The 576,716-nt window shown below is 44.6% G+C and overlaps 3 protein-coding genes and 3 long non-coding RNA genes across 11 annotated transcripts; 2 read left to right on the top strand and 4 right to left on the bottom strand.

Moving 5' to 3' along the window:
* Positions 1-72,795: 72,795 nt before the first annotated feature.
* LOC134958782 (paraneoplastic antigen Ma1 homolog) lies at positions 72,796-73,803 on the bottom strand. The gene has a single exon (XM_063941512.1). The coding sequence runs from the start codon at positions 73,801-73,803 to the stop codon at positions 72,796-72,798; it is 1,008 nt and encodes a 335-aa protein (XP_063797582.1).
* Positions 73,804-108,608: 34,805 nt separating this feature from the next.
* On the top strand, positions 108,609-366,340 carry COL11A1 (collagen type XI alpha 1 chain). 5 transcript variants are annotated; one of them, XM_063940098.1, is made up of 68 exons: positions 108,609-109,190; positions 145,514-145,681; positions 172,244-172,457; positions 176,276-176,438; positions 200,276-200,404; positions 212,850-212,966; positions 213,704-213,853; positions 214,058-214,150; positions 218,348-218,635; positions 221,445-221,507; positions 222,771-222,812; positions 223,513-223,575; positions 223,761-223,835; positions 224,876-224,959; positions 225,831-225,887; positions 230,913-230,966; positions 231,148-231,201; positions 232,767-232,820; positions 233,035-233,088; positions 234,408-234,461; positions 241,170-241,214; positions 245,074-245,127; positions 245,665-245,709; positions 249,672-249,725; positions 250,614-250,658; positions 251,697-251,750; positions 254,226-254,270; positions 260,213-260,266; positions 264,846-264,890; positions 269,563-269,616; positions 270,445-270,552; positions 271,020-271,073; positions 274,036-274,089; positions 274,700-274,744; positions 274,902-274,955; positions 275,197-275,241; positions 280,396-280,449; positions 281,879-281,932; positions 286,614-286,667; positions 286,885-286,992; positions 287,838-287,927; positions 289,798-289,851; positions 298,207-298,314; positions 301,872-301,979; positions 306,332-306,385; positions 307,410-307,463; positions 310,307-310,414; positions 325,520-325,573; positions 325,872-325,925; positions 326,011-326,064; positions 339,243-339,296; positions 340,873-340,980; positions 341,077-341,130; positions 343,159-343,212; positions 347,335-347,388; positions 349,820-349,873; positions 349,981-350,088; positions 350,357-350,410; positions 351,930-351,983; positions 353,598-353,705; positions 353,885-353,938; positions 355,189-355,224; positions 355,534-355,587; positions 355,901-356,147; positions 357,501-357,613; positions 358,452-358,520; positions 359,378-359,611; positions 364,499-366,340. In XM_063940098.1, exons 1-68 carry the CDS (start codon positions 109,076-109,078, stop codon positions 364,643-364,645), a joined length of 5,610 nt encoding a protein of 1,869 aa, XP_063796168.1. In that variant the 5' UTR covers positions 108,609-109,075; the 3' UTR covers positions 364,646-366,340. The 5 variants fall into 5 exon arrangements, with proteins under 5 accessions (XP_063796168.1, XP_063796164.1, XP_063796167.1 ...); XM_063940094.1 differs by lacking the exon at positions 212,850-212,966; XM_063940095.1 differs by lacking the exon at positions 213,704-213,853 and having other exon boundaries at positions 108,611-109,190.
* LOC134957876 (uncharacterized) lies at positions 177,057-178,286 on the bottom strand. Its single transcript, XR_010186777.1, has 2 exons — positions 178,203-178,286; positions 177,057-177,284 (listed from the first exon to the last, which is right to left on the bottom strand). It is a non-coding gene; the product is annotated as an uncharacterized LOC134957876 (long non-coding RNA).
* LOC134957878 (uncharacterized) lies at positions 356,142-357,506 on the bottom strand. The gene is made up of 3 exons (XR_010186778.1): positions 357,427-357,506; positions 357,184-357,305; positions 356,142-356,528 (listed from the first exon to the last, which is right to left on the bottom strand). It is a non-coding gene; the product is annotated as an uncharacterized LOC134957878 (long non-coding RNA).
* A 113,459-nt stretch (positions 366,341-479,799) lies between the features above and the next one.
* Positions 479,800-559,710, top strand: LOC134956892 (uncharacterized). Of its 2 annotated transcripts, XR_010186268.1 has the most exons (5): positions 479,800-480,045; positions 483,850-484,061; positions 558,675-559,046; positions 559,130-559,313; positions 559,587-559,710. It is a non-coding gene; the product is annotated as an uncharacterized LOC134956892 (long non-coding RNA). The 2 variants fall into 2 exon arrangements; XR_010186269.1 differs by lacking the exons at positions 479,800-480,045; positions 483,850-484,061 and adding an exon at positions 558,472-558,583.
* A 1,446-nt stretch (positions 559,711-561,156) lies between these two features.
* On the bottom strand, positions 561,157-563,706 carry LOC134956891 (uncharacterized). Its single transcript, XM_063938766.1, has 5 exons — positions 563,525-563,706; positions 562,837-563,356; positions 562,221-562,760; positions 562,009-562,137; positions 561,157-561,933 (listed from the first exon to the last, which is right to left on the bottom strand). The coding sequence occupies exons 1-5, from the start codon at positions 563,699-563,701 to the stop codon at positions 561,248-561,250; spliced, it is 2,052 nt and encodes a 683-aa protein (XP_063794836.1). The 5' UTR covers positions 563,702-563,706; the 3' UTR covers positions 561,157-561,247.
* Between the last annotated feature and the right edge of the window lie 13,010 nt (positions 563,707-576,716).

Here is a 576,716-nt window from a genome sequence, read left to right as displayed (position 1 = left end):
TTAATGACTGCAGGTTCAAAATTGGTCTGACCGAACCATCTGGTTTCGGTACCACAAATATGTTTAAATAGTAATCCTTGTTCTCCAGGTGAGGTGGAACTGTAACAATGACATTTGACCTTTCCAATTTTTGAAAGGCTTCCTGTAGGATAGCTCTTTCTGTCAGCAAAACTGGTAAGCCTGATTTCAAGAATCTGTGAGGTGGGAGCTCTTGAAATTCCAGTCTGTACCCCTGGGACCCAATATCCTGTACCAAGGGATCCAGGCCGGATGATGCCCAGACGTGACTGAAAGTCTGAGTCTCGCTCCCGCCTGCCCGCTCTCCAGGCTGGGAGGTCCACCTTCATGCTGAGGATTTTGAGGAAACAGAGCCAGGCTTCTGTTCCTGGGAACCTGCAGTTGCAGGTTTTCTGGATTTTCCCCGACCACCTCTGAAGAAAGTGATAGGGGCTTTGGACTTCTTAACCTTTGCGGTCCAAAAGGACTGCATAGTAGATGCAGAGACAGATTTCTTCAGTGTCTGAGTGGCTGAGGGTAGAAAGGTTGGCTTACCCGCGGTTGCCGTGGAGATCCACGCATCCAAAGCTTCCCCAAATAGAGCCTGACCTGTGAATGGTAGGTTCTCCACACTTCTCTTGGATTCCGCGTCTGCGGACCATTGGCACAGCCAGAGTCCCCTGCGTACCGAGACAGCCATGGAAGATGTCCTTGCATTCAGATGACCCAGGTCCTTCATGGCCTCCACCATGAAACCTGCAGAATCCTGTATGTGACGTAAAAACATTTTAATGTCACCTCTATCCATAGAATCTAATTCCTCTAGTAATGTGCCTGACCACTTTCCTATGGCTTTAGTAATCCATGCACAGGCAATAGTGGGCCTTAACGCCACGCCTGAAGCAGTGTATATGGATTTGAGCGTAGTCTCAAATTTTGCGGTCTGCTGGTTCTTTCAACACCGTAGACCCAGGGACCGATAAAACCACCTTTTTAAACTAGTCTAGACTAGTCTAGATACAGAAGCGTCTACTGTAGGGGTGTTCCCACATTTTCCTATCCTCCTCAGGAAAGGGAAAAGCCACAATAACCCTATTTGGGATCTGGAAATTTTTCTCCGGGTTTTCCCAGGATTTTTCAAATAATGCATTTAATTCCTTAGACGCAGGAAAGGTCAGGGAGGCTTTCTTATTTTCTGTAAAGTAAGCCTCCTCTACCTGCTCAGGTACTTTGTTAGTAATGTGTAACACATCCCTAATTGCCTCAATCATGAGCTGCACCCCTTTTGCAAGGGATGCCTCATCCCCTCGCAAATCCCCATCACCGTCTCCCATATCAGAGTCGGTATCCATGACGACTTGCATAATTTGGGCAAGAGCACGCTTCTTAGGGCATATACCAGGGGAGTTTGAGAAGGTTGTGGGAACAGAAACAGACAAAACCTCTACAGATTTTTTCAAAACCTGAATTTCAGTCTCATTATGAGCTATCCTAGATGAAATCTGGGATATCATTCCCTTAATTGAAGCCACCCACAATGGTTCAGTTTCAGAAGGCTGAGACATGACATTACATTCCTGAGTACATGGAATGGATTCTTCTGGAGAAGATTCATACTCTGCAGCACAAGACACAGAGTTCCTGGACATGGGGGGTCATTCCGACCCATTCGCACGTATCGGTTCTTCGCAGCGGTACGAACGGGTTGGAACTGCGCATGCGCGGCGTGAGCATTGCGCATGCGTGGCATTGCCCAGCGACGTGTATCGCCGGGTAACGATATGCACAGCGAAAAAAGAAGATGTAGCGCCAATCGCAACTCACCATTTGATGCCGTTTTCGAGGAGTGGTCGTCCGAACACAGGCGTGTCCAGGCAAATGGAGGGCGGATGTCTGACGTCAAAGCCTTGAGGAACATTGCTGGATCTGTCGCACAGGGTAAGTAGCTCCAGGGTTACTCTTTCACTGCACAAAACTTTTTTAGCTAAGCAGGGCTGCACAAGGAAAAGCAACCCTACTAAGCTAAAATACACTCCCCCATAGGCGGAGATTAGTTGATCGCACCAGCAGCAAAAAGTTGCTTGCTGCGATCAACTCGGAATGACCCCCATGGTAATGTGAGAAATATGTACACACACACAGGAAAATGTCAGACACAGTTTCCCCCCAGGTAATTTCAGAGAGACACAGAGTTTATGGAGCCAGCACCCACACAGCGCCCCAGTAGGCAGTTATATAATAAAAGCCTGGCGTGGACTGTGCAACCTTAATAGACAACACAGTGAAAATAGTGACTAACACTTTCTCCCCCCCTTTTATAACCCCCTGGTACTGCACAGGATAGCTGGTGTTATGTGGAGGGTCAGCGCTCCCTGTCAGCGTCTCTGTGTAGGATCTGTAGGGAGAAAATGGTGCTGATGAGCTGCTGGATCCGCTCTGAGGAGAAGCTCCGCCTCCTGTCATGGCGCGTCTTCCCGCACTTTAGGATTATACTGGCCTGAGGTAAAAACATTGCTAGCAGTAGAAACGCTTCCATGATAGCCCAGATGACCAGTTGTAAGGGTATTGCGCTGGCCCAGGATGCCCCTCGCAGTGCCGCAAAGCAGTACCTCTGAGCCCTCCATAGCTCAGCTTCACTGCTGTGCTCCTACCCTGATGCCGCCATACTCACCGGTTCCCTGCTTGTTGGGTCGCCGGCAACCTATTCACCACTGACGTCTTCTGGTCCTGTTAGGGGGTGGCGGCATGCTGCAGGAGTGAGCGGCCGCCTCGGGGGCTTGCGATCATCACCCTCAGGAGCTCAGTGTCCTGTCAGCGGAAATAGTAGCCATTAACCTCAGAGGGTTGGACACTACTGCCTCCCCTAAGTCCCACGAAGCAGGGAGGCTGTTGCCAACAGCCTCCCTGTGCCTAACTCAAATAAAAAATAATAAAACCAGAAAAACTCCTATGGAGCTCCCCTAGCTGTGACCGGCTCCTCCGGGCACATTTTCTAAACTGAGTCTCTGGTAGGAGGGGCATAGAGGGAGGAGCCAGCCCACACTATTATACTCTTAAAGTGCCCATGGCTCCCAAGGGACCCGTCTATACCCCATGGTACTAATGTGGACTCCAGCATCCTCTAGAACGTAAGAGAAAAGCTAGATAACCTCCCGCATTACATGAGGGACCCCTTTTTGGCACAAGATGGGGAGATTTGGACAATTATTTATGAGGGGGAATATTGTTTGAATGGGATCAGTACGCGATCCTGGTGGATAGGATGCCGGTGATCACAGTACCAATGCTGGCATCCTTATGGTCACGATCCTGACAGGGGTGAGGTAAGTATTCTATCCCCCTTCCCCCCCGAACCCTAACTCTCCTTTACCACAGCCTAACCCAAACCTCCCCCCTTGGTTGCCCCTTATTTGTAGCCAGGTTGGGGAAGATTCCCCATGCCTTGACTACATAATTTTTGTCTGTACTGTAGAGTTTGAGCACACCACTTGAAAGAGGTAACTCCCCTCTTTCAAATGAGTGTAGCTCCTTCTTTATTATACCCTTTTTCCACCAAAATCCCAGGTACAACCTGGCTTTTTGGACCCAGCTCCAAGATGGGTCACACCCAGGTTGGCTTCACTTCACTGAACCTGGGTCAGCCCTGCAAAACCTATTGATTCAGCTACTGAAAGTTTCATGCAGCTTCTGATACTGTGCTACGTGGTTATTTCAGGAGGAGGGTGCAATTTTTGGCAGAGAGGGCTAAGACTTAATGTACATTTTTGTGCAGGAAGAGAGCCCTGATTTCATCCACCCTGTTTACCATACTGAGACTGAGCACTGCGACAGAACAAAGAATTTGGATGCCAGGATCTTTTACTATTCCAGTCATTTGGCAACTGATCTCCTCGCCCTGAGGTTGAGAAGCTCTCTGATTACTCCCTTCTGACCAAATAGCCATGCTGCTGCTGTTGCTGTTTGTGCTCTGCGGGGCTCTGGCAGATGACATCATGTCCGAGTGCCCCAGGAAGCTCCAATCGCGGTTTTTGTGGTGACCTGGGTCAAATAAACCGGGTCAGCCCTGTTTCCACTGCAGCATTTCTATGTTGTTCCCGTTTTGAACCCTGACAGCTCCATGGGAGGGATTGCCGGGTCACTCATCCCAGAGGGTTTTTTTGTGAGCTGTTTCCACTTAGCAACGACCCAGATTGACACGGCAATAACCCGGGTTTTAGAGTAAGTGCAAAAGGGGTATAAGTGGTGTTGGGCAGTTAGACAAACTTACATTTGCTCCCTCACCACTCATACAGCTTTTTTATTTACAAATGTGACGGCATACATGTGTGCACCAACATCACTTCCTGATGCACCCCAGTGGCTGCCAGAGGTTCCCATCAGTTGTTAGAATTGTTAGGCCCATGTAAGATAGACTTTGGAGTTTTTTTGCCCTCCACAGACTTGCTGTATACACGAAGTACGAACCCCACTCATCCTCTGCAGTGAAGTGTGTAAACAAAAATGGTTGGCTGCCAAACTACAGTCTTGGCGTCATTCAAAATGTTTTTTAAAATTTGTACAAAGCATCCAAACTTCTTTTATAAGAGCTTAGGCATTCTAAAAGGTGTCAAAACATGCATTGACCTGGAACCTAATGCTACACCAAAATTCTGCAACTCATGCTCAGTTCCATGGGGGTCATTCCGAGCTGATCGTAGCTGTGCTAAATTTAGCACAGCTACGATTAGGCACTTAGACATGCGGGGGGACGCCCAGCACAGGGCTAGTCTGCCCCGCATGTCAGTGCCCCCCCCCCCTCCCCCCGCAGAAATGCAAAAGCATCGCACAGCGGCGATGCTTTTGCATTTCAGGAGTAACTCCCGGCCAGCGCAACTCCTGTAGCTGGCCGGGAGAACCTCCTCGCTGCCCGGGTCGCAGTGGCTGCGCGTGGCGTCACGCAGCCACCGCGGCCCGCCTCCCCAACTGTCCGGCCAGCCCTGTGTTGGCTGGAACACGCCCTCCTGCCGTCAGTCAGGCAGAGGCGATCGCTACAATACAACGGCCTTCGGCCACCCAGAATGTGCTGTGTACTGCGGCATCGGCGCATGCGCAGATCCGACCCGATCGCTGCGCTGGGATAAACTGCAGCGAGCGATCGGGTCGGAATGACCCCCCCATATGTCATCCAGCCAGGGGTGAAGGAATAATTATGTAAGTTAGTAAAATAACCTAGTTGTATCTCTGGTAGAATGTAGTGAGTGGGTCACACCTGTACTACTAGTTCTACAAAAGAGCAGGCCAGGAGGCTTCCGAATCTGTGTAGATTTCAAGACACTATAACTCCAGTTTTGCAGTCTGTGTAATACCTCCTGCGAAAAATCTAAGATGCTTTCACAGTCCTGATAGGGGTAATATTTCATGAAAACAGACACAAACATATCTGCAGATGGAGGTGGAGGAAGTTTCCAAAAAATGCTTCACCATAAATATAAAGAACCAACAGGCTTGTATTTGGCATAGCTCTACCCCTGCATTCTGGAATAGAGCACTGAACCAGTTACTTTAAGAAATACTAGGTATTAGTAATGTCATTTTGACCATTTATTTTTATTAGAGATGAGCGGGTTCGGTTTTACTCGGATTTACTCGGATTTACCCGAATCTCCTTATTGGCTATCGGACGTCACGTGTATTGGTTAACCAATAAGAAAAATCCAGAAAATAAGAAATGGCGATAATTCTGGCGTAAAGAACCGAGTAAATCCGAACCCGCTCATCTCTAATTTATATAGTGCACACATGTTACTTTATAGAGTACATTTGGGCATCCACATCCCTGCCCCTGACAGGTAAATATTTGTAAGGGAGCCACAGTGTTTTCAGGTGTATGCAGTGTTATCTGGGTGATAAAATTGTCATGAGCAGAATTGATATTGAGCTCCTTAACACACATCCAGTGTACTCTGATGACTACAAGAATACATACTTAAAGACAATAAAAATTAATGTGAATTTTTTCAAAGATTAAATATCATGTTATGATGTGATCAACAAGAAGGGGCTGCTCAAAGCAGATGACACAATAGAGGCTAAATTGCAAGCACATCAGCCACATCCAGTAACAAAGATCAGATCATTCTTGGATGGTCAATTACTGCCATCAATTCTTACCAAACATCTCCATAGTCTTAAACCTCGATGAATGCACTCCTGCAAAAGGATGCACACTGGAGACGGTGAAAACACCTTAAACAAGTATTGGTAACCAAGAAGTTGATAAAGTCTGACAAAATCTTAACCTATTTTGAGCATCTATTGGCTATTAGGTTAGCATGTGATGTTTCCAATTATGTCCTAGGTGCAACCATGTCACATAGTTTGAGATATAGCACAAAGAGACCAATTACATATGCATCACAATACTTCACAGGAAATTGCTTGAAAATCACCTAGGGACAGATAAAATGAAGAATTCGGTGAGAAAACATGTGTCCAGGCTGCATGAAAGTGCAACATGTTCCATCAGTCGCAACTGTAGGAGCAACCATCTTCCCTGTGGTAGAAGTTCACATTGATTTTGAACTGTATGTTTTTTATTGCAGGTGATGCCCATTCAAACTGGCCTGATGTGATTAAAATGCAATCCACTTCCGCAGAGAAAACTATATCTGTACTTAGAACTATCTTTTCCGGATTGAGCTGTGCTAACAGATTTGTGGTGACATTGAAGCCAAATGTGAGAAAAGAGGTACAGGATAAACAGTACCATCACCTATATAAATGATCCACTAGGTATTGCGTTGTTAGCAGAAGTAAATACTGTAAATGGCAACCAGGCAAAGCCGTCTCCAAAAGTGATCTACGAAGCTCATGCAGGAAGAAAATGATGATCATTGAGTCCAGTGGTTCAGTTGAGTTCAACATGATCCCTATCCTTCCCAGCATAAAGAATGTTACAGTTCCTTTCCAATCTCTTTGAATAAACCCACTGAGCAAAATGATCCAGCAATATGATTGAGACCTTATGAAAACAGTTCTGGACTGTGTGGACCTTTCTCACCTTTTGACACATTTCAAGAGGTGGTAAACTGTCCTGAACCTTTCCAAGAATAGATAGATAGATAGATAGATAGATAGATAGATAGATAGATAGATAGACAGACAGACAGACAGACAGACAGACAGACAGACAGACAGACAGATAGATAGATAGATAGATAGATAGATAGATAGATAGATAGATAGATAGATAGATAGATAGACTGGGAAGCGGAGAGACTGTGGCTAGGGGCAAGAAATAAAGCCAATACTTCCCTGATTCCCCTGAGCCCAGACTGTAGGCAGACTATCTTCCCAAAGCCACAGATAGCTGATCCTTTAAGGATCGCCCTCCTACACAGTCTGGCTTTCAGGAGCAGCAACCGTAGGGCCAGTGGTGTATGCTGAGCCCAGCAGCTGCCAGAAGATTAGCTTCTAGCAGCCGCCAGCAGGCTCCTCTGTCATCAGATGCGACCATGTCAAGTTAAGCCCAGCCTACATCAGGCAACCAGTTAAAACATTACCAGACAAAGACTGGACTTGTAAATACAGAAATTATATTTTGTCATTTGTTATGTTGACTTCTAACTATGATGGCAGAAGTGTGGTGTGTGTGTCACTATTTCATATATACCTGTCAAAATGCTTAAATCCCCACAACCTAACACCCCCCTCCCCCCCCCCCCACACACACTTATAAGATCAAAGAGGTTTTGAAATGTGCAAAATAGTATATTCTAGCTAAATTTACTCTGAATGAGCCCTAAATTGGGATATCTTCTGGATTCCAGGGCAGTCTGTCAATCTCCCTGAAGAGAGTAAGGGACAAACAGAAGAGGGCAGAACCCAGTGTGATGATGCAATTTGCATCATACTGCATTTAGTAAGACATCACAAAACAAGTCATATCTTTAAGACCCCTCTGACTATGCCGTAATTCAAAGGTACCCTAAACCGGTGACACTCGATATCCCGTTTAACGGGATCCCGGCGCTCAGCATACCGGCCCTGGGATTCCGTCCACCAGGATACTGACAACTATTTTCCCTCTAGGGGAGAATAAATAGCATCGTGCCACCATGCCTGCAGCATGGCGAGCGCAGTGAGGCTCTTTTGCGCTCGCACCGCTGCCGGTGCCGTTATGCTGGTTACCAGGATCTCGATAGCCGGGCAAGAGTAGTAGACCCCCCTAAACATATCCCAGCGGTGATGGCCTGAAAAGAGGACAACTGTCATTTTCACAAATGTTCACCATTGTACTTAGAACTTTTGTTCTATATCTATTTTTATGCTATTCATTTCTACAGTCATTTAACGTCTGCATACTGTATTTATTCCGTTATTCTTATCATCTTATTGATGAAACAAAGAGCAACCATTATGGTTATATCTCGCCGATGGAGCAATTCAAGTGTTGTTCTGTTCGGGCAGTCACAGCTGTCGGCGCTGACATTACTGTTATGTTGTCATTGGAAACTTATATATATATATTAGAGATGAGCGCCTGAAATTTTTCGGGTTTTGTGTTTTGGTTTTGGGTTCGGTTCCGCGGCCGTGTTTTGGGTTCGAACGCGTTTTGGCAAAACCTCACCGAATTTTTTTTGTCGGATTCGGGTGTGTTTTGGATTCGGGTGTTTTTTTCAAAAAACACTAAAAAACAGCTTAAATCATAGAATTTGGGGGTCATTTTGATCCCAAAGTATTATTAACCTCAAAAACCATAATTTACACTCATTTTCAGTCTATTCTGAATACCTCACACCTCACAATATTATTTTTAGTCCTAAAATTTGCACCGAGGTCGCTGTGTGAGTAAGATAAGCGACCCTAGTGGCCGACACAAACACCGGGCCCATCTAGGAGTGGCACTGCAGTGTCACGCAGGATGGCCCTTCCAAAAAACCCTCCCCAAACAGCACATGACGCAAAGAAAAAAAGAGGCGCAATGAGGTAGCTGTGTGAGTAAGATTAGCGACCCTAGTGGCCGACACAAACACCGGGCCCATCTAGGAGTGGCACTGCAGTGTCACGCAGGATGTCCCTTCCAAAAAACCCTCCCCAAACAGCACATGACGCAAAGAAAAAAAGAGGCGCAATGAGGTAGCTGACTGTGTGAGTAAGATTAGCGACCCTAGTGGCCGACACAAACACCGGGCCCATTTAGGAGTGGCACTGCAGTGTCACGCAGGATGTCCCTTCCAAAAAACCCTCCCCAATCAGCACATGATGCAAAGAAAAAGAAAAGAAAAAAGAGGTGCAAGATGGAATTGTCCTTGGGCCCTCCCACCCACCCTTATGTTGTATAAACAGGACATGCACACTTTAACCAACCCATCATTTCAGTGACAGGGTCTGCCACACGACTGTGACTGATATGACGGGTTGGTTTGGACCCCCCCCAAAAAAGAAGCAATTAATCTCTCCTTGCACAAACTGGCTCTACAGAGGCAAGATGTCCACCTCATCTTCACCCTCCGATATATCACCGTGTACATCCCCCTCCTCACAGATTATCAATTCGTCCCCACTGGAATCCACCATCTCAGCTCCCTGTGTACTTTGTGGAGGCAATTGCTGCTGGTCAATGTCTCAGCGGAGGAATTGATTATTATTCATTTTAATGAACATCATCTTCTCCACATTTTCTGGATGTAACCTCGTACGCCGATTGCTGACAAGGTGAGCGGCGGCACTAAACACTCTTTCGGAGTACACACTTGTGGGAGGGCAACTTAGGTAGAATAAAGCCAGTTTGTGCAAGGGCCTCCAAATTGCCTCTTTTTCCTGCCAGTATAAGTACGGACTGTGTGACGTGCCTACTTGGATGCGGTCACTCATATAATCCTCCACCATTCTATCAATGTTGAGAGAATCATATGCAGTGACAGTAGACGACATGTCCGTAATCGTTGTCAGGTCCTTCAGTCTGGACCAGATGTCAGCATCAGCAGTCGCTCCAGACTGCCCTGCATCACCGCCAGCGGGTGGGCTCGGAATTCTGAGCCTTTTCCTCGCACCCCCAGTTGCGGGAGAATGTGAAGGAGGAGATGTTGACAGGTCGCGTTCCGCTTGACTTGACAATTTTGTCACCAGCAGGTCTTTCAACCCCAGCAGACTTGTGTCTGCCGGAAAGAGAGATCCAAGGTAGGCTTTAAATCTAGGATCGAGCACGGTGGCCAAAATGTAGTGCTCTGATTTCAACAGATTGACCACCCGTGAATCCTTGTTAAGCGAATTAAGGGCTCCATCCACAAGTCCCACATGCCTAGCGGAATCGCTCCGTGTTAGCTCCTCCTTCAATGTCTCCAGCTTCTTCTGCAAAAGCCTGATGAGGGGAATGACCTGACTCAGGCTGGCAGTGTCTGAACTGACTTCACGTGTGGCAAGTTCAAAGGGCATCAGAACCTTGCACAACGTTGAAATCATTCTCCACTGCGCTTGAGACAGGTGCATTCCACCTACTATATCGTGCTCAATTGTATAGGCTTGAATGGCCTTTTGCTGCTCCTCCAACCTCTGAAGCATATAGAGGGTTGAATTCCACCTCGTTACCACTTCTTGCTTCAGATGATGGCAGGGCAGGTTCAGTAGTTTTTGGTGGTGCTCCAGTCTTCTGTACGTGGTGCCTGTACGCCGAAAGTGTCCCGCAATTCTTCTGGCCACCGACAGCATCTCTTGCACGCCCCTGTCGTTTTTTTAAAAATTCTGCACCACCAAATTCAAGGTATGTGCAAAACATGGGACGTGCTGGAATTTGCCCATATTTAATGCACACACAATATTGCTGGCGTTGTCCGATGCCACAAATCCACAGGAGAGTCCAATTGGGGTAAGCCATTCCGCGATGATCTTCCTCAGTTGCCGTAAGAGGTTTTCAGCTGTGTGCGTATTCTGGAAACCGGTGATACAAAGCGTAGCCTGCCTAGGAAAGAGTTGGCGTTTGCGAGATGTTGCTACTGGTGCCGCCGCTGCTGTTCTTGCGGCGGGAGTCCATACATCTACCCAGTGGGCTGTCACAGTCATATAGTCCTGACCCTGCCCTGCTCCACTTGTCCACATGTCCGTGGTTAAGTGGACATTGGGTACAGCTGCATTTTTTAGGACACTGGTGACTCTTTTTCTGAGGTCTGTGTACATTTCCTAGAGAAATGGAACCTAGATGGTATTTGGTACCGGGGACACAGTACCTCCAACAAGTCTCTAGTTGGCTCTGCAGTAATGATGGATACCGGAACCACGTTTCTCACCACCCAGGATGCCAAGGCCTCAGTTATCCGCTTTGCAGTAGGATGACTGCTGTGATATTTCATCTTCCTCGCAAAGGACTGTTGAACAGTCAATTGCTTACTGGAAGTAGTACAAGTGGGCTTACGACTTCCCCTCTGGGATGACCATCGACTCCCAGTGGCAACAACAGCAGCGCCAGCAGCAGTAGGCGTTACACGCGAGGATGCATCGGAGGAATCCCAGGCAGGAGAGGACTCGTCAGAATTGCCAGTGACATGGCCTGCAGGACTATTGGCATTCCTGGGGAAGGAGGAAATTGACACTGAGGGAGTTGGTGGGGTGGTTTGCGTGAGCTTGGTTACAAGAGGAAGGGATTTACTGGTCAGTGGACTGCTTCCGCTGTCACCCAAAGTTTTTGAACTTGTCACTGACTTATTATGAATGCGCTGCAGGTGACGTATAAGGGAGGATGTTCTGAGGTGGTTAACGTCCTTACCCCTACTTATTACAGCTTGACAAAGGGAACACACGGCTTGACACCTGTTGTCCGCATTTCTGGTGAAATACCTCCACACCGAAGAGCTGATTTTTTTGGTATTTTCACCTGGCATGTCAACGGCCATATTCCTCCCACGGACAACAGGTGTCTCCCCGGGTGCCTGACTTAAACAAACCACCTCACCATCAGAATCCTCCTGGTCAATTTCCTCCCCAGCGCCAGCAACACCCATATCCTCCTCATCCTGGTGTACTTCAACACTGACATCTTCAATCTGACTATCAGGAACTGGACTGCGGGTGCTCCTTCCAGCACTTGCAGGGGGCGTGCAAATGGTGGAAGGCGCATGCTCTTCACGTCCAGTGTTGGGAAAGTCAGGCATCGCAACCGACACAATTGGACTCTCCTTGTGGATTTGGGATTTCGAAGAATGCACAGTTCTTTGCTGTGCTGCTTTTGCCAGCTTGAGTCTTTTCATTTTTCTAGCGAGAGGCTGAGTGCTTCCATCCTCATGTGAAGCTGAACCACTAGCCATGAACATAGGCCAGGGCCTCAGCCGTTCCTTGCCACTCCGTGTCGTAAATGGCATATTGGCAAGTTTACGCTTCTCCTCCGACAATTTTATTTTAGGTTTTGGAGTCCTTTTTTTTCTGATATTTGGTGTTTTGGATTTGACATGCTCTGTACTATGACATTGGGCATCGGCCTTGGCAGACGACGTTGCTGGCATTTCATCGTCTCGGCCATGACTAGTGGCAGCAGCTTCAGCACGAGGTGGAAGTGGATCTTGATCTTTCCCTAATTTTGGAACCTCAACATTTTTGTTCTCCATATTTTAATAGGCACAACTAAAAGGCACCTCAGGTAAACAATGGAGATGGATACTAGTATACAATTATGGACTGCCTGCCGAGTGCAGACACAGAGGTAGCCACAGCCGTGAACTACCGTACTGTACTGTGTCTGCTGCTAATATAGACTGGTTGATAAAGAGATGTCTATGTAACTATGTATGTATAAAGAAGAAAGAAAAAAAAACCACGGTTAGGTGGTATACAATTATGGACGGACTGCCTGCCGAGTGCAGACACAGAGGTAGCCACAGCCGTGAACTACCGTACTGTACTGTGTCTGCTGCTAATATAGACTGGTTGATAAAGAGATGTCTATGTAACTATGTATGTATAAAGAAGAAAGAAAAAAAAACCACGGTTAGGTGGTATACAATTATGGACGGACTGCCTGCCGAGTGCAGACACAGAGGTAGCCACAGCCGTGAACTACCGTACTGTACTGTGTCTGCTGCTAATATAGACTGGTTGATAAAGAGATGTCGTAGTAGTATGTATGTATAAAGAAGAAAAAAAAAACACGGTTAGGTGGTATATACAATTATGGACGGGCTGCCGAGTGCCGACACAGAGGTAGCCACAGCCGTGAACTACCGCACTGTACTGTGTCTGCTGCTAATATATAGACTGGTTGATAAAGAGATAGTATACTCGTAACTAGTATGTATGTATAAAGAAAGAAAAAAAAACCACGGTTAGGTGGTATATACAATTATGGACGGGCTGCCGAGTGCCGACACAGAGGTAGCCACAGCCGTGAACTACCGCACTGTACTGTGTCTGCTGCTAATATAGACTGGTTGATAAAGAGATAGTATACTCGTAACTAGTATGTATGTATAAAGAAAGAAAAAAAAAACACGGTTAGGTGGTATATACAATTATGGACGGGCTGCCGAGTGCCGACACAGAGGTAGCCACAGCCGTGAACTACCGCACTGTACTGTGTCTGCTGCTAATATAGACTGGTTGATAAAGAGATAGTATACTCGTAACTAGTATGTATGTATAAAGAAAGAAAAAAAAACCACGGTTAGGTGGTATATACAATTATGGACGGGCTGCCGAGTGCCGACACAGAGGTAGCCACAGCCGTGAACTACCGCACTGTACTGTGTCTGCTGCTAATATAGACTGGTTGATAAAGAGATAGTATACTCGTAACTAGTATGACTATAAAGAAAGAAAAAAAAACCACGGTTAGGTGGTATATACAATTATGGACGGGCTGCCGAGTGCCGACACAGAGGTAGCCACAGCCGTGAACTACCGCACTGTACTGTGTCTGCTGCTAATATATAGACTGGTTGATAAAGAGATAGTATACTCGTAACTAGTATGTATGTATAAAGAAAGAAAAAAAAACCACGGTTAGGTGGTATATACAATTATGGACGGGCTGCCGAGTGCCGACACAGAGGTAGCCACAGCCGTGAACTACCGCACTGTACTGTGTCTGCTGCTAATATATAGACTGGTTGATAAAGAGATAGTATACTCGTAACTAGTATGTATGTATAAAGAAAGAAAAAAAAACCACGGTTAGGTGGTATATACAATTATGGACGGGCTGCCGAGTGCCGACACAGAGGTAGCCACAGAACTACCGCACTGTACTGTGTCTGCTGCTAATATATAGACTGGTTGATAAAGAGATAGTATACTCGTAACTAGTATGTATGTATAAAGAAAGAAAAAAAAACCACGGTTAGGTGGTATATACAATTATGGACGGGCTGCCGAGTGCCGACACAGAGGTAGCCACAGCCGTGAACTACCGCACTGTACTGTGTCTGCTGCTAATATATAGACTGGTTGATAAAGAGATAGTATACTCGTAACTAGTATGTATGTATAAAGAAAGAAAAAAAAACCACGGTTAGGTGGTATATACAATTATGGACGGGCTGCCGAGTGCCGACACAGAGGTAGCCACAGCCGTGAACTACCGCACTGTACTGTGTCTGCTGCTAATATAGACTGGTTGATAAAGAGATAGTATACTCGTAACTAGTATGTATGTATAAAGAAAGAAAAAAAAACCACGGTTAGGTGGTATATACAATTATGGACGGGCTGCCGAGTGCCGACACAGAGGTAGCCACAGCCGTGAACTACCGCACTGTACTGTGTCTGCTGCTAATATAGACTGGTTGATAAAGAGATAGTATACTCGTAACTAGTATGACTATAAAGAAAGAAAAAAAAACCACGGTTAGGTGGTATATACAATTATGGACGGGCTGCCGAGTGCCGACACAGAGGTAGCCACAGCCGTGAACTACCGCACTGTACTGTGTCTGCTGCTAATATAGACTGGTTGATAAAGAGATAGTATACTACTAATATTATATATACTGGTGGTCAGGTCACTGGTCACTAGTCACACTGGCAGTGGCACTCCTGCAGCAAAAGTGTGCACTGTTTAATTTTAATATAATATTATGTACTCCTGGCTCCTGCTATAACCTATAACTGGCACTGCAGTGCTCCCCAGTCTCCCCCACAATTATAAGCTGTGTGAGCTGAGCACAGTCAGATATATATATACATTGATGCAGCACACTGGGCTGAGCAGTGCACACAGATATGGTATGTGACTGAGTCACTGTGTGTATCGTTTTTTTCAGGCAGAGAACGGATATATTAAATAAAACAAACAACTGCACTGTCTGGTGGTCACTGTGGTCGTCAGTCACTAAACTCTGCACTCTCTTCTACAGTATCACAGCCTCAGGTCAATCTCTCTCTCTCTCTCTCAACCCTAATCTAAATGGAGAGGACGCCAGCCACGTCCTCTCCCTATCAATCTCAATGCACGTGTGAAAATGGCGGCGACGCGCGGCTCCTTATATAGAATCCGAGTCTCGCGAGAATCCGACAGCGTCATGATGACGTTCGGGCGCGCTCGGGTTAACCGAGCAAGGCGGGAAGATCCGAGTCTGCTCGGACCCGTGAAAAAAACATGAAGTTCGTGCGGGTTCGGATTCAGAGAAACCGAACCCGCTCATCTCTAATATATATATACATGTATATGTAGACTGGAAGTCGGCACTCCACTACTGTCCCAAATATAACTTGTCCAGATGCCATCCAGGAATCGGTGAAGGATCCATGATAGAAGAACAGATGAGGCGGCACTCAAAGGACTCCAAACAAAAGAACGATCAGACAACTACGTCTAGAGCTCAAAAGAGCACTAGACACAGTTGTCTGATCATTCTTTTGTTTGGAGTGCTTTGAGTGCCGCCTTACCTGTTCTTTTATATATATATATATATATATATATATATATATATATACACTGCTCAAAAAAATAAAGGGAACACTAAAATAACACATCCTAGATCTGAATGAATGAAATATACGTATTAAATATTTTGTTCTTTACATAGTTGAATGTGCTGACAACAAAATCACACAAAAATTATCAATGGAAATCAAAGTTATTAACCCATGGAGGTCTGGATTTGGAATCACCCTCAATATTAAAGTGGAAAAACACACTACAGGCTGATCCAACTTTGATGTAATGTCCTTAAAACAAGTCAAAATGAGGCTCAGTAGTGTGTGTGGCCTCCACGTGCCTGTATGACCTCCCTACAACCCACACAAGTGGCTCAGGTAGTGCAGCTCATCCAGGATGGCACATCAATGCGAGCTGTGGAAAGAAGGTTTGCTGTGTCTGTCAGCGTAGTGTCCAGAGCATGGAGGCGCTACTTGGAGACAGGCCAGTACATCAGGAGATGTGGAGGAGGCCGTAGGAGGGCAGCAACCCAGCAGCAGGACCGCTACCTACGCCTTTGTGCAAGGAGGAACAGGAGGAATACTGCCAGAGCCCTGCAAAATGACCTCCAGCAAGCCACAAATGTGCATGTGTCTACTCAAACGATCAGAAACAGACTCCATGAGGGTGGTCGGAGGGCCCGACATCCACAGGTGGGGGTTGTGCTTACAGCCCAACACCGTGCAGGACGTTTGGCATTTGCCAGAGAACACCAAGATTGGCAAATTCGCCACTGGTGCCCTGTGCTCTTCACAAATGAAAGCAGGTTCTCACTGAGCACATGTGACAGACGTGACAGTCTGGAGACGCCAAGGAGAATGTTCTGCTGCCTGCAACATCCTCCAGCATGACCGGTTTGGCAGTGGGTCAGTAATGGTGTTGGGTGGCATTTCTTTGGGTGGCCTCACAGCCCTCCATGTGCTCACCAGAGGTAGCCTGACTGCCATTAGGTACCGAGATGAGATCCTCAGACCCCTTGTGAGACCATATGCTGGTGCGGTTGGCCCTGGGTTCCTCCTAATGCAAGACAATGCTAGACCTCATGTGGCTGGAGTGTGTCAGCAGTTCCTGCAAGATGAAGGCATTGATGCTATGGACTGGCCCACCCGTTGCCCAGACCTGAATCCAATTGAGCACATCTGGGACATCATGTCTCGCTCCATCCACCAAAGCCACGTTGCACCACAGACTGTCCAGGAGTTGGTGGATGCTTTAGTCCAGGTCTGGGAGGAGATCACTCAGGAGACCATCCGCCACCAGGAGCATGCCCAGGCATTGTAGGGATGTCATACAGGCACTAGGAGGCCACACACACTACTGAGCCTCATTTTGACTTGTTTTAAGGACATTACATCAAAGTTGGATCAGCCTGTAGTGTGTTTTTCCACTTCAATATTGAGGGTGACTCCAAATCCAGACCTCCATGGGTTAATAAATTTGATTTCCATTGATAATTTTTGCGTGATTTTGTTGTCAGCACATTCAATTATGTAAAGAACAAAGTATTTAATAAGAATATTTCATTCATTCAGATCTAGGATGTGTTATTTTAGTGTTCCCTTTATTTTTTTGAGCAGTGTATATATATATATATATATATATATATATATATATAAATTTTTTATTATTAGTTCTTTTTTATCTAGACCTATACAAATCATTCCACGTATATATTTATGCAAGGAACACTTTCAGAGGTGGCAAAGTTGAACCGTGTTACTTATATTGTACATGTGTTACCCTGAATCATGTATTACGCTAAACCAACTGTAACGCAACAATGAGGCTTATTCTGAAAGGACATTAGACAGTGAAACCTTTGTATTTTCACTCAGACCTGCAATAAGACCTGTAGAAGACTCTTCAAATGATTACACAGAAAGCCTTATTCTCATCTGCTTAAACTTCCTAAAATTAATTCACCACTAGTCCATGGAATATAAAGGCTTCATTCAGAGTCACTAGGTGAAAGCTAAAACTGTCTGAGACCTTTCTTTTTCCTTTAAAAAAGAAAAAAAAAGTTTTTTCCGAGATATAGACTGGGATTATATCCATTTAGTTAAATAAGCAACATTACTCAGAAATAATCTGATTATTCATTGTATATAGCATTTCAAATATTTTAGAAATAAATCGCATTACTTCTAGTTTAACATGACCTCACAGAAATTCTGAAGAAAAAAAAAAGATGCCTACAGTATTTTAACTTCCTCACATGCAATAAAGTGGCATACGCTGACCATAGTACTGGCCCAAGAACCAACATAAAGACCATATTAACCACAGGCATTACTCCAAAATGACTGAATAGTGTAACTGATACTTTAAACTTATAGCAAACTCTGCTCATAAATATGTTAAGTCCAGGAGAACCATCAGTTTTCATAATAAGCTAATATTGGTAGAACTAGCGGTTATAACCCAGCATGTGAAAATGGGTTGGGGATGGAATACGAGTGGCCGGGATCTCCGAGGTCAGTATACCGACACCGGGATCCTGGACGTGAGAATGCAGGAAGCAGGGCGAGCACTAGAAAGCCCCTTGTGAGCTCGCTGTATTCGCCATGCTGTGGGCTCGGTGGCTCGCTGCGCTCACCACAGGTTCTATTCCCACTCAATGGGTGTCATTTACACCCACGAGTGGGAATAGAACTGGCGCAGCTGTCGGCATTCTCGCCATTCGGGATCCTGGCGTCGGTATACTGACCGATGGGATTCCGACCGAAGAGATTGTAACTACATCCTGTGAAAATAACCCAGCATGACAATACTGTGTAACTAAACCAGCATGACAATACTATCATACTACATACATCATACATATACATTTGTGTAAACTAGAGATGAGCATTCTCCGGGAACCGAATCCCCCCAAACATCCCGTTCGGAGCCTGGATCTGAGTCCTGTTTGGTACTTCCCGCCAGACTCGTAAACCAGTACGGGGCAAAATGTCATTATCACGCTGTCGGATTCTCGCCGGTTTTGGATCCCATATAAACAGCCGTGCGTCACCGCCATTTTCACTTCGGACTTGGAGAGTGAGGGAGACAGAACTCTGTCTCTCTTTGTGGGTGGTGGGCTCGGGTGGGGTTATTGTGTGCTCTGTAGGGGTGCTGCTGCAGTCACTGTGGTGTACCTGTGCTGTGTTAGGGGTGCTGTCCTGGCTGACCAGGCTGTCACTGGTATTTAATGTGCCTTTATGGCCGGGTGCTGCAGCTGTACATGGGTGATGCTGTCCTGGCTGTCACTGTGTTGTACAGGGTGCATCGGCACTGTTCTCCTGTATGCTGTAAAATATAGGGGTGCTGTTGGCCCTGTATGCTATAAAAATTCAGGGGTGCAGTTGTTACAAATTAAGAGCACACTGCTCCTATATGCTGTAAAATATAGGGGTGCTGCTGGCCCTGTATGTTGTAAAAATTCAGGGGTGCAGTTGTTAAAAATTAAAAGCACACTGCTCCTGTATGTGTAAAATATAGGGTTGTTGCTGTTAAAATAACTTTACACTGGCCTGTATGGTGTGCTGCTGTTCAAATAACATTACACTGGCCCTGTATGCTATAAAAGTCAGGGGTGCAGTTGTTAAAAATTAAAAGCACACTGCTCCTGCATGCTGTAAAGGGGTGCTGCTGTTCAAATAACATTACACTGGGCCTGTGTGTTGTGCTGCTTTTAAAATAACATTACACTGGCCCTGTATGCTATAAAAAATCAGGGGTGCAGTTGTTAACAATTAAAAGCACACTGCTCCTGTATGCTGTAAAATATAGGCATGCTGCTGGCCCAGTATGTTGTAAAAATTCAGGAGTGCAGTTGTTAAAAATGAAAAAGCACACTGCTCCTGTTTGCTGTAAAATATAGGGGTGCTGCTGGCCCTGTGTGTTATAAAAATTCAGGAGTGCAGTTGTTAAAAATTAAGAGCACACTGCTCCTGTATTCCTGTATGCTGTAAAATATAGGGGTGCTGCTGTTCAAATAACATTACACTAGCCCTGTATATTGTGCTGCTGTTCAAATAACATTACATTGGCCCTGTATGCTATAAAAATTCAGAGGTGCAGTTGTTAAAAGTTAAAAGCACACTGCTCATGTATGCTGTAAAATATAGGGGTGCTGCTGGCCCTGAATGTTGTAAAAATTCACAGGTGGAGTTGTTAAAAATTAAAAGCACACTGCTCCTGTATGCTGTAAAATATAGGGGTGCTGCTGTACAAATTACATTACATTGGCCCTGTATTCTATAAAAATTCAGGGGTGCAGTTGTTAAAAATTGCAAGCACACTGCTCCTGTATGTTTTAAAATATAGGGGTGATGTTGGCCATGTATGTTGTAAAAATTCAGGGGTGCAGTTGCTAAAAATTAAAATCACGCTGCTCCTATATGTTGTAAAATATAAGGGTGCTGCTGTTCAAATAACATTACACTGGCCCTGTATTCTATAAAAATTCAGGGGTGCAGTTGTTAAAAATTAAAAAGCACACTGCTCCTGTATGTTGTAAAATATAGGGATGCTGTTGGCCATGTATGTTTTAAAAATTTAGGGGTGCAGTTCTTAAAAATTAAACGCACACTGCTCCTGTATGCTGTAAAATATAGGGGTGCTGCTGTTCAAATAACATTACACTGGTCCTGTATTCTATAAAAATTTAGGGGTGCAGTTGTTAAAAATGAAAAGCACATTGTTTCTGTATGCTGTCAAATATAGAGGTGCTGCTATTAAAATAACATTACACTGGCCCTGAATGTTGTAAAAATTCAGGAGCGCAGTTGTTAAAAATTAAAATCACACTGCTCATGTATGCTGTAAAATACAGGGGTGCTGCTGTTAAAATAACATTACACTGGCCCTGTATGTTGTAAAAATTCAGGGGTGCAGTTGCTAAAAATTAAAAGCAAACTGCTCCTGTATGTTGTACAACATAGGGGTGCTGCTGTTAAAATAACATTATACTGGCCTGTATGTTGTAAAAATTCTAGGGTGCAGTGAAAATCAATGTACACTGGCCCTGTCTTGTATGCTGTAAAAATTCAGGGGTGCAGTGAAAATAAATGTACACTGGCCCTGTCTTGTATGCTGTAATAATTCTAGGGTGCAGTGAAAATCAATGTACACTTGCCCTGTCTTGTATGCTGTAAAAAATCAGGGGTGCAGTGAAAATAAATGTACACTGGCCCTGTCTTGTATGCTGTAATAAATCTAGGGTGCAGTGAAAATCAATGTACACTGGCCCTGTCTTGTATACTGTAAAAATTCAGGGGTGCAGTGAAAATCAATGTAGCCTGGCCCTGTCTTGTATGCTGTAAAAATACAGGGGTGCAGTGAAAATAAATGTACACTGGCCTTGTCTTGTATGCTGTAAAATTACAGGGATGTTGTGAAAATACAGGGGTGCTGGCACTGTCCATGGTTGCGATGTCTAGGCCTGACCTTCACAACACTGTATGGGAAGAGTAGGCTCCTACCACCATTTGCACGCCTCCTGCAAGTGCTAGGAGGAGCACCACCAGTCCAGTTGCTGATATTGAGATTGAGGATGTCACTGTAGAAGTACACCAGGATGAGGAGGATATGGGTGTAGCTGGTGCTGCGTAAGAAGTTGACGATGAGGATTCTGATGGTGATGTGGTTTGTTTGAATAAGGCACCAGTGGAGACAGTTGTTGGCCATGGGATAAAAAAGCCCATTGTCATGCCTGGGCAAAATACCAAAAAAGCCACCTCTTCAGTGTGGAATTATTTCTCCACAAATCGGGATAACAGTTGTCAAGCCGTTAACCACCTAGAAACATCCACCCTTATACGTCACCTGCAGAGCATTCATCATAAGTCATTGTCAAGTTCGGAAACTTTGGGTAATAGCGTGAGCAGTCCACTGACACCTAAATGATGTGGTTTTGTTTGAATACTATTTCTCTGTGAGGATGAGGATGTCAACACTGAGGGGGGGGGGGGTGTGAGGATGAGGATGACTAACTTGTCACTGTAGAGCCAGTTTGTGCAAGGAAAGATTAATTGCTTTTTTTTATGGTTGGTTCCCAAACAAACCAATCATTTCAGCCACAGTCGTGTGGCAGATCCTGTTGCTGAAATGATTGGTTTGTTAAAGTGTGCATGTCCTGTTTATTCAACAAAAGGGTGGGTAGGAGGGCCCAAGGACAATTCCATCTTGCACGTCTTTTCTTTGCCACATCATTTCAGGGGTGCTGCCCCACTGCTGTTTAAGTCCAGGGGTGCTGTTGCCTGACTGCTGTGCTGTGTAATTCTCCAGGGGTGCTGTCTATGCTGTATAAGTCCAGGGGTGCTGCTGTACTTGATCCTAGGTTTAAATGAAAGCCTAGAGCAGATATGAAACAAACTTTAACATCACAAACAGATTTGTGAAAACTAGTCACAACGGTGGAAATGGAAATTGTCAAAGTGTTTTTAAATAAAGTGGGGAGAGACCACATTTGTGGCCAAAGCCAGTTTGACTCAGAAGATACTAAATCATAATCCAGCGCAACTGCTGGAGAGGTAAAAGTGGGATTTTCTGCTGCAGCATTAGAGAGAGGTTCTTCTCAATTATTTAATGCTGGGGACTCACATGAATGACTACAATGCATCAACCTTAATTTTGATTTATTATTGATGTTCCACATTTGGGATTATTTATTTAGAAGATGCGCATTTGTTGTACAGGGCTCTTCTTTCCCTAAGGGCTGTGCAGGGTTATCTCAAGACCTCGCAGTGTTAGAAGAACAGAGTGTGATCTTGCATTGCATCAGCTTTCCATTGCACTGCAGCACAAGATGGGCCAGGAGCTCATGTGAGGCACAAACAGTTACTGAATAAGGCCCAGTATGGAGTCTCATGGTGGTTTACAACCAGGAAGATGTCTGGCTTGCCAGGCTGAGGCATGCTGTGGGCACAGAGGTTAGCATTGCTTCCTCCTACAGTCCTACTTATAGTATGAAATGAGTTTGTACTGTAGAGTGGTAAGCTCCACTAGAGCAGGGGCTCAATAACAAAAAAATTGACTGCACAGTCGTGCTTTGTACTTTACCGAACCCACTCGAACTCAACTTACCCCATCCGGGGCTGCTGTGGGGGCTCAAGAGGGGATGCTAAAACATCTAAGGGGCTGCTTTATTTAAAAATAAAATATGAATAAAATAAATAATACACACAGGTATGATTACATGCGTTTAACTGGGACACACAGGTATGCTCACATGCATGTAACTGGGAGTTGTAAAAAAACAAAAATAAGGCATCTACCACAAAATATGTAAATAAAAATGCAATAAAAAAATGGAATAAAAAGAAACTCATGAGATTTTCACAAAATAAGTCTTCAGACTCCGTGGAGGGGAAAATATCCAAACTTGATCCTGTGGTACACACCAGTTTATTTGAATGCCAGCACTAAATTAGAGATTTCAATCCCTGAAAATTTAGAAGGGGGTACAATTTTGAAAAGCTTTGGCCCTAGTTTTTCAGTTTGTCCAGTAATGTGGTAATTAAATATTTGCTTGGTTGAAGTCCTTTCTGTTCCATACCAAAATATAGGAGTGGAGATGAAAGCCTGTGTGTTGTTCTTGATTGCATGTGCCTCTCTAATTTTTAATCACCTTCTTGACACTGTCCTCTTCCTCTTGCCTCTTCTCATAATGTGAAAAGTCATCAAATATGGAGGTGGTATGTTTGTAGCTAGCTATGATTCGGAGAACGTGGCAAGCTTTTTCCAGGGGGACCACCTGTCGCTGAAATTATGGGTTTATTAAACTGTGCATGTCCTGTGTAAACAAAATAAGGGTGGGTGGGAGGGCCAAGACAATTCCATCTTTCACCTCTCTTTTTTCTTTGCATTATGTGCTCTTTGGGGCCTAGTTTTTAAAACTTCCATCCTGTCTGCCACTGCAGTGCCACTCCTAGATGGGCCAGGTGTTTGTGCAACCCACTGTTTCCTATGTTCTTATAAGCAGAGCTGGGAGGTACAATAGCATGATTAGCCATAGAAAAATGGGCAAGTCACAAAGATACACTGAAAATCTAATATCAAACTCAAGTTAAAGTAGGAATCATCAACAACAAATTATATAATTAAATAAATGAATATTTACTAAACTGATAAACGTCTAAACCTTACCTTTTGTTGATGAATTATGGTAGCTCAGAAGAGCAATAAAGTACATGTTTGTACTGAGCTATTTATCTACCTTATTTAATAAGACTGATTGTGGATATGTTAGCAAGAAAACACTTTTAATCAGCTATAAGATACTGACCATAAAAAAAATCTTAAAGGAAAGATGTAATTTTTATTTTTTATTTTATTTTATTTGTGGGGGGTGTAGGATGGGGTATTAAGGGGTATATTCAATTGACATCGAAAGCTGCCGTCTGTCGAAAAGACAGCAGTTTTTGACTTTTTTTAGGTCGGAAGGGGTTCCAACCTATTCAATATTTCCGACAAGTTGAGAAATTCGACTTGTCGAAAAGCACGTGGATCGGCGGTATAGCTGCCGATCCACATGCTTGTGTTGTAAACGGGGCCAAAACCGACATAAAAAAATGTCGGACTGAGATGTGGGACCCAGAGGAAGAGAGGGGGGGGGAGCCGCGGAGAGACGGGGGACAGCCGCGGGCAGCCAGGGGAGATACAGCGCTGCAGCAGGATGTCACACAGCCGTGCCGCTCACGGCAGCGTCCACCCGGCTCCAGCAAGTGAGGTCACGCTTGCTGGAGCCGGGTGGACACTGCCGTGAGGTCGGGCGGCTGTGTGACATCCTTCTGCAGTGCTACTGTAGCGCTGATCTTCTCCATCTGCCGGTGGCTGTCCCCTGCTGGTCTCTCCACGGCTCCCCCCCCCCCCCCCTTTCCTCATCTGGGTCCTTCATCTCAATTCGATTTAAGAAAGTCGAATTGAGATGGGATAGAATAGAAGTTGTCGAATCCATTCCGAAAAATGCATGTCGGAATGGATCCGACGCCGATTGAATATACCCCTAAGTGATTAAAATAGATCAAATGGATCCATTGGTGGAAATTCACTGAAAATGGCTGGGGCAGTTTTACCCGGGCCCAACCACACAAGTTGAATTCTCTGCCCCTCTCACTGAAGTTAAGAACTTGCTTGGTTCCACACCGGACATATCAATTACAATTCAACATCAGAAAAAAAATAAGATTTTAAACCTAACGGTAAATCTTTTTCTCGTAGTCCGTAGAGGATGCTGGGGACTCCGTAAGGACCATTGGGATAGACGGGCTCCGCAGGAGACATGGGCACTTTAAGAAAGACTTTAGATCTGGTGTGCACTGGCTCCTCCCTCTATGCCCCTCCTCCAGACCCCAGTTAGAGAAACTGTGCCCAGAGGAGACGGACAGTACGAGGAAAGGATCTTTGTTAATCCAAGGGCAAGATTCATACCAGCCACACCAATCACACCGTATAACTTGTGATATACTATCCAGTTAACAGTATGAAAACGACATAGCATCAGTCCAAGACCGATGAGACTATAACATAACCCTTATTTAAGCAATAACTATATATACAAGTCTTGCAGAAGTAGTCCGCACTTGGGACGGGCGCCCAGCATCCTCTACGGACTATGAGAAAAAGATTTACCGGTAGGATTAACATCTTATTTTCTCTTACGTCCTAGAGGATGCTGGGGACTCCGTAAGGACCATGGGGATTATACCAAAGCTCCCAAACGAGCGGGAGAGTGCGGATGACTCTGCAGCACCGACTGAGCAAACAGGAGGTCCTCCTCAGCCAGGGTATCAAACTTATAGAACTTTGCAAAGGAGTTTGAACCCGACCAAGTAGTAGGTCGGCACAGCTGTAGTGCCGAGACCCCTCTGGCAGCCACCCAAGAAGAGCCCACCTTCCTAGTGGAATGGGCCCTGACCGATTTAGGTAACGGCAATCCCGCCGTAGAATGCGCCTGCTGAATCGTGTTACAGATCCAGCGAGCAATAGTCTACTTTGAAGCAGGGGCACCAATCTTGTTGGTTGCATACATGACAAACAGTGCTTCTGTTTTTCTGACTGTAGCCGATCTGGGCACGTAAATTTTCAAAGCCCTGACCACATCAAGGGACTCGGGATCCTCCAAGTCACGCGTAGCCACAGGCACCACAATAGTTCATATGAAAGGATGAAACCACTTTTTGGCAGGAATTGAGGATGGGTCCGCAATTCCGCTCTATCCATATGGAAAACCAGATAGGGGCTTTTATGTGATAAAGCCGCTAATTCCGACACTCGCCTAGCCGAAGCCAAGGCTAATAACATGACCACCTTCCAAGTGAGATTTTTCAACTCCACCGTTTTAAGTGTTTCAAACCAGTGTGACTTAATGAAACTTAACACCACGTTAAGGTCCCAAGGCGTCACCGGAGGTACAAAAGGAGGCTGAATATGCAGTACTCCCTTCACAAAAGTTTTTACTTCAAGGAGAGAGGCTAATTCCTTTTGAAAGAAAATGGATAAGGCCGAAATCTGTACCTTAATAGATCCTAATTTTAGGCCGAAATTCACTCCAGTTTGCAGGAAGTGAAGGAAACGGCCCAGATGGAATTCTTCCGTAGGAGCATTCCAGGCCTCACACCAAGAAACATATTTTCGCCATATACGGTGATAATGTTTAGATGTCATGTCCTTCCTAGCCTTTATTAGCATAGGAATGACCTCATCCGGAATACCCTAATCCGCTAGGATCCGGCGTTCAACCGCCATGCTGTCCAACGCAGCCGCGGTAAGTCTTGGAATAGACATGGCCCCTGATGCAACCGGTCCTGTCTTAGAGGAAGAGGCCACAGATCTTCTGTGAGCATTTCCTGCAGATCCGGATACCAGGTCCTTCGTGGCCAATCTGGAACAATGAGGATTGTTCTCATTCCTCTCCCTCCTACCATTCTCAACACCTTGGGTATGAGAGGAAGAGGGGGAAATACATAGACCGACCGGAACACCCATGGTGTCACTAGGGCATCTACAGCTACTACCTGAGGGTCTCTTGACCTGGTGCAATACCTCTGTAGCTTCTTGTTGAGGCGGGACGCCATCATGTCTATCTGTGGCAGTTCCCACTGACTTGCAATCTGTGCGAAGGCTTCCTAAAGAAGTCCTCTCTTGGATGCAGGTCGTGTTAGCTGAGGAATCTGCTTCTCAGTTGTCCACTCCCAGAATGAACTGCTGAAAATGCGATTACATGATTTTCCGCCCAGCAGAGAATCCTGGTGGCTTCTGCCATTTCCACTCTGCTCTTTGTGCTGCCTTGACGGTTTACATGAGCCACTGCGGTGATGTTGTCTGACTGGATCAGAACCGGTAGGTCGCGAATCAATGTTTCCGCTTGCCGAAGGGCGTTGTATATGGCCCTCAGCTCCAGGATGTTGATTTGAATACAAGTTTTTTGACTTGACCCAAAGACCTTGGAAGTTTCTTCCCTGTGTGACTGCTCCCCCACCTCGGAGACTCACGTCCGTGGCTACCAGAATCCAGTCCTGGATGGCGATCCTGCGACCCTGCAGAAGGTGAGTACTCTGCAGCCACCATAGGAGAGACACCCTGCCCCTAGGGGACAGGGTGATTAACTGATGCATCTGTAGATGTGATCCGGACCACTTGTTCCGTAGATCCCACTGGAAAGTTCTCGCATGGAACCTGCCGAAGGGAATGGCCCCGTAAGATGCCACCATCTTTCCCAGGACCAGAGTGCAGTGATGCACTGACACCTGTTTTGGCTTTAATAGGTTTTTTACCAGAGTCATTAGTTCCTGGGCCTTCTCTATCGGAAGATAAACCCATTTCTGGTCCGTATTCAGAATCATACCCAAGAAGGGCAGACGAGTCATAGGAACCAACTGTGACTTCGGGATATTGAGAATCCAGCCGAGTTGCTGTGACACCTTCAGCGAAAGTGACACACTGTTCAACAACTGCTCTTTTGATCTCACCCTTATTAGGAGATCGTCCAAGTATGGGATAATTGTGACTCCTTGCTTGCATAGGAGCACCATCATTTCCGCCAATTACCCTGAAATTGGTAATGACAATACTGTACCATAATTCTCAGGTACGCCTGATAGGGTGGATAAATGGGAACATGAAGGTATGCAGCCTTTATGTCTAGATAGTAGATACACCATAAAATCCCCCCCTTCCAGGCTGGCGATGATCGCTCTGAGCGATTCCACCTTGAATTTGAACCTTTTCAAGTATAGGTTCAGAGATTTTAATTTTAAAATAGGTCTGACCGAACCGTCCAGTTTCGGGACTACAGCCACGGTTGAGTAATATCCCCTTCCTTGTTGAAGGAGGGGAACCTTGAGCACCACCTGTTAGAGATACAATGTGTGAATTGTATTTAATATTATCTCCCTTTTTGGGGGAGAAGCCGGTAGGGCCGATAAGGAAAACCGGCGAGGAGGCACCTCTTCGAATTCCAGCTTGTAACCCCGAGAAACAATTTCTATTGCCCAGGGATCCACCTGTGAGTGAACTCAGATGTGGCTGAAGAGTCAAAGACGTGCTCCCACTGGGGCGGACTCCCTTAGCGGAGCCCCAGCGTCATGCGGTGGATTTAGTAGAGGCCGGGGAGGACTTCTGTTCCTGGGAACTAGCTGTGCCCTGCGCCCTTACCTCCGGTAAGAAAGGACGCTCCTCGTACTTTCTTGTTTTTCTGCGACCGAAAGGACTGCATTTGTTAATGTCGTGCTTTCTTAGGCTGTGAGGGAATATAAGGCAAAAGATCAGATTTACCAGCTATAGCTGGGACTCTGAAGGTCCCTGCGACATAGGGACAGACATGGGTAGATTCCCTGTCTGTTCTCTAATCTTTTGTGCAATAAATTTACCTCAGCACTTAATTCCACATATCCAGTCATGTGTCGGCGTTGTCGACGGAGACACCACACACACACACATTTGCTCCATCTCCTCCTTAGAAGAGCCTTTTACCTCAGACATGTCGACACACATGTACCGACACACCACACACTCAGGGAATCCTCTTATCTGAAGACAGTTTCCCCACAAGGCCCTTTGGAGAGACAGAGAGAGAGTATGCCAGCACACACCCAGCGCTAATACCCCAGGAAAAACACACAATGTGTTTACCCAGTAGCGCTGCAATACTATTATTTTCTACCAATTATGTGCCCCCCCCTCTTCTCTGAAACCACCTTTCACCGTGGATAAGCAGGGGAGAGTCCGGGGAGCTTCCTCTCAGCTGTGCTGTGGAGAAAATGGCACTGGTGAGTGCTGAGGGAGAAGCCCCGCCCCCTCGGCGGCGGGCTTCTGTCCCGCTTAAATATAATAAAAACTGGCGGGGGCTCTTTATATATACAGTGCCTAGCTGTATATATATCTCTTTTGCCAGAAATTAGGTTTATATTGCTGCCCAGGGCGCCCCCCCTGCGCCCTGCACCCTTACAGTGACTGCCATGTGTGAGGTGTGTGGGAGCAATGGCGCACAGCTGCACTGCTGTGCGTTACCTCAGTGAAGATCATGAAGTCTTCTGCCGCCTCTGAAGTCTTATTTTCTTCTCATACTCACCCGGCTTCTATCTTCCGGCTCTGTGAGGAGGACGGCAGCGCGGCTCCGGGAAAAACTCCAGGGTGAGACCTATGTTCTGACTCCCTCTGGAGCTAATGGTTTCCAGTAGCCTAAGAAGCAGAGCCTTGAAACTCACAGAAGTAGGTCTGCTTCTCTCCCCTCAGTGCCTCGATGCAGGGAGTCTGTTGCCAGCAGGCTCCCTGAAAATAAAAAACCTAACAAATATACTTTCTGTCAGAAAGCTCAGGAGAGCTCTCTGAAAAGCACCCAGTCTCCACTGGGCACAGTATCAAACTGAGGTCTGGAGGAGGGGCATAGAGGGAGGAGCTAGTGCACACCAGATCTAAAGTCTTTCTTAAAGTGCCCATGTCTCCTGCGGAGCCCGTCTATCCCCATGGTCCTTACGGAGTCCCCAGCATCCTCTAGGACGTAAGAGAAAAACTATGTATGTATATAAAAGTGAATATATGTATGTGTGTTCTTCATAGGCTCCTATGTGGATCTTAACCAAACTTGGTACACATACCCTTCATTATCCAACTTAAAATACTGTCAGGGTTTCAACTAAAATAATCTTCCCCTTTTGAGGCCACGGCCATATATCTTATATATGAAATTAATTGTTTTGTTTGTCTGTCTAGTTATGCATTCAGACATCCCTGCACTGATTGGGATGAACCCAATGTGAGGTGGTCCAGGTGTATCCTGGTCAGGTTTTAAGGGTTTAGGGTCCCACTCGGACCACATGACAGAATTCAAGGGGCAGAACTTTGACGCAGGGATCCTGTTCTGGGACGTCCACTGAATAGATTTGGAAGAAAACTTCACAGACTGGTAATACTTGATGACAGAAGACATATTAGGGGGTTGGGGTCCCAGTCGGATCTCCCATTGGTGTACGCTGGCCCCAACTTTGACCCAGGGAGCCTGTTCTGGGCCTGTCATTGGATGGATTTGGAAAAAAAAACTTAATAGAGTGGAAAAACAGCAACCAAGAAGACATACTAGGGAGTTAGGGTCAGTCGTACCTCACGTTCGAATGTGTCATGCAGAACTGGGACCCAGAGAGCATGTTTTGCGCCTTTTCCTACATGGATTTGGAAGAAAACTTAACAAAGTGGTAATATTGGATCCCAGAAGACATACTAGGGGGTTAGAGTCCAAGTCGGACCTCCTGTTCATGTATACTTGCCAGAATTTTGTCCCAGGGAGCCTGTTCTGGGACTATCACTGAATGGATTTGGATGAAAACTTTACAGTAGTAACACTTGATCCCAGAGGATATGCTAGGGGGTTGGGGTCCAGGTTGGACCTCCCGTTGGTGTACGCTGGGCAAAACTTTTACACAGGGAGCCTGTTCTGGGCTTTCCACTAGATAGATTTATATGAAAATGTCACAAAGTGGTAACATTGGATCCCAGAAAACATTGTAGGAGGTTGTGGTCCCAGTAGGACCTTCTGATGGTTTATGCTGGCCAGAACTAGAGATGAGCGCCTGAAATTTTTCGGGTTTTGTGTTTTGGTTTTGGGTTCGGTTCCGCGGCCGTGTTTTGGGTTCGAACGCGTTTTGGCAAAACCTCACCGAATTTTTTTTGTCGGATTCGGGTGTGTTTTGGATTCGGGTGTTTTTTTCAAAAAACACTAAAAAACAGCTTAAATCATAGAATTTGGGGGTCATTTTGATCCCAAAGTATTATTAACCTCTAAAACCATAATTTACACTCATTTTCAGTCTATTCTGAATACCTCACACCTCACAATATTATTTTTAGTCCTAAAATTTGCACCGAGGTCGCTGTGTGAGTAAGATAAGCGACCCTAGTGGCCGACACAAACACCGGGCCCATCTAGGAGTGGCACTGCAGTGTCACGCAGGATGTCCCTTCCAAAAAACCCTCCCCAAACAGCACATGACGCAAAGAAAAAAAGAGGCGCAATGAGGTAGCTGTGTGAGTAAGATTAGCGACCCTAGTGGCCGACACAAACACCGGGCCCATCTAGGAGTGGCACTGCAGTGTCACGCAGGATGGCCCTTCCAAAAAACCCTCCCCAAACAGCACATGACGCAAAGAAAAAAAGAGGCGCAATGAGGTAGCTGTGTGAGTAAGATTAGCGACCCTAGTGGCCGACACAAACACCGGGCCCATCTAGGAGTGGCACTGCAGTGTCACGCAGGATGTCCCTTCCAAAAAACCCTCCCCAAACAGCACATGACGCAAAGAAAAAAAGAGGCGCAATGAGGTAGCTGTGTGAGTAAGATTAGCGACCCTAGTGGCCGACACAAACACCGGGCCCATCTAGGAGTGGCACTGCAGTGTCACGCAGGATGTCCCTTCCAAAAAACCCTCCCCAAACAGCACATGACGCAAAGAAAAAAAGAGGCGCAATGAGGTAGCTGACTGTGTGAGTAAGATTAGCGACCCTAGTGGCCGACACAAACACCGGGCCCATTTAGGAGTGGCACTGCAGTGTCACGCAGGATGTCCCTTCCAAAAAACCCTCCCCAATCAGCACATGATGCAAAGAAAAAGAAAAGAAAAAAGAGGTGCAAGATGGAATTGTCCTTGGGCCCTCCCACCCACCCTTATGTTGTATAAACAAAACAGGACATGCATACTTTAACCAACCCATCATTTCAGTGACAGGGTCTGCCACACGACTGTGACTGATATGACGGGTTGGTTTGGACCCCCCCCAAAAAAGAAGCAATTAATCTCTCCTTGCACAAACTGGCTCTACAGAGGCAAGATGTCCACCTCATCATCACCCTCCGATATATCACCGTGTACATCCCCCTCCTCACAGATTATCAATTCGTCCCCACTGGAATCCACCATCTCAGCTCCCTGTGTACTTTGTGGAGGCAATTGCTGCTGGTCAATGTCTCCGCGGAGGAATTGATTATAATTCATTTTAATGAACATCATCTTCTCCACATTTTCTGGATGTAACCTCGTACGCCGATTGCTGACAAGGTGAGCGGCGGCACTAAACACTCTTTCGGAGTACACACTTGTGGGAGGGCAACTTAGGTAGAATAAAGCCAGTTTGTGCAAGGGCCTCCAAATTGCCTCTTTTTCCTGCCAGTATAAGTACGGACTGTGTGACGTGCCTACTTGGATGCGGTCACTCATATAATCCTCCACCATTCTATCAATGTTGAGAGAATCATATGCAGTGACAGTAGACGACATGTCCGTAATCGTTGTCAGGTCCTTCAGTCCGGACCAGATGTCAGCATCAGCAGTCGCTCCAGACTGCCCTGCATCACCGCCAGCGGGTGGGCTCGGAATTCTGAGCCTTTTCCTCGCACCCCCAGTTGCGGGAGAATGTGAAGGAGGAGATGTTGACAGGTCGCGTTCCGCTTGACTTGACAATTTTGTCACCAGCAGGTCTTTCAACCCCAGCAGACTTGTGTCTGCCGGAAAGAGAGATCCAAGGTAGGCTTTAAATCTAGGATCGAGCACGGTGGCCAAAATGTAGTGCTCTGATTTCAACAGATTGACCACCCGTGAATCCTTGTTAAGCGAATTAAGGGCTCCATCCACAAGTCCCACATGCCTAGCGGAATCGCTCCGTGTTAGCTCCTCCTTCAATGTCTCCAGCTTCTTCTGCAAAAGCCTGATGAGGGGAATGACCTGACTCAGGCTGGCAGTGTCTGAACTGACTTCACGTGTGGCAAGTTCAAAGGGCATCAGAACCTTGCACAACGTTGAAATCATTCTCCACTGCGCTTGAGACAGGTGCATTCCACCTACTATATCGTGCTCAATTGTATAGGCTTGAATGGCCTTTTGCTGCTCCTCCAACCTCTGAAGCATATAGAGGGTTGAATTCCACCTCGTTACCACTTCTTGCTTCAGATGATGGCAGGGCAGGTTCAGTAGTTTTTGGTGGTGCTCCAGTCTTCTGTACGTGGTGCCTGTACGCCGAAAGTGTCCCGCAATTCTTCTGGCCACCGACAGCATCTCTTGCACGCCCCTGTCGTTTTTTTAAAAATTCTGCACCACCAAATTCAAGGTATGTGCAAAACATGGGACGTGCTGGAATTTGCCCATATTTAATGCACACACAATATTGCTGGCGTTGTCCGATGCCACAAATCCACAGGAGAGTCCAATTGGGGTAAGCCATTCCGCGATGATCTTCCTCAGTTGCCGTAAGAGGTTTTCAGCTGTGTGCGTATTCTGGAAAGCGGTGATACAAAGCGTAGCCTGCCTAGGAAAGAGTTGGCGTTTGCGAGATGCTGCTACTGGTGCCGCCGCTGCTGTTCTTGCGGCGGGAGTCCATACATCTACCCAGTGGGCTGTCACAGTCATATAGTCCTCAGTCTGCCCTGCTCCACTTGTCCACATGTCCGTGGTTAAGTGGACATTGGGTACAACTGCATTTTTTAGGACACTGGTGAGTCTTTTTCTGACGTCCGTGTACATTCTCGGTATCGCCTGCCTAGAGAAGTGGAACCTAGATGGTATTTGGTAACGGGGGCACACTGCCTCAATAAATTGTCTAGTTCCCTGTGAACTAACGGCGGATACCGGACGCACGTCTAACACCAACATAGTTGTCAAGGCCTCAGTTATCCGCTTTGCAGCAGGATGACTGCTGTGATATTTCATCTTCCTCGCAAAGGACTGTTGAACAGTCAATTGCTTACTGGAAGTAGTACAAGTGGGCTTACGACTTCCCCTCTGGGATGACCATCGACTCCCAGCAGCAACAACAGCAGCGCCAGCAGCAGTAGGCGTTACACGCAAGGATGCATCGGAGAAATCCCAGGCAGGAGAGGACTCGTCAGAATTGCCAGTGACATTGCCTGCAGGACTATTGGCATTCCTGGGGAAGGAGGAAATTGACACTGAGGGAGTTGGTGGGGTGGTTTGCGTGAGCTTGGTTACAAGAGGAAGGGATTTACTGGTCAGTGGACTGCTTCCGCTGTCACCCAAAGTTTTTGAACTTGTCACTGACTTATTATGAATGCGCTGCAGGTGACGTATAAGGGAGGATGTTCCGAGGTGGTTAACGTCCTTACCCCTACTTATTACAGCTTGACAAAGGGAACACACGGCTTGACACCTGTTGTCCGCATTTCTGGTGAAATACTTCCACACCGAAGAGCTGATTTTTTTGGTATTTTCACCAGGCATGTCAACGGCCATATTCCTACCACGGACAACAGGTGTCTCCCCGGGTGCCTGACTTAAACAAACCACCTCACCATCAGAATCCTCCTGGTCAATTTCCTCCCCAGCGCCAGCAACACCCATATCCTCCTCATCCTGGTGTACTTCAACACTGACATCTTCAATCTGACTATCAGGAACTGGACTGCGGGTGCTCCTTCCATCACTTGCAGGGGGCGTGCAAATGGTGGAAGGCGCATGCTCTTCACGTCCAGTGTTGGGAAGGTCAGGCATCGCAACCGACACAATTGGAGTCGGACTCTCCTTGTGGATTTGGGATTTCGAAGAACGCACAGTTCTTTGCGGTGCTACTGCTTTTGCCAGCTTTAGTCTTTTCATTTTTCTAGCGAGAGGCTGAGTGCTTCCATCCTCATGTGAAGCTGAACCACTAGCCATGAACATAGGCCAGGGCCTCAGCCGTTCCTTGCCACTCCGTGTGGTAAATGGCATATTGGCAAGTTTACGCTTCTCCTCCGACAATTTTATTTTAGGTTTTGGAGTCCTTTTTTTACTGATATTTGGTGTTTTGGATTTGACATGCTCTGTACTATGACATTGGGCATCGGCCTTGGCAGACGACGTTGCTGGCATTTCATCGTCTCGGCCATGACTAGTGGCAGCAGCTTCAGCACGAGGTGGAAGTGGATCTTGATCTTTCCCTAATTTTGGAACCTCAACATTTTTGTTCTCCATATTTTAATAGGCACAACTAAAAGGCACCTCAGGTAAACAATGGAGATGGATGGATTGGATACAAGTATACAATTATGGACGGGCTGCCGAGTGCCGACACAGAGGTAGCCACAGCCGTGAACTACCGCACTGTACTGTGTCTGCTGCTAATATATAGACTGGTTGATAAAGAGATAGTATACTCGTAACTAGTATGTATGTATAAAGAAAGAAAAAAAAACCACGGTTAGGTGGTATATACAATTATGGACGGGCTGCCGAGTGCCGACACAGAGGTAGCCACAGCCGTGAACTACCGCACTGTACTGTGTCTGCTGCTAATATAGACTGGTTGATAAAGAGATAGTATACTCGTAACTAGTATGTATGTATAAAGAAAGAAAAAAAAAACACGGTTAGGTGGTATATACAATTATGGACGGGCTGCCGAGTGCCGACACAGAGGTAGCCACAGCCGTGAACTACCGCACTGTACTGTGTCTGCTGCTAATATAGACTGGTTGATAAAGAGATAGTATACTCATAACTAGTATGTATGTATAAAGAAAGAAAAAAAAACCACGGTTAGGTGGTATATACAATTATGGACGGGCTGCCGAGTGCCGACACAGAGGTAGCCACAGCCGTGAACTACCGCACTGTACTGTGTCTGCTGCTAATATAGACTGGTTGATAAAGAGATAGTATACTCGTAACTAGTATGACTATAAAGAAAGAAAAAAAAACCACGGTTAGGTGGTATATACAATTATGGACGGGCTGCCGAGTGCCGACACAGAGGTAGCCACAGCCGTGAACTACCGCACTGTACTGTGTCTGCTGCTAATATATAGACTGGTTGATAAAGAGATAGTATACTCGTAACTAGTATGTATGTATAAAGAAAGAAAAAAAAACCACGGTTAGGTGGTATATACAATTATGGACGGGCTGCCGAGTGCCGACACAGAGGTAGCCACAGCCGTGAACTACCGCACTGTACTGTGTCTGCTGCTAATATAGACTGGTTGATAAAGAGATAGTATACTCGTAACTAGTATGTATGTATAAAGAAAGAAAAAAAAACCACGGTTAGGTGGTATATACAATTATGGACGGGCTGCCGAGTGCCGACACAGAAGTAGCCACAGCCGTGAACTACCGCACTGTACTGTGTCTGCTGCTAATATAGACTGGTTGATAAAGAGATAGTATACTCGTAACTAGTATGACTATAAAGAAAGAAAAAAAAACCACGGTTAGGTGGTATATACAATTATGGACGGGCTGCCGAGTGCCGACACAGAGGTAGCCACAGCCGTGAACTACCGCACTGTACTGTGTCTGCTGCTAATATAGACTGGTTGATAAAGAGATAGTATACTACTAATATTATATATACTGGTGGTCAGGTCACTGGTCACTAGTCACACTGGCAGTGGCACTCCTGCAGCAAAAGTGTGCACTGTTTAATTTTAATATAATATTATGTACTCCTGGCTCCTGCTATAACCTATAACTGGCACTGCAGTGCTCCCCAGTCTCCCCCACAATTATAAGCTGTGTGAGCTGAGCACAGTCAGATATATATATACATTGATGCAGCACACTGGGCTGAGCAGTGCACACAGATATGGTATGTGACTGAGTCACTGTGTGTATCGTTTTTTTCAGGCAGAGAACGGATATATTAAATAAAACAAACAACTGCACTGTCTGGTGGTCACTGTGGTCGTCAGTCACTAAACTCTGCACTCTCTTCTACAGTATCACAGCCTCAGGTCAATCTCTCTCTCTCTCTCTCAACCCTAATCTAAATGGAGAGGACGCCAGCCACGTCCTCTCCCTATCAATCTCAATGCACGTGTGAAAATGGCGGCGACGCGCGGCTCCTTATATAGAATCCGAGTCTCGCGATAGAATCCGAGCCTCGCGAGAATCCGACAGCGTCATGATGACGTTCGGGCGCGCTCGGGTTAACCGAGCAAGGCGGGAAGATCCGAGTCGCTCGGACCCGTGAAAAAAAACATGAAGTTCGGGCGGGTTCGGATTCAGAGAAACCGAACCCGCTCATCTCTAGCCAGAACATAAACCTGGGAGACTATTCTGAGCCTTCCACTGGATGAATTTAAGGGAAAACTTCACAGGGTGGTATCATTGGATCATAGAACACATACTAGGGGGTTGGGGTCCCGGTCTGACCTCCTGTTGGTGTATTCTATGCAAAACTTTGACACAGAGAGCCTGTTCTCGGTCTTCCACTGGATGGATTTGGATGAAAACTTTAATGAACTGTAATAACTGACAGAAATGGCCAAAATTCAATTACCTGAAATTACTGATTGAAATAACCATAAGTAAATAAACTAAAACAACTGACAGAAATGGAGGTGGAAAGACAAAAAATGTTGTGAACCCAAAAGCCTTGATAGCAAAATTGACTACAAAAGGTAAACTTTAAACCCTTCTCGCAATGCAAAAGTGATTATAAAACTGAACAGAAAGAAAAACAAGGTATCACGGCTACTGGCGATACCCCAAAATTGAAAAACGACACTGGGCAGCCACCTCATGGGTTTGGTGGAAGAGCTACTAATTATTTTTAATATGTTGACAGTTACATCCAACTCATTCATAACTTAATAACTTTAAAATTGAAATACAAGCAATGCCGGGTACTTCAGCTAGTATATAAGTACATCCTAGTACACAGGAAAGTATTAATCAGCTACTAGTTGGCGGTGCACAATGGAGTAGAATACATGCATACACTGTGGGAGTGGTCCCAATACCTAGATCTAAACTCCTTTTTTGGTGCAGTCTTAAATAAAGTGTTTTTATTAAAACATAATTTTTAGCCATCATCAATGAAATATCCTAACATGATACTTTAGAAACAGACATGAAAATACATTCACTTCAATATATCTGGTAAATTCCTACTGTATATATAGCAAAACAATATGGCCCTTTGGTATGGCTTCACTTGCGAACACAAATTTGTGTATTTAAATAGACTTACAGATGTAGCCATGCTCATCCATCCTGCGGCATGGCTGCACATGTACAGTACACTTGCTGGGGGCGCAACTTAGTATGTTGAGCTGTGGCTAGTCGCACCACGATTGGCTCCACAGAAAGCCTATTGTTGCGGGTTCAAATCAGATGCGCATGCACAGCGGTGTGCATCCACTTCATGCCAAATTAAATTGCACCCGTGGCTACTGTAGGTGCAGAATTGATGAGCATGGCTACATCTATATTTCACAGTGTTCTCTAGCAATCTCCACAGTATCTCACCACAATCCAGTTAGCAACCTCTTATTTGCACAGGTGACCAATTAAGAGCATACAGGTAATATTTGTAATTATAATTGCAGAACCCAAAAACATTTTTCTTTTAAAAAATAGCTGCACAAATTCCTTGATGGTAATCAGTAGGTATCTGGGTACCACAACAGGAGTTTGTAGCTTAAACATTCACTAAGGTAGAGGTTCTCAAACATGGTCCTCAAGGCAACCCAACGGTACAGGTTTTAAGTCTATCCATGCTTGGCTACAGGTGACTTAATTAGCACCTCAGTCAATTTGATTTAACCATCTGTGCTGAGCCATGGATATACCTAAAACCTGGACTGTTGGGGTGCCTTGAGGACCGCATTTGAAGACCTCTGCACTAAGAGATAAACATATAGATTGTCAGGTCTTAACATGTAAAGCCTGAACTTATGGGGTTAATCATCAGCTGGTAAGGAGAATTTAAACAACTTCAAGAAGAAACCGTTAATCCTTAGCCGGATTGTGGAGCCACTTCTACTGTCAGCCCATGTGCTACTTGCTGTGAAAGGGTTAATGACAGTGTGAAAGTGCCACCATGGATCAGTAGGAAGAAAAGTATTAAACTCCTCTGCTGTCCGGCACAAAGAATGCCCTGCCGCTGATATGCAGACACATTGCAGTGGCAGAATGCGGTTAGATGAGATTGTGTGCTGAGTACCTTACAGAAGGAATGGGGAGAGTCACTATACTCCCTGGCTTCAGAAGCTAGTCCCCCCTCTCCAAGTAAACCAGCTGCACGGAGAGCTGCTTCTTCCTACAAGGGAACTCAGTGGCTTGTTGTTGTTATTATTATTATTATTATTATTATTAACAACAGTTCTTTATATAGTGCAGCAAATTCTGTTGTGCTTTACAAGTGGAAACAACAGTGATAAAACAAAAAATGGGTAATAATAGACAGTCATAGACGTAGGAAGGCCCTGCTCGCAAGCTTACAATCTCTAAGGAAATAGGCATTGATACATAAAGGTAGGTGTTATTCATTGCATAATGGTCAAGCAGATTTCAAAGGATCTTGGTGGGCTGTATGATATGGTCATACAGCAATGTTGGCCTGCGGCCAGGAGGATGTGGAAGTGAAAAAAGTGAATATATGAGAGGATATGTGTGGACAGAACAGTGGGGATGCAATTGGATAGGAAAGTTTATGAAGGTTATGTGGGTGGTTCTGGAATTTGATAAGGTTGCCTGAAGAGATGAGTTTTCAGGGAACCCTCAAAGGTTTGGAGACTAGAGTCTTATTGTATGTGGGAGGGTATTCCACAGAGTGAGCACAGCCCAAAGAAAGTCCTGCAGAGATCTGGTGAAGAGCGAAGAGGTCAGCTTGGGAGATATTTTGGGCTTGTTCAGGCCCAAGATGTCTTATGTTTGTCAGTTAGTCATCACAAATCTGTGCACAAGCTAAGAGATCTGGAAAACATGAACTGTTAAGTGGGGTACACACGGTAGAGATGTGTGCTGAGCGATCTAGCACAGACAGCTCAGCACATATCTCTTCCCCCCCTCAGGTTTGTAACACGGTGATAGGTGCATTTATTAGACAGAACACTGTTCATCCTTGGTTCCTTGCATGTTAGTGCCATTGGATCTTTAAGTAATATAAATAAACACACACAAACATGAGTCATGTATAAAAAAAATTGCAGCTTGAAATGAAAATAACTGACAGTATGACATTGTACTTCTTTGATAGGCGGTCCAACACTAATTCACAGAATCTTCTCAATAATTGATATAATCACCACAGTAGTTGAAGATCTCTATATATAGAATCTGTTTAGCTGTTCACTGGATGTGACATCCCATATGAAGTGTCGGTTATGGTATAATAGGTCGACAGTCAAAAGGTCAACACCAAATGATCGACATGTGAAAAATGTCAACAAAATGAAAAGGTTGAAACAGAAATGATCGACTCATGAAAAGGTAGGCATGCGTTTTTCATGTATTTTTGGTGTCAAGTTTTAGCTTTCAGCACATGGAACCCCAAATAGTGTACCCCACACATGGCTTGCTTCGGACAAGGTGCCTTGCTCCGCTACCGCTGCACTCGGCACAGGTTACCACCACTCACAATTCTGAAAGATGTGTTTGAGATATCTAACTTGGGCACTTCGAATGATATTTAGCAGGCCTGCTGCAACAAGAAAGTTCCCCTAGTGGATCTGATTTGAGAATAGAGAAAGTGTAGGTTTGTTGCAGACTGAGCGCTATACCTTTGTGAACAGCAAGCAAATACATATATAGGTGTACTGTTCTATGATCATAACAGTATGCCGTTAAATAAAGGATAAGTAATTATAGTTAAAAACAAATTTAATAGCATGAAGGTAAAATGCTTATGCAGTATAAAAAAATGGGCATATGGACAATTTATAGCATAATGGAAGCCATTATGTCTAAATGGATGATTAGATAGAAAGGATCCTACTCATACTGGTGAGATGAAGCCACAGGTGTTAAGAAAACAAATACAGAGTACCTGGGTACACCCTGCCTATGGCTCCCAAACTTTGGTCTGATCATATGGCAGTCTGGTCCGGATGACACAGGGGGGGTCCGCAGACGCGTTTTGAGACTGCAAGGTCTCTTCCTCAAGGCCATATGTCCATATTTTAATACTGCACAAGTATTTTACCTTCATATTTTAAGTGTATATATAATGACTTACCATTCGCAATTGTAGTCTACGTAGATGGTAAAGTATGAAAAAGAGAAACAAATTACTAAAATTGCATGTTGACCATATGTTGTGTCAACCATTGTCATGTTGACCATTTGTAAATGTTGGCCTTTTGACCATGTCAACTATATGCATGTCGATCATTGGTGTTGACCTAGTGACTGACAACCTATCATTCGGATACCTGAAGTGTCATATAGCAAATTTCTTCACACATCATACACATAACTATCTTACAGGTGGTAAAAATATTCTAGCCACCATGGCTATATGAATCAACAGGGTCGGATTGGCCCACAGGGGTACCAGGGAAACCACCAGTAGGCCCCACTGTCCGAGGGACCACTCCTTCCTCTAGGTAACAGGTTCCAGACTGTGCACTTGTATTATACATGGTAGATATGTTGCATTACACTGCACTAAACTATTCTGTATTTCAAGCCTCTGTGGCCACACTCCCTTTGTAGGCTGGCCACACCCATAAGTATGGGCCCCTATAATGGCAGTTCCCCAGTGGGCCCTTCATGCCCCAGTCCGACACTGTGAATCAACATTACTTTTCGCAATATTATTGCAAATATGTACCGGTTGCTGTAATGTCCTGAAGCACTTATCACTGTGCACACCTGGGCCAAATGTTACCAGCACTCCCCAGTCAATTCTCTTTAAAGATAAACCACACAATAAAATATATTTGAACAACATATTCCAAGCTTTTTTAATTTAGAAATGACTCTACTAATCTAAAGGCTATCAGAGAACAGTCACTCGCAGCTATCTGATAATAGCACATTGTATGTGTCACACGTGATGAAACTGACAGATAATACAGGTTGTAAAAATAGACCATAGTGTATATTTACTAAAGTGTGGGTCTTTAGAAGTGCAGATGTTGCCAATGGCAACCAATCAGATTTTACTTATCATTTACAGTATATAGCATCTTCTAGAAGATAATAGCTAGAATCTGGTTGATTGCTATGGGCAACATCTCAATTAAAAAAAATTGCACTTTAGTAAATACACCCCCAGGAGTTTGAGGTTTTATTAGCCACTCTGAAATGATTGCATGTACTTTTTGACCACTGCAATAATTAAAGATGCATCATGATTACAAGTTTACTTCAAGTAGAGTAAGGGCTGTTTCACACTAGCCGGTTTTCACTGGCAGGCAAAAAGCTGGCCGGCTTTTTGCCTTGTAGTGTTTTCAGTGATACATGAAAACACATTGCTTCTTTCACACAGCACGGCCCCAGGCTGCCGGGTTGCAGCTGGAAATACCCACTGAAAGGTCCGGCTGCTGGGCCGGGGCCATGCCATCCTTGTAGGCAGAGAACTGAGTATATGAATGGGAGCTTTCACACACAATGGTTTTTTTAGCTGTCACCGCTGCTGCTGCGCATGCACACAGCATTAAACATGGCTCAAAGCCGTTGTGTGTGAAAGACCCTGCCGGATGGCAAAAGGCCGGACAAAGTTTGTGCGGCTTTTTGCCATCCGGTGAAAACCGGGTATTATGAAACAGCCTAAGGGAGGTCAGCTGTTTCCACTATATGTTGTCTCCCATCAGCTGTATGTTTGACTATGCATGCATATCTACAGTATGTGTATGTATACATGCAGTGTGTGTGTGTGTGTGTGTGTGTGTGTGTGTGTGTGTGTGTGTGTGTGTGTGTGTGTGTGTGTGTGAACTTTATGTGTGAATTTTATAATGTATATTTTCAGTAGGTCTCTTTGACTATCAGCTCCTATAGACCTATGGACAATTTACTTTACATTAGCATTGACAGTCTCATAAACTTTGTCCGGGCAACACATAAGCCCTAAATAGAATATAAAAGTCCAGAGAGCATGGATTGAGCAGACGAGCATTCCTTACACCTTGGATCTTCTTTCTCTCTGTACAATAAAATGTTGTTTTATGGTCTGTGTATTTTAAGAAACTTTTTTCAAGCAGAAAGGCCTCACATTCATTCCTGTGGTAAGATAAACACAAGTGCAGGGTAGTGCAGGACTGTGGTCAGAGCTCAATACTGCCTCACAGATACACTCAGCTGTGGAATCTATCTTTATAGACAAGTGTTGACCTGTTGTCAGCAATTTATTCAGCACTGTATGTGGATTTCTCCAGCCTACCCAGTGACGTCTGGCGGAAGCCAGCTCAAGTGAGTGCATAGTGACAATCTGACTTGAAAGGTGAGTCAGTCCCAGACACTAGAATGCTCTCTCGTAAGTCAGTATAAAAAACAACTAGACAACCGGTTACGGGTATGCTTTAAACCTCAAGTACTGGAATAGGAGTAGACAGATACAATTACTAGGAATGTGCGCCGGCCCAAATCTTGGATTTTGGGTTTTGGTTTTGGATCTGTATCTCCTTCGTGTTTTGGATATGTATTGGTTTTGCCAAAACCATCATTGTAGGTTTTTATTCTGGTTTTGGATCTGTATTTTTTTTTTTAAATCATAAAAACAGCTAAAATGACAGAATTTTGGCCTACTTTTGTTCCTACAGTACTATTAACCCCAATAGCAATAATTTCCACTCATTTCCAATAAGTTTTGAGCACCTCACCATATTGATTTCATCCAGCGGTGGATCTTGCAGGTTTTGGATTCCATATAAGGGAGCCGCAGCTGGGACTCTGCGCAATTTCATTCCTTTTCGGCCAGGATGTCCTTAATAAAGTGGAAAAATGTTTAATTAATACAAAAATTAGTTGTGTATAGTAGTCTAAAACATATATATTTATTTACATGGTACAAACCTTACGTAAGGCTGGCTGAGGTAACTTGAGGCACTCCACCCGTTGATGCCAAACTACTCCAACGGGTGGATCCTTCTCCAGGTCAAAAAATACTTTCAGGAACTGATCCTACATTGAAGGTGAAAATAATCTGTACAGATGATTACAGCACCTAAAAATATATATTGTACAATATATATTTTTCATTGTTTGTAGTCTGGTCAAAGTTGCATGGAAATGCCTGGAAATTAATGTTATTGTGGTTAATAATACTCTAGGACCAAGAAAAGCCCAAATCATGTGATTTTAGCTTTTTTAGAAAGAAAAAATATGAACCAAAATTAGCAAAAATGGCCTGACACAGATCTTTATCAATAACTAGATCAGGGGCCCAAGGGAGGTAGAGTATGTATGTAGCGGAAGGACAGTCTTTATTGCATAGACAACAATTTTTAATGGTTATTGCAATAATCTGACTTTTACTAATCCAACTTTTACTTTTTATTTAATTTTACATGCCCAGACTCAAGCCGCCTATGCCCTTAGGCATCGGTTTTAGTAGATGACGTTGACTGACTTGTAGCATCATGACTGGTGGCGGCACCTGCAGCACTAGTGTGTGATTCATGCTCTCCTCTCAATTGTTCGTCCTCCATATCTATCAACATACACAAACCAAGTGGGGTACAGCACATACCACAATTTGTACAAAAAATGTACCACCTACAGTGTCACAATGCATGTATGAGGCAGAGAAAATAATCTAACACTATGGTTTATTTTGCCTATAGTGTCACACAATATGTGTATGAGTCAGAAATAGTAATAGTAGAACATTGAGGTTTAATTTAACCAACAGTGGTACCACCTACACCCACAGTGTTGCACAATACATGTATGAGTTCGAAATAATAACATACTGCAATCTGATTGGCACTGTTACAGTACTTGTGAAAATCAAATAAAAATTGTACAGCGCAAACAATACATATATGTGTATATACAGTATATATATATATATATATATATATATACAGTATATATATATATATATATATATATATATATAATAGAGATGTGCACTGAAAATTTTTCAGGTTTTGGTTTTGGATTCGGTTCCGTGGCAGTGTTTTGGATTCGGACGCGTTTTGGCAAAACCTCCCTTAAATGTTTTTGTCGGATTCGGGTGTGTTTTGGATTCGGGTGTTTTTTTTCAAAAACCCCTCAAAAACAGCTTAAATCATAGAATTTGGGGGTAATTTTGATCCTATAGTATTATTAACCTCAATAACCACAATTTCCACTCATTTCCATTCTATTCTGAACACCTCACACCTCACAATACTATTTTTAGTCCTAAAATTTGCACCGAGGTCGCTGGATGACTAAGCTAAGCGACCCAAGAGGGCGGCACAAACACCTGGGCCATCTAGGAGTGGCACTGCAGTGTCAGACAGGATGGCACTTAAAAAAATTGGCCCCAAACAGCACATGATGCAAAGAAAAGAGAAAAAGAGGTGCACTGTGGTCGCTGGACGGCTAAGTTAAGCGACACAAACACCTCAATATCACAGGAATTATTCGTTCTAATCAATGGTATTATTGGTCCAAATCACTGGAAGAAAATGACAAAATCACTGGAATTATTCATTCTAATCAATGGTATTATTGGTCCAAATCACTGGAAGAAAATGACAAAATCACAGGAATTATTCGTTCTAATCAATGGTATTATTGGTCCAAATAACTGGAAGAAAATGACAAAATCTCTGAAATTATATTGCAGTAATGTCGGGAATTATATCAAATGGCAGTACCACTGGACATATACGGAAGTGTCAGACAGGATGGCACTTAAAAAAAATAGTCCCCAAACAGCACATGATGCAAAGAAAAGAGAAAAAGAGGTGCACTGTGGTCGCTGGATGGCTAAGCTAAGTGACACAAACACCTCAATATCACAGGAATTATTCATTCTAATCAATGGTATTATTGGTCCAAATCACTGGAAGAAAATGACAAAATCACAGGAATTATTCGCTCTAAATAATCAATGGTATTATTGGTCCAAATCACTGGAAGAAAATGACAAAATCACTGGAATCATTTGGCAAGATCACTGTAATTAATAATTAATTATAAATCACTGATATTAATTGGTAAAATCTCGCTATCGCCTGCCTAGTGAAGTGGAATCTAGATGTGATTTTGTACCGGGGACACCATAACTTCATCAATTGTCTAAATCCCAATGCACTAATGGTGGAAAACGGTCGCACGTCTAACAGCGCACTGATTATACTGAGAACTGATTATACTGATCAATCACTGATTATACACACACTGATTTTACTGAGCACTGATGATACTACGGAGATCGGACACTGAGCAGCGAGAACAGCCCTGGACTATTGTACTGTAGTATACTGGTCACCACAATGCTGCACTGTATTACTATATACTGCTCACAACAATGCAGCACAGATATGGATACTTGAAGTGACACAGAGCTGCAAGATACAGCAATAGCCTACTGTACTGTACAACTATATATTGTTGGTAACCAAAATGCTGCACTGTACTACTATATATACTGCTCACAAAAATGCAGCACAGATATGGAATGGATACTTGCAGTGACACAGAGCCGCAAGATACAGCAATGGCCTACTGTACTGTACAACTATATACTGTTGGTCACCAAAATGCTGCACTGTACTACTATATATACTGCTCACAAAAATGCAGCACATATATGGAATGGATACTTGCAGTGACACAGAGCTGCAAGATACAGCAATGGCCTACTGTACTGTACAACTATATACTGTTGGTCACCAAAATGCTGCACTGTAATACTATATACTGCTCACAAAAATGCAGCACAGATATGGAATGGATACTTGCAGTGACACAGAGCTGCAAGATACAGCAATGGCCTACTGTACTGTACAACTATATACTGTTGGTCACCAAAATGCTGCACTGTAATACTATATACTGCTCACAAAAATGCAGCACAGATATGGAATGGATACTTGCAGTGACACAGAGCTGCAAGATACAGCAATGGCCTACTGTACTGTACAACTATATACTGTTGGTCACCAAAATGCAGCAGACTGAGCACAGATATTTGCAGCACACTGAGCACAGATATGGAGCTTTTCAAGCAGAGAACGTAGATATGTGCAGCACACTGAGCACAGATATTTGCAGCACACTGAGCACAGATATTTGCAGCACAACTGAGCACAGATATGGAGCTTTTCAGGCAGAGAACGTAGCCACTTCCTCTCCGTTCAATCTCCAATGCACGAGTGAAAATGGCGGCGACGCGCGACTCTTTATATAGAATACGAATCTCGCGAGAATCCGACAGCGGGATGATGACGTTTGGCCACGTTCGGGTTAACCGAGCAAGGCGGGAAGACCCGAGGCTGTCTCGGAACCGAACCCGCTCATCTCTAATATATATATATATATATATATATATATATATATATCCAGAATCCAGGTTTTCCAAGGAGCACATTATGGATGCCTCAGCTGTTCCAGGAAGTAACTGCCCTATTTAGAGGGATTACTCTTTGCTTCTGGAGTTCTGATGCTGGCCAGCTGGCCAGGCCATAGTACCTCATCACACTTACCCAGCTTATAACCCCCTCAGCAGCACCATCGGATGACGCCAGGCTCCGGGACCCGCTGGCCGGAAGTCGATCACCATGACGCACTTCCTGTGAGCACTCACAGCATCACCCTAGCAACGACCAGATTGCGGTCCACCAGGGAGCCTGTGCGTTCCAGCTCAGTCAGTACTCACCTGACAAAAGCTCCAGCGGTACCAGATAACCAGGGGACATCCGTAACACGGCCTATAGGAGACATACTCAAATAATATACATATTACAAATACAGACATACAGTGGAAAAAATTACATCATAAAAAATTACAATATAATATTAAACTACACAGATAGACAATAATGTATACTGTCACAGAAGCATATTAAGTCAATGAATTCCAATGAATTTTATCATTGTGACCTGCTGGTTTAAAAGTGCCAAGCCTCACAATCCACCTTGATTCTTTAATCAACAGAGCCATAGCTCTGTCACCTCTCTGTAAAGAAGCCAGGGCATGATCGATCATGAAGTACCTGATCGATTCCTGGGGGTGCTTTGATTCAATAAAATGACATGCTACTGGCTGGTCCACGTCCCTACCATTAAATATCAGCCCTAATGCAGATCTGTGCGCATTCATGCGCTCCTTAAATTTACGAGTGGTCTGCCCAACATAGTATAAACCACAAGGACAGACCACCACGTAAACCACAAATGACGTAATGCATGTCAGTACATGCCTGATATCATAAACCTTGTCAGAATGTGGGTTTTTGAATTTTTACATTGTAACATAAACTTGCAGGTAGTACAATCATTACAACTATAACAACTGGGCGGCTTGATATAGACATTGGGTAATGTTGGCTCATTACGCCCAGAAATATCTGACTGTACCAGTCTATCCTGCAAGTTACTGCCCCATCTAAACGCAGCCACAGATCTAAGGTTACTAAACATAGGCAATTCCCTATCAGAATGAACAATGGGCCATAATGCCTTGGATGCTTTCTTGGTGATAGGGCTAGCGGTAGTGAAATCGCTACTCCAAGGAATAATAGTATCAGAATCCCTCTGAACTGAGTTTAACAATTGGTCTCTTGGCATATTCAGTACCTTTTCTTTTTGTGCTAACAGAGAATTCAAATCATAACCTCTGTTCTGAAGTGTATCTATAATAATATCTAATTCCAAGGGGACTCTTGTAGGGACACCGGTGATCTGTGCACTCAGATCATCTGAGATAATGGTAGGCCCTTTTTCAATGCCACAGGGTGATGGCTAGATGCCATTAATAGGGTGTTCCTATAGGTAGGTTTACTATTAAATCCCATCTCAAATTTACCATCTACCACTGTGATATGGACATCAAGGTAATTCGCCTCATTAGTACTACAGGCATACGTAAATTTAATAGGTGATTCCATAGCATTAATTTCCAACATCATGGTCTCAAAAGCTGCAATACCCCCTGACCATAGCATGAACACGTCATCTATGTACCTTTTGAACATTAATATGTTCCTTTTTCTCTCAGGGACATCAAAGAACATACAGGTCTCCTGTTCAAACATGTATACATTTGCATAGCTGGGGGCTATGGAAGACCCCATAGCATATCCCAATAGCATTAAGAATAATTAATGGTCAAATACAGAATCAGACACATCACTCTCAATAAATTGCTTCATCGCAAGCATACCACAATCGTGTGGGATGCAAATATAACAAGTACCCAAACAATACACAAGGGTGCCAGTAGGCACATCAACAAAGTCCAGCAGGACATTCAGGAACATGGAGGTGTCCTTAAGAAAGGTATCCTGTCCACACAAACAAGGTTGGAGGATGCAGTCCAATAATTGGGATACAGGTGAGCACAAAGAGTCCCGGGCAGAAATTATGGGCCTACCAGGAGGCTTCTCACAGTTCTTGTGCAATTTGGAAGTGTACATAGCACTGGCACTTTTGGATGTAAGGTATATAAAGCTTCAGAACACTTCTTAGAGATTTTATTACAATCCAGTGCTACTTTCAAAATATCCGTCAGTTCTTTAAGATACCGTGCAGTAGGGTCATTTTCCAATTTGCAATACACATTCGCATCTGACAGTTGGTACATAATCCAAATTTAATCCAAATTTTGGTAACTATCGCCACACCCTTATCTGCAGGACGTATAACGATATCCTCATAAGATTCCAACTGCACGCCTCTCAGCAATAGACAAATTACAACGAATCCTATATGGTGAACTGGTGTATTTTGACACAGATTCATCTTCATCTTAAGTGACGGATTAGTAGACACCGGATCAAAGGTAGATCTTGAAGTACGTTTCAAAAAAGAGTCACAGATGCCCGAATCACCTGGAGAATCTTTATTGTAAAAAAAACTCTTTTAGCCTTAATTTACAAGACAAATGTTGTAAGTTTCTACACCAATTAAACTCATCATTGAAGTTTGTTGGTACAAAACTAAGGCCACGATTAAGGATGCTGATTTCTGATTCCTGTAATACCCTATCTGACAAATTGAAGATTAGGGTTTCTTCTTTTCTTTCTCCGCAGCTTTTCTCTCTCCGTGCATTCTGGCCACCCCAGCGGGTGGCAGCCCTTCTTGGGCTTTTGTTTTGGCCTTTTTGCCTACCCCTAAATGGGCACTGTCTATTTTACTGAGGTCATCAATTCGGAGATCGCGAAGTCACTATCAGTACAGGATCGATTGCCATCCCTTTGTGGTCCAGAACGCCTCCGTTGCCATGGTCTACTTTTTTTATTAGAACCACCACTTTGTTGAGCACCTCCATAGAGCCATTGGCACACCCAGTGTTCCTCATAATCAGTGTCCACAGAGAACTTTTTATTGTGTTTAAATTTGAGTAAGTCTTTTCTGTATTGGTTACATTGGGTCTCCAATTTTAGTAACCAGTTCGTTTCAGTGTCATTTTCTAAAGTCGGAATATGCTCCCGTTCAAATACATTGATCTTCTATCTGGTAGATGCCAGTTCCCTGTTAGCTTCATCCACCACCAAAATCATCAGATCAAATGCACATTTATTTAAAATCGCCACCCATTTCCTCACAAATTCAGGGTTATTCCGTCCAATTGTTGGCACATTCCGGACACGGAAGCCCCGAGGGATCTTCCGTTTCCTGTAATAGTAGGCAAGCGATATACTGTGCAAATGTAACCCTCCCTACCTCCTGATCAGGTTACTAATTCTATTAAAGTGCCTCCACCCAAGCTAATTTTCTATAACAGGCTGCCTGGGTAGCCTGATTTCTATCTGTACTAAAGATGTGGGTTTTGCTATCTATGCAAATGTACAAATAAATATATCTCTATCTAACAACAGTATATTACCAATATATACCTGTTCTTCTTTCTTTCAGCTTCTCCAATCAATCTCCAGTACATAAATCGGTAAGTATAATAGTTTTAATGTTACATTTATTAGACTAGTAACATATTAATAACTCCGTCTGTGCATACCTCTTAAAGTTCATTTCCTAGCTACCCCACATTCCTATACAATAAAATTTGCATGCAATATACAAAAAACATTTGGTGTAAACTTCACTTGTCTGAGTGACCCGGGTACTCTGGAATTAATAAAAATGAGTTGCGCAAGTTGGGGCTCATAAGATGATAAACTACAGTAGTCTTTTATGATCCAGATACATGAAGGTGTGAAGTGTCCTTTACTGAGTCTAATGCCACTTTAGAAAATCCTGCTTATATGTGTACATTGTAATCCTTTCTCCTGGTTACTTGGGTAGTCCAAAATATATTACACTTCTCTGCTCCGAGAAAGATATTACTGTTACTTTGTATCCAGTAAGCTGCATGTAGCAAACTGCCCTATGTCTTGAAGTACAAAGACACAGTGTAACTTCTCTGGTGGCTTCACTCAAATAATTTCAGATCTCTTAACATCCAGATAGTTAACTTAACAATTTTCTCTTTAGTATAGACTCATTTCTTGCCTTGAATAATTTTCCCTCGATAACTTATTGCATCAGTGTCTCTTTCCCTTAATAACTCTACATGCAGTCTCTGATGGATTATAATAACTAGAAACTTTACACTATAATGTTTACAGTCTTATTCCACTGTATAAGCAATTTCATCTCCTTTGTGTATATATATGTATATAATCAGAATCTCCATTTCTGTGACGAGCATCCACTAATATATATATATATATATATATATATATATATATATATATGTTCCTTCTGTTTGTCTATTAGATGCTCAAGTAATGATGGTCAATAAAGTACAGTATAATGTCACAGAATGCTAGATAAATAAGGCGGGATCGCCCATATATACAAGTACAGTATTGAACAGTTAATCCTTTCCCTCTTACTGGATAGCGTATCTAAAAAATGCCACAATACAGTACTTAATATACTTATAGTATTATTGACAGATCTTTAATCTCCTGGGCAGCTAACCCTTTCTGGACCCTATGTGAGTTTATGAATTAATCCAATCTATCAATATAATAATTGTGAGGGTAATAGTAATCCTTCCCACTTTCACTGCCAGGTTAGATTTGTGGTGCTATGCCCTGGATTTCATATTCCTTTTTGGTGCAGTTCATTAAATGACACCAAGTTGTAATCTCTTGTCTCTGTCCCACTTGCTTATTAATGCTGTGTTTAAATGAACAGCTGTTCTTATGCTGTGTAGTGGGTGGTGTCATTCACTTACATGACCAACGATCAACTCCCCCGACTCCTCCTTCAGTCTGTTCACTGGATGGCACTGGCCGCCCCCTACGTCACTGATTAGCTTGACCTGTTGATTGGGCGATGACTGAGCTGCCTGCCCTCTGCGTCGCTTACTGCTGCTCTATTCTGACAGCCGCCCGCTGACTACAAAGCCTCCGCTCTCCCTAGGGGCCCTTCGCTCTGCCATCTCCACCCAGCGGCGGCTCCACCTCAGCCATAAGGTACTGCCAAATCCTGAGTAGCACTGCCGGGACCCAGGCGCCGCTGTATGTTTACAGCCAACAGCTCTTTAGCGGCGCGGGTTTGCCCTGCGATTGCACGTCAGGTGATGCTCAGCCTGGGTAGCGCTATTTGGACCCTGCCGCCGCTGTATGTTTACAGCTTATAGCCCTTTAAGCGGCGCTGGGGTACCAAATGCGCACACTAGCTAAGGGAACTCCAGTCTGATCTCCGCCGGTGAGAGCGTCCTTTTATACTCTCCCACCAGCTCCCGGCGCGTGAACCCTCTCCCTTGCACACGGCTCCCTGTTCTACCGGCACGGGGACACCACTCTGCGCACAGCCCTCTTATTACCGGCTCGCGGGTCCTCTCCTATGCACACGGCCCTCTTATTACCGGCTCACGGGTCCTCTCCTATGCACACGGCCCTCTTATTACCGGCTCGCGGGTCCTCTCCTATGCACACGGCCCTCTTATTACCGGCTCGCGGGTCCCCTGTTACAACAACAGCAGCAGCAAAGACAATACTTCTTCGCACTCCCCCTGCCCATTTCAGTGTCATAGGAAATGCCTCAGGCAAACCACCATGCTCCTCACCATCCCAGCAATGTTTAAACTCCACAACCATATTTCTCTCGCTACATTCATTTATAATTATACATATCACCTACACTACTATACATGCTACTTCATTATAATATATACATAAATAGATGCATTTCATTTTTATATACACAGTACTAGATACACCTTTTTATACATATACCATTTATTAATTTATAACTCCATATTATATTTACATATTTATAGTTATAATTCATTTCTAATGAATTAATCTAATAATGGTATGAACTTTCATATTATGAATTTTAAATGAAGTAAAATAAGATTTTACTCACCGGTAAATCTATTTCTCGTAGTCCGTAGTGGATGCTGGGGACTCCGTAAGGACCATGGGGAATAGACGGGCTCCGCAGGAGACTGGGCACTCTAAGAAAGATTTAGTACTACTGGTGTGCACTGGCTCCTCCCTCTATGCCCCTCCTCCAGACCTCAGTTAAGGAAACTGTGCCCGGAAGAGCTGACATTACAAGGAAAGGATTTTGGAATCTAGGGTAAGACTCATACCAGCCACACCAATCACACAGTATAACTTGTGATAACATACCCAGTCAACAGTATGAACAACAACAGAGCATCAGACAAACCTGATGCAACCATAACATAACCCTTATTTAAGCAATAACTATATACAAGTATTGCAGAAGAAGTCCGCACTTGGGAGGGGCACCCAGCATCTACTACGGACTACGAGAAATAGATTTACCAGTGAGTAAAATCTTATTTTCTCTGACGTCCTAGTGGATGCTGGGGACTCCGTAAGGACCATGGGGATTGTCAAAGTCAAAAATATTACATAGAGAGACCATATAAACTGCACACATATAAGCCGCTATACTTGCAAATATGCGCAGCGAGCACAGCAAACACCAGACATAATGGAGATTTAGAATTGGCTGATGAATTAATGTCATGGATGTGTATCATTCGAACCGAACCAGATAAACACATCATGTTTGGTATTGAAGCAAGCAGAATGAGGTGTGGGTTAGTTTGAGGCCTGTTGTGTTGTTGTGGGACATTGCAGCGGATAGATATGATTATATGTATAAAAGCTAAGATCATATTGTTAGAACAATGGATGCTCAAGACAACCTTTTACTAAGTTTTCAGGGCTGAACCTGATTAGCATATACAAAGAGAATGGTGACTCAATACAAAGGAGAAAGAAAGACCCCTCCCCCAGGTACTGGTCAAACAGGAAGGTAGTGGTCAGGTGTGGCCTCAGAGAACAGATGTAATGTAGCTACACTCACACACACACACAGCTACCTAGCACCCAGCAGCATGGCGGCTGAATCCCCAGGACATCCTCCAAACTAAAGGCTAAGTATTGAACCTCACATGGCTAGATAAGGAAACAGATAGATTGCTTTCTGGTTTAAATAGGATATTGTAACTTGGTTGTGTGATTGTTGGGTGTTTGTGGATACTCTGTGAAGTCCGTGATGAATTGGAACAGTATACAATCTGTAGCATAGTATTTGTGGTATTTGTTTGCCTATGGAGATTTAAAATAGATTGTGCTGGTTAGTTATAATATATATATCCTGTTAATCATAAATACCACCATGCAGTTACGTTTGTGTTAATTACATTGTGATCTGGTCTTGTGATGAATATGCTCTGGTTATTGAGATACTGAAGTTGTTTGGGATGTGAAATTATGAGATGGTTCTAGGAAGTTGGATTACATTGTGAAAGGTGTTTTAGATGGTTTGGAATTGTAAAATCAGAACATATGCATTGTTTTGAGGCTTGGACATTTTGGAAGAAAATGGAGTCTTGTGTTTTCTGCTATGTGATTGTGGTTTAGTATAGAGTGCCATGTGTTTGGACCTGCAAATCTAAAATGGCTGCTGCTGGATGTCTTCCCCTCCCCCTTTCAGGCATGTGGTGCAGTCTTTAGAATTATGGGAGTTTTCTCAAAATGGAGTCTAGCTTCCATCCCATGCTGTATTCAGCATTGACTAACTGCGCAGCGATTGTCTCTCACATGTGTAGTTTTATCTGCAACCATGTTGTCTCTTATTTAATGTTATCATGAGCCATTTCTCTCTATCTCTCTCTTCTTCTCTTCCCCTTCCATTTTCCCATAAATAGTAATTGTATTGTATTGTATTTCTTGTGTAGTTATCTGGTTAGGTAGTCTCTGTTATATTGTAGTGTATCATTTGTACTGTGATTCTCTTTTACAAGTATATTAGATATAATACAGTTAATAGGCTTTGGACCCTAAACCAGTATCTGGGTATTTCCTATAGTGTAATGTGTTCACTTGAGCGTCGGTGACGCTCAAGCAGCTTTGTAGTTAGTCAGGTTACACAAGGTTGCACTTACACCCTGTATTCACATTAAGGTATTCTGTGTATTTCATTGGTATAAGGTTTAGACATAAAAGTATAGCGTTGTGAGCGTCTGCGCCGCTGGTGATCTCCTCGTGGTCTCGAGCGAACCGCTACGCCATAGCGAATCATTCTGTCCTGTGATCTCTGGGCCGTGAGCGAACGTGACGCTTGAGCGTCTCGCCTACGGCTGAGCGATCGTTACGCAACTAGCGTACCCATACGATACTTCTTAAGTAAACAGCGTACAGTGTTCTTAGACTTCATAAAGGGTTGGTTATACGACAAAGGAATTTAGCATTGTCAATTGGGGGACTCGTCCTATCCTTCACATATCTCTGCACTAGGTAGATCAGCAGACATTATCCATCAGCAAAGGGCGGGATCATATTCCTTGCAGTGCTGATTGGATAAGCGTCTGTTTCGCTTAGTAAAGGGTGCTGAGGGAATCCGGGACCGGAGGTAAGAACAGTACGCTATTGTCTTTGAAAATCTGGTTTTTATTTCAATTTGGTGCCAACTACACACTCAGGCCTAGAATAACTTTAGGAGTTTTGAATGATGACTTTCTTTGTGACAAGAGGCCGCATGGTCTGTCTACCATTTTGTGTGACCCTCATGGAGGTGGAAGGGGGAGGAGCAGCGGCCATTTTGGGAAGGTCAAAAAAATTTATTTTTTTTCTGAGCGGCTGGTTTTCAGTTGACTCAGGAAACAATCAGCCATCCACTGTCAAAAAAGAAATCATCATTTAATGAGGTTTTTTTTTTTATGCATTTATTTAATCTATATCATAGTCAATCATAAGTAATAGTGATTGGTACTTATATGTAATTTCATATGCGTGTGCTTACATCAATGTATGTTATTAGATTAAATTTAGAATTGCATTTTCATCTGTGTAAGTTTCACATCTCACCTTCCTGTTTGCCATTTGCATTGATAACGTGCTGAGAAAAAACAAGCACACAGCATAGAAGATACTGTGTGGTGTTTGGTAAGCGTTTATATAGTGAAATATCGCTTATAGTAAGGCGATACAGAAGCCACAAGACAATAGCACACATTTGTTCAGTTTCCAAAATTTAGTTTAAATACCTTACTTTACTGTAACGCCTCTGGGGAGAGCTATCAGACTACGGGAAATGATTTTTCTGATCAGAAAACTATAAGAATGATAGTGGGTTGAAAACGGTATGAGTGTATTGAATCCCGCTTTGTGGACTTTGTGATCTATGTGATAAAACGGTATTGAATTCCGCTTTGTGGACTTTGTGATCTGTGTGATCTATGTGGAACGTGATGAGCACGATCTGAGTGAAAACGTGCAACAGAGTGTGATAAAGTTTTCGTTGTATTACGCTCTGGCTGTTTTGGAGCACAGTAGGGAGACTCCAATGATCCTACCATTTATGGGCAACAAGTGTCTATAAGTGGTACGATTGGACCGCACGGTTGTATGTGTGACCAATAACGCAACGTGATATGAGGTCGTATATCCATGCGTAAATCTTGCCCTCATACGTGTTGTAGGGAGCACATGCAAGCGTGATTTGTGTAAAAGAAAAAGGAAGGGAATTTTCTCAGGAAAATCTCTAGAGATAGGGCCTGCAACGGCTACACGTGTCTGCTAGAAGGCGGACCGGAGATACCCGGAGCAGAAGAAGTTCAGTGGAAGAGCTTTAAGGATTTCCAACGAAGTTCTGTGTTTGGTGCATTTTAGGAAGTTTTTCTGTGTTAAAAAGGTCCACAATGGCAGCCAAGTGCACAACACAGAGACGGTCGGAGGTCAGGATTCAGACTCCAGAGGCTTGCAGACCCCGAGGGTCTGCTCGGTTAGTAATGTGGGGGAAATATGGTCCCCACACTGAGACCTTTTGTGATGAATGGACACGAATGACTGCGGGGGATAAGGCACCATTTCCCGGGATAGGTAGTTTTGACTTAGAGGTGTTGCATAATTTAAGGCAAAGGATCAGTCTCATAAAATCCTGGAAACAACGAGTTAAACATGATGATTGTTTGCAGTTATGGCAACAGGAAAGTGAAATGCAAAGAAATGTAACTTACATATCTAACTTTCATCTTGAGAGGAGAGACATGGCATTGAAGAGGATTATGGTTGCAGAGAAATGGCACAATGTTGTACGATAAAAATGCACTTAGTAACTGTATTAAGAATGAAAGTGTTAAATGTAATAATGTTTATGAAAATGAAAGTGTAAAAATTACAAATGTTAACCTGTGCAAGTCGCACCCCATGTTGAACTTCCCTCAGGATTACCAACAAGAAAGTGAGCCCAGAACGATGTCGGCACCTCTTCCAGAAGCCATCCTACAAGACATCCAGGTGGACGCGACCAAATTGGTAAAGGCAATAATCAAACCCCCTAACGGAGGGTCAGGTGAGGTCGTGTCCACAGGTACGTACAATGTTTTATATCACGCACAAACAAATGTACCCCATATTGTAAGACCAAAACAAGGTGATGTAATTGAGTTTAGTCCTGTCAGGGTGATCACAGTCCCCAATGGGAAGACTGACGATCAGGGAACCATTCCCGTCAAGGACAGTGCAATGCGCCATCCCTGGTCCCGGACAGAATTGAGATCAATCATGTCTGATTACCCAGATCCTAGGAAAGATCTAACTGTATGATCAAAGATTCACAGAAGGTATACCAACCCCCTAGACAACGACATAATCATGGTATCCAAGGAATCAGGTAGGTACAGGGAAAGCGGTTGATGGTGATGAGCATCCAAGCGTTTGAGGAGGCATCAAATCAACCAAAACCCCAGGCCATTGGCACATGGAGGAACTTAAGGATTTGTTATCTTTGTAAAAGAGAAGGGCATTATGCCAGTAACTGCAACAGCCCACATAAAATCAGACCCCCTAGACATGAAAATGAGCAAAAGTTATGACACACCAAATTATAATCAGGGATCATATAGGAAGAATTTTGGGCCACACCCATAATATATAGTCAGGAAAGGTGATCATTAGGACTGATGGTAAGCCTGAGGTAACGGTTAATAAAGTGGGAGGTCATTCACTGAAGACACCGGAATGACCAGGTGAAAAGTTGTAAATGTATTTGTGAAAAATGTTTTTTTTTCTTTTTTTTCTCTCTCTCTCTCTATCCCCATCTCTGACTAGTATTGGTAAGAATTCACACATTGCATATCCACGTGGTCCTTGCAGAAGTCTACCAAACCCCAGCATGACCTATCCGCCACAATGTATTTCTGGCCAGATACAGACAGTGGAGTAATGCAGGTGCTGGTGGGGAGGGACTGCTCAAGGAGACCATTAGACACGTAGATATGACAGCCTGATAATCTGACAATGTTTTCCTAATGCTGAACAATGTTTTCTTAATGTTGACAATGTTTAAAAATGCTTTGTTTCTCTTTTCTTATTGATGGTTATTGTCGAGTTATGTAATGTATATATGCACATGAATTGTTCTCTATCTCTTTTGTTTTTTTTTTTTGTTGTCTCTCTCTTCCCACTCATGTTTCCATGGTTTAAAGATGGTATGTCACCCCTCAGTTGGACCAATGGTAATGCCAGATTTTTTTTCTCCTTACAGAAAGATCGCCGGTTAGGAAGGAATATTGCATCACCAGAATGTTCGTTTGGAAGACTGAGAGACAGCACCTTTGAGAGGACAGCAGAACAAGAAGAACAACAAGACGAGAGAACTTATTATCGTAACAAGTTCTCTCCCCCTCAAACTGTTTTCTTATACCCCCATTACAAATTTCTTCTTTTCTCCTCCTGTAAGATGGACTTGCCCCAAGAGACTGTGATATGGATTTTCCCGTTAACCATGATGTTGACCAGAGCAGTCTGTTTCGGTGAGAGTACCAGTGAGGTCGAGAAAGGATCCAGAAAGGTCCTGATGACTGAGACGGAGGTGTAAATTTCCAATAGCAACCCAATCACCAAGCAAAGGCGAGTACTGGGCACGATCTAACAACCATGTTATTTGTAAACAATTGTGAAGGATTGTTAGTTCAAAAAGAAAACTGTATCTGTAGGCTCTGTGACAATGGTTGAAGATGGATGCATAAAGAAATGCCAATCCAGTCTTAATATCCATATGGACCAGCATCCATTGAGTGACCATCACTCCTTAGTGGGTAACGTGTTAAATAAAACAGATTGTTGGGTATGCTCTCAAGTACCTCAGGGTCATAGTAAATCAGGGCTAGTACCATTTCCTTTAACGGTAGGGGAGGTACTTGAGCTAAAGGGTGGGAGACCGGTGGACAGGAGGTTTAATATCTCCAGCCCTCCTAGTTTGAAGCTCCACCAATACCATGTGGATAGGTCCCTATTATGTTTTAACATCTCCAATCCCCGAAAGCCGGGAAATTGGGAAGTGTCATGGAGCAACCAAACCATGACCTTTTCGCATAGAGCAGATAGAATGCCTACAGATACAGAGCTTGTAGAGGAAAATCTTTCCGGTATAGGTATACCTTAGGAAATAGGATTACGAGAGTTGGAGAAGTATCACCAGGATACTGTGCACATATCGTACAAACTGATACGTGTACTAAACAGATGGGAGAATTAGGGTTAGGAGAGTTCACATGGAAAATGTGTAACATGGTAATGACATATTCCGTCCCATATGTTCTCCCCGATGATGCATATTTCATATGCGGGAGAAAGGCGTATGAGCGGCTTGCCCCAAACTCTGAAGGATTGTGTTGTATTGGAAAAGTACTACCTGAGGTAATGAGTCTAAGGAGTGAGGAAACTGTAATTAACCTGGATTTGGTATATGACCCAATGATAGAAACCATGATGTGATGAAAATGCGATTATACGGTCCGTTTCTTTCACCTGTTTTTCTGCTTTTCTCCAAGATACAAAGACCCCTTGGACGAGGAAGTTAACGAGACGCTATACAGACAACAGACAAGAACCAAAGATGAAGTTTTGACGACCTATGATATGGACACTTGATGAACTTTGCCATGGATCCCCAGTTTCCCTAGTATTTTAAACTCACGCTAGCCCAACATTTTTTGTAAATCTGATGGCACTGACAAAGCTATTTGCTCATGCCCAAAGAGCAATACAGCGCAAAGAAGACGACTCTCAACAGATACCGAACAAAACTTCAACAACAGATGTACATTTCCCTGACATAGAATATCATTGCATTTTCCATAAGTGTTCTTTATCTCCATCTCTACAACCCTCAGGTAATGACACACATAGTCGATAGGGAATACAGGCACAGATATCAGCAACCACATACCTCCCCCATTCATGTATCATCAACTAAAATGTGCTCCCCCATTTTGTTACAACCACAGCCGAAATGAGCTCGGTAAAGTTTGACAGCCCATCCACAGACCTGTACCACAAGATAAGAAGGAATTCAAATGTATACTTCGCAATACCTCGAAGCTTGATGTACAACACGTACGGCACGATGATACATGACCCCCCCAAACATGGATTCATACACACATGCTTCTGCTTTCTCACTAGGTCATACCCTCTTCACACCTTCTCCTCTCTCCTCCCTTACCCAACCATGGAAATGTATTAACCCCTGACATATATTTTTCTCTTTTTGAAATGTTTTAGGAAGTGGCAGTTATTGGTGACTGCCAAAGGGTGGACTGTCAAAGTCAAAAATATTACATAGAGAGACCATATAAACTGCACACATATAAGCCGCTATACTTGCAAATATGCGCAGCGAGCACAGCAAACACCAGACATAATGGAGATTTAGAATTGGCTGATGAATTAATTTCATGGATGTGTATCATTCGAACCGAACCAGATAAACACATCATGTTTGGTATTGAAGCAAGCAGAATGAGGTGTGGGTTAGTTTGAGGCCTGTTGTGTTGTTGTGGGACATTGCAGCGGATAGATATGATTATATGTATAAAAGCTAAGATCATATTGTTAGAACAATGGATGCTCAAGACAACCTTTTACTAAGTTTTCAGGGCTGAACCTGATTAGCATATACAAAGAGAATGGTGACTCAATACAAAGGAGAAAGAAAGACCCCTCCCCCAGGTACTGGTCAAACAGGAAGGTAGTGGTCAGGTGTGGCCTCAGAGAACAGATGTAATGTAGCTACACTCACACACACACACAGCTACCTAGCACCCAGCAGCATGGCGGCTGAATCCCCAGGACATCCTCCAAACTAAAGGCTAAGTATTGAACCTCACATGGCTAGATAAGGAAACAGATAGATTGCTTTCTGGTTTAAATAGGATATTGTAACTTGGTTGTGTGATTGTTGGGTGTTTGTGGATACTCTGTGAAGTCCGTGATGAATTGGAACAGTATACAATCTGTAGCATAGTATTTGTGGTATTTGTTTGCCTATGGAGATTTAAAATAGATTGTGCTGGTTAGTTATAATATATATATCCTGTTAATCATAAATACCACCATGCAGTTACGTTTGTGTTAATTACATTGTGATCTGGTCTTGTGATGAATATGCTCTGGTTATTGAGATACTGAAGTTGTTTGGGATGTGAAATTATGAGATGGTTCTAGGAAGTTGGATTACATTGTGAAAGGTGTTTTAGATGGTTTGGAATTGTAAAATCAGAACATATGCATTGTTTTGAGGCTTGGACATTTTGGAAGAAAATGGAGTCTTGTGTTTTCTGCTATGTGATTGTGGTTTAGTATAGAGTGCCATGTGTTTGGACCTGCAAATCTAAAATGGCTGCTGCTGGATGTCTTCCCCTCCCCCTTTCAGGCATGTGGTGCAGTCTTTAGAATTATGGGAGTTTTCTCAAAATGGAGTCTAGCTTCCATCCCATGCTGTATTCAGCATTGACTAACTGCGCAGCGATTGTCTCTCACATGTGTAGTTTTATCTGCAACCATGTTGTCTCTTATTTAATGTTATCATGAGCCATTTCTCTCTATCTCTCTCTTCTTCTCTTCCCCTTCCATTTTCCCATAAATAGTAATTGTATTGTATTGTATTTCTTGTGTAGTTATCTGGTTAGGTAGTCTCTGTTATATTGTAGTGTATCATTTGTACTGTGATTCTCTTTTACAAGTATATTAGATATAATACAGTTAATAGGCTTTGGACCCTAAACCAGTATCTGGGTATTTCCTATAGTGTAATGTGTTCACTTGAGCGTCGGTGACGCTCAAGCAGCTTTGTAGTTAGTCAGGTTACACAAGGTTGCACTTACACCCTGTATTCACATTAAGGTATTCTGTGTATTTCATTGGTATAAGGTTTAGACATAAAAGTATAGCGTTGTGAGCGTCTGCGCCGCTGGTGATCTCCTCGTGGTCTCGAGCGAACCGCTACGCCATAGCGAATCATTCTGTCCTGTGATCTCTGGGCCGTGAGCGAACGTGACGCTTGAGCGTCTCGCCTACGGCTGAGCGATCGTTACGCAACTAGCGTACCCATACGATACTTCTTAAGTAAACAGCGTACAGTGTTCTTAGACTTCATAAAGGGTTGGTTATACGACAAAGGAATTTAGCATTGTCAGGATTATACCAAAGCTCCCAAACGGGCGGGAGAGTGCGGATGACTCTGCAGCACCGAATGAGCAAACACAAGGTCCTCCTCAGCCAGGGTATCAAAATTGTAGAACTTTGCAAAAGTGTTTGAACCCGACCAAGTAGCTGCTTGGCAAAGCTGTAATGCCGAGACCCCTCGGGCAGCCGCCCAAGAAGAGCCCACCTTCCTTGTGGAATGGGCTTTTACTGATTTTGGAGGCGGCAAGCCAGCCGCAGAATAAGCCTGCTGAATCGTGTTACAGATCCAGCGAGCAATAGTTTGCTTTGAAGCAGGAGCACCCAGCTTGTTGGATGCATACAGGATAAACAGCGAGTCAGGTTTCCTGACTCCAGCCGTTCTGCTACATAAATCTTCAAAGCCCTGACTACATCTAGTAACTTGGAATCCTCCAAGTCACGAGTAGCCGCAGGCACCACAATAGGTTGGTTCAAATGAAAAGATGACACCACCTTTGGCAGAAATTGCGGACGAGTCCGTAATTCTGCCCTGTCCATATGGAAAACCAGATAGGGGCTTTTACATGACAAAGCCTCCAATTCTTGACCACTTTCCACATGAGATATTTTAACTCCACGGTCTTAAGCGGCTCAAACCAGTGAGATTTCAGGAAACTCAACACCACGTTAAGATCCCAAGGTGCCACTGGTGGCACAAAAAGGGGGCTGAATATGCAGCACTCCCTTTACAAACGTCTGAACTTCAGGTAGAGAAGCTAGTTTTTGTATGAAAGAAAATGGATAGGGCCGAAATCTGGACCTTAATGGACCCCAATTCTAGGCCCAAAGTCACTCCCGACTGTAGGAAGCGAAGGAAACGGCCCAGCTGGAATTCCTCTGTAGAGGCATTCCTGGCCACACACCCAGCATCATATTTTCGCCGTATACGGTGACAATGTTTAGCCATCACGTCCTTCCTAGCCCTTATCAGCGTAGGAATAACCTCATCCGGAATCCCTCTTTTCTACTAGGATCCGGCGTCCAACCGCCATGCCGTCAAACGCAGCTGCAGTAAGTCTTGGAACATACAAGGTCCCTGCTGCAACAGATCCTGCCCTAGAGGCAGAGGCCATGGGTACTCTGTGAGCATTTCTTGCAGCTCTGGATACCAAGGCCTTCTTGGCCAATCCGGAACAATGAGTATTGCTCTCACTCCTCTTTTCCTTATGATTCTCAGCACCTTGGGTAAGAGAGGAAAAGGAGGAAACACATAAACCGACTGGAACATCCACGGTGTCACCAGTGCGTCTACAGCTATCGCCTGAGAGTCTCTTGACCTGGCGCAATACCTCTGTAGCTTTTTGTTAAGGCGGGATGCCATCATGTCCACCTGTGGCTGTTCCCACCGACCTACAATCTGCGCGAAGACTTCTTGATGAAGTCCCCACTCTCCCAGGTGGAGGTCGTGCCTGCTGAGGAAGTCTGCTTCCCAGTTGTCCACTCCCGGAATGAACACTGCTGACAGTGCGCTTACGTGATTCTCCGCCCAGCGAAGAATTCTGGTGGCTACTACCATCGCCACCCCGCTCCTTGTGCCGCCTTGGCGGTTTACATGAGCCACTGCGGTGATATTGTCTGACTGAATCAGAACCGGTTGGTCGCGAAGCAGGGTCTCCGCTTGACTTAGGGCATTGTATATGGCTCTTAGTTCCAGGACAATGATGTGAAGGCAAGTCTCCTGCCTTGACCACAGCCCTTGGAAATTTCTTCCCTGTGTGACTGCCCCCCACCCTCGGAGGCTTGCATCCGTGGTCACCAGGACCCAGTCTTGAATGCCGAATCTGCGACCTTCGAGAAGGTGAGCACTCTGCAGCCACCACAGGAGAGACACCCTGGCTCTGGGGGATAGGGTGATTAACCGATGCATCTGAAGATGTGATCCAGACCACTTGTCCAGTAAGTCCCATTGGAAGGTTCTCGTATGGAACCTGCCGAAGGGAATGGCCTCGTATGATGCCACCCTCCTTCCCAGGACTCGAGTGCAGTGATGCACTGACACCTGTTTTGGTTTTAATAGATTCCTGACCAGTGTCACGAGCTCCTGAGCTCTCTCTATCGGGAGATAAACCCTTTTCTGGTCTGTGTCTAGGATCATGCCTAGGAGAGGCAGATGAGCTGTAAGAACCAACTGCAACTTTGGAACATATAGAATCCAGCCGTGTTGCCGTTACACTTCCAGAGAAAGTGATACGCTGTTCAGCAACTGCTCTCTTGATCTCACTTTTATGAGGAGATCGTCCAAGTACGTGATAATAGTGACACCTTGCTTCCGCAGGAGCACCATCATTTCCGCCATTACCTTGGTGAATATTCTCAAGGCCGTGGAGAGACCAAACGGCAACGTCTGAAATTGGTAATGACAATCCCATACCGCAATTCTGAGGTACGCCTGATGAGGTGGATAAATGGGAACATGAAGGTATGCATCCTTTATGTCCCGAGTCACCATAAAATCTCCCCCTTTCAGGCTTGCAATGACCGCTCTTAGCGATTCCATCTTGAACTTGAACCTTTTCAGGTATATGTTCAGGGATTTTAAATTCAATATGGGTCCGACCGAACCGTCTGGTTTCGGGACTACAACATGGTCGCATAATAACCCCCTCCTTGTTGAAGGAGGGGAACCTTGACCACCACCTGTTGAAGATACAATTTGTGAATTGCAGTTAACACTGTTTCCCTCTCGTGGGGGGAAGCCGGCAGGGCCGTCGGTGAGGGGGCATCTTCTGAAAGTCCAGCTTGTATCCCTGAGACACAATATCTATTGCCCAGGGATCTAACAGGGAGTGAACCCACCTGTGGTTGAACTTACGAAGGCGTGTCCCCACCGGGCCCAGCTCCGCCTGTGGAGCCCCAGCGACATGCGGTGGATTTTTGTATAGGCCGGGGAGGACTTCTGTTCCTGGGAACTAGCTGTGTTGTGCAGCTTCTTTCCTCTGCCCCCGCCTCTGGCAAGAAAGGACGCACCTCGGACTTTCTTGTTTTTTTATTCGAAAGGCTGCATTTGATAATGTCATGCTTTCCTAGGCTGTGCAGGAATATAAGGCAAAATATCAGAATTACCAGCTATAGCTGTGGAGACCAGGTCCGAGAACCCTTCTCCACACAATCCTCAGCCTTCCATATGCCTCTTAAATCGGCATCATCTGTCCATTGCATATTCTACAGGACACGTCAAGCAGAAATCGACATAGCTTTGACTCTAGGACCCAGTATACTCATGTCTCTTTGGGCATGTTTTATATATATATATACATATCTCTTAAGACAGCATCTTTAATATATATATATCTCTATATGCATACTAGGGTCTCAATCTCTGCTGATAAGGTACCTGTCCACGCTGCCACAGCGCTATAAACCCATGCCGACACAATCGCCGGTCTGAGTAGTGTACCAGAATGTACACGCTCTCTGCAGGATCCCTGAGATTAGCTAGTGCTACCTTCTGGGCAAACGTGACACCCTAGGGGAAGATTCCCATCACATCCTGGCCCTAGTGGGGAAAGGATACTGCCTGAGAATTTTTTGTGGGAAGCTGCAGTCTCTTGTCTGGAGATTCTTGCTCTTTTTCCTCATGAGAGGAGGGAAATTTACCTCAGCTTTCTTCCCCTTAACATGTGTACCCTTGTGTCAGGGACAAATGAGTCATCAGTGATATGCAAATCATCTTTTATTACAATAATCATATATTGAATATCTTTCTGCCATTAAGGCTGTAACTTTGCATTATCGTAGTCGACACTGGAGTCAACTCCGTGTCGATATCCGTGTTTATTATTTTGGATAGTGAGCATTGTGAGACTCTGAAGGTCTCTGTGACATAGGGACAGACATGGGTAGATTTCCTGTCTGTTCTCTAATCTTTTGTGCAATAAATTCACCTTAGCACTTACACATATCCAAACAGGTGTCGGCGTTGTCGACGGAGACACCCTCTCACACACATTTGCTCTATCTCCTCCTTAGGGGAGCCTTTTACCTCAGACATGTCGACACACACGTACCGACACACCACACACACAGGGGATGCTCTATTTGAAGACAGTTCCCCCACAAGGCCCTTTGGAGAGACAGAGATAGAGTATGCCAGCACACACCCCAGCGCTATATGACCCAGGAATCACACAGTAACTTAGTGTTAACCCAGTAGCTGCTGTATATATTGTTTTTACGCCAAATTTATGTGCCCCCCCCCCCTCTCTTTTCCACCCTCTCTATCGTGCTTCTGCAGGGGAGAGCCTGGGGAGCTTCCTCTCAGCGGAGCTGTGGAGAGAAAATGGCGCTGGTGAGTGCTGAGGACGAAGGCCCCGCCCCCTCAGCGGCGGGCTCTGTCCCGCGATTTTGTGTAAAAATAATGGCGGGGGTTCATGCATATTACAGTGTCCAACTGTATATATGCTGCTTTTGCCAGGAGGTACTGAATTGCTGCCCAGGGCGCCCCCCCCCCCCCTGCGCCCTGCACCCTACAGTGACCGGAGTGTGTGGGTGAAATGTGGGAGCAATGGCGCACAGCTGCAGTGCTGTGCGCTACCTCATATGAAGACAGGAGTCTTCTGCAGCCGATTTTGACGTCTTCTTGCTTCAACCCGCTGGCTTCTGTCTTCTGGCTCTGCGAGGGGGATGGAGGCGCGGCTCCGGGAACAGACGACCAAGGTTAGGTTCCTGTGTTCGATCCCTCTGGAGCTAATGGTATCCAGTAGCCTAAGAAGCGCAACCTAGCCGCAGTTAGTAGGTTTGCTTCTCTCCCCTCAGTCCCACGTAGCAGAGAGTCTGTTGCCAGCAGAAGCTCTCTGAAAATAAAAAACCTAACTAAAATACTTTCTTATTAGCAAGCTCAGGAGAGCTCACTAAAATGCACCCAGCTCTGTCCGGGCACAGATTCTAACTGAGGTCTGGAGGAGGGGCATAGAGGGAGGAGCCAGTGCACACCAGTAGTACTAAATCTTTCTTAGAGTGCCCAGTCTCCTGCGGAGCCCGTCTATTCCCCATGGTCCTTACGGAGTCCCCAGCATCCACTAGGACGTTAGAGAAATATATATATATATATATATATATATATATATATATATGCACACACATACATACATCCCCAAACTATCCACTAATTTATGGCTAAAACAATAACCATAATCCATGTTACACTCTCTACCTGGTGATCTGCATAACTTCCATCCCATTCCTTCAGATCACCACAAATCCCTTATTTTCATCGAATCCCACCCAAAGTAGGGCCAAGTGAGGACTATACTTGGATGAATTATTTGAGGTACATACACAGGTTTACCCAGTTCAGGATAAGTGAACACTACTGGCGGCTTTCGTTCCCTTAATGGCGGTCACTACCCCTGATTTCCTCACTAACATTTGAACTAGTGTGCTCGATATATATGAGCCATCCCTCATGCTAATAATTGGATCATTTACCCCACTCTCAGATGAAATTCCCCAATCTAATGTTTCACCAGCTTCATGGTTTTTACTAGATGAAATAACACACTCTTCTTCCAAACTACTTTCCTCCAGTACCTGTGGGGGGCTACACTTGGAACTCTGGGGGACATTGCTGGTACCAATACTGTCATAATAAAAATATCCTGCACCTCCCTCAGTGTCATTTGTCTCATCGTGATTACCAACAGAACATCCTTGTAATTGATGTTGGCTATTTATAGATCGCAGTCTCCCACGGTCTCTCCAAGTGGAGTGTCTCAGTGGTTTTGCTTCAGCATTCTCAGGGAAATGAATATCTTGGATAATAGGCATGAGATGCTGTCGGTGGTAGGTAACAACTGGTCCCTCCCCCGATTCTAGTCGCAGTTTGTAAACAGGGAGGTTAGGTAATTGTTCAATTACTACATATGGGTCAGGTTTCCACCGATAAGCTAATTTTTGTCGTCGGGGAAGTCCTAATTGCTGCACTAGAACTCGATCTCCTATTTCCAATACATTCTCTTTCACTCTCATGTCACATCTTTTCTTGTTTGCTATCCCAGCTTTTCTAGCAGTTTCCTGAGCTAACTCATGAGCATATTTTATCTCTTTCCGTAAATTGTTGATATATTGGGAATGAGTTTTGCATCTCGGGATGGAAGTCCTAAAGAAACATCTATTGGCAGTCGGGCTTCACGCCCAAACATTAATTCATATGGGGAGTACCCAGTAGATTCATTCTTAGTGCAATTATAGGCATGCACCAGATGGCATATCCTCCTATTCCACTGTGTTTTGCACATGGGGCCCAAAGTGGCCATCATGTCGAGAAGGGTACGATTAAAACGCTATGGCTGAGGATTACCCTGCGGATGGTAAGGAGTAGTCCGGGATTTCTTAATCCCACAGCACAGACAGAGCTCCTTAATAATTTTTCCCTCAAAATCCCGCCCCTGGTCGGAGTGCAATCGGGCGGGTAAACCATAGTGAACAAAGAACCACTCCCATAGAGTTTTGGCTACTGTAACGGCTCTTTGATCAGAAGTAACATAAGCCTGGGCATAACGGGTGAAGTGATCCGTTACTACCAGTATGTTACATTCCTTCCCTGGTGATGTTTCCAATGATAAATAATCAATGCATACTAGATCCATGGGACCATGGCTCTGAAGATTAATAAGAGAAGCGGACTTAGTGGGAAGAGTCTTCCTCAAAATACAGCTACCACAGGTCTTACAGCAGATTTCAATATCCCTCTCCATCAAGGGCCAGTAAAACCGGTCAGTTATCAGCCCCATTGTCTTTTCTACCCCAAGATGGCAATGCTGATCATGTAATGCATTCAAAATAGTTTCTCTATAGCACTGTGGAGTAACTAATTGTAATTTGAACTTCCCAGTGGATTTAACTGATTCACGGTATAATATTCCATTCCTCAGAGTCAATTGCTTTATTTGCCGCATCAATAACTTAGATGCATGTGTCAGAGAACTTACATCACGTTCAGCACCACCAGACTCAATACAGAGTATGATAACAGAGATATCGGGATCATTCCGTTGATCACTGCGGATTTGTTCCTGACTTATGTGTGTCAAACCCCCTAATTCTAATTGGCTTAACCAGCAATAGGCCAGAGGTAAAGCCTTGTCAGAGGCTCCAAGGGCACTAATACATTCCCCACTCTCTGCCACTACACATGAGATGCTAAAGCACAATCCCTTAATGGTAGTTGCAGGAACTTCAATCCACTCAGATCTGTCTAGTTCATTCTCGATTCTAGATAACCTGGACAAAGAGTCTGCGTCTGTTATTGATGCCTGGGCGATATTTAATCTTGAAATCATAAATAGACAAGGCAGCTAACCACCTGTGCCCTGTGGCATCTAGTTTAGCAGTGGTAAGCACATAGGTCAAGGGGTTATTGTCGGTGAACACCTCAAAACTCGCTCCATACAGGTACTCATGAAATCTATTAGCCACAGCCCATTTAAGAGCAAGGAATTCCAATTTATGTACAGGATATCTCCTCTCACTATTGGACAATCCCCGACTGATGTAAGATACAGGTTGTAACTTTCCGTCATGAGTTTGGTACAACACTGCACCTAGGCCACCAAAGGACGCATCCACATGTAATGTATAAGGCAGAGTGGGGTCCACATAGGCCAATACAGGAGCATTGGTAAGACTCCATTTTAATTTGAGGAAGGCCTCTTCACAATCATGTGTCCATCTATCCCCAAACTCTTCAGATGGTTTGAAATATCCATTTTTTTACATGAGGTTGCCGTGGTGGTTTTACCAACTGGCGGATACCCCTTGGTCAAATCAGTGAGAGGGCGACATATTACAGAATAATAGGGCACAAAGCGGCGATAGTACCCACAAAACCCGAGGAAAGATCTTAACTCCTTTAATTTGGTGGGTCTTGGCCACTCATTCTCCGCTTCAACTTTCGTTGGGTCGGTAGAAATACCCTGTCGACTCACCACATGTCCCAAGTAAGTCACAGAGGGCAGGCAGAACTTGCATTTGTCCACAGAAAGTTTAAAACCTTTCTTCAATAATCTATCCAGTACCTTGAGCAGACGGTGGTTATGTTCCTGCAGAGAGGACCCGAAAACGATAATATCATCAAGATAAACTAATACCTCACGATAATTCATATCACCCACCGTCTGCTCCATGGTCCTCTGAAAAGTGGCCGGGGCACCCTTGATTCCTTGGGGCATCTTCAAAAATTCAAAGAAACCCAAAGGACAAATAAAAGCAGTCTTCTTTCTATCCTGGTGACTCATAGGTATTTGGTAATACCCACTTCGCAGATCCAACACTGTGAACCACCGACTTCCCTGTAAACAGTCCAATGCCTCCTTTATCCTAGGAACTCTGTACTGATCTGGCACAGTGCGTTGGTTAAGTGTGCGATAATCAATACACATTCTAATTTTCCCATTATTTTTATGGGCCACTACGATAGGGGATGCATATGGACTTTCAGAGTGTTGAATAACCTCTGTTTCCAAGAGAGTCTGAAGATGCTGTCTGACATCATCGAAATCTGCAGGAGCAAGTCTGTGTGACCTCTCCCTGAAAGGAGTCTCATCAGTCAGCTTTATACAGTGTTCCACACCTTTTGCTTTTCCCAAATCCCATTCCCCAAGAGAGGACATGCTTTCGTTCCATCAATTCCTCACATAAAGTATTTCGTTCTACCAACCCAATGTCACTCCCCTGGAAACATGGAGTTAAGTCTTCCATGGACAGACCCCGAGCCAGAGAGGACTCTCTGTGCTCAGACTCCCCGTCCCTGTATTTCTCATGGCAAGTTGCCATAGTAATAGCAGTCGCTTCCCTACACATTTTTAAACACCAATCACTGAGGACCCTAAATAAATGAACATTAGTCCCAATGATCACTGGCATTACAGTTTTATCACCTGGGGACTCTGGGCATACCAGAGCAATTAGAGGTAATGGCTCCGACACACCCATAAATCCCTCCGGAAACTCTATGTTGACTACCACATAACCTAGATAAGAGTATTTCTGTTCACTCAATCCCCAAATTACCAGTCCTTCCAGGGGCATGATAGGGACATCAGAGAGATAATGTCTATGCCAATGCTCAAATATAATGGACACCTGGGACCCACTGTCCAATAAAACAGGGCATGGATGTCCATTTAATTTAACTACCACACGTGGAGCGGGTCCTATCATACCATCCGGAATAGAACTACTCCACTGGGTACTCCCCATTGAATCTACATCTAATTTCTGGGAGACGGCGAGGGGCCCGCCAATCTCCCACCATCATTTCCCTGATGTAGGGAATTATTTGACTGAACATTAGTTCCCACTTCAGTCATTCCCCAGTCTATCGAACATTCCACTGCTCTATGTCCTAACTGTCCGCATCGGAAACACCCTCTGCTTATAAAATTTATCACCTCTCCTAAAATTTCCCCTGCCACTGTTAAACTCCCTCGTGGAATTACTGGAAGTAATGCTGGAGGGTACCACCCTTTGATTTAGAGCAAGAATAAGCTGGTCTATTTTCTTATTTTGTTCCACTACCAAGGTAACTAACTTGTCTTCCCTCGACCCTTGGGCCTCAGGTGAGGGTACCACCACTTTGACAGTTTTGGCATGAGTCTTTTCCCTATTAGCGATTAAAGCTTCTTCCTATGTAATCTCCTTAATTAGATCATTAAGGGTGGGACCTCCTAATAATAAAGTGGTACAACGCAATCGCTGAGCTACAGGGTCAGTTGTTAATGTTCCCCTAATTAATTGTTTCAAGCGGCTACTATCCACTTCAGCGGGAGCTAACCCTCCTTTATCTACGATTTTATGGATTAATTTATCAAGTCTATACACATACTGTGACAACTTTTCTCCTGTCTCCTGATAAGTATGATGGAATCTGGCAACCAAATCACCTACATCCTCCAATGTCCCACACGTGTATTCTAAAGCCTGAAAGTAGTCAGCCACAGCAGCCCCAGGATTACTTTTCCTAGTAGCTTGAATAATTCCCATAGCGGGTCCCCGTAAACTCTCTACTATCCTTTGTTTCTTTATATGATCGGGGCAATGCCACTCCTCAGACTGCTGTATAGCTGCCTCCCTCCAGGCCTCATAAGGTTCCTCGCCAGTAGGCACTGGAAGTATTCCTGAAAAAAGCCTTAATCGTCTGTAACTACCGTCATAGTGCCACCTTTCCAATTGATGTACTACTTTATCAGCTATAACCTCTAACTGGTTACCTAACTTTTCTTCAATGCCCTGTGCTTGACTACCTCCTCCCACAGCTGCGGAGGGATCTCCAATAGCCGGATAAGACATGTCACCCACAATTAATGGTTCAGCAGCCCTTTCACTGCCATCCTTTTCAGGCCATATAATTATCCACCTGCGTTCTGGGTTAGATCTCACAGCCACCACTTTGGGAAGCAATTCAGACTCTAAATCATGACTAGTAGTTATTAATACAGCACACATCTCTCCACTTTCCCTGAATTGTTTATCAGCAATCCTTGGTTGCTTCACCCCAAAGAGAAACAGCATCTCTGTCATAATTGTACCATCAGTGGTGTCTGTGAGATCCCCCATCAAAACAAAACTCCTTTCAGGAGTTACTCCCTTCCTTATACACCAGTCAAACACTTCACTCCTGGTATATTGTGGCATTTTGGCTACTGTGCTTCACTTATCCCTGAGTATCTTACAAAATGATCTCAGCAGTGCCTCCAAAATGTAACCCTCCCTACCTCCTGACCAGGTTACTAATTCTATTAAAGTGCCTCCACCCAAGCTAATTTTCTATAACAGGCTGCCTGGGTAGCCTGATTTCTATCTGTACTAAAGATGTGGGTTTTGCTATCTATGCAAATGTACAAATAAATATATCTCTATCTAACAACAGTACATTACCAATATATACCTGTTCTTCTTTCTTTCAGCTTCTCCAATCAATCTCCAGTACATTAATCGGTAAGTATAATAGTTTTAATGTTAAATTTATTAGACTAGTAACATATTAATAACTCCGTCTGTGCATACCTCTTAAAGTTCATTTCCTAGCTACCCCACATTCCTATACAATAAAATTTGCATGCAATATACAAAAAACATTTGGTGTAAACTTCACTTGTCTGAGTGACCCGGGTACTCTGGAATTAATAAAAATGAGTTGCGCAAGTTGGGGCCCATAAGATGATAAACTACAGTAGTCTTTTATGATCCAGATACATGAAGGTGTGAAGTGTCCTTTACTGAGTTTAATGCCACTTTAGAAAATCCTGCTTATATGTGTACATTGTAATCCTTTATCCTGGTTACTTGTGTAGTCCAAAATATATTACACTTCTCTGCTCCGAGAAAGATATTACTGTTACTTTGTATCCAGTAAGCTGCATGTAGCAAACTGCCCTATGTCTTGAAGTACAAAGACACAGTGTAACTTCTCTGGTGGCTTCACTCAAATGATTTCAGATCTCTTAACATCCAGATAGTTAACTTAACAATTTTCTCTTTAGTATAGACTAATTTCTTGCCTTGAATAATTTTCCCTCGATAACTTATTGCATCAGTGTCCCTTTCCCTTAATAACTCTACATGCAGTCTCTGAGGGATTATAATAACTAGAAACTTTACACTATAATGTTTACAGTCTTATTCCACTGTATAAGCAATTTCATCTCCTTTGTGTATATATATGTATATAATCAGAATCTCCATTTCTGTGACGAGCATCCACTAATATATATATATATATATATATATATATATATGTTCCTTCTGTTTGTCTATTAGATGCTCAAGTAATGATGGTCAATAAAGTACAGTATAATGTCACAGAATGCTAGATAAATAAGGCGGGATCGCCCATATATACAAGTACAGTATTGAACAGTTAATCCTTTCCCTCTTACTGGATAGCGTATCTAAAAAATGCCACAATACAGTACTTAATATACTTATAGTATTATTGACAGATCTTTAATCTCCTGGGCGGCTAACCCTTTCTGGACCCTATGTGAGTTTATGAATTAATCCAATCTATCAATATAATAATTGTGAGGGTAATAGTAATCCTTCCCACTTTCACTGCCAGGTTAGATTTGTGGTGCTATGCCCTGGATTTCATATTCCTTTTTGGTGCAGTTCATTAAATGACACCAAGTTGTAATCTCTTGTCTCTGTCCCACTTGCTTATTAATGCTGTGTTTAAATGAACAGCTGTTCTTATGCTGTGTAGTGGGTGGTGTCATTCACTTACATGACCAACAATCAACTCCCCCGACTCCTCCTTCAGTCTGTTCACTGGATGGCACTGGCCGCCCCCTACGTCACTGGTTAGCTTGACCTGTTGATTGGGCGATGACTGAGCTGCCTGCCCTCTGCGTCGCTCACTGCTGCTCTATTCTGACAGCCGCCCGCTGACCTCAAAACCTCCGCTCTCCCTAGGGGCCCTTCGCTCTGCCATCTCCACCCAGCGGCGGCTCCACCTCAGCCATAAGGTACTGCCAAATCCTGAGTAGCACTGCCGGGACCCAGGTGCCGCTGTATGTTTACAGCTCACAGCTCTTTAGCGGCGCGGGTGTGCCCTGCGATTGCACGTCAGGTGAAGCTCAGCCTGGGTAGCGCTATTTGGACCCTGCTGCCGCTGTATGTTTACAGCTTATAGCCCTTTAAGCGGCGCTGGGGTACCAAATGCGCACACTAGCTAAGGGAACTCCAGTCTGATCTCCGCCGGTGAGAGCATCCTTTTATACTCTCCCACCAGCTCCCGGCACATGAACCCTCTCCCTTGCACACGGCTCCCTGTTCTACCGGCACGGGGACACCACTCTGCGCACGGCCCTCTTATTACCGGCTCGCGGGTCCTCTCCTATGCACACGGCCCTCTTATTACCGGCTCACGGGTCCTCTCCTATGCACACGGCCCTCTTATTACCGGCTCGCGGGTCCCCTGTTACAACAACAGCAGCAGCAAAGACAATACTTCTCCGCACTCCCCCTGCCCATTTCAGTGTCATAGGAAATGCCTCAGGCAAACCACCATGCTCCTCACCATCCCAGCAATGTTTAAACTCCACAACCATATTTCTCTCGCTACATTCATTTATAATTATACATATCACCTACACTACTATACATGCTACTTCATTATAATATATACATAAATAGATGCATTTCATTTTTATATACACAGTACTAGATACACCTTTTTATACATATACCATTTATTAATTTATAACTCCATATTATATTTACATATTTATAGTTATAATTCATTTCTAATGAATTAATCTAATAATGGTATGAACTTTCATATTATGAATTTTAAATGAAGTAAATATATATATTTATACATCCCCAAACTATCCACTAATTTATGGCTAAAACAATAACCATAATCCATGTTACACAAAGAGAAGTCGACCTCACGCCATTTCAACCATAATAATTGGTGGTAAATGTCGTCAGGGTTTTGCATTCGGTCAGTGGGTAATGTAATTTTTTCCACTGTATGTCTGTATTTGTAATATTTATATTATTTGTGTATGTCTCCCATAGGCCGTGTTACAGATGTCCCCTGTTTATCTGCTACCGCTGGAGCTTTTGTCAGGTGAGAGCTGAGCTGGAAAGCACAGGCTCCCTGGTGGAATGCAAGCTGGTCGTTGCTAGGGTGATGTTGTGAGTGCTCACCGGAAGTGCGTCATGGTGAGCGACTTCGGGTCAGCGGGTCCCGGAGCCTGGCTGCATCTGACGGCACGGCTGAGGGGTTGCGAGCTGGGTAAGTGTGATGAGGTAACGGAATTTGCTGCGCTATATAAAAAACGTAATAAATAAATAATGTTTGCTGATACGTAACCCATAAGTGTGGTCCTGAAATTATTAGATTTTAGTCTTTTTACCTTTTTTATTTTCATTTTACTCTGGGGTGGAGCCTCTGGATGGACAGACAGAGCACCCCTGTACAGACATAGTGGTCCCTGGATGTATACTAGAGTACAGCAAACAAATAAATATTTTTATTTTATTTTAAATTAATAAAGTATTAGTTTTATTTTTTTTAACACTGGGGCAGAGCCCCTAGATGTTTAGATATATCATCCTTAGGAGGACACAGCAGCCTCTTGTCAGATACAGTAAATGACAGACAGAGCACCCCTGGACTAATACTGATAGGACACACCAGACCCTGGATGTACACAGTATACTGGGTTTTTATTTACAATTAACACTGGGGCAGAGCCCCTTGATGTATAGACAGATAACCCCTAGGTGGACAGAGCACCCTTTGTCAGATGCAGCAAACAACAGACAGTACACTCTCCACATTCGGAGTGAAAATGGCGCCGATCACCAGGACCTTTATGGAACCCAAAACCCATAGAGAATCCGATAGCGGGTAATGATGTTTTCCCTAATTTTGGGATCTGAGTTAGGCAGGAAAACCCAAACCGGATTCAGATCCCAGCCCGGATTGGGAAGTTCGGGCGGGTCTGGTTCTCGGAGAACCAGACCCGCTCAACTCAAAAAAAAAAAAATTTATTTATTGACTAGTTATCAGCCTGTCAAAGTGAAAGAACAACAGTGCAGGTGGCTGTGCATGCCGGCATGGAGCAACACTTTAATTGCTCCGTCAGGCACCATCTAGTGGCCACTGGTGTGCAAAATATTTGAATTCCTTTCTCGAAAGGTGCTGTGTTAGCCTTTAATTATATAGGATAGAGCTGAAATTATTTTTTAATCTAAAGAGAAATAAGTCTTAAATAAATATACTGCAATAATAATTCCAAATTATCTAGAATGCCACATTCACCTTTAAGTATTGAAAAGGGCACAATAGCATACTGATAACTGTAGACATTAATGTTAATTGGAAAATGCTGTATAAGCGTAGTGGGGTGTGGATTATTTGATCTACACTAAAAAGGTCTAAAGTCAATAGGTCTACCACTAATGGTAGATATGCATTAGGTAGACAGGGTCAAAAGGTCGACAGGGTCAAAAGGTCGACATGGAATAGGTAGACAGCATGAAAGGTAGACAGGTTCAAAAGGTTGACATGTAAATGGTCGACACAAAAGGTAGACTTTTTTGGGGGGGGTGTTTTGTCACTTTTTTGCCACAAACAAGCCCCATTGGTGTACTAAATCCCCCCAAATGGCTCACTTTGCTCACCATTTTTTGGGTAAATTACTATTCCCAATCGTAGACCACATGGATGGTAAAGTCTGAAAAAAGAAAAAAAAAAGAAAAAACAACAAATTGTGTCTACCTTATGTGTGTCGACCATTGTTATGTCGAACCTTTAGACATGTTGACCTTTGATCCTGTTGACATTTTGAACTGTCTTCCTTTTTCATGTCGACCTTTTGACCCTGTCTACCTAATGCATGTCTACCATTAGTGGTACCATCTATACCTATCTCCCTCTTCTGTTTCTACTAGCTGGTGACATATCCCCAAATCCAGGTCCCATCCACATACCACGCTCACATTTATCTGATTCACAATGGAATATAAATCTAAAAAACCTTATCAACATCACATGTCTCCCATCTCCCTCCAAGTCACTAAGATGTGCTTTATGGAATGCACGCTCTGTTTGCAACAAATTAACATCTATTCATGACCTTTTCATTGCAAAAAAACTCAATATTCTAGCAATAACAGAAACATGGCTCACACAATCAGACACTGCCTCCCCTGCAGCACTGTCACATGGTGGCCTCCACTTCACACACACCCCGAGGCCTGGTAAGAGTAAAGGAGGTGGGGTTGGAATATTACTGTCCAAATCTTACACACACATAATTTTACCACCTGTTCCCTCACTCGCATTTACATCATTCGAAGTACACTCTATTAGGATTTTCACCCCTTTCTCTCTGCGTATTGCAGCTATCTATCGCCCACCTGGGCAACCCAAAAAGTTTCTGGAAGATTTTTCTGCTTGGCTCCCTCACTTCTTAACCTCTGAAATCTCCACCATCATTATGGGCAATTTCAATATATCTATTGACAATCCACAATCTCCCCATGCCTCTAAACTGCTTTCTCTAACCTCCTCTCTTGGCCTCTCCCAACAGACTGACTCCCCTACTCATCAGGAGGGCCACTGCCTTGATCTTCTATTCACCAGACTATGCTCTGCTTCTGAACTTACTAAGACTCCTTTCCCTCTCTCAGATCACAACCTTATCACCTGCATGCTCTCCTCCATTACTTCAAACTCGATGTCCCTGAAGTCTACCAAGCCGCCTCTAACCCGCAGAAATATTAACGCTATTAATTTTCAACAACTATCTACCTCACTGCAACCACTGCTCTCACCAATTTCTACATTCACCTCTCCTGAGACTGCTGTATCACACCTTAACCAAACTCTAGAAACAGCACTTGATGAAGTGGCTCCAGCTGCCCATCCCACTCCACGTAGACTTAGATGTCAACTGTGGCACTCTAAATACACTAGACACCTACAAAAACTCTCATGTAAAGTGGAACGCCAGTGGAGTAAATCTCGTAGTTCAAGTGAGTTTCTCACATATAAGACCACCTACCACTATTATCATAATGCTCTGGACACTGCCAAACAAACATATTTCCAATCTCTCATCTCTGCTCAAACCAATAACCCCAAGCAACTTTTTAATACATATAAATCACTTCTTGTTTCTCCCTCACCCAACCCACCAGCCACTGTCAGTGCGCAAGATCTTGCTTCCTATTTCAAGGACAAGTGGAAAAGTGGACTCCTGGAAAAGTGGGTGTGGCCTCCTGGGAAAATGGGTGTGGCTTCTTGGGAAAGTGGGTGTAGCCTCCTGAAAAAGTGGGCATGGCCTCCTGGAAAGTGGGTGCGGCCTCCAACAAAAGTGGGTGTGGCCTCTGGGGAAGTGGGCGTGGCCTCTGGAAAAGTGGGCGTGGCCTCTGAATCTGGTGTAGATCGGTCCTCTTCTTAAAAGTTATAATCCACGTACTTGGCAAAAAAACAAACCGCTCACCCGACCCACGAACTGAAAGGGGATCCATGTTTACACATGGATCCCATTTCCCCGAATGTCAGGACCCCCCGTGACTCCTGTCAAAGAGGGTCCCTTCAGCCAATCAGGGAGCGCCATGTCATGGCACTCTCCTGATTGGCTGTGCGTGCCTGCACTGTCAGTCAGGCGGAGCACTGTGGATACAATGTAGCTTAACGGTGCTACATTATATCCAATGATGGGAACTTTGCGGTCTGCGGTAGACCGCAAGGTTAAGTGGGGCCATCCCACAAGAGTGACCCCACTTAACCTCGCAGTCCGATCTACACCGGATTCTTTGTAAGTATCATTTTATTTACAGGTACCCCTGGATTCTACTGGACAAGAGGACCGAGTGCTTCGGGTCAACATAGGTAAGTATGTATGTAAGTGTGCATGTATGTGCATTAAACTTTTACTTTCACAGTGTCTGTGTTGTTTTTATTGGGGAATTTTTTTGTAGTAGAACTACAGGTACCAGCGGGCCCGTTTCCCCCCCCCCGCATGCTGGTACTTGTGGTTCTCCAAGTACCAGCTTGATGGGGAGGCTTGCTGGGACTTGTAGTTCTGCTACAAAAAAACAATATTATTTTTTTACACAAAAGGCTATCAGCCTCCCATCCACCACCCACGTATGGGGAGGACACCCTCGGGCTTCACCCCTGGTCCTTGGGTGGCTGGAGGGGGGACCCCTTGATTTAAGGGGTCCCCACTCCTCCAGGGTACCACGGCCAGAGGTGACTAGTTGGGGATTTAATGCCAGGGCCGCAGAGACCAATATAAAAATGTCCCCCAGCTGGTGACATTATCTCTCTGACTAGTGGAGCCCGGTGCTGGTGTTAAAAATACGGGGGACCCCACATGTTTTTTGTCCCCCGGATTTTTTGCACCAGGACCAGGCGCAGAGCCCGGTTCTGGTTGTTTAAATATGGGGGGACCCCAGTCAATTTTTCCCCTGTATTTTTACAACCAGGACCGGCTCAAAGAGCCCGAGGCTCGTTATACTTAGAATGGGGGACCACACACAATTTTTTTTTTACATTTTAACACTTTCCACACTTCTCATAATATACACAATAAAGCCGTGTACGGATTTCACAGATCCGGCTGGGATTCATTGTGTTTTGTCAGGCAGTGTTTTACTAATCACTCCCGTAAAACACTGCCCGACATTATGAATGACATCGACATCGGAAAATACGAAAATGCAGAATACGACTGCATAGTAAATGAGACATAAAAAAACGAAAAGTTGCAATTTCACACATTCGATGTCATTCGTGTTTAATCTCCCTCCAAATCCCGACAGTTACGAATCTTAGTAAATATACCCCCTTGTCAGCGATCAGTGTAGGAGGTTACTTCCCCAAAATGTGGAAAAGATGATGTTCATCAAAATGAATTACCAATTCCATGAGGAAAAACCATTACTGTTAATTATATCCACAAAATAAAGAGGCACCTAATATGGGGCCTAATTCAGACCTGATCGCTCCTCTATGAGTTTGCAGAGGTTTGCGATCAGATAGAGGGAAATTCCGCCCCGGGCAAGTCTGCGTACGCCCTGTAAAAAGCCTTGCAAACACTGGTCAGCTGCAAACTTGATCATAACTTACTCACCGTCTAATGTTTTTTTTCCAGTCTGTGCATAGCCCAGTACTTACTCCTACAGTGCGAAAGACACAGGCTGATCGGGCCGGCTCTGACGTCACACACCCTCCCTAAAAACGCTTGGGAACACATGCATTTTTTCCTGACACTCCCATAAAACTTACAGTTACCACGTCCAAACGTCTGTTTCCTGTCAATCAACCTGCATTCACCTAGCGTTTAAAAGAGACGCTGATTTCTTTTTCAGTTTGGCCTTGCACATGCGCATTACGATCCGATAATCAGCCACCTTGCAAATTCGCACAACAGCGATCAGATCTGAATTACCCCAGTAATGGATTCCAACAGGGACTAATTACTATTGTGTGAAGAAGAGGATATAAACACTGATGGCGATAAGGAATCGGATGCTGATGATGACATCTTGCCTATGTAGAACCAGATTGTGCATTGCCCATTGCCAGCTTTGTTTTGTGGCGGCCTAAACAAACCAATCATTTCAACCACACGTGACAGTCCCTGTCGCTGAAATGATTGGTTTGTTAAACTCTGCATGTCTTGTTTAATATATACAACATAAGGGTAGGTGGGAGGGTCCAGGGACAATTCCATCATTGCAATATGTGCTGTTTGGAGCACTGCTTACTGTCTTGTTATGTAGATGACAAACTGTTGTATAGTTTATTAAACTGCCACCCTGTCTGCCACTCTAGTTTCCTAGATGTGCCATATTAGAAGTTTAAATGCCACATGTTTGTGCCGACCACTGCTGTCACTTAGCCTAGTCATCCAGCTACCTCGGTGCAACCTTTTGTCCTAAACTGGTTTAAAACTAAGAAAGACAAATAATTCCAGCGCGTCTTAAAACTCCTAAAAATATATAATTATGGTCGTATATGTTAAGAAATAGCAGCTCTCAATTGGACAGTACTGATCTGTCCACAAATGCAGCAACAAGAATTGATAATATAATATACTATCAGAGAGCGCATATAACTGTGTAAATAACAAATTTATTTATATACAATAAAATAAACACATGCACAAAAAATATATAAATATATCAATTGATTAAAAAATCCCCCATGCTGCAGCGATTAGGTTTGGAAAAAACACTTGTGTATCCAGATTTAAAAGTTCAAGATGTGAAATACGGTCCCGTGTTTATTTTATTGTATATAAATAAATTTGTTATTTACACAGTTATATGCGCTCTCTGATAGTATATTATATTATCAATTCTTGTTGGTTTAAAACTATATTGTGAAATTTGAGGTGCCCAAAATTGACTGGACATGAGTGAAAATAAATGTTATTGAGGTTAAGAATACTGTAGAAACAAAAACAGGCCCAAATCCGGTGATTCTAGTAGTTTTTAGGGTTGTTTTTTTTTCAAATACAGATCCAAAACCAAAACCCGCAAGGGCGGTTTTGGCAAAACCAATACAGATCCAAAACACAAACGGAGATACAGATCCAAAAAAACCAAATCCAAAACCTAAGATTTGAGCCAGCGCACATCTCTAGAAATCACTGCAGGACTAATGTGTGGCTAAATGTATAAGGAGAGCTACTACTATGTTGCACAACGTGTAAGGGGCACTAGTGTGTGGCTAAATGTGTTAGGCGTGATACTACTGTGTAGTGTAATGTGAATAAGGGGCACTATTGTGTAGCATAAGTTAAATTGGGGGTACTAAAAAGTCTGCCTGGCCAGTGAAGTTATTCTATCTTCTTTGTTATCTTGGCTGGTGGAAATTATAAATATCCACCGTACTATGGGGGTAATTCCAAGTTGATCGCAGCAGGATTTTTGATAGCAATTGGACAAAACCATGTGCACTGCAGGGGAGGCAGATATAACATGTGCAGAGAGAGTTAGATTTGGGTGTGGTGTGTTCAATCTGCAATCTAATTTGCAGTGTAAAAATAAAGCAGCCAGTATTTACCCTGCACAGAAATAACATAACCCACCCAAATCTAACTCTTTCTGCACATGTTATATCTGCCTCCCCTGCAGTGCACATGGTTTTGTCCAATTGCTATCAAAAATCCTGCTGCGATAAACTTGGAATTACCCCCTATACTTTTTAGATTTTTTTTATCCCTGAGGAAGTCCTGTTAAAGGATGAAACATGTATGGTTTAAAAAGGCGATTAGGATACCCTGTTTGCATTGGAGAGTCCCCACCACTGAGCTCATACCCTGGGGTGGTCGGTTGCACTTGTCTTTACATCTGTCTCAGTGTAACATTGGTTTTCCTTCTAAACACCTTGGGGTATATTTACTAAGGTCCCGATTTTGACCGAGATGCCGTTTTTTCTTCAAAGTGTCATCTCGGTAATTTACTAAGCAAAAATCACGGCAGTGATGAGGGCATTCGTAATATTTTGGAAGTCCTAGGAAAAAATCACGAATCAATACACCATCGGTCAAATACGCCTGCAATTTGGTAGAAATCGGTCATTTACTAAAAAGTGCAAAACACAAACACTGCCGACAATAGCCAAGCACTGCCGTGATGAAATACAAATCGCGAAAAAGTGCTAAAAAAAAAACAGACCTGCTTTTTTATCCCGTGTTTGTATAGGCATGCACGGATCCATGAGATCCATGCATGTTTTTCAGTGGGAAGAGGTGGGAAATGTTTTAATTTTTTTTTTAAAAATGCGTGGGGTCCCCCCTCCTAAACCAAACCAGCCTCGGGCTCTTTGAGCCGGCCCTGGTTGCAAAAATATGGGGGAAAAATTGACAGGGGTTCCCCCATATTTTAACAACCAGCACCGGGCTCTGCGCCTGGTCCTGGTTCCAAAAATACGGGGGACAAAAAGCGTAGGGGTCCCCCGTATTTTTGAAACCAGCACCGGGCTCCACTAGCTGGACAGATAATGCCACAGCCGGGGGTCACTTTTATACAGCGCCCTGCGGCCGTGGCGTCACACGGCAGTTTTACAATGTAGCGCCTATGCGCTCCATTATAACCAATGGTGGGAACTTTGTGGTCAGCGGTGAGGTTACTTTCGGTCACCCGCTGACCACAAAGTTCCCACCATTGGTTACAATGGAGGGCATAGGCGCTACATTGTAACACTGCCGTGTGGGGTGTGGTATTGAAGGTCGACAGTAACTAGGTCGACAATGTCTAGGTCGACCACTAGTGGTCGACAGTAACTAGGTCGACAGGGTGTCTAGGTCGACAGGGTCTTTAGGTCGACATGTTCTAGGTCGACAGGTCAAAAGGTCGACATGAGTTTTTTTAATGTTATTTTGGTGTCGTTTTCTTCGTAGAGTGACCGGGAACCCCAGATAATGCACCGCGTCCCCTCGCATGGCGAGCTTCGCTCGGCACAGATTACCGTTCCAATCGTAGTCCACGTGGATCATTAAGTATGAAAAGGTTCAAAAAAATAAAAAAATTGTGAAAAACTCATGTCCACCTTTTGACCTGTCGACCTAGAACATGTCGACCTAAAGACCCTGTCGACCTAGACACCCTGCCGACCTAGTTACTGTCGACCAATAGTGGTCGATCTATACATTGTCGACCTAGTTACTGTCGACTTAGAGACCGGATCCCGCCGTGTGCCACCTGTCATACAGTACAGGAGCACACAGCCGATCAGGAGGGTGCCACAACGTGGCGCTCCCTGATTGGCTGAAGAAACCCTCTTAGACATAAGTCAGAGGGGGTTTCTGGCATTCGGGGAAAGGGGTCCCATGTGAAAACATGGGGCCCCTTTCAGTTCGTGGTCGGGTGTTCGTTTTTTTATTTTTACAAGTACGTGGATTACAAATGGATTACCCGAGGAGCCCTCTACACTGGATTTGGTGAGTAGAATTTTTTCAACAGGTACACCATGGATTCTACATGGAGAAGAGGACCGACCCTCGTGTGAACATAAGGTAAGTATGTGTATATGGTGGTGTGTATGTATGCATTAAAGTTATACTTTCAAGGTGTGTGTGTTATGTCTTTATTGGGGTATTTTTTTAGTAGTAGTACTACAGGTACCAGCGGGCCCGGTTTTCCGCCGCATGCTGGTACTTGTGGTTCTCCAAGTACCAGCTTGCGGGGGAGGCTTGCTGGGACTTGTAGTACTGCTACTAAAAACAATATTCATAACTTACAACAAAGGCTATCAGCCCCCCATCCGCAGCCCATTGGATGGGGGGGACAGCCTCGGGCTTCACCCCTGGCCCTTGGGTGGCTGGAGGGGGGGGACCCCTTGATTTATGGGGTTCCCACTCCTCCAGGGTACCCCGGCCAGGGGTGACTAGTTGGGTATTTAATGCCATGGCCGCAGGGCGCTGTATAAAAGTGACCCCGGCTGTGGCATTATCTGTCCAGCTAGTGGAGCCCGGTGCTGGTTTCAAAAATACGGGGGACCCCTATGCTTTTTGTCCCCCGTATTTTTGGAGCCAGGACCAGGCACAGAGCCCGGTGCTGGTTGTTTAAATATGGGGGAACCCCTGTCAATTTTTCCCCCATATTTTTGCAACCAGGACCGGCTCAAAGAGCCCGAGGCTGGTTTGGCTTAGGAGGGGGGACCCCACGCAATTTTTTTTTAAAGTTTAAAAATTATTATTATTTTTTTACAAGGTGCACAATGAAGCCCAGCACGGATCTCTCAGATCCGGCCGAGATTCATTGTAATAAAGTCGGCAGTGTTTTACAAGTCACTCACGTAAAACACTGCCTAAAAAAACGAATGACATCAACATCGGAAAAACCGAAAATGCAGAATACGGCAGCTTAGTAAATTAGTCGTAATCAATTCAAAAAGTTGCATATTTACACTTTCGATGTCATTCGTGATTGAACTTTGACCTCAAACGGAAAATTACGAATGTTAGTAAATTTACCCCCTTGTATATAATGTGGAAATTGTTATACATTATATATTTTATGTTGGATGTTACAAATAAACATCAGATATTTACGCCTATCGGGTCTACTAAGTTTTGACGGCGCTTGGGATCCTGGCGCCTAGCATACCGGCGCCGGGATCCCCTATCTTGGGTGTCTACGTTTTCTTGGTGAGAGGGTATCTTACAGGAAAAGTACTCGGGTGAGCATAATCAAGCGCTGATCCAACTTGTATACCCATACCAGGCTGGGATTTCAATCAAGTCCTATAGGAAATTTGTTGGGAATATTTGGATATTTACCTTCTTAATTGCATATGGACTTCATTATGGACAATTGTTTTTGATGTTCTAGCGCCCTCTGGTTTTTATTCTTGTCCAAATAAATATATATATATATATATATATAAACAAGAGGGTTCTGCACTCTCATCAAAGTTCCTAGTGGTGGGTGCTCCCGACAGACGAAATGTCCGCAAATGTAGACGTGGAATTCTCGTATATATATATATATATATATATATATTTATATAGATACATATATATATATTATATATATTATATATATATTTGTATTTTAACAGTTCCTTATATAGAGAAAATTCCATTGCGCTTTAATAAATATATATATATATATATATATATGAGGGGTGTGGCCTAGCGGTGATCCCGAGAAGACGGGTCTCCTTGAGCTCCGGCCTGATTCCTGTTTTTAAGTGTACCTAAGCGCTCTCCTCCCGGCCTACCTGGCTCTCAGGAGGTCCCCAGAGACGTCCGCATTGTCCCAGGAAAGCGTTGGGGAGCCAGGAGTCCTCTCTGAGGCCTCTGCAGGTTGAGGCCTTCCCGGGGTCCGGAAGCAGCAGCCTTGATTTACCGCTCCTGTCTGCCGCAGATGTGCCTCCAGCGCGGAAGTCAGTGTGGGGAGCGTCTTCGTGCTTCTGCACAAGGAGTGGGCGGCTGGACACCACTCTGCACCCGCTGGCCCTTTGTCCTCCGCTGGGCTTGGGAAGCAGCGCTGCATAAAGGAGCTCCTGTGCACTGCAACTGAAGGGGCTGGATGCTGTGCCCTTAGTTAATGAATACCTGCAGTGCTGGCACCCAGTGCTCTATACTCAGTCCTTACTAGGGGACTCTGCCTGTCTGCCCCTGAGCCTCTGGGGTTTTGACAAGGTCCTATAGAGAACTCACTATTGTTGCCTTGCTTCCATACCCTGACACAGTTGCTACAATACAGCCTGTTGTGGTTCAGTGGAACCCTCTTCCCTGGATCCCCAAGATATTTGTGGCATTCATCTCCTCCAGTCACTAATTGCTGACACATCTGGAAATGATATAATGTGCCTAGCTCTCATTAGTTGTGCCTGATATCCTCACCCGCTCCACTCCAATTCTCCTCCCATATGGGGATCTGATGTGAGCTTTTATGTACCTGACTTGAGTTATACCTCCCTTTGTATCTTTTATTGTGACGAGACCTCCTTGGGTGTCCTGAACGCACCTCCTACGATAATGCCGCCTAAACATCAGGAGGACCCACCAGGGGTCCCACAGGTGAATTTCTTCAAGAACCCTTCACCCATTCACTCCACTAAAACTGGTGCTTCTATGGATAAGGGCCACAAACAATTGTCGGCTCTCAGTGTGCCCTTTGAACCCTCTACTTCATATCCGCCAGCTCTGTTGATAGTGGGGGATGATGCTCCGCTTACGGTTGGTTCCATTAAATAATTTCTGGCTATGTTCAAATCGGATATATCGCTGGAATTTAAATCAGCCCTGCATGTTTGCCAACAATCTATAGATGCGGTGGACCAAATAGCTGACCATCTAGAAATCAAGCTAGAAGAAGTGGTTAAATCCCAAAATGAGCTCATTACTCTTCATGATGATTTGCAAATGGAATTGACAGAGCTCCAGAGTAAACTTGGAGACTTGGAGGATAGATCTTGTAGGAACAATGTCAGAATTCGGGGAATCCCGGAGTCCGTTTCCAACGCCGAATTGACTGAATATGTTACGGACTTATTTACAAAGCTATTGCCAACAATTACAGTGACAGACTTTTTATTGGACCGCATCCATTGTCTACCTAAATCCAGACCCGCCCCGGTTGATGCTCTAAGGGACACTTTGATGAGGTTCCATTATTTACATGTAAAGGAAATGGAGCTCCGATTAGCTCGACCGTCTGATACTTCTGATGCTGCCTTGGGAGACCTACAAATATTTGGTGATCTGTCCGCTGCAACATTGGCCCTATGCCAATCTGTCCTCCAAGAGACCAGAGCACTCAGAAAAGCTGACATTCCCTACCATTGGGGATTCCCAACTAAGCTGATCCTCAGACGGAATGGCTCCACAACTGTTGTCACCTCACCCACAGTTGGCACTCAACTCTTTGTATCCTGGAATTTGGCAGACGTCAGCTCTAAGGTCCCTTGCAGTCTCAGGATCGGTCACGAGTGGTCCACGGTGACCCATCCACCTTGTAGTAATGTATAATGCTGTGTATGCCTGGTAAACGCGCTGTGCTGTAGGGTGTTTAGTAATGCTTACCTTAAACATAGAAACATAGAATTTGACGGCAGATAAGAACCACTTGGCCCATCTAGTCTGCCCATTTTTTTTTATCCTTTAGGTAATCGCAACCCTTTTTGAACCTTAATTCTTTGTAAGGATATTCATATGCCTATCCTAAGCATGTTTAAATTGCTCTACAGTCTTAGCCTCTACCACCTCTGATGGGAGGCTATTCCACTTATCCACTACCCTTTCGGTGAAATAATTTTTTCTTAAATTTCCCCTGAACCTGCCTCCCTCCAGTTTCAGTGTATGTCCTCGAGTTCTAATACTTCTCTTCCTTTGAAGAATGTTTCCCTCCTGAACTTTGTTAAAACCTTTGGTATATTTGAAAGTTTCTATCATGTCTCCCCTTTCCCTTCTCTCCTCCATACTATACATGTTAAGATCTTTTAGCCTTTCCGGGTAAGTTTTGTGATGTAGGCCATGCACCATTTTAGTTGCCCTTCTTTGTACACTCTCTAATGTATTTATATCCTTCTGGAGATATGGTCTCCAGAACTGGACACAGTATTCCAGATGAGGCCGCACCAATGACCTATACAGTGGCATTATTACTTCTCCTTTCCTGCTACTGATTCCTCTCCCTATGCAACCAAGCATCTGACTTACCTTTCTCATTGCTTTGTTGCATTGCTTTCCTGCCTTTAAGTCACTTGAAATAGTTTTTGCTGCTATGCTCACCACAGCACAGTGGATGCTTTCTGGCTTCAGACTACATTGTATCTGTTGAAACGTATGTCTGTTCCTACTGTCTTGCCTTCCCTATTGATTATGGTAGCCATGCGTATGTTGGCACCCTCTTTCCATTGACCTATTGTGTAACATAATGTTATATGAGTTCCAGTTGTGATATCCTGTCATTGTTCCATAACTTGACCTATAGTTCGCATGTTCTGTTTCATGGGTACCATGGTATCTCCTTTACTGTATTACCTTTTACATTCAGTTTATGGTATAACTTTTCTTGGAGTGTTGGGGGTGGATATTTAAGCCACTAACCACAACCCCCGATGTGCTGCCATGTTAGGCGGACTTTAATTGCACTCCCGTGGTGCACGGTCTGTTCTCCTATTTTCTGCCTCTATATCCTACTCTTCAGGGATGCCGAAATGGGTTGTTGATGCTATTAGGAGATTTTAATTTAGTATTGGACCCCCACTTAGATAGGACATCTCATGTTTGCCCTACAAAAAAGTTCTTTCCTCCCGTATCCACTACTAATCATTTAAGCGTATATTGTATGAATATGGTCTTTATGACATATGGAGAGCAAGGAACCCAAACAGTAAAGATTATACTTTCTATTCCGCTGTGCATGGCTCCTTCTCCAGAATTGATTTGGCACTTACAGATGGTTGGACGCTACAGCAGGTGAAGAAAACCTATATACTGCCAGTCTCCTGGTCAGATCATTCGGCTTTGAAATTGCGCTGGGACTTGAGAAGCTTCAAGTCTGTCGCCAGACCTTGGCGTCTTAGTGAATTTCTCCTAGCAGACCATGAGGTGAAAGCTTCTATCTCTCAATCTCTTTCTACGTATTTAGAATTTAATAACCCAGAACCACAAATCTGTTTAACAACTGGTGTGCCATGAAGGCTGTGATGAAGGGCTCTATTATTCAAGCCGCAGCCCGACATCGTACAGCACTACGCAAACAACAGAAAGATGTTGAGACACGTCTAGAAGTATTAGAACAAAAACTCAAACCCTCTCCCTCAGATAAGTCTGTTTATAAAGCACTTCTCCGAAATAGGGAGGAATGGAATATACTGACTTTGAAAGAAGTCCATAAAAACCTCTTTAAACTAAAACAAAAATGTTATACTCAAGGTGATAGGGTGAGTGGAATGCTGGCTAGGAAGTTGAGAGGGAAAGTGGCGATGGACAGGGTTAAAGAAGTTATTAATTCAAAGGGTGTGAAGGTCTCTGACCCTTCAGACATTGCCAATGCCTTTGCCGAATATTACTCCTCCCTATACACAGGGCCGTTTCTAGCCAATTTGGCTCCCAGTGCGAGATTTCAAAATGCCCCCCCCCCCCCCCCCTCCCGTTCCCCCATTGCTATAAAATAAAATGCGCCCCCCATAGCTGTACAGGGAACCACAGGGGGGAAAAAAATGAAAATCAAAAGTCCCTATTTTACACATTACAGCAGGCAAGTGTACCCATTTTACACAGTGTGGCAGGCATGTGTCCCCATTTTACACAGTGCGGCAGGCAGGTGTCCCCATTTTACACAGTACGGCAGGCAGGTGTCACCATTTTACACAGTACGGCAGGCAGGTGTCCCCATTTTAAACAGTGTGGCAGGCAAGTGTTCCCATTTTACACAGTACGGCAGGCAGGTGTCCCCATTTTAAACAGTGCGGAAGGCAAGTGTCCCCATTTTACACAGTACGGCAGGCAAGTGTCCCCATTTTACACAGTATGGCAGGCAAGTGTCCCTATTTTACACAGTACGGCAGGCAGGTGTCCCCATTTTACACAGTACGGCAGGCAGGTGTCCCCATTTTACACAGTGCGGCAGGCAAGTGTCCGCATTTTACACAGTACGGCAGGCAGGTGTCCCCATTTTACACAGTACGGCAGGCAGGTGTCCCCATTTTACACAGCGCGGCAGGCAGGTGTCCCCATTTTACACAGCGCGGCAGGCAGGTGTCCCCATTTTACATAGCGCGGCAGGCAGGTGTCCCCATTTTACACAGCGCGGCAGGCAGGTGTCCCCATTTTACACAGCGCGGCAGGCAGGTGTCCCCATTTTACACAGCGCGGCAGGCAGGTGTCCCCATTTTACACAGAGCGGCAGGTGTCAAGTGGGGGGAAAGGAAGGGAGTATTTGGGTATCCAAATCCCCATGAAACAGAACAAGCAGCACCAGTGCCAGATATGCCCTCAGTGTCAGATAGGCCTCCTGACGAAGTGATACACGAAACGCGTTGGGGCGTGGCCTGCCAGGCGATCGTTCTCTGCGAGTGTGCTGCTTGTTCTGCTCGATTCCCCTGCACGGTGGCTTGACGGGTCCTGGTCAGCTCAACGGCCGGATACGGTGCTTTGTCCCGGACAGTGGTAGGCGATCACAGCGGTAGCCTTGAGGAAATATTACTCACCATGTGGTAACCAGCCCACAGTGTGGGTGTTGAGGGTACGAGTTTTAACCATTTGTGCTGGATTGTTCACCAGTGTTTTATTCATTAAAGTACTGATTTGCACTATGAGCACACTTTCTCCTTATTTTTATTTGTAGAGAATATATATATATATATATATATATATACTAGGTGATTCATTGCGCCCTACGGGCGCTCTTCACACCGTCGTTAGGGGCTACGCCCCATTAACCCCTGCACACCTTTGGACATACGCAGGCCGGTAGATAACAGAATCAGAAACACAGGGCAGTATAGAGGGCATACAGAAATGGTGTCCGGTTGAGAAAAGATAGAAAGGCGTAGGGGGGAGAAAGGGAATGTACAGAAACGCTGTGCGATCGGTAAAGGATAGGGAGAGTCAGGGTGGTAGGGAGAGGATAAAGAGAGGGAAGGTGTTAGACAGAAAATACCGTTGCAAGAGGCTACGACCCGTTAACCCCTGCACGGGCTTCAGCTGTGCTATAATTGTTATTATATGGAGTTTTACCTGCAAAAAAGTTTATGCTATTGGGTAAATATTGCAAGGGGGAAGGGCGTGCGATTGTAAAGGGGGCGTAGCCCTTTGTGAGGGTGTAAAGAGTGGCCGCAGGGCACAATGAATAACATAGTGTAGTATATACTGCTAGTGTATGCAGTGCAGCTTATACACACAGTGGCCACAGGTATCAGAGCTGCGTATACACACAATGGACACAGGTAGCTGGGCTGCATATACACACAATGGCCACAGGTAACGGAGCCATGTATCCACACAGTGGCCAGAGGTAGCAGGGCAGCTTATACACACAATACCCACAGGTAGCAGAGCCGCTTATACACACAATACCCACAGGTAGCAGAGCCGCTTATACACACAGTGCCCACAGGTAGCAGCGCAGCTTATACACACAGTGGCCACAGGTATCAGAGCCACGTATCCACACAGTGGCCAGAGGTAGCAGGACAGTTTATACACACAATACCCACAGATAGCAGAGCCGCTTATACACACAGCGGCCACAGGTAGCAGAGCCGCTTATACACACAGTGCCCACAGGTAGCAGAGCCACTGATACACACAGTGCCCACAGGTAGCAGAGACGTTGATACACACAGTGCCCACGGGTAGCAGAGACGTTGATACACAACGTGCCCACAGGTAGCAAAGCAGTTTATACACACAATGACCACAGGTAGCAGTGTTGCTTATACACACAATGGACCCCGGTAGCAGGGCCACTTCTACACACAATTCCCATAGGTAACAGAGGCACTTATACACACAGTGGCCACAGGTAGCTGAGCCGCTTATACACACAATGGCCACAGGTAGCAGCACCACTTATACACACAATGGCCACTTTTAGCAGCACCGCTTATACACACAATGGCCACTGGTAGCAGTGTCACTTATACACACAATGGCCACAGGTAGCAGTGGCGCTTATACACACAATGGCCACAGGTAGCAGTATCACTTATACACACAATGGCCACTGGTACCAGAGCCGCGTATACACACAGTGGCCACAGTGAGCTGTGCCACTTATACACAATGGCCACAGGTAGCAGTGTCGCTTACTTTTTTTTTATTAATCCAATGTCCATTGGTAGCAACTATACTCACAGAAGTTCAGTGTGTGTGTGGGGGGTTTGGAAAGAGGGTGGGTTCAGTGAGGTGGAGGTGCCTATCCATGCCGCTGATCACCCCGATTCAGGGAATCACTTGTAGCGGCTGCGGATGGTGTCCAGAGGTGTTGCGGGTGGTCGAGGGGTGAGTGCAGTGGCACGGATGGTGGAAAAGGTGCAGAGGTGCTGTGGGTGGGGGAGGGGGAGATGTGGAGGGGGCGTGGATGGGGGAGGGGGTCTAGAGGTTGTGTGCATGGGGGAGGGGCGATGTAGTGGGGGGGTGTTTGGGGAGGTGGGGTTGCAGGGAGGGTGAGGTTGGGTGATAGGTTCTAGAAGTGCTGCGGGTGGAGGGGTGGCTGCAGGGGAGCCGTGGATGGGGTCCGGAGGTGCTGTGGGAGGTGGTCCAGAGGTGCTGGGGGTGGGGGAGGTGCGGTAGGTCCACAAATGGAAGAAGGTGTCTATAGATGATGCGGGTGGGGGAGGGGGCCGGAGGTGCTGTGATTGGGGGAGTGGTGGCTGCGGGGGTGTGGTGGGGGTCCGGATGCGCTGTTGGCAGGGGAGGGGGAGGGGGGTTCCTGAGGGTGTGGGTGCTACGGGTGGGGGAGGAAGCAGGAGTGCCGCCGGTGGGAAGGGGATGTGGTGGATGCTGTGGGTGGGAGGGGGGACATGTGCAGCGGTTCGGGGACAGATGTGGTGGATGCTGTTGGTGCGGCAGGTGGAGTGGAGGATGCGGGGGTGTAACGGGGGGGAGAGGTGGGTATGGAGGTTCGGGGGTGCCGTGGGTGGGGGAGGGGTGGTGGGTGCTGCAGTTGTGGGTGGGGGAGGTGCGGGTGGGGTGGATGGTGCGGGGGGGAGAGGTGGGTATGGGGGTGGGTTGAGGGAGGGGAGGGTGCGGGTGTGTAGCGGGAGGGAGAGGTGCGGGGGCGCTGCGGGTGGGGGAGGGGCGGGGGGTTTGCGGGTTGTGGGTGATATGGGTGTGGGAGGGGGCGGGAGTGCCGCAGGTGGGGGAGTGGCATGTGCGGGGGATGGATGTGGTGGGTGCCGTGGGTGGAGGAGGGGCGGGGGGTGTTGCGGGAGGGGGCGGGAGTGCCGTGGGTGTGGAAGGGGTGGGGGGTGCTGCGGGTGTGGGTGCTACGGGTGGGGTAGGGGTGCGAGGCGGATGTGGTGGATGGCGCGGGTGGGGGGCGGATGTGGTGGATACTTTGGGTGATGCGGGTGGGGGAAAGGCGTACGGGTTTTATGGTGCGGGGGTGTAGCGGGGGGGAGTGGTGGGTATGGGGGTGGGGTGGGAGTGCCGCGGGTGGGGGAGGGGCAGGGGGTTCCGCGGGTTGTGGGTGCTACGGGTGGGGGAGGGGCGTGTGCTGTGGGTGGGGGATGGATGTGGTAGGTGCCGCGGGTGGGGTGGAGGGCAGGAGTGCAGCGCACAGGAGAGGGGCGTGTGCCACGGGTGGGGGGCGGATGTGGTGGGTGCCGTGGGTGGGGGAGGTGCGGGTGGGGTGGAGGGTGCGGGGAGAGATGGGTATGGGGGTGGGGGAGGTGCGGCTGCAGGGGTGTGGTGGTGTACCGTGGGTGGGGGACAGATGGACAGATGTGGTGGGTGACGCGGTTGGGGGAGGGGCGGGGGGTGCTGCGGATGGGGGAGGGTGCGGGAGTGCGGCGGGTGGTACTGCAGGTGTGGGTGCTACGGGTGGGGGAGGGGGTGAGAGTGCCGTGGGTGGGGGAGGTGCCTGTGCCGTGGGTGGGGGAGGGGCGTCTGCTGCTGGTGGGGGAGGGGCGGGAGTGTCTCGGGTGGGAGAGGGGTGGGGGGTGCTGCAGATGTGGGTGCTATGGGTGGGAGTGCCGCGGGTGGGGGAGGGGTGGGGGGTGCTGCAGATGTGAGTGCTATGGGTGGGGGGAGGGGGTGGGAGTGCTGCGGGTGGGGGAGGGGCCGGAGTGCCGCGGGTGGGGGAGGGGTGGGGGGGTGCTGCAGATGTGGCTGCTATGGGTGGGGGCGGGAGTGCTGTGGGTGGGGGAGGGGCGGGAGTGCCGCGAGTGGGGGAGGGACGGGGGGTGCTGCAGATGTGGGTGCTTTGGGTGGGGGAGGGAGCGGGAGTGCCGTGGGTGAGGGAGGGGCGGGGGTCTGCTGCAGATGTGGCTGCCATGGGTGGGGGAGGGGCGGGGGGTGCTGCAGATGTGGGTGCCATGGGTGGGGGAGTGAGTGCTGCAGGTGGGGGGTGCTGCAGGTGTGGGTGCCGCGGGTGGGAGGGTGCGGGCGTGTGCCGCGGGTGGGTGGCGGATGTTGTGAAGGCTGTGGGAGCCGCGGGGCGGCAGTCAGTGGTCGTCCACGGCATTCTCCTCTGGACTGTGCGGCAGATGAGCAGTCACCGGCTGCAGTGTCACCAGGGTGCAGGGAGTGTACGAGGGAGGGCGGACAGAGGGGGAGTGGGCGAAGATGGGGAGGGGACTGGGCGGGGATGGGCGGACCGAGGGAGGGGACTGTTCCTGGGCTGCATCCAGCCACCCAGATCTGTGCATGTGACTCCGCCCAGCGTTAGAAATGCAGGCACCGAGTCACAAGGCTAATATACAGGAGATATATATAAATATATGTATATGTATAAACATATATCTCATCTGAGGGGGCCCCAGAGATATCACTATACGGGGCCCCAAGATTTCTGTTGCCGGTCCTGACTTTAGGGTCTATTCATAAAGAAATCGAAAAGTTAATTGCTACTTATCACTGTACTGTACATCGTATAAGTTTGATACGATGTATAGCTTAGATAAGTAGCAAGTCATGTATACTCACCTTTCCTGCAATGCGGTATTCTGGGCTCCAGTGGCACTGTGTTCTACGGACGTCCACTTTTGTGATGTTGGAGTCCCTGCAGTCTCCACACTGAAGTTCAAATTGCGCAATCTTATGATGGCGTATCTGAACTCCAGGGAGAAGCAGAAAGCTAAGCTTTCCATTTCTTGATGAATTGGGGAGAGCGGGACTTGCTGGGTGGGATATGATCAGATAGCACACATAGTGCATCACAAAGGAGGCCCATTGGCTTCTATAGGTTAATACCAGCTATATGGCGCTACCATACGCGTCTGAGTCCCAGACGCTTTAGTACATTCCGAAATGCAGTAAGGCCCCTGAAAACAGGGTTTTATCTGCATTTTTTGCTTTAGTACATCCAGCCCTCTGATAGGTGAGACAGTGCCGCACCTACCTACCTTTTCTGCACATCTCTGGTAAAAAATCACCAAATTTCTGGCAGTATAAACTATACTGCTATACCTTTGTATAATGCCCACATGAACCCTTGGGCTCATACAGTATATTGTATGTAAATCTGACTGGTACTAGTCAGTGCCTCCTGAGCCATTTACGTCATTGCACATCCCTGTTGGTTAGTGAAAGTAAAATGCTGGAGCCATGTTTACAGCATACAGAATCGCAGTCACAAGCTGTTACATGGAACGGAAACCGTTGCAACACTCCTGCGTTTAAGTTGCCACTGCTCCGTTACCTCCTACTTGTCACCAGTGCCGTAGAGAGATTGGCAGAGCCCCGGTGAAGTCGGGCCATGGCATAATCAGTAAGGCATGGCTACACACGGATATATATATATATATATATATAAAAAAAAATCATATTTGACCGGCACTCCACATAAACATTGGGGATACCTGCAGCGGTGCAAGTGGGTGGGTACGGGTGGGTACGGCATACCCTTAAGAATTTAGACGTGGGTACGCCGTACCCACGCCAACGGGCCGCCGCTCCCTTCCCTCCCTCCCTCCGCTGCTCACCGGCGCCGCTGCGTGAGGGGAGGTGAGCGCAGCGTTCGCTCTCCTGCCCCTCAGTGTCTTCCTTCAAGTCAGCGCCGACCCGTGAGCCAATCAGAGCTCGCGGACCGGCAACCAAGGCTGTCGGACCGCGAGCTTTGATTGGCTCATGGATGGTGCTGAATTGAAGGAAGACAGTGACACCCGCACCGACTGAGGGGCAGGAGAGGCGCAGGCTTTGCTCTCCTCCCCTCACACACACACACAGGATCAAGACACCAGCAGCAGCAGCGGTGAGCAGCACGGGAAGGGGGGCATGTATACCTGGCACTGGGGGCATATCTGGCACTGGGGGGGACATGTGTATCTGGCACTGTGGGCATATCTGGCACTGTGGGGGATATGTGTATCTGTCACTGGGGGCATATCTGACACAGAGGGCATATCTGGCACAGGGGGGGGGGCATGTGTATCTGGTACTGGGGGCATATCTGGCACTGGGGGGAAATGTATATCTGGTACTGTGGGGACATGTGTATCTGGCACTGTGGGCATATCTGGCACTGCGGGGGACACGTGTATCTGGCACTGGGGGCATATCTGGCAATGGGGGGACATGTGTATCTGGCACTGGGGGGTTCATGTGTATCTGGCACTGGGGGCATATCTGGCACTGCGGGGACATATGTATCTGGCACTGGGGGCATATCTGGCACTGGGGGACATGTGTACCTGGCACTGGGGGCATATCTGACACTGAGGGCATAACTGGCACTGGGGGCATATCTGGCACTGGGGGGACATGTGTATCTGGCACTGGGGGCATATCTGGCACTGCGGGGACATGTGTATCTGGCACTGCGGGAACATGTGTATCTGGCACTGGGGGCATATCTGGCACTGAGGCCATATCTGGCACTGGGGGGACATGTGTATCTGGCACTGTGGGCATTTCTGTATCTGGCACTGGGGGCAATGTATATCTGACACAGTGGGGGCATTTGTGTATCTGGCACTGTGAGGCAATGTATATATGGCACTGTAGGGCATTTGTGTATCTGGCACTGTGGGGCAATGTGTATCTGGCACTGTGAGGCAATGTATATTTGGCACTCTGGGGGCATTTGTGTATCTGGCACAGTGAGGCAATGTGTATCTGGCACTGTGAGGGCAACGTGTATCTGGCACTATTGGGGTCATATGTGTCTCTGCCTGCCCCTCCCCCCATATGTGTATCGCGCCCCCATTTTCATTGGCCATGCCCCATGTGGCATTTGGCCACACCCATTTTTGGGGGCGCGAGCTTAAGGCACGTGCACACAGTACCTATAAGACTTTTTTTTTACTTGCACCACTGGATACCTGAGTGCCCTCCCACGATCCAGAGGGACATTATGGACGCAAGGTAAAAGGCATCACTCCTTGTTTTTTTTCAATAAAGCAAAGCCGTTACAACAGCATATGTGGTCAATGTTTCAGATGCATTTATTAAGCAACTTTTGGAACACATATTTCTCAGCCCCCCCCCCATCTACTACTCTCAACACACGTGTGTGTGTGTGTGTGTGTGTGTGTGTGTGTGTATATATATATATATATATAAATGTACATATATATATATATATATATATATATATATTCCAAAATGAACAGACAGTGGCTGCTCACCGGCGCCGCTGCGTGAGGGGAGGTGAGCGCAGCGTTCGCTCTCCTGCCCCTCAGTGTCTTCCTTCAAGTCAGCGCCGACCCGTGAGCCAATCAGAGCTCGCGGACCGGCAACCAAGGCTGTCGGACCGCGAGCTTTGATTGGCTCATGGATGGTGCTGAATTGAAGGAAGACAGTGACACCCGCACCGACTGAGGGGCAGGAGAGGCGCAGGCTTTGCTCTCCTCCCCTCACACACACACACAGGATCAAGACACCAGCAGCAGCAGCAGCGGTGAGCAGCACGGGAAGGGGGGCATGTATACCTGGCACTGGGGGCATATCTGGCACTGGGGGGGACATGTGTATCTGGCACTGTGGGCATATCTGGCACTGTGGGGGATATGTGTATCTGTCACTGGGGGCATATCTGACACAGAGGGCATATCTGGCACAGGGGGGGGGGCATGTGTATCTGGTACTGGGGGCATATCTGGCACTGGGGGGAAATGTATATCTGGTACTGTGGGGACATGTGTATCTGGCACTGTGGGCATATCTGGCACTGCGGGGGACACGTGTATCTGGCACTGGGGGCATATCTGGCAATGGGGGGACATGTGTATCTGGCACTGGGGGGGTCATGTGTATCTGGCACTGGGGGCATATCTGGCACTGCGGGGACATATGTATCTGGCACTGGGGGCATATCTGGCACTGGGGGACATGTGTACCTGGCACTGGGGGCATATCTGACACTGAGGGCATAACTGGCACGGGGGGCATATCTGGCACTGGGGGGACATGTGTATCTGGCACTGGGGGCATATCTGGCACTGCGGGGACATGTGTATCTGGCACTGCGGGAACATGTGTATCTGGCACTGAGGCCATATCTGGCACTGGGGGGACATGTGTATCTGGCACTATGGGCATTTCTGTATCTGGCACTGGGGGCAATGTATATCTGACACAGTGGGGGCATTTGTGTATCTGGCACTGTGAGGCAATGTATATATGGCACTGTAGGGCATTTGTGTATCTGGCACTGTGGGGCAATGTGTATCTGGCACTGTGAGGCAATGTATATTTGGCACTCTGGGGGCATTTGTGTATCTGGCACAGTGAGGCAATGTGTATCTGGCACTGTGAGGGCAACGTGTATCTGGCACTATTGGGGTCATATGTGTCTCTGCCTGCCCCTCCCCCCATATGTGTATCGCGCCCCCATTTTCATTGGCCATGCCCCATGTGGCATTTGGCCACACCCATTTTTGGGGGCGCGAGCTTAAGGCACGTGCACACAGTACCTATAAGACTTTTTTTTTACTTGCACCACTGGATACCTGAGTGCCCTCCCACGATCCAGAGGGACATTATGGACGCAAGGTAAAAGGCATCACTCCTTGTTTTTTTTCAATAAAGCAAAGCCGTTACAACAGCATATGTGGTCAATGTTTCAGATGCATTTATTAAGCAACTTTTGGAACACATATTTCTCAGCCCCCCCCCCCCATCTACTACTCTCAACACACGTGTGTGTGTGTGTGTGTGTGTGTGTGTGTGTGTGTGTGTGTGTGTGTATGTATATATATATATATATAAATGTACATATATATATATATATATTCCAAAATGAACAGACAGCGGCTGCTCACCGGCGCCGCTGCTTGAGGGGAGGTGAGCGCAGCGTTCGCTCTCCTGCCCCTCAGTGTCTTCCTTCAAGTCAGCGCCGACCCGTGAGCCAATCAGAGCTCGCGGACCGGCAACCAAGGCTGTCTGACCGCGAGCTTTGATTGGCTCATGGATGGTGCTGAATTGAAGGAAGACAGTGACACCCGCACCGACTGAGGGGCAGGAGAGGCGCAGTCTTTGCTCTCCTCCCCTCACACACACACAGGATCAAGACACCAGCAGCAGCAGCAGTGAGCAGCACGGGAAGGGGGGCATGTATACCTGGCACTGGGGGCATATCTGGCACTGGGGGGGACATGTGTATCTGGCACTGTGGGCATATCTGGCACTGTGGGGGATATGTGTATCTGTCACTGGGGGCATATCTGACACAGAGGGCATATCTGGCACTGGGGGCATATCTGGCACAGGGGGGGGGGGCATGTGTATCTGGTACTGGGGGCATATCTGGCACTGGGGGGAAATGTATATCTGGTACTGTGGGGACATGTGTATCTGGCACTGTGGGCATATCTGGCACTGCTGGGGACACGTGTATCTGGCACTGGGGGCATATCTGGCACTGGGGGGACATGTGTATCTGGCACTGTGGGCATATCTGGCACTGTGGGGGATATGTGTATCTGGCACTGGGGGCATATCTGACACTGAGGGCATGTCTGGCACTGGGGGCATATCTGGCACAGGGGGGGGCATGTGTATCTGGCACTGGGGGCATATCTGGCACTGGGGGGAAATGTATATCTGGTACTGGGGGGACATGTGTATCTGGCACTGTGGGCATATCTGGCACTGCGGGGGACACGTGTATCTGGCACTGGGGGCATATCTGGCACTGGGGGGACATGTGTATCTGGCACTGGGGGGTCATGTGTATCTGGCACTGGGGGCATATCTGGCACTGCGGGGACATATGTATCTGGCACTGGGGGCATATCTGGCACTGAGGGCATAACTGGCACTGGGAGCATATCTGGCACTGGGGGGGACATGTGTATCTGGCTCTGGGGGCATATCTGGCACTGGGGGACATGTGTATCTGGCACTGCGGGGACATGTGTATCTGGCACTGGGGGCATATCTGGCACTGAGGGCATATCTGGCACTGGGGGGACATGTGTATCTGGCACTGGGGGGCAATGTATATCTGACACAGTGGGGGCATTTGTGTATCTGGCACTGTGAGGCAATGTATATATGGCACTCTGGGGCATTTGTGTATCTGGCACTGTGGGGCAATGTGTATTTGGCACTGTGAGGCAATGTATATCTGGCACTCTGGGGGCATTTGTGTTTGTGTATCTGGCACAGTGAGGCAATGTGTATCTGGCACTGTGGGGCAATGTATATCTGGCACTGTGGGGGCAACGTGTATCTGGCACTATTGGGGTCATATGTGTATCTGCCTGCCCCTCCCCCCATATGTGTATCGCGCCCCCATTTTCATTGGCCATGCCCCATGTGGCATTTGGCCACACCCATTTTGGGGGGCGCGAGCTTAAGGCACGTGCACACAGTACCTATAAGACATTTTTTTTTACTTGCACCACTGGATACCTGAGTGCCCTCCCACGATCCAGAGGGACATTATGGACGCAAGGTAAAAGGCATCACTCCTCGGTTTATTTCAATAAAGCAAAGCCGTTACAACAGCATATGTGGTCAATGTTTCAGATGCATTTATTAAGCAACTTTTGGAACACATATTTCTCAGGCCCCCCCCATCAACTACTCTCAAAACACTTGTGTGTATATATATATATATATATATATATAAAAATGTACATATATATATATATATATATATATATATTCCAATATGAACAGACAGCGGCACTCAGAGGCTTTTATAGAAGACAAGTGTATATTTCACATCACACAGAAATCCAACGTTTCCGGGATCACCCGCTCCTTTGTCAAGGTGTGGGGCGGATGGGGGAGTGGGTCCGGTGGTGCTGCGGGTGGGGGAGAAGCAGTTGCGGAGGGTGGCGGGTGGGGGAGGGCTGGGTGTGGTAGTGCCGCAGGTGGGGGAGGGGCGGGTGCGGGTGCGTGGGTGCCGTGGGTGGGGAGAGGGGGTCCAGAGCCACCTCGGGTGGGGGAGAAGCAGTTGCAGGGGGTGTAGGGGTGCTGCAAATGGGGCCCAGAGGTACTGCGAGTGGGGGAGGGGCGGTAATGTTTCTCCTGCTTCTCCTCCTGGCAGTGGCTCTCCCGGAGACTCGCACAGCAGCCAAGCAGCCAGTCACTATTGTTAGCGCCGGTGTCCCAATGCGACGCATTACAGGGAAGAAGATGCACTCAAAAAACTACAGCTCTAAGCAGCCCTTAGCGACGGACTGCTTTGGCACTAAGGGCTGCTGGGAGCTGTAGTTTGTTTAGTGCGTGTACTACCCTGTAATGCGGCGCATTGGGTCACCGGCACTAACAATAGTGACTGGCTGGCAGAACTGACTGACTCGCTGAATCAATGTAAAAGGTGAGAGTGCTGTGCAGTGTCAGTGACACTGCACATCCACTGCACTGCACAGCACTGTCACCTTTTACATTGATTCAGTGTCCAGGCATTACCCTCCGCGATGTCACCCACTCTATCCATTACATTAGCCATCTCAGGGCTTCCAGGCCGGCAGCCCAGGTGCTGTGTTGCAGAGTCTGGGCCACTGGGGATCTGGGTGCGGCTGTGGCAGGGAGGCACTTCTGTCACATCACGCTCCGGGACTCAGAGAGTATGCGGCGCAGGGAGGGCTATGAAAGCCTTCCGCTCATACTTGCCCCCAGCCCCCTGAGAAAGTGGTCAAGTCTCCCGCATGGCGCTTACCCCCCGCCGCACTCCACCGCTCACCGCATGACACCGTCACAGTGGCATCCCATCACAAAGAAGGGGGCGGGGTAATGATGCAATTCGTGTTAAATTGCGTCATGGTAGTCCCCGCTCCCCACTTTGTAATGCCGGTAATGTGGGCATTGTAAAGCGGGGGACAGGGCTACGAAGACGCAATTGCGTCCCCATACCCTGTACTGCCTTCTCCACGCCCCCTCCTATATGATCAGGCTGCCCCCTCCAGGAGGGAGCAGCCACAATGTAGACATGTATGCTTCTGCTGCGCCGCTTTCATACACATCTATGCCGGTGGCCGCAGCAGCTTTTGTTCAACCTGCGGCACGGGTAGGCAGTGGGGATTGTTGATGGCGGAGGGGGCAGGTGGACTGGCAGCAGGACATAGAACGCTGCAGTAAAATGTTTTTTTCCCCCCCTATCTACAGCGCAGAGACTTGCTGCAGATGCAGTGGCATACTCTCCAGCTGTACCTTTTTGGCAAGTACAGGACCATTGTTTAAGGCAGAGGTTCTCAAACTCGGTCCTCGGGAGCCCACACAGTGCATGTTTTGCAGGTAACCCAGCAGGTGCACAGGTGTATTAATTACTCACTGACACATTTTAAAAGGTCCACAGGTGGAGCTAATTATTTCACTTGCAATTCTGTGAGGAGACCTGCAAAACATGCACTGTGTGGGCCCCCGAGGACCGAGTTTGAGAACCTCTGGTTTAAGGTCTGTACTGATTTTTGGCTCTCCAAACTTCCATTGAAAGTACAGGAAAAGGGGTGTGGCCATGCCACTGTACCCGTGGCCAGACCCCCTTTTCGAATTTGTAGCGATTTTATGTGTAAATTGGGGGAGGGTATGTTGCTGCAGATGCAGTGGGCCTATTTTGGGGTGTGAGCCTGGAGCTCCATCAGCCCCATTGTTAATTCTGCTCTGGGAACACACAGCAGCCATAGGGCAGTGCCTCCCATTTGGATGTAACCTGTGTGGGAGGGCGTTTCTCGCCCAATCAGCTATGGACTGGGTGTGATAGATCTGCTGCTAACCCAATGAGAGCTCCTAGCCACGCCCAGCGTTATCCACACAGTCACAGAGTGACAGATCTGGGCTATTATATAGGAGAGATAGATAGATAGATAGATAGATAGATAGATAGATAGATAGATAGACACAAGTGTGTTGAGAGGGGTTGATGGGGGGGCCCCAGAGAAATACGTGTTCCGGCAGGGGCATATCTACCCATTGGCCAGGATGGCACTCGCCAGGGGCGCCAGCCGAGCATGGGGCACCGCCCGAAGGTGCCATCCTCAGCCAATGGCTGGAATCCCTTAAGCTGTAGTGTCTGGCAATACCTGAGCTGCCTGTGCGTTGCCTGGGATGAACGGCGGAGGATCGCTCAGCAGGAGGCAGCTGGCGCTGGTGTCCGGCACCGCAATGCACTACAGGGAAGAAACTGAAAATAAACTACAACTCCCAGCAACCCTTGCTGTCGGGAGCTCCTGGCGGCAAGGGCTGCTGGGAGCTGTAGCTTATTTTGTTTCTTCACGTAGTTTGGTGCGGTGCCGGACACCGTCGCCAGATCCTGCCTGCTGAACGATCCTCCGTCCTTCATCCCAGGCAGCTCGGCACAGCAGGTATTGCCAGACACTATGGCTATCTGCTGGGATGTTGTGGGGTGGGGACTAGGGCTATGTACTGTGTGTGGGGAGGCTATGTATGTGCTGGGAGTGGGGGTGACTACTACTGTGTGCTAAGAGTGGACTACAGCTATGTGCTGTGAGGGGGAGTGGGACTATGGCTATGTGCTTGGGGAGGTGAGGGGCTATGTGCAGGGAGGGGGACTATGGATATCTATGCTGGCAGGGAACTATTGTTAAGTGATAGGAGGGGGGTGGGGACTACTGTATGACTGTGTTGGGAGAGGTGGTGACTACAGCTATGTGCTGGGGGTACTACGGCTATTGCTTGGGGAGGTGGGGGCTATGGCTATTTACTGGGAGGGGACTATGGCTATGTGCTGGGATGGGGATTATGACTTTATGACTGGGAGTTTTTCTGGCACTGTGGGGCATATGTGTATCTGGCACTATAAGGGCATATCTGGCACCGTGGGGGCATGCATATCTGGCACTGTGGGGTCATATGTGTATCTGGCACTGTGGGGGCATATCTAGCACCGTGGGGGCATATCTGGCACTGTGGGGACATATGTGTATCTGGCGCTGTGGGGTATGTGTGTATCTGGAACTGTGGGGGGATATGTGTATCTGGCACTGTGGGGGCATATGTGTATCTGGCACTATTGGGGGCATATGTGTATCTGGCACTGCTCTATTGGGGTCATATGTGTATCACGCCCCATTTTCATTGGCCATGCCCCATGTGGTGTGGCCACACCCATTTTTTGGCATACACACACAGTACCACTAGGATTTTTTTTCTACCTGCACCACTGGGTAGTGCGCTGCGCTACACTTCTTTGCAATACTATTTTATTATACTACATTGCCTCCTCGGCCAGGCCAGGCACTGCTGATGTCTCCTCAGTGTTATAAGAATTACTGTGTGGGCATAATGTGTAAAGGGAACTGCTACTGTGTGGGTATAATGTTGTCTAAGTCGAAAATATTACAGTCATACACATCACGGACAAACTCCACACAGATGGCCTCCATGCACGAACTTGTTCTGCCGTGCGTGCGCATACTCGCGGTAGTGCGTATTAGCGCGTGGTATGAGTAATTCCGGTAGCATTTGTGATCGCATGGAATAGCCACAAAGACACATTTCATATTTAATACACATAGCGCACAATTTACACATTGTCTGCATGAAACCACACCAGCGAGTTACACTTGCTTAAAGGGTATAATAACAAAGGGATTCACCTTTACAGGATATGAGGGGACAGAATTAGGTGAGGAGGTGGTGTTTGGTATCCAGCTGTAAGGTATTTTAAGAGCAATAATCCGGTAGCAGTTTGCGGAAGATAGCACGCTTCTGCGAATAGATATGCGCAGGAGCAGAATATTAATATTATACTGTATTTACTGTACTCCTGATATTCGGCGGGAACCCAGTGGAGACCAACTGCAAGTGCACCTGGACCAGACATCGCCCACCTATTTAAACCGACCATTGACCTCTCCTGTACTGTAAATGACCATCCCAGTGACCTATAGGTGAAGAGATTACAGTTTCCATTGTATTAGGTTTTGGACAAATGTATAAAAGGCCAGCTGCAGGCCCGGTCACACACATTCTCTGAAGGTCATCTACCGTGAATGACTGAGGACCGGACCGGGTAGCGCAGGTGAACAAACGTATGTACCATTGACTGTAGCCTTTTCTCTTATTGTATTGTATTATTGTTGTAACCCCCTGCTAGTAAATAACCATTGGTGGGTTGGACCCCAACATATTTTTAATTACAATTGGTGTCGTGTCCCTTTTCCTGCTAAGGTTTAAAGTGTAAAGTTAAAGCCACTCGGGCTGCTGCATTGTGCTATCTGTGTATAGGCCTGTGTAAGCAAACTGTGTACTTACTACATCCGTTTGGCGTGGGTACGCAGAGTGCGCACACGGTACGAACTCGTGTACGTAAAGTGTGTAAACAGCACAGAGGTTAAAGATTAAATACAGCGGCCGCAGCGGCTTGAACTTTGGTGTAATAAGGTATTGCTTTTTGTCCTGTATAATAATCAGCATTCACAATGTATATAAGGGTACTACTGTGTAGCGTAATTTGAATTGGGGGAACTATTTTATGGTCATGCCCCTTTCCCACAAGATCATGTCCCTTTTTTGCACATGCACCTTCCCTATTTCAAATATGGGGGGCACCAGTCCCTTACTTTGCCAGGGGCGCCCGGACCCCTAGATATGCCCCTGTGTTCTGGGACCCAAAATTTCTGTTGTCAGCCCTGCTTGCGGTAAGGAGGTATGGTAACAGTTTTCTGCTTGCTGTGTCTTGCCCACTTTGTTGAAAAATCCTCAATGCAACTGCCGCCACAAGACCATCATGACTTATGCGCATTGCGACTTATACGCATGTGTAACAGCAAAAAAAATCCCTCCATTGTGTCCATCTCTTAATTAAAACCATTTATCAATTACCAAATGCAAATATCATAGTGATATAACACTAATATGCACAAGCATGTGTAGTTACTAGTAGGGCAGTTTGTGAATAATAATGCTACTTTACACTTATTAACATTTAAACAAAGAGCAATGTCGTTACTTACATATACATTATTTGCTAATTCTGTGTATGCAAATTACAGCAGAATTATATCTTTACCCAACACAAGAATGCAGAGTATATTTCAGTATACAGTACATGAAATTTTAGGTTGTGCAGATTCCAAAACTGAGAACAGAACAAAGCATCTGTAACACATATTAATGATAATGACCTGAAATATGTGGGCAATACATAACAGCACACGGAATAGTATGCAGGCAGGTCAGGAGATGTGTGTAACATACATCACTGTAACTTTGGTCATATTTTGTTTCCAACTTGCCAGAGCTTTGGTGAAGTTACTGTACATCCTTTCCATAGCGAATAGAACTCCCGGGGGTTAAAGCGCATTTGCTACAGTAATATCAGGAGTGAGTGCAGCAGGCACAGGTTGGGATCGGGACGCTGCACAGGAAGCACCAGCAGCCTGAAGCTGTCACCCTCTCCTGCAACCCTTCCATGCTCAAACCGCTGAATAAATAGAACTGGAGCCCATCTATTTTGGGAGGGTGGGCGATGGGGACGGACCAACCTGGAGAGTCTAGTCTTTGGGGAGGGTCTTGGATTTTTGGAAGCTGAATACTATTTGCTAGCAGGAGAAGGCTGGGGAATGCTTGGAGACCCAGCAGTGGGGTCTTAGCCCAGCCCTCTGACGGTGGGACTTTAGGAGGAGAGAGAGAGGTTTGCATTTTGATTAAAGCCCTCATACCTTCTTCAGTCTGCAGGCAGGGGACTGGGGAGTAACACATCTCAGCTGGGCAAAGGAGAAGAAAGGCCACCCCAAGCCCCCCTCCCCCTGTCAGACTTTGGGTCTCTTCCTCCTTATGGCTGTATAGTGATCACCTCCTGGGCTTTGGAAGGAGTTGGTGCTGTAGATTGAATCCTGAGTTTCCTAATCATCAGGGGGGCTCCCAGTTTTTTGGAGTTGGAGATGGAGAGGTGGAACACAAGGTGGAAAACGAAAAGGAGGTTGTGGGATTCAACCCTTAGCTCCCTCATTCTCATCACTTTGACTTTCCTTCTCCAAGCTACAGAAGTCAGAGGAGGTAAGAGCATTACTACGGGACAGAGGGGTTACCCCTCCCCATAACACCCCGGAAATGTTACAGACCAGCAAAAAAGTTCTAACCCTCATCAGGATATTCGTCTACTGCAAGAGATCAACGCACCGTGCATTCACTTTGCTGCTGTGCAGGCTCAGTACTTCCTATAGTCCTCATTCATTTTAGTCTTCATTCATTTGATGGGAGGATGGGGTCACACCACAGTCCAGCACTTCAGCGCTATACAATGTGTAAAAGTTACTAAGGATAGCGGAAGAAAGGGGGGGGGGGGGGGAGATTTGCTAAATCAGTGACAGAGGTGACAGGCAGATTTACTATAGCACATACTGTATTCGTGGAGTTGCTGGTCTCTTGTCACTGTGATGCGAGTACTCAGTCCTCTATAGCAGAGGGAGGCTATAAGCTGCACAGTCATCCTGTCTCTAGTGAACCTTATCTTAGTCAGGGAGATGGGAGGTAAAGGTGAAGGTTGTCTACGAGACCTGTGGTCCGTTAGGTGTCTGTGGACAGGGCTAGAAGGGTGGATTTTAGTTCTTTGCAATGATCCCTCTGTGTTAGGAATTCCTCCCCCCAGGGGATGTCACATTCAGACACGTCTGTAAGAGGGGTGGGTCCAGACACACAGACCCCACCAAATTCAGTGTGGACTGGAGACCCAGTCTAGCAGCACAGGATAATGGGGCAGCATCATTGGCTATAGGAGATGCCTAGCACTGCTGTCACTCTCTGTATAGTCCTATCAGTGATGCAACAACTCATTTTTCCCAGGGATGCTACAAAAGCTTCTTTTTCTGTAGGAAATGCCAGTGAGGAGGTTCTGGCTTTGTGTAGGAGGCAGCTATAAAGCCAAATCATTGTACTTAGCAATGTGATGAATTTTCCATATGCTTAAAGGTTACGTGAGGAGAGAGGAGTGTTTCAGTGTGTAAAGAACAAATCTGAAAACCAATTAAAGAGAGATCAGGAGAAAGCATTGCGAGGCCCTCCAGCTGTTCTGGCACTACAAATTCCAGGATGGCCTACCTATCAGTGGTTGTGGAAGTTTTAGCTTGCTGGAACTTGTAGTACTACAGCAGCTAGAGTGCACTAAATGGCGTAAAACAAAGATAACAGTGTGTGTGTGTGTGTGTGTGTGTGTGTGTGTGTGTGTGTGTGTGTGTGTGTGTGTGTGTGTGTGTGTGTTTATTTTATCATTTAATGTTTATATGAACCGGCTGAAATCATGAAAAAAAACTTTTACAGAAGCTACATAAGCAGGCTATGCATTATAGGTAAATCGTATATAATTCCTAATCCTTAAATGTAGTGAATTTATTGGAAATAGCAGCACCACGGGCAGGAGCCACAAGACACAGATACTGTTCAGGTCCAACAGGGGTGAAAGTCAGACTGTAGACTAGGTAGTATTCTGCATTGCACTGTAGCCACAGTGAGCTAGATGGCAATAAAGCATTTGACCTTGTTACATAAATACTGATATGTTTATAGTATAAGAAAAACTTTACCAGGCTGCAGGACAAATGGCAATGCTGTGCAGTATGGGTCATATTTGATTTAAAAGTAATATAGGTACTTACAGTAACATGCAAAGCACAGCAGAGGACAGATAAGGGCACTGTGTGCAAGTCTCTATACAGTAGTGGTGGTAGTTTTTCATGAATGTATGAAAGTACTGTAGTATGCAGACTGCCTGCACTCTGCCCTCTTCTGGTCTCACATGTTCACCAATTGCTATTAAAGGTGAACTGAGGACTCTTTATTCTGCAGAAAGGAAATAAAATCCTCTCAAATGATTACCGGCAGAGCAGATTAGCAATGCGACACTGTGTTTCCAGTGTTTCATATGAATTTGAAGAACAGCTTCAATTACAAATACCCCTCTTATGCAGGTTTCACAGGGACCCTTGTTTATATATCCCCTGCAATAGTTTCAGAGCTGCACAAAGAAGAAAGTTGTCACAATTCTGTGAAAGTAAGCCACACAAATCTTTGTTCTATTTCTCTTTCATTTCACAGTACTAAAATGTATTCTTGTAGAAATCTACTTGCATATATTTTCCAGATGGTCAGTGTATGGGGCTTAGAAGGTATTTCATAAAATGTCATTTTAATGCCAGTTTGTGGATTCTTTTTCAGCAAGTCTGTGATTGTATTCCCTTGCCTTTATACAACTTATTTTTTGGAATAACTGAGTGTTCTTGGATAGGAAGGCAAATATTTTCTTTATGTGAATACTGGATACCAAAAACACATTTTTGGACATATTTCCTATAAAACTGAGACAACCTATACAGCAGACAAGCAAGTTATAAGAATATTTGGAGAAAATTCCCTCTTATAACCAACCTAGAAACACATTTTTTTAACACTTTAAGTAACTATAGACATCATCTTAATCTCAGGTTTTCACTTATATCTAAAAGCTCAAATATGTTTTTTTCTTTTACCAATCAGAGGCAGACAGACAGACAGACAGACAGACAGACAGACAGACACTGTAATGCATCATTTCCTTTGTATGTTACTTCTATGAATGTTCAGTGGTCGACAGAGTAGATATTGTACGGTATGAGTTAGTAAAACAGACACAGTTGTAAAGAGACTGAAATAAAGACACTCTCTGTCATTAAAGCAGTTTCCTACTGACATTTTCACTTGCACATCAGTCTAACTAAAAAGAAGAACTGCTGGAGCAAAAACAGATTTATTCTAAAAGTCAGTATATTACTGGACACAGTTTAATGATTTTCAGTAAGACAGACTTGTTTTAGTCCTGACAAAGCATCTGTGAATGTCATTCTATTCTACATGATCTCAGTCCATTATACTATTATACTCTCTAGCAATCAGATCTGGAGTCTTCTCAATAAGGAGGTTTCCTTTGTTAACCATTTCACTGCCAAACAGGCCTGCACCATGTGCTGCGGGTTCCCTGGCAAACCAACATTTATTGTAAGCATGGCTTTCATCATCTGCATTTGGAAGAGTCACCTCTGGATTTTTTTGTAGTTACTTAATACATTTACTATATTAGTTGACTTCATACATCTAAAAAAGTATAATTAACACAAGTAGATTAGTTTCCATTCCACTCGTGTGTAATTCTATCCTCATAGTGTTTTACAGGGTTGCCTATACTAAGGCCCCTTAGGATGTCAAACATGTGGAGACAAGAAGCAAATTACACTAACATGCAACTTAGCTAAAGAATAATGGTAAAAAAAAAAAAAATTTTAAATGCTTAAAATTATAAATACAAAAAAATAATTTACGAGATAGTTGCCAGAGTAGCAAACACATGGTTAAACAATCAACACTTGATATAAACTGTATCAAATGTGCAAAATACACAAATGACACAGATGAAGTTAGAGCCCAAAACATTTCTCTTTTGTCAATACCTTTATCTAGTTAAAAATAAAAGTATTGATGTTGTTTTATGCAACTGGAAGATTGAGTAAGTAGATTTACAGTAAATAGTCTTATTTCGAAGGAATGTGATCAATATATACAGTATAAAAGGTTCCACATTTCTGTAGCAGTGCCATAGTTCCTGTATCACAGAGATTTTATCCAGATTAAAGAAGACAAACAGTGTGATCTGTGTAAAAACACTGTTTATATAAGCCCTGTCTGGAAATATAGGGACGTTTTTTAGTATTATTTCAGATTGACACTAGACCCTTAAACAGTGAGGATTTTTTTTTAAAAAGTGTTTGTAGTCTTGCCAGAGTTCTGCTTGCAGTAGGAAAAAAACCAACACAGAAATGTAAAAAATTTAACCATGAAAAGGAGCATACAATTGGCACTTTGTTTGGAGGTATGAATCGAACAAGAGTGAAACAAAATGATTAAATAAACTTCAGTGGGATGAGGAAAGGTTGGTAGCTGGAAAGGTTGCTTGGAGTAGAGTCCCAGGGATCAGCAGGTGAAATGGTTTGAAGAGAAGGCACTCAGGGTTGCTTAAAAAAAAAGCCAAGCAGGGACAGGGTCTGGCTTTCTCTGCTTGTCTCCCCTTTCATGGCCGTGGGGCGTGTTTAAAGCTCCTTGCACCTCTTACTTGTAGCTGACAGTGAAATATGAGTGCTATGTGGATTTTTAGAATGTCCCTTTGAGCTGAATTCTCAGTGAGATCCATTGATTCACTGGTATAGATAAAGCATTCCTCATTTCTACAGCAAGACCTTTCTTCCCTATACTGTTTGTATAAAATAGACAGTTACTAAGTAGCATGTGTAATTTAAAGACTTTACAAGTTAATGAGAAATATTTTAGTGTCTTCTAGTCCCTCACCAGACATTTCTCTTGAGTTGCAGTTGATTAGATTGCAGTGTGTTTAACATGTGGCCAGCTGGCCTTCAGACTGAGACCCCCTTGAGGAAACCAGCTCCCTCCAGCCCTGACTGATTTCACACTACAGATGTGTTTGTGTTAGGGAGCAGAAAGGTTATTGCCATTAGATGGCACACATATATGGTGTGAATTGTGAAGCTTTTACTCAGTTGAGTGGCATAGTGTAATTTCTGTCTGACACTACGAGGGATTTGCAGTAGGTTCTGATTTGGTGGAAGCAGTGTGGTTTTGGTGATATAGGCACTAAATTTGAAGTGTCAATTTGTCTTTAGGGAAAACCAACCTGGTCTTGCCTTAAAACAATTTGGTGCTTTAAATTTAGTGGTTCTATTGCCTAAATGACATTGGTCCACCAAATCAGAACCTATTACTTTGTACCTCTATATTGGCATTGCTTGAAAAGCAGTTTGCCTTGTTGGAAGCCAGTGTGGCTTCCACATGATCCTAGGCCGTGTCTCATGAAATCAGTGTTAATCTTTCATGATCCTTGGCGCCCTTTATACCTGATAGGGCCAGTAGTGCACATACACTTGTCATCTGCCGCTTACATCATTTTAAGAATTACCCTGTAAGGCAGAACTGTCCAAGTGTATCATGGGAAAGGCCATATACATGTTTTGTGCCAGATCCTAATAAAGAATGATGTCATTCAAAAGAGTTTATGGAAATTCTCAGTAAGCTCAGAGCCACTGAATAGTCACACCTGGCCTAGACTGACAGCTGGATGTATTATTTGTGTATACTAATGTCATAGATAGCAGGCACATATTTGAAATATCTAGATGCTGTTTAAACCTATAAGGTGTTTATTATAAGTAAAGTTTCCCTAAGGCTTTAGATTTCACATAACATCCTTTAGTTAATCAGTTGAAAACTCCAATATATTGTTGTATGAAACTAGTACCATGGCTATTCCTACTCTCATAAGCCTCTGTTAAGTTATATATGGGCTATATTATACTGTACTGTATATAGAACAATGATTAAGGTTAACGTGGGCTTAAAAAAAAAAAAACACTCCACGGTAAATGAATAACACAATAGCCATCTTAAAACAGAAATTATTATATGTATCTGCAAAAAAAAAAAAAAAACACTGCCACACAAAGCCAGAAAAACTATTAAATTAACCTGGCCAGAGACAGGCACATACATTTTTTATTTGTTGTGTCTGTGCTGTTAATGAAATATGAAATGATAGCAGGTACAGTATACAGTATGTATATACCTTCTATCATTGAAAGGCTGTTTCTGGCCATCTCATGTAAGCCCTTTGGCTCATGAAACAGAAGACATAAAGTAAACACAAGTGGCCTGTCCTTCCCAAGTGTAAGAACAAACAAACTGTTGCCAATGCCAACACAGGCGAGGTATAAAAGTCCTTTTTAGGAGACTAGGATCAAATAATTATTTCAAGCAACAAATGCCTGTATATGTGTTATCATACAATTGGCTGCAATCCTGTAGACCTTTCACTATGCTGTATCCAGAAAACACCTTCAATGCACAGCTATTGTACGATTATGACCGGATCCCAATCAGATGCTTGTTGGAATGATTTGTATATTAGGAGAGTATATTTCTTGATAAGCTCATCTAATACAAAACTGGGTAGAAAGAAATGTATTATTTATTACCAGTTATTTATATAGCGCACACATATTCCGCAGCGCTTTACAGAGAATATTTGCTCATTCACATCAGTCCCTAAGTGTCAATTACATTGTCTTCAATTCTGCAACATAGAACACATTCACTCCTTATAATTACAAAATGTTTATATAACAAGCCCATATTTCAGTGATAGCATTATTTACAGCGTGTTTGTATAGTGGGAAGGGGGATAATGGTAATGCCATCTGCTTTGGAAGCTGTTGGATATGGTACCCTGTAGTTTGTAATTTGAGATGTTTGTATCAGTTAGAGATGAATCAAAACCACATTAAATAATTCACAAGATTCAACAACAAATCGTTTGTTTGTAAAATCTTTCATAGAAAACTGGGAATATGTTATTTATTACATAACAGGTATTTACACTGGGGAGAGTTAAAAGTATAGAAGTAAGTGTATATTGGCTTTTTTCATAATGAAAAGAGCATGGGGTTAGGGATAGATCATTACATTCCCTTTTACACTACCATCCGTTTCTGCTTTTGCTAGATTTGCCGGGTCGGTTGCCATAGTGGTGGGGGGCGGAGCCGGCCGCGGGGGCGGAGGCCGCGCTGGGAGATGAGCTCAACTCCGCGCCACCTCTCCCTATGTAGTGAACGGATCCTGGGTCGCATCGACCTGGGAACCCTTTCACGCTGCCACTGACTCGGTATTCAACCCGTGAATAACCCTTCTTATTACCCGGGTTGAATTACCGAGTCAGGCAACCCGGGAATTCTCATGGGTCCCTTTCACATCGCACAGTGACCCTTGTTGACAGGCAAGATGCTGGGTCAATACCAGGTTATTTTTGCGATGTGAAAGAGGTACAAGTGTCGGCGAGATCACAGAGCGTCTACACAGTGTTTTAAAGTGGCAATTATTTAAAGGGCAGAGGGCAGGATACATAGCGCATCACATTACGAATCAAATTCATTCCACCATAGCGGCATTAAGAGCTGTGATTAAAAACATAAAGCACATCTCTTCCAATAAGAGCTGTCCTTTATAGTGTGAGGAATTCCGAGTTTATGATGAGCGTGAGCCACCAGGTAGGGATCCTAATGGAACTCTCTCTGAGTCATCTTCGGTAAGAAGACCATAGGCTTCTATTAGGCAACGACATCTATAGATGGCGTTGCCTATCGGTAACCAACTCTGGAAAGTTGTGCTTTCTAGAGCATGATGCATATGGGGAATGCAGTCAGACCTCCGAAAACAGCATTTTCCAAGGTTTGACTATATTTTGGAGGACAGTGCATCCTGCCCACACCCTGCCTGAGGGCTGTGCATATATTTGTAATGTCTGGGAGCTAACATGTAATTTAAAAAAGCATAGTTTATATACTTCTACTATGACATGTAAAATGTCATAAATCTAATGTATTTTAAAGAGTATTTATTAAAGTTGCCACTCTGATACCTGTGCACACAACCCATTTCCACTGATAAAATGCTTCTCCTGTCTCCCAATTTCTTTTCTACTTACATTTGCCTGGAATGGGTTAGGCAATTGATGATAAAAAAGCAATTAGTTAATTCATCCCGTATTACTGCAATAGCGAAATAAGGATAAAATGAAGTCCTGAAGTGCTGTGACAAGGAAAACAATCTTCCCCATTGATTTTAATGTATCACTCAGGCTTTTGGCTTTTAACAGCTTCAAATCAGCAAACTATTTTTTTTTTTGGGGGGGGGCTGGAAAAACTTAAAGTTAAAAACTGTCTTTATGACCACTATCCCAAAGAGACATGGCCCACATAAGATGTGATGATTGTGCCTTTATCTCCACTGATGGAAACTCTGACCGCCTGGTTTAAGCAACGGTGCAGAGCCTTACATTGAATTATTGTCTATGGACATGTATTAGATATAACAGATGTGGCCATTCTAGTAATTTTGCCGTAGTGTAATTCTGGTTATTTTACTGCATGTTATGTATCTACAGCTAGTCACTGTATTGTGCACCTATTAGTGTAATCATGCAAATGACAGTGTATAAGGAAATTACAAGGTTGTACTTCTGTTAAATTATATATACAGTCAGCCTAAGCCTTTGATTTGTGTTTGGCATACTTAATATATATAAGACACCTCAGCCAGATGCTCCTCCGTTGATATGACTCACCTCAATAGAGCCCCCTCTTGTGGAACAGTATTGCAATAGCATACTTCCGAAACAGTTTTATGGATCAAAAGAACGTCTTACTATAAAGCATATGTAGTATTTTACAATAATGGAAAAGGTAAGTGGGACTGCACTAGGGTTAATTAAATTAGCTCCAGCTGCTCTGATGAGAAAAGCATACAATTAAAAGAAACAGTATTTTAGTATGTACAGCTCCATGAGAGCTGAATTCTTGCTGCAAATACTGGACGTTAATTCTCGGTGTAAAATTAAGGTAATTCAAATTCTACAACTGCTTATGTAACCTTGTAGTCAACATATATGCTAGAAAATGAATCAATTTATCTATAACAAAGTAATTTGTACTATTGGTCAGGTTATACTCCTCCCACCATATTGCTGATGGTCTTTTCTCATTATTAGTGAGCTGCCGCCATGAATACAAATGTGCATGGAATAATGCCAGGTAGCAGGATCAGGAGAAACATATGTTAGACAGCACAGTAGAGAGAAAATTAATGTGTCTGGTCTCTAGCCAAGCAGGAAAGTAAGACTGTAAATGGAAATGTGGGCTGGTAGATGATGAGGAGAATATGAATGTGTCACATTTTCACCCAGACAGACAACAGTTTATCCAGATATCATGATGAGAAGCACTATATATGCAGATTGTTCTGCCGGTTCATTGAGCCACAGCATTGGGTAGATTAAGATAGATACAATATGGAATATCCAATCATGCAATATGATGTGCAGAACATAACTATGCTTAGAACTTAGCCAAGTACTGTAATGACAAGATAATAACAATGAATATTTAGATAGTGAGTGGGATAAGGGTAATATGAATAAGCGCCTGACTTAAGACAAGTAACAGGATAAGAAGAACATGAACTGGTTATGCCAAATGATACACCAGGCACTAGCTGTAAATCATCTCAAATAGACAGGAGAGATGTAGAGCAGCTCCCTGCTGGGTGGTATGCTGAGACTTGTAGTCCAATAACTGCTGTATAGACATAAACTAAGGATGACTATGAATATGAGTATAGACATTATGTGATATAGGTTAAGAGAATGGAAATCTGTATTATTTAATCTGAATTGCTTTTCAGCATTCCATAGTAAATGTTCTATATTTCGGGTAGTCTCTTTTTTTTGCGAATTGAAGACATGATGTAACATTTAAAGGGAGACTATCCTAAAAGTACTCTACTTCATATTAATGTTTAAATGCAGACTTAAGTAAAGTGCACAGCAGGTATCTTGTCTGCAGATAATATGCTGCACAAAATGTTTCCCTTTTGTTTGATGAAATTAATGCTCCTACAGTATTCAGTTCAGGGACATTCTTCCCATGAGGTGTTCTGAAGACATTTTGTCTCATGCAGCACCATTACATGTATGGGAGCAAAGTCCTTAACTGGCCTCCCTGTCTGGACTCACCACCCACACTCTGGTCAGCTGTTTACAGGAAGCAGAGATTAGTGACACCAGTCACCTGTGCGCCTTGCTGCCAGTGACAGGACGGATGTACTGTACAGTGGCGGAACAAGCAACTGGCGGGCCCAGGTGCAAAATGATGCTTTGGGCCCCTGTCCAATGACTGTGAGGACTAGCTTACCTTAACTGATTGGATAAGCATAATGTTGGTAACTGGTGTCCCTCTTTAGCCAGGTTATTCAATTATGATTTTGACTGGGCCACTGTAAACCTTTTGGGAGATTAGGGGGCCAACTTTTCAGTTTTAATATAAACACAAGTTTTAAATATATTACACATATTGTGCCATCGGAGCCACACATGCCTCATTATATGCTATCCGACTCCTCCTCCACAGGATACCAGCATTTATTACACATCTTCCCATGCTTGTCATACATGGCCCCCTGCTCGCCAGCTACTGACAGGGTATGCAGTTAATTCCGGACTGTCTGGATCCCGGCGGCCGAAATACCGATGCCGGAATCCCAACAGCGGAAACAATGCCAGTGGTCGAAATCCCAAAAGAGGCTCAGTATTCCCTCTAGTGTGGTGAACCCATCTGGATTTCGACTGTCAGGATTTCAGTGTCGTCTCCTGACTACCAAGATCCCGACAGTCGGGAATTCATACTGAATCCACTGACAGTAGTGCCCTTTATACACATTATGCCACACCGTAGATCCGCTTATTTGTATTATCCACACTGTAGTGCTGCTTCTTTACATTATGCCACACAATATTGCCAACTCACATTATGCCACACAGTAGAGACGTTTATTCACATAATGCCACACAAAGACGCTTATTCACATTATGCCACACAGTAGAGACACTAATTCACATTATGCCACACAGTAGAGACACTTATTCACATTATGCCACACTGTATGGATGCTTATTTACATTATGCCACACAGTAGTACCCCACACATTATTGTAAAATTAAAATGATGCCACACAGTAGTGCTCCTTATTTATATTATAACATACATATGATCAAATAATGAACAACAATTCTTTTTTTACAGAGATAGTTACCACCCATCTCTCCTCAGAACAGAGGCTGCTGCTGGCTGTCAGATGTTAGCTGAAGCCTCCTCACTCAGAAGGAGCTCATCACCTGTCCTCTTACTGCCACATAGATATGACCAGCAATCAGTGTGTGGCATCAGGGCAAGGGAGTGTGTCTGATGAATAGGGAACGTGGCCGGTTTTGGGGGGAGAGGGAGTATACATAGACAGAATGTGTGCACATTATGAGGGAGGAGATGGGTGATGTGGGGCCGACAGATCTGTGAGCCCTGAGTACCAAGTATTGGGTGTAAGACTGTCTGTGCAGAGGTAGTCCTACCTGCATCAGGTATGTTATCAGTGTACTGCGTACCTGAGTCCAGGTTGAGGGCACTTGGGAGAGAGGAAAGGGGGAGCTTGCGTAATACCTTAATCCATGCCGTGCATGGCGCCAACAGCAGTGCTCACTATTGCACTGTCACAGAGATGTGGAGATGCATTACAGCATTTAATAATTATACAGCATTTCATAATTTTTGCACTCCCTACGTTTTTTTATTTTTTATTTCAGTAAATACCGGCATGGAATGCTTCATAATAGTCAATGATAGAAGAAAAAAAAGGCTTAGGCGCTCTGGTGGGTAGTGTCATATAATGTATGTCAGCAGCCACTGGGAAGAGGGAATTGACAATCCCTTAAAACAAAGCACACAATAATAATAAATCCAACTGGCGCTTAACAATACACAAACTTTAAAACATTTATTAAAGCAAAACACAATATCAATGAATGGGGTTTGGTACAGATTAATTCACATAAATGTAAAAAAAAACATAAAAGATACAATATTGTTAAAACTGACTGAAATGATTAGTTATTAGATACATGTCACAATATGTAGCAGTCAATGTGTGAGGGCTCTTTTTCATGAGATGTAAAGTACCTCCAAGGCAGCGTGGTAAAGTGGAGGCTCCAAAGGTATTGCGGAATTATAATGATGCACAAGGATTTCAAAAGTATTTGCATGTCACTCACTGTATATCTGAAAATCTGGGGCAGTCCAGTGAGTCCCATTAGTATGTGCGCCGGGTCCAACGCTTCAATAGGAAAAGGACCCCCGGTGGTCAGCAGCAGTGAGCTCCGGTGTGATGTCCACGTCTAGCCGGTGCCAAGAGCCGCTGCAATAGAGGTTTAGGTGGTCATTCCGAGTTCTTCGATAGCTGTTTTAGTTCGCAGCGCAGTGATTAGGCAAAAAAGCGGCACTTCTGCGCATGCGTATGCGGCGCAATGCGCATGCGCGACGTACTTTCACAACAGCCAATGCTTTTTCACACAAGGTCTAGCGAAGCTTTTCAGTCGCACTGCTGGCCGCAGAGTGATTGACAGGAAAGGGGCGTTTCTGGGTGGTAACTGACCGTTTTCAGGGAGTGTGCTGAAAAACGCAGGCGTGTCAGGTACAAACGCAGGGCATGTTCGTGATGTCAAAACAGGAACTAAATAGTCTGAAGTGATCACAAGCTAGGAGTAGGTCTGAAGCTGCTCAAAAGAATTTTGGTGCCGCTCTGCGATCCTTTCGTTCGCACTTCTGCTAAGCTAAGATACACTCCCAAAGGGTGGCGGCTTAGCGTTTGCACGGCTGCTAAAAGCAGCTAGTGAGCGATCAACTTGGAATGAGGGCCTTAGCTCCGGTCACACTGTGTTGTAGTGAGCGGTGGAAGGGGTTCAGAGTCACTTCCGCTGAACGGTGGGAAGCATCTGTATTTGCAGCGGAGAGCGGACACCAGTGTCTATGGCCAAAGTGCAGCGCAGTGAGGATTTGCTGAGTGTATGCAGGCTCACACAATGGGGGAGATAAATGGTCACACTGGAGGGTTAAATGTGGATAGACAGTGTGCAAACCTTGCTCCCAAGTGTAGCCAAACAAAGGTACCCCGCTGTAGTGCTGGCAGTTGTAAAAGCGTTCCACAAATTGGTGAACCTGTGTCCTTAACGCTAGTCAGTGATCTCTGTAAAATATGCACTGCTCTAACCTAAGCCTTAAGATGAAATCATACTTGCCTACTTTCACAGGATTTCTGGGAGACTGACAATTCTGGTTAGCTCTCCCAGTCTCCTGAGAGAGTAGGCCAGCCTCCCACATCCTGGAGCTTGATGACACCATTCATGGGGAATTATGTCATTGTAGATCCTCTCACCACTGCATAGTGCCACAGTATTACATAGCAGTGGTGGGGCCAAAATTATACAATTTGCGTGGTAATCCCCCACCTCCCGACACATATACCATCCACCTTGATGTCACTCTACAGGATCACCTAAAGGAAACAGCAAAATAATGGGTAAGTATGAAATAAGTGAGCTGAAGTCAACTAACATTCTTATTTTATTCTTATGGTGCATAACGGGCAAATAGTGTTCATGACCATGGAGTATTTGAGACATTTTCAGTCCCATTCACTGTAGAGCTCATAGTTCACCAGCTTTTAGACTGGAACAGACAAATATCTTCTAGATGAGATGGATCGTGCTGGCTTGTTTTAAGGTGTATATAAATGGTTAAATTTTGATTAAGTGCCAATTTTGACTATGCGATTTCCCTGGAACTCCCGGAACCCAGAACCACCAATTGTAACTATATTTACGTGCAATTTTGACTATGTGCAATTTGAACTATATACAATTTTGGGGGTCATTCCAAGTTGTTCGCTCGCTGTCAGTTTTTTGCAGCCGTGCAAATGCATTGTCGCCGCCCACCAGGGAGTGTATTTTCACTTTGCAGAAGTGCGAACGCCTGTGCAGCAGAGCGCCTGCAAAAACATTTTGTGCAAAACAAGACCAGCCCCTGTAGTTACTTTTCGTATGCGTTGATTCTAATGTTGGAGGGTTGGCTTTTGACGTCACACACCCGCCCAGTGTTCGCCCAGCCAGGCCTGCGTTTTCCCTGGCACGCCTACGTTTTTCCAAACACTCCCAGAAAATGGTCAGTTGACACCCAGAAACACCCCCTTCCTGTCAATCTTCCTGCGTTGTGCCATGCGACTGAAAGCTGCGCTAGAACCTGTGCAAAACCACAAAGGACTTTTTACCTGTACGTCATGCATGCACATTGCGGTGCATACGCATGCGCAGAAATGCAGATTTTTAGCCTGATAGCTGCGCTGCGAACAACGGCAGCTAGCGATCAACTCGGAATGACCCCCTTTGACTAAAGTATAAACTAGATTGTACACAATATAGTCAAAATTGCCTTGCCTGCACAGTCTATTTTTTCTTGTAATAATGACCCCACGGGAGCGAGCATCGGTATCGCAATTTGCAAGCTGTATATACACGGTGCGATATGTGCTAACTTTTCTTACGATTTTGACTATATAGTCAAAATCATAAGCACACATCGCACCATGTATATGCACCTTTACAGTATTCAAACAAAACTGCTCTTTTACTTTTAGTTTTTGACTTTCATTCTCTGAAGTTGCTGGCACATTTTGGACAAATTAAACTTAATGAATGTAAGTACTCAATGATCTCATCTAAAGGGTTTCAGTAGTGCTGCAAACATCAGCTCCAAGCTGGTTTATGCATTCCTCACCATAGTAGTATGGTGAAAAAATGTATAAATGAGGGGCCTGAGGTGAAGAGTTTCAATGTTTGCAGTTAGGGTTTAGGGACAGGGGCGCAGATTTTTCTTTTTGCTGGTGGGTGCCGCATTGCCGGATGATGTAATCAAGTTACACGTGACGTAATTACGTCACGCCATGGCTGCACATGCAAGAGATCAGGAGGCTGATTGTGAGCTGGGGGTGGAGCCACGGGCCGAGTCATTTCCGGCCCGCGGCTCCACCCCCAGCTCACGGTCATCCTCCTGGTCTCTTGTGTATTCGGCGCTTGGGGGAGTGTCGGCTGGGGGAAGCTGCCGTGCCCGGGGCTCCGCGGCACTGGGACTATGCTGCGCTCACCCCCACTGGCGGCTCATGTGGTGAATGTCGGCTGGGGGAAGCTGAAGTGCCATGCTGCGTTCACTCCTGCTGGCGGCTCATGTGGTGTAGATATACACCACATGAGCCGCCCGTGGGAGTGAGCGCAGCATAGTCTCAGCGGAGCCCCGGGCATGGCACTTCAGCTTCCCCCAGCCGACATTCAATGAGCCGCCAGCGGGGGTGACTGCGCAGGCGGTGACTGTAAGGACCTGCATAGGGCTGGCTCCATGGGTGTTCATCATTCTCTGTGGGTGCTCGGGCCCGGGAGCACCCACGGAATCGGCGCCTATGCCTAGGGATATTTGGACTTCTGTCTCTCTGAATTCATTGTATTTGATATATTGCTTTTTTTTTCTTTTAAATTCCTGTAAAAGTGCATAATTATTGAAACCACACAGAATGTCCATGTCTTGTTCTTGATGGGCACTGATGTTCAGCCCTGACAGACACTAACAATAGGACTTCTGTTCTATGTGATTGAGTTTCTGCAAATGTCAGTGATCCAACGTGTTTTCTGGACATAGTTAAAATAAATACTTTCTTCAGGGTGGAAATAAATCAATGTAATGACCCAGCAGTAAGACACACATGGGAGCAGCTCATGCTTCAAAATCATCTGTGCATTGTTTCTTCATCTGTACGGACATATTTATTGGCATGGTAGAGCATGTCAGAACAACTTATTTTACCTTGACAGTATCCATCTTATTCCCCCTTCACACATACAGTAACTAATAAAAATGCAAGTTTTGGTCCAGTAATGCTACATAGGGTCTTCCCACTTAAAGGATAATAATTATTTAAAAACTCAGGTTTATCTTAGTTCTACTAGTTTTGGTTTGTTTTTTTAGAAGTTTTACCGTGGAAACTGACAAGAGTATAGTATGTATAGTATTAGGTAGGGACATCTTAGACAATATTCAGCCATCTAATTATTATTATTATTATTATTTTGTTAATTAAAGTTTCCAAATTTAAACTATACAAGTAAAATAATAAAATGTTTAGTGACCGACATATTAAAATACGATGATTTATTGACATAGTGACATAGTTAGTGAGGAGTTGTCCATCGAGTTCAACCTTTGTTTTGATCCTATACTGTTATGAATGTAACCGAAGTATACCCATAGTGACTCAATACAGTCTTTTTAAATGTTATATCCCTGAATATATTTATCAGTTAGAAATTTATTCAACCCATTCTTAAACTCAATTACTGAGTCCGCCATCGCTACCTTCTCTGGCAAGGTATTCCAGATCCTTACTGCCCTTATTGTGAAGAACATCCTTCTTCGTTGGGTATGAAATTTTTTCTCTTCTAGCCTCAGAGAGTGTCCATGTGCCCTTTGTATAGGTCTACTAATAAACAAATCGCCTGATAGCTCCATGTATTGTCCCGTTATGTATTTATATATATTGATAATGTCTCCTCTTAGATGCCTTTTTTTAAGTGAGAACATATTTAACCTGGTAAGCCTTTCCTCGTATCCCCTAACCCCCTTATCAATTTAGTTGCTTGTCTCTGGACCATTTCAAGCTCTAAGATATCTTTTTTATATTGTGGTGCCCAAAATTGTATACAATATTCAAGATGTGATTTATTTAATGGTACGATTACACTTCCATTCCTTGTCTCAATTCCCCGTTTTATGAAGGCTAAAACCTTATTTGTCTTTTGTCTTTGCCTTTGTTGCTGCAATCTGACATTGTAGACTATTGTTACATTTATTATCAATGAGCACCCCCAGATCTTTTTCTAAAACAATTTCTCCTAAATGCTCTCACATTTAATTTGTAGGATACATTTTTAGTTCCGAGGTGCATGACTTTACATTCAGCTATATATTAAACTCGTTCCAGTTTATATAAGTAATTCTGTATGGACTATGAATCCTTGTCTGAGTTAATTACCCTACAGAATTTAGTATCAGTGCTTTCCAGACCTATAAACAAGGAAAAATGGGCGCCCGAAACTTTCCACTTTAAGAGAACCTCCTATTGCTGCACAATTTGGTGAAAAGGGGAAGGTTGCTAACCCCCACAAAACAAGATAAACAAGAAAAAGAGACCAATCTGTGCGCAACAGGATTAATTTCTAAAATATAGTATTTTTATTAATAATCCAAAATATGGATAGAAAAAAATTAAAATATAATGTATATAAAAAATACACAGTATACACTATATAATTCAGAAGTGACCTCACAATAATGTTGAACAATTTGTAGCAAATTTTAAACCATCTGGATCATAAAGGAACCTGTAATAATGCCACAATCACTCTAAACTTAACTCGTGATATAATCACAATAAGATCCCTTAATAAAAATCACACTGCAGTACACTGATTCATTAACCATAAAATGTCCACATATGCTGGCCAGCCTGTAATTAAATGAGGTGTATTACACCTATAGGTTCATCCAAGGAATCAGTTGTTTTGTATAATTAATGTCTATACCACAGTACTGTGATTAAAACGAAAAAAAGGAAAGAGAACCATATAGTTGAACCATTTGTATGCCATGCAATTGGGTACCGTCGGTATATAACAAGTGCCTCCTCTTTGCTGAAAGTTAAATATCCTCCCCGTGCCACTGATGTAAGGAGTTATTTAGTGGGGATATTTTTTGTAGAGTAACCGTCTCTGACACTTGTACTTGTGCTGGTTCACTAGCTGGAATCACCCAAGACCTCCGTTATCTGTATTCCACGTACCGGCATTCACTGCATCGCCCGGTTACCACCCAAATAGTGCGGCTGGAATATCCTTAACAGCCGGTGTCCAAAACACGTTGATACACGGAGTCCCTTTGCAGCGGGTTTAGGGTGTAGTAATTACCCAGCAATTACGGCAGTGGTGGCTGACATTCGCCGTACTGCCTGGAAGCTATTCAGCTAGCACGGCTGATTTTACCTTTTAGAGCCGGAGTCCAATATACCGAGATGTGTAGAGTCCCTTGTTGCAGGTTCAGAAATGTTCAAGTTCCCCAGTGATTAGGGCAATAGTAGATGATCCAAATACAGAGGTCACTCCAGAGCTAATACCTAACGCGTTCCTAGATCATTTATAAATATATTGAACAGTAAAGGCCCGAGTACTGACCCTTGCGGTATTCCACTGAATACAGTGGGCCAGTTGGAGAACATCCCATTAACCATATCTCACAGTTCCCTGTTATCCAGCCAATTACTTACCCAAGTACAAATGGTGTTTCCTATGCCGAGCTCTTTTAAAATCAGCCTCTTGTGAGGCACTGTATCGAAGACTTTTGCAAAATCTAAATAGACCACATCTACTGCATTGCCCCGGTCAAGATTATCGCTCACTTTTTCGTAGAAGCTAATTAAGTTAGTTTGGCATGACCTGTCCCTCACAAAACCATGCTGGTTCCTAGTAATAACATTGGAGGTATCCAAATACTCCTGTATGCTATCCTTTAATATTCCCTCCAACATTTTTCCCACTACTGATGTTAAACTAATTGATCTATAGTTACCGGGATGAGTTTTGCTTCCCTTTTTAAATATAGGCATTACCTCTGCTATATGACAGTCCTTTGGTATCATGCCTGTTTCAATCGAATCATAAAAAATCAAATACAGAGGCCTTGCTAATTCTGAGTGAAGCTCAATAAGAACCATTGGGTAAGTCCATCTAGACCCGGTGATTTATTCATCTTAATTTTGTTTAGTCACTCACGTACTCCTTCCTCCCTCAAACAAGTGCTAATCTTACCATAAAATCAGGCCTTGTTGGCAATAGTTTGATATAATTTCCAGTAATATTATGCATCTGAGCAGCGTTATGTAAGGAATTTTTTTTTGTGAATATGGTCTTACATAGCTAAGGCTGGGTACATACTTGTCGATATGCACCCGATATATCGTCCGAACTGGCGGGTTGGCAGATATATCGTTCATATCATCCAGTGTGTACACTTCTATTGTTAATGATGCACACTCCAGTGGTTCATTAACAAAGTCCAATATCTTTACTTCCAGCCTTGAAATCTTAAGATATTGGACAAGACAGCATGCACCTGAGTGTAGGTGGATGCCGTCACTGACGATTTCTGTAACGATATTGTTCAGTGTGTATGTCCGATATCATTTCACTTGACAATGTGGCATCTTATGCACAACATCATGTGTGTACCCAGCCTGACACAACAGGGTTTACGGTGAGTGTTCTATATGTGAAGCATATTAGCCTTAAAAAAAGAGGGCATTGTACAACGTCATTGGAAGCAGAGCTTTGCAGAGTACAAAGAAAATAAAAACAGTATACAGTATGTTAAAATCTTCACTACATTAGGTCAAGCCTGTTTGAGGAAGGGCACAAGTGGAGGGGCCAGGGGGTATTTAGTTTTCTATGCTCTTGTCATAAACTTTCTTTCTCTATCGTCCTAAGTGGATGCTGGGGTTCCTGAAAGGACCATGGGGAATAGCGGCTCCGCAGGAGACAGGGCACAAAAGTAAAGCTTTTACAGGTCAGGTGGTGTGTACTGGCTCCTCCCCCTATGACCCTCCTCCAGACTCCAGTTAGATTTTTGTGCCCGGCCGAGAAGGGTGCAATTCTAGGTGGCTCTCATAAAGAGCTGCTTAGAGAGTTTAGCTTAGGTTTTTTATTTTACAGTGATTCCTGCTGGCAACAGGATCACTGCAACGAGGGACAGAGGGGAGAAGAAGTGAACTCACCTGCGTGCAGGATGGATTATCTTCTTGGCTACTGGACATGAAGCTCCAGAGGGACGATCACAGGTACAGCCTGGATGGTCACCGGAGCCACGCCGCCGGCCCCCTCACAGATGCTGAAGCAAGAAGAGGTCCAGAATCGGCGGCTGAAGACTCCTGCAGTCTTCTTAAGGTAGCGCACAGCACTGCAGCTGTGCGCCATTTTCCTCTCAGCACACTTCACACGGCAGTCACTGAGGGTGCAGGGCGCTGGGGGGGGGGCGCCCTGGGAGGCAAATGAAAACCTTTAAAAAGGCTAAAAATACCTCACATATAGCCCCAGAGGCTATATGGAGATATTTACCCCTGCCTAAATGTACTAAATAGCGGGAGACGAGCCGCCGAAAAAGGGGCGGGGCCTATCTCCTCAGCACACGGCGCCATTTTCTGTCACAGCTCCGCTGGTCAGGAAGGCTCCCAGGTCTCTCCCCTGCACTGCACTACAGAAACAGGGTATAACAGAGAGGGGGGGCAAAATAAATGGCAATATATTAATATAAAAGCAGCTATAAGGGAGCACTTAATCATAAGGCTATCCCTGTCATATATAGCGCTTTTTGGTGTGTGCTGGCAGACTCTCCCTCTGTCTCCCCAAAGGGCTAGTGGGTCCTGTCTTCGTATAGAGCATTCCCTGTGTGTCTGCTGTGTGTCGGTACGTGTGTGTCGACATGTATGAGGACGTTATTGGTGTGGAGGCGGAGCAATTGCCAAATATGAGGATGTCACCTCCTAGGGGGTCGACACCAGAATGGATGCCTTTATTTGTGGAATTACGGGATAGCGTCAACTCGCTTAAGCAGTCGTTTGCCGACATGAGGCGGCCGGACACTCAATTAGTGCCTGTCCAGGCGCCTCAAACACCGTCAGGGGCTGTAAAACGCCCCTTGCCTCAGTCGGTCGACACAGACCCAGACACAGGCACTGATTCCGGTGGTGAAGGTGACGAATCAACCGTATTTTCCAGTAGGGCCACACGTTATATGATTTTGGCAATAAAGGAGATGTTACATTTAGCTGATACTACAGGTACCACTAAACAGGGTATTATGTGGGGTGTGAAAAAACTACCAGTAGTTTTTACCGAATCAGAAGAATTAAATGACGTGTGTGATGAAGCGTGGGGTGCCCCGATAAAAAACTGCTAATTTCAAAGAAGTTATTGGCTTTATACCCTTTCCCGCCAGAGGTTAGGGAGCGCTGGGAAACACCTCCTAGGGTGGACAAAGCGCTAACACGCTTATCAAAACAAGTGGCGTTACCCTCTCCTGAGACGGCCGCACTTAAAGATCCATCAGATAGGAGGATGGAAAATATCCAAAAAGGTATATACACACATGCAGGTGTTATACTACGACCAGCTATTGCGACTGCCTGGATGTGCAGTGCTGGGGTAGTTTGGTCAGAGTCCCTGATCGAAAATATTGATACCCTGGACAGGGACAATATTTTACTGTCGTTAGAACAAATAAAGGATGCATTTCTTTATATGCGTGATGCACAGAGAGATATCTGCACACTGGCATCACGGGTAAGTGCTATGTCCATTTCGGCCAGAAGAGCTTTATGGACACGACAGTGGACAGGCGATGCGTAGAGGAGTTATTTGGGGTCGGTCTATCGGATTTGGTGGCCACGGCTACGGCCGGGAAATCCACCTTTCTACCTCAAGTCACTCCCCAACAGAAAAAGGCACCGACCTTTCAACCGCAGCCCTTTCGTTCCTTTAAAAATAAGAGAGCAAAGGGCTATTCATATCTGCCACGAGGCAGAGGACGAGGGAAGAGACAGCAACAGGCAGCTCCTTCCCAGGAACAGAAGCCCTCCCCGGCTTCTACAAAAGCCTCAGCATGACGCTGGGGCTTCGCAAGCGGACTCGGGGGCGGTAGGCGGTCGTCTCAAGAATTACAGCGCACAGTGGGCTCACTCGCAGGTAAATCCCTGGATCCTGCAGATAATATCTCAGGGGTACAGGTTGAAATTAGAGACAGAGCCACCTCGCCGTTTCCTGAAGTCTGCTTTACCAACGTCCCCCTCAGAAAGGGAGACGGTTTTGGAAGCCATTCACAAGCTGTATTCTCAGCAGGTGATAGTCAAGGTACCTCTTCTACAACAAGGGAAGGGGTATTATTCCACTCTTTTTGTGGTACCGAAGCCGGATGGCTCGGTAAGGCCTATTCTAAATCTGAAGTCCTTGAACCTGTACATAAAGAAGTTCAAGTTCAAGATGGAGTCACTCAGAGCAGTGATAGCGAACCTGGAAGAAGGGGACTTTATGGTATCCTTGGACATCAAGGATGCGTATCTCCACGTTCCAATTACCCCTCACACCAGGGGTACCTCAGGTTCGTTGTACAAAACTGTCACTATCAGTTTCAGACGCTGCCGTTTGGTTTGTCCACGGCACCTCGGGTCTTTACAAAGGTAATGGCCGAGATAATATTTCTTCTTCGAAGAAAAGGCGTATTAATTATCCCATACTTGGACGATCTCCTAATAAGGGCAAGGTCCAGAGAACAGCTAGAGATGGGTTTAGCACTATCTCAAGAGGTGCTAAAGCAGCACGGATGGATTCTGAATATTCCAAAATCCCAATTAATGCCGACAACTCGTCTGCTGTTCCTGGGGATGATTCTGGACACAGTTCAGACAAAGGTTTTTCTTCCCGAAGAAAAAGCCAAGGAGTTATCTGACCTGGTCAGGAACCTCCTAAAACCAGGAAAGGTGTCTGTACATCAATGCACAAGAGTCCTGGGAAAAAATGGTAGCTTCTTACGAAGCAATCCCTTTCGGCAGATTCCATGCAAAGGGATCTGTTGGACAAATGGTCAGGGTCGCATCTTCAGATGCACCTGCGGATAACCCTGTCGCCGAGGACAAGGGTATCCCTTCTGTGGTGGTTGCAGGAGGCTCATCTATTGGAGGGCCGCAGATTCGGCATGCAGGATTGGATCCTGGTGACCACGGATGCCAGCCTGAGAGGCTGGGGAGCAGTCACACAGGGAAGAAATTTCCAGGGAGTGTGGTCGAGCCTGAAAAAGTCTCTTCACATAAGCATTCTGGAACTAAGAGCAATCTACAATGCTCTAAGCCAGGCGGAACCTCTGCTTCAAGGAAGACCGGTGTTGATCCAGTCGGACAACATCACGGCAGTCGCCCATGTAAACAGACAGGGCGGCACAAGAAGCAGGAGGGCAATGGCAGAAGCTGCCAGGATCCTTCGCTGGGCGGAGAATCACGTGATAGCACTGTCAGCAGTATTCATCCCGGGCGTGGACAACTGGGAAGCAGACTTCCTCAGCAGACACGACCTTCACCCGGGAGAGTGGGGACTTCATCCAGAAGTTTTCCACATGCTATTAAACCGTTGGGTAAAACCAATGGTGGACATGATGGCGTCTCGCCTCAACAAAACACTGGACAGGTATTGCGCCAGGTCAAGAGATCCGCAGGCAATAGCTGTGGACGCGCTGGTAACACCTTGGGTGTACCAGTCGGTATATGTGTTTCCTCCTCTGCCTCTCATACCAAAGGTATTGAGGATTATACGGCAAAGAGGAGTAAGACTAGTGGCTCCGGATTGGCCAAGAAGGACTTGGTACCCGGAACTTCAAGAGATGGTCACGGACGATCCGTGGCCTCTACTTCTGAGAAGGGACCTGCTTCAGCAGGGTCCTTGTCTTTTTCAAGACTTACCGCGGCTGCGTTTGACGGCATGGCGTTTGAATGCCAGATCCTAAAAGGAAAAGGCATTCCAGAAGAAGTCATTCCTACCTTGATAAAGGCAAGGAAGGAAGTCACCGCGAAGCATTATCGCCGTATTTGGCGAAAATATGTTGCGTGGTGCGAGCAGCGGAGTGCTCCGATGGAGGAATTTCAACTGGGTCGTTTTCCTACATTTCCTGCAATCAGGATTGTCTATGGGTCTCAAATTGGGATCTATTAAGGTTCAAATTTCGGCCCTATCAATATTCTTCCAAAAAGAATTGGCCTCAGTCCCTGAGGTCCAGATTTTTATCAAAGGAGTACTGCATATACAGCCTCCTGTGGTGCCTAAGGTGGCACCGTGGGATCTAAATGTAGTTTTAGATTTCCTCAAATCCAATTGGTTTGAACCACTAAAGAATGTGGATTTGAAATATCTCACATGGAAAGTGACTATGTTACTGGCCCTGGCTTCGGCCGGGAGAGTATCTGAACTGGCGGCTTTGTTTTATAAAAGCCCTTATTTAATTTTCCATTCGACATAGGGCAGAGCTGCGGACGCGTCCGCATTTTCTCCCTAAGGTGGTATCAGCGTTTCACCTGAACCAGCCTATTGTAGTGCCTGCGGCTACAGACGACTTGAAGGACTCCAAGTTGTTGGACGTTGTCAGAGCCTTAAAAATATACATTTAAAGGACGGCTGGAGTCAGAAAATCTGACTCGCTGTTTATACTGTATGCACCCAACAAGTTGGGTGCACCTGCTTCTAAGCAGTCGATTGCTCGTTGGATTTGTAACAAAATTCAACTTGTACATTCTGTGGCAGGCCTGCCACAGCCTAAATCTGTTAAGGCCCATTCCGCAAGGAAGGTGGGCTCATCTTGGGCGGCTGCCCGAGGGGTCTCGGCATTACAACTCTGCCGAGCAGCTACGTGGTCAGGGGAGAACACGTTTGTAAATTTTTACAAATTTGATACCCTGGCAAAGGAGGACCTGGAGTTCTCTCATTCGGTGCTGCAGAGTCATCCGCACTCTCCCGCCCGTTTGGGAGCTTTGGTATAATCCCCATGGTCCTTTCAGGAACCCCAGCATCCACTTAGGACGATAGAGAAAATAAGAATTTACTTACCGATAATTCTATTTCTCGGAGTCCGTAGTGGATGCTGGGCGCCCATCCCAAGTGCGGATTATCTGCAATACTTGTACATAGTTATTGTTAACTAATTCGGGTTATTGTTTAGGAAGCCATCTTTCAGAGGCTCCTCTGTTATCATACTGTTAACTGGGTTTAGATCACAAGTTGTACGGTGTGATTGGTGTGGCTGGTATGAGTCTTACCCGGGATTCAAAATCCTCCCTTATTGTGTACGCTCGTCCGGGCACAGTACCTAACTGGAGTCTGGAGGAGGGTCATAGGGGGAGGAGCCAGTACACACCACCTGACCTGTAAAAGCTTTACTTTTGTGCCCTGTCTCCTGCGGAGCCGCTATTCCCCATGGTCCTTTCAGGAACCCCAGCATCCACTACGGACTCCGAGAAATAGAATTATCGGTAAGTAAATTCTTATTATTGTCTTATGGAGGAATTCAATTGCCCATGTTAAGTTAACAGGGCTGTAAAATGGAGATAGCCTCGAGCTTTAACGCCCATGGCTATTCAGTTGCACTCCCTTTTTCACCCGAGACTCTGTTCAATGACCATTAAATGAATGTGTTATCGGGCATTAGCATGGGTTAATGGACATAAAAACACAGAATCCGGGAAAAGGTTACAAATTTGTATGTTAACAGGGTCATGGAAAATTATAGATAATCTTGGAAATCTTATCAATAAAAAGATATAAAGCAGTTACTAAAAAAATAATATTTTATTGATTTCCAGTATTATCGAAATGGCTAATAAAGAATTTCTTTTTCTCATCCTTGGTAAGTTTATGACAGAGGTGTACTTCCGGGAATATCTTTTGTTATACATTTGGGCAGTGGTTCCCAACCTTTTTTGCATCACAGAGGGGTGGCCAGTCAGTCAGAGGAAAAGAGCCAGAAAAGATCTGTAGTCAAGGGTAAGAGCTATCATGGGGCGTGGCCTAGTTGTCACAAAGCCAAACCCCATTTTTGTGCGCACACCTTTCGGTATGATGTCTGTAGGAGTATGACCTTGTGTCATAACCCCGTTTTATTCATGTTGTACAATGCCACATACAGTACATATAATGCCCCAGTACAGTGCCATATACATATCATGCCCCAGTACAGTGCCACATACTGTACATATAAAATGCCAAAAATGGGTGCCTTCACCGTGCCAGGTACATATATGTCCACACAGTGCAGCCAGATACACATATGTCCCTACAGTGCCAGATAAACATATGTTCCCACAGTGCCAGATACATGTATGCCCCACAGTGCCAGGTACACAGTTGCTCCACAGTGTCAGATGCATATTTGCCAAAGGGGCCAGATACACATGTTCCCACAGTGCCAGATACATGTATGCCCCACAGTGCCAGGTACACAGTTGCTCCACAGTGTCAGATGCATATTTGCCCAAAGGGGCCAGATACACATGTCCCCACAGTGCCAGATACATATATGCCCCCAGTGCCAGGTACACATATGCCCCCAGTGCCAGATACATATATGCCCCACAGTGTCAGATACATATATGCCCCCAGTGCCACATACACAAGTCCCCACAGTGCCAGATACATATATGCCCCCAGTTCGAGGTACACATATGCCTCCCAGTGCCAGATATATATATGTTCCACAGTGCCAGATACACATATGCTCCCAGTGCCAGTTACACATATACCCCCAGTACCAGATACACATGTCCCCACGGTGCCAGATACATATATGCCCCCAGAGCCAGATACACATGTCCCCACAGTGACAGATACATATATGCCCCCAGAGCCAGATACACATGTCCCCACAGTGACAGATACATATGCCCCCAGTGCCAGATACACATGTCCCCACAGTGCCAGGTACAAATATGTCCCACATATGCCCCCAGTGCCAGGTACCCCCCACCAAGTGCTGCTCACCGCACTGCTGCTGTTTGTGAGGGGAGGAGAGCGCAGCGCGCGTCTCTACTGCCCCTCAGTCTCCGGCAGCGGCGTCCACTGTTTATCTCCAATTAGGCGCCGGTCCGTGAGCTAATCAAAGCTTGCGGTCCGGCAGCCAATCAGGAGCCTTAGCTGCCAGTCTGCGAGCTCTAATTGGCTCATGGGCCGGCGTCGATAGAAACAGCGTGCTGGGCTTTTGGGCAGTGGGAGCCAGGAGCCGGCCAAGCCGCATGCGGAGGAAGAAAGAGCCGCATGCGGCTCAAGAGCCACGGGTTGGCCACCGCTGCACTAGAGCATCAGTATTTTTTCACATCACCCCTGGGCCAAAAGTTTCTTATTGAGAAATTTTGAAGGAAATATTAAATTAATTTAATTAAATTAAATTGTGTTTATATGTCATCCTTAAGTTCAGTTGTGTGGTTAAAGACAAGATTTGCTTCTGTTTGTCCACATATTTTATGATTTGCAGCCACCAGCACTGGTTTTGCCTATTACATTGACCAAAAATAATTTTAATTGGTCCTCGACCACTAATCCAATGCACCCCTGCAAGTGTCCCAGGGCACCTGAGGGAGCCACGGCACACAGGGGTAGATGTATTAACCTGTAGAAGGCATAAGGAAGTGATAAACCAGTGATAAAGCAGTGTTAAGAAGAGCAAGGTGATAATGCACCAGCCAATCAGCTCCTAACTATTAATTTACATATGGGAGCTGATTGGCTGGTGTGTTTATCACCTTGCATTTATCACTGGTTTATCACTTCCTTATGCCTTCTCCAGGTTAATACATCTACCCCACAGATTGAGAACCACTGTATTCGGTAATGGTTTGCAAAGCTACAGGGAAACACAAAGCAATATCCATTTATATCATTCAATAATGTCTGTTCTTTACTGTATCACACATAATACAGTCCTGAATTAACTGTACTAAAGCTTTGGCAACAGATAAAGAGATGTGTCTTGTCCAGCATATCAAACCCTTCCCAGCGGGATCCTGCAGTGTCCTTCCTTTCAGCAATGAGGACAGCTCTGGGAGAAAGAGGCTGTAAGCAGGCCATTTGTTTTTTTGACATATAAATAATTCCAGCATTAAAGAACAAAAGTTTTGGTAATGCCTTTTATGATAGTAATATTAGTTTACGATTCCAAGGTAAACAGGGCTATAACTCCATGCCTTAACTCTTTTTGTGCCACTAAGATGCAAATGGTTTTTCAATATCTGGACATAACCTGCTTTTTAGACAGTAGCAGTAGGGCGTTCTTTTACTCAGGTGTTATTAAATGTAACTGAGTAGATTTCAGGGAGAATTAAATTTGCTATTTCCGTACAATCTCCTGCATCAAAGATTATTACCATTTATTATGATAAGGGATCTCTGTTCATTTTCTTGCACACCTCTGTTGTGTGCAATAGATACTACAGTAGGGACGGATATGTCACAACAAAGTGACTTCATTAACCATCCCGGAGGTACTCTGCGGCACATTGTGTAGAACTGACTCAGGGGCAGATGTATTAAGCCCGGAGCAGTGATAAAGCAATGATAAGTGGAACGTGATAATGCACCAGCAAATTATTATGGGTTTGAAAAATGACAGTTAGGAGCTGATTGGCTGGTGCGTTATCACCTTCCACTTATCACTGCTTTATCACTTCTCCAGGCTTAATACATCTTAATATACGTTTAATTAACTGTGCACCTTGTATGCTGGCACGCAGTGCATATAAATTGCAACACTCGTCTATATTCTAGGACACTGATGCTGGATATGTTATTCTATACCTGTGATGTGCAGAGTACATTTGTGCAATATAACAAAGCACAGTATAACATCCAGTTGAGAGCAGGAGTGACCCTGTGTATTATGCAGTTGATCATTAATGATAATGGGGCTATTTCAGGTTAGATCACAAATTGCGATCCAACCGGAATTTTTACGATCCGAACTGCGCATGCACCCGCACTTTCTGCGGGGGGGGGGGGGGGGGGATGAGGGGCGCAGAAAATGTGATCACCTCTGCCTGTCAGTCGGGCAGAGGCGGTCACGGGACGGGGTGGCAATGCTCCATTTCCACGGAGGAGACAGGGTGTTGCGGGGGCGGTGCGGCGGGGGCGGTGCGGCGCGAACGGGGGCAGAGTCGGCTGTACGGGGGCGTGATCACGGCGGCTGCGTGACATCACATGCAGCCGCCGTGATCAGGGAGAAGTCGGCGGGTCTCCTGAGGGCGCAGCTAAGCTGTGCCGGCAGGAGGCTTCCAGTATGTCTGCGTGTTGAAGGGGGGGGGGGGCTCCGGTCAGCATGCTGGGCGGCCTTGCCCAGCGATAGCCGGCCCCCAGCATGCTAGGAAAAGGATAGCAAATTCTGATGATTAGCAGAATTTGCTATCCTTACTGAATTATTCCCAATATGTACAGAAGGTACAATGACAGGACAATATACTGTAGGTTAATGCTGAGATTGTGCCTGGAAATTAGAGATGAGTGTCAAATACACATATACAGGTGAGCAGAGCTATCTAATTGTGTTCTAGTGAGACACCTCCGGCCATCAAAGTCCTTTGTTGGGCTCTCCATCTTGCCTGATGTCATAGACTCTTCATTTTTCTTATAGTAATTTGCCCATGAACATGTACAGATGTAGCCATGTTTGTCTTTGCTGTGATGTGGCATTCTGCATCATGGCCAGCTGCATGGTGCACCGGGCAGCAAATATCTGCAGCCGGCAATCGCTCCATTAATTTCAGGAATTAATGGAGCGATCGCCGGCACGCCATGCAGCATGCCGCATCACAGCAAAGACGAACATGGCTCCAGCTGTAGTTATGTGATATATTTGGGTGTCTGTGTAAGTGATTGAACAGTGTGGTATCTAGCCTATGCTAAGCCTGTGCATACACTGGACGTATCTGTTATATGGGTGTACTATATATGACAAGTTACTTTGTTGTGGCTAAACCTTTTTCCTGATATTTTTTGAAAAGCTGTTTTATAACTGCTAATCTCATTTCCCTTCCTTAAAGCTTTCTCTAATCCCTTTAAAGAGCATTGAAATGCACTCTGGATGTGAAATAATTCTCCTGTGCATTTTTGAGGGCCAGAGCAGATTTTTAGCTACCAAGTCATCCATAAAGGACAGGGGCCGAGCATGGGATTCTAATATATATATATATATATATATATATATATAGCGAGAGAGAGAGAGAGAGAGAGAGAGAGAGAGACAGAAAGAGAGAGAGAGAGAGTAGTTTATTTATTTATATTTTCCATTATAGTGTGGTTCTAGGGTTTAAATCACATTAGTAGAGGTGTAGTATGGATAGTATAATGGTTAGCATTACTGCCTCACAGCACTGAGGTTATGGGTTTGATTCCCACCATGGCCCTAACTGTGTAGAGTTTGTATATTCTCCCGTGCGTGCATGGGTTTTCTCTGGATCCTCCAGGTCTTCCCACACTCCAAAAATGTACAGGTAGGTTAAGTGGCTCCCAAAAAATGAACCCTAGTGTGAATGTGTGTGTGTAAATGTGGTAAGAAATATAAACTGTAAGCTCCACTGGGGGCAGGGACTGATATGAATGGCCAATATTCTCTATAAAGCGCTGCAGAATATGTGTGCTTTATATAAATAACTGGTAATAAATGTATGTCAAATTAAATTCCTCCTATTAGATCTACAATGAGGCCTTTAAACCAGAGTTCATCCAATAAATAATCAAAGTTGCAGCTAAAAAATTACTTTCCTTTATTCTAAAAAAACACAGAAAATACATTTAAAAAATATTTTTTTCACTTATACACCTACAGATTGTGATCATAGTCGGGCGGATGTTAATAACACTTGCTGGATCCCTTAGACAGGGCGAGCTCTTTGACAGCCCATTTGGCCCGCTTTGGATTCCAATACCATCTCACCCAATGTGTTTCGTCATAAATTACATCCTCTGGGGTGGTGGAATCCTGTATATGTTACTCCACTTATAGCCCCTATCTTCAAAATCGGGAGTGTGTTCTCATAATAAACCTCCAGATTTGGCTATGTATTCTGAGATATTCAATGATAACTCTGTTAGTTTACTTAGAAGATTGTGGCATAGAATTCAGGAAGGAGAAAAGTCTCTCAATGGCAGCTCTGAACAGTCTGGAAGTCTGGATGTGAATATATGTGTGTATATATATATATATATATATATATATACACATATATACATACAGTGTATCAGTGTTCTTACTGAATAATACAGCATACCAGACCTGGTTCTCCATGAAGACATGCATCTATTGCTATTACTGTATTGTTTCCCTGGACATTGCTAAAAAGTCTCCAACCTGTTATTTACCATGTTCTGTACATACAATATTGCTGTGCTTATCCCTGTTGACCAAATTCTCAATGTGCTTACTGATCACAAGCGAGCAAGCTCTATTCCTGCAATGCCTCTCTACAGCACTAGCAGAGTATTTGTCCGCAGGATTCGGTTAAGTAGACAAGTATGGCTCCCTCTGCCTCTCCTCTATCTCTGTGTATTTGCAGCAGAGTGCAGCAACTTAATACTCCAGTGAAAATAGCAGTTTTGTACACTTATCTGTGTTATACCACAGATCACTGGAAAAATCGGCTATTTTCATTTGAGTATAACAGGTGAGGTGCCTGACTGCACATCCCTAGAAGTATTTATTTATTACCAGTTATTTATATAGCACACACATATTCCGCAGCGCTTTACAGAGAATATTTGGACACTCACATCAGTCCCTGCCCCAGTGGAGCTTACAATCTATATTCCCTACCACATGTACACACAGACACATTATGGGCATATTATCGATGCACATACACTGCTCAATATCAGGACCTTTTGGCTGATATTTTCTGTCAAGGCAAATCAACCGGATAATCGAAGGTGAGAACTTCTGGACAATTTTAAACTATTTTATTAGCGTTTGGCAAAAATAATCATGCCAACAAAGCACATGATAAAACAGGCAGATCACCCAATTATTGGCAAATTGGCCCAATAATTGTATACTGTAGTGTGTACCTAGCTTACTGGGCTGATCCACTACACACCAGTCTGCACTGTAGTGCTCAGAGAGGAACTATAACTTTCACTCAGCTTTACGGCAAATAGGAATGCAATATCAAACATCTCATCTTTTGTCATGCTTTTGGAACATTTCCATATTTATATTTATGAATGTTGCGAGTCCCTTACATATTTAATTAATTTGCGTTTATGTCTAGAGGCTGTTTAATTCATTCAAGGAGAGCACACCCTTGATAACTGAAAACATGCGTGCAGGCTAAAATGAAGTAATCTGGCAATCTGAATTATTGCTAAACTAGACAATTCTTTTGAAAATATTAGTTTAATTTGATGAATGTGTTGATGCCCATAAACCAGTTATCTATGGATTCCTTCACAACCTTTTACAATATCTGCTACTGAGCAACAGTATTGTACGCATCACCTTGTAGTGTCAGACTGCATCATTGCAGAAAGACTATGGGGCCTATTTATCACCATCCGCATCTGAGGATGCGGATGTGATGTGATAAAATCGACCCAATTCGCAATGTGATTATTGATTACATTGCATGGATGTATCAATAATCACATGCAGGGACAGAGCTTTTGAGAAAGCTCTGTCCCTGTGATGCCACTCCGCAGCATTATCAGGGTATTTTTTGTAAAAAAAAATACCCTGAATATGTGCTGTGCATGCGCCGCTGCCTGCCATCACCGTCAATACCGCGCAACCACCACCTCCCAGTCATGACACACAGAGATGATCACTTCCGGTTCACTGCACAGCTTTCTCTCCCTAGAGGCAGAGAAAGCTGTGCAGAAGTACAGGATCAGCAGTGAGCCTGTGATTACGTTAGCTGAAATAAATTCAGCCAGATCACATTTCCCATGACAAGTATGGGAAATGCATCTTGGTTACTAAAAAAAAGTGAATTTAAAGCCCTTTAATACATTCAGGTGATACTAAAATAATGTAAAAAGGGTCTGAAGATCACATTGAGCATTCACAAATCCCAAAAGTTTAAAGAATAAAACTTCTTAATTCTATAGAGGCAACCATACATTATCTATCTGTACCTATATAAAAAAGGTACTAACCTATCAAATATATTGCCTGACTATACAGATTCAAATGTTTGTGAATTATGTTTTTGATAATCATATTTACAGAAGTCTCCAGTGATGAGTTCTCATTACAGTAATAGCTCCGCTGGTCTTCTTCTCCTTCTCCTTTTTCTCCTCCTCCTCCTTCTTCTTCTTCTTCTTCTTCTTCTTCTTTTTCTTCTTCTCTCTCTCCTGCTTCTTCTTCTTTCTTCTTCTTCTTCTTATAAGTTAGTACAATGAGATATCTTATTTAGAGCGGGATATACTAGTACTAAAAATGTGGAAAACCCTTTGAAAACTGTTAGTTTTCTGAGGTTTACTGCAATACATATTGGTCCCCATATGTATTAATAAGGTCCGCAACAGATATTGGAGATATCTGATGCAGACCCACAGCCCAGCTGAGATGTGCCCATATGCATCAATCTTTCTGGAAAGAGTAACATTCTGGATCTTCTACCCACTAGGCAATGCCTGTGGGCTGCTTTTCATAGTAATCCCCGGAGAGGGATCCTTCGAACCCTGCTCCCCCTCTCCGTTGCTTGCGCATTCGATGGATGAGGACCATGCATGCACAATAGGGTTCAGGGGTCATAAGCCCCAAAGTCAGCTCTACATCAGACGATCTGTCCTGACAGACTAGTAGTCATACATACCCTGCTTTAAAAATGCTAATATTCATGCAAATATGGATGAAATGTATCACAATGTAATTGCGATACATGATATATCACACCCAAAGTACATTATACAGTAGTAAGCCAGGGAATCTCCATAAAGATGACAGTCTTATAGCTACATCAGGTTGTCTCTGTAAATTAGATTGTAAGCTCCTATGAGCAGAGGCCTTTCCCCAATGTCTTCTCTGCATAATTATACTACAGTATATGCTCACTTTACATATCTATGCAAATTTATATACAGTATTGTCTATAACTATATTTCTTGTTGCCAGTTTTAACCAATTGTACGGCACCACAGAACCCTTGTGGCACCTTATAAATAAAAGATAATAATAATAATACTACAGTGCTAGGAATCTGAACTGTAGCAGTTTTCTGTATACTTTTAGTATAAGAATAGATAAGTTTTTAACTGATATACATTTTTATGGATGAATAAGTATAAAAGTACATTTTCTAACTTTCCGAAAATCACAAAAGGAAGGTCAACCATTAATCAGGCCTCATGCAGCAAAATAGCTCTTCGGGGGCTATTTAAGAAGGTGGTCGTATGCAGTTATTTGTGCATGATTATCATTTTTATCAGTATCATACCTATTAATGAATGAATGTAATAAAAAACAGATATCTCTTGTGTTAATTTAGGAATTGAAAATAAACAATGTCCCTGTAAAATGTTTGGGGAGTTTCTGAATACCCTATTTATGAAACTCAGAGTAACTGTGTAAATAAATGCCATCTCTGGATGGAGTCATTAGCACTAATCATCCTAAAATGCTGTGTGGCTGTGGGACATTTCTCATTATACTGTACAACATAATTGCACATACACTATGCAGTGTAGTAGGATGTCCAGAGGTCACAGTCGAAGCCCCAACACAGAGCGGGCTTCCATGCTTCCCACTGACCTACTGTGCCAGATCAGCCGACTGCCATGCTGACAGTACACAGAGGACACATCCTGCAGCCTCTGCCCTCTACCCCAGTCAGCCTCATTGACCATGGTAAATGGCAGAGGAAGCAGGATGTGCTCTGCGGGCTGTCAGCATGGGCAGCCAGACAACCTCACAACCTGGCACATGAGATCAGTGTGCAATCCCTTCCTGTGAGGCACTTTTGATTGTCTGCTGTCACTGAAGGGGTGGAGAGGATGAGGAGGAAGGAAGACAGTAGTCTTCACTGCTCTTGTCTCCCAATAAAACCAATTACGCCATACGCAGATGGTGACATTTCTTAAAGAAGCGAAACAGAAAACTAAGCTTTCCATTCTTCGCTGAATTGCTTTCCCCATAGAAGTGTATGGGGGAGCAATATTTCAAACTTGCCTAATCTCCCAGAATGTCCAACAGGCTCCTGAATGTCAAGTGGTAATCCTGGTGATCCAAAAAAGTACTCAAATCTCTCTCTGGAGAGAGACTAGGGCTCTATTTACTAAACCTTGGGTGGAGATAAAGTGGACGGACATAAAGTACCAGCCAACCAGCTCCTGTCTATTATTTTTAAACCCAGACATTAACATGTCAGTTAGAAGCTCAATGGATGGAACTTTATCTTTCTCCAAGGATAAGTACATAGACCCCATAGACTGTACTGTTAGCTAGTAATTCTGAGTATTTCGGATTGAAGTACAAGTGATTTGGATAAAGAACTCACCTTATTTGTTATCCCCATTACTTAGATATCCTAGTAATCCTATTTAGGACATTTGTATATATAGCATGTGCCTATAGGGAATCCCTGCTATTACACTCATTAAACCCTTGTCTTGTATCTGGTTTGGTGCCAAAAGTGCCCAACATGACACAGTGTTAGACTTTATTGTCCAAATTTTACTGCATGTACAGATGACAGAGGGGGTCGTTAACGGCACACGGAAGTGCGCATCATTAACGATATAGTGCGAACACATTAGACGATATGAACAAAAATATTGTTAATGATATCAATATTGTGCATATCAATAATTCTGGGTGCAGGCAAAAGCCATAAGTTTGCCTTGGGTCATATCCTAAATGTTTGTACTTTGGCTGGTGGCAGTAACCATGTTGAAATTAATGCACGCGCTCAGGTATCCAGTAATGGTATCACGTGGCAGGGATTCACAGATTGGCGTATCTGGGGAATTGCAGTGTCTAGGATCGTAACAAACTGGGGGGCAGAACGGACGGTGTAATGGTTAGCATTACTGCCTCACAGCAGTGAGGTCGTGGGTTCGATTCCCACCATGGCCCTAACTGTGTGGAGTTTGCATATTCTCCCCGTGCTTGCGTGGGATTCCTCCGGGTGCTCCGGTTTCCTCCCACAATCCTAAAAAATATACAGGTAGGTTAATTGGCGCCCAACAAAATTAACCCTAATGTGAATGTGTGTGCGTGTACATGTGGTAGGGAATATAGACTGTAAGCGTCACTGGGGCAGGGACTGATGTGAATGGGCAAATATTCTCTGTAAAGCGCTGCGGAATATGTGTGCGCTATATAAATAACTAGTAATAAATAATAAATAAATATTGTTTAAAAATCTCATCTAATGTGTAGTGTACCCATCTTAATATATGCATTACTTGTTGTACAAATGGAGATAGTAAACACAGATAAAGGGAGCTGTATCAAAGACTGGAGAGAGATGAAGTGGAGTAATTGCCTAAAGCTATCAATCATTTCAAAGACTGTGCTACATAAATGACAGCTACAACGTGATTGGTTGCTGTAGGCAACTACTCCACGTTATATCTCTCCAAGGGTTGATACAGAAACAGAATGTTGGAGCTTGTATATGAGAGGTCCAATGACAATGCCTAAAACCAATGAATATCTCCTGGTATAGTTTGATGTTAGGAATCTTGCAGAAATATGCCCATTTTGTGTTGTGTACTGTGTGCTTTATGACAACTGATTGCTGAACCAGGAAATCACCCAAAATGGGTGTAAGTGTGATACTGTAATTGTTTAGCAATCTAAGCAGTATATATGCTTGAAATCTTGTGATAATACAGTTGTAGACTGATGTATGTCATAAGGCTTACTAGAAAAGAAACTTAAAAAAAGCCACATTTATACATTATCCAGTTATATAATTCCTTAAATGGCTTATAATTTACAGTGTAGCAATGTACTTGGCTATAGTACTTTCCCAATTTCATTGTTAGTTATGCTTGAGAAGCCCATTAGGATTACCTGATGGGTCAGTGAAAGGTAAATACCACTAGAACTGTGATCCTTTGTTGTCTTCTAAAACAATAAGTTATGTTATTGTTGTACTCAAAAAGTAATGCACGTAAAATAATGGAATTAGTTATACATGCATATAAAATAGTAATGCCATCACCTAACTCATTTGCTTATGTGTTTTTCAGCTGGACCAGTTGATGTACTCAGAGCATTAGAATTTCACAGTACACCAGAAGGTGTGACAAGAACAGCAGGATTTTGCACAAACAGGAAGTCATCCAAAGGATCAGACACAGCATACAGAGTTCAGAAACATGCCCAGCTTAGTGCCCCAATGAACCAATTATTTTCAGGTAAGATTGGTGGATACACCTCCTACTTCCCCTAATGTTATTAATAACTAGAGTTGTGCGCTGGACCTTTTTTGCTGTAGTTGGATTTGCCTATGTTTCGTTGTCCGATTTGGGATTTGGATTTGCCAAACTGCTGTGACTAGTTTTGGATTTGGATTTAGATTTTTTTAATTGACAAAAAAAAGCTAACATTACACAATTTGCCCCTTATTTTGTTCCTAGAATATTATTAACCTCAACAACACTAATTTCTAGTCATTTTCAGTCAATTTTGACCATCTCAGAGCTCACAATATTGTTTTTACCAATATTGGCCAAAGGCTGCAGTGAGCTGGCTGGTTACTAAGTGACAGAGCAGCAGCACAAACACACGGCAGTTTATAGCATATCTATGAAACACTGTCACAATCTACTGGAGTACAGTGCACAGAACAGTACAAACAATTGATATATATATATTTTTTCTTCTTTGAACTCACAGCTCGGTTTAAACTGCATGGATTGCAGGGCTTATAGATTCACGTGAACAAAACACACTAGGGTAAAGCGCACCAAACAGTACAATTTACATCACAGTATAGAGCAGTGTGCAGTGTGCCCCATAAACAGTCACTAGAGCACAGCCACTTGTGGACACAGCACAGCTAATACAGCAGAGTAGAGCGCAGCATACAGCAGCATGCAGTCAGTGTGCCCCTATATACAGTCACTAGAGCACAGCCACTTGTGGACACAGCACAGCTAATACAGCAGAGTATAGTGCAGCAAACAGCAGCATGAGTGACAGAGAAATGGTGCCAAGCCCCGGACGCGGGGCCTTATACAGAATCAAAATCCCTGCGAGAAACCTACACCAGGAAGATGACGTTCAGCCTCGATGTGGGATCCAAGTATGGCAGGAACACACATGCCACGGCTTGGGTGGACATGGATCTCAGATGTTTGGAGAGGTCTGGATTACTTGTAATACGGACCGCTCATCTCTATTAATAACAGAGTAATAATTGTGTCACTGGAGAGTTTGGAAAGAGCACATACTCTATGTATGGGATAGAAAATAGTCCCTTGCATTTGTTGGCCATAAAAAGTGGCAGATTTTACCTATGGGCTTTAGGACTGCACCCCTTCCAGGTAAAGTCTGCCACCCAGCTTAGTGTCAGTGAAGCCAGATACAGTCTATGACTGCAATGGCTTCACTGTGACTGGCAGAGACTTCCTATTATAAGTACTACCTGTCTGTCACAGACACAGGCAGTCCCATTAGGAGGTGTTTCCCCCCCTCAGGGACTGCCAGACAGGGCTGCGATAAGCAGAGAGCCCTGACTTTTATGCAGCCTAATGTGGCTACTATGGGCTGCAGTCGATGCAGTCCATAGATGCCGGGGGTTTGCACATGCGCACTCAAGTCTCCGCTTGTGTGCATGCACCGGTCCTGGTGCCTGTCAGCACCATTGCACAGGTGCCAGGACACGGGATACAGGACTCTCCACTCTGGCATGGGTAGTGGCAGCCCCCCTACCTAAAAAAGGTAGGAGCTGCCGCTGGTCATAAAATAGATAAGGTTAAGGTTGTTCATGTTATTGCTAACATGCTGTACCAGCCAGTATACACTGTGAACTTTAGCTGGCTGTTTGGCCATCATGGCGAAAGACTATCAAATGCAGAAATGATTAGGTATGCCCACTTTTGCCCTTACGATTGATACAAAACATTACCATGTAGCAACTAATCATATTGATTTGTTTACAAAAAATGAATTACGCCTGTTTTGTTCAATCATTTGCATATCTTTGTAAATGTTCCCACACAACTATTTGATACTAATATATGATAATAATAAATGATTTATAAGTGATAAATAACAGTCATTCAAAAATGTTTTACAAGTGATTATTATACACTCATGGAATATTTCATTGTTCACTGGATAGTTAGGTCTGTGATCAATTTAACCATATACAGGAAAATCGAAAATTACCATTCAGTAATCAGATTTGCCAACCACAAGTTATCAAACATTGACCGCACAGACTGTCGCATCTGAATCCATCTGTGGCCACCTTCAACACATACTGTATTGAGGGTATCCTATTAGCAGGGGTAATTTACCTGTCCTATTAGCCCTGATGCGGTGTGCTGATCCCCCGGTGTCGACACAGGATAATGCTATACGTGCCATAATCCCCGATAAGTATCCCCAGGAGACCCGTTTTTGTGCGATAACACATGGTTCCAGGAACTTATTCTGGATCCCATGTGTTATCAGCCGATAGTGGGAAACGATTGTGTTTACTGACCAATCACATCTACAATCAGCAATCGAGGCCTGCTCACACCACAATGGATGATAACATCTCCATGGGGGTAATTCTGAGTTGATCGCAGCAGCAAGTTTGTTAGCAATTGGGCAAAACCATGTGCACTGGGGTGGGGGGTGGGGGGGCAGATATACCATTTGCAGAGAGAGTTAGACTTAGGTGGGTTATTTTGTTTCTGTGCAGGGTAAATAATGGCTGCTTTATTTTTACACTGCAATTTAGATTTCAGTTTGAATACACCCCACCCAAATCTAACTCTCTCTGCACATGTTATATCTGCCCCTCCTGCAGTGCACATGGGCCCTCATTCCGAGTTGTTCGCTCGTTATTTTTCTTCGCATCGGTGCGCCAAGTAAATTTGCTGAAAGGTTTGGTATTTTACTCACGGCTTAACAAAGAAATTTCTGGTGATCGGAGTGTGATTGACAGGAAGTGGGAGTTTCTGGGCGGAAACTGGACGTTTTATGGGTGTGTGCGAAAAAACGCAGCCGTTTCTGGGAAAAACGCGGGAGTGTCTGAAGAAACGGGGGAGTGTCTGGGCGAACGCTGGGTGCTACTCAGAAACTGCTAAGAAATTTCTATTCGCAATTCTGCTAATCTTTCGTTCGCAATTCTGCAATGCTAAGATACACTCCCAGAGGGCGGCGGCTTAGCGTGTGCAAAGCTGCTAAAAGCAGCTAGCGAGCGAACAACTCGGAATGAGGGCCATGGTTTTGCCCAATTGCTAACAAACTTGCTGCTGCGATCAACTCAGAATTAGGCCCCATGGCCCTCATTCCGAGTTGAGAATGGGAGTGTATCTTAGCATAGCAGAATTGCGAACGAAAGATTAGCAGAATTGCGAATAGAAAATTCTTAGCAGTTTCTGAGTAGGTCAAGACTTACTCCTACACTGCGATCAGTTCAGTCAGTTTCGTTCCTGGTTTGACGTCACAAACACACCCAGCGTTCGCCCAGACACTCCCCCGTTTCTTCAGACACTCCCGCGTTTTTCCCAGAAACGCCAGCGTTTTTTCGCACACTCCCAGAAAACAGCCAGTTTCTGCCCAGAAACACCCACTTCCTGTCAATCACACTACGATCACCAGAACGATGAAAAAATAAGATTTTACTTACCGATAAATCTATTTCTCGTAGTCCGTAGTGGATGCTGGGACTCCGTAAGGACCATGGGGATATAGCGGCTCCGCAGGAGACAGGGCACAATAATAAAAGCTTTAGGATCAGGTGGTGTGCACTGGCTCCTCCCCCTATGACCCTCCTCCAAGCCTCAGTTAGGATACTGTGCCCGGACGAGCGTGCATAATAAGGAAGGATATTGAAACCCGGGTAAGACTCATACCAGCCACACCAATCACACCGTACAACCTGTGATCTGAACCCAGTTAACAGTATGATAACAACGAAGGAGCCTCTGAAAAGACACAACTCACAACAAGAATAACCCGATTTTTGGCCCTCATTCCGAGTTGTTCGCTCGGTATTTTTCTTCGCATCGCAGTGAAAATCCGCTTAGTACGCATGCGCAATGTTCGCACTGCGACTGCGCCAAGTAACTTTACTATGAAGAAAGTATTTTTACTCACGGCTTTTTCTTCGCTCCGGCGAACGTAATGTGATTGACAGGAAATGGGTGTTACTGGGCGGAAACACGGCGTTTCAGGGGCGTGTGGCTGAAAACGCTACCGTTTCCGGAAAAAACGCAGGAGTGGCCGGGGAAACGGTGGGAGTGCCTGGGCGAACGCTGGGTGTGTTTGTGACGTCAACCAGGAACGACAAGCACTGAAATGATCGCACAGGCAGAGTAAGTCTGGAGCTACTCTGAAACTGCTAAGTAGTTAGTAATCGCATTATTGCGAATACATCGGTCGCAATTTTATGAAGCTAAGATTCACTCCCAGTAGGCGGCGGCTTAGCGTGTGTAACTCTGCTAAAATCGCCTTGCGACCGATCAACTCGGAATGAGGGCCTTTGTAACAATAACTATGTACAAGTATTGCAGACAATCCGCACTTGGGATGGGCGCCCAGCATCCACTACGGACTACGAGAAATAGATTTATCGGTAAGTAAAATCTTATTTTCTCTGACGTCCTAGTGGATGCTGGGACTCCGTAAGGACCATGGGGATTATACCAAAGCTCCCAAACGGGCGGGAGAGTGCGGATGACCCTGCAGCACCGAATGAGAGAACTCCATGTCCTCCTCAGCCAGGGTATCAAATTTGTAGAATTTAGCAAACGTGTTTGCCCCTGACCAAGTAACTGCTCGGCAAAGTTGTAAAGCCGAGACCCCTCGGGCAGTCGCCCAAGATGAGCCCCCTTCCTTTTGGAATGGGCTTTTACAGATTTTTGGCTGTGGCAGGCCTGCCACAGAATGTGTAAACTGAATTGTATTACAAATCCAGCGAGCAATCGTCTGCTTAGAAGCAGGAGCACCCATCTTGTTGGGTGCATACAGGCTAAACAGCGAGTCAGATTTTCTGACTCCAGCCGTCCTGGAAACATATTTTTCAGGGCCCTTACAACGTCAAGTAACTTGGAGTCCTCCAAGTCCCTAGTACCCGCAGGTACCACAATAGGTTGGTTCATGTGAAAAACAGAAAACACCTTAAGGAGAAATTGAGGACGAGTCCTCAATTCTGCCCTGTCAGAATTAAAAATTAAGTAAGGGCTTAATATATGATAAAGCCGCCAATTCTGACACACGCCTGGCTGAAGCCAGGGCTAACAGCATCGTCACCTTCCATGTGAGATATTTTAAGTCCACAGTGGTGAGTGGTTCAAACCAATGTGACTTTAGGAAACTCAAAACAACATTGAGATCCCAAGGTGCCACTGGGGCACAAAAGGAGGCTGTATATGCAGTACCCCTTTTACAAACATCTGAACGTCAGGCACTAAAGCCAGTTCTTTCTGGAAGAAATTCGACAGGGCCGAAATTTGAACCTTAATGGACCCTAATTTTAGGCCCATAGACAGTCCTGTTTTCAGGAAATGTAGGAAACGACCCAGTTGGAATTCCTCTGTAGGGGCCTTCTTGGCCTCACACCACGCAACATATCTTCGCCAAATGCGGTGAAAATGTTTTGCGGTTACATCCTTCCTGTCTTCGACCAGGGTAGGGATGACTTCATCTGGAATGCCCTTTCAGGATCCGGCGTTCAACCGCCATGCCGTCAAACGCGGCCGCGGTAAGTCTTGGAACAGACAAGGCCCCTGCTGGAGCAGGTCCTTTCTTAAAGGTAGAGGCCACGGGTCTTCCGTGAACATCTCTTGAAGTTTCGGGTACCAAGTCCTTCTTGGCCAATCCGGAACCACGAGTATCGTTCTTACTCATCTCCCTATTATGATTCTCAGTACTTTTGGTATGAGAGGCATAGGAGGGAACACATACTCTGACTGGTACACCCACAGTGTTACCAGAGCGTCCACCGCTATTGCCTGAGGGTCCCTTGACCTGGCGCAATATCTGTCTAGTTTTTTGTTCAGGCGGGACGCCATCATGTCCACCTTTGGTTTTTCCCAACGGTTTACAATCATGTGGAATACTTCCCGATGAAGTCCCCACTCTCCCGGGTGGAGGTCATGCCTGCTGAGGAAGTCTGCTTCCCAGTTTTCCACTCCCGGAATGAACACTGCTGAGAGTGTTATCACATGATTTTTCGCCCAGCGAAGAATCCTTGCAATTTCTGCCATTTCCCTCCTGCTTCTTGTGCCGCCCTGTCTGTTTACGTGGGCGACTGCCGTGATGTTGTCCCACTGGATCAATACCGGCTGACCTTGAAGCAGAGGTCTTGCTAAGCTTAGAGCATTGTAAATTGCCCTTAGCTCCAGTATATTTATGTGGAGAGAAGTCTCCAGACTTGATCACACTCTCTGGAAATTTTTTCCTTGTGTGACTGCTCCCCAGCCACTCAGGCTGGCATCCGTGGTCACCAGGACCCAGTCCTGAATGCCGAATCTGCGGCCCTTTCATAGATGAGCACTCTGCAGCCACCGCAGAAGAAACACCCTTGTCCTTGGAGACAGGGTTATCCGCTGATGCATCTGAAGATGCGATCCGGACCATTTTTCCAGCAGATCCCACGGAAAGGTTCTTGCGTGAAATCTACCGAATGGGATCGCTTTGTAAGAAACCACCACTTTTCACAGGATCCTTGTGCAATGATGCACTGATACTTTTCCTGTTTTTAGGAGGTTCCTGACTAGCTCGGATAACTCCCTGGCTTTCTTCTCCGGGAGAAAACATCCTTTTCTGGACTGTGTCCAGAATCATCCCTAGGAACAGTAGACGTGTCGTCGGAAAAAACTGCGATTTTGGAATATTTAGAATCCACTCGTGCTGTCGTAGAACTACTTAAGATAGTGCTACTCCGACCTCCAACTGTTCTCTGGACCTTGCCCTTATCAGGAAAGCGTCCATATTTCTTTTAAGAAGAATCATCATTTCGGCCATTACCTTGGTAAAGACCCGGGGTGCCGTGGACAATCCAAACGGCAGCGTCTGAACTGATAGTGACAGTTCTGTACCACGAACCTGAGGTACCCTTGGTGAGAAGGGCAAATTTGGACATGTAGGTAAGCGTCCCTGATATCCAGTGACACCATATCGTCCCCTTCTTCCTGGTTCGCTATCACTGCTCTGAGTGACTCCATCTTGATTTGAACGCTTGTATGTAAGTGTTCAAATATTTCAGATCTCACCGAGCCGTCTGGCTTCAGTACCACAATATAGTGTGGAATAATACCCCTTCCCTTGTTGTAGAAGGGGTACTTTGATTATCACCTGCTGGGAATACAGCCTGTGAATTGTTCCCAATACTGCCTCCCTGTCGGAGGGAGACGTTGGTAAAGCAGACTTCAGGAACTTGTGAGGGGGAGACGTCTCGAATTTCCAATGTACACCTGGGATACTACGTGTAGGATCCAGGAGTCCACTTGTGAGTGAGCCCACTGCGTGCTGAAACTCTTGAGATGACCCCCTACCGCACCTGAGTCCGCTTGTACGGCCCCAGCGTCATGCTGCGGACTTGGCAGAAGCTGTGGAGGGCTTCTGTTCCTGGGAATGGGCTGCCTGCTGCAGTCTTCTTCCCTTTCCTCTACCCTGGGCAGATATGACTGGCCCTTTTGCCCGCCTGCCCTTATGGGAACGAAAGGACTGAGACTGAAAAGACTGTGTCCTTTTCTGCTGAGATGTGACTTGGGGTAACAAAAGGTGGATTTTTCAGCTGTTGCCATGGCCACCAGGTCCGATGGACCGCCCCTTTATACGGCAATACTTCCATGTGCCGTCTGGAATCTGCATCACCTGACCACTGTCGTGTCTTCGTCTGGCAGATATGGACATCACATTTACTCTTGATGCCAGAATGCAAATATCCCTCTGCGCATCTCGCATATATAGAAATGCATCCTTAAAATGCTCTATAGTAAATAAAATCTTGTCCCTGTCAAGGGTATCAATATTTTCAGTCAGGAAATCCGACCAAGCCCCCTCAGCGCTGCACATCCAGACTGAGGCGATTGCTTGTCGTAGTATAACACCAGTATGTGTGTATATACTTTTAGGATATTTTTCAGCTTCCTATCAGCTGGCTCCTTGAGGGCTGCCGTATCTGGAGACGGTAACGCCACTTGTTTTTATAAGCGTGTGAGCGCCTTATCCACCCTAAGGTGTGTTTCCCAACTCGCCCTAACTTCTGGCTGGTAAAGGTATACCGCCAATAATTTTCTATCGGAGGAAACCCACGTATCATCACACACTTCATTTAATTTATCTGATTCAGGAAAAACTACAAGTAGTTTATTCACACCCTACATAATACCCTTATTTGTGGTACTTGTAGTATCAGAAATATGTAACACCTCCTTCATTGCCCTTAACATGTAACGTGTGGCCCTAAAGGAAAATACGTTTGTTTCTTCACCGTCGACACTGGAGTCAGTGTCCGTGTCTGTGTCGACCGACTGAGGTAAATGGGCGTTTTTACAAGCCCCTGACGGTGTCTGAGACGCCTGGACAGGTACTAATTTGTTTGCCGGCCGTCTCATGTCGTCAACCGACCTTGCAGCGTGTTGACATTATCACGTAATTCCTAAATAAGCCATCCATTCCAGTGTCGACTCCCTAGAGAGTGACATCACCAATACAGGCAATTTGCTCCGCCTCCTCACCAACATCGTCCTCCTACATGTCGACACACACGTACCGACACACAGCACACACACAGGGAATGCTCTGATAGAGGACAGGACCCCACTAGCCCTTTGGGGAGACAGAGGGAGAGTTTGCCAGCACACACCAAAAACGCTATAATTATACAGGGACAACCCCTTATACAAGTGTTTTCCCTTATAGCATTTTTATATATGTAATCATATCGCCAAATAAGTGCCCCCCCTCTCTGTTTTAGCCCTGTTTCTGTAGTGCAGTGCAGGGGAGAGCCTGGGAGCCTTCCTCACAGCAGAGCTGAGCAGGAAAATGGCGCCGTGTGCTGAGGAGAATAGGCCCCGCCCCCTTTTCGGCGGGCTCTTCTCCCGGAGTTTGTGAGATCTGGCAGGGGTTAAATACATCCATATAGCCTCAAGGGCTATATGTGATGTATTTTAGCCATAAAAAGGTATTATACATTGCTGCCCAGGGCGCCCCCCCCAGCGCCCTGCACCCTCAGTGACAGTTGGTGACTGTTGGTGAAGTGTGCTGACAACAATGGCGCACAGCTGCAGTGCTGTGCGCTACCTTATGAAGACTGAAAGTCTTCTGCCGCCTGTTTCTGGACCTCTGGACCTCTTCAACTTCGGCATCTGCAAGGGGGGTCGGCGGCACGGCTCCGGGACCGGACTCCATGGCTGGGCCTGTGTTCGATCCCTCTGGAGCTAATGGTGTCCAGTAGCCTAAGAAGCAAATCCATCCTGCACGCAGGTGAGTTTACTTCTCTCCCCTAAGTCCCTCGTAGCAGTGAGCCTGTTGCCAGCAGGACTCACTGAAAATAAAAAACCTAACTTAAACTTTTATTCTAAGCAGCTCAGGAGAGCCACCTAGATTGCACCCTTCTCGTCGGGCACAAAAATCTAACTGAGGCTTGGAGGAGGATCATAGGGGGAGGAGCCAGTGCACACCACCTGATCCTAAAGCTTTTATTATTGTGCCCTGTCTCCTGCGGAGCCGCTATATCCCCATGGTCCTTACGGAGTCCCAGCATCCACTAGGACGTCAGAGAAATCCTCGTTAGGCCGTGAGTAAAATACCAAACTTTTGTGCTAATTTACTTGGCGCAGGCGCACTGCGAACATTGCGCATGCGCAGTTTGCGACTAATTGCTCCGTAGCGAAAAAAAATAACGAGCGAACAACTCGGAATGAGGGCCCATGTCTTTATTTTAGCACAGATCATTTCAGTTTTGTTCATAGAAATACACAAATACACAAAGTACAAATCTATTTTCTGAACAATGTTTTCAAAACATACAAATCACATTTTGGATGATTTGATGGATTGAATTATTGGCCCTCATTCCGAGTTGTTCGCTCGGTATTTTTCATCGCATCGCAGTGAAAATCCGCTTAGTACGCATGCGCAATGTTCGCACTGCGACTGCGCCAAGTAACTTTACTATGAAGAAAGTATTTTTACTCACGGCTTTTTCTTCGCTCCGGCGATCGTAATGTGATTGACAGGAAATGGGTGTTACTGGGCGGAAACACTGCGTTTCAGGGGCGTGTGGCTGAAAACGCTACCGTTTCCGGAAAAAACGCAGGAGTGGCCGGAGAAACGGTGGGAGTGCCTGGGCGAACGCTGGGTGTGTTTGTGACGTCAACCAGGAACGACAAGCACTGAACTGATCGCACAGGCAGAGTAAGTCTGGAGCTACTCTGAAACTGCTAAGTAGTTAGTAATCGCATTATTGCGAATACATCGGTCGCAATTTTAAGAAGCTAAGATTCACTCCCAGTAGGCGGCGGCTTAGCGTGTGTAACTCTGCTAAATTCGCCTTGCGACCGATCAACTCGGAATGAGGGCCATTATCTCTACACCTACAATACCTGTATTATTATTATTATTATTATTATTATTATTATTAATAATAATAATAATAAGATTTTACTTACCGATAAATCTATTTCTCGGAGTCCGTAGTGGATGCTGGGGTTCCTGAAAGGACCATGGGGAATAGCGGCTCCGCAGGAGACAGGGCACAAAAAGTAAAGCTTTTTCCGATCAGGTGGTGTGCACTGGCTCCTCCCCCTATGACCCTCCTCCAGACTCCAGTTAGGTACTGTGCCCGGACGAGCGTACACAATAAGGGAGGATTTTGAATCCCGGGTAAGACTCATACCAGCCACACCAATCACACCGTACAACTTGTGATCTAAACCCAGTTAACAGTATGATAACAGCGGAGCCTCTGAAAGATGGCTTCCTACAACAATAACCCGAATAAGTTAACAATAACTATGTACAATTTATGCAGATAATCCGCACTTGGGATGGGCGCCCAGCATCCACTACGGACTCCGAGAAATAGATTTATCGGTAAGTAAAATCTTATTTTCTCTATCGTCCTAGTGGATGCTGGGGTTCCTGAAAGGACCATGGGGATTATACCAAAGCTCCCAAACGGGCGGGAGAGTGCGGATGACTCTGCAGCACCGAATGAGAGAACTCCAGGTCCTCCTTAGCCAGAGTATCAAATTTGTAAAATTTTACAAACGTGTTCTCCCCTGACCACGTAGCTGCTCGGCAAAGTTGTAATGCCGAGACCCCTCGGGCAGCCGCCCAAGATGAGCCCACCTTCCTTGTGGAGTGGGCCTTTACAGATTTAGGCTGTGGCAGGCCTGCCACAGAATGTGCCAGTTGGATTGTGCTACAGATCCAACGAGCAATCGTCTGCTTAGACGCAGGAGCACCCATCTTGTTGGGTGCATACAATATAAACAACGAGTCAGATTTTCTGACTCCAGCTGTTCTTGCAATATATATTTTTAATGCTCTGACAACGTCCAGTAACTTGGAGTCCTCCAAGTCACTTGTAGCCGCAGGCACTACAATAGGCTGGTTCAGATGAAATGCTGACACCACCTTAGGGAGAAAATGCGGACGAGTCCGCAGTTCTGCCCTGTCCGAATGGAAAATCAGATATGGGCTTTTGTAAGATAAAGCTGCCAATTCTGACACTCTCCTGGCAGAAGCCAGGGCTAGAAGCATGGTCACTTTCCAAGTGAGATATTTCAAATCCACCTTATTTAGTGGTTCAAACCAATGAGATTTTAGAAAATCCAAAACTACATTGAGATCCCACGGTGCCACTGGAGGCACCACAGGAGGCTGTATATGCAGCACTCCCTTAACAAAGGTCTGGACTTCAGGGACTGAAGCCAATTCTTTTTGGAAGAAAATCGACAGGGCCGAAATTTGAACCTTAATAGATCCCAATTTGAGACCCATAGACAATCCTGATTGCAGGAAATGTAGGAATCTACCCAGTTGAAATTCCTCCGTCGGAGCACTCCGATCTTCGCACCACGCAACATATTTTCGCCAAATTCGGTGATAATGTTGCACGGTTACTTCTTTCCTTGCTTTAATCAAAGTAGGAATGACTTCTTCCGGCATGCCTTTTTCCATTAGGATCCGGCGTTCAACCGCCATGCCGTCAAACGCAGCCGCGGTAAGTCTTGAAACAGACAGGGACCCTGCTGAAGCAAGTCCCTCCTTAGAGGTAGAGGCCACGGATCTTCCGTGATCATCTCTTGAAGTTCCGGGTACCAAGTCCTTCTTGGCCAATCCGGAACCACTAGTATCGTTCTTACGCCTCTTTGCCGTATAATTCTCAATACTTTTGGTATGAGAGGCAGAGGAGGAAACACATACACCGACTGGTACACCCAAGGCGTTACCAGCGCGTCCACAGCTATTGCCTGCGGATCTCTTGACCTGGCGCAATACCTGTCCAGTTTTTTGTTGAGGCGAGACGCCATCATGTCCACCATTGGTCTTTCCCAACGGGTTACCAGCATGTGGAAGACTTCTGGATGAAGTCCCCACTCTCCCGGGTGAAGATCGTGTCTGCTGAGGAAGTCTGCTTCCCAGTTGTCCACTCCCGGGATGAACACTGCTGACAGCGCTATCACATGATTCTCTGCCCAGCGAAGAATCCTTGCAGCTTCTGCCATTGCACTCCTGCTTCTTGTGCCGCCCTGTCTGTTCACATGGGCGACTGCCGTGATGTTGTCCGACTGGATCAACACCGGTTTTCCCTGAAGCAGAGGTTCTGCCTGGCTTAGAGCATTGTATATTGCTCTTAGTTCCAGAATGTTTATGTGAAGAGACGTTTCCAGGCTCGTCCATACTCCCTGGAAGTTTCTTCCTTGTGTGACTGCTCCCCAGCCTCTCAGGCTGGCGTCCGTGGTCACCAGGATCCAATCCTGTATGCCGAATCTGCGGCCCTCCAATAGATGAGGACTCTGCAACCACCACAGAAGAGACACCCTTGTCCTTGGAGACAGGGTTATCCGTAGGTGCATCTGAAGATGCGACCCTGACCATTTGTCCAACAGATCCCTTTTGAAAAATTCTTGCGTGGAATCTGCCGAATGGAATTGCTTCGTAAGAAGCCACCATTTTTCCCAGGACTCTTGTGCATTGATGTACAGACACTTTTCCTGGTTTTAGGAGGTTCCTGACAAGCTCGGATAACTCCTTGGCTTTTTCCTCCGGGAGAAAAACCTTTTTCTGAACCGTGTCCAGAATCATCCCTAGGAACAGCAGACGAGTTGTCGGCATTAACTGGGATTTTGGAATATTCAGAATCCACCCGTGCTGTTTTAGCACTTCTTGAGACAGTGCTAATCCCATCTCTAGCTGTTCTCTGGACCTCGCCCTTATTAGGAGATCGTCCAAGTATGGGATAATTAATACGCCTTTTCTTCGAAGAAGAATCATCATCTCGGCCATTACCTTTGTAAAGATCCGAGGTGCCGTGGACAATCCGAACGGCAGCGTCTGAAACTGATAGTGACAGTTTTGTACAACGAACCTGAGGTACCCCTGGTGTGAGGGGTAAATTGGAACGTGGAGATACGCATCCTTGATGTCCAAGGATACCATAAAGTCCCCCTCTTCCAGGTTCGCTATCACTGCTCTGAGTGACTCCATTTTGAACTTGAACTTCTTTATGTACAGGTTCAAGGACTTCAGATTTAGAATAGGCCTTACCGAGCCATCCGGCTTCGGTACCACAAAAAGAGTGGAATAATACCCCTTCCCTTGTTGTAGAAGAGGTACCTTGACTATCACCTGCTGAGAGTACAGCTTGTGAATGGCTTCCAAAACCGTCTCCCTTTCGGAGGGGGACGTTGGTAAAGCAGACTTCAGGAAACGGCGAGGTGGATCCGTCTCTAATTCCAACCTGTACCCTTGAGATATTATCTGCAGGATCCAGGGATCTACCTGCGAGTGAGCCCACTGCGCGCTGTAATTTTTGAGACGACCGCCCACCTTCCCCGAGTCCGCTTGAGAAGCCCCAGCGTCATGCTGAGGCTTTTGTAGAAGCCGGGGAGGGCTTCTGTTCCTGGGAAGGAGCTGCGTGTTGCTGTCTCTTCCCTCGACCTTTGCCTCGTGGCAGATATGAATAGCCCTTTGCTCTCTTATTTTTAAAGGAACGAAAGGGCTGCGGTTGAAAAGTCGGTGCCTTTTTCTGTGGGGGAGTGACTTGAGGTAGAAAGGTGGATTTCCCGGCTGTAGCCGTGGCCACCAAATCTGATAGACCGACTCCAAATAACTCCTCCCCTTTATACGGCAAAACTTCCATATGCCGTTTTGAATCCGCATCGCCTGTCCACTGTCGCGTCCATAAAGCTCTTCTGGCCGAAATGGACATAGCACTTACCCGTGATGCCAGTGTGCAGATATCCCTCTGTGCATCACGCATATAAAGAAATGCATCCTTTATTTGTTCTAACGACAGTAAAATATTGTCCCTGTCCAGGGTATCAATATTTTCAATCAGGGACTCTGACCAAACTACCCCAGCACTGCCCATCCAGGCAGTCGCTACAGCTGGTCGTAGTATAACACCTGCATGTGTGTATATACTTTTTTGGATATTTTCCATCCTCCTATCTGATGGATCTTTAAGTGCGGCCGTCTCAGGAGAGGGTAACGCCACTTGTTTAGATAAGCGTGTTAGCGCCTTGTCCACCCTAGGAGGTGTTTCCCAGCGCTCCCTAACCTCTGGTGGGAAAGGGTATAATGCCAATAATTTCTTTGAAATTATCAGCTTTTTATCCGGGGCAACCCACGCTTCATTACACACGTCATTTAATTCTTCTGATTCAGGAAAAACTATAGGTAGTTTTTTCATACCCCACATAATACCCTGTTTAGTGGTACCTGTAGTATCAGCTAAATGTAACGCCTCCTTCATTGCCAAAATCATATAACGTGTGGCCCTACTGGAAAATACGGTTGATTCGTCACCGTCACCACTGGAGTCATCGCCTGTGTCTGGGTCTGTGTCGACCGACTGAGGCAAAGGGCGTTTCACAGCCCCTGACGGTGTTTGAGTCGCCTGGACAGGCACTAATTGATTGTCCGGCCGCCTCATGTCGTCAAACGACTGCTTTAGCGTGTTGACACTATCCCGTAGTTCCATAAATAAAGGCATCCATTCCGGTGTCGACTCCCTAGGGGGTGACATCCTCATATTTGGCAATTGCTCCGCCTCCACACCAATATCGTCCTCATACATGTCGACACACACGTACCGACACACAGCAGACACACAGGGAATGCTCCTAACGAAGACAGGACCCACTAGCCCTTTGGGGAGACAGAGGGAGAGTTTGCCAGCACACACCAAAAGCGCTATATATATATCAGGGATAGCCTTATAATAAGTGCTCCCTTATAGCTGCTTTGTTATATCAAATTTTTCGCCATAAATGTGCCCCCCCCTCTCTGTTTTACCCTGTTTCTGTAGTGCAGTGCAGGGGAGAGACTTGGGAGCCGTCCTGACCAGCGGAGCTGTGAGAGGAAATGGCGCCGTGTGCTGAGGAGATAGGCCCGCCCCTTTTCTGGCGGGCTCGTCTCCCGCTATTTAGAAAAATTAGGCAGGGGTTAAATATCTCCATATAGCCTCTAGGGCTATATGTGAGGTATTTTTAGCCTTTATAGGTAATCATTTTGCCTCCCAGGGCGCCCCCCTCCCAGCGCCCTGCACCCTCAGTGACTGCCGTGTGAAGTGTGCTGAGAGGAAAATGGCGCACAGCTGCAGTGCTGTGCGCTACCTTTTGAAGACTGCAGGAGTCTTCAGCCGCCGATTCTGGACCTCTTCTGTCTTCAGCATCTGCAAGGGGGCCGGCGGCGTGGCTCCGGTGACCATCCAGGCTGTACCCGTGATCGTCCCTCTGGAGCTTGATGTCCAGTAGCCAAGAAGCCAATCCATCCTGCATGCAGGTGAGTTGACTCCTTCTCCCCTCAGTCCCTCGCTGCAGTGATCCTGTTGCCAGCAGGAATCACTGTAAAATAAAAAACCTAGCTAAACTTTTTCTAAGCAGCTCTTTAGGAGAGCCACCTAGATTGCACCCTTCTCGGCCGGGCACAAAAATCTAACTGGAGTCTGGAGGAGGGTCATAGGGGGAGGAGCCAGTGCACACCACCTGATCGGAAAAAGCTTTACTTTTTGTGCCCTGTCTCCTGCGGAGCCGCTATTCCCCATGGTCCTTTCAGGAACCCCAGCATCCACTAGGACGATAGAGAAAATAATAATAACAACACCCGGGCAATCAGTTCATTCTTCGCTATCCAATAAATTAAATTAAAAAATTTGAACGAATTAAAAATGATCTATCCAGTTATTGATTTGACAGTGGGTTGAGTATGTTTTTAATTAAATTAACAGCAAGGAAAATATATAACTGGGTGCAAACATACAGATTAAAGAAGGATCATTTCCTTCCCCTGTTTTGATGTGGAGTTAATCAGGTGCCACATATACAATACGACTTCCCTACTAGCTGATTAAGGGTGGGATGTACTAAATGACATTGCCGACATCACCGACGATCATCACAATGCTAATCGCATATGTACTTACATTGTGAAGGATAGTTCTTCTGATAAGAGCTGTCCTTCGTGATCTCCTGCGGCTCCATGACTTCCGGATCCCTCACACCAGCGCTGCGGAGAGAAGCCCATATGCTTCTATGTGGTAGCGCCAGTAAAAGCTAGCAATCCCCTCCGTGGCGCTGTCCCGGCAGCCGGCGCTTAGGTCACTCGGAAAATGCGGTAAAGCCCAGTTTCCAATTAGTACATCCCGCCCTGAATCAGAGTTTTGTCCTAAAGCAGTGGTTCCAAAACTGGATGCCAGGCAGGGACGTGCAGTCAGGGGAGGCAGATTTATCACTATAAAAATGATTGGAATAACACAAAGAAGATATTATATTATAACTTATAAGTATCTTCTTTGCATTAATGCAATCATTTTTATTGATAAAACTGACCAGAGTTGCAGGGCTCCTTCAATTGCAGAGAGAGACAGAGATGAGGCAGCAGGAGATCAGACTCATCTCTCACACTGTCAGGCACTGCCTGTACAGCGGGGCTAGCTACACAGCGGCCAATCATACTGCTTAGAATAGAGAAATGTGAGGCAAATGCCTCACAGTGGGGGAGTGCTTGAGCTCTGATGGACAGCTCGGATTGGTCATGTGACCAATCCAGGAAGTGCAAGAAGACCAGAGCTGAACAGCTTGGCAGGGGAGGACGGAAATGGGGACCCGCAGTGCCAGCAGCAGCCACCCGTGCACAGTGACTGGGATGAGTAGCAGCCAGTACCTAGACTCTGTATGTATGTGTGAGAGTAACATCTGCAGTTAGTGCATACCCTCCAAGTGTACCTTTTTGGCAGGTACAGTACCTTTTTTTTTATGGTCTGTACCGATTTTTGGCTTTCCAAACTTCCTTTAAAAGTATAGGAAAAGAGGTGTGGCCACACACCCTTTACCCGTGGCTACGCCCCCTTTCCTAGTTTGTACTGATTTTTATGTGTAAAATGTTGGAGGGTATGTTAGTGTGGGGTCTGTGTGAGTGGCTACAGTACTGAGACATTGTGTACAGATATGTTCCCATACCCTCCAACATTTTACACCTAAAAATCGGTATAAATTATGAAAGGGGCATGGCCATGGGTAAAGGGGGCGTGGTACCGTCCCTTTTCCTTTACTTTCATTGGACAAATGGAGAGTAAAAAATCGGTACAGACCATAGAAAAAAAGGTACTATACCTGCCAAAAAGGTACAGTTGGAGGGCATGTGACTGTATTTCCCTGTGTAACCTGCTGCGCCAGGCCAGCTGTGTTCTGCAGGTAAGGGGCCAATGGGGGGCACCTCACCCAGAAGTTAGTATGCATCAGTTTACTCACAACGTTAGGGTGATGGCTGTGACCTGGCTATTACTGTATGTATGTTCTCCCTGTGTTTGCTTGGATGTAGTGCAGGGGGTAAGACAGGTTCCCGACACTGAGACCCACCACCATTTGTGCCTCCCCAGCCTCTGACCTCACCGCACGTTACTGCCTCAAGGCACTTGCAGGGGTGCCCTGGCTTGGTGGTCCAGGACCAATTCAAATTATTTATAGTCAATGTAATAGGCAAAAACAGTGCTTGTGGCAGCCAATCGAAAATATGTGGGCAAAGCTTATCCTGTCCCTCACCACATAACTGCCCTTAAGAATGACATATAAACACTATTTAGTTAATTTAATATGTTTATCTGAATTTCACAATATAAGACTTTTGGCTTGGGGGCGCTGTGATAAATATTCTGATACCCTAGGGCGCCGTTACTCAAAAAAGTTTGCGAACCACTGTGATCTAAAGCATTCTCTCCTCCTCCCACCAAGCACCACTGACCAGTGGACAAGGTTTTGGCCATTAGAGAACAATTTTGCTGCTGCAATCAGGTCTGAATTAGGCCCCATGGGCACTGCAGGTGGGGCAGATATAACATGTGCAGAGAGCGTTAGATTTGGGTGGGTTATTTTGTTTCTGTGCAGGGTAAACACTGGCTGCTTTATTTTTACTCTGCAATTTAGATTTCCATTTGAACACACCCCACCCAAATCTAACTCTCTCTGCACATGTTTTATCTGACCCACCTGCAGTGCACATGGTTTTGCCCATTAGAGAAAAAATTTGCTGCTGCGATCATGTCTGAATTAGCCCCTATATATCAAATTAAAGGTCTTGGTGTGTAGATTTGCAGAAAAATATCAGTTGCTTTGTTTCAGATTTATGTGGCAAAACGTCAGCCTGCCACTACAATGCTTCACCATTGTGCTCTGGAAAATGTGACAGTTAGTGAACTTACCCTGTGCACCTGCTGGGTGAGTTGGAAACTGTGACAGTTATTTGCAGTCACCCGCTAAGCAGGAATTTTTTTTTAAATTCGACTCTTAAGGGGGTGAAAAGGGGTAAAATGTTCCTCCCTGCAAATCTTTGCCTGATTGAATCCTGGCACAGCAGCTAGTTATTCTTATTATCCATCATTTATATGGCACCACAAGGGTTCCACAGCGCCTAACAAAGTACATAAATAAACAGATGTTTATCTAGAATCCCTGCATGTTAAACAGCTCTTCATGCCGCTGCATGACTCTCTAGCGCTGAGCATCTTTACGTGCAACTTTTTCAATTAAATTGCATCTTATTTGCAAAAACGATGTGAATAGGATGCACAAGCAGCTTATGGTGATTAAAATAATATGCGGCATGCCTATATTCTGTGTACAACCATGGCTGTATCTGCATACGAAATGGTATGTTTCAGTGTTTTCCTAGAAAACACTGTAACGTACGATTTCATATGCAGTTACTGCCACAAATGCACAGAGAATATAGGCATGTCACATATAATTTTAATCAGCAGAGTCTGCTTGTGCATCCTATTCACAGCGGTGTGAATAGGATGCACATCGCGGTGTGTTTTTTGCAATTGTGGCAAAAAAGACACCCAATGCTAATGGAATTGCACTGGACCTGCCTGCTCACCCACGCCAGGCATCTCCCGCTACATGGCATATTTAGGCAAGATGTATGAGGACATATCTGTATGAAAAAAAAATAAAACAGTGACTTACAGGACAAGATATTGCAGGACAAGTACATGGTTTGTGACATTGCTGCATCAAATAAGCTGCAGGATGGCAGAAACCATGGGCTAGGTGCAGTTGTAGGGAGTATGGAGTAAACGATGGGGGTGGTCTTCAGTATGCCGACTGACGGGATCCCGGCGCACAGTATACCGGCGCGCCGGAATCCCGACAGCTGGCATACCGACACTTTTTCTCCCTCGTGGGGGTCCACGACCCCCCTGGAGGGAGAATAAAATAGTGTGGCGCGTGCGTGGCGCTCGCTACGCTGTCGGTATGCCGGCAATCGGTCTGCCGGCGGTCGGGCTCCCGGCGCCGGTATGCTGGTCGCCGGGAGCCCGGCTGCCGGCATACCATACTACACCCGACGATGGTATAAGTAAGGTAAGGAATTATTATGTAAAGAAAGATTAATTTCACTGTCAGATCAAATGAGCCATCTATATATCTTAATGTTTTCCTGTCCTACTGTACTTTCTTGTTACAACAAGCTCTGATATACTGTATCAGTGATATGTAAATGTTTGTACAAGAGTTTAGCTTTAGGAAAAAAAATAAACCATGGAACAAAAGAAGCCACATGTGGTTTCCTAGCTGGTTTTGAGACACATATCAGACGTGCATCAGATCTTCAATCGAAATATGAGCACCCTCTTCTCAGTTATGTTCTAGTGAGGTCACTGTAACCTACACTAAAATACAATAATGGGGATAGAGAATAATACTTGCCTGTGCGTATTTGTGTCCAGCAAAAACGCAGCTATACTGTAGGTTTTACATTATATAAATATTAATATATTCCAAAAATTATTTTCTCTAGATATTCGTAAACACAAGAACATTCTTGATAGACAACTTAAATGTTAGCATATCTTTAGAATTACACGTTCCTAATGCCTTCTATTACATTGGTACCTGAAAAGCAGCTGACTCCACAAGTCCTGACAGTTACAGCGTCCATCACTAATTAATAATGGCATAACTATACATTGCCAGGAGTGACCTGAAAGTGGTAGTGTCCATGCTTGTTCGGAGTTCACACATGCGCATGAGGAGGAGCAGCATGGATGGAGGGACCTGATAAGTAGTGAGGGGTGTGGCCTAGCCATCTGTAAAACACAGTATAGAACTAGAGCTGATCAGTATGTGTGTGCAGCATGCAGTATGTGCTCCGCATTGCAAACACAAATTTACAATTGCATATATATATATATATATATATATATATATATTACTCCTATGCCAGTGAGTGATCAGTTAAGTAAGACACTCATAGCAAGCAGTGATAGGGCAAAGGACTCAGCACCTGTATTAACACTCAGACATCGGGTTACTGTACATTCAGTCACAGCTGGTGTAGATTGCCAGACTCATCTACATAGTGTACAATAAATATTAGGTAACCTACCACACCACGGCTGGTTACTAGTTTACTTCACAATCTTATGAATTGCATGAACTCTACCATTATGGAGAGAATATGACCATTCATGTCTCTTAGCCTTCTATCTAATGAGGTGTGTCATGGGTGCAACTGACTTACCCTTAAACTGTAAAGTAAGAAAAGACACTGAGACAAATTTTGGCAGAGAAGCTGTTATTTATTTACTGATTGCCAATATAATGATTATTATGTAATGATGTATGATGCCAAAGAAAGGACAGCCAAATCAGCAAATCTGCAATTCCCAAACACAACCAACAACAGGCATTGCAGATGGGTACCGCCTAGAGTGCAAAAACACAACTACAAAAACCCTTTAAGCAACCAAATGTATACACTAACCCTCTTTTTTGACTACCTACCCATCTGGGTGATGAAACTGCGCCCCTTTAGGGTGGTACGGCCAACTACTAGTCAACAAAGTGAGCTCACCTCAACTAAACAATTGCACCTTCACTGGTGATCTGCCGCTCTTTCCCACCGCAAAACAGCCAAAACCCCAACAAACTTCAACGGTAAGGGAGGATGGGAAGCCTGGAACAAACATCACTAGCCCCTTAAATAAACAACCAACAGAACCGAACCACATCCCACATACTGCTATAGGCTACTAACATTTGTTATCAGCACCCATCCCAGAAGTTTAAACCACCTCTTTCCTTATTTGAATCATTCAGTTTATCTTCCTATTCTAGTTCATCATTTCCTGTTCCATTTTAGAAGGTGATATGTATGAAACGTGCCCTATTCAGTCGAATGGTTGTTTGGCATTTAATTTTACCTTTACATCTAAAAAGAATCACTGTAGAAATGTCATTATATGATGTAAATAAAGTAGACTCAGAGGTTTATCAGCTTTTAGATCACTGCAGACCGTAAACAGAGACAATGCTGGCACACATCCGCCAAGCACACTGCATCTGTTCTCTTAGGCCTTCAGCAGCTGGAAATCAGTGATGCGTAAGGACATCTTAGACTTGTGCTACAAATATAATGTGTATCTGGCTGTTATCCTTCTTACATTTGTAATAAATAAGCAAGATCTTACAAGTGTCTTCTTCATCTACCTACTTACAAGCCAAGACTTGTAAGATCCTGAAAATGTTCATGGATTCCACAGAGGTATTTAATTATCTTAGTTCTTGCAACAAGAGCTTGCGGCAGGAAGATTTTTTATGGGTGGTACCGAAACAGTTAAATATATTGTAATCCTACAAATGCAGGACTGTGGCAGAAAGGCCTTTTCATACCAATTTTATTTATATTGTGCCTGATGGTGAGTTGAACGTATCCCTGTTTGTGAAGCACATCTTGGGTGTTTTCACTCTGCACATACTCTGGAACAGAGGGCCTGATTTAGAGGGGGGGCACATTTGAAACATTGGGCTCTTGTGCCCAATGTTTTCAATTTGCGCATGAATCTGAGATGGACAGTGCATGCATCCAGTGGTTATTGGCGGGGAAGGAAGTTGGAAGTGCATTTTGAACCATGCAAAGCCGATAGGCGTTCCTGGGCAGTGTCTGGGGGATGGCTTTCATAGTTAGGTATGTCGGGGGCGTGCTTGTGTCAAGAACTGCCATGAAAGACTGCCGCAGTTGGTGGGTGTCTCAGTAGGCAGCCCATAGGCTGCAGCATTAACATAAATTTGCAGTAGCTAAATGATTAGCTTTTTTTTCTCTCTGAATTATAAATATACACATTTCAATCAGTTCTCCACCTGCGTCAGAATGGGCCATAACAGGGCGCTCTCATGTAGGGAAATTTCAGTGATTGTATCATTAGAATTGCTGACTAAACAGAGTTGGACAGAAGCATAAAAAACGTCTGATCCTTTGCACCAAGAATAAACTGGTACAGGTGAGTGCGCCCAGATTATGATGAGCATCAGACTAAACATTGAGCAGGGGGCAAATATGCATGCAATCTTGTTTACAGCTAATGGGGGTCATTCCGAGTTGTTCGCTCGGTAAAAATCTTCGCATCGCAGCGATTTTCCGCTTAATGCGCATGCGCAATGTCCGCACTGCGACTGCGCCAAGTAAATTTGCTATGCACTTAGGAATTTTACTCACGGCATTTTCATCGTTCTGGCGATCGTAATGTGATTGACAGGAAATGGGTGTTACTGGGCGGAAACAGGCCGTTTTATGGGCGTGTGGGAAAAAACGCTACCGTTTCCGGAAAAAACGCAGGAGTGGCTGGAGAAACGGGGGAGTGTCTGGGCGAACGCTGGGTGTGTTTGTGACGTCAAACCAGGAACGACAAGCAATGAAATGATCGCAGATGCCGAGTAAGTCTGAAGCAACTCAGAAACTGCTACGAGGTATGTAATCGCAATATTGCGAATACATCGTTCGCAATTTTAAGATGCTAAGATTCACTCCCAGTAGGCGGCGGCTTAGCATGAGCAAATCTGCTAAAATTCACTTGCGAGCGAACAACTCGGAATGACCCCCAATATGTGTTCTGTGCATGCAATGCAGGTCAAATTATAGCCAACTTACATCCAACTCAGCATCAGCCCAGTAGTCTGTACCTCCCCTGATCAAACATCACTGGCATTCTAAGAAATACATAAAATTTACATTTTATATCACATTCAGCACAAACTTCAAGGATGGAATCTTTCATGGTTCTTCATACTTGCCCTATCATTTTACCTTCTCCTGTTTCATTCTTTACAACACACAACTAATCTGTTAGACCTAGAAGTAACATAATGGCACCGTAATATACATTACTTTCTTTTTACTTTACTGGCATCTTGGTAAATCAATGTATATATGTATTTTGCTTCAGGGCAAACCCGGTCCTGAAGAAAATAGAAAAAAAGCATTATTGAACATGAAAAATATTCACACCAAATTTCCTTACAATAATTTGAATTATCTTCCAAACATTGTGACAGAAATAGTTTTGCCAGTGCAATGCAAGAGGTATCACAGCTTGTTAGTAAGAAAAGTATTACATTTAGGAAAGTGTTTAAATATTTCTAAATGGTCAGAAGGAATTATTTTCAAAGAAACCTGGGAAATGGACATAAAGAAGCACACACTGTAAAATATGTAGGGTTAATAGTCTCCTGTCAGAATGTGTTAAATGCACTGACTTGTTTAATCCCATAAGTGCACATGACAAGTGTGGTACATCATGCTGTAATCCGCCAATGCACAAATAATATGTACTTGCACACATCCTACAGTCTGCAGGTGGAGAAACAAATTGTCTTTAGAAACACACTTGTTTGCAAACCTGAGACTTCTAACAAAAAGGGGGTTTCTTGTCTAGAATAACCCCTCCCGTCAGCCCCTGAGGGGTATTACTAGATTGATTGAGCAGCTAACTTTCTATATTGCACATCTGAGACTTCTGTCAATAAACCATAGTGGAACATTAACCCAATTACTGTTTATATAAGCGCTCTATCACATAAGCATTCAACATGCGGTCCTCCAGCTGCTGTTGAACTATATATCACAGCAAGCCCAGCCACAGGTTTAGCTTGCCTTATTAGCAAAACTGTGGCAGGTCATGCTGAGATGTGTAGTTCCACAGCATTGTTGAATACCACTGCTCTGTATTGTAGGATGCTTGTTAACATGCCTCAAATACAATGTATATGTGCACAATTAGACATAAAACTTAAAATACTCAATCCTATATAATAAAAGGCTAACACTGCTCCTCACCTCTATGGGGGGAATTTAGATGTTTTGCGCGCCGGCGGCCACTAGATGGTGTCCAACGGAGCAATTCAAGTGTTGCACCATTCGGGCGTGCACACCTGCCGGCGCTGACATTACTGTTATGTTGTTACGTTGTCAGTTTGACAGGCTGGTAACTAGTATCTCTTTATTGTAGTTAATTCAATTGTGGAGTGCAGTGCAAAATCTGGCATTGGCTGTTTGGAATATCATCACGCATGTATGTTTGGCTTTGTGACAGAGTTTACAAATCAAGATGGCATTTCTGCAAGAGGTTTGCAAGCAGGCACAGAGCTGACTAGTGGGAGACTCAGGATGGTCAATAACTAACTTTGGGGTCTATTTACTAATAGGCCCTACACACATGCCGATATCACTGCACGATATGAACGATCTTGTTCATTAATGAACGAGATAACGTTCATATCGTGCAGTGTGTAGTCACCAGCGATGAACGATGCGCGGCCCCGCGCTCGTTCATCGCTGGTGACATGTCGGCTGTGCATGCAGGCCAATATGGACGAGATCGCCCATATTTGCCTGCACGTCTATGGAGCCAGGTGACGGGGGGGAGTGAAGAAACTTCACTCCCCCCGTCACTGCCCCCCCGCCGCCGGGTCGCCCGTCGCCCGTATCAGCCATCGGGCACCTTGGCGGCGCATCGCCTAATGTGTAGGGCGCCTAAGCCTTTGATAGAGATAAAGTGGATGTAGATAAAGTACCAGCCAACCAGCTCCTAGCTGTCATTTTTCAAACCCAGTCTGTAACATGGCAGTTAGGAGCTGATTGGCTGGTGCTTTATCTCTGCCCACTGTATCTCTGTTCCAGGCTTAGTAAGTAGACCCCAAAAGACTTGTGCAGCAAACTACTAAAGTTAAAAACACAAATGATTTTGCACATATATATATATATATATATATATATATATATACTGTATATATACTGTATATATATATATACTGTATATATATATATATATATATATGTATATATACTGTATGTATATATATATATATATATATATATATATATATATATACGCCAGGCATCTCCCACTCCATGGCCTATTGAGGCTAGATGTATGAGGGCACATCTGTATGGATAACATTGCCATGCATTTTGATAAGTGATAATTATTCATGCTGTTTTCCTATATTGTATGTGCGCTCTCTACTAAGACTGAAGGTGTGTACACACGGTGAGATTTTTTCTTACGATTTTGACTATATAGTCAAAATCGTAAGGAAAGCTAGTGGAGATCGCAAGGTGAAAGTCACCTTGCGATCCCGATGAGATGCTGATGCGCGGTTCCACGCGGTCGGTATCGCAAGCCTAGATAGACTGTGCAGGCAAGTCAATTTTGACTATCTCATAGAAAAGATAGTCAAACTTGACACTTAGACAAAATCGCACATACTCAGTATCGCAAGCACAGTGATTATATGCTTGTGATACCGACCTAGTCCCTATCGCACAGCGAGAATCGGGGTTAGCCCGAATCTCACCGTGTGTATGCACCTTAACAATAATGCTAAATTAGATTAATTTATATTGTTTGCTGTATTATTTAATATGCAGTTTGAGACCAAATGCCCAAACAGAGTTTCTATGTTGCAATCACATAAATGCATTTCAGCTACTACTATAGTACTCCTTTTTATTTGATGTGCCTGCAGTTTCTTTTGTTTTCTCACTCATGTGTTGACAAACAATGGACAAACAATGGGGAACACTTTTGAAATTGAGCAAAATTATACAGTTTTTTTTACCCATAGAAAACTACTTTTATTCTGTAGATTCCTATAGTTGCTCTGACAAAATGACTGCTATTGGGACTGTACATTACTTTTGTTCCATATCACATCTCTCTATAATTTCTGTATAGATTAACTACAATACATTTCTCCATATTTCATTGCTGACTGTATTTCTCTCTTTTTCAGGGCGAGTATTCCCAAAGGATTTCTCCATTCTGCTGACAGTTAAGCCCAAGAAGGGCCTGCAGACGTTTATCCTATCAATATACAATCAGAAAGGTGTTCAGCAGCTAGGAGTAGAGGTTGGCAGGTCCCCCGTCTTCCTTTATGAAGATCAGCATGGAAAACCTGCCCCAGAGGATTACCCTATTTTCAGCACTGTCAATGTTGCAGATGGAAAGTGAGTAACACCTGCAGAGCACTGGATTGGTAGTTAATGTATCACTGCAATATATGCTGAGCTGGTTAGGGCAGTGTGTTTAGGTAAAAGTATGTACAGTAGTTGTATACTGAATACAGCTTGAGTATCCCTTATCCAAAATGCTTGTGACCAGAAGTATTTTGGATATCGAATTTTCCCGTATTTTGGAATAATTGCATACCATAATGAGATATCATGGCGATGGGACCTAAGTCTAAGCACAGAATGCATTTATGTTTCATATACACCTTATACACACAGCCTGGAGGTCATTTTAGCCAATATTTTTAATAACTTTGTGTATTAAACAAAGTTTATGTACATTAAGAAATCAGAAAACAAATTTTTCATTATCTCAGTCTCACTCAAAAAAAATCTGTATTTCTGAATATTCCGTATTTCTGAATATTCTGTATTTCTGAATATTTGGATATGGGATACTCAACCTGTATTATATACTGTAAAACAAGCTATAATAGGTGTAGGGTACCTGGAGCACATGGGTCAGGGGGCCCCACAATGCACAGCCTACACAGATATCCTATACTTACTGTATCTCTCCTCCGACACCACTGTAATCAGTGGTATAATCACTGTGTAAATGTCACTGGCATCATTTTCCCAAAGATCTGCACATGTGCAGTAAAGAAATCATTGGAAAAATTACACTGATGACATTTTCCCAGGGTTCTGCACACACGCAATCCACTCTTGCATGCGCTGGTGATGGTGGGGTGGGGAGGGGGTACACAGAGACTGAACATGGGTCCCCTGGTCCGAGTATGATTTTCCAGAACATTGTACTACTGTGCATGTGGAAGCTTTATCATAACCCAGACCTCCTTCGTATAGGGAATTAGGAACATTAACAACTACAAATGCATTTAGCAATTTAATTTTTGTTTAACAGATATAAGACAGTGCAGTTTCTGTGCTTCCAAAAGCAAATTCAGAGTAACATTCAGCAACCAATTAGAGATCTGCTTTCATTGTCTACCCGCACTACAATATAAAGCTTATTGTGGGTACTGTTACTCAGTTATCATCGTGTGGATGAAGCTCCCGGGATAAGTGCCCGGCACTATTCAATTGACTGCATCGCTTCTGGCACTTAACCCGGGAGATGCAACTTTCGCGACTAATGCTTGGGGCTTAGTCATGGTAAACTGCATCTACCAGGTTAGGTGCCGTGTGCGATGCTGTTTCCACATGCAGTAATACTACGACTAGTCCCGAGGCACTAGTTGACAAGGATTGATTCTCACACCCTCAGGAGGATACAAGCAGAAATCCATTAGTTACGGGTTTTGCAATGCAAGCAATTGAATAGCTGCGGGCCCTTGACCCAGGAGCTACGGTACATACCCGCAGTACTAACTGAATTGCTGTCAATGCCTACATGTTACATGTTCCTGGAAAGAAATTGGACTAAAATCCTCAACTGCAGTTAAGCTGGTTAAATGTGTTCTTCCTGCTGTTCACTAAAATAATATTTTTTCAAAAAAATGTAAAAAAAAAAAAAAGTCTTCTATCTGTGCCAGGAAGCTTGGCTCTTCATACAAGTCAAACTTTTTTTGAGCATGTTGCTTTTGTGAACTAGAGTAATATAAGTGACATGAAGACTTTTTACCCTTTCATGAATATTCTGTTGTCTTTTTGACAAACAAATATGAAAAGGTGTCTGTGAGGCTTTCTCCTGGGCTGACAGATTTTGAAATTAATGTTCTGATTTTATGTGGGGTTTCAGTATTCCCTAAAAGTTAACACTTAATGGGGCTTCCCAATTTACACCCCCTCCATTCCCGCACAGAATAACTTTCGCTATTTGCTCAATGCTGCTTGTACTAGTCTATTAGTAGGACCCCCTACCAAACCTTTGTTTTCTACAATATATGTATTGGAGAATCCAATTGATAGCTAGCATCCTCATTGTATAGTGCCATCATATGCTTAATCGCGAGCTAGTTGGTGCTTCTAGCTGTGCATCAGTAGTAATAACTAGAGCTACAAAAGGAATTAAATGGGTAATATGTCTCACCTCTTTAAGCCCTGCATGCTTAAAATAATACACTCTACTGTACAAAAAAACAAAAACCTCTTACATTTCCATAGGTTTAACTTGATTTTGCCCACGGCAATACAATTTTTTTTTCTTTTGCATGTTGCATTTTCCGCTGAAGTAATATTCTGAACTTGGCATTGGTAGACCATATTATACTGTAACATGACACTATCCGGATAATATATAATTTTATAACGTTTCTTCATCTTTAGTAATATATCGATGTACAGGATGGTCCATAAGTGTGGAAACACCCTTATGAAAACGAAATGAGTAAGGAAATATTAATCCAGTGTTTACACATATGATATGGGAGTGGTGGAAAACTTTTTAGGGTACGTCACCATTATGGCGGCCATCTTGAAGTGGGCCATCTTGGATGCAACTTTAAATTTTAAGGGTGTTTCCACACTTATAGACCACCCTGTATAAACACAGACACACATCTTGGGTTTATGCTGAAGCTTTTGATATTAAAGGCGTTTTATTAAAATGATTATTTGAAAGTGTGCATACAGTACGTATGCTGCAATTAGTAAGTACATTGAAAAAACTGCGACTTTATATAATAATCCTATGTGACTATTTTTGGCCAGTTTAAAAGATAGAGGCATTCTGTAATTATTTTTGTCAGGTTTATGTATTCCTGTAGCCAACATTACTGCAAGTATACATTCTAGTGCTTAGTTTAGCTATGTGTAGTTGTTTGTTTTTTATTTTGTTTAGAAAGGTTTGCTTTCCCGCACACGCATTAGAGTCTACAGTACATGACTTTGTATGTGTGTATTAGTGACTGTTTCTATGTGTGACTGCATGGAGATCCAATATGGTTAGCAAGTTTACAATAAAGCAAGTTTACATTAACTTAACTGTTTCTGAAAATTTTATATTTTGTGTTGTATGTTTTTTATACCACAAATTATTGATTCTTTTTGTACTGCAATAGTGAGTGAAAAGGATACAAGATAAGCATGTTGTGTGCGGCCAATTGGTACAATATTTTCAGCCTACAGTATTTAGTTATATGTCATATAAGGTTCTGATATTAGCATCAAGTCAAACTGACTTGTAGTAATTAAAAGCAGCTTGTGAAACATACTGACATTAGCCGGATTTGTAATTACTGTGGGAGACTCGAACAGAAATCTGCCAACGTGTTAACCCACAGCTGTGGGTGCTGGTCCCGGCACTTATGAGTTAATTTGCATTAGCCACAATTTTACCATACAAAGAAAAAGGATTGTAATTGAATAGCTTCGGGCGGTAAAAGTCCAAGGCTACCACCCTTTTCCTCACGTCGTTAATGAGGCTAATTGAATCTGGCCTAAGGGGGACAAGTACTAAGCAGTGATAAAAGTGGAGTAGTGAGCCAGTGGAGAAGTTGCCCATGGCAACTAATCAGCATTGATGCAGCATTTATAATTCGTAAACTATAAAGGTATACAGGGCAGCTGATTTGTTGCCATGGGCAACTTCTCCACTGGCTCACTTCTCCACTTTTATCACTGCACATGATTGTTCCAACTGTTCCAACATTCTTCACATGATTGTTACTGTTACAATATAAGCTGTAAATGTTTCATAAAAGTGTTCAAAGTTGAAAAAAATCTATGCTTAATTACATAGGCTTTATGTAACCAGACATAGGTTGTGCACAAAGTAGCATAGGGGTGTTTTCATGTTCTGTCGCTTGCCTACTGGCCCATTAAATGTCCGCCTTTATTCATTCCTGCAGGTGGCACCGGATTGCAATCAGTGTGGAAAAAAACACGGTCACAATGATTGTGGACTGCAAAAAAAAGATTACTAAGGCCCTTCCAAGAAGTGATAGACCTATTCTGGATACCAATGGCATCGCGGTGTTTGGCACTCGCATCCTGGACGAAGAGGTGTTTGAGGTGAGACTGAAAAATATAAGTGCAAACTCGCTCACTTGCCCTATAGGGTCTGTGTCATAAGCTAATAAATAGAAATTTGCTAATAGTATACATTTCCCAGACCAGCAGTTTTCTTGTGACTTAGGAAAAAAAGTTAAAGTCCACAATGACTATATTTATTAAGTACTAGATCATGCTAGAGGTAGTGAATGTCTGTAACATATCAGCACCAGGTGTAGTGTTATCTATCTATCTATCTATCTATCTATCTATCTATCTATCTATCGATCTATCGATCTATCTGTCTGTGTGTATGTGTTTTGCTTGTGTGAAATACAAAGAAAAAGATAGAAGTGTAATAACCTGTAACTTTTCATGGTATATAGTCTTTAATAACACAAATGAAAGCTCCCACATGCCCTGCTGCACTCAGGTTAAAAAAAAACCCCAATAAATTCATCCATAGACCCCAATGGGATAATTTCCCCTGTATATTCTGATCAGATCAATTCATTCATTAGGGAACTCTGGTAGAAAACATACAGGGGTACAGAATGAAAATCAATGGAAGTTACAAGTAATCCCTACAGGTATAGTCAACACATCTGTTTTATGATAAAAAACAAACAAACAGGGATCCCATGGGAGAGTGGATTTTATTCAGCACACTGCTCTCTCCGGGGCAGGCATACTTCAGCACACTCAGCAATAGAGCAATAGACTGGAGAGGAAACCAGCCTGGGACTCAGCATAGTGCAGTCTGACAAATGACCTTTAATTCGAGTTTGGCTGTCATAATAGAGTATTGGCTTCTGGGCTGGCTTCTTCAGTATGTCACAACTCTAGAGCTTGCCAGCTGGATGGAGCCTGCACAAGAGAAAGCAAAGCACGTTGTATTTAATGCTCTATCTCTGGCTTGGAACACTTTTTTTGTACTTACTAGATAATGAAAAAAATAATTCAGAGGATCCGATGACAGAACTGATTTAAAATGAGCAGTCTTTATTTTTCTAGGAAACCAAGGGCATCATATAGGAGTTCCTTTAGGGCCTCTACTATCTACAATTGATTAATTTAACATGTATCTGCCATACTTGTTAGTTTAGTATACTGAAACATTCTGGAAGATACTCTGTTGTTTAAATAATGAAAGTAAGAAATAAGTGGATGTGTAATATACTTGTGCGCAGCTGAGTGTAACATGCACTACAGCCATCTCAAATGGTGAAAACTACTTAGTAACAATTCCACATGTGAAAGTAAAAACTACCCTGTTTGCTATCTTTTGCCATGCTTGTTTCATTTTCCTCTCATATCACTCTGCCTTGGTCTTCCCTTTCTGCCAGTCAAGGCTCCCTATCTCCCAAATTAAGTTAAAATTCCTCACCCTCAAATGTAAAAGACTCATTTACTCCTATGCTCTCTATTACCTCCTGCCTTATTTCCATGCCCTCCACTCTAACTGTCTCCACCCCCCACACCCCCTATAATTGCTTCTTCTCTGTCATGCATACAAGATGTCACCCATGCTACTCCCCACTCCCATGCCAACTATCTTTATGCCCTAAGAACTCAACTTTAAAACAAAAGTCTTCTATCTAGCCTCTTAAGCCACTGCCTTATTCCCTCTACCTGATCTCCAACCAAGTATAATCCTTTGTGTTGTACACCCCCCTCCTTATGATGGTAAGGTCTCATGGGAAGGGCACTTTTCTTTTGTGTTCTCCTCTCACTGTCCACATGACCAGCACAACTCTGATCTGTATCTCCTAATGTGTTACTTACCCCCTGGTCTCCATAATACCCCTGTCCCCTATCCTCTTTATACTGCTCTGGTCATTTTGCTCTGGCAAAGCTCCTGGGCACAGGCTTATCTCACTGATCACTGATTTGCTCATAGTTGAGTTCCCTCCCTTCTCCAACTATCACTTTTGTTACTGTATAATAAGTGGGTCTGTCCCATCTTGTATCTTGTTTCTGCTTATTCTGCTATTGTCTAACCATTGGTATTGTAATATAATGTACTGCGCTTAGCACGGTGCTGCATTCCCTTTGCGGTGCCTTATAAACAAATATGATATAAGAAGTCTGAGTGCTGTGAAATTATTTAAAGGTGTAAACAGATGACCCATGTACCTCCAGCTTCTCCCCTCATCAAACTATGTATAGATTTATTGTACTGTGTCTTTGTAACAATTTTCAATATAGAAAATGATGTTCTTGAAGAAACAAAGTATTCAGCTTTTATGGAAAAAAAAAGTGCAAACTTTATTTACGCAAAGTATAAAAATACATTTATTCTCTTAAAGGTTCCCTTTAAATTTGGAGTGTGAGATTGCATGTACACTTTGAATGGGGCTTTAAATGCTTAAACTGAGCACAAAATTGTAGTTGTCTTGTTCAGGATTGTGGGAAAACGTCATAATTATTATTATTACTATTGATTTGCAAGGAACCGCAGTTCTCTGCAACACCAGTGAGCAAAACATACAGTAGCATACATAAAGCAGGAACCAATACCAGGTAGAAAAAGTAAGTAGTCATGAAGTCACAGGGGAAACACAGCTTACACTCTAGTGGGGAAAGGGTAGACCTTAGTTAAGATGATCAAATATTTTTGGAAAATGGGACATTTAAATGGACGTAGAGGTGTAATTAGTACAATCTACGCTAGGGTGGTAATGAAAAGGTGGTTTTAAAGAAAATGTTTTCAAATAAAAACATTTAAAATTTTCAGTGATTTGGGGACAGTCTAATCAGGCATGCCATAGGTAGGTATAAATAGAAGATGCCTTGTAGTGGGAGGTACTGTAGTAATCATAGAGGTGGCATTGCGTAGGTAGGTACAGCAGAGAAGATGCCTTGTAGTGGGAGGTAGTAATCATAGAGGCAAGGAACTGTTCAAAGGCAGAGCTATGAATACATCAGGGAAAGTATTTTGTGACAAGGCTTGGGATGTGAGAGTAAGTTGTCTGAATTTGATTCCAAAGGATTTAAGGAGACTAAAATGGTGCTGTGGATGTTTAGTGGTTAGAGAAGAAGACAAGTGATGCTGCAGCATTTTGGATGGATTGAAGTCAGTACAGATGTGTGAAAGGAATGCCAGTTATTACAAAGTTGCACTGGTTGTAGAGGAAAATTAGGAGAAAATGGATATTAGTTTAAGTTGCATCTTGGTTTGAAGCAGGCATAGTCTAGCAATATATAAAACATGGAGGCAATAGGACAGTGAGTGAGATTGGATGTGAAGACTAACTCAGAGGGCAAAGTCATTGGTGACACAAGGCAGCAGGCTCGTATGACAGGAAATTCTGGTGCTTATATAGTGAGATATGAGGGAAGTGGTGACTAGGAGAGGGGAAGATAACAAGCTGTGAAGCACGCCAATTCACTTTCCAAGTCCTTCTCCCTGATTTTCTATTGCAATAATGGATTATTGTGATATAACACATTAATATCACAATAATTAATAATATGAATTAAAACCATTATACTAGCTTTTCCCATTCTTACCAAGATCATATTGTGACCCTTTTACTATGACCCTTCAGGTATTTTTGCTTTTATTTGTCATGTTTCTGGGATTAATTAGAATAGAAATTACTAAAACATTTAAGTTGAATATTACTTTTAGGCATTATTTACACACAATGCTTTCATTTTATATCATTTTAAATATTACATTGTTTGCATGGGTTGGGTTTGGCCAGAATGCCGGTGGTCAAAAAACTGACCCCCGGCATCCCAACTGTTAACTTCCTGACAGCGGTAAGATAGTAAGCCAACCCTAACCCTACCCCTCCCTCTAACCCTAACCCTCCCTCCCCACAGCCTAACTTTAACCATCCCTCCACACAGCATCACCATAACCCTCCTCCACAGCCTTACCCTTACCCTCTCCCGCAGCCTACCCTTTACTCTTCCCACAGCCTAACCCTAACCTCCTCCTGCAGCCTAAAGGCCCATACACACTTACCGATAAAATAAGCGACGTCGCTCATTTTCCCCCTCCCTGAGTGACGTCGCTTATTTTATCGGCAAGTGTGTATGCCGTCAGCGACGACCAATGCGCGGCCCCGCGGTCAGCAACGATCGTCGCTGTCGGCAGTGCATGCATGCAGTATCTGGACTGTCGTCCAGGACCTGCATGCACGGCTGGTGGAGGCGTGACGTCACTGAGCGATATGAGCGGTCATATCGCTCAGTGTGTACAGGCGGCCGCCGACCGGCTGGCCCGGGAGGGGAAACATATAGAGCGACATCGTCTAATGTGTATGGACCTTAAGCCTCCCCCGCAACCTAATCCTAACCTCCCCCAGATACTTATGTTCGGGATTCTGGCAGTTGGGAATCTGGCGACAGCATTCTGACAGGTGTCAGGATTCCGGCGTGTGCCTGTATTCATTTATGAAGCACATCCTCTGACTTTAGCTGTGCTTTACCTTTGTCTATGGTTTTGTGAATGCTTATAAAATAAGCCAAGCATAATAAGGCATAGAGTATATACATAGAGAATATTCACTGTAGAAATCAGCAACCACCAATCAGCACTGTATTGTGGTCCAAACGTTATACTTACACAGCTGGTTTCCAACTAGTGGCGTTTAAAATTTTTGTCAAATGTATTAATGACAAATTATACTTTTAAATTTAAATCTTGAAATGGTGGCTGCACTAAAGAACGGACAGGACAACCAATCACACCCACACAGAGAGTTGGTGTTCCACTCTCCAGTCCACAAGCTACCCGTTCAGGTGGTGTAACCATTTCCTGTCCAGGACAATTGGGTTACTACATACCCCACTGCAAGGAGAGTGCACCCACTAATACCCCTTTTCCACTATTGTAGCACGGGTCGCAGCCGTGCCGCCTGACACGGCTGGGACCCGTGCTACAGCCCCAATTTGACAGCGCTAGTGACGCGGCAGGGGCAGCGCTGGGAGATCACTTGATCTCCCTGCGCTGCCCTCCCATACATTGTGAACGGGAGCCATGTCGCCTCGACACGGCTCCCATTCACACTAGACAGCTAGCCGGGTTGAACACGTGTTCAACCCGGCTAGCTACCCGGGTAGGATTCCCGCATCACTTGACCCGGGAATTTGCCGGGGGACCCTTTTCCACTAGGGAAAAACACGGGTAAATGCGCGCCCCCGCGCATTTACCCGTGTTTTAAAAAGCTAGTGGAAAAGGGGTATAAGCCTAAAAGGGTGGGAGGGTGGGAAAACTGGAACAAAGAAGCAGATCTTCTGCCTCACACCACTGTTAACTACAAAAATTCCTCCCCACTTAACAACTATTGGCTGTTAAAAATGAAGCTGACTGCCTTAAAGGGGAAACTACCTGCACATTATTAAAGGGGCAACCCTCAAACGGGTGGCACTTGATATGCCGGCTGTCGGGATCCCGGTGCTCAGCATACTGACACCGGAATCCCGACAGCCGGCATATCACAAGTATTTTCCCTCTTGGGGTGTCCACGACACTCCTGGAGGGAGAATAAATAGCGTGGCGCACGTAGCGCGCCACTGTCCCCGTAGCGCGCCACTGTCCCCGTAGCGCAGCGAGCCTGCAAGGGGCTCTTTTGTGATCGTCCCACTGCCGGTATATCAGCAGTCGGGATACCGGCGCCGGTATGCTGGGCGCCGGGATCCCGAGTGCCGGCATACAGACCCCCCTCAAGACCCTCATGGTTTTATGTCCCTCATGCTTTTGGCAGCCTTCGGTGGGACTTCTCCAATCACACACGTATTTTTTCATTTCTGCTGTTCTGACATTTTATATTGTGCCAGTGTATTTTTACTATGATAAAAAAAAAAAATCAATACAGAATAGGAAACCGACTGTAAAATCTTTACAAACTAAGCTCCCAGAAAGTTTAGTGCATTGTGGGTGATTCCATTGTGTGAAGGAACTGGTACACTTTTAAGTGCGGTTATAACTGTGTCATGCAGTTATAACACGTTCACACTTCTAAACAACATAAACTGGAGAACAATTTGCACACTGCTTTTTAACTTAAGTAAGCTATTTATTATTTATTTACAGTTTCTTATATAGCTATATAGTGCAGCATATTCCGTTGCGCTTTACAATTAGAGCAATAGTAATAGAACAAAACTGGGTAAAAACAGACAGACATAGAGGTAGGAAGGCCCTGCACGCAAGCTTACAATCTAAGAAATGTTCCTATAGTTACAGTAAATATCATGACATTGTAATGGATTAAAAGTATTTATAATTGTATTTAGGTCATAATGTGTATTATTTAATGGTAAAGTTTATATAGATATGTTAAGGGCCCTACAGACTCAGCGATCCGCCGCTGAGCTGCCCGACCGCCAACACGGCAGATGGGCAACCCGGCGGCGGGGGGGAGGTGATGGGGGGAGTGAAGTTTCTTCACTCCCCCCGTCACCTGGCTCCATAGCAATGCATGCTAATATGGACGATATTCTCCATATTGGCCTGCATATATAAACGAGCCGGCACCAGCGATGAACTAACGCGGGGCCACGCATCGTTCATCGCTGATGCCTACACACTTAAAGATATGAACGGTATCTCGTTCATTAATGAACGAGATCGTTCATATCTTTCACTGGTATCGACCAGTGTGTAGGGCTCTTTAGTTATTGACTTAAATATAAACCGAATCTTAGCTCATTGTACATTATGTTTAAAGCAGCTTGTAAGTTGCCTCCAGTTCACTTCTATGATGAATTATCTACAAACATGAAGTAATACTTTTTAACAAGGATAATCAAAGCATTAAAAGTCACGGGAGTTATGTGTAACTTGATCTATGTCAGTGTTGAAAATGCTCTTCAGTGTACTTGAAAGTGTACAGTATCATTTACACACTGTTTACTTTACCTCTTTAGTAACTGATAAGATATGAAGTGGAGCTTTGGGTTATATCCACACAGCGTATTTTATGCCTTTGGACAGTGCTGATAGATGCCTGTCAGCTCTCTGCCTATGTGAGTACAAGATGCTGGCTGTATAAGTTTATTTATCAGGCTCTTAAGTCCAAGTAGTAGCACAGTTCTGAAATTAGATGGGAGTACAAGGAACAATTCATACACTTCTATTTGCATTTTACTACCTGCAGTTTTCACTATCTTTTAATCTTCGTACATTGGCTTTTAATTGTTGTATAATTACATAGGTGGCCAAACTGAGGCTTGTAACTGCAATCAGAAAATCCTACAGGTTCCTACAGGTCATGCTCATAATGATCCATATGATTGTGATCAAGTAACTCTCAGTCATTGCACTCATTTTGGGCCACACATATTATGATTCTGGGTCAATTTTATGACAGCACTGGAGATGCTGCAGCATACAGTATGTGGCCACGTTTAGGACTGGGGTTGGGATGTATCAATGTCAAAAATGTGGCCAAACCTCTGGAAATGCTGTTTTCTGAGGTTTGACCGCATTCTCCATATGCACCAATCTCCGGAACGTGAAACTTTCTGGAGCTTGGACCCGATAGGTAACGCCATCCATAGGCAGTGTTGCGCAATTGTTTGATGGAGTTGCCCTTTAAGTTAAAAATAAGTTTAGTTAAAGGTTGATCACACTTCTATACAGTTCTGGTAAATTTTAATAATTGTAACTTATAAGAGATAAAGCTGCTACGAAACAGTGAAAAAGGAGACTTGTGACACTTATCCAGGCAAAATACATGCCACCCGTAAAGCTATGTTTACACATAAATGACACCAGATATTCAGTTTGGGATTGTGTTGTGTAAGTCTCTTTAATTAGAATATGTAGTAAACAGAGAAACTGACAAGGAACATAAATGTCTGCTAAGCGAGGCCCTTTAACGTAACTACTATAAATCACAAAAAATCAATCTGCTTCAGCAAAGCAAATAATCACGGCTCTGCTTATTGAGTTGAATATGAAGGAGGCTACACAGACATCTGCATCATCCTTTGTAACATTATTGCAATCTGGCATGCAAATACTTTCAGTCGGGTGTTTATAACGGAGATTTATGAGGACAGAAATGCCTGATTGTCGCAAGGCTCTGAAATTCAACGCAGTTTCCAGATGGAACTCATTTCATACATGTACAGTACAGACGGCAGTCACAATTTGTTGTCAAACAGTTTGACAATTACTCTTCAAAGACAAATAGAAATGATAAATATGCAGTTACTGCTCCTGTTGGAAAACAATAAACACTCTAGTTTTATGACTGCCTAGGTAATATTGCAGCATGCCTATTACTTCATCACATTCACAGAAATTCTGCATTCAGAGGGCCATGTAATGAATACTGGAAATGTGAAAAATTCTAACCAAGTTTATACAACAACTCAATGTTGGACCGTAAAGTGTCCAAGGAGTTCTTCGGTATTGGGTTTAATGTTTATGAGGAGTTCTGTTTAATATGACGAGCACCTTTGTGGTGGTAAGATGTTGCTTTTAGAATTCAGTTTTCACACGTTTTTCCAAAAATAAAAAATTCTGAGACAGCAAAGAGATAATAAGTCGTAGAGGTAAGAGCATGCAGGTGAGAGTAAAGGTGACAGATTTGGGCTTTCAGTTCACTAAAAAACAAATAAATGAATACAAAATAAATACGCTGGTTACAAAGGTAGATTTGTATAATGAAATAAACATTCATTTACAAAAAAAACAGGAATAAAGTATCTTTCTTAATGATTCTCTTCTATTATTGTCAAGTTGATAGTAAGAAGATACTTGTTAAATGAACTTCACCTTGCTGTGGAATTTCCCTACAAATGAGCCCTATCACCTGACAAAACATCTGTTTTACTCATCAAAAGAACTCTTCATCCTCAGCCAAATATGCCCATAAGTTCTTTAAATGTGCTACTGTATATAATAAATTATTTTGATACAGTGGACTCTATTCATGATTACTAATGGGCCCATGCATAAATGGTAGTTACTGCATATTTTATGTAATGGCCCCATTCATTATTCAGGGTTCCGATAGAGCCATCCTGTATTCAGTAGATTAAAAAAATGCAATTTTCAGGGAACCAATGCAATCTTCAGATGGCGCTAATTCCCGGTGCAAAGCTGCTTCCTATGAGAAGGAGGTCCATCGCCTCTGCACTGCAAGACCTTTGGTCATCCACGTGCAATCAGCCAGGCCATCTCCGGTAAGTACCACTGCTACTTCAGTAGCAGTGTTACTGATTGCGTGTACAGCTGCTTTTAGGATGCCGATACTTAATTATCTGGGGCCCAATTTGTATTTTACCATATTTCCTCACTGGCGTAGTTTCACCTGTTGGTAGTACAGTATTCAGTTTTATTTTTTTTCAATCAATTCAAATACCCCAGTCTTCCTTAGGGATAAAGGCTATGCACATTTTATCCCTGTACTTGCACATCTGAAACCGCAATAGACATCTGGCTTCTAGATACTACTTGAACTGCACACAACTACATAAATTTTAATAAAGCAATCGTTTTGAAAAAGTTTTTCAGTGAATGATTTGACACATGCAATAATCTAAATATCACATGCTGAGATTTTGAGCATGGGCAGTAAACTGTTTAATTACTGTAAAACTGTTTAAGATGCCTGCTCATAGTAATACAGTTTTTTTTATTAGATTGCATGGTATGCAGTAGTTACACATGAGCCACAAATGCAACAATAACCGTAAGCTCAAATCTGATAATATCACAATTGTAAATGTCCGCACATGCGTACGCCTCAAGCATTGTCTTTGCAAGTCCCCATTATTATTGTACAGGAAACCCCAATACTCTAGCTGCTAAAATGTAAAAGGTTAATATTTATTTTCATGATAGAGATCGTGTGTAGTTTCCTGGCAGTGAAGGTGTTAATTTCATCATGTCTAGTGTATTTATTTGAGTGTCTCGGATCTGGCACAGAAGGGTACTCAGGCTCTGAGCTGTAGAAAGTGGGGAGAAGTAATGAGTTTCCCAGAGATGAAATTTACAGGTCTCAGACGAGTATTTTTCCTGTATTTCTATCCTGTAACATTCCTTCCTGATGAGGTTTAATCCACTCAGTGCAGCAGGGCAGAAGTAAGTAGAGAACGCTTTGCACATGCTGAATTTGTAATTCCCAGTAGGACCACAAGATACCTGTGACAATGCCATTAAGGGGTCTTATGAAGCAGTGATATCTCTTTTTATTTGCAGAAGGAAGGTTTTATGACTGCTTCCTCCTATTAAACAATAGGGCTACCACAGATTTCTCAGGCAGTCCCATTAATTTTGCTTGATACCGCAATCCCCATAGTCTGCTGTGGGGGCTGCAAAGCTATGCTTTTTGTCACTAGGTAACTACATGTCAAGGTGGTATTACTTACAGTATATATACCCATCGGTGGGGTACTTGCAAAATTTGCTTATTGGTGGAACTCATTGCTGGCAGCGTTAGGCTGCTGGTGAGGGAGTAAAAACCTCTGCATAGTATTTGTAGCACTGGATTAGTAAACTACATCTAAAATGAGTTCCTTCTAACTGCAATATGCAGCCATACAGAAGAAACCACTGACACACCAATGATTAGATGGCGTTGGTTTTTCCAGGCAAACCAGTTTCCTGAATATTAGGCATCCCCTGTGGTTCCGCAATAATGAATTACTATAGTTTTCTGCATGTGTAACGGGCCCATTAGTGATGATGAATAGGTCCCATAATAATTTTAAGGGTCTGGTGCACTGCATTTATACTGTACATTTAGGTATGTTTATAATAGTGGCCTTTCTCCTCTATGTAGCAATGGCACTGAAAGCTGATTACATTGATACAATATATAAAAACTGTCTTACTGCTATCTGCTGGTACTGGGATCCAATAGTTTCCCTGTGCTGCCCTCTATCATCTCTCAGAATTAACTGCAGTCTAATTCTCCTTCAGAGAAGGCAACTCCCCTAATTCCATTGGCTGGACCGCCACTTTTATATCACATTCCTTTCTGAGCTATGTATACTGGGAGATGCACTTTTTCCCCTTCGTTATACAGGAAAGTTACATTTAAAAAAAAAGCATTATTTTTCAGCTTTAACAACTAATCATACTGTATATTCCATTACTGACATTCAACCTAAATGGCATTAGAACAGCATGTATGGAATTAACAGGTGTTTATCTACTGTATGTGATACAGTCCATATACTTTAATATTAGAATGAATGGGTATTATACATTACAGCAGGGCACCAACTAAATAGCAAGGCATAGCAGCACTAATAGCTTAAACAAATACACAGTTCTTGAAGGATGAAAAGCCCTATGGCCAGAAAGAACAGGTGTTTTATTCAGTTGTAGGGCTTCAATCTATACATCACGGTGTAACCCACACTGGTGGAATTCACCTATTTAATTTGGGTTGCAGCAGTACATGTACTGTCACAAAACTACTTCTATTATCTCCATCACAGGATTATGATAACAGAGTTAAATGAACAACATATAAGCAGCCTAACATCTGTCTCCACAGTTGTGCAGCAGAGGTGAGGGGAGTTCCCAACCCTAACAGAGTTTTTAGTGGCTTCTAGGCAGACATACAGTACTTTCTTGCCCTGCGCCCCCCTTACAGACATAGCCAGAACTGCCTGCACTGAGTTCTGTCAGAACATGGTGTTAGCACCTGCCCCCACTTTCCCCGTAGTCCCACCAATGGCATAAATTCTCCCCACACCACTCTCACCCTGCAGGCCCCCCTCACACCACTTCTGGCTTTCACGGGCCCTCATTTCCAACTAGTGGAACTTGGTCCCCTTATGCCCTCACACATCCTGGCATGCCCCACTTGTGGCACCCATGGAATCACCCTCAACCCCCCCCCCCCCCTCCCCCGGCTATAGAAATTATACAGGATAGAAACTAGAAAGATGGGGTGAGGGGGACAGATAAGAGAGATGGGGGGATAACCATTGTTGACCTCACCACCATCCCCTCCCCCCCCCCAAAGTATCCTCTTGGACTTCCATCTTCAGGATCTGCCTGTAGTGGACCATTAAAAGGTCAAGTTTTTCCATTATTTATTAAGACCAGGGATAGGTCAATAATGTAGCAAAATTTATTACACTATTTATTCATTTTAGGACATGGTGAGGGGTATTCAATTGTTTGAAAAGTCAGTTGGGTGTCTGTTTTTTTCCTGTCTAATAGACAGGAAAAAACAGACACCCGACCGACTTTTCAAACAATTGAATTCCACCCGGTATGTTTAATGCAAAATGTGTTATTTCTAAATGCAGTGTTGTAAAGCAAAAATAAAACTCAAAAGTTTAATTGCTGTAACTTTGTAACTCTCTGATATGGTCTGATTTGTTGCTAAATCTGACTCAGGAGTAATTCTGCCACTCTCTAATCTTCATTCTAGTAGTGTAAAAGAAATATGGCTTCTGCAGATGAAAAAAGGAAAGCTGACCATAAAAAAACAGCATGATGCTTATAGATATCTTATGATTACAGTCAATTTTATGGCCCAATATAACCATCTGATGACCTATTTAGTTATACTGCAAAGCACTAAAAAAGTCAACAAATGCAGTACTGGGGCAGAATTATACAACGGATGCTAATTAGCCAAAGATGTGTCTATGATAAGTTTATGTTACTAAAATTGCAATGTGAACTCTGTAATGTAAACGGGTGGTCTTCAGTATGCCGACTGTCGGGCACCATTGTGCCCGCAGCGTGGCGAGCACAGCGAGCCCGCAAGGGGCTCATTTGCCCTCGCCACGGTGTCGGTATGCCGGGGGCATACCATACTACACCCATGTAAACTTGTGTACTGCATTTATCTACCCCAGTGCCTTTTCCCTTCCAAACTGTCCCTCTTGTTATGTGATATATAGGTAGGGGAAATTTTATTATACATTGCGGCAATCTCTTGAATATTAAGAATCCTTATTACCACATATAGCGGCAAGAAAGATTCTTTATTCATGAAATGTATGAATAAATCTCTTAGTCACAGGCCCCGATAAGAGGAATAAAGTAATCATATCTGCGATCACCTTACTTCTACCTGCAGACACCTTGCAGCTACTGCACATGTGCTGCTTTCCAGCTGCGCATGCACAATGTGAAAAAAGCTGCGATGTGAGACCTCCTGCAGCCCACCGGAGAATGATCGTAAGATCCCTCACTGGTAGTGCTGCCGTATTATAGTCAGGTGTGGTATAGAAGATCTACAGTAATTAGACAGTCATTTGGTCGACACCAATATGGTTGACATGCATAAAGTCGACAGGGTGAAAAGGTCAACAGGGTCAAAAGGGAGACAAAAATGTTTGACAGGTAAAAAAGGTCAACATGGTCATAGGGTGAACATGAAAAAGATCGACAAGTTTTTTACATATTTTTGGTGTCATTTTCTATGTTTCATGATATGTGACCACAATTATAGCAAATGTAGACCCTTGTGAGGTCGCTTCGCTCGCAATGCTTCAAGCAAATTGCCTCACATGGCACCGGTTACTATTACCAATCATAGGCCACGTGGATGGTAACTCAAACAAAACTTGAACAATATGTGAAAAGCCCCAAAAACTTGTGTCTGTCATATGTGTGTTGACCATTGTCACGTCAATATTTTGAACCTGTCTGTCTTTTGTACTTGTTGACCTTAAGTACTGTCTACCTTTTACCTGTTGACCAGTTGACCATGTTGACCTAATGCATGTCGTCCATATGGTGTTGACCTATTGACTGTCTATCTAAACAGTGTAGATCTATCGTGAATAGTATAATAGTTAATGGGATCTGACAATGCCCACCCAGGCAAGATACACAAAGCTATAGGGATAACTGTGATATCCCGTGCTTCCTGTATTGGAACATTTAAGGGATGCTTAATTCTGCCATTAAGCATGCATAAACAGTAGTTTCCCCATATGTTAAGGGCAGAATTGTTTATTATCCACTTGCCTGGCATGGTCGCATCAGAATCGACCAAACCAGCAAGTGTCTTATCTGACCTGGTCGCACAGGATGTGACCAGTCAGATAAACAGTGTTAGCAGCTACAGGGAAGGAAAATTTCCCTCTGCTGCTGCTGTCAGAGGGACCGGAAGGTCCCTCTGCCTCCCTGCACCCTCCCCCAAGTGTTGGCGTGCTGCCGATCACTGCTGATTGGTCAGCACGGCAGGACTCCCCACCCAGCGGCTGCAGACAATAACAACCGCTGGGGAAGGTGTAAAACAACCTATCCCCGATCCCATCTGTTTTTGACCAATCGCAGGTCCAACTTCGGCCGATTAAAATGGCCTCTAATTGGATACCATGATGATGACTATCGGTCATTAATCGCAATATCCTGTCGTTTTGATCGGCTGAAATCGCATTGGGGCTAATAGATACCGCCCAGTGTGTGAATGGGAATTAAGCCTTTTTTTTTGGCTGTATCTGCTAAAATGTCACCACCAGTGATACCAGTGGTAGTAGTTCCTGAAAAAGTTTCTCTGAAGAAAGTTATTTAAGACGGATTGCAGGGTTATATATACAGTACTGTACACTGGTATCTTTTTATTACTGTCACCAGATTTTTTTCTTAAAAAAACAAAAAAAGCTTTTTAAAAGTTATTGTCAAAACTTTTTTGCATTAACTTTTTTTTTATTCACTTATACTCGTGGTCCATCGTTTAATGTACAGTAGCAGTTACTGCCTGTTACTTCTGCCCAGTGCTGTGTACACACTGTGCTGTGTGATGGGAGTATTTGTATGCTGCAGATTATAGGCTTTGTGTGATATTGGTAGGTACAAGGCTGTTGGAAGGACTGTCTGATCTTTGTATTACACGTTTCTTGTGATACTTGCTATCTATGTGATTTTCCGTGCACAGTGTGAGGCTGAGCTCCGTATTGAAGTTCTGCGGGCTGCCAGTGCTTTGTGGTGTACTATTCTACTATTGTAAATACTCTGTTACTGTGTAATCTTTGTACTGACATGCTGCTGGATGTTGGCACAGTGACGTAGCCGTGACATGTACCTCGTTAGTTGTGATTCTGGCTGCCGTGTGCTGCACTCTATTTGATAGTGTTACAGCTTCAGTATGTTATGAGATATTGGCACCAATATGCTCTAAGCAGCTTTTATTGATGATTTGTTTCTGAAGTATTGATGTAATAGCTCAGTTATGGTTGCACAGAGCTAGTGATACAGATATCTTTATTGTGTGATGATAGGATTACTTCATATGTGCATTGTAATTATTTTGTTACTACTTTTATATTTATTCAACTAATGTTGATTTGCAAAAAAGAAAGATCTGCAGTTCAATTTAATCATCTTCAACACCAAGTACCTTGTTAAGTGCCATCCTTCATATACAGTATGTTATTATAATGCTGATGACTCTGTCTTGCCTGAGACACTGGAAAAACACGAGCTCCTACTAGTCTAGTATTTAGATGTAAAACTCATTAAATGAAATGCCAAATGCATAGGTATATATATATATATATATATATATATACATATATATATATATATATACATACATATATTTAACAGTCTTATCTGTTTCAAATGTTCCAGATTGAATTATTTCATATATACAGTAACATATCAATTTATATAAAAATGGATGTGTGTGTGTGTGTGTGTGTGTGTGTGTGTGTGTGTGTGTGTGTTCCAGCATAACTCTGGAATGCCTGGAGCAATTTACACCAAACCTGGTACACATATGACTAGGTGTGCGGGTGGGAAGGGTTGACATGTAAAAATGCATAGTTTTCAGGCACAACTCTGGAATGGCTGAAGCAATTTACACAGAGGTACATATGGGTAGGGGAAGAGGCACCCACATGTAAGGGCAGAGTCACACACGGGTAGGGGCAGAGGCACCCACAGGTAAGGATAGAGGCACCCACGGGTAGGGACAGAGGCACCCACGGGTAGGGGCAGAGGGTAGGGGCAGAGGCACGCACAGGTAAGGATAGAGGCACACACGGGTATGGGCAGAGGCACACACAGGTAGGGGCAGAGGCACCTACTGGTAAGGATAGAGGCACACACAGGTAGGGGCATAGACATACGGGTAGGAGCAAAGGCACCTACGAGTAAAGGCAGAAGCACACACGGGTAGGGGCAGAGGCACACACGGGGGGGGGGGGGCAGAGGCACACACGGGGTGGCAGAGGCATACTTTAGTGTTAAAGCTAAGCAAGGAGACCTAGGGCCCTTTGACATACAGTCAGCCTGCAAACCTAACATATTTAACATACAGCGGGCAGAGCTTGGCCTGTCGTCCCAGTATTTACAGCACTGAGCAGGGCAGCTTCAGAGGTGGGACAGGGCAGAGAAGGAGACAGATTATTCTCCTCAGCACCAGCATTTTGACAGCATCAATCCGGGGAAGCCCAGAGGTGCGGCCTGACAAAGATTGGCGTTATACTTTAAATTCTACAGCGAAGCACGGGTATTCTGCTAGTGGACTATAAAACTGAATGGTTCCTCAGTGCAGAGCACTAATGGGAGAGTTCAGGGGCAGATTTAGGGATGAGGGCGACTCTAGGCGCAACAGAACAGCCTGCCTAATTTTATTATTTTTATTGATTGGTTATAAGCCCTTAATTTGAAAAACCTTTAACTATGACATTTTAATTATGTATACATATTTTCTAAGTAGGATGCTGACAGGGCAGTATGTGCATGTCCTACTTGTTTACACTCCATTCAAGGTGGCATATGGTACAGTACATTGGAAGTATTTTGCAGTTAACTGGTACTTTTTGGGCTGATGTTACCAACACAAGCATCCAAGTGCCACCCCCATCAAGTGCCGCCGCTAGACATGTGCCACATATGCCTAATGGGAAATTGGCCATTGGAGATTTATCTGTCTGGTACAATCCAAGAAGCATAGTGCAAATACTGCTTATACAGATAATAGTGCAATGCTTACAAAATAAGTATTGCACTAGGGGTGCCTATTTTACATGGATTGGGGTCTCAGAGTGGTATAAACACCAGTGTGAAGATGTGAAATCTGGATATATTGAATACAAATTCTTTATCTAAAGCAGAAATTGAATTCTACGAAACATTTTATATTTTTATTAACTATTTATTTTTAACAAATAACACTGACAGCTCGAGCCATGACTTCCACTTCAACAATGCATGGTGACCTGGCCAGGAGCAGGGCAGTCGAGAGCCGGGCTGGGCCCAGGTACTTTTCAAGGGGTGTGGCCTAATCACAGGAGGTGTGGTCATGTACCCTTACAAAAAAATACTGAACAAAATAGTATTTCTCTATCGTCCTAAGTGGATGCTGGGGTTCCTGAAAGGACCATGGGGAATAGCGGCTCCGCAGGAGACAGGGCACAAAAAAGTAAAGCTTTTACCAGATCAGGTGGTGTGCACTGGCTCCTCCCCCTATGACCCTCCTCCAGACTCCAGTTAGATTTTGTGCCCGAACGAGAAGGGTGCAATCTAGGTGGCTCTCCTAAAGAGCTGCTTAGAGAAAGTTTAGCTTAGGTTTTTTACTTTACAGTGAGTCCTGCTGGCAACAGGATCACTGCAACGAGGGACTTAGGGGAGAAGTAGTGAACTCACCTGCGTGCAGAGTGGATTTGCTGCTTGGCTACTGGACACTAGCTCCAGAGAGACGATCACAGGTACAGCCTGGATGGTCACCGGAGCCGCGCCGCCGGCCCCCTTGCAGACGCTGAAGAGAGAAGAGGTCCAAAATCGGCGGCTGAAGACTCCTGAGTCTTCATAAAGGTAGCGCACAGCACTGCAGCTGTGCGCCATTTTCCTCTCAGCACACTTCACACAACAGTCACTGAGGGTGCAGAGCGCTGGGGGGGGCGCTCTGAGAGGCAAATAAAAACCTTATTAGAGGCAAAAAATACCTCACATATAGCCCACAGAGGCTATATGGAGATATTTAACCCCTGCCTAACTTCAAAAATAGCGGGAGACGAGCCCGCCGAAAAAGGGGCGGGGCCTATCTCCTCAGCACACAGCGCCATTTTCTCTCACAGAAAAGCTGGAGAGAAGGCTCCCAGGCTCTCCCCTGCACTGCACTACAGAAACAGGGTTAAAACAGAGAGGGGGGGCACTGATTTTGGCGATATTGTATATATATAAAAGATGCTATAAGGGAGAAACACTTATATAAGGTTGTCCCTATATAATTATAGCGTTTTTGGTGTGTGCTGGCAGACTCTCCCTCTGTCTCCCCAAAGGGCTAGTGGGTCCTGTCCTCTGTCAGAGCATTCCCGGTGTGTGTGCTGTGTGTCGGTACGTGTGTGTCGACATGTATGAGGACGATGTTGGTGAGGAGGCGGAGAAATTGCCTGTAATGGTGATGTCACTCTCTAGGGAGTCGACACCGGAATGGATGGCTTATTTAGAGAATTACGTGAGAATGTCAACACGCTGCAAGGTCGGTTGACGACATGAGACGGCCGACAATCTATTAGGACCGGTCCAGGCGTCTCAGAAACACCGTCAGGGGTTTTAAAAACGCCCATTTACCTCAGTCGGTCGACACAGACACAGACACGGACACTGAATACAGTGTCGACGGTGAATAAACAAACGTATTTCTCATTAGGGCCACACGTTAAGGGCAATGAAGGAGGTGTTACGTGTTTCTGATACTACAAGTACCACAAGAAAGGGTATTATGTGGGAGTGAAAAAACTACCTGTAGTTTTTCCTGAATCAGATAAAATAAAATGAAGTGTGTGATGATGCGTAGGGTTACCCCGATAGCAAATATTGGCGTTATACCCTTTCCCGCCAGAAATTAGGGTACGTTGGGAAACACCCCTTAGGGTGATAAGGCGCTCACACGCTTATCAAGTGGCGTTACCGTCTCCAGATACGGCCGCCCTCAAGGAGCCAGCTGATAGGAAGCTGGAAAAATATCCTAAAAAGTATATACACACATACGGTGGTTATACTGCGACCAGCGATCGCCATCAGCCTGGAGATGCAGTGCTGGGTTGGCTTGGTCGGATTCCCTGACTGAAAATATTTTATTCATGTAGAGCATTTAATAGGATGCATTCTATATATATGTATGTGAGATGCACAGAGGGATATTTGCTCTCTGGCATCAAGATAAGTGCGTTGTCCATATCTCCCAGAAGATGTCAGGGACACGACAGTGGTCAGGTGATACAGATCCCATACGGCAGATGGAAGTATTGCTGTATAAAGGGAAGGAGTTATTTGGGGGTCGGTCCATCGGACCTGGGGACCACAGCAACAGCTGGGAAATCCAACCTTTTTTACCCCAAGTTACATCTCAGCTAAAAAAGACACCGTCTTTTCAGCCTCAATCTTTCCTTTCCCATGAGGGCATGCAGGCAAAAGGCCAGTCATATCTGCCCAGACATAGAGGTAAGGGAAGTAGACTGCAGCAGGCAGCCCTTTCCCAGGAAAAGAAGCCCTCCACCGCGTCTGCCAAGTCCTCAGCATGACGCTGGGGCCGTGCAAGCGGACTCAAGGTGGGGGGGTAGTCTCAAGAGTCTCAGGGCGCAGTGGGATCACTCGCAAGTTGACCCCTAGATCGTACGAGTATTATCCCAGGGGTAAAGATTGGAGAGTCGAGACATCTTCTCCTCGCAGGTTCCTGAAGTCTGCTTTACCAACGGCTCCCTCCGACAGGGAGGCAGCATTGGAAACAATTCACAAGCTGTATATCCAGCAGGTGATAATCAAAGTACCCCTCCTACGACAAGGAAAAGGGTATTATTTTTCCACACTATATTGTGGTACTGAAGCCAGACGGCTTGGTGACACTTAGTCTAAATCTAAAATGTTTTGAACACTTACATAAAAGGTTCAAATCGAGATAAAGTCACTCAGAGCAGTGATAGCGAACCGGAAAAAAGGGGACTATATGGTGTCCCTGGACATCAAGGATTACCTCCATGTCCAAATTTTGTCCTTCTCATCAAGGGTACCTCTGGTTCGTGGTACAGAACTGTCAATATCAGTTTCAGACGATGCCGTTTGAATTATCCACGGCACCCCGGGCCTTTTTACCAAGGTAATGGCCGAAAAGATGTTTCTTCAAAGAAAAAAGGCATCTAAATTATCCCTTACTTGCACGACCTAAAAAGGGCAAGTTCCAGAGAACAGTTGGAGGTCGGAAGAGCACTATCTAAAGTAGTTCTTCGACGGCACGACTGGATTCTAAATATTCCAAGAATCGCAGCTGTTTTCCGACGATACGTCTGCTGTTCCTAGGGATGATTCTGGACACGGTTCAGAAAAAGGTTTTTCTTCCCGAGGAAAAAGCCAAGGAGTTATCCGACCTGGCAGGAACCTCCTAAAACCAGGAAAGGTGTCTGTACATCAATGCACAAGAGTCCTGGGAAAAATGGTGGCTTTTTACGAAGCAATTCCATTCGGCAGATTCCATGCAAGAATTTTCCAAAGGGATCTGTTGGACAAATGGTCAGGGTCGCATCCTCAGATGCACCTGCGAATAACCCTGTCGCCAAGGACAAGGGTATATCTTCTGTGGTGGTTGCAAAAGGCTCATCTATTGGAGGGCCGCAGATTCGGCATACAGGATTTGATCCTGGTGACCACGGACGCCAGCCTGAGAGGTTGGGGAGCAGTCACACAAGGAAGAAACTTCCAGGGGGTATGGACGAACCTGGAAAAGTCTCTTCACATAAACATTCTGGTACTAAGAGCAATCTAAAATGCTCTAAGCCAGGCGGAACCACTCCTGCAAGGAAAACCGGTGTTGATTCAGTCGGACAACATCACGGCGGTCGCCCATGTAAACAGACAGGGCGGCACAAGAAGCAGGAGTGCAATGGCAGAAGCTGCCAAGATTCTTCGCTGGGCGGAGAATCACGTAATAGCACTGTCAGCAGTGTTCTTCCCGGGCGTGGACAACTGGGAAGCAGACTTCCTCAGCAGACACGATATTCACCCGGGAGAGGGGGGTCTTCATCCAGAAGTCTTCCACATGCTAATAAACTGTTGGGAAAGACCAATGGTAGACATGATGGCGTCTCGCCTCAACAAGAAACTGGACAAGTATTGCGCCAGGTCAAGAGATCCACAGGCAATAGCTGTGGACGCACTGGTAACACCTTGGGTGTACAAATCAGTATATGTGTTTCCTCCTCTGCCTCTCATACCAAAGGTATTGAAGATTATACGGTGAAGAGGAGTAAGAACAATACTAGTGGCTCCGGATTGGCCAAGAAGGACTTGGTACCCGGAACTTCAAGAGTTGGTCACGGACGACCCGTGCCCTCTACTTCTGAGAAGGGACCTGCTACAACAGGGTCCCTGTCTCTTTCAAGACTTACCGCGGCTGCGTTTGACGGCATGGCGGTTGAACGCCAGATCCTAAAAGGGAAAGGCATTCCAGAAGAAGTCATTCCTACCTTGATTAAGGCAAGGAAGGAAGTCACCGCGAAACATTATCACCGCATTTGGCGAAAATATGTCGCGTGGTGCGAGGATCGGAGTGTTCCGACGGAGGAATTTCAACTGGGTCGTTTCCTACATTTCCTACAATCAGGATTGTCTATGGGTCTCAAATTGAGATCTATTAAGGTTCAAATTTCGGCCCTGTCAATATTCTTCCAAAAAGAATTGGCCTCAGTTCCTGAGGTACAGACTTTTGTTAAAGGAGTACTGCATATACAGCCTCCTGTGGTGCCTCCGGTGGCACCGTGGGATCTAAATGTAGTTTTAGATTTCCTCAAATCCCATTGGTTTGAACCATTGAAAAAGGTGGATTTTAAATATCTCACATGGAAAGTGACTATGTTACTGGCCCTGGCTTCCGCCAGGAAAGTATCTGAATTGGCGGCTTTATCTTATAAAAGCCCTTATCTAATCTTCCATTCGGATAGGGCAGAACTGAGGACTCGTCCGCATTTTCTCCCTAAGGTGGTATCAGCGTTTCACCTGAACCAACCTATTGTGGTGCCTGCGGCCACTGGCGACTTGGAGGACTCCAAGTGTTGGACGTTGTCAGAGCCTTAAAAATATACATTTCAAGGACGGCTGAAGTCAGAAAATCTGACTCGCTGTTGATACTATATGCACCCAACAAGTTGGGTGCCCCTGCTTCTAAGCAGACGATTGCTCGTTGGATTTGTAACACAATTCAACTTGCTCATTCTGTGGCAGGCCTGCCACAGCCTAAATCTGTTAAGGCCCATTCCACAAGGAAGGTGGGCTCATCTTGGGCGGCTGCCCGAGGGGTCTCGGCATTACAATTCTGCCGAGCAGCTACGTGGTCGGGGGAAAACACGTTTGTAAAATTCTACAAATTTGATACCCTGGCAAAAGAGGACTTGGAATTCTCTCATTCGGTGCTGCAGAGTCATCCGCACTCTCCCGCCCGTTTGGGAGCTTTGGTATAATCCCCATGGTCCTTTCAGGAACCCCAGCATCCACTTAGGACGATAGAGAAAATAAGAATTTACTTACCGATAATTCTATTTCTCGGAGTCCGTAGTGGATGCTGGGCGCCCATCCCAAGTGCGGATTATCTGCAATACTGTACATAGTTATTGTTAACAAATTCGGGTTATATTGTTAAGGAGCCATCTTTAAGAGGCTCTTTCTGTTATCATACTGTTAACTGGGTTTAGATCACAAGTTGTACGGTGTGATTGGTGTGGCTGGTATGAGTCTTACCCGGGATTCAAATTGCCTCCCTTATTGTGTACGCTCGTCCGGGCACAGTACCTAACTGGAGTCTGGAGGAGGGTCATAGGGGGAGGAGCCAGTGCACACCACCTGATCTGGTAAAAGCTTTACTTTTTTGTGCCCTGTCTCCTGCGGAGCCGCTATTCCCCATGGTCCTTTCAGGAACCCCAGCATCCACTACGGACTCAGAGAAATAGAATTATCGGTAAGTAAATTCTTATTTTTAAGCACCTCCATGGCCACACTGCAGCCCAGTACACAGCAGAGCATGCTGGGCTGAGGAGAAGAGCTGCAGCTGCTGCTGCCAGGTAAGGGGGAGTGGGCCCCTGCATCAGACCTGGGCCCGGGTCATTTGTACCCTCTCCCCCCCTCTCTCGGCACCACTGGCCAGTAGAGTCACACATATGCAGATCCACCGAGTGGTAAGGCTGCTATATCTCCAGCCAGCCAATATACCTGCACTCTCTTCTTGGTACTTTAATTTGCAGCAATAACAGATTTTCTATCTCTAATCGGGGGTGAAAGAAAACCTAGGTCATATATTTATATTATATGGGCTTATATATTCACGAACCTTTCTATGCTAGAAGGCATAAGAATACAGATGTCATTAGATGACAATACGTCCTGCCTTGGCTCCAGCCTGTCTCCTGTAACGTTAAACAGGTGATTTTACATGTGAGAAATGCATTGTCCACATTGTTTGGCTATATTGTGCTACACACAGTACTTATACAAGCACTCGCCATATTTTGTCCACTTGATGGCACTGTTCTATTGGCATCTGTGAATAATTTTTAATCAGGAGAGAAGGTAATATGACAATTTCAATGCATATTAACTTGTGCAAATGTTCAGAGTAATGAAGCTATTTCTGCAGAATAGCATTTATAGGACAATGAACAAATACGGTATTATTTTCCCTGTAAGATTTAGAATTCTGCTTACAGTGTATGCTGCTGTAGTCACTGAGTTCTGTTGATGGTTCTTTACGTGGCTTGTGTCCTATTATTCACTTGTTGCCTATTATATTCTGTGCATGTGCTGTATATATATATATATATATATCTACATACATTTTTAAACATTGATTCCTTGAGATTCCATGCAGGGAATCAATGCAGTTATCATATTGGGATTAAAACTTGGGCCTGAAATGCTGATGTTGCTTTGTGTACATGGACTAAGATTTTTTTGTATGTATTATTTGTTCCAGGGTGATATCCAGCAGCTACTTATAGTAGATGACCCCAAGGCTGCGTACGATTACTGTGAACATTACATGACGGACTGTGACACGCCAGCACCCAACAGGCCCCAAGCTCAGGATCCACAAGTGGATGAGGTGAGTGCAGGATTTTTACAGTATCGTGTTGTTACAAAGAGAAAGGAGGAGATTTATCAAACCTGCTGAAGAAGACAAATATAGGTATAGCTCATATCAGCCTGTCTGATTCTAGGTTTCATTTATCTAGCGTATATTATAAAATTATAGCTAGAAACTCATTGATTGCTATGGGCAACACCTCCACCTATCATCTTTAGAAGGTGCGATAAATCTGCCCCAAGCACTTAAAATATACTGAAAATGCTTCTGCTAAAGTGAAGAGAACTGTAATTTCATATTTTTTTGAACATCTAATTACTACAATTGTTTTTATTTTATAAGATTGTATAATATGAATATACATCATTTTTATGTATTTATGACTAAATTGTCTATTCACAGATGTATTTTATTTTTTAAATGAGTCCTAATTTCCTTAATGATAAGGCAGCCAAAATGGTTTTACATTTTATTAACCTTGTCCACAATTGCTCCAGATTTCCTCACTATTAAATATACCAACAAGCAGAATCCACTCATTTATGCCTTTGCACCAGGATCATTCAGTACAGAGACTTAATGATGCACAGGGTTTATCCCATGGCTAATTGTCGCCAGTGCCCGATTCACATAGCTGCAGGAACCCTGTGCTTTCATCCTCAGAGGTAGGATTTTTCCTCACAGCTCTTTGTCAGATACACCCCTCGACATTCAATGCATCAAACCCATTTCATTTCACAATTGACGTGGATTAAGTGAGTTTCCGCACATCACCAGAGGTTTTACTATGTGGGGAATAGGTGTAATAATTGAATAGTTCCAGGATTTTTCTTGTGTGGCACATCCGATGCCACATTGTCTCTATAGATACATCCTGAGCTTCAGTTGTACGTCACATGTCATATATGCCATATGTCACAAAAATAATCATTATAGTAATAACAAAAAAAAGTAGATTTAAATAGAAGTTCTAGACTATAATGTAGAACACATTACTCTGTGGTATTTGGTGGCAGCTGTTTGGCAGTCGTTATTTCTATGTTAGTGGATTAATCCATAGGCCATTCTGAGACTTCCTGTCTTCGTTAAAGGTGGGAGAAAGAGTGAGGCCATAGGAATATTATAGCTCAAACCATGAGCCCATGCTGCCTGAGTGTCTGCTCTTTGCTTCCTCGTATTCTGCTCCAAATAAGAACCATGTGTTCTTGCCATGGGAGAGATCTTTCGAGGCCCAAGCTTCTGAAATGTACAATCCATTGATACAAACATCCCCCAGAGCTACTGTGTAACATGATAATGCTGCTTCTTGTGGAAAATAGGAGCGCTGAGATCATTGTGGAAATATTCTGAGGCATTCAAGGAAAATATATATTTAAAAAAAAATCACCTCTAATGCATTTTCCAGACAATGTCTCTATACTGCTACAATTTGTGGCTTCAAATGGGATTTAACCACTTCACTGCTGACTAAACTGGGGTTTCACTAATATACAGTGAGATTGAAGGACAAGGTTAATAAGACCAGTGGCCAAATTCTCTTTATGTCAAGTGACAACAATTTAGATATTCCATCATGCTGGGTTTTTTATTTTGTATCTGTGTGCATGTGGTTTCTATTCTGTATTTATAAAGCACGGCCAAAATACAAAGAGAGTTGCAATAGTTGGAATGTGTCATGTCGACCTGGAGTGAGACTGGGTAAGTGTAATTCCAGGCCAACTTTACATCTTCTGTTTATATCGGTGAGTTTTTTGGTGGCTGCCAATTTCTGCAGATCTAAAATTTGTTCCACAATTATTTTGGCTCTTTCTGCTGCTTTGTATCATAATATATTCCTCAGTCTGAAGACAAGACAGAAAATAGAAATTGTCATTGTTCCTGTCACACTTTTTCTCAGCCATATGTTCGATATTACTTCTAGCGAGGGAAAAAAAAACAGCTGAACAGGAGGATTAATATGTTCCCTTTAGCCATGGCTTATGTAGTCATTTAATTGCAGTACATTTAATTAACTTACTATTTGATACGAACCTGTCTCTTTCGCTGTGCACATAAAAATTAATATTAAAGTAGTAAAATTACTGTCAGGCCAGTATTAAATTGCCGTCTATACGGAAATGGAAACTTAAAACCATAGTTTCCAACATTTAATATAATTCTGAGTGAAACTTTGGTTCTAGTGAAATATGCTTAGAGAGGACACACTGGGGGACATTTACAAAGAAAAAAAAATAGCAGCATAGTCCAAAACCCACTTGTCCCATGTTGTAATATCACTTGGCAGTACACTCTGCCAAGTGAGGAACAATATGCAGATTGCTGCACATTTGTACTAAATTAGTATGACACTCTTTATTGCCTCCTAAATGACTCCCATTGGATTCACTCATTTCGGATATTTAGTACTATGGGGGTCATTCCGAGTTGTTCGCTCGCAAGCTGCTTTTAGCAGCTTTGCACACGCTAAGCCGCCGCCTACTGGGAGTGAATCTTAGCATATTAAAATTGCGAACGAAAGATTTGCAATAATGCGAAAAGACTTCTCTGTGCAGTTTCGGAGTAGCTCGAGACTTACTCTGCCAGTGCGATCAGTTCAGTGCTTGTCGTTCCTGGTTTGACGTCACAAACACACCCAGCGTTCGCCCAGACACTCCTCCGTTTCTCCAGCCACTCCCGCGTTTTTCACAGAAACGGTAGCGTTTTTTCACACACACCCATAAAACGGCCCGTTTCCGCCCAGAAACACCCACTTCCTGTCAATCACATTACGATCACCAGAACGAAGAAAAAACCTCGTAATGCCGTGAGTAAAATACCAAACTGCATAGCAAATTTACTTGGCGCAGTCGCACTGCGGGCATTGCGCATGTGCATTAGCGACTAATCGCTCCGTTGCAACAAAAAAATAACGAGCGAACAACTCGGAATGACCCCCTATATCCCATCATGTCATGACAATGATACAGAAGTTAGTAAATTGTATGGTATTTTAAGCATGTAGGAATCCATTTATTAAGCAGTGATAAACACTTTCTCTGGGGTTTTTTTTGCCAGAAAGTAGGGTTATTTGTGCTTCTCCAGATGGGAAGTAGCAACAAAGTTGACAGTATTGATTATAACAGTCAGAAATGTTGACAGTTATTATGCCAACAATGCAGTGCTGGTGCGGTTGCAATGTTATTTAAAGCATTTTAACCATGCCTGCATTATAACCATAAGGCCAGGATGTGCTATTACCTTTCGCGGCAGAATTTCCAGTTTTCTGTATGTCAGTGCTCCTTTGTTCATTACGGGAATGTTCTATTACAGTTTTTTGAAGTCCCGCAATAGCTTAATGTGGTTAGCAGTCTCTAATGGCGGCTGAGAATAATCTGCTGCAGTGATATGTACTAAGGGCTGTCACTGTGTATTTTATGTCAGACTTACCTCTTGGTAATCACCATTTGTAGCTGTCAATGTTATTGTTCTTCACCTGGGCTGACTATACAATTTCTGCTTAAACTGTTTTTAGTGATCAAGGTAATAATGTTACTGTTGTGCATCTGCTATGCTTTTTTTCCCAAATAAAGCACTTTTTTTTTATTTCGTAACTTTTTTTTTTTATACTATGTTTCTTTATTACATCACCGCAATGCAAGTATCCAGTTTTATAATTATCTTTATGGTATGTGTGTGTATATATACATAACTCTGTGTCCAAGACCTTGGACAGGGGGCATTCACCACCTCACAATGTGCTTGAAGAAATTATATTCATGTATTGTTCACAGCGAGAATAATTCTGCCAAAGTATTGTTGATGTTTCAATTCCATATGGATCTTTCTCAAGACAGGCTTAGTCAAACAACCTTTCAACTGAATTTTAAGTCGACATCTTTAGACAGGGGGACAGCAGCATAGCCTCCCAGGCTTCTCTATATATTCTAGTAAAGACTGATAAATAGACCCCCTGAACATCAACTAATTGCAGCCTCCTAGAAGGGCAATGCCTTCAGGGTCCGAGGGGTGCTGTTGGCATAGTTCATTGCCTTTTCCTACCACCTCTTTTTATACCTTCGCTTAATTATAGTGCCAATGGACATTTGCACATGGCATTGCAGTGACTTTCAGTCATGCACAGTCAATCACAAGGGGTTTTTGTTCTCAGGGTTTTGTCCTTTGCAGACCATTACAGGGCCAGATAACGAGATTTATGGTAAGAACTTACCATTGTTAAATCTCTTTCTGCGAGGTACACTGGGCTTCACAGGGAATGGCATTGGGGTGTAGAGTAGGATCTTGATCCGAGGCAACAACAGGCTAAAAGCTTTGACTGTTCCCAGAATGCATAGCGCCACCTCCTCTATAACCCCGCCACGTGCACAGGAGCTCAGTTTTTGTTAACCAGTCCAATGCAGTAGCAGGTAAAAGAGATGACAACCGTTAGTAGCCACATACACCACATTCTCATGACAGGAGAAAGTGTAGCGAGCACGAGAACCCGGCGTCCAAAGGAAGCATCCTGGGAGGCGGAAGTATTGAAGGCATAGAACCTTATGAACGTGTTCACTGGGGACCACGTAGCCGCCTTGCACAATTGTTCAAGGGTCGCACCACGGCGGGCCGCCCAAGAAGGTCCAACAGACCGAGTAGAATGGGCCTTGATGGTAGCAGGAGCTGGAAGGCCAGCCTGTACATAAGCATGTGCAATCACCATTCTAATCCATCTGGCCAGGGTCTGCTTGTGAGCAGGCCAGCCATGTTTGTGAAAACCAAACAGTACAAAGAGAGAATCAGACTTCCGAAGGGATGCAGTTCTCTTCACATAGATACGGAGAGGCCATACCACATCCAAAGACTGCTCTTTGGAAGACAAGCCAGGATAGGCAAAGGCCGGAACCATGATCTCCTGATTAAGATGGAAAGAAGACACCACCTTAGGTAAGTACCCGGGACTTGTTCTAAGAACCGCCCGGTCACGGTGAAAAATCAGATATGAGGACCTATAAGACAAGGCACCCAAATCCGACACCCGTCTAGCAGAGGCAATAGCCAGCAGAAACAATACCTTAAGATAAAGCCACTTAAGGTTTGCAGATTCAAGAGGCTCAAACAGAGACCTTTGCAACGCCTCCAGAACCAATGACAAGTCTCAAGGAGCCACAGGTGGGACATAAGGAGGTTGAATCCGCAACACAGCCTGAGTGAACATATGAACATCAGGTAAGGACGCAATTTTTCTCTGGAACCAATCCGTCAAGGCTGAAATATGAACCTTGATGGATGCCAGATGAAGGCCCAAGTCTAGGCCCTGTTGTAGAAAGGCCAAAAGTTTGGCCATACTAAACTTGTAAGCGTCATGATTGTTAGAGGCGCACCAAGCAAAGCAAGAATTCCAGACCCTATGATAAATCCGAGCAGAAGTCGGTTTCCAGGCCTTCAAAATGGTTTGAATGACCGCCTCAGAAAATCCTTTGGCCCTCAAGACGGAAGTTTCAAGAGCCAAGCTGTCAAAGCCAACCGGGCTAAATCCTGATATACACAGGGGCCCTAGATGAAGATATGTGGGCGCTGCGGAAGTAGAAGGGGACGCTCTATCGAGAAACTCTGAAGGTCTGAAAACCAATGCCGTCTGGGCCATGCGGGAGCGATCAGAAGTAGGATTCCTCCTTCTTGCTTGAACATCCTTATTACTCTGGGCAGGAGTGACACCGGAGGGAAAACGTAGGGCAGCCGAAAGTTCCATGGAATTGCCAGTGCATCCACGAATGCTGCTTGAGGATCCCTTGTCCTTGCTCCGAAGACCGGAACCTTGTGATTGTGTCGAGATGCCATCAGGTCCACATCTGGAAGGTCCCACTTGTCCACGATGAGTTGAAACACTTCTGGTTGGAGGCTCCACTCTCCGGCGTGTACGTCCTGATGACTGAGAAAGTGCAGTGCCCTTCCCAGTTTAGGACCCCCGGAATGAATACTGCCGATATGGCTGGCAGATGGCGTTTTGCCCACTGAATAATCCTTGATACTTCCCTCATTGCCATGTGGCTTTGAGTGCCGCCTTGATGATTGATGTACGCCACTGTGGTGGCGTTGTCCGACTGTACTTGAACAGGTCTGTTCTGTATTAAATGCTGGGCCAAGTTCAGAGAGTTGAACAGCGCCCGCAATTCCAGAATGTTTATTGGGAGGAGAGACTCCTCCCTGTTCCACCGACCCTGCAGTAAGTGTTGCTCCAACACCACGCCCCAACCTCTCAGACAGGCATCCGTCGTCATATGGACCCAGTTGGAGATCCATAAGGGACGACCCCTGCTCAATCGATGGTCCTGCAGCCACCAGCGTAGTGACAGACGGACCTCCGGAGACAAGGAGATCATTTACAACCTGATCCGGTGAGGCAGGCCATCCCACTTGGCAAGAATTAGTTTCTGCAGATGGCGGGAATGGAATTGAGCATACTCCACCATGTCGAAAACCGACACCATGAGACCTAGCACTTGCATTGCCGAATGTATCGACACTTGCGGACGAGATAGGAAGAATCGAATCCTGTCCTGAAGCTTCAGGACTTTCTCCTGAGACAAGAACAACCGCTGGCTGTGAGTGTCCAACAACGCCCCCAGGTGCACCATGCTCTGAGCGGGGACCAGGGAAGATTTCTTCCAGTTGATGAGCCACCCGTGGGCATGCAGAAACTGGATAGTCAGATCCAGATGGCATAGGAGAATTTCTGGGGAATTTGCCAGGATCAACAAGTCGTCCAGATACGGCAGGATCCTGACCCCTTGACGGCGGAGTACAGCCGTCATTACCACCATGACCTTGGTGAAGACTCGCAAAGTCGTGGTCAAACCAAAAGGTAACGCCCGAAATTGGTAATGGAGGTTGCCAACTGCAAACCTCAGGTACTGCTGATGCGACATTGCAATGGGGATATGCAGGTAAGCATCCTGTATATCCAGGGAGACCATATAATCCCTAGGTTCCAAGGCCAGAACAATAGAGCGAAGAGTTTCCATACGAAACTTGAAGACCCTCACAAATTTGTTCAAGGACTTGAGGTTGAGAATGGGCCGCTAGGACCCATTCGGTTTCGGGACTAGGAACAGCAGTGAATAGTACCCCCTGCCCCTCTGAGCCACAGGCACCTGAACTACTAGTCCTGTATCCAGGAGGGACTGTACCACAGAATGAAGAGTTTTTGCCTTCACCTGATCTGAAGGGATGTCTGTCAGGCAAAATCAATGAGGGGGACAATTTTTGAAGGATGCGGCGTACCCTCGAGTGACGACTTCCCGTACCCAGGCATCTGAAGTGGTCTTCAACCATTCCTGGGTAAACCCTAGAAGTCAGCCCCCCACCCTGGGATCCCCCAGAGGGAGGCCCGCCCCGTCATGCAGCAGGCTTGTGAGTTTTGGAAGCAGGCTGACGGGCAGCCCTTGCTCGCTTAGGTTTGGGCTTATTGGGTTTGGAAGTGTGAGCCTGTTTCGGGTACGCCTGACCCTTTGCTTTCCCTGAAGGACGAAAGGAGTGAAAGTAAGTACTCTTAGCCTTCAGTACCGAAGGAGCAGTACTAGGTAGCCATGCTGTTTTAGCAGAAGCTAAGTCAGCCACTATCTTGTTAAGGTCTTCTCCGAAAAGAATGTCTCCCTTAAAAGGGAGCACCTCCAGGGTTTTCTTAGAGTCCAGATCCACAAACCAGGACCGCAACCAGAGAATACGGCGAGCCAAAATGGACATAGTAGAAGCCTTGGCCGCCAGAATACCGGCAGCAGAAGCCGCCTCTTTAATGTAATGAGAAGCTGTGACAATATACAACAGACATTGTCTAGCATGATCAGAAATGCTGGAAGGCAGCTCAGCTTCCAACTCCTGAGCCCACGCTTCAATAGTCTCTGCAGCCCAAGTCGCTGTAATGGTGGGCCAATGCGCAGCACCAGCTAAGGTGTAAATCGCCTTTAAACAAGCCTCCACACGCTTATCCATCGGTTCTTTCAGAGACGTGACGGTAGTTACAGGCAGAGCTGAGGATACCACCAGCCGAGCCACCTGCGAATCCACTGGCGGGGGTGTCTCCAAATTTTTACTTAGCTCCGCCCTGAGGGGATAGCGAGCTAGCATCTTCTTGTGAGGCGTGAATTTCTTTCCTGGATTTTCCCAGGATTCCTGACGTATGTCAACCAAATAGTCAGAGTGAGGTAAAACTTGTTTAACCACTTTCTGACGTTTAAATCTGTCCGATTTCTTAGGGGCAGTATCAGGCTTTGGGTCATCATAATTTGAAGAATTAACCTGATAGCCTCCAACAAGTCAGGAACTTGTGAAACAGATTCCACATCAGAAGCAACAGAATCAGTGTCTGTGGGGTCAGTATATACAGCTTATACGCCATCCTCATCAGACGAGGTGTCCGGGACCTTAGTGGATTGTGAGGAAGTAATGGCCCGTTGGTCTTAGGCGGACGTGGGTGGGATTTCTGTTTAGTCAGTGATTGGCTCAATTGCTGTAACTGAGTGGACAGTTGATCTGCCCATGGCGGATTAACGGCAGGGACCATAAGCGGTTGTACCAGTACAGGAGGTCCCATAGGGGACGTAAGTCTAGTTACCAGCATATTCAATAACGTGGAGAAAGTAGCCAAAGGTGGGTCATTTTGAACTCCCGTTGCTACGGTCCCACTGGGGGGTAAGGAACCCCCAGAACCTGAACCCTCAGCTGCTATATTCTCCTCAAACGTGCCTGCAGCATCACCACCGCGCACTGTTGGGTCAGCCCCAGCTCCGTCGCCCCTTGTAGCTGACATATCTGAAATCTCAATTCAAGGCAACCCATTACAATATCAGTAGCAAAACACCTGACAAGAACCCCCTGATTAGTGTATTAGCACAATCAGAGAGTTCCAGAGGTATATGGTGACTAAAATCACAGAGAAAAATACACAATAAGTATATCTTGTGAAACACCTATATTAATAAAAACCCTGATGCACTTAGCTCCCTCAGGTTACAGAATATAAGGATAGCAATCTGAGTGAGATACACAAAATGGAGGTCACACAGCAGCTATATGCACACACACATAGTCACATTGTACAATGCAGAAATTATGACATGCAATAAAACTGCACTGGACTAGCAATACATAGTAATACTAAGTATAGCTATACACTTAATAGATATATCATTGCACAGTAAAGACTGGATGTATATTACAGGGTACTTGTACTAAGTAACCCTGACTAATTGCACTGTTTCTTAACTAACACTGTCAGCAGACATGTAGAATACTTAAGTGTCCTGTAAAATGCACAGCGCTGACATGCAGGTGGCTTTACAGAGGAGGATTTGCCCAAACAGTCCCAGGATCAGCTCAGCTTGTCCTAATGGTGCCCAAACGCTGACAGGGAGTGAGGGAGAGAGAGATATGCAGCTCAAGGGCGGGAACATTTACTCTAAATGGCACCCTGGGGCTGGGGCAGGGGCTACAGGTCAAAGCCTTATCCCCTTACTGGACTTCACCACCGGGTACTGCGTGCTTTATAGCAAACAGTTTTTAGTAAAACCGACCTGTGCCCTTGCCCTGGTGGTCTAGTGGGGTCCCTGTACTGCCACAGTGTCCACGCCAGCGCGCGCTGCCCACCTCACACCAGCTGCGCCGGTTCGCTATTTCTAGCGGATTCCGCCTGGGGGACCCTTTTACCTCTTCCCTGAGTGCGGCCACGCGATCCTGGAAAGCTCCGGTGGGGTGTGTGACTGACAGATGAAAACCGGAGCCTCCGCTGTAAGTACCCGGCAACCAGGGCGCGGGAGTATACAGCGCCACTGGGGGAGGTGATGGAGCTGCAGCAGGAGATGTCTGACTGACATCTAACACTCAGAGTGTCTTTGCTGCAGCCCTTGAAGTCTTAATTTTTCACTTAAAAAAGCACTTCTGAGGGCTGCTGGTGCAGCCCACCTGTTGTATGCCTACTTACTGCATGGCACCAACTACAAAACTGAGCTCCTGTGCACAGAGGCGGGGTTATAGAGGTGGCGGTGCTATGCATTCTGGGAACAGTCAAAGCTTTTAGCCTGTTGGTGCCTCGTATCAAGATCCTACTCTACACCCCAATGTCATTCCGTGTGGAGCCCAGTGTACCCCGCAGCAGAAATATAGATGTGTGCACATACATCTAGCCTCTGTGTGTCACAAGTCACGTTACACATAGTGCGTGAGCGCCGTGTTACTTGGTAGCGCTGAGCTGCTTTTCATGCAACTTTTTACATTAAAATACTTCTTACCCAACTAGGACACACAAGCAGCTTATACTGATTAAAATGTGGCTGTGACACTGTACAGTAGCATTTTGGATGTAGATACAGCTGCAGTCGCACACAGAATATAGACATAACGCATATCATTTTAATCAGCATAAGTTGCTTGTGAGTCCTAGTCACATTACTTTGCGAATAAGATACACTTTAATGAAAAAGTTGCACAAAAAGATTCACAGCGCTACCAAGTTGCGTGACTAGAAGTGCTGTTTAACGCGCAAGGAGGCTAGGTGTAAGGGGACACATTTGTACATTGTAACATTTTGTCCTGATGGATGCATAAAGTTTGTAGAGTTTACACAATGTTAGGCACAGGCAGAAATCATGTGCTTGCCTTTGCAAAAGCCCATGGGGTAAATTTACTAAAGTGTGATTTTCTTTTTTTAGAAATGGAGATGTTGCCCATGGCAGTCAGTCAGATTCTAGCAATTATTTCTAGAAGGTGCTAGATGAATGATAAGTAGAATCTGATTGGTTGCCATGGGCAAAAGCTCTACTATTAAAAAAAAACCCTCATACTTTAGTAAATATAGCCCCATGTATCCAGTGCTTGTAGATCAGGTGGGTGAAGGGGCAATTTCTTGCCCAATATGACCATCCAAACTAATATGCAAAGAACTACAAGAAAGCATTTTCACTTTTTAACCCCCCACCCCTAATTGTTTTATATCATCTATTTAATTTTTACAGAAATCAAATGGTTAATTATTAAATAACATTAGGTGGATGTTTTCTGTATAGAACATTTTCTCTGCAATTTTGGCTTTGTTCATTAAGTGTATTTAATATGTTATGCGTACCAACCTATATTACATTCACTACTTTAGAATAAAATGTAATTAAACCATTTGAATCTCGATCTAAAATGTATTTTCTATATTCTTATGGTGTGCTAAACACAAGCTGCATACAATATTGACATTAAAAGATGTGAAAACACTCCTGTATTCAAGTTTCTTTGTGTACAGTGAGATTTACTACAGCATCCTATTTATCTTATTTTGCTTACCCTCAAGCCTAGCACTAAAAGTCATAGGTTAATCATTATAGAATGATTGCAATCACTTCAAAATGTCACTATGTGGAATAAGCCTGCTGGCACACAATCTTAAAGTGGAGCTAAGCCTGAACAATTATTGTTTGGTTATTGTAGTAGTGGTAGTACAGACTATCCTCTTTTCTTTGACGTTGCTCATTGCAAGCTCATATTTTTGTGAAACTATATCCCATATCCCAAGTTACTATATCAACAAATAGTCCAGATAATCAGAGAACTTTCCCATTTTCTTAGAATGTTCTTAGCTTTCAATATATATAATAATAATAATAATACCATCATCCCCTATGAGAAACATCATAATGGCAGGGAACAGTAAACATGGACTGAGATTGTAGACATGATATGTCCCTATAGTTTACTGCATTTGTAAATGACTTTCATATGTGTAACTAGAGCCCTTTTATGCTTAGTTTTTAAACAAGAGCATTTATCATAAAAGTTTAGTTCCACTTTAAACATAGTTGGCTATTTTGAAGCATAATATACCCTAGGCTTATGAATTTTCGGGTGTGGATCATAGGGTCGACAGTAACTATGTCAACAGTCATTAGGTCGACCACTATTGGTCGACAGTGACTAGGTCGACACCAGAAATAGGTCGACACGGTCATTAGGTCGACATGGACAAGGTCGACATGGAAAAAGGTCGACAAGAGTTTTTTATATTTTTTTGGGGTGTAATTTTCTTCGTAAAGTGACTGGGAACCCCAATTAGTGCACCGTATCCCGCTCCTCTACAGCTGCGCTCGGCACAGGTTATTATTCACAATCGTAGTCCATGTGGATCGTAAGTATGAAAAACTCATGTCGACCTTTGCCACGTCGACCTAGTTAACCTGTCGACATATTGACCGTGTCAACCTAATGCATGTCGACCAATAGTGGTTGCCCTAATAATTGTCGACCTAAAGACCGGATACCGAATTTTCACTCTGTCTTTCAGTTATGCTTTATTGCCCCAGTAAGACATGTAGCAATGTTTTCTGCATTCTAGACAATGTGGAAGGTGGTACAACATTGTGCATGGACATCACTCTGATAAAGCTATATGCTTATAATCTACTGCTGACTAACATAGCCTTGCTTAACACATCTTCCTTTTGCAATGTAGTATGCACCTGAAGAGCTAATCGAATATGACTATGATTATGGGGGAACAGATTACAAGGAGCCTGATTATGTAACAGAGGCACCCTCAATAACTGAAGAATTTGTAGCTCAGACTGAGGTACAGTAAATATATGTTGTGTGCATTGTATGTGTAACTATGTTCTCATCATCTGCTCACGTGTAATCTCAATCCCATCTTTCCACCTGACCTAGCCATACTGGAAGTCAGATGAAGTTAACGGCAGGCAATACATTTCTGATCGTCAGGGAATAAGGTTTACAAAACAACCTCGATGCAATGTCAGCTAAAATATTGTACTGAGATATTCTTGTCTATATGATAACTCTTTTTATAATGATGAAGTAGATGCAGATGCATCGCTAATCTTATAACATTTTGCAAACATTGTCTTTCTGCAGACGAACTGATTTAGATCCATGGTGTTCAAATAAAAGCCATGCATCTTTCATGGAGATTTGATATCTCAATACTTTATTTTAGATTTTATTATACATTGTAAATCGGGGTGTTTAATATTATTTAGGCTAATAATCATATTTTCTAAGTGGTGCTATTCATAGAGTAACGGTCCTCAAAGTAGCCTTGAAATACTGCATGATTTTCACAAATCACAGAATGACAAGATTATGGATTATTATTAGTTTTGAAAGCTTGTGAATTATTACATTATGTCACATACGGACTTTGTAGGCATTTGTTGTTCTCTGGAAAGCACCAAATACTAAATATGGCATCTATAAAGGTACACAACCTGCCCTAAAACTTCTCCTTACTTCATCTTCTTCATTTCTTCATTCATTGTTTCCATCCGGTCTTTCACCACGTTTTTGCAGAAGAAGAAAGCCAGTTCCAAAGCGAAGAAGAAGCCAGTGCCCCTTAAATCAAAGAACAAACCCCAAAAGGTCACGCCCAAAAAATCATTTGCAGCTAAGAAGAAGAAGGGCAAGACCGTTTACCAGGCATCAACAAGAAAAAGAATAGGGGTAAAGGTAGCAAAGAAATCAAGATCTTCAATAGGGCCAGCCCCGAAGATCTCTGATCATGAGACCTAAAATGCCCTAACCCCACTAGATGTGGATAGAATCTCTGGCTAATCCCATAACCTGACTATTCCTATGCTCCTACTTTGATCCACTTCTTCAAATTATGTCAAGCCTGAATTAATAGGCCCATTTGTTTTCTCTCAGGCCAATGTGGTTGACTACATTCCTGAACAATATGGTGAAGTAGACTATGGTTACCAGACAGATACACCTTCTCGTACCACTGGACCCAATGAGGTAAAAAAAGAAAAAAAAACATGAATTAACATTCTTTTTATTACAGGAATCCAACAAGGATCAGGGTAATATATTAAGTGTAGCTATTTAAAGTCCTTCCTCAAACTCTAAAGTGGAAATCAAAATATCACATGGATTCAATCCACCATGCATCACCAACATATACTTAAGCTGCAATATGCTTTGATGCTTCTCAAAACAGCTTCAAAACATAATCGTTAAAGTGTGCCCGTCTTCTGTGCAGAGTTGAACCAGCCATTTTGTGGGTCGAACCAATGTTTGTGCGATTGTTTTCTTTCAGTTCAAGTAAATAGTGCATAAAGTGCCTTATACTTCAATAGTTACACTTATTTCTAGTGGACTGATAGGCTGAATGTTGGTTTGGCCCGCTATCTGGCAGTGTTACGTACACTTTAAATATAGACTGCTTCTGCACTTGCTTTTGCTTCCTCATTTTAAAGAGCCTTTTTAAGGCAATTTGATCACTATAATTTATTTTGCCATAAAAATCTCACAATGATCATCTTATGTTACAAAGATGCCTTCAATTGCATAACATATAACTCCTTATCAAATGCTTCTTATGTACATCTCCAATGAAATCACAATACTTAGTTTGGAATGTTTATGAAAACTGATGTCCAGGTATATGGTATGTGCAAGAAAGATGCTCTAACCTACAGTGACCAATCAGTTTATTTCATTGTCTAAATGCAAAATGAAATCAAACATTTGATTAGCTGCTATTGGTTAAAGCAGAGGTAAATGGCAGTAACTGGTGTTGTACATTTCTTTTCATGGCCTGCTAGGCAAGAGTTAGCAGGGACTGCTTGGCAACATAAGCAGTAGAGGTGTCTGAGGCTTGCCTCTTCCACACTAAACGAGTTTGATTTACGGTACCAGTTGTCCGTGAACTACAAGTGACAGCATATGCCAAAGGCAAGTTGCCATGAATGCAGTTGGAGAGTTACAGTCACTAGCGACTTACTCCTTACAAACATGTTTACAGTCACAATGCAAATGTTGGATTAAACATTTAGGAATCGTTCACACCTATTCTCTGCTGATGCGTTTTTCAGTCTGCAGACCGCAGTAAGAATAGAATGAATGTTTTCTTATGGGCTTGTTTCCAACTCTGCATTCTAAATCGATTTGTAAAAATATTGCAAATATAAAGTGCACGAAAATGTATTCAAATGACACCACTAAAACGCATCCTGATTCAGAGATGGATGCAAGTCAATTTTTACGCAGTTCAGCGATTATCAGGTGAACTGTACATGCGTCTGAGTTGTGTGCCGCGATGGCCGTGCAACGGCGATTGCAGTGACGTTTTATTCGCAAAGTGATTGACAGACGCAGACGTTTTGGAGGCGGATACAGGGAGTTACATCGAAATAAAAACTGTGTTGGGACTGTTTTCGAGGTGTGTCTCAGCCTGTGACTGCGATGCTATAGACATTTAAGAGCACTCCAGCTTACTTCCTGTGGCCATGCTGCACCGTCATAGGGCTACTTAGAAGTTTGATAATGGACTGCTTTATGACTGTGACTGCATCTTTGTACTCAGCCGCTGGGACTCAAACGTCACTGTTGGACGTCTCAGTACAAATCCAGGCGGTTGCAGCTTTTGCATATTTTCAGACAGTTGCTGCATACACATTCACAGCTGCCGCCAAATTGCTATACACCTCTGAATCAGGCCCCTTAAATTGCTTTTGGCCGCATAGACTTTTGGGCATTTTAGGCAACTTGCCAAGCATATGTTTGACAAGCTCTTGTGAATTTTTCTTGTAGTATAAGGCCAGGTACACGCTATGCGATATCGGCCTGATTTGTCCTTTCCGGGCAAATCAGAATGACAAATTGGGCATATCGGGCATTGTGTATGCCTGATTTGTGCACTCATTCAGTCGTTACCGATGACATCACTAATGATGCCATGCTGCCGAATACAGCATGGCATCCTCCGTTGTTCCATCAGCTCCCTGCATCGGCAAGTGTGTATGCTGACTTAACTGATTACATTACTTGTCCTGAAAATCTGGAAATCGACATACCTGAGAACATGATTTTGTGATTTTATTTATTCAAAACTGTGTGTTTTAAATATGCATTCTCCTTAGGTAAAAAATATGATTATAAAAATGTATATTTTCATATTCGATAGATGTGTGTCCTGAATATTTTCATGTAACTCTTTGTAAAGAAAAAGTAAACCTACTGAAAATGAGGGACAATATATTTTATATAATTCTTGTATTTTTTTATTCTGCCAAGGCAGATACAATGGAGACTGCACCTTTGAATAACACAGTTAATTATAGTTAAAACATTTGTAGAATCAGCTACAGTATCTGCAGATGCTTTAACTGCTTATATTTAAACATTTTCTTAATCTTATTTAACTAATAGAGAATTGCTATGCCATAAATTACAAGCAAACGCTTGAATGAAAGGGTATAAAGCATCAGTACTGTTGGAATGTTGAAAGCTTCAGATAAAAAAAAAACCAATGTTTCTATACTGTAGGTTAAATACCTAATGAAACATTAAAAAGCTTATTGATTGAATAATTGAATTTTTTTTCTTTATTTGCTTAATGTTTTGCACATTATTTTTATACTTGTACTGGTGCTTTATAATAAATATTTTTTACTTTGCCATTGCTTAATTGATTAGGAGTACTGGTTTACCATAAACTCCTGAAATCAAATTAAAAGATAATTATAGTTATTTACGAACAATGGAAACTGCAGATCCTCATTGTATTTTTGGTTTAGAAGGTGTCACAGTGCTCAACAGCGCCTTTACAGTGGGGTAAGCATAAAACAGGGGTTTACAAGTTATACAAAATAAATGCAGACGGGAAAACTATGGATATTGTGGACCCTTCTCATGACAAAGTTTATAATTTAATTGGATGAGAGCACAGCTGCGTTGAGATGAATGACAGATATGAGGAGGTTGCAATAGTCAAGGAGGGAGATGTTGAGTAGATGAAGATGGGTTCAGAATATGGTTTCTCTATAGTAAGAAAAGGATATATTCTGTTGATATTCTAAGGTGGAGGATACAGGGCTGGGAGAGATACTGTCCGTGAGGAATAAAGCATAAAAAACATTCAAGTATGAAAAAGCCAGTTTGAGAGACTGAGGAGCATTTTGTATTAATGGTGGTGGGGATTTAATGAGAGATTAAAGGGGAGATGTTGACTCTGGGAGGAGAGAAGATGATAAGTTCTATTTTGGATAGGATAAGCTGTAGGTAGCATTGATACTTCCAAGTCACTATGGAAGTAGCATAGGAGTAAGATTTGCTCCAGTGGTACTTTTGTAGTTACCAGGTCTGTTTAGTGTGCCATGAGATATGGATTGTCAGAGACTACAGTATATGTAGTGTTGGGAACTGCATTGTCTATGTCTGAAGTGAGTGTTTTGTTGTAGAAAGAGGCAGTCTAATCAGGCCAGAATGGAGTAGAATTAGGACCGATCATTTGTTTTATTGAAAATTTTGAATCAATTAGGTTGAGATTATGTGGATTTTTGTTTAGGGATAAAGAATGGGGTGAACTGAGCCTTAAGGAATGAAGGTTATAGTCTGATAGTGGGAAGACGGAAATGGATAGAAAGAAAGAGAAAACAGGGTTAAAGGAGTGTCAATCACATTGGATGGGAGGGGATGAACATCACCAGCAGAGAACAAAAAAGTAAGTGAAAGACCTTTTGTGGTATTAGAGTTGTCAATCAAATATGAAGTGGTCTTATATAAGAGTATGCAGGTGAATTGATAGAAAATATGTGAACCAGTGAGCAAATTTGTCAAGGAAGTGGGAAAATGGGTAAGGGTAGTGTGATTATGTGCCCAAGTGCAACTACTTGTGCTTTTAACACATTTCTCAGCCTTGACAAAATCAGTTTGCACTCTTTTGAACCTTGCCTATACTGCCATATTATCCAGCAGAAACATGTGCTTCCCAGTAAAACTTGACAGACTTACATAAAAATAAGACTGTGACATCACAACAACCATTTGTACTGAGGTTTTGAGCTTTCATGCTTTGTAAATTACTTTTAATTACCAATTACAGCTATATGTTGAAGACATCTAAAGTTGCATCATGGCATAAATGCATCTAACAGCTTTAACTAACCTTACCCCATGTGTTCCTCCCACTTCTCACATCGGTACTGATAGAAATACCCTGAGGAGTCATTTGTGGAGGAGACTGTTGTGGAGGAGGAGGAACCTTTTCTGGAGGAGTACATAACTGGAGATGATTATGACTCAGACAAAAAGCTGGTTGAGGAAACAGAATATGGGGTGAAAGCTGTAGACCCTACACAGTCTGAGCCGGTGGTGGGAGGAGATTTAGGAAAAGATGATTTATATGATTATACAGATTATGAAGACAAACCAACAAACCCTACAGCAGAGGAATTTGGACCTGGGGTACCAGCCGAGACAGATGTCTCAGAGACCACCGTAAGTTATCAGTGACACAGATGTTAAATTATAAGGGGTAAGGTGTTAGAAATTAATTTAAATCTATTTAGTTCAAAATTTGGAGAGCACTTGGAATAATCCAGTAAGTATTATGTTGTCATGCATGTTGCAATCACAAATTGCATTGGATTGCACAATACAGAATGTCTTATTTGTAGATTTGATGATATTATATATGCACATGAGGCTGATAATCCATGTCTGATTTATTCTTGTCAATGGTACTTCCATAGACTCTTGTTTGAACAAGTTAGTGCTAAACATATTGTGTACTATACTTAGAATTGTAGAAATCTCATGAGATTTCATTAATAACTGAGGCTTCAATTGACTAAAATAGACGTTAACATTTGTAATCTGGTGAGAACGTTTCTGAATTGAGTACCTGTGTATCTACAGTATCTGTCTTGTCTCAGTTTTCCTGTTCAATACTAGTCTGGTTTGCAGAGCACTGTGACAATCACATTTGGACTGCAGCCCCCAAAATGTACTTCCAGAGATCAAATATCTTATTGGATATTTTTTCTTCTGTCCTTCATAAGTAAAATTGAATTTTGTATAGATCTGCAATTTCTCTGCTATCACTGACCTGGGTTGAGAGTGTTGTGAACTCGGGGGTTCTTCCGGTGACCGGGAAGGGGAACCACAGCTGGGCCGAAGTAGAGCTGGCCGAATGTAGGTTTTCTTCATGCAGGATTTAGCGGCAGGCAAGGTTCGTGACGGATACTGGAAGCCACCTGAAAGACAAGGACTTGAGAACGGTGCTGGTGAACACTGTGAGTGATGCTGAAGAATCACTGTGAGCGATGCTGAGGAGCACTGGGGTTGAGGCTGACAAGCACAGAGACAGGGATTTAAGGACAATGCTGAAAGCACAGTGATTTTTGTGAGCGATGTTGGAGAACACTGTGACAATTGATTGTGAGTGTTGCTGAAGCACTTGGTAACAAATGATCGTGAGCGTTGCTGAAGCACACGGTGACAAAAGATTGTGAGCGTTGCTGTAGCACACGGTGACCGATGATTGTGAGCGTTGCTGAAGCACACGGTGACAAAGGATTGTGAGCGTTGCTGTAGCACACGGTGACCGATGATTGTGAGCGTTGCTGAAGCACAAGGATGCTGGAAGCACAGAGGTCCGTGCGGCAGAAGAGCACGCTGATTGCTGGAGCACAGGATGCTGGAAGCACAGAAGTCCGTGCAGCAGAGGAGCACGCTGAATGCTGGAGCACAGGATGTTAGAAGCACAGAAGCTCGTTTGGCAGAAGTAGGAGACACTTAGAACGCTGGAGCACTGGAGTTCTCTTATCCAAGAAAGAGATGATACTCAGGCGCCGGAGCTCTGCCCAGCGTCTGAATTTGAACTTCCCGCCTCCGTCTGATTGGCGGGGAGCGCCGGTGACGTCACCCACCCACTCATCCTCCGTGGACGCCGGGCGTACCCGCGGCGTCCACACTCTGAATTACCGCCGGGACCAGCGCCAACAGGACACCGGGACCTGAAGACCACCAGCGGGGACGGCCGCCAGGAGACCCAGCGCACCCGGAGGGGTAAGCGCAGCGGCCGCGGCGGTGTGACAAGCAACTGCATTCCATCCTTGTTTTTTAATGCAACTATTTTGGCATATTTGAGACCTTGGAAAACAACAGATGGTCAGTATGAAGCAGCATGGCTGTCCTGCTTTCTTTCTAGAATGCTTATTGGATGCCTACTGCAGGGGCAAATGAGAAGTTCTGGAGGGGAGATCCAAATGTTTGATTTTAGAGCAATTGTGACCAGCCCATGAAGGATACATAATTGCCATGTACCAAGTTATAGTCTGTCCCAAACAAAATGCAGTTTATGTAATACAGTACTTCAGACTAATGTAGGCCCAATTATCGCATTACATTTGGACCAGGACATGGAACTGCACTGTAGAGTGTGCACAGGTCTAGGAAATGGGACTGCATTTTATAGTGGACATGGAGTTGAATTGTATTTTTAAGCACATTTCAAACAGCAGCAAATGCCATGTGGTCAATAAAATCAGCGCTTTACTATTTGTGTGTTAAAAATGAGCAAATCGATTACATCAGTTCATTCTGATAATGGGCATAGAGCTCTTCTGTGCTTGAAATTGAACAGTATTCCATACTGGCAATGTTCTGGTTATGATGTGCCGGTCATTGCAGTTGCTCATAGTTATATGCTGGGAATTTTGTTTCTGACTGAACTAATCATTTGCTCTATATCACGTGATGGTAATTTCTTGGATATGACAGTATATTGGCCATTTGCTGGCTGTCATATGCCATTCAAGTATTTTGATGCTAATGATATGTTTGTCATTTGTTGGATATGATAGGTTGGTTGTTATATTTGGTTGTTTAGGTGTGATATGCTGGTCATTGCTAGGTATACTATGCTGGTCCTCATATGCTAGTGTACAGTATGCTAGTTAATGGATATTTGTTAAAGAAAACACAGGTAAAGACAAGTGATGCTTGTGATGTGTTGAATATAGTCTCATAGAGAGCCCACACACCTTTCTTTACTCGCCAAAAATTATGAAAAAGTTGAGTTTTCCATAATGAGATGTACTGAAGGTATCTACTCACTTTATATCAAATTTGCTGTGTTTAATTAAAAACCTGCTTCACCGACTTATCTAAAGGAGTGGACAAAGTTTGGCTAGTAATTAATTCTGTTATTATAAAACATACATATATCCTATTTTCTATTACATTATTTCCTGTTGGGTTTTCTAGTTATAATATGTTACAAACACATTTAATAATATCACAGGTGAATAATTACGGTGGATATGGAGAGAAGGGTCAGAAAGGAGAACCAGCAGTTATTGAACCGGTAAGTCATTTATAACTCAGTATTCGTATTCAAATACCATTAAATCCTGTAATTTTTTGCCTTTCCTGCAGGATCATTTTTTTTATACCCATCATTATCTATCACGTCAGAGTATCTATCTTTGTTATGGACCCGAGATTGGTTTAATGTTCCTCAGTTAAAAGTGCAGCAAGGGGAGATATTGTTTGGCCATAATTATTTACTTTTAATTCAATCAATGGATATTGGGGACTTTCTGAGCACATAAAAGCAGCCAGTGAATCAAAAAAGCCCTTCTAAGGAGTTTCCCACATCCCTTATGAATAACAATGGAAAGAGAAAAGTTAAGGGCAATGTTACCCACTGGTGCTCTCATGGACATTTCGGAAGAGTAGACAAGTATGGATTAAGCCATGGATTATGGAATAAAGTGGCTTTTCTCTTCCATTTTACACATTTGAGATTTTATAATGCAACGCAGATCTTTCTTTCCTGGACCTTCACTTTAGAATTAGTTGATTGTCTTCCAGACCTTCTATTCATACATGTAAATTTAAGAAAACTTGGTCTAATATATCGGTGCCATATCTTGGTTCTAGGACTATAATTTGTATAGGGCTTTATATAGCAAAGTGTAGAGTAGAGAATGATCTTGTTTTGTACTGTAATACAAAGACTTTGCTATCAGGTTTTTCAGGCTATTTTGCATTAAGCTGCCACCATTTTTCTCTCTAGTAACATGATTTGATTGTCTAGTTCACATGCTGACTTTATTTCATTGATGTAGGAGAGCCCCAAAAGCTAATCCAGCAGCACAAGATCTGACTTCAAGCCCGTCCCCCCTTCATTGAGAGGCACAATCCTGTGAGACATTATCGCCCACATCCCTAATACCTGGCCTGACAGCATCACCTGTCTTATATTAGTCTCACACAAAATATAGCTCTGAACATCAGTGATAACACATTTCTCTCTTCTTGCTATCGCTTTCAGGCTGTGGCTCTTGACAATGGAAATAGTTGCCATTTTACTGTTCAAATGACCTATGTTGTAAAAAAACAAAAACAAATCAAATATGATAACTGGCTCTTCAGGACACTTTAGACATCCAGAGTGAATAACAATTATTTTACAGCAAACACGCATAACATGCCAGATGAAAGATAACATTGCTTGTAGGCAGACAGGTCATTCGGAGACTCAGTCATTTTCAGAATTTGCTTTACAATAATTTCGAGCACTATTAGTTTTCTCTCATTAACGCAGTGCACTTTTATTTTTCAGGGAATGCTGATTGAAGGACCCCCAGGATTGGAAGGACCCGCAGTATGTATCCAATTATATAATTTTATTTATTAAACTTACACACTGATTATAGTGGGCTAGAAGAGTATCGTGGAAATAAATCACATCGGTAATAAAGAATTCCCCCTGCACATTGTGTCCTGCCCTGTTCCTTGTGAGAATGTCAGTAAATGCTGGATTCTGTTATTCTGAAGTCAGTGTAAGTTATTGTATTGACATTATTCTGCTTTTGAAGTCAATAGAAAGTCCACAAAATATGCCAGTAATTGTATTTCTTTACATATAGTTTACATTAATGTCGTCATGACTTTTGTAAAAAGGACAATTGGCAAAATCAAGACAAACAAAAGGGCAAATTATATGGATAGAAGTCTATGATTATTCTTTTCTAAATTGATTTAATTTATTGAATAGTTATTTACAGGATAACGCAACCTCTTATTAAATGTTGATAGTTCTTTGTCTAAGCAAGCCTGTCTTAAGAGTGATTTTTATAGCTTTTTAGTGACATAAGACTTCCATACCTTCTAATGGCCCTGTTCTCTTCTGATACATATACCACAAGCAGATGGAATTGACAGCCAGCCCCCACCCTCACCCCTACTAGCCCCTCATCACATAGTCAGGGAAACCATATTTTATGATAGGGTGTCTTTAAGCATTTTTTTCTAGAAAAATAGTTCTATGTTCACAGTATGACATATGATATTATTTCTTCTAGGGTCTTACTGGTCCTCCTGGTTTGCAAGGACAATCCGGCCCATCTGGAGACCCCGGTGAGAGAGTGAGTACCATAAACAGTCAATCCATCATATGTTATTATAATTGGTGTTTTGTAGATCAGTTATCTAACATACTGTGGTTTACCTTCTTCCTGAAAGCTTAATTACTGGTGTCACTTGATTTATCTTTTAGAGCTAGACTTCAAACCAATCTTAGCCATGTCACTTACCATCTCTTTTTTCCTAGGGCCCACCAGGACGTTCTGGATTGCCCGGTGCGGATGGGTTACCTGGACCTCCTGGCACCATGCTAATGTTACCAGTGAGTAAACACATTTTGTTCATAAATAAACCATTCTAACTATAGTGATTGAAGTACATTAGGATGAGCCGAAGAGATAAAAAAGAGTTCTAGAATTAGTTTACACTAACAGGATTAAGTTAAAGGCCAAGCAGCAGCATGTACAGTAGCCACTTCAATTACCAATGCGTTCACTGCTCAAAGCAGCAGATTCCTTATGCCAAGCATAGTACAGAAGTGATCTTCCTCTACATTTGATACACATGTGGTGTTAAACTATGTATAAACGCCTGTAAATGATATCTGAAATCAGTGAGTAATGATGTCATAAACTCAGTGTTAATTAGGAAAACGTGCATTTTAAGGTATAACTAACTCCCTAATGTAAACTATTTGAGAGGTCAGACATACCCATGACCACATAAATGCCCAATGTCATAGAATTTTAGCATTAAGCTTATAATCAATTAAATACTTGGTGAAGGCAGACATTTTTTTAAATATACAAAAGTATATACATAATACAGGTTACAGGGTGAATTTTGTTGCAATCACTTCTAATCTGTGAAAATTGGTGACACCACTTTAGTTCTCATAAGAATAATGTATGTCATATAAGGAATAAAACTTACAGTGGTGTAAATTATAACAGATATTAGAAGTCACCACAGTGTTTTGTGGTCTGATTTAAAGCACTGTACCTTTTGCCTTGTGCCTATATATAGTATCTAAACTCCTTGGTGACTTTTACTATTGTCTGTTATTACAGTGTACTATGAATAGTTGTATTTCTTATAAGGAATAAGAAAAGCTGTATACTGTAGGAGATAATCATATAGAAAGCCGCCCAGAACATAATGCACTCTATAGATGCACTCAGCCTGTGACCTTTAAATGTGTACATACAGTAACTCTTTGGTGACTGCTAATATCATTAGAAATTATGATGGAAGTAAACACAATGAAGGTATAATAAAACTGCAGCTTGAAGCAAATGTGACATCCAGAACCTTCGTTATTTTCTATCTAGAATCTTCATCTTTTCTATCTTGTCTCCCTAGTTCCGGTATACAGGTGATGGAGAGAAAGGACCACCTATCTCAGCTCAGGAGGCTCAAGCACAGGCCATCCTTCAGCAAGCTCGTGTGAGTAATACCACACTGTGGCCAGGTTACTTTAGAATACAGAAGTAGAACAGGAGTATAGTACAGTACATTGTATAATAGGAATAATAGTAACCCTGGCAACAACCAAATTACAGGTGCATAATGAAATATATTAGCAGGCATTCAGTACTGACTTGCTGAATATATGAACAGTGCAATTACTACTAATTTAGACTTTTGCACTGGTAAAAAAAAACAATATTTTCTAATTAATATCCTTCATTTTGCTGCCCTTAAGACTTGCTGTCTGACACAGCTGCTTCAGTTTACTATAAACTGAGGTCAGCTGTCACATTGTAATAGTATTGTGTCACTCCATGTTAAAACATTCAATAAATCTATTGTGGAGTGTTGTGGCTGACATCCCAAACAGTGCTCATCATCGCTTGATCTATGTGATTGCTCCTTCTCAAAGACTGATCGCCATATGTGGATAATAAGACTGCGTGCCGCATCTGTGGTGTGCTAAATCTGAACTCTATTCCACTACAGTATGTACCTGTATAAGTGTATAGAGAACACTGCAAGTAGCATTAGCTGCTAATAGAACACTGTTTTCTGGCAGTCAATACAAGCTATGTCTGGGAAGTGCCATGTATACACCCCTCAAAAGTTTTTCCCAGAGGCACTGGTTTTTGGCAGACATGGGTGCCTCAAGGTATTGACAGAGATTGCCCGGTAGGTATAGTAATGGTCACTAGAGGTCAATTTCAATGACCTTTCACCTGTTGCATTTGTACTGAGGGAAATTAGTTGGCAGTATACCGGCTGTCGAGATCCCGGCACATACATACATCCCGGCGCATACATGTACAGCTTTAAAAATGACAAGGTTTTGTTTTTCTTTTAGATTGCCATGAGGGGTCCCCCAGGTCCAATGGGTCTTACTGGAAGGTCGGGTCCAGTGGTAAGTGATTCACTAATACTTATTATCAGGTTTGCTGTTGATGAACATAAGGGCCCCCTGTCTCTATCTTAAAGTGCATCTATAGTATGGGCCACACACAGCGGAGACTGACATTTTAATTGTTGAACTAGAAAGTAGTGATATTAAATTTTTGTGTGAAAAACTCTTGTCATGTAACACAACTTTAACATCACATGTAAAACAGGGATAAAACCCAACAAAACTAACCACCACATAATTAAAGGTATAGTATGTAGACAAAGTGTTTATCAATAAAGCATATACTTTTAGAAAGAGCTCTACTGTAATAGTAAAACAAAAAAAAACCTTTCTGTTAGTGAGACACTAAATCTGACATGCAAGTTTATTTTTATGAAATCAAATTTTTGGATATTCACAAATGTGTATATGAAAGTTACAGTTCCATTACTGATCTGAAGATGTTACATAGTCATTTACAATGCACTGTGTGAGTCTTCCCTAATATTCTCTGTTATCAATCATTTCAGACTGGGTGGGACTGAGAGGAAATCTGGTATGCTTAGGAAAAAGATTCCCCTCAATATCACACTTTAATCTCAAATATATTCAGTTCTGTGAAATTCCCCAATTACTCGTATGTAATATGTGAATGTTATCAGTATTCTAGCTAAGATAATGTTTATTTAAGGTTTAGTGGTCCAGTAATTATCACCGTAATTAGTATTATAATACTCCTATAGATTATAAATCATTAAAGTAGAGCACTATAAAACACCACACATAATTGGCATACAGTAGCTCAAAGGAAAAGTTAGTGGGAAATCGTCAGCAGATTGTTTTAGTGAGGGTAAGGAGGACAATTTATTCATAAACATTGGGATCCTTTGAACTAGGGTCAGACAAAGCTGGAAAAGGATGGGGAATTTCTAATAACGTTTTTAATTATGGGATATAAAATAACCTCATCAACAACACAATTGATAATCCCAATCCCCAAAATGGAGAGGGAGCTGGATACATATGACATTTTGTGACCCTGAAAATATTTAGCAACAAGTTGAAAGTGCTTGAACCAGTCATTTTGGAGCTCATCCATAGCAGTAAATGGAATGATTGTTTAAATATGGGCACACAAGCAAAGGTTCTCAACTCAGGTCCTCAAGTACCTCCAACAGTTCATGTTTTGTGGATGCCTCTAATAAAGCACACGTGAGTTACTCTTTTTTGCTGGGGCAATAATTATCCCAACTACTTTCATAGGCAGAAATCATTCAAATATGAGCATGAGGGGGTACCTGAGTGTTGGAGGTGAGAATCTCTGGTGTAGAGAGAAAGACTTGTATGAAAAGGGAATCATATTGTTTAATCCACAAAGCTGGCGCATAAGTAGTAAAATTAGGCCTACTGTACAGTATTCTCATAGTTTTGAAAATGTAGCTTATCCCCTTGGTATATATATTACTGTAAGTATAGAAACTTTAACATGCATTATACAGTATGCCTGAAAAAAGTCAGTTTTGATACACCTTAAGATGGCCATACATCTAAAGTTAATCATTCCAACTAGTCAACTAGATATCTGGTTGGAAGAAAAATATAGCAATAACTGGAAGCAAATGGCAATTGGCCGTTTGCTTCCAAATGCCATGAAAAAAGTTAATTCAGACAAGTTGGTTAAATTAATTGTCTTAATGTCTATATTTGTCTGTTTTACATAATTTTGGAGCAAATGGCTAATGATTGTTTGCTCTGAAATTCCAGATTTTCATTACAACCAGCCATCTGGTTGGTTGGTTGGTTGGTTGGTTGGTTGGTTGGTTGGTTGGTTGGTTGGTTGGCTGGCTGGCTGGAATGAAAAGTTTTTGATATGTGTGGCCAAATGAACATTAGTAATTGCCAGTATTAAAATCACATACTTGTAGTCATTTAATGGGCAGCACATAAATGTCTTAAGCAAATAACCAATACATTTGACAAAAAATAGTTCAAACAGTCATTTTTTTTAATACAGTGTGCTGAATAAAATATTACATTCAAGACTATTGACTGGATTAAGTATGCATTCAGTTTTGCCCTTCTTGCTTTTCTATGGCCTATTAATTTATAATAGAATATTTTTTTGAAGTTTTAATAGGTCTTTCTACATCAAAACAAAATATATGATATTTAGAGCTTTGTCTGTGTATAAAAGAAAGTTATTGATTGCAGTTGTTAAATGTGAAATTAGCATTTTTTTAAAGTTGTTTAATTACCACTTTGGTAAACCGCATGCTGCATTGCATATCTTATCTGAGAGAATCTATTGTATTAAAAACAATTGCATGACCCATTAAAGCGTAGACGCGCGGACAGCATTGATTGCGGCTACAACGTTATGATTAGACATTTTGTCTAATGAAGTTTATGAGCTGCAAAGAAATGAAACAAGCAATCCAGAACTGATAAAGTACTCTGCTATGATTTCCAAATAGAAACAGAAGACTCTTATAATATAGAGAAACTTTATAAGCAGGAATAGAAGTCTGAAGATTTGATTAAAACTGTGTGACAAATTGGTAGCTGTTATGTAAGTTATGAAGACTGCTACATACTGTATGTAGGGTTCCTGCTCGCCTGACAGAAACAAAAGAAACCTAAGATTCCTTGAAAGCCCCAAAAGTAAAATAAAAATAGATAGCTACAACAAAGACATTAAAAAGTGAAAACTACCCTGAACAAAATAACAAAATGTTTGCCAGATGCAATACAGGTCCTACAAACCTATTGAACAACTGACTAGTACATATGATTTACAAGTTAACACCAAAATGTTAACGTATGTTTTTTTATGTTGATTTTTAGGTTTAGAGTTAGTGGTTGGATTAGGCCCAGGCTTAGAGTTAGGGTTTGGGTTAGATTTAGGGCTAGGTTTAGAGTTAGGGTTTGGGTTAAGGTTAGGGCCAGGTTTAGAGTTAGGGTTAGGGTCAGGCTTAGAGTAATGGTTACGGTTAGGGCTAGGTTTAGAGTTTGGGTTAGGGTCAGGCTTAGAGTAAGGGTTTGGGTTAGGATTAGGGCCAGGTTTAGAGATAGGGTTTGAGCCAGGCTTAGAGTTAGGGTCAGGTTTAGGGTTAGGTTTAGGGCTAGGTTTAGGGTTAAGCTCAGGCTACAATAACAAACAAATCTAATGTCAACATGTTAAGTGTCGACATTCTGAATGTGGCAACATTTTAACTATGTTGACTGTCGACCTAATGATCATGGCAACCTAATGACTATTGGCATTTAGGATACCTGTATGTTGGCAATCTGGTTCCAACATACTGAATGCCGACGAATACCAGTTGGTGGTGCAGGGGTCCCACTCCACATATACTGTGGTGAATTAGCACCTTCATATTCCTTATCATCCACATGTGTAGATTTGGACAGTCTAACCAACTGGCTTATCATTGCAACATTTAGAAACCAGGGTTGTCTTCCCTGCATTATACAGGATATTTTCTTTTTAAAAAAAAAAGTACTGACAGCATTTTTTTACAGCTACATTATATAATGCTGTATACAAAACTGAAAGTAGAAGTATTGTATAAACAATTTATGATTTAAAGGACAACAACATCTTTAAATCATTCTAATGTTATTTTATTACTTAGAGTGAAACTATAAGCACAGGACTTTGCAAATTGGAGAAGGTCTTTTTTGCAATGTTTTGCTTTTTTTGCATCAGTGCAGCCAGAAGAGTATCCATTACAGCAAACCATGTACTATAGCTCTTGGTGCACTAAAGAGGCGTGAGGGGTTTAGAATATTAGTTCTGCAGTTTTACTGCCTCTAGCTGCTGGAATATGGGATATTAATGCATGTGTATAAAACGGTGAGAATCCCTGTGTGAGCTGTTTAGCTCTCATACCACAAGGAGGCTGTAGACGTCCAGTTATTTTATTAGATGAAAGCACAATGAGCCTGTATTATTTTGAAAAAACACATCCATGTAAATTGTTTTTTTTCCAGAACTGTTTGAGGTTTCTAATCTGCATCTAGCTGAGCACTGTCATAGTCTGTTTGTCAATAATGAATGAACACATCCCATTGCCAGCAAATTCAGGAACATATTTTATAGCCAGCAATAAACACCTGGTGGGATATTTATTTCATTTTCAGATAAATGTATGTAGGCTATATGGATTTTTTATGCCAGATGTTGGCAGCGGCTGAACACAATGTCTATCTCATGCATAGCACATAAGGGGCCACTTTTAGGCATATAATTATTACCCATGTGGCTATTATGGTACCAGCTAGGCACTATACTGTAGGAGCCCATTATTTAGAGGGAATCATGTTTTTGGGGAGCCCTCTGACTGGATGCATACTGATTTTTGAAGCTGTTATTGAGGACATGAGACTCTGATATACAAATCAGTAACTGTAGTATGTGGGCGGTGCCAGTAGCAATACATGAAGGACACATCTCTCGTCAACAAGGTCAAGTAACATTTTCCATTGTTTAAAGGTAAATGATTGCTTTCAGCACTAATAGAAATGAAAGGTCTCACTTATTGTGTTAGATGACTCAGAAAGTGTTCCATGATGGAATACTTAGCAGTCAAGGCAATATATTACATATGAGAACAACTTATCTACAGGTAACAGCATTGTACCATCTCATCATCACCTATTTAACATTCAGGAGTGATAAATGTTAAATGAATCACTTTGCTCTAATGGAAGTGCTTTTGTATAATTCAGCAGGAAATGTTGTGCAATATACATTTTCTCAGGAGCTGGGATTCTTCTCAGTACCAGTCCCACTGTCAGTCATTGTTCTGTTGCACAATACACTTTAATGTGCCATCCTTTGATTGGCAGCACTGTGTCACTGAGGTTCTACAGGCTTTCTGTTTCACTTTGTTTAATGGACTAATGTCATGAAATGAAGAGTCAATTTATTATGATCACAAACATCCATTGTCATCTGTGTGAGGCTGGCTTGCCCTGCGCCATGCTAGTCTGTTATTGTAATAAAATGTCAACCTTGTTTTATTTTTCTGTCTTCTAACACAGGGGTCACCAGGATCTACAGGAATTAAAGGGGAGTCTGGAGATCCAGGACCTCAGGTAAGGCATTTTATTGTTAATGTAGACACTATCTTTATATTCTAATGATCTTGTTTATCTGTGTGTGTGTATGATCACTCAGAGCATAGTTTCTAAACTCTGTACTTTGTGTATTTCTTCTCCAGTACAGATATGTATTTTTCATATATAGACAACTACTAACTTTTATTTTGATTTGAAGGGTCCTAGAGGAATCCAGGGGTCACCTGGGCCAATGGGAAAAGCTGGCAAAAGGGTATGTAATAAGTATCTTAGTTGACCTATTATTCTCTAATTTTCACTCAAGACTGTTATCAGAAATCCCTGAAAATGAAATAAATTTGTGACATTTGGTAACATACACTGTAAATGACACATACTCATATACACGGTAAGTGATGTTACACATAAACATTATTATTGATATGTACAGTATAGCTGCATTACATCACTGGCTTCATTACAATGTATTATCTGGAATAGCATCAAGAACTAAGGGGTCTATTGAGGATATGAGATTTTGTTTGTCTCCATTTCTCTATATAAGACATGATCTCTCACTATTTAAAAAGAGGTTTCCCTTTATTTAAGAAGAGGTTTGCAGCAGAGAAATCAGAGAGCTCTCTGGGGACAGCGGCTGCAGTCACTCAGGATGGCATTACTTATTCCAGGAAATGGAGACCAGTGAAGCCACATTTTACTGTAACTCTTCATTGGGAGAATTAACCTGTTGGAAACCATAAGAAAACGCTCACAGAGAAGTTGGGGTTTTCTCGGGGGCCGGGGCTTTAACAGGAGCCTTGGCATGGTAAATTGTAAAGCAAATAAAATCTGTTTCATTGTAGTAAGTGGCAATACAGACTTTTAGTTAGAGCTTACTTATCATAAATCTACCCCTATATCATAGATAGATAAATAGATAGATAATGGGTGCAGTGTGTGCAATGCCCTTCATGACTAAGGGGGAAGGGGGGCACACCATACACAATGCACCCATTTCTTCAGTACTTACCTCTACAGAGTCCCAGGTCCGCTGTGGCAGCTTTGCGCCTTTTGCACATGCGCAGTAGAGGAATCACCTGGACAATGTGCACTGCGCCATTTTCCTGGAGTCCTGCGCATTTCAGTACTAGAGTCTACTAGCGCTGCTGCCCAGGGACTGCACTGCTGGCTAAAAAGAGAGGAGGGGTCCTGGACAGAAACTGCACACATCTCTTCTCTTAAAATGCCGATAGATAGATAGATAGATAGATAGATAGATAGATAGATAGATAGATAGATAGATAGATTGATTTTGAGATATAAAACAAAAATTTAATACTAAGCCAATTCTATTTATCTATCTATCTATCTATCTATCTATCTATCTATCTATCTATCTATCTATCTATCTATCTATATCTTTCATAATTAAGCACCTTTCTTATTTCTTATTGCATGTATTAACAATTACGATTTAATACTTATTTTACATAGTGAGAGCATCATTGAATTAATCTTTGGGGTATGTGATTTCATAATGTGCTAAACATAAGGCAAAGTGGTTTTATGAGACCTGTATTTTAACTTTTCAACACTGCAGTAGGCAATAAAAATACCACTGTAGCATATATTTAGTTTAATCTGTACTCAGCACAAAGTTAAACCTCACTATTAAGCTATATTTAGCATTTTTTTTATTTCATTTTCTCTGTATTGGTATAGCAATTAGACATTATTTTGATGTACTATGCATATATATCTAGCTAACTACACTATATATATATATATATATATATATATATATGATTATTGTTAATATGATATATGTTTTAATTTCAGGGCCGCTCTGGAGCCGATGGATCCCGCGGAATGCCTGGAGAACCTGGGTCCAAGGTATGATGTCATTCATTCCTTCTTTATTCATTTCATTTTTAGGCATATAGTATTCAGTCCTTAGTGCTGTTAGACTAAAAACAAAGGAATATATGGATACATCAAGAAACCTGCTGTAAGGATTCAATACATGTATTACATTCAGTGTTTGGTTGTACTATATTATCATTTGATAGCATACTTTTTGATCTGTGTAATTATTATATTTTTACAGGGTGACAGAGGATTTGATGGCCTTCCAGGTCTCCCCGGGGAGAAGGGGCACAGGGTGAGTCATTCTTTAGGTGGTGAATAGATAGCCCATCCTCAAGTCCTGTATGCTGGTATAAAATGCTCATTATCCTTTCTTTCTTTATAAATGTAATTCCTTACTTCCTAGGATTGTCCAGCAGAGGGTGCTGGGTACTTTGTTTTCATCCTGCTAACACTGCATTACAATTTGGCTTTTGACGATTTGAGATTCAAAAATTATTGGATGCAACATGATTATTTAGGAATTAGCTTACAAATATAGAGATACATGATATGAGTAAATGCTATAAATGAGTTTAGGGAACTTCCATATCCATAGTATGTACTGTGTAGGTCATTCAAATATCCACTGCTTACAATTCTTTACAACTCTTATTTTTGTTGCACATACTCTGTGTTATATTTTGATCAGGCAAATAATTATATCTGTATAGAGTTGTCACATGTATATGTACATTATCTAACTAGTGCAGTAGCAACATAAAAAAAACAGTAAATTTAAGATAATTATATGTCATATGAAAGAGCCGTTTATTTAGTAAGCCTATTTCTTATTTTGTTATGTTTATGTGCTTTCAGTTGCATTTTACTAAAGGTTTAGAGTTCATTGCACAGTCTCATTTGGAAACAGAAATGGAACAAGTACCATAAGAAAACTGCTACCACAGTACATATGCCATTAAATTGTTTACAATGGCCCTCATTCCGAGTTGTTTGCTTGGTAATTTTCTTCGCATCGCAGCGATTTTCCGCTAATTGCGCATGCGCAATGTTCGCACTGCGACTGCGCAAAGTAAATTTGCTAAGAAGTTTGGTATTTTACTCACGGCATTACGAGGTTTTTTCTTCGTTCTGCTGATCGGAGTGTGATTGACAGGAAGTGGGTGTTTCTGGGCGGAAACTGGCCGTTTTATGGGAGTGTGTGAAAAAACGCTGCCGTTTCTGGGAAAAACGCGGGAGTGGCTGAAGAAACGGGGGAGTGTCTGGGCGAACGCTGGGTGTGTTTGTGACGTCAAACCAGGAACGACAAGCACTGAACTGATCGCACTGGAAGAGTAAGTCTCGAGCTACTCAGAAACTGCACAGAAAAATCTTTGCGCAATATTGCGAATACTTCATTCGCAATTCTGCTAAGCTAAGATACACTCCCAGAGGGTGGCGGCTTAGCGTGTGTACTGCTGCGAAAAGCGGCTAGCGAGCGAACAACTCGGAATGAGGGCCAATATTTAGTAGTTTTAACATTTTTTCATCTACTGTATATTCTAAACAAAAAATGCTAAGCATATTTATCCTTGCAGTTAGAAATACTTACATTTTTATTTTTATTTTATTTAGGGTGATAGAGGTCCCTCTGGCCCACCTGGGCCTCCCGGTGAAGATGGAGAAAGGGTAAGAAGCTAAAAAACGGAAAGAACCTGAGAGATCATTTTCAAGGGATTTCATTTCTGACCTCATATTATAAATGCAACCATAGCAGAATCATGCTTTCTATGTCTCCATCACACTCAGTACAGGTCTATATTTCTTCATCGACCGCGTTCCTGCTGTACATTTGCTCTGTGTACTGATTTTAAATAGGTCTGTGTGAACAGAATGTCCGACTGTCATAGTGATCAAAGTGTTTCATTTGACAGTTCACAGCTTGTCTGGTCACACAGTGTAGGTACTGTATGTCTCTATGGGCTACCCAAACACATGCAGTTGAATTACGGATTTTCATTACATGTATCAACAGGAATAATGTCAGCCTGTGTCCCTTCAATCCCTTTTTATTGAGGAATTCACAAAATAGAGCAAAACAGACCTTTCTGAAATATTTGACAACAAAACAGTGAATATAAGGCTCCTTATTACAGTCCACAGGCTTTGTGTTATTTTGTAAACAGACAGGTATATGGGTTATGTACAGTAACTGTAGTCTTAGACCACAACATGTACAAGAAGGTAGCCATGCAATATAAGAGGATGAAGAAGAGATGTGGGGGAAAGGAAGGAAATGATATAGGGGTGCGTAAGGGAGAATACTTGAGGGCATTTCTAAGAGTGCATTTGTTGGATCCTGTTGTGATCTTCACTTGCAGGGATCTAATGGAAAAAATAGAAAGCTCTGGCCCAGATTTATCAAGCCTTGGTGAGTGATAAATTGCACAGTGATAGAGGGGTCTGTTTATGAAGCAGTGAAAAGTGTGGAGAAGTAAGCCTGTGGAGAAGTTGCCCATGGCAACCAATCAGCTGCTCCATACAATAGTACAGTATTCAAATTATAAATGATGCTTCAATGCTGATTGGTTGCCATGGGCAACTTCTCCACTGGCTCACTTCTCCACACTTTTCACTGCTTCATGAATAGACCCCAAAATACTAACCAATTAGCTCTTAGCTGTCATTTTTCAACACGGAGCGAGGTGTACTAAGCAGTGAAAAGAGTGGAGAAGTTGCCCATGGCAACCAATCAGCTGCTCCATACAATAGTACAGTATTCAAATTATAAATGATGCTTCAATGCTGATTGGTTGCCACAGGCAACTTCTCCACTGGCTCACTTCTCCACTCTTTTCACTGCTTAATACATCTCCCCCCTACTCTGTAACATGGCGGCTAGAAGCTGAGTGGTTGGTACTTTATCACTCTCCCAGGCTTGATAAATCTGGGCCTCTGTTTGTGTTTGTTGTAGTAAAAGGCATAGGGCCTAATTCAAAATCTGCACATGTCGCAACTGTTGGACGCTTCTGAGATACACTGCTTGTGTATGAAGACACAACCATCGGTTGCACATCTGTTGTTACTTGCCTAATGGATAAACCCTATGGTTGTGCAGCATTGCCATAGGAAGTTAGACACGAAAGCCATTATAACGGGATGCGGTCAAGATGCCGCCGGCCGGAATCCCGGCGGTCGAAATACCGACGCCGGAATCCCGACCGCCACAATCCCGACATATTCTCTCTCCGTGGGTGTCCACGACACCCATAGAGGGAGAATATAATCAGGGGTTAAAGTGAGCCGGAACGGGCCGGAACTGCGTTCCGTCAGTTCCACTTGGAGACGGAACGCAGTTCCGCCTCCTCTGGCTCACCTAACCCGGCGATGAGTCCCCGTCGCTGCAGGGAGATGACGGGCGCCCGCTGAGAGTGTGTTACCAGCGGGCGCCCGTCTTCCCGCACAGCGGCAGCCGGAGGCAGGAGCTCAGTACTGAGCTCCGGCTTCCGGCTCAGTCAGAGCGCGCTATGGGAGAAACGTCATGACGTCTCTCTCATAGTGCAGAGGAGCGGGCGGCGAGAGGACTGCAGCGGCCGGACACGGAGCGGGGCTTGGTAAGTATGGTGTGTGCTGTGTTTTTTTATTTTTTTTATTTGTGCAGCAGCTAGGGGGCAAACTACTGAGGGGGCATTACTACTGGGGGGCATTTACTGGGGGACATTACTACTGGGGGCAAACTACAGAAGGGCATTACTACTGGGGGACAGACTACTGAGGGGCAGTACTACTGGGGGACATTACTACAAGGGGGCAAACTACAGGAGGGCATTACTACTGGGGGACAGACTACTGAGGGGCAGTACTACTGGGGGACATTACTACAAGGGGGCAAACTACAGGAGGGCATTACTACTGGGGGACAGACTACTGAGGGGCAGTACTACTGGGGGACATTACTACAAGGGGGCAAACTACAGGAGGGCATTACTACTGGGGGGCAAGCTACTGAGGGGCATCTACTGGGGGGCAAACTACTGGGGGGCATTTACTGGGGAACATTACTACTGGGTGGCAAACTACTGGGGGACATTACTACTGGGGGCAAACTACAGGAGGGCATTATTACTGGGGGGGCATTACTACTGGGGGCAAACTACAGATGGGCATTACTACTGGGGGCAAACTACTGGGAGACATTACTGCTGGGTGCAAGCTACTGGGGGGCAAACTACAGGGGGCAAACTACAGGAGGGCATTACTACTGGGGGCATAACTACAGTGGCATTACTACTGGGGGCGTAACTACAGGGGTTAAACTACTGGGGGCATTACTACTTGGAGGCATTACTACTGGGGGCTAAACTACAAGGGGGCATAACTACAGGGGCTAAACGACTTAAGGGCATTACTACTGGGGGGCACTACTAATGAGGGCATTGTAAAGGGGGCACTTCATAAGGGGCATCACTCCTGGGGTCATAAGGGGCACTGCTATTGCAAGCATTGCATAAGGGGCACCACTACTATGGGCTCTATATAAGGGGCGCTACCACTGTGGGCATTGTATAAGAGGCGCTACTGCTGTAGGCATTATGTGTATTATGGGGTTCTACTACTGTGGGCGTTATTACTATTGTGTAACACGCCCCTTTTTGCAGCGCGCGCCGTAGGCGCGCGCAATACCTTTGTTGAATTGCCACCGTGGGAAGGGGGGTGAGTTCCACCACCTCTCTAGGACCACTTTAAGCACTGAATATAATAGTGTGCCGAGGGTGGCGAGCGAAGCGAGCTCGCAAGGGGCTGCGTTCCGCTCGCCACCCCTGTTGGGATTGTGTGGTCACCCCTGTTGGGATTGTGTGGTCGGGATTCCAGCGTCGGTATTTCGAACGCCGGGATTCCGTCCGGCGGCATTTAGTACTGATTAAATTATAACTGTGTATAGGTTTGCAGTTGCAAGCATTGACAAGCCCCCAAAACAGTTACTACAGTACATGCCTGTGTTTGAGTGGCCGCTCCCTAGTTACCACCCACAAATGTTCCCTGCCTGTCACTCAATTTGCGAATAAATCCTCACTTTGTGGTAGATGTATGAAGTTGTGGAAAGAGTGGAAAAGTGGGCCAGTGGAGAAGTTGCCCATGGCACCCAATCAGCTTTGAGGTAACATTTATGAAGTGCATCTATAAAATAATACGTATCAGCAGCTGATTGGTCACCATGGGCAACTCCTCTACTGACTCACTTCTCTACTCTTGTCACTGCTTTATACATTTTCCCCTGTAATCACCAATGCAAGGCCCTACGACACATGCTCAGTGTAGCTTAGACACATGCTCTGCGACAAAAAAAATCACCTTAGTGTGATTGGAAAGATAACATCAGAATTGGGAACCTTTCTTGAGAAAGAGTGCTATTGCCATTTTGGAAAAAGGAGTGGTGTAAGAAGAAGTATTTATTGGTTCTCCCAACAAAGCCAAATGGGGAAGGATAATAACTACATAAAAGGGAGGCTATTAATTAAGATCTTCATTATTTTTACACTATTTGTAATCCAAACAATAAAACCAAGAATGATCTAACAGCAAATAACGATAATATAGATGTTTATGTGATGTTCTCAATGTCCACATAAAAATCTAGTCTACCATTTTTTTTAGCGTAAGGGAAGGTAAGAATATCTGGTGAGAGAACAGAACCTCATTGCTGCATTGTTAAAGTACTAAAAGAGAGATTTAGTCTTTTGGAAATCAGATTATTTAACAAATTGAAGATGCCCAAGTCACAGTGTGGGTCTAAATAGATACCCGATAAAGAAACTCCCTACATGTTAGTGCCCTCTAAAACCAAGACACACTGTTTCCTTCTACTGTATCCCTTGGAATATTGATGTGTCCTCTTACATCTTTGCTCCATGCGCTACAAGTTGCGTTACACATAACGCGTGAGTGCCGTGTGACTCGGTAGCTCAGAGCGTCTTTTTTTGCATTTTATTCCTAGAAAAAACAAGTTGCTGGTTTCATGGGAAACACTGTAATGGGGCATTTCAGATGCAGATGTAGCCGCAATTACACACAGAATATAGGCATGCAGCATATCATTTTAATCAACAGAAGCTGATTGTGCATCCTATTACATTACTTTGCGTCTAAGATGCATTTTTTGCTTAAAAAAACGCAAAGCAAAAGATGTTCGGTGCTACTGAGTCCCGCCACGGCATGGCACGACTTCAAGGGCTGTTTAGCGTGACTGCAGGAAGGATGTAAGAGGACACATCTGTATGGAGCTTTCAGAGCAGAACAGCAAAACTCCTGAATCATTTTTGAAAATGTGAATTTGCAACATTGGAAGGAATTAATTCCACAGCTAATTGATCCCTGGGGGGCAGTGTTGGACTGGGGTGTGTAGGGCCCACTGGGGGACTACACTGGTAGAGGCCCATGCTTAGTAGTGTGTCCCAACTCCACAGGGGGTGTGGCCAGCCACCACACTGGTTTGCCTGACCATTAGAGAGCACATGGACTGGGCCCAATTTTAAATATATATAGTAAATAGTGCATTCATGATAATGTACCATATTAATAACAGTAATACACTGAAGTGCTGTGCAGTATAAGGTAATATATGTATAATTCTAGTGCACAGTCTGCAACCTGATCAGTAGGGAAGGAGGTGGTGCACACCGTGGGTTTCCCCTGTGCCAGTCTGACCCTACTGGGGGTAAGTTAGATGATGCCAATGATGCCAATATCTTTATCTGGGATTATGTTTCACCTGGCTGGAGGCAGGAGTAGCAAAATATGCAATAAGGGCATTTTTTGTGGCCCCGATCGTGAAAACACATGTAACTTTAGCCCTTATCCTGTGTGTTTTGCACAGAAATGGGTAAATTATGCTGCAAAAAAAAAGGGCATTAATTGAATTGCTCAATAAAATATTGGGCAAAAATTGAGAAAAAGACAGTTTTTTGTGGAGAAATTTACAGTGACTAATTGAATGCCCCCCAAAATGAGAAAGCCACTGGTATTATCATGGGAAAAGTTGCAGTAACTTGAACTAAACAAAGATATTTGAGATAAGATATTGGGGAGGAAACTATTTGGCTAGTTTAGTGGTTTCCGTGATATTCTGTTCTACTTGAATACAATAAAAATTTGAGTAATCAAAAAGTATTTTCTCCTAAGGATCAATTTGGTCAGTTTAGATCTATGAACAAGCGTGGAACACATAGACTGGCATTACTAATCTACAGATATGTTCTCTTACACCTAAACATTTTGTGCCATATGACCCAAGATGCATAGCACGGCTTAGATTCTCCATCTGAATACATGAGGCTGGAGAGAAACAGGGGCATAAAACTGGAGAAGCATAGGCTGGAGACACAGGGGGGCTTGAGGATGGAGAGAACATTGAGGGATGAGGCTGGTGAGATGAGAGGGTATTAGGCTATATGGCAGCCACACTACCCAGCAACCTGGTGAAAGACGGGTCTACATACAGTATATTATTACAGATTGTGGTGATAACAGTTGGTCACAACATACAGGGCCTTATTAAGGGTTCTGGGCACCGTAGGATAACACACACTAGCTAGCGTCCCCTGTAATGCCGCTAAACACAGAGCACAGTGCGCATTCATGCTCAGGAAATCACTATTCATACTGCATGTATGCAGGTAACAAAGTTGATATATATTGGCAGCTAATTATCTATTAATGTTTGTGTGAAGGAAACGTTGTCATCTGGGGAATTCGAGGAAGACCTAAAGATAATTGTATGCAGCTCTTAGGCTATCCAGATTCTGTTCAATGTACATAAAGTAATAGTTTTATTAGAAAATGACATGGTCACATCGCCACAGCCATTTGGTGGTTACTTTAAGAACTTCCCTCACCAACCACTGCCAACATGGAATGAATTACATCTTCATTTTATTTCCCGGCTGCCAAACGCATGTCGACTTAAACACCCAATCAGGTACTGACAACATACAGATGTAGCCATACACGCACTCCATTCGCATAAATGAAAGCAGAAAATGCCGCTGCTCGGCATGGCTAGGCGCGGGCAGTTAGCGCAGATGTAGCCACGGTGAGCATGGCTACATCTGTATGTGTGAAGACATAGCTTATAATAATAAATATCCACTGCACAGGTATATGTAGATAGCAGCAGTCATTGTACACAGATATGCACATAAACGCTGTTGTGTATAAGAAGCATAGCTGCCATACATTAACTTTCAGTTCTTGCCCTCACTGCCTACAAATTAGCCTTTTCCGCCCATCAAAATCGCATATAGATAACAATTTGACAAACAAAAATAGTCATTGCGTGTCCCTCTTTACGTGCTGTGTGTTTGAATATCAGTAGAAACAGCTTTTTCTTTTGTGTAACAGGGAGAAGATGGAGAGGTTGGACCTAGAGGGCTGCCCGGTGAACCTGTGAGTGACACATTAATCTGTTGTATTCAGAGCTCTTACTTTCTATCTACAAATTTTCCCAGCAATCACAGTGTAACATGCAGCATCGCTTCTGGCTGGGGAGGCATTTCAGCTCCTTTATATCTCTTATGCTGCCAGACATCCAAGAGCAGCTCCTACCGGAACCTGCTGTTGGTAGATTGAGGAATATTGTCTAATCATCATCAAATGTTTAATATCATTTTAAATATATCAATGGGGGGTTTTTTAGATACAAATATGAAGATTTTTTTAATGTGCTTTGTTACTATGGTCCTACTTTTGTTATGTCAGTACTGTTAGATTGCATTGATGCTGTTGTTTATTTATGACATTATTTAGTTGTCAACTAACACCTTTGTATATAAAGCAACATAGTCTTGGAGGGGAATAACACAGTAATAACTATAATGAAAAAAAGCTTTTTTTCTGTTATAAATAGCATATTTAACTTATGTTTAGTTATACTGTAAATGGCAGTAAATTATTGTAATTTTCCTAGTACAATATCAGAAAGGACATTGAATGGACATTGTCAGCAGATAAGGATTTTTTATTTGATAAAGGAAATAAGGGCCTATTTACAGCACTAATTCACTGAGTGAAATAACATTGCACTCTCTTCTAATGCAGCTAAGCTCTACATTATAGTCTATCACAAAAGTAGCTGATACATTTCAGATTGTAATATTAAGTATTAAGTTAGCCATTGATCATAAATGGTTAGTAACCATATATAGTGTCTCCCATTTGGTAGAGGGTTTTACCAACGATGGAGTGGTCCATGGTAAAAAGCCCATCTTCTACTTGTGCAGCCATGGTCTCTAGTTGGTTGCACATGTGCAGACTTGTGCCGTTGACAAATCTGTGGGGCCTGGGTGATACTGAGGGGGCGTGTCCAAATCCAGAAGACAAGGACACAACCCTTCTGGGGAAAAACATGTAAAATCCTATGCGCACTAACATGTAAAATGCTCTAAGTGGCCTACTCCAATTGGGCCCCTGATACCCCTCTCTCAGTGCCTCCGGCACAAACATGAACAATAAATAGTTTAATCGACAATGGGTTGTTTGTTAAAAATGATTGTTAAAAATCATTGACCATTAACCTGTCAATGGACAACCTTCAGTGAGTATTTCCAGAAGTCACCACTAGAGGCAAATTTACATCTAAAGCTTTGACTCCTCTTTTCTAAATATATTACACTCACACCAGTGGCGGAACAAGCAAGCGGTGGGCCCAGGTGCAACAAAATGCTTTGGGCCCCCCATCCAAGTACACCCCATGGGCAGTGCGCGCCGTAGGCGCGCGCGCAAAAATACATAGTGGCGTGGCTTCGTGGGGAAGGGGTGTGTCCACAAAATAATACCAATTCATAAAACGGTGCACAGTAGTCTCCATTCTTCAAATTACGCCGCACAGTAGCACCACTACACCAGGTAGAGACCCTTTTACTCCTTACAGCGAACAGATTCCCCTTTTTACACATAACGGCAGACAGCGTGCACTTTTTACACATAACGGCAGACAGCGTGCCCTCGTTACACATAGCGGCAGACAGCATACACTTTTTACACAATGGCAGACAGCGTACCCTCGTTACACATAGCGGCAGACAGCGTGCCCTCGTTACACATAGCGGCAGACAGCGTGCACTTTTTACACATTACGGCAGGCAGCGTCCCCATTTTACACATTACGGCAGACAGCGTCCCCATTTTACACATTACGGCAGACACCATACACTTTTACACATAACGGCAGATAGCGTGCCCTTTTTACACATTACGGCAGGCAGATTCTACCTTTTTACACATAGCGGCAGGCAGATTCCCCATTTTTACATTGCGGCATGCAGATTCCCCATTTTTATACATAGCGGCAGGCAGTCCCCCCTTTTTACACATTGCGGCAGGCAGTCCCAACAAATAAAAAAAGAAATTACCTGCTTGTTGCCAGGGGTTTCATGCACTTGGTTCCATGCACAGTGCCAGGATGTCATGCTCGTTGCCAGGGGTTTCATGCACTGGGTGTCATGCTCGTTGCTAGTGGGTAGTGCTTGTTGCTAGGGCCGTGCTCCCAGTGCCACATATGCTCCCAGTGCCAGATATTCCCCCACAGTGCCAGGTATATGCACCCAGTGCCAGATATTCTCCCACAGTGCCAGATATTCCCCCCCAGTGCCAGGTATATGCCCCCAGTGCCAGGTACATGCCCCCCCAGTGCCAGTTATATGCCCCCAGTGCCAGGTATATGCCCCCAGTGCCAGATATTCCCCCCCAGTGCCTGCTTCCCCCCCAGTGCCAGGTATATGCCCCCAGTGCCGGGTATATGCCCCCCCAGTGCCAGATATTCTCCCACAGTGCCAGATATTCCCCCCCAGTGCCAGGTATATGCCCCCAGTGCCAGATATTCCCCCCCAGTGCCAGGTATATGCCCCCAGTGCCGGGTATATGCCCCCCCAGTGCCAGATATTCTCCCACAGTGCCAGATATTCCCCCCCAGTGCCAGGTATATGCCCCCAGTGCCAGGTATATGCCCCCAGTGCCAGGTACATGCTCCCCCAGTGCCAGTTATATGCTCCCAGTGCCAGGTATATGCCCCCCCAGTGCCAGATATTCTCCCACAGTGCCAGATATTCCCCCCCAGTGCCAGGTATATGCCCCCAGTGCCAGGTATATGCCCCCAGTGCCAGGTACATGCTCCCCCAGTGCCAGTTATATGCTCCCAGTGCCAGGTATATGCCCCCCCAGTGCCAGATATTCTCCCACAGTGCCAGATATTCCCCCCCAGTGCCAGGTATATGCCCCCCCAGTGCAAGGTATATGTCCCCAGTGCCAGGTATATGTCCCCAGTGCCAGATCTGTCCCCAGTGCCTGGTATATGTCCCCAGTGCCAGATCTGTCCCCCCAGTGCCAGGTATATGTCCCCAGTGCCAGATCTGTCCCCCCAGTGCCAGGTATATGTCCCCAGTGCCAGATCTGTCCCCCCAGTGCCAGGTATATGTCCCCAGTGCCAGATCTGTCCCCCCAGTGCCAGGTATATGTCCCCAGTGCCAGATCTGTCCCCCCAGTGCCTGCTCCCCCGGTCCCCCCTCCCCCCCCTATGTGTTGGAGGGACACGAGCGCATCGCGCGTCTCTCCTGTGTCCCTCCTGGCTCTCCCCCGCTGGTCTAATGAAGCATGTGCCGTTCGTGAGCCAATCAGAGCTCACGAACGGCACATGATTCCTTAGAGCGGCCGGGGGAGAGCCAGGAGGGACACAGAGAGACGCGCGATGCGCTCGTGTCCCTCCAACACATAGGGGGGGGCCGGGGGAGCAGGGGAGCAGCAAGGAGGGAGAGGAGAACGCAGATTGACATGCGGACTCTCGTCCGCATGTCAATCTGTTCTAAATGCCGGCCGGCGGCTGTGGGCCCCTGAGTGCGGCGGGGCCCCAGTGCAATGCACTGCCTGCCCCGCCAGTAGTTCCGCCCCTGACTCACACATAGCCTGTAGCTCACTTTGGGGGGGTCATTCCGACCTGATCGCACGCTGCTGTTTTTCGCAGCGCAGCGATCAGGTCACTACTGCGTCATTACTGCGCACGCGTTTGCAAAAAACTGCTTTAGTGCGATAAACTTGGAATGACCCCCTTTGTCAGGTCTGCTGGGAAATAGGATACATGAGAGTGCTGGCCCAAGGTTTAGTGATGGCACAGTTCAATCTATTACTACTTGTAACTATCTATGATTAGATCTATCGCTTTGTTTTTCTTTATAATAGGGTTTGTAAAATGAATTGCACCAAATCTAGTAATAAAATGAAAATAAGTTACTGAATTTGTCTTTGATTCTTATAGGGTGAACGAGGATTGCTGGGGCCAAGAGGTTCTCCTGGTCCTCCAGGACAACATGTATGTAAATGATGATTGCTACTTTATCAGAATCTAAAACTTATGTATACTCTTAAGACTTAATATATATTTGTCTAATTCAAAATAACATTAATTGTAATATCATTTGTTGCAGATAGCTCAAGGTCAGGTTTATAAATATTTCTGCCAATATTAAAAATATTATTTGCATATATTTGATATTCTTCAGTGCATTATAACACAAAATGGTAGGCATACTATTTATGGTGAGTTAACATAGTACACCTGACTACTGATAATTCTCTCCTAAATAAATATATTAATATATTATTGTATAATCTACCTGAGAGCTACTTACATGCAGTAAAATATGTCTTCTATCATGGACAGTCATATATATATATATATATATATATATATCGGTGTGTGTGTGTTTGTATGTATAGCCACGGTGTCCTCTTTATGTCATTAAAGCTGATTCAGTGATTCAAATATATAAAACATCCCTGTCTTTAAAATTCTCATTAGGTAGTAATATTTAACAATTGTCATGACATGTGATTTCTTGTTTGTCAGGGTGTTGCTGGTGTGGATGGGCCCCCAGGACCCAAAGGCAACTTGGTGAGTATATTATATTTACATATTCTTTTTAAGTATTGTAGTTTTTCTGTACTTTAAAAATTCTGCAAATAAAGGTACAAGTCTATGCGCCAGATTCAGTTATTAGCGGTTAATTACTGCAGGCTAATTGATCTGCCCATGCTATTCAATTATAGCCCATGACAGCCAGTCATCAGCCTGCAACCAGAAATTAATATGGATTTATGCACGAGCCTGAGGAGGCTAAAACAGAAATCTTTATGCCATGACTCTGTTAACCCAAAGTTCCAGAAAATATATCCTGGATTTGACGGTTTACCGCCAGTGGCGACTCCAGAGGTGGGGCTGCAGTGCAGTTCAAAATTCAAATAGGTGAGCCATACCAACTGCAAGTGAGTCCCTGTTGGCAGTGTTTGGGGTGGCAGTTGGTGTGACTTCCCTATTTGAATTTTGGACTATTCTTCAGCCCCATCTCTGGAACCGCCATTGGCTAACGTGCATTAGCGGGTAATATACTGTGCGAAAAAAAGGGGTTGTAATTGAATAATCCCCCAGAAGTTAAAGCCTTAGACTACCAACCTTTTTCCGGTGTGGTAAATTACCACATCAAATTGAATCTGGCCCAATATGTGAAGCTGTGTACTAATTGATACAGGGTAAGGATATATCTTCTGTTAGGGGCAGATGTACTAAGCCTTGCAGAGTGATAAAGTGGAGAGAGATCAACTACCAACTGTAATATTTCTAACACAGCCTGTAACATGGCAGTTAGGAGCTGATTGGCTGGAAGTTTATCTCCCTCCACTCTCCAAGGCTTAGTACTGTACATCTTATCTCCCCCTTAGAATAATGAAAAATTACATTATATTAATAGAAAAGCCTTTATTCCAGTACGGGTACTTTTCTGTTGCCATCCTGAGATAGTCATATTGGTCAGAAGACATCTCCTATGCATATGAGTTTTCCTATGCACATTCCTCTCAGAACAGAGCCTGGTAAACAGCAGCATGGCTTATGCACATTTGGTGATTGTTCCATAGTCAGCCCATATGTTTGTTTTTACTATATTCACTCCTGAACAATTTGTTGTTCTGATTACCAAGGCAAAATATACTAAGAATCATGTTTGGCTTCTAAACCAAACAGCTGGACATAGCTGGCAATTTAAAAGCTCAAATTCACAAATTTACTAAAGAGCATTTTTGAGCGTCTATTTTGAACTGATTGGTTTCGGGCGCTTGCAATTTTAGGGGGTAATTCAGATCTGATGGTAGATGTGCTGCAATCATTTACTCTGACATGCGGGAGGATGCACAGCACAGGGCTAGTCCGCCCCGCATGTCAGGCCCTACCCCCCTTCATAGGTGCAAAAGCATCGCACGGTGGCGATGCTTTTGCACCTGGCGAGTAGCTCCATGCCAGTGCAACTCCTGTATGTTGGCAGGCCACTACCCACCATGTCCCGGGTCGCAGGCGGCTGCATGTGACATCACGCAGCCACCATGGTCCGCCCCCCCCCTGTGATCCGGACATGCCTGCATTGTCCAGACCACGCCTCACCAATGGCGCTCCAATCCCGTTGGCACGCCCACTCCCGCCACGCGACAGCCGAGCAGAGGCGATCGCATCCCAGAGATGCTGTTAGCATCTCACTGGGCTCACGGGGTGTTCACGCACAGTGTGCCCGCTGCGCGAGTGCACATCACATATAGTGACTCAGACTAGCGGCAGCGATCCAGTCTGAATTAGGCCCTTAGTCATATTCCACCTTTACAATAGAATCTGCTGATAGATAAAAATATGAATCCGCTGACAATCTGCAGTGCACAGATCTGATGAAGAAAATATAAAATACACGCACACTGATGTTGTAGTCTGTTAATGAAAAAAAGAAAGAAATCCATATTGACTAACCTACTGTATGGATAGGGTCCTATTCCTTCCATACAGTAGTCCATACAGTAGGTCTTCTTAAAGCCAAAAAACACATGACCCATGCGCACAAAAGGGGTCATTCCGAGTTGATCGTAGCTGTGCTAAATTTAGCGCAGCTACGATCAGGTACTCAGACATGCAGCGGGGATGCACAGCACAGGGCTAGTCCGCCCTGCATGTCAATGCCGCCCCACCCACCCACCCACAGAAATGCAAAAGCATCGCACAGCGGCGATGCTTTTGCATTTCAGGAGTAACTCCCGGCCAGCGCAACTCCTGCGGCTGGCCAGGAGAATGTCCTCGCTGCCCGGGTTGCAGCGGCTGCGTGTGACGTCATGCAGCCGTCGCGGCCCGCCTCCCCGATGGTCCGGCCACGCCTGCATTGGCCGGACCACGCCCACCTAAACGGCAGCATAATGCCGCCGTCCAGCCCCCTCCCGCCCAGCGACCGCCTCTGCCTGTCAATCAGGCAGAGGCAATCGCTACAATACAACGGCCTTCAGCTGCCCAGCATGCGCCGTTGCACTGCGGCGCCAGTGCATGCGCAGAGCCGACCCAATCAATGCACAGCGGTAAACTGCAGCGAGCAATCGGGTCGGAATGACCCCCAAAGGCAGCACTGTAGCCTCTGTATAGTTCTTGCAGGAAACAATGTCATTCCTGGTCCCCAGCAACAGAATGAATGAGGAAAGTGCTGAATGGCTAAGAGCATAGGAACCGGAGCTCGCAGCCAATCAGCACATTCCCCAGTGCTTTAGACAAACCTTCCACTCACAGGCAAGTCTATTTCATTCTTCTATTATGATGTGATTTTGATTGATTTTACAAACACTATAGAAAGGATACAATGTTTGCTCCAATGGTGTGGTGCTATCTATTGGCATGTTAGGTCGTGTTTGACATGCAATTTCCCATTAATTTTGCCTTTAGTAAATCTCTGATTAGCAAAATCGGTGGGGAGTCACAGAAAGCAATCAAATCGACCAAAAACAATCTTTGTTACATGTTCTTCCCAGTCTCACAGCTATTTCCTAAGTAGAGGATCTGTGATGTAACCGATTATCCCAAAAGCATCAGTTAATCTCCATAGGAGAGGTCCTGTATAAATCTACCTCTCCAATGATTCAGTTTTGCCCTCCAGCATCCACAGAATGCTGGTGCAAAGTGACATGATCCCTGTTTTGCACCTGCACAAGGCAGTAAGGTAAACAGTCTACAACATTTCGCATTGCGCAAGCGCAAGATAGTAGGAGGATCATGAGCTAAAAGAAGTGAGAGGTTTTCCTGTATTGCTTATAAGATTCAAAAACACGTATGCCTAGTACAATATGAGGAGCATCCATAAGCAAATATAATGCTATCCTGAGATGGCATTAAGTTTTTCTTTTTTGCTGCTTCATAAATTGATGCAGTGTGCCTTTACACAGTGCCTGGATACATTAAAAAAAAGGTACACTGGAGAAATCAGTGATTCAACATTTTTTAATACTGTATTTGATAAATGTTGAGATGCATTAGAAAAGGGTTATGTATATTTAATAAATAAGCCCCTAAATGAGGCTCTATGCTATCATTATACAACCAACCAACTTTGAAATAATGAACAAACCAGGATGCTTAATTTTCAATATTTCTGAACTATTTGCAGTTATCTTAAGATTTCAATTTAGTGTATTTTGCATTTGATTCTACATATTTACTGTACGTGCAATGAATAACAAATCTATTATTATATTATGATAGAAGTTGTTTGAAACCATACTTATAGGTGAGGGAAGATCTAGGGAGCCAGTAGGAGGGGGAATTGGCATGTTAAGGCCAATTCCTGCTGGGCAGTAACCTTATTCATCACTCACTGGTGGCATGGGTGGATAGATCAATGGGATACGGGAGGTGGTCTACTCTCCAGAAGGACACCCTTAAATTCAGAAATCTCCTGAACTTTCCATGAAAATGTGAAAGTTTGCCACATTGTCATGTTGGAATGTAAATCGTGGAAATAAGTCATATACCATTATTCATCTATACACTTCATATGTACATTTTAGGGTCCTCAAGGTGAACCTGGCCCATCAGGTCAACAAGGAATTCCAGGACCACAAGTGAGTATAATATAACTACTATCACTATGACAATTATTTTAGTAGTAGCCAGATGAGACAGTTAATTCTCATTAAAATACATTATTTATGATATGTTGCACTTTGAGCAAAAGATCTGGCACTTAAAAAATTAACTTAAATTTAGACTTGAATATCTGGATTGACAAAACTATTGAGAATAGACCAGGCCCAAAAGGCAGCAAGGTGTAACCTTTATCTAGACACAAATTAGAAGGGTTCGGCTTCAACAAAATGGCAGCCCTCACTTTGGTGACCAGTTGTATTTTTGTGAAAGAGCTGTCTTAGTTATCTCTATATTAATGCACCTTAGAGGTAGATGCTTTATATTTTAATGATTCCATCCATTATTTCACTGTTTTTTTTTTAAAGTGATAATATGATGGAATTTGTGCATCATATGGTGATCATATAGGGATAATTGCAAATGCAGTGTCAGTAACCACTCAGCCATCATACAGTACATGAGACTCTTATTTGAGCCTGCAATATTTATGGAGTATATTCAGGCACATTTATGTACTAATAGTGTCAGAGGAAAAAAAATCTACCTTTATCTGAAAACTAGGAATAGACAGGATTTATTTTAGGAGTTGTATATAATATTCTACCCTCTTCAATGAGCATTGTTGAAAATAGTTCCATGTAGAAGCCTTTGCTTAGCATGAAGCTCTCTCCCAACAAGAGAGCACCTTCACTACATTCAGGTTTTAGAGTGTGGAGAATAATGAGGGATTGTGCATCTGACTCCTGGCTGCAGAGTGTGGTTCAGGAATGCTGCACAGTGTGGCAATGTTATGAAGTGCAGGTCTGTTCCCAGCTCACAGTGATGAATGAGATGCTGAGATATAATGTTTTCGTTCTCTGCAGGGTCTTCCCGGCCCACAAGGCCCCATCGGTCCCCCTGGCGAGAAGGTAAGGTCTCACATGATTACTTACATTGTTTTAAAGACTAGTCTATTTCCAATTTTTTGTTTGAAAATAAATATATGTAGGATATAGGCAGAATATTAGACCATAAATGTAAGGAAAATGATGTATCATGTAGGCTACAATAGCTGTATGTCCCTTCTAACCATGTGAACAATGATCATATAACATTGCTACATTAAACTGTATGGAAAAGCAGACATCTGGTTCAATTGTCTGAGCTGTAGAATATTTATGAAAGTAGCATTTACATAGTGGCATATAGGATGGGAAGGATGTAACCTTTGTAAAACTACCCATACAATTATGTCTGAAATGTAGAAACTGTGACCGGAACTATATTATCTAATTTATTTGATGTAATTTCTTCTGACAAAGGTAATTGTTCTTAGAACAGGCACAAATCACAAAGTACATTTAAATATACACTTTTACAAATGTTGCATAGTTTAGTGATAATTAAATACAATGGCTACTCATATAACTGGTAAGGGTTCAGAGAAGTGTGAATAAGTGCATGAATATGTGTCTTATGCGTTGCTCTTTTCAATTGTAATACAAAAGTCATATGTAAAGGTTATAAAAACCATTTCCTTGTTCAAAAATGTCAGTGTGCATTTTCTTAATAAATGCCTTTCACATGTAAGGTCATCACAGGGTACCCAGGCACAGCATTGCTCCTGATTAGGGGGGATTTTTGTGATTGATTGCTATGAAATAAAGGATGCACCGTACTACATCTAAAACAATAAAAATTATATAAATAAGAAGCCTACATTTGATAGTGTAGCAAAGTCCTCAGTAGTCATTTCCACCCTTTACAGTGCATCAGAGCAGCATCTTATCTGTATATAGCTGCATGAGTTTCCTAGTAAAATTATATGTTTGAGAGAGGAAACTGTGATACATTATATTACAAGTTCTAATCAGCATTTCATTGTGTCTTGTTCTTCATTGTTTAGACTGTTGTTTATATCCTTATTATACAGTCAATAAGTAATATCTGTCCTCTTGTGTGTTTAGGGTCCACACGGAAAGCCTGGTCTGCCTGGATTACCTGGATCTGATGGACCACCAGTGAGTAGACCAAAAGCAGATGTTATTGTTGAACAAACAATAGATTACATATAGGTAGCATGTACAGTATAACACACAAATATACAACATATCATAATCAATAAGTCATGAAAGGCTTATAACAGAATAATCACCGATAATGCATATATATATATATATATATATATATATATAAAAATGTTTTTATAGATCAGTGCGCTTATCCGACAATCGGGAATCCCCTCTAAGGGTCAGTCATTAGTTGTTTAAAAATCTCAAAACTGTCACAGTCCTCAGTAAATTCCATATATATATACAGGTTGAGTATCCCATATCCATATATTCCGAAATACGGACTTTTTTGAGTGAGAGTGATATAGTGAAACCTTTGTTTTTTGATGTCTCAATGTACACAAACTTTGTTTAATACACAAAGTTATTAAAAATATTGTATTAAATGACCTTCAGGCTGTGTGTATAAGGTGTATATGAAACATAAATGAATTGTGTGAATGTACACACACTTTGTTTAATGCACAAAGTTATAAAAAGTATTGGCTAAAATGACCTTCAGGCTGTGTGTATAAGGTGTATATGTAACATAAATGCATTATGTGCTTAGATTTAGGTCCCATCACCATGATATCTTATTATGGTATGCAATTATTCCAAAATACGGAAAAATCCGATATCCAAAGTACCTCTGGTCCCAAGCATTTTGGATAAGGGAGACTCAACCTGTATATATATATATATATATATATATATATATATATATAAAATTTTGAAGTAATGTTCGTGGTAAACTACAGTATATTTCACTTTGTTTATACAAAGATCATTATAGCACATATAAACGTATAGTAATACAACAAATTCAGTGACTGTAGAGATGAATGCTTCAAGCTACCTGTAATTCAGTTGAGCATTACTAATGTGTAATTTCCTCAATCATTTAGAGTAGAACCTTGATTATCCTGAATATTAACCATGGTACAGATTAGCTCAGCAGCTAAAATATTTTTCCTTGTCTAATTCTCCCTGGTACATTATAAATAATGTAGTATGAATAAATACTGTATAGTAGCCCACGCTAAGCTATGCGTGGTCATTTTTGGCACGCACCCCTAAGTATTTGACATTCCGCTTTGGCTACACAGAATGAACAATGTCTACATTAACAGCTAAATATATTACAGTAGGTACTGTACATGTATTTTAGGATTTACCATGATTTAGATTATCCATGCAACATCTTTCCTCTTTTACCCATTATAAATGGGTTCTACTGTATTATATTTGCGTAGCTGTATTTAAGTTGATGCTATTAATGTAGTATTTTTTAGATCAATATAATTGTTTAATAAATACAAATATGATATGAAATATAAAAGGCTTATGCTATTCCTCATCTCTATTGGGGGGGATTCAAGTGTTTTGCGCATCAGCGGCCACTAGATGGCACCTGACAGAGCAATTCAAGTGTTGCTTCATTCAGGCGTGCACAGCCGCCGGCGCTGACAGTATTGTTATGTTGATCCGTAATTTTGATGGTCTGGGGACTAGTTTGTATAACATATGTGTTTAGACACATCTTAGGTCGACAGTCATTAGGTCGACCATTGAAGGTCGACATGCATTAGGTTGACATGGTCAATAGGTCGACATGTACTAGGTCGACAGGTCAAAAAGTCGACATGAGTTTTTCACCTTTTTTATTTTTTGGATTTTTTCATACTTAACGATCCGCGTGGACTACGATTGGACCGGTAACCTGTGCCGAGCAAAGCGAGGCACCTTGCCCGAAGCTGCGAGGTGACACAGTGCACCAATTGGGGTTCCCCGTCACTTTACGAAGAAAACGACGCCAAAAACAGTCAAAAACCCCACGTCGACATTTTGACCTGCCGACTTAGTACATGTCGACCTAATGACCATGTCGACCTATTGTCCCTGTCGACCTAATGACTGTCGACCTAAGTTGTGTCTATCCAACGACCCATACCCCTTTAGTGAGATACGTTTCTGTAAAATTACCATATTTTCACCATTGTGCTGTGCTTTAGTTTTAGTGCCAGTCACTAATCAAATGACAAAAAGCAAAAAGAAGCAGAAATTCATTAATGTTTTACTGACCTTTTGTGAATCAAGCCCAATTAGCTCCCTTTGTATCTGTTCTTTAAGCGATAAACACAAACAATCTAAGAAACATTTCTGTAATATAATTTGAATCTTAAAGTGTCTGCTGTAATTCATTTTTGTAATTTTCTATTTTCCTCTATTCCTCGTAAAAAGTCCCTTTGGAGAGATAAATGTGCCGAGCACTGAACTGGAGATACTGCACTTTCTGTTGATTCAATGCTCTGCAATATTCGAACATCATTTTACTACTGTGTATAATATAAATCTTTAACTTTATTGCTTGTTTTATGGTGAGAAAAGTGACGATGGGACACATTCATTTTAACAGATCTTTATTTTTCTCTTGTATTTTAGGGGCACCCTGGTAAAGAAGGACAATCTGGAGAAAAAGGAGCATCAGTAAGTTTTCTTTTTACCAACGATACCAAAAAGTATTTTTTAATTTATTTTTTTATATGCAGTGAGCTGTGCATATAACAGCAGTAATGCAGCAGTTTTGGCACAGCCACTACTGCGTAATGATGCTAATGATGCAGCCAATGGGATGTATATTGAGACGCTCACTGGCTGCTTGCCTTATCTGCCATGGTGTGCACAAATGTGCGCTGCTGAGCAGACACCAGCCATAGCATTGGCTTTCTGAGCAAACCTGTGGTTGCTGTGAATATCCACTAGTATTTGGCTGCTGATGCAAGAGGAACTGCTATTTTTGATGCAGTCCCTGACACGCACACCAACTCGAGCCACCCGCTCTGTCACCGCCCAGGTTTGCTTATCAGATGGATCTTCATACAGTTCCGGTCTGCATCCACCAGAACTGACCATTAAGACACATGCGCAGTGTATCTCAGATGCATGCGCAGAGGTAAAACATTGAGTGCTTGCACCCAATGTTTTACTTGCATTGACTGCTGAATTGGACCCGTAGTCCAGTGACATTCCCAGAAGACTTATCTACTGAGGCACTGCAAATAAAACATAAAGAGAACACTTGTTTTAAAATAATCACACAGTAGAAAATGTTTAGTGTCTTGAAGCATCAATGAAGCTCCCTCTCATAGTGCATGGTACCATGCTATAGTCTCTCTGTAATGTTTTAAAGTATTCCCATAACTATATGTGATAATGTTGCAGGATTGCCACACACAAACACGCCGCTGATGGTTCCCAGTGTTTAAACATGAATGTTTTGCACCCGATTATTTAGTGCCATTGATGTTTAAACCATCAGTAAAGTCAATGGTGCCTTTTTGAGTTAGGCGTAAGCAAGTTTCTCCTGGAATAAACCATCTTACAATGAACAGTAATGGGTGTAAATGCATTTATTTTTTACATGCAAAGAAAATTCTGGCTGCTTTTGCATGTAGTGAACACCATTCTCAACCATAAATCTCTCTGCACATATTACATCTGCACTACCTCATGGTTTGTACCAAGGTGCAAAATGCTCCTTTTATGTGCTTACTCCTAACTCTCTTAATAAAACCCATGGTAATATATTTATTGATCCAAATCAGTGATTTGGGCTAAGTGACAGTTTAAAAGAATCATTATTTTAGGAAGATTTATTAGCGTTGACTTATATAGCACCAGTATATTCTGTTGCACTTTACAATCCAGACCTCACACAGTAAATAACGTCAAAACCAGATGTTATGTTGATGAAATTAGCACAACACTTAAATAGCTGTTCTCCTAGTCATCATTGACCTCTGTTATAAGGATGGCATGCTGAAGCACCAGATGCATAGAAAATGCAGACGGAGCCATAATGGCAAAAAAGTGCCTTAGTATGACACTACTCCTGCACAGGTTTGTCATGATGTTACTATGACGGAGGACACCAGGACCATGAAGAAGCTGAACCCCCTGGGCCTTGTGTCCATAGTTGGCGGCACACTTGCCCACCCCTAGAAATGGTCCTGAAAAAAACTACGATGCAGTTACAGTAGCTCTATAGTGTATACTAGGCATCCCAGATGCATTCTCCATACAGTAAGCACAAATTAGAGCACAGTAGGTAAACTAAGGGTAAGGTTTCATAAAAGTTTATCTCACCAGTAATACCTATCGTAAAGCCTAGTGTGGTTTGTAGATAAATCTCTGGAGTGCTAGGAATAATATTTGTAAAGATATTTTTGGACCAATTATACTACCTATATTTGCATGTAAATTATGTCATATGCGCAAGGGGTGAGAAGGTTGGGGCATGTATATTATATTAGTGAATAGTTTAATAAATTAGTAAGTGTGGAGGAGTCATTTAGCATGCGAGCAAGACCACTAATTAAACTATCATACAGATCAGATAGCTAAAGAAAGACAAAAGAAAAAGCTTGGAGGAATGTCCATCATACACTGTCCTCAGTACTCTATAGTGTAACTACCATGTTAGAAACAAAAAATTAGCATAGTTTATGAATTTACCTAGAAATTATAAAAATAAATATGTCTTGGAGGACTTTCGTGTCATATGTGTTACCACTTACATCATTAAATCCTGTTCATTTTTGCTGTAGACCAGTTGGCTGTGAAGCCTCACAATTGAGACTGACAAAATGGGAAATAATAATAAAAAAGGGATTCTAAGGAGAGTTTGCAGACATTGGGGGAGATGTTTGACGCCTTGGAGAAATTACCAGCCAATCAGCTTCTGTCATTTTTCAAACACAGCCTGTAGAATGGCAGAACTGAGTGGTTGGTACTTTATCTCTCTCCACTTTATATCACTCCAAGGTATCATTCATCTACCCCATTAAGTGTAAACCTTACAGATAGAACTAAGGGCCTTATTCAGGCTTGTTAGCAAACCAAAAAAGCAAGCAACTAGGCAAAACCATGTTGCACTGCAGGTAGGGAAGATGTAACATGCGCAGAGAGATTAGGGGCAGGATGTAATGAACTCTAAGTCCAGTAGCTCTACGGGATGCCGGCCGAACTCAGACGTTTTTTAAGGGGCAATCATGTACAAGACTAAACCATGACTTGTACTTGATTGCCCCTTTAAAAAAACATCCGAGTTCAGCCGGAATTCCGTACAGCTGCCGGACTCGGAGTTCATTACATCCTGCTCTAGATTTGGGTGGGGTGTGTTCAAACTGAAATCTAAATTGCAGTGTAGAAATGAAGCAGCTAGTATTTATTATGCACAGAAACAATATAACTCACCCAAATCGAAATCTCTCTGCACATGTTACATCTGCCCACCCTCCTGCAGAGCAACATGTTTTTGCCCAATTGCTAACTTTTTTTGTTTGCTAACAACTCTGAATAAACCCATAAGTATGCAAAATGAAATAGTAAAGAAACTCTATGCATCAACAATATTTAACCTCTAGTCTACCAACTGGACGTCAGTCACTGAAGAAATACACTTTAGCAAAAAACAACTACTACCATTAATAAGTTATTATAGTCTACCAAATAAATACAAGCATTTTTATTTTTTGGAAATATATATATAGTATATAACATATGTTCAGCATTTAAGCTGAAATTAATGTAATCTATGATGGTGCCATGGAATCATGATAACTGCTAGTGATTTTCTGAACGTTCTTTGACTTTGTGCAATACACTGTCTCGGACTCCAGGTGGTGCTGTGTCACTCTGCTGTCAGTACACATATACACTGACCTAGCTTGACTTGTGGCTGTAATTTACTTTGCAAGAAGAACAGTCATATTTTGTAATAGGAGATCACTAATGATGATTTAGTCCAATAAGTTCATATAGTTTCCTTTTGTTCCTGTGCAGATAGACCATCCCTCTTTTTTTGTTATATTCCTGGAATGTCATAGATTCTGAGCCGATATCTGAACCCTGCAAGCTTCTCATTGCTAAATTCACCATAGGACATCATGAAAGCTTTAGGGAGAAAATAAAATGAAGCAAATTGCTCTACATTTACCTTTTTCTTATTATGATAATATTTTATACAGATTTTGTTTAGTTAACAGGCAGATATGAGGTGTGGCTATTAAATAAAGAAACTGTGCTTGTAAACAATAAACAATACTGCACAAGTTAAAAGGGTTTGGGGGAACATTGACCTTGGACTATACCAAAATGGTTTTACGAGTGTCACTCCTCTCGCACAGACAGATTGCTGTCACACAGCGTTCAAAGAAGTTTTGTTTTTCATGTGCATTGTAAAAATGCTTAGTCCAAAGATAGAGCAACGTGTTAACTTAATGCCCACTGAATCTTTCCGTACAGTATGTTAACCGAGGCTTACGAGGCAGATTGTATGTCACGTGCACATGCATTTGAGTGGTACAAAAGATCTAGTGATGATATTGAGGATGTTGAAGATGATAAACATAAACATCCTGGAGAGCTTTGCACATTAAAAAGAAACAAAAATGTGGAAATTTTTTATTTAAAATGTTTCAATCGACCATCAACTCAGCATCTGAATGATAGCAGAAATGGTAAACATCAACAGAAAATCTGTTAGGCAAGTTTTGCACCAAGAGCTTAACATGACAAAGGTTTTTGCTAATGTGGTTCCAAGGCTTCTCACTGCTGAGCAGAAATAAAATCTAAAGTGAAATTGTACAGACATTTTGGAACAACTTCAAGCGGATTCACATTTTTTAGATAAAGTTATTACCTTGGATAAAACATGGATCTTCCAGTACGATCCTGAGACAAAATGCCAGTCCATGCACTGGAAAACCACAACATCACCAAAAATGAAGAAAGTAAGTCAAAGTAAATCCAAATTGAAAGCCATGTTTGTTTCTTTGATATCAAGGTTGCTATTTTGGCATACTTGGTACCAGAAAGCACAACAGTGAATTAACATTACTACATAAAAAGTTCTATAAACTCTATGAGAAAGAATTTGAAGAAAGAGGCCAGAGTTGTGGATAAATGGATTAATCCTGCATCAGGTCAATGCAGTAGCCCACACAGCTCTCTCTGTAAAGCATTTTTGGCTGAGAAACAGATTGCAGTGCACCCTCCATATTCACCAGACCTAGCAGTGTGTGACTTCATTCTTTCCCTAAAGTTAAATCTGTACTCAAGGTAACCTGTTTTTACATTAGTTATTGAGGTAAAGTAGAAAACAATGGAGCTGTTTAGATCGCTGGCAGATAATGAGCTACAGCACAGCTTTGACCAATGGAAAATAAAAATGTAGCGGTGTGTTGATGCAGAAAGGGAGGACATAGAAGGGTAATGGAGTTAAAATGTACTTAATATAATTAAACATAAATTATAGCATCAGTCTAATTTTTTAATAGCCACACCTCATATATTTGCAGATATTTACATATTAGTTAACAGAAAAAGTTTATTTTCTTTTTCCTTGGAAGTTAACAACAAAGAAAAATTAAGATGCACAGTCTGAACACTAAGAATACTGTTAGTCAAAATTATTGTGGTAGACTCTTATAATTAGCAAGGAGTATACTGAGTTCTTGACACGTTTGCCCAAAACTGCCGGCCCATCCACCATGTCAAGGTGAACTTTATCGGATAGGTCCCTAATATGCTTAATACTAACACATTATATCAATAGATCCAGGTCTTACCTATAGTAGTGCCAAGTCTAATATGTAGACAGCAGTGTAGGAACCAGTGCTGATTAAGAAAAAAGTTAACAGATGCACAATAACCAAGTGGCTTTTCTGACAAATACTAGCAATTGCCCTTAACCTTTCAACACACTATGTAGACAAAAGTGATGTGACACTGACATCAAATAGATCAACAAGATTTTATTGAAGTCAGTACTTTGTAGGTCCACTACATGCAGTGATTACTGCAGACACCCTCTTGGCAAACTGTCCACAAGTTACTGAACAGCAGCAGGTGGTATGTTTTGCCAAGAACAATGACCAACTGCAACACTTAAGAAGATTTAGTTGGTCTAGAAAGCACCCGTCTTTCCATTTCATCCCAGAGGTTCTCAATGGGGTTAAGATTTGGAGTCTGAGCTGGTCAGTGCATCCGGGTTACCAAATGTTCTGTGTACCTGTCCAAGGTCGTCCTAAAAACATGACATCACTACACCTACGATGATCCCCTTTTCAAACTTGGTTAGCTCCTTCCGTGCCGTGCCCATTCATTAGCAAATGATGTAATCAGTGCCCTCTACCTGTATACCTTCATGAACACGTCTGCTGCAGGAGCACACTATTTCACTTGGGGAAGGGGGGAGGAATTGTCCAATCACGTTTGTCTAAGTGGTGGAATTGTTTGGGCAAGTTTACATAACGGAGAGCTCACTCTCCACCCAGCATCTAGTAATCATAGCTTTTAATGGATTTGTCTTTAGTCACTTGTCCATCTTTACTGCATGATTATCAAATATTTTGTTTTATTTCTAGGGTCCCACTGGTCCCCAAGGCCCTATTGGTTATCCTGGACCTCGTGGTGTTAAGGTATGTATGTCAACTATTACTCCCAGTGTGACAATTTATTGAAATTAGTAGGGAAGGGTATATTTCTGTAAGGGCAACATTGACTATGATAAGACCAGTGGCGTAACTACTGCCCCCGCAGTCCTCGCGGTGGCTTGGGGGCGAGGGCTGCGGGGGCGCCACTGATTTACAGCAGACTGACATGCGGACGAGCATCCGCATGTCAGTCTGCTTTCTCCTTCCCTCCGCCGCTTGTTGGAGGGACACGGAGGGTACAGCCTCTCCTGTGTCCCTCCTGCTGCATCATCTCCGGCGGCCGCGGGTCTGATAGGGAGAAGTGCCGTCCGTGAGCTCTAATTGGCTCACGAACCGGCACTTCCCCCTATTAGACCCGCGGCCGCCGGAGATGATGCAGCAGGAGGGACACAGGAGAGGCTGTACCCTCCGTGTCCCTCCAAAAAGCGGCGGCGGCGGCGGGGGGGGGGATGATATCTGGCACTGGGGGGAATATCTGGCACTGGGGGGAATAACTGGCAGGGGAGGGATATCTGGCACTGGGGCATTGTCTGGCACTGGGGGCATATATGGCACTGGGGGGGGGATATCTGGCACTGGGGCATTATCTGGCACTGGGGGGGAATATCTGGCGGGTGGGGGGTGGATGTCTGGCACTAGGGGGAATAACTGGCAGGGGGGGGATATCTGGCACTGGGGCATTATCTGGCACTGGGGGGAAATAACTGGCAGGGGGGGGATATCTGGAACTGGGGCATTATCTGGCACTGGGGGCATATATGGCACTGAGGGGGAATATCTGGCAGGGGGGGGATATCTGGCACTGGGGCATTATCTGGCACTGGGGGCATATATGACACTGGGGGGGAATAACTGGCAGGGGGGGATACCTGGCACTGGGGCATTATCTGGCACTGGGGGCATATATGACACTGGGGGGGAATAACTGGCAGGGGGGGGATATCTGGCACTGGGGCATTATCTGGCACTGGGGGCATATATGGCACTGGGGGGGAATATCTGGCAGGGGGGGGATATCTGGCACTGGGGGCATATATGGCACTGGGGGGGAATATCTGGCACTAGGGGCATATATGGCACTGGAGGGGGGGAATATCTGGCACCGGGGGCATATATGGCACTGGTGGGGGGGGATATCTGGCACTGGGGGCATATATGGCACTGGGGGGGGGGCATATCTGGCACTGGAGGCATATTTGGCACTGGGGGGGAATATATGGCACTGGGGGCATATTTGGCACTGGGGGGGAATATCTGGCACTGGGGGCATATCTGGCACTGGGGGCATATGTGGCACTGGGGGGGAATATCTGGCACTGGGGGCATATGTGGCACTGGGGGGGTATATGTGTACCTGGCACATGGGGGGGGGCTATATTTGGCACTGGGGCATGTGAGTACCTGGCACCGTGGGGGAATATCTGGCACTGGGGACATATGTGGCACTGGGAGCACAGCCCTAGCAACGAGCATGACACACAGTGCATGAAACACCTGGCAACGAGCATGACACACAGTGCATGAAACACCTGGCAACGAGCATGACACCCAGTGCATGAAACCCCTGGCAACGAGCATGACACCCTGAGCATGAAAACCCCTGGCACCGTGCATGGAACCAAGAGCATGAAACCCCTGGCATCGAGCATGACACCCAGTGAATGAAACCCCTGACAACGAGCAGGTAATTGAAAAGTAATTAGAAGCCTTACTGTAGGACTTAATGTGTAATGGGCATTACGATGTGTGGCATAATGTATCACGGACATTGCGGTGTGTGTCATAATGTGTCACAGGCATTACGGTGTATGGTATACTATATCGCGGGCATTGTGATATGTGGTATAATGTCTCAGGGTCATTGCAGTGTGTGGCATAATGTATCACGGACATTGCGGTGTGTGTCATAATGTGTCAGGCATTACGGTGTGTGGTATACTATATCACGGGCATTGTGGTATGTGGTATAATGTCTCAGGGTCATTGCAGTGTGGCATAATACATAACGGGCATTGCAATGTGTGGCATAGGGTGTAACGGGCAGGGCATTGCGGTATGTGTCACAGGCATTACGGTGTATGGTATACTATATCACAGGCATTGTGGTATAATGTATCACGGACATTGCGGTGTGTGTCATAATGTGTCACAGACATTGTATGTGCTATAATGTATCAGGGGCATTGCAGTGTGTAGCATAATGTATAACGGGCATTGCGATTCCTGTCATAATGTGTCACAGGCATTACGGTGTGTGGCATAATGTGTCACGGGCATTACGGTGTGTGGCATAATGTGTCGGGGGCATTACAGTGTGTGCATATTGTGTCGTGCATTATTGTGTGTGGAATAATGTCTAAGGGCATTGCAGTATGTGGCATAATGTATACTGGGCATTACTATAATGAGGAAAAATGACAAATAATGTAAGGGGCATGAATCAGGATTATTTTTCTTTCCTGTGGTGGCCAACGTATGGGCGTGCAGGTTGCAGAACTGGGGTATAAGGTAGTCTTTTCCTACAATGCCACGCCCCTTTATGCAAAACCACGCCCATTCCAACGAAACCACACCCCTTATTTTGCCGCGCGCGCCTTCGGCGCGCGCAGATTTATCCCTTTCTTGCTCCCAATTATGTAGCATGAAGGAGGGGGGGGGGGGGGGGGCGCCGAAGAATTTTTTGGCTTGGGGGAGAAAAATTTCTAGTTACGCCACTGGATAAGACCCAGTATATAAATTTGCATCTAATATGCCGCTGTGCACAACATGCTTATATGACTATTTGTAATATACGTAAATGTGCCCTGTGATCGCTGTCAATCTAAGATGGCATTTTTAGTGTCTGCCAAGCACCAAGTTCAAAAGTCACGTTTATGCCCTGCCTACCCTGTGACCCATAAAATTACCATGACTTTAGTATGCTTCTTCAGCTGTAATAGTATCGATATTCTACTATTCAGTTTACATTCCAATTTATTTCAAATAACATTTACTAAATATTGTACTAAATAGTTGCAACACATTTGCCAGATGTGTTTATTAAAACAATAACTTAACCTCTACATATTAGCTATAAAAAGTTAGCCTCTACCTACTCTTCCTATTGCCTAGACTGTAAAAGTAGCACCCCTTTTGCTCTTATGGTCTCTCATGTCCCCTCCCTCTAGAACATGGATGGCCAGTGTCCTCTACTGTATGTCTCATGTCTGGCCATCTCTTTTGTCCTGTGTTTATTGCTTCATGTACGTCCAATCTGTACAACCATGTTAGGCACTACAGAGTCTGTGACACCATACAAATAAACAGTGTTGATTCCATGCATTATATATTACCCCATTTGAATTCATTACGCTCCTCATTTGCTAGATCTTATATTGCCAACTTAAAATGCATCATTCCTGACAATAACACAAAGGGTGTGATGTAATGACGTCCGAGTTCGGCAACCACGCAGGATGCTAACTCGGACTTTATTTAAAGGGGCAATCTTGTACAAGGCTAAACCATGCTTGAAAATATTGCCCCTTTAAAGCAAAGTCTAAGTTCGGCCGGCATCCTGCACGGCCGCTGAACTCGGGCTTCATTACATCCCGGCCAATGTAATCATTTACATTTCCTGTCTTGACATTTGCTTTACATGTATGCTGTATGGCAGGCATGTCCAAACTGCGGCCCTCCAGCTGTTGTGAAACTACATATCCCAGCATGCCCTGACACAGTTTTGCTGTCAGAGAATGCTAAAGCTGTTTCAAGGCATGCTGGGATGTGTAGTTTCTCAACAGCTGGAGGGCCGCAGTTTGGACATGCCTGCTGTATGGTATTATTTTTGTCTAATGTTCCAAAGGTTTAAGAAAAGTAATCTAGAACACAGATAAGAATGATTTTGACATTTCTTTCTGTGAAACATTTTGCCCTATTAGGCAAAATGTTTTGTTATCTTGAAATTGTTCAATTGGGTATTTAATATGAGATTGAATCTTCGCACTTCTGAGAGTCATGTAAAGTGATAAATCGATATTCTTTTCAAATACCCCTTTTATAATTTTACAATATAAGACAACATTTGAGTTCCTTATAATAAAAAAGTGATTCAGATGTATTATTTCACGCATCAGAGAGGATAAAAATACATACACAATACACTAAATAGCAATAAGGAAGTTAGATTTCAGCCTATTGTTGCTTAATTGTGTAATAGAATTACAGTTATTGCACGAAAGTGTTTTATTGTTTCAGGTAATCAATATTTGTACTGCCCTCGTTAAGACTTTAATATTGAGCTACTTACTACAAGTTCAGAGTTTGAATCTACCAGAATCACACAAAATCAAATGAATTATTGAACTAATCGCTTTTGCTGACATCTCAGTTTGCACCTCAATGCAGTGAGCTATGCCTTAGACACAACTGAAGCAGAGAACTATATCCATTAAAATAAATTGAGAGGATAGTGGAAATTTAGATAAACCATATTACGAGGGTAATTATGTCTAGGTGTTACGTTAACATGGTTTAATTAATTTATTTTGCCATTGCTCAATACATTTCATTCTTCATCATTTAGGGAGCTGACGGTGTTCGGGGTTTGAAGGGAGGAAAAGGAGAAAAGGTACATATAATATATATATGCATTATAGTATTTTCAGCTGTGAATTGTGTTATCGCATGAGTGTGCAGATGTAATAATAATTGTGCATTATTATTGTGTAAATTGTGTTACTTCTGTATCGATGATGTTCTCTCTAGAGGATAGTAAAAACCTAAATGGAAATGATAGTATTACTGGGAAAGATGGTCACTCTATTTACCAGTTCTACGTGAGAGGTGCAGTACAATCAGTACAGTGCTATTCAGGTGAAGATTTTTCCACTTGGTTAGTGGTTCCCATACATTTTTCAATCACGGAACCCTAGCGTATCAGCATTATGTTCACAGCACCGCTAGGCCAAAAGTTTCTTATTGGGAAATACAGAAAGATATTAATTTAAGTAAATTGTGCCTGTCATCCTTAGGTTAAGTTATGCGGTAGTGCACATGCTCTCCGGCATATATGATTTGTAGGTCAAATTGACCTTCAAATAATTTGATTTGGTCCTGACCATCAACGTATGACAACCCTGCAGTTTCACATTCACTACACTAGGTGTGTTTTTGGTACATTTTTACTCAATTCACAATTAGGGGACTAAATTTCACTGTACAATTACCTATAGGAACTATAAGAAAGGATTTTAAAGGTATGGGGGTGGTCTGCTAGTTGAGTTTCACTACTGAGAGCATTCATAATCTATAAGAAAAGATTTTTATACTGCATAGTAGAACAGAGCTTTGTGAATATTGCAGGTGTTGAGAAATAAATGATATTTTGTCTGAGGTTAATACATTCTCTGCTTACTATTAGTCCAAATAATAAACTGACTGGTGAAGAGTCATACTTTCTGGACCCAGGCAGCTTTATCTAATAGGCCATCTGAACTCTTACTCACTTGTTTTAAGACACATCCATTTGAAAGTAGGATTTGATCACTTATGATTCCAGATAGATTATAAACATAATTTAGCCTTGATTTAGGCTTTGGTGTACATGTAGAAGCTCTCTCTGCTTAGTCTTGTTCTCTGGACTAAAGTAACAGTCATCCACATTGAAGAACCAATATATGTTCTGGTAAAATGATATTATGTGGGATACAATCCTATAAAACCTGTCACACATAACTACATTTTCCTCATAAATATACTCCTTGACTAAAGGTATATAAATAACTGGGCAAGATATCATCATGAAAGTATGAATATATATCACATAAATGCGAGCAGGATCTTAAGGGCTGCAGAAGCATTTAGATTTATATAATTTAATGATAAGTAATCAGAATATGTTACATGTATCCATCATTCCATTTTTACAGCTATGATTCAGCGAGTTCTGTTATGCATCAGTAATTAAGTACATTTGAGCAGTGAGAGGATTTTGTCGGCTCTGGTCAGCACTCTTGAGAATATTTTGTTATTATTTGAGGACTTTCACTGACTACTGATTACACAGGGATTGGAGGAATTTGGGGCTTTTTGCACTTCACATCCGTAATTCAAGACAAACTGCAGAGCTCTTTTTTGTTAGCTGAGCTAATAACACTTAATCCAGAGATGTGTTCTGTGCCGCTGGCAGGTGTTTCGTGTACTACTGTACTGATCCATCTACAAGTGGTCATTAGATGTGAACAAACACACCATAATCCTGCCACTGCTTCCTCTCTTTATTAGTGTTATATCTGTTCTAGGTAGCACAAGCAAGGACTTACTCTTTTAGCTGCATTATTATCTGGGACATCCAATTATAAACCCAGCCCATTAGCAGCACTTTATCATAGCACTCTGAGATATATCTTATGTCTACAAATCATCGTAAGATCACCTTTCACAGCAGATGTGGACTGAAAACATCCTCCACATAAAAACAGTCATACCAGCTAATAAGTGCTGAGAGATGAAAGAAAATAATTCATTAGCATGTATTCTGCAGTGTTTCATTAGATAAACAGACACAAGACCAAGTCACGGAGTACAGGTAGTGTAAGAGGCATCCTTCTAGCCATGAAGCGTGTTAGACTGACAAACGTAGATGACATACTCTGCTGACCTAGGTTCACTTACATTATTCTCCTGACAACTTCGCCATCTATTCTCAGGAACAAATGCTTGTTTTTAGAACAAAGCAAAATAGAAACTTTGTTGTTGCAATACACCTGCAACAGAAATGTAATTGTAGTCAAATAGTTACATTACTGTACTTTCATGATACACACCCCTAGTTGGTTTGTCCAGCATTTAAGGAAAGTGCAGGGTGGCAAATTCCTCCGAACTGTTAATCAAGCTTCTAGCTAAGGACTATTTAACAGAATCAGGACAGATGAGAGGTGAAATGATGTTAGTTTGTTGACTATAATATACACAAGAGACTGAGTATAAAATGGTATCAGTCATATTAGTGGGAAGTAATTACAGTATACCAATATACAGTAGACAGGACACTGAACAGTGCATGCTCAAGGGAAAATAACAGGAATGTATTGAAACTATGAACAAGTAGACACTTTATACATTTTTGTTTAATTATTTGCCCAGTAATATTGATAGATATACAATACAGAGAGCATCCCAGTAACTGATATATAATACAAAGAGCATCCTATTGACCAGTATACAAAACACAGGTCATCCTAGTTACCGCCATACAATATAGAGAGTATCCTAGCAACTGATATACGTTATAGAGAGCATTCTAGTGACCAATATAAAATACAGAGGGTATACTAATGACTACAATACAATGCAGAGAGCATCTGTTAAGTACAGCGCAATGTAAAGCAACGCAAGTGATGGCTGTATAATGCAGAAACTAGTACATGGTCACATACCCAGCATGTGGTTAGGCTGCATTTTACAAAAGTTTCTACCACACCTTCCACCATGGGAGGACGCACGGAATATACTCCTGGAAGTGGTTTATATATGCACTTACAGTACCTGTCCAAGATACCTGAATTCAACCACCTATTCCCTCTGCTTCAACGCATGTCATGCCTTCTTCTTCTCTCTACAACAAAAGATCACCCGATAGGTTGCACCATTTATGCCATGGAAGGCACTTACAAAGGCCCAGTTTTTCACTGTCTCTGTGTTCTTCCTCCTCTTTCATTCACTTCATCCTTCTTCCTCTCTCCTCCTTCATTCCATCTCCTCCTTCATCTTCTACATAGCCCTCTAACTTCACTATCCTTTTTCATTCTCCTCCTCCTCTCCCATCCGTCAAATTCTTTATCTACCTCCTTCTTCATCCTACTTCTATTTTTTTCTTCTCTTTCATACTTCCCTTCATTCCTCCCCTATTGTCTTTGTGTCTACTCCTTCTTTCTCCACTATTATTCACCCCCTCTATCCCCCTCCTCATTGTTTCTCCAAATGACAAAAGCAATTGGGACAGTATATACTCTTTATGTCTTGAGCTCCTCCACATGGGGCTCAGCACACACTCCTTTGATACTCAGCCTCTGTAACATGACTGAGGATTGTATGCTGAGCCCTGATTGAAGGAGTACAGCTTGGGATACCCATCAATGCATCTACCATTGATTGTCTACATCACAGGTTCTCAAACTCGGTCCTCAGGACCCCACACAGTCCATGTTTTGCAGGTCACCTGTAGATTTTTAAAATGTGACAGTTGGTGATACACAGTGCAGATGCCGGGTGACATGGAAAACGTGAACCTTGTGGGGTCCTGAGGACCGAGTTTGAGAACCACTGGTCTACATCAATGGTGCCATTGTTTACATTGATGGTAAGAAAACATCAACAGGAAAGCATTAACTGTTTCCACTATTTATTGCTATCAGTGCAGGGGCTGGAGGCTAGACTCAAGAGGTGGCAGACAAGGAACAGAAGGGGGCATGAGCTAAGCACTGTTCCCCCGGCACCTGGGGAGAAATAAAAAAAATCACTGCAGGGCTCTCTGCCATCGATGGCAAAAGAACGTTGACCATTGGTGACAAACCCTAAGCTTGATGGTCATTCCTAAGCTCAGCTAACATAGTTGCTGAGTATTGGAGCAATGCACTGCTCTGTACCAGGTATCGACTGCAGGAGGGAGTAATTTGTAATAAAGTGATTCTGGAGTCCAGGAAGTGTACCAGATCAATCAGGGCCAGATATACAGGTTGGGGCTGACCTGATCAGCCCTGGAAGTAACAAATTATTCTTAACAGTCATTAAAAAGGCAAAAAACATATCTCCATGGTGTAAAGAACTGACTCGGTAGTAGTTCCTGTCTGTGACTAGATTGCTCTACTAGGTCATGCCTGACATACACAAGGGACTTAACTGGTAGCAAAACTAAAATAAATAAATAATAAATAAAAAATGAATGGCGGCAGGCAGCAGTTCCACAAAGGACAGATGGATCATTATGATTCAAGCATGTGGTTGGGAATTCTGGGCAGCTGCAAAAAAACACCAAGCGCATTCATGATTTTAATAATGTCTCTAGGACTAGGAGTCAGCAAAAAATGGTAAAGATGGATGCAACTGTAACTTATCTGCTGTATCAATGCAACATAACCCCCATTGTAAGGTACTGTGTACAGTTATGTCTGTTGCATTTAGTATTTATGGATTTGGTTTTAGTTAAAACGTCACTTGATAATTATTGATGCCATTATTCTGATTTACCATGTATCAAAGTATAATTGAGTATAATTGATCATGATTTGGTTACATTTTAGGGAGAAGATGGATTCCCAGGATTTAAGGGTGACATGGGATTAAAAGGAGACAGGGTTAGTATTTATATTCTGATTAAATGTTTCATCGCGTTAGTGTTGCCATGACATTTCTTTGATACATTTTGCAGTCCTTACTGATACTAAAATGCGTTACATTACATATTACTTGTTGTGAATTGCTGAGAATATCCTAATCTGCAATATTGTGCAATTTTAAAACATTTCTCATTGATTTCTAAAAACACGTTTATATGAAATTTACATTGCAGTGTCAATTCATTTAGCGTGCTTTACATAATTTCATTGCAGATTCTGTTAGTTAACAGATATTAAATTTAGCATTGTATCAAAATCATACCATATGCTGCATGCACTGCAGAGATGTATAAAATTGTACAAGCCTTCACAGATTTCTGTTACCTGTCTTTTCTCATACTGTACCACGAGCTTGTGCCAAATGCTACTTTCATTTGAAATGCAATAAAATACGTAAACCTTTCACTGCTGTAAAATCCCTCATAATTACATTGTCAGAAACATCACATAATATATTTTTTTCTGAAAACTCCCAGAGCTATACAATCTGTTGTAATGACATCATGAGACACAAAAGTAATATTGTTTGTACTTAAGTTGTACTGCTATAAAATCACTTCTTATGGCAGCAGAAATATAAGTAATATACTAAGTAAGTTTGAGCTCTATGTTTCACTTTTTCACTATTGAAGACCTTAGATAATGTGCAAATCTCTTATACAGTATGTATGTAGAAAGATGCAGCATATTGACGTCCTTGCAGATGCTTGTCCATTTGTAGGTGAATGTCCATTTTTTAATAAGTATATATCTACTGTTTATTGTTACTGTGTTTTCCTTTTCCAGGGGGAATTTGGACCATTAGGTCCAAGAGGAGAAGACGGTCCTGAAGGTCCAAAGGGTAGAGCTGGTCCATCAGGAGATTCTGGTCCCTCTGGTCTAGCAGGAGAAAAGGCAAGTAAATGTGTCTTTGTAAAGTCTTTTTTTTAATGCTCTTAGACACTGTGTTTCAGTAACACAACAGGTCTTAGGGTGGAACAGGTACCACCACTTTAAAGAAGGAATACAATTACAGGCCCTAAACCTGTAGGAATCAAAATAACATAAAATAGCTTTGGATTTCTAAATCGGTGTATGATAGTTATCCTTTAGTCTGCAGTTCCTTTGTACTATTTATTTGTCATTCCCCATGCAAATACATGGTGGACTTATTCCCAGCAGTGGGTAACCGTTTGAGGTATAGGGCAAAGTGAGAAATAGACCTATTGCCCTATCTTAAATTGCACCCATTTCCTAAAAGACAAGAAGACATTTCTATATTAAAAGTGTGTAAAAAGAAAGAACCTTCTTGACACATGCTCTACAGTAAAATATATGATGTCTTTGTCCTTCTAATCATTGTTGCTGTGTTTGTATTTCAGGGCAAGCTTGGTGTCCCAGGATTGCCCGGATACCCAGGCCGACAGGGTCCAAAGGTAAGAAATGTAGCACCTTCAGTATATCATGCATTTCCATCCACAGCAAGTACAGTGTCTGCATTTAATAGGTCACTGAATGCTGAGAATAATTTTACATGTACAGTACCTGTAATTCTTCACTAGAGTGGAGTCTTTTTTCCACTGGTCGATCCTCTTTTTCTTATTTGTGGATATCCTGAAGTTGGCATATTCCAGCTAGTCCGCTGCAAAAATGATATCACTTTTATCACATGCCATTGCTATCGTTATACACTATAAGTTTATAGATGCAGTCAGTTGGTCAAAATGTATTGTCCTTAAACTCCCATTTACAGATATTTCTTTGCAACAAAATAATTGATATTTATAGAAAATAATGGGGAGGTAAATGTGCCGAAATGGTGACAAAATGCCAGAATGAGATGATTCCACAGTTACTTAGGTGATAATGCAGTCATATTTTTTAATGATTTTTTTTTACAATTTTAGTAACAATCTGTAAAAAGTTAAACCCACTATCTTGTTTCATTGACCATTGTTACAGTTATCCAACCCCTCTCCTTGACTGCAGCTCACAATAAAAAATTCCTGCAGTGAAGTGCAAAGGTTCCTTTATAAATGTTCTATTTCTCAGCAGAATTAAGTGACATCAAGTCGCAAATGTGCCAATTTGGTCTTTTTGTGTTTGTACAACCATCTGACTGGCGGCAAATCTGCTTCATTTCACCATGACTGTCACATCGATTGGTTTCCAGTCTGTGTTTGTTCTTCAATAGTCTAGAGAGATTTTCTGCCACATCCTGAGATCAAAGTCGTTCTGCTGTTTTGCTGTTGAACAAACAGATCTGTGCATCAGGAGGGTTACTCCAGATGCTTGTGTTTTACATAAAACAACATGCTGAATCCTTTCTGCTGCTTCGCAATCATGTTCTTACTTGAGAACAAAGCTTCTTGTTCTTACGAGTCTGCTGCTTTCCTCTTTGTCCCTAAAGCTGAGATTACTGTTTCAGTTATTGTAAGAATGACTATGAGTTGGGTAAAGTATACTCCTGTTTCTACATGTTATGCCATATCGGTCATTGGAATCAGAGCCCTGTACTGTGGATTTTGATTGAGAATATAAGTGCACTTGTCACACTTAATTATCATTTACTGGTGTGTCACAGACTACTGTACTTATACATCCCTGAGATGTGCTCAATCAGCATGTACTTATTCATTTACCTTTTTATCCATCTTCTTATTGACCTTTGATACCTTTTGCAAATAAAAATGTGGGGAATATTCAGCAAGCTTTTTTCCTAGACAATAATGTAATATTTTAGCCATACAGTATTAACATTTTAAGGTTTTACTCCTAAATGCAAACTGGTTCTTTATGCTGTTATTTAGATATTATTATTATTATTATTATTATTATTATTATTATTATTATTAGAGATGTGCAGTTTGGTTCTCCAAATATTCAAATGCACCTTAATTTTTTTGGAGCTGAACCGAACCGAGTCTCATTTCAGATGTTGGTGATCCCGTGGTTTGGAATTCGGATTTTAAATGCGAATTTCGGGGTTTCAGTTGCAAAAATTACATGATTTTAGCTGTTTTTATAAATTTTTATCGATTTATGTCAATGATCATCAAATTTTTTATCTACTTTAAACTGAACTGAAATCCGAATCCAAACCAAAACACTTGAGGATGGTTTTGCCAAACCCAAAACACAATGAGAAATTAGAACCCAAACCAAAACACGGGGGTCCACACACAGTTCTAATTATTATTAACCATCTTGGTGAAAGTAAAGTTTACTTTGCCATACATACGATGAACGTGCTATACATAGCGTAGTGAATTAAGAAATAGTTTCTACCAGAAGGTCAGTCACAATACTTACATATACAAGTGTTCATGTCCTATCAAGTAATGATGGAACATCATTGCTTAAGATTACCCTTCGAACTAGTTAAGTCAAAGTTAAATAGAATGTATCAACATAAGCAGAATCATATTATGATTCTTAAAGTTGCCTGATTATAAATTCCATATCTCGTGAACATTTTACATTTCATGCCTAATATATATGTTCCTTCTTTCTTTTTGTAAAGCAAAATCCACATCTAATTCAGAGGATGAAATATGTAATTGCCACTGGTACATTGTAAATGTAATACATACATTTTCCTGATCATGAAAAAACAGGAAAACATTTACAAAATATAAATAAAATGATTGATGAAACATGGCAGTCTCTTAATGGGCATTTTGCAGCCCGGTATACATGAGGTGTAGAGAGCTGGGTTTGACTTGAGATTAAAAGCTTCTCTTTGTTTTAATGAGTTTCCTGGAGTATCATTATGTGAGACAGGACAGATGAAACCTTAATTGATTTTGCTGACTTACAGCTGGTTTGATGAAATATTTTGATCTTTTCTATGCTTTCCGGATCTGAACACTTCTGGTAAGAAATGAAATTAAATATGCAGGTCAGATCATCTGCAAGTATAGATAAGACTTTAGCTAAATTTAATGTCCACGTAACACCAACTGAGCTGTACCCACTCTGAGAGAACCGTTCTTGCAGTAACTCTTCTGGACAGTAGGTGGTGCACAACATATCCATCTCTGACCGTTATAACATTTTTGTTTGGGTTATAAAATTTCTCTGTGTATATGATGTATGGAAGGCATATACACACTGAGGTGGCAGTATATACGAAGTCACCCCATCTCCAATAATTACTATATCTTCTCTTGAGATTTCATTATCTGGGAGCTGTCACTAATACGGTTTTCCAGATGTGTGTCAAGGCTGATTTCGGCTTACTGCCTATGGAGGAGCGAGCAGGAATCAGTCAGTGTACAGTAATTGATGCTTATACAGCCTTAGACCTGAAGTAAATGAAGCCACTGTCATTTGTCCAGTATGTAGCATACATTGCTCTTTCCCTATTTAATTTATGTCATCTTTGTATTTTATTAGGGATCTACAGGTTTCCCTGGATTTGCAGGAACCAATGGCGAGAAAGGAGCTCGGGTATGATTAAAGCTCAATCTCCTGCATTACATTTAATATAATAGAATAATCTGATATATATATATATATATATATATTCCAGTTATAACACAAATTAATTTGTTCTTATAGTCCTAGATAACAAGCTTTTTTTATTTAACCTGTTAATGATGATTTCCATAAATCTCTTAACAACTGCAATGAACATAGGTTACATATAAATGTTTTATGATGGTCTATGATAGGAATTCACACTTCACTATTCTTTTAGTTATTTGAAATGTACCAAAAGTAGGATTAGACCCAGGAGGTATTGTTCTAGGGCTGGTTCAAGCCAAGGTACTGTATGTTATAAATAGTCACTTCTGGACTTACATGAACAAATATGTTATGTGACTATCTTTAGTCATGTTTATAGCACAGGAACTAAATGTTTCCAATAAATGTAGTAAAGTACAGGAAGGAATGCAGCCTTGGGTGGCCTTTCTAACATGTAACTCTGACAGATAAGATGTTTTAGTGTCACACCCTTGGTTAGAAGGTGGTTGGAGTTTGTAACAGTCAGACAATGGATTCCTTATTAACAGTTTATTTCTGTACCTCAATAACATAGATATTATCAATTCACTAGGGTGTTGCTGGCAAACCAGGTCCAAGGGGACAACGAGGTCCAACGGTGAGTGTTCATCCAAATTATTTTGTTCTATTTGTATGGATAGATAGAAATCAATGTTTTTGGTTTGTTTTCACTAAATCATTGCAATAGGTCACTTGCTGCAATTACAGTGTTTTGAGAAATGAGTTTCATGGAGTTTATTTATTTACTCCCACAGGGTCCACGGGGCGCTAGAGGTCCAAGAGGTCCTACTGGAAAACCAGGTCCTAAGGTAATTATCATGCTGACAGAAGTTATGGCATGTGCATACAGTATACAGCACCACACTGATTATTTCTAGGCCAAGTGAATCCAAATCTATTATTCCACACAGTTTTAAGTTACTTCGACTCTTGTAAACAAACATGTAGTATAAACTTACACACTAGTTCATATTATTTGTTTCATGGCCTCTGTTGCTAGTTTCACTTTCACATTGACTGAATTGTGCATATTCTTGTCTTCTGCTTTAGGGCACAGCAGGAAACGATGGTCCTCCTGGCCCACCTGGTGAAAGAGTAAGTAATGATTGGATATTCATTTAAAGCTGTAACATTAGTATTGTTGTTGCTGTTATACGTAATTCCTGAATACAACTATATGTGTGCCATGTTTATGTTCTCCTCATGTTTGGTTTTCCCCCTGGTGTTCCTGAATCATCCTACATGCCACACACATATGGAAGGTTTCAAATGTATACTCATACATGTAGCCACAATACGCGTGATGCCGGGCGTGAGATAGCCAGCAGTTTCCGGGCAGCTCTATTACTGTTGTGTGTCTTTTCTTGTGAAAATAAATATTTTTTGCATCACTGCTTTATGTGAATAAGACGCACAAGCGAACTCTGCTGATTAAAATGATACGCGGCATAGCTATATTCTGTGTGTGACTGCAGCTCTATCTGCATACAAACTGCTAAGTTACAGTGCATGTCACATATCAGAGTCTGCTTGTGCATCCATTTGTATTGCAATGCGAATAAGCCACATTTTCAAGGAAGAAAATGCGCAAAAAGATGTCCGGAGTTAATAAACGCGCTCGCGGCTAGGCGCGACTAGAAGGGCTGTTTAATGACTGCAGCAAGGATGTAGGAAGACATGAAACCATACTTGCCTACTTTTTGTTTCTCCTTTCTGGGAGAAGCCTGGAGAGGAGGTGCACCTGGCCACTTTGGGGGGCTTGGCCCAGTTCTTATGTCAATAGGCCCCACCCCCACCACAGCAAAATGCAGCAGATTGCTTGACTGATATGCAGGGGCGTAACCAGAACTATGTAAGCTTCAGAGCAACATATTGTAGGGGCCCTTGTCCCAGTGATTCTTGAGAGACGCTTCTCTGAAGCATTTGTTTATGTTGTGCCCCATAATATTGCTCTAGTTCATTTCTGAACCATAGTAATGTACTTGTTTATGGTAGGGGTTGGGATCGGGATACCGGTGGTCAGGATTCCTGCGGTCAGCATGCTGATGCTGGGATCCTGGCCGCCAGAATGCCAGTAGGGAGGTGAGCGCAGCAAAGTTACACACATGCTCATATCAATGATTAAATATTCTCTGTATATTGCTGCACAATATCATGGAGCTATATGAAAACCTGTTAATAAATAAATAATACAGATGAGTCTTTCCTCCTCCGTTCTGCTAGCCATGGCAATTGCGAGTGGATTGCTGCAACTAGTATGCCCACTGCCGTGCAGGTGCACTGAGCACACACGATCCGTAGGATCGCATAGGTGCATACGCTCCGGGCATGGCTAGTCTCAATAGCGACTAGTACGCACGTGCGTCCCGTTTACAGGTCAGATAAGGGAGGACACATCTGTTTATCACTATTACTTTCTTAAATTGGAGAATTACAATGTAACTAATCTTGTGTATCAGCAGTAGAAATTCACAGCCTTTCACTTCTCCTATTTCATTGCTAAGCACTGCCTATACAATAATGTATTTATGGCAACTGGTGGATTGCTGCCTTACTTATATTAGTACATTCTAGTCCCCTTTGTCCCCTGATTTACTGCAGCTTTAGATTACTATCTCTGCCCACAGCCCCTAAATAAGGGCTCTTTTTTCTTTTAAACAAAGCTATGAGTTACATTTTTCATTTTGTTTTGTTAAATGAACTGTAATTGTATGTGTGAAATATATTAAGATACAAGTGTACGATTGTTGCTATTTATTGGTTTGCTGTGTTGCACCTTCTCTTTAGTATCCTGTATTTCTGGAGGGTTGTTAGACACAGATAAGAGTTAAGGCACTGTTTATCAAAGCTAGAAAAGCTTTCTCTGGTGAAGTTAGCTGAGATAATGTTAAGTCTTATTTATTAAATGTTACTGATGACGGTGGCTCTCCTGTGAAAGCTTCCCCATGCAAGTATGGGGGAGCATATTTAACAAGGACAGTGCTGTCCTCGTATCCCTTTGCATTCCTTAGTGTAGGGCCACATATAGAGGTCAAATGGGTCCTGTTCAGCGGGACCCGCTTGGCCGCAAGGAGACTGCACATGGGTGCCTATGCAGGCGCCCACACATGTGCGTCAGTCTTGCCGCCGCCGGATCCAACCGCAGCATGCTGCGGTCAGGCCGGATGACAGGACAGCGGGTTTTCAATGAGAACACATACATTTCTGTGTTCACACAGTGTGGCACGACCCGCTTGCTGTGTGGGCCCAGCCTTAGATAAATTAATGAAAACAATGATTTGTGTTGTTTTCCATTTTTTTTATTTTTGTTTATTTTTAATTGAATCTGCAACTGGAAGCTCAAGTCTGGGCTTCTACTGGCCCACAGACTGGTAATAGTGTTAATGCTGCCAGTCTTTATTTCCAGGTTCAAAGTATTAAGTCTTCATGAGTTTATATGCTTTTGCTAAGGTCAAAATACAGTAGTATGAGCATGATTGCCACTTGGGTTAGGGACCAATGGAAAGAAGGATCAACATAACAAGACAGTACAGTATATACAAATAAAACAATGGGGGTAATTCCAAGTTGATCGCAGCAGGATTTTTGATAGCAATTGGGCAAAACCATGTGCACTGCAGGGGAGGCAGATATAACATGTGCAGAAAGAGTTAGATTTGGGTGGGTTATTTTATTTCTGTGCAGGGTAAATACTGGCTGCTTTATTTTTACACTGCAAATTAGATTGCAGATTGAACACACCCCACCCAAATCTAACTGTTTCTGCACATGTTATATCTGCCTCCCCTGCAGTGCACATGGGGGGTCATTCCGAGTTGTTCGCTCGCAAGCTGCTTTTAGCAGATTTACTCACGCTAAGCCGCCGCCTACTGGGAGTGAATCTTAGCATCTCAAAATTGCGAACGACGTATTCGCAATATTGCGATTACACCTCTCTTAGCAGTTTCTGAGTAGCTCCAGACTTACTCGGCATCTGCGATCAGTTCAGTGCTTGTCGTTCCTGGTTTGACGTCACAAACACACCCAGCGTTCGCCCAGACACTCCTCCGTTTCTCCAGCCACTCCCGCGTTTTTCCCAGAAACGGTAGCGTTTTTTCACACACACCCATAAAACGGCCAGTTTCCGCCCAGAAACACCCACTTCCTGTCAATCACATTACGATCGCCTGAACGATGAAAAAGCCGTGAGTAAAATTCCTAACTTCATAGCAAATTTACTTGGCGCAGTCGCAGTGCGAACATTGCGCATGCGCACTAAGCGGAAAATAGCTGCGATGTGAAGAAATTTACCGAGCGAACAACTCGGAATGACCACCATGGTTTTGCCCAATTGCTAACAAAAATCCTGCTGCGATCAATTTGGAATTACCCCCAATGTGCAATACTTATAGTGACGTATAAAATGTACTTTAATATTATTATTATTATTATTATAATTATTATTATTATTATTTATTATTATTATTACTACTACTCAACTACTGTTACTGTACTACTTCTAGTCAATAGCAAGGATCTGCAATCTGATCTCCAATTCTTTTAGCTTGTGGTAGAAAGAAAAGGCACATACAAAATAGAATATAAAGTGAATTCAAAACTGAGATTGAAAAACAATTGACACAATTTATTTTCAGCTGCTTAGAAAAGGATAGATGTGTGGTCAACATGGTAGTGGTGAAATATAAGCAGTGTACAGGACACTCCATCTCCAAGAGAGTTCTGGCTCACACATCCTTACAGGTTCCCGGTTCTGGCTTTTCAGATACTAGTTTATGCCCATCTTCAAATATAAAAAATCATTACTTAAACATTTGACAATGCCGCAAAGGCAATAATCCCGGTACACTGGAAATCCTCCTCTGCACCTCCTAGACATGGAAGATATTACTCTTACTTCTCTAGATAGATACTCTGATTTATTTCTACATGGTTCTATTGGTTGGAATTTAAGGATTTTCCAGAGTATTACACTATAACTGGATCACATAGGCACCACCCATAGATGAGGAGGCCCGTGAGCTGCCTCCTTCGTTTGGGCCCTCTCCTCTCTGCTGGCAGCGCTAGAGAGTCTGAGCTCTAGAGGGCTCAGACTCTACTGCCCATGCGTAGATCATTGGGAAAATGGTGCAGTGGCCTTCTTCCCAGTGATTTCTCTACTGTCCATGCGCAGAACACCGTGAAAATGGCAGCTGTGCTATTTTCAGGGTGGTTCCACAGCGCTGCTGACATTGGCTCAGGACTCCGGAGGGGTAAGTATTCAAATAATGGGTGCAGCGAGTGCGGTGGGGGCCCCCTCTGGACTCACACACTGCACCCATTATAGATACACCAGTGTTTGTCACCTTTTGTCTGTTCTATTTCTCTTTATCAGTTTTGTGCTTTTTTTCTGCTGTTTGAAACTGTAACTCTTTTATCAGTTTTTTTTGTTTTGTTTTACAACCGTTGATGTAACTGTTTATTTTCTTCATGTTTATGGGTACTCAGTAAGCATTCACTGCCAAAAAATAAAAATAAAAATCTATCAACTTGAAACTTTACATGAGTATAGGTGTTTTTTTGTACAAAGACGGTTCTGGAATATATTCTGTGATGGAAATTAAGTGGAAAGAAATATTTTGCCCTATTGACAAAATGCATCGAACTCCTTTCCATTAATGGTTGTCAAATGCTTTTGCCAGCAATTTACACCAACATCCTTTGCTCTTAAGTGTTCATTACTCCTGATCAGTGCAAGCTGTTATTTTATTTAATTGTCAAAGAAGATGATACAATGAACCAATTTACCATCAGTCCCTTTGCCCAGATTCCGAGACCATTCACATATCAGCTCCAGCACTTTGATCTATAAAACATACATCGAAAAAAAATGTTCTGTTTTGCTTTCCCCATTACTTCACATGCCATGTGCTGCAGAATATGGTATACAAGGATCTAATAAAGAAGTACAGACTATAGAGCACTATTCTTTAAATCTGCTGTGTTTCAGTCTGTTTCACACACACATTACACACATTACAGTTGTTTGATCTTTCATTTCTTTAATTACTATAGCACCAAGGGCATAATCTACTTTAGCAATAATAGGGAAATGTTAACTATAATATGATTTTTCCCTACTTAGAGCATTGATCATCTGTTTGATTAACTTTTCACTGCCAGTGTAGAGAATTTAATGAGTGTGTACCTTTTTTTTGCCACCTTATTAATATTTCTCTTACTAACCAATGACTATTTTCCTTTTCATCCTAGGGACCTCAAGGACCACAGGGCCCAGTTGGATTCCCAGGACCAAAGGGCCCCCCTGTAAGTATTCCTACCTCTGTCAAAGTAAAGGTGACTATACAGTACTTTGCAGTCACTCAGTGTTGGCTTATTAATTGATGCTAGTTGTCCTGAATTATTTCAGTGCTACGCTTTAAAGTGTACAGCAGTCTTGGAATAGGAATTGGATGCAGTGGTACTAGAATTCCACTATTCCTTATAATTAATGTAAAAGGCTGCATCCAGTCTACAGTGTTTTGTTCCATATCGTGTTCTGTACTTTGAGGTTTCACTACTTTGTATCAGTAAATGATTCAGTTCATAAAGGTTTCATTTGAGAGACCACTTTGTGACTGGATAAGGGCTTGTGCTGCAGGGATGATTATACCTCTGCCCACAGTGCACTGTGCTGTCCAGGAAAGCAGAAAGTTGTAGTAATGATCCAGGGTTGGACTGGTCCACAGGGGTGTAGGGGAAATCCTTGGTGGGACCCACTGTTTGTGAACATGGGTGCTTGGTTCGTTTCTATAAAAACAACGCCAAGATCCGCCCTCATGCCATTCAAATTTAACAGTTGGGTTAATAAATAAATATATATATATATATATATATATATATATGTGTGTGTGTGTGTTCCCCGTAACCTTCATATCCCAGCCCGACACTGTACTTATCGCTACGGGGTACCCTTTGTCTATAGATTGCTGGACAAACCAAAACTAGAACACGCTGCAATCAGAGCCAGCCCTGTTTGGAGTGAATATAGACAATGCATTCCTGAAGTTCAGTATCCTGTATCACTATTTGAGGTCCACTTACACTGTAGAGAATGCAGAACAGGATGTGTAGCTGCTCATGAGTACCAAATCTAAGCAAAAACCTTATTTACAGAGTTGCTAATCCAGCATGTATGACACTGATAAATGGGTTGGAGACCTTTTTATCATTTATCTGTTTTTTTACCTGATAATTTCATTTTCAAACTTTCGCTTGCCGCTACAGTTTCTTAAGAGAGGCTGTCCCCGGGAATTACTTTCCCTATTGTGAATTCTTTAACTGGTATTTTAATGCAGCAATGAAAGACTTCACTTTCTAGTGTAGCTACTGTACATGTACAAATTGTCGCTGGAGAGGGATCCCAACTGCACGCTATAGACCACAGATGCTACCGCAATCTGAAGATACTCTCAAAGTACATAGATCTTGGATACCACTTGCACTAGCCTATTCTTAAATAACCTTGATGAGTAAATCATGTAGACATTACCATTTTCACAGGACATACTGTACAGCTTCTTAAATAGGTCCCTTAAATTCCCTCACAGGTACCATTAACCATGTAGGGCTATATTGTATATTGTTTCCGATTTGTAGGATAAAATGTGTTGTACATTGTTATTGACCATAGTGGATTCTTAGCCCTGGATTGTTTGCTTACCCTCATGGTAACCCTCTGTTTGCTCTATTTAAGGGGCCTCCTGGAAAGGATGGGTTGCCCGGCCACCCTGGACAGCGTGGTGAGACTGTAAGTATCTGATTTTCATCCTCCTCGCCAACTGTTCCACACCCAGGTCACCCTCTGAGAGCTACTTTCTTCAAACACTCCTGGCCAGGTAGGAGAAGACATTTCAAAGATTAGAGCGGATGTGTGTTCCCGTACCTGGCTAGACCTGTCTGTGGCAAGTAGCAAATATTTAAGTTCAGAGGTGTGGGTGTCAAACAGCTGCAGATTCTGTGTATTCTGGGAGGCTTGTTTACTCAGCTAATTAGCCCATCTCACTGCACCTGTGCTGGTTTCTGTGGGCTGTCTAATTAGCTGACAATATAAATCACAGTTAGACATGCACACAAGCTTACTGTACCTTTCATTGTGTCATTTGTTTTTGCTGTTGCCTATCTTGTGACAAATTATGATGTTAACTATAATACTGATGCATCTTCATCATCCTACCTTCCATATGACCCAGTTTGCCCAATACACAATCATATTCTGCTCTTCTTACCAACTATTTTCCATTTGCAGTAACTTGGGCTAAATTCATTATTTGATGGTAAAGTTTTTATGTCAGTTAATTATATGTGTAACTGGAAAATAAATACATATATGTGTAACTGGAAAATAAGACTGATATTTGTGTGGTAATGGGTCATGTAGGAGGGTATGTATTACCCAGTCAGAATGTCTATCGTAAGTGGTTTCCTATAAGTGAGACAAGCATATGACTCAGAATAATGTGTGATAGGTAACTTTGACCAGAATTTCGGTTGCAGTCATTGATTAAACATTATTACTGATATTAGTTATCATACCAGTATCCTGGAAGGTCTCTAAAAAAGTTTATTCAATGGTTCAAATAAAAATGCATCAATTAAGTAAATGAAAAGCCACAACTTTCCAATCCCTAGTGCCAACTCTGCATTAAATTCCAATATATATCTTTGTACATGTACAGATGTGTCCTTATTTAACTAGTCCTTCATGTAGCATGAGATGCCTGGCACAAGGAAGCCATGCCTGGTGGAGTAGTATAGCGGCATTTTCTTTCAATTTGCATCTTACTGTATTTGCACCATAGACGCACAACTTAATCTGTACCAGAGACTCTGGGCTGCGTCTTTAACCACACATGAATTAGTTTTACATTTATACAAAGTTGCAGATGAAGCACAATGAAACTTTTCATGAAAAAGCCATGGTCACTGCATCATGGATCTTCATATACAGATACGGACTAATTCACACACTGAAGTACAATTCTTGCGTATCAAATTAACCAGTGCAGTCTCATGAAGATGTTTTGTTGCATCTCACGTGACTAAGGAGCACATTCAAGTGAAAAGGATGCTCTGCACAAGACGAGTTGCACCGGACCTGACATGCCGAGAATGGCTGTTAGGTGCGACAGTGGCAATAATACATGAGTACACATTTGTAGTTAGACTACTCTAAAAGAAATTCCAAAAGGACTGGTTTGAGACCTAACATAACACACACACACACACACACACACACACACACACACACACACACACACTCTTATATCATGGTACAATAGCCTGTAAATCTCCAACGCATCTAATTTTCTTTCTTGCCTCAGCTATTGAGCCTGCTGCAGAAATGACAAATAATAATAACTGTATGTGTATGCCATTCTGCAAATGCTTTTATTGAACAAACTACTAACTATTTGCTTTCCCCTCATCGAATATGTTGCTTCTGCTGCTTTAAACTCACAATTCCCTTGCAGGTGCACCCCAGGAACAAAGCTATTGGCTTAACCCATGTGAAAAATATTTAGGTGTTTCCCTTATATTATACAGTACAACATAATAACAATATATTATTCATTGTTATAAAACATTACATGTAGTTTAAACATTTATTTTATTAGATAAAATGCTACATTTTCTTGGGTGAATTTATAAGACACTAGTTACTAGCCCGTAAAATGACGGAACAACATAAGGTTAATGTCAGCGTCGGCGGCTGTGTTGTACCTAAATGGAGCAACACTTGAATTGGTCCGTTGGGCACCATCTAGAGCGCAAAACACCTGAATTCCCACCATAGAGGTGAAGAGCAGTGTTACCCTGTTATTATATATATAGGAAATAAAAATTCATGTTTATAAGATGGCTTTCAGTGCCTCATGTGCAGCCTATGGCAGAGAAAGCACTGCTAACATTTTGTCATAAAATCACTTGCTTTATGCGGTACAATTAGGCTAACAAATGTGTACTGTCAATAAATATAGTGATTTATTTTGACAGAAATCACATCCTTCATATTCCATTTCAGTGTTTTGTTTTTTTACTTAACAGTAATGATAGTTTGTATAGCGTTACAAACTTGATAATAGATGTGACTAGTTGTTACCACATATTTGCTGCTCTGTTGCACATGTGGTTTATATTTTAAATCTTGCTGATAATCAGGGTGTCTTTCATATCTGGTAAATATTCCTTCCATCTCTGTACATAAACCTCTGCATGGGGTTAAACAAATATTTTTCTCCCCAGTCATAATTTAATGTCCACAGTGTGAATGGGGATTTAATTGCAGCACTTTATATGCCAAGCGCTGGTTATATTACCTGAGACAGCATCATTTAATAATATGATAATAAGCTCTGCTAAATAATACAGTATGGCTTGATAATCTTATCTAAGATAAAAATAACTCTGTCCTGATACATTTAGATACATAAGTACCTGTATAGGAATAGTGTAAGCTATAAGGACCAGCTATACATGACTAATGTGAAAGAGCCCATTTTTGGCTTTGCAATGTTATATTGTGATTGCAGCAAATGCCTCCTTTCTAGTGTAAGCTGTTATGTAGTTCCATAGGTTAGGTGAGATTTTCATAGCTTCTACACTGATATTGGGGCTATTTACTAACAAAATGCAAATAGTATAAATGTACTTAACCATAGTAACCAGTCACCAATCCACTTTAATACCTCTAATGCTACAATGAAAGCAAATTGGTTGTATGGGTTTCTACATTTGTATTTTGTTAGTAAACAACTGTAGATAAAGCAAAGGTCATTATGTGCTAAGTTTTATAAAGTCCATATGCAGGCAGTAGCCAGTAAAGTTTTGTTTCAATCCATTTGCAGCTAATCTGACTAATATAAATTAAATTTCAGTCCTTACTACAAATTTTCATGACAACTATGAATTTATTTGATCAGTGTTTGCACCAGTTTGACTGAAACACATTAAGTCAATGACAACTGAGGGCCTAATGCAGAGATTGACACAAGTCGGGCATAATTGCCCCATCACATTTAGTAAATGGAAATAAATGTGTACATTTGCGTAGATGCATCTTTGTGGCTGGACCACTATAGGTACACTTGGTTTCATAGCCATCATCATTATAAGTGGCACTTGCCCAAACCCTGTCCCTTGTGCAAACGATCACAGCTCTGCATAGCCACAATTCCTTCAATACGCCCTCACTGAATTTAACCTACATAAGAACTATCCTTTATAGCCCAGTTATGTCCCTGCAGTCCCAAGTGGAGATGCATTCTGGTTCCCTGTGACTCTGCATCACCCGTAGTTCCAGAGCATAAGTGAAAAGATGTACTTTTGTGCAAGGTTGGACTGCCCCAGAGGGGTACAGGGGGGATAAAGTATCATGGCCAAATTGATCCTTCCAACACAGTTAAAAGCTTTAGCAAACAGTGCAACCATGGCGTCATTCTGAAGTTGGCATTGATGTAGATACATATACAGTAGTTTGTCGACATGTTCACTGCCAATAAACCATATCATTTTTGTCTCTAGTAAAGTACAATTTCCTAGAGCATGGCCGAGGTATTTCATGACCAATATCCATTAGACAGTGGTTCTTAGTATATCGATACATGTCCCTCTTGTGACTATTGGTTGGGAACCACAAACTGGCTAACTGTACTCTATGGAGCTAACTAGTCCACTTTTAGATATGACAAGTAGAACTTTCTATATTAGACACATTTTTTTTTTTTTTTAGCAGTTATTGTTCTTTTTGCTTTGTTATGGTGTAACAGGACATACAGATTTGTGCATTCATTGCGGTTGCCAGCAAATGAGAAATTATTCTGCACTGCTTTTCTCATTATATTGTACGGTATTAACAGAATGGATTTGATTGCTTCCTAACAAGTTACTATGCCTTCCTCATGCCTAGATTATCTTACATTTAATACTATTTTCCCCCATGCCATCATAACCTGTTATTTCTAGGCGAATTAAATGCTTTTTATTTATTTAACCATTTTATACACCAAGCTGCATTTTGTGCCACGCTGACAGAGATCATATAGTTTGGCACGAGCTAGATCTGCTTCAGCTTGCTAGTACGCATTCTAACTGTGTCGGAGACTCGGTGAGTAGAGAAGCCAGGTTATGTTACTAATGTTTTAGTTGATACAAGGCTCTCCAATGTATAATACACATATAAAACGTAATAATGAATATACTGTAAACACAGTAACACAATCACAGCTCATACGACGCATCACGAGATTTACCATAATTTTTGTAGTCTTTGTTCATTGTAATATTGGTTTAATATAGGCCTTGTTTGGAAAAGTGGTTTCCTGCCTGTGGGTGGGGGTTGCTGTGTGTGATGTAACTCAGAACTATTTTTTGTCTTATGGGTTTGTTGCATTATTTAAAATAGCTATAAAATTTAATTTACACTTTTTCAGGGTTTCCAAGGCAAAACTGGACCCCCAGGTCCTGGAGGTGTTGTAGGTCCACAGGTAAGTACTAAACATTTCCTTGCCAGAATTGCCTTTTGTCTTTGCCTTTTATTATTTATGTATTTATTTATTTATTTATTTATTTTATAACACAACCCCATATAATTGTCTATCTATAAAAAAATTTTACTATGTTTTAGCTGGCATGTTTATGTTTTCATCCTCTTTCTTCTCCAAAACCAATCCATTGTTTTGATCTTACTTCTCTTTTGACCAGGGTCCAACTGGAGAAACTGGTCCCATCGGGGAAAGAGGTCATCCTGGGCCACCTGGGCCACCAGGCGAGCAAGGATTACCAGGTGCTGCTGGGAAAGAGGGTGCAAAGGTGAGTTTATCACTTAGAGATTATGGGCCTAATTCAGAAAAAGCTGCAGACGCATGCACAGCGCCCGTCCTGTGCATGGGCCGCAGAAAATGTGATTGCCTCTGCCTGTCAATCAGGCAGAGGCAGGGAAGGGGGGGGGTGGAAACGCTCCATTTGAAGGTAGGAGACGGAGCGTTGTGGGGGCGGAGGTTGCCAAATGGGGGGGTGGCGCGAACAGGGGAGTATGGGGGGGGCTGATTGCAGCAGCTGCGTGACACCACATGCAGCTTTCGCGATCAGGAACATGGCGGCGGGCTTCCTGCAGCAGGAGGCATCCTCTGTTTCTGCTAATAAGCAGAAATTGCTATGCGTTTGCAATTTCTGCTTGTTGAAGGGGGTAGGGGGCCTTGCCTGCGATGGGCGGCCCCCGGCATGCTAGCAAAAGGATTGCAAATTCTGCTAATTAGCAGAATTTGCAATCCTTACTGAATTAGGCCCTAAGTCTCTTGATAAAGGTTTTATACAGTAGCATATTTAATAATTCAACTTTTTATTTAACACCATTGGCTCGGACAGACTGCAGCAGCAAGCAATTCTGTTTGTAGAGTGCATCATGTGATTGAATGTTACTTTATCATGTGACATTCAGATCCAATCATGTATTGTCCACTTGACCTGGAACACCTACATGTCTCCTAGTCAATGGAGAGATTGGCTCTTTCAGTCTGTTTTCCAGCCCTCTAACATAAGTACAGTAGCATACCATTGTTGTGTTGTGAGTACAGTAGCATACCATTGTTGTGTTGTGAATATCTACTATGTGTGTCTAGCATTAATAGCATATAAAACCATTGTTTTTCAAACAGGGAGACCCAGGTCCTCAAGGAGTTTCTGGAAAAGATGGTCCACCAGGTCTGCGCGGATTTCCGGGAGAGAGAGGTCTTCCTGGCGCTCAGGTTAGAAACCAGAACAGAACTGCCCATCTACAGTAGAGCCAGTACCTCAAATTTGAGTCTTCAAACCATTTAGAGTAATTTGCCAAGGTGTCTTTTCTGAGCACGGCCTCTATGTGTGGAGTTTGTATGTTTAGGCTTTTTTTTCTGGGTGCTCTGGTTTCCTACTGCAGTTTTAAAACAACATGATAGATGATTTTGTTGCTGGTAACTGTGGACCCTAGTCTGTTTGTGTGGTGTATAATTTCCACTTTACTAGTCAGTGTACTTTATTAAGTATTTAAAATTCTTTATGAGACACACAAATAAATTCTGTAATCACTACTGGTATGAGGGTTCTAATGTTAGTCAATGGAACACAGTCTTTAACATTGCATCAGGGTTCAAAATTTGCACTAAACCAAAGCTACCATTGGAACGTTTGTTTTCTTACAAGACAGATAACAGCTAGCTGATGATAGGCTGGTGCTGTACAGTGCAAATATTGCACCTGAATGCATTGTTAGAAGATTAGCTCTTGAAAGAACAATACCAATCAAAGTTGACTTTTGTGTTGTGTACTACTCTGCTGATGTAATCTAGGTCCCAGCCATGGCAAAGTTTAAATACTTTTGATGTAAGCTATGGGGAGCCTGATGTGTATCAAAGACACCTGGGGTGATTCAGAGATGGATGCAGTAGAGTAGTATTGAGATGCCCACAGTGCTTATCCACCCATGTGTATACAGTGCATACAGTGACACATCAGCAGACCATCGGCCTGGTCATCGGGCTTTGCACTTGTCATAGGTCCACAGCCACTGGTGTCAGTGGAATTGTGTCTTTAGATGTAGTTGCAAACACCAACATGTATACAACACTTCCTACCCCCACCCCCTGCCTAGTCTCCTCCCAGAAATGCCCATCGAATTGCATGGATCTCCATGCAGTTCCAATCTTTGTCCCCCCGGCAGAAACCATAGGGATGCATGCAAAGTCCATCTCAGATGCATGTGCCCGATTGATTCTATTAGTCCGCCTCTTATTGATACCCACTGTTTCAATCTGCTGTTTATCAATAATTTATAAGAGTTAGTACATTGTACAAATAAAATAATATCTGTCTCCATTTGTTTAAAAAATTAAGCGTGGGCTAATAAATGACATTAATATCATAATATTCATGCCATCAAGAGATATGACATACACCGGTACTGGTAGGGTTGCCCTATGTGTGAGTATAGCCACCATGCTGTCTCCCCTTTGTGACAGGTTTCCATATTAGGAGATGGCTGTTAAATTAAACATACACAGTATGAGTGACAGCTTTTCCGACTTGCTCGGCAGAAACGCACTCTAGATTCATGAATTGGCCATTGATGTTATCGCAACTTAACTGACTGGCATTTTATCTTCTTAGATTACGCTATAGCCCTTTCTAAATACTGTACAGTATGTCTGGTGTTGCTTCAGCTTCAGCTGATTGTTATGTTAAAGTGTATTAAATACACATGAAATCATGAAGATGGAACATTTATAGTTGGATGCAACATTTATAACATACAGTATAAATGATGTATCCATCAGTGTCTGTATCTAATAATGTTACTTACTGGATGGGAGCAACTATTACACTTATCTGAATCTCTGTATGTATGGCTGTAAAGTTGCCGACATACAGTAACATGTTTTGATTTAGCAACAGACATGGTGGTATTGGCTAACTGAAGAACATCCTAGGAAAGCAAAGCTTTTACACAATAAAGGAAAAGTCAGGAGGTGGTTTCAGTCTAGTTCTCATTTAAATATTCCCATTTAAAATTCAGACAGGCGGCACTTATTTGGTAGTACTTCTTTTATTTTCTGGTCAAAATATCACCTTACTTTATTTCAGGGTGCTGCAGGCTTGAAAGGTGGAGAAGGACCACAGGGGCCTTCAGGTCCTGTTGTAAGTTACCATTCTCTCAATGTCTATTTTCATAATGGAAACGTTATATAATATTGGCATAACCTTATCCTACACTTTAAAGCATTAAATACAGTACACAGTATTGCTGCAAGCTATTCCTAGGCTTTTGTCTGTCTCACAGATATGGGTAACAACTTCACATGGTTCTTAAAGCCATTAAAAATCTTGCAATCCAAAAAAATAATGCAAGTGAATGGAAGTGTACCTACAGTATGTGCCAATGTCATCATCTTCAGCAGACATCTCCAGCATGAGTGCTCAGTATAATGGACTTCTGTGGGAGCACTCATGTAGCACTTAGTACACTAGGCTTGAAAAGACGCTCTGAATGTTCTGCTAGAGCACAAGGATTGTCAACACTTTTACTAGTCACATTTTTTTCAATGCCTGCATATACAAGCCCTAAACCAATAATACAGGAAATTAAAAGACACATTTTATTGTGTTTATCTCTGAGCTATATTATTTGTATATAAAACATCAGTGATGCTAAAATATGTATAAACTCCATTAAATTAAGTATGTATAAATGTTTCTAATCAACATGATCTGATGTCATTACTCAAGTGTTCATTAGAAGAGATAAGTATTATAAGGAATAATGTACCAATATTATATTATATTACATTTAAATATATATTGTAAATAAATATTTTCTGTAATGTTCTGTGCACTATGTATCTGATTTATAATTAAATGTTACTAAGTAAATATTATAGTGGTCAAAATTTACAACACCACTTTCTTTTTCTTTTATTATTCAAATTTAAGCAATTTCAGTTCAGTTAATAACCTGAAATGGTACAAAAATAAGAGGTAAATTGTTAGAGGTTAAAAAAAAGTTTACGCTAGCAAAAACTGAAAAATAATGTAAATTTCACAGTTATTGAGAACAAGCAACAGGTTAAGAGCGTACAGTTGCTCTACAGCAATAGAAGTAAAATAAGCCTTGAAGGTTAATTAAAACAATTTCTACAGGTGTGCATCATTCTTTTGATTGCTTGACTACAAACCACCTGTCTGTATATATGTAAGCGGTGTTGGAACAGACTGTTATTACACCTTCTGAATCATTCGGTGAACAATATTGCACTGCAGGAAGTAGTATATCACCATCATAATGGTGAGAAAAAGGCAATTAACAAAGAATGACAGACCAACCATCATAACTCTAAAAAGTGAAGGTCTTTCCTTTAGAGAGATTGCAAAGAAAGCAAAGGAATCAGGGAGTACAGTTTCCAACACCAAGAGTCTGGCAGACGTAAAACAGAGACAAGATCCTGAGAGTCAACAGCTTGTGTGATAGGCAGCTCACATGACAACAGCTTTAAGCACAGATTAAAACTGGTCGAAGTAGGCAAGTCTCACTTCCAACTGTGAAGAGAAAACTTTAGCTGCAAGTTTGAGTGGCAATAAAAAAGCGATTGGTAAAATGGCAAAATAAGAAAATAGGCTTGCCTGGGCTATGAAGCACTGCCAGCGGACTACCAAAGAATAGAAGAAGGTCTTGTCAATGAATCAAAATTGTAAATCTTGGTTCATCACACATTGTTTTTGCACACTGTTGAGTAGGCAAAAGGATGCTTCCCCTCTGTCAAACATAGAGGAGGAAGCACGATGGTCTGTGGCTCTTTTGCTGGATACTGAGTTGATGACTTGCACAGCCTGGAAACCTAAAATAAGGGCGCTACCATAGCATTTTGCAGCACCATGCAATACTCTCTGGTCTATCCATGGTTGGTTAAGGGTTCATTCTACAACAAGATAATGTCTCAAACTTTGCCAGAACTACTTTTGAAGAAAATAATTAGATGGTAGGCTTCAAACCATGAAATGACCAGCACAGTCTCCACACTAAAGCCCTATAAAGAAAAGTAACCTACACATTTGTGGAAACGTCTACAACAGTGTTGGGAAGAACTTCCCTTCGCATTGTAGAAAGAATGCAACAAGTGTGTTCAGCAGTACCATAACAAGACTGCACTGCACAATATGTCAGCCTGATCAGTGACATCATGATGAGGGGTGGGACCAGTGGTGCCGGTAAGTGCAGCACTGGGGGCTGCTGGGTGCCTGCCTGGTGTGTCTAAAGGACGCACCGGTTGGCACTGCAGCAGAGCTATTTCAGGCTTCCTGCTAGCCAGATGCAAGGACCATTGCTCAGCGACGGTGCACTGTACAGCCCTAGTTATGGCCCTGGTGTTCAGGGTTTATATCTGCAAAATGTGGCTACTGTGATAGGTCAAATATTTAGATTACATTTTATTAAACAAAATGATTTAATGATTTCTTTTTTACCTTCAGGTTTTTATTTGTTCTATGCTTTAAACTCACTGAACTTTGAGACACTAAACGGCATAAATTTCACAGAACACTGGAAATCGTCCAGTAGTGACCGGTAGTGTATACTGTATGCTAACACAAATTATCATGGTCATGGAACACCCAATGAATTATATAGCTTTAGAGTTTAAACTAGGGAATACTGTACATTTCTCTATCGTCCTAAGTGGATGCTGGGGTTCCTGAAAGGACCATGGGGAATAGCGGCTCCGCAGGAGACAGGGCACAAAAAAGTAAAGCTTTTACCAGATCAGGTGGTGTGCACTGGCTCCTCCCCCTATGACCCTCCTCCAGACTCCAGTTAGATTTTGTGCCCGAACGAGAAGGGTGCAATCTAGGTGGCTCTCCTAAAGAGCTGCTTAGAGAAAGTTTAGCTTAGGTTTTTTACTTTACAGTGAGTCCTGCTGGCAACAGGATCACTGCAACGAGGGACTTAGGGGAGAAGTAGTGAACTCACCTGCGTGCAGAGTGGATTTGCTGCTTGGCTACTGGACACTAGCTCCAGAGGGACGATCACAGGTACAGCCTGGATGGTCACCGGAGCCGCGCCGCCGGCCCCCTTGCAGACGCTGAAGAGAGAAGAGGTCCAAAATCGGCGGCTGAAGACTCCTGAGTCTTCATAAAGGTAGTGCACAGCACTGCAGCTGTGCGCCATTTTCCTCTCAGCACACTTCACACAACAGTCACTGAGGGTGCAGAGCGCTGGGGGGGGCGCTCTGAGAGGCAAATAAAAACCTTATTAGAGGCAAAAAATACCTCACATATAGCCCACAGAGGCTATATGGAGATATTTAACCCCTGCCTAACTTCAAAAATAGCGGGAGACGAGCCCGCCGTAAAAGGGGCGGGGCCTATCTCCTCAGCACACAGCGCCATTTTCTCTCACAGAAAAGCTGGAGAGAAGGCTCCCAGGCTCTCCCCTGCACTGCACTACAGAAACAGGGTTAAAACAGAGAGGGGGGGCACTGATTTTGGCGATATTGTATATATATAAAAGATGCTATAAGGGAGAAACACTTATATAAGGTTGTCCCTATATAATTATAGCGTTTTTGGTGTGTGCTGGCAGACTCTCCCTCTGTCTCCCCAAAGGGCTAGTGGGTCCTGTCCTCTGTCAGAGCATTCCCGGTGTGTGTGCTGTGTGTCGGTACGTGTGTGTCGACATGTATGAGGACGATGTTGGTGAGGAGGCGGAGAAATTGCCTGTAATGGTGATGTCACTCTCTAGGGAGTCGACACCGGAATGGATGGCTTATTTAGAGAATTACGTGAGAATGTCAACACGCTGCAAGGTCGGTTGACGACATGAGACGGCCGACAATCTATTAGGACCGGTACAGGCGTCTCAGAAACACCGTCAGGGGTTTTAAAAACGCCCATTTACCTCAGTCGGTCGACACAGACACAGACACGGACACTGAATACAGTGTCGACGGTGAATAAACAAACGTATTTCTCATTAGGGCCACACGTTAAGGGCAATGAAGGAGGTGTTACGTGTTTCTGATACTACAAGTACCACAAGAAAGGGTATTATGTGGGAGTGGAAAAAACTACCTGTAGTTTTTCCTGAATCAGATAAAATAAAATGAAGTGTGTGATGATGCGTAGGGTTACCCCGATAGCAAATATTGGCGTTATACCCTTTCCCGCCAGAAATTAGGGTACGTTGGGAAACACCCCTTAGGGTGATAAGGCGCTCACACGCTTATCAAGTGGCGTTACCGTCTCCAGATACGGCCGCCCTCAAGGAGCCAGCTGATAGGAAGCTGGAAAAATATCCTAAAAAGTATATACACACATACGGTGGTTATACTGCGACCAGCGATCGCCATCAGCCTGGAGATGCAGTGCTGGGTTGGCTTGGTCGGATTCCCTGACTGAAAATATTTTATTCATGTAGAGCATTTAATAGGATGCATTCTATATATATGTATGTGAGATGCACAGAGGGATATTTGCTCTCTGGCATCAAGATAAGTGCGTTGTCCATATCTCCCAGAAGATGTCAGGGACACGACAGTGGTCAGGTGATACAGATCCCATACGGCAGATGGAAGTATTGCTGTATAAAGGGAAGGAGTTATTTGGGGGTCGGTCCATCGGACCTGGGGACCACAGCAACAGCTGGGAAATCCAACCTTTTTTACCCCAAGTTACATCTCAGCTAAAAAAGACACCGTCTTTTCAGCCTCAATCTTTCCTTTCCCATGAGGGCATGCAGGCAAAAGGCCAGTCATATCTGCCCAGACATAGAGGTAAGGGAAGTAGACTGCAGCAGGCAGCCCTTTCCCAGGAAAAGAAGCCCTCCACCGCGTCTGCCAAGTCCTCAGCATGACGCTGGGGCCGTGCAAGCGGACTCAAGGTGGGGGGGTAGTCTCAAGAGTCTCAGGGCGCAGTGGGATCACTCGCAAGTTGACCCCTAGATCGTACGAGTATTATCCCAGGGGTAAAGATTGGAGAGTCGAGACATCTTCTCCTCGCAGGTTCCTGAAGTCTGCTTTACCAACGGCTCCCTCCGACAGGGAGGCAGCATTGGAAACAATTCACAAGCTGTATATCCAGCAGGTGATAATCAAAGTACCCCTCCTACGACAAGGAAAAGGGTATTATTTTTCCACACTATATTGTGGTACTGAAGCCAGACGGCTTGGTGACACATAGTCTAAATCTAAAATGTTTTGAACACTTACATAAAGGGTTCAAATCGAGATAAAGTCACTCAGAGCAGTGATAGCGAACCGGAAAAAAGGGGACTATATGGTGTCCCTGGACATCAAGGATTACCTCCATGTCCAAATTTTGTCCTTCTCATCAAGGGTACCTCTGGTTCGTGGTACAGAACTGTCAATATCAGTTTCAGACGATGCCGTTTGAATTATCCACGGCACCCCGGGCCTTTTTACCAAGGTAATGGCCGAAAAGATGTTTCTTCAAAGAAAAAAGGCATCTAAATTATCCCTTACTTGCACGACCTAAAAAGGGCAAGTTCCAGAGAACAGTTGGAGGTCGGAAGAGCACTATCTAAAGTAGTTCTTCGACGGCACGACTGGATTCTAAATATTCCAAGAATCGCAGCTGTTTTCCGACGATACGTCTGCTGTTCCTAGGGATGATTCTGGACACGGTTCAGAAAAAGGTTTTTCTTCCCGAGGAAAAAGCCAAGGAGTTATCCGACCTGTCAGGAACCTCCTAAAACCAGGAAAGGTGTCTGTACATCAATGCACAAGAGTCCTGGGAAAAATGGTGGCTTTTTACGAAGCAATTCCATTCGGCAGATTCCATGCAAGAATTTTCCAAAGGGATCTGTTGGACAAATGGTCAGGGTCGCATCCTCAGATGCACCTGCGAATAACCCTGTCGCCAAGGACAAGGGTATATCTTCTGTGGTGGTTGCAAAAGGCTCATCTATTGGAGGGCCGCAGATTCGGCATACAGGATTTGATCCTGGTGACCACGGACGCCAGCCTGAGAGGTTGGGGAGCAGTCACACAAGGAAGAAACTTCCAGGGGGTATGGACGAACCTGGAAAAGTCTCTTCACATAAACATTCTGGTACTAAGAGCAATCTAAAATGCTCTAAGCCAGGCGGAACCACTCCTGCAAGGAAAACCGGTGTTGATTCAGTCGGACAACATCACGGCGGTCGCCCATGTAAACAGACAGGGCGGCACAAGAAGCAGGAGTGCAATGGCAGAAGCTGCCAAGATTCTTCGCTGGGCGGAGAATCACGTAATAGCACTGTCAGCAGTGTTCTTCCCGGGCGTGGACAACTGGGAAGCAGACTTCCTCAGCAGACACGATATTCACCCGGGAGAGGGGGGTCTTCATCCAGAAGTCTTCCACATGCTAATAAACTGTTGGGAAAGACCAATGGTAGACATGATGGCGTCTCGCCTCAACAAGAAACTGGACAAGTATTGCGCCAGGTCAAGAGATCCACAGGCAATAGCTGTGGACGCACTGGTAACACCTTGGGTGTACAAATCAGTATATGTGTTTCCTCCTCTGCCTCTCATACCAAAGGTATTGAAGATTATACGGTGAGGAGGAGTAAGAACAATACTAGTGGCTCCGGATTGGCCAAGAAGGACTTGGTACCCGGAACTTCAAGAGTTGGTCACGGACGACCCGTGCCCTCTACTTCTGAGAAGGGACCTGCTACAACAGGGTCCCTGTCTCTTTCAAGACTTACCGCGGCTGCGTTTGACGGCATGGCGGTTGAACGCCAGATCCTAAAAGGGAAAGGCATTCCAGAAGAAGTCATTCCTACCTTGATTAAGGCAAGGAAGGAAGTCACCGCGAAACATTATCACCGCATTTGGCGAAAATATGTCGCGTGGTGCGAGGATCGGAGTGTTCCGACGGAGGAATTTCAACTGGGTCGTTTCCTACATTTCCTACAATCAGGATTGTCTATGGGTCTCAAATTGAGATCTATTAAGGTTCAAATTTCGGCCCTGTCAATATTCTTCCAAAAAGAATTGGCCTCAGTTCCTGAGGTACAGACTTTTGTTAAAGGAGTACTGCATATACAGCCTCCTGTGGTGCCTCCGGTGGCACCGTGGGATCTAAATGTAGTTTTAGATTTCCTCAAATCCCATTGGTTTGAACCATTGAAAAAGGTGGATTTTAAATATCTCACATGGAAAGTGACTATGTTACTGGCCCTGGCTTCCGCCAGGAGAGTATCTGAATTGGCGGCTTTATCTTATAAAAGCCCTTATCTAATCTTCCATTCGGATAGGGCAGAACTGAGGACTCGTCCGCATTTTCTCCCTAAGGTGGTATCAGCGTTTCACCTGAACCAACCTATTGTGGTGCCTGCGGCCACTGGCGACTTGGAGGACTCCAAGTTGTTGGACGTTGTCAGAGCCTTAAAAATATACATTTCAAGGACGGCTGAAGTCAGAAAATCTGACTCGCTGTTGATACTATATGCACCCAACAAGTTGGGTGCCCCTGCTTCTAAGCAGACGATTGCTCGTTGGATTTGTAACACAATTCAACTTGCTCATTCTGTGGCAGGCCTGCCACAGCCTAAATCTGTTAAGGCCCATTCCACAAGGAAGGTGGGCTCATCTTGGGCGGCTGCCCGAGGGGTCTCGGCATTACAATTCTGTCGAGCAGCTACGTGGTCGGGGGAAAACACGTTTGTAAAATTCTACAAATTTGATACCCTGGCAAAAGAGGACTTGGAATTCTCTCATTCGGTGCTGCAGAGTCATCCGCACTCTCCCGCCCGTTTGGGAGCTTTGGTATAATCCCCATGGTCCTTTCAGGAACCCCAGCATCCACTTAGGACGATAGAGAAAATAAGAATTTACTTACCGATAATTCTATTTCTCGGAGTCCGTAGTGGATGCTGGGCGCCCATCCCAAGTGCGGATTATCTGCAATACTGTACATAGTTATTGTTAACAAATTCGGGTTATATTGTTAAGGAGCCATCTTTAAGAGGCTCTTTCTGTTATCATACTGTTAACTGGGTTTAGATCACAAGTTGTACGGTGTGATTGGTGTGGCTGGTATGAGTCTTACCCGGGATTCAAATTGCCTCCCTTATTGTGTACGCTCGTCCGGGCACAGTACCTAACTGGAGTCTGGAGGAGGGTCATAGGGGGAGGAGCCAGTGCACACCACCTGATCTGGTAAAAGCTTTACTTTTTTGTGCCCTGTCTCCTGCGGAGCCGCTATTCCCCATGGTCCTTTCAGGAACCCCAGCATCCACTACGGACTCCGAGAAATAGAATTATCGGTAAGTAAATTCTTATTTATCCCATATACAGTATATACTAGTTCTATAGGGAGGCTTAAAATAGGAGTTCATAGTCTGCTGCTAGGAATATTACTGGAGAAATATGTCACAACTCATTGAATTTACAATCACACTGTACAGTGAGGGAAGAACGTCCAAATATCTTACAATGTTCATAAAACACATATCATTTGTTCCTGACAATTAAGTGAGTCTTGTTCTCTGTTCTGTAGGGCTCTGCTGGAGAAAGAGGAGCAGCAGGCACAGCTGGGCCAATTGGTCTTCCTGGAAGACCTGGTCCTCAAGGCCCACCAGGACCAGCAGGAGAGAAAGGAGCACCAGTGAGTATGCACTGTATTGGGATGTCAATATGTGTTGTCAACGTGTACTGACTCATCTGTAGGAAATATACAATCCAGAAGGAAACGTAAGGGTGCGCAGTATAAGGAGCAATGTTGATGCATCAGAATTATCTGCGATGTGCACAGCCGCTACACATCACAGAAAATTGACTCATTCAGTGGAGTAAAGTAAAACTGAATAAATAAAGTTTCGGGGTTTTTTTATTCCATAATAATGATAATCTGATAATCACCACTGTACTATTTTACTTTTTACTCCATATGTTCTTTATGCCACTTTCGTAACCCTCACGTGGATTATACTTTAATTCCAGGGGCGTCAGAACATTTTTAGTTTGGTGTGGAAAATATTATTTTGGTGCCCCTAAATCGCTGAAAGTTGCTGAGTAATCTGCTACATCACCAATCTGATGCAGGGGTTAAACAGTAGTAATGCAGGGATCTTACCAGCTGGAGCTATAGAGTGGCAGACTGGAGAGTGCAGGGTTTGATGGGCATTGTAGTGAACCTGGTGCTGAAATTGAATGCACCATCAGGCTCCAAACTCACTGTGAGAGCAGTGGGTGGCAGGGTTGTAACTCCTAGAGGCAATGGAGACACCTGCCTCTGGGCTTCAAGCCCTTAAGGGGCACCTGAATGTAGAGCAGCATCTGTGTGGTTCACAGTGGGATACAAGTGTGACCGCTGCTGCAATGGAGGGCTGCAGCTCACCTGCTACTTCTGCTGTAGAGTTAATCGGCTCTGTCCCAGTAGCCCTGCTAACACCTGCAATAAGGGACAGGACAGCTCCCGTCTGGTACCGCTCAACCTGTCCTGCAGCAAGAAACGGTGCACCAATCACTGCTGCTGGACCGCGAGATGGGACCCACCATTGAACGCTGATTCTGCATGCTGCAGTTGACTTAATCTTGTGAGTCTGACCCTGACCCACCAGCTGTTGTCACACAGTGTAGCTGGAGCCATGCCAATTCACTGCAGGCTCCGGTCCCTGTAGACAGTGCTAACTACTGTATATAATAGAGAGCGCTATTTTTTTAAGGGGGGCACCAAACTCAAACTTGCCTCCGGGTGACTGGGATGAACTTACGCCCCTGGTTGGTGGTAAAGCATTGGTAGATAGCCATGGTTGTAGCAGGGTCCAGGAGCCCAGTTTGCATCTGTGGCTAATTGTTGCCAGAGGAGAGAGACACACAGCGTGGCTGTGCATGCACAGTATCACCTGTTACAGGACAGACCTGCTGTGAGAGACACAGCGTGTTCTAGTGCCCTCCAGCTCTGTACTATGTGATGGATGGAGGCAGTGTAGAGGACTGCTCTCCCAGCAGCATTAACTGGCACCTCTGAAATGTTTGGGAGGCATGAGCTGCCTCCTTGCTCCCCCGGTTCCGGTGTCTATGGTAAATACAAACTGATGTATGAACGGGCAACTGCTGAAGCATGTATATACATTAGTTTGTGCTGAGCAGTTAAATATACATCTACAGTAGACAATATTTTACACTGCATGACCTAAATAAATGTTTACAGATTATTAAGAGTTGAACGGTATGTCTGGTAACACAGAAGCCAATTGCCTTTGCTCATAGATTTGTCCTTCATGATGATGTCTCTGTAAATCCCAGCTCTTGAGGACCTTTGTTTTGTTTTGTTTTGTTTTTTTAGCTTGAGACTTGCAGTTATTAGGTTATGCAATCCAAACAAGTCTAGAAGGAGCTTAAGAAGCCTGCAGGCAGAAAAACTGCACAATTGTTATTCAAACAGAACGTCAGTAGGTGACACACAATTTGTTATAGCAATTGCACCTCCTGAGAGCTCAAACATTATTGTACCCTCTGGCTTGCAATAAGGTTATAGAACTAAGAAAAGTGTTGTATTAATTAGTTGGTTGAATGTAATGTCTGCGAGATCTGGGATGCAGTGTATTAGCATAGACAGTAGCCAGCACTACAAATGCACAACAGAATTAATTGCAAATATCACTGGTGTAAATAGCACAGTGATTATGAATATACACATAGATAAATAATATGTTACATTTCTGTAATCAATACAATAATATAAAATGCATGAAATCTAAATATTGGTAACGTGTGGCAGGAAAAAAGTAAGACATTATTGTGGAAGATCATCCCCACCCCGCACCACTTGCGCCAGCCAGAAGCTATTCAATTGTTTCTGTCAACGACGTGCTAACATAATTTCTGCTCACAGCCTCCGGAGGTGAGGAGCAGAAATGTCCGAGCAGCCTCCCATTTGGGCAATAACACAGCACTTTTCACATCGTGCTTTAGTCAGGTTTATCCTTTTTTTTCGTGGCTAATACAGGTGCTTCTGGTCATGATCATGATCATGAGCAACAACAATGGGTGCCCAAACAATTGTATACCGCCCTGTCTAAAGTGACAGGTGATATGCAACTATGGGCACCCCTTAAACTATTGAATCTCCCCTCTGAGTGAAGGGGGTTGGTGTGATGTTTAATAGTGTCATGATTGGAAGTCCACACTGCAATACTGTAATACCCAAGGCTGGTGGTGGGAAGTGACTGACATATGATTCCATACATGAAACACTGACCTGTTCTGCATCTGTCTGGATTTACTTAATGGTATGTTGACAAATCCATTCTACCTTTGCCATTTCCTTGCATCAGTATGTAGTGTGTGACAGATAATGATAGGGCTTTATGAAAATGGATGGTATACTGATTATTCTGACTACTATTTTGATTTATCATAATGATGGATGTGTCCTGGTGACAGGAAAATGAGAGCATTCTTTACAGCCACTAATGTACTACACTGAGCTGAGCTCCAAGTAAATCATTGCACACCCACAGAGAATAATTTATTTGCTCAGGGATAAAGTAAATACACAGTAAATATTATGTTTGTGAGGTTTCTGGTGACTCGTATCAAACTCTGGGAAATGGCAGCTTGTCCATTCTCTATACACATATTATCTTTATAGATTAACAAATACCATTACTGGTCCTGCATACTCCGGAGTACCCAAAGATGAAAACCACTAAAAAAAAAATGTAAAGAAAAAAACAACTAAATATGTGTATATATACTTGAATGAATTTTTATTCAAACAAGAAATACGTCTGTCCTTTGTCAATCTTACATGCAAGTGTTACAGAGTTCCACAATAGCCAAGGCAAGCCATGAATAGGCATTGAGCTGAAGTAGCGTACACAGAAAGAACTGCGGCATGCGGCAATATTAACAATTATATATGCAAGCTCACATTGAGAAGCATACATTCTGCATATGTGCAGGTTGTATGTTTTTATGTTCTTTATGGCCTGTGTTGTTTGCATCCTTTTCTCCTTATCAATCATTCATTATTTTTAAATAAGATTTAATAGTCAAGGTATTATTTTGTTGTGCAATTTTACCGTGCACTTTTACCATGGTCATTAGTTACAGGTAAACCTTTGAGGGTCAGTGATCATCTTTTTTTGTAATTCAGTGAAGTTTTATGTTGGATATCGATCAACTTATGTCACATTGATTTCCAACCAATTTTAGGGAGAGAAAGGACCTCAGGGACCAGCTGGACGAGATGGAATACAAGGACCTGTAGGACTTCCGGGACCTGCTGGACCTCAAGGACCACCTGGTGAAGATGGTGACAAGGTAATGGCATTGGGCAGACATTTTAAGCAGGTATCAACTAACATGAACCTAATCAGATATTGTTTGAGAAACACCTAACATTGTATTAGTCAAGTAATTTTTTTAGTATTACTTATACTCATTTCCATTTAATGCTTTGTATTTGTTCTAGATGTGTTTACTAATATTAGTTATTAAATTTTTCTTGCTGATAACTTCTCACTAATGTAATTGACATATTATGGAAATAAGTATAAGCACAGTAGATTATCCTTTCTCTTATTTCCATAAATGTAATTCCCTTTTTTCCTTGGTTTGTTTCTTCAGATTATGACTGATAATTATGCAAGTCTCCTATAGTGTCATACAGGGACGTAACTTCTACTTTGTGGGCCCCATGGCAAAATCTTGGAAGGGCCCACCCCCTCTGACCCCACAGCCTTTGTCACTACAGTACCCCTTAGGGGCAGAAGAGAGTAGAGTGAGAGAGAAAGTGGGTGCCACTGCCAGGGGAGAGAGAGAAGAGTGAGTTAGAGAGGAAAGAGAGACAGAGAGAGAGAGGGTTTTCATGGAAAAAGGAAATGTGAGAAAGGGAGAGACACAGTGTCAGGGAGAGAGAAAAAGAGAGAAGTGAGAGATAGTGTTAGAGAGAGAGAGGGAGAAGGAGCGAGCAGGAGAGACACTACTTGACTACAGCACAGGAGACGGGGGTGGAGACATAGACAGACGGATTGTGGGGAGGGGAATGAACTAAAGGGGGCAGAACATCATATTGGGGCACAGACAGACATTGGCGGCATTGATGGACAGATAGAGCACAATATTGGAGAATGGACGGACGGGAGGGGGTATGCATAGGCATACAGATTAACAGACAGAGCACCATATGGGGTTATAGACGGACAGACAGGAGGAGATATACACAGAGAAACTGATGGATAAAGCACCATATGGTTTATAGATGGACGGATGGGAGGGAGCATAGACGGACGAACGGACAGAACACCATAAGGGGGCATAGACGGAAATGTGGATGGGAGGGTGCATAGATGGACGGACGGGTGAGAGGGGGCATAAACGGACGGATGAGAGAGGGCATAGACAGACAGACATGGCCAGACTCTCTAACTATACAAAGTGCAGGGGATGCAGCTGGTATGGGGCTTGGTAGCTTAGGGGGCCCCATATGCAATCCCACTGCACCCTCTAAAATTTATTATTATTTAATATTATTTTTTTCAATTTTTTTTATTAGTTTTACTTACTGCTGTCGGGGCCCGACATGTACTTACTGGTAGGAAAGACGGAGGTGAAGACGCTTGTTCTAGAGAAACTGGAAGCGTGGCTGCGCCTGCAGTAGATGCGCTGGCGGTGCACAGCTGACGTATGTGTCACTGTATAAGCACAATAAGTGCGCGTCCGTCAGCCATGCTCCTCCGGTGCCGCTACTGCAGACGCAGACACGCTTCTGTATTCTGTAGAACAAGCTGTTCCGCCTCCCTACCAGTAAGTACACTGTCGGGCCCCAAACTCAGCATGGCAACAGTAATTTAAAAAAAAAATTAAGAAAATAAATGTTTTAGAGGGTGCAGTGGGATTGCCTTTAGCCCCCCCCACCCCCCCCCCCCCAAGCCACCAAGCCCCATAGCAGCAGCATCCCCTGCACCCTTTAGTTACACCACTGGTGTCATGTGACTACCATGGCATCCACAGTTAAGGTGTGTACACACAGTGAGATCTTTGCTATGTTCGATTTTGACTGTGCGATTTCCCTTGAACTCCCCCGGAGCCCAGATAGCACAGATTGTACAGATTTTGACTATCTGTGCTTGAGATTTTATCTATGTACGATTTTGACTAAGTGCCAATTTTGACTATACTTTGTACCAGATAATACACTAGATAGTCAAGATTGACTTGCCTGCACAGTCTATCTAGCCTTACGATACCGACCCCATGGGAGCGCGCATCGGGATCGAGTCTGTGTCGCAAGCTGCCTAACACCTTGAGATATGCACTAACTTTTCATAAGATTTTGACTATATAGTCAAAAATCTTACAGATTAATCTCACCGTGTGTGCACACCTTTACATAGCACATGATGTAGAATGCACAAAGGCTTTAGAATGTGACCTTAAGGCTCTGTATTCTCTGTAAAATTCTCCTCATGCCATCACATAACATGCTATGAGTTTGCTAGCCTGTATCTGTAGTGGACCGACTGTGGGGCGTATTCATTTAGTGCCGGTTCTTTCGTCCAGACGAAAAACGACACTTTTTGGCTCTTTATAGGTCGAATTTACATTCAACCTATTAAACGCCTGTGCCGTTTTTTCGACTGGAGGAAAAAACCGTCACAGAGGAAAACTACGTGGATTGGCGAATTTGTCACCGATCCATGTGTTTTGGCGAATTTGCGGGTGTTTTCGCCCATTTTTGGGTCCATTTTCGCCCATGCCGATTCGTCCACAAAAAAAAACCCAGCAAAAAGTGACTCCAAAATGGGCGAAAACATCCACAATTGAATACACTAATGTCGAATTAGTGCCATTTTTTCGACTAGCCAAAGAAAATGGCACTAAATGAATACGCCCCTGTGTCTATATCCTGCAGCCATAATTGTTTTCCCTCCAGAGAAAAATCTAATAGTGTGTAGGTAGCTTAAGATGTATGGTTAAAAGGTACTCAACTTGCTATTAAAAAAACAACAACAGCATCTGCTATTACTGTTTTAATTAATATAGGTACTTTGCTCTTATTGATTCTTTTGACAACTGATTGAAAATGTAATTGAAAAATGAATCAGGTTTAACACACAGCATCTAAATAGAATGTTATAATGTATGAGGATTAAAAACTAACCAACACGAAAACTGCAAAAATATTTTTACCTAATTTGATATGCAATAAATATGTTTGTTGTTTGAGATAGTGACTTTTCTCTGTTATCAATTCCAGTAATATTACTACATGCTTCTATATTAACTGCTAGTTACAAATTCTCAAACTGTCATTATGTGGGATCAGGGCCCACGACAGGGAGGGGGGGGGGGGGGTCGAAGGGGACACCTGTACAGGGCCCCGAGGTTCAGGGGGCCCCAAGGATCAAGTGCACAAAAACAGGGCCACTGTGCCTAATAATGCTAAGTAAACTGTACTCCCAGCTGCCCTCATATTAAGTTTAAAAAAAAACATTTACAGGCCGCACAATTGCCTCCCACCTCCTGTCACACCTCCCGTAGCTTGGTGGCTGGGGGGTCCAGCCCACCAGTGTGCTACCACCCATAAAGTGATAAAGCCAGAAGACAGTAGGTGTGACTAATGAGATGTTGTTAAGCAGCTCTTGGTTTCTGTGAGTTATTTAAGCTTTGAGTACCGCATCTTCATGTTATATATATATATATATATATATATATATCTATATATATATATGTCATACACATACACACGTATGTATGTGTGTTTTTATATATATATATATATATATATATATATATATATATATATATATATATAGTTTTAAAATCCACCTATTGTTTTTAAAAGGGGAGGGGGGTTGCGGGGGCCCCAGAGATATTACTGTACTGGGCCCCGATATTTCTGTTGCCGGCCCTGTGTTGGATGTAACATAGAAACAGAGAATTTGTCGGCAGATAAGAACCACTTGGCCCATCTAGTCTGCTTAGAGGTCAGAATAAAATCAAAGACATGAAGTTTAGGATAGAAAGAAATGTATGTAATATTGCCTTAAAACAAAACTGATTACCTAGTATCTAAGAGGGTAGATACTAGTAACACAAATGTTGCAAAAGAAGATAAATACAAAATATTAGGAAGTAGTTTAGAAACATAGAATGACATCAGTCACTGCTATACCGTACACAAGTGAGTGACACCAGAATCCCGACACCAATTGAGAGAGCAGCGCTGGAAGACATAAACAATAGCTGCTGTACTAGCAAAACAATAACGTATGGGAATCATTTTTAGCATAGTATATGAACATATATAATGCTACTGCCTTTTTATCAGATCAGTTAAACTGGGATATCTGCTTTTAATATTATTAATGTATCCTGGTTACTCTTTTCTCCTGAAACTGACTGTCATATACCCAGTCAGTCTCTTATTAGTAATCTATGGCTGCCTTACTGATTCCCCTCTTCTTCCACTTACTGATCATCTATTTAAGCCTCTTGGAGAGTTTGCTGCAAATCCCAGGGAGTACCACGCTAATCAATGCTGGGATTAAGCTGTCAGAATATGAAGAGCGATCAATACACACAATGCCAGCTCCGTCCCAACAATGTGACATTCGCACAAGCTACTGGGAAATCCCTTGAATCATTCATATTTCTTTTGTTTTTTTCAGGGTGAAATAGGAGAGCCTGGTCAGAAAGGAGGAAAAGCAGATAAAGGAGAACAGGTGAGTGAGCAAAGCTGCCTTATAGATCAAAGATGAAAGGCTAACACACACAACTGGATTACATTCTTTATCCTTTAGGCCATTCATAAACCCCCCCAAATGTCATGGTTTCAATGACCAGGAAAGCCTGCACAATTCACACCTGTATAGGTACTGTATAAAACAATTAGATGACATAATAAAACAGTACAATGGGGGTCATTCCGAGTTGATCGCTAGTTAAAATTTTTTGCATTGCAGCGATTAAGTGAAAAAGCGGCACTTCTGCGCATGCGTATGCGTCGCAGTGCGCACACGCGACGTACTTTTACAACAGGCAAAGTATTTTTACACAAGGTCTAGCGAAGCTTTTCAGTCGCAATGGCAGCCGCAGAGTGATCGACAGGAAAGGGGCGTTTCTGGGTGGCAACTGACCGTTTTCAGGGAGTGCTCGAAAAAACGCAGGCGTGTCAGGAAAAACGCAGGCGTGGCTGGGCGACCGCAGGGCGTGTTTGTGACGTCAAATCCGGAATTGAACAGTCTGAAGTGATCGCAAGCGCTGAGTAGATCTGGAGCTACTCTGAAACTGCACAATTTTTTTTTGTAGCTGCTCTGCGATCCTTTCGTTCGCACTTCTGCTAAGCTAAAATACACTCCCAGAGGGTGGCGGCTTAGCGTTTGTACGACTGCTAAAAACTGCTAGCGAGCAATCAAATCGGAATGACCCCCTTTGAACAAGAAATAATGTAAAAAGAAAAATATGGAAAAAGTTGAAAAAGGTGCAGTTGTCCCCTGGAAGGTCTGCCTTTTTACACACTGTCTGTTCACTTTGAATAACACTAGCCACGTAAAAATAGACTTTAGTTAATGTTACAGGTTAAATTGCTTTATAACTTTTTTATCCACATGGATTTGCATGCTCAATAAAGTACATTTGTAGAGCCTTCTGGGTAATATCTTGATTTACAGACCACTAAAACTGAGAAATGAACATATAATGTATAAGTAAAATGTCTCTAATAACACATTCTTCTTTTGTTTCCAGGGTCCCCCAGGACCAGCTGGTCTGCAAGGACCAGTTGGAGCTCCAGGTCCAGCTGTAAGTGATTTAATAATTACATTTTAGAATGTGTGGAAAATGTGATAGCATATAACTACTACAGGCTGTACTCTAAGTCCATATTCACCACAGGGCCAGAGTGTCACTACATGCACGGAGGATGTGAATTTATATTTAGCCGTAAATGAAATAAAAGAGAATTGTTGATAGCTGTTGAAAGATGACATTGAAACAATACTTTCATTGTGAAGGTTACAGAACAATAAAATTGGCACAGTGTACATACTGAGGAAAGAATACCTTTAGGAGTTTGAGAACTGAGAATGTGTCGTTTCTGAAGAAGCAAGCATTTGGTTATCACTGGCCATTTTTGATGGGCTATAAAGTAGTATTTAATGTTCTATGGGATTGATGGCCATGTTTTTTCACCGCTTCACTTATTTGGATTTAATACTTATCAGGTCTGCTGTTTGTTGTTTTACGTTAGAGACCAAGAGGTCTGTTTGTTAACAAGTGGCAACAACAATGCTTTGATAAAAAAAAAAAAGAGAAACAATGTTAAAAAACAAACAAATATATTATCAAAGTGATTTATCTAAAAAATCTCACACAGCCGTCTTTGCTATACTGGCCCTAAGCAGTATGGGTTAAAGTGGCTCTTTGCTGGGTCAGTCCTTGCTGGTTTGTGCATGTAATGGAACTTTAAGCCCAGGCTTGGCTTTCAGCTCCGTATAATAATAAAAAAAAAAAAAAAAAAAGATTAAAATGGAGAAATAATAACATCTTAATGTATAGTGTGATTTCACTATTTAGGCTTTTGTTTCCTTCGAAATATATTAGCGGTTACTCATTGCAGAAAACATTTACGCTGAGTACACATTAGGCGATATATCGGCCATTCGAATGAACGGCCGATATATCACGGGTGTGTCGGTGGATGTGTACACCTGCTATGTCTGTGAACAATCTTGTTCACTGATATACAGCATTGGTTGTGCAGCACAGCTGATGGCCAATACTGCCCCTTTCACACCGCAAAAATAACCCAGTATTGACCCGGTATATTGCCAGGTCAACACGGGTCGCTGTGCAGTGTGAAAGGGGCCATGGTCGAATTCCTGGGTCGCCTGATCCGGTAATTCAACCCGGGAATAAAGCAGTGTTATTCCCAGGTTAAATACCGGATCAGGTGCAGTGTGAACGGATTGCCGGGTCGATATGACCTGGGACCTATTCACTGCATAGAGAGATGCGGCGCAGAGATGATCTCCCAGTGCCACCTTCATGTGAAACCCTACTGGTACTGTGGTACACTTACTTGGGGTTTCTGAATATAGTGTCTCACCGCTTTGCGGTTGCTCTCTTCTGTTCCGGCTACACCGTGGGTATGACATCCATGAACAGCAGGGTCCCCAAATACACGGGTGCTTAGCACAAAGTACATGATGGAGGGAATACACATGGACAACAGGTGCAGTGAAAGAAAGAAATGTTGGATAAACAGTCGTTTCCACTCCAAACGAACACCTCCAGCACAGTCTTACGCATATAACACAGCAGTGAAGACAGCACATACCCGATGTTGCTGAGTGCAGTAGTTCTACAGTTTGTTAATCCAATAATGACACCATACGACATACAGGGCACTCCAGATCCGAAGTTAACCACACTCTTCTCAATCCTCGTAGGAGACTTCTAACGTACAGAAACATCCCAATACACAGGGACCCTCTCTCCTTCCGTCACCCCACATACACCTTCTTCAGGCACGCTAACGTCCTCTATATTCAAGGACTCTGCCACTAATACATATCCCACTATCCGGGGACCTTTCACCTGACACGCTGACAACCTTCACCTTATGCAGGCCTTAAACCCTTCACTTCTGGGCTGTTCCACTTAAGTATACGGTTACACAGGATTCCCCTCTAGCCTCGCTGCCACTTTGCAATGACCCCTCCCTTACTATGGGGTACTTCTCCAGGGGCTATCAACCAGGGATCCAGTGTTACACATCACATAGACACTAACCCTCTCACGCATGGGCGGTCTCTTTGCAGGAGATCTCTCATCTTCCACTGTGGCACTCACTGGTCTGCTGCAGGGTCACACTGTACAGGAGCACTCTCCACTGCACACTTCTTACTGCAGGCACGTAACAGACAGAAGCACTCCCCCTCTTGTCCTCTGCTAAAGGGTCCAATGCCGGGTCCCACCCGGGAAGGACCTGTTTCCAATTCCCGGGTGGGACTCGGCATTGTGATGTGAAAGGGGTATAAATCTGGCTGACTGACACATCGAATGACCAATCGATATGTCTGTATACTTACCTGAATTAGCTCATCAAGTCATGTTGGCGTGTACCCAGTCTAAGTCTACTGGACATCTTTGCAATTGCAGTGTAGCATTATACTGTAGTTAAACAGCTGTTATTTTAAATGAGTATAGTTGATGTATTCTTGCATTACCTTGCTGGTACTATTTTGACAGCACAACTTTTGACTACTCTTCTCTACTAAGATAATGAAGCATCCACTCACCCAAGTTCGCTTCCAGATCTTGGCCACGTTAAATATTACAGTGATAACCTGGGAGGCTAGTGAGAAAGTGGTGACTGATCTTGTACTATGGCTTTTTGCATGCTAAAAGTTATAATGCTTATATGGTTAAAGTGAATTAAGTAGTATTTGAACCGCGTCAGGATCCGGCACTGGCTTTCTCCTGTCTTTATTGTCATTGACATAGTGACTATAGACTTCATACTGATGTGCGTAGATGTGTAAGGGAACTAAATAAGATATGCTCAAATCAAAGTGGAGAGTATTGTCATGTGACCATCAACAGTGACCTTATCCCTGTATCCTCCCTTTCTCATTTTTCAGGGATCAGATGGAGAACCAGGTCCAAGAGGTCAGCAGGGAATGTTTGGGCAGAAAGGAGATGAAGGCGCTCGTGGTTTCCCAGGTCCACCTGGTCCAATTGGTCTCCAAGTAAGTAGACCTTGGCATAGATGATGTGAAGTAACTCAGTGGAGGAATTTGCGTCTTGGACATCATGACATTATCACAATAATTCATAAGGCATCGCCTCAGGCAAAACTTTGCCTGGGAACTTACAGTACATGAGACATTCAACATTTTGTGGTCAGGATACATTCCTCATGTTAGTCTGACCAGCCCTGCAAAGCTACAGTAGTTGGGGCTCTGTACACAGGGTTCCAGAGAGAGACAGAGTTCTTAAGAAAAAAGTGAAAAACAAAATAGTAAAATGGCAGCACAAAGAGCAATTGTACAGAGAAGGCTATTTATTAAACATTAAGTACTTGTATATCACACAATGGGCCTAATTCAGAGTTGATCACAGCAGAAAATGTGTTAGCAGTTGGGCAAAACCATGTGCACTGCAGGGGGGCAGATGTAACATGTGCAGAGAGAGTTAGATTTGGGTGGGGTGTGTTCAAACTGAAATCTAAATTGCAGTGTAAAAATAAAGCAGCCAGTATTTACCCTGGACAGAAACAAATAACCCACCCAAATCTAACTCTCTCTGCACATGTTATATCTGCCACACCTGCAGTGCACATTGGCCCTCATTCCGAGTTGATCGCACGTAGCAACTTTTTGCTGCTCATACGATCAACTTGACGCCGCCTATTCGGGGATTGTATTTTAGCATAGCAGGGCTGCGATCGCTTGTGCAGTCCTGCTATGTTAAAAAAGTTTCCTGCAAAGCAAGACCAGGGTAAGAGTTACTTACCCTGTGCGACGGATCCAGCGACAAAGGTCCCGGGATTGACGTTAGACATCCACCCTCCAAATGCCTGGATCCACCTGCGTTCGCCTCACCATGCCTTGAAAACGGTCAGTTGACGCCCCGGACCTCCAGTCTGTCAGTCTTGATGCGATCGCCGTTGCGATCACTTTCTACGCTAGGTGGCGTCGCTGCCCGGCGATCACCGTCGCCGGGCACACATGTGCGCATTGCGGGTGCCACGTAGTCGCAGTCCCGACCCGTTCGCATCGCAGCGAAGAACCGCTGCGTGCGAACGGTTCAGAATGACCCCCATGGTTTTTCCCAACTGCTAACAAATTTGCTGCTGGGATCAACTCTGAATTAGGCCCTATGTCCACCCTACAGTCTACAAATATTCTTCTCTAAATTATCTATGTAACTCAGATATTCAGTATAAATAAGGTTGTGCTCTTTAGATTCCTGATTAAATATACCATATTCTGTATGACGGTGGTGGGGAAGCTATAACAGTTACAGGGAAAGTAGTATACCAAGTTATTATTAATAATATAACAATTAATACTATTTACTATCATTATTAGTATTCACTATTTCTATATTTAATATATGGCCAAACCACTAGAATGAGGAGAGCCTCACTGTTTTCTCCTGCACAGCACAGCCATATGTACAGTAGCATTCTCTGGTTAGCACTGACTGACATGTAACAGTCGGCTTAGATACCAGATGATGTAATTCTATTTTTATTTAAAATGTGTTTACTGTACTTCAATGAAAAAAACTGGATGTCATCGCTCTACGTTCTTCTTTAGGCAATGTGTCCCAGCAAATCCAGAATTCAGTGTATGAACAGGAATCCGATACATATTTTGTTTCATTTGCAAGCATTTTAGACTACAAAATAGGTACAGGAGTAATTGCAGTTAGGCCCAGGTAGAGCAGCGCAGTGGGGTGTGACTGCATTACAGAAATGAGTGACAGTTTCATAAATTTAGTAAATGGCTGCAGATCATCTTGTTGGTGCTATCTGTTTACAGAATACTCTAATTTTTATGATTGTCTCATATTAGTTTCCCCCACTTCAGTATCACATTGTGGAATGTGCAGAATACAGTATGTTACCTCTATCTAAATAAATTATGTGCCCTCCTTGTACCCAGGTAATGTGTGTGTGTGTGTGTGTGTGTGTGTGTGTGTGTGTGTGTGTGTGTGTGTGTGTGTGTGTGTGTGTGTGTATATATTCTGGCACCTGATGAAGATGTTTCAGGAAAACAGGAGGTGCCACATGCCCTTAACAGATGAAATGTGTGCATGAGGAGCTGGCAAAGCCCAGATCTGTGGGCATCAGTCTGGATGAGCCTCAGTCAGCAGTCCTGGCTGACTGAATGAATGGAACATCAGCTCAGTAATCAGTGCTATGCCAGCTGGCACAGATTATGCAATTGCCGCTGTGCTCCAAGCAGAGAGTTGCTGATGTTACTGATCTGGGAGAGGGAGCATGTAGATACCTCCTCTATCCTTCCCTGATTTATCAGAGCGGTGTATACTGCACATAGACGTGCTCTATATCAAATGAACTGTATGAAACAGAGTCCTGTTACGCTGAGAGAGTAATAAACATAAATAATTCTATATAAACAAATAAAGTCAGTGCTCTGTGCATAATACAGATACACACAGTTCTCTATGTAATTCACACACAGACTTCTCAGCGTATTAACAGACACACTGCTCTGCTTCTAATATAAGTATATACAATAAATACATGGAATATATATAATGCTACATGTCATTTTCAGTGTTTTTTTTAAATTTAAGTTATGGATGTAAATTGATAGCTCTAGCAATTAGAGCAACCGTGGTGATTAGAAATATTTGCACAAAACTGGTGATTAGTAGGCAATTGAAAGTTAGGGCACTTACTGTAGGGTTTAGATCTCACAGTTATGATATTCAGTAGTATACAGTAGGTATCATTTCCTTGTACCCGTGTACTTCAGTATTTGGGGTAAATGTAATACGCGGACCTTTCAAAGCCTCCACTACTGTGGTTAGCTGCTGGATTTAAAGGGGAAATACCAAACTAGACAAGTTTTGCATTTACAGATGTGTCCTCATACAACTTGCCTCAATACGACACGTAGCGGGGGATGTCTGGCATGAGTGAGCGGACAGGTCCCATGCAACTCCGTTAGCATTGGGCGTATTTATTTGTTATGCAAATAGGATGCACAAGCAGTGCTTATGCTGCTTAAAATGATATGCAGCATGCCTATATTCTGTGTGCATATGTATCTGTATCTGCATACGAAATGCTACTTTACAGTGTTTAGGAAAACGCTGTAGCATACTATTTCATATGCAGATTCAGCCGCGGTTGCACACAGACCGCATTTTAAACAGCCTAAGCTGCTTGTGCATCCTATTGCCTTAGCGATGTGGAAAAGATGCATTTTAATGGAAAAAGTCGCATGAAAATACGCTTGGCGCTACCAAGTTACGCCACAGCATGGCATGATTAGAAGGGCTGTTTAACATACCTGGAGATTAGATGTATATGGACACATCTGTAATATTATTGCTCATTTTATAGACAAAAATCAGCGAAGACATGGTGCCTTTAAAAATCACCACTTAATAAATGTATCCCTTTGTGTCATTGCCACTAAGCACAGGAAAGGGCATGGGCTACAAAGCAAAAAGTGTGCTATTTTAAGGCAGGACGAATGCACAATATTAATAAATGTAAATACTGTGATCAAAAGATTACCATTATTAGGGTTATTGTCCTAAGATCTATCATAGCACATCCACATGGTGCAAATAAAGGGTCAATAATAAAAACTCCAATCAGATTTATACATGTAGGGAAATTTTGCTGTCCCCCCTAATAATGTCAAAACCAAAATCAATAGACTCCCCTGATCTGCCCGCTCAGTTCAGCCCACATCCTGCTTCGTTGATCCCTAAGCCCACCCAGTTCCATCTTAATGCCACCCACATGAACACCTATTGTATCTATACAGTAGGTCCACAAATCGAGACAGTCACGCCAAAATAGGATATGTTGTGCCAATGCCAGATGAACTGTGGAATCGTTTTTTGACCTAAATGTGATTTGCAAACACATCTGTGCCCTTTCTGCTTTAACATTTTAGATACTCCCAATATCTAAAAAAATGAACTAAACTATGCGTCTCACTAATAATAAGCAAATGTCAGCTGATGTCGCTATAAGCCTGTGCATACACAACCAATAAATATATTGTGTCATTGTTATGCATGTGTCACTCTTATAGTTATGTGTATGTGATAAAGATAAACTCCAGTCTGTGCATAATGCAGATGTACATTGTTGTATATAATAACGCCCCAGTAGGTGCAGTGAGAGAATGAATAATGTGCCTTTCCATATTGCCAGTAGCAGCTTCACATATCATCAGTCTGGCCCAGCAGGACATAAATTATTAACCTTGCCCGCGCTAGAACTGCTGTGTACAGTTTTCATCATCCGTTTACAGCTGCCTATATCCTGCAGCTAACATTACATTCATATTTGTTAGTGGAACTATAGCTGAAGAATTGATAGCTAAATGTTATAGAACTGTGCTGTATGCAGTTTGCATCTTCAGACTCACATGATATTGGAAGTACAGTACGTGATGCCCACCCTAGCCTTATATATGAATAGCACATTAACACACTAGGGGGGCAATTTAGTATTTCGGGATGCGCTGTCTAATATCACCGTAATCATTGGCTGCACACATATCCACCATATATGGTACCTGCAACAGTGCTATTTTCCCTGCACAGCTGTGCTGGGAGGAGGTGTATAACCAGCGATGTGGCTGGCCATGATGTAACGTTCTGGAACAGCACATTGTGGCCATTACATCTAATTGAATCGCCCTCTAGTTTTGCAAGAATTCTTAAAGGTCTAATAAACCTGAATACAAATTAGCATAAATAAAATAAGTGCTAGTGTCTTTCACAAATATATGCTTAAAGTTTAGGAGCTAATTGCTACTTATAGCTGGACCACCACATAGGTAAACATATTACTTATGTTCCCCCCAGAGCCGGCCCTAACCAATATGATGTCCTAGGCAAGATTTTGGGTGGTGCCCCCTAGCACCACCGCTAGTTCCACCTCTGACCCTGCTCTCCTTTCCCAGCACAATCACCACTTACCCATAGCAGTCCTCATTTTGGTGTTCCTACCCCCTATATTTTAAATAGGAAAAATGCGCACATTCGCCACACAGCCCAAAAATGGGTCTGTTCTTGCTGGGAAGGGGCATGGCCACACAATTGTACCCTCCAATTCAAATTACGCCACACAGTAGTCCAACTTTATTCACATTGTATCATGCAGTAGTATCCCTAATTCACGTTACACCACACAGTACTACCACTTTACCTTATATACGTTACTCCTCACAGTAGTGCTCCTTATTCACATTACGTCACACTGAATTGCCCCTTATTCACATTACACCACACCATATAGTTCTTTATTCATTAGACCTCAAAGTAGTGCCCTTTCTATACGTTATGCCACACAGTAGAGCACCTTATACTATAATGCCACACATTAGTAATGCCTTTATACACATAATACCACACAGTAATGCCCCTTACACATATAGCACACATTATTAATGCCCTTATACACATAATGTCCCTTACACATTTGCCACACATTATTAATGCATTTTTCTGCAGCGGGGTACACTGGTAAACCACAGGGAATAACATAGGGGCGTAGAGTTGGATCTTGATCCGAGGCACCAACAGGCTAAAAGCTTTGACTGTTCCCAGGATGCACTGCACCGCCTCCTCGATATAACCCCTCAGTTTTAAAATTGGTGCCTGCATAGCAGGTCACTAACAGGTGGGGGCTGCCCCTGAAGAAAAAATAGAAGAAATTGAAGAAAGCTTTTATTAGAAGACTGAGTCGCAGCACTTTTCTGTCCAGAGGACCTGCTGTGCTACGGCTCCATCAACTCCCCTATGCGGCGCTGTATACTCCCGCGGCCTGGTTCCTGGGCAATTTCAGCAGAGACGTACTGGTACTTTGGCACACCGCTGCTGCTCACCTCCAGGATCACGTGGCTGCAGGACTTTGGGAGGAGGTAAGAGGATCCCCCATGTGGGACCCGCCGGGTGAAATCGCGATTCACGCGCGGCCCATTGGAGACGGATCGCGCGGCTGGCGTGGACACTCTACTGCTCAGGGACCCCACTATATTCACCAGGGCAGTCACAGAGCACAGGCATATATTTTACAGGCTCCATATAGTACCGGTGGTGAAGTCCAGCATTGTGGGGATAGAGCAGTGCCTGTAGCCCCTCCCCCCAGCTCCGGGCGCCATCTCCTGCAGATGCTCCCGTCCTGGATCTGCTTTCACTTTCCCCTCCCTTCTGAGACCTGGCACCATTTTTCACTGAAGGGCTGCTCTCTATGGGATTGCTGGGGGCTGTCTCCTCTGTATAGCCGCCTGTTCCAGCGCTGTGCTTATACAGGACACTTGAGTATTCTACCTGTCATTTTGACTGTGTTAGTTAAGAAATAAATGTGCTGCTGACAGAATAGGTGGTACGATTATTCTGTGATATTCAGTACATCCAGTTCTACTGTGCATTGGTATGTCTTTCTGCATATACATATCTACTTTTATATGTAAATTGCCTGTCCAGTGCAGTATTATTGTCGTGTACATTATTCCTGCATTGTGATTGTGACTGAGTGTGCCATATAGCTGCTGTGTGTTTTTCTTTAGTGTATCACACCTTTGCTATCACTATATTCTGAGCCCTGTGAGGATAAGTGCGCCAGGGTCCACATTTATATATATATATAGATAGATAGATAGATAGATAGATAGATAGATAGATAGATAGATAGATAGTGCTACACAGTCTATACATCTCAGTGTATTTTATCTGTGTGCTTCAGTCACCCCATACCGATTTATTTCTGTTTGAGTCCTGCTTTTATTAGCACATAAATCAGGGGATTACAGTATTCATATTGTTTGGCTATATTGTACTGTGTGCCCCACGGCTACATTCCTCATAATGTCTGCCACACGGGGCGGGAATTTCACCCTCAGGCATTGCTGATCCCACAGATTTACCAGGGGGGGAACCTGCTGCTGGGGATGTGGGTGCTGGGTCCCTTACCTCTCCCACTCCACCTGTAGCACCGGTGGCCAATCAGGAGCCACCCTGGGCTACCTTCTCTTGTATGTTAAATACTTTGGTAACACGTCTTATGCCCCCTGTGGGACTTCCTGTGCTATTTCAGCCACAAATTGTCCCTGTAGCAAATCCGCCTTGGGCGGACACACTATCTAACCAGATACAGATTTTAAATAAATCTTTGGTTAATCAGAAGTCTACACCTCAGCCCTCTGGGGCTAAGGTGCCCTCAAAGCATGTGGTTTCCTCTCCTCAATCCACTCATGCTTCAGATACTTCTTCTGATGAGGATGGGGCCTATACTGATCCGACTGATTCTGACTCAGCGGCCTCTGATGGGGAGAATGTCACTCAGGTTGATGTCCCTGACTTAGTGGAAGCTATTAAAATGGTTCTCCAGATTGATGATGAGGCTGATCTCACTATTGCATCAAAGAAGCCTGATAAATTCAAGCGTCAGAAAGTGGCTAAAGTAGTTTTTCCTCACTCTGACCTTTTAATTGACATACGTCAAGAGGCTTGGGTCTCCCCAGGAAAGAAGTTTGCCCTATCCAAGCTGATGTTGACTCGTTTTCCTATCCCTGCGAAGTTGAGTAACAGGTGGGAAACTCCACCGTCGGTCGACTCTAATGTCGCCCGGATTGTGGTATCCTTTTCTCTGTCTGTCACCACTGTCATCTCCCCGAAGGAACCGACAGATAAGCGTTTGGAGGGATGCCTGAAGTGTATTTATTCCCTAACTGGGGCAATTCACAGGCCCACTATTGCGGCCTCCTGGGTTGCAAAGCTATTGATGCGTGGCTCAATGTTTTGGAGGAAGAGCTACCTCAGGATATTTCTGACATTGCCAAACAGTCTCTGTCTCATATTACCACCGCCTCCCATTATATTGAAATGGCGTCCTCTGAGGCAGGTATTCTGGCGTCCAAAGCGTCCACTACGTCTATTTTGGCTTGCCGAATTCTATGGTTGCGGTACTGGAAGGTGGACCTAGATTCCAAGAAGACTCTGGAGGTACTCCCTTTTAAGGGAGACATCCTATTTGGAGAAGATCTTAATAAGATCGTGACTGACTTAGCCTCTGCAAAGACTGCGTGCCTTCCTAATACTACTCCTTCTGCTCCGAAAGCTAAAAGTACTACTTTTCATTCCTTTCGGACTTCAGGTAAATCAAAGGGTCAGGTGTACTCGAGCATGCCTCGTACTTCCAAGACCGGTAAGTCCAAATCTAAACAATCCTGGGCTGCCCGTCAGCCTGCTTCCAAACAGGACAAGCCTGCAGCATGACGGGACGGGCCTCCCCCTGGGGGACGCCAGTGTGGGAGGCTGACTCCTGTAGTTCACCCAGATCTGGTTAAGGACCACTTCAGATGTGTGGGTGCAGGACGTTGTCTCTCACAGATATGCAATCTCTTTCAAGAGAAGTCCCCCTAACCAGTTTTGCGCAACGGTCATCCCATCGGACCCGTTGAAGGCGCAAGCTCTACTCTTGGTTGTCCAATCCCTCCTGGAGACAGAAGTGGTGGTGCCGGTGCCTATCTCTCAAAGAGGGAGGGGCTACTACTCAACTCTGTTTCTGGTACCAAAACCCAATGGGTCTTTCCGGCCTGTTCTCAACCTCAAGTCACTGAACAAGTTTGTGAGAGTTTCCAAGTTCAGTATGGAAACACTGTGCTCCATTGTACTGGCCATGGAACCTGGGGACTACATGCTATCCCTGGATATAAAGGATTATTTACCTGCATATACCTATTGCCACTTCACATCAGCAATATCTGCGGTTTGCTGTTGGCAATCTCCATTATAAATTCAGGGCTCTGCCGTTTGGACTGACCATGGCCCCTCGGGTTTTCACCAAGGTTATGGCCCTGATGGCAGCTCATCTCCGTCAATAGGGAATCAGGATCCTGCCATATCTGGATGACCTGCTGATCCTGGCAAGCTCCCAAAATGTCCTCCTGAGTCATCTCCAGTTGACGGTGCAATTTCCCACAGCCAACGGGTGGCTGATCAATTGGAAAAAGTCCTCCCTGGTCCCTGCACAGCGCATGGTGCACCTGGGGGCTCTACTGCATACGCACAGCCGGAGGTTGATTCTGTCTCCAGAGAAGGTCCTGAGGCTTCAGGACACGATCAGATACATCCTCTCTCGCCCAAGAGTGTCCGTTCACTCGGCGATGCAAGTACTAGGCCTGATGGTGTCCACTTTTGACATGGTGGAGTATGTTCAATTACATTCTCACCCTCTCCAACGGTTAATCCTATCCAAGTGGGATGGGCTGCCTCAGCGTATCAGGTCTCAAATGATAGTCCTGACCTCGGAGGTCCACTTGTCCCTGTCCTGGTGGCTCCAGGATCAACAGTTAAGCAGGGGCCGTCCCTTCTGGATTCCCAACTGGGTCCTCCTGACAACAGAGCGGTGTTGGAGCAACACTCTCTCCAGGGTCGTTGGACCAAGGAGGAATCTCTCCTCCCCATCAACATTCTGGAACTGCGGGCAGTGTTCAACGCATTGACACTAGCCGTGCCTCTGTTAAGGAACAGGCCTGTTCAAGTACAGATGGACAACACCACTACGGTGGCATACATAAATCATCAAGGCAGCACTCGAAGCCAAAAAGCAATGATGGAAGTGTCCAAAATTCTTCAATGGGCGGAATGCCATCTGCCAGCAATATCGGCAGTGTTCATTCCGGGTGTCCCCAACTGGGAATCGGCAACTGGGAAGCGGATTTCCTCAGTCGTCAGGACATACACGCTGGAGAGTGGAGCCTTCATCCGGAGGTGTTTCAACTCCTAGTGGACAAGTGGGGCCTACCAGACGTAGATCTGATGGCGTCTAGACACAATCACAAAGTTCCGGTCTTCAGATCATGGACAAGGGAACCTCAGGCAGCGTTTGTGGACGCACTGGCAATTCCATGGAAATTTCAACTGCAATACGTGTTCCCTCCAGTGTAACTCCTGCCCAGGGTTCTGCGGAAGTTCAAGCAAGAAGGAGGAATACTACTTCTAGTTGCTCCAGCGTGACCCAGGTGGCATTGGTTCTCAGACCTGCAGGGTCTATCGATGGAATGTCCTCTACTACTTCCTCAATGCCCAGACCTCCTCATTCAGGGCCCATGTGTCTACCCAGACCTGGACAGACTGGCTTTGACGGCGTGGCTCTTAAAGCGTCGCTCCTAAGTACCAAAGGATTCTCTGAAGCGGTCATCTAAACTATGCTGAAGGCCCGTAAACTGGATTCGGATCGGATTTACTACAGGGTCTGGATCTCTTACTTCACCTGGTGTGTTGTTAAGAACTATGATGTATATAAGTTCAGAACCTCATGGCTTCTGGCCTTTCTGCAACAAAGCCTGGACTTAGGCCTTCGTCTGGCCTCCCTCAAGGTTCATATTTCTGCCTTGTAGGTGTGGTTTCAGGGGGAAATTGCGTCTATTCCTGACGTTCATACATTCACTCAGGGTGTTTTGCGGATACAACCTCCCTATGTCCCTCCAGTTGCTCCATGGGATCTGTCTGTTGTCCTTAATGCCCTGCAAGGGTCTCCCTTTAAGCCTCTTGATTCTGTGGACCTGAAATGGCTTACTATTAAGGTCCTGTTCCTGTTTGTTATTGCCTCTGCTAGAAGAGTGTCGGACTTAGGCGCTTTGTCCTGTCATCCGTCCTTCCTGATATTTGATCGTGACCGGGCAGTTCTCCGTACTCGCCCTGGTTACCTGCCTAAGGTTTTGTCATCTTTCCACCTTAACCAAGAGATTGTGGTTTCCGGCCTTTATATCTCCTGGTTTGTCTTCCAAAGAAAAGTCTTTGGATGTGGTACGGGCTCTCCGTATATATGTGGAGAGGACTGCCTCCATTCGGAGGTCTGATTCCCTCTTCGTACTGTTTGGTTTTCACAAACATGACTGGCCTGCAAACAAGCAAACTTTGGCCAGATGGATTAGAATGGTGATTGCACAAGCTTATGCGCAGGCTGGTCTCCCAGCTCCTGCTGCTATCAAGGCCCATTCTACTCGGCCTGTTGGACCTTCTTGGGCGGCCCGCCGTGGCGCGTCCACAGAACAATCGTGCAAGGTGGCTACGTGGTCCTCAGTGAGCACGTTCATCAGGTTCTGTGCCTTTGATACTTCCGCCTCCAGGATGCCTCCTTTGGACGCCGGGTTCTTGTGCCCGCTACAGTGCATCCCCTCCCATGAGGAACTGCTTTAGGACATCCCCGATGTTATTCCCTGTGGAATACCAGTGTACCCACTGCAGAAAAGGAGATTAATGGTAGACTTACCATTGTTAAATCTCTTTCTGCGAGATACGCTGGATTCCACAGGGCACTCACCCTGACGCACTTAGCTTCTTTGGGTTTGTATGGCATTAGCCACTGGTCCCTTCTCCTGTCGTGAGAACGTGGTTCTATGTGACTAACATCTACCGTCTCTTTACCTGATACTGCATTGGGCTGGTTAACAAAACTGAGCTCCTGTGCACAGAGGAGGGGTTATATAGAGGAGGCGGTGCAGTGCATCCTGGGAACAGTCAAAGCTTTTAGCCTGTTGATGCCTCGGATCAAGATCCAACTCTAAACCCCAATGTTATTCCCTGTGGTATCCAGTGTACCTCGCAGAAAAAGATTTAACAACGGTAAGTCTACCATAAATCTCCTTATACACATGACACCCATAATGCCGCTTACACATATGCCGAACACTATTGCACAACCAACCCACTCACACACAGCACTTACACCACCGCTAACACTGTGACCTCTGCCTCTGCTTGGATACAGATGTGTCCTCATGCATCTTGCCTCAATGCGCCATGCAGCAGGAGATGCCTGGCGTGAGTCAGTTGGTAGCTCTGTTAACGGCACCTTTTTTTGATGAAAATGCATCTTATTTGCATTACTATGTGGCTAGGATAAACAAGCAGCTTCTACTAATTAAAATGTTATGTGGGTTTCCATATTTTCTGAGTGCGACTGTATGTACCTGCATACGAAATGCTACACACAGAATATAGGCATGCCGCATATCATTTTAATCAGCAGAAGCTACGTATGCCACTAGGAATACCAAATGCCCAAGGCATTTGCCTAGTTCCGGCTCTGGTTCCCCATCTGCCTATTTGGAGACTAATAGCCTAGTACAGACCCAGCAAACCAACTAAGTTAATCATCTTCAAAACACAGATTAAGTGTTTAAATAGGAGACCCAATCACAAGACCCACTGAAGAGTTTTGGAGGTTTTTGGGAGGGACTGTTAGAGAAATGAGCAGCCACAGATAAAATGGCTGCAGCGAGCAGCCCTGTGCAGATGTATTTCTCAGTAATCTCACTGAAATACACTGCGTTCAGCCTTTTTTGATGGCACTGTGCTCCTTGATTGATATTTGCCAAAGTGTGTGGGCTTGCAGAGTTATATAGCAGTTTTACAGAACACTAGGCGTTTTCACAGTGGTGCAGAGAAAGGGTACACCTAGGTAAGAACAGTGTTATGGGCAGCAGTGCGAAAGCAATATTTCATTTTGTGGATGAAGGTTTTAGAAATAATATAGAGTAGAGAGGGACAATTTATAATACTGTTCCTTGCTTTGCAAGAGTAAGCATAGCCATTTTCATTTTACAAAACGCTTCAGAGTTTTTGAGATCTTGTCTCATTCTTTACTTTTAATGAAAATATTTGACATGTTAAAGCTTATGTAATTGTAATACCTCATTAGTAAGGGTTCAGATGGTGCAGTGCATGTGTAAGTTACCTCTGTGGTGGAAAAGCCTTCTGACTTTTTACTCGGCAGCAATTCCTAACTCAGGGGGTAATTCAGACCTGATTGCTTCTGTGCGTTTTCCCACAGAGGGCGATCATGCACAAACTGCGTATGCGTATGCACCGCAATGCACAGGTGCATTGCATGGGTACAAAGCGGATCGCCGCTCAGCGATGGGTTTGTGCGACAGATTCGTTCGCACGGGCAATCGCAAGGAGATTGACAGGAAGAAGGTGTTTGTGGGTGACAACTGACCGTTTTCAGGCAGTGTTTGGAAAAACGCAGGCATGTCCATGCGTTTGCGGGAGGGTTCCTGACGTCAATTCCGGCCCTGAACTGGCTGAAGTGATCGCAGCAGCTGAGTAAGTCCTGGGCTGCGCAGAGACTGCACAAAATCTGTTTGTACAACTCTGCTACACATGCGATCGCACACTTTCACATCTAAAATACTCTCCCCCCTGTAGGCGGCAACTATCTGATCGCAGCAGTGCAAAAATCGCTTACTAGCAATCAGGTCTGAATTAGGCCCTCAGTCCACACCCAGCAGTGAGGCAAGAGTTCCCCAAACAGAGACAGACAACAGGAGACAAAACTTTAGCAAAAGCAATCTAGATTTATTTCTAGTAACCCAAAATTACCAGAATGGGTCACTGCTATTGTATATCATGGTTGGTTCAATAATCAATGAATACAGAATAAATCACATAAATTACAATAACACAAGCTGTTACCGTTTTACTAATTGACTATTCCCTATACTAAATTAGCAACAGTCTTTAAAATAGAATGTCCTAATAACCTAATATAGATGACATATAATTGATAACCTAGGTTTCGATTAACACGTTGGGGCGCTTAAAATGTATTTACAGCCGAAGGTCAAATTGCAATTTTGCAGCATTGCAATCTAAAGAAGGAGCAGTGCAATGCAAGTCATCTTATAGTATAAAGAAATTCATTAAAGATAAAATTGAAACATGAAATGCTCCAAGTCCACCGTGACCGTATCATAAGCGACCCGCTCAGATGCACTAGCATAATGAGTCTAATTCACATGTGGTTGGAGGAGCTATCGTTGCTGCTTACATGGAAGCAGCAGTGATGCAATAGTATGGTAATGCAGCAGGAGGCGTCTGATATAAGTAGATGCCTCCTGCTTGCATTAGTGATCCTTGCTGTACCCTGTGACACAATCGGTCGGCTACGTGACCCAGGGGGTCATGCAAGCCAGCCATCACAGCTATAAACAAGAGGCCAGGAAATCTCCATCTTCTGACGAAGAGCCTAACCTCGACACTTTCCGCCCAAACAGAGGCTGCAGAATGTCAGTCTTTAGATATCTGAGGCCGTTGTGCGTCCAACGATGCAGGACTCATACTACACATGCACAGTACAGGTCAACTTTTCGTCATGCGACTCCGATCCTTTGGGATCTATATTAGGCCCTGTGTTCCTGGAAACTAATTTAACATGTTGGCAACTGTGCATCAGTGCTTTTTTTTATCCCACATCCATAATACAACTACTGTACAAGCAAACAAAACAGCTCTATATACTGTATGTACTACAACAATGTGTATTACATAGAGACAGAAATACCAAACTAGGCATTACAGACTATTGAAGCTGTGGAGGAACAGACAGGAAATAATACAAATTTGAGTAGAGGCTCAATAAATGCCATTATAGCCCCTCCGTTGTTGAGTGTAGGTCTCTTCTGAGCATGTACAAGGTTCTTGTGGGGGAAGAGGGACCTGAAAGGGGGGGACTACGCTGCGATTGCCAACAATTAGAAATCAAGTCATTTGTGGGCCCACAGTACTGGACCTGCATGCTGGGTACTCGAGGGCTTAAAATTAAAATAGGAGGGGAACTGTGATGTTATTTTCTTCTCTAAACAGTTAGTAAAGAGCAGGCACATAGGTGGAAGAAAACTTGTGGGTGGTTATTAAGGTAAGTGAGGGGAGAGGATGAGAGGATGCAGTTGTCCCTCCCTAGAGACTTTGAGTACTCTTATAAATGTTACTCTGGGAATCTCAAATTTCTAGTTATACCCTTTTGCGCTTGTGCATGTGTGTCTTTACATCATAAAACATGCTGTGCAATCGTAAAGAGTCTTTTGTTTTGTTGGAGAGATGAAAAAACTATAGCTGTACCACCATGAAACTTTTGGATAGTTTTAATTATGTGTCTCTGAAAATTTACTTGCTCCTTATTTTACTACACTACTACTACTACTACTACTACTACTACTACTAAAAAAACACAAGTTCAGGTTTCTCCTACCACATACAATAGTATTTGTAGCTATACAGTACTTTAGACTTCCAGAACCTGTGCATAACCATGTTGATGTATTAATCTATTTTAGGGTCTTCCTGGGCCCCCAGGTGAAAAGGGAGAAAATGGTGATGTTGGACCAATGGTAAGTATACCACTGTGTAACATTTTGCTATTTAATAAACCTTGACCTCTCCAATGTCAGTAAAAATAAATAGTTAAACTTTGAGACTACTACTTGTGTGGTGTTTTATCTACATAATCTTAGAACTATATTGGGTATAGTCTTCCATTGTTGTTATGTTATTATAGGTGATGTAACAAAAATTGAAAGGATTCTGTGCAGTATAGAAAATTTAAAATATTTACTGAATATGTTGCATGCTCGAAATGGTTCAGGTTTTCCATATACAAGAAATTAAAGGTATACTTATTACCAACAGGGTCCACCTGGTCCACCTGGTCCTAGAGGTCCTCAAGGCCCCAATGGAGCAGATGTGAGTATTCTGTACAGTGTGTATAGAGGATGCACATTTCTGTTATGTATCTATGTACAGTATTTAAATCTGAATTTTTCTACAGGGTCCACAAGGTCCTCCTGGGTCTATTGGATCTATTGGTGGAGTTGGTGAGAAGGTAGGTAAAATCTAATTAAATAAAGTACTGCTTGTAATTCTGGTGTTAAAAAGTTCATACTTACATTCTTTAGTTGTAGAAATCATTGTTTCATTTGATCGTACATGCATAAACATTAACATTGCCCACTCCCATTTTAGCAAATTGGAAACCTGAGTTTTCTATTTCTCTAGCCTCTCAAAAATTTAAGAGTTTACTAATTGTTAATGTTGTGATGGTCCTGCTATTTACCAAGCACCTTAGTGTGGAAAGAGACTCCATGTAATATATAGTGTGATACTTCTGTTTTGAATTTCAATGCATAGGATGATGGAGACAATGGATGGAGACTAAGGGGTATATTCAATAAGAGTCGGGTCCATTCCGACATGCAGTTGTCGGAATGGACCCGACAACCCCTATTCAAAGAGCGGCCAAATCCGACTGTCGATTTGGCCGCTCCCGGTGTCTTGTCCTGCTGCTGCTGTCAGCGGCTGCCGGGTGCGCTGACAACAGTGGTGGTGGGAGCTGTCAGCGGCGCTGGGAAGGGTGGGTGGGGGGGAGCTGTCATCGGCTGCCGTGTCTGCGGCTATGGGGCAGCAGCGGCGAGAGCAGCGGAGGAGGGGAGACGGAGAGGAGGAGACGGGGCGTCCACCCGGCTCCAGCAAATGGGACGTCGCTTGCTGGAGCCGGGTGTACGCTGCCGCTGGGTTCCTGCTCTCCCCGCTGCAGCTTGTAAAACTTCTGCCCTGTTAGAGCTGCTATGGTCAGCTGTAAGTGCTGTTATTGTGAAGTGGAAAAGTCTAGGAACAACACCAGCTCAGCCATGTAGTGGTTCTGTACACAAACTCACAGAGCAGGATCGTTGAGTGCTGAAGCCCTTAGCACGTCACAATCGTATGCCTTCATTTACAACACTCAATACCAAGTTCCAAACTGCCTCTGGAATCAATAGTAGCTCTATAACTGTTTCTTGGGAGCTTTATTTATTGGGTTTCCATGGCCGAGAAACTACATACAAGCCTCGGAGTATACCACTATTACATTCTGAAAAAATTTAAAATGTATTCTCTGGAGTTGCTAATCGTGCTTCACGATCTGAAAATCTGGGTTTAGCACATGACAGGAGAATGTTTAATGCAAGAATACATACAGCACTTCCAACTGCAATGTTTGGTGGTGGAGGAAAAATTTACTGGTAATGTTTTTCATGGGTTGGACTATGCCTACTAATTCCAGTAAAAGAAGATCTTAATGCCACACTGTGTGTTTTCAACTTTGGGGAAGTCCTGTCCCTGTCTTAGAATGAAAATGCCCCAATGCACAAAGAGAGGTCCATCATAACATGGTTTGCAGAGTTGGCATGGAAGAACTTGACTTGATCTGCTCAAAGCTCTGACTTCAGCCCTATCAAAAACCTTTAGGATGAATTGGAATAACAATATCCACAGCCATGTTCCAAAATCTAGCAAGGGGGGAGGAGGGAAGTACTGTAGGGGCCACCTACAATACTTCCAGTTATTGTCCATGACTTTGGAATGAGATGTTCAACAGGGATGTGTTCTGCATCCCAATGAATGGGATGCCATCGGTCATGTGACCGATGCCAGATTCCTGACACCACTCGGGAGATCGGTGCCAGAACACAGTCTGCCGACATCCCAAAGGTAAGTATTGGGGAGGCTTTTAGGGTTAGGGCCCGGGGGTTTAGGGTTAATCACAAGGTGGGGTTAGGATTAGTCACTAGGTTGGGGGGTTAGCCCTAGCTGCCACACCCGAGGGTTAGCACTAGCCGACCCCCCTGGCGGTTAGGGAGGTGGGTGGGGGATAAAAATGCCTCCACGTTCGCGATCTTCAATGTCGGGATGCCGGTGTTGGTCATTTGACCGCCGGCATTCTGACAACAGGGATATCATACTGAAACCATTCAGAAAGCACATATGAGTGTGATGTTTGGGTATCCACCAGGGTTTTTTTCACCATGTAGTGTACATTCAGGTGTGTAAATAGACTCCTGTAGATAGGGTATCTTTGGTTACCTTATACAGCATTAATTTTCCACTGACTTGAAAATCCTGCGTGATTGCACATGAACACGCATTTATGTCAATGGGAACAGCTCCACCTGGGTCCATTCAACAGGGAATCCTTCCCTGGTATCTAGCAGGGTTTTAAACTGGAGGGAGGGTGAGCTGCAGTGTAAATGGGTAACCCATGTCCTCACATGTACATCAAGGGGAGAGCTGCATTCTGGTGCAAGGAGATGATGTCATCGCCAAGTGCCAGCACTGCACCAATGTGCAGTGTGAACGTTGTCGATCCGTGAATAACCCGCATCGACATCGCAGTTGAAAAGGGGTCTGTCCGAGGTCTGACTCAATTTGGACCTGTGTTACAAATCCTGGGTCAAACCTGGGACTTTGGTGGAAAAGGAGTATTAGATAAGCATCTACCAAAATGAGACAGGCAAATTATTATTTTGTCTTTTTATCCCTGGTGGCCAAAGACATGTCTTCGTTTTATATGTTTGTGTTTAATTACATGCTTAATGGTGCTTTAAGTGCATTCTATTTATAGTGATACAATTCACTACTGATATAATTGTAAATCCTGCATTTTAATCTCCAGGGAAATATCAGTGTTGAAATGCAAGAAAAATGTAAATGTCAGTCATACACATATTAAAACAGACATTAGTCTTATTATGAGGCTGTGTTAGAAATCCATTCTTGTTTTTCTATGTGCCTTGTATTATGAAAACTTTCTGTCTCCAGCGCTTTTTACATTTCTCTAGAGTTGCCATCCCTTGAAAAGATTCTGCCTGCCGTGTTTGCATACAGACTTATTGTATAATAATAGCTGTCATGTTAAATCAGACAAATGCAGCCTTGTATCTAGGGAAGTGTGCAGTCCGATGAATCAGACGCTCTGCAGGTTCTTCATCTCTAAGTGGAAATATTTTTGTGGATTGTCTTTTTTTGTTTAGACTAAAATCTAACTTATGATTAGATCTTTACTTGAACATTTTCTGTGCTGCCTTTACAATCTCATCAACATTACAGTACTTGTCCACATCAGCTACTCAGCAACAAATTCAGAAATATGGAGAAACAACAGTGAAAAGTTCTGTTATTGTATTAAATGATGAGTACTACTGTATGTTTTTATCTCTATAGCATAGTACATTTATAATATTTCTAGATACTGGCATAAACTTTGTTGTCAATTATATTTGGGCAGCCATCAATACTCAATTTTCTCTTGTCTCTTGACCCATCCCCTATGGTGCTTAGCATTTCAGGTGACCTATACCCCTTTCAGACATACACCCCTGCAAGTACACGGATCCGACATAGGTTTTTCAACATGGGTGTAACCCGGGTCCAAGCTTGGAGAACCCCTTTCACACAACACTGCAGACCCGGGTTTTTCTTGGGTCAACCCCTTTCACATTCAGTGTGAAGTCATTTACAAGGGATGACCTTGCCATCTACTGCTGATCAGGTCATCTGTAACAGTCCCAGGCAGCCCTAAACAGCCAATCAGCTTCTTCTCAGTGATACCCGTGTCTAAAAAATGGTGTCACGCCATACAGACATAACCTGGGGACTGTCAACTGTAATAGTATAGTGGACAAGAGGGAGTACACATCGAAATTTTGGGAAATCATTTTTTTATATACGGTTCTAATTAAAAGTTAAGTCTTAAGTTATAAAAATTTTCTCTTTCATAACGAGTGCGCCAACAAAGGGTACTTTCTTTCTTGTCTTTAGCTTATTGACTGTCAACCCCCGTTTGATACTTTCTGACTTACCTGGGTATAACTCGCGTTGACTTTGCGTTCCCCAGCAAATTCCTGAGTTTTAGCTATGTCTGAAAGTGGTATGAATAGGTGTCAGAACAGTCTCTATTTTTTATTAAATCTTTCTTTTTTTTAACAATTCAGAAAGTATGCAATAACAATCATTATGGTAGTATTGTAGACATTTTACAAAGTCTATCTCCTGATTCTAATCTTCAGTTTATAAATGCATTAGAACTAAATTAATTACATTTTGGAAATAAATAGTGAATTATATTGGTGCTATAACCACCTCTTAAGACTATAAATTGTGAATTATATTGGTCGTACAACCACATGCCATACGACTATAAATAGTAAATTATATTGGTAGTATAACCACATGTCTTAAGACTATAGATAATGATATGGGTGGTACAACCATATGCCATACGACTATAAATAGTGAATTATATGGGTGGTATAACCACATGCCTTACGACTATAGATAGTGAATTAAGGACCTTATTCAGCTTCAGTTGCTGTTTTGCTATTTTAGCAAAACTACAGCTGCTTGTGATTGCATTCTGGGGGCCACCCAGCACAGGGCAAGGTCGGCCAGCATGCAGATGTTCGGCATTGATGCGATCACAATTCAGTTGCGATCGCATTGCTGAATTGTGGATGACCCCTGCCTCTGCAGCCTGGCTGTGAAGGCATGCGCAGAGCGACCATTTTTCGCATCTCTGCTTGTGGCTGTCCCAAACCCACCTGTTTCTGATGGCACGACCCTGCAACACTGAGTCAACGCCACCCACAATGCAACATTGTCGTCCAGGACCGCCCCGCAAACTCCTCTGCCTATCAATCATCTCACTGTGTGCGCACGAGCAGTGTGGCTCCAGCGCATGCACACAAAATAGTCGGTATGTGAATGCATCGCTGTTGTGTTGCATACTGAATTAGGCCAAATATTGGTGGTACAACCACATGCCTTAAGCATGTAAATAGTGAAATATATTGGTGGGAAAACCACATGCCTTAAGCATGTAAATAGTGAAATATATTGGTGGGAAAACCACATGCCTTAAGACGGATGCGCTGGTCACTATACCGACGCCGGGATCCCGACTGGTGAATAGCCCAACGGTCAGTATGCCAACCAACAGGAACTATTCCCACTCGTGGGAATAGACCCACCCTGCCCACTGCATGGAGAGCGCAGCGAGCACACAAGGGGCTTTAATATGTTCGCCCCCCACACCATCTGAAAGTCGGGATTCCCCCATCGGTATGGTGACCGGCGGTCTCCCAACCGCAGGTCTCGCAAACCCAACCCCTTAAGACTGTAGAAAGTGAATTATATTGGTGGTACAATCACATGTCATATGACTATAAATAGTGAATTATATTTGTGGTACAACCACATGCCTTAATACTATAGATATTGAATTATATTGGTGGTATAACCACATACCTTAAGACTGTAACAGTCAAAGCATAAAAGATAATGAAGAAGAATATATTTTCACATTATAAAGGTATTTAGGAGGGAAGGGTAACTAAAAGGGTGTTTATAGAAATCATAGGAAGGTTAAAAGAAAATCCTTCAGGACCCTTTATGAAAAAATTAGGATGAAGATTCTGAGATATTTTTTAAGTGTGAAAAAGAGTAAATTCTCCTCTCTTATTACCATTAGTGACAAGAAGCATTTTAAAATAAGCATTAATGAGAATATAGTTAAAAATTTTTAAAGGAATTTCATTACCCACAAATGGTAAAACCATCCATTTTTGTGTACATTAGCTAGTACACATTGGGCCTGATTCAGACCTGATCGGTGCTGTGCGTTTTTGAACAGCAGCCGATCAGGCCTGAACTGTGCATGCGGCGGCGCTGCAAAGTGCACTGGCGCATGCCAGACAGCCAACGGCTGTCTCAGCCATGCGATCGCCTCTGCCTGTCAATGACAGGCAGAGGCGTTCGCTGGGCGGGAAGGGGCGTGCCAGCGGTGTTTGGCCGCCATTTTAGGGGCATGGTCCGGGCAACGCAGGCGTGCCCGGACCGCGTGGGGGGCACGCCGTGGCAGCTGCGTGATGTCACATGCAGCCGCTGCGACCCTCACAGCGATGATTAGCTCCCTGCCAGCGTGCAGGAGCTGCGCTGGTGGGGATCTACTGTTCAAGTACAAAAGCATCGCCGCTGTGCGATGCTTTTGTACTTGTGCGGCGGGGCGGGGCAGGGCCTGACATGCGGGGCGGACTAGCCCTGTGCTGGGCATCCCCCCGCATGTCAGAGAAGCTGATCGTAGATGTGCTAAATTTAGTACATCTACGATCAATTCTGAATTAGGCCCATTGACATTACTGAGGTACTGTTGTTCTGAGCAAATATATAAGCTACATCATCTTGCGTGTACCCACAAAATGGCCACCTTCCCTTGCATCTGTAGAAACCAATTGAGGTCATTGTAAAAATCCAGATTACCAAGTAAGCTTCTCTTGCTTTCATGTGCCTGGGTAGGTGACAGTGGGGAGGCCTAAATAGAACCACATTAACTATATTATTTGGCCTGATATGGATAATAACCAATTTTAAAATAATTATACTTATTATTTACCCTTTGATGCTTAGATGGCTGCTCCATTACATGAGATTGAAATTTTCTACATTGCATGCTTAATCACTTAATGATCGGATGTACAGTATTGTGTAGTTTTGTGACCAGACAAACATTAACGCTTTTGCTATGTGTTAAAAGAATTGTGAATTTTATGTTTGTTATGACAGACAAAGCTACCATTTATTACATGTTCTATTTTCTTATGATTATTTAGTCTCCAGCAACATAGACATAATAATAATAATAATAATAATAATAATAATAAAACAGCACATATTTTTTTATGATTCTACTTATTTTCCCCCAGTTGATTAATTACGAGAACTACTATTTAATATATGCAGTCTTCTACAGCTGAGGGTGTTACATGAGTTAGATGTGAGCTTCTGTCTTTTTTAGCTTTACTCATTTTAGAAATGTATTACTTTTTATTTTATTAAGCCACAATGGGATAAAATTGTCCTTTGCAGGCATATAAATGATTGTTTCATTTTTACCTATTTGTTCAGACATATCAGCTTCAGTTAGAACAGAGCAATCATAGCTTTGTTAATTAGAGCTATTTTCATCGCAGCTCCAGAGGCACCGCATTTTGTATATATTGTCCTATGTTCTGAACCCTGTGCAGCTATGATCCTGTGGTAAGGATTTGTTAGTAATAATTCCAGCCCATGCAGCCATTCACTTCACAGAGCATTGCTCAGATTAAAAGCCTTTCCTGTCCACCATAGCAGGATAAAGGGAAACTCAAACTACAATGACTAAAGCAAATATGAAACAGCACACATGGAAAGGAGCTTCTGCTGTTAAAACTATAGCTTTTGGATTAGGGAGCTAAATTATTATGATTGTCTTCTGCTTACTTTTCTTTATTGCTCCATATTGAATCTGAAGCCCAGTTACCAGATGCTCTTGATTTTAGTTGAGTGTTTTTGAAGTGAGGAAAGAAAATAGCTGCTCCCTAGCCTTCAGAGTGATTTCTATACGGAGTCTATATGCTGCCATAGAGCTTGGCAATGCTACTCATGGAATGGGCAGTGAACCCACTTTTTAACATATTTTATCTGTAAATTATACATAATTATTATGTAGTTAAGCATTAAATGTTGGTCAGTCTACAGCAGAGGTTCTCAAACTCGGTCCTCGGGGGCACACACAGTGCATGTTTTGCTGGTCTCCTCACAGAATCGCAAGTGAAATAATTAGCTCCACCTGTGGACCTTTTAAAATGTGTCAGTGAGTAATTAATACACCTGTGCACCTGCTGGGTTACCTGCAAAACATGCACTGTGTGTGCCCCCGAGGACCGAGTTTGAGAACCTCTGGTCTACAGTATACATGTCCCAAACAGACTTCTACAAGTGCTGTTGTCTACAACAGACACATAACATGATGAATACATCATGTAGAGTTTACCGTTATTTCTAAACAGTTCTCAATGACTTTCATACTTTCTCTGAATTTGTAAATCAATGTTAAGTTACACTTAGATCATCAGGTGGTATTCCCAGATGGTCTAGCTCTTGAATCGAAGACCACCTGGGAATTTCAAGTGCTGTAGTCCAAAAAAACTAACTCATAAATTGACTTTATATGTATCCAACACCTATATTTTTCCCAGTACAGCATTAAACCTTTAGAGCCATTTATGTCACATATATTGTATTTATAGGTGGCCTTCATTATATCCGTTTTTACTCTTGTATATAATATAAGGGCCAATTTATCAATGAGTGTTTGTTAACTATATAAAACTCTTTGTGTATGATAAATGGTGCTCCAGCCAGTCAGCTCCTAACTGTCATGTGTTTGGAAAAATGACCATTGGGAGCTGATTGGCTAGAGCTCCATTTATCATACACAGTGAGTCTTAAATAACTAAAACTCATTGATAAATGGGCCTCATAGTGTTTTGGGGGGTTCACTACTATCTGCCGGCGGCCGGCCTCCCGGCGACCAGCATACCGGCGCCGGGAGGCCGGCCACCGGCTTACCGACAGTGTGGCGAGCGCAAATGAGCCCCTTGCGGGCTCGCTGCGCTGGCCACGCTATGGGCACGGTGGCGCGCTACGCGCGCCACACTATTTTATTCTCCCTCCAGGGGGGTCGTGGACCCCCACGAGGGAGAATAAGTGTTGGTATGCCGGCTGTCGGGCTCCCGGCGCCGGTATGCTGGTCGCCGGGAGCCCGACCGCCGGCATACTGAAGACCACCCGTTTTGGGCTGCATAGCTACAGAACAAGCTACTATTTCTGATGTCAAGGGGCAGAACTACCATTGGTGTAGCAGGTGCATTGCACCAAGGTTCCTGAGGACTAAGCAATGAGTTATCACCTGGCATCCCTGCAGATGATTGTGAGCAATGTTGGATAAATAGCACAATGCAGAGAGCAGGGTGGGCCCCACTGCATGAGGGACCTGCCACTTACCTTAGGGAAGCAGAGCTGACCTTGTGTGTGCTGGACTGATAGAGAAGTCCTGCCACCTGTCAGGGCTGATGATCACAGCTCCATCACATCCTCTATTTAAAAGACAGCTGTACATTTTTTCTGATTCACTTCTGTCTGTGAGTTAAAGGCAGCTCACAGCCAGTGTAACTGGCACTGTCACAGTCTGCCTGACTGAGTGCCAAACTGGGGAAAGCACAAGGGGCTGGGGCCCCTGTCACAGACCGAAAAGAGTCTGATGTGTTTCTGCACCCACCTAGGTACATGCCCCCTGTTCTCCACACCATTCCGTACATTGTTCTTTTCCTACTTTCACCCACTTCCTCTCCCTGTCACCCTTTCCCTGTTACCATCTGCCTTCCCATCACTCACTGCCTCCCCTTGATTTCGTTTGTCACCCTCTGCCTCTCTATCTCTATTGTCACCCTCTGCCTCTTTATCTCTATTTGTCACCCTCTGCCACATTCTGCCTCTCCCTGTCACCGATTGCCATGTGGCATATTGTGAACTTGAGTTGGAGTTAGGGATGTGCACCCAGCCATTTTGCTGAATTTGGATTTGGTTCCGATTCTCCTGCCGGCTTTGAATTTGCCAAACTGCCGTGACTGGTTTTGGATTTGCATTAATTTTTTTAAATTGACAAAAGCTAAAATCACTTAATTTGGCCTTTTTTTTTGTTCCTAGAGTATTATTAACCCCAATAACATTAATTTCCAGTCATTAACACTCACTTTTGACCACGTCACAGCTCACAATATTGTTTTCACGAATACTGGCCAAAGGCTGGTTGGCTAAACTGCAGTATACAGTGTGGGTTGGATACAGTGCAGGTCAGATACAGTGCGGGATACAAGGCAGGATGGATACAGTGTGGGATACAATGTGGGTTGGATACAGTCCTGTTTGGATACTGTGTGGGTTGGATACAATGCAGGATACAGTGTGGGTTGGATACAATGCAGGTCAGATACAGTGTGGTATATATTACTGGTTGTATACAGTGTGGGATACAGTTCGGGTAGGGAATAGTTCAATTTGGATACAGTGCGGGATACATTGCAGGTCAGATACAATGCAGAATACACTACTGGTCGAATACAGTGTGGGTTGGATACTGTTTGGGTCGGATAAAGTTAGGCTCAGATACAGTGCTGAATACATTGCTGGTTGGATACAGAGTGGGTCAGATACAGTGCAGGATACATTGCTGGTTGTATACATTGCTGGTTGGATACAGTGCAGGTTGCATATAGTGCGGGATACTGTGGGATGGATATAGTGCGGGATACAGTGTGGATCAAATACAATGCAGGATACAGTACAGGTCGGATAAACCAATAGTGCACTTACTGTGACAGGGGATACCAGTGGTGTCCTCAGTGCGGTAATGTCGGCAGTGCAGGGGTGCTGGCAGAGTCCTCGGTGTGGGGTTGCCGGCGGTGTCGGTACTGCTGGGTTGCTAGCGGTGTCCGCAGTGATGGTGGTGTCCTTAGAGCAGCGCTGCTGGTGCTTTTAGTACTGCTGGCTGTTGGTAGTGCGGGGGTGCCAGGGATGCCCTCACTGCAGGGGTTCTGGCAGTTTCCTCAGTGTGGTGTTGCCGGCGGTGTCCGTAATGCCAGGGTGGTGGCGGTGTCGGCAGTGATGGTCGTGTCCTCAGTGTGGGGGTGCCGGCAGTGTCCTTGGTGCATATTTGCAGGCAGAGTTGGTACTGCTGGCTGTGTCGGCAGTGTGGGGGTGCCGGCAGTGTCTTCAGTGCGGGGTTTCCGGTGGTGTTAGTACTGCTAGGGTGCTGTTGGTGTCGGCAGTGCAGGAGTGTCGGCATTGTCCTCAGTGCATGGGTGCCAACAGTGTTGGCAGTGTGGGAGTGCCAGCGGTATACCTAGTGCTGTGGTGTGCCAGCGGTGTTGGCAGTGTGGGGGTGCCGGCTGAGTCAGGAGTGCGATTGTGCTGGTTGTGTTAGTAGTGCAGGAGTTCTGGAAAATGTCCTCAGTGCGAGGTGTGCCAGCAGTGCTGAAGTGTCAGCGGTGTCCTCAGTGCAGGGGTATTGGCAGCACGGGAGTGCCGGCGGTATCCTCAGTGCAGGGGTGTCGGCAGTGCGGGTGGTGGTGTAACTACCACTGTGCGGGCCTCCATCTAGTCCCAGTAAAGTCAATGGGGACACACCGTGACATGCGGTTCTCATCTGAAATTAGGCATTTAGAGGTCTATTTATTAAGTCTCGGATGCAGATAAAGTGGATGGATATAAAGGGGGTAATTCAGAGTTGATCGTAGCAGCAAATTTGTTAGCAGATGGGCAAAACCATGTGCACTGCAGGGGGGCGGGGACAGATATAACATGTGCAGAGAGAGTTATATTTGGGTGGGGTGTGTTCAAACTGAACTGAAATTGCAGTGTAGAAATAAAGCAGCCAGTATTTACTCTGCACAGAAACAAAATAACCCACCCAAATCTAACTCTCTCTGCACATGTTATATCTGCCACACCTGCAGTGCACATGGGGGGTAATTCTGAGTTGATCGCAGCTTCAAGTTTGTTAGCAATTGGGCAAAACCATGTGCACTGCAGGGTAGGCGGATATAACATGTGCAGAGAGAGATAGATTTGGGTGTGGTGTGTTCAATCTGCAATCTAAATTGCAGTGTAAAATTAAAGCAGCCAGTATTTACCCTGCATAGAAACAAAGTAACCCACCCAAATCTAACTCTCTCTGCAAATGTTATATCTGCCCCCCCTGCAGTGCACATGGTTTTGCCCAACTGCTAAAAAATTTCCTGCTGCGATCAACTTGGAATTACCCCCATGGTTTTGCCCAACTGCTAACAAATTTGCTGCTACGATCAGGTCTGAATTACGCCCAAAATACCAGCCAATCAGCTCCTAACTGCCATTTTTCAAATACATGTCAGTTAAGAGCCGATTGGTTGGTACTTTATCTCCATCGACTTTATCTCCATCTAAGGCTTAGTAAATAGACCCCTTAGACTTTGTTAACACCTAGATCAGTTACTCTTGCTTTTTATTATGTGGCTTTTTGCACTATTTTGTTTGTAATATTCCTATAACATTTCCCACTAGAACATAGTTATTACAGGTTCTAGAGTGGTAACCAGGAAAGACTTAACTTTATTCATAGTCTGTACATTTGGCTGGTATTATTTCCATATTTCCATAGACTATACATCACTGTTTCTATTCCAATGAATACTGCATGTTTGAGACTATACCTCGCTGCACACAGAACTGTGAAAAATACACATCACTTACAGTGCACATTTATTATTTATGCAAAGTAAAACACTTTCATTTTTTTCCTCCCTTGCAGTCAGGTGCTATCATATAAATATAAATAATATTTGTCACACAAGTATTTGGCTACTAATGCAGCCCTAAGAAACAGCAAATTGATCACCATTCATTCAACCTTCACTGTAGCAATAATTCATCATTTTACCCAGTCAGCAGAAAAATAATGGTTTAACTTTGAATTTAAATAGAAATTTTAGTCATATAACAATGACTGTGCCTATGGTGATGTACCTTCCCGCTTTCCTTTATACTGTAACTTGTAGTTTCTTATTTATTACACAAACTGCTTTGACATTGCAAAGGGTCGCTAGTCATACTCCCAATATGGTGACAAACTTGCACAGCTTCCAGGGAATTCCTGTCCTTGCAAGCTTACAATCTAAGATAAAGTTGCAGAAAACTCACTACATGCAGCCAACATACCATTCCAGTTACCTTCAATGTCTTTGTTCTGTAAATTTATTACTGTGTACGACCAAATTTTCAGGTCAGAAAGCAGATTATTTTGTTTATTGAACATATGGATATAAAGACTATAGGTTAACATCACATTCCCAGTCTGGACTGTACAGAATTAGTAGCATTTTAATGCTACATTGCTATCTCTGGTTATATTTATCAGTCCACTGAGCTAGAAAAATAATAGCAAGAGGCTTAATGTGTGCTTTGGATTTCAAACCTAAATCTCCCTGCAGAGCAGTGTTAAAATGTTTGCTCCTGAAATTAACATTTCATGTTTTGCATATGTTTAAATAAAAAAATATTCTCTTCCAAGTAGATTATGCACAACACACAATAATGTTCTATATCAGGGGGAAATATGAAGCAAGCATCATAAACTGTGCTATTACATTTATACTATAATATATATATGCTTGAATCACCATAGAGTAAACTACCGTGATTTATAAATGGGCATCTGTCACAGTTATAAGGTGTGACTCCAATATGTGCTTTTATTTCTTGGGTAATGCGATTTGATGATTAAATGTTTATTTATGAATAGTATAAATCCTTTTTTGAATGTTTTCATTTTAGGGTGAGCCCGGTGAGGCTGGAAACCCAGGTCCCCCTGGAGAAGCTGGTGTTGGAGTAAGTGTTTTACAATTAAGTGTTTCTTTATTTTGGTCTCAAAATTACTGATTGGTTGTTCAGACATTTGCTGAAGAGACCTACTATAATGAAAGTACGAGGATTATAATAATCTGTATGCGTAAGTACATTTCTTAGTGGTATACATCATTTTCCTTTAGGAGGTCTGTGCTTTATTTCAATAGAGTTTTGATTATAATTTGCGTGGAAAACTATTTTCGTTTGTGCCCTTCTAAACATTTTCAGTGTTGCAAAGAATAGGAAATCTATATTTTTATATTACTAAAATTCAGTGGCATGGCAGATTACAGGAGGTAAAATTGGAAGAATAAGGGATAGGCATGGACAAATAGACATGGACAGATAGATGGAGTGACATGGGTGTATTAATGGAATGGCATGTGCATACAAAGAGAGCACTGTGGGTCGATTGAGTGGAGGCACATGGTCAGACTGGGAAGTGGCATGGGAAGAGAGAAAGTGGCTTGCACCAATAGAGTGATTGGATGGGTAGATTGGGGGGAGGGATACGTGCAGCTTGGAGGAATATCAGACATTTTACTATATATAAATACATGTATAACAGTTAACTGTCTGTGACCCAGTGGTGAAGATGCAATTGAGGTTTAGGGGAACCTTTAAAAGTTTGCAATGGAGTCCAGTAATTTCTGGTTCATCCTTTGCCTTTGAAGAGAATCAAATATAGTACAGGTTGAGTATCCCATATCCAAATATTCCGAAATACGGAATATTCCGAAATACGGACTTTTTTTGAACGAGAGTGAGATAGTGAAACCTTTGTTTTTTGATGACTCAATGTACACAAACTTTGTTTAATACACAAAGTTATTAAAAATATTGTATTAAATGACCTTCAGGCTGTGTGTATAAGTTGTATATGAAACATAAATGAATTGTGTGACTGTAGACACACTTTGTTTAATGCACAAAGTTATAAAAAATATTGGCTAAAATTACCTTCATGCTGTGTGTATAAGGTGTATATGAAACATAAATGCATTCTGTGCTTAGACTTAGGTCCCATCACCATGATATCTCATTATGGTATGCAATTATTCCAAAATACAGAAAAATCCGATATCCAAAATACGTCTGGTCCCAAGCATTTTGGATAAGGGATACTCAACCTGTAATAGAATTATAACAGTGATGTAAAAAAGGTTCATTGTGTTATCTCCTCTTAAGTAAAATTAAGTCTTCATAAAGTGACTTTGTAATTTATAGGTATCTTGTGATCATGTTTCCCCGTACTTGAGCATATTGGCTACTTTCTGTTCGCTGTCTAGAAGCTTAAGAATTGCTTTGCTAGCAGAGAACAGAGCTAAAAAGAAATTTGCCTGGGGATTTGAGGGATGACATAGATTCATTAAATAAAGACTGTACAAGTAGTTCAAAGCTGCTGGGTGTTAGATTCTTAACAATACTGAAAATAAAGTTTTATTCAGTTTAAGAGAATTGTTACAAAGAACTTAATCTTCTTATGACCTCAGAGTGGCTGTTCAAATCCTAAATCAATTTAAGCTTATTATACATATTTATTATAAATACATTTTAGGGACCTAAAGGCGAAAGAGGAGAAAAGGGAGAAGCTGGACCTCCAGGAGCAGCAGGCCCAGCTGGTCCCAAAGGGCCGCCAGGAGATGATGGTCCAAAAGGAAATCCCGTAAGAGAACCATATCAAACTTTGTATTTGTAGTTCATTGATAAGTTGTTGCATGTGCGCTTTTAAATTGTCCTCTTTCTCTCTTAAAATGTTTAGGGACCCGTTGGATTCCCAGGAGATCCTGGTCCTCCCGGAGAACCTGGTCCAAGTGTAAGTGATAATGTATTTCTAGTATGGTAAGATATTAAGCAAATAGATTATTTCTAGTATAGCACTAAGTAAAAAAAAAAGATAGTTTATGCAGCTGCCAGAAAGTATTCATATTGAAATCTTGCCTTCTTTCACATAACTTTACATAACCTGTAGATCAGCTTAGTCCTTATTAAGGCCACATTTTATATCCGGGCTCATCAGCATAATTCAAACATTTAGTCATACAAAATCTGAACAAAACAAGTCCCACCCACAAACCAGTATTGCACTGTTTTGTGTAAACTTCGCCCTAGTTGACATCTGCAAATCAGGGTTATTCCATCAAAGGAGATCCGGTCAGAATCCTGGCAGTCGGGATCCCTGCTGTCAAAATGCTGATGCCGAAACCCTGACACAACTTGGAATGCCGGCTTCGGCATTCGGATAAGGTACATAGCACCGGCGCCGGGATCCTGACCGCTGGGATGCCGAACAATAGTTTGCCAGAGAGGTAAGCCGCGGGGGGACGGTGGGTTACGTTTCGGCTGTGGGAGGAGGGTTAGGCTGTGGGGAGGGAGGGTTAGGTTTGAGATGCGGGGATGAGGGGGTTTGTTTAGACAACATCAGGAAGGGTTAGGTTTAGGTTGTGGGAAGGGGGGTTAGGTTTAGATGAAACCACAAGGGTTAAGGCTGCAGGTGGAGAAGGTTAGTTTTAGGCTGTGGGGAGCAAGGGGGAGCGTCAGTATACTTAGGGGGGCACACACATAGCGACGTGTGCTTAAATTTTAAGCAATCTGACTAGATTGCCTAGAAATGAAGCACGCATCTCTGTGTGTGTATGCCCCATAGCGATGCGCTGCCCCGCTCGTCACTATCGCCAGTTCTAGATAGGCCTACATGCAGGCACAATTTAGTTAGATCGCTCACTTCACCGCTGGGTGAAGTGGGTGCCCCCCTATCCCCCCTCGCTCAGCACACATCGCGCTGTGTGCTGAGCAGGAGGAGAAATGTGTGCTGACCGGTCTGTGCTAGATCGCTCAGCACACATCGGTACGTGTGTACCACTCTTAACCTTTCCCCTGTTGGGATTTTCACTGTCGGGATACCACGGTTGGTATTCTGACCGCTAGCATCCAAACCGCCGGCATGTCCAATCCATCCCCATCAAAATAGGGACAGTTGAAAGTTATGTAAGACATCCTAGTTCTTACTGTACATATTAAAGTATCCACATAGTGCACTTTTCAAAATGGCACTTTTCTGTTTAGAAAGATGGCGACCTACAATACCTCATAAACATCTTTCACCAAAGAAAGGAGAGACGTCATCATTAACATTAACATTAATCATTAACATTAAAATGATCCATTACAATCTAGAATTTGAGCCGTGTGGTCAAAATAATTCTGACAAATTAGTATTACAAATCAGCAAAAAGCATAAAAAAAGTTGTAATGTGAACAACATTTGGTGAGGACGGTTACATACAACAAAATAACACACATTTTTTAATAATAATAATAATAATAATTTGCAATAAATGTTTTTGTAGGCATTCAGTTACAGAAACAAACTTACCCTGCATACAGCTGTCACATAGATCTCTTTGAAAAAAAGCATACAATTTTTGCCTTTCTCTTTAACTTTCCGGTCTTCATTTTTTTGTTCTATTCTCAAAAATTCCATTACCATTTTTATTCTCTTTCATCACATCCAGGAGTGTGAAAACTGAGACAGGCCTAATTTTCCATGCATGTGCCTGCTATTTTATAAAGAAAAATGAATGCTCATATGCATTTATGAGCATTTTCTCTTAGGAATCCAATTCAAGCAAATGGAGATATGTTTTAGGAGCATCACAGGAACATATAGGAAATGGAAAAGTGCTTCAAATATGCCTCTTTCAACTCAACTTTATGCAAATGAGGCATATGTTGTGTAGCTTGTATTAGAAACGCATGACGTATGATATATGTAATGTATTTACCTACAGTAACTGCTTAAAAAGATGTTTCAGTTCAGAAACTTTGTATATGTTCTTTATAGGGTCAAGATGGTGTCTCTGGCGATAAAGGTGAAGATGGTGAACCAGGCCAGACTGTAAGTATTAGAGTTACTTATTAACTTACTCTATGGGAGATCAGATCATTGTATTGTATTGTATTGTATTGTTCTTGCCTTGATTTTGTAAAATTCCATTTATTTATTTTCTCTTTCTAAAGCTGCATCCTTTTTTGCAGTTTTGAACTTTATAAATATATATGTCTTCATTTGAAAACAAATTATTATTAATGTCAGCCATGATAGAGTAGTGGATAAACTAGGAGTCCCATGCCATATAATATAAAATGCTGTCAGTTTTACAGTGCCTTGCTAAAGTATTCACTTCCCTTTGCATTTTTCATGTTTTGTTGCCTCACAACCTGGAATTAAAATGGATTGTTCGAAGGTTTGCATCATTTCATTAACAGAACATGCCTACAACTTTGAAGATGTTTTTTTTTTTATTGTGAAGCAAACAACAAATAGGACAAAATAACAGAAAACTTTAGCATGCATAACTATTCACCCCCCTAAAGTCAGTACTTTGTAGAGCCACCTTTTGTGGCAATTACAGCTGCAAGTCGCTTTGGATATGTCTCTATGAGCTTGCCACATATTGCCACAGGGATTTTTGCCCATTCCTTAACGCAAAACTACTCCAGCTCATTCATGGTGGATGGTTTCCACTGGTGAACAGCAATCTTCATTCTGACAACAGATTCCCAGTTGGATTGAGATCTGGGCTTTGACTAGGCCATTCCACACATTTAAATGTTTCCCCTTAAACCACTCGAGTGTTGCTTTAGCAGTATGCTTCGGGTCATTGTCCTGCTGGAAGGTGAACCTCCATCCCAGTCTCAAATCACAGGCAGACTGAAACAGGTTTTGCTCAAGAATATCCCTGTATTTAGCTCCATCCATCTTTCCCTCGACTCGAAACAGTTTACCAGTCCCTGCTGCTGAAAAACATCCCCACAGCATGATACTGCTACCACCATGTTTTACTTTGGGGATGGTGTTCTTGGGGTGCTGGGATGTGTTGGGTTTGTAAGAGACATAGTGTTTTCCTTGCTGGCCGAAAAGTAAAATTTTAGTCTCATCTGACTAGAGCACCTTCCTCCATACATTTGGGGAGTCGTCCACATGCCTTTTGGCAAACTCAAATGTGCCTTCTTATTTTTAACACTAAGTAATGGCTTTTTTCTGGCCACTCTTCCATAAAACCCAGCTCTATGGAGTGTACAGCTTATTGTGGTCACATGCGCAGATACACCAGTCTCTGTTGTGGAACACTGCAGCTCCTTCAGGGTTACCTTTGGTCTCTGTGCTGCCTCTCTGATTAATGCCCTTCTTGCCCAGTCTATGAGTTTTGGTGGCCGGCCCTCTATTTGCAGGTTTGTTGTGGTACCATGTTCTTTCCATTTGAAGATGATGGATTTGATGGTGTTCCTGGGGATCATCAAAGAGTTAGATATTTTTTGATAACCCAACCCTGACTGGTTATTCTCAACAACTTTGTCCCTGACTTGTTTGGAGAGCTCCTTGGTCTTCATGGTGTGATGCCTCTTGCTTAGTGGTGTTGCAGCTTCTGGGGTCATTCAGAAAAGGTGTGTTTATACTGACAGATCATGTGACACTTAGATTGCACACAGGTGGACTTCATTTCACTAATTGTGTGACTTCTGAAGGTAATTAGTTGCACCATAACTTTTGAAGGGACTTCATAGCAAAGTGGGTGAATACATATGCACATGCCAATTTTCACATTTCTATTTATAAAAATTATTTTTATATGCATTTTTCTCATTTCACTTCACCAACTTAGACTATTTTGTGCAGATCCATCACATAAAATTCAGATAAAAAAAAAGAATTAAATTACAGGTTGTAATGAAACAAAATAGGTAAAAAGCCAAGGGGGTGAATACTTTAGCAAGGCACTGTAAGGCTGCAAAAGTGTTGGTTCCAGGCCCTGCAGTCTCTGATGAACCACAAAGCCAAAGTGTCTGTATTTAACCACTTAACTGGCATGGTCAGATCACATGTGACTGCGCCACCCCACTATTTGAATGGTTTTGAAGGGAAAAAGTGGTTAAAGGTGATCCCTTTCAGTTAGAAATTCCAGGTTAAAGCAGTGGCCTCTTCTGTTAGCACCAATAGGTCCATTTAAACATCATCCTGTACTCAATCTGTTTAGACTCTGCTAGCAATATGGGATGTATTACAGTTTTATGCAAGACTCTTCATTAATTTATTTAACTCCTTCGCTGCAGAGGTCTTTCTCCTCTTGGTCATTTTTTTACATTTTCGCTTATCACATTACAACATCAGTTTCAATATTTTTGTAGGCATTATTCGCACAAATTACACCTGATTTTTTTTTTTTTTTTTTTTACAAGACTTTGTATTATTGGAAAATATTAATTGTCCTTTAACTTATTCTAACATGTAAACTTTTTTTTTTTACCAAAATGGCCCAAAAAAAGTTTTTATTGAAATGTCAAGAAAGGGAACCAAAACCAAATGTGATTTTTCTTTCTGCTTTATAAACACCACAAGGGTTGGGTATCTGCACACTCACTGTATATTTTTCTGATAGTGTGAATGTATGTGAATCATCACCATACAGTCACTATATGTAACCCCTTTTCCCCTATCTTAGACAATGCTCAGTATAATGTGGGGGTGCTGTCAATTACAGTATATACGCAATAGGATTGGGAGGAGAAGTAAGAAGAAACTATAGTTAACGCACTAGGAAAGATTAATTAGTCATAAAATATTTTATGACTAATTAATCTTTCCTAGTGCGTCAACTATACAGTTTCTTCTTACTTCTCCCAATCCTATTGCTTATAAACACCACAAAGATATACTTTTTGGTTCTTGTTTTGATAATAATCCACCTTTCTAGAATAGCAAAAGGTAGGATTCTGCACAGGGTTTGTAAAAAATATCAGTAATCAATGTGAAAATGCATTTTGTTTTTTTCAAATTTTCACTGTCTCAATTCAAACATGACATATGTGTAGAAAGATGAGGAATCACTTTTTTTTTTAATTTGATACAACATGGGGAGAAATGGGCTTTATCACCAGACAATACCTACTAGTAGATCACATAATTTAAAAGTGGGTACCTTTCCCACCCATATATGGAAAATGTATGTTTTCTATAGTATGCGGTAACATTGCCTGCTAGTCACAAGTGATCACCAGGTATTAAGTACTAACAACATTTGAAATAGGGAATAGGGAAATGCCCTCTTTCTAAAAGAAGATTCCCCTCTTTCAAATGAGTGTACCTTCATCTTTCTATGTTATATGGCAGGGAAGATAGAGGAACTTAAAATCCCTACCCCACCATTTTCTGTTTTTTTGGGGGGGGTTTTAAACACTGCTGCCAGCATGTACGCTAGTGCCGACTGCTGCAGGGAGTCCCCACCAGTCTCCAGGACTGGTGAGGACAAGGTCATTTATTATTTGGTGGTTCACAACCCGCCAGTGTGGAAGATGAGTGGGGCTCATCTTCCATAGTCTAGCTGTATATGCAGAGAGAGGATGAGCACCATTCGCCCTCCACGGCAAAAGGAGTTAATAAACGTAGAAAAACTAAAACTCCTGGGGGTAGAAGGTGGATGACTAATGTCCTTGTCGTCTTAAGGTTACACCTAACTGTCACTATGAGGCAGTATAATACAGGAGTGGGGCCCATGTGAAAACTTTCCCTGGGCCCCCTTCTTCCCTGACAAAATGGTGACAACACATGAGCGGAAGATAGACTCTGGCAAAGTGTCAAAGTCGTTATCTCCTGTGTAAAATCCAGTGCTGTCAAAGTCTGGTTCATTATTTGCATAAATATGATAATGGCGCCACAATCCCCCCAAAATTACCAGAATATTAGCACCAACAGATTGAGTGTTAGTAACTCTAATTGGTGTAGGGTACCTGGAGTGGGCCCTCCTACACTCAGAGACCTCTACACCCAGTATAGATACACCATTGATGTTACCTGTGTCCTTGAAAATGGACACTGGGGAGAATCAGAAATGTTGCTTTATATAGCACTTCTAAAATAGTTTTAAACACAGTTCTAAAAGATTGTTTATTCTGATTTGATGACTAAAGTATACTATAATGTATAACTACTGTATTAATGTTTTTTTTTTCTTTATTGCAGGGACCTCCCGGTCCATCTGGAGAAGCTGGACCACCAGGTCCTCCTGGCAAGAGAGTGAGTTTAAATTTCTCAATATACGTGTTTTAAGGGATTATAACACAATGGGGTTTAATGACACAAAGTGCCTGACTCCGCCCCCTCAGTGGTCAGCTGTGTTTTGGTGCAGAATAAAAATAGAGAATAATAATAATAATAATAATATTACATAACTGCATATAGTTTGGAGCAATATTCTTGTTGAATAGAATGGGCATTGCTCCATTGGAGCCTCTCAATTTTTTATCTTAATTTATTTTATCAAGCCTAATGGAGGCCCCCACTAATAAATACAATTATAGTAGCCCACTTTTTGCAAATAGAAGAGACCCCAGGCAGAGGCGCCACCAGCTGTGGTGACAGCCAGTGTGCACTCTGCACTGCACTGTCCCCCAACGCGGCCAGCTGAAGGGGTGTGGCCTAACAAAAGGGGGTGTGGTCTTACAGGGTCTCCATTTCTTCACTCCAGGGGTGTATCCAGCATCCCCAGAGATGCTGGTTGCCCCCAGAGACTGAGCTGAGTGCAGTGCCGGTACAGTTCAGTACAGCGTGCACTGCAGAGAGAAATAATCAAGGAGTCAGACGGGCTGTGCTGGGGAGGGGGGCGTTTTCCCTCCCCTGAATCCGGCCCTGGGTGACACCCCATGTGATGCCACTGACCTCAGGCTATATAAAGCCAAGTGTAGCTCTACTGAAGTGCTATGGGTGAATGAATCCACTAAAAACCTGAGCCATGTTGTGTGCAAGATTTTGGCTTTAGGATACAAGGATTCCTTAGTTGGAACCCATCTGTTTTCTGTGTAAGGTGAATGTTATATTGACAAGAGGGTTATCAAAAAGAGAACATCATTGGCCATGTCATCTGAGAAAGTACAATACGTTTGTGTGTCCGCAAAATTAATCCAATGCTGACTACAAGAAAGATGCTGGCATAGCTGTCGGCAGCAGTATATTAGTGAGGCTCATAGGGCAGTATCCAATTAGCCGCAGTAAATAATTGACTTATTAGCCCCAATGTCTGCACTTCTCGGGGATTTGAATCCCTGAAAACTAACCATTTTTTCTGTGGCTTTTCGCAGAGCATAAGTGTTTTCGTGCAATATAGGATAATTTGTCACATAAAAAATGGGCTATAATTGGATTGTCCGATAATGGCCATCAGGCATTTATCACGAAAAAGCCCTTTTTTTATGCAGAAACTTACAGTACCACTGGTAACGGGATACCTGCTATAGTGTGAATCACTCCCAGTATGAGTTTCATTAGTATACAGTACTATTGCTGACTGCTGTGCTGGCAACTTGCCAGTGCAAGTAGGCGAGGTCAGGGGGGTGGGACGGATGGCCACTTGGATCGGACCCCCCCTAACTTTTTCTGCTGTAAAGTCACCCGGCGTGATGAGAGTTTAGCTACCCTGCCAGTGCCAGACCACTGTGCCATGGTGATTTGCTGCATAATGGATGACAATTTTAAAAAATACATCAATAATAATATATAATTATATGTAATAAATATAAATTATAATACATAATAAACACAATAAATAGCATATTTCAAAATCCATTTTACTCTTTTATATCATGGGGAAATGTGGGCGGTGTAATGGTTGGCATTACTGCCTCACAGCACTGAGGTCATGGGTTTAATTCCCACCATAGCCCTAACTGTGTGGGCCATATATTATAAAGGAATAAAATGGATTTTGCATTGGGGATGGGGCGAAGCAAGTTTTTGCCCCCAGGGCCCATCATTCATGCACCTTTTCTAAGGCGGATTACTGCTGGTGCACAACAACTGATGCAAAATGCAAACTACTAATGCTTCTGATTGACTGAATGCATCTGAATACCATGCAATTATTGTAATAGTATAATGATGTGACTGCTGTGATCTATGAACATTAATACAATAATATTTACAATAATTCCGCAGCAATAAAGCATATTTCCATTTGATCTCATTTTCTTTTACATGGTAAATGCGACTTTATTATTATTAATAACACTGTCCAGTCACAAACAATATTCTTTATCAGTTGTGTACTGCAATTTAAGCATTTACTACTACCACTGTAAAGCTCATTGCCTGGTGTAAACCAGACACATTTACTACTGGTCAATCCATAAGTAAAGTGGATTCAGATGCTACCATTTCTGAGCTGGATGCAAACTGTCCTTTTTCTGCTTGCTATTTAAATGCAAATCCTGCCCAACTCTGCATGAACGCAGTGTTGTGTATCTACACCTTGATGTGCTTTGCAATTGCTTCAATACAGTTACAGTATAGTGGTTTTTTTTTATCAGATATAGTTTTTTTCTGTATGCATATATTTATAGTATATGTATGTTTATGTACCGGATTTCCAGAGTATAGCATGCAGGAATATTGCTACTATTAGTATTTTATTGTCATTATTAATATATATACTGTATATAACATTTTCTTTTAGGGTCCTCCTGGAGCTCAAGGTGCAGAAGGAAGGCAGGGAGAGAAAGGTGCCAAGGTGAGAGCATAGACTCATCTAGACAGTCATATCCTTCATTTGTGTAGTCCATTGTATCTCATGGCGATTCTGCAAATTCAATTATGCAATTTTGTTTGTTTTTATAGGGTGAATCTGGATCAGAAGGACCTCCTGGAAAGACAGGGCCTGTAGGTGCTCAAGGTCTAGCAGGAAAGCCAGGACCTGAAGGTTTGAGAGGAATTCCAGGGCCTGTGGTGAGTAATGTGATTTGAATCAAAAGGTTTTATATGACTGTATATCATTGGGGTGCTGACAACGGCTCTTGGTCGAGTAAACGCTGGATATTCACACATACAAGTTAATTTGACAATGCCCATAGCACCTTTTGTTTGGGATTTACTTTGGCTGTTATTTACAACATATATACATGATAGATATATATATATATATATATATATATATATATACATACACATTTGTTTTTTTTTTAATTGGCCCTTTAATTCTGTATCTTTCTTTCAGGGTGAACAGGGTCTTCCAGGTGCTTCCGGACAGGATGGACCTCCAGGACCTATGGTGAGTTAAAAGAATTACATCTGAACAAGTTTTCCGAGCCAATTTTATAGACCTGCAGTATGTGTATTTTTTATTTATGAATCAACGTAATTTATTCTCATTTTATTTGGCAGTCCGTTTTCCTTGCAAATATACCACAAAACAAACAGAGAACATTCTCTAGATACACAGAGATTGTAGCATACACTTCCAGTGTGAAATGACATCTTGAGTGAGATTATTCAGTATGTTGATTACAAACTTTGTGGAGCTGGAAGTGTTAGGGCCGCTATGAGGATTAGAAGTGTGGGAGGTCTGGCAAATTTCAGTAGCCACCTTCTGAGATCCCAGCATCCGCGCTACAGGCACTCCTTGTCAGGGCCAGATTAACAATGCCGCAGATGGGACTACAGATCTAAGGTGCCACATAAAAATGTCCATACCGTCTGCCATATATTAAAAATGCATTTCTATTTCCCTCACATAATAATGCAGGTTCCCCTGCTTCTCTTTTGAGGGGGGGGGGGGGGTATACCTGGATTCACATAACCGCAGCAATATTCAGAAAAGGCCCCCTCAGCTACAGATGTGTCCTCTTACATATTTGCTCAATGCGCAACAAGTCGTGTTACACATAATGCATGGGTGCCATTTAACTTGGTAGCACCGAGCATCTTTTTTTGCGTTTATACCGTGAAAATGCATCTTAGACGCAAAGTAATGCAATAGAACGCTCATGATATGCAGCATGCCTTTATTCTGTGTGTGACTGCTACTGTATTTGCATACAAAATGCTATGCTACAGTGTTTTCATGGAAAATACTGTAAGTGCAGCAAGGATGTAAGAGGACACATCTGTACTGTAATTTAAAAAGTCTAGCAAGCAGCCTGGGAGGCTACAGCCAGCGATGTCCTGTAGATAGAGTTTTGATTAGGCAGATATACTGTTTAAATACAGCTGTGTCCACTTACATTTAGACACCCTGCATGTTAAACATCCCTTCTAGTATGCCATGCTATGTTGTGACTCTGTAGCACTGAGCTTCTTTACATGCAACTTCTTCCATTAAAATGCAGCATGCCTATATTCCATGTGTGACCGTGGCTGTATCTGCATACAAAATGGTACTGTTCATTACATGGTTTTCCTAGAAAACACTGTAATGTACCATTTCGTATGCAGATACAGTCGCAGACACAGAGAATATAGGCATGCCACATATAATTTTTATTAGCAGAGTCTGCTTGTGCGTCTTATTCACACAGTGGTACGAATAAGACAATTGTCTGAAAAAAAAAAAGATGCCTGATGCTAATGGATTTGCACAAGACCTGTCAGCTCACTCATGTCAGGCATCTCCCACTATGTGGCGTATTGAGGCAAGATGTATGAGGACACCTCTGTAGTTATGACAGTGTTTATTTTGCAAGTAATAGTAATAACCTATAACCAGTTGCCATGCATTTATGTCAGATGCATATTGAGTTTGTTCAGTGGTTTATGTAAAGATGTCCTCATAATATATATTTCTCATGCAGGGTCCACCTGGACTTCCAGGCCTGAAAGGTGATCCTGGTACTAAGGGTGAGAAGGTAAGGCACTTGTGAAGGAATGTCCATTGCAGATTTATGTATAGGTATAAAATACAGTCTATTGTTGCCATTGACACAACTGGATAAAGTTACATACTGTAGGACATTATAAAATTTCTTAAATAACTTAAATATCTAATGCTTATTTAAGTAATTAATTATAGTCAAAGCTCAAAGCCACAGGTATACAGTTACACACTAGATTAGTGCTAAAATTAAAATGCTATTGTTGAAGTTGGACTTATAAGCAAACAGTACAGTTTTATTCATTAAGTATATCCAACCTCCAAAAGATATGTTGGCTATACTAGTTTAGTAAATAAGTAAGTAGTTAGAAGTTTAATTGGTTGGTTTGTGTATTATAGCATTGTAGAAGAGTTTGTATTTTAGGATTGGTGATGGGGCTTATGGTAATGTTATGAAAAGTTGTATGGTGATATTTTGGAGGATTTATAGTGTGTCACAGAGAGAGAGTCATAGGGTATAGTTGTGGAGATGTAGTTGGTGAAATTGTGTAGGCCTAATTAAGACCTGATTGCTAGCCAGCAATTTTTGCACTGCTGCGATCAGATAGTCGCCGCCCACAGGGGAGTGTATTTTAGCTGTGCAAGTGTGCGAACGCATGTGTAGCAGAGCTGTACAAACAGATTTTGTGCAGTCTCTGCGCAGCCCAGGACTTACTCAGCCGCTGCGATCACATCAGCCTGTCCAGGACCGGAATTGACGTCAGGAACCCTCCCTGCAAACTCATGGACACTCCCTGAAAACTGTCAGTTGACACTCACAAACACCTTCTTCCCGTCAATCTTTGTGCGATTGCCCGTGCAAACGTATATCCATCGCACAAACTCATCGCTGAACGGCGATCCGCTTTGTACCCGTGTGACGCGCCTGCGCATTGCGGTTCATATGCATGCTCAGTTTGTGCCTGATCTCCCGCTGTATGAAAACGCACAGCAGCGATCAGGTCTGAATTACCCCCATAGATATAGTTGCAGGAGCTATGCGAGTAAATATGCATAAGGTGGGATTTGGTGAGTCGTAACATATGGAGATGCACGCAAAATCAGGCTGCTGTAATGGGCTGATAAATGTGCAGTGTGCTAATACTGGAGATGTAAGATGGGACTGAGGATGTGTTGAAGGGTCCAAATACTGGCATGATGACATTGGTTAGAATAGCTGTATGGTGGGATTGTAAAATAGTTGTACATTGTGATTACGCATGGTAATTGATTGCTATGGGCAACACCTCCGCTTTTAGCAAATATACCCCTCACAGTTCAGGATTTAAGGATATCCATGCTTATGCTCAGGTGGCATAATCAAAGTGACTGATGTACAAATGAATGTACCGGTGCTTAAGGATGGATAGCCTTGAAATCTGGAATGTTAGGATGTCTTAAGGACCGAGCTCTGCTCCCCGGAGCAAGCACAATGAAATCCTATGTCCATGTAGGGTATGGTCCACAGATACAGTACGCAGCGTATATTGAGCCTTTATGCACAGTTTCTACGGCAATTTTAGTAAGACTTATATAAGGCAATCTCTGCTGTTTGCTGCATGCTGCTGGGAATTTGCAGTAAACATTTTCTGTCTTCACTTTATTCTAGGGACATCCTGGATTAATTGGTCTAATTGGTCCCCCTGGCGAGCAAGGTGAAAAGGGAGACAGAGGACTTCCAGGTCTACAAGGATCACCTGGACCAAAGGGTGATGGGGTAAGTATGAACAAACTGCTTTCTTCATGGATGAATACTTTTTTTTCAGTGTCATTCATTCAATATGATTTTTATGATCTTCCCATTCCATGGATCTTTATCTGTTTTTTATATAAGCAAAGTCATTAATCCCATGACACATTTTATCCTACAGCTAATATTCTATTTATTTCCATTAGGGTATTACAGGTCCTGCTGGTCCTAATGGTCCTCCTGGTTCTCCTGGTTTACCCGTAAGTATAGAATATCCATTTGTACCTCTATACTAGTATCCTTGATTGCCCAATATACACCTACATTAGGAACCTCAACTTATCAGCTTATTGAAAAAAAGAGAGAGCTACATCTGTTACCTACAGTATACAGAGCCTTCAGTTCAGGAGTAATAATATATCTTTAAAGGTCACCACTAGTGCAGGATATAACTTACCATATACTTAGCCTTACAGCGGCGCACTCAGGATGGAGTTTCTGATTGCCCAGACAGCTCTATCTCCATCTTGTCACTAGTCATAACTCATAAGCTGCTGCGCATGTGTGTCAGCTCCTCGGACAGAGTGATCTCCTCAATAGAGCTCTGTGTACACAGTGAATACAAGCTAACTGAAGTGAAGCTGATGTGCATGCCCAGCCACAGCAGCTCCTCCCAAGGTGTGTGATATCACACATGGTAACTCCTTGTTAGTGTCATGGCAGTGTGTATGTGGGGGGTACACAGCGATTGGTGACATTACTATAGAAGATGCTGATACATCACACCCTATTCTAGATCTTTACTTTGGTACAGTATGTAATAACTCTGTTTATAAGTCACATCTCTGCATAGAAATTTAGGTCTAAAACAGTGTAAAAGTAGAAGAAAGTGATGGTAAATTGACTCCATGGGGTATATTTACTAAGATGGGAGTTCTATTTAAGATGGGATGTTGCCCATAGCAACCAATCAGATTCTACTTCTCATTTATCTAGCACCTTCTGGAAAATAATACCTGGAATCTGATTGGTTGCTATGGGCAACATCCCATCTTAAATAGAACTCCCATCTTAGTAAATTTACCCCCATGTTTGAAAAATGTGAAGATTTTTTATCTTCAGTTAACTTTTTTTTGCAGTTGCTTGTTTTTAATTATTAAACTATTTTTACAAACAATGGAGTACATACAAACATACTTTTATTTAAAGACAATTTACAATTTTTGATTTATCCATTTTAAGGGAATACCCATACCACTCAGTTGTCCCAATGTTGATGTGTTAGTCACAGTGGTGGGTCAAATACTGTTTTTAAAGTCCCTCAGTTCACAGATAGGGCACACAATAAAATTGCAGAAACGCAGTTGTTTTTGTTATGCCAAATCAGAAATTTGCAGAACCCCTCCCCTTAAAAAATCCTGCATTTCCTCCTGCCTTAAAATGAGAATTGCAGATACCTTTACAATGACAAATGGCACTTAAATAATCATGTTCTGTGCTTTATTTGTAGGGTACTCAAGGTCCTAAAGGTTCAAAGGGATCAAGTGTGAGTATTTTACAAAGTAACTTTTAAAACTCTATTTTGTATTATAGCCTTCATCCTCCTAAAACTTTAATCTTGACTATAATTTTCAATGTACTGAACCTTGTTATTTGAGATTTAATCCCACTGTAAATTATGTATACTCTAGTCCACCTTACTGGATGGACATTTATCTGACATTCAAGGTTTTCATGAACTGTGGACTTTGTTCATTTCCACTGCACTTTTGTTCCTGTACTTCATTCAGCACTTTCTGTACATCATGTGTTTGTGATCATTTTGCTTCATTGTACTTCTTTATACTGCTTACAGGGTCCCTCAGGTCAGAAGGGAGATGGCGGTAATCCTGGGCCTCCTGGTCCACCAGTAAGTACAAACCTACATAAATGCTATCACACCAGAATATATATTTTTGATCTACAATATGAAATAATAGCTATTTAATAAAATACTAAGAGATCTGGAGTAAATATATGATTTGAACTTTCTCCTCTATGGTCATTATAAAATGTTTAATTCATTTGACCATAAGTCATACTGTATCCTTATTGTTACTAATATTAACCATTATTAGTATTGACACAATTTCATCTTAAACCATATGTTATTTGTCTGGTGATATCGTCTCATGAATTTATAACTAGTAATCAAAATTAAACCAAAACATTAATACTTTAAGGGTCCACCTGGAGAAGTCATCCAACCACTGCCTATCCATTCGCCAAAGAAGACCCGAAGATCATCAGATTCTATGATGGCAGATCTTGGAGAAAACATCTTGGATTATGATGGAATGGAGGAGATCTTTGGCTCCCTCAACTCTTTGAAACAGGACATAGAACGTATGAAGTATCCAGAGGGATCCCAGAACAATCCTGCTAGAACATGCAAAGATCTCCAACTCTCCCATCCTGAGTTCCCTGATGGTATGTAGTCAAAAGAGGGTATATCATTTTCTTGGACATGCCTTTTGCTAGCTTAAACTATGTATTTGTTAATTAGCACAATGTACACCATTGTGCCTGGTGCACTATGACAGAAATGTAATAAGAAATGTCCCTATGGTAAATCATCTTAGAGACCCTTCTCATCTCTGCTGCAGCTTCATACTTCTTGTTTCACGCCCCAACCTGCTGTTCTCTTGCACCTTCTCCTCCCCACTGCAGTTTTCTGCTCCTCAATGCACCTTCTTCTTCAGACTCTCTCTCTCCCCAGTCCTTCCTCCTGCAGTTCTCTCTCACCAAGGTTGTCTCTCTCTCCGACCCCTCTGAAGTTCTTTATTCTTGACTAGAGATGGTTAATCCTCTCTAAAGCATCACAATATATACATATATATATATATATATATATATATATAGAAAGAGAGAGAGAGAAAGAGAGAGAGAGAGAAGAATTGAGGGTAAAAACATTTCATACAAGATAACATTTGTATTAAACTTGCTGTAGTAAACTTGTCATGTGTGGTAAAAACTTGCCAAATAATTTTTACAGCACAATGGCAAAATTTTCGGAATAGCAATTGGTTGTCTTTGGGGATTACATACACATTGAAAAGAATTTCACACACTGACCCGTGGGTTTGATTTTGGTTTCTCTGATTGCCAAAGAACACTAGCAAGCACACATTTTACTTACATTAATTGTACAACTCCATATGATCAGCATTTCCCAACATACTGTGTACATACAGATCCTATATTTGAGCCACTGTATCATGTTCCTTCATTCTCCCAGTGATGTGCAATAACATGAACAATTCATCACAAGAAATCTGCAGTGTGAGGGGCAATTGTTCTAATTGTGCTATAATCTGCCTGCAATATGCAGTACTACAATTTATAGATAGCATGTCAGTAGAGGAACCTATTATTTTATATTCCAGTTTTATTCTAGTTATAATTGCATTGCCTTCATGATCATTTTTACAATGAAACTTCTTTATACATTTTGCATACAACAAACCTGTACACTTTGTAGAATTGGATAAAATAATCATAGGAGGCTCACAAGCTTTTGCTTTTCGGTGCCTGATCCTGGTCTCCACCAACCGTACTCCATCATTAACTCTATGGATACCATGGACCCTGAAGAAGAAAATGAATATTTGTCTAATGATGAACTGTGCTTAAAGCTTGCAATCTTACTTTGCAAAAACATTGTAAAGGTTTGAATGAATTAATTTAATCTGTAATTCAGTTTACTTACTTCAAAGCATAGAAGTTCTGACAACTTCTTCATGTTTTATGATTTCTAACAGGTTATTTTCTTTTCCTCCCCAGGGGAATATTGGATCGATCCAAACCAAGGCTGCTCTGGAGACTCATTCAAAGTGTTCTGCAACTTCACTGCCGGAGGGGAAACCTGTATCTATGCAGACAAGAAATCAGAGGGAGTGAGTGAGACTGTCCTAAGGCTAACTTTATGGCCTGTATTAGTGTTCACCATAATGTCCAGCTCTGGGTTAATTTACTTCTGTCTTACTGAAAATGACAAGAAGATGCATGAGTTTAAATACAAAGCAGAGATTATGCTAATTAAAGACTTTGCTTCTTATATTTAATATTACATTCCCATAAATAAACATAGATTAAAAACCAGCTCATTGACAGACAACTTTAGCTTTTATGAAGCTAATTGCTGGAATTGAAATAAGCACTAACATACCCACGTATCCTCCACAGTCCACCTCCTTTATAATATGCATCATTCATCTATTCACATAAATGTGTTTCAAAATGTAATGTTATGTAGCTTCTAGTGAATGATAGAGATAATCTAACCATTTTTCACCATACTTATTAAAATCTGATCATTGAGCTATTGTTTAAGAACAATTAACCCAAACATTTTACAGTAGTTGGTTAGTTGGGTCAAATTTACCAAAAAGATCTAGGAGTAGAAGCTTCTAAAAATGAAGTGTTGTTGTTGCCTAGAGCAACCAATCAGATTGTGTCTATTATTTTTGAAGATGCAAGAGAAACAATCGCTAGAATCTAATTGGTTGCTCTGGGCAACAGCATCACTTTTCATTTGTAGAAGCTTTAGTAAAAATATCCCTATATGGTTTTCAGTGGCTTAAGGTCCATTCAGTGTTGGTATCCTACCTGATAATAGATTGAAACTAAGCATTTTCATTAGTCAGGAAATACAATGTTATAAAGTATATTCTCACTTTCTATAATAGTTGCAGCGTAGCCAATTCCTGTTGTTTACTATGATCTCTATGGCAGGTACGAATTTCATCATGGCCAAAAGAAAACCCTGGCTCCTGGTTCAGTGAGTTCAAAAGAGGAAAGCTGGTAGGTTACTTTTTATTCTTAATACTACTATTAATCTACCATAATCTTCAGAACCAAACAGCAAGATCTTTACTTTATTTTACAGTGAGTTTAATAGTTATCTAATTATTTATTGTTCTTCAACTTTTTTTTTAAATTGTGTGCATTCTTATAAGTAATAAATCTCATAATTATCAATATTTTGATTACATGACTTCCTGATACATCAATATAAACGTTTTCAGTCACAACGTGAATGTGTTAATGTCAGTAATTCTGAACTGTAACATTTTTATCGCTACAATGTGTAATGTCTGTAAACAGTATATTCTGCTAATATCTGACATTGCATAAATGAGTAGCCAAATAAAAACTACAAAGAGTACTAGCAATTTGAATCACTGTTTCCAGTCTCTTTTTCCATTCTGTTACCTGCACGCTGTATGAGCAAAGACGTAGTTATATGCATGGACAAGACTGTGAATTGAAGAAGGGAATTATTAGGCCATTATTAGGTGTCAGACACTTATAATATAAATAATATGCTGTTTTCCTCAAGCATAGACTTCTGAGTAAGCCATTTACATGGTAGTCTTTTAAATTACTGATTAGTGCTGTGGTCATACCTTGATTCTTCAAAGCATTAACTGAAAAGTCTTCAACATGAATACCCAGAAGCCATTGCTGTGGAAAGTCAGTGGATACATTTCATATTTGTTTCTAGGTACATGTAGTTGTTTAAAACTGTCACTAACTTTCAATTTTGTTTCATCAAGGAATTCACTAGCTCTGAGTTGTTTAAATTATATTTGAATGGTGTCATGAGTGAATACAAATTACAGAGCATTGGTGACACACCTGTCATTTCTCCACTGCAGCTTTCCTATGTGGATATTGAGGGTAACTTCATTAACCAAGTTCAAATGACCTTCCTGAGACTCCTCAGTGCCTCTGCGCGACAGAACTTTACATACAGTTGCCACCAGTCAGTAGCCTGGCATGACGCAGTCAGCAACAACTATGACAAGGCTCTGAGGTTCCTGGGATCAAACGATGAGGAAATATCTTACGACAACAGTCCCTTTATTACAGCGCTGCATGATGGATGTGCGGTGAGTGTACAGGTTATTTCGTCCAGTTTAAGCAAACACATGCACACTTACTTAAAGCTCACTGACTGAAACAAGGTGTTGACATGCAAAGTGATATAAAGGAATAAAAAGAACCACAAATTGAGTGTGCAGCAGACTGTGGGCCGGATGCAGATGTGGATAAAGTTGTGTCCTGCTCCGCAAAGTACTTTGTGCATGTGCATTCGTGTCCTGTGACACAGGTCCTGCATCAGACTGTCAGTTATTGAAAGTCTGATGCCGTTTGTGGCAGGGAAGGTGTGGTGATGGCCTCTGTTTCTTCAAATGGGGGCATGTCACCACTGTTTAGGGGAGAGAAGAGACCAGAGATATTCGTGGTTGCACAGAGATTTCCTGGCCTCAGCGGCAGGTGGCTTGCACGGCACTAAGGGTGCTGCAAGTCGCCCAATGGTGGGTCCAGTGATTTGATGCTGCGTCCTAAGGCCGCAGGTTGGGCCACTACTCCAGCAGGAGGCGTCTGCTTGTTTTTAGGCACCTCCTGCTGCATTTCCATACAGTGCCATAACTGCTGCTTTCAGGGAAGCAGCAGTGAAAACCCCTCCAACCGCACCTGAATCAGGCCCTGTGAGCTGTCATAATGCAAGTGAAAGGAGATAACTCTACAACAAAGTTCCTCATGCTGTCACTGCCTCTTAGTGCCTTAAAGTGGTGTATCTATAAAAAGTACAGGGTGTACGGTACACAAAGGACCAAGTCATAGGGTACCCATGCCACTCACCCTGCACCTATTTACTGTTTACGTTTCCACTGCTACTGCATAAATCACACAGAAAATTGTGCTACTGCCAATTTTCTAGAGATATGCACACATGGGCCCTCATTCCGAGTCGTTCGCTCGGTATTTTTCATCGCATCGCAATGAAAATCCGCTTAGTACGCATGCGCAATATTCGCACTGCGACTGCGCCAAGTAATTTAACAATGAAGATAGTATTTTTACTCACGGCTTTTTCATCGCTCCGGCGATCGTAATGTGATTGACAGGAAATGGGTGTTACTGGGCGGAAACACGGCGTTTTATGGGCGTGTGGCTGAAAACGCTACCGTTTCCGGAAAAAACGCAGGAGTGGCCGGAGAAACGGGGGAGTGGTTGGGCGAACGCTGGGTGTGTTTGTGACGTCAAACCAGGAACGACAAGCACTGAACTGATCGCACAGGCAGAGTAAGTGTGGAGCTACTCTAAAACTGCTAAGTAGTTTGTGATCGCAATATTGCGAATACATCGGTCGCAATTTTAAGATGCTAAGATACACTCCCAGTAGGCGTAGGCTTAGCGTGTGTAACTCTGCTAAATTCGCCTTGCGACCGATCAACTCGGAATGAGGGCCATGGAGTAGACTTCTCAGCGCATATACTTGTGAAACAGGGGTGCAATGGAAAATATTTGTGGGTCCTCTCCTCTGATAAAATGCATATGGGGACTTGATAGGCTGCATTCACATGCACACAAAATTTATGATTTAACTATGTGTAGGATATAACTACACTTTAAAATGCAAACTAAAGCCAAAGTACACAAAATTTTGGAAGCATGGCCCCCATATCAGTATCGCCCACCTGCCTTACATGCAGGGCCGACGGAGGATGACACTGATGAGTGCACATTGGCCCTCATTCCGAGTTGATTGCTCGCTAGCTACTAGCTTGCTAGCCGTGCAAACGCATAGTCGCCGCCGAACCAGGGGAGTGTATTTTCACTTTGCAAGTGTGCGATCGCATGTGCAGCTGAGTGGGACGAAAAAGTTTTTTGCAGTTTCAGAGTAGGTCTGAACTTACTCAGCCCTTGCGGTCACTTCAGCCTGTCTGGTCCCGGAATTGACGTCAGACATCCACCCTGCAAAAGCCTGGACACGCCTGCGTTATCCCTACCACTCCCAGAAAACGGTCAGTTGACACCCATAAACGCCCTCTTTCTGTCAATCTCCTTGCGATCACCCGTGCGAATGGATTCATCGCTAGAAGCATTGCCTAGCAATGATGCTGTTTGTACCCATACAACGCGCGTGCGCATTGCGGTGCATACGCAGTAGTAACCTGATCGCTGCGCTGCGAAAATCAGCAGCGTGCGATCAACTCGGAATGACCCCCATTGTCAGCAACATATGTAGCAGTTCGGGCAGCATATTGTCTACTGTGTACACAGCTTAAGAACGTACTGTTACAAGCAACACAACCTTGAAGTGAGAGAGACATGCTTATTCGCTACAAATTAATTCCAACCATATTTTTCTTCTGATGGGCTGCACAATTGCCAAGCCTAATGACATCTGGTCATCTATGTAGAGAATGTAAAAATGAATAAACTCCTAAAAAATTAGGAAGGACATACAGTAATATGTTGATTGTTGTACATATGCATGTACAAATTCGCATAAGAAGGAGACATATCTGACACCATTGCGGTCCCCCTTGGCTCTAGAAGATAAATTCTCAAAAAAAAAAAAAAATTATGTACAGTAATTCAATATCAATGAGAGGTAACAAAAATTCTACATTTAGACCCTTATAATGTGGACTGTTCCTAATCAGGCTCCTGACTGATTCAAAAACATCAACATGATCTATATTTGTGTATAAGCTTGTTATATCAAGTGTCACAAGCAACTAGAGTCAGGTAATGGACCTAATGATTCAATTTTATTCAAAAAGTCAGTGGTGTCTCATAAATAAAAATTGGTACTCTGTTCTACAGGTTGTAGCCAGAAGTCAATATACTGGGACATGGTTTGACACAAAGACCCACACAATGAAATTATAGGCTTACCTGGTGGCTTAAACAATGTTTTGTGAACCTTCGGCAACACATATATAATCAATGTCCTGGGGTGCGTTTGTGTGAGGAATTGGCCAGTCAGTTCATCGATCCAGTTGTTCTTAAGAACTAAATCGATCACTGCATCATCAGACAGCTGCTGAGAGATCTCTTGCACATAATCAGATTTATTCAAAAGTACAATCCTCCCCACTTATCAGAGGGACAGATAATTATTCCTGTATTGTTTTTCAAATTGCTAGGTGCAGTATTCTCTTCCTTACTTAAATTATAATAAGACATTTTCTGACTGCTGATGAATGACAGAGTGTCTCATTTTACAATCTGAATAAACGTTTTAATAGACGCAGGTGGCTCAAACGTACTCTTGGGTTTGAAACCCTCAGTCATTACAGATGTTTTCTGTTGTCTAACAAAAAAGTCTTTTAAGTTTGAGGGAACAATGAAAATGATACAGTTCTACCTCAAAATTAAATGGTTGTTGCTTAAATGTTTTCACAAAAGAGAGGCCCTTAGCACATAACAACTCTTCCAAGTGTTTCAGTATATTTTGGTCACCAAGCAGCTTTTGTAGGGCACGGTGTACAGATGTGTACACTCACATCTGGTCTCCCTGCCCATGCCATGGTGTGACTCAGCACGAGTGTCTTTATGTGTGACTTATTCACAAAACAATGCAAATATGATGCAAAAACAACTTATTTTGATTAGCATGATATGCGTTGTAGCCATTTTCCCAGTGATTTCCTTACTGTGCATATGTGAAACGCTGGGAAAATGGGCACCGTGCGATTTTCCTGGTGATTTCTTCAATGCTGCTGCTGCCGACGCAGTACTCTGGAGGGTAAGTTTTGAAAAAAATGAATGCAGGGATTTTCACTGGACCCCGGAGTACCGTGAGCACCACACACACACACACTCTGCACCCATTATAAATACGCCAGTGTCTGCCTGTGACTAAGAAGCAGTGTGCAGGAGAGATCATCACTCTCATGGTCCTGACAACATGCACCACTTATTCACACACTAAATGTTGCCCTCAGCCGCACCCCATATAACCTGATCCCATGTAGCCTTCATGGTGACATAGTGGAAGTCACCAAGAGTGGGAGAGCACAGCTCTCTGTAATTGACAAGTTGATGCATTGTTGCCACTTCTCTCTCTGTAATCCCCCTAAGAGCTGGATGCAGGGGGAGCAGGGCCCAGAGGTGTTGCGGGCCCCATAGCAACCACCAATCTGCACCCACGGTAGCTTTTCCCCTACCGATAGATAGGACCATTGTACTGTTTATTCACTAATTTGCTGCAGGTTTCCAGTTAGGAGGGAACAGCTTCTCTAAATAAACAGGCAGACGGTGACTTGTCCCCCTTGCTTAGCAAGAATTCAGAGTGTGAAATGGTTGATTTATACAATTTATAATCAGGACCGCCAACAGGTGGACGTGGCCTGGGTACTGGAGGTGTGGCCACACCTCCGAAAAAATACCTATGAAAAAAATTCTATGCACAGCACCCGGGTCAACTGCTGAGCACTGCAAAGGGGGACATTTGTCCCCCTAAGCAGGTGACCCAGGCCCAGCAAGCACAGGATGGGGTAATTGGCAGTGATACTTGCCTTGAGCTGGGGAGGCTGGATGTTCCTGGCAGGGGCCCGTGTGAGTAGCAATATGGGCAGGGAGAGAGGGGAGACTGCAGCTGCTCAGCTGCAGCAGTCTCGCTCCAACCCAGCACACTAAGCTGGTCTATGGAGCGGCTGCCGTTGAGTAACAGCAGTCTTTATTTCTCTGATTGCCTCTTCCTGGATCTGCCCCCTGGCCAAGAGAGGCCAATATTATTGGCACCGTGCATACTCATTTTCAAATTTTTTAGGGGCATGAGTTTTGTCCACATCCCCCCAGTACCCAGGACAGTCACTGCTCTCGATGGCCCTGGATACTGCTTCCTCCCTCTCTGCACCCATGCCTCTACTTATACAGTTAAAGTTTTGTGGGATGTATATTATCATATGACACAATTGTTTAAAATATACTGTATAGGATTTGACAGTAATACTCTTTTTTTTTTCTCCTTTCAGTTGAGGAAAGGATATGCACGAACAGTCCTTGAAATCAACACCCTGAAGATAGATCAACTGCCTATAGCAGATGTTATGATAAGTGACTTTGGGGACCAGAATCAAAAGTTTGGATTTGAGGTCGGGCCGGCCTGCTTCTTAGGTTGAGGCTGGACATGCAGATTAATAAATAAAAGTGTAAAAAAAAATTCCTAAAAAAAGCATCAGGCTTTGGAAACCACCAGAGACGTGTTCGCCACATGCAAGTTTTGAATATGGATTGTGCAGAGGGGAAGAAAACCTAAATAAATAAAGAAAACATAAAAAGTTCACGCCATATGAGTTACTTAGAAATTGGCAGCCATCCTCATCCGTGGCAGAATCACATGACTTAAACAGAAAGCATTTGCAAAAAATATGAAGGACTTAGATGCAATATTGTAGGGATCGCAATGTCATCTTCTCAGTGAAACTTTTGGTGCTGGAGAATACCCAAAACAGGCTTCGTCCATCATAGGTGCTATTGATTTCTTGTAAATGGGTCTACCAAATGCTATATACATGTAACTACTTTGCGTACTTATTATAAGGCTTGCATGTCCTTTTCCAAAACTTGCATGTGACTCTGGGTTGAGCTGTAAAACTAAGAGCAAAGAAAGACACACGGAAAGGTTCCCCGATGTCTAAAACGGATACAGTGCCTGTATTGTGCAAAATAACGTGTAATTCCAGTGGACTCCAACCCTTCTTTATGCCTCAAAATAAAATCCCTTTGTATATATTGATGTGGACGACTTCTCTTATTTGCTGTTGCTGAAACTATATATATATATATATATATATATATATATATATATAGTCTCTCTCTCTCTCTCTCTCTCTCTCTCTCTATATATATATATATATATATATATATATATATATAAATAAAGCCTCAGGTTGCCGAGCTGGAAGACAAGACTGATCATATCATCTAAATTTGCCTATCTTTGTGCCGCATTTCTCTTTTGCAAAATTAAACCATTTTGGTGCAATATTTGATGGTGCTAATACCTCATTCCAGGATGTTGTGACATGCATGTATATACCTAAAATAAATTTTTTATTATTATTTGTGGTCGGGGGAAATATGTATTAAAATAAATATTTCTGTATAAGATATTTGTCAATGTTTTGTGAAGTCATCATATATGTATCATCGAGGTTTGTGCATCTTCCATCACTTAATATTAAAACTGGACTCAAAACAATAATTTAATGTATTTGTTGAGTGTTCGAAATTACCTATAATAGCAGACAGCATATATGTTCATGTGTGATGACTGCAATTATACCATAGCTATTCAAAACAAACACAGTAATATATTGGACAGCGCTAAGTTATTCAGTCCGTGAATAGCTATTATATATTTATGTACACAAAAATGTCAAGGTCATGTGATTCTACCTGGTTGCATAGCAACATAGGAGGGGCTGCTAATTACTCATGTTAATTTGGAATCCAAATTTGTTTTAATTAGTCTTCCAAACTTGTGTTTTTTTCCTCTCCCTATTCTGGTTTTAGCTGGAAAATAAAGATAAAGATTTTCACTTTAAAAATAAAATTCTTTTGTAATTATTTTTCATAATATATGTAAGACTTGAAAATTGTGTGTTACTCTTTCATAAATAAACTGTTAAATTAATTGGTCTCAGATCCCACTAGATCATTTTCCCATGACATTTTATTAACAGGATATAGAATAAACTTTTTTTTCTTTTACTGTTGAAAGTCGCTTTTTTTTTTTTCAAACAAAATGTCACTGTCACCTCAGAGAAGATATGAAAATGTTATCAATAAATTCAAGTCTTGTTTACGTTAAATGTTCCTTTCATTTCTTTAAAAAAAAAACAACACATTTCTGGGTCAAGAATCATAGCATCTTTTGTTCATCTGGTTTATTAATTTATTTTTAGAAACATCTCTTTATTGGGTATTTCAGAGACAAACAAGACATTACCCAGTCTGCAGTACAATAAGTCAGTACAACAGTTTAGAAAATCTGAATTTTATATAACTCATCCCAAGTAGAGTAAATGCAGGAAAATGGGATAATTAATTTGGGACAGGTATAGGGGTGCTGTATGAACGGGACAGGTGTTTTTAAGATTGCAGGTACGTGTTAGAGGTGTTTTCTTGAAGATTTTCATTTTAAAATGACATATATATATATATATACTTACAGTAATTTTTGTGCACCCCTAATTTAAGTAGAGCATTTATTTTGCAGAAAACACTTGCTTTGTATCATTTTTCACTGTTTTAGAATAATATATATACTATAACACCCATTTGACACAATGTAAGAACCCCAAATAATTTTATTATGGCCACTAACAGACTTCTATACTGTTATCCTATATTAGTTTGTCTATATTGGGGACACAGGTAGATTTTCCAATTTTCACTTATACAGTACTTAACACATGAAAAACCAGTGAGATTTATATTATGAAACACTCAACACATATTTGGATCGCACGATAAGTTACTCTAACACCCGACAACAGGGGATAAGTAAAATTATTGCACGATACTTCCATTAACACTTGAAAATGTAACACTTTATCGCATCTTATTGAATTTACCCCTTGAAGTGTTATATAAAAAGAATTTAGACATATATGTATCAAAGCTTGGCAAAAGGTAAAGTACCAACCAATCAGCTCCTGTCGAACTCAGATGTTTTTTTAAAGGGGCAATCATGTAGAAGGCATGGTTTAGCCTTGTACATGATTGCCCCTTGAAAAATATCATCTGCTAAGGCAGATGCCCAATGGCGTATAGGGCATGTAAAATCAAAGGAACAATCATTTACAGTGATAAAAAAAGTAAAGTTAGTGGATGAGAAACGTAAAATTGGCAATATGCCCTTCACTACACTAAGTGGCAAGGAAAGGCTAAGGCATTGGCTTGTGTTTATGACTGCTGGTTCTGTGTCTCATAATGATGATGTAAGTGCCAGTCAATGTGCTGCATTGAGATTGAATATGTCACTGTAGAAGTACACCAGGATGGGGGTATATTGATGTAGCTGGCGCTAATGAGAATGTTGACGATGAGGATTTTTATGATGGGGATGGGATTTGTTTAAATAAGGCTCCAGTGGAGACAGTTGTTGGCCATGGTATGAAAAAGCCCATTGTCATGTCTGGGCAATAGATTAAAAAAATCCAGCTCTTCTGTGTGGAATTATTTCTCCCCACACCTGGACAATTACTGTTTAGCCATCAGTAGCCTTTGAAAAGTCATTGTAAGTAGAGGTAGGGACCGTAACCACCTAGGAACCTCCTCCCTGTTACGCCTCTTGCAGCGCATACATCACAAGTTGTTGACATATCCAGAAACTTCAGCTAAGAACATAACCAGTCCAATGACATCTAGTTCCTTTTTCTCTGTTGGATCTAACCGCTTGCAATCCCCACCACCAACACCCTCACAGTCAATTTCTCCTCAATCAGGAAAGGAAATAGTCCTGTATCCAATTTCTTAGGCATGACTGACTCCACTTCTATACAGGATTCCTCCGGAGGATCCTTGAGTACTGCTCCTACTGCTGGGAGTCGATCTTCATCCCAGAAGGGGACCAGGAAGACTACTTGTAGTTAAATAAAACAATTGACTGTTCAACAATATTTTGCAAGGAAGATGAAGTATGACAGCAGTCACCCTGTTGCAAAGCGGATTACTGAGGCCATAACAACTATGCTGGTGTTAGACATGCATCCAGTATCCGCCATTAGTGCAGTGGGATTTAGACAGTTGATTGACGTACTGTGTCCCCGGTACCAAATCCGTTCTAGATTCCACTTCACTAGACAAGCAATTCCCAGACTGTACAAGGACATTAAAAAAAATGTTATTAGTGTCCTCAGAAATGCCATTGTACCCACTGTCCACTTAACCACGGATATGTGGACAAATAGAACAGGGCAAACTAAAGACTATATGACTGTGACAGCCCATTGGGAAGATGTATTGCCTTCCACAGCAGCAGCAGCATCTCACAAATGCCAACTAATTCAGAGGTACACCACTGAGAACCTCTTACAAAAACTCAGGGAAATCATTGCACAATGGCTTACCCCACTTGGACTCTCCTTGGGATTTATGATATCTGACAATGCAAACAATATTGTGAGAGCATTACATCTGGGCAAATTCCAACATGTCCCATGTTTTGCTCACACAAATAATTTGGTGGTGCAGAATTTTTTTTTAAATGACAGGGGTGCGCAAGAGATACTGTAGGTGGGGTAAAACATTTGTGGACATTTTCAACATTCAGCAACTGCATTTTCGAAGACTGGAGCACCAGCAGACACTCTTGAATTTGCCCTGCCATCATCTGAAGCAAGAGGTAGCAATAAGGTGGAATTCTACCATTTATATGCTTTAGTGGATGGTAGAGCAACAAAAGGCCATTCAAGCCTACACATCCACTTATGGCATAGGGAAAGGAGCAGAAATGTACCTGAGTCATGTGCAGTGGAGAATAATCTATGTGTTGTGCAAGGTTCTCAAACCTTCAAAGTTGCCACATGTGAAGTTAGTTTGGACACTACCAGCTTAGGTCAGGTCATCCCCTCATCAGGCTTTTGCAGAAGCAGCTGGAGAAATTGAAGGAGGAGCTAAAATGGAGCGATTCCACCAAGTATGTGGGACTTGTAGATGGAGCCGTTCATTCGTTTTCCAGGATTCAATGGTCGTGAATCTTTTGAAATCAGATCACTATATTTTGGAGATTGTACTTGATACTAGGTTTAAGTCATACGTTGTGTCTTTCTTTCCAGTGAGCACAAATCTGCAGAGATGCAAAGAGCTGTTGGTGAGAAAATTGTCAGCTCAAGTGGGACGTGACACAGCAACATCTTCATTTTTTCCGGCAACTGTGGCTGCAAGGAAAAAAATAAATTTTCGAAAGAGAACTATTGGTGGTGATGCAGGGCTGTCAGGAGCAAGTGTTGACATCTGGTCCGGACTGAAGTACCTGCCAACGATTACTGACATGTCTACTGTCACTGCATATGATGTTGTCACCATTGAAAGAATGGTTGACTATTTCAGTGATAGCATCCAAATAGGCATGTCAGACAGTCTGTTTTAAAACTGGCAGGAACAAGAGGCAATTTGAAGGCCCTTGCACAAACTGGCTTTGTTTTACTTAAGCTGCCCACCCTCCAGTGTGTACTCAGATACAGTTTTTAGCGCAGCCGGGAACCTTGTCAGCGATCGGCGTAGGAGGTTACTTCCCCAAAATGTTGAAAACATGATGTTCGTCAAAATAAATTACAAAATCCACGAGGAAGACCCTTTACCAACAATTACCTCTGAAAAGTACAGAGGGACCTGTGATGGTGGATTCCAGCTGGGACGAATTAGTAGTCTGTGAAGAAGAGGATGTACACACTGCTGGGGGTGAGGAAACGGATGCTGATGACGACATTGTTCCTATTTAAAGTACTTTAGCCAGATTTGTACACTGCCCATTGCCAGCTTGTTTTGTGTGGTCCAAACAAACCAAACATTTCAGCCACAAGTGACAGTCCCTGTCGCTGAAATTATTGGTTTGTTAAGCTTTACATGTCCTGTTTAATATACAACATAAGGGTGTGTGGGAGGGCCCAAGGACAATTGCATCTCGCACCTCTTTTCTTTGCATTATGTGCTCTTAAATAAGGGCTCTTGTGAGACAAGGCCGCTAACTCAGACATCCGCCTTGCGAACGCCAAAGCCAACAGGATGACCACTTTCCAAGTGAGAAACTTCAACTCCACCGTCTGTAAAGGCTCAAACCAATGCGATTGAAGGGACTGCAACACCACGTTAAGATCCCATGGTGAAACAGGGGGCACAAATGTAGGTTGGATGTGCAACACACCCTTCACGAAAGTTTGAACTTCTGGAAGGGAGGCCAATTGTTTTTGAAAGAAAACTGATAAGGCTGAAATTTGAACCTTAATTGAGCCCAACTTTAGGCCCGCCTCTACACCTGCTTGTAGAAAATGGAGAAAACATCCTAACTAAAACTCTTCCACAGGAGCCTTCTTAGATTCACACCAAGACACATACTTCCTCCAAATGCGGTGGTAATGTTTAGACGTTACTCCCTTCCTGGCCTGAAGAAGTGTGGGAATGACTTCACTGGGAATACCCTTCCGTGCTAGGATCTGGCGTTCAACCGCCATGCCATCAAACGTAGCCGCGGTAAGTCTTGGTATACGCACGGCCCCTGCTGTAACAGGTCCTCGCATAGAGGAAAAGGCCAGGGATCTCCTATGAGTAATTCCTGAAGATCTGGATACCAAGCCCTCCTTGGCCAGTCTGAGACAATGAGGATTGCTTGAACCTTTGTTCTTCTTATGATCTTTAGAACTTTTGGAATGAGAGGAAGTGGAGGGAACACATACACCGACGGAAACACCCATGGTGTCACCAGTGCATCCACTGCTATTGCTTGAGGGTCCCTGGACCTGGAACAATATCTCTGAAGCTTTTGTTGAGGCGCGACGCCATCATGTCTATGTGAGGAATTCCCCAATGACTTGTCACTTCTGTGAAGACCTCTTGATGGAGGCTCCATTTTCCTGGATGGAGATCGTGGCTGCTGAGGAAGTCTGCTTCCCAGTTGTCCACTCCTGGAATGAAGATCGCTGACAGCGCTCTTGTATGCTTCTCTGCCCAGCGGAGAACTTTTGTGACTTCTGCCATTGCCGCTCTGCTTTTTGTTCCGCCCTGGCTGTTTATGTACGCTACTGCTGTCATATTGTCCGATTGGATCAGCACGGGCAGATTGCACAGAAGATGTTCCGCCTGCACAAGGCCGTTGTAAATGGCCCTTAACTCCAGAACGTTTATGTGGAGACAAGTTTCCTGGCTTGACCATCTTCCTTGGAAGTTTACCCCTTGCGTGACTGCACCTCATCCTCGGAGACTTGCATCCGTGGTTAATAGGATCCAGTCCTGGATCCCAAACCTGCACCCCTCCAGGAGGTGAGAGCTGTGCAGCCACCACAGGAGTGATATTCTGGTCTTTGAAGACAGGACTATCTTCCGGTTCATGTGCAGGTGGGATCCGGACCACTTGTCCAATAGGTCCCACTGAAATACTCTGGCATGGAATCTGCCAAACTGAATGGCCCCGTAGGTCGCCACCATGTTCCCCAGCAACCGAGTGCACTGATGGATTGACACTCCTGGTGGTTTCAGAATGTGTTTGACCAGGCTCTGTAGTTCCTGAGCCTTTTCCACTGGAAGAAAAATTCTCTGCAGTTCTGTGTCCAGTATCATCCCTAAAAATGACAACCTCGTTGCCGGAATCAACTGTGATTTTGGCAAGTTCATGAGCCAACCGTGTTGTTGAAGAATTGTCAGGGACAGGGCAACGTTTTTCACCAACTGGTCTCTGGATCTCGCCTTTATCAGGAGATCGTCCAAGTACGGGATAATTGTGACTCCTTGCTTGTGAAGGAGAACCATCATTTCCGCCATTACTTTGGTGAAAATCCTCGGAGCCGTGGAAAGACCAAACGGCAACATCTGAAATTGGTAATAACAATCCTGAATTGCAAACCTCAGGTAAGCCTGATGTGGAGGATAAATGGGAACATGAAAGTAGGCATCTTTTATGTCCACCGACACCATAAAATCCCCTTCCTCCAGACTGGAGATCACTGCTCGGAGAGACTCCATTTTGAATTTGAATTTTTTCAGGTAGAAATTGAGGGATTTCAGGTTCAGGATTGGCCTGACCGAGCCATCCGGCTTCGGAATCACAAATAGACTTGAATAAAAGCATTCTCCCTGTTGTGACTGAGGAACCCTGACGATAACCTGATTTTAACACAACTTTTGTATGGCGTTGCAAATTACCTCCCTGTCCGGAAGAGAAACTGGCAAGGCCGATTTGAAAAATCGTTGAGGGGGGACGTCTTGAAACTCCAGTTTGTACCCTTGGGATATTATTTGTAAAACCCATGGGTCCAAGTCCGAACAAACCCAGAACTGACTGAAGAGTTTGAGACGTGCCCCCACCGGTGCGGACTCCCGCAGAGGAACCCCAGCGTCATGCGCTGGATTTGCCAGAAGCCGGGGAGGACTTCTGCTCCTGGGAACCTGCCATGGCTGGTGATATTTTACCCTTTCCCCTTCCTCTAGCAGCAAGGAAGGAAGAACCTCGCCCTTTCTTGTATTTATTGGGCTGAAAGGACTGCATTTGATAGTGGTGTGTCTTCTTTTGTTGCGAAGACACATAAGGCAAAAATTATGACTTACCCGCAGTAGCCGTACATACCAAATCAGCGAGGCCGTCACCAAACAATACACCACCTTTGTACGGTAGGGATTCCATATTTTTCTTAAGAGTCAGTATCAGCATTCCACCGATGAATCCACAATGCTCGTCTAGCTGAGACTGCCATGGCATTGGCCTTTGATCCCAAAAGGCCAATATCCCTCGCAGCTTCCTTTAGGCAAACTGCAGCGTCCTTGATATAACCCAGCGTCAAGAGGATGTTATCCCTATCTAGGATATCTATGTCAGATGACAAGTTATCTGCCCACTTTTCTATAGCACTACTCACCCACGCAGAGGCAATGACCGGTCTGAGCAGTGTACCTGTTGTCGTATAAATGGATTTTAACATAGCTTCCTGCTTATGATCCGCAGGGTCTTTAAGGGCTGCCGTGTCAGGTGATGGAAGAGCCACCTTTTTAGACAACCGCGATAGGGCCTTGTCCGCAATGGGGGGTGACTCCCACTTTTCCCTATCCCCAGTGGGAAACGGATAAACTACCGGAATCTAGAGATGAGCGGGTTCGGTTCCTCTGAATCCGAACCCGCCCGAACTTCATGTTTTTTTACACGGGTCCGAGCGACTCGGATCTTCCCGCCTTGCTCGGTTAACCCGAGCGCGCCCGAACGTCATCATCACGCTGTCGGATTCTCGCGAGGCTCGGATTCTATCGCGAGACTCGGATTCTATATAAGGAGCCGCGCGTCGCCGCCATTTTCACACGTGCATTGAGATTGATAGGGAGAGGACGTGGCTGGCGTCCTCTCCGTTTAGAAATAGATAGGAGAGTGAGACACTTCATTTACTGGAGCTTAGGAGGAGTACTCAGAGAGTGCAGAATTTTGCTGATAGTAGTTAGTTAGTTATACTAGTGACTGACCAGTGAGACCACCAGTGCAGTTTTATTATTATTTAATATAATCCGTTCTCTGCCTGAAAAAAACGATACACAGTGACTCAGTCACATACCATATCTGTGCTCAGCCCAGTGTGCTGCATCATCTATGTATAATATCTGACTGTGCTCACACAGCTTAATTGTGGGGGAGACTGGGGAGCAGTTATAGGTTATAGCAGGAGCCAGGAGTACATATTAAACAGTGCACACTTTTGCTGCCAGAGTGCCACTGCCAGTGTGACTGACCAGTGACCTGACCACACTGACCACCAGTATATTGTGATTGTCTGCCTGAAAAAGTTAAACACTCGTCGTGTGACTTGTGTGGTGTTTTTTTATTCTAAAAAAACTTATTCTGCTGACAGACAGTGTCCAGCAGGTCCGTCATTATATAATATATACCTGTCCGGCTGCAGTAGTGATATATATATATTTTTTATATCATTATTTATCATCCAGTCTATACTAGCAGCAGACACAGTACGGTAGTTCACGGCTGTAGCTACCTCTGTGTCGGCACTCGGCAGTCCATCCATAATTGTATACCACTTACCCGTGGTTTTTTTTTTCTTTCTTCTTTATACATACTACATCTCATTATCAACCAGTCTATATTAGCAGCAGACACAGTACAGTACGGTAGTCCACGGCTGTAGCTACCTCTGTGTCGGCACTCGGCAGTCCATCCATAATTGTATACCACCTACCCGTGGTTTTTTTTTTCTTTCTTCTTTATACATACTACATCTCATTATCAACCAGTCTATATTAGCAGCAGACACAGTACGGTAGTTCACGGCTGTAGCTACCTCTGTGTCGGCACTCGGCAGTCCATCCATAATTGTATACCACCTACCCGTGGTTTTTTTTTTCTTTCTTCTTTATACATACTACATCTCATTATCAACCAGTCTATATTAGCAGCAGACACAGTACAGTACGGTAGTCCACGGCTGTAGCTACCACTGTGTCGGCACTCGGTAGTCCATCCATAATTGTATACCACCTACCCGTGGTTTTCTTTTTCTTTCTTCTTTATACATACTACATCTCATTATCAACCAGTCTATATTAGCAGCAGACACAGTACAGTACGGTAGTCCACGGCTGTAGCTACCTCTGTGTCGGCACTCGGCAGTCCATCCATAATTGTATACCACCTACCCGTGGTTTTTTTTTCTTTCTTCTTTATACATACTACATCTCATTATCATCCAGTCTATATTAGCAGCAGACACAGTACAGTACGGTAGTCCGCGGCTGTAGCTATCTCTGTGTCGGCACTCGGCAGTCCATCCATAATTGTATACCACCTACCCGTGGTTTCTTTTTTCTTTCTTCTTTATACATACTACATCTCATTATCAACCAGTCTATATTAGCAGCAGACACAGTACAGTACGGTAGTCCACGGCTGTAGCTACCTCTGTGTCGGCACTCGGCAGTCCATCCATAATTGTATACCACCTACCCGTGGTTTTTTTTTCTTTCTTCTTTATACATACTACATCTCATTATCATCCAGTCTATATTAGCAGCAGACACAGTACAGTACGGTAGTCCACGGCTGTAGCTATCTCTGTGTCGGCACTCGGCAGTCCATCCATAATTGTATACCACCTACCCGTGGTTTTTTTTTCTTTCTTCTTTATACATACTACATCTCATTATCAACCAGTCTATATTAGCAGCAGACACAGTACGGTAGTTCACGGCTGTAGCTACCTCTGTGTCGGCACTCGGCAGTCCATCCATAATTGTATACCACCTACCTGTGGTTTTTTTTTTCTTTCTTCTTTATACATACTACATCTCATTATCAACCAGTCTATATTAGCAGCAGACACAGTACAGTACGGTAGTCCACGGCTGTAGCTACCTCTGTGTCGGCACTCGGCAGTCCATCCATAATTGTATACCACCTACCCGTGGTTTTTTTTTTCTTTGCGTCATGTGCTGTTTGGGGAGGGTTTTTTGGAAGGGCCATCCTGCGTGACACTGCAGTGCCACTCCTAGATGGGCCCGGTGTTTGTGTCGGCCACTAGGGTCGCTTATCTTACTCACACAGCTACCTCATTGCGCCTCTTTTTTTCTTTGCGTCATGTGCTGTTTAGGGAGGGTTTTTTGGAAGGGCCATCCTGCGTGACACTGCAGTGCCACTCCTAGATGGGCCCGGTGTTTGTGTCGGCCACTAGGGTCGCTTATCTTACTCACACAGCTACCTCATTGCGCCTCTTTTTTTCTTTGCGTCATGTGCTGTTTGGGGAGGGTTTATTGGAAGGGACATCCTGCGTGACACTGCAGTGCCACTCCTAGATGGGCCCGGTGTTTGTGTCGGCCACTAGGGTCGCTTATCTTACTCACACAGCTACCTCATTGCGCCTCTTTTTTTCTTTGCGTCATGTGCTGTTTGGGGAGGGTTTTTTGGAAGGGACATCCTGCGTGACACTGCAGTGCCACTCCTAGATGGGCCCGGTGTTTGTGTCGGCCACTAGGGTCACTTATCTTACTCACACAGCTACCTCATTGCGCCTCTTTTTTTCTTTGCGTCATGTGCTGTTTGGGGAGGGTTTTTTGGAAGGGACATCCTGCGTGACACTGCAGTGCCACTCCTAGATGGGCCCGGTGTTTGTGTCGGCCACTAGGGTCGCTTATCTTACTCACACAGCTACCTCATTGCGCCTCTTTTTTTCTTTGCGTCATGTGCTGTTTGGGGAGGTTTTTTTGGAAGGGACATCCTGCGTGACACTGCAGTGCCACTCCTAGATGGGCCCGGTGTTTGTGTCGGCCACTAGGGTCGCTTATCTTACTCACACAGCTACCTCATTGCGCCTCTTTTTTTCTTTGCGTCATGTGCTGTTTGGGGAGGGTTTTTTGGAAGGGACATCCTGCGTGACACTGCAGTGCCACTCCTAGATGGGCCCGGTGTTTGTGTCGGCCACTAGGGTCGCTTGTCTTACTCACACAGCTACCTCATTGCGCCTCTTTTTTTCTTTGCGTCATGTGCTGTTTGGGGAGGGTTTTTTGGAAGGGACATCCTGCGTGACACTGCAGTGCCACTCCTAGATGGGCCCGGTGTTTGTGTCGGCCACTAGGGTCGCTTATCTTACTCACACAGCTACCTCATTGCGCCTCTTTTTTTCTTTGCGTCATGTGCTGTTTGGGGAGGGTTTTTTGGAAGGGACATCCTGCGTGACACTGCAGTGCCACTCCTAGATGGGCCAGGTGTTTGTGTCGGCCACTAGGGTCGCTTAGCTTAGTCATCCAGCGACCTCGGTGCAAATTTTAGGACTAAAAATAATATTGTGAGGTGTGAGGTATTCAGAATAGACTGAAAATGAGTGGAAATGATGGTTTTTGAGGTTAATAATACTTTGGGATCAAAATGACCCCCAAATTCTATGATTTAAGCTGTTTTTTAGGTTTTTTGGAAAAAAACACCCGAATCCAAAACACACCCGAATCCGACAAAAAAAATTCGGTTAGGTTTTGCCAAAACGCGGTCGAACCCAAAACACGGCCGCGGAACCGAACCCAAAACCAAAACACAAAACCCGAAAAATTTCCGGCGCTCATCTCTACCGGAATCCTTTTGGGAATCTGAAATTTTCTGTCAGGACTTTCCCAGACTTTATCAAATAAAGTATTCAATTCATGAGAGGGAGGAAACGTTATTTCAGGTTTCTTTTCCTTATACATACAGACCCTTTTATCCGGAACAGCAGGGTCTTCAGTGATATGCAATACCTCTTCAATAGCCACAATCATGTACTGAATGCTCTTTGCCAATTTAGGATCTAATCTGGAATCACTATAGTCGACACTGGAAACAGTGTCCGTGTCGGTATCAGTGTCTGCCAACTGGGTAAACGTACGTTTCTGTGACCCCAAGGGGACCTGAACTTGTAATAACATATCTTCCACAGATTTCTTCCATGCTTGGGTCTGAGACTCAGACTTGTCCAATCTTTTACTAATACGAGCTACATTAGCATTCAATACCTTTACCCAATCAGGAGTCGGCGGTGCCGACATGGTCACCCCCACCGCCTTTTGTGTCTCTAGTACAGTCTCCTCCTGTGAAGAGCACTCAGCCTCAGACATGCCGACACACGTGTAATACACACCCACAGACACACTGAGCTTATAGGGGACAGACCCACAGAGAAGCCTGTCAGAGAGACACAGAGGGAATTTGCCAGCTCACACCCCAGCGCCAAATCAATGGGTCAGAAGCGTTAACTAAAATGCCCCAGACCTGTAGCGCTTTTTATATTATATAATATTGCACCAAATTACCTGGCCTTCCCCAAACCCCCCCCCCCCCCCCCGTTTTGCACCCTGATACTTGTTCAGCAGTGTGAGGAAGGACCAGCGTCTCTGTAGCCAGCGAGGGGAAATGGCGCCGAGTGAACTGTGGGGACGAAGCTCCGCTCCCTTAATGGCGCGCTTCCATCCCACTCTTTTATAAAACGGATTATACTGGCGGGGGTTAGGACAGTGTCTTACACTAATGTTCGCTCTTGCCAGACTTTTGCTGAGGTATTTTAAGCACCCCCCTACGCCCTGCACCCAGAAGTGCTGTGTGTGTGAGCGGGAGCTTGGCGCGCAGCGTCCGTCCGCTGCGCGGTACCTCAGGGAAATGCCGTCTTCTTTCTTCTTCTACTCACCTGTCTTCTGACTTCTGGCTCTGTAAGGGGGGTGATGGCCGGCTGTGGGAGCAAGCATCTGAGCATACCCATCGATCAAACCCTCAGGAGCTAATGGTGTCCTGTAGCCAGAAGCAGAGCCCTTGAACTCACTAGAAGTGGGTCATACTTCTCTCCCCTCAGTCCCACGAAGCAGGAAGGTTGTTGCCAGCAGCCTCCCTGAACATAAAAAAACCTAACAAAAAAGTATTTTCAGAGAAACTCAGTAGAGCTACCCTGTAGTGCGTCCAGTCTCACTGGGCACAATTCTAAAACTGGAGTCTGGAGGAGGGGCATAGAGGAAGGAGCCAGTGCACACCCCTTTTTCAAAGTCTTAAAGTGCCCATGTCTCCTGCGGATCCCATCTATACCCATGGTTCTTTTGGTGTCCCCAGCATCCTCTAGGACGTATGAGAAATATTGGGTGGTATGGACAGAAATTAAGGCATAGTCATACAAAATACAATAGGCTGTAGCTCAGCAAAAATAATCTGCTTTTCGATAGATCACATTCTCAGGCTCTACCTGTTATAATACCCCTTTAACCCCTTCAGTGGTGTTTTTAAATTGGCTTGGGAGCAGGGGGGAAGCTGCAGGGGGGGGGCGAGTGACAGGGCAGGGCATCGCCCGTGGGTATCACCAGCGCTGATTCCCGGATGCCTTGCGGTGCATAAGCCATTTTACAGCTAAGCCTACCCCCCCGGCCAATAGGAGTCCGGGGGGAGCAAAACTCCATAATGGAGTATGCTGATTCCCGGGCACCGTGTACGCTGCATGGCTCTCCCCAGGGAATCAGGAGGTAGTGTGCATGGAATTATTTCGGGGTAGCCAGCGCTGCCTAGCCTGGAAGATTTCTGTGCATACCATCGAAGGGTTAATCAGGGATACATAATAATTACGCAGTTTCTTTTGCTGGCTGACTTCATGTCTGAATTTTACCTGGTTTAAATCAGTCACAGAATCTCTGTAATTTATATTTGTCCCTAATTAAAGGGATACCATAGCAGCCATACTCCAGTATGAAAAAGGAGAGAGTTTTTCTCTGACATTTACCTAACAACTGTATGAATTCTATATTAACCTCATACTTACCGACATTTGTATTCTCCTCCCCGGGTGATGCCTGGAGAGGAGAATCAGGTGGGCAGTGATGAGGGCAGGGTCGATCTAAATTCTAAATGCATAATTAGGCCCTGATTTGGCAATATTTGCATAGGGACAGGGCATAAATGACACAATTAGCATATAATTGCGTCATTAGGCTTCTCCTCTCCTCTACACGATTTTGCAGTATTTTTCTCCCCATTCTGCCCACTTCACTAGGAAATGGGCAGAATGCGTGAGGGGTGCCCACTCTTCCGGGGCTGTGGGGGATGACCCGAGAAATCGGGTGTCTCCCACAGAATCCGGGAGAGTAGGTAAGTATGATTAAACTGTCACAAGAAGAGTACATACTGTACCGTATGCTGTAATCCACAGTTGCCAATTAGCTGGCTGCTTTCATCAGTAGCATTACTGTTGAAATACATGACTGGTTGCTATGTACTACAGTACTCAATGCTCTTACAACTGGAATGTATGCAATACATCTTGTTGTAAAAGACAATATTTGAACACTCCAAACTGGGACCTGTGATGTTTGTGTATTAGAATGCTTAATATTTGTAGACACTCCCTTACTAATCTGTGTAATCCTGAATCTTTAGTGATGGTCCCTGGGAGCAGGGGGATGCTGGGAAGTGGGTGGTCCAGTGTGCAGGCTGTCTGGAGTTGGTGATGGAATAAACAGCACAGCAGTGAACTCACATGTCTCTGTGTCCTGATGACTGGATTTACAAACATATGAACAAAACAGGACCCCATGCAGGAAAGCTGTGCTCAGCTAGAAATGGGGTGTGGTCTTAGATGCGAGGGCTGCATGTCCCTCGTTCTCATAATTTGGGGTGCGTAGCCAGGACACCTTGAGCAGCTGGGATGCTCCCATACTCACCTCCCTGCACTGTGAGATGTAGAGCAGTGGTGATCAAAGGCTCCAACCTCACTCCCACTCTCCCACAGGATACTGCAGTTTGTGGGTGGGACAGTGTTTAAAAAATGGGACTGTCCCGCTGGAATCGGAATGGTTGGGAGGTATGGTATTACCAGTTATAATCAAATGCTGGATATTGTAGTCCTGCAGGCAGGGGCATTTTATGAGAAGAGCGGACCTGCGTGGAGCCTCCATCGCGGGCCCCCTTCTCTCCGGCAGCAAGTAGACTCTGGCATAATGCCAAAGTCTACTGCGCAGGTGCAGGTCTCCCAGAACATGGTGCCCGTGACTCGTTCCCGGGGACATCTCCAGTGTGCATGCGCAAATCACTCAGAAATGGCCGCGGCTGCCATTTTCCAAGTGATTTGTGTCTGCACTGCAGGGCCGCTGCCGCGGGACTCCAGACAGGTAAGTATAATATATGGATACAGTGTGTGCAGTGTGCCCCCCCCCCCCCCCCCTTGACCCAGGGGCCTGTGTGCACTGCACCCACTATATAAATGCCTATGCCTTCAGGCAAATAATACCCCTTTGTGTCATTATACAATACTACAACACTTTGAAACACATCTTGATTGACTAAAGCGTAATTATAGTAATATACATAGCAGTGGCGTGCAGTGAGGTCAGTGGCTGGTGAGGCACTGCAGCCACAATGTCCGCTGAATCCAGCCGATGACCCCTACCGCCGCCAAGCTGATGCCCGCTACCGCCCCCAAGCCAATGCCTGATACTGCCACCGCCGCTGATGCCTGCTACCGCTAAATCATGCCAACATCGCTAATGGCCTACAAAATTGCCGCCATCAACTGCCCTTGCCGCCATTTCACATTATTATTATTATTATTATTATTATCCTTTTTTATCTCACACATCTCAGTCCGATGCCACATATGCCAGCAGCATGGCTGCTCATCAAACATGCGGCTAATATGTTGTACATTTTTATAAAATAAAAAATAAATATTAGTGTTTGGGACTGGGGAGGGAGTGGAAGGAGTACTTGAATGCAACTTTGTCCATTGCTACAGTAATCCCGTAGGATTTGCGAGGGGGGGTTTCCGTGTGTGTTACACACACACATATAATTATCACCCACATGCCTCTCACACATTTTTATAATGTATAGTGTACAGAGGTGTCCACTTACATCTAGCCTCCCTGTACGTGCCACCCTTCTACTCATGCCTTGCTGTGACGCAGTAGTACCGTAGCATTTCATAGGCAGAAACAGGCTCAATCACATACAGAGTATAGGCGTTTCACATTTCATTTTAATCAGCAGAGTCTGCTTGTGCTTCCTATCCGCATAGCAATATGAATAAGACACATTTTTGGCAAAAAAGACATCCGACGTTGAGTTGCACGGGACCTGTCAGCTCGCTCATGCCAGGTATCTCTCGCTATGTAGCGTATTGAGGCAAGATGTATGAGGACACATCTGCATATATAGGGTGATGGTATATAAATCCTGGCAGTCACCACCACGATGATCAAAATCTTCTCCCACAGCCTAACCCTAACACCCCCCCCCCCCCCCCCCGTGCGCAGCCTAAGTCTATCCTACCCCACCTCTGCAGCCTAACCCAAACCCTCCGCTGGTGTACTGACTGTTGGGATCCCGACTACAGGGATCTTGACCGCATCTCAGTTTAGGTCTATTCCTAATTTGCACTGCAGAATGCCGCATTCTCTACCGCGCTTTGACTACGGACTGTCTCCACACCCCACACACACTTTCACTGCAGAATACACACACACACGCACTCCAACTGTAGACTGTTGCGGTCCCACATACACACACACACACACACACACACACTCAGACTGCCCTCCTACATACACACCTGGACTGTAGATTATACACACACACACACACACACACACACACACACACACACACACACACACACACACTGACTGCAGACTGCCCCCCTCCTCCATACACACTAGGACAGTGTTGATCACACACACTGTGACTGCAGACTGCCCCCCTCCCCCATACACACTAGGACAGTGTTGATCACACACACACTGTGACTGCAGACTGCCCCCTCCCCCATACACACTAGGATAGTGCTGATCACACAGACACTGTGACTGCAGACTGCCCCCCTCCCCCATACACACTAGGACAGTGTTGATCACACACAGACACTGTGACTGCAGACTGCCCCCCTCTCCCATACACACTAGGATAGTGCTGATCACACAGACACTGTGACTGCAGACTGCCCCCCTCCCCCATACACACTAGGACAGTGTTGATCACACACAGACACTGTGACTGCAGACTGCCCCCCTCTCCCATACACACTAGGATAGTGCTGATCACACAGACACTGTGACTGCAGACTGCCCCCCTCTCCCATACACACTAGGACAGTGCTGATCACACAGACACTGTGACTGCAGACTGCCCCCCTCTCCCATACACACAAGGATAGTGCTGATCACACAGACACTGTGACTGCAGACTGCCCCCCTCCCCCATACACACTAGGATAGTGCTGATCACACAGACACTGTGACTGCAGACTGCCCCCATACACACTAGGACAGTGCTGATCACACACAGGGGTGTATCTAGGGGTCTGAGCGCCCCTGGCATCTTAAGGAACTGGCACCCCCCACCTCCCCCACCCAGGTACACAGAGATGGGAGTTACAGATAGGCTGAGGTCTGGGACACTGAGAGGGAATTGCGAGGAGGGTGCGGGCAGGGATACTGAGGGGGAATTATGGGAAGGGTGCGGGCAGGGACACCATGAGGGAATTACAGGAGTGTATGGGCAGGATCACTGAGGGTGCAGTTACAGGGATGGTGTGGGCAGTAACACTGAGAGGGAATTACAGGGAGGGTGCGGACAGGGACACCGAGGGGATACATGCACACATACATACAGTTAAAAACCCTCTCTAGGTGTGATGGCACTACATGTCTCAGAAAATCCAGTTGACAAGGTGTGCTGGGACTTGTAGTCTCAACAGAGCTGGACAGGCAGTCACTGGTCTAGATACCTCTCCATACAGAGCCCTTTGTAAGTGTGGTACCCTACCTCTGGGGGTACCCCTGCTTTAACTGTGTGGGCCACCACTGGTGCCAAAGCAGCCTAATGAGGAGCCCTCAGACTAGAGACTGCGGGGGTTAATCCCTCCACCCCGGTTGCTAGGTAACAAGCAGCGCCCGGGAGGAGAAACAATTAGGGCACTAGGACCCAGGACCCGTGGTGCCTGTCCCAGCAGCGCGGGAAGCCTGTTCTCATGGGGATTGGCTGGAGCCGCGCGGGAAGAGGGAGGAGGACAAGGGGGTAAAAAGGGGCCAGATTGGCGCGCTGGGATGAGACCGCTGATGACCGCCACACAGCAGGAGAGATACCGCTGCGGAGAGCGGAAGGGATGAGGCGCCGCCGGGAGAACAGACCCGCCAGCCACAGCCACCGAGAGTAGAGCCGCCCGCAGACAAGGAGCCGGGCAGAGCTGTCAGCCGCGCACTGGAAAGTTGCGCCCGGGAAGCAAGTGAGAGGCAGACATCACCAGCCCTGGATAGACGGGACCGCAGGCTGTGTGTGTCGAGCCGCCCACCGCTACACAGGGGAGCCGCCAGCCACAGCCACTACCCGCGAGCCGGGACCCACCAGCAGCCGCCGGGCAGTGAGGGGGTGACGCTAAGTGACAGCACGAGGAGGAAGAGAGCCACGCTGATAGCACAGCCGCCACCAGGTACCTGCTTCCCTCATGTTGGGCCCCCTGTAGTACCCAGAGTGCCATGTCTAACAGCTCCTCTCACCTTGGGCCATCACGGAGCCGATTTAGCATCAGATCCTAAGCAGGCACGGCCACACAGACTCCCGCAGGGTTTCAAGTCTCACGGCCCAGTTAGTACATTAATTTGCCTTTACAGCCTCAGACTGGGTTGGGACTGTAAGTTAGGCTGACCACATTCCGAAGTCTGACGTAGCCATACACGGAACCGAGACACCCATTGAGCTGCATAAACCATTTCTTGTGCCCTGAATCTGACCGTTGCTCAGCACTTTTAAGTAAATACTAGTGGAAAGTCACTAGGTTCACCTTTGAACTTCCCCGGATTGTGTACGAGTCCAGAGACTGCCTTTACTGCGCCCGCAGCGCCATCCAGTGGCGTGTTAGTATATCATCGGAACATTTCTGAACCCTCCTGGTTAAAAGGACATTTGGGTTTTCTTCCGAACTCTAAAGAGTATTTGTGCTGAGTATGCAAATGATATGTGAATATGTTTATGCTTAGTATGCAAATGATATGTGGATACATTCATACTTATTATGTAAAGAATAAGTGATGCTACGTATGATTGTGATACAAATAATAGGTGATATTTCACCCCGCGCCTCTGAAGAAGCGTTAACTTGTTAATCATCTTTTCAGTCTTTACAACGGTGGCGTTTCTCTACCCTGATCTAATAAACGTGTTGTAACCGCCCATTTGCCTTTCCTTTTATCTGTGGGGTCCTCCTTGGGGTGATTATTCTTCTGCCACAGGCTCCTGAAGAAGAAGTCGGGAGAGGTCTTAAAGCCGCAAGCGTCGATTGAAGAAAGTAGGTACAATTGCACTCACACACACAGGGGTTCTATTACATAAGCTGTGATCCAGACTGCCAGGATAGACCATGCAGTGCAGCTACGGTACCGCAGAAAATGTACAGGTATGATCATGCTGCACTGCTGACTGGTGCTGATTGTAGTGGCTGCTGTTTGGTGACAGACCGCGTGGGACCAATGAGAAGGGGAGTGGATGAGGAAGAGGAGGTGCCTCACCCCTCCCCATAACTGGAAGTGCCCCGTTCCCCAGCTGTCACAGAGGGTGTCAGAGTGCAATACGCTTCTGAGAGTCCGGCAGTGGATGAACACTGGTAAGGGATGTAGTGAGAACTACTATGTCATTCTACCCCCTGGCGCGGGTTGCACTGCCGGGCGGCGCCCCGCCCCACCCATCCCCGGCCGACGCCCCTGGCAAGTGCCATCCTGGCCAATAGGAAGATACACCCCTGATCACACACACTGTGACAGCAGACTGCCCCCCTCCCCCATTCACACTAGGACTGTGCTGATCACACAGACACTGTGACTGCAGACTGCCCCCCTCCCCCATACACACTAGGACTGTGCTGTGCACACTAGGTCACACACTGTGACTGCAGACTGCCCCCCTCCCCCATACACACTAGGACTGTGCTGTGCACACTAGGTCACACACTGTGACTGCAGACTACCCCCCTCCCCCATACACACAAGGACGGTGCTGTGCACACTAGGTCACACACTGTGACTGCAGACTGCCCCCCTCCCCCATACACACTAGGACTGTGCTGTGCACACTAGGTCACACACTGTGACTGCAGACTGCCCCCCTCCCCCATACACACTAGGACTGTGCTGTGCACACTAGGTCACACACTGTGACTGCAGACTGCCCCCCTCCCCCATACACACTAGGACTGTGCTGTGCACACTAGGTCACACACTGTGACTGCAGACTACCCCCCTCCCCCATACACACAAGGACGGTGCTGTGCACACTAGGTCACACACTGTGACTGCAGACTACCCCCCTCCCCCATACACACTAGGACGGTGCTGTGCACACTAGGTCACACACTGTGACTGCAGACTGCCCCCCTCCCCCATACACACTAGGACTGTGCTGATCACACAGACACTGTGACTGCAGACTGCCCCCCTCCCCCATACACACTAGGACTGTGCTGTGTACACTAGGTCACACACTGTGACTGCAGACTGCCCCCCTCCCCCATACACACTAGGACGGTGCTGTGCACACTAGGTCACACACTGTGACTGCAGACTGCCCCCCTCCCCCATACACACTAGGACGGTGCTGTGCACACTAGGTCACACACTGTGACTGCAGACTGCCCCCCTCCCCCATACACACTAGGACGGTGCTGTGCACACTAGGTCACACACTGTGACTGCAGACTGCCCCCCTCCCCCATACACACTAGGACGGTGCTGTGCACACTAGGTCACACACTGTGACTGCAGACTGCCCCCCTCCCCCATACACACTAGGACTGTGCTGATCACACAGACACTGTGACTGCAGACTGCCCCCCTCCCCCATACACACTAGGACTGTGCTGTGTACACTAGGTCACACACTGTGACTGCAGACTGCCCCCCTCCCCCATACACACTAGGACGGTGCTGTGTACACTAGGTCACACACTGTGACTGCAGACTGCCCTCTCCCCCCCCCACACCCTTGTTCTGCAGCTTACACAATGTGACTGCAGACTGTCTCTCCCCCATTCCCAACACACACACTCTGCCTGCCCCAATCCAATCTACGAGAGGAAGCTGTTACCTATGTACTAGTGGCAGCTGTACTGTCTTGAAGTCCGGAGTCTGGAGCCGAGGAGGAGGGCTGTCTGTTCCCCTGCACTGCTCGGTACACAACACATGGTGGCTGGGAAGAGCAGCCTAGGCAGCTCACATCACAGCCCCAGTGCTCAGTGCCCAGTCACATAAGATCAGGGACAGGGGCGTGCTTTCATATGAGCTGACAGCACGCCCCCGTCAAAGAGGCACTGCTATTAGGTGCCGCTTACAGGGTTTTTCTTAATGGGTTTTTGCTGCACAGTGCTTGGCCCCGCCCCCTGCTTCCGGCCCACTCACACTGACATCGGGAGGCACCGAGAGTGGTGCCTCCAACACACATTAAAAACTGATTATACATTGTAAAATAATATAAATGCGGAGGGATTACTTATTAAAATAATACTAAGAAGATATTCTGTGTCATAAGTATCTTCTTAGTATTATTTTAATCAATAATGACAGGGGAGGCACTGCCTCCCCTGCCTCCCCTGACTGCACGTCCCTGATACATAGTAACATAGTAACTAAGGTTGAAAAAAAGACAATTGTCCATCGAGTTCAACCTATTTGTGGTCTCCTATGCAGTCTTATTATAGGACTAGTTATTTTTATGTTAGGACTAGTTATATTAACTATAATGCGTGCCTACGCACCATAACCCTGAATATCTTTATCCAATAGGAATTTATCTAACCCATTCTTAAAGGTGTTGACTGAGTCCGCAGTTACTAGTTACTACTCTCTCATGCAGGGAATTCCAAACATGTATTGTCCTTACTGTGAAAAAACCTTTTCGCCTCAATGTGCGTAAACTTCTCTAACCTAAGCGAGTGACCACATGTCCTCTGTGCTGATCTTATAGAAAACAGGTCTCTCCCAAGCTCTGTGTACTGACCCCTTATATATTTGTAGATGTTGATCATGTCCCCTCTTAGTCTCCTCTTTTCCAATGTAAACATGCCTAGCCTTGCAAGCCTTTCCTCGTATTCCAGCGTCTCCATGCCCTTGATTAGTTTGGTTGCCCGCCTCTGAACCTTTTCTAGCTCCAGGATATCCTTTTTGTAATATAGTGCCCAAAATTGCACATAGTATTCAAGATGAGGCCTCACTAGTGAATTATATGGTATCCGGACTCCAGGTCGACAGCACAAAGGTCGACACACCTTAGGTCGACGCCAATTGGTCGACACACCTTAGGTCGACATGGACAAAAGGTCGACAGGAACAAGGTCGACATGGAAAAAGGTCCAGATGACTTTTTCACGATTTTTTTTCTTTTTTTGAACCATTTCATACTTAACGATCCACGTGGACTACGATTGGAACGGTAAAGTGTGCCGAGCGAAGCGAAGGCACCATGCCCGAAGCATGGCGAGCGAAGTGAGCCATGCGAGGGGATGCGGTGCACTAATTGGGGTTCCCGGTCACTCTACGAAGAAAACGACACCAAAAAAACATAAAAAACTCATGTCGACCTTTTTCCATGTCGACCTTGTTTCTGTCGACCTTTTGTCCATGTCGACCTAAGGTGTGTCGACCAATTGGCGTCGACCTAAGGTGTGTCGACCTTTGTGCTGTCGACCCTCAGTCCCAGACCCATTTATATAATGGGAGTATAATACTCTCGTTCCTTGCATCAATTCCCCATTTTATGCATGCTAATATCTTATTAGCCTTCTTTGCTGCACTCCTACTTTGGGTACTGCTGCTTAATTTGTTATCTATGTGAACCCCTAAGTCTTTTTCCAGTACAGAATCCCCTAATATTACCTCATTTAGTATGTAGGTGTTATTTTTGGTCTTGCCCCCACAGTGCATTACCTTACACTTGTCTGTGTTGAATCTCATTCTCCATTTTGCTGCCCATGCTTCCAGTTTAGTTAGGTCGTTCTGAAGAGACTCAGCATCCCCCTCCGTATTTATAACCTTACACAATTTGGTATCATCTGCGAAAATTGATACCATGCTCTCTAGACCTACTGTTAGTACTATATCTAAGGAAACTTAAGCATAAATAAAATGTTCAGTTAAAAGGTATATGGTTGAGGTATCTGGATGATATGTAGACAATAGTATCAACAGTCAATAGGTTGACCACTATTGGTCCACATGCACTAGGTTGACATGCTCAAAAGGCCAACATTGTCAAAAGGTTGACATGGCGATGATCAACACAGCATATGGTCGACATGTGTATATTACTAATTTTTTTTTTTTTCATTTTCAACTTTTTCATAGTTTACCATCCACGTGCACTACGATTGGGAACAGTAACCCGCGAGCAAAGTGAGACATGCAAGGGGTGCACTAATTGAGGTTTCCAGTCATTTTAAGAAAGAAACGACACCAAACCCCCCCCCCAAAAAAAAAAAAAAAATAATGGTGACCTTTTCTTGTATCAAGCTTTTCCATGTTGACCTTTTCACCATGTTGTGTTCTTTTACCCATGTCGACCTCGTGCTTGTTGACCTTTTGGGGTCGACATAGACCATAGGTCTGCAAATTCGGTCCTCATTACCCCACACAGTGCATGTTTTGCAGGTAACCCAGCAGGGGCACAGGTGTATTAATTACTCACAGACACATTTTAAAAGGTCCGCAGGTGGAGTTAATTATTTCACTTGTGATTCTGTGAGGAGACCTGCAAAACATGCACTGTGTGGGGTAATGAGGACCGAGTTTGCAGACCTATGACCTAGATGCACTGGACATTTTTCAGGTCGACCCAGTGATCCACACCCATGGTAGGAAAACGCTGAAATACTGTATACAGCTTTTCCCCACTTACTGAGAAGTATATACTGTAGTTGTGTTTTCTTCACAATTAACCAACTAGAGAGATAATTTTTCTATAAAGATATAAATATTACTTGAGTAAAGTAAAACTGGAAATTACTTAAATACAGTATTCAGTGAAGCAGTTTTCTGCATAAATATTAGATTGTACAGTAATACTGATATTTATTCGGTGACACAGTTAATAAATTATTTTCAGAAAGAAAAAGAGGCAAGCAGTGTAGTTAAACATAACTGAGTTCTGGAGAATTCCGAAGAATAATAAATATTGAAAAAATAATAGGATTTTAATTACCTACCGGTAAATCCTTTTCTCGTAGTCCGCATAGGCTGCTGGGGTCCACATTAGTAATATGGGGGTATAGATGGGTCCACTAGGAGCCACTGGCACTTTAAGAGTTTGAGAGTGTGGGCTGGCTCCTCCCTCTATGCCCCTCCTACCAGACTCAGTCTAGAAACTGTGCCCGAGGAGACGGACAACTTCGAGAGCAGGATTTTACACAGATAGTGGCGAGATTCACACCAGCTCACACACAAGGCAAACCAAGCTAACTAACTTGAAACATCAGCAACAGTTGAACAAGATTACTTACCAAGTAACAAAATGGTATTTAACCTATAACCAAGCAGTACTGAACCAAATAACCACTGCAGGATCACAAAGCGCTGGGCGTGTGCCCAGCATCCTCTACGGACTACGAGAAAAGGATTTACCGGAGGATGCTGGGGTCCACATTAGTAATATGGGGATGTACCAAAGCTCCCAGAACGGGAGGGAGAGCGCGGAGGCTCCTTCAGAACTGATTGACCAAACTTCAGGTCCTCAGAGGCCAAAGTATCGAACCTGTAAAACTTTGCAAACGTGTTCGACTCAGACCAAGTAGCTGCACGGCAAAGCTGTAAAGCCGAAACACCCTGGGCAGCCACCCAGGAAGAACCCACCTTACAAGTAGAGTGGGCCTTAACAGATGTAGGACACAGCAATCCTGGCGTAGCATAAGCATGCTGGATAGTGAACCTGATCCAGCGAGAGATCGTCTGCTTAGAAGCAGGACACCCATGTTTCTTGGGATTATACCGGACACACAGAGAGTCCGATTATCTGTGACGAGTAGACCTCTTCACATAGATTTTCACAGCCATTACAATATCCAAGGACTTTGATGAAATTGAGGAGTCAGTAGCAACTGGCACCACAATAGGTTGGTTGATATGAAATGCCGACACAACCTTCGGTAGGAACTGCTGACATGTCCAGAGCTCAGCTCTATCTTCATGGAAGAACAAGTAGGGGCTCTTACAAGACAAAGCGCCCAACTCCGAGACACGCCTAGCAGAAGCTAAGGCCAACAAAGTGACCGCCTTCCATGTGTGAAACTTGACCTCAACCTCCGGCAGAGGTTCAAACCAATCCGATTGGAGGAACTGTAACACCACGTTAAGATCCCAGGGCGCCGTAGGCGGCACAAAGGGAGGCTGGACGTGCAGAACCCCTTTCAGAAAAGTCTGATCCTCAGGGAGGGCAAACAACTGTTTCTGGAAAAAAATGGTAGGGCCAGAATCTGGACCTGTACGGATCCCAACCTCAGGCACATATCCACACCTGCTTGCAGGAAGAGGAGAAACCGTCCCAGTTGAAACTCCACTGTAGGAAACTTCTTGGACTCACCCCAAGATACATAATTTTTCCAATTATGATGGTAATGTTTAGATATTACTCCTTTCCTAGCCTGTATCAGGGTAGGAATAATCTTGTTCGGAATGCCCTTCCGAGCTAATATCTGGCGTTCAACCTCCATGCCGTCAAACATAGCTGTGGTAAGTCTTGATAAGTGAACATCCCCTGCTGCAGCAGGTCCTTCCCGAAGAGGAAGAGGCCTCGGATCTTCTAGCAGTAGATCCAGAAGATCCGCTTACCAAGCCCTTCTTTGCCAGTCTGGAGCAATGAGGATCGCCTGAACACTTGTTCTCCTTATGAGTTTTAGAACTCTTGGAATGAGTGGGAGTGGAGGAAATATGTACACCGACTGGAACACTCACGGAGTCACTAGGGCGTCCACCGCCACGGCTTGCGGGTCCCTCGACCTGGAACAATACCGCAGAAGCTTCTTGTTGAGATGAGAGGCCATCATGTCTATTTGAGGTACACCCCAAAGATCTGTTACTTCCGTGACAACCTCCGGATGGAGTCCCCACTCTCCTGGATGGAGATCGTGTTTGCTGAGGAAGTCCGCTTCCCAGTTGTCTACTCCTGGAATGAAGATTGCTGACAGCGTCAACGCGTGTTTTTCTGCCAGAGGATGATTCTTGTTACCTCTGACATTGCAGCTCTGCTCTTCGTTCCGCCCTGTCGGTTTAGTTGTTACACATTGTCCGACTGCACTTGAATGGCTCGATCTCGCAGAATATGGGCCACTTGGAGAAGACCGTTGTAGATGGCTCTTAGATCCAGAATGTTTATTGGTAAGCTGGATTCCAGGCTTGACTACCTGCCTTGGAAGGTTTTCCCCTGAGTGACTGCGCCCCAGCCCCGGAGACTTGCATCCGTGCTTAGAAGGATCCAGTCCTGAATCCCGAACCTGCCGCCCTCCAGAAGGTGAGGTAGTTGTGGCCACCAGAGGAGTGAAATCCTGGCTTTTGGCGACAGACATATTCTCTTGTGCATGTGTAGATGAGATCCCGACCACTTGTCCAGGAAATACAGTTGGAAGGGCCGAGCATGAAACCTTCCGTACTGTAGAGCCTTGCAAGAGGTCACCATCTTCCCCAGAAGGTGAATGCACTGATGAACCAAAACCCAGGCTAGCTTCAGGACCTTCCAGACCATTGTTTGTATCACCAACGCTTTTTCCCCTGGAAGACACACCCTCTGCACTTCTGTGTTGAGGATCATTCCAAGAGAAGACAACCTCCTGGTCGGCTCCAAATGTGATTTTGGAAAAATCAGGATCCAACCGTGTTCCCTGAGCATATGAGTCGTGAGAACAATGGACTGCAACAACCTCTCCTTGGACGCTGCCTTTATCAGCAGTTCGTCCAGATATGGGATTTGTTCACCCCCTGTATGCGGAGGAGAAACATTATCTCTACCATCACCTTGGTGAACACCCTCGGTGCTGTGGAGAGGCCGAGTGATAGTGCCCCAAATCGGAATGTGGAGGTACGCATCCTTGATATTCAGGGATATCAGAAACTGTCCCTCCTCCGGACATGAAATCACTGTTCTGAGAGACTCCATTTTGAATATCCAAATATGTCTGACCGAACCATCCGGTTTCGGTATCACGAAAAGGTTTGAATAATAACCCTTGTTTTGCATATGAGGTGGAACTGGGACAATGACCTGTGATTTTACCCAATTTTAGGATGGCTTCCTGTAGGATAGCCCTGTTTGTCAGCAAAGCTGGCAAGCCTGATTTGAAGTATCGGTGAGGCGGGAGTTCTTGAAACTCCAGTCTGTACCCCTGGGACACAATATCCTGTACCCAAGGATCCAGGCCGGTTGACACCCAGACATGGCTGAAACGTCTGAGTCTCGCACCCACCAGCCCGTCCTCCAGGCTTTGAGGTCCACCGTCATGCTGAGGATTTTGAGGAACCAGAAGCATGTCTCTGGTCCTGGGAGCCTGCGGGTGCAGGCTTTTTGTATTTTGCCTGACCACCTCTAAAGAAAGTGGTAGAAGGCTTGGGCTTTTTTTTTTTGTCTTAGTGGTCCGAAAGGACTGCTGCACAGCTGAAGAAATGGTTTCTTCGTAGAAGGAGTAGCAAAGGGAAGGAAAGGTGACTTACCCGCAGTTGCCGTGGAAATCCACGCATTCAACGCTTCCCCAAATAGAGCCTGACCTGTGTAGGGTAGGTTCTCCACACTTCTCCTGGATTCCGCATCTGCAGACCATTGGCGTAGCCAGAGTCCTCTGCGAGCTGATACCAACATGGAGGATATCCATGCAGTCAGCGTACCCGGGTCTTTCATGGATTCCACCATGAACCCCACAGAATCCTGTATGTGACATAAAAACAATTCAATGTCACTTTTATCCATTACATCCAAATCCCCTAGTAATGTGCCTGATCACTTTACTATGGCTTTAGAAATCCATGCACAGGCAATAGTGCTCCTGAAGCAGTGTATATGGATTTGAGCGTACTGTCAATCTCACGATCACCCAGTTCTTTCAACGCGGTAGAACCATGGACAGGTAAAACCACCCTTTTAGACAGTCTGGAGACAGACGCGTTAACAATTGGTGTGCTTTCCCATTTTTTCTGTCTTCCTCAGGGAAGGAAAAAGCAACCAGAAACCGTTTTGGGATCTGGAATTTTTTCTCCGGGTTTTCCCAGGATCTTTCAAATATAGCATTTAATTATTTAGACGTGGGAAAGGTTAGCGGGGCTTTCTTATTATTATCAGTGAAGTAAGTTTCCTCAACCTGTTCAGGTGTAGTGTCATAAATGTTTTTTTTTTTTCAATACAATTTTTTATTATTTCAAATAAAGGTGTACACAATACCAGAGAACTATTATTAAAGAACAATGCAAAAATAAAAAGGAATCCAAATACACATTAATGCTTAATATGTTGCCACAATCACTAAGAAATGTAGTATTCTGATAGGAATCAGCAACAAATATAAAACGCAGTAAACTATAAATGAGGATTCAAACATATCAATGTCTCACAAACAATAATAACAACTATAATGAAGATAAGAAAAAGGGGTGGAGATGACAAGGGAGGAAGGTAGGGAGGGAGGGAATGTTTCTGATCTTAAGTAATAAGGAAATATCCATTATAAGAAAAGTAAAAAGAGTATAGATATGAGTACAAATTGATTGAAGGATAAGGTGGTATTAAGAAGAAGCAAGAGAACGTAATAAATGCCATTCTGTGTTTTCATAGACTTTCATGATACGATCCTGAGTGGGCAGATCTAAGATTTGTAAAAAGGGAGACCATTTAGCATACATTTTTCTACATGTTTGTCAATATCAGGTAAAGTGTTATTTCGATCAAAATAGAGAAGTTTAAGTAATTTTAATTTGAGTTCTAGTAAGGTAGGGGAAGAAGAAGAAATCCAATGTATAAGAATAATTTACTTTGCAAGTGTCACAATGGTCACCAATAACGGGATATGGGGAGTAAGGGCAGAATTGGAAAGCCAGTTTTTGAAGTTTGCACATAAACAGGCTAGTAGCTCGGGAAAACATGTGAAGAAAATAAAGAATTTATAAAAGAAATTACCTTATTCCAGAATTTCCTTATCTTGCCGCATTCCCAAAAACAGTGGAAAAAGGAGGCTTGAGAAAGATGGCATTTCAAGCATGCGTTGGAAGTGTCTGGAAAGATGTGTTGTCTTTGTGCAGGAGAAATGTATGCTCTGTGTAAAGTTTTCCAGTGTACTTCCTGCAGATATGAAGAGCTTAAATATTTAAGATTCCTATGACAATGTGTAGTAAGTATCGAGATGGAGTCAACTTCGGAGATATCAGATTGCCATGATACCATCAGTGATTGCCATGGTTTAGTGTTGGAGGTAGGTAGAAGAATGTGTAGAAGAGATCCCGACCACTTGTCAATGAAATGTATCAGAATCGGTATCCGTGTCATCTTGCATAATTTGGGCAAGTGCACGTTTCCGTGGGAACAAGCTAGGGGGTTTTGCAGGAATAGGGACAGAGCCTGACCAAACTGCCATAGACTTCTTTAACACCTGAGATTCAGTCTCAGTATCAGCTTCAACAATAGGAATCTGAGACAAAGCATTACAATCCTGTGTACATGGAATGGATCCCACCTGAGAGGAAATCTCTTCCGCAGCATATGACACAGAGTCCTAGACCTGGCTATGTGAGATAGTAAACACCCACACACACACACAGGAAAATGTCAGACACAGTTTCCCTCCCAAGCATGCCACAGAGAGACACAGAGATTGGAGCCAACCCACACACACAGTGCTTTTTAAGGTAGAACTAATGAAACTTCCAGCGCTGTCTGTGTACCTTAATAGACTACACAGACTTTACACAGCCTCCCCCTCCCATCTACAACCCCCTGGTACCGTACAAGATAGCTGGAGTTGACTTGGAGGGACAGCTCTCCCTGTCAGTGCTTCTGCAGGCAGGAAGATGGCGCTGAACGCTGCTGGGTATGCTCTGATGAGAAGCTCCACCCCCTTACATGGCGCTGTCTTCCCACTCCTCTGAAGATTATACTGGCCTGAGTAATTGTGCTGGCAGCGATCCTGGGACCCTGACAGGCTTGGTGGTCAGTGTAGGGTGTAGGCGCTGGCTCAGGGCGCCCCTCACAGCACTGCACTATGTACCGCTGAGCCCCGGAGCGCAGTTACTACTGTGCTCCATATCCTGTTGCCACCATCTTCACACCGTCTCCCCGCTTGCTAGTGGGGCCAGTGACTAACTGGCCACTGATCTTCTGGCTCTGTAAGGGGGTGGTGGCATACTGCTGGGGTGAGCAAATATCCTGTGGCGGGGAACGTTCGATCCCCTCAGGAGCTCAGTGTCCTGTCAGCGGAGATAGTGGCTCAGACCCCGCAGGGCGGACACTACTCCCCACCTTAGTCCCACGAAGCAGGGAGACTGTCGCCAGCAGCTTCCCTGTAAAATAATAAACTCTAAAAAAAACTTTTACCAGAGAAACTCTGTAGAACTCCCCTAGCTGTGACCGGCTCTTCCGACACATTTTCTAAACTGAGTCTGGTAGGAGGGGCATAGAGGGAGGAGCCAGCTCACACTCTCAAACTCTTAAAGTGCCAGTGCCTCCCGGTGGACCCGTCTATACCCCCATGGTACTAATGTGGACCCCAGCATCCTCTAGGACATAAGAGAAAAGAGATTATTTTATCATACATATCCGCCACTGTTTTCTGATGTAATGCTAAACCTAAAATAAATGTTTTTATATTTATCAGTAGAAATGTGAAAAAGGTCTGTCTACTCCAAAAATCATTTATGTTGTTCACTGAATGTTGCCATATTTCCTAAATTCTTAGTCACTAATCTAGTATTATCCCAAAACCCCAAATATCTAGTCACAAAATTTAATTTATGGTTTTATTTTTAAACAGCATAACTATACAGATGTGTTTTCAAACACCTATTCTTTTTGCTCCATATGGTGCAAGATGCATGACATAACTTAAGGGCCCCATACACTTATCCGACTGCATGTCGGAGGCGATCGCAGGCAATCACCCCGGCAGCCTCCCGGGGGGCAGGATCGCCCAAGATACATTGTATGCTGTCCTTTTGCATCCAATGTATCCTGGGCGATCCCAGCCATGCCCCCAGGTTGGACCAGATTGAATGTGCAGCACATTCAATCTGGAGGAGCCGATCCGATGCTCACGGGAACGCACATCGGATTGGACCAGAGACACCTCAAAAATGCCCGATTTCACCCAATATATATCAGGCCGAATGCCCGAATTGGGCTGAAATCGAGCATAATCGCTCTAGTGTATGGAGCCCTTTAGACGCTTTATCACATACTTTTGTACTTATTCCTGAATTTAGGGCCTTACTCAGTAAGGCCCGCAGATTACTGAAAATTGTAACGAGTGATTTTTATCAATCTGCGTGTGAGAGGTGCGGGGGCCTGCGGGTGCGTGTGGTGGTGCCTGCTGCCGTGCAGGTGTAGACGCGGTACTCACCAGGCGCCGCTCTCTCTCACCTTCAGGTACCGGAACCTTCAACGGACCTGGAATTCTTCAGTCGGATCCGGACACGGCGATTCCCTCTTGGAGCTGACCGTCGACCGAGCTGAGGAGAGAATGGTTTACATCAAAGGGGGTATCGACCCTTCTTCCGCTGGAACAGGGGATACCCCAGGGGTGGCCGCGACCTTCACCGGTTGGGCGAATGGTCATCACCGGCACAAAGCCTCAGCCACCCAGATTTCACACACTCGCGCTTTCGCACGTAGTGTGATGAAAAGGGATTCTCACGTCCGTGAGCAATCCCGACTCCGGCGCTCGGGGACAAACAAGGGACAGACGTACACGGATGCTACTCACCGTCACGAGTCTTGCACTCCGATCTTCTCCACTTACAGGTCCCTGTAAGGAGGCAAAGAGAAACAGCCGTGCAGGGCCAAGAACTACCCTAGTGTGCGTCCGCTACACTAGCTACATAAACAGAGCCCTCAAACTAGCTCGTGTGGGTGGTGCGACACAACTATGCACAACTTACACAACACATACACCTTGCCCTGCACGGTAACAACATATATCACACTATCGGAGTTACAACATAAAACGGTGCTGTCCCTTTATCTACCCGACTCAGAACACCCCGTAGTGGGGGCCGCACAGCCCACCCACCTACCGTGCTCTCTCCTTAGGGGCTCAGGCCGAGCTGACCGGCCTACTTAACACCTCAGGGTGGCCGGGGCCTAGCGCCCAGGGCCACCTGTACTCGCCTCGGGGGAACACTAATTCACTGGGCCTAGCGCCCCCTAACTGCACACAGGCCGGAGGCCTGACTTCGCCTACGGGCCTAGCGCCCGCCTAACTTGCCGCCCGGTGGGTGACCTGGGCATTGTGCCCAGGGTCACCTTATCTGTACCTACTTGGCCAAGATACACTAAGGCCTAGCGCCCTCTAATGTCCCAACAGGCCTATTGCCTGAACTGCCCCTCGGGCCTAATGCCCGCCTAACTGCGCCCACAGGCCGGTGGCCTGACTATCCTTATGGGCCTAGTGCCCAACCTGTGCCCCAGGCCTAGTGCCTGCCTATCTGGCCACGGGTATAGGGTGGCTCGGGCCTAATGCCCAAACCACCTCATCAAAGATGTGCCACGGGCCGGGAGGGCCCGACTATGTGCCCACAGGCCGAGAGGGCCTGACTCTGCCCACGGGCCTAATGCCCGAACACCCGGTGGTCTAGGGAGGGGCGGGTACAGGGGCGCCTGATAAGGGCCTACCTGACCCGCTGGGAGAGGCACCAGGGGGGAGCTTCGGCAGCCCTTTGCTTCCCACCCCTGGTGACCCCTCCGGCGCTGTTCTTTAATCTTCGGCCGCTGGCCCGTCCTGGCCAGCGGCGCCGCCGTCGTCGTCGCGCCGCGTCCAGCCGCCGCTGGACATCTTCTTTCCGAGGGCTGGATTCTTCAGGCCTCTTCAGCGGCTGCCGGAGCTCTTCTCCTCTCCTCCGCGCGGCGTCTTCTTCCCTCTTCTTCCGGCCGTCTCTTCTGTTCTTCTCCCGCCCGACGACTCTTCTGCCGCTCTTCGGCGCGGCCTTTTCTTCAGGCTCCCGCCCGGCGTCTGACGTCAGACGCCGGGGGCGGGGCCTATGACGCGGCGAGCGGCGATTGGCTCGCCGCGCCTGTTCCTGATTGGCCGGCGCCCCGCGAGCCGGATTCAAAAAGCCGCGGGCAGCGCTTCTCATTGGCGGCCCCAGCGGCGCCAAGTTTAAAGCGCCGCCGCGCCGCTCTCCGCCGCCGACAGCCTGGTGCAGGGAAACATCCGATCCCTACACCAGGCACCCGCCGCCGCACACTCCGCGCTGGGGACAGACAAGCTGCCCCAGCGCTGTCCCCAGCTAGGGACCACAACATGGATGTGCCCACAGGGCACATCCTTACATGCGCATGCACTATGGCTGCACAGCAGAATGTTGATTGGAAGAATGGCTTCCTGACTTGACCATTTTCCTTGGAACTGTTCCCCCTGTGCGACTGCTCCCCAACCTCTGAGGCTTGCATCTGTGGTTAGCAGAAACCAATTTTGAATCCCGAACCTTCAGCCCTCTATCAGGTGAGAAGTCTGAAGCCACCACAGAAGAGGAATCCTGGCTATTGGCGACAGACGTATCCTCTGGCAGTGACGTGCGGTGAGGTAAATGGCTGGGGAGGCACTGGCTAATATCAAAGACAGATTTACATATATATGAACCCAATAGCAGAGCATGTCGGGGAGGGCTGCACTTGCTGTAGACTGTGCAGACTACTGGCATATGTCATAAGGGACACATCCCTTAGCGCAAGTGACTGCACTGCCATTGCTAAGCACAGTACACACTGGCCAGAGTCACTTACAGTACAGTACATTATATAGTGGGCAGCAACTCTGGCACGTAGTCAGGCAGCCAGCGACATTGGGCCTAATTCAGACCTGATCGCAGCAGCAAAATTTTTCTTTAATGGGCAAAACCATGTGCAGTGCAGGTGGGGCAAACTGAAATCTAAATTGCAGTGTAGAAATAAAGCAGCCAGTATTTACCCTGCACAGAAACAATATAACCCACCCAAATCTAACTCTCTCTGCACATGTTACATCTGCCCCACCTGCAGTGCACATGGGACCTCATTCCGACCTGGTCGCACGCAGGCGGATTTTTGCACTGCTGTGACCAGGTAATCACCGTTTACAGGGGAGGGGGTTAGGGCTGTGTAGGGGAGCGATCGCTTGTGCAGAGAGCTGCACAAACATAAAGTTTGTGCAGTCTCTGCACAGCTCAAGACTTACTCAGCCGCTGTGATGAATCTTCTTGGAGCTGACGTTAGGATCCCTCCCTGCAAACGGCCGGACACACCTGCATTTTCTTCGTCACTCCCCAAAAACGGTGAGTTGACACCCCCAGACGGCCTCTTCCTGTCAATCTTCTTGCATTAGCCGCTGCTAACGCTTTCTTCGTTCTTGTCGTAGCTGCCGTCGCCGGGCAGCAAAGCGCCTGCTCATTGCGGCTGGCACGCATGCGCTGTTGATACCCGATCGCACGGCTGCAAAAAACTGCAGCGTGCGATCGGGTCGGAATGACCCACATGGTTTTGCCCGTTAGAGAAAAATTTTGCTTTTGCGATCAGGTCTGAATTAGGCCCCTTGTCACTGTACCATACACTATAAGTAGGCTTTGTGTCCAGTTTCTTATGGAACACTTGTATTATTTTTTTGGGGGGCGGGGGGGGGGGGGGGGTTCTGTACATTTTGCTAATCAATGCCAAAACCCTGCAAAAAGGGAAAGAGAAGCTCTGCCTCTGTAATACTCCTTTCACGCCGCACAAATTACCCAATATATTGCCGGGTTGACATGGGTTTAGGTGCGGTGTGAAAGGGGTATATTCCGATTTCCCGCGTCGCATGGCCTGGTATTTCAACCCGGAAATAAAGCAGGGTTATTCCCGGGTCAGGTGCACAGTGTGAATGGGATGCCGGGTCGATGTGATCCGGGATTCGTTCACACTATAGGGATAGGCGGCACTTGGGAGATAATCTGATCTCCAAGCACTGCCTCTGCACACGTCACCAACCTGGGTTGGTGCCGTCAGTCTGAAAGGGGTCATGTGACCTGCTTTAGCGATGTGAAAGTGATATGAGTCTTGCAGCAGCACCATGTCAGTACAGGGGGAAGGTGGCTGAGCTTTCTTCCTGGCAGAGACCTGTGCCTTCTCCACCTCCCCCCTGCCCCCCCCCCCCCTTCCCCAACACGCACACACACACACACACCCGCACAAACATACACACACACACACACACACACACACACACACTACAGATTTAAATCATTAAGGAAAAAATAAAAATATAGACTGCTGTTAATGTATACATTCTTACAAAAGACAGTAAAGTGGACAGTACTGTGTCATATGCCACTAGAGCAGGGCTGGCCAAACCGGTCCTCGAGATCTACCAACAGTTCATGTTTTCCAGGCCTCCTGGAGATCTGTAGAATTGTCAGTTAGGAATGAATGCAGCACATCTTAATTAGTAATGATTACACCTGTGCACCAGCTAGGTGGTCTGGAAAATGTGTACTGTTGGTAGATCTCGAGGACTGGTTTGGCCAGCCCTGCACTAGAGAGTACCTCCATACATAACAAGACCAAATTGGAAACGTGTCACATAAAATCTTGCCATGTAAGAGTGTGCACGGGCAGTCGAACAACACTTGTACCTTTTTAGTAGACTGTTTCTTTAAAGAAACCTCTTCCCCCTCAGCAGTAGTACAGTGGTCAGCTATATGTTTGCTGGGGCCAGGTAATGATAGCTTTCCCACACTATGGTGCCCTCAGCATTAAACCTTGCTGGATGATATGGTGATAGAGTTGGAGATCAGGCATTTCACTGTTGTTTACCTGCCTGGTGATCTGTATGAGGAAGCTGTCTCCTTATGGCTGTATCCCACGTTCAGTGCAGCACAGGGGAAGGAGGACGAGTGAGGTAGCTAATGAATATGCATAACTGAGGAGGCGTGCCTTGAGCCTGTGTCAAGGCACGCATGTCAGAGCTGCCTCAAGCTGGTGCTGTTTTCAATGCAAGATTATGCCTGACTCGTGGCTCCGCCCCCAGCTCCGTACAGCATTTGACAGCTAGAGAGAGGCAGATCTCTCAGTGCCTCGCTCTCCTCTGCTCTCTGCATTTGCAGAGTGCTGCAACTTCATATTCCAATGACAATAGCATAATTTTATACTGATCTGTGTTCTAACCCAAATCAGTGTAAAAAACAGCTATTTTCACTGGAATATGACAGGTGAGGCTCTGCCTCCCCTGCCTCCCCTGACTGCACGTCCCTGTCCTCTGGTGCATGTGAAGATGCTATCCAGACCATTTGTCCAGCAGATCCAGCTGGAAGGGCCTTGCGTCAAACCTTCCATACTGCAGCGCCTCATAAGCGGCTACCATCTTCCCCAGAAGGCGAATGCACAGATGCACCGATGTCCGGGTTTGTCTGAGAACATCCCGCACCATTGACTGGATCACAAATGCTTTTTCCAACGAAAGGAACATCTTCTGCTCCTCTGTATCCAATATCATCCCCAGGAAAAGAAGCCTCCATATTGGTTCCAGATGAGATTTTGGTAGGTTCAAAATCCACCCGTGATCCTGGAGTAGTCTGGTTGAGAGGGCAATGTTGACTAACAACCTCTCCCTGGATGGTGCTTTTATCAGCAGATCGTCCAGGTATGGTATTATGTTCACTGCCTGTTTTTGGAGGAGAAACATAATCTCTGCCAATACCTTGGTGAACACCCTTGGTGCCATAGATAGGCCAAATGGCAGGGCCTGAAACTGGTAGTGACGGTCCTGTAATGCAAACCTTAGATAAGTCTGATGAGGTGGCCAAATCGGAATATGAAGGTATGCATCCTTGATATCCAGAGACACCAAGAATTCCCCCTCCTCCAGACCTGAGATCACCGCTCTCAGAGACACCAACTTGAACTTGAACACCCGTAAGTACGGGTTCAATGACTTGAGATGTAAAATGGGCCTTACCAATCCGTCTGGTTTTGGAACTACAAACAGTGTGGAATAATAACTATGGTTTTGCAGCTGAAGTGGAACTGGAACAATGACCTGAGTCTGTACCAGTTTCTGAATTGCTTCCTGTAAAGTCATACTTGCTTCTGGAGAAGCTGGTAAGCTTGATTTGAAGAATCTGTGAGGTGGAAGTTCCTGAAACTCCAGTCTGTAGCCCTGGGCTATAAGATCTTTGACCAAGGGATCCTGGCATGATGTTGCCCACATGTGACTGAAGAATCTCAAACGGGCTCCCACCTGCCTGTCTTCCAGGCAGTGCGGTTCACCATCATGCCGAAGGCTTAGAGGAAGCAGAACCCGGGTTCTGTTCCTGTGAACCAGCAATTGCTGGCTTTCTCGGTTTACCTCTATTGCCTTTGAAGGCCGTAGAAGAACCTTTGGTTTTGTTTTTAAACTTTGCTGTCCGAAAGGACTGATGAGGTGGAGCAGAGTAGGATTTTCTAGCCGGGGGAGCTGCAGAAGGAAGGTATGTAGACTTACCCGCCGTAGCCTTGGATATCCACGTATCCAGTTCATCTCCAAAGAGGGCTTCACCTGTGAAAGGTAGGCTGTCCACGCTCCTCCTGGAATCCGCGTCCGCGTGTGGCATAGCCACAAGTCCCTGCGTGCTGACTCTGCCATGGCAGTGGTGCGTGCATTGAGTAAACCAATTTCCTTTATGGCCTCCACCATAAAGTTAGCAGAATCCTGTATATGCTGTAGGAGTAAAACTATCTCCCCCCTGCATAAGGAATCTAATCCATCACAGGAGCAAACGCAGGATTTACGTGGGGGGGGGGGGTGTTTCTATACACAAACATGCACACATGTTTTATATATATATACATATATATATATATACACACACACACACACATATATATATATATATTGTCACAACTGAGGGCCTGAGCTGACGGGAGGCAGCCTCAGTTGTAGGGGCTGAGATGTAACGGAACCTGGGAGGTTGTATCAGACCCCTAGACATGTAAGTAACATGTAGAATAACTGCCCGAAGGCGTGACCACGACAACCAGGATAAAAGTCAATGATGTTTATTATGACAAACTCCGTAACACAGCAGCAGTAAAAGGAAACATAAAAGTCAACAGAGGATAAATACAATTCCTGGGTACTACAGGGTGGCAAGGGCCACAGGCACTGGTAGTGTGAGACAGTTCTTATAATCTTCTAGTTGGAAAGTCCTTACCAGGCCTGACTGTAGCAATGGAGAGAACCCAGGATCGTACCAGCTGATGTTCCAGGAAAGGCTGGGCTGCTGAAGGTAAAACGGCTGCTGTGGATACTGGCTGGAACCAGACTGTTGTTGGTACGGAGTGGATACTGGCTGGAACCAGTTAAATAATAAACGAACTTGAGAGCGATGAAATAATAATGAAGTTTGGAGTTTGAGAGCGGTGAAATAATAATACCGGTGGAGAGTGGTAAACTGCAGAAAAGGACACCGGCCCTTTAAGAGAAGCTATACACTGCTGGAAGCTGGGCTGGAAGCAGGTGATTGTTTGAGAGCGGTGAAATAATAATACCGGTGGAGAGTGGTAAACTGCAGAAAAGGACACCAGCCCTTTAAGAGAAGCTATACACTGCTGGAAGCTGGGCTGGAAGCAGGTGATTGTTTGAGAGCGGTGAAATAATAATACCGGTGGAGAGTGGTAAACTGCAGAAAGGACACCGGCCCTTTAAGAGAAGCTGTACACTGCTGGAAGCTGGGCTGGAAGCAGGTGATTGTTGTAGCTGGAAACAGGTGAGTCCAGAATGGATCGGAGAGTCAGGCTACACCGCAGATGGAATGCTGGTGCGGGTCTCTATAGCAGAAGTCTGGAGACAGGAGCTGGAACCTGGAAGACAACCACAGGAGAGAGACAAACTGGAACTAGGTTAGACAACCAAAGCACTGACGCCTTCCTTGCTCAGGCACAGCTTACTTATACCTGCAGCAAGGAAGGGGTTGGCTAGGCAATTATGCAAATCAACAATACAGACAGCAGATTGGTGGAAATGCTCAGATGACAAAATCCAAGATGGCTGCGCCCATGCAGACACTTGGAGGGAAGTTTGGTTTGTAATCCATGTGAGAATTGAAACAGTAATGGCGACGCCGGCCACAGGAGACAGGAGACGCCAGACTGACAAGCGCACATTTAACCACGCGGGCACAGCGGAGGCCGCGGCTGATGAAATCACCACTCTGACATTCTGCATGTGGAAACTCAGGAACAGCGGGATCCGGTCCTGGAACGCTGAGCCAGCCTTAGGAGGCATCTGAAGGGTAAGTAATGGCGTCCAGATACCCGGATCGTGACAGCACCCCCCCCTTTAGGAGTGGCCCCAGGACACTTCTTAGGCTTTAAAGGAAACTTTGCGTGGAAATTTCGGACCAAGGCAGGAGCATGGACGTCTGAGGCATTGGTCCAAGAGCGTTCTTCAGGACCATAGCCCTTCCAGTCAATGAGGTATTGTAACTGACCGTAACGGAAACGTGAGTCCAAAATCTTGGCCACCTCGTACTCGACTCCCCGTTGAGTCTGAACTTTGGGAGCTGGAGGAAGTGCGGAATGAAACCGATTCAGGATCAGCGGTTTCAACAAAGAAACATGAAATGTCCTGGGTATTTTCAAGAAGGATGGTAACTGTAACCTGTAGGCAACAGGATAGATGACTTGTTCAATCTTGAAGGGTCCGATGTAGCGAGGTGCAAATTTCATGCTGGGAACTCTCAACCTCAAATTCTTCGTGGACAGCCACACACGATCACCCACCTTGAGAGCAGGAACCGCTCTACGCTTCCTATCGGCAAACTTCTTATACCTGAATGAGGCTTTAAGCAGGGCTGCGCGGACATTCCTCCAGTTATTTGAAAACTGACGCAAGGTGACATCCACTGCTGGAACAGAAGTTGCGGGAAGCGGTTGGAATTCTGGGACTTTAGGGTGGAATCCATAATTAATGAAGAATGGTGTAGAAGAAGATGAGGAATGGTATTGATTGTTGTGGCTGAACTCGGCCCAAGGAAGGAGTTGAACCCAGTCATCTTGAGAGGAAGACACATATATACGGAGGAAGGCCTCCAAGTCCTGATTCACCCTCTCGGTTTGACCATTGGTCTGAGGATGGTAAGCCGTGGAAAACTTTAACTTGACTTGGAGGGCTTGACACAAACTTCGCCAAAATTTGGCTACAAATTGTACTCCACGATCCGAGATGATCTCTTCAGGAAGACCGTGAAGTCGGAAGATCTCTTGTATAAACACTTGAGCCAACTTGGAAGCTGACGGAAGACCGGTGAGAGGGATGAAATGTGCCATCTTGGTGAACCGGTCAACTACCACCCAGATGGTATTAAACTTGTTGCAGATAGGTAGATCGGAAACAAAGTCCATCGACAAATGGGTCCAAGGTCGACGGGGAACAGATAATGGAACCAGTTGCCCCGCAGGCGACTGGCGGGAGACTTTGTGTTGGGCACACTTTGGGCAGGAGGCAATAAATTCCATAACGTCCTTCTTCAGAGTTGGCCACCAGTAGGACCTAGAAATAAATTCAAGGGTTTTCTGAATGCCTGTATGACCAGCAAAACGGGAAGCATGGGCCCAATGCATGAGCTTCTTCCTTAGAACTGGCTTAACAAAACTTTTCCCTGGTGGAGGCGTAGAGTCCATCCCTACCGTGGAGAATGCCAACGGATTAATAATAGGATGCTTGTCTGCAGACTCGGACTCATTTTCTTGCTCCCATGAGCGGGAAAGGGCATCGGCCTTACGATTCTGAGAACCCGGACAGAACTGGAGTTTAAAGTCAAACCTAGAGAAGAAAAGTGCCCATCTGGCCTGACGAGGATTCAGACATTGTGCGCCTTTGAGATATAAAAGATTTTTGTGGTCAGTAAGTATGGTGATTGAGTGGGAAGCTCCCTCCAACAGGTATCTCCACTCCTCCAGAGCGAGCTTGATGGCTAGCAACTCCTGATCGCCAATGGCATAGTTGCGCTCAGCTGGGGAGAACTTCCGGGAGAAGAAACTGCAAGGATGTAGATGTCCATCTTTGGCCCTCTGGGATAACACTGCTCCTACTCCAACGGAGGAGGCATCTACCTCTAAGATAAAAGGAGAGTCGGTGTCGGGCTGTTTCAGAACTGGTGCAGAGATGAACCGTTGCTTCAGAAGGTGAAAGGCCTGTGTAGCTTCCTCGGACCACTTGGACGGATTAGCACCTTTCTTGGTTAATGCAGTGATAGGCGCCACAATGGTGGAAAAGTCTCGTATAAATTTTCTATAATAATTGGCGAACCCTAAGAACCTCTGGACCCCTTTGAGGCTTAAGGGTATAGGCCAATTCTGGATTGCTTGGAGTTTCTCAGGATCCATCTCTAGTCCGGAACCGGACACAATGTAACCTAGAAACGGAATGGTTTTAACTTCAAACACACACTTCTCCAATTTACAATAGAGGTGATTGACACGGAGACGGGAAAGAACCTCTTTTACCCAGAAACGATGATCTTCGAGATTATTAGCAAAGATGAGGATGTCGTCTAGATAAACCACGACATGGCGGTACAAGATGTCCCTGAAAATCTCATTCACGAAGTGCTGGAAGACTGCTGGAGCGTTGCTCAATCCGAAGGGCATGACGAGGTACTCATAATGTCCGTCACGGGTGTTAAAGGCGGTCTTCCACTCGTCACCCTCACGGATTCGGATGAGATTGTAGGCACCCCTCAAGTCCAGCTTTGTGAAAATAGTTGCACCACTAACTCTATCAAAGAGCTCGGTAATCAGGGGTAAAGGGTATCGGTTCTTGACGGTAATGTCGTTCAGACCTCTGTAGTCGATGCACGGACGCAGACCACCGTCTTTCTTCTTAACGAAGAAGAAGCCTGCGCCGGCTGGAGAAGAAGATGGTCGGATGAAACCCTTCGCCAGGTTCTCTTTGATGTACTCTTCCATGGAGTGTGTCTCAGGCAGAGACAACGGATAAGTTCGACCTCGCGGTGGAACCTTCCCTGGAATGAGGTCGATTGGGCAGTCCCATTCTCTATGAGGAGGAAGGATATCAGCAGAGGCTTTACTGAACACGTCCGTGAAGTCTTGATATGGAGGAGGCGGAACATCAGATGACCTGGGGAAGGAAGAACAAACAGGAAGAACTTTGGCTAAACAAGTCTCAGCACAGGAGGGACCCCATGCCAGTATTTGCGTAGTCGTCCAGTCAATTGATGGGTTGTGGAGACGGAGCCATGGAAGGCCTAAAACCACTGGATGTGTGGCTCTTGGAATCACTAAAAAAGAAATATACTCAGAATGAAGAACTCCCACTCTCAGACGAACTGGAAGAGTCCTTAAGGAAATGACTGCGTCAAAAATCTTGCTGCCATCCACGGCAGTCAAAGAGATGGACGAGGACAGTCTCTCGGTGGGTAGGGACCACCGTTTAACATAAGCTTCGGTTATGAAATTCCCAGCTGCTCCGGAATCAAGGAGGGCAATGACGTTCCTGTAACGTTGAGCAATTTGGAGCGACACTGGGAGGTTACAGTCATGAGGAGATGGAGAGGAGATCATTACTCCTAGCCGGCCCTCTCCTTGGCGAGCTAGGATCTGGAGTTTCCCGGACGTTTGGGACAGGCATTGATAGTGTGCGATGGAGCTGCACAGTAGAGACAGAGAGACTCAGAGAGACGTCTTCGGCGCTCAGCGGGAGATAGACGGGAACGACTAATTTGCATAGGCTCATCCTTGGATGGAGATGGTTGACGAGGAGGAGGAGCAGAAGATTTAGGAGTAGATGATCTTCCTCGCTCGGTTGCTCTCTCTCTGAAACGTAGATCAACCTTCGTGCAAAGAGAAATTAGCTCATCCAACTTAGAGGGCAAGTCTCTGGTAGCTAACTCATCCTTGATGCGTTCAGATAAGCCATGCCAGAATGCAGCATACAGGGCCTCGTCGTTCCATGCCAGTTCGGATGCCAGGATTTTAAACTGTATAAGATACTGTCCCACAGTACGTGTTCCCTGGCGTAAACGGAGAATCTCAGATGAAGCAGATGTTATCTGGCCTGGCTCGTCGAAGATGCGCCTGAATGTAGCTACAAAGTCAGTATAGGAGGATAGCAGGGGATCAGACTTCTCCCATAAAGGTGATGCCCAGTCAAGGGCTGAGCCACTGAGAAGGGAGATGATATAGGCAATTTTGGTACGGTCACTGAAGAAATTGCCAGGTAGAAGCTCAAAGTGGATTTCACATTGATTGAGAAATCCCCTGCAGAACCTTGGAGATCCATCAAATTTTGCTGGCGTTGGAAGATGAAGATGTGGACTGGAAATGGGTAAGGTGGGTGGGGTTACAGCTGGTGTCACTGTAGTGGACGCACCGGACGTGCCAGGTCCACGGAGGGTCGTTTGAATCCCATCCAGCCGTGTAGAGAGATCCTGGAGACAGCGGATGATGTGGCCCTGTGCAGCCTCCTGATGTTCAAGTCGGGCTGCCAGTTCTTGCATCGGCCTGGCCGCTTGATCCTGGTCTCCGGCTGGATTCATTAGGTCAGTGCTTACTGTCACAACTGAGGGCCTGAGCTGACGGGAGGCAGCCTCAGTTGTAGGGGCTGAGATGTAACGGAACCTGGGAGGTTGTATCAGACCCCTAGACATGTAAGTAACATGTAGAATAACTGCCCGAAGGCGTGACCACGACAACCAGGATAAAAGTCAATGATGTTTATTATGACAAACTCCGTAACACAGCAGCAGTAAAAGGAAACATAAAAGTCAACAGAGGATAAATACAATTCCTGGGTACTACAGGGTGGCAAGGGCCACAGGCACTGGTAGTGTGAGACAGTTCTTATAATCTTCTAGTTGGAAAGTCCTTACCAGGCCTGACTGTAGCAATGGAGAGAACCCAGGATCGTACCAGCTGATGTTCCAGGAAAGGCTGGGCTGCTGAAGGTAAAACGGCTGCTGTGGATACTGGCTGGAACCAGACTGTTGTTGGTACGGAGTGGATACTGGCTGGAACCAGTTAAATAATAAACGAACTTGAGAGCGATTAAATAATAATGAAGTTTGGAGTTTGAGAGCGGTGAAATAATAATACCGGTGGAGAGTGGTAAACTGCAGAAAAGGACACCGGCCCTTTAAGAGAAGCTATACACTGCTGGAAGCTGGGCTGGAAGCAGGTGATTGTTTGAGAGCGGTGAAATAATAATACCGGTGGAGAGTGGTAAACTGCAGAAAAGGACACCGGCCCTTTAAGAGAAGCTATACACTGCTGGAAGCTGGGCTGGAAGCAGGTGATTGTTTGAGAGCGGTGAAATAATAATACCGGTGGAGAGTGGTAAACTGCAGAAAGGACACCGGCCCTTTAAGAGAAGCTGTACACTGCTGGAAGCTGGGCTGGAAGCAGGTGATTGTTGTAGCTGGAAACAGGTGAGTCCAGAATGGATCGGAGAGTCAGGCTACACCGCAGATGGAATGCTGGTGCGGGTCTCTATAGCAGAAGTCTGGAGACAGGAGCTGGAACCTGGAAGACAACCACAGGAGAGAGACAAACTGGAACTAGGTTAGACAACCAAAGCACTGACGCCTTCCTTGCTTAGGCACAGCTTACTTATACCTGCAGCAAGGAAGGGGTTGGCTAGGCAATTATGCAAATCAACAATACAGACAGCAGATTGGTGGAAATGCTCAGATGACAAAATCCAAGATGGCTGCGCCCATGCAGACACTTGGAGGGAAGTTTGGTTTGTAATCCATGTGAGAATTGAAACAGTAATGGCGACGCCGGCCACAGGAGACAGGAGACGCCAGACTGACAAGCGCACATTTAACCACGCGGGCACAGCGGAGGCCGCGGCTGATGAAATCACCACTCTGACATTCTGCATGTGGAAACTCAGGAACAGCGGGATCCGGTCCTGGAACGCTGAGCCAGCCTTAGGAGGCATCTGAAGGGTAAGTAATGGCGTCCAGATACCCGGATCGTGACATATATAATGCAGCAAGTTGGCAACACAAAATATTGCCTTGATTATCCTACATTTTGGGGTGAGTCCATCATCACCCATGAAATATAGGATAGGAAACGTTACTCTCTTAACTTCAATATAAGTCTCCAAGTGCCACCAACTTGCTGCTTTATATGGAGGCACTGGCTCCCTGGAGGGCACTGGAGTATCCACACATTACCTGGATTTTTATTGTTGACAGTAAGTGCTGGATGATTGTATGAAAAACACACTGTATTATCTATCTATCTATCTATCTATCTATCTATCTATATATATATATATATATATATATATATATATATAGTCGCAGTATTGGTATTAGACTCCATGAGTGCTAATCTACCACCAATACTATATATATATATATATATATATATATATACATATACAGTGATATATATATATATATATATATATAGCTATAGTGGGTCTCTGGGCCGCCCCCGCAGCTGTGTACAGAGATTTGAGAATGGTCTCAATCTTGCGGTCTGCAGTATCCTTCAAGGAAGCTGCCCCAGGAACAGATAAAACTATCTTATGTGACAGCCTAGAAACCGATGCATCAACTATCGGTGGGTTTTCCCATTTGTTTCTATCAACCTGTGGGAACGGGAAGGAGGTGAGTGACCATTTTGGGACCTGAAACTTCTTGTCAGGATTTACCCAAGTTGCTTCAAAAAGGGAATTTAGGTGGTCATTCCGAGTTGATCGCAGCCAGCAACTTTTTGCTGCTGCTGCGATCAACTAGTCCACGCCTATGGTTGGGGGAGTGTATTTTAGCTTAGCAGGGCTGTGATCGCTTGTGCAGCCCTGCTAAGCTAAAAATTTTTCAAGCAGAACAAAACCAGCCCTATACCTACTTACCCTGTGCGATGGATTCAGCGATGATGGGCTCGGCTTTGATGTCACTCCTCTGCCCTCCATTCTGCTGGACATGCCTGCGTTATACTCACCACTCCCCCGAAAATGGCTCCAAACACTCCGGATCCGCCCAGCCACGCCTCCATCCTGTCAATCTTCTTAGCGGTTGGCTCTGCGACCGCTTCCTTTGTAAGTCACGACGTAACCCGGCGACCCCTGACGCCGGGCAACGTCGCGCACGTGCACTATGCCCGCCGCGCATGCGCATTTCGCACCCGTTCGCACCGCAGCAATAAACCGCTGCGTGCGAACGGGTCGGAATGACCCCCTTAATTCCTTAGATGCAGGGAAAGTATCTGAGGATTTCTGTTTTACATTAAAATAAGATTCCTCATCTTCCTCTGTCACTTTGTCAGGGATGTGCAGGACATCTCTAATAGCTTCTATCAGGGCCTGTATTCCCTGTGACAAAGCTGCATCCTCCCCCTCCCGAGTCCACCTCACCCACCTCTGGGTCTGATACATCATCGGTATCAGCCTGCATGATTTGGGCCAGAGTACGCTTCTGTGGACAAATGACAGGGGTCTGAGACACTGGAATAACCACTGAATAGCTATTCATCAGGTCATCAACAGATTGCCTTAAGTATTGCGTCGCCTTCTTATTTTGGGATAATTTATTTGAAATATTTGAAATCATCCCTTTTAATGAATATAACCACACTGGTTCAGATCCACTAGCCTGAGAATGTGTACTATCCTGAGTACATGGCAGTGATCCCCCAGATTGAGAAAAACTCTGCTGTGCATGACACACATTCCTTTGACATAGTAAATGTGAAAGGAACACACACACACACACACACACACACACACACACACACACACACACACACACACACACACACACACACGAAATTAGGGTATAACACAGTTAACCCACACAGAGCCCTCTAGGGAGACACAAAGTATATTGGAGCCAGCCACACAGCGCCCCTATAGCTAAAGTACAAATTCAGCTGGGTCGCAAACTAAGTACCCTTAATAGGGTTTAGTACACCAAATATTGCTCCCCCTATTTGCTATGACCCCCTGGTACTGCTGAGTTGCTCTGGAATCCTTGTGGAGGAGCTACACTTCCCTGCCAGTCTGTCTGTGTTCAGCTGCATAGGGAAAATGGCGCTGGTGAGCTGCTGGATCCGCTCATAGTGACGCCCCGCCCCCTTAATGACGCATGGTCTTCCTGTTTTTTTTATACTGGCTGAGGTAATTTCTGTCCTACAGTGGGTTAAAACCCCTGTAGAAGTGCTGCCAGTGTGGGTATATGGATGTTGTGGCTTCAGCTCGCCCCTCACAGCGGAACACACACCCTATATGCCTCTGAAGCCTAGAGCCGCAGCCTGCTTGTCAGCGCTGCGCTTCTACCCTTGTGCCATCATTACAGCTGGTGACCCGCTAACCGGGACGCCGACCACCTACTCGCCACTCTTCATTCTTCTGGCTCTGTTAGGGGAGGCAGCGTGCTGCGGGTCTGTACGTTTGCCGTGGTGGGGCTTGTGAATAGGACCCATAGGGAGGTTGGGCCGTCCCCCCCCTAAGTCCCACAAAGCAGGCAGTCTGGTGCCAGCCACACCTGCCTGAAAACAACAAAAAAGAAAATAAATGCAGAAAACTCTTCAGGAGCTTCCCAAGCGTGAGCGGCTCCTCCGGGCACATTCTCTAAACTGAGTCTGGTAGAAGGGCATAGAGGGAGGAGCCAGCCCACACTATAAAAATTCTTAAAGTGTATATGGTTCCTAGTGGACCCGTCTATACCCCATGGTACTAATGTGGACCCCAGTATCCTCTAGGACGTAAGGGAAAAAGCACATTATTATTAGTACTATTATTATTATTATTATAGCAATTTGTAGCATCAATTTTCAATAGCAGAAAATCACAATGGAAACACTGGTGGTCATTCCGAGTTGTTTGCTCGGTATTTTTCTTCGCATCACAGCGATTTTCCGCTAACTGCGCATGCGCAATGTTCGCACTGCGACTGCGCCAAGTAAATTTGCTATGCAGTTAGGTATTTTACTCACGGCATTACTCACGGTTTTTTCTTCGTTCTGGTGATCGGAGTGTGATTGACAGGAAGTGGGTGTTTCTGGGCGGAAACAGGCCGTTTTATGGGAGTGTGTGAAAAAACGCTACAGTTTCTGGGAAAAACGCGGGAGTGGCTGGAGAAACGGAGGAGTGTCTGGGCGAACGCTGGGTGTGTTTATGACGTCAAACCAGGAACGACAAGCACTGAACTGATCGCAGATGCCGAGTAAGTTTGAAGCTACTCAGAAACTGCTAAGAAGTGTCTATTCGCAATTTTGCTAATCTTTCGTTCGCAATTTTGATAAGCTAAGATTCACTCCCAGTAGGCGGCGGCTTAGCGTGTGCAAAGCTGCTAAAAGCAGCTTGCGAGCGAACAACTCGGAATGACCACCACTGTTCATGAATCTACTCATGAAAATAAACTCAGAATGACACTCTGCCAATTCTTATAGGTTTACATGGCTGAATATTTATTTCATAAATTAAGTTTCATGACAAATTTATACTCAAATTTGCTCTATGGATTTGTTACATTTAACAATTACAAAAAGTTAAATCTTTTAACACATGCAAATGGTGTGCACATATTATTGCGCAAATGTTTGCAAGCTATACAATTTTATAGTTTGACAATATAGATGGAATGCTATTTTAGAGCAAACATTCAAAATTTGCAGTTTAGTTTTAAACTAACTTTTCTACATGTTCTTCACACGGGAGTGCCTGATTTTCACGGTTGTAAATTTAAATGAGTGTAAAAAATTTGGTACATCTATAGGGATGTAAATATGACACATTTTAATGTAAGTAAATATTAATCCATGGTTTTTGCCATTACCCGAGGAGCACCCGTAGCAGATACGGTAATATGTGCCAGGACCATTTTTGTAGTTTATTAAATTCTAAACACTGGAGGTGCAATCCAAATTTTAATCTGATTGTTCATTTGGGCGTTAATGTTCACGCAACACAAGCTATGCATCCGTAATGACATAATTATGGCAACCCCCTGTTCCTCCCCTTAGGGGAGGTTTATTACAATTCTAATTACGTCGTTTTCTTATTTGCCACCTGCAGAATACCTATGTTAAATTTCAGCTCCCTAACATATCGGAAAGTAAGAGAATTAGTGATGAGTGAGTGAGGGCTTTTGCATTTTTGTAGTTTATTAAGTTCTATACACTGGTGGTGTAATCCAAATTTTGAGCAAATTGTCAGTTTGGGCATTCTCGTTCACGTAATGCAAGACACGCATCCGTAATGACATCATTATGTCGACCCCTCTTTTCATCCCCTTAGGGGAGGTCAATTAACATTTTAATTACGCAGTTTTATTATTTCCCACCTGAAGAATACCTATATTAAAATTCAGCTTCCTAACATATTAGGAAGTTAGAGAATTAGTGATGAGTCAGTCAGTGAGTGAGGGCATTTGCATTTATAAATATGGGTGTTATTCAGTATGCCGGCTGTTGGGATCCCGGCGCTCAGTATGCCGGCGCCAGAATCCCGACACCCAGCATACTGACAACTATTCCACTATTCCACGACCCCCCTGGAGGGAGAATAAATAGCGTGGCGTGCGTAGCGCGCCACTGTGCCCGCAGCGTGGCGAGTGCAGCAAGTCCGCAAGGAACTTATTTGCGCTCGCCCAGCTGCCGGTATGCCAGCGGTCGGGATCCCGGCGCCGGTATGCTGGCTGCCGCAATTCCGGCCGCCTGCATACCATACTACACCCCTTAAATATGACTCCATACATTTCCCCCCTTTAAACATGACTTCAGCTAAATCTATAATGTATTAATATATAGCAACACTGAACTGTACTTTAGAAGATATGGCAAAGCCTATTCACCTTTGGAATTTACAGTAATTTGCCTGCTCAGGGTAACAGTCACTGTTATGTAGGTTTTGGACCATCTGACCCATCTTGGCCTCTATAAACTTCATTCTGTGTTGCATTTCCTGCAACTGTCATATTTGTACAGACACTGATCCAAATAACAATTGGTTCTACCATTCAACATACAATTGAGTAATGATGTCTCAGGGAAATGCAGATGCTGTTTAGTATTGGTAGATGTAAAAATATGGTTGACCCATGGAGCACCCCACTTCAGACTAATTACTGCTGAAACAGTAGAGGGGGGCCTGAAGAAGAATGTTGTCAGGTCTTGCCTGCATGAGACCACTGTAATTGCTTCTTTCCTGGAAGCAAACATTGCAAGAAACCAGGACTGCTAGTATATACTGGGTATCACCATTGAAAAACGGAATTTTGAAATGATTGTCCAATCAGAGGTCAGAGACGCAGCTTTTTGAATTGTGATGTAGCAGTAGGGTTGACTAACTGTGCTTCTAGCTTATGGTAGCAAGTGTGAGGAGAGAATTATTTGTTCAAAAGTAGAGAGGAATAGTGTAGAGGTCCAGAATATGGAAGATTAAGCTGTGGGGAAGAAGAGGTAATACTACTGAGAAAAGGAGAGAAGACACTAGATGAAGAGTAAGAAGATGTTACAGCAACAGGAGAACATGAAAGTCCCAGAACTGCAAGATTGCATTTCATAAAATAACTTACACTGGCCCCCTTGCTCATTGGGTGAACTCACTAATGTCAAGAGTAAGATGCCAGCAAGAGTCATGTGAGCACCAAATGTATGTCAAGTTTAGCAATGCGGGACACTCTTGGGAGCGGCGTGCACAGTGGACTTCCCATAATAAAGAGATATCTCTGGTTGCACCCTCTGTGTCCACCAAGGATGGCTAGAACAAGTAAGGTGGGGTTCCGGTGTTCTTTCTGGGCTCATTGGCATTGATATTGAGCACTAGACACCAAGTGCCCTCAAGTATTGACCACACATCTGTGGGCACTATGCCCCAGGCCCAACTATGTTACATGGGGGTAGGTGTTTGGTCTACCTCTACCTTTCCCACCACTTGTCCTGGCATTGCCAGGCAGTAAGAGCACTCCAGCAACAAGTCATTGGTGGCCTTGATGATCATACAGTTGACAGGCAGGGCCCACAACACCAACAATATTAAGTGGCTCAGTAGGTCTGAGACTTGCTGTGAGAGGCAAGTTACTCTGTTGTGCACTGGGCTTAATGACCATGTGTTACTATACACTATGGAATAATTCCAGACCAAATAGAGACTTTGTTCTAAAGGCCATGCCCATGGTTGTTTCCCAGCAAAAGGTCACAATTTCCCACCAGAACCAGGTAGTTGGAAGCATGTTTAACATTTATATATAAAAATGATGAATACAAATCACAGTATAATGATGAACAGTAAATCTATACTTTACTTTCCAATTACCTAAATTTGTATTATGGTGATTTTCTCCATTCAGCAGTAAATCTAAAGTAAATATAAAGACAAAATCAAAATAGATAATTAATGCTTTAAAAACCACCTACAACAACATATTCTAGGTAAAAACACCATTGATTGTGCAATATACAGCACCAAAGCATTGTACTGTCTTTATACTGTGATTTGTACAGTAATGTACAGTATATGCAGTGAGCAGAGCCTGATTTAAACATAATGGGGCCCCAAGCAAGATATCAGTTTGGGGCCCCCCTCCCTCAACTGCATGCACACACTGTGCCCTCATAGCCACACACACACTATCCCAATAGCCACATACACACTATCCCCATAGCCACATACACACATTGTCCCCATAGCCACATACACACATTGTCCCCATGGCCACATACACACACTGTCTCCATCGCCACACACACTGTGCCTATAGCCACACACACACACACTGTCCCCATAGCCACACACACACTATCCCCATAGCCACATACACACATTGTCCCCATAGCCACACACACACTATCCCCATAGCCACATACACACATTGTCCTCATGGCCACATACACACACTGTCTCCATCGCCACACACACTGTGCCCATTGCCACACACAAACACTGTCCCCATAGCCACACACACACTATCCCCATAGCCACATACACACATTGTCCCCATAGCCACACACACACTATCCCCATAGCCACATACACACATTGTCCCCATAGCCACATACACACATTGTCCCCATAGCCACATACACACACTATCCCCATAGCCACATACACACACTGTCCCCATAGCCGCACATTCTGCCCCCATAGCCGCACACACTGCCCCCATAGCCACACACACACACACACACACACACACACACACACACACACACACACACACACACACTGCCTTAAAGCCACACACACACTGTCCCCATAGCCACATACACACATTGTTCCCATGGCCACATACACACACTGTCCCCATAGCCACACACACTGTCCCCATAGCCACACACACACTATCCTCATAGCCACATACACACACTGTCCCCATAGCCACACACACACTATCCCCATAGCCACACACACACTATCCCCATAGCCACATACACACATTGTCCCCATAGCCACACACACACTATCCCCATAGCCACATACACACATTGTCCCCATGGCCACATACACACACTGTCCCCATCGCCACACACACTGTGCCCATAGCCACACACACAAACTGTCCCCATAGCCACACACACACTATCCCCATAGCCACATACACACATTGTCCCCATAGCCACACACACACTATCCCCATAGCCACATACACACATTGTCCCCATAGCCACATACACACATTGTCCCCATAGCCACGTACACACACTATCCTCATAGCCACATACACACACTATCCCCATAGCCACACACACACACTGAACCGATAGCCACATACACAAACTATCCCCATAGCCACATACACACACTGTCCCCATAGCCGCACATTCTGCCCCCATAGCCTCACACACTGCCCCCATAGCCGCACACACACACTGCCCCATAGCCACACACACACACAAACTGCCCCCATAGTCACATACACACTGCTCCCATAGCTGCACACACACACTGCCCCCATAGCTGCACATACACACACTGCCCCCATAGTCGCGCACACTGCCCCATAGCTGCACACTCTGCCCCTATAGCCACATACACACACTGCCCTCATAGCTGCACATACACACACTGCTCTCATAGCCGCACACACTGCCCCCCACAGCCACACACACACTGCCCCCAGACTAGCGCACACTCTGCCCCCTTAGCCACATACACACACTGCCCCCATAATCGCACACATAGCCACACACACACACACTGCCCCCACAGCCGCACATACACACTGCCCCCAGACTAGCACACACTACCCCTATAGTCGTACACTCTGCCCCTATAGCCACACACACTGCCCCCATAGCCACATACACACACTGCCCCCATAGCTGCGCACACACACACACTGCCCCCACAACCGCACACACTGTCCCCATAGTTGCACACACACACTGGCCCCATAGCCGCATACATACACTGCCCCCAGACTAGCACACACACATTGCCCCCATAGCCGCACACTCTGCCCTCATAGCCACCCACACTGCCCCCATAGCCACATATACACACTGCCCCCATAGCTGTGCACACACACACTGCCCCCAAAACCGCACACACTGCCCCCATAACCGCACACACTGGCCCCATAGTCGCACATACACACTGGCCCCATAGCCGCATAAACACACTGTCCCCATATCCACATACTTACACTGCCCCCATAGGCGCACACACACAGTGTGTATATAAGTGTGACTATAAGTCCCAGCATGGTCTACAGAACTGACACCTATAGTACATTACATGTAATCCACGGGATTTAGGCCAAAAATCGTCCAGGATTCAATCCCGGGATTGGAAGCTCCAATCCCGGAGATTTTGGGATCAGCCGGTCCTTTGCTTTATTAATGCCGGGCAGCATTGAGCGTCCTCAAGAAGCTCAGACAATGCCCAGCTCCCTGCTCCCGGCTCCCCCTGCGCAGCGTAACGTGAAGTCAGAGGTCAGAGCCAGCCTCCCGTCACCCGCCACACAGACTTCACCGGACTGGAGAAAGTGACCTACCCACCTTCCCAGGCAGAGGCGGATGGGGCCCTAAGCAAGACTTCGAATTGGAGCCCCCCTTCCTCAAACAATCCTTAGCTCATTATGCCACCACCCCAGTCAGTGTATGCTCCCCAATCTGCCCTCCGCCGATCATAACAGGCGGATGGTAGTTGTGCTAGTGTATTTATTATTATTTATTACCAGTTAATATAGTGCACACTTATTCTGCAGCACTTAACAGAGAACATTTGGCCATTCACATCAGTCCCTTCCCCAGAGGAATCTATATTCCCTTCCACATGTACACCTTCACGCTAGGATTAATTTTTTGGGGAGCCAATTAAACATTCAGTATATTTTTGGATTGTGGGAGGAAACCAGAGTACCAGGAGAAACCCATGCAAGTACAGGGAGAATGTACAAACTCCACACAGTTAGGGGCTATGGTGGGAATTAAACCCATAACCTGAGTGCTGTGAGGCAGTAATGCTAACCATTAGACCATCCGTGCTGCCCTTAAAAATCACATGTGGCACTGCGCACAGGAATGCGCTGGAGCCGGCACCCAACAGCTGTCTATTCAATGACAGCCTGCGGAGAGTATTTAGCCAGCCCAGCTCTCTCACAATTTCGGTGAGGCTCGTGGTCTTCCGGAAATGCCCATTATACAGCCTTGTCAGCTGGCTCCTTGGGACCAACTGGGCCCGAAGCTGCGCTTTGGTTGTCTTGTAAATCCTCCACTGCTCTCAGGTATTATGGTGGTTAGTTATGTGGCAGGGTGGGGACAAAGGAAATAAACCAGTCCTGGGTATCCCGGGATTCCTGGAATTTATGATTTTTCAATCCCGATACCCGGGATTTAAAAAATGGCCCTGGATTGCCCTTCCTACCCACAACGAGGCCACCCCAAGGCTATACAGCTGCTGGAGAACTACAAGTCCCAACATGATATATAGGGGCTTGTGGTTGCACAACAAACAGGAAGCTACAAGTTGGAGACACTAAAGCATCTGACAATGACAAAAACAAAACAAAAAACATTTGTATCGTGTTTCATGCCCTCAGCACCTGCACCCCGATTTTCAGAGTGCCACTCTGAAAAGTATGGGAAATTTAAGGGGCCAAACATCTGGGTTCAAATATAAAAACGTTGAGTTGTTTCAAGGGGCGTATGATACTCCGCCCAAAGGGCATGTTTAGGTCCAACTATATGGATATTTATTGGTTTTCAGGGTTATGTCCTGCAGCGGCAGATGAAAACTGTAGTACTAAGAGCAGCATACCGTCAGAGCTGGTTCGTGTATTGGTAGCACTCTGCACGCAGTGTGTTCTCTTTAAGGCTTGGAACTAGCTCCTTATACTACCATTATACCAGGGGTGGGGAACCTCAGGCCCGAAGGCCGTATAAGGCCCGCAGAGCCACTTGATCCGGCCCGGCCAGGCTCACCTAGCCGGGCGCCTGCTGAGATTTTGTTACTAGTGGGCGCCTGGCTTCTTACCCTCAGTAGCAGCCGGAGGCAGGAGCTCACTCCTGAGCTCCGGCTTCCGGCTCTGGCAGTTTGCTACTGTGCAGTGTTATGGGAGAGATGTTATGACTTCTCTCCCATAGTTCTGAGGAGCGAGCGGCCAGGCGGAGGGCAACGGTCTGGAAGCAGTAGCGGGGCTGGTGAGTATTGTGTTTTTTTTTCTTTTACTGTGTGTGTGTGTAAGTGTCGCTACTAGGGGGCATATCTAATGGGGCATAACAACTGACTGGTGGCATATCTAATGGGGCATAACAAGTGACGGGGCATATCTAATGGGGCATAAAAAGTGACTGGGGGTATATCTACTGGGGCATAACAACTGACTGGGGGTATATCTACTGGGGGCATAACTACTGACTGGGGCATAACTACTGGGGGCATATCTATTGGGGGCAGGCTCATTTTTAAGTTGATAATTTTTGTATGGCCCCTGAAGGATTTTATAAATATCCAAATGGCCCTTGGTAAGAAAAAGGTTCCCCACCCCTGCCCTGCATTATACAGATAAGCAATGTACAGAAATAGAACAGTAGTCCAGGTGATTGAATGGCCTACCCACGTCCTCATTTACATACTTTAAGTACTAAAGAGTAATAAAGAAATTATATAGGGCATATGCTTGGGCACAAGAGGCAGCTGTCTAGGGTACCAATGCAGGATCAGCATCATTCTCCAAAAGAAAGTGTGAATGCTTCATCTATACCCACCACTACATTAGTGACCACTCCATACCCTACACTACATCACTGACCCCTCTATACCCTACACTGTGTCACTGACCCCTCTATACCCTACACTATGGCACTGATCCCTCTATACCCTACACTACGGCACTGACCTCTCTATACCCTACACTATGGCCCTGACCCCTCTATACCCTACACTACGCCATTGACCCCTCTATACTCTACACTATGGCACTGAGCCCTCTATACCCTACATTACGCCACTGACCCCTGTATACCCAACACTGCATCACTGACCCCTTTATACTCCGCACTACATCACTGACCCATCAATACCCTGCACTACATCACTGACCCCTCTATACCCTGCACTACATCACTGACCCCTCTATACCCTGCACTACATCACTGACCCCCCTATACCCTAAACTGCATCAATGACCCCTCTATACCGTACACTACATCATGGACCCCTCTATACTCTGCACTACATCACTGACCCCTCTATACCCTGCACTACATCACTGACCCCTCTATACACTACACTACATCACAGACCCCTCTATATTCTACACTACACTGTAAAAAATCACTATGCCACCTCTCCACACTACCTCAGAGACAGAAAAACATTGGGACAAAGGGGAAACTAGGCAACAGACAATCATAGAGAAACCCTTGTGACACTTCAGCTCTCCCATGTCATTCCTGATCTGCCTCCTGCCACTCCAGCTTCCCCCATGTGTTACTTCAGTTCCCCCTATGTGTCACTTCAGCTCTGCCCTGTGTTATTCTAAATCCCTCCCCTGTAATTCCAGCTCCCCCTCCCCCCATGTCACTCCACTCTGACCACTCACTCCAGCTCCCCCCTTCTGTGTCACTCCAGCTTTCCCCATGCAACTCCAGCTCCCCCACATCTCCCCTGACACTTCACTTCCCCCTATGTCTCCAGTTCTGTCTTGTGTCACTCAAGTTCCTCCCTGTGTGACTCCAGCTTGTGTCTGTTCTCCATGCTCCCAACTACTGATCTTCACCTGCCTGGTCTCTCTCCTTTTGTCAGCTCAGGTGACATTCACCCAGCGGAGTGTGGAGTGTCAGTGCCGTTCTCTATAAGCGCCCCTACGTGCCCTCTGTGGCTTCCCCCATGTGGATTATTTGCTGCTTATCAAATGGTCAGATGTACACGTGTCAAAGGAGGGTGGCGGCGGCTTTGGAGTCAGCACCAAGCAGTTGCAATTCGCGCACCAGCCCAGCACAGTGAGCACGCCCTCGGCAGGAGGAGGGGAGGCAGGGGAGAGTAGGGGTGGTACAGAGCAGAGAGTCTGCAGCATCATGGTTATAGGGAATAGAGATGGCTACTGACTGTCTCAACACAGTGACTTGAATCATCAGGAAGTATGAATGATTCGAGTCACTCACAGTTTAATGAGTCGAGACAGCTGCAGCAGTAGCCTCTCTCAGCCAGAGGGAGGAGACTCAGGGGCAAATGTATTAATCCTGGAGAAAGCATAAAGAAGTGATAAAGCGGTGATAAGTGTAAGGTAATAACGCACCAGCCAATCAGCTCCAAACTGTCAATTTACATATTGGAGCTGATTGGCTGGTGCGTTATCACCTTGCATTTATCATCACTTTATCACTTCTTTATGCCTTCTCCATGCTTAATACATCTGCCCATCAGTGTGTTGTTCAGTCAGTGTGTACCTTGTCTTCCGCTCTGAGTGTCATCTGTCTCACACTGACTGTGGGAGGGACGAGGGAGTAATCACGACTCACCAGTCAGTGAGTGATGCGTTGCTGTGCTTGATTCATTCATCCTGAGTCTGCCTGTGGGTCGAGACAGTTTTACACTGTGTAGACTCAGTGGACGGATCTGATTGATGCAGCATTAGCCTGCAGGAGGTGGAGCCCCTGTGGTACAGTGCTCTCAGCTCAGTGCTCATTCCAATCCAAATGAGTCATGACTCGTGCCGAGACACTGACTCGAGACACTCCACTGAACTAAGTCATGTGTCTCAACTCAGTTCAGGGAATCACTTTGCCCATGACTAATAGGGAAGCCGGAACGTTGCTATGGAAACTGAGGTCAGCTTGCCCATTGAGCAGCCTCTGTATTTTGCTCAAGCTCTGCCCTGACTCCTCCGGGCTTGTGCATGTGCGGTCCGGTTTTCAAGTGGCGCTGAGTAAATCCAGTAGATATATTATACTTTGCGGGGCAGCGTGAAATTGGTTATTAAAACGGGAGCATCTCACAAAATTTGGCAAGTATGCCCCATGCTCACCAGCTACTGACAGTAGTGTGCCTTATTCACATTATGCCACACAGTGCGAGCTGAAATTCATATTATGCACACACGGTACGAGACAAAATTAATATTAAGTCACACGGTATAAACTCAAATTCATATTATGTCACAAAGTATGAGCCAAAATCCATTTCTCTGACGTCCTAGTGGATGCTGGGAACTCCGTAAGGACCATGGGGAATAGACTGGGCACTCTAAAAGAAAGATTAGGTACTATCTGGTGTGCACTGGCTCCTCCCTCTATGCCCCTCCTCCAGACCTCAGTTAGAATCTGTGCCCAGCCTGTGCTGGGTGCTCCTAGTGGGCTCTCCTGAGCTTGCTAGAAAGAAAGTATTTGTTAGGTTTTTTTATTTTCAGTGAGATCTGCTGGCAACAGACTCACTGCTACGTGGGACTGAGGGGAGAGAAGCAAACCTACCTGCTTGCAGCTAGCCTGTGCTTCTTAGGCTACTGGACACCATTAGCTCCAGAGGGTTCGAACACAGGGCCTGACCTCGATCGTCCGTTCCCGGAGCTGCGCCGCCGTCCCCCTTGCAGAGCCAGAAGACAGAAGAGAAGCGATGAAATCGGCGGCAGAAGACTCCTGTCTTCATTAAGCAATAAAAATACCTTTGGCATAAAAATACACATAATACATTCTGTGACTGTATATGTGTAAAACCCCCGCCATTTTTAGTCAGAAACAGGACAGAAGCCCGCCACTGAGGGGGCGGGGCCTTCTTCCTCAGCACACTAGCGCCATTTTCTCTTCACAGCTCCGCTGGAAGGAAGCTCCCCAGGCTCTCCCCTGCAGTATCCTGGTACACAAAGGGTGAAAAGAGAGCGGGGGGGGGGGGGGGGGGCACATAAATTTAGGCGCAAAAATTGTATATACAGCAGCTACTGGGTAAACACTGAGTTGCAGTGTAATCCCTGGGTTATATAGCGCTGGGGTGTGTGCTGGCATACTCTCTATCTCTCTCTCCAAAGGGCCTTGTGGGGGAACTGTCCTCAAATAGAGCATCCCCTGTGTGTGTGGTGTGTCGGTACGCGCGTGTCGACATGTCTGAGGTAAAAGGCTCCTCTAAGGAGGTGATAGAGCGGATATGTGTGTGAGAGGGTGTCTCCGTCGACAACGCCGACACCTGTTTGGATATGTGTAAGTGCTAAGGTGAATTTATTGCACAAATGGTTAGGGAACAGACAGGAAATCTACCCATGTCTGTCCCTATGTCACAGAGACCTTCAGAGTCTCACAATGCTCACTATCCAAAATAACAAACACTGGTATCGACATGGAGTTTAACTCCACTGTCGACTACGATAATGCAAAGTTACAGCCAAGATGGCTAGAAGGTATTCAATATATGATTATTGAAATAAAAGATGATTTGCATATCACTGATGACTCATCTGTCCCTGAAACGAGAGTACACATGTTTAAGGGGAAGAATGCTGAGGTAAATTTCCCTCCTCTCATGAGGAAAAAGAGCGGGAATCTCCAGACAAGAGACGGCAGCTTCCCACAAGAGAATTCTCAGGCTGTATCCTTTCCCCACTAGGGCCAGGATGTGTTGAGAATCTTCCCCTAGGGTGTCCTGTTTGCACAGATGGTAGCACTTGCTATTCTCAGGGATCCTGCAGATAGCGTGCACATTCTAGTATACTACCCAGACCGGCGATTGTGTCAGCATGGGTTTATAGCGCTGTGGCAGCGTGGATAGGTACCTTTTCAGCAGAGATTGAGACCCTAGTAAATATATTAAAGATGCTGTCTTAAGTGATAGATATATAGTTATAAAGCATGCCCAAAGAGACATGAGTATACTGGGTCCTAGAGTCAAAGCTATGTCGATCTCTGCTTGACGTGTCCTGTAGAATATGCATTGGACAGATAATGCCAACTTAAGAGGCATATGGAAGGCTGAGGATTGTGTGGAGAAGGGTTCTCGGGCCTGGTCTCCACAGCTATAGCTGGTAATTCTGCTAGTTTGCATTATATTCCTGCACAGCCTAAGAAAGCACGACATTATTAAATGCAGCCTTTCGAATAAAGAAACAAGAAAGTCTGAGGTGCGTCCTTTCTTGTCAGAGCCGGGATCAACACAGCTAGTTCCCAGGAACAGAAGTCCTCCCCGGCCCCTACAAAAATCCACCTATGCCGCTGGGGCTCCACAGGCGGAGCTAGGCCCGGTGGGGACACGACTTCGTAAGTTCAGCCACAAGTGGGTTCACTCCCTGTTAGGTCCCTGGGCAATAGATATTGTGTCTCAGGGATACAAGCTGGACTGTGAGAAGATGCCCCCTCACCGACGGCCCTGCGGGCTTCCCCCCAAGAGAGGGAGCCAGTGTTAACTGCAATTCACAAATTGTATCTTTAACAGGTGGTGGTCAAGGGTCCCCTCCTTCAACAAGAGGGTGTTATTATTCGACCATGTTGTAATCCCGAAACCAGACGGTTCGGTCAGACCCATATTGAATTAAAAATCCCTGAACATATACCTGAGAAGGTTCAAGTTCAAGATGGAATCGCTAAGAGCGGTCAGGGCAAGCCTAAAAAGAGGGAGACTTTATCGTGAATCGGGTCATAAGGGATGCATACCTTCATGTCCCCATTTATCCACCTCATTAGGCGTACCTCAGAATTGCGGGTCGGGATTGTCATAACCAAGGTAATGGCGGATATGATTGTGCTCCTGCGGAAGCAAGGTGTCACTATTATCACGTACTTGGACGATCTCCTCATACAAGCGAGATCAAGAGAGCAGTTGCTGAACAGCGTATCACTTTCTCTGGAAGTGTAACGGCAACATGGCTGGATTCTATATATTCCAAAGTCGCAGTTGGTTCCTACAGCTCATCTGCCTCTCCTAGGCACGATCCTAGACACAGACCAGAAAAGGGTTTATCTCCCGATAGAGAGAGCTCAGGAGCTCATGACACTGGTCAGGAATCTATTAAAACCAAAACAGGTGTCAGTGCATCACTGCACTCGAGTCCTGGGAAGGATGGTGGCATCATACGAGGCCATCCCCTTAGGCAGGTTCCATGCGAGGACCTTCCAATGGGACTTACTGGACAAGTGGTCTGAATCACCTCTTCAGATGCATCGGTTAATCACCCTATCCCCCAGGGCCAGGGTGTCTCTCCTGTGGTGGCTGCAGAGTGCTCACCTTCTCGAGGGCCGCAGATTCGGCATTCAGGACTGGATCCTGGTGACCACGGATGCAAGCCTCCGAGGGTGGGGGGCAGTTACACAGGGAAGAAATTTCCAAGGTCTGTGGTCAAGTCAACAGATTTGCCTTCACATCAATATCCTGGAACTAAGGGCCATATACAATGCCCTAAGTCAAGCGGAGATCCTGCTTCGCAACCAACCGGTTCTGATCCAGTCAGACAGCAGGGGTTCATGTAAACCGCCAAGGCGGCACAAGGAGCAGGGTGGCGAGGGTAGAAGCCACCAGAATTCTTCGCTGGGCGGAGAATCAAGTAAGCGCACTGTCAGCAGTGTTCATTCCGGGAGTGGACAACTGGGAAGCAGACTTCCTCAGCAGGCACGACCTCCACCCGGGAAAGTGGGGACTTCATCAGGAAGTCTTCACGCAGTTTGCAAATTGATGGGAACTGCCTCAGGGGGACTAGATGGCGTCCCACCTCAATAAAAAGCTAAAAAAGGTTTTACGCCGGGTCAAGGGACCCTCAGGTGATAGCTGTGGTCGCACTAGTAACACCGTGGGTGTTCCAGTCGCTCTATGTATTCCCTCCTCTTCCTCTCATACCCAAGGGCTGAGAATTGTAATGAAAGGAGGAGTGAGAACAATATTCTTTGCTCCGAATTGGCCAAGAAGGACTCGGTACCCGGAGCTGCAAGAAATGCTCTCAGAGGACTCAGGGCTTCTGCCTCTCAGACAGGACATGTTGCAACAGGGGCCCTGTCTGTTCCAAGACTTACCGCGGCTGCATTTGACGGCATGGTGGTTGAACGCCGGATCATAGCGGAAAAGGGCATTCCGGATGCAGTTATTCCTACGCTGATAAAGGTTAGGAAAGACGTGACAGCAAGACTTTTTCACTGTATATAGCGAAAATAGGTTGCTTGGTGTGAGGCCGGGAAGGCCCTACAGAGGAATTCCAGCGGGGTCGATTCCTGCACTTCCTACAGTCAGGAGTGACTATGGGCCTAAAATTAGGATCCATAAAGGTCAAGATTTCGGCCCTATCCATTTTCTCTCAAAAAGAACTGGCTTCACTGCCTGAAGTTCAGACGTTGTTCCGGGGGTGCTGCATATTCAGCCTCCTTTTGTGCCACCGGTGGCACCTTGGGATCTTAACGTTGTGTTGAATTTCCTGAAATCCCACTGGTTTGAGCCACTTAAGACCGTGGAGCTAAAATATCTCACGTGGAAAGTGGTCATGCTATTGGCCTTAGCTTCGGCTAGGCGTGTGTCAGATTTGGCGGTTTTGTCATGTAAAAGCCCTTATCTGATATTCCATATGGACAGGGCAGAATTGAGGACTCGTCCCCAATTTCTCCCTAGGGTGGTATCATCGTTTCATTTGAACCAGCCTATTGTGGTGCCTGCGGCTACTAGGGACTTGGAGGATTCCAAGTTGCTGGACGTAGTCCGGGCTTTGAAAATTTATGTTTCCAGAACGGCGGGAGTCAGAAAGTCTGACTCGCTGTTTATTCTGTTTGCAGCCAACAAGGTTGGCGCTTCTGCTTCAAAGCAGACTATTGCTCGCTGGATCTATAGCACGATTCAGCTGGTTCACTCTGCGTCTGGATTGCCGCATCCAAAATCGGTGAAAGCCCATTCCACAAGGAAGGTGGGCTCTTCTTGGGCGGCTGCCCGAGGGGTCTCGGCTTTACAGCTTTGCCGAGCTGCTACTTGGTCGGGGTCAAACAAGTTTGCTAAGTTCTACAAGTTTGATACCCTGGCTGAGGAGGACCTTGAGTTTGCTCATGCGGTGCTGCAGAGTCATCCGCACTCTCCCGCCCGTTTGGGAGCTTTGGTATAATCCCCATGGTCCTTACGGAGTTCCCAGCATCCACTAGAACGTCAGAGAAAATAAGAATTTACTCACCGGTAATTCTATTTCTCGTAGTCCGTAGTGGATGCTGGGCGCCCATCCGAAGTGCGGACTCTCTGCAATACATGTATGTAGTTATTGCTTAACTAAAGGGTTATTGTTATGAGCCATCCGTTAAATGAGGCTCAGTTGTCGTTCATACTGTTAACTGGGTATGGTTATCACAAGTTGTACAGTGTGATTGGTGTGGCTGTTATGAGTCTTACCCGGGATTCCAAATCCTTTCCTTGTTGTGTCAGCTCTTCCGGGCACAGTTTCCCTAACTGAGGTCTGGAGGAGGGGCATAGAGGGAGGAGCCAGTGCACACCAGATAGTAAGTAATCTTTCTTTTAGAGTGCCCAGTCTCCTGTGGAGCCCGTCTATTCCCCATGGTCCTTACGGAGTTCCCAGCATCCACTACGGACTACGAGAAATAGAATTACCGGTGAGTACATTTTTATTATTACGCCACATGGTATCAGCCAAAAATTCATATTATGCCACATGGAATAACCTGAAATTCATATTATGCCAAATGGTAAGAGCCGAAAATTCATATTATGCCACATGGGATGACCCAGAATTCATATTATGCCAAATGGTAAAAGCCGAAATTCATATAATGCTACATGGTATGAGCCAAAATGTATATTTTGCCACACGGTTTGAGCTGAAATTCATATATTATGCCACCTGTGAGATGATGAATAATAAGTACATAAGATGACACTTGTAATAACAGTAATGGTCGACACGGCTTAGGTCGACAGGGTTTCTAGGTCGACAGGGTCTCTAGGTCGACAAGTTCTAGGACATGTGTTTTTCACATTTTTTTTTACTTTTTCATACTTTACGATCCACATGGACTACGATTGGGAACGGTAACCTGTGCCGAGCGCATCGCTAGCGGAACGAGGCACCTTGTCCGAAGCATGGCGAGCGAAGCGGTGCACTAATTCAGGTTCCTGGTCCCTGTATGGTGAAAACGACACCAAAAAAGATAAAAAACCTCATGTCAACCTTTTGACCCGTCGACCTAAACCATGTTGACCTAGAGACCCTGTCGACCTAGAATCCCTGTCGACCTAGTTACTGGCGATGAATAGTGGTCAACCTAGACACTGTCGACCTAAGTGTGGTCGACCTTCAATACCACACCCAACAGTAAAATAGGTACATAATATGGGAAATATATATGATAATGAGTGATATAAGTACATAGAGAATGTAGCAGGCGAGCTGTCATAATAGTTCATAGGTCAGGTGAGGTGCAGAATGTGTGGATACCCACAGAGGGAGAATCACATAACTCGCAGGTATTCTGGCGGTATGGTGCCACTGGTGGGATCCCGGCATCGGTATTGTGATAGCTGGGATCCCATCCATTGGTATGCTGACTGCACACCCTCTGTGGCTGCGGTACTGCATATGAGAATACAGGTGATTGCATTGAAATGCTTGTGATACTCCCATAATGCCCATGAGACAACTTTTCTTGTGTTCAGGGCAACACCCAGGAATGCTCATGGTTTTGTCTTGCCTTTCCCAATGCCAGCGATCCCATATACTGTCAGGGAAATGCATGCACCACAGGAGTTTTCAGAAGTTTTTGTGCAGGCGTGGTAGCATATAATCACTCACTGAAGTAACCTTCATATGAAATATGTATTGCCAAAGGCAGCAATACATATTTTTAGAACAAACATTAGTTTTACTCTCTCTCTCTCTCTCTCTCTCTATATATATATATATATATATATATATTAGAGATGAGCGGGTTCGGTTCCTCGGAATCCGAACCCGCCCGAACTTCAGCTTTTTTTACACGGATCCGAGCGACTCGGATCTTCCCGCCTTGCTCGGTTAACCCGAGCGCGCCCGAACGTCATCATGACGCTGTCGGATTCTCGCGAGGCTCGGATTCTATCGCGAGACTCGGATTCTATATAAGGAGCCGCGCGTCGCCGCCATTTTCACACGTGCATTGAGATTGATAGGGAGAGGACGTGGCTGGCGTCCTCTCCATTTAGATTATAAGAGAGAGAGATTTACTGGAGCTTAGGACTAGGAGGAGTACTGTAGAAGTGTAGAGAGTGCAGAGAGTTTACTAGTGAGTGACCACCAGACAGTGCAGTTTATTTAATATATCCGTTCTCTGCCTGAAAAAAGCGATACACACAGTGACTCAGTCACATACCATATCTGTGTGCACTGCTCAGGCTCAGCCCAGTGTGCTGCATCATCTATATATATTATATATCTGTCTGACTGCTCAGCTCACACAGCTTATAATTGTGGGGGAGACTGGGGAGCACTGCAGTGCCAGTTATAGGTTATAGCAGGAGCCAGGAGTACATAATATTATATAGTGAGTGACCACCAGACAGTGCAGTTTATTTAATATATCCGTTCTCTGCCTGAAAAAAGCGATACACACAGTGACTCAGTCACATACCATATCTGTGTGCACTGCTCAGGCTCAGCCCAGTGTGCTGCATCATCTATATATATTATATATCTGTCTGACTGCTCAGCTCACACAGCTTATAATTGTGGGGGAGACTGGGGAGCACTGCAGTGCCAGTTATAGGTTATAGCAGGAGCCAGGAGTACATAATATTATATTAAAATTAAACAGTGCACACTTTTGCTGCAGGAGTGCCACTGCCAGTGTGACTGACCAGTGACCTGACCACACTGACCACCAGTATAGTTAGTAGTATACTTATATTGTGATTGCCTGAAAAAGTTAAACACTCGTCGTGTGACTTCACTTGTGTGTTGTTGTTTTTTTTATTCTATAAAAATAAAACTCATTCTGCTGACAGACAGTGTCCAGCAGGTCCGTCATTATATAATATATAATATATACCTGTCCGGCTGCAGTAGTGATATATATATATTTTTTATATCATTTATCATCCAGTCGCAGCAGACACAGTACGGTAGTTCACGGCTGTGGCTACCTCTGTGTCTGCACTCGGCAGGCAGTCCGTCCATAATTGTATACCACCTAACCGTGGTTTTTTTTTCTTCTTTATACATACATACTACTACGACATCTCTTTATCAACCAGTCTATATTAGCAGCAGACACAGTACAGTACGGTAGTTCACGGCTGTGGCTACCTCTGTGTCTGCACTCGGCAGGCAGTCCGTCCATAATTGTATACCACCTAACCGTGGTTTTTTTTTCTTTCTTCTTTATACATACATAGTTACATAGACATCTCTTTATCAACCAGTCTATATTAGCAGCAGACACAGTACAGTACGGTAGTTCACGGCTGTGGCTACCTCTCTGTCTGCACTCGGCAGGCAGTCCGTCCATAATTGTATACCACCTAACCGTGGTTTTTTTTTCTTTCTTCTTTATACATACATAGTTACATAGACATCTCTTTATCAACCAGTCTATATTAGCAGCAGACACAGTACAGTACGGTAGTTCACGGCTGTGGCTACCTCTGTGTCTGCACTCGGCAGGCAGTCCGTCCATAATTGTATACCACCTAACCGTGGTTTTTTTTTCTTTCTTCTTTATACATACATAGTTACATAGACATCTCTTTATCAACCAGTCTATATTAGCAGCAGACACAGTACAGTACGGTAGTTCACGGCTGTGGCTACCTCTGTGTCTGCACTCGGCAGGCAGTCCGTCCATAATTGTATACCACCTAACCGTGGTTTTTTTTTCTTTCTTCTTTATACATACATAGTTACATAGACATCTCTTTATCAACCAGTCTATATTAGCAGCAGACACAGTACAGTACGGTAGTTCACGGCTGTGGCTACCTCTGTGTCTGCACTCGGCAGGCAGTCCGTCCATAATTGTATACCACCTAACCGTGTTTTTTTTTTCTTTCTTCTTTATACATACATAGTTACATAGACATCTCTTTATCAACCAGTCTATATTAGCAGCAGACACAGTACAGTACGGTAGTTCACGGCTGTGGCTACCTCTGTGTCTGCACTCGGCAGGCAGTCCGTCCATAATTGTATACCACCTAACCGTGGTTTTTTTTTCTTTCTTCTTTATACATACATAGTTACATAGACATCTCTTTATCAACCAGTCTATATTAGCAGCAGACACAGTACAGTACGGTAGTTCACGGCTGTGGCTACCTCTGTGTCTGCACTCGGCAGGCAGTCCGTCCATAATTGTATACCACCTAACCGTGGTTTTTTTTTCTTTCTTCTTTATACATACATAGTTACATAGACATCTCTTTATCAACCAGTCTATATTAGCAGCAGACACAGTACAGTACGGTAGTTCACGGCTGTGGCTACCTCTGTGTCTGCACTCGGCAGGCAGTCCGTCCATAATTGTATACCACCTAACCGTGGTTTTTTTTTCTTTCTTCTTTATACATACATACTACTACGACATCTCTTTATCAACCAGTCTATATTATTAGCAGCAGACACAGTACGGTACGGTAGTTCACGGCTGTGGCTACCTCTGTGTCTGCACTCGGCAGGCAGTCCGTCCATAATTGTATACCACCTAACCGTGGTTTTTTTTTCTTTCTTCTTTATACATACATAGTTACATAGACATCTCTTTATCAACCAGTCTATATTAGCAGCAGACACAGTACAGTACGGTAGTTCACGGCTGTGGCTACCTCTGTGTCTGCACTCGGCAGGCAGTCCATAATTGTATACTAGTATCCATCTCCATTGTTTACCTGAGGTGCCTTTTAGTTGTGCCTATTAAAATATGGAGAACAAAAATGTTGAGGTTCCAAAATTAGGGAAAGATCAAGATCCACTTCCACCTCGTGCTGAAGCTGCTGCCACTAGTCATGGCCGAGACGATGAAATGCCAGCAACGTCGTCTGCCAAGGCCGATGCCCAATGTCATAGTACAGAGCATGTCAAATCCAAAACACCAAATATCAGAAAAAAAAGGACTCCAAAACCTAAAATAAAATTGTCGGAGGAGAAGCGTAAACTTGCCAATATGCCATTTACGACACGGAGTGGCAAGGAACGGCTGAGGCCCTGGCCTATGTTCATGGCTAGTGGTTCAGCTTCACATGAGGATGGAAGCACTCAGCCTCTCGCTAGAAAAATGAAAAGACTCAAGCTGGCAAAAGCAGCACAGCAAAGAACTGTGCATTCTTCGAAATCCCAAATCCACAAGGAGAGTCCAATTGTGTCGGTTGCGATGCCTGACCTTCCCAACACTGGACGTGAAGAGCATGCGCCTTCCACCATTTGCACGCCCCCTGCAAGTGCTGGAAGGAGCACCCGCAGTCCAGTTCCTGATAGTCAGATTGAAGATGTCAGTGTTGAAGTACACCAGGATGAGGAGGATATGGGTGTTGCTGGCGCTGGGGAGGAAATTGACCAGGAGGATTCTGATGGTGAGGTGGTTTGTTTAAGTCAGGCACCCGGGGAGACACCTGTTGTCCGTGGGAGGAATATGGCCGTTGACATGCCAGGTGAAAATACCAAAAAAATCAGCTCTTCGGTGTGGAGGTATTTCACCAGAAATGCGGACAACAGGTGTCAAGCCGTGTGTTCCCTTTGTCAAGCTGTAATAAGTAGGGGTAAGGACGTTAACCACCTCGGAACATCCTCCCTTATACGTCACCTGCAGCGCATTCATAATAAGTCAGTGACAAGTTCAAAAACTTTGGGTGACAGCGGAAGCAGTCCACTGACCAGTAAATCCCTTCCTCTTGTAACCAAGCTCACGCAAACCACCCCACCAACTCCCTCAGTGTCAATTTCCTCCTTCCCCAGGAATGCCAATAGTCCTGCAGGCCATGTCACTGGCAATTCTGACGAGTCCTCTCCTGCCTGGGATTCCTCCGATGCATCCTTGCGTGTAACGCCTACTGCTGCTGGCGCTGCTGTTGTTGCCGCTGGGAGTCGATGGTCATCCCAGAGGGGAAGTCGTAAGCCCACTTGTACTACTTCCAGTAAGCAATTGACTGTTCAACAGTCCTTTGCGAGGAAGATGAAATATCACAGCAGTCATCCTACTGCAAAGCGGATAACTGAGGCCTTGGCATCCTGGGTGGTGAGAAACGTGGTTCCGGTATCCATCATTACTGCAGAGCCAACTAGAGACTTGTTGGAGGTACTGTGTCCCCGGTACCAAATACCATCTAGGTTCCATTTCTCTAGGCAGGCGATACCGAAAATGTACACAGACCTCAGAAAAAGAGTCACCAGTGTCCTAAAAAATGCAGCTGTACCCAATGTCCACTTAACCACGGACATGTGGACAAGTGGAGCAGGGCAGGGTCAGGACTATATGACTGTGACAGCCCACTGGGTAGATGTATGGACTCCCGCCGCAAGAACAGCAGCGGCGGCACCAGTAGCAGCATCTCGCAAACGCCAACTCTTTCCTAGGCAGGCTACGCTTTGTATCACCGGTTTCCAGAATACGCACACAGCTGAAAACCTCTTACGGCAACTGAGGAAGATCATCGCGGAATGGCTTACCCCAATTGGACTCTCCTGTGGATTTGTGGCATCGGACAACGCCAGCAATATTGTGTGTGCATTAAATATGGGCAAATTCCAGCACGTCCCATGTTTTGCACATACCTTGAATTTGGTGGTGCAGAATTTTTTAAAAAACGACAGGGGCGTGCAAGAGATGCTGTCGGTGGCCAGAAGAATTGCGGGACACTTTCGGCGTACAGGCACCACGTACAGAAGACTGGAGCACCACCAAAAACTACTGAACCTGCCCTGCCATCATCTGAAGCAAGAAGTGGTAACGAGGTGGAATTCAACCCTCTATATGCTTCAGAGGTTGGAGGAGCAGCAAAAGGCCATTCAAGCCTATACAATTGAGCACGATATAGTAGGTGGAATGCACCTGTCTCAAGCGCAGTGGAGAATGATTTCAACGTTGTGCAAGGTTCTGATGCCCTTTGAACTTGCCACACGTGAAGTCAGTTCAGACACTGCCAGCCTGAGTCAGGTCATTCCCCTCATCAGGCTTTTGCAGAAGAAGCTGGAGACATTGAAGGAGGAGCTAACACGGAGCGATTCCGCTAGGCATGTGGGACTTGTGGATGGAGCCCTTAATTCGCTTAACAAGGATTCACGGGTGGTCAATCTGTTGAAATCAGAGCACTACATTTTGGCCACCGTGCTCGATCCTAGATTTAAAGCCTACCTTGGATCTCTCTTTCCGGCAGACACAAGTCTGCTGGGGTTGAAAGACCTGCTGGTGACAAAATTGTCAAGTCAAGCGGAACGCGACCTGTCAACATCTCCTCCTTCACATTCTCCCGCAACTGGGGGTGCGAGGAAAAGGCTCAGAATTCCGAGCCCACCCGCTGGCGGTGATGCAGGGCAGTCTGGAGCGACTGCTGATGCTGATATCTGGTCCGGACTGAAGGACCTGACAACGATTACGGACATGTCGTCTACTGTCACTGCATATGATTCTCTCAACATTGATAGAATGGTGGAGGATTATATGAGTGACCGCATCCAAGTAGGCACGTCACACAGTCCGTACTTATACTGGCAGGAAAAAGAGGCAATTTGGAGGCCCTTGCACAAACTGGCTTTATTCTACCTAAGTTGCCCTCCCACAAGTGTGTACTCCGAAAGAGTGTTTAGTGCCGCCGCTCACCTTGTCAGCAATCGGCGTACGAGGTTACATCCAGAAAATGTGGAGAAGATGATGTTCATTAAAATGAATTATAATCAATTCCTCCGCGGAGACATTGACCAGCAGCAATTGCCTCCACAAAGTACACAGGGAGCTGAGATGGTGGATTCCAGTGGGGACGAATTGATAATCTGTGAGGAGGGGGATGTACACGGTGATATATCGGAGGGTGATGATGAGGTGGACATCTTGCCTCTGTAGAGCCAGTTTGTGCAAGGAGAGATTAATTGCTTCTTTTTTGGGGGGGGTCCAAACCAACCCGTCATATCAGTCACAGTCGTGTGGCAGACCCTGTCACTGAAATGATGGGTTGGTTAAAGTGTGCATGTCCTGTTTTGTTTATACAACATAAGGGTGGGTGGGAGGGCCCAAGGACAATTCCATCTTGCACCTCTTTTTTCTTTTCTTTTTCTTTGCATCATGTGCTGATTGGGGAGGGTTTTTTGGAAGGGACATCCTGCGTGACACTGCAGTGCCACTCCTAAATGGGCCCGGTGTTTGTGTCGGCCACTAGGGTCGCTAATCTTACTCACACAGTCAGCTACCTCATTGCGCCTCTTTTTTTCTTTGCGTCATGTGCTGTTTGGGGAGGGTTTTTTGGAAGGGACATCCTGCGTGACACTGCAGTGCCACTCCTAGATGGGCCCGGTGTTTGTGTCGGCCACTAGGGTCGCTAATCTTACTCACACAGCTACCTCATTGCGCCTCTTTTTTTCTTTGCGTCATGTGCTGTTTGGGGAGGGTTTTTTGGAAGGGACATCCTGCGTGACACTGCAGTGCCACTCCTAGATGGGCCCGGTGTTTGTGTCGGCCACTAGGGTCGCTAATCTTACTCACACAGCTACCTCATTGCGCCTCTTTTTTTCTTTGCGTCATGTGCTGTTTGGGGAGGGTTTTTTGGAAGGGCCATCCTGCGTGACACTGCAGTGCCACTCCTAGATGGGCCCGGTGTTTGTGTCGGCCACTAGGGTCGCTAATCTTACTCACACAGCTACCTCATTGCGCCTCTTTTTTTCTTTGCGTCATGTGCTGTTTGGGGAGGGTTTTTTGGAAGGGACATCCTGCGTGACACTGCAGTGCCACTCCTAGATGGGCCCGGTGTTTGTGTCGGCCACTAGGGTCGCTTATCTTACTCACACAGCGACCTCGGTGCAAATTTTAGGACTAAAAATAATATTGTGAGGTGTGAGGTATTCAGAATAGACTGAAAATGAGTGTAAATTATGGTTTTTGAGGTTAATAATACTTTGGGATCAAAATGACCCCCAAATTCTATGATTTAAGCTGTTTTTTAGTGTTTTTTGAAAAAAACACCCGAATCCAAAACACACCCGAATCCGACAAAAAAAATTCGGTGAGGTTTTGCCAAAACGCGTTCGAACCCAAAACACGGCCGCGGAACCGAACCCAAAACCAAAACACAAAACCCGAAAAATTTCAGGCGCTCATCTCTAATATATATATATATAAGAACAAAGCAGACTGCGGCACTCCTGGTGAATATTAGTGATGTGCACCGGCAATTTTTCGGGTTTTGTGTTTTGGTTTTGGGTTCGGTTACGCGGCCGTGTTTTGGGTTCGAACGCGTTTTGGCAAAACCTCACCGAAATTTTTTTGTCGGATTCGGGTGTGTTTTGGATTCGGGTGTTTTTTTTCAAAAAACCCTAAAAAACAGCTTAAATCATAGAATTTGGGGGTCATTTTGATCCCATAGTATTATTAACCTCAATAACCATAATTTCCACTCATTTTCAGTCTATTCTGAACACCTCACACCTCACAATATTATTTTTAGTCCTAAACTTTGCACCGAGGTCGCTGGATGACTAAGCTAAGCGACCCAAGTGGCCGACACAAACACCTGGCCCATCTAGGAGTGGCACTGCAGTGTCACGCAGGATGGCCCTTCAAAAAAATACTCCCCAAACAGCACATGACGCAAAGAAAAAAAGAGGCGCAATGAGGTAGCTGTGTGACTAAGATAAGCGACCCAAGTGGCCGACACAAACACCTGGCCCATCTAGGAGTGGCACTGCAGTGTCACGCAGGATGGCCCTTCAAAAAAATACTCCCCAAACAGCACATGACGCAAAGAAAAAAAGAGGCGCAATGAGGTAGCTGTGTGACTAAGATAAGCGACCCAAGTGGCCGACACAAACACCTGGCCCATCTAGGAGTGGCACTACAGTGTCACGCAGGATGGCCCTTCAAAAAAATACTCCCCAAACAGCACATGACGCAAAGAAAAAAAGAGGCGCAATGAGGTAGCTGTGTGACTAAGATAAGCGACCCAAGTGGCCGACACAAACACCTGGCCCATCTAGGAGTGGCACTGCAGTGTCACGCAGGATGGCCCTTCAAAAAAATACTCCCCAAACAGCACATGACGCAAAGAAAAAAAGAGGCGCAATGAGGTAGCTGTGTGACTAAGCTAAGCGACCATAGTGGCCGACACAAACACCTGGCCCATCTAGGAGTGGCACTGCAGTGTCACGCAGGATGGCCCTTCAAAAAAATACTCCCCAAACAGCACATGACGCAAAGAAAAAAAGAGGCGCAATGAGGTAGCTGTGTGACTAAGATAAGCGACCCAAGTGGCCGACACAAACACCTGGCCCATCTAGGAGTGGCACTGCAGTGTCACGCAGGATGGCCCTTCAAAAAAATACTCCCCAAACAGCACATGACGCAAAGAAAAAAAGAGGCGCAATGAGGTAGCTGTGTGACTAAGCTAAGCGACCCTAGTGGCCGACACAAACACCTGGCCCATCTAGGAGTGTCACTGCAGTGTCACGCAGGATGGCCCTTCAAAAAAATACTCCCCAAACAGCACATGACGCAAAGAAAAAAAGAGGCGCAATGAGGTAGCTGTGTGACTAAGCTAAGCGACCCTAGTGGCCGACACAAACACCTGGCCCATCTAGGAGTGGCACTGCAGTGTCACGCAGGATGGCCCTTCAAAAAAATACTCCCCAAACAGCACATGACGCAAAGAAAAAAAGAGGCGCAGTGAGGTAGCTGTGTGACTAAGCTAAGCGACCCTAGTGGCCGACACAAGCATCTGGCCCATCTAGGAGTGGCACTGCAGTGTCACGCAGGATGGCCCTTCAAAAAAATACTCCCCAAACAGCACATGACGCAAAGAAAAATGAAAGAAAAAAGAGGTGCAAGATGGAATTGTCCTTGGGCCCTCCCACCCACCCTTATGTTGTATAAACAGGACATGCACACTTTAACGAACCCATCATTTCAGCGACAGGGTCTGCCACACGACTGTGACTGAAATGACTGGTTGGTTTGGGCCCTCACCAAAAAAGAAGCAATCAATCTCTCCTTGCACAAACTGGCTCTACGGAGGCAAGATGTCCACCTCATCATCATCGTCCGATTCATCACCCCTTTCACTGTGTACATCCCCCTCCTCACAGATTATTAATTCGTCCCCACTGGAATCCACCATCTAAGGTCCCCGTGTACTTTCTGGAGGCAATTGCTGCTGGTGAATGTCTCCACGGAGGAATTGATTATAATTTATTTTAATGAACATCATCTTCTCCACATTTTCTGGAAGTAACCTCGTACGCCGATTGCTGACAAGGTGAGCGGCGGCACTAAACACTCTTTCGGAGTACACACTGGAGGGAGGGCAACTTAGGTAGAATAAAGCCAGTTTCTGCAAGGGCCTCCAAATTGCCTCTTTTTCCTGCCAGTATACGTACGGACTGTCTGACGTGCCTACTTGGATTCGGTCACTCATATAATCCTCCACCATTCTTTCAATGGTGACAGAATCATATGCAGTGACAGTAGACGACATGTCAGTAATCGTTGGCAGGTCCTTCAGTCCGGACCAGATGTCAGCACTCGCTCCAGACTGCCCTGCATCACCGCCAGCGGGTGGGCTCGGAATTCTTAGCCTTTTCCTCGCACCCCCAGTTGCGGGAGAATGTGAAGGAGGATCTGTTGACGGGTCGCGTTCCGCTTGACTTGACAATTTTCTCACCAGCAGGTCTTTGAACCTCTGCAGACTTGTGTCTGCCGGAAAGAGAGATACAACGTAGGTTTTAAATCTAGGATCGAGCACGGTGGCCAAAATGTAGTGCTCTGATTTCAACAGATTGACCACCCATGGATCCTGGTTAAGCGAATGAAGGGCTCCATCCACAAGTCCCACATGCCTAGCAGAATCGCTCTGTTTTAGCTCCTCCTTCAATGCCTCCAGCTTCTTCTGCAAAAGCCTGATGAGGGGAATGACCTGACTCAGGCTGGCAGTGTATGAACTGACTTCACGTGTCGCAAGTTCAAAAGGTTGCAGAACCTTGCACAACGTTGAAATCATTCTCCACTGCGCTTGAGACAGGTGCATTCCACCTCCTTTGCCTATATCGTTGGCAGATGTATAGGCTTGAATGGCCTTTTGCTGCTCCTCCATCCTCTGAAGCATATAGAGGGTTGAATTCCACCTCGTTACCACCTCTTGCTTCAGATGATGGCAGGGCAGGTTCAGGTGTTTTTGGTGGTGCTCCAGTCTTCTGTACGCGGTACCTGTACGCCGAAAGTGGCCCGCAATTCTTCTGGCCACCGACGGCATCTCTTGCACGCCCCTGTCATTTTTTAAATAATTCTGCACCACCAAATTCAAGGGACGTGCTGGAATTTGCCCAGATGAAATGCACGCACAATATTGCTGGCGTTGTCCGATGCCACAAATCCCCAGGAGAGTCCAATTGGGGTAAGCCATTCTGCGATGATCTTCCTCAGTTGCCGTAAGAGGTTTTCAGCTGTGTGCGTATTCTGGAAAGCGGTGATACAAAGCGTAGCCTGCCTAGGAACGAGTTGGCGTTTGCGAGATGCTGCTACTGGTGCCGCCGCTGCTGTTCTTGCAGCGGGAGTCAATACATCTACCCAGTGGGCTGTCACAGTCATGTAGTCCTGAGTCTGCCCTGCTCCACTTGTCCACATGTCCGTGGTTAAGTGGACATTGGGTACAACTGCATTTTTTAGGACACTGGTGAGTCTTTTTCTGACGTCCGTGTACATTCTCGGTATCGCCTGCCTAGAGAAGTGGAACCTAGATGGTATTTGGTACCGGGGACACAGTACCTCAATCAAGTCTATAGTTGGCTCTGAAGTAACGATGGATACCGGAACATGTTTCTCACCGCCAAGGCTGCCAAGGCCTCAGTTATCCGCTTTGCAGCAGGATGACTGCTGTGATATTTCATCTTTCTCGCAAAGGACTGTTGGACAGTCAAATTGCTTACTGGAAGTAGTACAAGTGGTCTTCCGACTTCCCCTCTGGGATGACCATGGACTCCCAGCAGCAACAACAGCAGCGCCAGCAGCAGTAGGCGTTACACTCAAGGATGCATCGGAGGAATCCCAGGCAGGAGAGGACTCGTCAGACTTGCCAGTGACATGGCCTGCAGGACTATTGGCTTTCCTGGGTAAGGAGGAAATTGACACTGAGGGAGTTGGTGATGTGGTTTGCGTGAGCTTGGTTACAAGAGGAAGGGATTTACTGGTCAGTGGACTGCTTCCGCTGTCGCCCAAAGTTTTTGAACTTGTCACTGACTTATGATGAATGCGCTGCAGGTGACGTATAAGGGAGGATGTTCTGAGGTGGTTAACGTCCTTACCCCTACTTATTACAGCTTGACAAAGGCAACACACGGCTTGACACCTGTTGTCCGCATTTCTGTTGAAATAATTCCACACCGAAGAGCTGATTTTTTTTGTATTTTGACCAGGCATGTCAATGGTCATATTCCTCCCACGGACAACAGGTGTCTCCCCGGGTGCCTGACTTAAACAAACCACCTCACCATCAGAATCCTCCTTGTCAATTTCCTCCCCAGCGCCAGCAACACCCATATCCTCATCCTGGTGTACTTCAACACTGACATCTTCAATTTGACTATCAGGAACTGGACTGCGGGTGCTCCTTCCAGCACTTGCAGGGGGCGTGCAAATGGTGAAAGGCGAAAGCTCTTCCCGTCCAGTGTTGGGAAGGTCAGGCATCGCAACCGACACAATTGGACTCTCCTTGGGGATTTGTGATTTCGAAGAACGCACAGTTCTTTGCTGTGCTTTTGCCAGCTTAAGTCTTTTCATTTTTCTAGCGAGAGGCTGAGTGCTTCCATCCTCATGTGAAGCTGAACCACTAGCCATGAACATAGGCCAGGGCCTCAGCCGTTCCTTGCCACTCCGTGTCGTAAATGGCATATTGGCAAGTTTACGCTTCTCCTCAGATGCTTTTAATTTTGATTTTTGGGTCATTTTTTTTACTGATCTTTTGTGTTTTGGATTTTACATGCTCTCTACTATGACATTGGGCATCGGCCTTGGCAGACGACGTTGATGGCATTTCATCGTCTCGGCTATGACTAGTGGCAGTAGCTTCAGCACGAGGTGGAAGTGGATCTTGATCTTTCCTATTTTTTTAACCTCCACATTTTTGTTCTCCATATTTTAATGCGCACAACTAAAAGACACCACAGGTATACAATGTAGATGGATGGATATACTACTAGTATACTTTATGTATGACGACGAATGACGACACAGAGGTAGGTACAGCAGTGGCCTACCGTACTGCTATATACAGTATAATGGACCTAATGGACACTGTCAGCAGACTGCGTTTATAGTATAAAGAAAAAAAGACACCACAGGTATACAATGTAGATGGATGGATATACTACTAGTATACTTTATGTATGACGACGAGTGACGACACAGAGGTAGGTACAGCAGTGGCCTACCGTACTGCTATATACAGTATAATGGACCTGGTGGACACTGTCAGCAGACTGCGTTTATAGTATAAAGAAAAAAAGACACCACAGGTATACAATGTAGATGGATGGATAGTATACTTTATGTATGACGACGAGTGACTGAAGACACAGAGGTAGGTACAGCAGTGGCCTACCGTACTGCTATATACAGTATAATGGACCTGGTGGACACTGTCAGCAGACTGCGTTTATAGTATAAAGAAAAAAAGACACCACAGGTATACAATGTAGATGGATGGATAGTATACTTTATGTATGATGACGAGTGACTGAAGACACAGAGGTAGGTACAGCAGTGGCCTACCGTACTGCTATATACAGTATAATGGACCTGGTGGACACTGTCAGCAGACTGCGTTTATAGTATAAAGAAAAAAAGACACCACAGGTATACAATGTAGATGGATGGATAGTATACTTTATGTATGACGACGAGTGACTGAAGACACAGAGGTAGGTACAGCAGTGGCCTACCGTACTGCTATATACAGTATAATGGACCTGGTGGACACTGTCAGCAGACTGCGTTTATAGTATAAAGAAAAAAAGACACCACAGGTATACAATGTAGATGGATGGATATACTACTAGTATACTTTATGTATGACGATGAGTGACTGAAGACACAGAGGTAGGTACAGCAGTGGCCTACCGTACTGCTATATACAGTATAATGGACCTGGTGGACACTGTCAGCAGACTGCGTTTATAGTATAAAGAAAAAAAGACACCACAGGTATACAATGTAGATGGATGGATATACTACTAGTATACTTTATGTATGATGACGAGTGACGACACAGAGGTAGGTACAGCAGTGGCCTACCGTACTGCTATATACAGTATAATGGACCTGGTGGACACTGTCAGCAGACTGCGTTTATAGTATAAAGAAAAAAAGACACCACAGGTATACAATGTAGATGGATGGATATACTACTAGTATACTTTATGTATGATGACGAGTGACGACACAGAGGTAGGTACAGCAGTGGCCTACCGTACTGCTATATACAGTATAATGGACCTGGTGGACACTGTCAGCAGACTGCGTTTATAGTATAAAGAAAAAAAGACACCACAGGTATACAATGTAGATGGATGGATATACTACTAGTATACTTTATGTATGACTACGAGTGACGACACAGAGGTAGGTACAGCAGTGGCCTACCGTACTGCTATATACAGTATAATGGACCCGGTGGACACTGTCAGCAGACTGCGTTTATAGTATAAAAAAAAAAAGACACCACAGGTATACAATGTAGATGGATGGATATACTACTAGTATACTTTATGTATGACGACGAGTGACGACACAGAGGTAGGTACAGCAGTGGCCTACCGTACTGCTATATACAGTATAATGGACCTGGTGGACACTGTCAGCAGACTGCGTTTATAGTATAAAGAAAAAAAGACACCACAGGAGTGTTTTTCAGGCAGACAAACGTATACTGGTGGTCACTGTCAGCAAAACTCTGCACTGTACTCCTGCTATAGCTGCTCCCCAGTCTCCCCCACAATTAAGCAGTGTGAGCACTCAGCACAGTCAGATATATCATGCAGCACACTAAGGCTGAGCACAGATATGGTATGAAGCGTTTTTTTCAGGCAGAGAACGGATAAAAAAAAACTAGCAAAACTCTGCACTGTACTCCTCCTGTCCTGACAGCTGCTCCCCAATCCTCCCCACAATAAGCTAAGCAGTAGCAATCAATCAGATCAACTAACTCTAAGGCTCTATAACTAAATGGAGAGGACGCCAGCCACGTCCTCTCCCTATCAATCTCAATGCACGTGTGAAAATGGCGGCGACGCGCGGCTGCTTATATAGAATCCGAATCTCGCGAGAATCCGACAGCGGGATGATGACGTTCGGGCGCGCTCGGGTTAACCGAGCCATACGGAAGAATCCGAGTACGGCTCGGACCCGTGTAAAAAGAGTGAAGTTCGGGGGGGTTCGGTTTCCGAGAAACCGAACCCGCTCATCACTAGTGAATATTGAAAGATCCTTTAAGTGGATAACAGTTTACATGGTCATGTAAACTGTAATCCACTTAAAGGATCTTTCAATATTCACCAGGAGTGCCGCGGTCTTTTTTGTTCTTATACCTACTTCTCACTGAAGGCACCCTCACTACTCTAAAGAACAGCGACGATATATGGAGAGTTATGGTAGACTTATCATGGTTGACTCTCTTTCTGCGAGGTACATTGGGTTCCACATGGAAACATTGGGGTGTAGAGTGGATCTTGATCCAGGGGCACCAACAGGTTAAAGCTTTAGGCTGTCCCAGGATGCATTGGTGCCTCCTCTATAAACCCTGCCTCCAGGGACTGGAGCTCAGTTTCGTTAACTAGTCAAATATAGGAGTAGGCAAGAGAGAAGGCAGATGTTAGTCATATAGAACCACATTCTCATGACAGGAGAAGAGACCAGCGGCTAATGCCATACAAACCCATAGAAGCTAGGCGCGTCAGGGTTGGCACCCTGTGGAACCCAATGTACCTCGCAGAAAGAGATGTACCATGTTAAGTCTACCATAACTCTCCTTTTCTGCAGCAGGGTACATTGTGTTCCACAGGGAAACATCGGGATGTCCTAAAGCAGTTCTTCAAGGGAGGGTACGCATCTTAGTGGGTATAAGAACCCGGCGTCCAAAGGAAGCATCCTGGGAGGCGGAAGTATCAAAGGCATAGAACCTAATGAACGTGTTCACTGAGGATCACGTAGCTGCCTTGCACAATTATTCTGCGGACGCGCCACGTCAGGCCATCCGAGAAGGTCCAACAGACCGAGCAGAATGAGCTTTAGTAGCAGCAGGAGCTGGGAGTGCAGCCTGCGCATAAGCTTGTACAATCACCATTCTAAACCATCTGGTCAAGGTTTACTTATTCTCAGGCCAGCCACGTTTGTGAAAACCAAACAAGACAAAAAGGGAATCTGACCTCCTGAGAGAGGCAGTCCTCTCCACATATTTATAGAGAGCCCTTACCACATCCAAAGACCACTCTTTAGAGGACAAATCAGAAGAGATAAAGGCCGGAACCACAATCTCTTGGTTAAGGTGAAAAGATGACACCACCTTAGGTGGTAAATAACCTGGGTGAGTTCTAAGAACTGCCCGGTCACGATGAAATATCAAAAAGGGTGGTCGACATGACAAAGCTCCTAAGTCTGACACCCTTCTAGCAGAGGCAATAGCCAGTAAAAACAAGACCTTGGCTGTGAGACATTAAAGGTCCACCGACTTAAGAGGTTCAAATGGAGACTCTTGCAGTGCATTCAGGACAACAGACAGATCCCATGGAGCCACAGGAGGGACATAGGGAGGCTGAATCCGTAATTCAGACCTGATCGTAGATGTGCTAAATTTAGCACATGTACCATCAGTCTTCAGACATGCGTGGGGATGCCCAGCACAGGGCAAGTCTGCCCCGCATGTCAGGCCCGACCTTCCCCCCGCACAAGCACAGTGGTGATGCTTTTTTACTGGAAGAGTAGCTCCCTACCAGCGCAGCTCCTGCACACTGGCAGGGAGCTACTGTCGCTGCCCGGGTCGCAGCATCTGTGTGTGACGCTGCGGCCGCCCCCCCCCCCCCCCCCCCCCCAACGGTCCGGGCACACCTGTGTTGCCCGGACTGCACCCCCTAATGCCAAACGCTGCCGGCATGCCCCCTCCCACCCAGCGAATGCCTCTGCCTGTCAATCAGGCAGAGGTGATTGCAGGGCTAAGACAACCGTCGGCTGTCTGGCATGTGCCGGCGCAGTTCAGACCGGATCGCTGCTGTGCGAAAAAATGCAGAGCACCGATCAGGTCTAAATTATGCTCCGTGAGTGAATGTATGAATGTCAGGTATAGACATAATCTTTCTCTGAAACCAAACCGACAAGTCAGATATATGAACCTTGAGGAAGGGCAGGAGAAGACCTAAATCGAGGCCGTTTTGCAGAATAGCCAGAATTCTGGAAGTTCTGAATCTGTATGCATCGTAATTCTTATCAGTACACCAGGTGAAGTAAGAATTCCAGACCCTGTAATAAATCCGGGCAGATGCCGGTTGGCAGGCTTTCAACATTCAGTAGTTTGGATGACCACCTAATAGAATCCTTTGGCCCTCTGGAGCGATGCTTCAAGAGCCACACCGTCAAAGCCCGTCTGGCCAGGTCTGGATAAAGACAAGATACTGATAATAGAGGTCACCAATAGCAAACCGCAGATACTGCAGATGCGACATGGCAACAAGTATAAGGAGATTTATGGTAAGAACTTACCTTTGTTAAATCTCTTTCTGCGAGGTACACTGGGTTCCACAGGGATAACATCGGGGTGTAGAGTTGGATCTTTATCTGAGGCACCAACAGGCTAAAAGCTTTGACTGTTCCCAAGATACGCAGCGCCGCCTCCTCTATAACCCCGCCTCCGTGTACAGGAGCTCATTTTCGTTAACAAGTCCAATGCAGCAGCAGGTAAAAGAGATGACAACCGTTAGTAGCCACGTACACCACATTCTCACGACAGGAGAAGGAATCAGCAGCTAATGCCATAGAAACCCAAATAAGCTAAGTGCATCAGGGTGGGCGCCCTGTGGAACCAAGTGTACCTTGCAGAAAGAGATATAACAAAGGTAAGTTCTTACCATAAATCTTCTTTTCTGCAGCGGGGAACACTGGGGTTCCACAGGGATAACATCAGGATGTCCTAGAGCAGTTCCTCATGGGAGGAGACGCACTGTAGCGGGCACAAGAACCCGGCGTCCAAAGGAGGCATTCTGGGAGGCGGAAGTATCGAAGGCATAGAACCTTATGAATGTGTTCACTGAGGACCACGTAGCCACTTTGCACAGTTGTTCAAGGGTCGCACCACGGTGGGCTGACCAAGAAGGTCCAACAGACCGAGTAGAATGGGCTTTGATGGTAGCAGGAGCTGGAAGGCCAGCCTGTACATAAGCATGTGCAATCACAATTCTAATCCATCTGGCCAAGGTCTGCTTGTTAGCAGGCCAGCCATTTTTGTGAAAACCAAAAAGGACAAAGAGGGAATCAGATCTCCTAAGAGAAGCTGTCCTCTTCACATAAATACGGAGAGCCCATACCACATCCAAAGACCGCTCTTTGGAGGATAAACCTGGAGAGATAAAGGCCGGAACCACAATCTCTTGATTAAGGTGGAAAGATGACACCACCTTAGGCAGATAACCAGGGCGCACGGTCACAGTGAAAAATCCCAAGGAGCCACAGGCGGGACATAGGGAGGTTGAATCCGCAAAATACCCTGAGTGAATGTATGAACATCAGGCATGGTCACAATTTTTCTCTGAAACCATATCGACAAGGCAGAAAAATGAACCTTGAGGGAGGCCAGGCGAAGGCCTAAGTCCAGGCCATGTTGCAGGAAAGCCAAAAGTTTGGCAGTACTGAACTTGAATGCATCATGGTGAAGTAAGAATTCCAGACCCTATGATAAATCCGAGCAGAAGACGGTTTATGGCCCTTCAACATTGTTTGAATAACCGCCTCAGAAAACCCTTTGGCCCTCAGTATGAGGGGCCAAATCCTGGTAGACACAAGGGCCCTGAACGAGGAGGTCTGAGTGCTGTGGAAGCAGAAGAGGACGCACTATTGATAGACCCTGCAGGTCTGAGCACCAATGCCGTCTGGGCCACGGCGGAGCGATTAGAATTAGTATTCCTGCTTCTTGCCTGAACTTCTGAATTACCCTGGGCAGGAGTAACACTGGAGGGAACACATATGGCAGTTGAAAGTTCCATGGAATTGCCAATGCGTCCATGAGCGCTACTTGAGGATCCCTTGTCCTTGCTCCAAAGACCAGAACCTTGTGATTGTGTCGAGACGCCATCAGGTCTACGTCTGGTAGAACCCACTGTTCCATGAGGAGTTGAAAGACCCCCGGATGAAAGCTCCCCTCTCCAGCATGTACGTCCTGACGACTGAGGACGTCCGCTTCCCAGTTCAGGACCCCTGGAATGAACACTGCCAATAGGGCTGGCAGATGGCGTTCCGCCCAATGAAGAATCTTTGACACTTCCGTCATGGCTTTGCAGCTTGATGATTTATGTATGCCACCGTGATGGCATTGTCCAACTGTACTTAACATAGTATTTGAGATTGAATAGAGGCAAATTGCCCATTGTGTTCAACCTGTGAACCAGCCTGTTCTGTACCAGAGGCAGGGCCAGTGTCAAGGCATTGAACACTGCCCGCAATTCTAGAATGTTTATTGGCAGGAGAGATTCCTCCCTGGTACCACCGACCCTGAATAGAGTGTTGCTCTAACACCGCGCCCCAACCCCGCAGACTGGCGTCTGTCGTCAGAAGGACCCAGTTGGACATCCACAATGGACGACCCCTGCTCAGTTGTTGGTCCTGCAGCCACCAAGTCAGTGACAGACGGACCTCCGGAGTCAAGAATATCATGTGAGACCTGATCCAGTCAGGCAGGCCGTCCCACTCAGAGAGAATTAACCTCTGTAGAAGGCGGGAATGAAATTGAGCATACTCCACCATGTCAAAAGCCGACACCATGAGGCCTAGTACTTGCATCGCCGAGTGTATCGACACATGTGGGCGAGAAAGGAAGCATCTTATCTTGTCCTGAAGTTTAGGATCTTTTCCGAAGACAAAGACAACCGCTGCTTGTAGGTGTCCAACAGTGCTCCTAGGTGCACCATGCTCTGAGCAGGGACCAGGGAAGATTTCTTCCAGTTGATGAGCCACCCGTGGGCTTGCAGGAATTGGACCATCAGTTCCAGATGACGAAGGAGAACCACTGGAGAATTTTCCAGGATCAACAAGTCATCGAGATATGGCAGGATCCTGATACCCTGACAGCGGAGTAGGGCCGTCATGACTGCCATGACCTTGATGAAAACTCAAGGAGCCGAGGTCAGACCAAATGGCAAGGCCTGGAATTTAAAATATAGGTTGCCAATAGCAAACTGCAGGTATTGCTGATGCAACACTGCAATAGGAATATGCAGGTAAGCATCCTGTATGCCCAGGGATACCATGTAGTCTTTGGACTCCAAGGCCAGAACAATAGAACAAAGAGTTTCCATACCAAATTTGGAGACTTTCACAAACTTGTTCAAAGACTTGAGGTTGAGAATGGGCCAAGAAGATCCATTCGGTTTCAGAACTAGGAACAGCGTTGAATAGTACCCCCTGCCTCTCTGAGCCAGAGGCACCAGCACTACCACTCCTGTGTCCAGGAGGGATTGCACCACCAGATGGAGAGTCCTTGCGGTCACCAGATCCGAAGGAACATTTGTGGAGCAAAACTGGTGAGGTGGACGTTTCCTGAAAGAGATGGCGTATCCGTGAGTGACGACTTCTCTTACCAAGGGGTCCGAAGTGGTCTGTAGCCATACCTGAGCAAACCGTAGAAGTCAGCCTCCCATCCTGGGATTCCCCAGAGGAAGGCCCACCTCATCATACAGCAGGCTTGTCTGTTTTGGCAGCAGGCTGACGGGCAGCCCAGGCACATTTAGGTTTGGGCTTAGTGGATTTGGAAGTGCGAGCCTGTTTTGTGTACGCCTGACCCTTTGCTTTACCTGGAGGTCAAAAGGAACAAAATTAAGTACTCTTAGCCTTCGGGGCCGAAGTAGTAGTACTAGGCAGACATGCAATCTTAGCAGACGCTAAGTCAGCGACAATCTTGTTGAGATCTTCTCCAAAAAGAATGTTTCCCTTAAAAGGGATAACCTCCAAGGTATTTTTCGAATCCAGATTTACCGACCAGGACCGCAACCAGAGGATCCGGTGAGCCAGAATAGATGTGGTAGATGCTTTGGCCGCTAAGATACCTGCATCTGAAACTGCCTCCTGAATATAATGAGAGGCTGTAACAATGTATGAGAGACACTGTTTTGCATTATCAGGAAAATTAGACGGTAGTTCCACTTCTACTTCTTGATCCCAGGCCTCTATAGCTTTAGCAGCCCAAGAGGCCGCAATAGTAGGCCTATGCACAGCTCCAGCCAGAGTGTAAATGGACTTCAAGCAACCCTCCACACGATTATCCGTCAGTTCCTTCAGAGAGTTGACGGTAGTGACAGGCAGAGCAGATGATACCACCAGACGTGTGTCTTGTGAGTCCAACGGTGGCGGTGCTTCCCAATTTTTGCTTAACTCTGCAGCGAGGGGATAACGAACCACCATTTTCTTAGACAAAGAGAATTTCTTTCCTGGATATTCCCAGGATTCCTGACGTATGTCAACTAAATGGTCAGAATGTGGTAAAACTAATTTAGTAACCTTCTGGTGCTTAAACTTATCTGGTTTCTTAGAGGTAGCTGGGGTTTCTTCATCATCATCAATTTGAAGAATCAGCCTCATCATCATCATCATCAATTTGAAGAATCAGCCGTATAGCCTCCAAGAGGTCAGGAACATCCACTTGGGTCAGGGATTCCCCATCAGAAGCATATGTTCAAAGCTGCCCAGTGCAGCCCTCCCTGTTATTAGCCTGCACTGCAGGCACCAACTTACAAACTGAGCTCCTGTGCACGGAGGCGGGGTTATAGAGGAGGCGGCGCTGTGCATCTTGGGAACAGTCAAACCTTTTAGCCTGTTGGTGCCTCGGATCAAGATCCAACTCTACACCCCGCTGTTATCCCTGTGGAACCCCAGTGTACCCCACTGCAGAAATACAGGTACGCATCTTGTATAGCCAGTGATACCATATAGTCTCCGGGTTCCATAGCCAGTACAATTGAGCGCAGTGTTTCCATATGGAACTTGGACACTCTTACAAACTTGTTCAGTGATTTGAGTTTGGGTATAGGCTGGAAAGACCCATTGTGTTTCGGTACTAGAACAGGGACAGAGGTACTGGCACTACCACTCCTGTATTGAGGAGAGAACTTACAACCTCCTGCAGAGCTTGCGACTTAAACGGATCTAATGGGATAACCGTGGTGCAAAACTGGCGACGGGGACATCTCTTGAATGAGACCGCGTGCCTGTGAGAGACAACTTCCCACACCAATGTGTCTGAAGTGGTCTTTAACCAGACCTGGGTGAACTACAGAAGTCGGCCTCTGTCATGCGGCAAGCTTGTCTTGTTTCGAAGCAGGCTGACGGGCCGCCCAGGATTGTTTAGCCCTGGGCTTCTTGGTTTTGGGAGCACGAGACTGTCTCGGGTATGCCTGACCTTTTGCTTTCCCTTGAGGGCGAAAGGAAAGAAAAAAGTGGTACCTTTTGCGTTCTGTGCAGAAGGATTAGTATTTGGGATGAAAGCAGTCTTAGCAGCTGCTAACTCAGACACAATTTTATTAAGGTCTTCCCCAAACAAAATGCCCCCCTTAAAGGGGAGTACCTCCAAGGTCTTTTTGTAGTCTAGGTCCACCTTCCATGAGCTCAACCACTGAATACGGCGAGCCAGGAAAGATGCAGTCGACGCCTTGGTTGCCAACACACCCGCCTCAGAGGACGCCTCCTGAATGTGATAGGCGGCAGTGGTAATGTGAGACAGGTATTGTCTGGCATTGTCAGATATATCCTGGGGCAGCTCTTCCTCTAATGCCTGAACCCATGCTTCAATACCTTTTGCAGCCCAAAAGGCTGCAATAATGGGTCTATGTACAGCCCCTGTAAGGGAGTACATAGATTTCAGGCATCCCTCCACACGCTTATCTGTTGGTTCTTTCAGTGTAGTGATAGTGGTGACAGGCAGAGTAGACGACACCACTAGGCAGGTGACAGAGAATCCACCTGCGGTGAATTTTCCCACTTGTTACATAACTCTGCAGGGAGAAGATAGCGAGCCAAGGCCCATTTAGACAGAGGGCCTTTCTTCCAAAGATTAGATCAGGGTTTCTGCCTGATGTCCACCAAATGGTCAGAATGGGGTAATACACTTTTAACCACATTCTGCCGTTTAAACTAGTGATGTGCACCGGACATTTTTCGGGTTTTGTGTTTTGGTTTTGGATTCAGTTCCACTGCCGTGTTTTGGATTCGGACGCGTTTTGGCAAAACCTCCCTGATAAATTTTTGTCGGATTCGGGTGTGTTTTGGATTCGGGTGTTTTTTTACCAAAAAAACCCTCAAAAACAGCTTAAATCATAGAATTTGGGGGTCATTTTGATCCCATAGTATTATTAACCTTAATAACCATAATTTCCACTCATTTCCAGTCTATTCTGAACACCTCACACCTCACAATATTATTTTTAGTCCTAAAATTTGCACCGAGGTCGCTGGATGACTAAGCTAAGCGACCCAAGTGGCCGGCACAAACACCTGGCCCATCTAGGAGTGGCACTGCAGTGTCAGACAGGATGGCAGATTTAAAAAATAGTCCCCAAACAGCACATGATGCAAAGAAAAAAAGAGGTGCAATGAGGTAGCTGTGTGACTAAGCTAAGCAACCCAAGTGGCCGACACAAACACCTGGCCCATCTAGGAGTGGCACTGCAGTGTCAGACAGGATGGCAGATTTAAAAAATAGTCCCCAAACAGCACATGACGCAAAGAAAAAAAGAGGTGCAATGAGGTAGCTGTGTGACTAAGCTATGCGACCCAAGTGGCCGACACAAACACCTGGCCCATCTAGGAGTGGCACTGCAGATTTCTAGCGAGAGGATGAGTGCTTCCATCCTCATGTGAATCTGAACCACTAGCCATGAACTTAGGCCAGGGCCTCAGCCGTTCCTTGCCACTCCATGTCGTAAATGGCATATTGGCAAGTTTACGCTTCTCCTCAGATGCTTTTAATTTAGATTTTTGGGTCATTTTACTGAACTTTTGTTATTTGGATTTTACATGCTCTCTACTATGACATTGAGCATCGGCCTTGGCAGACGACGTTGATGGCATTTCATCGTCTCGGCCATGACTAGTGGCAGCAGCTTCAGCACGAGGTGGAAGTGGATCTTGATCTTTCCCTATTTTACCCTCCACATTTTTGTTCTCCATTTTTTAATGTGTGGGATTATATGCCAGTAATATATCAATAGCAATGGCCTACTGTACCGTACTGCTATATATTATATACTGGTGGTCAGCAAAATTATGCACTGTCCTCCTACTACTGCGCACAACAACTAAAATGCACCACAGGTATGGATGGATAGTATACTTGACGACACTGAGGTAGGTAGAGCAGTGGACTACTGTACCGTACTGCTATATATTATATACTGGTGGTCAGCAAAATTATGCACTGTCCTCCTACTACTGTGCACAACAACTAAAATGCACCACAGGTATGGATGGATAGTATACTTGACGACACAGAGGTAGGTAGAGCAGTGGACTACTGTACCGTACTGCTACATATTATATACTGGTGGTCAGCAAAATTATGCACTGTCCTCCTACTACTGCGCACAACTAAAATGCACCACAGGTATGGATGGATAGTATACTTGACGACACTGAGGTAGGTAAAGCAGTGGACAACTGTACCGTACTGCTATATATTATATACTGGTGGTCAGCAAAATTATGCACTGTCCTCCTACTACTGCGCACAACAACTAAAATGCACCACAGGTATGGATGGATAGTATACTTGACGACACAGAGGTAGGTAGAGCAGTGGACTACTGTACCGTACTGCTATATATTATATACTGGTGGTCAGCAAAATTATGCACTGTCCTCCTACTACTGCGCACAACAACTAAAATGCACCACATGTATGGATGGATAGTATACTTGACGACACTGAGGTAGGTAGAGCAGTGGACTACTGTACCGTACTGCTATATATTATATACTGGTGGTCAGCAAAATTATGCACTGTCCTCCTACTACTGCGCACAACAACTAAAATGCACCACAGGTATGGATGGATAGTATACTTGACGACACAGAGGTAGGTAGAGCAGTGGACTACTGTACCGTACTGCTATATATTATATACCTGGTGGTTAGCAAAATTATGCACTGTCCTCCTACTATTGCGCACAACAACTAAAATGCACCACAGGTATGGATGGATAGTATACTTGATGACACTGAGGTAGGTAGAGCAGTGGACTACTGTACCGTACTGCTATATATTATATACTGGTGGTCAGCAAAATTATGCACTGTCCTCCTACTACTGCGCACAACAACTAAAATGCACCACAGGTATGGATGGATAGTATTCTTGACGACACAGAGGTAGGTAGAGCAGTGGACTACTGTACCGTACTGCTAAATATTATATACTGGTGGTCAGCAAAATTATGCATTGTAATCCTACTACTGCGCACAACAACTAAAATGCACCACAGGTATGGATGGATAGTATACTTGACAACACAGAGGTAGGTAGAGCAGTGGACTAGTGTACCATACTGCTATATATTATATACTGGTGGTCAGCAAAATCACGCACTGTCCTCCTACTACTGCGCACAACAACTAAAATGCACCACAGGTATGGATGGATAGTATACTTGACGACACAGAGGTAGGTAGAGCAGTGGACTACTGTACCGTACTGCTATATATTATATACTGGTGGTCAGCAAACTTATGCACTGTCCTCCTACTACTGCGAACAACAACTAAAATGCCCCACAGGTATGGATGGATAGTATACTTGACGACACAGAGGTAGGTAGAGTAGTGGACTACTGTACCGTACTGCTATATATTATATACTGGTGGTCAGCAAAATTATGCACTGTCCTCCTACTACTGCGCACAACAACTAAAATGCACCACAGGTATGGATGGATAGTATACTTGACGACACAGAGATAGGTAGAGCAGTGGACTACTGTACCGTACTGCTATATATTATATACTGGTGGTCAGCAAAATGATGCACTGTCCTCCTACTACTGTGCACAACAACTAAAATGCACCACAGGTATGGATGGATAGTATACTTGACGACACAGAGGTAGGTAGAGCAGTGGACTACTGTACCGTACTGCTATATAATATATACTGGTGGTCAGCAAAATTATGCATTGTCCTCCTACTACTGCGCACAACAACTAAAATGCACCACAGGTATGGATGGATAGTATACTTGACGACACAGAGGTAGGTAGAGCAGTGGACTACTGTACCATACTGCTATATATTATATACTGGTGGTCAGCAAAATTATGCACTGTCCTCCTACTACTGTGCACAACAACTAAAATGCACCACAGGTATGGATGGATAGTATACTTGACGACACAGAGGTAGGTAGAGCAGTGGACTACTGTACCGTACTGCTATATATTATATACTGGTGGTCAGCAAAATTATGCACTGTCCTCCTACTACTGCGCACAACAACTAAAATGCACCACAGGTATGGATGGATAGTATACTTGACGACACAGAGGTAGGTAGAGCAGTGGACTACTGTACCGTACTGATATAATACTGGTGGTCACTGGTCAGCAAAATTCTGCACTGTCCTCCTACTATATAATACTGGTTGTCCCCAGTCCCCACAATAAAGCACACTGAGCACAGATATTTGCAGCACACTGAGCACAGATATGGAGCGTTTTTCAGGCAGAGAACGTAGATATTTTCAGTACACTGAGCACAGATATTTGCAAGCACACTGAGCACAGATATTTGCAGCACACTGAACACAACTGAGAGAACGCTGCACACGTCCTCTCCCTATCATTTCCAATGCAAGAGTGAAAATGGCGGCGACGCGCGGCTCCTTATATAGAATACGAATCTCGCGAGAATCCGACAGCGGGATGATGACATTCGGGCGCGCTCGGGTTAACCAAGGAAAGGCGGGAGGATCCGAGTCTGCCTCGGACCCGTGTAAAATGGGTGAAGTTCGGGAGGGTTCAGATTCCGAGGAACCGAACCCGCTCATCTCTAGTTTAAACATATCAGTTTTCTTAGCCACAGTAGTGGAATTCTCATCATCAGTGATTTGTAGGATCTGCTTAATAGCAACCACTGGGGCAGGGACATCAATTTGCAATGGCGAATCCTTGTAAGAAACACCTGATTCAGAGTCTGACAGGACAGTATGCTCCCCCTCCTCTTCAGATGAAACATCTGAGAGATTAGTGGATTGTGAGGAGGAAGCAGCCCGCTTACATGACCCACAGATATTGGAGTGACCTGGAGTAGATTTTTGTCTGACCAAGGATTGATTTAATTGCTGCAACTGGTTAGACAAATTTTCCGCTAGTATGTGACTGAATACACAGTAGACAACACCTGCAAATACATTTGGTATTATGTGACTGAGTACACAGTAGCATACACGTAATGGGTAAATACTGTGATGCACTATATATATATGACCTAGACGCACCTAGGGCCTAATTCAGACCTGATCGTAGATGTGCTAAATTTAGCACATCTACGATCAGTCACACAGACATGTGGGGGGGATGCCCAGCCCAGGGCTCGTCCGCCCCGCACGTCAGGCCCGACCCCCCCCCCCCCCACACAAGCCGCAATGCTTTTATACTGTAGGAGTAGCTCCCTGCCAGCGCAGCTCCTGCACGCTGGCAGGAGCTACTCGCCTCTGTGAGGGTCGCAGCGGCTGTGTGTGATGTCACGCAGCCACGACGCCCCCCATCCCCAATGGTCCGGGCACGCCTGCGTTGCCCGGTCCACACCCCCTAAATGACGGCCAAATGGCACCAGCCTGCCCAGCGACCGCCTCTGCCTGTCAATCAGGCAGAAGCAATCGCAGGGCAGAGACATCCGTCAGCTGTCTGGCATGCACCGGCGCACTGCGGGGCCGGTGCATGCGCAGTTCAGACCTGATCGGCTGCTATGCGATAATGCACAGTAGTGATCAGATGTGAATTAGGCCCCTAGTCCCTTAGGGTACAGAAAAAAGTGATAGATATATCTGTGAAACACTGAAAGTGAAACCACACAGAAGATACAGACACACACAGTCACAGGCAATGCAGATAATTATTATGACAATAAAACTGCACTGGACTAGTAAATGTACAGATATACATAAAACACAGCGCCGTCCTAGACCAGAGGTATATATCAGAATACTCGTACAATATATCCTATAATAGGTAAACTTTCTTAACTAACACTGTCTGTATAAAGACTAGTGATGAGCGGGTTCGGTTTCTCGGAAACCGACCCACCCGAACTTCAGCCTTTTTACACGGGTCCGAGCCGTGCTCGGATTCTCCCGTGTGGCTCGGGTAAACCGAGCGCGCCCGAACGTCATCATCCCGCTGTCGGATTCTCGCGAGATTCGGATTCTATATAAGCAGCCGCGCGTCGCCGCCATTTTCACACGTGCATTGAGATTGATAGGGAGAGGACGTGGCTGGCGTCCTCTCCGTTATAGTAGAAAAGACTGAGTGACTTAGTTATAATTGTGGGGAGGATTGGGGACGGGGAGCAGCTGTTAGGGAGTACAGTGCAGGGTTTTGATTATAATACCACCAGTGAGTTTCATCCGTTGTTTCTCTGCCTGAAAAAAACGCTCCACCATATCTGTGCTCACTCAGTGTGCTGCACTGCTGCATGATATATCTGTGCTGAGTGCACTGCTCACACTGCCTAATTGTGGGGACTGGGGAGCAGTTATAGCAGGAGTACAGTGCACAGTTTTGCTGACAGTGACCACCAGTCCAGTATACGTTTGTCTGCCTGAAAAACACTCCTGTGGTGGCTTTTTTTTCCTTCATACTACTAGTTTAGCAGTCTGCTGACAGTGTCCACCAGGTCCGTTATTATTATTATACAGTATATTATATATATATATAGCAGTACGGTAGGCCACGGCTGTACCTACCTCTGTGTCGTCAGTGCACTCGTCGTCCATAAGTAATATAATACTATACTATCCATCCATCTACATTGTATACCTGTGGTGGGTTTTTTTTTCTTCATACTAGTTTAGCAGTCTGCTGACAGTGTCCACCAGGTCCGTTATTATTATTATACAGTATATATATATATATATATATATATATATAGCAGTACGGTAGGCCACGGCTGTACCTACCTCTGTGTCGTCAGTGCACTCGTCGTCCATAAGTAATATAATACTATACTATCCATCCATCTACATTGTATACCTGTGGTGGTTTTTTTTTTCTTCATACTAGTTTAGCAGTCTGCTGACAGTGTCCACCAAGTCCGTTATTATTATACAGTATATTATATATATATATATATATATAGCAGTATGGTAGGCCACGGCTGTACCTACCTCTGTGTCATAAGTGCACTCGTCCTCCATAAGTAATATAATACTATACTATCCATCCATCTACATTGTATACCTGTGGTGGCTTTTTTTTTCTTCATACTAGTTTAGCAGTCTGCTGACAGTGTCCACCAGGTCCGTTATTATTATAAAGTATATTATATATATATATATATATATATATATAGCAGTACGGTAGGCCACGGCTGTACCTACCTCTGTGTCGTCAGTGCACTCGTCGTCCATAAGTAATATAATACTATACTATCCATCCATCTACATTGTATACCTGTGGTGGTTTTTTTTCTTCTTCATTCTAGTTTAGCAGTCTGCTGACAGTGTCCACCAGGTCTGTTATTATTATACAGTATATTATATATATATATATATATATATATATAGCAGTACGGTAGGCCATGGCTGTACCTACCTCTGTGTCGTCAGTGCACTCGTCCTCCATAAGTAATATAATACTATACTATCCATCCATCTACATTGTATACCTGTGGTGGCTTTTTTTTTCTTCATACTAGTTTAGCAGTCTGCTGACAGTGTCCACCAGGTCCGTTATTATTATTATACAGTATATTATACATATATATATATATATATAGCAGTACGGTAGGCCACGGCTGTACCTACCTCTGTGTCGTCAGTGCACTCGTCGTCCATAAGTAATATAATACTATACTATCCATCCATCTACATTGTATACCTGTGGTGTTTTTTTTTTCTTCATACTAGTTTAGCAGTCTGCTGACAGTGTCCACCAGGTCCGTTATTATTATAAAGTATATATTATATATATATATATAGCAGTACGGTAGGCCACGGCTGTACCTACCTCTGTGTCGTCAGTGCACTCGTCGTCCATAAGTAATATAATACTATACTATCCATCCATCTACATTGTATACCTGTGGTGGGTTTTTTTCTTCTTCATTCTAGTTTAGCAGTCTGCTGACAGTGTCCACCAGGTCCGTTATTATTATACAGTATATTATATATATATATAGCAGTACGGTAGGCCATGGCTGTACCTACCTCTGTGTCGTCAGTGCACTCGTCCTCCATAAGTAATATAATACTATACTATCCATCCATCTACATTGTATACCTGTGGTGGCTTTTTTTCCCTTCATACTAGTTTAGCAGTCTGCTGACAGTGTCCACCAGGTCCGTTATTATTATTATACAGTATATTATATATATATATATATATATATAGCAGTACGGTAGGCCACGGCTGTACCTACCTCTGTGTCGTCAGTGCACTCGTCGTCCATAAGTAATATAATACTATACTAACCATCCATCTACATTGTATACCTGTGGTGTTTCTTTTTTTCTTCATACTAGTTTAGCAGTCTGCTAACAGTGTCCACCAGGTCCGTTATTATTATACAGTATATTATATATATATATAGCAGTACGGTAGGCCACGGCTGTACCTACCTCTGTGTCGTCAGTGCACTCGTCCTCCATAAGTAATATAATACTATACTATCCATCCATCTACATTGTATACCTGTGGTGGTTTTTTTTTCATTCATACTAGTTTAGCAGTCTGCTGACAGTGTCCACCAAGTCCGTTATTATTATACAGTATATTATATATATATATATATAGCAGTACGGTAGGCCACGGCTGTACCTACCTCTGTGTCGTCAGTGCACTCGTCCTCCATAAGTAATATAAAACTATAGTATCCATCCATCCATCTACATTGCATACCTGTGGTGGCTTTTTTTTTCTTCATACTAGTTTAGCAGTCTGCTGACAGTGTCCACCAGGTCCGTTATTATTATACAGTATATTATATATATATATATAGCAGTACGGTAGGCCACGGCTGTACCTACCTCTGTGTCGTCAGTGCACTCGTCGTCCATAAGTAATATAATACTATACTATCCATCCCTCTACATTGTATACCTGTGGTGTTTTTTTTTTCTTCATACTAGTTTAGCAGTCTGCTGACAGTGTCCACCAGGTCCGTTATTATTATACAGTATATTATATATTTATATAGCAGTACTGTAGGCCACGGCTGTACCTACCTCTGTGTCGTCAGTGCACTCGTCGTCCATAAGTAATATAATACTATACTATCCATCCATCTACATTGTATACCTGTGGTGGGTTTTTTTTTCTTCATACTAGTTTAGCAGTCTGCTGACAGTGTCCACCAGGTCCGTTATTATTATTATACAGTATATATATATATATATATATATATATATATATATAGCAGTACGGTAGGCCACGGCTGTACCTACCTCTGTGTCATCAGTGCACTCGTCGTCCATAAGTAATATAATACTATACTATCCATCCATCTACATTGTATACCTGTGGTGTTTTTTTTTTCTTCATACTAGTTTAGCAGTCTGCTGACAGTGTCCACCAAGTCCGTTATTATTATACAGTATATTATATATATATATATATATATAGCAGTATGGTAGGCCACGGCTGTACCTACCTCTGTGTCATAAGTGCACTCGTCCTCCATAAGTAATATAATACTATACTATCCATCCATCTACATTGTATACCTGTGGTGGCTTTTTTTTTCTTCATACTAGTTTAGCAGTCTGCTGACAGTGTCCACCAGGTCCGTTATTATTATAAAGTATATTATATATATATATATATATATATATATATAGCAGTACGGTAGGCCACGGCTGTACCTACCTCTGTGTCGTCAGTGCACTCGTCGTCCATAAGTAATATAATACTATACTATCCATCCATCTACATTGTATACCTGTGGTGGTTTTTTTTCTTCTTCATTCTAGTTTAGCAGTCTGCTGACAGTGTCCACCAGGTCCGTTATTATTATACAGTATATTATATATATATATATATATATATATATATATATATAGCAGTACGGTAGGCCATGGCTGTACCTACCTCTGTGTCGTCAGTGCACTCGTCCTCCATAAGTAATATAATACTATACTATCCATCCATCTACATTGTATACCTGTGGTGGCTTTTTTTTTCTTCATACTAGTTTAGCAGTCTGCTGACAGTGTCCACCAGGTCCGTTATTATTATTATACAGTATATTATACATATATATATATTTATAGCAGTACGGTAGGCCACGGCTGTACCTACCTCTGTGTCGTCAGTGCACTCGTCGTCCATAAGTAATATAATACTATACTATCCATCCATCTACATTGTATACCTGTGGTGTTTTTTTTTTCTTCATACTAGTTTAGCAGTCTGCTGACAGTGTCCACCAGGTCCGTTGTTATTATTATAAAGTATATATTATATATATATATATATAGCAGTACGGTAGGCCACGGCTGTACCTACCTCTGTGTCGTCAGTGCACTCGTCGTCCATAAGTAATATAATACTATACTATCCATCCATCTACATTGTATACCTGTGGTGGTTTTTTTTCTTCTTCATTCTAGTTTAGCAGTCTGCTGACAGTGTCCACCAGGTCCGTTATTATTATTATACAGTATATTATATATATATATATATATATATATATAGCAGTACGGTAGGCCACGGCTGTACCTACCTCTGTGTCGTCAGTGCACTCGTCGTCCATAAGTAATATAATACTATACTATCCATCCATCTACATTGTATACCTGTGGTGTTTCTTTTTTTCTTCATACTAGTTTAGCAGTCTGCTGACAGTGTCCACCAGGTCCGTTATTATTATACAGTATATTATATATATATATAGCAGTACGGTAGGCCACGGCTGTACCTACCTCTGTGTCGTCAGTGCACTCGTCCTCCATAAGTAATATAATACTATACTATCCATCCATCTACATTGTATACCTGTGGTGGTTTTTTTTTCATTCATACTAGTTTAGCAGTCTGCTGACAGTGTCCACCAAGTCCGTTATTATTATACAGTATATTATATATATATATATAGCAGTACGGTAGGCCACGGCTGTACCTACCTCTGTGTCGTCAGTGCACTCGTCCTCCATAAGTAATATAAAACTATAGTATCCATCCATCTACATTGCATACCTGTGGTGGCTTTTTTTTTCTTCATACTAGTTTAGCAGTCTGCTGACAGTGTCCACCAGGTCCGTTATTATTATACAGTATATTATATATATATATATATATAGCAGTACGGTAGGCCACGGCTGTACCTACCTCTGTGTCGTCAGTGCACTCGTCGTCCATAAGTAATATAATACTATACTATCCATCCCTCTACATTGTATACCTGTGGTGTTTTTTTTTTCTTCATACTAGTTTAGCAGTCTGCTGACAGTGTCCACCAGGTCCGTTATTATTATACAGTATATTATATATTTATATAGCAGTACGGTAGGCCACGGCTGTACCTACCTCTGTGTCGTCAGTGCACTCGTCCTCCATAAGTAATATAATACTATACTATCCATCCATCTACATTGTATACCTGTGGTGGCTTTTTTTTTTCTTCATACTAGTTTAGCAGTCTGCTGACAGTGTCCACCAGGTCCGTTATTATTATACAGTATATTATATATTTATATAGCAGTACGGTAGGCCACGGCTGTACCTACCTCTGTGTCGTCAGTGCACTCGTCGTCCATAAGTAATATAATAATATACTATCCATCCATCTACATTGTATACCTGTGGTGGGTTTTTTTTTCTTCATACTAGTTTAGCAGTCTGCTGACAGTGTCCACCAGGTCCGTTATTATTATTATACAGTATATATATATATATATATATATATATAGCAGTACGGTAGGCCACGGCTGTACCTACCTCTGTGTCGTCAGTGCACTCGTCCTCCATAAGTAATATAATACTATACTATCCATCCATCTACATTGTATACCTGTGGTGGTTTTTTTTTTCTTCATACTAGTTTAGCAGTCTGCTGACAGTGTCCACCAAGTCCGTTATTATTATACAGTATATTATATATATATATATATAGCAGTACGGTAGGCCACGGCTGTACCTACCTCTGTGTCGTCAGTGCACTCGTCCTCCATAAGTAATATAATACTATACTATCCATCCATCTACATTGTATACCTGTGGTGGTTTTTTTTTCATTCATACTAGTTTAGCAGTCTGCTGACAGTGTCCACCAAGTCCGTTATTATTATACAGTATATTATATATATATATATATAGCAGTACGGTAGGCCACGGCTGTACCTACCTCTGTGTCGTCAGTGCACTCGTCCTCCATAAGTAATATAAAACTATAGTATCCATCCTTCCATCTACATTGCATACCTGTGGTGGCTTTTTTTTTCTTCATACTAGTTTAGCAGTCTGCTGACAGTGTCCACCAGGTCCGTTATTATTATACAGTATATTATATATATATATATAGCAGTACGGTAGGCCACGGCTGTACCTACCTCTGTGTCGTCAGTGCACTCGTCGTCCATAAGTAATATAATACTATACTATCCATCCCTCTACATTGTATACCTGTGGTGTTTTTTTTTTCTTCATACTAGTTTAGCAGTCTGCTGACAGTGTCCACCAGGTCCGTTATTATTATACAGTATATTATATATTTATATAGCAGTACGGTAGGCCACGGCTGTACCTACCTCTGTGTCGTCAGTGCACTCGTCCTCCATAAGTAATATAATACTATACTATCCATCCATCTACATTGTATACCTGTGGTGGCTTTTTTTTTTCTTCATACTAGTTTAGCAGTCTGCTGACAGTGTCCACCAGGTCCGTTATTATTATACAGTATATTATATATTTATATAGCAGTACGGTAGGCCACGGCTGTACCTACCTCTGTGTCGTCAGTGCACTCGTCGTCCATAAGTAATATAATACTATACTATCCATCCATCTACATTGTATACCTGTGGTGGGTTTTTTTTTCTTCATACTAGTTTAGCAGTCTGCTGACAGTGTCCACCAGGTCCATTATTATTATTATACAGTATATATATATATATATATATATATATATAGCAGTACGGTAGGCCACGGATGTACCTACCTCTGTGTCATCAGTGCACTCGTCGTCCATAAGTAATATAATACTATACTATCCATCCATCTACATTGTATACCTGTGGTGTTTTTTTTTTTCTTCATACTAGTTTAGCAGTCTGCTGACAGTGTCCACCAAGTCCGTTATTATTATACAGTATATTATATATATATATATATAGCAGTATGGTAGGCCACGGCTGTACCTACCTCTGTGTCATAAGTGCACTCGTCCTCCATAAGTAATATAATACTATACTATCCATCCATCTACATTGTATACCTGTGGTGGCTTTTTTTTTCTTCATACTAGTTTAGCAGTCTGCTGACAGTGTCCACCAGGTCCGTTATTATTCTAAAGTATATTATATATATATATATATATATATAGCAGTACGGTAGGCCACGGCTGTACCTACCTCTGTGTCGTCAGTGCACTCGTCGTCCATAAGTAATATAATACTATACTATCCATCCATCTACATTGTATACCTGTGGTGGTTTTTTTTCTTCTTCATTCTAGTTTAGCAGTCTGCTGACAGTGTCCACCAGGTCCGTTATTATTATACAGTATATTATATATATATATATATATATATATATATAGCAGTACGGTAGGCCATGGCTGTACCTACCTCTGTGTCGTCAGTGCACTCGTCCTCCATAAGTAATATAATACTATACTATCCATCCATCTACATTGTATACCTGTGGTGGCTTTTTTTTTCTTCAAACTAGTTTAGCAGTCTGCTGACAGTGTCCACCAGGTCCGTTATTATTATTATACAGTATATTATACATATATATATATTTATAGCAGTACGGTAGGCCACGGCTGTACCTACCTCTGTGTCGTCAGTGCACTCGTCGTCCATAAGTAATATAATACTATACTATCCATCCATCTACATTGTATACCTGTGGTGTTTTTTTTTTCTTCATACTAGTTTAGCAGTCTGCTGACAGTGTCCACCAGGTCCGTTGTTATTATTATAAAGTATATATTATATATATATATATATATATAGCAGTACGGTAGGCCACGGCTGTACCTACCTCTGTGTCGTCAGTGCACTCGTCGTCCATAAGTAATATAATACTATACTATCCATCCATCTACATTGTATACCTGTGGTGGGTTTTTTTCTTCTTCATTCTAGTTTAGCAGTCTGCTGACAGTGTCCACCAGGTCCGTTATTATTATTATACAGTATATTATATATATATATATATATATATATATATATATAGCAGTACGGTAGGCCACGGCTGTACCTACCTCTGTGTCGTCAGTGCACTCGTCGTCCATAAGTAATATAATACTATACTATCCATCCATCTACATTGTATACCTGTGGTGTTTCTTTTTTTCTTCATACTAGTTTAGCAGTCTGCTGACAGTGTCCACCAGGTCCGTTATTATTATACAGTATATTATATATATATATAGCAGTACGGTAGGCCACGGCTGTACCTACCTCTGTGTCGTCAGTGCACTCGTCCTCCATAAGTAATATAATACTATACTATCCATCCATCTACATTGTATACCTGTGGTGGTTTTTTTTTCATTCATACTAGTTTAGCAGTCTGCTGACAGTGTCCACCAAGTCCGTTATTATTATACAGTATATTATATATATATATATATATAGCAGTACGGTAGGCCACGGCTGTACCTACCTCTGTGTCGTCAGTGCACTCGTCCTCCATAAGTAATATAAAACTATAGTATCCATCCATCTACATTGCATACCTGTGGTGGCTTTTTTTTTCTTCATACTAGTTTAGCAGCCTGCTGACAGTGTCCACCAGGTCCGTTATTATTATACAGTATATTATATATATATATATATATATAGCAGTACGGTAGGCCACGGCTGTACCTACCTCTGTGTCGTCAGTGCACTCGTCGTCCATAAGTAATATAATACTATACTATCCATCCCTCTACATTGTATACCTGTGGTGTTTTTTTTTTCTTCATACTAGTTTAGCAGTCTGCTGACAGTGTCCACCAGGTCCGTTATTATTATACAGTATATTATATATTTATATAGCAGTACGGTAGGCCACGGCTGTACCTACCTCTGTGTCGTCAGTGCACTCGTCCTCCATAAGTAATATAATACTATACTATCCATCCATCTACATTGTATACCTGTGGTGGCTTTTTTTTTTCTTCATACTAGTTTAGCAGTCTGCTGACAGTGTCCACCAGGTCCGTTATTATTATACAGTATATTATATATTTATATAGCAGTACGGTAGGCCACGGCTGTACCTACCTCTGTGTCGTCAGTGCACTCGTCGTCCATTAGTAATATAATACTATACTATCCATCCATCTACATTGTATACCTGTGGTGGGTTTTTTTTTCTTCATACTAGTTTAGCAGTCTGCTGACAGTGTCCACCAGGTCCGTTATTATTATTATACAGTATATATATATATATATATATATATATATATAGCAGTACGGTAGGCCACGGCTGTACCTACCTCTGTGTCGTCAGTGCACTCGTCCTCCATAAGTAATATAATACTATACTATCCATCCATCTACATTGTATACCTGTGGTGGTTTTTTTTTTCTTCATACTAGTTTAGCAGTCTGCTGACAGTGTCCACCAAGTCCGTTATTATTATACAGTATATTATATATATATATATATAGCAGTATGGTAGGCCACGGCTGTACCTACCTCTGTGTCATAAGTGCACTCGTCCTCCATAAGTAATATAATACTATACTATCCATCCATCTACATTGTATACCTGTGGTGGCTTTTTTTTTCTTCATACTAGTTTAGCAGTCTGCTGACAGTGTCCACCAGGTCCGTTATTATTATAAAGTATATTATATATATATATATATATATATATATATATAGCAGTACGGTAGGCCACGGCTGTACCTACCTCTGTGTCGTCAGTGCACTCGTCGTCCATAAGTAATATAATACTATACTATCCATCCATCTACATTGTATACCTGTGGTGGTTTTTTTTCTTCTTCATTCTAGTTTAGCAGTCTGCTGACAGTGTCCACCAGGTCCGTTATTATTATACAGTATATTATATATATATATATATATATATATATAGCAGTACGGTAGGCCATGGCTGTACCTACCTCTGTGTCGTCAGTGCACTCGTCCTCCATAAGTAATATAATACTATACTATCCATCCATCTACATTGTATACCTGTGGTGTTTTTTTTTTCTTCATACTAGTTTAGCAGTCTGCTGACAGTGTCCACCAGGTCCGTTATTATTATAAAGTATATATTATATATATATATATATATAGCAGTACGGTAGGCCACGGCTGTACCTACCTCTGTGTCGTCAGTGCACTCGTCGTCCATAAGTAATATAATACTATACTATCCATCCATCTACATTGTATACCTGTGGTGGGTTTTTTTCTTCTTCATTCTAGTTTAGCAGTCTGCTGACAGTGTCCACCAGGTCCGTTATTATTATACAGTATATTATATATATATATAGCAGTACGGTAGGCCATGGCTGTACCTACCTCTGTGTCGTCAGTGCACTCGTCCTCCATAAGTAATATAATACTATACTATCCATCCATCTACATTGTATACCTGTGGTGGCTTTTTTTTCCTTCATACTAGTTTAGCAGTCTGCTGACAGTGTCCACCAGGTCCGTTATTATTATTATACAGTATATTATATATATATATATATATATATATAGCAGTACGGTAGGCCACGGCTGTACCTACCTCTGTGTCGTCAGTGCACTCGTCGTCCATAAGTAATATAATACTATACTATCCATCCATCTACATTGTATACCTGTGGTGTTTCTTTTTTTCTTCATACTAGTTTAGCAGTCTGCTGACAGTGTCCACCAGGTCCGTTATTATTATACAGTATATTATATATATATATAGCAGTACGGTAGGCCACGGCTGTACCTACCTCTGTGTCGTCAGTGCACTCGTCCTCCATAAGTAATATAATACTATACTATCCATCCATCTACATTGTATACCTGTGGTGGTTTTTTTTTCATTCATACTAGTTTAGCAGTCTGCTGACAGTGTCCACCAAGTCCGTTATTATTATACAGTATATTATATATATATATATAGCAGTACGGTAGGCCACGGCTGTACCTACCTCTGTGTCGTCAGTGCACTCGTCCTCCATAAGTAATATAAAACTATAGTATCCATCCATCCATCTACATTGCATACCTGTGGTGGCTTTTTTTTTCTTCATACTAGTTTAGCAGTCTGCTGACAGTGTCCACCAGGTCCGTTATTATTATACAGTATATTATATATATATATATAGCAGTACGGTAGGCCACGGCTGTACCTACCTCTGTGTCGTCAGTGCACTCGTCGTCCATAAATAATATAATACTATACTATCCATCCCTCTACATTGTATACCTGTGGTGTTTTTTTTTTCTTCATACTAGTTTAGCAGTCTGCTGACAGTGTCCACCAGGTCCGTTATTATTATACAGTATATTATATATATATATATATAGCAGTACGGTAGGCCACGGCTGTACCTACCTCTGTGTCGTCAGTGCACTCGTCCTCCATAAGTAATATAATACTATACTATCCATCCATCTACATTGTATACTTGTGGTGGCTTTTTTTTTCTTCATACTAGTTTAGAAGTCTGCTGACAGTGTCCACCAGGTCCGTTATTATTATTATACAGTATATTATATATATATATATATATATATATATATATAGCAGTACGGTAGGCCACGGCTGTACCTACCTCTGTGTCGTCAGTGCACTCGTCGTCCATAAGTAATATAATACTATACTATCCATCCATCTACATTGTATACCTGTGGTGGTTTTTTTTTTCTTCATACTAGTTTAGCAGTCTGCTGACAGTGTCCACCAGGTCCGTTATTATTATAAAGTATATTATATATATATATATAGCAGTACGGTAGGCCACGGCTGTACCTACCTCTGTGTCGTCAGTGCACTCGTCCTCCATAAGTAATATAATACTATACTATCCATCCATCTACATTGTATACCTGTGGTGTTTTTTTTTTCTTCATACTAGTTTAGCAGTCTGCTGACAGTGTCCACCTGGTCCGTTATTATTATTATACAGTATATTATATATATATATATATATAGCAGTACGGTAGGCCACGGCTGTACCTACCTCTGTGTCGTCAGTGCACTCGTCGTCCATAAGTAATATAATACTATACTATCCATCCATCTACATTGTATACCTGTGGTGGTTTTTTTTTTCTTCATACTAGTTTAGCAGTCTGCTGACAGTGTCCACCAGGTCCGTTATTATTATACAGTATATTATATATATATATATATATAGCAGTACGGTAGGCCACGGCTGTACCTACCTCTGTGTCGTCAGTGCACTCGTCCTCCATAAGTAATATAATACTATACTATCCATCCATCTACATTGTATACCTGTGGTGGCTTTTAGTTGTGCGCATTAAAATATGGAGAACAAAAATGTGGAGGTTAAAAAAATAGGGAAAGATCAAGATCCACTTCCACCTCGTGCTGAAGCTGCTGCCACTAGTCATGGCCGAGACGATGAAATGCCATCAACGTCGTCTGCCAAGGCCGATGCCCAATGTCATAGTACAGAGCATGTAAAATCCAAAACACAAAAGATCAGTAAAATGACCCAAAAATCCAAATTAAAAGCGTCTGAGGAGAAGCGTAAACTTGCCAATATGCCATTTACGACACGGAGTGGCAAGGAACGGCTGAGGCCCTGGCCTATGTTCATGGCTAGTGGTTCAGCTTCACATGAGGATGGAAGCACTCATCCTCTCGCTAGAAAAAAGAAAAGACTTAAGCTGGCAAAAGCACAGCAAAGAACTGTGCGTTCTTCGAAATCACAAATCCCCAAGGAGAGTCCAATTGTGTCGGTTGCGATGCCTGACCTTCCCAACACTGGATGGGAAGAGCTTGCGCCTTCCACCATTTGCACGCCCCCTGCAAGTGCTGGAAGGAGCACCCGCAGTCCAGTTCCTGATAGTCAAATTGAAGATGTCAGTGTTGAAGTACACCAGGATGAGGATATGGGTGTTGCTGGCGCTGGGGAGGAAATTGACAAGGAGGATTCTGATGGTGAGGTGGTTTGTTTAAGTCAGGCACCCGGGGAGACACCTGTTGTCCGTGGGAGGAATATGGCCATTGACATGCCTGGTCAAAATACAAAAAAAATCAGCTCTTTAGTGTGGAATTATTTCAACAGAAATGCGGACAACTGGTTTCAAGCCGTGTGTTGCCTTTGTCAAGCTGTAATAAGTAGGGGTAAGGACGTTAACCACCTCGGAACATCCTCCCTTATACGTCACCTGCAGCGCATTCATAATAAGTCAGTGACAAGTTCAAAAACTTTGGGCGACAGCGGAAGCAGTCCACTGACCAGTAAATCCCTTCCTCTTGTAACCAAGCTCCCGCAAACCACACCACCAACTCCCTCAGTGTCAATTTCCTCCTTACCCAGGAAAGCCAATAGTCCTGCAGGCCATGTCACTGGCAAGTCTGACAAGTCCTCTCCTGCCTGGGATTCCTCCGATGCATCCTTGAGTGTAACGCCTACTGCTGCTGGCGCTGCTGTTGTTGCTGCTGGGAGTCGATCGTCATCCCAGAGGGGAAGTTGGAAGACCACTTGTACTACTTCCAGTTTGCAATTGACTGTCCAACAGTCCTTTGCGAGGAAGATGAAATATCACAGCAGTCATCCTGTTGAAAAGCGGATAACTCAGGCCTTGACAACTATGTTGGTGTTAGACGTGCGTCCAGTATCCGCCGTTAGTTCACGGGGAACTAGAGAATTGCTTGAGGTAGTGTGCCCCCGTTACCAAATACCATCTAGGTTCCACTTCTCTAGGCAGGCGATACCGAGAATGTACACGGACGTCAGAAAAAGAGTCACCAGTGTCCTAAAAAATGCAGTTGTACCCACTGTCCACTTAACCACGGACATGTGGACAAGTGGAGCAGGGCAGACTCAGGACTATATGACTGTGACAGCCCACTGGGTTGATGTATTGCCTCCCGCTGCAAGAACAGCAGCGGCAGCACCAGTAGCAGCATCTCGCAAACGCCAACTAGTTCCTAGGCAGGCTACGCTTTGTATCACCGCTTTCCAGAATACGCACACAGCTGAAAACCTCTTACGGCAACTAAGGAAGATCATCGTAGAATGGCTTACCCCAATTGGACTCTCCTGGGGATTTGTGGCATCGGACAACGCCAGCAATATTGTGCGTGCATTACATCTGGGCAAAAATTCAGCACGTCCCATGTTTTGCACATACCTTGAATTTGGTGGTGCAGAATTATTTAAAAAATGACAGGGGCGTGCAAGAGATGCTGTCGGTGGCCAGAAGAATTGCGGGCCACTTTCGGCATACAGGCACCGCGTACAGAAGACTGGAGCACCACCAAAAACACCTGAACCTGCCCTGCCATCATCTGAAGCAAGAGGTGGTAACGAGGTGGAATTCAACCCTCTATATGCTTCAGAGGATAGAGGAGCAGCAAAAGGCCATTCAAGCCTATACATCTGGCCACGATATAGGCAAAGGAGGTGGAATGCACCTGTCTCAAGCGCAGTGGAGAATGATTTCAACGTTGTGCAAGGTTCTGCAACCTTTTGAACTTGCCACACGTGAAGTCAGTTCAGACACTGCCAGCCTGAGTCAGGTCATTCCCCTCATCAGGCTTTTGCAGAAGAAGCTGGAGGCATTGAAGGAGGAGCTAAAACAGAGCGATTCCGCTAGGCATGTGGGACTTGTGGATGGAGCCCTTCATTCGCTTAACCAGGATTCACGGGTGGTCAATCTGTTGAAATCAGAGCACTACATTTTGGCCACCGTGCTCGATCCTAGATTTAAAACCTACGTTGTATCTCTCTTTCCGGCAGACACAAGTCTGCAGAGGTTCAAAGACCTGCTGGTGAGAAAATTGTCAAGTCAAGCGGAACGTGACCCGTCAACATCTCCTCCTTCACATTCTCCCGCAACTGGGGGTGCGAGGAAAAGGCTACGAATTCCGAGCCCACCCGCTGGCGGTGATGCAGGGCAGTCTGGAGCGAGTGCTGACATCTGGTCCGGACTGAAGGACCTGCCAACGATTACTGACATGTCGTCTACTGTCACTGCATATGATTCTGTCACCATTGAAAGAATGGTGGAGGATTATATGAGTGACCGCATCCAAGTAGGCACCTCAGACAGTCCGTACGTATACTGGCAGGAAAAAGAGGCAATTTGGAGGCCCTTGCAGAAACTGGCTTTATTCTACCTAAGTTGCCCTCCCTCCAGTGTGTACTCCGAAAGAGTGTTTAGTGCCGCCGCTCACCTTGTCAGCAATCGGCGTACGAGGTTACTTCCAGAAAATGTGGAGAAGATGATGTTCATTAAAATGAATTATAATCAATTCCTCCGTGGAGACATTCACCAGCAGCAATTGCCTCCAGAAAGTACACGGGGACCTGAGATGGTGGATTCCAGTGGGGACGAATTAATAATCTGTGAGGAGGGGGATGTACACAGTGAAAGGGGTGATGAATCGGACGATGATGATGAGGTGGACATCTTGCCTCTGTAGAGCCAGTTTGTGCAAGGAGAGATTGATTGCTTCTTTTTTGGTGGGGGCCCAAACCAACCAGTCATTTCAGTCACAGTCGTGTGGCAGACCCTGTCGCTGAAATGATGGGTTCGTTAAAGTGTGCATGTCCTGTTTATACAACATAAGGGTGGGTGGGAGGGCCCAAGGACAATTCCATCTTGCACCTCTTTTTTCTTTCATTTTTCTTTGCGTCATGTGCTGTTTGGGGAGTATTTTTTTGAAGGGCCATCCTGCGTGACACTGCAGTGCCACTCCTAGATGGGCCAGGTGTTTGTGTCGGCCACTTGGGTCGCTTATCTTAGTCACACAGCTACCTCATTGCGCCTCTTTTTTTCTTTGCGTCATGTGCTGTTTGGGGAGTATTTTTTTAAAAGGGCCATTCTGCGTGACACTGCAGTGCCACTCCTAGATGGGCCAGGTGTTTGTGTCGGCCACTTGGGTCGCTTATCTTAGTCACACAGCTACCTCATTGCGCCTCTTTTTTTCTTTGCGTCATGTGCTGTTTGGGGAGTATTTTTTAGAAGGGCCATCCTGCGTGACACTGCAGTGCCACTCCTAGATGGGCCAGGTGTTTGTGTCGGCCACTTGGGTCGCTTATCTTAGTCACACAGCTACCTCATTGCGCCCATTTTTTTCTTTGCGTCATGTGCTGTTTGGGGAGTATTTTTTTCAAGTGCCATCCTGTCTGACACTGCAGTGCCACTCCTAGATGGGCCAGGTGTTTGTGTCGGCCACTTGGGTCGCTTATCTTAGTCACACAGCTACCTCATTGCGCCTCTTTTTTTCTTTGCGTCATGTGCTGTTTGGGGAGTATTTTTTTGAAGGGCCATCCTGCGTGACACTGCAGTGCCACTCCTAGATGGGCCAGGTGTTTGTGTCGGCCACTTGGGTCGCTTATCTTAGTCACACAGCTACCTCATTACGCCTCTTTTTTTCTTTGCGTCATGTGCTGTTTGGGGAGTATTTTTTTGAAGGGCCATCCTGCGTGACACTGCAGTGCCACTCCTAGATGGGCCAGGTGTTTGTGTCGGCCACTTGGGTCGCTGAGCTTAGTCACACAGCTGCCTCATTGCACCTCTTTTTTTCTTTGCGTCATGTGCTGTTTGGGGAGTATTTTTTTGAAGGGCCATCCTGCGTGACACTGCAGTGCCACTCCTAGATGGGCCAGGTGTTTGTGTCGGCCACTTGTGTCGCTTAGCTTAGTCACACAGCGACCTTGGTGCGCCTCTTTTTTTCTTTGCGTCATGTGCTGTTTGGGGAGTATTTTTTTCAAGTGCCATCCTGTCTGACACTGCAGTACCACTCCTAGATGGGCCAGGTGTTTGTGTCGGCCACTTGGGTCGCTTATCTTAGTCACACAGCTACCTCATTGCGCCTCTTTTTTTCTTTGCGTCATGTGCTGTTTGGGGAGTATTTTTTTGAAGGGCCATCCTGCGTGACACTGCAGTGCCACTCCTAGATGGGCCAGGTGTTTGTGTCGGCCACTTGGGTCGCTTATCTTAGTCACACAGCTACCTCATTACGCCTCTTTTTTTCTTTGCGTCATGTGCTGTTTGGGGAGTATTTTTTTGAAGGGCCATCCTGCGTGACACTGCAGTGCCACTCCTAGATGGGCCAGGTGTTTGTGTCGGCCACTTGGGTCGCTGAGCTTAGTCACACAGCTGCCTCATTGCACCTCTTTTTTTCTTTGCGTCATGTGCTGTTTGGGGAGTATTTTTTTGAAGGGCCATCCTGCGTGACACTGCAGTGCCACTCCTAGATGGGCCAGGTGTTTGTGTCGGCCACTTGTGTCGCTTAGCTTAGTCACACAGCGACCTTGGTGCGCCTCTTTTTTTCTTTGCGTCATGTGCTGTTTGGGGAGTATTTTTTTCAAGTGCCATCCTGTCTGACACTGCAGTACCACTCCTAGATGGGCCAGGTGTTTGTGTCGGCCACTTGGGTCGCTTATCTTAGTCACACAGCTACCTCATTACGCCTCTTTTTTTCTTTGCGTCATGTGCTGTTTGGGGAGTATTTTTTTGAAGGGCCATCCTGCGTGACACTGCAGTGCCACTCCTAGATGGGCCAGGTGTTTGTGTCGGCCACTTGGGTCGCTTATCTTAGTCACACAGCTACCTCATTACGCCTCTTTTTTTCTTTGCGTCATGTGCTGTTTGGGGAGTATTTTTTTGAAGAGCCATGCTGCGTGACACTGCAGTGCCACTCCTAGATGGGCCAGGTGTTTGTGTCGGCCACTTGGGTCGCTGAGCTTAGTCACACAGCTGCCTCATTGCACCTCTTTTTTTCTTTGCGTCATGTGCTGTTTGGGGAGTATTTTTTTGAAGGGCCATCCTGCGTGACACTGCAGTGCCACTCCTAGATGGGCCAGGTGTTTGTGTCGGCCACTTGTGTCGCTTAGCTTAGTCACACAGCGACCTAGGTGCGCCTCTTTTTTTCTTTGCGTCATGTGCTGTTTGGGGAGTATTTTTTTCAAGTGCCATCCTGTCTGACACTGCAGTGCCACTCCTAGATGGGCCAGGTGTTTGTGTCGGCCACTGTTTGTGTCGGCCACTTGGGTCGCTTAGCTTAGTCACACAGCTACCTCGGTGCAAATTTTAGGACAAAAAATAATATTGTGAGGTGTGAGGTGTTCCGAATAGACTGAAAATGAGTGGAAATTATGGTTATTGAGGATAGTAATACTTTGGGATCAAAATGACCCCCAAATTCTATGATTTAAGCTGTTTTTGAGGGTTTTTTGAAAAAAACACCCGAATCCAAAACACACCCGAATCCGACAAAAAATTTTCGGTGAGGTTTTGCCAAAACGCGTCCGAATCCAAAACCCGGCCGCGGAACCAAACCCACAACCAAAACACAAAACCCGAAAAATTTCCGGTGCACATCACTAATAAAGACATGTAGAATACTCAAGTGTTTGTAAAGTCACAGCGCTGTCTACAGGCGACTGTGCAAGGGACACTTTGCCCTGCAGTCCCAGAGACCAGCCGCAGCTATGCCAGCATCTCAGTCAGGTAGTGAGGGAAACTGTGAGGCAGCTCCAGGGTGGGAAAATCTGCAGTAGATGGCGCCCTGGGCCGGGGGAGGGGCTACAGGTCAAGCGTCGGCTCCCCTATGCTGGTCCTCACTGCCTGGTACTACAGAGTCTTATTAAAATGGCGTTAGTACACCCGACCTGGCGGTCTAGTGGGGTCCCTGCTCGGTGACAGTGTCCACGCCAGTGTCGCGCTCTGTCTGCCTAGATCATGACAGGAACGCGATTTAATGGTGGGTCATGCCTGGGGGACCCTCTTACCTCCTCCACGTAGCAGCCACGTGAACCAGGAAAGCGTCTGCGACCGCGTGCCTAAATCCGGGAACAGGCTGCGGGACTATGCAGTGCCGCTTGGGAGGAGATGGAGCCGCAGCATAGTGTGTCACACTGACATATCAGCACTACAGCCCATGAAGTCTTCTTAGAAGTCTTCTTAAGTGACTTGCTGCTGCAGGCACCAACTCGAAACTGTGCTCCAGTGCCTGGAGGCGGGGTTTATAGAGGAGACCCTATTGCATCCTGGGACAGCCTAAAGCTTTAGCCTGTTGGTGCCTCTGGATCAAGATCCACTCTACACCCTGATGTTTCCCTGTGGAACACAATGTACCCTGCTGCAGAAATATGTATATGTAATATACTGTATATACAGTATCTTGTTTTATGCTTGTCTAAAGCCTAAGCATGGTGTTACAATAAATGAGAACACAGACACCAAAGAGCACAAGAGTTAGTGATAATCTTATAAGAGTACTTTCACGTCTCGCTGAAAACCCCTTCCCTTCCAAATGTCCTAGATTCTGTTTTGGAGGGATTCATGTGCCTCAGGAACTGGTTAATGTACGTAGTTGCATCCAGAGACATAAAAAGGGCAGGGCCAGCGGGGCTCGTGCCTTTGGCGCCATGTCAGATCCAGTAGATGGGGCGCTGCCGGCTAGGGCAGTGTACACCCAGTGGAGTGTATGCCGCATTCACCTGCCCTTGATCTGCGTTGCTGCCTACCAGCAGATTTGGACATGGCTGCCAGGTTAATCCCCTGTGGGCCCTACTACTTTGGAGCTCCATCCACTATCATGGGTGTGGCCTATGCAGGCTTGAGCTGGTCCCTATCAGCAGGGCTGCCAAGAGAAAACCTGGGCCCTAATACAACAACTTCCTGTAGCCCCGCGCCCCCCCTGGAGGGGTTGTGAGCACAGCATGCTGGGGACATGGTCACACCTCTTTGGGGGCCTGTCTAGCACGTGAGAAGCACCAACTCACAGGAGCATGGCATGCCAGGGCAGTAGAGAGCCTAACTGGGCCTAGGTACTTTTCAGGGGGATGGCCTAATCACAGGAGGCATGGCCATGCACCCTTATAAAAAATACAGATAAAATTGTATTTTAAGCACTTCACTGGTCACATGGCAGCTCAGCACACAGCAGTGTATACTGAGCAGAGAAAAAAAGCTGCAGCTGTTCCAGTTAAGGGGGGGGGGGAGGGGGGAGGGGGGAAGGGGGGTGCTGCGACCACCACTGGGCCCCCTTATCAGACCTGGGCCCAGATAATTTATACCCCCCTCTCGACCCCACTGCCTATCAGACATCAACAGCAGTGCCGTTGCAGTGCTATGTTTAGCAGAAGCACTGTCTTTTACATACACAGGGGCGGATTCAAATCATATCGCACCTTCTATCTCCCGCCTAAAGTGACGGGAGATAGTGGGGCAATATTAAAATGTGCCCCGTTTTCGCGCTGATTGCGCTCATTACAGTCTTATGTAGGTGCGTCAAGTGCCTAAACCCAACTAGTAGTAGTAATGGGCGCAATCGTAAAGAGACCCATTTGGGCACCCAAACGGGTCTCTTTACACGCATTTCAGCTCGCTACCTCCGGAGGTAGCGAGCTGAAATAAAGTTGTCATGCCCGTCTGCAGTAACATTAGAATTCCGCCGGTGGGCGCGATAGGGGGTGGGAGGGAGCGAGGAACATTTGAATCCTGCCCACAGTGTGACAGAGGCAGCAGGAAAAATAACTGCAGCTCTGACCATTTCTGGATGCAGACAGGTTGACCAGTGACAAGAGGGGGTGCTTTCCATTCTGGTGCCTTACATCATGCAGCTCAGCTGAAGCACCGGCTATTATACAAGTGAGTGACCTAGCTGATCTCCTCGGTGGAGGGGACGGGACTGGCTGCAGTACTGACTGATTGTGCTGGCAGTACCTTAATGCATATTGCCGGGGCACCAGCTATATTACTACTCACTTCACAGATACTGAGTACTGACAAAGCCTCCTCTTCCTGCTCCACCCTGAGTCCCTGCCCCTCCTTCTTATCTCCTCACCTTATCTCCAGAGCTCTGCAACTCTGGAGTCTGAAAGACCTTCAAAAATAAGTAAGTGTCTGGGAAGGGAAAAAAGGGATGTAAGTGTTTTTTAATTTCATTTGTGGAAGGGGGGATATAATGTATACTATTACCATGTGTGTGGGGGGATGTAAGAATACTATCATGCATGAGCAGGGGGTGATGTAAGGGTATACTATTGTCATGTGTAGACAGGGAGGTGCTAAGGTATACTCTTGTGATTAGTGGGCAGGGGGTGTAAGTGGGTACTCTTGTGATTTGTGGTCAGGGGGTGTGAGTATATTACTACATACCCTCCAACATCTTACACAGAAAAATCGGTACAAATCCGAAAAAGGGGCGTGACCGCGGGTAAAGGGGGGGCGTGGCCACGCCCCTTTTCCTATACTTTCAATGATAGTTTGGAGAGGCAAAAATCGGTACAGACCATAAAAAAAAGGTACTGTACCTATTAAAAAGGTACAGTTGGAGAGTATGTTACTAGTGTACATTATGTTTAATAGGCAGGGCGGTGTAAGTTTATACTATTGTGATTAGTGGGTAGGGGGTGTGAGTGTATATTGTTGTCATTTGTGGGGAGTGGGGTGTAAGTGTATGCTATTGTTATGTGTGGGTGGGGTGTAAGTGCATATTATTTGTGGGCAGGAAAATGTATGTGATAAATGTATATTATTGTTTGTAGGAGGGGTGGGTGTACAAGAGTAATCAGCAAGGGTGGGAGTAAAAGGAAAAACCTATAATCCTAAATACTGCAGTCACCCACTGTGTCCTCTCCTGCCTCTCTTCCTATACTTACTCTCACACCTCCCAACATTTCTGATGGGGATGCGGGACATCTGTGCGGCAAAGCTGCGCCCATCTATGAACAAGGGGAGTCACAGAAGGGGCATGCCCAGCACTCTGTGAGCTGCTGGCATTTTCCCTCTGTCTCCAGTAAATAGTTTATTCACTGCTACTCTGCTAAGCAGAGTACTGAGTGACAGGAGCCTCCCAACTGCCCCCCGCCCCCAACTGCGGGACACTGCGGCCCGTGGGTGGGACAGTCGCAAGAAAATGGGACTGTCCCGCGAAAATTAGGACAGTTGATATGTATGTACTCTGGCTCTAGCCTGGTCCCTCCTCAGCTGCTGTCATTACACACCCTTCACTGCCAGAAGCACCTTATCCTTCACACCACTTCAATGGGCCCCAACCACTGCATTTTCCTGGTTGCCCCTTAGTGACCCATTCCGACATTGCCCACCAGTCCTCCAGTGAAAAATTACTAACCAACAAGTAACGTCATTTTACAGGCTGTGTTTTAAAAAATGACAGAAGTGTGATTGGTTGGCACTTTGTCTCTCTCCAGGCATTGAAAAAGTTCCCCCCATAAGTTTTCAGTTTTATAAGAGCTGCACTTTCCCTGCTGCATTGAAAAAAAAAAAAAAATACTGTAAAAATTAGGCATGTGCCCAACTAAAGCTAGACTACATACAAACTGATATGTTTGAAATGTTGTTTTTCAACCACAGAAATAATTGAATCAGAAAATAATTTTAAATGTCTTCAATGAAAATAGGGGAAGTAGAATTTTTGTTTCTGCAGCGGGGTACACTGGGGTTCCACAGGGATAACATAGGGGTGTAGAGTTGGATCTTGATCCTAAGCTCCAACCAGGGCCGGCGCTACCATTAGGCAGCTTTAGGCAGCTGCCTATGGGCGCTGGCCACTGGAGGGCGGCATGCTCCAATTAAATATATTTTACAAAAAAAAAAAATATTTTGATAAGTAAGCCCAGACCAGGGGCGGCCGCGGCGAGGGTTTAGCCTGCCACAGCCGTCAGTCACCTCACCGGCGCCAGTGTATTGATTTCCCTGCTCCATGATGTCTCTAACAGAAATAGACGGAGCTGCGCGTATGAGAGAGCAGGTCAGGAGACGGGCGCCGCCCACACTGACAGCCTAACACGCATCCTAGGCGCCGTCAGCACGAACATGCCGTGCGCTTGTGCGGCGCCCGTCTCCTGACCTGCTCTCTCATACGCGCAGCTCCGTCTATTTCTGTTAGAGACATGGAGCAGGGAAATCAACACACTGGCGTAGGTGAGGTGACTGACGGCTGTGGCAGGCTAGACCCTCGCCGCGGCCGGCCCTGGTCTGGGCTTACTTATCAAAATATTTTTTTTTTTTGTAAAATATATTTAATTGGAGCATCTGAAAGGCAAGAGAAGTCTCCCTATCCCCTCCCTCCCTGCCGCCCCGCGCCTCCCTATCCCCTCCCTTCCTGCCGCCCCACGTCTCCCTATCCTCTCCCTCCCACCCCGCGTCTCACTATCCCCTCACTGCCGCCCCGCGTCTCGCTATCCCCTCCCTCCCCGCCGCCCCGCGCCTCCCTATCCCCTCCCTCCCTGCCGCCCGCGTCTCCCTATCCTCTCCCTCCCACCCCGCGTTCACTATCCCCTCACTGCCGCCCCGCGTCTCGCTATCCCCTCCCTCCCTGCCGCCCCGCGTCTCCCTATCCTCTCCCTCCCACCCCGCGTCTCACTATCCCCTCACTGCCGCCCCGCGTCTCGCTATCCCCTCCCTCCCCGCCGCCCCGCACCTCCCTATCCCCTCCCTCCCCGCGCATCCCTATCCCCTCCCTCCCTGCCGCCCCGCGTCTCCCTATCCCCTCCCTCCCACCCCGCGTCTCACTATCCCCTCACTGCCGCCCCGCGTCTCGCTATCCCCTCCCTCCCCGCCGCCCCGCGTCTCCCTATCCTCTCCCTCCCACCCCGCGTCTCACTATCCCCTCACTGCCGCCCCGCGTCTCGCTATCCCCTCCCTCCCTGCCGCCCCGCGCCTCCCTATCCCCTCCCTCCCTGCCGCCCCGCGTCTCCCTATCCCCTCCCTCCCACCCCGCGTCTCACTATCCCCTCACTGACGCCCCGCGTCTCGCTATCCCCTCCCTCCCCGCCGCTCCGCGCCTCCCTATCCCCTCCCTTTCTGCCGCCCCGCGCCTCCCTGCCGCCCCGCGTCTCCCTATCCCCTCCCTCCCACCCCGCGTCTCACTATCCCCTCCCTGCCGCCCCGCGTCTCGCTATCCCCTCCCTCCCCGCCGCCCCGCGCCTCCCTATCCCCTCCCTCCCTGCCGCCCCGCGCCTCCCTATCCCCTCCCTACCTGCCGCCCCGCGTCTCCCTATCCCCTCCCTCGCACCCCGCGTCTCACTATCCCCTCCCTGCCGCCCCGCGTCTCGCTATCCCCTCCCTCCCTGCCGCCCCGCGCCTCCCTATCTCCTCCCTCCCACCCCGCATCTCCCTATCCCCTCCCTTCCACCTCGCGTCTCCCTATCCCCTCCCTCCCACCCCACGTCTCCCTATCCCCTCCCTCCCTGCCGCCCCGCGTCTTCCTATCCCCTCCCTCCCACCCCACGTCTCCCTATCCCCTCCCTCCCTGCCGCCCCGCGCCTCCCGATGTTGGAGTTGCCTACAGCAGCGGCAGCTCCGGAGACAACAGGCAGCGCTGTTACCTCTATTTCCGTGCCCTCAGCATCTCCGGCAGCATCTGCTTCCTCCGGGACTGAGGAACCAGGACCACTAAGGCGAGGGGTGGGGGGAGTTGTGCTTGGTGGCAAGTGTCTGGGCAGCTCACCCCCAGATCACTTGGACTGCAGCTCCCCCCCTTGTGATCTGGGGGCGAGCTGCAGTCCAAGTGATCTGGGGGTGAGCTGCAGTCCAAGTGATCTGGGGGTAAGCTGCAGTCCAAGTGATCTGGGCAAGATCACTTGGACTCCAGCTCACCCCCAGATCACTTGGACGCAGGGACAGGGAAAAATAAATAAAATAAATGTAAAAAAATGATATATTTATATCACAGCTGCCCGCCTCCCACCGCTGACCAGCGCTTACTTCTGCACGCTGCACCGCCATTGAAAGCTGACCACCGCAGACCACAACTGGCGGTGGTCAGAGGGACATCAACGCCTCAGCGAAGAAGGACAGCTTAGTACCGCCGCATCCCCCGCAGACCATGGGCTCATCCGCCACCGACAACCACAGTCCCTTCCGCACCTCCGCTGCACATATCAGGTAATGTTACCCTATGTCCCTGCTGTCACGCTCTCAGTCCCTGCTGTCACTCTCTCAGTCCCTGCTGTCACTCTCTCAGTCCTTGCTGTCACTCTCTCTCCCTGTCCCTGATTTGTGGGTCATACCGTTTGCTATAATGTGAATTTCGGCTCATACCATGTGCTATAATGTGAATTTCGGCTCATACCATGTGGTAAAATCAGAATTTTGGCTCATACCGTATGCTGTAATGTGAATTTCGGGTCATACCGTGTGCTATAATGTGAATTTCGGCTCATACAGTGTGGTAAAATCTGAAATTTTGGGTCATAGCGTGTTCTGTAACGTGAATTTCGGCTCATACCGTGTGCTGTAATGTGAATTTCGGCTCATACCGTGTGCTGTAATGTGAATTTCGGCTCATACCGTGTGCTGTAATGTGAATTTCGGCTCATACTGTGTGCTGTAATGTGAATTTCGGCTCATACGGTGTGCTGTAATGTGAATTTAGGCTCATACTGTGTGGTAAAATATGAATTTCGGATCATACCATGTGCTGTAGTGTGAATTTTGGCTCATACCATGTGCTGTAGTGTGAATTTCGGCTCATTCCGTGTGCTGTAATGTGAATTTCTAGATAGTATAAGAATTTCTAGATAGTATAAGGGGTCCTAATACACTGAAGGACACGCCCCCATTTGAGTGGCCACACCCCCTCTTCCGGAGGCGCGCGCATAATTGCAACCTTCACTTTTCCATACCCCCACTTCAAAATGTCCACTTCGACCACTGTATATGTATGTGTGTGTGTATATGTATATTCAAGTAGGGCATACACACTTGCCGCTGCTCTCCGGGGTTGCGTGGCTGCATCAAGGGAGGAGGTAAGAGGGTCCCCCAGGCAAGACCCGATGGAAATCGCGATCCGGCGCAGTCTTTAGGAGATGGATCGAGTGCGCTGGCGTGGACACTGTGGCAGTACAGGGACCCCACTAGACCACCAGAGCAAAGGGCACAGGTCGGATTACCTCATAATTCGTTTTGCTAAGGCCCGCAGTACCCAGTGGTGAAGTCCAGCAAGGGGATAAGGCTCTGACCTGTAGCCCCTCCCCCAGCCCCAGGCGCCATTTACTGCTAATGTTCCCGCCCTGGAGCTGCATCTCTCTGTCTCCCTCACTCCCTGTCAGCGTTTGGGTGCCATTACACACATGCTGAGCTGACTTTGGGACTGCTGGTCAATGTCTCCTTTGTAAAGCCGCCTGCATCATCAGCGCTGAGCATTTACAGGACACCTAACTATTCTACATATCTTTTAGATTGTGTTAGTTAAGAACATGTGCATACATTCAGAGCTATTTAGTACATGTACCCTGGGATATACATCCAGTCTTTACTGTGCATTGTTATATCTACAGTATATACATATATAGCTTACTTTGTAGTGCAGTTACTTAGTATTGCTAGTCCAGTTCAGTTTTATTGTTTGTTATAATTTCTGCATTGTACATGTGACTGTGTGTGTGTCAGTAGCTGCTGTGTGATTTCCATTCCGTGTATCTCACATATACTGCTATCCCTATATTCTGTACCCTGAAGGGGGTTAAGTTTGTCAGGGTTATCATATAATATAGTGTTTCACAGGATATACTTTTTTGGTAGTTTTCTCTGTGTATTACAGTCACCATATACCTCTTAAATCCTCTGTGTGTGCTCTGCTTGCAGTCACACTATACAGTGGGATTTCTGCCAGGTACTTTGTCTGCTTATATTGTACTATTTTGCCCTACGGTTATGCTTTCATATAATGTCAGCTAAACAGGGTGATAATTCTATGGCTGATCCTGCAACATGCAGTGCTACTACCATGGATGTCTCTGAGGAGAATATTGCAGCTGTTGGTTCAGGTACTGGGGGTTTTATACCCCTCAGTCAGTCTACAGCAATAGGGGCGAATCATGACCCGCCGTGTTCTACATTTTCTACTTTACTGACTACGCTGGTAACTAGACTTGCACCCCCTACGGGACCTCCTGTGCCATTACAGCCACATATTGTCCCTGCAGTTAATCTGTCTTGGGCAGAAACTGTGTCCTCTCAGTTACAGCAATTAAATCAGTCTTTGGCTAAGCAAAATCCTAACCCTCGCCTACCTAAGACTAAGGGGTCATCTAAGCAGGCTATTACTTCCTCACAATCCACATGTTTCAGATACTTCATCTGATGAAGATGGCTCATATACTGACTCCTCAGACACTGATGCAGATGCTTATGATGGGGAATCTATGACACAAGTGGATGTTCCTGACCTCTTGGAGGCTATCAGGCTGATTCTTCAAATTGATGATGATGAAGAACCTCTAGCTCCCTCTAAGAAACCAGATAAGTTCAAGCGTCAGAAAGTTAATAAATTAGTTTTGCCCCACCCTGACCACTTAGTTGACATACGTCAGGAATCCTGGGAGTATCCAGGAAATAAATTCTTCCTGTCTAAAAAGATGCTAGCTCGTTATCCCCTTGCTGCAAAGTTAAGGAAACATTGGGAAACACCACCGCCGGTGGACCCACAAGCCGCGTGTCTGGTGGTGTCCTCTGCTCTGCCTATCACTACCGTCACCTCTCTAAAAGAACCGATGGATAAGCGTGTGGAGAGTTGCTTGAAGTCTATTTACACTCTTGCTGGAGCTGTGCACAGACCTACTATTGCGGCCTCTTGGGTAGCTAAAGCTATTGAGGCCTGGGTTCAGGAATTTGAAACGGAACTACCATCTAATTTTCCTGATAATGCAAAACAGTGTCCTTCATACATTATTACAGCCTCATTATATTCAGAAGGCCGCATCTGATGCAGGTATCCTGGTGACCAAAGCTTTTACTACGTCTATTCTGGCTCACCGGATCCTCTGGTTACGGTCCTAGTCTGTAGATCTGGACTCTAAAAAGACCTTGGAGGTGATCCCTTTTAAAGGAAACATACTTTTCTCTAACGTCCTAGTGGATGCTGGGGACTCCGTAAGGACCATGGGGAATAGACGGGCTCCGCAGGAGACTGGGCACTCTAAAGAAAGATTTAGTACTACCTGGTGTGCACTGGCTCCTCCCTCTATGCCCCTCCTCCAGACCTCAGTTAGAATCTGTGCCCGGCCAGAGCTGGGTGCTTTTAGTGAGCTCTCCTGAGCTTGCTAATAAGAAAGTATTTTAGTTAGGTTTTTTTATTTTCAGAGAGCTTCTGCTGGCAACAGACTCTCTGCTACGTGGGACTGAGGGGAGAGAAGCAAACCTACTAACTGCGGCTAGGTTGCGCTTCTTAGGCTACTGGACTCCATTAGCTCCAGAGGGATCGAACACAGGACCTGGCCTTGTCGTCCGTTCCCGGAGCCTCGCCGCCGTCCCCCTCGCAGAGCCAGAAGTCGGAAGCCGACAGAAGCAAGAAGACATCGAAATCGGCGGCAGAAGACTCCTGTCTTCACATGAGGTAGCGCACAGCACTGCAGCTGTGCGCCATTGTGCCCACACTACCCACACACTCCGGTCACTGTAGGGTGCAGGGCGCAGGGGGGGGCGCCCTGGGCAGCAATTAGGATACCTCTTGGCAAAAAGACACATATATACAGCTGGGCACTGTATATATGTACGAGCCCCCGCCATTTTATTACACAGACTCAGGACTGAAGCCCGCCGCTGAGGGGGCGGGGCCTTCTTCCTCAGCACTAACCAGCGCCATTTTCTCTTCACAGCTCCCCAGGCTCTCCCTTGCAGTATCAAGGTAGAAAAAGGGTAAAAAGAGAGGGGGGGCACATAAATTTAGGCGCAAATTATCATAAACAGCAGCTACTGGGTAAACACTAAGTTACTGTGTAATCCCTGGGTTATATAGCGCTGGGGTGTGTGCTGGCATACTCTCTCTCTGTCTCCCCAAAAGGCCTTGTGGGGTCCTGTCCTCAATTAGAGCATTCCCTGTGTGTGTGCGGTGTGTCGGTATGTTTGTGTCGACATGTTTGACGAGGACGGTTACGTGGAGGCAGAACAAGTGCAAGTGACTGTGGTGTCGCCGCCGACGGCGCCGACACCTGATTGGATGGATATGTGGAAGGAATTAAATGATAACGTAAGCTCCTTGCATAAAAGGTTGGATAATCAGTCAGGGTCTCACCCCGTGTCTGATTCTGCAGCTCAGAGGCCGTCAGGGTCTCAAAAGCGCCCACTATCCAAGTTGGTTGACACAGGGATTCTGACTCCAGTGTCGATGACGATGAGGCAAAGTTGCAGCCTAAAATGACTAAAGCCATCCGATACATGATTATAGCAATGAAGGATGTATTGCACATATCGGAGGAAAACCCTGTCCCTGACAAAAGGGTGTATATATATATGGGGAGAAAAAGCAAGAGGTGACTTTTCCCCCTTCACATGAGTTAAATGAATTATGTGAAAAAGCATGGGATTCCCACGATAAGAAAGTGCTGATTTCCAAAAGGTTACTTATGGCGTACCCTTTCCCGCCAACGGACAGGATGTGCTGGGAATCCTCCCCTAGGGTAGATAAAGCTCTGACACACTTATCTAAAAAGGTGGCCCTGCCGTCACAGGATACGGCCACCCTAAAGGATCCTGCAGATAGGAAGCAGGAAAGTATCCTGAAGTCTGTTTATGCACACTCAGGTACTATACTGAGGCCGGCTATTGCGTCGGCCTGGATGTGTAGTGCTGTAGCAGCATGGACAGATAATCCTTAGACAAGGATACCATTTTACTGACCCTGGGTCATATAAAAGACGCTGTCCTATATATGAGGGATGCCCAGAGGGACATTTGCCTACTGGGCTCTAGAATAAATGCAATGTCAATTTCTGCCAGAAGTTCCTGTGGACTCGGCAATGGACAGGTGATGCCGACTCCAAAAAGCACATGGAGGTGTTACCTTACAAGGGTGAGGAATTGTTTGGGGACGGTCTCTCGGACCTAGTTTCCACAGCTACAGCTGGGAAGTCAAACTTTTTGCCATATATTCCCTCACAGCCTAAGAAAGCACCGTATTACCAAATGCAGTCCTCTCGATCACAGAGAAGCAAGAAGGTCAGAGGTGCGTCCTTTCTGGCCAGAGGCAGGGGTAGAGGAAAGAAGCTGCACAACACAGCTAGTTCCCAGGAACAGAAGTCCTCCCCGGATTCCACTAAATCCACTGCATGACGCTGGGGCTCCACAGGAGCCAGGAGCGGTGGGGGCGCGTCTCCGAAATTTCAGCCACCAGTGGGTTCGCTCACAGGTGGGTCCCTGGGCTATACAGATTGTGTCTCAGGGATACAAGCTGGAATTCGAAGTGATGCCCCCTCACCGTTACCTCAAATCGGCCCTGTCAGCTTCCCCCATAGAAAGGGAAGTAGTGTTAGCGGCAACTCACAAGTTATATCTCCAGCAGGTGGTGGTAAAGGTTCCCCTCCTTCAACAAGGAAGAGGATACTATTCCACAATGTTTGTGGTACCGAAACCGGACGGTTCGGTAAGACCCATATTGAATTTAAAATTCCTGAATTTTTATCTGAAAAGATTCAAGCTCAAAATGGAATCGCTCAGAGCGGTCATTGCAAGCCTGGAAGAGGGGGATTTTATGGTGTCTCTGGACATCAAGGATGCGTACTTGCATGTCCCCATTTATCCACCTCATCAGGAGTACCTCAGGTTTTTGTCATTACCAATTCCATTCCAGACGTTGCCGTTTTGCCTGTCCACGGCACCGAGAATATTTACCAAGGTGATGGCGGAAATTATGGTGCTCCTTCGGAAGCAAGGGGTTACGATTATCCCATACTTGGACGATCTCCTCATAAAGGCGAGGTCCAGGGAGCGGTTGCTGATCAGCGTAACACTCTCTCAGGAAGTGTTGCAACAGCACGGCTGGATTCTGAATATTCCAAAGTCGCAGCTGATTCCTACGACGCGTCTTCCCTTCCTGGGCATGATTCTGGACACAAACCAGAAAAAGGTGTTTCTCCCGGAGGAGAAGGCTCAGGAGCTCGTGACTCTGGTCAGAGGCCTCCTAAGACCAAAACAGGTATCGGTGCATCACTGCACGCGTGTCCTGGGAAAGATGGTGGCGTCATACGAAGCCATTCCCTTCGGCAGGTTCCATGCGAGGATCTTTCAGTGGGATCTGTTGGACAAGTGGTCTGGATCGCATCTTCAGATGCATCGACTGATCACCCTGTCTTCCAGGGCCAGGGTGTCTCTTCTGTGGTGGCTGCAAAGTGCTCACCTCCTCGAGGGCCGCAGGTTCGGCATACAGGACTGGGTCCTGGTGACCACGGATGCAAGCCTCCGAGGATGGGGGGCAGTCACTCAGGGAAGAAACTTCCAGGGGCTGTGGTCAAGTCAGGAGACTTGTCTGCACATCAATATCCTGGAACTAAGAGCCATATACAACGCCCTGAGTCAAGCGGAGCCTCTGCTTCGAAACCAACCAGTGCTGATTCAGTCAGACAACATCACGGCAGTGGCCCATGTAAACCGCCAGGGCGGCACAAGAAGCAGGGTGGCAATGGCAGAAGCCACCAGGATTCTTCGTTGGGCGGAGAATCACGTACTAGCACTGTCAGCAGTGTTCATTCCGGGAGTGGACAACTGGGAAGCAGACTTCCTCAGCAGGCACGACCTCCACCCGGGAGAGTGGGGACTTCATCAAGAAGTCTTCACGCAGATTGCAAATCGATGGGAACTGCCACAGGTGGACATGATGGCATCCCGTCTCAACAAAAAGCTAAAAAGATATTGCGCCAGGTCAAGGGACCCTCAGGCCATAGCTGTGGACGCACTAGTAACACCGTGGGTGTTACAGTCGGTCTATGTGTTTCCTCCTCTTCCTCTCATACCAAAGGTGCTGAGAATTGTAAGACAAAGAGGAGTGAGAACAATACTCATTGTTCCGGATTGGCCAAGAAGGACTTGGTACCCGGAATTGCAAGAAATGCTCACAGAGGACCCGTGGCCTCTGCCTCTCAGACAGGACCTGTTACAACAAGGGCCCTGTCTGTTCCAAGACTTACCGCGGCTGCGTTTGACGGCATGGCGGTTGAACGCCGGATCCTAGCGGAAAAAGGCATTCCGGATGAAGTTATTCCTACGCTGATAAAGGCTAGGAAGGATGTGACAGCAAAGCATTATCACCGTATATGGCGAAAATATGTTGCTTTGTGTGAGGCCAGGAAGGCCCCTACAGAGGAATTCCAGCTGGGTCGATTCCTGCACTTCCTACAGTCAGGAGTGACTATGGGCCTGAAATTAGGGTCCATAAAGGTCCAGATTTCAGCCCTATCCATTTTCTTCCAAAAAGAACTGGCTTCACTGCCTGAGGTTCAGACGTTTGTTAAGGGAGTGCTGCATATTCAGCCCCCTTTTGTGCCACCAGTGGCACCTTGGGATCTTAACGTGGTGTTGAGTTTCCTGAAATCCCACTGGTGTGAGCCACTTAAGACCGTGGAGCTAAAGTATCTCACGTGGAAAGTGGTCATGCTGTTGGCCTTAGCTTCGGCTAGGCGTGTGTCAGAATTGGCGGCTTTGTCATGTAAAAGCCCCTATCTGGTTTTCCATATGGATAGGGCAGAATTGCGGACTCGTCCGCAATTTCTGCCAAAGGTGGTGTCATCCTTTCATTTGAACCAGCCTATTGTGGTGCCTGCGGCTACTGGTGACTTGGAGGATTCCAAGTTGCTTGACGTAGTCCGGGCTTTGAAGATTTATGTGACCAGAACGGCTGGAGTCAGGAAGACTGACTCGCTGTTTGTCCTGTATGCATCCAACAAGCTGGGTGCTCCTGCTTCAAAGCAAACTATTGCTCGCTGGATCTGTGGCACGATTCAGCAGGCTCATTCTGCGGCTGGATTGCCGCATCCAAAATCAGTGAAAGCCCATTCCACAAGAAAGGTGGGCTCTTCTTGGGCGGCTGCCCGAGGGGTCTCGGCATTACAGCTTTGCCGAGCTGCTACTTGGTCGGGTTCAACCACATTTGCAAAGTTCTACAAGTTTGATACCCTGGCTGAGGAGGACCTTGAGTTTGCCCATTCGGTGCTGCAGAGTCATCCGCACTCTCCCGCCCGTTTGGGAGCTTTGGTATAATCCCCATGGTCCTTACGGAGTCCCCAGCATCCACTAGGACGTTAGAGAAAATAAGATTTTACTCACCGGTAAATCTATTTCTCGTAGTCCGTAGTGGATGCTGGGCGCCCGTCCCAAGTGCGGACTTTCTGCAATACGTGTATATAGTTATTGCTTACTAAAGGGTTATGTTATGTGGCATCAGTTGAGTGATGCTTGTTTGTTGTTCATACTGTTAACTGGGTAAGTTTATCACGAGTTATACGGTGTGATTGGTGTGGCTGGTATGAGTCTTACCCTGGATTCCAAAATCCTTTCCTTGTAATGTCAGCTCTTCCGGGCACAGTTTCCTTAACTGAGGTCTGGAGGAGGGGCATAGAGGGAGGAGCCAGTGCACACCAGGTAGTACTAAATCTTTCTTTAGAGTGCCCAGTCTCCTGCGGAGCCCGTCTATTCCCCATGGTCCTTACGGAGTCCCCAGCATCCACTACGGACTACGAGAAATAGATTTACCGGTGAGTAAAATCTTATTTTTGGGGAAGACCTCAATAAGATTGTTGCTGACTTAGCATTGGCTAAGACTGCATGTCTACCTAGTACTACACCTTCGTCCCTGAAGGCTAAGAGTACTTCCTTTCGATCCTTTCAACCTCCAGGTAAAGCAAAGGGTCAGGCGTACCCAAAACAGGCTCGCACTTCCAAACCCACTAAGCCCAAACCTAAACGTGCCTGGGCTGCCTGTCAGCCTGCTTCCAAAACAGACAAGCCTGATGCATGATGGGGCACAGACCACTTCTGATGCCTGGGTAAGGGAAGTCGTGTCATGAACCGATCACTCACCTCTGCGGGTTCTGGGGTCCGTCCATTGCCGGCGCAGAAGCTCGTGGTGCTGTACGGCCGAGTGGGGATGCGGCGTGGTCAGCGGCAGAGGTGATGCAGGTTCTGGGAGCTGGGAGTGCAGAGACCAAATGGCCAAAGGCACCGCTATGTGTCTGCAGTATAGGAGGTGGCCATGTTAGAGACCAAATGAGCACCTGAGAGCACTTGTGAAACACTTGTGGGTGTTAGCCAATCCAGTGCTTGTGCTGCCTTTATGTAGGCTGGGATTATGTTACTCTGAGCCAGTGCTTTGTTGTATCTACTATATGCCCTAGCTCTGTGCTCTCTCCGTGGATTTCCGTTTGATTCCAGTGGTCCAGATATCACCTCCGCTCCCAGAGGTCTGCCTGCAGCCTTCACTGCAAAAGATCCACCAGCTCCCTGCTGTGCTGTCAGTCACTCGCTCTCCCAGTGGCAACAAGTGAATTTCCAGAGTCCTGTCTGCCTACTTCAATCACACAGCCTTTGGAAGATTCTACTAAATTCAGGTGCTCATTTAATCAGCTCCCAGTTTAACCCATTCATCACCATTGTCGTCTGCTGCAGTTTCACAGTGCTGTGTTATCATCACAACTCGCAAGTATTCCATTCAGTATTGTATTTTCATTGTTGCTGCGATCAAGGACATTTCTTTACAGCCTTCCAGTTTAATCTTTAAGCTTCAGTACAAGTCTCTACATGTATGCATTTATGTCTGCAATATCCAGTTAACAAACTGTTATCCTTACAGTTTGGCACCAATCATTGCTTCATTTGGACAATTCGTCATTCATTCACAAGCCTGTTTAAAAACTCAGTTATATGAACATTTTTTCAATGCATCTTTAAGACTTTTCCTGCTTATCATTATACCATTCATTGCAATATGTCAGTATATATATGGTGATTAATAATTTTGTCATTTAACTCCTTACTGGAATTGTTGCCTTTAATAAATATATGAAAATGAACTTTCTTCTTCCTCCCTGCTTTCATCATACCCCAGTACCTAAACCTTTGGTTGGTCTAGGGTTAATGGATTCACAAAAACACTTGGCCCTGACAAGTCATCGCTCACGGATACGCCATCTCTTTCAAGAAACGTCCCCCTAGCCAGTTGACAAACATCCCTACGGATCCGGTGAAAGCAAAAACTCTCCATCTGGTGGTGCAATCCCTCCTGGACATGGGAGTGATAGTGCCAGTGCCTCTGACTCAGAGAGGCAGGAGGTACTATTCAATGCTGTTCCTAGTTCCGAAGCCGAATAGTTCTTCCCGGCCCATACTCAACCTCAAGTCTTTGAGCAAGTTTGTGAAAGTTTCCAAATTCCGGATCGAAACTCTTCACTTTATTGTTCTTGCTTTGGAGCTCAAGGACTATATTGTGTCCCTGGACATACAGGATGCTTACCTGCATATACCTATTGCAGTGTCGCATCAGCAATACCTGTGGTTTGCTATTGGCAACCTCCATTTTCAATTTCCAGGCCTTACCTTTTGGTCTGACCACGGCTCCAAGAATTTTCACCAAGGTCATGGCGGTCATGACGGCTCTACTCCACCGTCAGGGTATCAGGATCCTGCCGTATGTAGACGACTTGTTGATCCTGGTGAACTCCCAGAGGTTCTCCTCCATCATCTGGAGCTGACGGTCCAATTCCTGCAAGCCCACAGGTGGCTCATCAACTGGAAGAAATCCTCACTGGTTCCTGCTCAGAGCATGGTACCTGGGGGCGTTACTGGACACACACAACCAACGGTTGTTTTTGTCTCTGGAGAAGGTCCTGAAACTTCAGGACAAGATAAAAGGTTCCTCTCTCATCCACGTGTGTCGATACACTCGGCGATGCAAGTACTAAACCTCATGGTGTCGGCTTTCGATATGGTGGAGTATGCTCAATTTCATTCCCACCCTCTGCAGAAGTTGATACTCTCTGAGTGGGACGGCCTGCCTCACCGGATCAGGACTCACATGGTCTCTTTGACTCTGGAGGTCCGCCTGTCACTGAGCTGATGGCTACAGGAATGGCAATTGAGCAGGGGTCGTCCCATCTGGATCTCCAACTGGGTCCTTTTGACGACGGATGCTGGTCTGCGGGGTTGGGGCGCAGTGTCTCTTCAGGGTCGGTGGACCAGGGAGGAATCTCTCCTCCCGATAAACATTCTAGAATTGCGGGCAGTGTTCAATGCATTGACTCTAGCCCTGCCTCTGGTACAGAACAGGCCTGTTCAAGTACAGTCAGACAACGCCCCCACGGTGGCATACATAAATAATCAAATCGTCACTTGAAGCCGCATGGCAATGATGGAAGTATCAAAAATCCTTTGTTGGGCGGAAGACCATCTGCCAGCCATATCGGCAGTGTTCATTCCGGGAGTCCTCAACTGGGAAGCGGACTTCCTCAGTCGTTAGGACATACAGTACACACAGGAGAGTGGAGCCTTCATCCGGAAGTCTTTCAACTCCTAGTGGACAAGTGGGGCCTACCAGATGTAGACCTGATGGCGTCTCGACACAATCACAAGGTTCCGGTCTTCGGAGCAAGGACAAGGGATCCTCAAGCAGCATTCGTGGACGCCCTGGCAATTCCATGGAACTTTCGGCTGCCGTATGTGTTCCCTCCAGTGTCACTCCTGCCCAGGGTAATAAGGAAGTTCAAGCAAGAAGGAGGAATACTACTTCTAATCCCTCCAGCATGGCCCAGACGGCATTGGTTCTCAGATCTACAGGGTCTCTCGATAGAGCATCCTCTTCTACTTCCGCAATGCCCAGACCTCCTCGTTCAGGGCCCTTGTGTCTACCAGGATTTGGCCCGGCTGGCTTTGATGGCGTGGCTCTTGAAACTTCCGTACTGGGGGCCAAATGATTTTCTGAGGCGGTCATTCAAACTATGTTGAAGGACCGTAAACCGGCGTCTGCTCGGATTTATCATAGGGTCTGGAATTCTTACTTCGCCTGGTGTGCAACTAACCATTATGTCGCATACAAGTTCAGCACTGCCAAGCTTTTGGCTTTCCTGCTACAAGGCCTGGACTTAGGCCTTCTGCCTTGTTGATCTGGTTTCAGAGAAAAATTGTGACTCTGCCTGATGTTCATACATTCGTGCAGGGTGTTTTGCGGATTCAACCTACCTATGTCCCGTCTGTGGCTCAACGGGATTTGTTGGTTGTTCTGGACGCCTTACAAGAGTCTCCGTTTGAACCGCTTGAGTCTGTGGACCTTAAGTGGCTCACTCTTAAGGTCTTTTTCTTGCTGGCTATTGCCTCTGCTAGACGGGTTTCAGACTTGGGTGCCTTGTCCTGTCGGTCACCGTTTCTGATTTTTCACCATGGCCGGGCAGTTTTTCGAACTCGCCCGGGTTATTTGCCTAAGGTGGTGTCGTCTTTCCACCTTAACCAGGATATTGTGGTTCCGGCATTTACCTCTCCAGGTTTGTTCTCCAATGAGCGGTCTTTGGACGTGGTACGGGCTCTCCGTATTTATGTGAAGAGAACAGCTTCTCTTAGGAGATCTGATTCTCTCTTTATTCTGTTTGGTTTTCACAAACGTGGCTGGCCTGCTAATAAGCAGACCTTGGCCAGATGGATTAGAATGGTGATTGTACATGCTTATGTACAGGCTGGCCTTCCAGCTCCTGCTACCATTAAAGCCCATTCTACTCGGTCTGTTGGACCTTCTTGGGCAGCTCACCGTGGTGCGACCCTTGAACAATTGTGCAAGGCGGCTACGTGGTCCTCAGTGAACACGTTCATAAGGTTCTATGCTTTCGATTCTTCCACCTTCCAGGATGCCTTCTTTGGATGCTGGGTTCTTGTGCCCGCTACAGTGCGTTCCCTTTCCATGAGGAACTGCTTTAGGACATCCCCGATGTTATCCCTATGGAACATCAGTGTACCCCGCTGCAGAATAGGAGATTTATGGTAAGAACTTACCTCTGTTAGATCTCTTTCTGTAAGGTACACTGGGTTCCACAGGGCGCCCACCCTGACACACTTAGCTTCTTTGGGTTTGTATGGCATTAGCCGCTGGTACCTTCTCCTGTTGTGAGATTGTAGTGTATGTGGCTACTAACCGTTGTCGTCTCTCCTACCTGCTACTGCATTGGACTGGTTAACAAAACTAAGCTCCAGTGTCTGGAGGTGGGGATATAGAGGAGGCAGTGCTAAGAATCCTGGGAACAGTCAAAGCTTTTAGCCTGTTGGTGCCTCGGATCAAGATCCAACTCTACACCCCGATGTTATCCCTGTGGAACCCAGTGTACCTCGCAGAAAGAGATTTAACAAAGGTAAGTTCTTTTCATAAACCTCCTTTTTAGCATGTCTGGGAAATAACAAAGTGAGTGTGGTGAGCAACTTTTTATGCCATTCCATGTTTTATAGTACACTAGCATTAATTCATACCTCTCAACATTAGATTGGCACCCGGGACTCCCCTGTGCGGCATAGGGTGTGGCCTTGAGGGAAGGGGGGGTGTCTTTGCAGGAATGAAGCGATTGCAAGCCATTCCCCTGTATTCGTTACTTTGTGGGCATGGCTATCACTCTGATCTGCTGGCCATGCCTCCTGCTCCTGTATTTCCCATGAACAGATGCTGTGAGCAGCAGAGCAGCAAGTGACGGGAACCTCACAACTGCCCCCACCACCACCGCAGGACACTGCGTCCCCGGGGGGTGGGACAGCTGGACAGTCCCAAAAAAACGGGATTGCTCCATGAAAATCGGGACAGTTGGGAGGTATGATTAAATATGGGGCCTAATTCAGACATGATCGCAGCAGCAAAATCTTTCTCTTATGGGCAAAACCATGTGCACTACAGGTGGGGCAGATATAACGTGCAGAGAGAGTTAGATTTGGGTGGGTTATTTTGTTTCTGTGCAGGGTAAATACTGGCTGCTTTATTTTTACACTGTAATTTAGATTTCAGTTTGAACACACCCCACCAAAATCTAACTCTCTGCATATGTTATATCTGTCCCACCTGCAGTGCACATGATTTTGCCCATTAAAGAAAAATGTTTCTGTTTCGGTCAGGTCTGAAATAGGCCCATAGTCTGCTCATATACTGATAGGCTCGTAGCTGCATATTTTTTTTAGGCCTCTTATCAAGATTACTGAACAAGCTCATAATCACTATTGGCCTTATTCAGAGTGCTCAGAATTGAGAATTGAGTCAAATCTAAGTTGTTGTTTTTTTTAGCAAACTGCGCATGCGTCAAGGTCTGCATTGGCAGCTTAGGCAAAACTCTGGGTATCAAATAAATGCTCTGTCTCAGTTGTTTCTCGCTTATGGCTGAATGGACACTATTGGTTGTCAAAGGGGTGTTTGGACATAGAAGCACATGGAGCCAGAGGGAGCTGTGGCATAGTCGGAGGTGCTACTCACTATCAGGGATAGACTGGAGCTCTAAAGCAGCCTGGGCATTGTACTATTGGGCATGTTCATGACTTAAGGGGGCATGCCACGAGTCACAGCGCCCCCGTAACTGTGTGTCATGCAATGCGGCCAGACCAGCCCTTCAGGCCATCAGCCCTTATGGAATTTACCAGAAGGACTAGACAGCAGGTCCGGCCCTGCTCACCATAAATCATACTTGCCTACTTTCGAAAACGTTTTTTAGGGAGATGTGAAAGTAACATCAGTGCAGATATGTACTGCTAGATCTGAGAAGCGTGTCATAAAAATGACTTACATCCAAATGTAAATGAGCCCCATAGTTAGTAAGATCTACTTGTTGAAGAAAAGACACTGATATTTTGCAGGATTTGTTTGTGTATTTTGTTTTACAAGAAATTCCATATACTGTAAATGGCCACAAGAAACCTTATTTAAAATGCATGTAGCCATAGGGATCATTGGGGCAGATGTATTAACCTGGAGAAGGCATAAGGAAGTGATAAACCAGTGATATGTGCAAGGTGATAAAGGCACCAGCCAATCAGATCCTAACTGTTAATTAACATATTGGAGCTGATTGGCTGGTGCCTTTATCACCTTGCACATATCACTGGTTTATCACTTCCTTATGCCTTCTCCATGTTAATACATCTGCCCCATTGTGCCTTATAACCAGGGGCAAACGCAGGATTTTTAAAGGGGGGTTTCATATATATATATATATATATATATATATATATACAATCATACATACATACATACATACATACATACATACATACATACATACACGTGTGTGTGTTCCCTGGAGAAGGGTAATAAACGTTGGATATGACGGGCTTCTTAATTGATTTTTACACGATTCCCAGACCGAGGAGTGCCATCATTGCGCGCTCTCTCTCTCTCTCTCTCTCTCTCTCTCTCTCTCTCTCTCTCTCTCTCTCTCTCTCTCTCTCTCTCTCTCTCTCTCTCTCTATATATATATATATATATATATATATATATATATATATATACACACACACACACAGCTGTATAGATATAGCGCACATGTATGTCTAACACACGCCTACAGTATATATAGGACACACACACACACAGTTACAGTACTATATACAGTATACAGCACACATGTATGTCTCACACACAGTTACAGTATATAGCATACTCACATTGTCTCACAGTTACAGTATATAGCATACTCACATTGTCTCACAGTTACAGTATATAGCATACTCACATTGTCACACACTCACAGTTACAGTATATAGCATACTCACATTGTCTCACAGTTACAGTATATAGCATACTCACATTGTCACACACTCACAGTTACAGTATATAGCATACTCACATTGTCTCACAGTTACAGTATATAGCATACTCACAGTGTCACACACTCATAGTTACAGTATATAGCATACTCACATTGTCACACACGCACACCTTTTCCACAATAAAATAAAACACAGCCATGTAAAGCAAGAAAATAATAAATAAGCCACTATCATTTATGAAAGCACTCCCCTCCCCGCTGCCCATACCCAGGCATACGAGTCAGACACACTCCTGCAAGTGGAATACAGCAACTGAGTACTGACCCAGCCAACATCAAAGACACCCTCCCATCACTCTCGCAGCCTGGCTCGGTGGCTCCCCCGATATGAGACGAGACACACACCTTTTGGATACTGCAGAGTCCGTGGAGAGTAACCAGCTCTCCCCGAGGGAACTTCCTGAGAGGAGCTCCCTCTACTGTTCAATATGTGGAGACAGCTGCCGCATTATACACACACCCTGCGGAGCTCCTCCATCTCAATAAAAAAAATATGAATTGGGCAGATGTGCGAGGGATCGGCGGGGGTGGGTTCCAGGTACTCGGAAACCCCCCCTGCGTACGCGTATGATAACCAATGCAGGGAAATAGCGATGATGATCCCATATGAATGTATATTTCTTTTACGTCCTAGAGGATGCTGGGGTCCACATTAGTACCATGGGGTATAGACGGGTCCACTAGGAGCCACTGGCACTTTAAGAGTTTGAGAGTGTGGGCTGGCTCCTCCCTCTATGCCCCTCCTACCAGACTCAGTTTAGAAAATGTGCCCGGAGGAGCCGGTCACAGCTAGGGGAGCTCCTAGAGCTTCTTTAGTTTTATTATTTTTCTTAGAGTTAGTTAGGCACAGGCAGGCTGCTGGCAACGGCCTCTCTGCTTCATGGGACTTAGGGGGGAGTTGTGTCCGCCCTGAGGGGTCCGAGCCACTATCTCCGCTGACAGGACACTGAGCTTCTGAGGGTGCTGATCGTTAGCCGCCCCAGGCGACCGCTCACTCCTGCAGCATGCCACCACACCCTTACAGAGCCAGAAAATTCTGGTGGCGAGTGAGTCACTGGCCACCCTGGCAAGCGGGGAGCCGGTGTGAAGATGACGGCAACAGGGTGGGAGCGCAGTATCAAGGAGGCTCAGTGGTACATGGTGCGGCGCTGTAAGGGGCGCCCTGAGCCAGCGCCAATACCCTACACTAGTCAACAAGCCTGTCAGGGACCTCATTAACGCTGCCAGCATCAATCCTCAGGCCAGTATAAAAAAGTGAAGAGCGGGAAGCAGTGCCATGTTCAGGGGGCAGAGCTTCTCCTCAGAGCGGACCCAGCAGCTTTCAGTGCCATTTTCCTGCCTGCAGATCCTATATAGAGATGCTGACAGGGAGTGCTGTCCCTCCAAGCAACTCCAGCTATCTTGTGAGGTACCAGGGGGTTGTAGAAGGGGGGGAGGCTGTGTAAAGTCTGTGTAGTCTATTAAGGTACACAGTTAGCACTAGGTAGTGTATTATATCTGCCTCAGGAAGCGCTGTGTGTGGGTTGGCTCCAATCCCTGTGTGTGTGTGTGGGTGTGTGTTATCTCCCATAGCTATGTCTAGGGACTCTGTGTCATATGCTGCAGAGGATGTTTCCTCTCAGGAGGAATTAATTCCATGTACACAGGAATGTAATGTCTTGTCTCAGATCCCTGTTACTGAGCCAGACTGGTTGACTTCTATTAAAGGAATGATCTCTCAGATATCTACTAGGGTACAGATGTAGCCACCTTTATCTTGACTGGCTGAGGCGTTTGTCCCGATCGAGCATACGCAGCGTAGGGAGGCGCGCCTAGTCACAGAGAGGCGTACCTAATCGCACGGAGGCAGACAGAGCGTTTGGCGTTACCTTTACGTGTAATACCTGCGATCAGCCACCAGATGTCGCTTTTTACAATCACCACTGAGCATGCGCGTGGTCTCCCGTAAAATACAATACTGAAATATATAATAAGGACTACTTTACTAAGGCGTCTCATTACGCTGCATACAGTAAATACTCATTACGCTACATTATTTAATACAGTATATACGATACAGACACAGATAGTACAGCATACAGTATATGATCCATCTACAGTACTTTATGAATATGTGAGCGTCCAAGTCCCGCAGACAAAACAACAGAAAACCAGTAGTGTACACTGTCGCAAATGGACGTGTTAGAAGTTCACTATTGCCTCTTGAGATTAGGAATTTTGTACAGTATGTTAGCGTCCTAATCCCATAGTCATTACAGCATAATCAAAACCAATGGATTTATTCATCTGTCTGTGGTGAAGTGGTCAAGTGTTCCGCTTCCTATACTCAGAGTCCTGAGTTCGATTCCTAAAGTACAAATGCATGTTAGTTTTTTCCAGACACTTTATTATTATTTTTATTCACATAAACCAGGGCAAAGCTGCATGAGCGGTTCTACTGTTAAGGTTCTATGCACCGTACAGTATACATACAATTCTGTAGCTGGGCAGACTCAATAGAAATGGCTACCACCTATGACTCCTTGCCCCATAGAGGCCCTAGGCTACGGAGCAAGTAACAGTCCAGATTTTACAGGCTATGGGGCAATGCTGAAGGAGCGACACAATCCCCAAGCTAAAATACACAGGGGCGATAGGGATAAGCTAGGTCTGCACGTTACGGTACACCGGACTCAATCGCATAGCACACTGGCAAAATTACCATTACCCCTGAACCCCCACCTCGTGGCAGGCAGCGATGGCTACGGGGCAATGCTGAAGGAGCGTCACAATCCCCTAGCCAAAATACACAGGGGCGATAGAGATAAGTGAGGTCTATGCACATTACGTTACACCGGGCTCGATCGCATAGCAAACTGACAAAACACAAGTTTTACATAAAGCAGGGCAAAGCTGCAGGAGAGTTTCTACTGTCAAGGTTCTATGCACTTCACGGTACACATACAATTCTATAGCAGGGCAAACTCAATTGAAATGGCTACCGCCTGTGACTCCTAGCTCCATGGAGGCACTCGGCTATGGAGCAAGTAACAGCACAGATTTGAAGCAATGCTGAAGGAGCGTCAGAATCCCCTAGCTAAAATACACAGGGGTGATAGGGATAAGCGAGGTCAATGCACATAACGATACACCGCAAAGTACCCCATGGTTTTGATTATGCCTTTTCTTTGAACACGGTATTTTCCACTGCCTCGCCCTACCCCCATCCCACTTTCCCCTTCCCCCCTGGGAGCCTGCAAAGTACATGCAGTAGACAGGGAGGGAGTTCCGATCAGGTTACAAGACATGTGCAACAGTATACTACTGTATGTAGGAAAATCCTCCACCTACTCTGATTTATGTGAAACCTGTGTGCACCCTTTCATTGAATGTATAACAAAGAAAAAAAAATGATAAAGTGAATGTCACGGGAACATAGAAAAAAAAGGTTGGCACTTTGGGACTCTCAGCGTGGGAGGTGGGAGCCTTCATCGCTAGGTTGGTATGGAAGGGGAGACAATTAGCTACCGGAGGGTATTAACCCCAAGTTTCTGTGACCCCCACAAGGCTCATGGCAAGCGTCGGAACCCATGGTGGGTCTGAATTAACGGGCCCATTATAGTCTATGGGAAAATGGGTCAACTTTGCATACTGATATCTCTGGTTCTGGGTGTCCCAGAGACTCAGGACTGGTACCATACAAAAGAGGAGACTCTTGGCTTTCGGGGCAGACCAACCACTAGTTTATGTGACACTGGAAAAGGAAACGGGAAGCAACCGTGTTTCGGGTCCCCTCCAGTTGTCCACCTAGCTTGCACAGGATGCAGGGTTTCTGGCTAGATAGGAAATACTGTACAGAAATGCTAAGCATGGTAATTTGACATCCAGGAACATAGGGAGGAGTTTTTATCTCTCTCCATTATACTTAGAAAAATTACACTTGCCACTATACGTTACAAGCTGTTCGTGCTAATTAGTACACTAGTAGAACATACTGTACAGAGATACTAACGACAGTGATTTGGCATCCACGAACTTAAGGAGGAGCTTTAATCTCTCTCCATTGTAATCTTTCTAAGTATAATGGAGAGAGATAAAAGCTCCTCCCTAAGTTCCTGGGTGCCAAATTACAGTCTTTAGTATCTCTGTATTCTATGTTCTACTAGTGTACTAATTAGCATGAACAGCTTGTAACGTACAGTGGCAAGTTTAATATTTCTATGTATAATGGAGAGAGATAAAAGCTCCTCTGAAAGTTCCTAGATGCCAAATCACCGTCCTTAGTATCTCTGTACAGTATGTTCTACTAGTGTACTAATTAGCACAAACGGCTATTAACGGAATGCCAAATCACCGAACTTAGTATCTCTGTACAGTATGTCCTATTAGGGTACTAGTTCGCATGAACAGCTTGTAACGTACATGGCAGGTTTAATATTTCTATGTATAATGGAGAGAGATAAAAGCTCCTCAGTAAGTTCCTGGATGCCAAATCACCGTACTTAGTATCTCTGTACAGTGTGTTCTATTAGGGTACTAATTAGCTGTTCGTGCTAACTAGTACCCCAATAGAAAATACTATACAGAGATACTAAAGACGGTGATTTGGCAACCAGGAATTTACCGAGGAGAAAGATCAAACCTGCCACTGTATGTTACAAGCTGCTCGTGCTAATTAGTACACTAGAAGAACATGCTGTACAGAGATACTACGGACAGTGATTTGGCATCCACGAACTTAGGGAGGAGCTTCTCTCTCCATTATACTTAGAAAGATTACAATGGAGAGAGATAAAAGCTCCTCCCTAAGTTCCTGGATGCCAAATCACTGTCCGTAGTATCTCTGTACAGTATGTTCTACTAGTGTACTAATTAGCACGAACAGCATGTAACACACAATGGCAATTTTAATTTTTCTATGTATAATATTGAGAGATAAAAGCTTCTCCCTAAGTTCCTGGTTGCCAAATCACCAAACTTAGTATCTCTGCATAGTATTTTCTATTAGGGTACTAATTAGCACAAACAGCTAATTAGTACCCTAATAGAACATACTGTACAGAGATACTAAGTACGGTGATTTGGCATCCAGGAACTTACTGAGGAGCTTTTAGCTCTCTCCATTATACATAGAAAGATTAAACTTGCAACTGTACAGCTACAAGCTGTTCGTGCTAATTAATACACTAGTAGAACATACTGTACAGAGATACTAAGGATGGTGATTTGGCATCTAGGAACTAACTGAGGAGCTTTTATCTCTCTCCATTATACATAGAAAGATTAAACTTGCCACTCTACGTTACAAGCTGTTCGTGCTAATTAGTACACTAGTAGAATATAGAGTACAGAGATACTAAGGACAGTAATTTGGCATCCAGGAATTTAGGGAGGAGCTTTTATCTCTCGCCATTATACTTAGATTACAATGGAGAGATTAAAGCTCCTCCCTAAGTTTGTGGATGCCAAATCACTGTACTTAGTATCTCTGTACAGTATGTTCTACTAGTGTACTAATTAGCACGAACAGCTTGTAACGTACAGTGACAATTTTAATCTTTCTATGTATAATATAGAGAGATAAAAGCTCCTCCCTAAGTTCCTGGTTGCCAAATCACCATCCTTAGTATCTTTGCATAGTATTTTCTATTAGGGTACTAATTAGCACAAACAGCTTGTAACGTACAGTGGCAATTTTAATCTTACTATGTATAATATAGAGAGATAAAAGCTCCTCCCTAAGTTCCTGGTTGCCAAATCACCATCCTTAGTATCTCTGCATAGTATTTTCTATTAGGGTATTAATTAGCACAAACAGCTAATTGGTACCCTAATAGAACATACTGTACAGAGATACTAAGTATGGTGATTTTGTATCCAGGAACTTATTGAAGAGCTTTTATCTCTCTCCATTATACATAGAAAGATTAAACTTGCCACTCTACGTTACAAGCTGTTCGTGCTAATTAGTACACTAGTAGAACATAGAGTACAGAGATACTAAGGACAGTAATTTGGCATCCAGGAATTTAGGGAGGAGCTTTTATCTCTCTCCATTATACTTAGATAGATTACAATGGAGAGATTAAAGCTCCTCCCTAAGTTCGTGGATGCCAAATCACTGTACTTAGTATCTCTGTACAGTATGTTCTACTAGTGTACTAATTAGCACGAACAGCTTGTAACGTACAGTGGCAATTTTAATCTTTCTATGTATAATATAGAGAGATAAAAGCTCCTCCCTAAGTTCCTGGTTGCCAAATCGCCATCCTTAGTATCTTTGCATAGTATTTTCTATTAGGGTACTAATTAGCACAAACAGCTTGTAACGTACAGTGGCAATTTTAATCTTACTATGTATAATATAGAGAGATAAAAGCTCCTCCCTAAGTTCCTGGTTGCCAAATCACCATCCTTAGTATCTCTGCATAGTATTTTCTATTAGGGTACTAATTAGCACAAACAGCTAATTGGTACCCTAATAGAACATACTGTACAGAGATACTAAGTATGGTGATTTTGTATCCAGGAACTTATTGAGGAGCTTTTATCTCTCTCCATTATACATAGAAAGATTAAACTTGCTGCTGTACGTTCCAAGCTGTTCGTGCTAATTAGTAACCTAATAGAACATACTGTACAGAGATACGAAGTATGGTGATTTGGCATCCAGTTAAAAGCTGTTCGTGCTAATTAGTATACTAGTAGAACATACTGTACAGAGATACTAAGAATGGTGATTTGGCATCTGGGAACTTCCAGAGGAGCTTTTATCTCTCTCCATTTTACATAGAAAGATTAAACTTGCCGCTGTACTTTACAAGCTGTCCGTGCTAATTAGTACCCTAGTAGAAAATACTATACAGAGATACTAAAGACGGTAATTTGGCACCCAGGAATTTAGGGAGGAGCTTTTATCTCTCTCCATTATACTTAGAAAGATTACAATGGAGAGAGATAAAAGCTCCTCCCTAAGTTCGTGGATGCCAAATCACTGTCCTTAGTATCTCTGTACAGTATGTTCTACTAGTGTACTAATTAGCACAAACAGCTTGTAACGTACAGTGGCAAGTGTAATTTTTCTAAGTATAATGGAGTGAGATAAAAACTCCTCCCTATGTTCCTGGATGTCAAATTACCATGCCTAGCATTTCTGTACAGTATTTCCTATCTAGCCAGAAACCCTGCATCCTGTGCAAGCTAGGCGGACAACTGGAGGGGACCCGAAACACGGTTGCTTCCCGTTTCCTTTTCCAGTGTCACATAAACTAGTGGTTGGTCTGCCCCGAAAGCCAAGAGTCTCCTCTTTTGTATGGTACAAGTCCTGAGTCTCTGGTACACCCAGAACTAGAGATATCGGTACGCAAAGTGGACCCATTTTTCCATAGACTATAATGGGACCGTTAATTCAGACCCACCATAGGTTCCGACGCTTGCCATGAGCCTTGTGGGGGTCACAGAAACTTGGGGTTGGTACCCTCCGGTAGCTAATTGTCTCCCCTTCCATACCAACCTAGTGATGAAGGCTCCCACCTCCCATGCTGAGAGTCACAAAGTGCCAACCTTTTTTTTTCTATGTTCCCGTGACATTCACTTTATTATTTTTTTTCTTTGTTGTACATTCAATGAAAGGGTGCACACAGGTTTCACATAAATCAAAGTAAATCTGCAGCAGCGATTCATTCCGCTATATACAAATACACAGCGGTAATGAGTATAAATTAGTGTATTCCAACGCAACTAACTGAGCAACACAGTACTGTAGATCGTCAGCATTTGTGTATTGTACCTGACCTGAACTCCCTCCCTGTCCACTGCATGACCTGTGCAGGCTCCCAGGGGGGAAAGGTGATGGGGGTAGGGAGAGGCGGTGGAAAACACTGTGCTTTTGAAATACAAGTATTAACGTCCGAGTCCCCTAAGGCATAAACCAACACCAATGGGAAGGAAGTGCCAACCTTTTTTTAATGTGTTCCTGTAACATTCACTTTATTATTATTATTTTTCTTGTTATACATTCAATGGACGGGTGCACACAGGTTTCACATAAATCAGAGTGGGCGGTGGATTTTCCTACATACAGTAGTATACTGTTGCACATGTCTTGTATCCTGATCGGAACTCCCTCCCTGTCTACTGCATGTACTTTGCAGGCTCCCAGGGGGGGAAGGGGAAAGTGGGATGGGGGTAGGGTGAGGCAGTGGAAAATACCGTGTTCAAAGAAAAGGCATAATCAAAACCATGGGGAACTTTGCGGTGTATCGTTATGCGCAAAGACCTCACTTATCCCTATCACCCCTGTGTATTTTAGCTAGGGGATTCTGACGCTCCTTCAGCATTGCCCCGTGACCTACCAAATCTGTACTGTTACTTGCTCCATAGCCGAGGGCTTCCATTGGGCGAGGAGTCACAGGCGGTAGCCATGTCAATTGAGTCTGCCCTGCTACAGAATTGTATGTATACCACATGGTGCATAAACCCTAAACAGTACAACTGCTCCTGCAGCTTTGCCCTAGTTTATGTGAATAACTCCCTCCCTGTCTACTGTATGACCTGTGCAGGATCCCAGGGGGGAAGGGCGATGGGCAAGCGGGAGGCGGTGGAAAATACTGTGCTTTTGAAATGCAAGTACTGTATGAGTCTGAGTCCCCAGTAGCCTCCTGCTAGCCTATCGCCCTTCCCCCCTGGGAGCCTGCACAGATCATGCAGTGGACAGGGAGGGAATTCAGGTCCTGTGCAATACACAAACGCCGAAGATCTACTGTACTGTTTTGCTCACTCAGAATACACTCATTTCTACTCATTACCGCTGTGTAGATGCATTTAGCGTAAAGAATCGCTCCTGCAGATCTACTCTGATTTATATGAAACTTGTGTGCATCCTTCCATTGGATGTATTAGAGAGAAAAAAAAATATTAAAGTGAATGTCACGGGAACACATAAAAAAAAAAAGGTTGGCACTTCCTTCCCATTGGTGTTGGTTTATGCCGTAGGGGACTCGGACGCTCATATAATTGCATTTCAAAGGCACGGTATTTTCCATCGTCTCCCCCTACCTCCATCGCCCTTCCCCCCTGGGAGCTTGCACAGATCATGCAGTAGACAGGGAGGGAATTCAGGTCCTGTGCAATACTCAAACGCCGAAGATCTACTGTACTGTTTTGCTCAATTTGTTGCGTCAGAATACACTCATTTCTACTCATTGCCGCTGTGTAGTTGCATTTAGCGTAAAGAATCGCTCCTGCAGATGTACTCTGATTTATATGTAACTTGTGTGCACCTTTCCATTGACTGTCTTACAATGAAAATAAAATAATACAGTGTATTATTACAATAAAAAAAAAAAGAAGGCACATCAGGTCTCGAACCCTGGACCCTCAGCGTGGGAGGTGGGAGCCTTCACCCCTAGCCCACGATGCCTCATGAGAGATTCCCAATTTCATGTGTAAAAGTACTGCAAACAGCGCCCGGCCCCCACCCCATTGGTGTTGGTTTATGCCTTAGAGGACTCGGACACTCGCATTTGTAAAGCACGGTATTTTCCACCGCCTCCTGCTAGCCCTCCATTCCCATTATGCCTTAGGGAACTCAGACGCTCATGTATTTTAAAAGCACGGTGTTTATGCATTGTACTGTACATTCTTCCTTTTACACAATTAGTTGCGTCTCCATACACATACAGTACTCTACAGTAGGTCACCATCTTTTTCCACCGCCTCCCGTTACGCCTACAGTATTAACATTACAGTCGTCACTGACCAATTGCCAGAGCTGTACAGATCAATCCGCCGCTATACTGTACGATCGAAAGTACTGGATTAGTGGAGCATTAGCCACCCAGTGGTGGAGATGTGTAATGCATGCTGAGTATCTAGATCGCCTCAACGCGCCTGCCTGTGATTAAACTCAGCTATCGCCTTAGCGTGACTAAACGGACGTCTAGGCGGAGAATCGGTCAAGACAAAGGTGGCTACATCTGTAGCTCATACTGAGACTGAAACTCAGGTGTTAAAGAAATCTATGGCATTTTGGTCAGGTTCTGTTCCTTTTCTGCCTTTTCCCTGTGTGTGTGTGTGTGTGTGTGTGTGTGTGTGTGTGTGTGTAGTGTTTGTTGTCCCCAACTGGCCATGTCTAGGGACTCTGCGTCATATGCTGCAGAGGATATGTCTTCTCAGGATGACCCAATTCCATGTAATCAGGATTGCACTGTTCTAGCACAGATTCCTGCTAAGGAGCCTGAGTGGTTAGCCTCTCTTAAGGGTATAAGCTCTCAGATTTCTACTAGAGTAGCACAAACAGAGACAGCAACTCAGGTTTTAAGAAACTCTATGGCTGTATGATCCTGTTCTGTTCCTCCAGGGCCCCCTAGCATCCACTCTCAAAAATGTGCACTTGCCCAGATTATGCAAGATGACACAGATACCGACTCTGATACAGCAGACGGTGATGGGGTGTGTGTGTGTGTGTGTGTGGGGGGGGGGCGGCATCCCTTGCAAAGGGGGTGCAGCTCATGATTGAGGCCATAAGAGATGTGTTAAAAATTAATGACACACCACCTGAGCAGATTGAGGAAGCTTGCTTCACTGACAATAAGAAAGCCTCGCTAACCTTCTCTGCGTCTAAAGAATTAAACGCTATATTTGAAAAATCCTGGGAAAGCCCGGAGAAAAAATTCCAGGTCCCAAAAAGGGTTCTGGTTGCCTTTCCCTTCCCAGAGGAGGATAGAAAAAAATCGGAAACCCCACCCATAGTTGACGCATCTGTCTCCAGACTATCTAAAGAGGTCGTTTTACTTGTCCCTGGATCTACTGCGTTAAAAAAAAACGGCTGATCATAAGATTGACACTACGCTCAAATCCATATACAGTGCATCAGGAGTGGCATTAAGGCCCACTATTGCCTGTGCATGGATTTCTAAAGCCATAGTAAAGTGGTCAGGCACGTTACTAGAGGATTTGGATACAATGGATAGAAGTGACATTGAATTGTTTTTATGTAAAATACAGGATTCTGCGGGGTTCATGGTGGAATCCATGAAGGACCTGGGTACGCTGACTGCACGGATATCATCCATGTCGGTATCAGCTCGCAGGGGACTCTGGCTACGCCGATGGTCTGCAGACGCGGAATCCAGGAGAAGTGTGGAGAACCTGCCCTACACAGGTCAGGCTCTATTTGGGGAAGCGTTGGATGCATGGATTTCCAAGGCAACCGCGAGTAAGTCACCTTTTCTTCCCTCTTCTACACCTTCTATGAAGAAACCATTTTCTTCAGGAGCATCGCAGTCCTTTTGGACCGCTAAGACAAAAAAGTCCAAGCTTCCTACCACTTTCTTTAGAGGTGGTCGGGCGAAATCCAAAAAGCCTGCGCCCGCAGGCTCCAAGGATCAGAAACCTATCATCCGGCCTGGATCCCTGAATACAGGATATTGTGTCCCCGGGGTACAGACTGGAGCTTCAAGAACTCCCGCCTCACCGTTTCTTCAAATCAGGCTTACCAGCTTTGCTGATAGATGGGGCTATACTACAGGAAGCCATCCTTAAATTGGAAAAGTCACAGGTCATTATCCCAGTTCCACCTCATATGCAAAACAAGGGTTATTATTCAAATATTTTCGTGGTACCAAACCCGGATGGTTCGGTCAGACTGATTTTGAACTTGAAATCATTAAACCCTTATCTGAGGGTGTTCAAATTCAAAATGGAATCTCTCAGAGCAGTGATCACAGGTCTGGAGGAGGGAGAGTTTCTGGTATCCCTGGATATCAAGGATGCGTACCTCCACATTCCGATTTGGCTGCAGCACCAGGCTTATCTCAGATTTGCGCTGTTAGACAGTCACTATCAATTTCAGGCACTGCCATTCGGCCTCTCCACAGCACCGAAGGTGTTCACCAAGGTGATGGCAGAGATGATGTTTCTCCTCTGCAGACAGGGGGTGAACATAATTCCATATCTGGACGATCTGCTGATAAAGGCACCATCCAGGGAGATGTTGCTGCAGTCCATTGCTCTTACGACTCATCTGATCAGGGTACACGGTTGGATCCTGAACCTTTCCAAAGTCACATTTGGAGCCGACAAGGAGATTGTCTTTTCTTGGGATGATCCTCGACACGCAAGTGCAGAGGGTGTTTCTATTAGTGGAGAAAGCATTGGTGATTTAAACAATGGTCTGGGATGTCCTGAAGCCAGCCCGGGTATTGATACATCAGTGCATTCACCTTCTGGGGAAGATGGTTGCCTCATACGAGGCTCTACATTATGGAAGATTTCATGCACTATCCTCCAACTGGATCTCCTAGACAAGTGGTCAGGATCTCACCTACACCTGCACCAGAGGATACGTCTGTCGCCGAAGGCCAGGATTTCACTCCTCTGGTGACTGCAAATGCCTCACCTTCTGGAGGGCCGCAGGTTCGGGATTCAGGACTGGATCCTTCTAACCACGGATGCAAGTCTCCGGGGATGGAGCGCAGTCACTCAAGTGGAAACCTTCCAAGGAAGGTGGTCAAGCCTGGAATCCAGTCTTCAATATACATTCTGGAACTAAGAGCCATCTGCAACGGTCTTCTCCAAGTGGCTCATCTTCTGTGAGATTGAGCCGTTCAAGTGCAGTCGGACAATGGTGCCGTTTTTCGCAGTGCAGTGATTAAGTGAAAAAATGCCAAAAATGCGCATGCGCATGGTACGCAGCGCGCATGCGCTAAGTACTTTCACACAAAACTTTGTAGATTACACATGCTCGAGCGACGTTTTTTCTTCGCTCGAGTGATCGTAGTGTGATTGACAGGAAGTGGGTGTTTCTGGGCGGAAACTGCCCATTTTCAGGGAGTGTGCTAAAAAACGCAGGAGTGGCTGGAGAAACGGGGGAGTGGCTGGCCGAACGCAGGGCGTGTTTGTGACGTCAAACCAGGAACTAAACGGACTGAGATGATCGCAGTCTAGGAGTAGGTCTGGAGCTACTCAGAAACTGCAGCAAATTATTTAGTAGCAGTCTGCTAATCTTTTGTTCGCTATTTTGCTAAGCTAAGATACACTCCCAGTGGGCGGCAGCCTAGCGTTTGCAATGCTGCTAAAAGCAGCTAGCGAGCAAACAACTCGGAATGAGGGCCAATGTCACGATGGTGGCCTATATAAACCGACAGGGCAGAAAGAAGAGCAGAGCTGCAATGTCAGAGATAACAAGAATCATCCTCTGGGCAGAAAAACACGCGTTGGCATTGTCAGCAATTTTCATTCCGGGAGTAGACAACTGGGAAGCAGACTTCCTCAACAGACACGATCTCCATCCAGGAGAGTGGGGCCTCCATCTGGAGGTGTTCACGGAGGGGACAGATCTTTGGGGTGTACCTCAAATAGACATGATGGCCTCCCGTCTCAAAAAGAAGCTTTGGAGGTATTGTTCCAGGTCGAGAGACCTGCAAGCCATGGCAGTGGATACCTTGGTGACTCCGTGGGTGTTCCAGTTGGTGTATGTGTTTCCTCCACTTCCACTCATTTCAAGAGTTCTAAAACTCATAAGGAGAACAAGAGTTCAGGCAATCCTCATTGCTCTGGACTGGCCAAGAAGGGCTTGGTACGCAGATCTTCTGGGTCTTCTGCTGGAAGATCCGAGGCCTCTTCCTCTTCGGGAGGACCTGCTGCAATAGGGGCTGTTCGCTTATCAAGACTTACCGCGGCTACGTTTGACGGCATGGAAGTTGAACGCCAGATATTAGCTCGGTAGGGCATTCTGAACAAGGTTATTCCTACCCTGATACAGGCTAGGAAAGGAGTAACGTCTAAACATTACCATTGCATTTGGAAAAAATATGTATATTGGTGTGAATCCAAGAAGTTTCCTACGGTGGAGTTTCAACTAGGACGGTTTCTCCTTTTCCTGCAAGCAGGTGTGGATATGGGCCTGAGGCTGGGATCCGTAAAAGTCCAGATTTCGGCCCTATCCATTTTCTTTCAGAAACAACTGGCTGCCCTCCCTGAGGTTCAGACTTTCTTGAAAGGGGTTCTGCATATTCTGCCTCCCTTTGTGCCACCTACGGCACACTGGGATCTTAACGTGGTGTTGCCGTTCCTCCAATCGGATTGGTTCGAGCCTCTACAGGAGGCTGAGGTCCAGTTTCTCACATGCAAGGCTATCACTTTGTTGACCTTAGCTTCTACTAGACGTGTGTCGGAGTTGGGAGCTTTGTCTTGTGAAAGCCCCTACGTGATCTTCCATGAAGATAGGGCTGAGCGCCATACACGTCAGCAGTTTCTTCCTAAGGTTGTGTCGGCTTTTCATATCAACCAACCTATTGTGGCGCCAGTTGCTACTGACTCCTCAATTACTTCAAAGTCTCTGAAGGGCTCTGAAAATATATGTGAAGAGGACTGCTCATAACAGAAAATCGGACTCTCTGTTTGTCCTGTTTGATCCCAAGAAAATTGGGTGTCCTGCTTCTAAGCAGACAATCTCTCGCTGGATCAGGTTCACTATCCAGCATGCGTATTCTATGGCAGGCTTGCCGTGTCCAAAATCTGTTAAGGCCCACTCTACTCGTAAGGTGGGTTCTTCCTGGGCGGCTGCCCGGGGTATCTCGGCCTTATAGCTTTGCAGAGAGGATACTTGGTCTGGGGCGAACACGTTTGCTAAGTTCTACAAGTTCGATACTTTGGCCTCTGAGGACCTAAATTTTGGTCAATCAAATCTGCAGGAGCCTCCGCGCTCCCCCCCTTTCCCCTTTCTGGGAGCTTTGGTACATCCCCATGGTACTAATGTGGACCCAGCATCCTCTAGGACGTAAGAGAAAATTAGGATTTGAATTACCTACCGGTAGTGCAGAGTGGATGCTGGGCGCCTGCCCAGCGCTTCGTTATCCTGCAGTGGTTACTTGGTTCAGTACTGCTTTGTTCTTAGTTAAGTACTGTGTTATTATTTGGTTCAGTAGTGTTATTCAGCTGTTGCTGAGTTTCAAGCTAGTTAGCTTGGTTTGCCTTGTATGTGTGAGCTGGTGTGAATGTCGCCACTATCTGAGTATTATCTTTCTCTCAAAGTTGTCCGTCTCCTCGGTCACAGTTTCTAGACGGAGTCTGGTAGGAGGGGCATAGAGGGAGGAGCCAGCCCACACTCTCAAACTCTTAAAGTGCCCATGGCTCCTAGTGGACCCGTCTATGCCCCATAGTACTAATGTGGACCCCTGCATCCATATGGACTACGAGAAAAGGATTTACCGGTAGGTAATTAAAATCCTATTATCTCTGATTTCTTTTTTCCCCCACAAGAATGTAACAGCTTCATAATAGGGGTAAGGGGCAATCAGGGAGATTGAAGGACAATTCAGGGAGTCAAGGAGATTGCTACTACAGTATTTCAGGGAGTCTTCTGCAGAATGCGGAAGGGTAGGCAACTATGCCATAAATGTATTTCAGCTGTGGACTATGGGCTTAATTCAGAGTTGATCGCAGCAGCAAATTTGTTAGCAGTTGGGCAAAACCATGTGCTCTACAAGGGGGGGGGGGGGGGGCAGATATAACATGTGCAGAGAGAGTTAGACTTGGGTGGGGTGTGTTCAAAGTGAAATCTAAATTGCAGTGTGAAAATAAAGCAGCCAGTATTTACCCTGCACAGAAACAAAATAATCCACCCAAATCTAACTCTCTGCAAATGTTATATCTGCCACACCTGCAGTGCACATGGGGGGTAATTCCAAGTTGATCGCAGCAGGATTTTTGATAGCAATTGGGCAAAACCATGTGCACTGCAGGGGAGGCAGATATAACATGTGTAGAAAGAGTTAGATTTGGGTGGGTTATTTTATTTCTGTGCAGGGTAAATACTGGCTGCTTTATTTTTACACGGCAAATTAGATTGCAGATTGAAGACACCCCACCCAAATCTAACTCTCTCTGCACATGTTATATCTGCCTCCCCTGCAGTGCACATGGTTTTGCCCAATTGCTAACAAGTTTTCTGCTGCGATCAACTCTGAATTACCCCCTATCCCTGAAAAAAAGAGTTTTATGGTAAGAACTTACCCTTGTTAAAACTCTTTCTGCGAGGTACACTGGGCTCCACAAGTCTGGACAATGGGGTGTAGAGTAGGATCTTGATCCGAGGCACCAACAGGCTCAAAGCTTTGACTGTTCCCAGAATGCACAGCGCCGCCTCCTCTAACCCCACCTCCCAGCACAGGAGCTCAGTTTAGTTAACCAGCCCAATGCAGTAGCAGGAAAAGAGACGACAACGGTTAGTAGCCACATACACCACACTCTCACGACAAGAGAAGTGTCAGCGGCTAATGCCATATCAACCCAAAGAAGCTAAGTGCGTCAGGGTGGCCGCCTTGTGGAGCCCAGTGTACCTCGCAGAAAGAGTTTTAACAAGGGTAAGTTCTTACCATAAAACTCGTTTTCTGCTGATGGGGACACTGGGCTTCACAAGTCTGGACAATGGGGATGTCCTAAAGCAGTTCCTTATGGGAGGGGACGCACTGTAGCGGGCACAAGAACCCGGCGTCCAAAGGAAGCATCCTGGGAAGCGGCAGTATCGAAGGCATAGAACCTTATGAACGTGTTCCCGGAGGACCACGTAGCCGCCTTGCACAATTGGTCAAGGATCGCACCACGTTGGGCCGCCCAAGAAGGTCCAACAGACCGAGTAGAATGGGCCGTAATGTGAACAGGAGCTGACAGACCAGCCCTCACAAAAGCATGCGCAATCACCATTCTAATCCACCTGGCCAGGGTCTGCTTGTGCGCAGGCCAGCCACGTTTGTGAAATCCAAAAAAAACAAAGAGAATCAGACTTTCGAATAGAAGCAGTTCTCTTCACATAGATATGGAGAGCCCGTACCACATCCAAAGACCGCTCTTTGGGAGGCAAATCAGGAGAAACAAAAGCTGGAACCACAATCTCCTGATTAATGTGGAACGAAGAAACCACCTTAGGTAATTATCCGGGACGAGTCCTAAGAACCGCCCGGTCACGGTGAAAAATCAGATATGGGGAACTACAAGACAAGGCACCCAAATCTGACACTCTCCTAGCAGAGGCAATAGCCAGCAAGAACACCACCTTAAGGGAAAGCCACTTAAGGTCAGCTTGAACCAAGAGGTTCAAATGGAGGCTCCTGCAATGCCTCCAAAACCACCGACAAGTCCCAAGGAGCCACAGGCGGGACAAAGGGAGGTTGGATACGCAACACACCCTGAGTGAAAGTATGAACATCAGGTAAAGTCGCAATTTTTCTCTGAAACCACACCGACAAGGCAGAAATATGAACCTTGAGGGAGGCCAGACGCAGCCTAAATCTAGGCCCTGCTGTAGAAAAGCCAAAAGTTTGGCTGTACTAAACTTGGAAGTGTCATAATGGTTAGATGCACACCAAACAAAGTAGGAATGCCAGACCAGATGGTAAATCCGAGCAGAGGCCGGTTTCCGGGCCCGCAACATAGTTTTAATGTCCTCTTCAGAAAAACCCTTAGCTCTTAAGACAGAAGCTTCAAGAGCCACGCCGTCAAAGACAGCTGGGCTAGGTCCTGGTAGACACAGGGGCCCTGAACGAGGAGGTCTGGGCGTTGTGGAAGTAGAAGTGTACGCTTTGATGATAGGCCTTGCAGGTCTGAGTACCAGTGCCGTCTGGGCCACGCCGGAGCTATGAGAAGCAGATTTCCTTTTTCTTGCTTGAACTTCCGAATTACCCTGGGCAGGAGTGACACCGGAGGGAACACGTACGGCAGCCGAAACCTCCATGGCACTGCCAGCGCATCCACGAATGCTATTTGAGGATCCCTTGTCCTTGCTCCGAAGACCGGAACCTTGTGATTGTATCGAGAGGCCATCAGATCCACATCTGGAAGACCCCACCTTTCCACGAGGAGTTGAAACACTGTTGGATGGAGGCCCCACTCGCCGGCATGCACGTCCTGATGACTGAGAAAGTCCGCTTCCCAATTCAGGACTCCCGGAATGAATATTGCCGATATTGCCGTGAGGCTTCCTTCATTGCCAAACGGCTTCGAGTGCCGCCTTGATGATTTATGTAAGCCACTGTGGTGGCGTTGTCCGTCTGTACTTGAACAGGACGGTTCTGAATCAAATGCTGGGCTAGGTTCAACGCATTGAAGACCGCCCGCAATTCCAGAATGTTGATTGAGAGGAGAGATTCCTCCTTGGTTCACCGACCCTGCAAGGAGTGCTGCTCCAGCACCGCGCCCCAACCTCTTAGACTGGCATCTGTCGTCAACAGGACCCAGTTGGATATCCAGAAGGGACGGCCTCTGCACAATTGTCAGTCCAGGACCCACCAGAGCAGTGACAGATGGACCTCCGGAGTCAAAGAGATCATGTGAGACCTGATCCGGCGAGGCAGGCCGTCCCACTTGGCTAGAATCAGCTTCTGTAGGGGGCGAGAATGGAATTGAGCATACCCTACCATGTCGAATGCTGACACCATGAAGCCCAGCACCTGCATTGCCGAATGTATCGACACTTGCGGACGAGAAAGGAAGCAACGAATCCTGTCCTGAAGTTTCAGGACTTTCTCCTGAGACAAGAACAACCTCTGGTTGTGAGTGTCCAACAGCGCTCCCAGATGCACCATGCTCTGAGCAGGGACCAGGGAGGATTTCTTCCAGTTGATGAGCCACCCGTGGGCTTGTAGAAACCGGACCGTCATATCCAGATGACGCAGGAGAAGATCTGGGGAATTTGCCAGGATTAACAAGTCGTCCAGATACGGCAGTATCCTGACCCCTTGACGGCGGAGTACCACCGTCATCACCGCCATAACTTTGGTGAAGACTTGCGGAGCCGTTGTTAAACCAAAAGGTAACGCCCGAAACTGGTAATGGAGGTTGCCAATACCGAACCTCAGGTATTGTTGATGTGACACAGCTATAGGAATATGCAGGTAAGCATCCTGTATGTCCAGGGAGACCATGTAGTCCACAGGTTCCAAGGCCAGAACTATAGAGCGAAGGGTTTCCATACGGAACTTGGAAACCTTCACAATTTTGTTCAGTGCCTTGAGGTTGAGAATGGGCCAGGAGGACCCATTCGGTTTCGGGACTAGAAACAGCGGAGAATAGTACCCCCGGCCCCTCTGAGCAAGAGGCACCTGTACTACGACTCCTGTATCCAAGAGGGTCTGTACCACCGAATGCAGAGGGTTTGCCTTTGTCTGGTCCGACGGGATGTCTGTCTGGCAAAATCGATGAGGGGGTCGGTTTTTGAAGGCTATGGCGTAACCTCGAGTGATGACTTCCCGTACCCAGTTATCTGAAGTGGTCTTCAACCATTCCTGGGTATACCCTAGAAGCCGGCCCCCACCCTGGGATCCCTCAGGGGGAGGCCCGCCCCGTCATGCGGCAGGCTTATCGGTCTTGGCTGCTGGCTGACGGGCAGCCCATACTGTTTTGGGCTTCGGCTTACCAGGTTTGGAAGTGCGGGCCTGCTTATGGTACGCCTGACCTTTTGCTTTACCTGAAGGACGAAAGGGGCGAAAGAACGTGCCTTTGGCCTTCGACACAGAAGGAGCTGTATTAGGCAGACAGGCAGTTTTGGCAGTAGCCAAGTCAGCCACTATCTTATTTAAGTCCTCCCCAAACAGAGTATCCCCCTTGAAAGGGAGTACCTCCAGGATTTTTCACAGGGAGTGAGGAAAAGACAGAGATGCAGCTCCAGGGTGGGATCACTTGCTGAAAATGGCGCCCTGGGGCTGGGGGAGGGGCTTCAGGTCTAAGCCTTATCCCCCTTGCTGGCAAAACGACCGGGTACTGTGGGCGTTATTAAAATCGGTTTTAAGAGAAAACCTGACCTGCGCTCATGCCCTGGTGATCTAGTGGGATTGCCTGTATCCACAGTTTCCACCGCCAGTGCGCGCGGCCCGCCTCCCACTGACCGCGCCGGATCGCGATAAAGACCGGGTCCCGCGAGCGGGCAACGCGATCCTGGAGAGCCCCAGCCGTGTGTGCCTAACGTGAAGTAAACCGGAGCCTCCGCTGTAGGTACCCGGCAACCAGGGCTCGGGAGTGTACAGCGCCGATGGGGAGAGCTGGAGCTGCAGCAGAGAATGTCAGAAGACATTTACCCCTGCTCAGAGCCGGATTAAGACCATGGGGGGCCCGGGGCACTTAAGAGAGTGGGGCCCCTAATAGAGAAGGCAGAAAATATATATATATATATATATATATATATATATACATATACACACACATATACATATATATATATATATATACACACATATATATATTTATATATATATATATTTGCCTCCCCAAGCAGCACACCCCCTGCCACACCGCAGATCGGATCTCTCTTCCGATCCGATCTACGGTGCTGTGCTCCCCGGATCCCGTCCTCACTGCAGCAGCGGGCGCACAGACAGGACAGCTGAGCTGAGCGACGGCTCAGCTGTCCAATAAAGTATGAATAAAGCAGCCTGCCGCTCAGTCATTGGCTGGGCACGCAGGCTGTTTCATTGATACATTATTGGACAGCTGAGCCCAGTGGCGTAACTAGAAATTTTTCTCCCCCAAGCCAAAAAATCCTTTGGCGCCCCCCCCCATACCCCCCGTAATTGGCACTAGCAAAGGTAGAAAAATGTGCACGCCGCAGGCGCGCGCCGGCAAAAAGGGTGTGTGGCTTTGTCGAAATGGGCGTGGCTTTGCGTGGAGGGCTGGCATTGCAGGAAAAGACTACCTTATACCCCAGTTTTGCAACCTGCACGCCCAGACGTTGGCCACCACAGGAAAGAAAAATAATCCTGATTCATGCCCCTTACATTATTTGTCATTTTTCCTCCTTATAGTAATGCCCAGTATACATTATTCCACATACTGCAATGGCCCTTTGACATTATTCCACACACAATAATGCACATGACACAATATGCACACACTGTAATGCCCCAGACACATTATGCCACACACCGTAATGCCCCATACACATTATGACAGGAATCGCAATGCCCGTTATACATTATGCTGCACACTGCAATGCCCCTGATACATTATAGCACATACAATGTCTGTGACACAGTATGACACACACCACAATGATCCTGAGACATTATACCACATACCACAATGCCCGTGATATAGTATACAACACACCGTAATGCCTGATACATTATGACACACACCGCAATGTCCATGATACATTATGCCACACACCGTAATGCCCATTACACATTAAGTTCTACAGTAAGGCTTCTAATTACTTTTAAATTACCTGCTCGTTGCCAGGGGTTTCATGCTCTTGGTTCCATGCACGGTGCCAGGGGTTTTCACGCTCAGGGTGTCATGCTCGTTGCCAGGGGTTTCATGCACTGGGTGTCATGCTCGTTGCTAGGGGGTAGTGCTTGTTGCTAGGGCCATGCTCCCAGTGCCACATATGCCCCCAGTGCCAGATATTCCCCTACAGTGCCATGTATATGCCCCTAGTGCCAGATATTCCCCCACAGTGCCAGGTACATGCCCCCAGTGCCACATATACTCCCCCCCCCCCCAGTGCCACATATGCCCCCTCAGTGCCTGCTCCCCCCAGTGCCAAATATTCCCCCACAGTGCCAGGTATATGCCCCCAGTGCCAGATATTCCCCCACAGTGCCAGGTATATGCCTCCAGTGCCAGATCTTCCCCCCACAGTGCCAGGTATATGCCCCCAGTGCCAGATCTGCCCCCCACAGTGCCAGGTATATGCCCCCAGTGCCAGATCTGCCCCCCACAGTGCCAGGTATATGCCCCCAGTGCCAGATCTTCCCCCCCACAGTGCCAGGTATATGCCCCCAGTGCCAGATCTCCCCCCCCCCACAGTGCCAGGTATATGCCCTCCAGTGCCAGATCTGCCCCCCACAGTGCCAGGTATATGCCCCCAGTGCCAGATCTCCCCCCCCCACAGTGCCAGGTATATGCCCCCAGTGCCAGATCTGCCCCCCACAGTGCCAGGTATATGCCCCCAGTGCCAGATCTTCCCCCCCACAGTGCCAGGTATATGCCCCCAGTGCCAGATCTGCCCCCCACAGTGCCAGGTATATGCCCCCAGTGTCAGATCTGCCCCCCACAGTGCCAGGTATATGCCCCCAGTGCCAGATCTGCCCCCCACAGTGCCAGGTATATGCCCCCAGTGCCAGATCTGCCCCCCACAGTGCCAGGTATATGCCCCCAGTGCCAGATCTGCCCCCCACAGTGCCAGGTATATGCCCCCAGTGCCAGATCTCCCCCCCCCACAGTGCCAGGTATATGCCCCCCAGTGCCAGATCTGCCCCCCACAGTGCCAGGTATATGCCCCCCAGTGCCAGATCTGCCCCCCACAGTGCCAGGTATATGTCCCCAGTGCCTGCTCCCCCCCCCCCATGTGTTGGAGGGACACGGAGCGCATCGCGTGTCTCTCCTATGTCCCTCCTGGCTCTCCCCCGGCTGGTCTAATGCAGGAAGTGCCGGTTCGTGAGCCAATCAGAGCTCACGAACGGCACTTCCTTAGACCGGCCGGGGGAGAGCCAGGGAGGGACACATGAGAGACGCGCGATGCGCTCAGTGTCCCTCCAACACCGCAGGGAGGGAGAGGAGACCGCAGATTGACATGCGGACGCTCGTCCGCATGTCAATCTGTTCTAAGGGAGCCGGGGAGCGGAGCACAGCACCGCAGATCGGATCGGAAGAGAGATCCGATCTGCGGTGTAGCAGGGGGCCCTTTTGGAAAGGGGGGCCCGGGGTACGTATCCCCCGGGCCCCCCCCTTAATCCGGCTCTGCCCCTGCTGCTGCCCTTGAAGTCTTCACTTTTTACCTCATAAAAAGCTTTTCTTAGAGCTGCCTGGAGCAGCCCCTCTGTTAAGTGCCTGCTTACTGCAGCACCAACTGGCAAACTGAGCTCCTGTGCTGGGAGGCGGGGTTATAGAGGAGGCAGCGCTGTGCATTCTGGGAACAGTCAAAGCTTTGAGCCTGTTGGTGCCTCGGATCAAGATCCTACTCTACATCCCATTGTCCAGACTTGTGGAGCCCAGTGTACCCCGCAGCAGAAAGAGGTGTTTTTCCCTGAACAGGCATCTGAGGGAAACAATGGGGATTATTTAGGTTGGATCGCATAAGCGATCCAGCAAGCAGCTTCATGATAATCGGGAAACTGCATGTGCAGTACTCGTTCTGCACATGTACAGAATGGGTCCAATGCAAATACCTCTGCCCATACTTGCCTACCTGACCCTCTCTATGAGGGAGAAAATGCTCTGTTCCTGGACTTTCCTGGTAATGTATAATTGCCATCACCTGTGGTGAAACACCTTTCTTATCAACTAGCTCACATTTCTTTTACTTTCTAACTATACATTTTTCTTTCTATACATTTCCCGATCTGTCTGTTTCTCTTTGTATACATTTTTCTAGCTATACATTTCTCTCTCTGTCTATACATTAATCTATCTATCCATTTCTCTATCTTTCTTTCTGTATATTTTCTAACTACATTTACCTATACATTTCTCTATCTATACATTTCTCTCTTTTTATACATTAATCTATACTTTTTTTAATATTTCTTTCTATATATTTTTCTAACTATACATTTATCTATACATTTCTTACTACAGTATATACTTATACATTTCTCTCTCTATGCAATTCTGTCGCTAACTATACATTACTCAGTCTATACATTTCTCCCTTTCCCTATACATTACTTTGTCTATACATTTTTCTATCTTTCTTTCTGTGTATTTTTCTAAATATACATTTATCTCTACAGTTCTATTTCTTACAATTTGCTATCTCTCTAAGAATGCATTTTTTCTATGTATGAATTTAGCTGTCTGATGATACATTATACATTTTTCTACCTTTCTACATATTTTTCTTACTATATATTTCTCTTACTCTCTACCTATACATGTTTCTATCTATACATTTCTCCCTATCTTTGTATCTGTTTTTAAAACTACTCATTTATCTCTACATTTCTCTATCTCTCTAACTATACATTTTTCTATCTATATATTTCTCTCTCTTTTTATTCATTACTCTATCTATATATTTCTCTCTCTGCCTATGCATTATTCTATACTGTATATACAATTCTCTATTTTTCTAACTATACATTTATCTATACATTTCTCTAATGCTACATATCTCTTACTTTATACATTTTTTTATGTATACATTTCCCTATCTGTCTATTTATCTACTTATAAATTTTCCATCTATGCATTTCACTCTCTGACTATACATTATACATTTTTCTACCTTTCTACAGTATATATTTTTCTAACTATACAGTTCATGTACTCTCTACCTATACATTGTTCTATCTATACATTTCTTCTATCTTTTATCTATTTTTCTAACTACACATTTATCTATACATTTCTCTATCTCTCTACCAATACATTTTTCTGTTTATACATTTCCCTATCTCTCTAACTATACCTTTTTCTATCTTTGCATTTCTCCCTCTCTTTATACATTACTGTTTATACATTTTTGTATCTTTCTTTCTATATATTTTTCTAACTATACATTATCTATACATTTCTCTATCTATACATTTTTCTCTAATGTCCTAGTGGATGCTGGGGACTTTGTAAGGACCATGGGGGAATAGACGGGCTCCGCAGGAGACAGGGCACTTTAAGAAAGAATTAGGACTACTGGTGTGCACTGGCTCCTCCCTCTATGCCCCTCCTCCAGACCTCAGTTAGAATCTGTGCCCGGCCGAGCTGGGTGCACTTTAGTGAGCTCTCCTGAGTTTGCTAATAAGAAAGTATTTTGTTAGGATTTTTTATTTTCAGAGAGATCTGCTGGCAACAGGCTCTCTGCTACGTGGGACTGAGGGGAGAGAAGCAGACCTACTAACTGCGGATAGGTCATGCTTCTTAGGCTACATTAGCTCCAGAGGGATCGAACACAGGAACGCACCCTTGGTCGTCCGATCCCGGAGCCGCGCCGCCGTCCCCCTCGCAGAGCCAGAAGCCAGAAGCCAGCGTGTGAAGCAAGAAGACGTCAAAAGCGGCGCAGAAGACTCCAGTCTTCATATGAGGTAGCGCACAGCACTGCAGCTGTGCGCCATTGCTCCCACATCAAACCCACACACTCCGGTCACTGTAGGGTGCAGGGCGCAGGGGGGGGGGGGGGGTGCCCTGGGCAGCAATTAAGTACCTCTTGGCATAAAAGGGCATATAAACAGTTGGGCACTGTATATATGCATGAACCCCCGCCATTATTTTACACAAAATCGCGGGACAGAAGCCTGCCGCTGAGGGGGCGGGGCTTCTTTCTCAGCACTCACCAGCGCCATTTTCTCTCCACAGCTCCGCTGAGAGGAAGCTCCCCAGGCTCTCCCCTGCAGATTCACGGTAGAAAGAGGGTAAAAAGAGAAGGGGGGCACATAAATTTAGCGCAATATCAGTATATACAGCAGCTACTGGGTAAACACTAAGTTACTGTGTAAATCCTGGGTCATATAGCGCTGGGGTGTGTGCTGGCATACTCTCTCTCTGTCTCTCCAAAAGGCCTTGTGGGGGTTCTGTCCTCAAATAGAGCACCCCTGTGTGTGTGGTGTGTCGGTACGCTTGTGTCGAAATGTTTGACGAGGAAGGCTATGTGGAAGCAGAGCAGGTGCAGATGAATGTGGTGTCTCCGCCGACGGCGCCGACACCTGATTGGATGGATATGTGGAAGGTGTAAAATGATAATGTAAACTCCTTGCATAAAAGGTTGGATAAAGCTGATGCCTTGGGACAGTCAGGGTCCCAACCCATGCCTGATCCTACAGCGCAGAGGCCGTCAGGGTCTCAGAAGCGCCCACTATCCCAAATTGTTGACACAGATATCGACACGGAGTCTGACTCCAGTGTCGATGGCGATGATGCAAAGTTGCAGCCTAAAATGGCTAAAGCCATCCGCTACATGATTATAGCAATGAAGGATGTATTGCACATCTCAGAGGAAAACCCTGTCCCTGCCAAGAGGGTTTATATGTTTGGGGAGAAAAGGCAAGAAGTGACTTTTCCCCCTTCACATGAGTTAAATGAGTTATGTGGAAAAGCTTGGGATTCTCCTGATAGGAAAATGCAGATTTCCAAACGGTTACTTATGGCGTATCCTTTCCAGCCAACGGACAGGTTACGCTGGGAATCCTCCCCTAGGGTAGACAAAGCTTTGACTCGCTTATCTAAGAAGGTAGCCCTGCCGTCACAGGATACGGCCGCCCTAAAAGATCCTGCGGATAGAAAGCAGGAAGGTATCCTGAAGTCCGTTTATACACATTCAGGTACCCTACTAAGGCCGGCAACTACGTCGGCCTGGATGTGTAGTGCTGTAGCAGCATGGACAGATACTCTGTCTGAGGAGCTTGATACCTTGGACAAGGATACTATATTGCTGACCCTGGGGCATATATACATGAGGGATGCCCAGAGAGACATTTGCCTACTGGGCTTTAGAATAAATGCAATGTCAATTTCTGCCAGAAGGGTCCTGTGGACTCGGCAATGGACAGGTGATGCCGACTCAAAAAAGCACATGGAGGTTTTACCTTATAAGGGTGAGGAATTGTTTGGGGACAGTCTCTCGGACCTAGTTTCCACAGCTACGGCTGGGAAGTCAATTTTTTTGCCATATATTCCCTCACAACCTAAGAAAGCACCGTATTACCAAATGCAGTCCTTTCGATCGCAAAGAGGCAAGAAAGTCAGAGGTGCGTCCTTTCTTGCCAGAGGCAGGGGTAGAGGAAAGAAGCTCCACAATACAGCTAGTTCCCAGGAACAGAAGTCCTCCCTGGCTTCCACTAAATCCACCGCATGACGCTGGGGCTCCACAGGTGGAGCCAGGAGCGGTGGGGGCGCGTCTCCGAAATTTCAGCCACCAGTGGGTTCGCTCATGGGTGGCTCCCTGGGCTATACAGATTGTGTCTCAGGGATACAAGCTGGAATTCGAAGTGATGCCCCCTCACCGTTACCTCAAATCGGCCCTGCCAGCTTCCCCCATAGAAAGGGAAGTAGTGTTAGCGGCAATTGACAAATTATATCTCCAGCAGGTGGTGGTAAAGGTTCCCCTCCCTCAACAGGGAAGGGGTTACTATTCCACAATGTTTGTGGTTCCGAAACTGGACGGTTCGGTCAGACCCATATTGAATTTAAAATCCCTGAACATTTACCTGAAAAGGTTCAAGTTCAAGATGGAATCGCTCAGGGCGGTCATTGCAAGCCTGGAAGAGGGGGATTTTATGGTGTCTCTGGACATAAAGGATGCTTACCTGCATGTCCCCATTTATCCACCTCATCAGGAGTACCTCAGATTTGTGTTACAGGACTGTCATTACCAATTCCAGACGTTGCCGTTTGGTCTGTCCACGGCACCGAGAATATTTACCCAGAGCCGTCTTAACAGCAGTGTAGGCCCCTGGGCACAACAATGCACTGGGGCCCCTACCCACCCATCAAGGTGGGGGGTGCTATCAGCGGCAGCTTTGATGTCCCTCGGGGGTAGGGGGGTTCTATCTTTCGCTCAGCATGTAGGACCTGGAGAAATAATTTCTGCTAATTACTCCTTTACTGCACAGATGGGGCAGGAAGGAGAACACTAAACTGTAGAAGGGGACATTGTGCTGAATGAAGGGGCCCTGGTACATGACTTCAAGGGTGGTATGGGGTGTGTAATACACAGGGGGGGGGGGGGATAGTGGAGTGGGCTTAATATTCATCATTTTCCGGGGGGTCAGGGCAGCTTGCTTTACTGCAGATATCTCCAGTTCCTGGAAATAGATTTCTTAGCTTTAATGGGATAAAAAACACGAGAGAGTCCCACCTTTCAGGAGGTACTGGAGACTTGGGGATCAGAGTTTAGGAGCCAGAGCAATCCACCAACAAAAATATAAAACTGCATACCAGGCGTGTGGAGCTGCAACAGGGACCAGCTGCTGGAAGGCTGATATCTCTGGTTCTGGGCATAGTAGAGACAAGCTGTAAGTGTACACCAAAAGGGGAGAGTCGCAGCTTTTTGAGTATATCCCCAGAAAAACTCTAAGTCAGACAGAACCCGAGATATCAGGCTGGGAAGAACAATCAACAATCTTGGATGGGGACCACTACTTTGAAGTTGGATATCTCCGGTTCCCCAGCGCCGATTTTCAAAATACTGGTACCCCTGGAAAGAGGGGACCCTCAGCTATAAGTCTAAGGCCCTTTTACTCCTGGGGCCCTTGGGCAAGAGCCCATTGAGCCCATACGAAAAGACGGCCCTGTATTTACCAAGGTAATGGCAGAAATGATGGTGCTTCTGCGAAAGCAAGGAGTTACAATTATCCCATACTTGGACGATCTCCTCATAAAGGCGAGGTCCAGAGAGCAGTTGCTGATCAGCGTAGCACACTCTCGGGAGGTGTTACAACAGCACGGCTGGATTCTGAATATTCCAAAGTCGCAGCTAATTCCTACGACGAGTCTGCCCTTCCTGGGCATGATTCTGGACACAGACCAGAAGAAGGTGTTTCTCCCGGAGGAGAAGGCCCAGGAGCTCGTGACTCTGGTCAGAGACCTCCTAAAACCAAAACAGGTGTCGGTGCATCTATGCACGCGAGTCCTGGGAAAGATGGTGGCATCATACGAAGCCATTCCCTTCGGCAGGTTCCATGCGAGGACCTTTCAGTGGGATCTGTTGGACAAGTGGTCCGGATCGCATCTTCAGATGCATCGGCTGATTACCCTATCCCCCAGGGCCAGGGTGTCTCTTCTGTGGTGGCTGCAGAGTGCTCACCTTCTCGAGGGCCGCAGGTTCGGCATACAGGACTGGGTCCTGGTGACCACGGATGCAAGCCTCCGAGGGTGGGGGGCAGTCACTCAGGGAAGAAACTTCCAGGGGCTGTGGTCAAGTCAAGAGACTTGTCTGCACATCAATATCCTGGAACTAAGGGCCATATACAACGCCCTGAGTCAAGCGGAGCCTCTGCTACGCAACCAACCAGTGCTGATTCAGTCAGACAACCTCACCGCAGTGGCTCATGTAAACCGCCAGGGCGGCACAAGAAGCAGGGTGGCAATGGCAGAAGCCACCAGAATTCTTCGCTGGGCGGAGAATCACGTGCAAGCACTGTCAGCAGTGTTCATTCCGGGAGTGGACAACTGGGAAGCAGACTTCCTCAGCAGGCATGACCTCCACCCGGGAGAGTGGGGACTTCATCAAGAAGTCTTCACACAGATTACAAATCGATGGGAACTGCCACAGGTGGACATGATGGCATCCCGCCTCAACAAGAAGCTACAAAGGCATTGCGCCAGGTCAAGAGACCCTCAGGCGATAGCTGTGGACGCACTAGTGACTCCGTGGGTGTTCCAGTCGGTTTATGTGTTTCCTCCCCTTCCTCTCATACACAAGGTGCTGAGAATCGTAAGAAAAAGAGGAGTGAGAACAATACTCATTGTTCCGGATTGGCCAAGAAGGGCTTGGTATCCGGAACTGCTAGAAATGCTCACAGAGGACCCATGGCCTCTGCCTCTCAGACAGGATCTGTTGCAACAGGGACCCTGTCTGTTCCAAGACTTACCGCGGCTGCGTTTGATGGCATGGCGGTTGAACGCCGGATCCTAGCGGAAAAAGGCATTCCGGATGAGGTTATTCCTACGCTGATAAAGGCTAGGAAGGACGTGACAGCAAAACATTATCACCGTATATGGCGAAAATATGTTGCTTGGTGTGAGGCCAGGAAGGCCCCTACAGAGGAATTCCAACTGGGCCGTTTAGGTCCATTAAGGTCCAGATTTCGTCCCTATCCATTTTCTTTCAAAAGGAACTGGCTTCTCTTCCTGAAGTTCAGACGTTTGTAAAGGGAGTGCTGCATATTGAGCCCCCTTTTGTGCCACCAGTGGCACCTTGGGATCTTAACGTGGTATTGAGTTTCCTGAAATCTCACTGGTTTGAGCCACTTAAGACTGTGGAGTTAAAATATCTCACGTGTAAAGTGGTCATGCTATTGGCCTTAGCTTCGGCTAGGCGTGTGTCTAAATTGGCGGCTTTGTCATGTAAAAGCCCCTATCTGGTTTTGCATATGGACAGGGCAGAGTTACGGACTCGTCCGCAATTTCTTCCGAAGGTGGTGTCATCCTTTCATTTGAACCAACCTATTGTGGTGCCTGCGGCTACTCGTGACTTGGAGGATTCCAAGTTACTAGATGTAGTCAGGGCTTTGAAGATTTATGTAGCCAGAACGGCTGGAGTCAGGAAAACTGACTCGCTGTTTACCCTGTATGCATCCAACAAGCTGGGTGCTCCTGCTTCAAAGCAAACTATTGCTCGCTGGATCTGTGGCACGATTCAGCAGGCTCATTCTGCGGCTGGATTGCCGCATCCAAAATCAGTAAAAGCCCATTCCACAAGGAAGGTGGGCTCTTCTTGGGCGGCTGCCCGAGGGGTCTCGGCATTACAGCTTTGCCGAGCAGCTACTTGGTCGGGTTCAAACACCTTTGCAAAGTTCTACAAGTTTGATACCCTGGCTGAGGAGGACCTTGAGTTTGCTCATTCGGTGCTGCAGAGTCATCCGCACTCTCCCGCCTGTTTGGGTGCTTTGGTATAATCCCCATGGTCCTTACGGAGTCCCCAGCATCCACTAGGACATTAGAGAAAATAAGATTTTACTTATCGGTAAATCTATTTCTCGTAGTCCGTAGTGGATGCTGGGCGCCCGTCCCAAGTGCGGACTTCTTCTGCAATACTTGTATATAGTTATTGCTTAAATAAGGGTTATGTTATGGTTGCATCAGGTTTGTCTGATGCTCTGTTGTTGTTCATACTGTTAACTGGGCAAGTTTATCACGAGTTATACGGTGTGATTGGTGTGGCTGGTATGAGTCTTACCCTGGATTCCAAAATCCTTTCCTTGTACTGTCCGTTCTTCCGGGCACCGTTTCCTTAACTGAGGTCTGAAGGAGGGGCATAGAGGGAGGAGCCAGTGCACACCAGTAGTCCTAATTCTTTCTTAAAGTGCCCTGTCTCCTGCGGAGCCCGTCTATTCCCCATGGTCCTTACGGAGTCCCCAGCATCCACTACGGACTGCGAGAAATAGATTTACCGGTAAGTAAAATCTTATTTTCTCTCTGCCTATACATTAATCTCTCTATACATTTCTCTATCTATCTGTATATTTCTCTGACGTCCTAAGTGGATGCTGGGACTCCGTAAGGACCATGGGGAATAGCGGCTCCGCAGGAGACTGGGCACAACTAAAAGCTTTTGGTCTAACTGGTGTGCACTGGCTCCTCCCCCTATGACCCTCCTCCAGACCTCAGTTAGAATCTTGTGCCCGGCTGAGCTGGATGCACACTAGGGGCTCTCCTGAGCTCCTAGAAAAGAAAGTATATTTTAGTTTTTTTATTTTCAGTGAGATCTGCTGGCAACAGACTCACTGCTACGAGGGACTAAGGGGAGAAGAAGCGAACCTACCTGCTTGCAGCTAGCTTGGGCTTCTTAGGCTACTGGACACCATTAGCTCCAGAGGGATCGAACACAGGACCCGACCTCGATCGTCCGGTCCCGGAGCCGCGCCGCCGTCCCCTTTACAGAGCCAGAAGCATGAAGATGGTCCGGAAAATCGGCGGCAGAAGACTTCGGTCTTCAACAAGGTAGCGCACAGCACTGCAGCTGTGCGCCATTGCTCCTCATGCACACCTCACACTCCGGTCACTGATGGGTGCAGGGCGCTGGGGGGGGCACCCTGAGCAGCAATATGAATACCTTGGCTGGCAAAAAATCACAATATATAGTCCCAGAGGCTATATATGTGATAAATACCCCTGCCAGAATCCATAAAAAAAGCGGGAGAAAAGTCAGCTGAAAAAGGGGCGGGGCTATCTCCCTCAGCACACTGGCGCCATTTTTCCCTCACAGCTCCGCTGGAAGGATCGCTCCCTGGCTCTCCCCTGCAGTTTCAAGCTGCAAAAGGGTACAAAAGAGAGGGGGGGGCACTAAATTTAGGCGCAGCAATATATATATATATATATATAAGCAGCTATAAGGGAAAACACTCAGTTATAGTGTTAATCCCTGTGTTATATAGCGCTCTGGTGTGTGCTGGCATACTCTCTCTCTGTCTCCCCAAAGGGCTTTGTGGGGTCCTGTCCTCTGTCAGAGCATTCCTGGTGTGTGTGCGGTGTGTCGGTATGGCTGTGTCGACATGTTTGATGAGGAGGCTTATGTGGAGGCGGAGCAGATGCCTATAAATGTGATGTCACCCCCTGCGGGGCCGACACCTGAGTGGATGATTATGTGGAAGGAATTACGTGACAGTGTCGACTCCTTACATAAAAGGTTTGACGACATACCAAATATGGGACAGCCGGCTTCTCAGCCTGTGCCTGCCCAGTCGTCTCAAAAGCCATCAGGGGCTCTAAAACACCCGCTACCTCAGATGGCAGACACAGATGTCGACACGGATACTGACTCCAGTGTGGACGACGATGAGACTAATGTAACTTCCAATAGGGCCACACGTTACATGATTGAGGCTATGAAAAATGTGTTGCACATTTCTGATGTTACCCCAGGTACCACAAAAAAGGGTATTATGTTTGGAGAGAAAAAACTACCAGTTTTTCCTCCATCTGAGGAGTTAAATGAAGTGTGTGAAGAAGCGTGGGCTTCCCCCGATAAGAAACTAGTAATTTCTTAAAGGTTACTAATGACGTACCCTTTCCCGCCAGAGGATAGGTCACGTTGGGAAACATCCCCTAGGGTGGATAAAGCGCTCACACGCTTGTCAAAGAAGGTGGCACTACCGTCTCCGGATACGGCCGCCCTAAAGGAACCTGCTGATAGAAAGCAGGAGGCTATCCTGAAGTCTGTATATACACACACAGGTATTATACTGAGACCAGCTATTGCTTCAGCATGGATGTGCAGTGCTGCAGCTGCGTGGTCAGATTCCCTGTCGGAAAATATTGATACCCTAGACAGGGACACTATATTGCTAACCGTAGAGCATATTAAAGACGCAGTCTTATACATGAGAGATGCACATAGGGATATTTGCCAACTGGCATCTAAAATAAGTGCAATGTCCATTTCTGCCAGGATAGGGTTATGGACTCGGCAGTGGACAGGTGATGCAGATTCTAAAAGGCACATGGAAGTTTTGCCTTATAAGGGTGAGGAGTTGTTCGGGGATGGTCTCTCGGACCTCGTTTCCACAGCAACAGCTGGGAAGTCTGCATTTTTACCCCATGTTCCCTCACAGCCAAAGAAAGCACCGTATTATCAGGTACAGTCCTTTCGGCCCCATAAGGGCAAGCGGGTTAAAGGCGCGTCCTTTCTGCCCAGAGGCAGAGGTAGAGGGAAAAAGCTGCAGCATACAGCCAGTTCCCAGGAGCAAAAGTCCTCCCCCGCTTCCTCCAAGTCCACCGCATGACGCTGGGGCTCCACAGGCGGAGCCAGGTACGGTGGGGGCCCGTCTCAAAAATTTCAGCAATCAGTGGACTCGCTCACGGGTGGATCCCTGGATCTTTCAAGTAGTATCTCAGGGGTACAAGCTGGAATTCGAGACGTCTCCCCCCCGCCGTTTCCTCAAATCTGCCTTGCCAACAACTCCCTCAGGCAGGGAGGCAGTGCTAGAGGCAATTCACAAGCTGTATTCCCAGCAGGTGATAGTCAAGGTGCCCCTACTTCAACAAGGACGGGGTTACTATTCCACAATGTTTGTGGTACCGAAACCGGACGGTTCGGTGAGACCCATTTTAAATTTGAAATCCTTGAACACATATATAAAAAAATTCAAGTTCAAGATGGAATTGCTCAGGGCGGTTATTGCAAGCCTGGACGAGGGGGATTACATGGTATCACTGGACATCAAGGATGCTTACCTGCATGTCCCCATTTACCATCCTCACCAGGAGTACCTCAGATTTGTGGTACAGGATTGTCATTACCAATTCCAGACGTTGCCGTTCGGTCTATCCACGGCTCCGAGGGTATTTACCAAGGTAATGGCCGAAATGATGATACTCCTGCGAAAAAAGGGAGTTTTAATTATCCCGTACTTGGACGATCTCCTGATAAAGGCGAGGTCCAGGGAACAGTTGTTGGTCGGGGTAGCACTATCTCGGGAGGTGCTACAACAGCACGGCTGGATTCTAAATATTCCAAAGTCACAGCTGGTCCCTACGACACGTCTACTGTTCCTGGGGATGGTTCTGGACACAGAACAGAAAAAAGTGTTTCTCCCGGAGGAGAAAGCCAAGGAGCTGTCATCTCTAGTCAGAGGCCTCCTAAAACCAAAACGGGTGTCGGTGCATCACTGCACGCGAGTCCTGGGAAAAATGGTAGCTTCCTACGAAGCAATTCCATTCGGCATGTTCCATGCAAGAACCTTTCAGTGGGACCTGTTGGACAAGTGGTCCGGATCGCATCTTCAGATGCATCGGCTGATAACCCTGTCTCCAAGGACCAGGCTGTCTCTGCTGTGGTGGCTGCAAAGTGCTCATCTTCAAGAGGGCCGCAGATTCGGCATACAGGACTGGGTCCTGGTGACCACGGATGCCAGCCTTCGAGGCTGGGGGGCAGTCACACTGGGAAGAAACTTCCAAGGACTATGGTCAAGTCAGGAGACTTCCCTACACATACATATTCTGGAACTGAGGGCCATTTTCAATGCCCTAAGTCAGGCAAAACCCCTGCTTCAAAACCAGCCGGTACTGATCCAGTCAGACAACATCACGGCAGTCGCCCATGTAAACCGACAGGGCGGCACAAGAAGCAGGACGGCGATGGCAGAAGCCACAAGGATTCTCCGATGGACGGAAGATCACGTGTTAGCACTGTCAGCAGTGTTCATTCCGGGAGTGGACAACTGGGAAGCAGACTTCCTCAGCAGGCACGACCTCCACCCGGGAGAGTCGGGACTTCATCCAGAAGTCTTCCAACTGATTGTAAACTGTTGGGAAAGGCCACATGTGGACATGATGACGTCCCGCCTAAACAAAAAGCTAGAAAGATATTGCGCCAGGTCAAGAGACCCTCAGGCGATAGCTGTGGACGCTCTAGTGACACCGTGGGTTTACCGGTCGGTTTATGTGTTCCCTCCTCTTCCTCTCATACCAAAGGTACTGAGGATAATAAGGAGAAGAGGAGTAAGGACTATACTCATTGTTCCGGATTGGCCAAGAAGAGCTTGATACCCGGAACTTCAAGAAATGATCTCAGAGGACCCATGGCCTCTGCCGCTCAGACAGGACCTGCTGCAGCAGGGGCCCTGTCTGTTCCAAGACTTACCGCGGCTGCGTTTGACGGCATGGCGGTTGAACACCGGATACTGAAGGAAAAGGGCATTCCGGAGGAAGTCATTCCTACGCTTATTAAAGCTAGGAAAGAAGTGACCGCAAACCATTATCACCGCATTTGGCGAAAATATGTTGCGTGGTGTGAGGCCAGGAAGGCCCCAATGGATGAATTTCAGCTGGGCCGTTTCCTGCACTTCCTACAGTCCGTTTCCTACAAAATTGGGTTCCATTAAGGTCCAGATTTCGGCTCTATCGATTTTCTTCCAGAGAGAACTGGCTTCACTGCCTGAAGTTCAGACTTTTGTTAAGGGAGTGCTGCATATTCAGCCCCCTTTTGTGCCTCCAGTGGCACCTTGGGATCTCAACGTGGTGTTGGATTTCCTAAAGTCACATTGGTTTGAGCCACTTAAAACCGTGGAATTGAAATATCTCACGTGGAAAGTGGTCATGTTGTTGGCCTTGGCTTCGGCCAGGCGTGTATCAGAATTGGCGGCTTTGTCATGTAAAAGCCCTTATCTGATTTTCCATATGGATAGGGCAGAATTGAGAACTCGTCCCCAATTTCTCCCTAAGGTGGTATCAGCCTTTCATCTGAACCAACCTACCGTGGTGCCTGCGGCTACTACAGACTTGGAGGCTTCCAAGTTGTTGGACGTAGTCAGGGCCCTGAAAATTTATGTTTCCAGGACAGCTGGAGTCAGAAAGACTGACTCGCTATTTATCCTGTATGCGCCCAACAAGTTGGGTGCACCTGCTTCAAAGCAGACTATTGCTCGCTGGATCTATAGTACGATTCAGCTTGCACATTCTGCGGCTGGACTGCCGCATCCTAAATCAGTGAAAGCCCATTCCACGGCACCGAGAATATTTACCAAGGTAATGGCAGAAATGATGGTGCTTCTGCGAAAGCAAGGAGTTACAATTATCCCATACTTGGACGATCTCCTCATAAAGGCGAGGTCCAGAGAGCAGTTGCTGATCAGCGTAGCACACTCTCGGGAGGTGTTACAACAGCACGGCTGGATTCTGAATATTCCAAAGTCGCAGCTAATTCCTACGACGAGTCTGCCCTTCCTGGGCATGATTCTGGACACAGACCAGAAGAAGGTGTTTCTCCCGGAGGAGAAGGCCCAGGAGCTCGTGACTCTGGTCAGAGACCTCCTAAAACCAAAACAGGTGTCGGTGCATCTATGCACGCGAGTCCTGGGAAAGATGGTGGCATCATACGAAGCCAATCCCTTCGGCAGGTTCCATGCGAGGACCTTTCAGTGGGATCTGTTGGACAAGTGGTCCGGATCGCATCTTCAGATGCATCGGCTGATTACCCTATCCCCCAGGGCCAGGGTGTCTCTTCTGTGGTGGCTGCAGAGTGCTCACCTTCTCGAGGGCCGCAGGTTCGGCATACAGGACTGGGTCCTGGTGACCACGGATGCAAGCCTCCGAGGGTGGGGGGCAGTCACTCAGGGAAGAAACTTCCAGGGGCTGTGGTCAAGTCAAGAGACTTGTCTGCACATCAATATCCTGGAACTAAGGGCCATATACAACGCCCTGAGTCAAGCGGAGCCTCTGCTTCGCAACCAACCAGTGCTGATTCAGTCAGACAACCTCACCGCAGTGGCTCATGTAAACCGCCAGGGCGGCACAAGAAGCAGGGTGGCAATGGCAGAAGCCACCAGAATTCTTCGCTGGGCGGAGAATCACGTGCAAGCACTGTCAGCAGTGTTCATTCCGGGAGTGGACAACTGGGAAGCAGACTTCCTCAGCAGGCATGACCTCCACCCGGGAGAGTGGGGACTTCATCAAGAAGTCTTCACACAGATTACAAATCGATGGGAACTGCCACAGGTGGACATGATGGCATCCCGCCTCAACAAGAAGCTACAAAGGTATTGCGCCAGGTCAAGAGACCCTCAGGCGATAGCTGTGGACGCACTAGTGACTCCGTGGGTGTTCCAGTTGGTTTATGTGTTTCCTCCTCTTCCTCTCATACACAAGGTGCTGAGAATCGTAAGAAAAAGAGGAGTGAGAACAATACTCATTGTTCCGGATTGGCCAAGAAGGGCTTGGTATCCGGAACTGCTAGAAATGCTCACAGAGGACCCATGGCCTCTGCCTCTCAGACAGGATCTGTTGCAACAGGGACCCTGTCTGTTCCAAGACTTACCGCGGCTGCGTTTGACGGCATGGCGGTTGAACGCCGGATCCTAGCGGAAAAAGGCATTCCGGATGAGGTTATTCCTACGCTGATAAAGGCTAGGAAGGACGTGACAGCAAAACATTATCACCGTATATGGCGAAAATATGTTGCTTGGTGTGAGGCCAGGAAGGCCCCTACAGAGGAATTCCAACTGGGCCGTTTCCTTCACTTCCTACAGGCGGGAGTGACTATGGGCTTAAAATTAGGGTCCATTAAGGTCCAGATTTCGTCCCTATCCATTTTCTTTCAAAAGGAACTGGCTTCTCTTCCTGAAGTTCAGACGTTTGTAAAGGGAGTGCTGCATATTGAGCCCCCTTTTGTGCCACCTTGGGATCTTAACGTGGTATTGAGTTTCCTGAAATCTCACTGGTTTGAGCCACTTAAGACTGTGGAGTTAAAATATCTCACGTGGAAAGTGGTCATGCTATTGGCCTTAGCTTCGGCTAGGCGTGTGTCTAAATTGGCGGCTTTGTCATGTAAAAGCCCCTATCTGGTTTTCCATATGGACAGGGCAGAGTTACGGACTCGTCCGCAATTTCTTCCGAAGGTGGTGTCATCCTTTCATTTGAACCAACCTATTGTGGTGCCTGCGGCTACTCGTGACTTGGAGGATTCCAAGTTACTAGATGTAGTCAGGGCTTTGAAGATTTATGTAGCCAGAACGGCTGGAGTCAGGAAAACTGACTCGCTGTTTACCCTGTATGCATCCAACAAGCTGGGTGCTCCTGCTTCAAAGCAAACTATTGCTCGCTGGATCTGTAACACGATTCAGCAGGCTCATTCTGCGGCTGGATTGCCGCATCCAAAATCAGTAAAAGCCCATTCCACAAGGAAGGTGGGCTCTTCTTGGGTGGCTGCCCGAGGGGTCTCGGCATTACAGCTTTGCCGAGCAGCTACTTGGTCGGGTTCAAACACCTTTGCAAAGTTCTACAAGTTTGATACCCTGGCTGAGGAGGACCTTGAGTTTGCTCATTCGGTGCTGCAGAGTCATCCGCACTCTCCCGCCTGTTTGGGTGCTTTGGTATAATCCCCATGGTCCTTACGGAGTCCCCAGCATCCACTAGGACGTTAGAGAAAATAAGATTTTACTTACCGGTAAATCTATTTCTCGTAGTCCGTAGTGGATGCTGGGCGCCTGTCCCAAGTGCGGACTTCTTCTGCAATACTTGTATATAGTTATTGCTTAAATAAGGGTTATGTTATGGTTGCATCAGGTTTGTCTGATGCTCTGTTGTTGTTCATACTGTTAACTGGGTAAGTTTATCACGAGTTATACGGTGTGATTGGTGTGGCTGGTATGAGTCTTACCCTGGATTCCAAAATCCTTTCCTTGTACTGTCAGCTCTTCTGGGCACAGTTTCCTTAACTGAGGTCTGAAGGAGGGGCATAGAGGGAGGAGCCAGTGCACACCAGTAGTCCTAATTCTTTCTTAAAGTGCCCTGTCTCCTGCGGAGCCCGTCTATTCCCCATGGTCCTTACGGAGTCCCCAGCATCCACTACGGACTGCGAGAAATAGATTTACCGGTAAGTAAAATCTTATTTTCTCTCTGCCTATACATTAATCTCTCTATACATTTCTCTATCTATCTGTATATTTCTCTGACGTCCTAAGTGGATGCTGGGACTCCGTAAGGACCATGGGGAATAGCGGCTCCGCAGGAGACTGGGCACAACTAAAAGCTTTTGGTCTAACTGGTGTGCACTGGCTCCTCCCCCTATGACCCTCCTCCAGACCTCAGTTAGAATCTTGTGCCCGGCTGAGCTGGATGCACACTAGGGGCTCTCCTGAGCTCCTAGAAAAGAAAGTATATTTTAGTTTTTTTATTTTCAGTGAGATCTGCTGGCAACAGACTCACTGCTACGAGGGACTAAGGGGAGAAGAAGCGAACCTACCTGCTTGCAGCTAGCTTGGGCTTCTTAGGCTACTGGACACCATTAGCTCCAGAGGGATCGAACACAGGACCCGACCTCGATCGTCCGGTCCCGGAGCCGCGCCGCCGTCCCCCTTACAGAGCCAGAAGCATGAAGATGGTCCGGAAAATCGGCGGCAGAAGACTTCGGTCTTCAACAAGGTAGCGCACAGCACTGCAGCTGTGCGCCATTGCTCCTCATGCACACCTCACACTCCGGTCACTGATGGGTGCAGGGCGCTGGGGGGGGGCACCCTGAGCAGCAATATGAATACCTTGGCTGGCAAAAAATCACAATATATAGTCCCAGAGGCTATATATGTGATAAATACCCCTGCCAGAATCCATAAAAAAAGCGGGAGAAAAGTCAGCCGAAAAAGGGGCGGGGCTATCTCCCTCAGCACACTGGCGCCATTTTTCCCTCACAGCTCCGCTGGAAGGATCGCTCCCTGGCTCTCCCCTGCAGTTTCAAGCTGCAAAAGGGTACAAAAGAGAGGGGGGGCACTAAATTTAGGCGCAGCAATATATATATATAAGCAGCTATAAGGGAAAACACTCAGTTATAGTGTTAATCCCTGTGTTATATAGCGCTCTGGTGTGTGCTGGCATACTCTCTCTCTGTCTCCCCAAAGGGCTTTGTGGGGTCCTGTCCTCTGTCAGAGCATTCCCGGTGTGTGTGCGGTGTGTCGGTACGGCTGTGTCGACATGTTTGATGAGGAGGCTTATGTGGAGGCGGAGCAGATGCCTATAAATGTGATGTCACCCCCTGCGGGGCCGACACCTGAGTGGATGGTTATGTGGAAGGAATTACGTGACAGTGTCGACTCCTTACATAAAAGGTTTGACGACATACCAAATATGGGACAGCCGGCTTCTCAGCCTGTGCCTGCCCAGTCGTCTCAAAAGCCATCAGGGGCTCTAAAACGCCCGCTACCTCAGATGGCAGACACAGATGTCGACACGGATACTGACTCCAGTGTCGACGACGATGAGACTAATGTAACTTCCAATAGGGCCACACGTTACATGATTGAGGCTATGAAAAATGTGTTGCACATTTCTGATGTTACCCCAGGTACCACAAAAAAGGGTATTATGTTTGGAGAGAAAAAACTACCAGTTTTTCCTCCATCTGAGGAGTTAAATGAAGTGTGTGAAGAAGCGTGGGCTTCCCCCGATAAGAAACTAGTAATTTCTTAAAGGTTACTAATGACGTACCCTTTCCCGCCAGAGGATAGGTCACGTTGGGAAACATCCCCTAGGGTGGATAAAGCGCTCACACGCTTGTCAAAGAAGGTGGCACTACCGTCTCCGGATACGGCCGCCCTAAAGGAACCTGCTGATAGAAAGCAGGAGGCTATCCTGAAGTCTGTGTATACACACACAGGTATTATACTGAGACCAGCTATTGCTTCAGCATGGATGTGCAGTGCTGCAGCTGCGTGGTCAGGTTCCCTGTCTGATAACATTGATACCCTTGACAGGGACACTATATTGCTAACTGTAGAGCATATTAAAGACGTAGTCTTATACATGAGAGATGCACAGAGGGATATTTGCCAACTGGCATCAGGGGTACAAGCTGGAATTCGAGACGTCTCCCCCTCGCCGTTTCCTCAAATCAGCCTTGCCAACTACTCCCCCAGACAGGGAGGCGGTGCTGGAGGCGATTCACAAGCTGTACTCCCAGCAGGTGATAACCAAAGTACCCCTCCTTCAACAGGGACGTGGTTACTATTCCACAATGTTTGTGGTACCGAAACCGGAAAGGTTCGGTGAGACCCATTTTAAATTTGAAATCCTTGAACACTTATATAAGAAGGTTCAAGTTCAAAATGGAATCGCTCAGGGCGGTTATTGCAAGCCTGGACGAAGGGGATTACATGGTATCACTGGACATCAAGGATGCTTACCTGCATGTCCCCATTTACCCTCCTCACCAGGAGTACCTCAGATTTGTGGTACAGGACTGTCATTACCAATTTCAGACGTTGCCGTTTGGTCTGTCCACCGCACCGAGGGTATTTACCAAGGTAATGGCCGAAATGATGATACTCCTTCGAAAAAAGGGAGTTATAATTATCCCGTACTTGGACGATCTCCTTATAAAGGCGAGGTCCAGGGAACAGTTGTTGATCGGAGTAGCACTAGCTCGGGAAGTGCTACAACAGCACGGCTGGATCCTGAATATTCCAAAGTTGCAGCTGGTTCCTACAACGCGTCTACTGTTCCTGGGGATGGTTCTGGACACAGAACAGAAAAAGGTGTTTCTCCCGGAGGAGAAGGCCAAGGAGTTGTCATCTCTAGTCAGAGACCTCCTAAAACCAAAACAGGTGTCGGTGCACCACTGCACGCGAGTCCTGGGAAAGATGGTAGCTTCTTACGAAGCAATTCCATTCGGAAGGTTCCATGCAAGGATCTTTCAGTGGGATCTGTTGGACAAGTGGTCCGGATCGCATCTTCAGATGCATCGGCTGATAACCCTGTCTCCAAGGACCAGGGTGTCGCTGTTGTGGTGGCTGCAGAGTGCTCATCTTCTAGAGGGCCGCAGATTCGGCATACAGGACTGGGTCCTGGTTACCACGGATGCCAGCCTTCGAGGTTGGGGGGCAGTCACACAGGGAAGAAACTTCCAAGGACTATGGACGAGTCAGGAGACTTCCCTACACATAAATATTCTGGAACTAAGGGCCATTTACAATGCCCTAAGTCAGGCAAGACCCCTGCTTCAACACCAGCCGGTGCTGATCCAGTCAGACAACATCACGACGGTCGCCCATGTAAACCGTCAGGGCGGCACAAGAAGCAGGATGGCGATGGCAGAAGCCACAAGGATTCTCCGATGGGTGGAAAATCATGTGTTAGCACTGTCAGCAGTGTTCATTCCGGGAGTGGACAACTGGGAAGCAGACTTCCTCAGCAGGCACGACCTCCACCCGGGAGAGTGGGGACTTCATCCAGAAGTCTTCCAAATGATTGTACACCGTTGGGAAAGGCCACAGGTGGACATGATGGCGTCCCGCCTCAACAAAAAGCTAAAAAGATATTGCGCCAGGTCAAGGGACCCTCAGTCGATAGCTGTGGACGCTCTAGTGACACCGTGGGTGTACCAGTCGGTTTATGTTTTCCCTCCTCTGCCTCTCATACCCAAGGTACTGAGAATAATAAGAAGGAGTGGAGTAAGAACTATACTTGTGGTTCCGGATTGGCCAAGAAGAGCTTGGTACCCAGAACTTCAAGAAATGATCTCAGAGGACCCATGGCCTCTGCCGCTCAGACAGGACCTGCTGCAGCAGGGGCCCTGTCTGTTCCAAGACTTACCGCGGCTGCGTTTGACGGCATGGCGGTTGAACACCGGATCCTAAAAGAAAAGGGCATTCCGGAGGAAGTCATTCCTACGCTGATTAAAGCTAGGAAAGATGTGACCGTAAGACATTATCACCGCATATGGCGAAAATATGTTGCTTGGTGTGAGGCCAGGAAGGCCCCAACGGAGGAATTTCAGCTCGGTCGATTTCTGCACTTCCTACAGTCAGGAGTGACTATGGGCCGAAAATTGGGTTCCATTAAGGTCCAGATCTCGGCTCTGTCGATTTTCTTCCAAAAAGAACTGGCTTCACTGCCTGAAGTTCAGACTTTTGTTAAAGGAGTGCTGCATATTCAGCCCCCTTTTGTGCCTCCAGTGGCACCGTGGGCTCTCAACGTGGTGTTGGATTTCCTAAAGTCACATTGGTTTGAGCCACTTAAAACCGTGGAGCTAAAATACCTCACGTGGAAAGTGGTCATGCTGTTGGCCTTGGCGTCGGCCAGGCGTGTATCAGAGTTGGCGGCTTTGTCATGTAAAAGCCCTTATCTGATTTTTCATATGGATAGGGCGGAATTGAGGACTCGTTCCCAATTCCTTCCTAATGTGGTTTCAGCTTTTCATGTGAACCAACCTATTGTGGTGCCTGCGGCTACTCGGGATTTGGAGGATTCCAAGTTACTGGACGTAGTCAGGGCCCTGAAAATATATATTTCCAGGACGGCTGGAGTCAGGAAAACTGACTCGCTATTTATCCTGTATGCACCCAACAAGCTGGCTGCTCCTGCTTCTAAGCAGACTATTGCTCGCTGGATCTGTAGCACGATTCAACTTGCACATTCTGCGGCTGGACTGCCGCATCCTAAATCAGTAAAAGCCCATTCCACGAGGAAAGTGGGCTCTTCTTGGGCGGCTGCCCGAGGGGTCTCGGCATTACAGCTTTGCCGAGCAGCTACTTGGTCGGGTTCAAACACCTTTGCAAAGTTCTACAAGTTTGATACCCTGGCTGAGGAGGACCTTGAGTTTGCTCATTCGGTGCTGCAGAGTCATCCGCACTCTCCCGCCTGTTTGGGTGCTTTGGTATAATCCCCATGGTCCTTACGGAGTCCCCAGCATCCACTAGGACGTTAGAGAAAATAAGATTTTACTTATCGGTAAATCTATTTCTCGTAGTCCGTAGTGGATGCTGGGCGCCCGTCCCAAGTGCGGACTTCTTCTGCAATACTTGTATATAGTTATTGCTTAAATAAGGGTTATGTTATGGTTGCATCAGGTTTGTCTGATGCTCTGTTGTTGTTCATACTGTTAACTGGGCAAGTTTATCACGAGTTATACGGTGTGATTGGTGTGGCTGGTATGAGTCTTACCCTGGATTCCAAAATCCTTTCCTTGTACTGTCAGCTCTTCCGGGCACAGTTTCCTTAACTGAGGTCTGAAGGAGGGGCATAGAGGGAGGAGCCAGTGCACACCAGTAGTCCTAATTCTTTCTTAAAGTGCCCTGTCTCCTGCGGAGCCCGTCTATTCCCCATGGTCCTTACGGAGTCCCCAGCATCCACTACGGACTGCGAGAAATAGATTTACCGGTAAGTAAAATCTTATTTTCTCTCTGCCTATACATTAATCTCTCTATACATTTCTCTATCTATCTGTATATTTCTCTGACGTCCTAAGTGGATGCTGGGACTCCGTAAGGACCATGGGGAATAGCGGCTCCGCAGGAGACTGGGCACAACTAAAAGCTTTTGGTCTAACTGGTGTGCACTGGCTCCTCCCCCTATGACCCTCCTCCAGACCTCAGTTAGAATCTTGTGCCCGGCTGAGCTGGATGCACACTAGGGGCTCTCCTGAGCTCCTAGAAAAGAAAGTATATTTTAGTTTTTTTATTTTCAGTGAGATCTGCTGGCAACAGACTCACTGCTACGAGGGACTAAGGGGAGAAGAAGCGAACCTACCTGCTTGCAGCTAGCTTGGGCTTCTTAGGCTACTGGACACCATTAGCTCCAGAGGGATCGAACACAGGACCCGACCTCGATCGTCCGGTCCCGGAGCCGCGCCGCCGTCCCCTTTACAGAGCCAGAAGCATGAAGATGGTCCGGAAAATCGGCGGCAGAAGACTTCGGTCTTCAACAAGGTAGCGCACAGCACTGCAGCTGTGCGCCATTGCTCCTCATGCACACCTCACACTCCGGTCACTGATGGGTGCAGGGCGCTGGGGGGGGCACCCTGAGCAGCAATATGAATACCTTGGCTGGCAAAAAATCACAATATATAGTCCCAGAGGCTATATATGTGATAAATACCCCTGCCAGAATCCATAAAAAAAGCGGGAGAAAAGTCAGCTGAAAAAGGGGCGGGGCTATCTCCCTCAGCACACTGGCGCCATTTTTCCCTCACAGCTCCGCTGGAAGGATCGCTCCCTGGCTCTCCCCTGCAGTTTCAAGCTGCAAAAGGGTACAAAAGAGAGGGGGGGCACTAAATTTAGGCGCAGCAATATATATATATATATATAAGCAGCTATAAGGGAAAACACTCAGTTATAGTGTTAATCCCTGTGTTATATAGCGCTCTGGTGTGTGCTGGCATACTCTCTCTCTGTCTCCCCAAAGGGCTTTGTGGGGTCCTGTCCTCTGTCAGAGCATTCCCGGTGTGTGTGCGGTGTGTCGGTATGGCTGTGTCGACATGTTTGATGAGGAGGCTTATGTGGAGGCGGAGCAGATGCCTATAAATGTGATGTCACCCCCTGCGGGGCCGACACCTGAGTGGATGATTATGTGGAAGGAATTACGTGACAGTGTCGACTCCTTACATAAAAGGTTTGACGACATACCAAATATGGGACAGCCGGCTTCTCAGCCTGTGCCTGCCCAGTCGTCTCAAAAGCCATCAGGGGCTCTAAAACACCCGCTACCTCAGATGGCAGACACAGATGTCGACACGGATACTGACTCCAGTGTGGACGACGATGAGACTAATGTAACTTCCAATAGGGCCACACGTTACATGATTGAGGCTATGAAAAATGTGTTGCACATTTCTGATGTTACCCCAGGTACCACAAAAAAGGGTATTATGTTTGGAGAGAAAAAACTACCAGTTTTTCCTCCATCTGAGGAGTTAAATGAAGTGTGTGAAGAAGCGTGGGCTTCCCCCGATAAGAAACTAGTAATTTCTTAAAGGTTACTAATGACGTACCCTTTCCCGCCAGAGGATAGGTCACGTTGGGAAACATCCCCTAGGGTGGATAAAGCGCTCACACGCTTGTCAAAGAAGGTGGCACTACCGTCTCCGGATACGGCCGCCCTAAAGGAACCTGCTGATAGAAAGCAGGAGGCTATCCTGAAGTCTGTATATACACACACAGGTATTATACTGAGACCAGCTATTGCTTCAGCATGGATGTGCAGTGCTGCAGCTGCGTGGTCAGATTCCCTGTCGGAAAATATTGATACCCTAGACAGGGACACTATATTGCTAACCGTAGAGCATATTAAAGACGCAGTCTTATACATGAGAGATGCACATAGGGATATTTGCCAACTGGCATCTAAAATAAGTGCAATGTCCATTTCTGCCAGGATAGGGTTATGGACTCGGCAGTGGACAGGTGATGCAGATTCTAAAAGGCACATGGAAGTTTTGCCTTATAAGGGTGAGGAGTTGTTCGGGGATGGTCTCTCGGACCTCGTTTCCACAGCAACAGCTGGGAAGTCTGCATTTTTACCCCATGTTCCCTCACAGCCAAAGAAAGCACCGTATTATCAGGTACAGTCCTTTCGGCCCCATAAGGGCAAGCGGGTTAAAGGCGCGTCCTTTCTGCCCAGAGGCAGAGGTAGAGGGAAAAAGCTGCAGCATACAGCCAGTTCCCAGGAGCAAAAGTCCTCCCCCGCTTCCTCCAAGTCCACCGCATGACGCTGGGGCTCCACAGGCGGAGCCAGGTACGGTGGGGGCCCGTCTCAAAAATTTCAGCAATCAGTGGACTCGCTCACGGGTGGATCCCTGGATCTTTCAAGTAGTATCTCAGGGGTACAAGCTGGAATTCGAGACGTCTCCCCCCCGCCGTTTCCTCAAATCTGCCTTGCCAACAACTCCCTCAGGCAGGGAGGCAGTGCTAGAGGCAATTCACAAGCTGTATTCCCAGCAGGTGATAGTCAAGGTGCCCCTACTTCAACAAGGACGGGGTTACTATTCCACAATGTTTGTGGTACCGAAACCGGACGGTTCGGTGAGACCCATTTTAAATTTGAAATCCTTGAACACATATATAAAAAAATTCAAGTTCAAGATGGAATTGCTCAGGGCGGTTATTGCAAGCCTGGACGAGGGGGATTACATGGTATCACTGGACATCAAGGATGCTTACCTGCATGTCCCCATTTACCATCCTCACCAGGAGTACCTCAGATTTGTGGTACAGGATTGTCATTACCAATTCCAGACGTTGCCGTTCGGTCTATCCACGGCTCCGAGGGTATTTACCAAGGTAATGGCCGAAATGATGATACTCCTGCGAAAAAAGGGAGTTTTAATTATCCCGTACTTGGACGATCTCCTGATAAAGGCGAGGTCCAGGGAACAGTTGTTGGTCGGGGTAGCACTATCTCGGGAGGTGCTACAACAGCACGGCTGGATTCTAAATATTCCAAAGTCACAGCTGGTCCCTACGACACGTCTACTGTTCCTGGGGATGGTTCTGGACACAGAACAGAAAAAAGTGTTTCTCCCGGAGGAGAAAGCCAAGGAGCTGTCATCTCTAGTCAGAGGCCTCCTAAAACCAAAACGGGTGTCGGTGCATCACTGCACGCGAGTCCTGGGAAAAATGGTAGCTTCCTACGAAGCAATTCCATTCGGCATGTTCCATGCAAGAACCTTTCAGTGGGACCTGTTGGACAAGTGGTCCGGATCGCATCTTCAGATGCATCGGCTGATAACCCTGTCTCCAAGGACCAGGCTGTCTCTGCTGTGGTGGCTGCAAAGTGCTCATCTTCAAGAGGGCCGCAGATTCGGCATACAGGACTGGGTCCTGGTGACCACGGATGCCAGCCTTCGAGGCTGGGGGGCAGTCACACTGGGAAGAAACTTCCAAGGACTATGGTCAAGTCAGGAGACTTCCCTACACATACATATTCTGGAACTGAGGGCCATTTTCAATGCCCTAAGTCAGGCAAAACCCCTGCTTCAAAACCAGCCGGTACTGATCCAGTCAGACAACATCACGGCAGTCGCCCATGTAAACCGACAGGGCGGCACAAGAAGCAGGACGGCGATGGCAGAAGCCACAAGGATTCTCCGATGGACGGAAGATCACGTGTTAGCACTGTCAGCAGTGTTCATTCCGGGAGTGGACAACTGGGAAGCAGACTTCCTCAGCAGGCACGACCTCCACCCGGGAGAGTCGGGACTTCATCCAGAAGTCTTCCAACTGATTGTAAACTGTTGGGAAAGGCCACATGTGGACATGATGACGTCCCGCCTAAACAAAAAGCTAGAAAGATATTGCGCCAGGTCAAGAGACCCTCAGGCGATAGCTGTGGACGCTCTAGTGACACCGTGGGTTTACCGGTCGGTTTATGTGTTCCCTCCTCTTCCTCTCATACCAAAGGTACTGAGGATAATAAGGAGAAGAGGAGTAAGGACTATACTCATTGTTCCGGATTGGCCAAGAAGAGCTTGATACCCGGAACTTCAAGAAATGATCTCAGAGGACCCATGGCCTCTGCCGCTCAGACAGGACCTGCTGCAGCAGGGGCCCTGTCTGTTCCAAGACTTACCGCGGCTGCGTTTGACGGCATGGCGGTTGAACACCGGATACTGAAGGAAAAGGGCATTCCGGAGGAAGTCATTCCTACGCTTATTAAAGCTAGGAAAGAAGTGACCGCAAACCATTATCACCGCATTTGGCGAAAATATGTTGCGTGGTGTGAGGCCAGGAAGGCCCCAATGGATGAATTTCAGCTGGGCCGTTTCCTGCACTTCCTACAGTCCGTTTCCTACAAAATTGGGTTCCATTAAGGTCCAGATTTCGGCTCTATCGATTTTCTTCCAGAGAGAACTGGCTTCACTGCCTGAAGTTCAGACTTTTGTTAAGGGAGTGCTGCATATTCAGCCCCCTTTTGTGCCTCCAGTGGCACCTTGGGATCTCAACGTGGTGTTGGATTTCCTAAAGTCACATTGGTTTGAGCCACTTAAAACCGTGGAATTGAAATATCTCACGTGGAAAGTGGTCATGTTGTTGGCCTTGGCTTCGGCCAGGCGTGTATCAGAATTGGCGGCTTTGTCATGTAAAAGCCCTTATCTGATTTTCCATATGGATAGGGCAGAATTGAGAACTCGTCCCCAATTTCTCCCTAAGGTGGTATCAGCCTTTCATCTGAACCAACCTACCGTGGTGCCTGCGGCTACTACAGACTTGGAGGCTTCCAAGTTGTTGGACGTAGTCAGGGCCCTGAAAATTTATGTTTCCAGGACAGCTGGAGTCAGAAAGACTGACTCGCTATTTATCCTGTATGCGCCCAACAAGTTGGGTGCACCTGCTTCAAAGCAGACTATTGCTCGCTGGATCTATAGTACGATTCAGCTTGCACATTCTGCGGCTGGACTGCCGCATCCTAAATCAGTGAAAGCCCATTCCACGGCACCGAGAATATTTACCAAGGTAATGGCAGAAATGATGGTGCTTCTGCGAAAGCAAGGAGTTACAATTATCCCATACTTGGACGATCTCCTCATAAAGGCGAGGTCCAGAGAGCAGTTGCTGATCAGCGTAGCACACTCTCGGGAGGTGTTACAACAGCACGGCTGGATTCTGAATATTCCAAAGTCGCAGCTAATTCCTACGACGAGTCTGCCCTTCCTGGGCATGATTCTGGACACAGACCAGAAGAAGGTGTTTCTCCCGGAGGAGAAGGCCCAGGAGCTCGTGACTCTGGTCAGAGACCTCCTAAAACCAAAACAGGTGTCGGTGCATCTATGCACGCGAGTCCTGGGAAAGATGGTGGCATCATACGAAGCCATTCCCTTCGGCAGGTTCCATGCGAGGACCTTTCAGTGGGATCTGTTGGACAAGTGGTCCGGATCGCATCTTCAGATGCATCGGCTGATTACCCTATCCCCCAGGGCCAGGGTGTCTCTTCTGTGGTGGCTGCAGAGTGCTCACCTTCTCGAGGGCCGCAGGTTCGGCATACAGGACTGGGTCCTGGTGACCACGGATGCAAGCCTCCGAGGGTGGGGGGCAGTCACTCAGGGAAGAAACTTCCAGGGGCTGTGGTCAAGTCAAGAGACTTGTCTGCACATCAATATCCTGGAACTAAGGGCCATATACAACGCCCTGAGTCAAGCGGAGCCTCTGCTTCGCAACCAACCAGTGCTGATTCAGTCAGACAACCTCACCGCAGTGGCTCATGTAAACCGCCAGGGCGGCACAAGAAGCAGGGTGGCAATGGCAGAAGCCACCAGAATTCTTCGCTGGGCGGAGAATCACGTGCAAGCACTGTCAGCAGTGTTCATTCCGGGAGTGGACAACTGGGAAGCAGACTTCCTCAGCAGGCATGACCTCCACCCGGGAGAGTGGGGACTTCATCAAGAAGTCTTCACACAGATTACAAATCGATGGGAACTGCCACAGGTGGACATGATGGCATCCCGCCTCAACAAGAAGCTACAAAGGTATTGCGCCAGGTCAAGAGACCCTCAGGCGATAGCTGTGGACGCACTAGTGACTCCGTGGGTGTTCCAGTTGGTTTATGTGTTTCCTCCTCTTCCTCTCATACACAAGGTGCTGAGAATCGTAAGAAAAAGAGGAGTGAGAACAATACTCATTGTTCCGGATTGGCCAAGAAGGGCTTGGTATCCGGAACTGCTAGAAATGCTCACAGAGGACCCATGGCCTCTGCCTCTCAGACAGGATCTGTTGCAACAGGGACCCTGTCTGTTCCAAGACTTACCGCGGCTGCGTTTGACGGCATGGCGGTTGAACGCCGGATCCTAGCGGAAAAAGGCATTCCGGATGAGGTTATTCCTACGCTGATAAAGGCTAGGAAGGACGTGACCGCAAAACATTATCACCGTATATGGCGAAAATATGTTGCTTGGTGTGAGGCCAGGAAGGCCCCTACAGAGGAATTCCAACTGGGCCGTTTCCTTCACTTCCTACAGGCGGGAGTGACTATGGGCTTAAAATTAGGGTCCATTAAGGTCCAGATTTCGTCCCTATCCATTTTCTTTCAAAAGGAACTGGCTTCTCTTCCTGAAGTTCAGACGTTTGTAAAGGGAGTGCTGCATATTGAGCCCCCTTTTGTGCCACCTTGGGATCTTAACGTGGTATTGAGTTTCCTGAAATCTCACTGGTTTGAGCCACTTAAGACTGTGGAGTTAAAATATCTCACGTGGAAAGTGGTCATGCTATTGGCCTTAGCTTCGGCTAGGCGTGTGTCTAAATTGGCGGCTTTGTCATGTAAAAGCCCCTATCTGGTTTTCCATATGGACAGGGCAGAGTTACGGACTCGTCCGCAATTTCTTCCGAAGGTGGTGTCATCCTTTCATTTGAACCAACCTATTGTGGTGCCTGCGGCTACTCGTGACTTGGAGGATTCCAAGTTACTAGATGTAGTCAGGGCTTTGAAGATTTATGTAGCCAGAACGGCTGGAGTCAGGAAAACTGACTCGCTGTTTACCCTGTATGCATCCAACAAGCTGGGTGCTCCTGCTTCAAAGCAAACTATTGCTCGCTGGATCTGTAACACGATTCAGCAGGCTCATTCTGCGGCTGGATTGCCGCATCCAAAATCAGTAAAAGCCCATTCCACAAGGAAGGTGGGCTCTTCTTGGGTGGCTGCCCGAGGGGTCTCGGCATTACAGCTTTGCCGAGCAGCTACTTGGTCGGGTTCAAACACCTTTGCAAAGTTCTACAAGTTTGATACCCTGGCTGAGGAGGACCTTGAGTTTGCTCATTCGGTGCTGCAGAGTCATCCGCACTCTCCCGCCTGTTTGGGTGCTTTGGTATAATCCCCATGGTCCTTACGGAGTCCCCAGCATCCACTAGGACGTTAGAGAAAATAAGATTTTACTTACCGGTAAATCTATTTCTCGTAGTCCGTAGTGGATGCTGGGCGCCTGTCCCAAGTGCGGACTTCTTCTGCAATACTTGTATATAGTTATTGCTTAAATAAGGGTTATGTTATGGTTGCATCAGGTTTGTCTGATGCTCTGTTGTTGTTCATACTGTTAACTGGGTAAGTTTATCACGAGTTATACGGTGTGATTGGTGTGGCTGGTATGAGTCTTACCCTGGATTCCAAAATCCTTTCCTTGTACTGTCAGCTCTTCTGGGCACAGTTTCCTTAACTGAGGTCTGAAGGAGGGGCATAGAGGGAGGAGCCAGTGCACACCAGTAGTCCTAATTCTTTCTTAAAGTGCCCTGTCTCCTGCGGAGCCCGTCTATTCCCCATGGTCCTTACGGAGTCCCCAGCATCCACTACGGACTGCGAGAAATAGATTTACCGGTAAGTAAAATCTTATTTTCTCTCTGCCTATACATTAATCTCTCTATACATTTCTCTATCTATCTGTATATTTCTCTGACGTCCTAAGTGGATGCTGGGACTCCGTAAGGACCATGGGGAATAGCGGCTCCGCAGGAGACTGGGCACAACTAAAAGCTTTTGGTCTAACTGGTGTGCACTGGCTCCTCCCCCTATGACCCTCCTCCAGACCTCAGTTAGAATCTTGTGCCCGGCTGAGCTGGATGCACACTAGGGGCTCTCCTGAGCTCCTAGAAAAGAAAGTATATTTTAGGTTTTTTATTTTCAGTGAGATCTGCTGGCAACAGACTCACTGCTACGAGGGACTAAGGGGAGAAGAAGCGAACCTACCTGCTTGCAGCTAGCTTGGGCTTCTTAGGCTACTGGACACCATTAGCTCCAGAGGGATCGAACACAGGACCCGACCTCGATCGTCCGGTCCCGGAGCCGCGCCGCCGTCCCCCTTACAGAGCCAGAAGCATGAAGATGGTCCGGAAAATCGGCGGCAGAAGACTTCGGTCTTCAACAAGGTAGCGCACAGCACTGCAGCTGTGCGCCATTGCTCCTCATGCACACCTCACACTCCGGTCACTGATGGGTGCAGGGCGCTGGGGGGGGGCACCCTGAGCAGCAATATGAATACCTTGGCTGGCAAAAAATCACAATATATAGTCCCAGAGGCTATATATGTGATAAATACCCCTGCCAGAATCCATAAAAAAAGCGGGAGAAAAGTCAGCCGAAAAAGGGGCGGGGCTATCTCCCTCAGCACACTGGCGCCATTTTTCCCTCACAGCTCCGCTGGAAGGATCGCTCCCTGGCTCTCCCCTGCAGTTTCAAGCTGCAAAAGGGTACAAAAGAGAGGGGGGGCACTAAATTTAGGCGCAGCAATATATATATATAAGCAGCTATAAGGGAAAACACTCAGTTATAGTGTTAATCCCTGTGTTATATAGCGCTCTGGTGTGTGCTGGCATACTCTCTCTCTGTCTCCCCAAAGGGCTTTGTGGGGTCCTGTCCTCTGTCAGAGCATTCCCGGTGTGTGTGCGGTGTGTCGGTACGGCTGTGTCGACATGTTTGATGAGGAGGCTTATGTGGAGGCGGAGCAGATGCCTATAAATGTGATGTCACCCCCTGCGGGGCCGACACCTGAGTGGATGGTTATGTGGAAGGAATTACGTGACAGTGTCGACTCCTTACATAAAAGGTTTGACGACATACCAAATATGGGACAGCCGGCTTCTCAGCCTGTGCCTGCCCAGTCGTCTCAAAAGCCATCAGGGGCTCTAAAACGCCCGCTACCTCAGATGGCAGACACAGATGTCGACACGGATACTGACTCCAGTGTCGACGACGATGAGACTAATGTAACTTCCAATAGGGCCACACGTTACATGATTGAGGCTATGAAAAATGTGTTGCACATTTCTGATGTTACCCCAGGTACCACAAAAAAGGGTATTATGTTTGGAGAGAAAAAACTACCAGTTTTTCCTCCATCTGAGGAGTTAAATGAAGTGTGTGAAGAAGCGTGGGCTTCCCCCGATAAGAAACTAGTAATTTCTTAAAGGTTACTAATGACGTACCCTTTCCCGCCAGAGGATAGGTCACGTTGGGAAACATCCCCTAGGGTGGATAAAGCGCTCACACGCTTGTCAAAGAAGGTGGCACTACCGTCTCCGGATACGGCCGCCCTAAAGGAACCTGCTGATAGAAAGCAGGAGGCTATCCTGAAGTCTGTGTATACACACACAGGTATTATACTGAGACCAGCTATTGCTTCAGCATGGATGTGCAGTGCTGCAGCTGCGTGGTCAGGTTCCCTGTCTGATAACATTGATACCCTTGACAGGGACACTATATTGCTAACTGTAGAGCATATTAAAGACGTAGTCTTATACATGAGAGATGCACAGAGGGATATTTGCCAACTGGCATCAGGGGTACAAGCTGGAATTCGAGACGTCTCCCCCTCGCCGTTTCCTCAAATCAGCCTTGCCAACTACTCCCCCAGACAGGGAGGCGGTGCTGGAGGCGATTCACAAGCTGTACTCCCAGCAGGTGATAACCAAAGTACCCCTCCTTCAACAGGGACGTGGTTACTATTCCACAATGTTTGTGGTACCGAAACCGGAAAGGTTCGGTGAGACCCATTTTAAATTTGAAATCCTTGAACACTTATATAAGAAGGTTCAAGTTCAAAATGGAATCGCTCAGGGCGGTTATTGCAAGCCTGGACGAAGGGGATTACATGGTATCACTGGACATCAAGGATGCTTACCTGCATGTCCCCATTTACCCTCCTCACCAGGAGTACCTCAGATTTGTGGTACAGGACTGTCATTACCAATTTCAGACGTTGCCGTTTGGTCTGTCCACCGCACTGAGGGTATTTACCAAGGTAATGGCCGAAATGATGATACTCCTTCGAAAAAAGGGAGTTATAATTATCCCGTACTTGGACGATCTCCTTATAAAGGCGAGGTCCAGGGAACAGTTGTTGATCGGAGTAGCACTAGCTCGGGAAGTGCTACAACAGCACGGCTGGATCCTGAATATTCCAAAGTTGCAGCTAGTTCCTACAACGCGTCTACTGTTCCTGGGGATGGTTCTGGACACAGAACAGAAAAAGGTGTTTCTCCCGGAGGAGAAGGCCAAGGAGTTGTCATCTCTAGTCAGAGACCTCCTAAAACCAAAACAGGTGTCGGTGCACCACTGCACGCGAGTCCTGGGAAAGATGGTAGCTTCTTACGAAGCAATTCCATTCGGAAGGTTCCATGCAAGGATCTTTCAGTGGGATCTGTTGGACAAGTGGTCCGGATCGCATCTTCAGATGCATCGGCTGATAACCCTGTCTCCAAGGACCAGGGTGTCGCTGTTGTGGTGGCTGCAGAGTGCTCATCTTCTAGAGGGCCGCAGATTCGGCATACAGGACTGGGTCCTGGTTACCACGGATGCCAGCCTTCGAGGTTGGGGGGCAGTCACACAGGGAAGAAACTTCCAAGGACTATGGACGAGTCAGGAGACTTCCCTACACATAAATATTCTGGAACTAAGGGCCATTTACAATGCCCTAAGTCAGGCAAGACCCCTGCTTCAACACCAGCCGGTGCTGATCCAGTCAGACAACATCACGACGGTCGCCCATGTAAACCGTCAGGGCGGCACAAGAAGCAGGATGGCGATGGCAGAAGCCACAAGGATTCTCCGATGGGTGGAAAATCATGTGTTAGCACTGTCAGCAGTGTTCATTCCGGGAGTGGACAACTGGGAAGCAGACTTCCTCAGCAGGCACGACCTCCACCCGGGAGAGTGGGGACTTCATCCAGAAGTCTTCCAAATGATTGTACACCGTTGGGAAAGGCCACAGGTGGACATGATGGCGTCCCGCCTCAACAAAAAGCTAAAAAGATATTGCGCCAGGTCAAGGGACCCTCAGTCGATAGCTGTGGACGCTCTAGTGACACCGTGGGTGTACCAGTCGGTTTATGTTTTCCCTCCTCTGCCTCTCATACCCAAGGTACTGAGAATAATAAGAAGGAGTGGAGTAAGAACTATACTTGTGGTTCCGGATTGGCCAAGAAGAGCTTGGTACCCAGAACTTCAAGAAATGATCTCAGAGGACCCATGGCCTCTGCCGCTCAGACAGGACCTGCTGCAGCAGGGGCCCTGTCTGTTCCAAGACTTACCGCGGCTGCGTTTGACGGCATGGCGGTTGAACACCGGATCCTAAAAGAAAAGGGCATTCCGGAGGAAGTCATTCCTACGCTGATTAAAGCTAGGAAAGATGTGACCGTAAGACATTATCACCGCATATGGCGAAAATATGTTGCTTGGTGTGAGGCCAGGAAGGCCCCAACGGAGGAATTTCAGCTCGGTCGATTTCTGCACTTCCTACAGTCAGGAGTGACTATGGGCCGAAAATTGGGTTCCATTAAGGTCCAGATCTCGGCTCTGTCGATTTTCTTCCAAAAAGAACTGGCTTCACTGCCTGAAGTTCAGACTTTTGTTAAAGGAGTGCTGCATATTCAGCCCCCTTTTGTGCCTCCAGTGGCACCGTGGGCTCTCAACGTGGTGTTGGATTTCCTAAAGTCACATTGGTTTGAGCCACTTAAAACCGTGGAGCTAAAATACCTCACGTGGAAAGTGGTCATGCTGTTGGCCTTGGCGTCGGCCAGGCGTGTATCAGAGTTGGCGGCTTTGTCATGTAAAAGCCCTTATCTGATTTTTCATATGGATAGGGCGGAATTGAGGACTCGTTCCCAATTCCTTCCTAAGGTGGTTTCAGCTTTTCATGTGAACCAACCTATTGTGGTGCCTGCGGCTACTCGGGATTTGGAGGATTCCAAGTTACTGGACGTAGTCAGGGCCCTGAAAATATATATTTCCAGGACGGCTGGAGTCAGGAAAACTGACTCGCTATTTATCCTGTATGCACCCAACAAGCTGGCTGCTCCTGCTTCTAAGCAGACTATTGCTCGCTGGATCTGTAGCACGATTCAACTTGCACATTCTGCGGCTGGACTGCCGCATCCTAAATCAGTAAAAGCCCATTCCACGAGGAAAGTGGGCTCTTCTTGGGTGGCTGCCCGAGGGGTCTCGGCTTTACAACTTTGCCGAGCTGCTACTTGGTCGGGTTCAAACACATTTGCAAAATTCTACAAGTTTGATACCCTGGCTGAGGAGGCCCTTGTGTTTGCTCATTCGGTGCTGCAGAGTCATCCGCACTCTCCCGCCCGTTTGGGAGCTTTGGTATAATCCCCATGGTCCTTACGGAGTTCCCAGCATCCACTAGGACGTCAGAGAAAATAAGAATTTACTCACCGGTAATTCTATTTCTCGTAGTCCGTAGTGGATGCTGGGCGCCCATCCCAAGTGCGGATTGTCTGCAATACTTGTATATAGTTATTGCCTAACTAAAGGGTTATTGTTATGAGCCATCTGTTCGTGAGGCTCAGTTGTTGTTCATACTGTTAACTGGATATAGTATCACGAGTTGTACGGTGTGATTGGTGTGGCTGGTATGAGTCTTACCCGGGATTCCAAATCCCTTCCTTATTGTGTCAGCTCTTCCGGGCACAGTTTCCCTAACTGAGGTCTGGAGGAGGGGCATAGAGGGAGGAGCCAGTGCACACCAGGTAGTCCTAATTCTTTCTTAGAGTGCCCAGTCTCCTTCGGAGCCCGCTATTCCCCATGGTCTTTACAGAGTTCCCAGCATCCACTACGGACTACGAGAAATAGAATTACCGGTGAGTAAATTCTTATTTTTTCTATATTACTCCATTTATGCATTTTTCTATATTTCTAAATATTTTTTAAACTATACATTTATGGGGTATATGCAATTGCTGTCGAATTCCTGAAATTGTCGAATTTCGGGACTTTTTCGCCAAAAAAAAAAAAAAAATCGACAATGCAATCCAGTACTTTACGCTAAAAAACGGACATTCAAAATTCGACTTTTGGAAATTCGACTTTTGTCAAATTCGACTTTTTTTGCAATGGTACAAATGCTGCAATTCGACCAAAGTCTATTCAATGGAAGTTTGGAAATTCGACAACAGTGCTTTTAGACCGCAAATTCGACATTTTCAATCCGCCACACTTTGGTGGGTGAAACTAATAAAAAAAATGTAAAACATTTTTTTTTTGGTGTTTTTTTTTTTGGTAATAGCATATCTATTTATATTAGGAGGGATTAGGTACTTGGTTTGTCTTTTTTGGAGGCACAAGTATTATTTAATTGATTTTTTAAAAGAATATTTTTTTCTTCACTCTCCTGAGGGAAATGTACCCATGATTCCACAGTTTTACCCAGGATACACTTCTGCAAAGCACCTCCTATCTCCTCACTCCCGGTGTGAGACATTCAGGGAGAAGGAGCCATTACAGTCAGCTCTGTTGTGGAATCGTTTTTTTAGGAAAATTCCTGCGTTTTAAAACACATTCCTATTTTTGTACTGACTACAATAATGGAGCCATTCTCTGACCAGATTGTGATGTTCATGCTGGCTGCAAGCATGGAGGAAGAGAGTGCTGGTGAACATCAGGATCAAGATCAGCAAATGTCTGCATTGGGTGAGCCAGTATTGCGGGTTTCATTTCCACGTCCACGCCAGTATCGCACTAGGCGTGAACTGGAGGATCTCAGCGAGTTCGAGGTGATACAAAATTATCGCTTATCGACTCGCGACATATATTCGCTGTACGCTCTGTTGGAGGCTGACCTGGAACCTCGGGCCCGGTCCAACCGTGCAGTCAGCGGTTTCCAGAAACTGCTGGGTACGTTACATTTTTTGGCGTCAGGCACATTCCAGCCTACACTGTCTCAAACATGCGGTTTTTCACAGTCGACACTGTCGCGCTGTATAACCCAGGTCATTAGGGCTTTCCGCAAATTGACGATCCAGTACATCACATTTCCAGAGACGGACAGCGAATGTCGTGAGATCAAATTAGGCTTTTTCACCAAATACAAATTTCCCAATGTGCTGGGAGCGATTGACTGTACCCACGTGCAGATCAGACTGCCACGGAATTCAGAAGAATGTTTTCGGAACCGAAAACATTTCCATTCCCTGAATGTACAGGCGGTCTGTGATGTTAACATGAGATTTTTGAACATTTTTGTGGGATTTCCTGGATCGTCTCACGACTCCTTCATCCTAAGCCAGTCATCGCTGTTTGACAAGTTCGAAACAGGAAACATGCCTGGTGGCTGGCTGTTAGGTATGTATTTAAATTGTTTTTATTTTATATTATTTTATTATTTTTTTATTATTTTTTAGATTAACTACCATTTTTTTCCTTTTCTATATAGGTGATGCGGGTTATCCAAACAAATCGTGGCTCTTGACCCCATTGTCTAATCCTGTTGGTAGAGCAGAAAAACGTTACCAAGAGACACACATTGCATCGAGGCAAATAATTGAACGTGCCTTCGGTGTACTTAAAAGCCGGTTTCGATGTTTAGACACTTCCGGCGATGCTCTTTTGTACTCACCGGCGAAGGTTTGCGGCATGGTAAATGCATGTTGTATTTTACACAACATATGTGTCGCAAACCGTTTGCCGGTGACTCTTCGTCGCAGTGCTTTCCGACGCGGGAACCGTTCTTCTGCTGTACCGGTGGGTATGGATGAAGGAGATGATTCCCGGCGGACAGTGATACAAAACTTTTTTTCGGTTGCCTGTGAGTATACTTATAACATTTGTATTATTGTGTAAACTGACATTGTAATATTCTAAAAAAACTTCTTTATTTATGTATTTCAGAGTTTTACGTCCTGTTGATGTGCATTCCCAGGCCTGTTTTGTCCTGTTGACGAATCGTTACCCCCTGTTTTCTCCTGTTGTTGGTTTGCTGCAAATTTTGGACCATTTTATCCAACTCTACCATGGGCGACCTACTTGTGATGTGGACCTGACCCTCCGCCATGTAGCAGACAACCCCCCTCAGGTGAGATGTATTTCCCTAAACTCCCTCTTGTCCAAAATCACCCCGGCATGTCCAAAGTGCAGCCCTCCGGCATTTGCAAAACTGCACATCCAATCATGCCCTGATACAGCAATGCTTGTCCGGGAATGTTTGGATGTGTAGTGACGCAAGTGCCGGAGGATTGCATTTGGGCCCACTGTAACCTGCTTGTGTCGTGTTGATTGTACCTCTTCTTTTCAGGACCAGGGTGACACTTTACCATTAGCTGGAACCTCATACTGTTCTCTTCCACAGGTCTTGCGGTGTTTCCTTCCCAAGTGGCGTGGATGTGAAGAGACACACAGTTCCCCTGATGTTCCATGGGCGACCAACTTGTGATGTGGACCTGACCCTCCGCCATGTAGCAGACAACTCCCCCTCAGGTGAGATGTATTTCCCTAAACTCCCTCTTGTCCAAGTCACCCCGACATGTCCAAAGTGCAGCCCTCCGGCATTTGCCAAACTGCACATCCAATCATTCCCTGATACACCAATACTGGTCAAGGGAATGTTTGGATGTGTAGTGACGCAAGTGCCGGGGGATTGCATTTGGGCCCACTGTAACCTGCTTGTGTCGTGTTGATTGTACCTCTTCTTTTCAGTACCAGGGTGACACTTTACCATTAGCTGGAACCTCATACTGTTCTCTTCCACAGGTCTTGCAGTGTTTCCTTCCCAAGTGGCATGGATGTGAAGAGACACACAGTTCCCCTGATGTTCCATGTGCGACCTACTTCTGTACAATTCAACTTCATATCAAATATTTTTTAATAAAAACCACAGAAAACTTCTCTTTTTAAAAATTTATTGAAGAAAAATTGTAAGGTAATAAAACAAAAAAGTAGTTTGTTATTCTTTATATTCTTTTCTTGTGTAGATAGATATCTGTGGGGAAAAGAAAAAAAGTATATTAAGTAAAGACACTAAAGTCATGTTCATTTCTTTCCAAGAACATTTGTGGAACCACACAGCCCAGCATGACCCATTGCTGGGCTGTGTGGTTCCACAAAGGCAGACGGTCCAAAGTGGAATAGTGGCGTCAGTGGTCAGCACTTTGACACGCTAACATTTGTGGAACCACACAGCCCAGCATGACCCATTGCTAGGCTGTGTGGTTCCACAAAGGCAGGCGGTCCAAAGTGGAATAGTGGCGTCAGTGGTCAGCACTTTGACACGCTAACATTTGTGGAACCACATAGCCCAGCATGACCCATTGCTGGGCTGTGTGGTACCACAAAGGCAGGTGGTCCAAAGTGGAATAGTGGCGTCAGTGGTCAGCACTTTGACACGCTAACATTTGTGGAACCACATAGCCCAGCATGACCCATTGCTGGGCTGTGTGGTTCCACAAAGGCAGGCGGTCCAAAGTGGAATAGTGGCGTCAGTGGTCAGCACTTTGACACGCTAACATTTGTGGAACCACACAGACCAGCATGACCCATTGCTGGGCTGTGTGGTTCCACAAAGGCAGGCGGTCCAAAGTTTCTAGAATATATACATTGAAACATTGCTCTACTCACCTTGGTACGCACAACACGAACTTATGCCGTCCACTTCAATTTTCCACCCAATCCTATGAATAAGCCAAAAACACACACTAGTGAATAGTAAATTCACACAACAGTGAAAGCCTATTGTACACCATTACAAAAAGGATTTTTTGGGTAAAAGAGTGGTATCAGAATTGCTCTTTGGCCCATCATACATGTAGCCACAAGGAGCTTTCATCCGTTACCACACGCGCCCGCATACATGCCCGCGCATGTATGCCTACACAAAGCTCCTTGGTAGTACCCGGTCACGGATGGGAAGCCCAACAAAGAAAAAACAATAGTAAGAAAAAAAAAAAAACTAATGGGAGGGGAAGAAAGGGATACATGAAAAACATAGAAGTAAATAAAACAATGCGACCGGGCTTATGGTGGAAGTCTGTCCGGATCCTGGTGTTCCTCCTGAGTGTGGGGTGTCGATGTCCTGGGAGGCTGGGTAGTACGTTGACTGGGCCTCTGTGCCCATGCGGCTGTAGATGTGGCGGCCGGTGGTGGAGGCATCTGGTGGGTGGGGTACATCCCTGTATATCCCTGGTACATCTGTGACTGTCTGTACTGGGATGGTAGTTGAGGAAGGGTACGAGGCGTCCTTGTGGCTTGTGACGGCGGAAATGGATCACCAGCGTGTTGATGAGCTGGTTCTGGGAGCTTGTCATAGATCATCTGCAGTGTGGTTGCGATGAGCTGTTGGCTGGATGAGGATTGTCGATGGCTCTCCGACATGTTGGTATTGCTGTGTGCCAGACATGTTGTGTTCTCCACGAGCCGGCTCATGGATTCGGCCAGAATGTGAAGGACGTCCATAGTCTCCCTATGATCTTCCATTCTGACCTGTAGCATTGTGGCCATGCTGTCGGCAAGAGCCTTCTGCATTTCAAGCAGACTGTTTGACATCTTCTCCATTGTCCTCTCAATGTTGTCCCGTCTGCTTCCAACGACATTTGTGTACGTATCCTGGCGGGAAGTAATCTCCGATGCCAGGGTGTGAACCCTCTGAACAGTTGAGGGATTCTGCCCTTCCTGGACGTCTGCCACCACTTGCATTTGGGCAGCTGAAAAGAAAATTAGAAAATTTAATACACATTCATCATACATTTGTTTGAAGGCTCACAATTCTATTTACTCACACAGGGATGTAGCAACTGCAGCCTGCTGCACTTCCACCTCGTCATCCTCTGACGACTCCTGTAGGAGGAGATCCGGCCTGTAGTAGGAACCAATTCCCGAAGCTAGTCCGCTGCTGGTCCGTGGCACCACTGTTTGCAAAATAATTTTTTGTTTAAGTTAATAAACTATACAAAACTGCTGAACCCCACACCCCAAAAAATTAAATACAAACCTTCTCCATCCTGTGGTGCCGCTGCTCCAGGAGCTTCACTTGTCCTCGTATCTGAAGACTTTTCAAGGGTCTGGCTGGATACGTCTGCACGGCTGTCCTCAAACCCAAGAAAAGTCTCGTCTGTTAACCCTGTAGACTCAAACAGATCGGGTGATGGGTCCACAAGGGTTGTGTCTTGAGGCTCTTCAGTCACAGTCCCAGAGCTCCTGGAGATACGACGATCTGGTGATGACCTGCGCGCAGGAGCTGTAGTTTGGCGCCCATCTTGTGGTGTGGTCGCCGACGGTGTATGGCGCACAGGTGAAGTTCTGTGCGCTGATGTCTGGCCCACAGGTGATAGTCTGCGCGCCGACGTCGTCTGGTGCACAGGTGACAAACTGTGCGATGACGATCTGTGGCGCACAGGTGAAGATCTGCGCGCTCCTGATGCTTGCTGCGCAGGTGTCGGCCCGCGCGCTGCTGTCGATGCCTGCTGCGCAGGTGTCGGTCCGCGCGCTGGCGATGTCCTGCGCGCAGGTGATGTCCTCTGGGCAGGCCTGTCTGAAAAAAAAATAATCACATTAGCAAGTACAAAACAATTTTTTCGTTAATACAGCTCATCTGAATTTATTCTTACCATCAGGCCTCCTTTTGGACTGCTTATCTCCCGCCTTCTTCCGTCTTCTGGGCAGTTCTTCCTCCTTGGGAAAGCCAGCAGGACGGCTAGAGTCCACACCTCCGCGAACTCCTTCGACCATGGCAGGGTTCATGCGCCTTCTAATAACATTCTCCCAGGGTAGCCACTTCAGGTTGAGAGCCGGTCCACCTCCCGTAGCGGTCTCATGTCGGCGCTGAATCCCCATCTTCTTTTTGGTCTGTCTGCGGCAATCACTGTACCGCTTCATGCAGTTTCTGGTGCTCCGGCGGTTTCCAGATACTGCAGTGACTTGGCTCGCGATGGCATCCCAGATGTTTCGCTTTGTCCTAGCTGCTGTGGTCTGTGCCCTTGGTCCATACAGAACGTCGTAGGACCTGTCGACGCCATCCACTAGAGCACAGTTTTCCGCCTCAGTGTATCTGGGGCCACGCGGCTTTTTCGGTCCTGCATCTTCACCAGAGGCTTCCTCCTCCGACTGCTCCTCTGGCTGGCTTCTTGCCTTTAGGGATTGAAAAAAAAAAAAACATGCATTTAATGAGATCGGTGTGTACCTGTGAGTGTCAGTATCCCTGGCATTGCGCACATATACCTGTAGGTGTGCATGGCAGTGCGCAAACTAGGGTGGGTCAAGTTGGATGCTATTTGTGTCTGCAGGTGTTGTCAGTACCTTTCTACTAGGCTTTTTCTTAGTCTTCTCATGGGCCCTTGACGACCGCGGCTGGTCACTGCATGCCTGGTCGGTCGTATCCCCCTCCTGGGTCGGCTCCCACTCCTCGTTGCTATGCAGGGATAGATCCGAGTGGGTGGGGGAAGGGGGGGATCGGGGCTGCTTGTCCCTTGACATCTCTGTTTTAAAAAGACAAAAATAAAAAAAAATTATATATATTTAAAAATTTAACACATTACATAATTAAATGCAATCACATCATGCTGCTGGGACCCCAGTTCTCAAGCAGGACCAAAGCACAAAACAAAACAAAAAACAAACAAAAAAAAACCCTGTACAAGCATCCCTGCACATACTGGAAATCAACCATGGCTGACACACAAAATGGCTGACACACGCAAAATGGCTGACACACCCAAAATGGCTGACACACACTAGCCAAAAAGCACCCCTGCACACTCAGGAGGTACACCAGAGCTAAAAGAGGAGGAAAAAAACATGTTTGGCATACAACAGACACCACATGTCGGCCGCATGGCCGACCAAACTTGCTCCAAATCACCCCAAACTAACCGAAAAGCATCCCTGCACACTCAGGAGGTACACCAGAGCTAAAAGAGGAGGAAAAAAACATGTTTGGCATACAACCGACACCACATGTCGGCCGCATGGCCGACCAAACTTGCTCCAAATCACCCCAAACTAACCGAAAAGCATCCCTGCACACTCAGGAGGTACACCAGAGCTAAAAGAGGAGGAAAAAAACATGTTTGGCATACAACCGACACCACGTCGGCCGCATGGCCGACCAAACTTGCTCCAAATCACCCCAAACTAACCGAAAAGCATCCCTGCACACAAAAGGAGGTACACCAGAGCTAAAATAGGAGGGAAGAAACATGTTTGACAAACAAACACCACAACATGTCGACCGCATTGCTACCGACACACACTAAAATCAGCCCAAACTAGCCAAAAATCAATCCTGCACATGCTGGAGGTACACCAATGTAAAAGCAAGACCCAAAAAGTCATTTTAAGAAAAAGAAAAAAACTTGAAAAACTACCCCAAAACACAAAAATCCACAAAAAAATGCAGCAAAACAAGCAGGAGCTATACACATACCCAAACACCCCATGTACACCTCATGGCAACCCCCACTACACAAACACATACATGCAACACCAGACCCACATGTGGTACTTACCTACAAATGCTGTAAAAGCTCCGAAAATGGCTCTCCTCCGGGGTAACAGGTATCCTCCTGTCTGTCCTGGAATAAAGCCTGCTGGGGTGTCCAAACGATACCACAGCAAACAACCAATTTGCTAGCTCTGCACCTCCTCACACCTCTCTGCAGGTTCACAAAATGGCTGCAGAGCACGCAGCAAACAAGCCCTAATAAAGGGCTGCTTTCGGCGGGCAGTCGAATTCGGGACGCCCACTACTCGCCGATTGGGCCGTTATCCGCCAAGGGGTGTGTCGAATCCGTTATGCATTGCATATGGTGAATTCATGGTCCCGGCGGCAGGGCTGCGGCTGTCGAGTGCTGGCGAATTTTTAAACGGGCGGAAAAAAGGCGCGATTCGCCCGGGATTGCATATTCTGTATATTTTCTAACTACACATTTACCTATACATTTATCTATCTATGCATTTCTCTCTCTTTTTATACATTAATCTATACTTTTTTAAATATTTCTTTCTATATATTTTTCTAACAATACATTTATCTATACATTTCTCTTACTATATACCTATTCATTTTTCTATCTAAACATTTCTCTCTCTAACTATACATTACTCAATCTATACATTTCTCTCTCTCTTTCCCTGTACATTACTTTGTCTATACATTTTTCTGTCTTTCTTTCTCTATATTTTTCTAAGCATACATTTATCTCTACATGTCTATATCTTACATTAACCTATCTCTCCAACTATACATTTTTTCTATCTATGAATTTCGCTCTCTGATGATACATTATACATTTTTCTACCTCTCGATATATTTTTCTAACTATACATTTCTCTTACTCTCTACATATACATGTTTCTATCTATAAATTTCTCCCTATCTTTATATCTATTTTTCAAACTACTCATTTATCTATACATTTTTCTATCTCCCTAACTATACATTTCTCTAACGTCCTAAGTGGATGCTGGGGACTCCGTAAGGACCATGGGGAATAGCGGCTCCGCAGGAGACTGGGCACATCTAAAGAAAGCTTTAGGATTATCTGGTGTGCACTGGCTCCTCCCCCTATGACCCTCCTCCAAGCCTCAGTTAGATCTTTGTGCCCGAACGAGAAGGGTGCACACTAGGGGCTCTCCTGAGCTTCTTAGTGAAAGTTTTAGTTTAGGTTTTTTATTTTCAGTGAGACCTGCTGGCAACAGGCTCACTGCATCGAGGGACTAAGGGGAGAAGAAGCGAACTCACCTGCGTGCAGAGTGGATTGGGCTTCTTAGGCTACTGGACATTAGCTCCAGAGGGACGATCACAGGCCCAGCCTGGATGGGTCCCAGAGCCGCGCCGCCGGCCCCCTTACAGAGCCAGAAGGCAGAAGAGGTCCGGAAAATCGGCGGCAGAAGACGTCCTGTCTTCAACAAGGTAGCGCACAGCACTGCAGCTGTGCGCCATTGCTCTCAGCACACTTCACACTCCGGTCACTGAGGGTGCAGGGCGCTGGGGGGGGGCGCCCTGAGACGCAATAAAAAACACCTTGGATGGCAAAAAAAATGCATCACATATAGCTCCTGGGCTATATGGATGCATTTAACCCCTGCCAAAATACATAAAAAAATGGGAGATAAGGCCGCCGATAAGGGGGCGGAGCCTATCTCCTCAGCACACTGGCGCCATTTTCCCTCACAGCTCCGTTGGAAGGAAGCTCCCTGTCTCTCCCCTGCAGTCACTACACTACAGAAAGGGTTAAAAAAGAGAGGGGGGGCACTAATTACGCGCAGTATTAAAGATACAGCAGCTATAAGGGGAAAAACACTTATATAAGGTTATCCCTGTATATATATAGCGCTCTGGTGTGTGCTGGCAAACTCTCCCTCTGTCTCCCCAAAGGGCTAGTGGGGTCCTGTCCTCTATCAGAGCATTCCCTGTGTGTGTGCTGTATGTCGGTACGTTTGTGTCGACATGTATGAGGAGAAAAATGATGTGGAGACGGAGCAGATTGCCTGTAATAGTGATGTCACCCTCTAGGGGGTTGACACCTGAGTGGATGAACTGTTGGAAGGAATTACGTGACAGTGTCAGCTCTGTATAAAAGACAGTGGTTGACATGAGACAGCCGGCTACTCAGCTTGTGCCTGTCCAGACGTCTCATAGGCCGTCAGGGGCTCTAAAGCGCCCGTTACCTCAGATGGCAGATATAGACGCCGACACGGATACTGACTCCAGTGTCGACGGTGAAGAGACAAATGTGACTTCCAGTAGGGCCACACGTTACATGATTGAGGCAATGAAATATGTTTTACACATTTCTGATAATACGAGTACCACCAAAAAAAGGGGTATTATGTTCGGTGAGGAAAAACTACCTGTAGTTTTCCTGAATCTGAGAAATTAAATGAGGTGTGTGATGATGCGTGGTTTTCCCCCGATAACAACTGATAATTTCTAAAAGGTTATTGGCATTATATCCTTTCCCGCCAGAGGTTAGGGTGCGTTGGGAAACACCTCCTAGGGTGGATAAAGCGCTCACACGCTTGTAAGGGCTCTACCCTCTCCTGAGATGGCCGCCCTTAAGGATCCTGCTGATAGAAAGCAGGAGGGTATCCTAAAATGTATTTACACACATACTGGTGTTATACTGCGACCAGCAATCGCCTCAGCCTGGATGTGCAGTGCTGGGTTGGCGTGGTCGGAAAATATTGATACCCTAGATAGGGACAGTATATTTTTGCCTATAGAGCATTTAAAAGATGCATTTCTATATATGCGTGATGCACAGCGGAATATTTGCCGACTGGCATCAAGTCTAAGTGCGTTGTCCATTTCTACCAGTAGAGTGTTATGGACACGTCAGTGGTCAGGTGAGGCGTATTCCAAACGGCATTTGGTAGTATTGCCTTATTAAGGGGAGGAGTTATTTGGGGTCGGTCTTTCAGACCTGGTGGCCACGGCAACAGCTGGGAAATCCACGTTTGTACCCCAGGTCGCCTCTCAACATGAGAAGACGCCGTATTATCAGGCGCAGTCTTTTCGTGGACAAGCGGGCAAAAGGTTCCTCATTTCTGCCCCGTGACAGAGGGAGAGGAAAAAGGCTGCAGAAATCAGCCAGTTCCCAGGAACAGAAACCCTCTCCCGCCTCTGCCAAGCCCTCAGTATGACGCTGGGGCTTTACAAGCAGAATCAGGCACGGTGGGGGGCCCGTCTCAATGAATTTCAGCGCGCAGTGGGCTCACTCGCAAGTAGACCCCTGGATCCTTCAGGTGATATCTCAGGGGTACAAATTAGAATTCGAGACGTCTCCCCCTCGCCGTTTCCTAAAGTCGGCTTTACCGATGTCTCCTTCTGACAGGGAGACAGTTTTGGAAGCCATTCACAAGCTGTATTCCCAGCAGGTGATTATCAAGGTACCCCTCCTGCAACAGGGAACGGGGTATTATTCCACACTGTTGTGGTACCGAAGCCGGACGGCTCGGTGAGACCGATTCTAAATCTAAAATCTTTGAACACTTACATACAGAGGTTCAAATTCAAGATTGAGTCACTCAGAGCAGTGATTGCGAACCTGGAAGAAGGGGACTACATGATGTCTCGGGACATCAAGGATGCTTACCTTCATGTCAAAATTTACCCTTCCCATCAAGGGTACCTCAGGTTTATGGTACAGAACTGTCACTATCAGTTCAGACGCTGCGGTATGGATGGTCCACGGCACCCCGGGTCTTTACCAAGGTAATGGCCGAAATGATGATATTCCTTCGAAGGAAGGGAATTTTAGTTATCCTTTACTTGGACGATTCCCTGATAAGGGTAAGATCCAGGGAACAGTTGGAGGTCGGTGTAGCACTATCTCAGGTAGTGTTGCGGCAGCACGATTGGATTCTCAATATTCCAAAATCGCAGCTGATTCCGACGACTAGTCTTCTGTTCCTAGGGATGATCCTGGACACAGTCCAGAAAAAGGTGTTTCTCCCGAAAGGAGAAAGCCAGCGAGTTATCCGAGCTAGTCAGGAACCTCCTAAAACCGAGCCAAGTCTCAGTGCATCAATGCACAAGGGTTCTGGGTAAAATGGTGGCTTCCTACGAAGCAATCCCATTCGGCAGATTCCACGCAAGAACTTTCCAGTGGGACCTGCTGGACAAATGGTCCGGGTCGCATCTTCAGATGCATCAGCGGATAACCCTGTCACCAAGGACAAGGGTGTCCCTCCTGTGGTGGTTGCAGAGTGCTCATCTTCTAGAGGGCCGCAGATTCGGCATTCAGGACTGGGTCCTGGTGACCACGGATGCCAGCCTGCGAGGCTGGGGAGCAGTCACACAGGGAAGGAATATCCAGGGCTTATGGTCAAGCCTGGAGACATCACTTCACATAAATATCCTGAAGCTAAGGGCCATTTACAATGCTCTAAGCTTAGCAAGACCTCTGCTTCAAGGTCAGCCGGTGTTGATCCAGTCGGACAACATCACGGCAGTCACCCACGTAAACAGACAGGGTGGCACAAGAAGCAGGAGGGCAATGGCAGAAGCTGCAAGGATTCTTCGCTGGTCGGAAAATCATGTGATAGCACTGTCAGCAGTATTCATTCCGGGAGTGGACAACTGGGAAGCAGACTTCCTCAGCACGACCTCCACCCGGGAGAGTGGGGACTTCACCCAGAAGTCTTCCACATGATTATAAACCGTTGGGAAAAACTCGACAGGTATTGCGCCAGGTCAAGGGACCCTCAGGCAATAGCTGTAGACGCTCTGGTAACACCGTGGGTGTACCAGTCAGTGTATGTGTTCCCTCCTCTGCCTCTCATACCCAAGGTACTGAGATTGATAAGATGGAGAGGAGTAAGCACTATATTCGTGGCTCCGGATTGGCCAAGAAGGACTTGGTAACCGGAACTTCAAGAGATGCTCACGGAGGATCCGTGGCCTCTACCTCTAAGAAGGGACCTGCTCCAGCAAGGACCCTGTCTGTTCCAAGACTTACCGCGGCTGCGTTTGACGGCATGGCGGTTGAACGCCGGATCCTGAAGGAAAAAAGGCATTCCGGATTAAGTCATCCCTATCCTGATCAAAGCCAGGAAGGATGTAACCGCAAAACATTATCACCGCATTTGGCGAAAATATGTTGCGTGGTGCGAGGCCAGTAAGGCCCGACGGAGGAAATTCAACTGGGTCGATTCCTACATTTCCTGCAAACAGGAGTGTCTATGGGCCTGAAATGGGGGTCCATTAAGGTTCAAATTTCGGCCCTGTCAATTTTCTTCCAAAAAGAACTAGCTTCAGTCCCTGAAGTTCAGACGTTTGTAAAAGGGGTACTGCATATACAGCCTCCTTTTGTGCCTCCAGTGGCACTTTGGGATCTCAATGTAGTTTTTGGGTTCCAAAAGTCACATTGGTTTGAACCACTTAAATCTGTGGAGTTAAAATATCTCACAGGGAAAGTGGTCATGCTGTTGGCCCTGGTCTGGGCCAGGCGCGTGTCAGAATTGGCGGCTTTATCCTGTAAAAGCCCTTATCTGATTTTCCATTCGGACAGGGCGGAATTGAGGACTCGTCCTCAGTTTCTCCCTAAGGTGGTTTCAGCGTTTCACCTGAACCAACCTATTGTGGTGCCTGCGGCTACTAGGGACTTGGAGGACTCCAAGTTGCTAGACGTTGTCAGGGCCCTGAAAATATATGTTTCCAGGATGGCTGGAGTCAGGAAAACTGACTCGCTGTTTATCCTGTATGCACCCAACAAGCTGGGTGCTCCTGCTTCTAAGCAGACTATTGCTCGTTGGATTTGTAGTACAATTCAGCTTGCACATTCGGTGGCAGGCCTGCCACAGCCAAAAATCTGTAAATGCCCACTCCACAAGGAAGGTGGGCTCATCTTGGGCGGCTGCCCGAGGGGTCTCGGCTTTACAACTTTGCCGAGCAGCTACTTGGTCAGGAGCAAATACGTTTGTAAAATTCTACAAAATTGATACCCTGGCTGAGGAGGACATGGAGTTCTCTCATTTGGTGCTGCAGAGTCATCCGCACTCTCCCGCCCGTTTGGGAGCTTTGGTATAATCCCCATGGTCCTTACGGAGTCCCCAGCATCCACTTAGGACGTTAGAGAAAATAAGAATTTACTTACCGATAATTCTATTTCTCGTAGTCCGTAGTGGATGCTGGGCGCCCATCCCAAGTGCGGATTGTCTGCAATACTAGTACATAGTTATTGTTACCAAAAAATCGGGTTATTGCTGTAGTGAGCCATCTTTTCTAGAGGCTCCTCTGTTATCATGCTGTTAACTGGGTTCAGATCACAGGTTATACGGTGTGATTGGTGTGGCTGGTATGAGTCTTACCCGGGATTCAAGATCCTTCCTTATTGTGTACGCTCGTCCGGGCACAGTATCCTAACTGAGGCTTGGAGGAGGGTCATAGGGGGAGGAGCCAGTGCACACCAGATAATCCTAAAGCTTTCTTTAGATGTGCCCAGTCTCCTGCGGAGCCGCTATTCCCCATGGTCCTTACGGAGTCCCCAGCATCCACTACGGACTACGAGAAATAGAATTATCGGTAAGTAAATTCTTATTTTTTCTATCTATACATTTCCCTATCGGTCTATCTATTTCTCTACATAAACATATTTCTATCTATACATTTCTCTCTTTTTATACCTTACTCTAACTATATATTTCTCTCTCTGCCTATACAATTTTCTATCTATACATTTCTCTATCTTTCTGTATATTTTACTAACTATGCATTTATCTATACATTTCTCTATCTCTACATTTCTCTTACTCTATACCTATACATATCTCGATCTATACATTTCCCTATCTGTCTATTTCTCTACCTATACATTTTTCTATCTATGCATTTCACTCTCTGACTATACATTATACCTTTTTCTACCTTTCTATATATTTTTCTAACTATACATTTCACGTATTCTCTACCTATACATTGTTCTATCTACACATTTCTTCTGTCTTTTTTCTATTTTTCTAACTACATATTTATCTATACATTTCTCTGTCTCTCTACCTATACATTTTTTTATCTATACAGTTCCCTATCTCTCTAACTATACCTTTTTCTATCTTTGCATTTCTCTCTCTGACTATACATTACTCTATATATTTTTCTATCTTTCTTTCTATATATTTTTCTGACTATACATTTATATATACATTTCTCTATCTCTACATTTACCTTACTTGCTACCTATATATTTTTCTAACTAAACATTTCTCTCTCTGACTATACATTACTCTAGCTATACATTTCTCTCTCTGCCTATACATTATTCTATCTATACATTTCTCTATCTGCCTATACATTATTCTAACTATAGATTTCTCTATCTTTCCATGTATGTTTCTAACTACACATTTATCTATACATTTTCCTATCTATCAATTTCTCTACCTATACATTTTTTTATCTATGCATTTCTCTCGTTTTATACATAACTATCTATACATTTCTATCTCTGCCTATACATTACTCTATACATTTCTCTATCTTTCTGTATATTGTTCTAAGTATACATTTATCTATACATTTCTATTTCTATATCTATCTACAATTGACTGTTTATAAATTTTTTGAGGCTGTGCGTGCCAACCGTGATCTTGAGCTTGCAGAACCCACATGCTGAGTGCTTCACCTACAGTAACCCCCTTTCCCGGAACTACAATCATTCACTGGTACTCGGCTGCCACCATGACTTCAACTCTACGTACTGTAAGCTAAATATCACAAACACATCTAATTAAAGGGAGCAGTACTGCTTTCTATCTTTACATTTCTCTATCTATGTGTTTCCTTATCTCTCAAACTATACATTTTTCTATATACACATTTCTCTCTGCCTATACATTACTCTTTCTTTCTGTATAATTTTCTAACTACACATTTATCTATACATCTCTCTATGTCTCTAACTATATATTTTTTATTAATGCATTTCTGTCTCCTTTTATACATTACTCTATCTATACATGTTTCTGTCTTTCTATATAGTTTTCTAAGTATACATTGCACTTATTCTCTGACTATACATTTTTCTATCTATCTATTTCTCTCTCTGAATATACATTTCTTTATCTATACATTGCTCTATCTTTTTTCTGTATATTTTTCTATCTATGCATTTCTCTCTCTGGCTTTACATTATACATTTTTATTTTTATATATTTTTATTACTATACATTTCTCTTACTCAATCTTTTTACATTTTTCTATTTGTACATTTCCCTATCTGTCTATTTATTTCTATACCTATACATATTTCTATCTGTACATTTCTCTATTTTTCTTTCTGTATATTTTTCTTACTATACATTTACGTATATATACACATTTCTATAACTTACATTTCCCCATCTCTCTAACTATACACTTTCTAAACATTTTTCTATCTATACATTTCCCTACCTATCTGTCTTTCTCTACCTATACATTTTTCTAGCTATACATTTTTCTCTGACTATACATTATCTATACATTTTTCTATCTATATATTTTTCTTACTCTCTACCTATACATATTTCTATCTATACATTTACCTATCTATATATTTCTCTATCTATACATTTCTCTAGCTATACATTGCTCTATCTTTCTTTCTGTATATTTTTCTAGCTATACATTTATGTATACATTTCTATATCTACAATTTCCCTTTCTCTCTTACTATACATTATCTATGCATTTCTATCTCTGACTATACATTATTCTATCTTTCTATATATATTTTCATAATTATACAGTTCTCTTACCCAATACCTATAGTTTTTTCTATCTATACATTCCCTATCTTTATATATTTTTCTCTACCTATACATTTTTCTATCTATACATTTATCTTTCTGACTATACATCACTCTATATATTGCTCTATCTTTCTTTCTGTATATTTTTCTAACTATATATTTACCTATACATTTCTATATCTTACATTTCCCTCTCTCTCTCTCTCTCTCTCTCATTATACATTTTTTCTATCTATGCATTTTTCTCTCTGACTATACAGTACACATTTTACTATTTTTCTATATATTTTTTCTAACTATACAGTTCTCTTACCCAGTACCTATACATTTTTCTAGCTATACATTTTTCTCTGACTATACATTATCTATATATTTTTCTATCTATATATTTTTCTTACTCTCTACCTATACATACTGTATTTCTATCTATACATTTCCCTATCTATATATTTCTCTATCTATACATTTCTCTATCTTTCTTTCTGTATATTTTTCTAGCTATACATTTATGTATATATTTCTATATCTACATTTCCCTTTCTCTCTTACTATACATTATCTATGCATTTCTATCTCTGACTATACATTATTCTATCTTTCTATATATATTTTCATAATTATACAGTTCTCTTACCCAATACCTATAGTTTTTTCTATCTATACATTCCCTATCTTTATATATTTTTCTCTACCTATACATTTTTCTATCTATACATTTATCTTTCTGACTATACATCACTCTATATATTGCTCTATCTTTCTTTCTGTATATTTTTCTAACTATATATTTACCTATACATTTCTATATCTTACATTTCCCTCTCTCTCTCTCTCTCTCTCTCATTATACATTTTTTCTATCTATGCATTTTTCTCTCTGACTATACAGTACACATTTTACTATTTTTCTATATATTTTTTCTAACTATACAGTTCTCTTACCCAGTACCTATACATTTTTCTAGCTATACATTTTTCTCTGACTATACATTATCTATATATTTTTCTATCTATATATTTTTCTTACTCTCTACCTATACATACTGTATTTCTATCTATACATTTCCCTATCTATATATTTCTCTATCTATACATTTCTCTATCTTTCTTTCTGTATATTTTTCTAGCTATACATTTATGTATATATTTCTATATCTACATTTCCCTTTCTCTCTTACTATACATTATCTATGCATTTCTATCTCTGACTATACATTATTCTATCTTTCTATATATATTTTCATAATTATACAGTTCTCTTACCCAATACCTATAGTTTTTTCTATCTATACATTCCCTATCTTTATATATTTTTCTCTACCTATACATTTTTCTATCTATACATTTATCTTTCTGACTATACATCACTCTATCTATATATTGCTCTCTTTCTTTCTGTATATTTTTCTAACTATACATTTACCTATACATTTCTATATCTTACATTTCCCTCTCTCTCTCTCTCTAATTATACATTTTTTCTATCTATGCATTTTTCTCTCTGACTATACAGTACACATTTTACTATTTTTCTATATATTTATTCTAACTATACAGTTCTTTTACCCAGTACCTATACATTTTTTTATCTATACATTTCCCTATCTTTATATCTATTTCTCTACCTATACAATTTTCTATCTATACATTTCTCTCTCTGACTATACATCACTCTATCTATATATTGCTCTATATTTCTTTCTGTCTATTTTTGTAATGACACAATGTTCTATACATTTCTCTAGCTTTACACATCCCTATCTTTCTAACTATACATTTTTCTATCTATGCATTTATCACTCTTTTTATACATTAATCTATACTTTTTTAAATATTTCTTTCTATATATTTTTCTAACAATACATTTATCTATACATTTCTCTTACTATATATCTATTCATTTTTCTATCTAAACATTTCTCTCTCTAACTATACATTACTCAATCTATACATTTCTCTCTTTCCCTGTACATTACTTTGTCTATACATTTTTCTGTCTTTCTTTCTGTATATTTTTCTAAGCATACATTTATCTCTACATGTCTATATCTTACATTAACCTATCTATGAATTTCGCTCTCTGATGATACATTATACATTTTTCTACCTCTCGATATATTTTTCTAACTATACATTTCTCTTACTGTCTACATATACATGTTTCTATCTATAAATTTCTCCCTATCTTTAGATCTATTTTTCAAACTACTCATTTATCTATACATTTTTCTATCTCTCTAACTATACATTTTTCTATCTATACTTAATTTCCCTATCGGTCTATCTATTTCTCTACATAAACATATTTATATCTATACATTTCTCTCTTTATATACCTTACTCTAACTATATATTTCTCTCTCTACCTATACAATTTTCTATCTATACATTTCTCTATCTTTCTGTATATTTTACTAACTATGCATTTATCTATACATTTCTCTGTCTCTACATTTCTCTTACTCTATACCTATACATATCTCGATCTATACATTTCCCTATCTGTCTATTTCTCTACCTATAAATTTTTCTATCTATTCATTTCACTCTCTGACTATACATTATACCTTTTTCTACCTTTCTATATATTTTTCTAACTATACATTTCACGTATTCTCTACCTATACATTGTTCTATCTACAAATTTCTTCTGTCTTTTTTCTATTTTTCTAACTACATATTTATCTATACATTTCTCTGTCTCTCTACCTATACATTTTTTTATCTATACATTTCCCTATCTCTCTAACTATACCTATTTCTATCTGCATTTCTCTCTCTGACTATACATTACTCTATATATTTTTCTATCTTTCTATATATTTTTCTGACTATACATTTATATATACATTTCTCTAGCTCTACATTTACCTTACTCGCTACCTATACATTTTTCTATCTAAACATTTCTCTCTCTGACTATACATTACTCTAGCTATATATTTCTCTCTCTGCCAATACATTATTCTATCTATACATTTCTCTATCTGCCTATACATTATTCTAACTATAGATTTCTCTATCTTTCCATATATTTTTCTAACTACACATTTATCTATACATTTTCCTATCTATCAATTTCTCTACCTATACATTTTTTTATCTATGCATTTCTCTCTTTTTGTACATAACTATATACATTTCTATCTCTACCTATACATTACTCTATCTATACATTTCTCTATCTTTCTGTATATTGTTCTAAGTATACATTTATCTATAAATTTCTATTTCTATATCTATCTACAATTGACTGT

Source organism: Pseudophryne corroboree, chromosome 9, assembly GCF_028390025.1.
Source record: "Pseudophryne corroboree isolate aPseCor3 chromosome 9, aPseCor3.hap2, whole genome shotgun sequence".
NCBI lineage: Eukaryota > Metazoa > Chordata > Amphibia > Anura > Myobatrachidae > Pseudophryne > Pseudophryne corroboree.
This window is presented reverse-complemented; position numbering and strand designations above follow the sequence as displayed.

What these genes read in the sequence shown, in the direction of transcription:
- LOC134958782 (XM_063941512.1), bottom strand. Translation starts at nt 73,803, where the DNA reads ATGCCACAATATACCAGGAGTGAAGTGTTTGACTGGTGTATAAGGAAG.
- COL11A1 (XM_063940098.1), top strand. Translation starts at nt 109,076, where the DNA reads ATGGAGAGGTGGAACACAAGGTGGAAAACGAAAAGGAGGTTGTGGGAT. An exon ending in CCGGGGAGAAGGGGCACAGG is followed by an intron (nt 233,089 to 234,407) that starts GTGAGTCATTCT and finishes TATTTTATTTAG; the next exon opens with GGTGATAGAGGTCCCTCTGG. An exon ending in GAGGTGTTGTAGGTCCACAG is followed by an intron (nt 286,668 to 286,884) that starts GTAAGTACTAAA and finishes TCTTTTGACCAG; the next exon opens with GGTCCAACTGGAGAAACTGG.
- LOC134956891 (XM_063938766.1), bottom strand. Translation starts at nt 563,701, where the DNA reads ATGTCAAGGGACAAGCAGCCCCGATCCCCCCCTTCCCCCACCCACTCG. An exon ending in GTCCAAAAGGAGGCCTGATG is followed by an intron (nt 562,761 to 562,836) that starts GTAAGAATAAAT and finishes TTTTTTTTTCAG; the next exon opens with ACAGGCCTGCCCAGAGGACA. An exon ending in GGCACCACAGGATGGAGAAG is followed by an intron (nt 562,138 to 562,220) that starts GTTTGTATTTAA and finishes TTTTGCAAACAG; the next exon opens with TGGTGCCACGGACCAGCAGC.